This window comes from Scyliorhinus canicula, chromosome 1, assembly GCF_902713615.1.
Source record: "Scyliorhinus canicula chromosome 1, sScyCan1.1, whole genome shotgun sequence".
NCBI classification, from domain to species: Eukaryota; Metazoa; Chordata; class Chondrichthyes; order Carcharhiniformes; family Scyliorhinidae; genus Scyliorhinus; species Scyliorhinus canicula.
Window position 1 is genome coordinate 61574253 of NC_052146.1, and position 463532 is coordinate 62037784.

General features: G+C 48.8%; 1 protein-coding gene across 1 annotated transcript; it reads right to left on the minus strand.

Annotated features, from left to right (window-relative positions):
* Window positions 1–166761: 166761 nt before the first annotated feature.
* Window positions 166762–391161, minus strand: kremen1 (kringle containing transmembrane protein 1). The gene is given in 10 exon segments (XM_038791451.1): window positions 166762–168432; window positions 222530–222614; window positions 222696–222756; window positions 222759–222865; window positions 228240–228572; window positions 239465–239618; window positions 242672–242796; window positions 271356–271447; window positions 327197–327359; window positions 390950–391161. Coding segments are annotated over 10 exon segments (1359 nt in total). The 5' UTR covers window positions 391032–391161; the 3' UTR covers window positions 166762–168275.
* Window positions 391162–463532: the final 72371 nt, after the last annotated feature.

Consider the following 463532-nt stretch of genomic DNA (forward strand, 5'->3'; position numbering starts at 1 on the left):
CTGGCAGAAGGCAGAGAGTGGGGATGTGAATTGGGACATTCTGAATTCTCCCTCAGTGTACCCAAACAGGGCATCCAGGAGATTTTCACAGTAACTTCATTGCAGTGTTAATGTAACCCTCCTTGCGACACTAATAAAGATTATTATTACTCCCACTCCACCACCGACCTTTGGGTAAGGGATTCCGTACCATAGCATTAAACCCCCTTCAAAAATGGAGAGAAAACTTATCTGGGGAAAGAACATGCATTGGCAGAGTATGATACTCATGCAACATCAGCTCGCTGTAAAAAATGGCCCAAGTGAGGCTTTACTCACCTCCCCTTTCCTCCCCTTGTCACTCCACCAATCTCTCAGCTGACAGTATCAATGTTCTGGTCAGCTAGGCAGAGCAGTGGCAAATGGAATTCAATCAAGAAAAGTGTGGGGCAATGCACTTGAGAAGGGCGAACAAGGCCAAGGATTACATGATGAATGGACGGACCCTGGAAAGTACTGAGGGATCTTGGAATCCACATCCACAGATCCCTGAAGGTGGTAGGGAAGATAAATAAAGTGGTTAAGAAGGCATATGGTAAAATTACCTTTGTAATAATAATAAAAATCTTTATTGTCACAGGTAGTCTTTACATTAACACTGCAATGAAGTTACTGGGAAAATGGGTGGAGGGAGGATTAGAGGGCGGGCACTGAGAACTCGGGGGGTGCAGGCTAGCGCTGGTAATGTAACCGCTCAAAAGGACAGCTGCTGCAGAGCTACCTCAGGGAGTGCAGACTGGCACAAAATTAATCCCCAAAATTCTCTGCACACAGTGTCTGGGCAGCACATTCAGACACAAACCTCAGGCACTGACCCCTTTGAAGATTTTATCTCAGCCCTGCCATTTCATCCCACCCTGAATCAAGATTCCTCATTTCTGAGGCTAAGTGTAGATGCCAGCGGAGGATGTGTGTCATTTTATGACAGAAAAATCGCCCGCACCTTCCCCTCCCCCTGGCCCAGTGTCTAATCATACATGTCGTCTTGTGTCTTACAGGACCAGTGCCAGAGATGGTACCTCCCAGACAGCCGAGCACTGGCGGGTAGAGCAGCCGGAACACCAGCCCTTCGCCCAAGACTCAGGACACCCCGAATCTTGGGCGACGGGTCGGACTCCAGCTGAGTTCTGCCGAGTCCCACCGGCGTGGTTCCAACTGGTAACACACGGCGGTAGTTCGGACCCGTGGCCACGGTGGATATCCTGGTGAAGGGGGGCGGGGGGGATCTGACTACGGGGGGAGGGCCTCTACGGGGTCCAGGCACACGATTGGGGGCTTCCGATCGGCGGGCGCCCGCGATCTGGAGGGGGCCTACCTCCTTCCGCTTGGCCCGTTGTAAGGTCCCCGACACGTTGCTCCACTCTGGTGCGGATACGGCAACCACGCACATGAGCCGGCACAAAGAGGGCTGTTGCGCGCACGCACAGACCTGCGCCGGCCGTGCAGGGCCGCCTTTCAGTGCCGGAGCAGCACGCAGCACTCCGGCACTGTGCTAGCCCTCTGAAGACCTATGAATTGCTGGGCCAGGAGGCCCATTGACGCCTGTGTACACCATTCCGGTGTTTAAGCCGGCGTCAACACTTGGCAGGGATTTCAGAGAATCCCGGCCCAGGAATCCCATGATAACTTTGCGACAGATTTTAGATTAAAGGCCCAGTCGTGCAATTTTGGACAGTTGCAGTCGTCAATGATCCGTGATCAAATTGTTTATGGGATCTTGGATGTTGTGCTATGATAACAATTGATGAGGGAAGATAACCTGATGCTCGACGCCACCACCAGAATATGCCAGGCAAGTAAGCTCTCTGCGTCACAGATCGGGGCCTTCAGCACAGAAAGTATTGGCGCCAATCTTGGAAGCGATGCTGGCACCATAAATGCTGTGGTGCAGTTCAGAAAGAAATGTGGTCTCAGTATGGGCAGCCATTTTGAGTGCACTGTTATGGAACATCAGAAGAAACGTAGTCTTGATGGGGGCGGCCATCTTGAGCACAACAATGTGCAACATCAAAAGAAACATAGTCCTAATGGGGCGGCCATTTTGGCAACAAGTCCCATCTGCCATTTTGTACCAAAAATGTAGCAGCAGACACTTGCCGTGGCGATGTCGTGCTTTCAAAGAAAATTGTCAGAAGTGTGGCAGAATGGGTCACTTTGCCCGCCGATGCACAATTGTCCGGGCAGAAAAGAAGAGTTCAGTCGAGGACAACGGGGATAACTACCGAGCTCATCTAGATGGGATACATCACAGATTGCATGGTTCCTTACCGACATATCTCGGTGGAGTCGATCTCAAAGTCACATCTGGAGGTATTTCAGGGATTTGGCACTCTATACTTCACCTACTGCTACTAGTAATAATATTTATTGTCACAAGTAGGCTTACATTAACACTGCAATGAAGTTACTGGGAAAATCCCCGAGTCACCACATTCCAGCGCCTGTTCGGGTACACAGAGGGGGAATTCAGAATGTCCAATTCACCTAAGAAGCACGTCATTCGGGACTTGTGGGAGGAAACCGGAGCACGCGGAGGGAACCCACGCAGACACTGGAAAATGTGCAGACTCCACACAGACAGTGACCAAAGCGGGGAATCGAGCCAGGGTCCCTGGTGCTATGAAGCAACAGTGCTAACCACTGTGCTACCGTGCGCATACAACTAAAGGAGGATGCCAGACCGGTAGTGCCTGCTTCGCTGAGGGAGAACCTTAAAGCTGAGCTGCAGTGGATGACAACCCTGGGTACCATATGGCGCATAGAAGAGCCCACTGCCTGGGTCAACCCAATGGTATGTGTAAAGAAACGGAATTGAGACCTGAGGATTTGCATGGACCCCAAGGATCTTAACACAAGCATTAAAAGTGAGCACTACCACGGGCAGTACGGTGGGTCAATGGTTAGCACTGCTGCCTCACAGCGTCGAGGTCCCAAGTTCGATCCCGGCTCTGGATCACTGCCTGTGTGTAGTTTGCACATTCTCCCTGTGTATGTGTGGGTTTCACCCCCACAGCCCAAAGATGTGCAGGGTAGGTGGATTGGCCATGCTAAATTTCCCCTTAATTGGAAAAAATGAATTGAGTACTCTAAATTGTTTTTAAAAAGTGAGCATTACCCTATCCCAAGGAGGGAGGAAATTGCATGCAAAATGGCTGGAGCAACATGCTTCAGCAAGCTGGATGCGTCACAGGGCTTCTGGCAGCTCAAGCTTGATGAGGCAAGCACTATACACTTTTAGCCCTTCAGCCAGTCCTGCTTCCAGCAGATGGCCTTCGGTATCATCTCTGCATCAGAAAACTTTCATCGAGCCATGGAGCACATAGTGGAAGGATTGCTGGGTGTCTGTGTTTATGTTGACGACATCATAATTTGGGGGTCCATGCGTGAGGAGCATGATGCACGGCTCTTTCAAGTTCTCCAAAGGGTCAGTAAGAATGGCCTCAAACTCCAATGCCAAGTCGGCGTTGATACTATCACCTTTATAGGAGTTAGGATATCAAAAGGGGTACAACTGGATGATGAGAAAATCAAGGCCATCATCAAGATGCTGAGACCCACAGACAAACAGGGCATCCTGCGCATTCTGGGCATGATTAACTTTGTGGGAAAGTTCATTCCCAACCTTGCTTCCAAGACATCATGGCTCAGGGAATCCATTAAGAAGGATGTTGTCTTCCAGTGGTCACTGAAGCACAAGCAGGAATGGAAAGCGCCACGTGTTTCGCCGACAACGGCGCCCATCCTGGCCTTTTTCGACCCGGCCAAGAGGACCAAAATCTCCAGGGATGCATCTCAGGATGGGATCGGGGCAGTATCTCTGTGAATGGCGATTGGCAGTCGGTGGTTTATGCTTTGAGGGCCATGACAGAAACAGAGTGCAGATTTGCGCAGATCGAAGAGAAATGCCTGGGGCTAGTTACAGGCCTCGCATAATTTCACGATTATGTATATGGACTGCCTAAATTTTTAGTTGAGACATACTGGCTGCTGGTTGCGATAGTCCACAAGAAATTATGTCAGATGTCCACAAGCTGACAATGACTCATGATAAAACTCCAGCGGTATGACTTCAACACGACCTACACACCAGGCAAATCTCTGCTTATCACCGACATGCTTTCGAGAGCTGTGTCCATCAATGAGGTCTGTCCAGGGGCTGACGAAGTTCAGTTACATGTCGACATGGTGGCTGCATCACTGCCAATATCCGATGAGAAATCGAGGCTAATCAAGGCAGAAACGACCAAGGTCTGGTACTTCGGAAGGTCAGCAGGTGTCTCAAGGAAGGTTGGCAAACAGGCTCCTGCTCTGCATACTATAATGTTCGTGCTGAGCTCAGTGAGGTGAATGGTCTTCTTTTAAAGCAGCACAAGATTGTTATCCCACATTCGCTAAGGCGACTCATGCTAAAAAAGCTTCATGAAAGGCTCCTGGGCATTGAAAAATGCAAACGTCAGGCCCGGGAGATGATATATTGGCCAGGCATCGCCCAGGACATAGCAGGAATGGTGGAGCAATACGACACTTGTCAAAAATATATCTGCAGACAGAGCAAGAAACCCATGCAAGTGGAAGACATCGTTGTCAGTCCATGGCATAAAGTTGGTATGGACTTGTTCTATTTTCAATGGAGAGACTACCTGGTTGTCATTGAATTACATACATGTGGCGCAGTTGCCCAATGCAACAACTCGCTGCGTAATCCAGCAGATCAAATCGATCTTTGCCCAGCATGGCATATCATCCATTATCATGTTGGACAATGGCCCTTGCTTCAGCAATCATGAGTGGCCTGAGTTTGCTTGCCGATATGATTTTAAGCACATTACATTGAGCCTGCTCTATCACCAGTCGAATGGGAAGGTAGAAAATGGTGCACACACAGTAAAGGAACTGCTCACGAAGGTCCGGGACAACTGGGAAGGCATATATCTCATCTTGCTCAGCTACCGGTCAGTCGTACTGGTAAATGGCCTGTCACTAGCATATCTGCTTATGTACAGTAGCTGCGAACAACGCTGCCTCCATTATGGCCATTTGTACTTCACCCAGCCGACGAGTCTGGATGTAATACCAAACTAGAAATAGACGCAGACTATCCAGCACATCCTGGCATTAACAATGCGTCTGCAGTGGTGCCGGGGAAAGGCCACGATTGATGAAGATGGGGCCCGCTCACCAACCCAGCCGGTCCTCAGACGGTCAACCAGAGTTATGCACAAGGCTGATAGACTGAACCTGTGACTGATTGCTCAAGGCATGTTCCAAACACACCTTTCCCCAAAGGAAGGGGGAATGTGGGGATATGCACATATCTGTATCTAAGTGTACATAGTTACACCAATGTATATAACTGTATATAACAGTCCCAATGTATATAGCTGTTGATCAATACACGTAGTAACAGATATGACCTCCTGCCAGTAGGTGGAACCAGACACACATGGTGCCACATATATATATCAGGGGGCAGACGAGATGCAGGCACTTGGTAGCAGGACGGACAATAAGACAGTCTTATCTTAGCTCAGGGGTGGGCAAACTACGGCCCGCGGGCCGCATGCGGCCCGCCAAAGGTATTTCTGCGGCCCACCAAGTCATTAAAAAAAAAATAAAAAATAATTTTTTTTTTAATTTTTTTTTTTTTAAATTTTTTTTTTAAGGTTAATGGGGGGGGGGGGCTGTTGGGTTACTTACTGGTATAGGGTGGATACATTGACTTGAGTAGGGTGATCATTGCTCGGCACAACATCGAGGGCCGAAGGGCCTGTTCTGTGCTGTACTGTTCTATGTTCTATATGAGGCGCCCAGAATCATAACCGGGTGAAGTAATTATTTTACTTAATATACTATGCGGCCCTTTGTGAATTGTGAATTTCTGAATGTGGCCCTTGCACGGAAAAGTTTGCCCACCCCTGTCTTAGCTCTATAGTCACTTAGAAACAATTGTCTGCACATAGGTTTGTTGGTTACCTCTCCATGCGTCAAGAATAAATACTTGTACAACCATGCACTCATGTTCCATGCATGTCTTCATGATCAGGGTGCCATAGATTACAACAATGGAGAATTGTGATTTGGCATCAAATCGGCGCCTGCTGCAGTTTTGGTGTCGGAACCGATTCTCCGCCCAATCGCGTTTCGTGATTTTGGTATCGCCCAACGGAGTACTCCGGCTGTTGTGATTCTCTGTTCCTCCTGGCAGCGCACCCCCGACCACAGGTTTCAAGGAGACTTGGGGCTGGATTCTCCGCAGCCCGTGACAAAATCGCATTTGGCGCGAGAGCGGAGAATCAATGTTTACGATGGAATCGGGCCTGGTGCCGCTCTGGCGATTCTCCCGGCCACGAATATCCGTGCGTCCGCGATTTGCGCCACATGGCGGGCCATTGCCAGAGGCACGCCTAACGATACTCCGCTCCCAGCAGTCCGCATTCCCGACGGAGTGGGTCTTTTTAAAAAAAAGTATTTTTATGAAGGTTTTGCAAAATTTTTCATAATAAAACAGTAGTAAACAGGGGCTGGTTTAGCTCACTCGGCTAAATCGCTGGCTTTTAAAGCAGACCAAGCTGGCCAGCAGCACGGTTCGATTCCCCTACCAGCCTCCCCGGACAGGCGCCGGAATGTGGCGACTAGGGGCTTTTCACAGTAACTTCATTGAAGCCTACTCGTGACAATAAGCGATTTTCATTTTCATTCATTTCAGTAGTAACCATAATAACAAAACAAACTAGAGTGAACATTAACATAGTGCAAAAATAGGATATACAATAACAATTAAATAGACATTACCCCACGCTACCCAGTCTTCCCACACCATTCCAATGAAGCACTCCCCCCCCCCACCCCCCACGGATTGCTGCTGCTGCTGACATTTTAATTTTCCCCGAGAAAGTCGACGAACGGCTGCCACCTCCGAGAGAACGCTAGCGTAGACTCTCTTAAGGCAAACTTTTTTTTCTTGAGGCTGAGAAACCCAGGCATGTCGTTAACCCAAGTCTCTACACTCGGGGGTTTCAAGTCCCTCCACATTAATAAAATCTGTCTCCGGGCTACTAGGGAGGCAAAAGCCAAGACGTCGGCCTCTTTTGGCCCCTGAACTCCCGGGTCTACTGACACTCCAAAGATCGCTATCTCTGGACTCTGCACCACCCGTGTGTTAAGCACCTTGGACATTGCCCTCGCGAGCCCTTGCCAGAACACTGTAAGCTCCGGGCATGCCCAAAACATGTGGATATGGTTTGTAGGGCTGCCCTTGCACCTCATATAACTGTCTTCTACCCCAAAAAACTTGCTCATTCTTGCTGCCGTCATGTGTGCCTGGTGGGCCACCTTAAATTGAATTAGACTGAGCCTGGCACATGAGGAATTAACCCTGCCCAGGATCTCTGCCCACAGACCTGCTTCCAACTCCTCACCTAACTCCTCCTCCCACTTGTCCTTGAGCTCCTCCACCGGGGTTTCCTCCACTTCCTGTCGTTCCTGGTAGATATCCGACACCTTCCCCTCCCCACCCAGGTGCCGGAGACCACCTTGTCCTGTATCCTCAGTGGCGGCAGGAAAGGCCACTACCTGACTTTTCAGGAAGGCTCGTACTTGCAGATATTTAAACGCATTTCCTGGCGGCAGATTAAATTTGTCCTCCAGCACCTAAAACTGGGAAAGCTTCTGTCTATGAACAGATCTCCCATCCTTCTGACGCCTGCCCTCTGCCAGCTCTGGAACCCACCATCCATCCTACCCGGGACAGACCTGTGGTTGTTGCATATCGGGGTCCAGACCGACGCTCCCTCCACCTTCTTGTACCTCCTCCACTGTCCCCAGATCCGCAGTGTCGCCATCACCACCGGACTTGTGGAGTAACGGGTCAGTGAGAACGGCAAAGGAGCCGTTATTAAAGCTCCCAGACTAGTACCTTTACCTGACGCTGCCTCCAGTTGCTCCCACGCCCCCCCCCCCCCCCCGCCCCCCATCGCTCACTGCCTAATCATAGCTATATTGGCCACTCAGTAGTAGTTGCAAAAGTTAGGCAACGCCAACCCAACCACCCCCCCCCCCCCCCCCCCCCCCGAACCAGTCCCCGCCAGTTCCTCGAGGCTCTCAGCGCCATAGCTAGTGGTTCTATAGCTAGGGCAAATAGTAACGGGGAGAGGGGCACCCCTTCCTCGTTCCCCGGTGAAGACACCCCTGCCTTGTTCCCCGGTGAAGACACCCCTGCCTCGTTCCCCGGTGAAGACACTCCTGCCTTGTTCCCCGGTGAAGTCGACGGCCTGGTTCTAACCACGTATGGCCGGTCGGAAACCTCGCGTGGTGGCTGCGGACTCAGTCTGCGGCCGCCCTGGGAGGGGGGGGGAATCGAGCACAGGGTGGGGTGGCCTAGTTTGTTGATGTTGGTCCTCAGTCCGAGTCCACCATGGCGCGCAGCACAGCTGCTGGAAGCCGCCGCCATGCGCATACGCCGGAACCGGAACCGGAAGTGCGGGGGCCCGTGTGCGCAGCGAAAGCTGCGTGAAGCACCCCAGGTCCCTGCCAGCCCCTTCAAGGTAAGTGAATCGACTTTTATTTTTTGCAGGAATCTGGGAAGTGCAACACCAGCGTTTTTACGTCAGCGTGGGGACCGAGCCCCATTTTCGGAGAATCCAGCCCATGGGGTGGCTTCAATGGGAAATCCCATTGACAAGCTGCAGGAATATAGAATCCCACCACCAGTGAACAGCATGCCAGTGAGAAACACATGGCTGGGGGACCAGAGAATCCAGCCCATAGTCGAGTCTGTGATGTGGGCAGGAAAGAGAATAGGCTGAGGAGTAATCATCAGTGGAGTTGAGTTGAACTTGGTCAAATAGAGTGTGCGTAAAATAATGGGTGTCTATGAGACAGCAACATAAAATGAGAGATAATCAGATAACGTAAAGCAGAACTGAATTTATGCCAGGTAACATGACCCTCAAGATTGAACTAATCTGATCCTAATTATCTTGTTTGAAAAATGCCTTTGTTAGCACAGTATTATTGATTCCATACACAGACAGTTTATACATTACAGATTGATGCCTGCACATGGGTCGCAGTGTACAAGTCTGTGGGCATTCATCTGCTCAACAGCTACAAACTTCAAAAGCCAGAGAGTCCCTGCATTTCTTCACCAGATGCAGAGGGAAGTATATACCCCAAGTGCTGTTCCTTATGGCAGAATTATTATCATTAAAAATTGAGCGTTCAAAACAAATGTGTTTATGATGCGACTTTGTGATTCTTACCCCCAGAATATCAATTGATAATAATCACCTCATAAAGCAGCTCACATCCCACTTGCTGTGTTACCTGAATTGCTAGGCACTTTGAAAATACTCACCAATAGGAGGTGACCATCAGCTCCCTCAGGTGGCTGGTTTAGCACGGGGCTAAATCGCTGGCTTTGAAAGCAGACCAAGGCAGGCCAGCAGCGCGGGTTCAATTCCCGTAACAGCCTCCCCGAACAGGCGCCGGAATGTGGCAACTAGGGGCTTTTCACAGTAACTTCATTTGAAGCCTACTTGTGACAATAAGCGATTTTCATTTTTTCATTCCGTAGCTGGGATCAGCTAGATCAGCGAGATTAGAGTTCAATTGAATTAAATACCGAATGACAGAACTTAAAAATGGTATCTATTTCTAAATCCCTTTCAATGAGAGGAGGGTATAATGTGTAAGGAATTTGGATGTGTCTCAACAGCCAGGAAAATCCTCTCTGCTGTTCCAATTCGACCATCAGACATTTGACCAAAGTTGCACTTCAAGTAAGATCCAGTCAGTGGTTCAGCTTACAAGAATTTTGATCGACACTGGGGCCAGAAAGAAGAAAGATCTACTTATGGAGCATTTTCCCGCATCCTCAGGACACCCCTGAAGCACTTCCTGATCGGTGAGTTAAACAGTCGCTGTTGTTATTCAGCCAATGTCCAGAACACAATGAAATGAGTGACAACCAATCAGTTCTGATGGTATCGCTTGAGGGGTGAGCATCAGCAAGGGCACTCAGAGAACTTCTTGTGTTTCAAAATAGTGCCAGGAGATCTTTTACATCTCACAGACTCAACCTCACTCTAACATTTCATTCAAAAACAATTCCCTGGGTTATGCACTGAAATGTCAGTCTGATTTTATGCCAAAGTTCCGGAGTGGAGTTTAAACCCATAAACTTTTGCTACCAGTGAACCAGGTTGACTCAAGGCTTTGACAAAGTAATGGTTATTCATGTGTGGGCTTTCATGATGTGAATGGTGAATTTGACAATGAATGTATCACAGCCCAGCTCAATTTGATCCTATTTCTTCAATAACAATTTTGGACACATCTCCTAACTGTTTTACTGTAGTTCCGTTGCGGCCAGTGCCGATTCCGCTATTCCTGGTGAATAGTAGGAGAGCTCCTCAACATGGAGGCCATTGGAGTCCTCGGGTGGGCATTGACTGGGCAGGGAAGTGCACTGGCACTTCCCCTGGCACCCTGGCAGTGCCAACCTGGCAGTGCCAACTGGGCACCAGGTTGGAAATTCCAGGGTGCCGGGGGCAGTGTCAAGAGGCACTTCTAGAGTATTTAGGGTCTCTGCCAAGGGACAGGGCCTGAGGGGAACCATGGTCATAAAAGGAAGCTGATGACAATGAAGGGTGGCATGAAGGGGGTGCATCAGTGGGGTGCCTGAAGGGAGAGGTCTGAAGGATGGTATGTAGGGCGGCCATGAAGGGGAAGTAAAGGGGGGGTATGAGCAGGGTGGGGGGAAGGGGGGGTGGCAGAAGCGGGTGGGGGGAGAGGCCTGAAAGAGGAGGTGGCCTTAAAGATGAGGGGTTCTCAGCAACCCCTAAGCGGGCTATGCTCACTTGGGAGGTGAGGGGGCGAATCCCAGATGTAACGAGGATAGATTGGGCGGGGCGGGGTCACCCTCATGCCTGGGTGGTGTGGGGGGTTTATGATGGCAAGGAGGTTATCCCTCCGGGCCTGAGAGGAGTATTGCCTATGTCTGTGGGGAGTCACGTTGTCCATGGTTGAAGAGGGGGGGGGGGGGGGGGGGGTTATGGGTGGCCCTCAACTTAACTTTGAGATTAGGGACCATTTAAAAAGGGGTGCCCAAATCTCTGAAAAGCCGGTCTTGCCGGCGTCTTTAGTTCCCCGCTGCAGAAACAATTCTATGGGCGCGATTCTCCGGAAAGCGTTCTAAGTGTGGTAGCTTCCCGGCACTCAGCCCAGCGAGGTTGGCAACGCGCTTTAATGCTGATTGGTCCACTTAATGAGGTCCCGCGTCTTCTTGTCGCAGATGAAGGCTCGCCAGCCCATACGTTTGCACCGAATTCGCCAGCACCCCGCTACTAAGCTCGAGCTGCATTAAAGCAGCACTTGCTCAGCGAACCCCAGCCAGTTCATGATAATGACGCCCAGGAGACAGGCCCCAAGGTCTGAGGAGGATCCTAGATGCAGTGGAGACCAGGAGGGATGTCCCATTCCCCCGAGGGTTCTGGAGGGTCAGCCACAGGGCAGCCAGTGCTGCCTGAGAGGAGATTGTGGCAGCTGTAAGCGCAGGGAATGTGACCAGGAGGACTAGCCTCCAGTGCCAGAAAAAGGTCAACAACCCTCACCGGGCAGCATGAGTGAGTGGACACCAATGCCCCCTCCCCTCACCCGACTGAGATCTATCTGCCCCAGGCGAGCATTCACCCCCCAACTTTCCATATGACCCCCAACCTGCCTTCACCCACTCTCCCTTAACCCTCCAACCTTCCATCCACCCCCTCTCTCTCCCTTCAACACCCCCCAACCCTTCCTTCACACACACTTCCCCCACCCGAGGGTCCCCCATCTCCCGCCGAGCACTGGGGTGGCAAGCCCAGTGCCCCCGGGCTCTCTGCTTGTGAGGAAAGATGGCTACTCATCTCCTCGGCTCCCTGCAGAAGCCCTTCCGCCAGGTTCAAGTTTTTCAAAATTTGTTAATCAGCACCAACATGACCACTTGCTGGGGAAGACTGAGAATGACTGAAGGCCGTTGGATATGGGGTCGCTCTCGTTAATTGTATCAAAAATGGGCTCCAGTGGTGATTATTGGTTTCTCACCACGTTACGGCGAGATCCCGATTTCGCTTATGGGTGCGGCCGGTTGCATTGCAAACTGTTTGGTGCATGGAGCGGTTCTCGTTTTCAGCCTCTCCCGCTATTCATTGGCAGTGTTTCACTTCAGCGAGAGCATAACGAGGCTGGAGAATCACGCACTATGTGTGGGATATTTCAGTGAGAATCTCCTAAAACTCCAAATGAAATGGCCGTGTGAGTGAATTGCCAACTGGATCGCCCCTATATTCAGCAGACATCACCCCGCACATCCCACCCAAAATGACATGTGGGGCACGATCTAACCAAAACAAAACAGAGTTTGTTCTGGGCGGGATTAGCGGAGTTGTTCCCATTGTTTGTCTTGCTGGAAATTATTCCGCTATCTAATGGCACTCCCGATACCACACTTACTGTCATTTCCTGCACTGAGCAGCTTCGCAGGAAGAGACCAGGATGCCATTTTTAAATGGCGTCCCAATCTCTTGACTCTCTAATGCAAGGCCCGTACCCTCCAATGCTCTAGTTCAGCTGCCGGGCGTCCTTGAGCCCGCGCACCCGCTGCATCTCACCACATACCAGCAGGGCAACCCGGGCCCAATCCCTGGTGCAGGCACTGTGGTGGTATGACTAGGAGGTTTACGGTACCTCAGAGTAGTGCTGCCATTGGTGCAGAGAACTCGCTGCCCATTGGCTCAGGCAGGTCATGTGTCTCTCTGCCAATTGGCTGAGGCTAGTCATGTGACTGCTCACCGATTGGCCGAGAGGCCGGTAGCCCCTCCTACGAGGCGGGGTATAAGAACCCGTAGCAGCCGGCAGTTGGCCTTTCTCTGTAAGTCGACTGCCGGGCACACAACTAGTCGATGAAAGCCTAATGTTTGGAACTTCTTCATGACTCGAGTCCAATTGATGGTGCATCAGGCACAATGCCAGCTAAAGTACCCAGATAGCACCGGCAGTTCCAGGATGTTATCCTGCCTGGAGGACGGCCATCTGGGGGCCTCCGATCACGTGAAAGTCCCCCTCTCCCAATGGCATTCCACCTGGTCCCCATTTGTGGGGACTATAGTGAACGGCGTGGGGAGTGGAGAATTGCGCCCAATAGGTTGGGAGAGACAATGGACTGGAAATTCCTCAGAGTGGCAATCACTGGCAGATTACCACTTCGTAGTGATTTACCGTCATTGGAATTTCATAGCTCCTGTCTCGGCCAGCATTCCTCCCTCAGGCTGTGTGAGGCAGGAACAGCAGAGCAACTCTGGGACTCCAGCAGCGAGGTGTAAATAGAGTGCAGCGAAGGAGGACACGCCCCTTTTTACAGCACTCGTAGGGGTGTTTGGTTGGGAGGAGAGTGTGGGGAGGGGGTGTCATGGATGAGGGTGGTGTGGGGATGGGGGGGGGGGGGTCCCCTGGGGGGTTGGTGTGGTGGGGGGGTCCCCTGGGGAGTTGGTGCGGTGGGGCTGATGTGGGGGGTGGGTTACCTGGGGAGTCCAGGATGTGTGCTGTATCCCATACAGGGCTCAGACTGGGCGTTTATCTGGAGTTACTCTGGAGTTAGAGGAGTGATTTTTTTTTTTCTTTCTATCTCTTTCAAAGTAACCAACAGGGTAGAATTGGCAGAACCATCCAAAAGCGCCGATTTAAATCGCTTTGTCGGATGGTACCCAGCCCTGCACAATCATCCAGGGGAGGTTCGCGCTTTTGGACAATTGTCAGGTTAGCCCTCACCTGGGAACTTCCAAGAGGGGTTTCCCCAAGTGCAATGCTGGAGAGCCAGGAGATTCTGGCTCGAAAACCCAAGCGGAGCGCCAGCAACAAGCAATGTTTGAACAATGTAGATGGCACAGCAGGCCATTCACCCCCTCCAACTTGCTGTTTAATCAGGTCATGGTGGACTGGAACCTCAGGTTCATCTCCCTGTCTCATCTCCATTCACCTTGATAACATTACCCACCAAAAATACGGTTCGAGCAACGTGATAGAGGCAGTGACGGCCACATTCCCTCCCCATTATCTCAGCCATTGTAATTTCCTGACTGAAAGAGACCTGAGCGAAAAAAAATGAATGTTTCGACAAATAAATAATACATGCAAATACTCAGGAAGAAGCAGATAGTCCATGCAGGGGTATTGCTGCACCTACATAATAGACAGCTGCGCCATTGAAAACATTATTTCAATCCTTTAAATGGTAAATGCATTCACAAATGAGATTAGAACTGAGCATGTGGTTTTCATATTGATTGGCAGTGATGAGATGGCGAGTGCACTGGGCTCACTGATCTCAGTATAGAAGGATAGCAGCTGAGTGGACAAATGCCATTAAACAGCTCACTCAAGGGAGAAACCAGAGCCAAGAATGAGCTGTACATGATTATTAGCAAAACCCCAAGTGCATAGCAGAGATTCGAAGATTCAACAATACTTTTAACCCTTATTTTGTCACACACAATGTGACATGCATGGCATCGCTGGATTATAGAATCATAGAATTTACAGTGTAGAAGGAGGCCATTCGGCCCATTGAGTCTGCACCAGCCCTTGGAAAGAGTACCCTACTTAAGCCCACACCTCCACCCTCTCCCCGTAACCCAGTAACCCTACCTAACCTTTTTTTTTTGGACACTAAGGGGCAATTTAGCATGGCCATTCCACCTAACCTGCAGATCTTTGGAGGAAACCGGAGTACCAGGAGGAAACCCACGCAGATACGGGAAGAACTTGCAGACTCCGCACAGACAGTGACCCAAGGGTGGAATCGAACCTGGGACACTAGAGCTGAAAAGCAACAGTGCTAACCACTGTGCTACCTTGCCGCCCGGGTTCTGTGGCTGCAGGATTAGAGGCATCGCTTCTGGCTGGGGGACGGGGGGTTGGGGGGGGGGGGGGGGGGGGGGGGGGAGTTTTAAAGGAAGATAAACCCAGTTGAGGTTCTCAGTTGACCAGGCCAATTCCCGACTCTCAGATGATTTCAGGGGGAATATACCACGCTGAAATTGCGCTCGGCACGAGGGCGGAGAATTGGCATCGACGCCGAAATCCAGCGCAATACCGCTCCCACGATTCTCCAGACATCGGATAATCGGGCACCTATCGTGCAAGCAGTCGATGCAGCGCCAGTGGGGGCCATTGAAAGAGGTCCCCGCGGCGATTCTCTGCCGACAATTGGCCGAGCTCCCGCCGGCGTGGTTCTCACATGGTTCTCACTCGGCGGGTATTTGGAGTGGCGGATGCGAGCTGAGTCCACGGCCGCCCTGGTGGGGGGGCTGGGGGATCCTTCACTGAGGGGGGCCTCCAGGACGGCCAGGCTCGCGATCGGGGGCCACCGATCGGCGGGTGTGCGCAATCCCAGGGGGGGAGGGGGCCTATTTTATGGGGGCTGGTCCATTGTGTGGGTCCGCCATGTCGCGCAGATTCCCGGCTGGAAGTGCAGGACCCCGTATCGGCAGCTGGAGCTGCGTGGAGCACTCCGGTGCTCTGCTGGCCCCCTTCAGGTCAGTGAATCGCTGGGCCAAGGGGTCCGTTGACGCCGACGTGAAACCCTCCGGTGTTTACGCCGGCGTCAACACTGAGTCGCCGTTTTGGAGACTCCTGCCCCTGGTTCTTATCCAATCAAAATTCAACTTTCTGGCTGATTTATGGTCCCCAAGATGAACAGTGGGGAGGCAACAATAAGGAAACAGATGGAAATTTCCTCATCATTTTAAATCAAATAAATAATTAAAAGTATAGGTTAGGTTAGAATAAATAGCAGCAGTTTAATGAGAGACGGGTATAAAATGTAAAGTACCTAGATGAGCACTTGGCACGTCTTAACATTTGAGGCAAAGGGCCAAGAGCTGGCAAATGGCATTAGGATTGACAAATCTGGTGACTTTCACGCGGAGGTGCTGACTTGATGGGCCGAAGGGCCTTTTCTGCACTGTACTTTTCTGTTATTCTGATTCTGTAAGGGAGAGCAAAGGGAGGACAAAAGCAGAATTGGAGTGTTTAAAAATATTGATTTTAAATGTTGCTGTGCATGTTTATTTTGCAGTTCAAAGTAATTATTGTATGAAAGAAAAGAAGAAAAGCAGCCCTCCATTTATATTTCATGGCTTTTGAACATCTCAAAGTGTTTTACCTCCAATTAAATACTTTTGGAGTGAAGCCACTGTTGTAATGTGGGAAATGAGACTGAATCTAATTGCTCAGTTCTTTCAAAGAGATGGCGCAGGCATCTTTCTGTGCTGTATCATTCTATGGTTCAATGCGAATACACACTTCTTTCCACATTAGCGATCATAGCATCTAAACGGAGCCATGGTGGGGTCAGTGGGCAGGATCTTCCAAACACTCCCCCCCCCACCACCACCACCGTGCTGGTGGAGGTGGCCCACCAATGGCAGGCAGCAGGGTCTTTTGATCCCTCCGCTGTCAACAGAGTTTCCTGCTATATGCATCCCTTGCGGCCGGGAAATCCACAGCGTTGGTTCACCGTCGGTAGGTCCGAAAGATCCCACTGGCGAGGACGGGCAGAAAATTCCGGCTCGTGAGTGAGTGCCAATTGGGAAAAACAGCGATGTACTGAGCAAAGTGAGATCCAGAAGATGGCGCCGGAAAGGTGGGAACACCTGATCGATACAAAAGAGAAATTTGCATTTACATGGCACCTTTACTGTAGTAAACTAACACTGCAATGAAGTTACTGTGAAAAGCCCCTCGTTGCCACGTTCTGGACACTGTTCGGGTACACAGAGGGAGGATTCAGAATGTCCAATTCATCTAACAGCACTTTTTTCGGGACTTGTGGGAGGAAACCAGAACACCCGGAGGAAGCCCACGCAGACACGGGGAGAACATGCAGACTCCGCACAGGCAGTGACCCAAGCCGGGAATCTAACCTGGGACCCTGGCGCTGTGAAGCACCAGTGCGAACCACTGTGCTACCGGGCGGCCGATTTAACTGCCTCTCATGAGTTACAGACACCACGTGCGTCCTGTCAACTCACAGAAGGCAAGTGCACAACAGGAAGTAGGAGCAAAGTGAATGTGATGTGCAATCTGAACTTTAAATGAGGAAATCAGCAAGCCTGACATTGTCCGTAGGCACGAGGTTCAATTGCAGGTGAAGCTCGCGAAGGCTGAGGTCACGGGTAGTGGGCTGGATTAATAACATGCTGTTAGTTCCCTCAGCTTCCTCTGGCATCACTTTCATTCAGCACTCTTTTGTTCTATTTGGCTCAGAAGCACTCTCACGGCAGAAACAGTGAGAGATGTCAGCGACCATTTACATCATGCCCACAAACCTGCCTTACGCTGGGAGTTAAACTACAGTCACAGAAATTCTACCACCCCGACCCCTTCACCACACCATGAAAAACAAAGGTGCCAAGATTCTGCCCAATAAGAAAGTTAACCAAAAGTTTGGTCAAAGTCATAGGTCAGAATTCTTTGGCCGTTGGAATTCTCTGTTCCCGCCAGCAGTGTATCCCCACCCACCCACCCATGGGTTCCCAGGCAGTGTGGGGTGGCTTCAATGGGAAATCCCATTAACAAGTGGCGGGAGAAGAGAATCTCGCTGCCAGCGAACGACACGCTGCCCAGAAACATGCAGCTGGGGAACCGGAGGAGTCAGACCACAGGCCAGGAATTTTACGAGGCAGAGTTTCCCTTCCTGCCATCCGAAGAGTCTGTGGGATGCCTACCCCGCCATGATTTCATGCTCCAACGAGTGTTAATTGGCTGGAGGTGGGGCTTCCACCTCTCATTCAGGAAAAAATTCCGCCTTAGAGAACTGTCTGATTGACCAGCAGAACTTGAGCCTCTGCCGCAGCAGAGATTGCAGTAGACAGGATTGGGGTTGTAATCAGCCCCCAGAGACTATATTCCAGGATTCCAGGAACTGGAAATTTTGGGGTCTCAGGGTTGGGTGAGGGGGCAGGGAGGGTGTAGTTGTCAGGAAGGGATTGAGGTGTTGGCAGAGAGGTTGACGAGGAGAAGGTGGTCCTGTGGTTATTAAAGTGGTGGTGGGGGAAAATCCAAATTGACTTCCGGTGGCGGCGATGCGCAGTTGAGCCGCACATTCGGTGGCTCCCGCGAATAACGGACTTTGGGGCTCTTTTCAGGGCCCCCAATGGAGCTGAGGCGGCGAATCCCAATGGGGGAAGAGGCCAGGAGTCGACCCCAACGATCCCATGGTCCGGACCAGGAGTGGGGCAGTGAGAAAACCGTCGAAAACACCTAGGAAAAATCGGGGGCAGAAAAACAAAATGGCGGCCAGCGAAGGCCTCGAGGAGCTGAGGAAGTGGGCTCAGGAGCAGCAGGCGATTCTGCTGAGCTGCTTCCAGGAGCTGAAGTTGGAGTTGTTGGAGTCCCTGAAGGTAACCAACAGGGAACTGATGGAGACCCAGACAGCCCACGGGGCTGCGATCCGGGAGCTGCAGCAGCAGGCCTCCGAAAGGGAGGACGAGGTCGTGGCCGTGGTGGGGATGGTGGAGATGCACGAGGCGCTCCATAAAAGATGGCAGGAGCGGTTCGAGGAGCTGGACAACCGGCCGAGGAGGAAGAATTTGCGGATCCTGGGCCTCACGGAGGGGCTGGAGGGGTCGGACCTCACGGCCTATGTGGTGATGATGCTAAACTCGCTGATGGGGGCTGGGTCCTTCCAGGGGCCCCTGGAGTTGGAGGGGGCCCACAGAATTTTGGCTAGGAGGCCCAAGCCGAATGAGCCGCCGCGGGCGGTGTTGGTGAGGTTCCACCGGTTCGTGGATCGTGAGCGTGTGCTCCGGTGGGCCAAGAAGGAGCGGAGCAGCAAGTGGGAGAACACGGAGGTGCGGATCTTCCAGGACTGGAGTGCGGAAGTGGCGAGGCGGAGGGCCGGGTTTAACCGGACGAAGGCGGTGCTCCACAGACGGAGCGTGAAGTTTGGAATGTTGCAGCCGGCGCGTCTGTGGGTCACCTATAAGGATCGGCACCATTATTTTGTGTCCCCGGAGGAGGCGTGGGCCTTTGTGCAGGCCGAGAAACTGGACTCAAACTGAGGGTCCCCCTGATGGGGGATGTTGTATAATACTGTATTTGTATTTGCTTGGTTTAGTGTAAGATGTGGGTTGGCCTTAGGGTGGGTGGCGTGATGTCGTACGGTTTTTTCTATGTGGGTTTTTAAGCAGGGGTCGGGTGGACGGGTTCGGGCAGAGGGGTAAACGGGGAGTTCGGGGAGCTGGTGGGGGCGACTGACAATGGGAGTGGCCCTGGAGGAGGCGGGGCCCAGCAGGGCGAAAACGCGGGCTTTCTGTGGGGTTCCCGTGCTGTGAGAGGGTGGGGGCCTGTTTTCTTTTCCCGCGCAGGAGCGGGGGGGGGGGGGGGGGGGGGGGGGGGGGGGGGGGGGGGGGTGGACTCGTTGACGGGCACAATGGAGGTGGGGCAGGCCAACGTGGGGAGGATCCAAAAGTAGGGCGGGAGTCGCTGGGGTCAGCAGAAGTTAGCTGGCTCACGGGAGTGCTGTAGAGGGGGGCGCGGCTAGGAGGGGTCCTAGCCTGGGGGGGGGGAGGGGGGGGTACCGGGTTGCTGCTGAAACGGTCAGGAAGGAGCTGGAGGACGCAGGGGGTGCTGGAGGGGGGAAGTTGCCGCCGTGGGAAACTGGCAGAGCGTGGACGCTGACCGGGGGTGGGCAAGGGATGGGGCATGGCTAATCGGCAGGGGAAGGGGGCAGGGAGCCCTCTGATCCGGCTGATAACTTGGAATGTGAGGGGGCTGAATGGGCCGGTCAAACAGGCCCGAGTATTTGCGCACCTGAAGGGACTGAAGGCGGATGTGGCCATGCTCCAGGAGACACACCTGAGAGTGGTGGACCAGGTCCGGCTGAGGAAGGGGTGGGTGGGCCAAGTGTTCCACTCGGGGCTGGATGAGAAGAGTAAGGGGGTGGCGATCCTGGTGGGGAAGAAGGTGTCGTTTGAGGCGTTTAAGGTGGTGGCTGACAGTGGCGGGAGGTACGTGATGGTGAGTGGCAAGCTGCAGGGGGAGCGGGTGGTGTTGGTGAATGTCTATGCCCCAAATTGGGACGATGCGGGGTTTATGCGGCGTATGTTGGGCCGCATTCCGGACCTGGAGGCGGGGGGCCTGATCATGGGGGGGGGAACTTTAACACAGTACTGGATCCCCCATTGGATCGATCCAAGTCCCGGACGGGTAGGAGGTCGGCGGCGGCTAAGGTGCTGAGGGGATTCATGGACCAGATGTGGGGGGTGGACCCCTGGAGGTTTGCGAGGCCAAGGGCCAGGGAATACTCGTTTTTCTCCCATGTACATAAGGCCTACTTGAGGATTGATTTTTTTGTCCTGAGCAGGGGGCTGGTATCAAGGGTGGAGGATGTGGAATACTCCGCCATTGCCATTTCGGATCATGCCCCGCACTGGATGGACCTCGTGCTGGGGGAAGAGAGGGACCAACGTCCGCTCTGGCGCTTGGAGGTGGGGCTGCTGGCAGATTAGGAGGTGGCCGGAAGGGTCCGAGGGTGTATCGAGAGGTACCTCGAGGCCAATGATAACGGGAAGGTTCGAGTGGGGATGGCCTGGGAGGCATTGAAGGCGGTGATGAGGGGGGAATTGATCTCCACCCGAACCCATAGGGAGAGGGGGGAGCAGAGGGAGAGGGAGAGACTGATAGGGGAGATGGTGCAGGTGGATAGGAGATATGCGGAGGCCCCAGAGGAGGGATTGCTGGGGGAGAGGCGTAGCCTTCAGGCCAGATTTGACCTACTGGCGACCAGAAAGGCAGAAGCTCAGTGGAGGAAAGCACAGGGGGCAGTGTATGAATATGGGGAGAAGGCGAGCAGGATGCTGGCGCACCAGCTCCGGAAGCGAGACGCGGTCAGGGAGATTGGAGGAGTGATGGATAGAGCTGGGAAGGTGGTGCGGAGGGGGGTAGATGTCAATGGGGTCTTCAGGGACTTCTATGGGGAACTGTACCGGTCTGAACCCCCGGTGGAGGGGGGTGGAATGGGGCGCTTCTTGGACAAGCTGCGATTCCCGAGGGTGGAAGAGGAGTAGGTGCCGGGACTAGGGGCGCCGATCGAGCTGGAGGAGGTGGTCAAAGGGATAGGGAGCATGCAGTCGGGGAAGGCGCCGGGGCCGGACGGGTTTCCGGCGGAATTCTATAAAAAGTATTTGGACCTGTTGGGCCCCCTGTTGGTCCGGACCTTTAACGAGGCGGGGGGGGGGGGGGGGGGGGGGGGGGGGGGGCTTTGCCCCCAACTATGTCACGGGCGCTGATTTCCTTGATCCTGAAGCGGGACAAGGACCCTCTGCAGGTGTGGATCATATAGGCCGATTTTGCTGTTGAATGCCGATGCTAAGCTGCTAGCAAAGATCCTGGCCACTAGAATAGAGGATTGTGTGCCTGGGGTCATTCATGAGGACCAGACGGGGTTTGTGAAGGGAAGGCAGCTGAACACAAACGTACGAAGGCTCCTCAACGTCATTGTAATGCCGGCTGTGGAAGGGGAGGCGGAGATAGTGGTGGCATTAGATGCGGAGAAGGCCTTTGATAGGGTTGAGTGGGAGTATTTGTGGGAGGTGTTGGAGAGGTTTGGGTTTGGGGAGGGGTTTATCCGGTGGGCGAGGCTGCTCTACGAGGCCCCGATGGCGAGTGTAGCCACAAATAGGAGGAGGTCGGAGTACTTTCGGCTGTACCGGGGGACGAGACAGGGGTGCCCCCTGTCCCCCTTGCTCTTCGCATTGGCGATTGAGCCCCTGGCCATGGCATTGAGGGAGCCAGGGAACTGGAGGGGCCTGGTGCGGGATGGGGAGGAGCATCGAGTGTCGCTGTACGCGGACGACCTGTTGCTGTATGTGGCGGACCCGGTGGGGGGGATGCCGGAGGTGATGAGGATTCTTAGGGAATTCGGGGGTTTCTCGGGGTATAAGTTGAACCTGGGCAAGAGTGAGTTGTTTGTGGTGCATCCGGGGGATCAGGGGAAGGGGATTGGTAGGCTCCCACTGAAGCAGGCAGGGAGGAGCTTTAGGTACCTAGGGGTCCAGGTGGCGGGGAGCTGGGGGGCCCTGCACAAGCTCAACCTCACAAGGTTGGTGGAGCAAATGGAGGAGGAGTTTAAGAGGTGGGATATGTTACCGCTGTCACTGGCGGGGAGGGTGCAGTCCGTTAAGATGACGATGCTCCCGAGGTTTTTGTTCCTGTTCCAGTGCCTCCCCATCCTTATCCCGAAGGCGTTTTTTAGGAGGGTCAACAGGAGTATCACGGGATTTGTGTGGGCACATGGGACTCCGAGGGTGAGAAGAGTGTTCCTGGAACGAGGCAGGGATAGGGGGGGGACTGGCGTTGCCCAACCTCTGTGGGTACTATTGGGCTGCCAACGCAGTGATGGTGCATAAGTGGGTAATGGACGAGGAAGGGGCAGCATGGAAGAGGATGGAGGCGGCGTCTTGTGTGGGCACGAGCTTGGAGGTGCTAGTAACGGCGCCGTTGCCACTCCCTCCATCGAGGTATACCACGAGCCACCCTCACAATGCATGTAAATGGTGGCGGCTACCCTCACAATTTGGGGGTAATGGAGACGGCACAGGGGAGAAATGGGGGGCTCGATGGAGGCCCCGATACGGGGGAACCATCGGTTTGTCCCAGGGAGCATTGATGGCGGATTTCTGGGGTGGCACAGGGGTTAGGAGGTTGAGGGACTTGTTTGTGGAGGGGAGGTTCGCGTGTTTGGGGGGAGTTAGAGGGGAAGTTTGGGCTCCCCCCCGGGGAACATGTTTCGGTACATGCAGGTTAGGGCGTTTGCCAGGCGGCAGATGGAGTGGTTCCCCTTGTTGCCCCCACGTGGGGTACGGGACAGGGTGCTCTCGGGGGTGTGGGTCGGAGGAGGGAGAATTTTTTTTTTTTTTTTTTAATAAATTTAGATTACGAGGAGAGAATTTCGGACACACATCGGGTAATGCAGGAGGTAGACATGGCCTCGGTGGAGGAACTGAAGGGTAAATGGGAAGAGGAGCTGGGTGAGGAGATTGAGGAGGGAACGTGGGCGGATGCCCTGGAGAGAGTGAATTCCTCCTCTTCCTGTGCGAGGCTTAGCCTCATACAGTTCAAGGTGCTGCATAGGGCGCACATGACTGGGTTGAGGATGAGCAGGTTTTTCGGGGGAGAGGACAGGTGTGCTAGGTGCTCGGGGAGCCCAGCGAACCACGCCCATATGTTTTGGGCGTGCCCAGCATTGGGGGAGTTTTGGAAGGGGGTAGCAAGGACGGTGTCGAGGGTGGTGGGATCCAGGGTCGAGCCAGGCTGGGGACTCGCAATGTTTGGGGTTGCAGTGGAGCCGGGAGTGCAGGAGGCGATAGAGGTCGGTGTTCTGACCTTTGCGTCCCTAGTAGCCCGGCGGAGGATCTTGCTCCAATGGAAGGATGCGAGGCCCCCAAGCGTGGAGGCCTGGATCTCTGATATGGCGGGGTTCATTAAAATGGAGAGGGTGAAATTTGCCCTGAGGGGATCAGGACAGGGGTTTTTCAGGTGGCGGCAGCCTTTTCTGGACTTCCTGGCGGAACGGTAGGGAAATAGGCTGACAGCAGCAGCAACCGGGAGGTGGGGGGAGGGAGGGGGGGGGGGGGGGTAAGGATTGGGGGGAGGGAGAACTGTGCACATGGGTTTGTGGAGGGTGCTATCTATTTCCCTTTCGTTGTCTGGGTGCTCTTTTTTTTTTTGTTTCTGTAACCCAACAACTCCCCCTTAACCTTACTTTTTTTTAGGACACTACGGGCAATTTAGCATGGCCAATCCACCTAACCCCGCACATCTTTGGACTGTGGGAGGAAACCGGAGCACCCGGAGGAAACCCACGCACACACAGGGAGGACGTGCAGACTCCGCACAGACAGTGACCCAGCCGGGAACCGAACCTGGGACCCTGGAGCTGTGAAACATTGATGCTAACCACTATTCTACCATGCTGCCCCAAGTTTGAAGTTGTTTGAAGTTGCTCTTGAAGCTGGGGGGGGGGGTATTGTTCATGGGGTGTTACCGCGGTTGTTTGTTAATAGAGTTAAGATGTTTATATTTTGTATTTTGTAAAAATTTGAACAAAAATTATTTTTAAAAAGAAGTGGTGGTGGGGGTGTGATGCACTATCAATTACGGCGAGATGAGAGTAGAGTGTAACCGAAGCTTTATTAAGCAGAGATGTGTAGCCTCTCGCAGCTGCTGCCGAAATGGCTGCAGCTCGGTGAGCCCACACATTTATACTCTGCCTACTGGGTGGAGCCAGCAGACAGGGATCTACCTCCGTACCCGTAGTACCGTAGTAACGTAGTACCGTATTACATCTCATATGTGATGTATACAACAGTGGTGACTACCACATTCACCCCCTGTTAAAAAAGAGTTGAGCGTGGGTGGTGGAAGACTATTTACATGCATAGGTTAACATTTTGGGGAAAGTTCACAAATTCAACCGAACGGGTGCCTTGATCCTCAGCTTCTACGATGGCTTGGTCCTCCTTCTCGACGGAGGAATTCCGAACTTCGGAGGCATGGAGGTGCGTGAAAAGAATACCACAGGCCTGCCTACCTGGTTGAGGGTGGCGGCCAGAGCCACGTCTGATGCATCGCTCTCGACTTGGAAGGGGAGCATCTCATCGACCGCATGCATCGCGGCCGTGGCGATGTTGGCCTTGATGCGGTTGAAGGCCTGGTGAGCCTCGGCCGTTGGGGGAAAACGGTGGATTGAATGAGTGGGCGGGCCTTGTCTGCATAGTTAGGGACCCACTGGGCATAGTATGAGAAGAACCCCAGGCATCGTTTCAGGGCCTTGGGGCAGCCGGGGAGGAGGGGTTCCATGAGGGGACGCATGCGATTGGGGTTGGGCCCTAGAACTCCATTTTGCCCCACATAGCTGAGGATGGCTAGGCGGTTGGTGCTGAACACGCACTTCTCCTTGTTGTACGTTAGGTTGAGGTGTTTGGCGGTGTGGAGGAATTTGGAAAGGTTAGCATCGTGGTCCTGCTGGTCATGGCCGCAGATGGTGATGTTATCCAGGTACGGGAATGTGGCCCGCAGTCTGTATGGGTCAACCATTTGGTCCATCTCCCGTTGGAGGATCGAGACCCCATTAGTGACGCCAACGGGAACCCTAAGGATGTGGTAAAGGCGGCCATCCGCTTCAAACATGGTGTACGGGCTGTCCGCTTTGCGAATGAGGAGCTGGTGGTCGGCAGATTTCAGGTCCACTGTTGAGAAGACCCGGTACTGTGCAATTTGATTGACCATATCAGATATGCATGGGAGGGGGTACGCATCGAGCTGCATGTACCGATTGATGGTCTGACTGTCGTCAACGACCATCCTGTTTTTCTCCCCAGTTTTCACCACTACCACTTGGGCTCTCCAGGGGCTGTTCCTGGCCTCGATGATGCCTTCCCGCAGCAGCCGCTGGACCTCAGACCTGATGAAGGTCCTGTCCTGGGCACTGTACCATCTGCTCCTGGCAGCGACGGGTTTGCAATCCGGGGTGAGGTTTGCAAACAGAAAAGGCGGGTCGACCTGAAGGGTCGTGAGGCCACATACAGTAAGGGGTGGTAGGGGCCCGCCAAATTTCAGGGTTAGACTCTGGAGGTTGCACTGGAAGTCCAGGCCGCGTAGCAAGGCAGTGCAGAGGTTGGGGAGGACGTAGAGCCAGAAGTTGCTGAACTCTACGCCCTGGATGGTGAGGGTGGCGGTGCAGTACCCCCGGATCTCCATGGAGTGGGATCCGGAGGCCAGGGAGATTCTCTGGTTAATGGGGTGTACCGTGAGGGAGCAGTGCCTTACCATATCGGGGTGGATGAAGCTCTCTGTGCTCCCGGAGTCAAGAAGGCATGATGTCTTGTGCCCATCGTCCTTTACCGTCGTCGACGCGGTTGCGAGGTTGTGCGGCTGGGACTGGTCGATCGTGATGGAGGCGAGCTGTAGCTGGTGTTGGAAGGTCCCTGGCTGGTCGGCGACGGTTGCAGGCAATGAGCAGCCCAATGAGATGCCCGATGAGCAGGGGTCCTGAGGCGGGGAAGATGGCGGTGCCCACGGGGCGCAGGTGGCGGGCGGCGTTAAACATGGCGATGCCCACAGGCCGCACGAGGCCTGATGGGGGAGGATGGTGGCGCCCATGGTCCGCACGTGGGTTGCGGGGGCGGAAATGGCAGAGCCCATGGGTCGCACATCGGGGGTGCAGGAACAATGGGCCTGGTTACAGCAGCGATCGAGCGGGCCTGGCACACAGCAGCGAAACATCCTTTCTTCCGGTAGGCCTTGCAGAGTGCGCTACGCGCCGGGCAGCGCTGCCGGGGGTGCTTTGTCTGTCCGCAGAAGTAGCACTTGGGTCCCCCGGGGTTGGCTGGCTGCCACGCGGCGCAGGCCTGGGGTTGGCTGGGGGTGGTTGCTAGTGAGGTCCACGATGGGGCAGTCGTAGGCGGGGTCCACGATGGGGTGTTCGCTGGTGGGGCCTACGATGTCCAGGAGGGGGGCGCCGTGCGGTCGGGGGAATACGCTTGTACATTACGGGAGGCGACCATTCGTGAGATCGCGAGTTTCTTGGTCGTCGCGAGGTTGGGGGTAGCCCCTTCTAAGAGGCGCTGGCGGATGTATGCCGACCCTATGCCCGTAATGACAGCGTCCCTGATTAGGAGTTCAGAATGTTCAACGGCCGGAACAGCCTGGCAATCGCAGTCCCTCACCAGGGCGTGCAGGGCACTCCAGAAAACTTCCACAGACTCACCGGGGAGTTGATGCTGCATGGACAGGAGGTGCCTGGCGTAGAGTTTGTTGGTCTGCTGGGTGTAGTTCTCTTTCAGTACCGCCATGGCCTCAGCGTAGGTAGGCATGTCCCAGATGAGGGGAAAGATATCGGAGCTCAGCCGTGTATACAGAATCTGGAGTTTCTGTGCCTCTGTTGGTGGCTCTGTCGCAGATCCGAAGTAGGCTTCAAAGCAAGTTAGCCAATGGGCGAAGGCCGACTTGGCGTTGTCTGCTTGACGATGCAGCTGCAGGCGATCCAGCTTGATGCAGAGGTCCATCGTTGTAAATTCTCTGCTTAATAAATTGATGCATTATCAATTACAAGATGAGAGCAGAGTGCAATCGAGGCTTTATTAAGCAGAGATGTGGAGCCTCCTGCAGCTGCTACCGAAATGGCTGCAGCTCGGAGAGCCCACACATTTATACTCCGCCTACTGGGCGAAGCCAGCAGGCAGGGATCTACCCCCGTCCCTGTAGTACAGGGGCCTTACCGTATTACATCTCATATGTGATATATACAACAGTGGTGAATACCACAAGGTGACCTATGATAAAAGGGGGCTGGTGATGGTGGCATCCCTCACGCCCTCCATATGGGGCCTGAATGCAATTTATTTTCGGGTTTCACTCAAACCCCGGAATTTCTCTCGCCAGCCCGAAAGGGAAAATTGAGACTGGTCAGGAACAACCCTTATTGGCCACTTAAGGACTTCAATTGGGGCAAGGGTTGGCTGGCTGGCTGAGGCCTCACGCGCCACAGTGTAAAATTACAGAACAGTCAGGGCGGGCAGGAAGAGGTATTTTACCCTCACCTCTCCCCCCATCTACAAACCTGATGGCGGGGTGGGGGTGGCGGGGGGTAACATTTTGTCCATAGGTTTTAAGAAGCATTTTAAAAGAATGGGGAAGAGGCAAAAAGGCTCAGCGAGCAAATTCCAAAGCTAAGAGCCAAGAGAACTGAAGACATGTGGGCCAGAATTGAAGGAGTGCTGTGTTCTTGGAGGGCGAAGGGGTGGAGAGATCGCGAGGGATTGGCATTCCCAAAGTGTCATTGAATAAGGCGGTGTCAAGAAAGATAAATGAAAGCAAGTCGCAGCATTGAATGCAGTCAAGTGGTTTTCCCAGTGAATAATTTAGTACATGAAGGGAAAATCAAAATTTCACTTTCAACTTTGAGCAACTCAAGTATGCACTTTATTAAATGGAGCGCATTTTCAAATAACAAATCAAGTTAACCTTAATTGGAATTAATTGGCATAATTTAGAAAACGCACTGAAATTTCATGTAAAAGTATAAAATAAGTATGAAGACTTGTGAAAGGTTGATTAGGGGCTGAGCTGATTGGAAAACAACTGAAAGATCATGCTGTCCTTGATTTCACAGGAGCAACTGTTAAACTGAGTACTTGTAGATTAAAAGGAAATCAAATAAGTCCAGCATTTGAAGTATGAGAGACTGGAGAAGCTAGAATTGTTTCCCCTCCAGCAGGAAGGGTAAAGGGGGATTTAATAGAGATGTTCTAAATTTTGAAGGGTTTCTGATAGAGTAAATTGGGAGGAGCTGTTTCCATCAACTCTAGGGAATCCGAACCAGTTTGGCATGTGCTTCTCCGACTGGACATACTTGGCACGCTACACAGAGCCTTCAGTGCCAGTTATTCCCCAAAAAACAGATACCTCGCAATCCAATTTCGAGGCCAATTAAGAGTCCTGTGTTTTGTTGAGGATAGAACTCCTTCACAACACTAAGGAGATGGTCACCCTTATTACTGAATGATTGCTCACAATGGAAATTTCAATGACTAACTGGGACTGACTAGAAAGTTGGAACACCACTTAAGAATGCAGATGAAAAACAACACAGGGCGGAACATTGCCAGAATTTGGCAAAGTGTCAGGATCAGGCTGAAACCTGGCGGGTAACTCTCTAGTCGCACAGGACAGTTTACTGTACAGATACTGCGCCTCCTTAAAGAAAATAATTGAGTGGGAGGGGTTTAACCACACCAATCAGAACAGAAATAGAACAGCCTCCAGTCAACACTCCGCCCACCCTGGACTGTGCTCAGGGGCTCACCATCCCCCCGCAGCAATCACAGGGAGCTGACCATACCCCACCCCGATTGCAGAGGTATCGCCGGTTTCCCCCCCACCCATCAGTATGCACTCCCCCCATACCTTGAAGTCCCCCCCCTCACAGCCCGCTCTCCAGCCCCACCACACATTAATGGAAACCTCTCCTATGGGGTTCACAGATAGGCCTGCTACTGGCAGTGTCTGTGGGCACATGTTGGCACCACCATTTTGGTACTGCACTTTAGCACTGCCAACCAGCCGGTGTCAATCACTCCCCCCACGGGCTCTACTTACATTTGCACCGCTGGAGGAATCCTCTCGACTGCTTCTCATTTTATGAAAAGGTGTTGGAAACCTAGCCAACATGACGCTATGCTGGTAAGATAGGAATATTTAGTGAGGGTGTTTGGGCGACAGGGAGACCCGCTAATAATATTAAAATTGATTTAGATCCATTTAAATGAGGTTCCCACTCGTTGTTGGCATAGACGTTGGCGAGGAGGGGGAAAATTGGGAAACGCGATGTCTCCAGAGTGTTCTCTCTGGCAGAAACAGCGAGCTAAAAATCACCCCCAGAATTTCAGCCCCAGAAAAAAATTCTGACTTTGAAATTACATACCTATCCATGTTTGTTATAACCATATACCCCAGTGGTAGGCAACCTGCGGCCCATTTGGGCTCTGAGTGCGGCCCATGAGGCAATTTGTTGACCGTTGCCTATGCGCAGGGTTGCCTGATTCTGCTGATTTATAGCTACGTAGTTTTTTTCCTACCGGTCCGACTGAAGTGATTCTCACGTAAAGCAAGGGCCAGTGAAGTGAGGTGCGTGCTGATTACTCACAACATTGACTGTGAGAGCCGTGCACTCCCTCTGTGTCCAAAGTGTAAATATTTATTTTGTTTTACATTTGAAGTTGATGACTTGTCTATTCATATATAAATGATTAAGCATTTTCTCTAACTCGTTATGACATATTTGGCATGCATTAAATGTATTTAATCTTATTCATGGGGTCATGGTTTGTAAACAGGCCCAATTTCAATCTTGCAGCCCACTGAGATGAAGGAAGGACACTCATGTGGCCACTCACTGGCCTAGGTTGCCTGTCATTGCTATACACTGTTCAGTTTGACTGTCATAATGGCTGTCTAATTCAGATTTGGGTGGTCTATTTGCTGACAATGCCAAAATATAAAAAGACGAACCAGTCAGTTCAGTGACCTTGATGACGTACATTCTGAAAGGTTTACAACCGCGATATATGCACTACCAATTTCACAAGTAGATGGTCAGCCGTTATATCACTTCTGTCAGTACATAACGTACTTGAGTCCATTAAATAGGCTCAGGTTCCTCTCGTAAACAGCCCTTGCGAGTTATTCACGGCAATCAACAGCTACTGATTCACCACCGTTTTTTTTTAAAGTCCAATACTTTTTTCATTCCTCTCTATGCGGCCCATGGCTCACCCTGTGATGCTGTGCAATGAGGCAGCTCTTCGGTATGAACCTGGATGGAGTTCATGCTCTCCACCATTGGTGCGCCGTGCCCATAGAATGCACTGCAGCAACTTGTTGAGGCTCCTTTGGCAGCACACCCAAACCCATGGCCTCCACCATGGAGAAGGACAAGCTCAGTAGGTGGAGGATGGCACCATCACCTCCAAGTTTCTCCCCATTCTTGACTGAGGTATATAATTGCGGTTCCCCATCACCGCTGTGCCAAAATTCTTGGCAGCCCCCAGGGAGTTACCTTCAGCCCACAGACTGTGGCACCTGGTTTACCAACTTCACCATCAACTTCAGATTCCAATGAAGTGGCGGTGGTGCGAGGGACAATGAAGCCATTTCATGAGCCACTTCCTTTCTTTTCTCCTGGCCGCATATTCGGAGATGTGGTGCAATTTTGGGAAGAATTTTAATCTTACAGTAAGTGCATTCCAGCTCATTATCTGCGATAGTGAGCAGATGTACAATCAACATGCAGCCAATTCCCAGCAGCTGTTGTAAATCCCACAGCTGGTTCAGAGGGAAAAAAATCATCCCGTGCACCAATTCCTGGAGGCTAGAAGGCTAACTTCAAATCGCACGCAGCAATGTTTCGGGCAGTTTCACTTTACCATGGCCCCAGATCAGAGAACGTTTAGACAAATTCAATCAATTTTCTGAGTGATGACCTATGACCAGAAGCTCCTCTTGTTAATAAAACTTTAACTGTTCATAAATCAGGGAGTACAATTTTATTGAAAGAGAGTGGTCTGCCAGCCGGATTCAACATTACAATAAAAAAAAACAGTTTTAGGGAAAGGTAAATATTTGCAGTAAATCACAGAATTTACAGTGCAGAAGGAGGCCATTCAGCCCATCAAGTCTGCACCGGCCCTTGGAAAGAGCACCCAACCCAAATCCAGACCTCCACCCTATCCCTGTAATCCAGTAACTCCGCCCAACCTTTTTTGGACACTAAGGGCAATTTAGCATGGCCAATCCACCTAACCTGCACATCTTTGGGCTATGGGAGGAAACCGGAGCACCCGGAGGAAACCCACACAGACACGGGGAGAATGTGCAGACTCTGCACAGGCAGTGACCCAAGCTGGGAATCGAACCTGGGACCCTGGAGCTGTGAAGCAACTGTGCTAACCCCTGTGCTACCGGGCTGCCCTATACTTTGGTACGAAATACTTTGGTAGTAAATATTTATCCTTGGAATCTGTTCGGTGTTCAGCAGCTTTTCTAATTTTGTTTTAAACATGAGAATCTGACTCTTTGGACAGCAGTGCACCTGGAGCTATATCCCATTTCCAAAACTCTTTGGAGGCCCAGCTCACCCATCCCTGAGGGATTGAAAGGCGATCAAGAGGGATGGCACAGGCTGAAGTGTCTTTTTGGGAGCACAGAAGCTGTCCATCTCTGTCGCTGGTGCAATAACTGATTTAACATTGGTTGTGACCAACTTTTACCTCTCAGCCTTTATGAGGAGTTCTCACTTAAGAACGTGCAACGTGGCATGGTCTCTTACAATCTGCTGCCACCATATATGTTGAGGGTCTTGATATCGATCTCTTGAGATATTAAGGGATCTGTCCCTATGCCAACTTGGCTAAGCAAGGCATTGAGGGTGGTATGGTAGGACATTGGTTAGCAGTGTTGCTTCATGGCTTGGGTCACTGCATGTGTGAAGTCTGCATGTTCTCCCCGTGCCTGCAGGGGTTTCCTCCGAGTGCTCCGGTTTCCTCCCGCAGTTCAAAGATGTGCAGGTTAGGTGGATTAGCCATGCTAAATTACCCTTAGTGTCCCAAAACAAAGGGCAGGTGGGGTTACGGGGATGGAGTGGAGGTGTGGGCTTGAGTGGGGAGCTCTTTCCGAGGTCCGGTGCAGACTTGATGGGCCGAATGGCCTCCTTCTGCACTGTAAATTATAGGATTCTATGAGACAGACGAGGGTTCTTGTTCAACACAATTACTCGGATGTCCTTGTCTTGGAACCTCGGCGCTCTGCGGCGGGCGGCCATCTTGCAGCGTCGGCCTGTGAGTGTGCGGGTGGCATCTATTGGACTGCGACGTGGTGCAGCGTCAATTATGCCGCGCGTCTGTGACGCCATTCTGGGCCGCGCCATCATGCTTCCCATGATGCCTGTGATAGCCTCTTCCGTTGTGCAGAATAGGCGCACTTTTGGACCTGTTGACGCTGACGTGGATCGCTCCGGTTTTTACGCCAGCGTCAACACTTGGCCGGGGTATCGGAAAGTCCCGGCCATGAAGTTTATTACTGTCAACAACTACATACAGCTCTGCACAGGCCTTGACCCAGCCTGGGTCCTACAGCTACATAGCCGTGAATACATGCCCGACTCATCCGAAATTCTCCAGGGCAGCACGGTGGCACAGTGGTTAGCACTGCTGCCTCACGGCGCTGAGGACCCAGGTTCAGTCCTGACTCTGGGTCACTGTCTGTGTGGAGTTCTCCCTGTGTTTGTGTTGGTTTCACCCCCGCAACCCAAAGATGTGCAGCTAGGTGGATTGACCACACTAAACATAGAACATAGAACAGTACAGCACAGAACAGGCCCTTCGGCCCTCGATGTTGTGCCGAGCAATGATCACCCTACTCAAGCCCACGTATCCACCCAAACTGCTCCTTAATTGGAATAAAATAATTGGATACTCTAAAATTTAAAAAAAAAAAGAAATTCTCCAGTCATTGGGATTCTATTTTCCCACTGGCAGCGCACCGTTCCTTGCATGGGTCCCCACGATGTGGAGTGGCTTCAATGGGAAATCCTATTGACGAATAGCGGGAAGATAGAATCCCTGCCCAGAGTGAATGGCGCACCACTGAGAAACAAACAGCTGAAGGACCGGAGAATGAAGGACCGGAGAATCCCACTCAAAGTCTCACTGATACAGAGGGGAGGTGGGGGGGGGGGGGGGGGGGGTCCCCCAAGCGATCCAAAGCCCCCGGGTAGTTGACCTCTGGGAAGAGTAACAGTCTAACACTGCTGATGCCACCATGATCTAGGCACCCTGGCAATGCCGCCTGGGCATCTTAACAGTGCCATCTCCTTGCACTAACAGCATGCACAGATGCCCCTTCAGGGATGGAAGGTGCATTGCCAGGATGCCAGGCTGGCAGTTTGCCTACAACGGGGATCTGGCCTGGGGGTGCCCTGACCATATAAGGTGGGGTGCGAAGTGGCCTCTAGACCCCCTTACGGGTGAGTTGGGACATGGGGGTTGCAGGGGTCAGTTCAGAGGTCAGGGTGCTATTTAAATATGGCACCCCAATCTCTTCCTGTAGTGAGATTTGCTCATCGGAGCTCCTCAGTTCAGGGTATGGGTCTAAATGAGGCCTCCGCGGGGCTACAAGTGCCGGGAACGACCCCTCGATTCCCACCCAGAATTGACTCTGTTTTTAGTTAAATCGCGCAGAGTCACAAAGTAGTGGACATCTGCAGTGGAGATCACTGGCAATAGTGAACATCTAACATGCAGGCTTTACCTTTTACCTCCAGCCTTTCACACAATGATGTCTTAATGATGTCACGATGCAGCTTCTTAAAGGCGCATGTTATTTTCTGCATTGACCCATGTGTAGTATCGCAACACAGTGGAAAATCTCCATAAAGATGTAGAATTCGACAACAGCATTTATCTAGCATCTTTAACATAATAAAACATCCCACGGTATAGCACCGGAACATTTCTAAACACAATCTGACACTGAGCCTGATAAGGACATATTAGGACAGGTGACCAAACATTTGTTCAAATACTGTACGTGTGGAGTTTGTCCGTTCTCCCTGTATCGGCGTGAGTTTCCTCCGGGTGCTCCGGTTTCCTCCCACAGTCCAAAGATGTGCAGGTTAGGTGGACCGCCATGCTAAATTGCCCTTAGTGTCTCAAGTTTAGCTGGGATTATTGGGATGGGGTGAGATCCACCTACCCGGCACATCTTTAGGTTGGGAGGGTGGGACCCATGAAGACACTGTCATAGCCACTCATGTATATAATGAAGTGCAGACAGGCAGTGATTGACACACAGGATGACCAGTAAGCACACAGCACAGTGCAGCCAATCACCAGACAGGACACTACCACTATAAAGCCAGGGGGCACTAGGTTTCCCGCTCTTTCTGGACCCAGCTACTGAGACAGTCAGAGTCTGTCAGAGGCCACAAGTAGCCCCAGGATCGCTCCTTGTCCGTATGGCTGATGGCTCCCTGCTACGGTGCAACAGACGGGCACTGCACAGAGTTCCACGCCCGCTACCTGACCGAAGTGCCCCGCCACCTACGCTGCTGTCTCCGGACGTACCTACCACGAGGCCACCGATCTACCAGCAATCCTGCCGGCCCACGCGAGCACCGCGATGGCAGCGATCCGGCCTATCCACGTGCAGGCGGCTCCTGATCCACCTCTGTGGCGATCAACAAGAATTTGTCGCCCACCACAAAGACTAAATCTATAGACTGAACTTTTGTACATTTTGTCACTTCATCGATTTGACCTCTGTAAATATCATTTTGTTTGCCATGTATTTGCACTACCGACACCTTCCTATGTATACACGTTAATTTCAACACCTTTTGTATATAGTCAGGCATATATATATATATGCGCACATCTTAGTATATATTTATCTAAAAAAAAAAGGGAGATGTCATAATATCCACTCATGTATATAATGAGATGCAGACAGGCAGTGATTGACACACAGGATGACCAGTAAGCACACAGCACAGTGCAGCCAATCACCAGACAGCACACTACCACTATAAAGCCAGAGGGCACTAGGTTTCCCGCTCTCTCGGGACCCAGCCACTGAGACAGTCAGAGTCCACGAGCTAGCCAGTGCAAACACCATGCAGTAGCTAGTAAGTCTGGTCAGGCTAGTACAAGGTCTCCAGTCAGTTCAGTATAGTGTCGACCCACAGCTAAATATGTTTATTAGTTCTATTGTTGAATAAAACCGTGTTGGATCTTCTCCAGTGTTAGAGGTCTGTTTCTAGCTTCACTGCATCAAGTGCAGTCCACATCAAATCAACCTGCCTAACACATCAGACACAAGGAGAATGTCCAAACTCCACTACGGACAGTGACCCGGGGCCAGGATCGAACCTGGGTCCTCGGCGCCATGAGGCAGCAGCACTGTGTCACTGTGCCGCCCGCCTTTGATTGAGATATTCAGTATTGTGCAGATATTCAGAGTAAAGTGGTAATTGGAATGTCATCCTGTGCTGTACAAGCTTGCCGTGTACAGTATGCTGTGATGGTGAACGGTACAGAAGTTCCCAGGAGAGTGGAACAGGCCGCATTCTTGCCAGAAATACAGGCACAGCAGTGCCTCCCTGCATCTTTCAGCTGTTCTTGCTGGCGTTTTGATTTCCTGTGCCATAGTCTGGACAGCCCGTTTCAGAATGCTGAGACTCCCACATGGGACCTGTCCTGTGGAAGCAGCATGAACAGGTGGGTTCAACAGCGACAAACACATCCCACTTGTTCACTTCAAGATCCTGGTCTGGAGAGCAAAGACAGAGAGAGACAGAGAGTGTGAAAGCACATGAGGTGGAGAGAGAAAGAAAAGGCACATGCAGATCTGAGGGAGAGAGAGAGAGGGAGAGAGAAAGAACCCCACAAAAAGGAACAGCAAAATCCAGCACCTGTAAGAAAAGTTAAAACTGTGTAGGACAGTGCAAGAGACAGGGAGAACGAAGACCAATTTACTTCCTGTCACTGTATCTCCATTTTTCAATCAATAGACAATAATTTAATGTAAATATGATTACATTTCAGTGTACCTTCTCAATAAAATATTTCCAACAATATTTTGCTGCACTTTCAGTCTCCGCTACCCTCCCTATTTTTGTGTCAGTGGCAAAGTGCACAATTTTACAGATAGTTTCAATATCCAGATCAACTGGAGTCCAAACTCTGATTCCTGTGGAACTCCTTCCAATGTCATTCTCTTTCGCTGACCCCAAGTCTAATAATAAATTTCTCACATGAATTTTGTGATGAATCTTCTGAAGAATGACAATTGTAGTCAGATTGACAAATCCGCCCCTATTTTGTTTTACGTAGCGCTAGGGTTCCACATTTCTGGCCCAGACGTCTGAACCCAGCCTCTTCAGAAATGCGGAGCGTACCCAGTCTGGAAGTCCTTCCCCCCCAGGGCAGAATCATCGGGAAAGCCAAGTCATGTTCCCTTTATACAGCACTATTTGCTGTATTTTGGTAAGACTTCATTCACTAACACAGTGAAAGGCTTGGGGCATTTAAATAACTTCTCTGTATGTTCGTTGTCATAATATCCACTCATCTATATCATGAGATGCAGACAGGCAGTGATTGACACACAGGATAACCAATGAACACACACGGCACAGAACAACCAATCACCAGACACCACCACTATAAAGCCCACAGGGCATTAAGGCTCTCCCTCTCTCACAGGACACGGCTAGGGAGATAGTCACAGTGCACAGGTCAATGAACATTATTACCATGTGGTAGAGAGCTGGTCTGGTCAAGCCAGTAGGAGGTTATCAGTTAGGTTAATAGAGTGTCAACCCACAGCAGATTATGTACAGCAATCAACAGGTTCAATAAAACAGTGTTGGACCACCTCCTGTGTCGGAAGCCTGTTTCTCGTTTTACTGCATCCAGTTGCAGTCGATGTTAGACCAACACAGATAACACATCATTCGTGAGTGTATGTGAGATGAGTGGGTAATGGTAGGATGGCAGAGTGTCAGACTGCAGAACACCAGCTGCACAGGGTGGCAGGGTGGGTAGTGAGATGGTGGGGAGGCAAGGTGGTACGTGGCAGGGTGAGTAGGGTGACAGGGTGGGTGGGGTGGCATGGTGGAGAGGGTAGCATGGAGGTAGGAGGCAGGGTGGGTAGGGTTATATGGTGGGTAGGGTGGTAGGTGGCAGAGTGAATGGAGAGGTGAGGTTGGGCCAGGGGGATTCAGACAGTCGGTGGTTGTGAGATGTCTGAGAGGTTAGAGAGGGTGCCAGAGAGTTGGGGTACTCTGAGCTTCAGGTGGGAGTCGGAGTGTTGGGGGGAGTTCAAGGTTCAGCGGGGAGTCGGGGAGTCAGTGGGGAGTTGGCGAGTATGTGGGGAGTCAGGGGAAGTAAGTGGGGAGTCGGGGGAGTCAGCGGGGAGACGGGTGGAGGTTAGTGGGGAGTCAGGGGGGTCAGTGGTGATTCAGTGGGATGTTGGGGGGGCAGGGGAGTGTGTGGGGTGTGTAGGTGTCTCAGTGGGGTGTTTGGGGGGGCATCAGTGGGGAGTCGGGGAGAGTCAGTTGGGAGTTGGAGGAGTCAGTGGGGAGACGGGAGGGGGTTAGTGGGGAGTCGAGGCGGAGTCGGTGGAGTGTGCAGGTGTCTCAGTGGGGAATTGGGAGGGGGGTCAGTGGGGAGTCGAGGAGAGTCAGTGGGGAGTTGGAGGAGTCAGTGGGAAATGCAGGAGGGTCAGTGGGGAGTCGGCGGATATTAGTTGGACAGCTACCCAGTAGGTAGACTGTTTTTTTTTCAGTCAAACATTTCTTGGGTAACTATTCAGATAAGTAGAACTTCTGAAGTTGCCGACTCTAACTCAGAGTTGGAGTACTTTCCAGAGGGTCCTGGGGAGCAGGGAAATTGGCCATTAAATATTTAAACTTCTGGGAGCTCGTGAACTTGAGCCTATCGGGTGCCGAGGTCTGGCCCTGGCCATTGGTTTGGTCAGAGTAAGCTTGGCAGTCGAGGGGTCTAGTCCTATGTTGATGTTGCACTGTCCTGCATATAAAGTTCTTCTTTATTAAATAAATGTGATTTAACACTTCCTCATCGCTTTGCCTCACACTACAACAGAAGGGAATACCTCTCCCCGTAAAATCCACCCTGCAGCGAGATTCCTGTCTACGATAGCTCTAGGAAACCAGAGAGATTCTAAAGGAGTGGTCTGCATTCTCTATATCATCGCTGATTGTTTTTTATTAAAGTGTTCTGACAATCTGCCCCCCTTAATGGCTTCCATGAAACTTTGATCAGATCCCATTTAGTGTGGTACATTCAGGCTTGGGCATTGTGCCTCGAGCAGGATATCTTGGCCTTGGAGATGGTGCAGCGCAGATTAACAAGAACGATAGCATGAGTTGCTAAGGGGGTGAATTATGAGTCCAGGCATCTTAGACTAATCTTATATTCTCTTGATTATGGAATGGTCTAATTGAGGTGCTTAAGGAGATTGGGAGAAACTATTACCTGTAGTTGGGGGTGTCCAGTACAAGTGGGTAAACCTTAAAATTACAGTGTTGACAGTTTAGGGTTGAGGCTGTAGAGGCTTGATCAATTGAAAATGTCAAAACTGATATTTTTATCAGTCAAAAACCAGTAGAACCAAGGCAGCTAGATGGAGACCCTCCATGATGTAGCTGAACGGAGTAACAGTTTTGAAGGGCTGGATGGTCTTGTTCTTATGCTCCACGACTTTAGCTGTTAATAATACTGAAGCGTCTATATTCTCTGGGTCAGGTGTGTAGGCCTTTTTAAAATATAGGTACAGAGGGCGGGATTTGTGGGCCAGAGGTGGGAATTAAGGTAGCCAGAGCCCGAAAATACCAGCACCAGACAACGTGCCAGGTTCCTAACCCCATTTAGGCTCCGGCCATTATACCTGCGGTTGGGCGGCCAATTGGCAGACAGGCACACAGCAACAAGCCGACATGGGGCTAGCACTCCTGGAGCGGGGTCTTATTGCCTGGTTCTGAGTGCTAGGTAAAGACTGTCCAAGGATATTCCCCCATGAGTTTCCCCTTCACAGTGCCAGGGATCCCGGGTTCGATTTCTGGCTTGGGCCACTGTCTGTGCGGAGTCTGCACGTTCTCCTCCTGTCTGCGTAGGTTTCCTCCTGGGAGCTCCGGTTTCCTGAAAGACGTGCTTGTTAGGTGAATTGGATATTCTAAACAGGCACTGGAACGTGGCGACTAGGGGCTTTTCACAGTAACTTCATCATAGTGTTAATGTGAGCCTACTTGTGACACTGATAAAGATTATTATTATTCCCAACAGCGGTGGCCTGGTTGTTATCTAAGTTTCTTTCTTTATACTTTGAAGTAGGCAAGGCAGTGTCTTCTTGTTAAAGTGCTGATCTCTTAGATACTGCTGCTCCTCTCAAGCTGTAAGGCCTCTGAATGGGCCTCTCGCCCACTTGGCACCTTTATTTGGACAGGGCACCTGCCTCCATAACATGTAACGGGGCAGCCCCCCAATCCTGTAGAAATCACTTGAGTTCAGGACACGGAAACTGTTTCAACTTCTGTTTCCCACTGCTGAAGTGAAAATCCAGCCCGAACTTGGCTTACGTCATGTCCTATGCTTCTTCTCTGGTCTCCTACCCTATCTCAAGGTTTGTGCAATTTGGCCCCAGGGAAAATACCAAGGAGCTGACTTATACTCGCTTGTCACTCCTGTAGGATATGAAGGGTACTAGAAGAATTGAAGACCAAATTATCCCTCCTGGACGATTACTGTGCCAACATTCACTTTAACTATCTTATCTTGCATTTTCATTTGTCAGCCAAATTTGCCAAATATAGAAAACTACTGGCAAGCTTAAAATTGCAAACCAAGGTGCTGAGAGGTCCACACAGGTAGGTAGACCTTTGGCTTGCCTGATATACAGTGGTCCATTTACCCAAACACACATACTTTGATCAGAGCCAAGACTTAAAGGACTTGCATGTGTGGTAAGGTGTAATGCTGAACTCAAACTGGTAAAGCCATGCAGCCTACCAATGAGGAGCACCAATAGTTTTTCTCTTTTTCGTCTCGTCGGTGCTACAGTAGATTGCCTTCCAGTTTTCTCTGAAGCGGAGTGCGATGAATTGCAGCCCTGATTAATTGGTCTATCCTTTCCTGCTCCATTGAAAAGCTGGGTTGGCTGGTCACTCATCACCAGTATCCAACAGCAGAAAAAAACAGCTTGGCTCAGCTATCAAGAGATGACCATTGCCAAATCAAGAAGGCTGAACTGATTATTTTGTCACTAGAATGGCCATTTTCAAGCTTTTTGAACTAAAGGTTTTCTCATGGTCTGCCACATTTAGCTCTTAAAAATTCAACTTCTGCTAACTATTCATCTGCTGTAAGGTAATTGGAAAATATTTGTCCTATTGTTCAGATTTTCTGCTATATTTAACCCTTTACAATAACCTTTCAGTGTCTTCTTAACTGGTTTCTGAGACTCCGAGGGGCGCGATTCTCCACAAATGCGGAGAGTCGTAAAGGCTGCCGTGAAACTGGCCGTGTTTCACGGCAGCCTCCGCGCCCCCTCCCGGGACCCGATTCTCCCCCCCGGTCGGGGCTAGCAGCGCGGCCCCGCGAAGCACGGCATCGCAGGATTAGTGACCGTCACTAAGCCCGCGCGTCAAGGGTCACGGCAGCTGACGCGCACGATGACATCAGCCGCGCATGCGCGGATTAGACGGCTCCAACCCTCGCATGCGCAGATGACGTCATTACGCATATGCGTCAAGCCCGTGCATGCGCGAGCCGTCATGCCCCTCAGCCGCCCCGCGGACTGATCCTGCGGGGCGGCGGAGGAACAAAGAGTGCGCGGGTTTCGGACCCGCTGCCCGTGATCGGTGCCCACCGATCGCGGGCCCATGCCACCCTTGGCACGGCCGTGCCAATCGGTGTCATGGTTGTCGGGAACGGCACTTTGCGGCCGTTTTCACGAACGGTGAGAGCAGGTGTGTTTGCGTTCGTGAAAACTGCCGTAAAGGCCTGGGAACTCGGCCCATCGGCTAGGGGAGAATCGCTGTTCGCCGTAAAAAACGGCGAGCAGCGATTCGTGTCATGGGGCGGCTGTGGGGGGGGGGGGGGGGGGGGGGAGAATAGCGGGAGGTCGGGAAAAATGTCGGGAAGGCCCTCCCGCTATTCTCCGACCCGTCGTGGGCAGCGGAGAATCGCGCCCCTTGTCTATCTCTTCCTTATACTTTGGCATCAATTTTCTTCACCTTAGAACAAATAGATTATTTTCAATTAAGTATGCCCATGGTCTTGGCCTGCCTGCCCTCAATGATCTCTTACAACCATAAATCCTTGAATGTACCTACTGTTAAACTACTCCTCACTCCCTTACACAATATTTTCCATCATCCATGATTGCTCCTTCAGCCACTCTGGAAATACTCTATCAAACTGCTCTCCCGCTCCTCCATCTCCTTCCACTTTGCCTCTAGAAGCTTCTATGAGTCATCGCTGCTTCATCGTCCCACCTGTCCTTTCATTTCTCCCACTTGCTTGATGTCAAGTCCACTGCTTGGATCTGGGATTTTGCTCCTGAGGAATGTTCGAGTAAGAGCGATTGTCTTATTATTTGTCATTATTTCTCGGTCATATTTTAATTTCATCATTCACCTACTTTAAAAGTACTGATTTACTTCACACTCATTTACTTGGTATGAACTGGCCATCATCAAACCTGCATCAACGACAGTGGAACGGCAAAAATGTTTCACTCCTCTTTGGCCTTGGGTATTTTTCAGCCTTATTCTGACTGATTTGGGACTGGGGGAAATTATTATTATTTGAAAATGACCTGGCATAACATTTTGATAACTGGTCTTTTCTGCAAACGTCGTTAACTTACTAAATTCTAAAATACAGGAAACTGGTTAAATGCTCCAATAACGCAGAGATTGTAAAGTAGTTAAGTGTTTCAAGCTGATTCACAGGAGTATAATCGGATAAACATTGACATGGGTGAGATACCCTCAATTACAACACGAGAGAGATGATTGGTAATACAAAGGTCTTAATTAGCGAGAACCAGACAGCTACCGAGAAGGGTGCTCACTGCACACTGCCCACTGAACATTACCTTATATATGGCTCCCTGGGGGTTGGAGCCGGAGGCGGAGTCCCCCAGGGTTCCAAACCCGGTCTTAAAGGGATCATTACATTAAAGGTGCAGTAATCATTCATCACATTCGCCCCCTGTTTTAAAAGAAAACACAGAGTCCGTCGGGGGTGAAGTGGAATTATATGTCCAGTCGTTTTGGTGGTCTGATTGTCCTTGTTGACCTTCTTAGCTCCGGCGGTGGTGCGGTAGACACGGGAGTCTTCGGTGGGAGTATATCCGGGAGCATGGTGGTCTGAGCCTTTGGCTGTGTTGGAGCAGGGGGGGTATCCGGGGTGACCTCCTGCTAGCGGGTGGTTGGGAGACTTCTTGACCATAGGGCTAGAAGGACAGCCTTCCAAACTGTCGCGTTCTCCCTCTCCACCTGCCCGTTTTCCCCGCGGGTTATAGCTGGTTGTTCTGCTCGAGGCGATGCCCTTGTTGAGCAGATACTGACGCAGCTCATCGCTCATGAACGAAGTACCCCGGTCGCTGTGGATATAGGCGGAGAAACCAAACAGGGTGAAGATGCTGTGCAGTCCTCGATTACGGTGGCCGAGGTCATATCGGGGCAGGGGACAGCGAATGGGAAGCGGGAGAATTCGTCGATGACAATGAGAAAATAGATGTTGCGGTTGGTGGACGGGAGGGGCCCTTTGAAGTCCACGCTTAGTCGCTCAAAGGGCCCAGAGGCTTTCACCAGGCGAGCCTTGTCTGGTCGGTAGAAGTGCGGTTTGCACACCGCACAGATCTGACAAGCCTTGGTCATGGCCTTGACCTCCTCGGTGGAGTAAGGTAGATTGCGGGACTTGATGAAATGAGCAAGCCGGGTGACCCCCGGGTGACTGAGGTCATCGTGGATGGTTTGCAGACGGTCTTTCTGGGCGTTGGCACACGTGCCGCAGGACAGGGCATTTGGGGACTCATTGAGCTTCCCGGACGATATGTAATATCGTGCGTGTAGGTGGCGAGTTCAATCCTCCACCTCAAAATTTTATCATTTTTTGATTTTGCCCCGTTGTGCGTTATCAAACATGAAGGCTACCAACTGTTGGTCGGTGACGAGGGCGAACCTCCTACCGGCTAGGTAGTGCCTCCAGTGCTGCACGGCCTCCACAATGGCTTGTGCCTCCTTCTCGACTGCAGAGTGCCGAATTTCCGAGGCGGTGAGAGTTAGGGAGAAAAATGCTTCTGGCCTGCCTGCCTGGTTGAAAGCATCGCTTTCTACCTGGAAGGGGATGGTCTCGTCCACAGCGTGCATGGCGGCCTTGATGATATCGGCCTTGGTATGACTGAAGGCCGACCGGGCCTCAGCCGTCAGGGGAAAAACCGTGGTCTTAATGAGTGGTCGGGCTTTGTCCGCATATCTGGGGACCCACTGGGCGTAATAGGAAAAGAGCCCCAAGCACCGTTTGAGTGCCTTGAAGCTACGGGGAAGGGGAAGTTCCTTTAGTGTAGTAAGCTCAACTTGTGAGGTCCGTCAACTGGAGTGTCTGTGGAGTTCAGGTAGGCCTCAAAATACCGAAGCCAGTATTTAAAAATTTCTGCGGCCTCCGGCAACCGAGCGTCCAAATTGAGCTTCTCCGGCTTTAGACCACTGTCCATTTTGAAGTACTCTGCTAATTAAATTGAGATACCCTCAATTACAACTCGAGAGAGATGATTGGTAATACAAAGGCTTTAATTAGCAGAGAACCAGACAGCTGCCAAGAAGTGTGCTCACTGCACACTGCCTACTGAACATTACCTTATATATGGCTCCCTGGGGGGTGGAGCCAGAACCCTGGAACCCCAGGGTTCCAAACCCGGTCATAAAGAGATCATTACATTAAAGGTGCAGTAATCATTCATCACATTGGGGCTAAAGAAGTTGCCATTCAGACAGGTGTCAAACGGCAGAAAAACAGACTCGATAGGCCAAATGGCCTAATTCTGCTCTTATATCTTATGGGCTTATGGTCTGAAAGCTTAGTCAAAGAAGTAGGTTTTAATGAGCATCTTCTTGGATGAGAGAGAGATGGAGATGTTTAGGTGTGACTGCGGGGCGGTGGCACAGTGGTTAGCACAGATGCTTCACCCCGCCAGAGACCTGGATTCAACTCCAGCCTCGGGTAACTGTCTGTGTAGAGTTTGCATGTTCTCCCTGTGTCTATGTGGGTTTCCTCCAGGTGCCCCGGTTTCCGACAGTCCAAAGATGGTGCAGGTGAGCTGGATTGGCCATGTTACAATTGCCTTTGTGCCCAGGTTAGGTTGTGCAGGTTAGGTGGGGGAGTGGGTTTGGGGGGTGTGTTCTTTCAAAGGGTCGGTGCAGACTCGATGGGCCAAATGGCCTCCTTCTGCATCGCAGGGATTCTATGATTCTCTAGGTAGTGAACTGCAGTGATTAGGGCTTAGGTAACTGAATGCAAAATTGACAAAGTTGAAAGAAGTTGGGGGATGTACAAGGGAGTCAGAATTCAAGGGCTGCTGGGTTCTGACGAGGAGGTTACAGGGTCTGGTGAGACCACAGGCATTGATGGACAGGCAGCCATCATAGGTCAGTGAGCACAAGGCTGATGGGTGAAGGGGGGCTTTTTCTGAGTGGCGCCTAGGTAACATGGGGCAATATGACATCCCGTACCTCGATCATGTCATCAAACTCTAAGGCACTTCACCATCACACTCCGAAGTCACTTGCTTAAGAATAGGGATCAGCTCATTTCTAGCCATCTCAAATCGATTGGTAGCTGATTGGAATGATTTTGCAATTCAAAGAAAAAATATAAACTCACAAATGCAATTTATACAAAAGCAAGCTGCTTGCAGCTGGACTTGACCATATCCTCATTTCAAATCAATTGTCAATTCTTTGCACACTGGATCACATCTCTAATGAAATCGCTTATCTTTTCAAGTGCCCTATTCCACTGCTTTGAAAGCCACTTGCAATATTATGTAAATTTGGCAAAACATTAGCAGTGCCTATTTTGGTCAAGTTGAAAGAATTTTTGCCTTGCAAGCTAGCAAACTCAGTTTCCAACGATCACAGAGTACCATTTCAATTGAAAATGACCAGTTGAGCAATGTCATTGACGAAAGAATATGAACTGTCCCCTGTTTATTTGTGAAATATTATTTTAAATAGTTTTGAAAATATTACACATCTAAGTATATTACCACGGACACCCAGTTTGTCCAAAACTATGTTCAGTTTTATAAAAGTGAAACATATTGATCATGTCATTAAATTTTAAATGTGGGTTCCCTGGTAAACTGTGTTTATACAGTGAATAAAAGGCAAAAATCTCTGCTCCGTGGACCAAGTGCCGGCGCCATCGTGAACGCCGTCGCGTTTCACGACGGCCCGAACAGGGCCCGGGCACGACCTATCCTGGCTCCCACAGGGGGTCAGCATGGTGCTGGAGTGGTTCACGCCGCTCCAGCCTCCCTATGCGGTGCCAAATCGGCGCCGCGTCAACCCACGCATGCGTAGTTGGGGCAGCTCAATCCTGCGCATGCGCAGTTGGGCAGCGCCATCCTGCGCATGCGCGGGGGACTTCTTAGGCCTGCAGGCCCCGATGCAATATGGCGTGGGTGTTCAGGGGCCGGCCGCAGCGGAATGTAGGCCTGGGGGAGGGGAGAGGCCGGCCCGCCGATCGGTGGGCCCCGATCGCGGGCCAGACACCTTCGGAGGCCCCCCTAGTGAAGGAGCCCCCCTCTCCCCCCACACAGGCCACCCCCCCCCCCGAACGTTCCTGCAGAGTTCCTGCCAGCAGCGACCAGGGGTGGATGGCGCCGGCGGGACCCTTTTGTGTCGGAGCAGCTGCTTGGCCCATCCGGGCCGGAGAATCGCCGCTTGCAGTTTGCGGCGATTCTCTGAGCAGCCCGGCGCGATTCGCGTGGCGCTGGTTTCGGGGGGTTGGGAGAATCGCGTGCGGGGGTCGGGGCAGCGTAGCATGATTCGCGCGGTGCCCCGGCGGTTCTCCAGGAGAATACCGCCTGGTATGTTGCAATTTTATCACCTCAACATTCCTTTTTTCCCAAATTCTTCCCACTTCCAGTTTTTTAACCGTACTCTTGTATGTTAAAATTCTTGCTAGGCTGTACTTCCCCAATAAGACCTCCATCTTGAACTACCTGATGGATGTGTGCTGCGCTAAGTGAGGACGTACCTGAGGGAGAGATACTTGAACTTGTCTTTGGATGGCCATAGCTGGTCTTTAACAACGATTACGTTTTTCCCCCCAAAACAACAGGTATAGCAAATCACTGAGTGATGGAATTCAGGTTTGGCCTGCAAGTTCTTCGGAAGCCCAGTTCAATGTATTATAAGTCACCTATTAAACATTGCCAATGGCAGTGGTCTCTCCATTACGGTGTCTATAAACAGCTAGGAGGGACTTAGCTGTAGGAATAAGAGAGCAGGGACATCCGGTGTTGGGCATGGTGTTAGTGGGCGTACACAAGGCAGCTCTGGCTCAAGGGTATTGGTTTTGATACTTTTGTATCCGTTAGTGGGGTTGTTTCAGCAGAAAAGGGGAGTGGGAGGTGTAAGAGAAGAGGGTCTCCCCGGGATTCGCATCTCTACTGGCTATCAGGCCCAGCAGGAGACGGTTAAGGACCTGGCTAAGGAGTTGGAGGGGACCTGTGGCACAGCAACAATTTCAAGAATGGTGGAGGGGGAGGGGTCGCCATTGGTGGGTGATATGCCATCAATAAACACACGATGTGTAGTGAACGTAACTGAGGCTTAATACACTAAACAGGAAGCCTCCTGGCCTCAGATCCCGAACTGGATCAGAGGCGGAGACCAGCCACCTTTATACTGAGCCCGAGGGGAGGCGGAGCCATTGACAGTGGTTTACCACCTTACACATAATACAGTGGTCATTACCACAATTCACGTATTATACATTACAGTGGTTTACCACATTCACCCCCTGTTAAAAAAAAGAGTCTAGTGGGGCTGAAGTGGGCTTAAAGATCAAGTCTGTCGGGGGCCTTGACCTTCCGCCAAATTCGCCTCTGTCCCGGCTGCGGTGTGGGCACCGGTGTCGAGACAGCCTATCCAAAGACAAGTTCAAGTATCTCTCCCACAGGTAAGTCACCACTTAGTGCAGCACATATCTATCAGGCAGTTCAAGATGCAGGTCTTATTGGGAAAGTACAGCCCAGAAAGAATTTTAACATACAAGAGTACGGTTAAAAAACTGGAAGTGGGATGTGCGCGTCCAGGAGTATGTTGTCCTCTTCTACACCCAGTTGTTGAGTCGGTGGAGGGAGGGGCAGTGTATGGGCGGGGGTGGTGGTGATGGTTGCCGGTAGGCCTGTGGGCGCCAGGTCTTGAGGTGGATGGGTACAGGTGAGGGGAGACGGTGTAGGGTCGGGGGTGGTGGTGATGGTCGCTGGGGACCTGCAGGTGCCAAATCCCGGAGGGAGACTGTGTCCTGTCGCCCGTCCTGATGTGCCACTTAGGCATATTGTGGGTTGGCATGGAGGAGCAGGACCTTCTCGACGAGGGGATCTGATTTATGGCTCCTCTCATGCTTCCAGAGGAGGACGAGCCCTGGGACTGTCAGCCAGAATGGGAGTGAGACCCCTGAGGTGGACTTCCTGGGGAAGGCAAACATACGCTCGTGAGGAGTCTCGGTGGCAGTACACAGGAGCGACTGGATTGAGTGGAGCGCATCGGGGAGGACCTCCTGCCAGCGGGAGACTGGGAGACTTCTATACCACAGGGCCAGGAGGACGGCCTTCCAGACCGTTGCGTTCTCCCTCTCCACCTGTTCGTTGCCCTGGTGGTTGTAGTTGGTCGTTCTGCTGGAGGTGATGCCCTTGCTAAGCAGGAACTGACGCAACTCGTTGCTCATGAAGGAGGAACCCCGGTCGCTATGGATGTAGGTGGGGAACCCGAGCAAGGTGAAGAGACTGTACAGGGCCTTGATGACGGTTGCAGAGGTCATGTCAGGACATGGGATGGCAAAGGGGAATCTTGAGTATTCGTTCACAATGTTGAGGAAGTACACGTTACGATCAGTGGAGGGGATGGGCCCTTTGAAATCAACGCTGAGGCGCTCAAAGGGGTGAGAGGCCTTTACCAGGTGCGCTCTGTCTGGCCAATAGAAGTGCTGTTTGTAATTCGCGCACTCCTGGCAGTCCCTGGTCACGGTCCTGACCTCCTCGATGGAGTAAGGCAGGTTGCAAGCCTTGATAAAGTGAAAAAAATGGGTGACTCCCGGGTGGCAGAGGTCATTGTGTGTCTACTTCTGCGCTGGCACATGTACTGCGGGATAGGGCATCTGGCGACTCATTGAGATTCCCAGGTCGATATAAGATATCGTAGTTGTTAGTGGAGAGCTCGATCCTCCACCTCAGAATCTTGAAATTCTTGAACTTGCCCCGCTGTGTGTTATTGAATACAACCGATCGTTGGTCAGTGAGGAGAGTAACTGCCCCCCCCCCCCCCCCCCCCCCCCCCCAGGCTGATCATGTGGAATGTGAGGGGCTTGAATGGGCCGGTCAAAAGAGCGCGCGTGTTTGCGCATCTAAAGGGGTTAAAGGCAGACGTGGCAATGCTTCAGGAGACACACTTAAAGCTCGCAGATCATACAAGATTGAGAATGGGATGGGTAGGCCAGGTGTTCTATTCAGGGCTGGATTCGAAGACCAGGGGGTAGCAATTCTGGTCAGGATGTGGCATTCGAGGCTGGGAGAATTGTGGGCAGATAAGGGGGGCAGGTATATAATGGTGAGTGGAAAGTGGGAGGGGGGTCAGGTTAGTGTTTATGAATGTCTACGCTCCGAATTCGGGATGATGTGGAATTTATGAGACGCATGCTAGGCAAAATCCCGGACTTAGAGTCACACAACCTGATCATGGGGGGAGACTTTAACACAGTCATTGACCCGAGCTGGACCTGTCGAAGTCCAGGACAGGGAAGTGACCGGCAGTGGCTAAGGAATTGATGGGTTTTATGGAACAGATGGGGGGTGACCGAATACTCAGCAATCACAGTCTCGGACCATGCCCTGCACTGGGTGGACGTGCGGCTTAGTGAGGAGAGAGGCAGCACCCAGTCTGGAGACTGGATGTGGGGCTGCTGGCGAACAAAGAGGTTTGCGGGCAGATTAGCAGAAACATCCAGGATTACCTGGAAACAAACGATACAGGTGAGGTAGCAGCGGCAACGGTCCGGGAGGTTCTGAAGGCAGTTGTCAGAGGGGAGCTCATCTCAATTCGATCCCATAGGGAAAAGAGAAAGAGCGGAGAGGGAGAGACTGGTGGAGGAGATACTCCTAGTGGACAGGAGATACGCGGAGGCCCCTGAGGCGGGGCTACTGAGGAAGCGGTGGAGTCTGCAGGCGGAGTTTGAACTGCAGATCACAGGGACAGCGGTAGCACAGCTGAGGAAGGCAAGGGGAGCAGTCTATGACTACGGGGAGAAAGCGAGTAGAATGCTGGCACACCAACTGCGAAAGAGGGAAGCGGCCAGGGAAATTGGGGGAGTAAAGAATAAGAAGGGTAACATGGTCTTGGATCCAGGGAGGGTGAACGTAGACCTTAAGGAATTCTATAGTAAACTATACGAGTTGGAGCCCCCGACGGGACCGGAAGGGATGAGGCAATTTTTGGACCAGTTCAGGTTTCCAAAGGTGGAAGAGGACCTGGTGGAGGGGCTGGGGGGCCCGATTGAATTGGAGGAGATTGTCAAGGGGATAAAGGACATGCAATCGGGTAAAGCTCCGGGACCGGATGGTTACCAGGTGAATTCTAGAAGAAATTTTTGGAAATATTGAGCCCACTCCTGATGAGGACCTTCAATGAGGCTAGAGAGAAAGGAACCCTCCCCCCAACAATGTCACAGACCTTGATCTCACTCATTCTTAAACGAGGGAAGGACCCTGAACATTGCGAGTCATACAGACCGATTTCGCTTTTAAACGTGGATGCCAAATTGCTAGCTAAGATTGAGGATTGCGTCCCAGGGGTGATAGAGGAAGACCAGACTGGGATTGTTAAAGGCAGACAACTCAATACCAACGTCCGGAGACTTTTGAATATTATTATGATGCCCTCGGGGGGAGGGGAGGCAGAGGTGGTAACAACGATGGATGCAGAGAACGCCTTTGACCGGGTGGAGTGGGAGTACCTGTGGGAAACGCTGGGGAGGTTCGGGTTTGGTGAGGGCTTTATTGGCTGGGTGAAATTGCTGTACCAGACGCCTGTAGCAAGCGTATGTACAAAGCGGCTGACGTCGGGGTACTTCGAGCTTCGCTGGGGAACGAGGCAGGGGTGTCCCCTCTCCTTGTTACTATTTGCCCTAGCTATAGAACCGCAAGCAATGGCACTGAGAGCCACGAGGAACTGGTGGGGACTGGTTCAGGAGGGGGGAGGGTGGAACGTAGGGTCTCGCTATATGCAGATGATTTGCTTCTGTACATTTTGGACCCTGTGGAGAGGATGGGGGAGGTTCTGCGGATCCTGAGGGATTTTGGTAGTTTTTCAGGGTACAAACTGAACATGGGAACGAGCGAGTTGTTTGTGATCCAGGCCAAGGGGCAGGAGGAGAGACTGAAAGAGCTGCCGCTCAGAATGGTAGAGAAACGTTTTCATTACCTGGGTAAACAGGTGGCCAGGAAATGGGACACCCTGCACAGGCTCAACCTGACCCGGTTGGTGGAGCAAATGGAAGGGGACTTGAAAAGGTGGGACATGCCCCCGCTGTCACTGGCAGGGAGGGTGCAGACCGTGAAAATGACTGTCTTCCCCAGATTTTTGTTTGTCTTTCAGTGCCTCCCCATCTTCATCCCTAAGGCCTTGTTTAAGTGGGTGAGTAGGATCATTTTGGGCTTTGTGTGGGCAAATAAGACCCCGCGAGTAAGGACATCACTGCTGGATCACAGTTGGGGCGGGGGGCGAGGGGGGGGGGGTGTGGTTTGTGCTGCCGGACTTTTGCAACTACTACTGTGAGGCCAATATAGCTATGATTAAGAAGTGGACGATGGTTGGGGGAGCGGCGTGGGAGCAGCTGGAGGCAGCGTCATGTAAAGGTACTAGTCTGGGAGCTTTGATAATGGCTCCTTTGCCGTTCTCGCCAACCAGTTACTCCACAAGTCCGGTGGTGGTGGCGACACTGCGGACCTGGGGACAGTGGAGGAGGTCCAAGAAGGTGATGGGAGCGTCGGCCTGGACCCCGATATGCAACAACCACAGGTCTGTCCCGGGTAGGATGGATGGTGGGTTCCAGAGCTGGCAGAGGGCAGGCATCAGAAGGATCGGTGATCTGTTCATAGGTGGAAGCTTTCCCAGTTTGAAGGCGCTAGAGGACAAATTTAATCTGCCGCCAGGAAATGCCTGACGCTGCCGCCACTGAGGATACAGGACAAGGTGGTCTCCGGCACCTGGGTGGGGGAGGGGTAGGTGTCGGATATCTACCAGGAACTACAGGAGGCGGAGGAAACCCCGGTGGAGGAGCTCAATGGCAAGTGGCAGCAGGAGCTAGGTGAGGAGTTGGAAGCGGATCTGTGGGCAGAGGTCCTGGGCAGGGTTAATTCCTCCTCATCATGTGCCAGGCTCAGTCTAATTCAATTTAAGGTGGTCAACCGGGTACACATGACGGCAGCAAGAATGAGCAAGTTGTGGTGGTATGATTTGCATAGCTGTCTGCCATTGGTGCAGAACACCGGCTTACCATTGGCCCTGGTCGGTCATGTGCCTCTCGAAACACCCTCGCTCGCGCTGCCCAGCCCGTTCCCCCTCTGTAAGAACTGCGGGAAGAAGGGCCACTTCTCCTCCGTCTGCCAGACCCCGACTCTACGTGCGGGTCCTGGGCGCTGCCATCTTGGGGCCCCGACTCCACGTGCGGATCCTGGGCACCACCTTCCGGGACTGGCACGCAAGGTTCTTCCAGCACCTACTCGGACAACGACGACGACTATGGATTTTCTCCACGGCTCGCGGCCATTCAGCTCAACCAGTCACATCAACGCACGCTCGCCAAAACGACAACGCTGATCCACCTCAACGGCCACGAGACGGGCTGCCTGCTGGACTCCGGGAGCACGGAAAGCTTCGTTCACCCTGCCACGGTAAGGCGCTGCGCGCTCCCTGTCCATCCTGTAAAACACAAAATCGGGTTAGCCTCAGGTTCGCACTCCGTCCGCATCACCGGCTGCTGCATCGCGGACCTCACGGTCCAAGGGAAGGTTTTTTAAGATTATAAACTCCTTGTCCTCCCTGACCTCTACGCACCGGCACTCCTAGGACTGGACTTCCAGTGCAACCTGCAGAGTTGACCTTCCAATTCGGCGGCCCTATACCCTCCCTCACTGTCTGCAGCCTCGCATCCCTCAAAGTGGACCCCCCCTCCTTGTTTGCTAATCTCACCCCCGATTGCAAACCCGTCGCGACACGAAGCAGACGGTTCAGCACCCAGGACCGGTCCTTCATCAGGTCCAAGGTCCAGAGGTTGCTGAAGGAAGGGGTCATCGAGGGCAGCAACAGTCCCTGGCGAGCCCAAGTGCTGGTGGTCTGGACTGGGGAGAAAAACCGGATGGTCATCGACTATAGCCAGACCATCAACCGGTTTACGCAACTGGACGCGTATCCTCTCCCCCATATTTCCGCCATGGTAAACGATATCGCGAAATACAAGGTCTTCTCCACGGTGGACCTTAAGTCCGCTTACCACAAGCTCCCCCTCCGCGCGAGTGACCACAAATACACCACGTTTGAGGCAGATGGGCGTCTCTACCACTTCCTTAGGGTTCCATTTGGTGTCACAAATGGGGTCTCGGTCTTCCAACGGGAGATGGACCGATGGGTCGACAGGTACGAATTACGGGCTACCTTCCCGTATCTTGATAATGTCACCATCTGCGGCCACGATCAGCAGGACCATGACGCCAACCTCCAGAAATTCCTCCAAACCGCAAAACTCCTTAACCTCACATTAAATAAGGATAAGTGCGTGTTTAGCACCGACCGTCGAGCCATCCTCGGCTACGTAGTGTGTAACGGAGTGATAGGCCCCGACCCAGAACGCATGCGCCCCCTGATGGAACTCCCTCTCCCCAATACCCTCAAATCCCTCAAACGCTGCCTGGGTTTCTTCGCTTACTACGCCCAATGGGTTCCCAACTACGCTGACATGGCCCGTCCCCTCATTCAAACCACGACCTTCCCGTTTGCCTTAAGAGGGGCTAAGCTAGGGTTCTCTCGGAGGTGGCAGCCGTTCGTCGACTTTCTCGGGGAAAATGAAAATGTCAGCAGCAGCAGCAATCCGTGGGGGGGGGGGGGGGGGGGGGGGGGGGGAGTGCTTCATTGGAATGGTGTGGGAAGACTGGGTCGCGTGGGGAAATGTCTATTTAATTGTTATTGTATATCCTCTTTTTGCACTATGTTAATGTTCACTCTAGTTTGTTTTGTTATTATTGTTACTACTGTTTTATTATGAAAAATTCTGCAAAACCTTAATAAAAGTACTTTATAAAAAAAAAGTCTTGGGCTTCCTTTTCGGCGGAGGAATGTCGACTTTTGGAAACATGGAGGGTACGGGAGAAGAAAGACACGGGCCTACCCGCCTGGTTGAGAGCAGCGGGCCGAACAAAGTCCGACGCATCGCTCTCCGCCTGGAACGGGATGGACTCGTCCACAGCGTGCATCGCGGCTTTGGCAATATCTGCCTTGATGCGGTTGAAGGCCAGACGGGCCTCAGCCGTCAGGGGAAAAACGGTGGATTTAATAAGTGGACGAACCTTGTCCGCATAATTGGGGACCCACTGGGCATAGTAGGAGAAGAACCCCAGGCAACTCTTCAGGGCCTTGGGCAGTGGGGGAGGGTGAGTTCCATGACGGGGCGCATGCGGTCGGGGTCGGGCCCCAGGACTCCGTTTCCACAAGGATGGCCAGGCGGGTTATGCGGAAAACGCATTTTTCCTTATTGTAAGTGAGGTTCAGGAGTTTGGCGGTGTGGAGGAAGTGTCGGAGGTTTTCGTCATGGTCCTGCTGGTCATGGTCACATATTTTGTTACAGGGGGCAAATGTGGTGAATTCATACTGCATTGTAATTCACACTGTATTGCATTGCATTGTATTATGTCCTTGTGGGCTCTGTCTGTGAGCCGTTGCGCGGCTCTGCCCATAGGGGGAGATGAAGAGCTTGTACAGGGCTCCACCCTTGGCTCCGCCCATGGCTCCGCCCATGGCTCCTCCCACTACCGGACGTATAAAGTGCTGCAGCAGTAAGCCTGCTCTCAGTTCCTCTGGTCGCAGGCAGGCCCAGTTGTAAGACTATTAAAACCACAGTTTATTTCCAATCGTGTCTCTAGTGAATTGATGGTCACATCACTGGGGAAAACAAATAAGCGTTCATGAGGGGTCTCGTTTGTGGCCATGCAAAGTAGGGACCAAATAGAGTGGAGTGCGTTGGGGAGGACCTCCTGCCATTGGGAGACCGGGAGATTCCAAGACCGTAGGGCCAGGAGGACGGTCTTCCAGACCGTCGCGTTCTCCCTCTCCACCTGCCGTTTCCTCTGGGGTTATAACTGGTAGTCCTGCTCGAGGCGATGCCTTTGCTGAGCAGGTACTGATGCAGTTCGTCGCTCATGAACGAAGAGCCCCGGTCACTGTGGATGTATGTGGGGAAACCAAATACGTCCTGAAGTCGCTATGTAGGGCTTTAATGACGGTGGCCGCGGTCATGTCAGGGCAAGGGATTGCAAAGGGGAAGCGAGAGAACTCGTCGATGATGTTGAGGAAATATGTGTTGCGGTTGTTGGAGGGGAGGGGCCCTTTGAAATCGATACTAAGGCGCTCAAAGGGCCGGGATGCCTTTACCAGGTGGGCCTTATCCGGTCAATAGAAGTGCAGCTTGTTTGGCCCTGACCTCCTCAGTGGAGTAGGGTAGTTTGCGGGCCTTGATGTAGTGGAGAAGCCGGCTGACCCCCGGGTGGCAGAGGTCATCGTGGATAGCACGTAGTCGGTCATCTTGCGCGCTGGTGCACATGCCACGCGGGACAGGGCATCTGAGGGCTCGTTGAGCTTCCCAGGGCGATATACTATATCGTAATTATAGGTGGAGAGTTTGATCCTCCACCTCAAGATCTTATCATTCTTCATTTTACCCTGCTGCATATTGTCGAACATGAAGGCTACCGATCGTTGGTCGGTGACGAGGGTAAATCTCCTACCAGCGAGGTAGTACCTCCAGTGCTGTACGGCTTCCGCGATGGCTTGGGCCTCCATTTCGACTGAGGCGTGTTGAATTTCGGAGGTGGTGAGGGTTCGTGAAAAAAATGCTACGGGCCTGCCTGCCTGATTGAGGGTAGCGGCGAGGGCGACCTCTGATGCATTGCTCTCCACCTGGAAGGGGATGGACTCATCCATCGCGGTTTTGGCAATATCTATCTTGATGCAGCTGAAGGCCTGGTGGGCCTCAGCCGCCAGTGGGAAGATGGTGGCCTTGATTAGTGGCCGGGCTTTGTCCGCATAGTCGGGGACCCACTGGGCATAATATGAAAAGAACCCGAGACACCTTTTCAGGGCCTTGGGGCAATGAGGAAGGGGGAGTTGCAGGAGGGGGCGCAATCGGTCGGGGTCGGGTCCTAGGACCCCATTTTCCATGACGTAGCCAAGGATGGCTAGTCTGGTTGTGCGGAAAACGCATTGCTCCTTGTTGTAAGTGAGGTTAAGGGTTCGGGTAGTTTAAGAAAAATCTCTGGAGGTTGGCATCATGGTCCTTCTGATCATGGCTGTGAGAATGTGAAGCAAGGGTTAATAGCTAGAACAAGCCAGAATTAATGGGACACATTAGTGGAAAATTACAAATAGGGGAGTTGTTATTGAATTTGTGAGCCGATTCATGACTGTAAGCCGAATAGCCTTGAGAAACAAGGAAGATGGCTGGATGATGGAATATGAAATGTGGAAGCCGCTTCTACTATGGCTAAACACCTGCTGTTTATGCTAAGACTACTATATACTCATGTGCCAATAGATAACCTCAAAGTCTGTAAAGTCATGTATCGAAATTATGGCAATAACAAGTTAATCATGTATTGGATCTATGGCAAAAACAAGTTATGCTTTATAATGGGGAAAGCTCAAGTGAATGTAAGGAACAGCCCCTTAAAAAAACATATAAAAAAAGGATGTTTTGAGCAATACTTTGGCACTCTCCGAGGTGGTTCCCCAGAATACCTAGAGGGCTGCCCCGATCGCCTGCGATTTAGATTTTTTGGACCTGGCTAGGCAAACTTTAGCAAAATGTCCTTTTCTCCCGCAGTCACTGCAGTTCGCATTCCGGGCTGGGCAGCGTTACTTGGGGTGTTGAGGCTGGCCGCAGAAATGGCAGGGTAACCCCCCATGGTGAGCGGGCTGCCGCGCAGCACAGGCCTGGGGTATTCTTTGGTCGGGGTTCCATGAAGGGGTCGCGTGATCGGACGGAAACGCGTTGAGGCTTTGGAACGCTACTTCCAGAGACAAGGCTAATTTTACCACCTCCTCCAGGTCTAGGGCATCTTTTTCGAGTAGGCGCTGTCTCACGTAGTCGGACCCGACTCCAGCCACGTAGATGTCCCGGATGGCGAGGTCCAAATGTTGAGTGGCCGTAACAGCCTGGTAATTGTGAGGGCATCTGCGTAGGTGGAGGCTTCCTCGATTTGAACAGAGATTCGATGGCTCACCCGGGCGTGGAGGAGACTCAGCTTCTGTTCGCCGGAGGTGGAAGGCGAGGAGGAGGCGGTGAGGTAGGCCTTGAAACAGCGGAGCCAGTGCAAAAAAATCTCTTTCGCCTTTGCGGCCTGCGGATCGAGTTCCAGTCGGTCAGGTTTGAGGGCCTCTGGGGAAAAGTGAGGTCTTTGTAATACACCCGGGAGACCAAGGGGAGGGAATTGGGAGGCTCCCCTTCAAAAGAGCAGTTAAAAGTTTTAGGTATTTGGGGGTGCAGGTGGCAAAGAACTGGGGGACCCTCCACAAGTTGAACTTTTCCAGACTGGTGGAACAGATGGAGGAGGAGTTTAAGAGGTGGGACATGGTGCCGCTGTCGCTGGCAGGGAGGGTGCAGTCAGTTAAAATGACGGTCCTCCCGAGGTTCTTGTTTTTGTTCCAGTGTCTGCCCATCTTCCTCCCCAGGGCCTTTTTCAAGAAGGTAACGAGTAGTATCATGGGGTATGTGTGGGCACATGGCACCCCGAGAGTTAAAAGGGTCTTTTTGGAGCGGAGTAGGGATAGTGGAGGGCTGGCGTTACCCAACCTTTCAGGATATTACTGGGCGGCAAATACATCGATGGTACGAAAGTGGATGATGGAGGGGGAGGGGGCAGCCTGGAAGCGCATGGAGAGGGCGTCCTGCGGCAACATAAGCTTAGGGGCACTGGTAACGGCACCATGGCCGCTCCCTCCCACGAGGTATACCACGAGCCCGGTGGTGGCGGCCACCCTCAAGATCTGGGGGCAGTGGAGGCGACACAGGGGGGAAGTGGGAGGTCTGATAGGGGCACCACTAAGAGGGAACCACAGATTTGCGCCGGGAAATACAGGAGGGGGATTCCAGAGCTGGCAGAGGGCGGGTATTAGACAACTGAGGGACTTGTTTATAGAGGGGAGGTTTGCGAGCTTGGGAGAGCTGGAGGAGAAATTTGGGCTCCCCCCGGGGAACACGTTCAGGTACCTCCAAGTGAAGGCATTTGCCAGACGACAGGTAGAGGGGTTCCCCGCGCTCCCCGACAGGGGGGTGAGTGATAGGGTGCTATCAGGGGTCTGGGTCGGGGAGGGGAAGATCTCGGACATCTATAAGATTATGCAGGAGGCGGAGGAGGTACCAGTAGTGGAGCTGAAAGATAAGTGGGAGTTAGAGCTGGGGGAACAGATAGAGGACGGGACATGGGCAGACGCCCTGGAGAGGGTCAACTCGTCGTCGTCATGTGCGAGACTAAGTCTCATTCAATTTAAGGTACTGCATAGAGCCCACATGACGGGGACAAGGATGAGTCGGTTTTTCGGGGGTGAAGACAGGTGTATTAGATGTTCGGGAAGCCCTGCGAATCATGCACATATGTTTTGGGCATGTCCGGCACTGGAGGAGTTCTGGAAGGGGGTGGCAGGGACGGTGTCGAGAGTGGTGGGGTCCAGGGTCAAGCCAGGATGGGGACTTGCGATCTTCGGGGTTGGGGTGGAACCGGGGGTACAGGAGGCGAGGGAGGCTGGAATATTAGCCTTTGCGTCCTTGGTGGCTCGGAGGAGGATCTTGATTCAGTGGAGGGACAAAAGGCCTCCGAGTGTTAACACCTGGTTAAACGACATGGCAAACTTCATCCAATTGGAAAGGATCAAATTCGCCCTGAGAGGGTCGGTGCAGGGGTTTTTCAGGCGATGGCAACCCTTCCTAGACCTCTTGGATCAGAGATAGAAACTGAGGTCGTGACAGCAGCAACCCGGGAGGGGAGGGGAGGGCGGGAGGGAGGGGGGAGAGGGGGGGGGGAGGGGGGACAAAGACGAAGGAAGTACGGTAGCGGTGGTGGCACGGGCAAGGCCTGCCAGAGGACGCTGCTAGAAATGATAAGTTGGGTCTGACTGTCGGTTCGCCGGCGGGGGGGGGGGGGGGGGGGGGGGGGGTGGGGAGGACGCGCGAGTAGGGGGGGGGGGGGGGGGACTTTTCTCTTTTTTTTTGTTAAGTAGGGGGGTTTGACTTTGTTTTGTTATAATTTAAATGTAAATGTAGGGGGGGTTAAAATGTTTGTATTTTGAAAAATTTCTTCAATAAAAATTATTTAAAAAAAAAAAAGGTTTGAGGGCCGATTCCATAGTGGCGTTGTAGTTGATTAAATTGATGCGACCATCAATTCACACGAAACCCGCAGGGTCGGAGTGGGGGGGATGAGAAAGTACAAACGCAACACAGTCACCCAAGGCCAGAGTTGAACCTGGGTCCCTGGCGCTTGGAGGCAGCAGTGCTAACCACTGTGCCACTTTGCTCATCAGTCAAAGGCACAGCCACCAATGGGACATAACGATTAAAATTAGAGATGCTCAAGAGGCCAAAGTTGGAGGAGTACAAATATCTCAGAGGTTTGTAAGCCGGAGGGGAGTCTATAGATTATGGAAAGACAAGGCTCCGGAGGGATTTGAAAACAGGATGAAAATGTTAAAATGGAGTTGTTGTTTACGAATGTAGGTCAGCAAATAGATGGGTAATGGGTAAACAGGATCTGATCTGAGTAAGATCATGTAGTAGAGTTTTTAAATGGCCAGTGTTATGGAAGGTAGAGTATGAGAGATTGATGTTTTGGAATAGTCAAGTCCAGAGGTGCCAAAGGCATTAATATCCATTCCATGAATGTCAGGACTGTTCTATCCAAATATTAGCAGCATCTTTTATTTATATCCTCAACCACTGAGGTACCTTGGTTCCCCCTGTGATATTACAGAATCAACATCAAATATCAAAAAATGAATAAACATTAGATCACGGGGGGACAGCAAAGTCAGAATCCCTGGTGATGCCTGAGTATAATTTCTGAATCACAAATAAAACACTCTCCGAGGGATATCCTAATTACCTTTCCATATATTAGTTGAGCAGCAAGTTGATCTCCAGATCGCTGTTCACCAGAATCCTTTGCCTCCACCGAGACCTGCTATTGCTACTCTATGGCGGATTAACTACAGCTCTGAGTGACCTGACTTGAAATCCAAACAACTGAATGTCATCCTGAAAAAAGACTGAGTGCGTGGGTTGATGTTCATCATATTATTTGGCATGTGCTAGCTTTGAATGATTTAGCATTTCAGTGAGGCTTGAGCTTCTGCGCAGAGGTTCAGTCACCTTTAAGGCGGGGGGAATGACATTGCATAGGCCAACAACACTATACAAGCAATCAGTTAGACTTTAATTAACCAACAAAGGCAGCTAAATAACAATTCTTCATTCTATAAATAGCTATGAAGTCTCAATTGTGTGTGAATAAATAAATCAACAAAACACTTGCATTTGTATAGCATATTTCACAATTTCAGGATGTCCCAAAGTGCTTTACAAAATACACTGTTGTAACATAGTGGGCACAACAGCCAATTTGTGAGCACAGCAAGCTCCCACCAGCAACATGGGAGTTGGTGGTGTAGTGGCAATGTGACTGAACTGGTAATCCAGTGGGCCAGGCTAAGGCTCTGGAGACATGGGTTCAAATCACACCATGGAGTTTAAACTCAATTGACAACTCTGGAATTAAAAACTAATCTCAGTAATGATGACGCATGACAACTATCATCGATCGTTGTAAAAACCCATCTGGGTTCACTAATGTCCCTTCAGGGAAAGAAATCTGCCATCCTTACCCAGTCTGGCCTATTTAATAATTATAATCTTTATTAGTATCACAAGTAGGCTTATATTAACACTGCAATTAAGTTACTGTGAAAAGCCCCTAGTTGCCACATTCCGGCGCCTGCTCGGGTACACTGAGGGAGAATTCAGAGTGTCCAATTCACCTAACAGGCACGTCAAGCCTGGAACATCTGGAGGAAACCCACGCAGACATGGGGAGAATGTTCGGACTCCGCACAGACAGTGACTCAAGACGGAATCGAACCCGGGTCCCTGGCGCTGTGAAACAGTAGTGCTAACCACTGTGCTACCTTATCACCAGACTCACGCTTGTGAGTCCAGACCAGCAGAATTATGGTTGATTCTTAACTGCTCTCTGTGATGGCCAAGCAAGCCACTGAGTGCAAGGGTGCTGTACTGTTCTATGTTCTATGTTCTAAATAGGGATGGACAACAAATGCTGGCCTTACGAAGCTTTGATAAAGACTCATCCAAACTCGAAATTTTACCTCCCTTCTCTCTCTCCACAGATATGAGATATAACGCACTGATGTTGAATTGTGACTAGGGCAGGAAGTCAATAGAACTTATTAAATGAAATAGCGTAGTTAATACGCCATTTTTATCTCTGTGCAAGGTGAATTTCACCCAGTGCTGTCTTCTGCCCTACAACAACGTGCTCTATCCCTATATCAGGAAAACATCTCTTAAATGATGCTTGAATTCACCCCATCAGCTAAGCCTGTGTCCATTCGTGGACAGATTGACCTCTAGGCTCTCCTGCACACAGAACAGAGTTCAACCTTGCTTTAGCCCAAAACGTATCCCTCAGCCAACATAGCTGAAAATACAATCTCTGATCACAATTGCATTCCTACTTGTGGAACTTTGATGCGTGTAAATTGGCTGCTGCATGTCCCACAGGACAGTGGTAACTACATTTCAAAAAATACTTCATTGGCTGCAAAGCACTTTGGGATGCCCTGACATATGAAATGAGCTATATAAATACAAACTCATTCTTTCCATCATATATTTCATGCAATGAGCCAAGAATAGATGCTTTCATTTATGATGTGACCATCAATTCACAAGACACGTGGTTGGAAGTGAACAGTGGTTTTAATAGTCTTACAACAGAGCCTGCCTACGACGGGATGAACTGGCAGGCAGGCTCGCAACTGCAAAGCTTTATACTTCCGGTTAGTGGGAGGAGCCATGGACGGAACCATGGGCGGAGCTAAGGGTGGAGCCCAGTACAAACTCCTCATCTCCCCCTATGGGCAGAGCCGCGCAACTGCTCGTATACCGAGCTTACAATAACACAACACATACAATATACACAGTGTGAATTACTAGATTGTGATTCACCACAATTTAGCAGGTAGATCTTGGTTTAAACTGCATGAAATGAATTGCATCAGGAATTTGCAGTTTGGTTGTATTTTGTTTTTTAAAAATTCATTTACGGGATGTGGGTGTCACTTATTTATAGCCCATTCCTAGTTGCCCTTCAGAAGGTGGTGATGAGCTGTCTTCTTGAACTGCTGCAGTCCATGTGGTGTAGATACATCCACAGTGCTGTTAGGGAGGGAGTTCCAGGATTTTGATCCAGCGGCAGTGAAGGAGCAGCAATATATTTCCAAGTCAGGATGGTGGCTGGGTTGAAGGGGAACTTGCAGGTGACGGTGTTCCCATGTGTCTGCTGCCCTTGTCCTTCTAGATGGTTGGGGTCATGAATTTAGACGGTGCTGTTAATGGAGGCTTGCTGAGTTGCTGCAATGCATCTTGTAGATGGTACATACAGCTACCACTCTACATCTGCGGTGGAGGGAGTGAATGTTTAAGATGGCGAATGGGGTGCCCACCAAGAAGGCTGCTTTGTCTTGGACGTTGTCGAGCTTCTTGAGTGTTGTTGGAGCTGCACTCCTCCAGGCAAGTGCAGTGCATTCCATCACATTCCTGACTTGAGCCTTAAGTTGTTGGGCAGGCTTGGGGGCATCAGGAGGTGAGTTATTCTCTGCAAAAATTCCAGTCCCTGACCTGTTCTTGTAGCCACAGTATTAATATGGCTAGTCCAGTTCAGTTTCTGGTCAATGTTAACCCCCAGGATGTTGATGGTGGGGGATTCAGGGATGGCGATGCCATTAAATGTCGAGGGGTGATGGTTGGAATCTCTCTTATTGAAGATGGTCATTGCCTGGCACTTGTGTGGCATGAATGTTACTTGCCATTTATCAGCCCAATCCTGAATATTGTCCAGGTCTTCCTGCGAACGGACACAGAATGCTTCAGGATCTGAGGAGTTGCAAATTGTGTTGAACATTGTGCAATCATCAGTGAGCATCCCCACTTCCGACCTCATGATGGAAGAAAGGTCATTAATGAAGCAGCTGAAGATTTAATTTGGTTTATTTATAGTCACGTGTACCAAAGTACAGTGAAAAGTATTGTTCTGCTTACAGTCCAGGCAGATCACTCCATACATGAATACGTAGAACATACAACATACTATAGTAATGATTCTAAAGATGTAGGAAGAGGATCTGTAGAGGAGAGCCCGCAGAGTGTCGTCACACTGGGGCACTATCTTGGAATGGTTTTTTTAATTTAACATTCAGCTGTAGCTTGTTGCTATTTTCTGCCTGATGTCAGTCGGGAAGTGTGGCACTAACAATTGCACTCAAAGACGAGAGACATGTACAATCGAGGCTTTATTGCTGTGTGATGCTATTCCTCCGGCTGCAACTGTAGAATAGGGTCTGAGTGACTCACACGCATATTTATACACAAGCTCCCTGTGGGTGGAGCTAGCCGTCAGGGGCTTACCGGAGGAACCTGTATTACAGGTACAGCCATACATCCCCTTACTGCAAGTACACATATCTACAGTAGTTATCACCACAGGAAGAAGAAGAGTTGGTCCGATGCCCATATAGTTAACGTCCTTGGCTCGATATTGCTGTTTGGAGGAATGCTCGATCAAGCCTCTGATCTCCTTGCTCCTGCTGCCCAGCCCAGGCCCGGTCAGGCTGACCTGCCACCACATCACGCAGGCCTCACGCCACTCAGCTTCCAGCGGCCTCTCCCTGTAATGTACCGCCTGTCTTACCTCCTCTGGTTGGTTTCTGAATGTCCATTCATCCTGGTCCAAGGGGAAGATCTTGGACACTAACCAGAGGAATCCTGCAGTGATGTCCTGTAACTGAGATGACTGACGTCCAACCATCACAACCATCTCCCTTTGTGCTAGCTCTGACTCCAACCAGTGGAATGTTGATCCCCCGATTCCCATTGACTCCAGTTCTACACGTTATGAAAGAGAGAGCTGTTCATGCTGCAGGATGAGTGGCTTCGCATTTCAGGAGTTGGTTACATGGTAACAACACTACCATCCTTGTTGCAGTGTCCAGCCACAGATCTGACAATCACCTACAACTCCAGTGTCAACATAAGGCTGGCATGATCCCACCAGCGCAAGGGAGCACTCTAATGCAGAATGCGGCATACTATTTCCCTTCACAGAGTGAATCCAAGTCGAACGCTAATTCACTGGAGGCAGTTTTCCGAAGAGAGCTTGTATGTGGGTCCTGAGCTTGAGCAGCAGAGGTGCATTCTTTTTTCCTGTATAACCTTTAACAGGCATTACTGGACTGGATTATGGTTCTCTAGAGGTTTGCCCTCTGCAACTCAGCTTCTCGAAGAACAATGGTCCAGCAGATCTGCTCAACAGCCATTTTCAGCGCAGTGATTGACTAACCCAGATCTGTAAACAGCCAGGTGGTGTTTAGAGAGCAATATGGGATTCAAGACAGGAAGCTGGCACTCGAAGGGTAGTTGGACTCTCAACAGGTTAACAACTAGGCTGCGAGTAGAAATTGCATCAATCTGCATCGCTTAAAATAACATCTTGGTTTCTACCTCTTTTTAAAACTGCTATGATAATTGAGAAATCAAAGAAAAAAGAGTGTGGGACACCAGGGTAAGTAAAGGTGAGATTCATCACAATGCGTTAATTTGGAGGCTGCAGGCTTGTGTTTTGAAACCAGAAGGTTCTGGAAGGAAGGGAAGAGAGAAACGCATAGATTCGGTGACATGGAGGTCTCCACAGTTACATTGATTTTTGACATACTTCCCAAAATAACTATCAAATCTGTTGCTGTTTGGCTCAGCAGCTGAACATAATAAGTACTGACTCAATACATCTAATACATTCCAAATAATGAAATTGGCAGGGATTTTCTCCTTGATGCATCAAGCTGTTGGAACTCGCTCCTGAACAAATCTACTAATTTTACTCCACCAACAACAATTCAAATTTATGTAATGCTTTTTAGTGCCGAAAAAGCACGAGGATGCTTCACAGGAATGTACTCAAGTCCTATTGTGGTCAGCATGGTGATTTCTGTTGGAATTCAGGGAGGGAGGAACTTCTTGGTGCTATCAAACAAAAATTAGATGGTGGGTTGGAGGAATTCTAGCCATCTGAGGCAAATCAGGAAATTAAGACTGGTTGGACAACTGAAGAGCAACTACTAGATTTGTAGGGGATAAGGGAATATGGCCAGGATTTTCAAGCTACATCGAATGCAATTAACAATGAAGCAGTGATGCAGGTGAAAAACATTTTTGTGAACTATCGCTGTCATTTCAGCCTTGAAGAGGTTCTGTAGGACTGAGAAGCAGAACATGGCAACAGAGAAGAAAATGGAAACATTGCTGACAAACCTCCAAACTCTCCAGATGTTACGGCTAAACCTTCTGAGTAGGTGGCAGAGGTGGAATTATACTTTGTGGGGGGGGGGACGAATTCACCTTCATTTCTGGATTTGCATCCCCCCATGACGTCGCGCCCCGCTCCCCAGTGGAGCGACGCCCCGCCCCAATGATGCAATGCTCCATCCCACTGATGTCACACCCCACCCCAATTATATCAAAGCATTCCGGACCCTGCCCACCCTCACCCCACAGAATGCAATCCACAAAAAATACACACATTGATCACTGCTTAACTGCTTTAGTGTTTTTTAACTTATAAAAGCACGTCTATAATTGGTGAATTGAATTCCAAGCCTACCTGTTCTCAGAATGATTGCGAAGGTGGTCAATTTTGTGATCTGTGTGTCTTGAAATGAGCAAACATGGAACTGGCTGAGGAGAAATGAGATGGAAACATCAGTCAATGGCACGACTGCAGAACAGGCCAGTGTAGGACAGAATGAGCCATAAAAATCCCAGTGCAGAAGCAAATATTCCAATCAAGTGGAGCCCAGCGAGTCCACGTCCAATATCAGTGACATTGCTTTGTCTTGGCGGGATCCCGTTTTTTGTCCTGGAAGAGACTTTATGAAGGCCAGTCTTGAGAGCAATGGTGGATGCTGATTAGAACTATCTACATGTGACCAAAAGCCATTATACCAGACCAGCAAATAGTGGTCCCTTTTCAAAATCAGAATATGGAAGAAGGACAAATTTTTATGATTTTTCTTGCTTCATCCCTTGTTGACATGGCAATTTAAATAGCTTTTCTTCCACACTTTTTCTTCACAAAATCATCATAGAACATAGAACATAGAACATTACAGCGCAGTACGGGCCCTTCGGCCCTTGATGTTGTGCCGACCCTTTCCAAAGCTTCCACATCCTTCCTATAATGTGGTGACCAGAACTGCACGCAGTACTCCAGGAGCGGCCGCACCAGAGGTATGTACAGCTGCAGCATGACCTTGTGGCTCCGAAACTCAATCCCCCTACTGATAAAGGCTAGCACACCATATGCCTTCTTAACAGCCCTATTAACCTGGGTGGCAACTTTCAGGGATTTATGTACCCGGATGCCGAGATCTCTCTGTTCATCTACACTACCAAGAATCTTGCCATTAACCCAGTACTCTGCATTCCTGTTACTCCTTCCAAAGTGAACCACCTCACACTTTTCCGCATTAAACTCCATCTGCCACCTCTCAGCCCAGCTCTACAGCTTATCTATGTCCCTCTGTATCCTATAGCATCCTTCAGCACTATCCACAACTCCACCGACCTTCGTGTCATCTGCAAATTTACTACACCCTCTTCCAGGTCATTAATAAAAATGACAAACAGCAGTGGCCCCAAAACAGACCCTTGCGGTACACCACTAGTAACTGAACTCCAGGATGAACATTTGCCATCAACCACCACCCTCTGTCTTCTTTCAGCTAGCCAATTACTGATCCAAACCGCTAAATCACCTTCAATCCCATACTTCCTTATTTTCTGCAATAGCCTACCGTGGGGAACCTTATCAAACGCCTTACTGAAATCCATATACACCACATCAACCGCTTTACCCTCATCCACCTGTTTGGTCACCTTCTCAAAAAACTCTAAGGTTTGTGAGGCATGACCTACCCTTCACAAAACTGTGTTGACTATCGCTAATCAACTTGTTCTTTTCAAGATGATTATAAACCCTATCTCTTATAACCTTTTCCAACATTTTACCCACAACCGAAGTAAGGCTCACAGGTCTATAATTACCAGGGTTGTCTCTACTCCCCTTCTTGAACAAGGGGACAACATTTGCTATCCTCCAGTCTTCCGGCACTATTCCTGTCGACAAAGACGACATAAAGATCAATTCCACCATCAGAGGTAAAATCTTGTAGAGGCGCATTTTCAATCGTCAATATTGCCGGACTTGCATATGTTACTGACTCAACGTACTTCACCATAAAACCATAAGACATAGGAGCAGAATTAGGTGACTCGGCCCATCGAGTCTGCTCCGCCATTCAAACATGGCAGATATTTTCCTCCTGCCTTCTCCCCCTTACTAGTCAACAACCTATCTATCTCTGTCTTAAAGACACTCAGTGATTTGGCCTCCACAGCCTTCTGCGGCAAAGAGTTCCACAGATTCACCACCCTCTGGCTGAAGAAATCCCTCCTCATCTCTGTTTTAAAGGATCATCCCTTTAGCCTGAGATTGTGTCCTCTGTTTCTAGTTTTACCTACAGGTGAAAACATCCTTTCCATGTCCACTCTATCCAGGCCTCGCAGTATCCTGTAAGTTTCACTAAGATCCCCCCTCATCCTTCTAAAATCCAACAAGTACAGATCCAGAGTCCCCATCCATTCCTCAAACGACAAGTTCTTCATTCCAGGGGTCATTCTTGTGAACCTCCTCTGGACCCTTTCCAAGGCCAGCACATCCTTCCTTAGATACGGGGCCCAAACTGCTCACAATACTCCAAATGGGGTCTGGCCTTATACAGCCTCAGAAGTACATCCCTCTCAGCATGATTGCTAACATTGCATTTGCCTTCCTAACTGCCGACTGAACCTGCACGTTAACCTTAAGAGAATCGTGAACAAGGACTCCCAAGTCCCTTTGTGCTTCTGATTTCCTGAGCATTTCCCCATTTAGAAAGTAGCTTATGCCTCCATTCCTCCTTCCCAAAGTGCATGACCTCACACTTTTCCACATTGTATTCCATCTGCCACTTCTTTGCCCACTCTCCTAGCCTGTACAAATCCTTCTGCAGATGCCCTGCTTCCTCAATACTACCTGTCCCTCTACAGATCTTTGTATAATCTGCAAACTTTGCAACAGTGCCTTCCGTTCCTTCTTCCAGATCATTAATGTATATTGTGAAAAGTTGTGGTCCCAGCACCAACCCCTGAGGCACACCACTAGTCACTGGCTGCCATCCTGAAAAGGATCCCTTTATCCCTACTCTCAGCCCTTAACACCATGGGCTCTTAACTTAATTAACAGTCTCCTATGCGGCACCTTGTCAAAGGCCTTCTGGAAATCTAAATAAATCACATCCACTGGTTCTCCTTTGTCTAACGTCCTTGTTACCTCCTCAAAGAACTCTAACAGATTTGTCAGACATTGATGAAGCCAGGCTGACTCAGTCCTATTTTACCATGCACTTCTAAGTACTCCGCAATCTCATCTTTATTAATGGACTCTAAAATCTTACCAATGACCAAAGTTAGGCTAACCGGCCTAAAATTTCACGCCTTGTGCCTGCTTCCTTCTTACACAGCTGTGTTACATTAGCCACTTTCCAGTCCCCGGGACCCTTCCTGCCTCCAGTGATTCCTGAAAGATCATCACCAATGCCTCCACAATCTCCCCAGCTATCTCTTTTAGGACCCTGGGGTGTAGTCCATCCGGGCCAGGTGATTTATCCACCTTCAGACCTTTCAGTTTCCCCAGAAATGTCTCCTTAGTGGCCACTGCACTCACCTCTGTCCCCTGATTCTCCTGGAGCTCTGGCATCCCGCTGGTGTCTTCCACTGCGAAGACTGATGTAAAGTAACTATTCAGTCCCTCTGTCATTTCTTTGTTTCCTATTATTACTTCTCCAGCCACATTTTCCAGTTGTGCAATGTCTATTTTTGCCTCCCTCGCATTTTATGTATTGAAAAAACAGTCTTCCTATCTTCCTTTATATTACTAGCTAGCTTGCACTCATATTTCATCTCCTCCCCACTTCTTGCTTTTTTGGTTGTCCTCTGCTCGCTTTTAAAGGCTTCCCAATCCTCTGACTTCCCACTAATCCTCGCCACTTTGTATGCTTTGTCTGTCCTTGACGTCCCTCATCAACCATGGTTGCCTTGGCGTCCCCTCATTCTGTTTCCTCCTCCTCTGGATACATTTCTGCTGTGCCTCCCAAATAACTCCCCAAAACACCTGCCATTGCTGTTTCATAGACTTCCCTGCTAGGCTTCTTCTCCAATCATCTCTGGCCAGCTCCTCCCTCATGCCTTTGGAGTTACCCTTATTTAATTGTAATACTGTTACATCTGATTCCAGATTCTCCCTCTCAAACTGCAGGGTAAATTCATATTGTGATCACTGCTCCCTAAAGGTTCCTTCACCTTAAGTTCCCGAAACAAATCTGATGTGTTGGTTAGTGTAGGCTTGAGAAATGAACAGACACTTCCAACACTGATGAAGGTTCAACTCAATTTTATTAACTACTTCTAACTAACACACGAGGACTGTGGGTCTAAATGATGCTAACTTGAACTAGAGCCTAAGCCTTGTCCGAACCAGTTGATTCTCTCAGCACGTGTTGTGAGTCTGTGCTGGGCTGAATAAGTTCCTGTTACACTCAGAGGCAGCACCCAGAATGAACGGGAACCATGCTGCCCTCTGCCTTTATAATGTGTGTATTCTAACTGGTGATTGGCTGCGGTGTTTGTACATGTTGATTGGTCCCTGTGTGTGTCCATCAGTGTGTGTCTGCACCATGATATATGGTATATATTATGACAAAATCTGCCTCATTACACATCACCAAATCCAGAATTGCCTGTTCCCTCGTCAGCTCTGTCACAAGCTGCTCCAAAAAAACATCACTTTGACATTCCACAAACTCCTTTCTTGGGATCCACTGCCAACCTGATTTTCCCTGTACACATGCATATTGAAGTCCCCCATGATTATTGTGATATTGTCCTTTTTTACATACCTTTTCTATCTCCTGATTTATTTTCTGACTACTGCTCGGGGGCCTGCACATAACTCCCATCAGGGTCTTTTTACCTTTCGATTCCTCAACTCTACCCACAGAGATTCTATGCCTTCTGATCCTACATCGCTCCTGGCTATCGATTTAACTTCATTCCTTATTGACAATGCAACCCACCTCCCTTTGCCCATCTACCTGTCCTTGAGTTCCATACCTAGATCCTCATTCATTTTTTAAAAAAATATTTTTATTGAGCTTTTCATATTTTGTATCACAAAATCACAGGGCCAAATAAGACAAACACATATATCAGCAAAAGGAGAAGTTCCAGCTGACAACTGTAACAATAGCCTCTCTGAACTAAAATATTTCTCTTGCAGAGTTTACATAGTCAGACTTGGCTAAAACACATATTTACAATGGCTTGTGTACATTGTGGTTCAGGGATTAATTTACCAGCAACCGGTCTCTTATAGATTCCCTCCCTTCTGCCTGCCTCCCGTGTTTCTGTTGGGTACCCTCCCCCCACTCTGCCCCATGCCCTCCCCCCGCCCTTCTTTCCCTTCCTTGCTCCCTGACTTGCTCTGTGTTTCCACCCCCCCCCCCTACTTTATTGGTTGCTGGCCACAAACATGTCTTGAAACAAGTTGGTGTCCGGCTTTCACGTCCTGTGAAACCCTTCTTCCGACTCACGGATGGTGAACTTTATCTTTTGCAGCCTGAGAAATTCCTGCTGCTGCCTATCGCCAGCAAAGCAAGAGTCTCCGTCGGGCGATCAGATAAGCAAAAGCTAGGGCATCGGCCCCCTCCACATGAAGAGCTCTGGCTGTTCTGATACCTTGAAGACCACCACCAGCAGGAACGGTTCCACCTTCACTCCTACCACGTTGGCATGATCTCAAAGAAGGACGTCCAGTACCCAATAAGCCTGGGGCATGCCTGGCACTATTTGTCCTCCACCTCCTGAAAGAACCCACTCATCCATGTTCTGGTTAGATACGCACTGTGCACCACCTTTAGTTGGGTTAGGCTCAGCTCTTCGCATGTGGAGGTGAGTTTTGCCCTGTGAGGTGCTTCGATCCAAAGCCCTCTCCCATCTCCCTGCCTAGTTCTTCCTCTCCTTTTCTTTGTCTCGCCCAGGGGTTAGCGTACCTCATCTCACAGTCGTCCAGACATGTCCGCCCTGCTCCCCTCAGCTAGGTTGCCCGCGTTCAGTAATATTTCTAATCGTGAATGTCCTGGTATTTGGGGGTTTCCTTGTAGAGGAAATTTTTGATCTGTATGTACCTCAGGTCATTCCCTCTCTAGAGCTGAAACTTCTCCGTGAGTTCCCCCAGGGTTACGATTATACCATCCGCGTACATGTCCTCAACCGTCAGTGTCCCCGTGTCCTGTCTCCACCTTTTGAAGGTCATAGAATTTACAGTGCAGAAGGAGGCCATTTGGCCCATCGAGTCTGCACCGCCTCCTGGAAAGAACACCCTACCCAAGGTTAACACCTCCACCCTATCCCCATAACCCAGTAACCCCACCCAACGCTAAGGGCAATTTTGGACACTAAGGGCAATTTATCATGTCCAATCCACCTAACTTGCACATCTTTGGACTGTGGGAGGAAACCGGAGCACCCGGAGGAAACCCACGCACACACGGGGAGGATGTGCAGATTCCGCACAGACAGTGACCCAAGCCGGAATCGAACCTGGGACCCTCGAGCTGTGAAGCGATTGTGCTATCCACAATGCTACCGTGCTGCCCAGGTGGTGTCCATTGTTGCAGGAATGAACCTGTGATTACTGCAGATGGGGGCATGGTGGACATTTTGGTTAGTTCAAAGGGCTGCCTGATTTGATTCCACGTTCGGAGCATGACTACTACCACTGGGCTTTTCGCGTATCTGGCTGGGGGGATGGGAGTGCCGTTGTGGCTCAGAGGGACGTCCCTGCACAGGAATCTTCCTCCATTCTCACCCACTCCGCTCTTCCTCCATTCTCCTCCCCCACCCCGCCACAAAAACGGCATGATAAACTTGAAAAAGGCCTTGGGGATGTAGATCGTGAGGGACATGAACAGAAAGGGGAACCTGGGCAGCATGTTCATTTTGATCTCTGCAATCTCCCTGCAAGGAAGAGTGGGAGTGCGCCCCACATCTGTAGGTCCTTTTTAACTTCCTCCACCAGACTGGTCAAGTTTCACTTGTGAATCCATGTGCAATCATGGGCGATTTGGTTCCCCAGGTAGCGGAATTTGGTCTGGGCCAGTTTGAACGGTATTCCCAAAACCCTACCCCTCCCCTCTGCGGGTTCAGAGGGAGGTTTTTGCTCTGACTCAGGTTAAGCTTATAACCTGAAAAGGCTCCGAACTCATTAAGGACCTCTCTTTACAACAATCTGAGGTCCCTATCTGCTTCAAGAAGACGACCATCATCCCTGTACCAAAAAAAAGTCAAGCAGCGTGCCTCAATGACTATTGTCCAGTGGCTCTGACATTCGTCATCATGAAGTGCTTCGAAAGGTTAGTCATGGCACGAATGAACTCCAGCCTCCCAGATTGCCTTGATCCACTACAGTTCGCCTACCGCTGCAACAGGACCACAGCAGACACCATCTACATGGCCCTGCACTCTACCCTGGAACACTTAGGTAACAAAGACATCTATGTCAGACTCCTATTTATCGACTGCAGCTCAGCCTTCAACACCATCATTCTTATGAAACTCATCTCCAACTCAATGGCCTTGGCCTCGGCTCCTCCCTCTGTGACTGGATCCTGAACTTTCTAACCCACAGGCCAAAATCAGTAAAGATAGGCAACAACACCTCCTCCACGATCATCCTCAACACCGGTGCCCCACAAGGCTGTGTCCTCAGCCCCCTACTATACTCCTTATACACCTATGACTGTGTGGCCAAATTCCCCTCCAACTCGATTTTCAAATTTGCTAATGACTCCACTGTAGTGGGTCGGATTTCAAACAGTGACGAGACAGAATACAGGAATGAGATAGAGAATCTGGTGAACTGGTGCGACGACAATAATCTCTCCCTCAATGTCAACAAAACGAAGGAGATTGTCATCGACTTCAGGAAGCGTAGTGGAGAACATGCCCCTGTCTACATCAATGGGAACGAAGCAGAAAGGGTCGAGAGCTTCAAGTTTTTAGGTGTACAGATCACCAACAGCCTGTCCTGGTCTCCCCTTGCCGACACTATAGTTAAGAAAGCCCACCAACAACTCAACTTTCTCAGAAGACTAAGGAAATTTGGCATTTCAGGTACGACCCTCACCAACCTCTACAGATGCACCATAGAAAGCATTCTATCTGGTTGTATCTCAGCTTGGTATGGAGCCTCATGGAGCCTGCTCTGCCCAAGACCGCAGGAAACTACAAAAGGTTGTGAATGTAGCCCAGTCCATCACTCAAACCAGCCTCCCATCCATTGACTCTATCTATAATTCCCACTGCCTCAGAAAGGCAGCCAGCATAATTAAGGACCCCACGCACCCGGGACATACTCTCTTCCACCTTCTTCCGTCAGGAAAAAGATACAAACGTTTGAGGTCACGTACCAACTGACTCAAGAACAGCTTCTTCCCTACTGCCATCAGACTTTTGAGTGGGCCTACCTTGTATTAAGTTGATCTTCTCTCTACGCCTTGCTATAACTGTAACATTATATTCTGCAGTCTCTCCTTCCTTCCCTATGTATAGTATGCATTGTTTGTACAGCATGCAAGAAACAGTACTTTTCACTGTATCCTAATACATGTGACAATAATAAATCAAATCAAATCACAAAAGGAGTTTCATTTTCTTTCCATGCTGGTCAGGATGTTTGAGATCGGGAGCAGGTAATCTGCATAGAGTGAGACTCTGTGCTTTGTCTCCCCTTTGGATACCTCTCCACTCCTTTGCCGCTCTGAGGGCGATCGTCAGTGGCTCGGTCATCAGGGCAAACAGCAGCGGGGACAGCAGGCATCCCTGCCTCGTGCCTCTGTGCAATCGGAAGTATCCAGAACAGGTGGTGTTTGTCCATATACTTGCCATAGGAGGGCTGTAAAGTAATTCCATCCAGATGGTGAACCCTGGCCCAAACCCAAACTGTACCTCTATGAGGCACTTTCATTCGACCCTGTTGAAAACCTTTCTGCGTCCAGGAAAATGATCACTTCTGGTGTTCTCTCCCCGGATTGGGTCATGATCATGTTCAGCCGATGCTTGATGTTTGCTGTTAGCTGCCTGCCCTTGACAAAGACTGCCTGGTCTTCTGCGACTAGCTCTGGCATGCAGCTCTCCAGTCGCCTATCCAGGGCTTCCGCCAGGATCTTAGTGTTGGTGTTGAGGGGTGAGATGGGTTTGTCGGACCTGCACTCCGTCGGGTCTTTGTCTTTTTTGGGAATCGGCGATATTGAGGCCAGAGCCAACGTTGGTGGTAGGGTACCGCTTGCTGGTGAGTCTGCGTATATCTCCCACAGGTGTGGTCCAGTGCTAGCGTGAATTCTTTATAGAATTCCACCGGGAATCCCCCCAGGACCGGCGACTTCCTCACCTGCATGGAGTTAATGTTGTTCATGACTTTCCTCAGTTCTTCCAGGTCCCATCCCCTATCTTCCCCACGACAGGCATGCTGAGTCCGTCGAGGAATTGCTTCATCTTTGAGTCCTCCTCTGGGGGCTCTGATGTATATAGCTCCAGGTAGAAGGTTGCAAAGACTTCATTGATCTGGCGCTCCTGTCTTTTACCTGGGCTATTTCCCTCATTGCTGCCTGCTTTCTCAGCTGGTGGGCCAACAGGCTGCTAGTTTTGTCTTCGTGCTCATAATGTCTGGCAGAGCTGGTGCACTGCTTTCCTAGTGGAGAGCAGGTCAAAGTCCACTTGTAGCTTTTTCCTCTCCGCCAGCAGTTCCATGGTTGGGGCCAAGGAGCACCAAGGAGTACTGCTGGTCCACCTCCAGTATGAAGTCAACCAGCTGTTGCCTAGCCGCCCTCTCCTTCCTATCTTTACATGTCTTGTATGCAATAATTTATTTCCTTATCACTGCCCTAAGTGCCTCCCAAAACGTGGAGGGTGAGACCTCTCATTGTTTACGAGTTCCACTGTTGCCCCTTCCAGGACATCACCAACAGTGACATACCGGCCTCCTGTATCCGTCTATGGCTTGTGATATCTGTTCACAGAATGCCTTGTCAGCAAGGAGGGCCACGTCCAGCCTCCCCCCAATAATGATTCAGTGTGAGTCTATGTGGGGGATTTCCACCATGGTTTTCTTTATTAATTCTGAATCGTTCCAGTTAAGAGCGTACATGTTTACGAGTTCCACTGTTACTCCTTCCAGGGCACCACTAACCATGACATACTGTCCCCCTGGGTCTGTGACTGTCTCTGCTGCCGTAAAGGCTGTCCTCTTGTTGAGCAATATGGCCGCACCCCTAGCCCTCCTCCCATAGCACAATTGGTAAGTCTGTCCCATTTAGTCCTTCTCCCCAGGCGCGTCTCCTGGAGGAAGACAACATCAGCCTCAGACTTTTCAGATGGGCAAAGACTCTGGACCTTTTCACGGGGCCGTTAAGTCCCCTGCCATTCCAGGTGACTATCTTGATGGGGCTTTTCTGTCCCCCTCTCCTGCGTGTCAACTATACTTACCTTGTGGTTGCACCCCTGCTCTCTGGGGTTTCCCTTTGTCCAGGAGCCATCAAGATGGCCGGTCACGAGGGCAGCACGGTGGCCTAGTGGTTAGCACAACCACCTCACGGCACTGAGGTCCCAGGTTCGATCCCGGCTCTGGGTCACTGTCCGTGTGGAGTTTGCACATTCTCCCCGTGTCTGCGTGGGTTTCGCCCCCACAACCCAAAAATGTGCAGAGTAGGTGGATTGGCCACGCTAAATTGCCCCTTAATTGGAAAAAATAATTGGGTACTCTAAATTTATTAAAAAAAAGATGGCCGGTCACCATGTTCGTCATGTGGATGGGCCCCTGCACTCCGGAGTTTCCCTTTGTCCAGGGGCCATCAAGATGGCCGGTCGCCATGTTCGTCATGTGGATGCACCCCTGCACTCTGGGATTTCCCTTTGTTTGGGGGGCCCCCAAGATGGCCGGTCGCCATGTTCGTCATGTGGATGAGCCCCTGCACTCCGGGATTTCCCTTTGTTTAGGGGGCCCCCAAGATGGCCATTCTTGGTGTACTTATATCATAGAATCATAGAATCCCTACAGTGCAGAAGGCGGCTATTTGGCCCATCGAGTCTTCACTGGACCTCTGAAAGAGCACACTGCCTAGGCCCAATCCCCCACCCTATCCCCGAACCCCATCTAGGAGAAATTTAGCATGGCTAATCCACCTAACCTGCACACCTTTGGATAGATTAGGTTGGATTAGATTTAGATTTATTGTCACGTGTACCGAGATATAGTGAAAAGTATTGGTCTGCATACAGTCCAGGCAGTTCGCTACATGCATGAATAAAAAACATAGAACACAAAATAATACCCAATGTAAATACATAGACACAGATATCGGGTGCAGCATACAGAGTATAGTGCTACGACTTTAGAGAAGATGCGCAGAAAGATCAGTTTAGTCCATAAGAGGGCCATTCAGGAGTCTGGTAATAGCGGGAAAGAAGCTGTTTTGAATCTATTGGTGTGTGTTCTCAGACTTTTGTATTTTCTGCCCAATGGAAGAGGTTAGAAGAGAGAATAACCTGGATGGGGCGGTGGGGGTGAGAGGGGGGGGGAGGTCTTTGATTATGCTGCCCGCTTTCCCAAGACAGCGGGAGGTGTAGACAGAGTCAATGGGTGGGAGGCGGGCTCGCGTGATGTTCTGGGCCGTGTTCACGGCTCTCTGTAGTTTCTTACGGTCTTGGGCCCAGCAGTTGCCATACCAGGCTGTGATGCAGCCAGATAGGATGCTTTCTGTGGCATATTTGTAAAAGTTGGTAAAAGTCAATGTGGACAGCGGAATCTTCTTAATTTCCTGAGGATGTATGGATGCTATTGTGCTTTCTTGGTCGCAGCGTCGACGTGGGTGGAGCAGGACAGATTGTTGGTAATGTGCGCACCTAGGAATTTGAAGCTGTCAACCATCTCAACCTCGGCACCATTGATACTGACAGGGACGTGTATAATACTTCACTTTCTGAAGTCAATGACCAGTTCCTTAGTTTCGCAGACATTGAGGGAGAGATTGCTGTCATTGCACCATGCCACTAAGTTCTCTATCTCCCTCCTATACTCTGACTCATCACTGTTTGAGACTGTGGGAGGAAACACCGCGCCCTGTGGGCCATGTCTCCTTTATCACTGAATCTTTCCCCCCTTCCTTCCCCCTATCTAGAGTCTTCTCCTCCCCTCTCTGCCAGTCACTCTCTCCCCATTGGGAGCTGTGCCACGCATAGTGTGCAGGGCAGCACAAGTGGATAGCACTGTGGCTTCACAGCGCCAGGGTCCCAGGTTCAATTCCCCGCTGAGTCACTGTCTGTGCGGGGCCTGCACGTTCTCCCCGTGTCTGTGTGGGTTTCCTCTGGGTGCTCCGGTTTCCTCCCACAGTCCAAGTACGTGCAGGTTAGGTGGATTGGCCATGATAAATTGCCCTTAGTGACCAAAAAGATTAGGAGGGGTTATTGGGTTGCGGGGATAGGGTGGAAGTGAGGGCTTGGGTGGGTCGGATGGGCCGAATGGCCTCCTTCTGCACTGTATGTTCTATGTTTGTTCTATGTTTGTTTGAAACAGGAGGAAACCCACGCAGACATGGGGAGAATGCGCAAACAGCACACAGACGGTCACCCAAGGTTGGATTTGAACCCGGACCCTGGTGCTGTGAGGCAGCAATGCTAACCACTGTGCCACTGTGCCGCCCTTGTTTCTGTTGTTGCCATGTGTGCCCTGTCATCGTCAGCGTTCCACCCACACCCCCACACCCATCCTCCTACTCCCCCAGGCTTGTCTAACCCCCTTTCCCCCCCGTCCTGTGGGCCTTGTCTCCCTTCTCCACTGAATCTTTCCCCCCCTTCCTCCCCTCTATCGAGAGTCTTCTCCTCCCCTCTCTGCCAGGCACTCTCTCCCCATTGGGAGAGAACGCCACGGCCTCCCTTTCTCCCGTCCTTCCCTGTGCTAGCTTGCTCATTAGTGTGGTGCCCCCCTTGGGAGCGATCTTTACCTTCCCCTACTCGCTGTGTTCCTCCCCCTCTCCTTTTTCTGTTCTCCCATTTCTGCACCTCACCACTCTCACTCCCTCCTTCCTGGGACTCATAGCAGATCGAAAACGTGGAGGTTCTATCCCGCGCAATTATCCTTTGATTGAAAGTTCATAGTCAGTGCTGTTGCTGCTGCCTTCCCCGCCCGTGCCTGCGCACAAATTTGTCTGCTTCAGCTGGCATGGTGAAGTAATGCTTCTTCCCCTGGAAGGTTACCCAGAGCTTAGCCAGGTACAGCATCCTAAACGGTACCTTGTTTTTGTATAAGGCTGCCTTGGCTGTGCTGAATTCAGCCCGGTGCTTGGCTAAGTCTGCATCAATGGCCTTGTACATACCGATCAACCATCCTTCCCATTTACAGGACAGTGTGTGCCTTGTCCAGTTCAGGATTTTCTCCCTGTCTTGGTACTGGTGCAACCTCGCGATGGAGGCCCAGGGTTGCTCCCCCGTTTTGGGTCTCGGCCGGAGTGATCTGTGGGCTCTGTCTACCTCTGGGGATTTTGGGGATGTTCTTTCCCACCCCACCCCAACCAGTTTCCCCAGCATGTGGGCCACGTACTTCATGGGGCACCTGTCCTCAATACCCTCTGTTAGACCCACAATGTGGAAATTCTGGCACCGCGTGCAGTTCTCCTGGCACTCGATCTTCCCTTTCAGAGTCCCGTGGGTCACCATCAACCTTGCCATCACCATATACAATTAGGCAATCCGATCGCTCTGGTTGATTGTTGCCTTCTCCAGCTCCATGATGGTTGCCTCTTGCACCTCCACTCTTTGCCAGTGACACCTTGAAGGGGGACAGGAGGTCTGCACCTTCCACCTTCACCGTTGCCATCATCTCTAGTTTGAAGGCGCCTCTGTGCTTTAGGACCTCCTGCGTAAGGAGGTCCATCCACTCGCTTATCGGAGGGTAGTCCGGCATGTGCCTCGGCGACTCGGCCTGTTCGGCTACAACCAGCACCGTCCCACTCCGCAAGCTCGTCATCGGCCTGCCTTTCCTTTCCAGCCTCTTACTGACCCTGCCGTCTTTTCAGCCCCTAGAATTAATTGCAGGCATTTATCAGTAACTGTGGTGGTCTTGAAGGAGGATGTGGGGGTGGGGGGTTGGTTCCGTCAACGTAGTAACCTATTTTTGGGCTAAAAACGCCAAATTCAAACTGCCAGGAGAAGAGCCACTTTTTCTGCGTCCGCTCAGCACATCCCCATCACCGGAAGTCCAATACCTACATTCTCATTCTCTTGACTGAAGATGGATGTAAAATCATCGGTCAGCACCCAAACAATGTCCTCGGGTGTTGTGCTGGCTCACTGGCTACCTGCCTGGCTTTTTGGCATTCTCAGTCCCCTGGCACTGGGTCAGAAATTGTTGCTGCCTTTTCTATACTTTTAGGTTACCCAACCACCCTCCTAAGTCCCGGCCTGGGAGTTGGGAGTTGACCTGCTGGCCAGCACCTGCATCCTCGCTTGGCCCTCACAGTCTCGCACCCCCCAGGCAAGCTCAATGGTCCCGTTGTTGGTTCAGGCTGCCTGCCTGGCATATCTGGCCTCCTTAATCCTGGATCAGAAATCTGGCTGCTGCTTTTAAAAAAAAATAATTTTCAGAGATCCTCATTACTGTTCACTCTGCTTCCAAGTCACCATCACCTCTCAGTGATCTTAGGCATTGTTTTCCCACTCCAAGGTGACTCGACCAATCAGAGCCCAATTTTGCTCTGCATTACTTGCTGATAGGCTGGTGGGCTGGTTTAGCTCACTCGGCTAAATCACTGGCTTTTAAAGCAGACCAAGCAGGCCAACAGCACGGTTCGATTCCCGTACCAACCTCCCCGGACAGGCGCCGGAATGTGGCGACTAGAGGCTTTTCACAGTAACTTCATTGAAGCCTACTCGTGACAATAAGCAATTTTCATTTCAAGATGAGCCTATTACAAATTTAGAGTATCAGGCTCTGATTGGTGCCCCTGAAGCTACTGGCTTGCACGGGATACCCCCATTGGTTGGAACCCTGCGCATAGATGCGATATATTTCATTTTAAGTTTGTCTCTGGAAGGAGGAAAAGGCACCTTCTGTACTTAATGGAGGATATCATTCTGTACCATGAGAGTGATGCACAGTATGTGACCTGAACATGTTTGAGTTGACAATTGTTTAGTCAAGATCGTCCAATCATTTGAAGCTTTAACAAACCACCTCCACAGGCTCATTCAGATAAGTTAGCTCTAAAAAATGTTACAATGTTCGGAAAGGGACACTTCTGCCCTGATCTTGCCTCTGCCACCGGGACAGCTCCGTCTATTCATGGAAGCCACAGATAAGCCTTTGCTTTGACATTCTTTTTAAAAGCAAAACAGGAATTCACAAAAATGCTATTTTCTTCACTTAATCAGTTCATGACTATGTCTCCAAGGCATTGATAATTTGTATATTTTGGGAATTGCAAGAGCCATGGAATGCATCTTTATTACTTTCCTCACAGATGTTTTATGATTTAATGTAAATGCCACAATTGTTCTTGGCCCACAAGCAGTTCAATAAAGACAATTACCTCATGGCTCCAGCCTACACATAGTAAGAATAAAACCTGATTTAAAATGGAGGCATGTGACATCCGAAAGCTGTTTTAGTGACATACCCATCTCTTGACAGCGATCCTATTGGTTCTGAGCACCCACCCACAACCCACCTCTTTTAAAAGAAGTGAATGGGTCGGGTCAGGTATCCCTTTTTTATTTTTTAAGCCTCCCACCTTCCACCTTGGGGGTAAAATATATACTCATACTGTTCACATTCTTTTAAAGAATTTGTGAAGGGAAGCTGTGAATATTATCCCGACTCCTCACAATCATTAGCGACGGGCTCAAAGAGGAGGAAAATGGAGGGTAATTTTCGCACACAAATATAGTTTAGAATAGGAAATGCCTGTGTGCAAATGCTGAATCAATCATGATATTTAAGGAGGAATTAGGGAAACACTGGAAAAAATATCAAAGGGAAGAGCAAGGAATTGGGATTAGAATAGATCAGTCCAATATGGAGCTGTCTGTATTGAGGCACAATGGGCCAAAAAGGCTCCTCCACAATGGAAATTACAATAATTCTGCAGCAGCAGACAAAATTAATTTCAGATTGTGCAGCCCAAAATAAAAGGGAAGAATATTATAATCAGCAATTCCCAAATAGCAACCACAACTGTAATCCAAAAATATCTTCGCAATACCACAAATGGGACATGAAATCTGATGTAAAAATGAGAAAGAATCACTGGTCTTTCTCCTTAATTGATGTAATTTTTTTTAGTTCACCAAGTTTAGTTATTTATGGTTCCAGCAGAGAAAGACTAGACCTGAATTCATTGCTGTTTCGCTCTCCGTTAATGCCATTGGTTAACAAATGAATGCCTGGATGCTGAATGAAGGCATGGGAACATAGAGGAAATCTTACCACCTTAGTCCCAAAGGGGAAGGACAGGCCCATTCTGGATTGAGAACCCAACTCTCTGAATTGTGTGTTCAACACTTGCTCTGTTTACCAAAGTAAATCAATTGTTATCCGCCCTCCAGGGCCCCTGGACAATTAGGAAGGGTGACCAGAATGATGCATCTGTTCTGTCAAAGGTTTCCAACTCAAGGGGCAACAGTATGGGTCAGGAAAATAAAATAAAATACTAAATGGATCGATAAAGTAAACGTCGATCAATGCCCTCTTTTGTGGGGAAATCTTGAATGAGAGGTCGCGGAGATAGGTTGAGAGATGGTAGATTTCGAACCGAAATGAGGAGGAACTACTTCTCACAATTTGTGGAACTTGCCGCCCCAAAGTGCGGTGGAATCTGAGTCATTAAATGTTTTCAAGAAAGAAATAGATACGTTTTTGATTTTAAAATACGGGTTAAAGAGCAACAGGTGGGGAGGTGGGTTTGTGACCAGGAAGAGATCAGCCATGATCTGATTGAATGGCAGAGCAGGCTCGAAGGGCTGAATTGCCTATTCTGCTCCTAATTCCTATGATCCTATGAAACCTCACCAGCACTTGGATGTTAGATGCTGCAGCAACCACCACAATGGTGAGCTGACCTTGGAGCCTGCCTTCCCCAGATCTCTCACACTTACTTGGAGGACCTGTTGTGGAATCTGAGGGGCTGCGCTGAGGTTGTCTTTCCCAAGGACAGAAGGACGGGAGTGACCTCCCAAAGAAATCAGGGTGGATAGAAGTGACCAAGATAGTCAGCAGTAGGATTGTGATTCCTCCAACCACAGGGCGTCAAGAGGACCCAGAAGCTCAGGAGGGTGGGAATGGTAAGTGGCATTGTACTTTCAGGTGTCACACTCTGACTTCCCCAGCATTCTCCTGAACAGCAGTACTCAGGCCAACACACCTTGCAGCTCCACTCATTCCCCTCACTATAGACACCCTACATTCCCATCTGAATAACATACACTCACCCTTAACCCAATGCCCTCTTGCACCCATGCCTCATAGTCATCTTCTTCAGATTTATACTTCCCTCCTCTCCACATTCACACCTCTCGGCCTTCTCTCCTCGCACGAGAAGGGAACACGTTACCTGACAGGACACAAATACTCGGGGATGGTGAAGGGGCAGGGTGGCCCTTGGTCAGCTTGTGGAAATGCATCCCATCCTGCTCCATTGGGGAGGGGGGGGGTTGGGTTCCAGGAGGCTGAAGCCATTAGCAGTAAGCTGCCAGGCGAGCCTGAGCCTCTGGATGCACTGGAGCTCAGACATACGCTAACAGCTGATCCTCTGCCTGTTGCCCCTGTGTGTTGGTGTCTCACCTCCTCCCAGCTGCACCTCAATGTTCACCCTCCTTTCCCCCCCCCCCCCAACCCCCCACCCTGTAGCAGGCGTGCAGCTGAGGAGAAGGCAGTTGGTGGTGCTGCTGCTATTGGTGTTGTTGTTGCAGCAGAGGTGGAAGTTGGAGCAGTGGAAGTTGCTCTGATACCACGAGAGGGCTGGCAGCAGAGAAGTGCAACTGAGGATGAGTGAAGTGATGGACAGATGAAGTGCCTTCCAAGAATTTGGCAATCACATGTTCAGCAACGTTTGAACCCTGAGAAGAGAAGTACACCTATCACTCGGCCATGGCTGGATATATATCTTTAATTAGGCCCCTGGATGCACAGGGATGCAGTGTTGTAAGTTACAGCAATTCATCAGTGGAACAAAAATGAACTGGACAAAGTTGGAAAAGGATATATTCAATTTTAAAAGGACAAGCTGTACAGGCCATGTCTGCAGGCAGACAACAGAATATACATCCTGAACAGTCATCTCAGAACAACTAGGGCCATGAGTCATGACAGAGCCAACAGGAAAATTATGCGGGAAGATCAAAACTGCCCAAACTGGCTCCAAGAGAAACAATGGAATGTAAACCAGTTATTGCCTTGGACAGACAAGATCACATCACCCTAATGGGAAAATGATTAAACTTGTCCCCAGCATCCAGCTGAACCATTTTCAAGAGATCAGCAGTCTCCAGAGACATTCTGGGACCTTTTGGGGGGGGGGGGGGGGGGGGGGGGTGGGGGGGGGGGGGGGGTCCCGTCAGCAACTAGCAGGCCTTTAAACCTGGAACTTACCTCTGGGAGGGCTCAGTCAGCTCCATTCAGGTTTTTGCCCTTAAAAATGCGGGACTCAGGAACTCTCACACTCTGTCCTGTTTGGTGCACTCTTCACTTGCTGCGAACAGATCACAAAGACCGTAAGGGACACCAGGCTCACGGGCCAGCAGCCACACGGATCAGCCAGCTTTGAGGAAGAGCCAGAGACATCCGTGCCGGTTTTAACTATTCTGCCTGGGAATGGTGAGTATACACCCTCAGCCCACAGAAACCCCCAATTAGTGTAGATTGTTGAGGTTTGGGGTGGGCGAGTGGATATATATGTATCGTTGGCGGGCGTTAAAGTAAATTTGTGTGAAAGTAAGAATTTTCGATATGCCGTTTAGTCTCTTGCTTTATACATAGTATTTCATAACCGTTTGTGAGTTATAGTCTGAGTTGTCGAGGACATAATTCTCTTGAATAAATTATTTAATTTTAAATCTACCATTGTTGTAGTCTCACCTTTCTTTCACTGTCCGCTATGATTGAGTCACAATAATTGCCAGAAGATAATTCCGTAGTCGAGGACCCGCAAGGAATTTGAGCGCTTCGAACATGCTCACTCAAGAGAGGCTACTGGTTAGGAATAAACAGTGGTCCCTATTTCTTTCTCTCTTGTGAAGCTGCGTAATTCCGGGTGACATTTCACCATCACAGGAGAGAGACTCGCGCAGGCGTAGGTGGCAGCCAAGTTAACTGGTGTGGCATAAGGACAATCCCACTGGTTAAGTATAAACAGTGAGACTTGTCCCCTCTCTCTTGCGAAGCTATCCCAGTGTGATAGGTTGGGCTGGTTTAGCACAGGGCTAAATCGTTGGCTTTTAAAGCAGACCAAGGCAGGCCAGCAGCACGGTTCAATTCCCGTACCAGCCTCCCCGAACAGGCGCCGGAATGTGGCGACTAGAGGCTTTTCTCAGTAACTTCATTGAAGCCTACTCGTGACAATAAGCGATTTGCATTGCATTTGCACTTCCGGGTTATGGTTTCAACACCTGCAGGAGAGAGACATCCACAGTTATCTGTGACACCCAATACCAGCCTGCTGTGAAACCATTGTCGATTGTTGTAAAAACCCATCTGGTTCACTAATAAACAATAAATTAAAAAACAAGCATTCACTAATGCACAAATTTAAAATTCAATCGGAACAAAATTGAGATTTAACCCCCCCACCTCCCCCGGCAACACATCGGCCTGATCCGGCAACATACCTTTTTTCCAGATTAAGTGATTTCTGTTCAATGATTCAGTTTAGTAGCTGTTTGATTAATGGGTGTTTCCTTTTGTTCGTTATGACGTTTCCCAGCCACCTTCCTCTCCAAAATTAGACATAAGACCATAAGACCATAAGACATAGGAGCGGAAGTAAGGCCATTTGGCCCATCGAGTCCACTCCACCATTCAATCATGGTTGATTTCAACTCCATTTACCCGCTCTCTCCCCATAGCCCTTAATTCCTCGAGAAATCAAGAATTTATCAATTTCTGTCTTAAAGACACTCAATGTCCCGGCCTCCACCGCCCTCTGTGGCAATGAATTCCACAGACCTACCACTCTCTGGCTGAAGAAATTTCTCCTCATCTCTGTTCTAAAGTGACTCCCTTTTATTCTAAGGCTGTGCCCCCGCGTCCTAGTCTCCCCTGCTAATGGAAACAACTTCCCTACGTCCATCCTATCCAAGCCATTCATTATCTTGTACGTTTCTATTAGATCTCCTCTCAACCTCCTAAACTCCAATGAATATAATCCCACGATCCTCAGACGTTCATCGTATGTTAGGCCTACCATTCCTGGGATCATCCGCTCCAGTGCCAGTATGTCCTTCCTGAGGTATGGGGCCCAAAATTGCTCACAGTATTCTAAATGGGGCCTAACTAGTGCTTTATAAAGCCTCAGAAGTACATCCCTGCTTTTATATTCCAAGCCTCTTGAGATAAATGACAACATTACATTTGCTTTCTTAATTACGGACTCAACCTGCAAGTTTACCTTTAGAGAATCCTGGACTAGGACTCCCAAGTCCCTTTGCACTTTAGCATTATGAATTTTGTCACCGTTTAGAAAATAGTCCATGCCTCTATTCTTTTTTCCAAAGTGCAAGACCTCGCACTTGCCCACGTTGAATTTCATCAGCCACTTCTTGGACCATTCTCCTAAACTGTCTAAATCTTTCTGCAGCCTCCCCACCTTCTCAATACTACCTGCCCCTCCACCTATCTTTGTATCATCGGCAAACTTGGCCAGAATGCCCCCAGTCCCGTCATCTAGGTCGTTAATATATAAAGAGAACAGCTGTGGCCCCAACACTGAACCCTGCGGGACACCACTTGTCACCGGTTGCCATTCCGAAAAAGAACCTTTTATCCCAACTCTCTGCCTTCTGTCTGACAGCCAATCGTCAATCCATGTTAGTACCTTGCCTCGAATACCATGGGCCCTTATTTTACTCAGCAGTCTCCCGTGAGGCACCTTGTCAAAGGCCTTTTGGAAGTCAAGATAGATAACATCCATTGGCTCTTCTTGGTCTAACCTATTTGTTATCTCTTCAAAGAACTCTAACAGGTTTGTCAGGCACGACCTCCCCTTACTAAATCCATGCTGACTTGTCCTAATCCGACCCTGCACTTCCAAGAATTTAGAAATCTCATCCTTAACGATGGATTCTAGAATTTTGCCAACAACCGAGGTTAGGCTAATTGGCCTATAATTTTCCATCTTTTTTCTTGTTCCCTTCTTGAACAGGGGGGTTACAACAGCGATTTTCCAATCCTCTGGGACTTTCCCTGATTCCAGTGACTTTTGAAAGATCATAACTAACGCCTCCACTATTTCTTCAGCTATCTCCTTTAGAACTCTAGGATGTAGCCCATCTGGGCCCGGAGATTTATCAATTTTCAGACCTTTTAGTTTCTCTAGCACCTTCTCCTTTGTGATGGCAACCATATTCAACTCTGCCCCCTGACTTTCCTGAATTGTTGGGATATTACTCATGTCTTCTACTATGAAGACTGACGCAAAGTACTTATTAAGTTCCTCAGCTATTTCCTTGTCTCCCATCACTAGATTACCAGCGTCATTTTGGAGCGGCCCAATGTCTACTTTTGTCTCCCGTTTGTTTTTAATGTATTTAAAGAAACTTTTACTATCATTCCTAATGTTACTGGCTAGCCTACCTTCATATTTGATCCTCTCCTTCCTTATTTCTCTCTTTGTTATCCTCTGTTTGTTTTTGTAGCCTTCCCAATCTTCTGACTTCCCACTACTCTTTGCCACATTATAGGCTCTCTCTTTTGCCTTGATGCATTCCCTGACTTCCTTTGTCAGCCATGGCTGCCTAATGCTCCCTCTGATAACCTTTCTTTTCTTTGGGATGAACCTCTGCACTGTGTCCTCAATTACTCCCAGAAACTCCTGCCATTGCTGTTCTACTGTCTTTCCCACTAGGCTCTGCTTCCAGTCGATTTTCATCAGTTCCTCCCTCATGCGCCTGTAATTACCTTTATTTAACTGTAAAACCTTTACATCTGATTCTACCTTCTTTCTTTCAAATTGCAGACTGAATTCTACCATATTATGATCACTGCTTCCTAAGTGTTCCCTTACTTTAAGGTCTTTTATCAATTCTGGCTCATTACATAACACTAAGTCCAGAATAGCCTGTTCCCTCGTGGGCTCCATCACAAGCTGTTCCAAAAAGCCATCCTGTAAACATTCAATGAATTCCCTTTCTTTGGGTCCACTGGCAACATTATTTACCCAGTCCACCTGCATATTGAAGTCCCCCATGATCACTGTGACCTTGCCTTTCTGACATGCCCTTTCTATTTCGTGGTGCATTTTGTGCCCCTGGTCCTGACCACTGTCAGGAGGCCTGTACATAACTCCCATTATGGTTTTTTTGCCTTTGTGGTTCCTCAACTCTACCCACACAGACTCCACATCGTCTGACCCTATGTCGTTTAGTGCTATTGATTTAATTTCATTTCTAATTAACAAGGCAACCCCGCCCCCTCTACCCACCTCTCTGTCTTTTCGATAGGTTGTAAATCCCTGGATGTTTAACTGCCAGTACTGAACCCCCTGCAACCACGTCTCTGTGATGCCTACCACATCATACCTGCCAGTCACAATCTGGGCCACAAGCTCAAATTAAAGAAGAAGTTTTGCCAGGGGCTTGATCTTCATCTGGGCATCTTGATAAAAGTAAAATTAGATGAATTGGGAACTTTAAGGAACTTCATAGATTTTGTGACACTCTTCAAATCATGATTTGGGGCAAGTAATTTGCTGCAATTTGAAAGCCGAGTTCTTTTGTTGCAGCCCACATGTACCCCCCAACCGAGGGTGGCATCGTGGCACAGTGGTAACTACTGTTGCCTCACGGCGCCAAGGACCCGGGTTCAATCCCGGCCCGTGTCTGCGTGGGTCTCACCTCCACAACCCAAAATATGTGCAGGGTAGGTGGGTTGGCCATGCTTAATTTTCCCTTAATTGGAAATTCTTTTAAAAAATGTATCCCCCAGCCTGCATAATTAAAACAGGAGCATGTGATAACCCGGGCAACCCACTCACAAACTCCTCCAACCACCCTCCGCCTCACCTGTGACGGAGGCTGTAAGTCATACATTGGGGGCGCGATTCTCCCAAAACGGGAGAAATCGTAAGGCTGGCGTCAAACCCGGGTGGGTTTGACGCCAGCGCGCCCCTTCCCGACCGGGAACCGATTCTGGTCCCCGGTCGGGGCTAGCAGCCCGACGCCGTAAGCTCCGGCATCACGGGCTTAACGAATTTCGTTAAGCCCGCTTGCCGGAGTTAGCGCCGGCTGACGCGTCATATGACGTCAGCCGCGCATGCGCGGATTGGAAGACTCCAACCCGCGCATGCGCGGATGACGTCATCGTGTATTTGCGCGAAACCCGCGCATGCGCGGGCCAGGATGCCCCTCAGCCGCCCCGCGAATGGATACTGCGGGGCGGCGGAAGGAGAAAGAGTGGGCACGATTCTCCCAAAACAGGAGAAATCGTAAGGCTGCCGTCAAACCCGGGCGGGTTTGACGCCAGCGCGCCCCTTCCCGACCGGGAACCGATTCTGGTCCCCGGTCGGGGCTAGCAGCCCGACGCCGTAGGCTCCGGCATCACGGGCTTAACGAATTTCGTTAAGCCCGCTTGCCGGAGTTAGCGCCGGCTGACGCGTCATATGACGTCAGCCGCGCATGCGCGGATTGGAAGACTCCAACCCGCGCATGCGCGGATGACGTCATCGCGTATTTGCGCGAAACCCGCGCACGCGCGGGCCGGGATGCCCCTCAGCCGCCCCGCGAATGGATACTGCGGTGCGGCGGAAGGAGAAATAGTGCGCGGGCATCGGGCCCGCTGCCCGCGATCGGTGCCCACCGATCGCGGGCCCATGGCACCCTTGGTACGGCCGTGGTACTGCCGTGCCAATCGGTGCCATGGTTATAAAAAGCGAGTTGTTCCCGCCGTTTTTACGAACGGCCAGACCAGGTGTGTTTGCCGTTCGTAAAAACAGCGTAAAGGGCTGGGACTTCGGCCCATCTAGCAGCTGTGAATCGCTGCCGGCCGTAAAAAAACGGCGGCAGCGATTCGTGTCGGGAGTTGGGCGGGGGGGGGGGGGGGGGGGGGGGCGAGAATAGCGGGAGGGCGGGAAAAATGTCGGGAAGGCCCTCCCGCTATTCTCCGACCCGTCGTGGGGGGCGGAGAATCACGCCCTGGGTTCCTCAGTCACCTGAGAACTCATTTTTAGTGTGAAGGCAAATCATCCTCAACCCTGATGGACTGCTTAAGAGGAAGTAGAATTAAAACAGTATAATTAGCCATTTAATCCATCCCTATTTATTTCATTCCTTGCTGTGTGAGGACCGACGGCCTCGTTTCCCTACATTAGCAAATTGACTAGATTTCAAAAGCACTTCATTAACTGTAAAGTGTTTTCAGATGCCTTAGGTCATGCAAAGTGTTTTTTAAATGTGAGCACTTAAAAGTACGTGGCAATTTTAACTTTTGGCAACAGTGTGACACAGGCAATATTGAGATCTGCCGCTGCCTGTTCTAGACCTCTCCTGGCCGATCCCTTAAGCAAAACCTACATACAGATCTGTGGTCATTATCACACGGCTGCTTGTGGGTGCATCTGTTTACCATCCTTCATTGTCCTTGAGAAGGTGGTGGTGAGCTGCCTTCTTGAACCGCTGCAGTTCATGTGGTGTGGGTACACCCAATGTGCTGTTAGGAAGGAGTTTCAGGAGTTAGATCCAGCGAAAGTGAAGAAACAGCGATATATTTCCAAGACAGGATAGTGAGTAACCTGGAGGGGCACATTCAGGTGGTGGTGTTCCCATGTATTCGCTGCCCTTGACCTTCTGGTGGTAGCAGTTGCGGGTTGAGAAGGTGATGTCTGAGGAGCCTTGGCGAGTTACTGCAGTGCATCTTGTAGATGGTACTCTCAGCTGCCATGGTATGCCAGTGATGTGGGTATTGAAGGTAATGGATGGGGGGCCCATCAAGTGGGCTGCTTCATCCTGGATGGCATCAAGCTTCTTGAGTGTTGTCGGAGCTGCACTCAATCAGTCAAGTGGAGAGTACGCCATGACACACCTGACTTGTGCCTTGTGGATGGTTGTCAGGCTTTAGCGAGTCAGGAAGTGAGTTACTCGCTGCAGAATTCGGAGTCTCTGACCTGATTCTTGTAACCACAATATCTGCACTTCAAAATTAGATTTAAGAATGGAACTTTGTCCAATATGGAATGGTTTAGATTTCTGACATAACTGCTTTTAATGGGAAGCTATACAAGTACAGGAGGGACACAGGATATGCAGATATGGTTTGATAAAATAGTGTGGGAGGATAAACTCAGGTATGGACCAGGCCACGTGGGCCTGTTTCTGTGCTGTACATGTTATGAGCCTACTTGCTAGACGTAATTGAGAGCAGACAGGAAAACAGGGTAGAATAGACAAAATTCTGAAGATTCTGGGAGTGATTTACACTGCGTGGTGCAGTGGTTAGCACTGTTGCCTACGGTGCTGAGGACCCGGGTTTGATCTCGGTCCCGGGTCATTGCCTGTGTGGAGTATGCACATTCTCCCCGTGTCTGCGTGGGTTTCATCCCCAGAACCCAAACATGAGCTGGTTGGGTGGATTGGCCATGCTAAATTACCCCTTGATTGGGAAAAAATTGTTGGGTACTCTAAAATAATTTTTTTTTTAAATGAGCCGAAATTGCAGCACTCATGAAGATTGCTGTTATTATTATGATGAAATCTATGTTAAATGATTTGGGACTGGGCGGCATGGTGGTGCAGTGTTTAGCACTGCTGTCTCACGGCGCTGAGGGCTTAGATTCGATCCTGGCCCTGGGTCATTGTCTGTGTGGAGTTTGCATATTCTCCCTGTGTCTGCATGGGTCTCACCCCCACAACCCAAATATGTGCAGGGTAGGCCGATTGGACACTCTAAATTGACCCTTAATTGCAAAAGAAAGGAATTGGGTACTTTAAATTAAAAAAATGCCTTGGGATGCTTCAGGAAATGAAGCATACTTTCTATTGCAAGTTCTTTCTTTCTAAAATTAGAATTCAATTGTAATTCAAAAACCTAGGCCTAATTGAGAGCAGACAGGAAAGCAGGATAGAATAGACAAAATTCTGAAGTTTCTGGGAGTGATTTACACTGCGTGGTGCAGAACAGCAATCAGAGAGTGTTCCAGTGACACCACAGACTATAGAGAGAATAATTCCAAGCAGATGATGATTTGGTTGCTGATCCATGTTGCGTTCACCTCAATCTCGGCCAGGAAAGCAGCCAACATGCTTTAACAAGTAGAAAGAGGAACCTGTGGGACAGTACCCCAGCAAGGGTCATTGGGGTAGATTGTTACCTGAAGTTTGGTCAGAAAGCAGGTGGTCGTGGACATGCAAATTTTCTTTTCGTTGATTTTGTGATCGATCTTTCATTTTCTGCCTTTGCTGAGAACTAAAATCGACAACAGTGCCTCCAGAAGAGCAGGAGTGATAATTGGGGGGAGGGAAATAGAATGCAAGGTTCTCCATTTTGCAACTCTGAGGAAGACAGTGTTATCGGACAGTGCTAAAGTCTCTCAGATTGAGGTTGACTTTCTACAGTGGGAAATTAGTAATGCAACCATCAACACGTGGTTAAGAAATTTCTCTCCTCACTATTTTAATAAAGATATTAGATCATTTAAATGAACTTGATTAATGCCAATACTGTCAGCTTGGTTCCATTGGTAACACTCTCGCTTGATTTAGAATGTCATGGGTGCAAGTTCCACTTCAGAACTTGAGTGTATCACCTTTGTTGACATTTGTGTTATTGCCGGGGGCGCACTGCATTATTGAAGTTGCCCTGTTTCAGATGAGACATTAAATTGAGGCCCTGTTTGCACAGATTGATAACCTGTTGTGATATGCCTTTGAGCGATGGCAGCATCACTAGAATGGAAGTATTTCCCTTCACTAGAAGGGAAGTTTCATTTCATTCATTTTCAAGTGTGTCACATGATTCACTCTCACTTTTGTCTTTGTGCAGAGCGCATAGACACAAGCTTTGTACCCATGTATCTGCTCTCACGTGCCTAGTCTTTAAAGAAATGAACTCACCATGTGATTACACAATCCCTTATGAGCAAACGATACCTTTATATCATTATAATAACATGGCATAATCAATGCCATGGCACTGTTTAAAGAAGAGCTTAGAACTGTCCCACTGTCCTAGCCCAAATATATGCCATAACCCAGACCACCAGAAAAGAGATTAGCTTGTCATTTATTGCATTTGATGACATATTCAAAACAAATCCAAACAGTTAAACACTTTGATAAGGTGCTATTAAGTTATTTGAGCTAAAATAGCAGAGAAAGAAATTTCACTTGAATGCATTAGTAATTACAATTCTACAGCTTCATTTCAATTCATTTGTGTCAGAGGATATCTAGCTCACCCATGCTCAAAAACATTCAAATAAACTTCCAACAAATTATCTTGATCATTCTCTGCTAAGCCCCAGATACATAACATTCGTGGTTAATACTGTGAAATGCTATAAAACTGCAAAAATTGAGTTTTATTTTCTCAGGGAATGCTGTTTCTTAAAGGTTGCCAACAAATGCTATTTGTTTACGTCTGATAAAAGCTGCGGGCAAATCTAAACGAGTTTTTAAAAAAAGGGGGGAATGTTTTCTCAACTGTGTTTAGGATTCAGTGGAAAGAGCCTCAAGCTTTCAATTGTTTACTAACCTTTTCTTGATTATTTTCTAAAGCAGTGCATTGCTACACCGTGTCTTCAGGCAAGTTCCACTGATCTCATTAAGCTGTTTCAAAAGATAACAGGATTGCTGAAAAGAAACCTCAGCAATATTTTAACACAAACTTTAATGAAAAGCCTCGTCGTATTTTTGGATTGATATCTAGGCACACCTCTGTATGAACTGATGGATTAATGCTGTGTGGTACAGAATGGTAGAACTCCATTTTGCACAAGTGATTCCACATTTGGCCAGTTCCGAGACTTGTCCATCAGGACAGATTTTAGGTGAAAATTGAATTTCTATTCCCTATGGCTCTGCTGTTGGAGTCATTGAGTAGTCCATAGGATTTGATTTCCTGCACTGACTTCAGAGCTTGATCGTGGTGGTGGGAGAGGGGTGGGGTGGGGGTGGGGTGGGGGATGGCAGGGAGAAAAAGGGGGGCTTTGGAAGCCATTGGTGTTCCTGCAGCTGGAATTTGGTGCATTGTGGACAGGGCTGTGCTCCATCCAAATACCAACTGTGACCACATTGCCTGGTGATATCATCTGTCTTAAATCAAGACAGAAGAATAATCACGCAAGGAAGATACTAACAACTGTCTGGTAATGAGGCAGACTTGATTAGGGACCTTAAGGTGTCGGAACCCTGCGGGAGCGGTGACCCCAATATGATAGAATTTACCCTGCAGTTTGAGAGGGAGAAGCTGCAATCAGATGTAACGGTATTACAATTAAATAAGGGTAACTACAAAGACATGAGGGAGGAGCTGGCCAGAGTTGATTGGAGAAGGAGACTAGCAGAGAAGACAGTGGAACAGCAATGGCAGGAGTTTTTGGGGGTTATTAGGGAGGCACAACAGAAATTCATCCCAAGGAGGAAGAAACGTGCTCAGGGGTGGACAAGGCATCCATGGCTGACTAGGGTTGTCAAGGTACAGCATAAAGGCTAAAGAAAAGGCATACAAAGTGGCAAGGATTAGTGGGAAGCTAGAGGACTGGGAAGCCTTTAAAAGCGAACAGAGGACAACTAAAAAAGCAATAAGTGGGGAGAAGATGAATCACGAGTGCAAGCGAGCTAGTAATATAAAGGAAGATAGGAAGAGTTTTTTTCAATATATAAAAGGTAAGAGAGAGGCAAACATAGACATTGGACCACTGGAAAACATGGCTGGAGAAGTAATAATAGGAAGCAAAGAAATGGCAGACGAACTGAATAATTACTTTGCATCAGTCCTCACGGTGGATGACACCAGTGGGATGCCAGAGCTCCAGGAGAATCAGGAGGCAGAGGTGAGTGTAGGGGCCATCACTAAGGAGAAGGTTCTGGGGAAACTGAAAGATTTGAAGGTGGATAAGTCACCAGGACTGGATGACTACACCCCAGGGTCCTAAAATAGATAGTTGAGGAGATTGTGGAGGGATTGGTAATGATCTTTCAGGAATCACTGGAGGCAGGAAGGGCCCCAGAGGACTGGAAAGTGGCAAATGTAACACCACTGTTTAAGAGGGAAGGGAGGCAGAAGACGGGAAATTATAGGCCGGTTAGCCTGACTTCAGTCATTGGTAAGATTTTAGAGTCTTTTATTAAAGATGAGATCGCTAAGTACTTGGAGGTGCATGGCAAAATAGGACTGAGTCAGCATGGCTTTATCAAAGGGGGTCGTGTCTGACATATTTGTCAGAGTTCTTTGAGGAGGTGACAAGGAAGTTAGACAAAGGAGAATCAGTGGAAGTGATTTATTTAGATTTCCAGAAGACCTTTGACAAGGTGCCGCACAGGAGACTGTGAAATAAGTCAAAAGCCCATGGTGTTAAGGGTAAGATCCTGGCATGGATAGAGGTTTGGCTGACTGGCAGAAGGCAGAGAGTGGGGATAAAAGTGTCTTTTTCAGGATGGCAGCCAGTAACTAGTGGTGTGCCTCAGGGGTCTGTGCTGGGACCACAATTTTTCACAAAATACAAAAATGATCCGGAAGAAAGAACTATTGCTAAGTTTGCAGATGATAGATCTGTCGAGGGACAGGTCGTATTGAGGAAGCAAGAGGGCTGCAGAAGGATTTGGACAAGCTAGGAGAGTGGGCAATGAAGTGGTAAATTAAATTCAATGTGAAAAAGTGTGAGGTTATGCACTTTGGAAGGAGGAATTTAGGCATAGACTATTTTCTAAATGGGGAAATGCTTCGGAAAGCAGAAGCGCAAAGGGACTTAGGAGTCCTTGTTTACGATTCTCATAAGGTTAATCTGCAGGTTCAGTCAGCAGTTAGGAAGGCAAATGCAATGTTAGCATTCATGTCAAGAGGGCTAGAATACAAGAGCAGGGATGTACTTCTGAGGCTGTATAAGGCTCTGGTCAGACCCTATTTGGAGTATTGTGAGCAGTTTTGGGCCCCGTATCTAAGGAAAGATGTGCTGGCCTTGGAAAGGGTCGAGAGGAGGTCTACAAGAATGATCCCTGGAATGAAGAACTTGTCGTATGAGGAATGCTTGAGGACTCTGGGTCTGTACACGTTGGAGTTCAGAAGGATGAGGGAGAATCTTATTGAAACTTACAGGATACTGCGAGGCCTGGATAGAGTGGACGTGGAGAGGATGTTTCCACTTGTAGGAAAAACTAGAACCAGAGGACACCATCTCAGACTAAAAGGATGATCCTTTAAACTGAGATGAGGAGGAATTTCTTCAGCCAGAGGGTAGTGAATCAGTGGAACTCTTTATCGCAGAAGGCTGTGGAGGCCAAATCACTGAGTGTCTTTAAGACGGAGTAGGTAGGTTCTTGATTAATAAGGGGATCAGTGGTTATAGAGAGAAGGCAGGAGAATCGGAATGAGAAAATATCAGCTATGATTGAATGGCAGAGCAGACTCGATGGGCCGAGTGGCCTAATTCTGCTCCTATGTCTTATGGTCTTATGGTGCCTGTGGAACTATTTTCTGCCAAAAAAGGCAACATTTCACAACACAAGACTGGACATTTGGCAGAAGTAGGAAAAAAAAGCAAACATAATCTGAGAGAGTTTATGGGCTGGATTCCCCGTTGGTGGGATCCTCCGTTTCGCCGGCAGCGCACTCACGCCCATGGATTTCTCGACGGTTTGGGGGTGCCCACAATGGGAAACCCCATTGACCGGCTACCGGGATGGGGGGGGGGGGGGCGGGTGCGGCGAGAGGGAGAATCCACCCTCTGTATTACGATAGATCATGGAAAAATTGCACAATACATGCAAACACATGCAAAGACAAGTGGGTACAAGTGGGCAACATTACACAGCAATGGAGATTATACCTATTTTTGCAGGTTGACTTGAAGGAACAAGGAGTTGGGGTATACCTTTTAATGTTTTATGGGCAATATCTCAGATATTTTACGGAGGTAAGTGTGGGGGATTGTTGGGGAGAGCAGTGTGGTAGCATTGTGGCAGAAGGGCTATTATGAACAGGTGACAGGTAGCACAATTTACCTTGTTATGGACCTATTAAGGCCAACTGGTCCCCAGAGAGAGAGTGGAGGGCACTGTAGTTGCCTGGTTGCAGCTCCCAGAGAGGGCAGAGTTCCAGGCAGGCCTCCCTGCCTGCTTCATTTCAGCCGCACAACATTGTCCTCCCCTTGCCCAAAACCCTGCCTCGCTCCTCTCCCCCAACCCCAAGTAGATTTTTTATTTCACACTTTAAAACGTTGGAGAAAGAGTGCCTCCATCTTGAGACACTTTCCCTCACTTTCCTTAAAAGGCCAGCTTCTACTCCTTCAGTGCTCGAGGCCCTCCAACTTTGACAGTCCACTGTCCTTAATTGGATGCCATGGCCACCCTCTGACCACTTATCGCGCAATTAGGGGAAAATCAGGGTTGAGTGACAGTTCACCACGTAGTGTGATTTCTGAGCCTCATTTGAGCCTGACAACGGGGCCCTGAAGCCTGCAGAGAAAATCCTGCTCTCCACCTCCCAAGGCCTACCTTTCTCAATTGGGTGGGCAGGGTCAGTGTTGGCATTGGAAAACCAACACCTAAAATCCTGTCCACTGTCAATGGAAACGGCTTATTGAAAAATATACATTTTAGGGGGAATCATAAGGTGCACAGAGCAGATAGGGAGAAAGTGTTCCCACTCATAAAAGGATCAAGAACAAAAGGGTGCAGATTTAAAGTGATTTGCAAAAGAAACAAGTGCAGTGTGAGAAAACCCGTTCTCACACGAGTGGTATGGGTCTGGAATGCGCTGCCTGGAAGTGTGGTGGAGGCAGGTTCAATGAGGCGTTCAAGAGGACAATGGATGATTACTTTAATAGAAACAATGTGCAGGGGTACAGGGAAAAAGCAGGGGCATGGCACTAAGTCATGGTGCTCGTTTGGACAGCCAGTGCAGACATGATGGGCCGCGTGCACCCCATGCAAGAAGCTAGAAACAGAGGGCGGGATTCTCCCGTACCCGGCGGGGTGGGGGTCCTGGTGGACGGAGTGGTGTGAACCACTCCTGCATCGGCCCGCCCCAAAGGTGCGGAATCCTCCGCACCTTCAGGGGCTAGGCCGGCGGAGGAGTGGTTTGCACCCCTGCCGGCCGGCGTGGTAGGCCTTTGGCGCCACGCCAGCCGGGGCCGAAGGGACTCCGCTGGCTGTTGCGGGTCCGCGCATGCACAGGAGCATCAGCGGCTGCTGACGTCATCCCCGCGCATGCGCAGGGGGGGTTCACCTACGTGTTGGCCATCGCGGAGCCTGACACGGCCGAGGCGTAGGAAAAGAGTGCCCCCACGGCACAGGCCCGCCCGCGGATCGGTGAGCCCTGATCGCGGGCCAGGCCACCGTGGGGTCATCTCCCGGGGCCAGATCGCCCCCCCCCCCCCCCCCCCCCCAGGACCCCGGAGCCCGCCCTCACCGCCAGGTCCCGCCGGTAAGGGACCTAGTCTAATTTACGCCGGCGGGACTGGCAAAGAACCAGCGGGACTTCGGCCCATCGCGGGCTGGAGAATCGCCGCTGTGAGCAGCCGCCGACTGGCGCGGCGCGTTTTCCGCCCCCGCCGAATCTCCGGTGCCGGCAGGGACGGGTTTCACGCTGCCCCCCCCGGTGATTCTCCGACCCGGCGGAGGGGTCGGAGAATCCCGCCCAGAGTATTTCGCGAGGGAATCTTAATATATTTCATAAAATTGTGGGATTTATGGTCATGAGCCTTCACATTGTGGCCTCTTGAACCCATTAGGTAGTCTGTTTCAATGACCACCACTGTAATTTATTCCACATGTCTTTACCCTTTGTGTAAATTCTTTGATTGTCCAGGAATGTTATCTTGCTGCAAACTACCCAACGTGGTGACAACCGTCCCCATTGAACCCTCATGCTCAATTTTCCTAAAAATATACCAAACCATTTCTGTTCTTCCGTTTAAGGTAAAAAAAAACTTTAATAACATGGGACCAAACTGAAACTGATGTTTTTATCATGGGTCAGCAAGGATCTCTGCCCTGTGAACCATGGAAAAGTCCTTCCAGAATTCCTGCTTTTATAATCCCTTTGCTTTTGAATTTACTCTGAATCAAAATAAACACAGGTAATAATGTCTGAGAATAATACAAGATTCAAAGCTAAAAAACATGCCAAATTTCACATGCAAAGTTTAATTTCTCACACATGTAACTTGCTGTATTTGCTTAATAAAGCATTGTATTTGCGCTGTCATTTTCAAGATTGTTTTTATTCGTTCACGGGATGTGCGCGTCGCTGGCCAGCCCAGCATTTACTGCCCGTCTCTAATTTCCCTTGAGAAGGCGGTGGTGAGCTGCCTTCTTAATAATAATAATAATCACTTATTGACACAAGTAAGCTTCAATGACGTTAGTGTGAAAAGCCCCTAGTCGCCAAATTCTGGCGCCTGTTCGGGGAGGCTGGAACGGGAATTGAACCCACGCTGCTGGCATTGTTCTGCATTACAAGCCAGCTACTTAGCCCACTGTGCTAAACCAGCCCCTTCTTGAAACGCAGCAGTCCGTATGGTGGGCAGGTACAATCACAGTACTGTGAGGGACGGAGTTCCAGGATTTTAACCCAGCCACAGAGAAGGAACGGCAATACAGTTCCAAGTCAGGATGGTGAATAAAGAAACTGAATATTATTTAACTGGAGAAATACTTCAGAAAGCTGCAACACAGAGGAATTTGGGGGCCCTTGAGCCTAAATCACAAAAAGCTAGCATGTAAATACAGCAGGTAATCAGGAAGGCAAATAGAATGTTGGCCTTTATTTCAAAGGGAATGGAGTATACAAGTATACAAGCCTTGCTAAACTATACGAGGTACCAGTTAGACCACAATTGGAATATTGTGAACATTTTTAGTCCTTTTATCTGAGGGAAGATATACTGGCATTGACTAGTTCCAATAGGTTGATCCAGGATATGGAAGGATTTTCTTATGAGGAGAGGTTGAGTAGGTGAGGCCTGTACTCATTGGAAATTAAAAGAATGAGAGGCAACCTTATTGAAACATATAAGACGGGATTCTCCAAGCTCGCGCTGGGTCGGAGAATTGGCCGTGACGCGATTCTCCGGCGACCAGAGAATCGGCGCCTATCACACCTACACGGTCGCCACGGCGCTGGTCAGGGGCCGCTGAAAGAGGCCCCTGTGGCGATTTTCCGCTGGTGACTGGCAGGCCCCCGTGGCGATTCTCCACGGATGACCGGCCGAACACCCGCCATGTTCCGTTGAGTACCACCGGCGTGGTTTCAACCTGGTCCCCGGACCCACAGCTGCAGTGGGTGTCCTGGTGGGGGGGGTAGGGAGATCTGACTCCGGGGGGGCCTCCACAGGTCCAGACCCACGATCAGGGGCTTCCGATCGGCGGGCGTCCGCGATCTGGAGGGGGCCTACCTCCTTCTGCACTGGCCTGCTGTAGGTCTCCGACATGTTGCTCCGCGCCTGCGCGGAGACGGCAACCACGTGCATGCGCCGGCGTGGAGACGCCATCGCGCACCTGCGTGGACCCACGCCGGATGTGCAGGGCCGCCTTTCGGTGCTGGAGCAGCGCACAGCACTCTGCCGCCGTGCTAGCCCTCTGAAGACCGCTGAGTTGCTGGGCCATGAGGCCCATTGACACCGGCATACACCGCTCCGGTGTTTACGCTGGCGTCAACACTTGGCCGGGATTTCGGAGAATCCCGGCCATCGGATCCTCAGGTGGCTTGACAGGCTAGATGCTCAAGAGATTGTTTCTTCTTGTGGGAGAGTCTCGGACTCGAGGCCATAATCTCAGAGTAGGGGCTCACCCATTTTAGGCAGAGATGAGGAGAAATTTCTTCTCTCAGAGGATAGTGCACTCGTGGAATTCTTTACCACAGAGAAATATGGAGGCTGGGTCATTAAGTACGTTGAAGGCTGAGGTAGACAGATTTTTAATCATTAAGGGAATCAAGAGTTTTGGGTATCAAGGAAAGGGGAGTTGAGGATTATCATATCAGATCAGTCATGGTCTCATTGAGTGGCGGAACAGACTTGATGGGTCGAATGGCCTGCTTCTGATCCTATGTCTTATGATCTTATTGTGAGTGGCTTGGAGGGGAACATCCAGGTGGTCGTATTCCCATGCGTCGGCCGCCTTTGTCCTTCTAGATGGTGGTGGTCATGTGTTTGGAAAGTGTTGTCTAAGGAGGCTTGGTGAGTTCCTGCACTGCATCTTGTAATAGAACATAGAACATACAGTGCAGAAAGAGGCCATTCGGCCCATCGAGTCTGTACCGACCCACTTAAGCCCTCCTTCCACCGTATCCCCGGAACCCAATACCCCTCCTAAACTTTGGGGTCTCTAAGGGCAATTTAACATGGCCAATCCACCTAACCTGCACATCTTTGGACTGTGGGAGGAAACCGGAGCACCCGGAGGAAACCCACGCAGTCATGTGGGGAACGTGCAGACTCCGCACAGACAGTGACCCAAGCCGGGAATCGAACCTGAGACCCAGTGCTATCCACTTGTGCTACAGTGCTGCCCTGTAGATGGTACATGCTACTGACACTGTGATCCGTGATGGAGGGAATGAATGTTTGCGGATGAGGTGCCAATTAAGCTTTACCCCGGATAGTGTTGAGTTTCTTAAGTTACTGTGATGAAATCTGGAATATACTGCCTGAGAGTGTGATGGAGGCAGAGTTGATTGTAGTTTTCTAAAGGGGATTGTATAAGCACCTATCAGATAGGCTGGCAACTCCAATAGAACTCTGGAACTCAGTAAGGGGCACTGCTGGGACTGCAAGGAAGGCCATGGAGAAATGGGATGGCATCTGGATTGAGGTAACCCCTGGGAAGTTTAGGGCAGAAAGTGATAGAGCAACCCAGGGATAGGTGTGTGACGATGGGTTTTGGAGACCAGATGGGGAGGAACGAAGTGGGGATGAGGTGGGGGTAACATCTTGGGGTGCACTGTGCCCAATGCACACAGAGCTCCCTGAAAGGACATCTTCCCCATCTCTTTTAAACATTTGTGTATAAGATAACAGCCTGTCCACCTCCGCCCACATACTCATGCCGGCCCTGTTATGGTATGGCTCAGAAGAGACAGATCAATTGACTTGGTAACAAGCTTAAATTACTTATTAATTATTTATTAATAATGGTGGGTGGGCTGCCAATTGTGGTGTCCGCCCACCTACCTTATTCTGGGGACAGCTCGGGTATGGGTGAGATGCTGGTGGGCTAGTCATGCCTCGTATTTGATGTGCATCCCTGCACACCCCATCATGTACACACCTGGCGGAGGTGGAGGATGCAGGGGTGGGAGGGTGATATTCAGCCAAAGAATTCTTCTAAAGTACCACAGAACCATAGAATTCCTGAAGTGCAAAAGGAGGCCATCCAACCGATGGCCATACAATCGAGTCTGTACTGATCCTGTACTGATCCTCTGAAAGAGCACCCTACCACAGCCCACTGCCGTGCTCTGCCCTAGCCCCCAAACTCCACCTGACCTATGCATCCCTGGACAGTAAGGAGCAATTTACCATGGCCAATCCACCTAACCTGCCCATCTATGGACTGTAGAAGGAAACCCACACAGATACAGGGAGAAATTGTAAACTCCACACAGATGGTCACCCAAGGCTGGAATTGAACCCGGGTCCCTGGCGCTGTGAGGCAGCAGTGCTAGCCACTGTGCCACATAGTTGCAGATTCATGAGCTTTGTTTCAAAAAGAAATGCTGATTTGGCGGTGTGCCTTCATTTGTCAAGACTAGTGATGTAATGATTGGGCACAGTACAAGGTGTGACATGACCACAAGAGTCAAAGAAAGCTGAAGCACTTTAGGAATGACAAAAATCTTGCCCGACTGAACATTCTTTCCTCCTAAACTACACTTTGTCTTCATTACTTTTCTTCGGCATGCTTAAAACACGTTCTTCAAATATGTTACTTGCTGTGCATTGTAAATAAAAAGCAACTTGCAATGGGATCTGAATTATAATTAACATGCTGCAGTGAGCATTGACAGCACTTCCGTTTGGTTTCCGAAGTTAAGCCAGCTTTGCAGGGCAATACAATGAAGGAGAATTGGATAAGGTACTTGATCCAAGCGCAATTCTCAGAAACCCCATAGCGAAAAGCCTGTGAATTCCATTGTAGCTCAGTGAGGCTTCGGGTAATTCAGAGCTCTCTGTTTACCCCCAAGCTCACACTTTATTGGTTATCGCAATCACACCACTGACACCAGAAACCGAGTATTTCATTCCTTGACAGGTCTTCACCTGGAGAGACGCAGCGGTTATGAAAGGATCAAAGCCATGTTCCCGGGGTGTTCACACTAGAACAGAGAATGATTTATCAAGGACAGTCCCTTGGGTGAGCTTAGGTACCAGCTGTGCAATACCAGCAGAGACAATAGGTCCCTCAGTTCTTGAAATTACAGGTATTCCTGATTACAGAGCCGGTCCTCGAGTTACAGCTGGATAATAAGAGCAAGCAGTCTTGCTAGCGACACCGAGTCAGACAGGGTGGAGTCTGTTCTCAGGCACATCAAGAGGCTCCTTTTTTTAAACCAAGAAAAAGTGATAAAGGTGTAAGTATCAAGTCCAGACAGGCGACAGGAATCAGCCCCTCTCTCTCTCTCTCTGCAAAACTCTGAGAGGGGCATCTACAAGGACAGAGAAAGTGGCAGAGGCATGAGTGCACCGTTTCATGTCTGAGAAAGCCATCTGTTTGAAGAGCAAACAAGGAGATCCCCCATTCCAAGTTGAGCAGCTGATTGATCTGCAAACAAATACGCGGTTACAGTTTCACCAACACTTTTGCATCGATGGAACGGTGTTTCTGAAGTGCACCCATGTAAAAGGTATAACTTGGGAGTCAGGCCTCATCTGGCTATCAAGCACAGCAAAGCTGTAACTACCAGGTCACCAACAGGAGGCCAACACGGGTGCAGTCCAATCCGGCCGCATGAGAAACCACATTTTAAGGGTTCTCAAGTGGCCTGCTCAAACCTTCATAAACTTACCTTGTAATGTTCTGAATGTCAGAAAAAGGTGAACAATATCACCCATGAACACCTAGTACTAGCTGCCCAGGAGTGTAACATACAGATAAGTCTTCCACTCCACTGATACAGATATCGAAACAAAGATATCCCCGCCTCTCATATGATATTGAAGGATATCACATACAGGCTAGGATGGGTATAGTGCAGGGGTGGGCAAACTTTTCCGCGCAAGGGCCACATTCAGAAATTCACAATTTTAAAGGGCCGCATAGTATAATAGGTAAAATAATTAATATTTCAAATAGCCAAAATAAAAGGTTTTTAAAGAAAAAAAACAATTAATTTGTATTAATTAATATTTTAAAGAAGAAACTTCACATGAAACACATGTTGTACCGAGCAATGATCACCCTACTCAAGTCAACGTATCCACCCTATACCAGTAACCCAACAGCCCCCCCCCCCCCCCCCCCATTAACCTTATAAAAAAAAATTTTAAAAAATAAAATAAAAAAAAAAAACACTTTTTTTTAATGATTTGATCTTGGTGGGCCGCATAAAGACCTTTGGCGGGCCGCATGCGGCCCGTGGGCCGTAGTTTGCCCACCCCTGGTATAGAGGGATACTGCACAAGGAAGTGCTGAGGGTTTTGGCCAAGGTTGGTATCATGAATGGTGCAGGCTTGAAGGGCCGAAGGGCTTATTCCTGTGCTGTATTATTTTTTGTTCTTCAAGGCGTCGTGACATGGGGAGTTGGAGAATTGCATTATACATGCACTCTCCCATAAACAAATCTTATCACAGAATCACAGAATCTTTACAGTGCATCCATTCAGTCCATCAAATCTGTACTGTCTTTCTGAAAGAGCATTCTACCTAGTACCACCCCCCTGCTTTTCCCTGTAAGCTTGCACATTCTTTCTTTTCATACAGCAATCCAATTTCCTTTTGAATGCTACGATCAAACCTGCCTCCACCACCTTTTCAGAAGGTTTGTCCCAGATTGCAACCATCCTCTGGGAGAAAAATGTTTTCCTCACACCATTTTTACTCCTTTTGCCAATTATCTTGGCGGGTTTCCCTATGCCTGACGCCGATATCGTAATCAGCGATCCGGGCAGAGAATCCCTTCCGATGCCCAAGTTAGGGGCAGCGCCGATTTGACACCGATTTTCGAGTCTCTGCCCTCTCTGGAATGGTGTCATCGAGCTGCGCAGGGCACGCCGCATGCCGTTGGAACGGTGTTGGCGCATCATCAGAAGGCCCGCCCGTAAGCTCTGCCCCCAATGGGCCGTGTGGTCTGAGCGGTCGGGAACCCGGCATGGCGCCTGCGGACTGCGTCCAGCACCGCCTCAGTTGGCCGGGAGCCATGCAGTTGACCGGGGGGAGCTTCCATGAGGGCTGGGGGACTCGTGGTGGGGGGTGGCCAAGTGGTGGCCAGGTGTTGTCTTGTGGGGCCGTATTTGGCAAGTCGGGTCTGCGCACAGCCGGCTCCATTTTGCATGGCGCGACCGTTGCAGGCCGTCACCGTGCGTATGCGAGGCCAGAGACCCGGCCATTCTCCGGCTGTTTTTGGCACGGGGGCCGGGTGTTTTACCGAGCGCTGCTGGCAGCCCCTCACTGGTCTCGGAATCGGTGAGGGTTTAGTGACGATTTTGGCGTCGTAAAATGCCACAGTTCCCACGCTGGCGTCAGCAATTAGCCGCAGAAACAGAGAATCCAGTCCCATGAATCTGCGCTGACTAGTTCTTTTGAGTGGGTACAGTTTCTCACTATTTACCCTGTCCATACCTCTTGATACCACTATCAAGTCTCCTCTCAGTGTTCTTTTCTCCAAGGAAAACAATCCCAGCAGACATTTCCTGGCAGTGAGGTGGATTCTCGGCCTTGCGATGCCGGGAATACGAATTGCGATCAGGTGGAGAATCAGGCATCATGCGCAAATCGAAGTTTGTGCCTCGTGCCGGCGGGAACACGAGGCACAAACAGCATTTTCATGCACTTAAATGTAATTAGCGGGTTGGACACAGAATGCTCCGCCCTTCCGTGATGCTCCACCCCTCTCAGGTGTAAGTCACACAGGCGCGAATTAGTGCAAGTATTTACAAACGAGGACAGGGCGTCATTGCTGCTGAGGAGGAGAGAGAAGGAAGAACCTTTTAGAAAGTCTTCAAAATAATGTGTTTGGACTTCTGGTGGCGACATGTAGGTGGACATCACACATTAGGAGGTTCCCGCTAGACTCCTCGGATTTTGGCCCTTTTCACCGAGGGTGAAATCTGTGTGTAAACCTATCCAATAGAGTTGTGGGCATTCAAGGGTGTCAAAATCCCAAAGGAAGAATACTGGAAAAAAGGGAGCAAGTGTTAGTCCACCAGCAGAGTTGGCAACGAGAAAGAAAGAAATGGGAAAAATCAGTTAAAATGAAATGGGATGAAAACAAATGGGTCGAGATGGGGTAGAGCTAATCATATGAAGTTGTTGAATTCGATGTTGAGACTGGAAGGCTGTAGCGTGGCTAACAGGAAGATGAGATGTTGTTCCTCCAGTTTGCGTTGCGCTTCACTGGAACATTGCAGCAGGCCAAGGACAGACATGTGGGCATGGGAGCAGGGTCTTTTATTAAAATGGCAAGCAACAAGAAGGTCAGGGTTGTGAATGCGCACAGACCGAAGATGCTCAGCAAAGCGATCACCCAGTCTGCGTTTGGTCTCTCCGATACAGAGGAGACCACATTGGGAGCAGCGAATGCAGTAGACCAGATTGGAAGAGGTGCATGTGAAACACTGCTTAACCTGGAATGAGTGTTTTGGGCCTGGGATGTTAAGCATGGAAGAGTTAAAGGGGCAGGTGTTACACTTTCTGTGATTACATGGGAAGGTGCCATAGGTGATGGGAGAGGTACTGGGTATGATGGAGGAGTGGACTAGATTGTCTCGGAGAAAATGGTCTGTGCAGAATGCTGACAGAGGGAGTGAAGATAAGATTTGTTTGTTGGTGGCATCACGCTGGAGTTGGCAAAAATGGCGGAGGATTATGCTTTGCATACGGAGGCTGGTGGGATGAAATGTGAATTTCATTCTTGTCTTTCTTCATATATATTAAACCCCCCCATCTTATCCACCTTTCCTTATCCTTTCTCCCTTTGCCTCCCCCTTTCCCTCCCCCCACATCTATATCTGTCACAGCTTACCCTCTGATGTTAGTTTCTCTACTGTTTGGCCTTTCACACCTTTTGTTCTCTCTGGGGACTGCCATTAGCACGATTTCCCCTTGGTTTCTGTGGCTATTAGCACCCCAATTCCCTGGGTTTCTGTGGTTATGTCTCATCTTTCATTCTCACTCTACAGTATAAATATTTCCCACTTTCTCTGTCTGTTAGCATATCGGGGGTAGGAGCTGAGGTGAGGGGGTGGGTTTGGAGGGGACATGTGGAGGGTGAAGCTGAAGCACAACTTAGGGTCACCATGCAGCCTGTTGGATTTGCACGGGGATACTAATCTTGCTAACATGTCTACACGTCTTGTCTTTTCTCCACCTGCAGGGAATGAATTTCAGAGCACAGCCAGGAATGCTCGCTCTCTACCTGGCCACAGCTGCCATTGCGGAAGCACAGAGGCTGGAGGCACAGGGCCTGCTGGGGCAGAACCCTGCACAAGTGTGGCATGCCCCAGAAGAGCAGGGGCCAGTCAGTAAGACTCACGTGCCTACCTCCAACAGGCTGAGGAGGAGTTACGAAGGAGGCATCGGATGAGCGCATATGTATACCGTCGGCACGTGCCCTTCAAGGAGCTGTCGGACCACCTGTGCCACCAAAGAATTCCACTCACCAGAGAGAGCTTGCATCACCTGTGCCAGATGGTGCTGCACTTGGCACCATGGGGTTTGGAGGAGGAAACCCGCTCCCAGTGGCTGACAAGGTGATGGTTGCCCTGAACATTTATGCCTCTGGGTCTTTCCAAGGGCTGAGCGGGGAGCTGAGATCTCTCAGATATCTGCACACAGGTGCATTCGTGCTGTGACGAATGCCCTATGCGCCCAGACTGCATAAACGTCAGTCTGGACCAGGCACACCAGCATGCTCGGACAGCAGGATTCACCACCATTACTGACATGCCCCAGCGGGTGATCAATGTCCCCCTACAAGCGCCGGCTCAGCAGCGGCTTCATCAATCGGAAGCATCAATGATGCTGGTGACCTCAGGTGGAGGCCACATCAATATACCCTAAATCCAACCGCAGAAGAGCATTTCTGTGATTTTTAGATCCCCCAGATCCTACATTAACTGGCATTTTGGTATCCTTGAAAGTTGAAACGATTCTCTCGTTATAATGATCCTGCAAGACTGAAACAGCGAAACATAAATAGGAGCAGGAGGAGGCCATTCGGCCCTTCGAGCCTGCCTTGCCATTCATGATAATCATAGCTGATCATCCACCTCAATAGCCTGTTCTCGCCTTCCCCACATATCCTTTGATCCCTTTCATTCCAAGAGCTGTGTCTAATTCCTTCTTGAATATATAAATGTTTTGGCCTCATGTACTTCCTGTAGTAACGAAGTCCACAGGCTCACCAATCTCTGGGTGAAGAAATTTCTCCTCATCTCAGTCCTACATGGTCTACCCGTATCCTCAGCAGTATCGAAGCTGTGTGCTACAGAGCTAGCTGCACCTTATAGCCAAGCTGTTGTAGTACAACTACAATAGTGGCATTTACTCGACAATATGGAAAATAGCCTAGATATGTCTAGTTCACAAAAAAAGAGTACAAATCCAATCTGACCTATTAGCCCCCATCAGTCCACTCTCAATGACCAGCAACATGATGGAAGGTGTCATCAAAAGTGCTATCAAGTGGCATTTATTCACAATGACCTGCTCACTGATGCTCAACTTGGGTTCTGCCGGAACTACTCAGCTCCAGAATACATTGCACCCTTGGTCAAAATATGGAAAGAGCTGAGTTTAAGAGGTAAGGTGACAATGGCTGCCCTTGACATCGAGGCAGCTTTCAACCAAGTGTGGCATCATGGAGCCCTCTTAAAATTGATGTCAATGGGAATCAGGGAGAACATCTCAACTGGTTGGATTCATACATTGCAGAAGGAAAAATGGTTGTGGTTGTTGGAGGCTAATGATCTCAGCCCCAGGATATCTAAGGTTCCTCAGGATAGTGTCATAGACACAACCACCTTCAATTACTACCTTCCATCATAAGGTCAGAAGTGGGGATATTCAATGATGATTACTCAGTTTTCAGTACCATTCATAACTTCTTTGATGCTGAAGCAGTCCATTCCAATATGTAGCAAGACCTAGAGAACATTCCGGCTTGGGCTGATAAATGGCAAGTAACATTCACACAAGTGCCAGACAATGGCCATCTCCACCAAGAGAGAATCTAATCATCTCCTCATTGGCATTCAATGGTTCAATGAATCCCCAGTATCAGCAATGTGGAGATTACCATTGACCAGAAACTTAATCGGCCAAGCACATAAATACTTTGGCTTCAAGAGCACATCAGAGGTTGGGCATTCTGTGTGATAAGTCACTTCCTGCAACGCATCTTCAAGACACAAATCAGGAGTGAGATAAAATACCCTGGATAAAATGCCTGGACGCGTACAGCTCCAACAACCCTCAAGAAAGTCAACAGCACCCAGGACAAAGCACCCCATCCATCACCTTCAACATCCATACCACTGACACACAGTGGCAGAAGTGTGTACCATCTACAAGATGCGCAGCAGCAACTCACCAAGGCTCCTTAGACAACACCTTCCAAACACATGACCTCGACCATCTAGAAGGGTAGCAGACATATGGGAACACCACCACCTGCAAGTTCTCCTCCGATTCACACACCATGAAGACCTGGAACTGTATCACTATTCTTTCACTATCACTGGGTCAAAAAGTAGGAACACCCATCCTAACAGCACTGTGGATGTATCTACAGCACATGGACTGCAGTGGTTCAAGAAGGCAGCTCACCACCATCTTCTCAAGGGCAATTAGCGATGGACAATAAATGCTGGCCTTGGCAGCGATGCTTACATCTCATGAAAGAATAAAGAAAAGAAGAGAAAGGGAGCTGGATGATGCTCTTGTCTAAGTGGAACTATCTATCCACCATATTGAGGCTGCCTCAGTCAATTTATAGAAACAGGAATCGGTCATTAGCCCCTCAAGCCTGTTTCGCTATTCAACAAGGTCATAGCTGACATGCCATCTAACTCCGCCTACCTATCTTTGCCCTAACTCTGGTTTACAGATATCTGCAAATCTCAGATTTCCAGGTTATTAATTCACCAACTGTCATTTACAGAAGGGAATTCCAAACTTTTACCACCCTTTGTATGTAGAAATCTTTCCTCACTTCAATTCTGAAAGGTCAGGCTCTGATTTTTCGGCTTTGTTCCCCAGTCCTTGATTTTCCAACCAGCAGAAATAGTTGGACGGGGTTTGTCTGGATCCCCGGCGCATGTTTCTCGGTGGCGTGGGATTCCATCTTCCCGCCACTTGCCAATGGGGTTTCCCATTGAAGCCATCCTATGCCGTGGGAAACCCTCAGACGGGGGCGCACTGACAGTGGGAACAGGAATCCCAAAGGGCAGAGAATTTGGCCAGTTTCTCTCAATCTACCCTGTCAGTTCCCCTCAATAGCTTAAAAATTTTAACTAATCACCCTGTGGTTATAAAAATTCCAAACCTAGTTTGGATAAACTCTCTGTGGTAAACCGCTGTAGTATATGATATGTGTATTGTGGTAAACTGCTACTGTATTACATGGAATGTGGTAAACCACTGCCTGATGGCTCCGCCTCCCCTCGGGCTCAGTATAAAGGTGGCTGGTCTCCGCCTCTGACCCAGTTCGGGATCAGAGGCCAGGAGGCTTTCTGTTTAGCTTATTAAAGCCTCAGTTACGTTCACTACTTGTCTTGTGTTCATTGATGGCAGATCAATTTAATAAGCTAAATTTCTAAGATGAATTCATCGCTCAAGCCTGATCACCTGGAGCTGGACCCACAGGCAGCCGACACCACTGCAACATTCGAGCGCTGGCTAAGCTGCGACGAAGCGTACCTCGGATCCTCCACTGAAGACTTCACCGACCTCCAAAAGCAGCACATACTCAACGCACGGGTGAGCCAGCAAGTTTTTCTTCTCATCGGGGACGCCCCCTTGTATACGGAGGCGATAATGCTGCTGAAGGGACAATATGTAAAGTCTGTAAACTAGGTGTATGCTAGGCACCTTCTTGCCATGAGGTGACAATGCCCTGGGGAATCACAAGCCAAATTCCTGCGTGCCTTACGGGTACTCTGCCGGAACTGTGACTGCTAGGCGATATCGGCTACCCAACACACAGAGCTGTTGATCAGGGACGCCTCTGGCGCAGGTATTAAATTGAACTACATCCGCCAGCAATTGCTAGAAGGGGGTACACTCGGCCTCTCAGAGACAGTGCAGCTCTCAAACTCACTGGAGGTGGCCATCCAGAACATGGGGACCTACACCGCCGATCACGCCGCACCCTCATGGACCTCATGGGCGTCGCGGGTGTGGGAGGAAGGGCCACTTTGCAAAAACCTGCCAGGCCCGATCTCTCCCTAAAACTCCTATGCCCAGCAGTGCTGCCTGCTGCCTGTCGGGGCCTCCCCCAACTGCCGCGCCACCCACCATGTGCGACCCGTGGGCCCCGCCATCTTTACCGCCATCTTCGATTTCATCCGCCGCGCACGACCCATGGGGGCCGCCATCTTTGACGTCATCTTGTACTCCACCCGCCACGTGCGACCCATGGGGGCCGCCATCTTTGACGCCATCTCCGATGCCACCCGCCACACGCGACCCATAGGGGCCGCCATCTTGGGACCACTTCACAGCCTCCAGGGAGCCCTGCTTACCCGGTTGTACACTGGCCGCTGCCACCTCCGACCAGCCTACCCATCACCTTCCGAAGCTCGCCTCCATCACGCTTGACCAGTCCCAGCCTCATCACCTCACAAAATCTACGATGACCCTCCGGATCAACAGGCACGAGACGACCTGCCTTCTCAACTCCGGGAGCACAGACAGCCTCATACACCCAGATACGGTAAGACGCAGCACCCTCCCAATTTTACCCACGACCCAGAAAATCTCCCTGGCTTCCGGATCACATTCAGTAGAAATCCGGGGGTACTGTGTCGCGACCCTTACTGTACAAGGCGTAGAGTACACTCACTTTAAGCCCTATTTCCTTCTCCACCTCTGTGCTACCCTATTACTGGGGCTCGACTTCCAGTGCCAACTCCAAAACCTTACTTTAAAGTTCGGTGGACCCCTGCCCCCCTCACCGTCTGTAGCCTCGCAACCCTTAACGTTGAACATCAAATTGTCTGTTCTCGCTGGTATCGGTGACGGGCGAAATCGGATCGGAGACTCTTGCTCCGAGTCACTAAAGTGCAGCCACTGTGGATGTAAATATAGCAGAAGTTCTGTACTCGGAGTATACCATGGATCCGCCAGGAGTCAGCTGACTGGTCAATCCCTTTAGTGGATGGCATATCTGACAGTGCAGCACACCGCTGGTACTGCTGTGGTGTCGGCCTAGACTTTGGTCCTAAACACTCGGATCAGCGCGAAAGGGCTTCGGAATGATACGCTGTGAGCATTGAGATTACTACTATATTGGGGGAGGAAAATATGAGCAGTATTCAGACAACCTTGACAGACTGCTCTCATTGCAGCTGACAGTTCAATTAATGAGTCAGCCTGTTGGCTGCCTCAGGCTGCAGGTGAAAGACATCAAAAATTCAATTTAAAAAATAATTTAGATCTTTATCGAAAATTTGTATGCACTGTACAGGAAGACAGATGCAATACATTAATTCATTTAAGTTGATTATTATGTAATTGATGTGAGGTACAAATTTATACCCAGCTGTCGACAACAGCAACATTTACAATGCAGAAGTCAAACAGTTCGACACGTGCAAATGCCCTGACATGAGCAGATTGCTATTAATTTATTTAGGCCAAGGTCAGTTCTTGACCCTTGCTGTAAAGTCTACAGTTCATCCTGCACTCCTGTTTTAAAACTGAAGAACTCAGTGATTTGCAATGAAATAATGACCTGAGATAGGCAGAATGACACGCTCACACGTAACCAGGCACGGTAGCACAGTGGTTAGCACTGCAGCTTTGCAGCACCAGGGACCCGGGTTCAATTCTCTCCACAAGTGACTGTGCGGAGTTTGCACATTCTTCCAGTGTCTGCATGGGCTTCCTCCGGGTGCTCCGGTTTACCCCCACAGGTTTGGTGGCGTTACGGGGATACGATTCTCTTTCGTTGGTTCAGATTCGATGGGCCAAAAGGCCTCCTTGTACACTGTGGGGATTCTTTGGAACAGCATATCTTCTGCCTCAGTGTAAAGTGGCTTTTTACTTTCCAACCTTCTTGGCAATAATGTGTAACCACAGCTGAACCAGCAACCAAGTCGGATTTTGTAATGTCGGGCAGCAGATGCACTTCTGCACCTAAATTCAATCTACACTTCAAAAGTTCATCATTGGCAGTAAAGTGATCAGGAAAGGTGCTACATAAATGAAAATCTTTCTTTTCACTGTCTCATCTATGGCCCATTCTTATGGCACAATGGATAGCATCCCAGCATCTGAGCCAGGAGCTCTGGGTTTGAGTCTCACCTGAGGACTTGATGGCCAAGGAAGGTACATTCAAAACATGGTCAAGCAGGTTCAGAGTCAACTTGCAGATCCTTCCAAACATGCCAATGGCTGGGATTAAGAGCAGGAGTGACTCCTGCTCAGCTATGCTTGATGTGGAGTGGCGCCCCTCATGTTATAAACTCCTGCCGACAGACGAGCGACCTGTTTCAGGAATTACTAGGTGCGGGAAGAGATTTGGAATGGAATCCCTGACCCATGGCATCACCTACAGAGCTGCGACATCTTGCAAAATGATTCCTTAAATACGGACACATACCGGTGTTGAATCAGTATCGGAGGAATAACTGTCACGTTAAATATTATTGCTGTCTGTTATAGGGGGGGATCGATCAAACGTATGTCCTTTTTCTGACTGGAAATTTCTTGGATTGGTGTATTTCTAAATACAAATATCTTGATGTGTGTCACAACACGGTGTCAGTGCACCTGTCACCAAAGCTTTCCCCCGCCTCCCCACTTCACTCCATCCCCACTAACATAGCTAACATAGCTGAAACATCTGTGGGTATACCTCCCAGTCTGAATGAATAATGTAGTTACTGGGAATGGAGAAAGGTCAAACAGTCTAGGCCCAGGTCTGCTCCACAGTGAATCCCCCCCCCCCCCCCCCCCACCTCCCCCATGTATACTTGAGTCAGCTCTTCGGAGGGGTACCCAGAGGAGGAACAGTAATCCAAACCCAGGCAAGAGCGCCAAAGACAACCCAATGTGATTGGCAATCAGGGAGCCTCACCACCACTCTGGTAACATTATGCCCCGCCGCCCAAAACCAAATCACTTTCATAGTGGAGACTGAGCCCCAAGAATACATGCTCCATTCCAGAAAAATAGCAATCCAACGATGGAAAAACATCTTTTCGGCCCTGCACCGTATTGGCTGCTTTGCTTTCCAAGTCCTGTAGCTGCAGGACCGTTTATATTTACAAAGATACATAACTCTGAATCTGCTGCCAAATTTGAACCTGGTGTCTGTATATATTAAACTTGTTCACTTCAGTCTAAGAGATTAAGGAGTATCACAATATTTGGAAGTTAGCAGCTCTATTTGCTTAAAAATAAATGCATCATCATTTTCCAGATAATCATTCCGGATGGTTTATATTACTAATCCCCTGGCAGCCTTTTTCAGCAGCTGTGTTGTATCTAGGCCGGCTAATGCAAATGGTCCTTCGCTTTCATCTGTACTGGAATATGCGCAAGCTACATTTTGGAGGATCTGGGAACCAATACTAAAAAGTAGACATCATTTTAGACCATCCCCATACACGTCTGTGAATAAAAGAAGCAGCTTACATTTATCTGGTGTCCTTCATTCCCTCATGATATCCCCAAAGTTAATCAATTAACTCCGACAACATCACTGACATACTAACTCGGAAAACAGACTTCACAGAGGTGTGTGGTAAATGGAAGGTGCACGAGAAAAAGACAGATTGGAAGGATTACTCAAAACCTTGCTCAGAGAGGGAAGCGGTGGGGTAGTAGTAATGTGACTGGACAAGTAATCCAGAAGCTCAGACTAATCACGCTCGGGGGGCATGGGTTCAAATCTCACCACGGCAGTTATGGTGGAATTCAAATACAAATATGACCCTGAAAATATTATCAATACATTGAAGTGAATTGGATACCTTCCATCTTTCCCAATCTCGCCGACTTGTGACTCCAGACTCACAGCAATGTGGTTGACCCTGAACCGATCTGAAGAGCACTCAGGGATGGATGACAAATGCTGGCCCTGCCGCTGACGCCCGTATCCTATAAAAGAATTTTTAAAGAACTGTTTACAGGGGTGGAAAATGTAGGATTGAAGGATTATTGTACTCCAATGGGAAGAGAAATAAATTCTAAATTTAGGGCCAAAATAAGTCAGTGAGGAGGGGTTGTGCATGGTTTGATGCAGGTTAGAGTTGTGAAGCGTAAAGAATAGGACGTTTTACCAGAGGCTTATTGAAGTACTGAACAAATGGTTTATTTGGCTAATGACCTGGACTTGAGCATACAGAGCATAATTTCAAAGTTTGCAATGATAGAAAACTCAAGAATATAGTCACCAGTGAGGAATTTCATGCCAGACTTCAGGAGGACATGGACTGGTAAAACGGGCAGACACATTGCAGATGGAATAGAACACAAAGAAGGTCAAAGTAAGGTATTTTGGGAGGGAGAATGAGAGAGCCCAAATAAACCGCTTCTTCCTGAGTGCTTTGCCCAGAGACAGATCAAACCCACAGCCTCGAGAGGAAGGTCCCAAATCTACCTCAGCCTGAAGAGGGATCGTACCCATGTTGTTGTGTGATGAATATAGGACATTTTTATATATGTTGTATTATGCGTCTGTTGCAGTAATGTTATTGAAATAACTTAAATACACAGATGCTCACGGCGCCGAGGTCCCAGGTTCGATCCCGAACCAGTGCAGTGTTACTTCTATTTGTATCCCCAGGATGCACATTAGAGGTGGAGGCAGGCTCCTGCTTTTCGTGCCCTGTGGCCTTTGATTCCATTGGCAGATGTCCTCAGGAGGGCCTGAAGTCAGAGGGCCCTGGCTGACTTACCGGTGTCAATAGCTTCACCGTCCTAGCCTTCTGCCTGCTGTCCTTGGCACCAGTGTCAGGAGTGGGGGGGGGGGGGGGGGGGGGGGGGAGGGGGGGGGGGAGGGGGGGGGGGGGGGGGAAGGGGGGGGGGGAAGGAATTTGGAACAACTCAAGACCATCATTGTCCCCTCGTTGGCAGGCCCTGGGTTGGCCTCCAATGCTTCCTCCCCCCGCTTGATGGTCCTTGTAGGGCCCTGGGGGTCTCCATGGATGGAGGGGCAGCTGGAGTGAGCTTCAGAGGCTTCAGAGTCACCAGCTCTGCTAGTCCTGGCCCCTCCTCATTGTCTGCACGATGGTGTTGATGCCCTCAGCGATGCTCCTCAATGACTAGGCCACTCTCTGCAGTGCTCCGGCAATGTCCATCCGCATCAGGGACACGTCCTTCAGTGACTGAGACATGCTCCATAGTGCCTTAACAATATTCAGCTGCACATGGAACATGTCCCTTAACGACTGGGACATGATGACAAGGCCCTCAGCCATGGTCGTCATAAACTGAGCCATGCCTTGGACACCGAAACTCAAGACACAGACCTCGTGTTACAGGGTTTCCACTGCAGCAGCCACCTTAACAGTTTCGGTCTTGGTGCCGCGCATTGTCAGCGTCATCTCCTACGCCACCCAATTGGCTATGCACTCAATGGAGTGTCACTAACATCCCCTCCTGAATCTCATGGCCGTGTCCTGGCATCTGAGTGCGACTCAGCAGAGTTCTGGGATCCAGCAGACCTCTGTTGCTGAGTCGCTTGGATGTTACTGCCTCCAACTGCTCACCAGATTGTGCCCCAGAAGCCTATCCACTCACATCGGCCACTGAGGGAAGTCACTCACTGGTGGAAGGTGGGGTTGATAGCTGTGATGCCTCATGGTGATCTCCTCGGTGCTCTCCTCAGAAATGGTGGGGGGCGGGGGGGATCGACTCCTGATGGCTCGGCCCCATCAGATGGAGCCTGCGAGAGAATGGGCATGTGGTCAGTGAAAGGGAAGGATCAACAACTCACTTTAAATAGGTGGAGGAGCAGTGGATCCTCACCTCTGCGGCATAGGCCAACTTTGCTGTCGGTGACTGCTCTCTCCTTGGACAACCCTGAGATTTCCAGGGCTATTCCTCATGGGGTCAGGACTCAGATCTCTGGTACTCTGCTGGACCCTCTTGTCCCTTTCTCACTTATTATAGGCTATCTTCTTCTGTGGGGACAAAAAGAGGTCATTGTGAGCCGCATGTTTGGTGGATCAGCGGGATCTATAGCAGGTGGCATGTATGGGCACTGCAACTGGACATGAAGAAGTTGTGATGATGGGTGCCAGGGGGTGCTGAGGAACAAGCATGAAGATCGCAGGAGTCAGCCAGAGATTTGTGGGGATGAGTTGGGAATTTGAAGGGTGGTAGGCAGAATTGATGCCAGGAGAGAGGTGGTAACTTACACTTTCAGCTCTGTGGAGGTTATTGGTCTTCTTCCAACATTGGACGCTGGTTCTCCTGGTCATGCTGCCCGCACTGACAACCGCTGCCACTGCCTCCCAGACAGTATTAGTTACCCTGCTGCTGGCCCTCTATGGGGGAACAGGATATCCCGTCTCGTATCAACGGCACCCAGAATCCTGTCCAGGTCAGCATTCAAGGAAAGCAAAGAGCAGATCTGCACACTTCCGTGCTTGTGTGTTGACTGGGAGTGAGTGGTGAGGGAGCATTTAAAAAGCAGCTCCCCCTTGTTAGCGGCAAGACGCTGAGGCGCAGGTCTGGCAAATCAGATGGCGAGACTGCTAGTAACGGTGAGATGCTCGTGGGGGTTCATTTTCGGCACTAAGTGCCGTTAAATACAGGTCACGATCTGGCCAACGAGGCCATCAGGAAACACCCACCAATCGCACCCAAAATTATACTTAGAAATGTTTCTAATCCTATGGCAACCTGCAAAATTACAACATGCCTGGCTCCACCCATTCATTACATCACCTGTATCCCACTAAGATGTCAAAAGACATGCTTAGCTAAATCTAAATACAACCCCTCATAAATTACCTACTCTTCAGTGAATCTCCAGCAATCATCAGAATGTTCCATTAGACCTCTATATGTAAACAGGTAAATGGTTAGAATCAATCGTGACCCCATCTTTTATGACTTCTTAATTACAGCTTTAGCAGACACACAGTCTGGATACCTCGGCCTAGTTTCTTTAATACTATTACTGCACCTTAACTCAGGCTTTTAATAACATTACTGCAACAAATATAGAAAATAATATTCAATCATTTCTATTTTTATCACATTTGGTTTTTCCAATGTTTAACCATACATTTCTGTTCTTCCATAAATTAGGTTGTCATGGACTGAGGTGCACCACTAGTGTTTGAACATCTCATCTTGACTTCAGTGTTGTACCAAGACATCACCCGAGAAGTCTGTCTTTAGTTCATTGACTTACACTGTTTTTAAATGTAGCTGTCACCCTCAACACTGCAAGGCCTCCCCTCCGACAATGGCCATCTCCTCTCTCAACCCCAACAATACTCACCCAACACTCTCACGCCCCAACAACTCTCACCCCTCTCCCTTACGTCCCCAACAATCTCACACCTCTCCCTCTCAACCCCAACAATAGTCAGCAATCTCCCTCATCTCCCTAACAATGTTCAGTTCCCTCCCTCACATCAAGGCAATTCTAAACCCCTCCCCCACTCTGATAATACTCAGTCACCAGCCTCACCACCCCTCCCCAAAATGATCATCTGCTCCCCTTTACTCTCAACAATGCTCAAACCTTCACTTACCCCTGACAATGTCATCACCACCTTGACCCCGTCAACACTCTTCTCTTTTCTCATCCTTGACGATGCTCACCCCCTCCCTCACTCCAGACGATGTTCATTCTCACCCTCACCCCCAACAATGCTCAATCCCTCCCTCACCTTGAAAATATCCACACCCTCCGTCACCCCGACAATGTTCTTGCCCTCCCTCACCCTGACAATGCATACCCCTTCCATATCACCCCCAAAGTTGTTCACACCCCATTACTGCCAGTTATGCTTGTCGCCCTCGCCCCTGGCAATGTGACCCTCTTCTTCAACCATGACAGTGCTCACCCTCCTGCCCCCCCCAACAATGCGACAATGTTCTCTCCTGTTTTCCTCCCTCCTCCCTGCTCACCCTCTCCCACACCCTGAACAACGCTAATTCCCCCTCCCTGCTCACCCCTGACGATGCCAACTCTCCCGGCACCAGCTGGACAGTAGCCAAGGATTCAAGAAGGTGAGTCAGGAGGGCGTCCAAACATCATCGTGCGTGCGGTGGAGATGGGGGGAATGGGAGACATTGTGAGGAGGAAGGTGAACATTGTCAGAGAGATGAACATTGTCAGGGCTGGGGTAGAGAACATTGTTGGTGCGGGAGGGAGGTGAACATTGCTGGGGAGGTGAACATTGTCAGGGTTGGGGGATGGGGAACATTGTTAGGAAGGGAGGGGTCAGCATTGTTGTGGGTGATGAATGTTGCCTGGGGAGGGAGGGGGGGGAACATTTTTTGGAGGATGGGTGAGCATTGTTGTTGGTGCTGTGGGTGCTGGAGTGTTTTGATTCACTTTGATCCGCTGTCCTGAGCCGGCTTTGCATCTGCTCGGAAAATCTTGAAGTAAAACCGTGTTAAAACCAGTGTAAGAATGGGGCAAACAGCCCAAGTCTCCATAGTTCTGTCCATCTGATCCTATTGTCATAAGGAATCGTACAGCAATCCGGGAAGGGCCAAATTCAACAACCGGGAGTTTCGACGTCCCGTGTAAGTACCATGCAGGGGAACACCGTGGGACTTCCTCAGAGTCCTGAGGTAATAATAATAATCTTTATTAGTGTCACAAGTAGGCTTTCATTATATTGCAGTGAAGTTACTGCAAAGTGCCCGAATTGCCACACTCTGGCACCTGTTCGGGTACACTGAGGGAGAATTCAGAATATCCAATTCATTGAACAAGCACGTCTTTCGGGACTTGTGGGAGGAAACCGGAGCACCCGGAGGAAACTCAGGCAGACACACGGAAAATGTGCAGACTCCGTACAGATAGTGACGCAAGCTGGGAATCGATCCCGGGTCACTGGCGCTGTGAAGAAACAGTGCTAACCACTGTGTTACCATGCCACCCATGCATCAGTGACTTAAGTTGAACCATTTGCTGGTGCCCAATATGACTCAAATTCCAATTCTGATGAAAGTTCACAGTCTGAAACATTAGCACTGTTTCTGCCTCCACAGGTGCTGCCAGACTTGCTGAGTATTCCAGCATTTTCTGTTTCTATTTCAGATTCATTGCGAGGGGAATTGAATACAAACAGGGAGGTTATGCTCCAGTTATACAGGACATTGGTGCAACCACATCTGGTGTACTATGTACAGCACCGGTCTCCTTATTTAAGGAAGGAAGTAAATACATTGGAAACAGTTCAGAGAAGATTTACGAGACTAATACCTAGAATGGGTAGGTTGTCTTATGAGGAAAGGTTGGCCAGGCCAGGCTTGTATTCACACTTAAGAAGAATAAGAGACGCCTTGATTGAAACATAGACGATCCTGAGGATCTTGAGAGGGTGGATGTAAAGAGGATGTTTTCTCTTGTGGGAGAATGTAGAACCAGGGATCACTGTTTGAAAATAAGGGGTGGCCCATTTAAGACAGAGATGAGGGAATTTTCTTCCTCTCAAGAGGGTTGTGAGTCTCTGGAACTCTCTTCCTCAAACAGTGATGGAAGCAGAGTCTTTGAATATTTTTAAGGCAGAGCTGGGGAACAAATGGGTGAAAGGTTATCGGGCGGTAGGCAGCAATGTTGGGTTGAGGTTACAGTCAGGTCAGCCCAGATCGTATTGAATGATGGAGCAAGCTCGAGAGGCCAATTGGCCTACTCCTGCTCCTGTTTCGTATATTTGTCTGTTTGTATTTCCAGTAGCAGCAGTACTTTACTTTTAAACTAAAATTATTTCTGTTGTTTTTTCCTATAAAGTTTGTTCAATTTCCTTTGGAGTTCAACACAACATTTGTAGATACTGTTATGGGCCAGGGTTTAGAGAACCCCAAAAGTGTATCATGAAGTTCGTCTGACCCACAACTTTTAATAGATTGTGGTGTGGGGCGCACATTGCCCACTCTACAGGTGTGGTGCAGCAGAAATTTAGAAGTAATTTTTAAAGCAAAACAATGTTTATTCTCTGAACTCAGTTAACCTTTTTCAAACATACAGTGAGCATCTTAGCAATCATTAATTCAAATACAACGTCCAAAGAATACAACACTGAGTAATCCTTAATAACTTCCCGAACAACATCCAGAAGACAAAGGAAACACCTTTTAACAGAAGCACATCAGGTTTACATTCAGTACTGAAAACATTTATAATTCTGAATTCACCAAATGACCATGAGATAGTCTTTTCATGGCAGAGAGAACAACAGTACACCTGCTTTGTCTAGCTACAGCTCCAATACTGAAAACGAAACCACAAAAACAGACACACCCAAGCTTTTCTCAAAGTGAAACTAAAAAGCAGAGCCAGAGCTTAGCTCCACCCACACTCTGACATCACTGCAGTAATATGAGCATTCAAACATTTCTTAAAGTGACATTCTCATGACAATACCTTAGCCAACAAATTCAAGTCACTCACCACCTTGACTTGGAAATACATCGTCGTTCCTTCACTGTCGCTGGAGCAACATCCTGGAACTCCCTCCCTCACAACACCGTGGGTGTACCTACACCTCAAGACTGCAGCAGTTCAAGGAGGCAACTCAACACCACTTTCTGAAGGGTAACTAGGGATGGGCAATAAATGCTGGCCTAATCAGGGATGGCCATATCACGTAAATTAATTTTTAAAAAAATTACAAATACTAACTTCCTCTTATTAAATAGCGCAGTTCAGGCCCACCTCACAGTTAATATTAATCTCCACCTTTGTCATAGGACAACGAGTGGGAAGTCCAAATCTATTTAAGGAACCAATTCATGAACCTTCCAATCTCCAAAACGTGTACATACATAGAAGCAATGGAGATACAATTACAATACACATGTCTTTGGGGGGGGGGGGGGGGGGCTTTATTCCCCGCCCCTTCTTTTCTTCTGTTTGTTTTTTGAAAAATAAAATACATACAACGCAAGAAAACAAAGCAAAACTGGGTAGGCAGGGTTCGCTTTTCGCTGTTGTTGTGAGTTTGCCTCCGCCTCAGCCGTCAGTCGTTCCTTCCTCCTCTACCTTTTTACTCTATGTTGCCCTGCTGTGTTCGCTGTGGTTGTTGTCGTCTACCGTGCCCTCCTTCTAGTTTATGTTCCCTGTCTTTCCTCCTTTCTGGCTCTCCACTTTGCATCGAATATATAAAAAGCCTTGGGATTTTCCTTAAACCTATTTGCCATTGACTTTCCATGACCCCTTCTAGCCCTCCTTACTCCTTGCTTACGTTCCTTCCTAATTTCCTTATATTCCACACAGGCTTCGTCTGTTCCCAGACTTCTCGCCCTAACAAAATGCCTCCCTTTTCTTTTTGACGAGGCCTACAATATCTCGTTATCGAAGGTTCCCAAAATTTGCAGTATTTATCCTTTTTCCGCACAGGAACATGCTGGTCCTGAATTCCTTTCAACTGACATTTGAAAGCCTCCCACATGTCAGATGGTGATTTACCCTCAAACATCCGCCCCCAATCTAGGTTTTCAGTTCCGGCCTAATATTGTTATAATTAGCCTTCCCCCAATTTAGCACATTCACCCCAGGACCACTCTTATCCTTGTCCACGGGCACTTTAAAACTTACTGAATTGTGGTCACTGTTCCAGAAATGCTCCCCTACTGAAACTTCTACCACCTGGCTGGGCTCATTCCCCAATACCAGGTCCAGTACAGCCCCTTCCCTAGTTGGACTATCTACATATTGTTTTAAGAAGCCCCCCGGATGCTACTTACAAACTCTACCCCATCCAAGCCCCGAGCACTAAGTGAGTCCCAGTCAATATTGGGGAAGTTGACGTCTCCCATCACAACAACCCTGTTGCTTTTACTCTTTTCCAAAATCTGTCTACCTATCTGCTCCTCTATCTCCCGCTAGCTGTTGGGTGGCCTGTAGTAAACCCCCAATATTGTGACTGCACCCTTCCTATTCCTGATCTCTACCCATATAGCCTCGCTGCCCTCTGAGGTATCCTCCCATAGTACAGCTGTGATATTCTCCCTAACCAGTAGCACAACTCCGCCACCCCTTTTACATCCCCCTCTATCCCACCTGAAACATCTAAATCCTGGAACGTTTAGCTGTCAATCCTGTCCTTCCCTCAACCAGGTCTCTGTAATGGCAACAACATCATAGTTCCAAGTACTAATGCAAGCTCTAAGTTCATCTGTCTTACCTGTTATACTTCTTGCATTAAAACATATGCACTTCAGGCCACCAGTTCCACTGTTTTCAGCAACATCTCCCTGTTTGCTCTTCCTCAGAGCCATACTGGCCCTATTCCCGAGTTCTCCCTCAATATTTTCACCTTCTGACCTATTGCTCCGGTACCCACCCCCCTGCCATACTAGTTTAAACCCACCCATGTGACACTACCAAACCTCGCGGCCAGGATGGTTATGCCTCGTCAGTTTAGATACAACCTGTCCTTCTTATACAGGTCACACCTCGGAAGAGCTCCCAGTAGTCCAGATAACGGAAACCCTCCCCCCTACCCCAGCTGTTTAGCCACGTGTTTAGCTTCCCTATCCTCCTATTTCTAGCCTCACTGGAATGTGGCACAGGGAGTAATCCCGAGATTACAATCCTAGAGGTCCTGTCTTTTAACTTTCTGCCTAGCTCCCTGAATTCCTGCTGCAGGACCTCATCCCCCTTCCTGCCTATGTCGTTAGTACTAATATGTACAGCGACCTCTGCCTGTTTGCCCTCCCCCTTCAGGATGCCCGCTATCCGTTCTGAGACATCCCGCACCCTGACACCAGGGAGGCAACCTACCATCCTGGAGTCTCTTTCACGCCCACAGAAGCGCCTATCTCTGCCCCTGACTATACAGTCCCCTATGACTATTGCTCTTCTGCGCTTTGACCCTCCCTGCGGAACATCAGAGCCAGCCGTGTGCCACTGCTCTGGCTGCTGCTGTTTTCCCCTGATAGGTTATCCCCCCAATATATATATTGTATATATATATACAAATATATCCAAAGCGGTATACCTGTTCGAGAGGGGGACAACCACAGGGGATTCCTGCACTGACAGCCTGCCCCTTTTGGTGGTCACCCATCTCTCTGCATGCACCTTCGGTGTGACCACATTTCTATAACTGCTATCTATGACGCTTCCCGCCACCTGCATGCTCCTAGGTGCATCCAATTGCTGCTCCAACCGAACCACGTGGTCTGTGAGGAGCTGCCATTGGTTACACTTGCTGCAGATGTAGTCGACCGGAACGCTGGAAGCGTCACAGATCTGCCACATCTCACAGTTGGAACACTGCACCCCGCTGAGTGACATTTAAGCACAGTGATACTGAGAACATATCAGCTACTTCCATACAACCCTTGCCGCCTGTTTTAACATTAACATTGTGCCTGTGCCAAATCAACTCCTTTCCCCACAAAACGAGTACAGTCCACTTACAAAATAATTATAATACTTGATTTACTGCTCAGACCGGTTAGACTTGGTTTGCTCAATCAGCCCCAATCTCTCTCTTCCTCTTCCACTCTTTCTAACTTCTTCAGTCTATCTGAAGCCCTGATTTCCTCTGCATGCATCCTTGTTTTCAGAGTCAATGGTTTCCTCTTTACGACAGTCCAAATCCCTATTTTCTTCAAGCGGTCGTACCCAATTAATTCTTCACAAAGGTTTATCTGATGCTTTCCATCCAGTCAGTCGGGATCAGTCGCACTATCGCAGCTCCCTCAGGCAGTTTCAGGATGCCAACTCCCTTAAATCTCAAGCCTTGGTACTCAATTCCGATTCATGCCACGCAGAGCACCACTGCTTGTATTGCACTGGAAAGAATTAACATGTGGACTCACAGTAGACAGCCATGATGGAACTAACTTTATTTACAGCTCCTCGACAGAGAGGGTAGCAGAGACAGGAATATAACAAAGGCTGCATTTTCTGCCAACATTGTGCACATACATTTGTAAGTGCACACCCCCACCCGTTGGTTTCCTGGCAACGTGGGGCAGCTTCAATGGGAAACCCCATTTAAAAACGGCGGCAGTAGGGAATCCTACCGCTAGCAATTGGCACGCCGGCAAGAAACACGTGGCTGGGGGACTGGCGGATCCAGCCCGGGACCTCACCACAGTTTCTGAATCTCCTGCTCCGCAGCCTCGTCCCCTTAATCCAGGTTTGTCACCACGAACAAACCGCAGGGCTGCAAACAGAACAGAGGCCATCGCTGGTGTAATGTTCTTGTTGGATGGCCTGATTAATATTACAAGAACACTTGTAGTTAAAGCTATAAATGATTTATTAACATTAACTGTGGGTCAAATATATACAAAACAACAGATGAATAACAGTATGAATACGCACAGGCAACTCTCTCCCAGCTCTCTAATCAGTCTGAGGTCACCTGACTCTAACATTCACTTATATACTAATGAGACTCCTAGTGGTCAGTCTCTGAATTATAACACAACCATGATATCACGAGGACAGGGTGGATCAAAAGCTCTCTTTCCTCCCCATCCCAATCTCTGGCAGGCTGAGGTCTGACTCCTCATCCTCTGCTGGACTCAAAAACGTGAATGTCTTTAGGATCTGAATAAGATCCAATCAGCTCTGTGCCTCCTGTAAATCACACCAGTGACTTCTGTACATGTTTTGGGTTGGATTTGTTTATTGGCACGTGTACCAAGGTACAGTGAAAAGTATTTTTCTGCAAGCAGCTCAACAGATCATTAAGTACATGAAGATAAAATAAAATAAAAGAAAATACATAATAGGGCAACACAAGGTACACAATGTAACTACATAAGCACCGGCATCGGGTGAACCATACAGGGGTGAGGTGTTAATGAGGTCAGTCCATAAGAGGGTCGTTTAGGAGTCTGGCAACAGCGAGGAAGAAGTTGTTTTTGAATCTGTTCGTTCGTGTTCGCAGACTTCTGTATCTCCTGCCTGAAGGGAGAAGTTGGAAGAGTGAGTAAGCAGGGTGGGAGGGGTCTTTAATTATGCTGCCCGCTTTCCCCAGGCAGCGGCAAGTGTAGATGGAGTCAATGGATGGGAGGTAGGTTTGTGTGATTGTCTGGGCTGTGTTCATGACTCTCTGAAGTTTGTGGCGGTTTTGGGCCGAGCAGTTGCCATGTCAGGCTGTTATGCAGCCAGATAGGACACTTTCTGTGGTGCATCTGTAAAAGTTGGTAAGAGTTAACGTAGACGTGCTGAATTTCCTTAGTTTCCTGAGGAAGAATAAGCGCTGTTGTGCTTTCTTGGTGGTTGCGTCGGCGCGGGTGGACCAGGACAGAGTTTTGGTGATGTGCACCCCTAGGAATTTGAAACTGCTAACCATCTCCACCTTGGCCCCGTTGATGCTGACAGGGGTGTGTACAGTACTTTGCTTCCTGAAGTCAATGACCAGCTCTTTAGTTTTGCTGGCATTGAGGGAGAGATTGTTGTCGCTGCACCACTTTGCTAGTTTTTCTATCTCCCTCCTGTATTCTGACTCATCGTTATTCGAGATCCGGCCCACTATGGTCATATCATCAGCAAACTTATAGATGGAGTTAGAACCAAATTTTGCCACGCAGTTGTGTGTGGACAGGAGGTTTAGTAGGGGGATAAGTAAGCAGCCTTGCGAGGCCCCGGTATTGAGGGCTATTGTGGAGGACGTGTTGTTGTTTATTCTTACTGATTGTGGTCTGTTGGTCAGAAAATTCAGGATCCAGTTGGAGAGTGATGAGCCAAGTCCTAGGTTTTGGAGCTTTGATATGAACTTGGCTGGGAATATGGTGTTGAAGGCGTTGCTGTAGTCAATAAATAGGAGTCTGATGTAGGAGTCCTTGTTGTCGAGATGAGTGTAGAGCATGGGAGATGGCATCTGCTATGGACCGTTTGCGGCGGTATGCGAATTGCAGTGGATCAAGGCATTCTGGGAGTATAGAAGTGACGCGTTCGGGACCAACCACTCAAAACATTTCATTACGACAGAGGTCAGGCCACCAGACGGTAGACATTGAGGTACGTTGCCCGTTTCTTCTTTGGCAAATGGTGCCAAAGAAGAAATGGGCAATGTGCCTCAATGATGGTGGTCCTCTTAAAGCAGATGGGGACCTCGGAGCAGAGTAGGGACAGGTTTGTCCGCGAACACATCTGCCAGCTGGTCCGCGCAGGCTCTGAGTGCACGACCAGATATCCTGTCCGAACCCTTTGCCTTCCGAAATGTTCACTTCCAGAAAGGCCGATCTGACTTCGGAAGCGGTGATGGTGGGTATGGGTGTGTTATAGGCTGCTGTGGCACTCGACAGCAGATTGTTGGATTCCTACTCGAACCGAGCATAGAATGCATTGAGTCCATTGGGGAGGGTTGCGCTGCTGCCGAAGATACTGCTCGGCTTCGCTTTGTAGCCTGTTATGTTGTTTAGGCCTTGCCACAACCGCCGAGAGTCTGTAATGCCAGTCTGTGACCGTAGCTTGGTCTGATATTCTCTCTTGGCATCCCGGATGGCTTTGCGGAGGTCATACCTGGAATTCTTGTAAAAGTCAGGGTCGCCTGACTTGAACGCCTCAGACCTGTCCTTCAGTAGGGAGTCAATCCCGTGTTTGAGCCATGGTTTCTGGTTGGGGAACGACATACTGCTTTCTTTGGCACACAGTCATCCACACATTTGCTGATGAAGTCTGTGATGGTGGTGGCATACTCATTTAGGTTGGTCGCTGAGTTCTTAAATATGGACCAGTCCACTGTCTCTAAGCGGTCACTTCGGAGCTTTTCTGTTTCCTCTGATCAGCACTGCACGACCTTCTTAGCTGGATTCTCCCGCTTGAATTTCTGCTTGTATGCCGGTAGAAGGAGTACCGTCTTATGGTCTGATTTTCCAAAGTGCGGTCGGGGGGGTGGAACGGTAGGCGCCCTTGATTTTTGAGTAGCAGTGGTCAAGAGTGTTGTCGCCCCTGGTGGGACAGGAGATGTGCTGGTGGAATTTTGGCAGTACACTCTTGAGGTTGGCCTTGTTGAAGTCCCCGGCCACGATGAACAATTCCTCCCAGCATTCTGTTTTGTAGTTGTTTTAACTTTATAAAGACAGGTATAGACAACCATTTGCACAGACATCTTGCGTTGGCGGAAGACACAGTGATTAACAAATGCTCATATCTTGCAATACACTATACCCTGTCCTTACTTAAAAAACAACTCGTACATTAAAATGTAAAATGCCTTCTGCGCATAACTTTCCAGAATATAATATGACAAAACCAATATCAACAATACTTGAAAATTTTACAAGTTGAGTAACCGGCTGTAATCACGACAAAAACATATAATTACTGATACTGTCAAAACAATTTATCTGTAATGTTTTCCTTAACACCAGTATGTATTTAACAAAAATATCATCATTTGATAAGAAATAATGAAAGGAACAATTTTTTCTTCTTCCTTCCTACTTCATTTCATTTAACCTTTCTGCCTCCTCTCTCTTTTCTCTCTGGATATCATTTCCTTAGCTTGATTCTGCTTCCGATGCTCTGACTTCATTAAATTACATGAACCATACCCCGGAAGCTTCTCCATGGGATATGGGGATAGTGCAGGGACATGGTGCTGAAGTAGAAGATCCGCCATGATGTAATTGAAAGGCAGTGCGGGCTCGAAGGGCTGAATGGACCCCCCCTGCTCCTATTTCTTATGTCTTATTTCTTATCCCATCTTCCACCTTCGGGCCTGCTCTGCCACTCAGTAACCTCTTCCCGCTTTCCCCCATATCCTTTGATTACTTCAGCCCCAAGAGCCATATCTAACTCCTTCTTGAAAACATACAGAGCACAATTTAATCAAAAAAATAAGAGTCCGCTCTAGTGTCAGGAACGACCCTATTATATAACAGCACTTTGTTGCTACTTTGGATTCCAACGGGGAATGCCCCCGAGGCTTCATTCAGCATCATTCCCTGCACTGAGGAATTTTTAAACGGTGCCCCGATCTCTAGACCCTTCAACGCAAACCCCAGAGGCTCCAACGCATCTATAGGGGGTCCTCAGGGCCCCTGCACCCCACCTCAAATGGGCAGTGCACCCCCAGGCCTGATCCTCGGCTCTGGTTTCAATGAGACCCCCCACCCCATTCTTCTAAACTCCAGCGAATATAATCCTGACCGACTCAATGTCTCTTCATACGTCAGTCCCACCACCTCAGGAATCAATCTGATAAACTTTTGCTGCACTCCCTCCATAGCACAAACATCCTTCCTCAGATAAGGATATTCCAAGACAATATTCCAGGTGTGGTCTCATCAGAGCCCATTAGAATTGCAGCAAGACATCCTTACTCCTATACTTAAATCCTCTCGCGGTGAAGGCCAGCATCTCATTTGCCTTCTTTACCGTCTAATGATCTTCAGCAACTGGTCTACAAGAACATCCAGGTCTCATATCACATTCTAGGGGCTTTTCACAGTAACTTCATTGAAGCCTACTCGTGACAATAAGCGATTTTCATTTCATTTTTTTCACATTCCCCTCTTTCAATCAACAGCCATTCAGATAATAATCTGCCTTCTGGTTTTGCTGTCAAAGTGGATAACCTCACACTTGTCCATATTATACTACATCTGCCATGTATTTTCCCACTGACTCAGCTTGTCCAAATCACACCGAAGCGCCTCTGCATCCTCCTCACAGCTCACCCTCCCACCCAGCTTTGTGTCATCTGCAAATTTGGAATTATTACACCTAGTTCCTCATGTAAATTATCAATACATATTGTGAATAGGTGGGATCCCAGATCCGATTCCTATGGTACCCCCTGGTCATTGCCTGGCATTTGGTAAAAAGACTTGTTTATTCCTATTCTTTGTTTCCTATCTGCCAATCAGTTTTCTATCCACCTCAATTCAGTACCCCCAATCCCATGAGCTTTATTTTACATATTAATCTCCTATGTTGGTCTTGGTCGAAAGCTTTCTGAAAGTCCAAATAAACCACATCCACTGGCTCTCCCTCAACAACTCGACTGGTTACATCCTTGAAGAATTCCAGCAGATTTGTTAAGAATGATTTCCCCTTTGTAAATCCATGCTTACATTGTAAGATTCTGCCACTGTTTTCCAAGTGTACTGTAATTAATTCTTTTATAATGAACTTTAGCATTTTCCCCACGAAAGACATCATGCTGACTGGTCTATAATTCCCTGTATTCTCCCTACCCCACCCCCCTCCCCCCACTTTGTTAAATAGTGGGGTAACATTAGCTACCCTCCAATCTGTAGGAACTGTTCCAGAGTCCAAAGAATCCTCAAAGATGACCACCAATGTATCCACTATTTTTAGGGACACTCCCTTAAGTACTCTGTGATGTATATTGTCAGGACTTGGGGATTTATCAGCTTTCAATCCGATCAATTTCCCCAACACCATTTCCCTCCTAATACTGATTTCTTTCAGTTCCTCTCCCTCATTAAACTCTGTGTTCCCAACATTTCTGGTGCATTATTTGTACCCCTCTCTGTGAAGGCAAGGGAGATAACATGGCATCTAACTATGGTGAGGCATCATAAGCTAAATTGTGATTGGGATTATAGTGGGTCAAATAAGTTCAATTTGTCATTGCTTTCTTCACTTCTTCAAATGTTCTATGACACTTCCAATGTATTCCATCTTTGAGAGATTAATACCTTGGAGGGAATGTATAGCTAAATTGGGGATGACCCAAGAATAATACACAAGTGTCCAGGTGAATGTTTTAAGTTCTTCTTTGTTCTCTCGTCTCTTTGCTTTCAAAATCTCTTCAACCTTCTCCTGTATTTGGTGGATGCCTTCATCAACTTATTTTGTGACCCAGTTACATTACACTTGACAACATGAAGCACCACTTGCCTTTTTTTTGTTTTGTTGCCGCACTCTTGAAGGCAATTTAAGGAACTTGTTCACCCTTACAAGCTGCTCTTTCTCTGTCTTACGGTTAATTTGAATGAAATCTAAGAAGCAACACACATCTTTCATCCCACTTACTACCCATTCCATGATGCTCTGGAAAACTGTGGGAGCAGTAAGCCCTCCAAATGTTTTGTGCTGGTGACAACCATTGTGGGAATGGATGGCAAGCAGTTCCTTGCATGTGTCAGAGCTCCAGGAGAATCAGGGGGCAGAGGTGAGTGAAGTGACCATTACTAAGGAGAAGGCTCTGGGGAAACTGAAAGGTCTGAAGGTGGATAAGTCACCATGACCGGATGGACTACACCCCAGGGTACTAAAAGAGATAGCTGAGCCGGGAGTGCAGGAGGCGAAAGAGGCCGGTGTTCTGGCCTTTGCGTCCCTAGTAGCCCGGCGGAAGATCTTGCTTCAATGGAAGGATGCGAGGCCTCCAAGCGTGGAGGCCTGGATCAATGATATGGTGGGGTTCATCAAATTGGAGAAGGTGAAATTTGTCCTGAGGGGATCAGTACAGGGGTTCTTTAGGCGGTGGCAGCCTTTCCTGGACTTCCTGGCGGAACGGTAGGGAAATAGGCCGGCAGCAGCAGCAACCGGGGGGGGGGGGGGGGGGGGGGTTTGGTTCGGTGGGAGGGAGAATTGTGTACATGGGTTTGTTGGATGTGGTGGGTGTTATCTCTTTCCTTTATGTTGTTTGCTTTTTTTGTTTTTGTAGTTACTTTTGTAGTTGGGTGGTTGTCGTTCTTGGGTTTTTAACCATGGTTGTGTTGTTAATATTGTTTTGTTGTTTATATTTTGCGAAAACCTTAATAAAAATTATTGTTTTTAAAAAAGAGATAGCTGAGGAAATTGTGGACGCATTGGTGGTGATCTTTCAGGAATCATTGGAAGCAAGAAGGGTCCCAGAGGGCTGGAAGGTGGCTAATGTAACACCACTGTTTAAGAAGGGAGGGACGCTCCCTAGTAGCCCGGCGAAGGATCTTGCTAAAATGGAAGGATGCGAGGCCCCCAAGCGTGGAGACCTGGATCAATGACATGGCGGGTTTCATTAAGCTAGAGAAGGTCAAATTCGCCCTGAGAGGGTCGGTACAAGGGTTCTTTAGGCGGTGGCAACCTTTTCTCGACTTTCTGGCTCAACGATAGGGTACAGGGACAGTAGCAGCAGCAACCCGGGGGGGGGGGGGGGAGGGGGGAAGGGGGAGGGAAAAGGGGGGGGGGGGGCGGGCGGACAATGACTATGTTTGTTTATTTAATTTTAATTTATTTTTAAGTTCTTTTGTTGTTCATTGGGGTTGGGGGGGTGGGGGGATGTGATACATGCGTCGATACGGTCTGGGGGTGTTACAGTTATTATGGGTTGTTTTGTTGCATTTCATTGTTTGTTGTTATGTTTTATATTTTCTGTAAAAAATTCCAATAAAAATTATATTAAAAAAAAAGGGAGGGACGCAGAAGACAGGAAATGATAGGTTGGTTAGCCTGACTTCGGTCATTGGTAAGATTTTAGAGTCTGTTATTAAAGATGAGAGATCGCAAAGCACTTGGAAGAGCATGGTAAAATAGGACTGAGTCTTCGTATCTGACAAATCTGTTAGAGTTCTTAGAGGAGGTTACAAGCAAGTTAGACAAAGGAGAACAGGTGAACGTGATTTATTTAGATTTCCAGAAGACCTTTGACAAGGTGCCGCATTGGAGATTGTTAAATAAGTTAAGAGCTCATGGTGTTAAGGGTAAGATCCTGGCATGGATAGAGGATTGGCTGACTGGCAGAAGGCAGAGAGTGAGGATAAAGGGGGCTTTTTCAGGATGGCAGCCAGTGACTAGTGGTGTGCCTCAGAGGTCTGTGCTGGGACCACAACTTTTTACAATATATATTAATGATCTGGAAGAAGGAACTGAAGGTACTGTTGCTAAGTTTGCAGATGATATAAAGATCTGTAGAGGGACAGGTGGTATTGAGGAAGCAAGAGGGCTGCAGAAGGATTTGGACAGGCTGGGAGACTGGGCAATGAAGTGGCAAATGAAATACAATGTGGAAAAGTGTGTGTTTATGCATTTTGGAAGGAGAAATTTAGGCATAGACTATTTTCTAAATGGGGAAATGCTTCGGAAAGCAGAAGCACAAAGGGACTTGGGAGTCCTTGTTCACGATTCTCTTCAGGTTAACGTGCAGGTTCAGTCGACAGTTAGGAAGGCAAATGCAATGTTATCATTCAGGTCAAGAGAGCTAGAATACAAGACCAGGGATGTACTTCTGAGGCTGTATAAGGCTCTGGTCAGACCCCATTTGGAGTATTATGAGCAGTTTTGGGCCCTGTATCCAAGGTGCAGGCCTTGGAAAAGGTCCAGAGCAGGTTCACAAGAATGATCCCTGGAATGAAGAACTTGTTGCATGAGGAACGTTTGAGGACTCTGGGTCTGTGCTTGTTGGAGTTTAGAAGGATGAGAGGGGATCTTACTGAAACTTACAAGATACCGCAAGGCCTGGATAGAGTGGATGTGGAAAGGATGTTTCCACTTGTAGGAAAAACTAGAACCAGAGGACACCATCTCAGACTAAAGGGATGATCCTTTAAAACAGATGAGGAGGAATTTCTTCAGCCAGAGGGTGGTGAATCGTGGAACCCTTTGTCGCAGAAGGCTGTGGAGGCCAAATCACTGAATTTCTTTAAGACAGAGATAGATAGGTTCTTGATTAGTAAGGGGATCTGGGGTTATGGGGAGAAGGAAGGAGAATAGGGATGAGAAAATATCAGCCATGATTGAATGGCGGAGCAGATTTGATGGGCCAAGTGGCCTAATTCTTCTCCTATGTCTTATGGTCTTATGGTCAATTAATTCTAATTGCAAATATGTATTTGGCAAATCTATCTTACTGAATATCTTTCTGGGAGGAAACCGGAGCACCCGGAGGAAACCCATGCAGACACAGGTAGAATGTGCAGACTCTGCACAGACAGTGACTCAAGCCGGGAATCGAACACGGTCCCTGGTACTGCGAAGCAACAGTGCTAACCACTGAGCTACCGTGCCACCCTTCCCAATAAGGAAAGAAGGCGGAGAAAAGAGGAAGCGTGTGTCAAAATCTTTTTACAGCATACAGGTCTGCCATGACTATAAAAGGTGGGGATCTGTTGATTAGAGGATCCTTGCCTGCGGTTTAGCTTAGTGAGCTAGGCAGCTGGTTTGTGATGCAGAACAAGGCCAGCAGGTTGAATTCCTGCACTCACTGAGGTTATTCATGGAGGCTCTGCCTTCTCAATTTTGCTCCTTGCCTGAGATGTGGTGACCCTCAGGTTAAACCACCACCAGTCAGCTTTCCTCCTCAAAGGGGAAGGCAGCCTATGGTCATCTGGGACTATGGCGACTTTACCTTACCTTGGCTGCCACTGGCAAGTGCCTCTCCTCACCTGAAACCCAGCAGTTAAAATATTGGCTGATCGGAATTCATTCCAATCTAGTAGAGCTTTGGCTGGGTGGCTTGGGTTACAATGGTCAGAGAAAACAAACATTTACTCAAAGTGAGCTGTATATGTGGAATTATTTTATCAGTAATGCTTATAAAATCATCAGGTGTGTTGAAATTCGGGCAGCATGGTGGTATAGCGGTTAGTACTGCTGTCTCACGAATCCGAGGACCCAGGTTTGATCCTGGACCCGGGTCACTGTCCGAGTTTGCACAGCCCCCCCCCCCCCGTGTCTGTGTAGGTCTCGCCCCTATAACCCAAAGATATGCAGGGTAGGTGGATTGGCCACGCTAAATTGCCCCTTAATTGGAAAAATGTTTTCTCAGTTGAAATTCTCAACTTAGAAAACCCAAAGCATGAGAAGGCATTATCTTAATGAATAGTGGAGCAGGCTCTTGGATCCAAGTGGCCTACTTCTGCTCCTATTTTGTATGTTCATATGCTCAAAAAGGAAGGTAAATATATGGGGACATTAATGTAAAACAACTGTCCCCACATCCTATTGGCCCCAAAACCCACAGTTTTCGAAAAATAAAAATGTGGCTCTCAACTGACAGGTGCACTGTACAATTATGTAACAGTCAAGTGAATGTTATCCAGTATGTTTGGTTTGGATGCTGTGATCAGTGTCAATACAATATGTGTCTATTGAACGACCCCCAGAACAAAAATTTTCCAATTTTTTTGGCAACCTTCAGGAATTTGAAAGTTCGGCCAATCTCCTGGCATTCAGATCAGCAGAAGATCAGCATATACATTTAGATCATTGCAACTGATGCTCCACTGAAGGGAAAATAAGAGATCTACTGTGGAAATCCTACCCTGTGGGTGGTCTTTGTATGATCTCTATATGTGCATGTACACAAGGGGTTAATGTGTAATCAGTAGCACCACATGACCACTAGAGGGCTGGACCAACAGGGGTATAAAAGGCAACCACATTGGGTCTCTCTCTCTCTCTCTTGGGTGCACTTGACCAAAGCAATAGCAGTCTAGTTCAGATGGCTGGTGGAGTTATGTATAGTTACCGTAGTTAGATCTTGTTAACCTTATCACTAGTATCAAAGTTAAATGCAATTATTGTTATAGTTACTCAATAAACCTTTTGTTACTACTGGATGAGTTTGAGTCTTCTTCGAGATTCAGAAGACCTCATCACTAACCAAGGTTTGAGTAGCACATGTTACCTAACACACAGGTAACAAAACGGTCTCGAGTTGCAGTTGTAGGATGAGAAATTCAATGGACTGTACAATCTACAATTTTCCTTAACTTTTTTTGCAATATCCCTCAGCTGCCATAGCAATAAAACTGCAGGTTTTACAAATCCAATTCAGACAGCGTCATGCATGGCTAGAGATCAGAAAAGAAAGACTTGCCAAACAAAATTGGAACTTGATGGCCATAGATTCTCAGTGGCTGCTGTATATTTTACTTATTTTTGAAAAAGCAGTAAGTTTTACATTTTTTCTCCAGTTAAAGGGTGTCAAGTGAAAAAATAAGAGATTTTTAGTTTTCTAACTTTAAATAAGTAGTATTTGCATGACCGTTCATATTGGTTGAACACAAACCAGAACCTCCTCCTCACTGAATGAGCATTAACACAAAGCCAAGAAGTGCCAGCTGTAGTAGCACTCTAGTCTCTGAGACAGAAGGTCATGAGTTCATAGTCCCAATCCCAGAAAGTGGGGGAAACCTCACCAACCTGTTTTAACTTTGTACTTTATATCAGCCTGAACTGCATTCAAGCTGAGTACCAACATGGATGGGCCATGTTCCAACTCTCTTCTCCTTTATTGCAGAAGCCCCTCATTGTTTTACACTCAAACGTCTTGAGAATAACATGTATATTGAACAAAGAATCCTTTATTGCTGCCCTTGACCTTTTGCTGCACTGCAGCCCATTGACACGCCATTGAAGGGTGGGGGAGGAGAGACCATTCTTCTTTTAAAAAATCAAACACTGATTAAATGTGTGCGCAAGTTAAAGGAAAATTCATCAATCTCACGTTTGGAGTGGGCAGTCTTGTTCAAAGGGAATTATATGCCAGGGGATCAGTGCAGCAGTGCCGTATAACCAGTAAGAATTCCTCACAGGTGTGGCTCCATGCTGGCAGTGCAAACTAAGTGACATTAGGTTTTTGTTCCCATATCAGTTGGTTTGATTATTTTGATTTTTGCCTCTCCTGAATATCAGTAAAAGCCTTACAGCACCAGGTTAAAGTCCAGCAGGTTTGCTTCAAATCACTAGCTTTCGGAGCACAGCTCCTTCCTCCGCATCATCTCCTGAAAATGCTTGAACCCCAGGACCCTCCAGTCATTTTGCCAAGCGTACCTTATTCACATAGCTTTGATGGTGATTTATGGCAGCCTATTTTGGTGTTAGCAATCAAATTCATTATGGCCCCAGGCATGATCCTGAAACCCAATCGCAATCAAGAGTGAGACCTCTGGTATTTGTTTCTCTCCTTTAACTCGTGTCATGGGGATTAATTGCAGACCTTGATGGAGATTAGTCTGGAAATCAGGGCCAGAGAGAGACTCCAACCTCAGAGCTCCAGACACGCTTGTCCTATAATGACCTTTAGGGAGGCTGAACCGCTAGCCTCTCGTCAGCAATGGCACCAAATGAAACATGCGATTACCTCTGCAAATTACATTTTTGTTTCTTCTTTATCTACTTGCAAGCCCTTATTGGCTGTCTCCCCAGATCCAACCTAAATCCATAACAAACCCTGCTACAGCCAAAAACAGGCATTGGAATCTTCACATCACCCATGGTAATGTTTTGTTTTTAGAAATTTAGAGTACCCAATTCATTTTTTCCAATTAAGGGGCAATTTAGCGTGGCCAATCCACCTACCCTGCACATTTTCGGGTTGTGGGGGCGAAACCCACGCAAACACGGGGAGAATGTGCAAACTCCTCACGGACAGTGACCCAGAGCCGGGATCGAACCTGGGACCTCGGCACCGTGAGGCAGCAGTGCTAACCACTGCACTATTGTTCCACCCCTCCCATGGTAATGTTAAGGCTACAGTGGGAATGCTTTCCACACACCCACTACACTGTGGGCGAAAAATATTCCACCGCTCCGTAGCTTTGCTTGAGACTCACTCATTTTGAATATCTGCAGCCACAGCCCAGTCAAATAGTCTAGCAGGTTGCAAAGCAGATGGCAAATTCACAATCAATTTAGAAGGAGTTGCTTTATCATTAAGCAATTACTTGGAAAATGTTATCCAGCTCCAGAAAAGTGTACAGCCGATTTGTGCAGAGCTGTCAACAAGTGCAATTTGGAAACTCCAACCTAATTAGTACACCGTATGAAGACTGATCGAGCGCTAGAAATAACCTGGGCCTCCCTCATCACTTTCTGTCTGCTGGTTCACTACGTTGTTTTGCTCACAGGGGAGAACAAATTGGTGGAATTCCTGGAAGATGAACTAACAATTTTATTCAGCCTGAGCAGTAATCGGAAACAGTTTGAGCGGGGAGCTTTAGGAATGCTTGCAAAGAATCTTAGCCCCTTGGACAGATGCAATGTGTTAATTGATTAGCAAGTGGGAACTCGACTGAGTTGGACCGAGGGAAAAGAGAAGTCAGAGAGTGTGTGTGTGTCCGAGAAAGAAAACATGCAAACTGCTACCTTCCTAATCTCTCCATCTCCATGTTGGCATCTTTCAACGGTAGTGCATGACAAGAGATGGTAAACATTTCCCTCCACCACAAATTTCAATGTGGAGGAAGGCTGTTGTTGCAAAACCCTATTTATTTCTACCAGAAACTGGCACCACTTTCACAATTCCACAGAAGTAATCCTCGATAAACCAAAGCATCATTGTCAGGCTCCACACGCTGTCTATTCAAAGGGCCTTTTATGCTCACTGCTCAACTACTTACATCTTTGGCTTAATTATTCTATCATAGAACTCAGTCAAATTTTTTTTCTCCAAAAAGGTCAATTTAAATAGTCTCTTCACAAGCACAACCCTGCTCCATGATCTTCGAACCATGTGTTGTGCCACGCTAAACCCGTCAGCTCAGGGGATCACATTGTGCCACGTTAGTGGTGATCTTTCTGAACAGGCTTGTGTGAGATTCCTTCATTTGACTTAAAAAGATATTAACCTGTTTCATTTAAGAAGGTTGACAGTCCATGATGGATGGAGGAATTTCATACTAAGATGTTAATCCATTTGTTTCTGATATCACACAGTGCGTCTTCAATCCATAATTCAACTCAACATATAGCAGACTATAAGCAGACGCTACCTGGGGGGGGGGTCAATGTTGGAGTAATTTGAAACGAATTTGTGGAAACATTTCGGACAATTTTATCCAAATTCAATGGAAAGTAAGGTCATACGTGGTAAAAAGCAGCATTCCACACGTTCATATCAATGACGCCGTGCGGTGTCGCGGCATTAAAGACGCCACTGCCGGAGACCCGGCAAAATGGCCGCCCGCTGCGCAGCGCCGAGGTTGCAGGAGGGGGACATTGAGGTGCTCCTGGACGCAGTGGAGCAGAGGAGGGAGGCCCTGTACCACGGACACGGCTGCATGGTTGCACCACACCTCAGCCTGCGCCTGTGGACGGAGGTGGCAGAGGCCGTCATCGCCGTGGCCATAACAGCCAGGACAGGCATCCAGTGCCACAAGAAGGTCAATGACCTAGTCAGGGCAGCCCCTCCCATTCCCCACCCTCATTGCCCCCCCCCCCATTCCCCTCTTCCCCATTCCGCCACCGCCCCTCCCCCCAGGATGGACGGCGCAGCCCGAGCTGCAACCAACATGGCAGCACCTACCCATGCAGCTTGCATTGGCAGGATGGGTTGTGAACCTTTGCCAACATACACCCAACCGCTGGTCCGCATGTATATGTCCGCCTAACACTGTTGCCCTTTATCTCTGTCACCCTCCCCCCACCACAGGAGAAGCGCGATCATAACAACTGGGAGCATGAGAGGACCGGAGGGGGTCCACCTGAATTGCGCCCCCTCACTGTTCATGAAGAGAGGGCACTGGACCTTGCAGGCGGACCCAAGAATCGGGAGGTTGCAGATGCAGAGGTTGGGGGCACAGCACCAAGTGAGACCCCCCCACTGCCTTGCCCCTCCCCTTTACCCCATCCCCTTCACCCCATCTACCCCTTCCCCACCACCCCTACCCCCATCCACCTTCCCCATCCCTCATTCCCCCATCCCCCTTCCCCTCATCCCCCCATACCCCTTACCCCATTCCCCCATCCATCCTTCCCCCTTCCACCCTCCCCAATCCCCCTTCCCCTCATCCCCAATCCCCCCTTACCCCATCCCAATCCCCCCTTACCCCATCCCTCCTTCTCCCTTTCCCTCATCCCCAATCCCCCCTTCCCCCTGTTTTGTTATGCTCTTGACGTAGCATAGGCTGCTTCCTTGATGTGCACTCTGACAAAGGAAGGTTCAGACTTGGAGATAGCTTTAACACATTTACTAAACTGTTAACAATTCTCCTACTTGGATTTGACTCTCCTGTTAATCCTGCTATAGCTACTCAAACTGATGAACCAGTCTACTACAATCCAGGTGGTGGGTGTGATGTATTTAATCAACCCTGTGTACTCACTGAATGTCTCCACTGGAAAGAGGAAGATCATGTGTGCTGTGCCCTTTTATATGGGTTGATGTAATGCCCCCTGTGGCAGTGTCATCTCTGTGTGTATCTTGAATGCCCATTAGTCGTGTCCTATCTTACTGGCCTATTGGTTGAATGTCTGTGTGTCATGTCTCTGGTGATCCCTCTAGTGTCTATCTAGTCTATGTGTATTTACATTAACCCCTTGTGTATTTACAGTGATGCATATCACCACATCCCCCTTTTTTCATGTTACATATTTTCTGTACAGTGTTAAAGAAAATTGAACAAAAACAGGTAGCTCAGTGATGCTATATACAAATTATGATAACAGTGATGACTATATAATAGTATAAAAGACCAAATAATAGTTGCAATGACTTTGAGGATAAGACAATACAAAATAAAAGTTATCAGTCCAATAGTTCATGAATTTATTATGGTCGAGTGCCGTTCTTGTTTGGTTGGTGAGTTGGTGATGTTGATGGTGGCATCTCCTTGTGAGCGCTATCAGTGTCCCTGTGCGTAAGGAACCAAGAAGTGGTCAAATCACTTTGTTGTCGGATGTGGACTCTTTCTTTCTTTCGATGCTTGTAGTAGCGATGTATGCAATCTGTGTCATCTTGCCATGGTATGGCATTGTACTGAGCTGAGCAGTTCGAGTGGCGTTGTGTTTGTCGTGCTTGTTGTCGACGCTGTTGCCTTTGGTACTTTTCTTGTTATTGTCTTTGATGTTGTGGTGTTGGTTGGTTTTGTTGTCGTGTTTGCTGCGCTCAAGGACCACACTCTGTGGATAATACGAGTCCTTCACACAGTTACTCGTGTCAGCGTCCTTTGTAGCGTCTGCTGTTTCCTTGAGCGTTCCATCACTGAGTTCGCGGCGCTCCCCGTCTGGAGTCATGTTCGGCTTACTTGAATCAGCTTTGGCTTGTCGATGCTCCCTGTCTGGAGCCCTTTCTGGTGCACCTGAACCAGCTTTGGTTTCTTGATGCTCCCCGTCCGGAGTCATTGCAGGTTCACTTGAATCATCTGACGTTTCTTGATGCGTCCCGTCCAGAATCCAAACATTCAGGAATGCATTTGCATTTGGAGAGGCTCGAGCGGATGTGGATTGAATGTACGTGGTGTCACCGGAGTCACCAGTAGTCTCACTGTGATTGTCGAGTGCCTCTGTACATTCTAGCTGAGGTCTGTCATGTTGCACATCTGGTATAGGAAGTGGGATGCCATCGTCACTTGTCACACATACAGTGGGTAGAGCCTCAGTGTCTTCTTGTCGTTCACTTGAGCTGGGTAGACTGTCAGAGTCTTCTTCTGGTGGCTCAAACAATCTGGGTGGTCTGCCATAGTCGCTTTGTTGTTCACGTGAGGGTGGTAGACTGTCATAGTCTTCTTGCTGTGCACTTGAGCGTGGCAGACTGTCATAGTCTTCTTGCTGTGCACTTGAGCGTGGTAGACCTGCATCGTCTGCTGCTGGTTGCTCAGAGGAGGTTGCTAGACCCTCATGGTCTTGTTCATGCAAGGACTGCGCTCTGGAGTCTTGTGTTTCTTCTATCGTGGAGCCTGTCCACGAGCTCGGTGTGGAGGCTTGTGTCATTCCCTCTGTGGAGTCTTGCAGCGTTCCCTGTGTGGAATCGTGCATTGGTCTCGCTGTGGAGTCTTTCATCGCTTTCTGTGTGAAGGCTGGGACCCTTCGTGGTGCGTGAACCATTCTCTGTGTGGAGTCGGGGACTCTTCGCGGTGCGTGGACCACTCTCTGTGTGGAGTTAGTGACTCTTCGCGGTGCGTGGACCACTCTCTGTGTGGCAGCAGGCCGCTCTCTGTGGGCTTGTACCGCTCTCTGTCTCTTGGCGTCAGGCCGCAGCATCATCCTGCACTCACGAGTCGGGATGTCATATATGCTGGGCTGAGGATTCCCCAATCCGAAGAACTCATCGTCGGGGTCTTCAATGTACAACACCTCTGGTTGCGGTTCAGAGTTGGTAGTGGGGTAGCCACCTCCCAAGATGAAATCTTCGTCTGAGTCATTGTCTTCCAAGACCATAGCATCTTCTAGTGCAGTGCTAACTGCTTGTTGCAGGGTTCTGCAGAGGTTACTTTCAGATACTGGTTGAATTTCAGGCATTGTGCTGTTGTTCCAGGTTCACTGTTTGCTGAGTTGTAACTATATGGATTTAAGCAGTTCACTCACTGGTACCATGTTTTGTTATGCTCTTAACGTAGCATAAGCTGCTTCCTTGATGTGCACTCTGACAAAGGAAGGTTCAGACTTGGAGATAGGTTTAACACATTTATTAAACTGTTAATGATTCTCCTACTTGGATTCGATTCTCCTATTAATCCTGCTATAACTACTCAGACTGAAGAACCAGTCTGCTACAATCCACGTGGTGGGTGTGATGTGTTTCAATCAACCCTGTCTACTCACTGAGTGTCTCCACTGGAAAGAGGAAGATCATGTGTGCTGTGTCCTTATATATAGGTTGGTGCAATGCCCCCTGTAGTAGTGTCACCTCTGTGTGTATCGTGAATGCCCATTGGTCATGTCCTATCTTACTGGCCTATTGGTTGAATGTCTGTGTGTCATGTCTCTGGTGCTCCCTCTAGTGTCCATCCAGTCTATTATCCAGTCCAGTCTTCATGCATTTACATTAACCCCTTGTGTATTTACAGTGATGCATATCACCACACCCCATCCCCCTTCCTCCATTCCCCTCCCCCATCCCCCTTCCCCCTTTCCCCCAGCCCTCTTCCCCCCATCCCCCCTTCCTCCCATCCTCCTTCCCCCATTCCCCGTCCCCCATCCCCCACCCTCGTCTGTGTGTCTAACCATGCATGCTGTATTGCAGGACCAAACGTCAACCACCCATCCCTGCGGATGCCGACCGCCTCCAGGACGTGCCTGGTCGCCCACAAGACAGGGATAGACCCGGACCGTCAGCCATACGTCACTGCCGCCCAGTGCAGGGTGCCCACGAGCCAGGGATAGACCCGGTGCGTCAGGCGTACACCGCCCCCATCTAGTGCCAATGCAGCGATACCGGAGGGCCACACCCAGCAACGGGGAGGGCACCCACACCAACAGACCCCCGTCCCAGTCGACCCAGGACACTGACACACACAACACAACCACCCAGGAGGCCCACATGCAGGACACACCCACCCAGGACACTGACACACAGGACACCCCCCCCCCCCCCCCCCCAGGACACCCACACACAAAGGACGGACGGACAGGACACACCACTCCAGGGGACCTCAGACTTCGGATTGGATGAGGAGCACGACACTATACCACTGCTGTCTCCAACACCCTCCACCATCGCAAAAACTACACCTCGGTTGGGCACTTTAGCGATGAGGCTTCTGGTACATTAACTGTTGCCCACAACACAGTCATCCCGGTATAGCAGGTGGAGGTAGGAGCAGCCGAGGGGCCAGACGGTCGGAGGGCAGCCCGGCCCCAGCATCCATCTGCCGCCCAGATGGGTCCCGGGTTCCTGGAGTTACCACATCCACCCATAGACCGGATGCAGTCACGGACCCAGGGATGATCGAAGGGCCAGCTTGTGGCAGCTGCAGACGCAGGTGGAGGAGTCCACCCGCGTCTAGGAGCTGGGAGTGGTGCCAGTCATACGTGCCACCCAGGACGACACTGCACGGGTGGTGTCTGCGGTGGAGGCAATGGGGGGGGGCGATGGTGTCAGACATGGGGAGCTGTATGCAAGGCCTGGGGCTTTCCGTACAGGCGGCGTCTTGGCCCCGGACATGGCTGCCCTCTCACAGGCAGCCATGAGCCAGAGCCAGCTGCAGATCGCAGAGGCGCTCAACGCCGTGACCCAGTCTCAGCAGGACATGGTCCAGTCTCAAAAGGCCATGGCCCAGTCTGCAGGCCATGGCCGAGTCTCTGCAGGCAGTGGCCCAGTCTCAGCAGGCCATGGCCTAGTCTCAGCAGGCCATGGCCCAGTCTCAGCAGGCCATGGCCCAGTCTCAGCAGGCCATGGCCCAGTCTCTGCAGGCAGTGGCCCAGTCTCAGCAGGCCATGGCCCAGTCTCTGCAGGCCATGGCCCAGTCTCTGCAGGCCGTGGCCCAGTCTCAGCAGGCCGTGGCCCAGTCTCTGCAGGCCATCGCTAAGGACATCGGCACCATTGCCCAGGTGCTGGCCGGTGTTGTCCAGACACAGACAGAGATGGCCAACTCCCTGAGCTCCATGGCTGCAAACTTGCAGACCCTTGTTGATATCATGGCGGGCCTCCAGGACTGGCAGCGCCAGGTGCCGGGGGTGGGTCGAGTGCTGGATCCGTTCGCACCCCCAACCCGTGGAGAGGCCCGGGGGCCATCGGACACCCCGAGGGAGGAGGAAGTGCTGTGGCCCATTCCGGGTCCTCCTGCAGGGGCGGTCCCGGAACACCGCGACATCTCGGACTCCCCCCGCTCATTTCCGTCCCAGGTGCATCTGGTGGGCAACAGGCAGGTCAGGCTGGCAGCTCACCATCCCAATCGCCTGAGCCGCAGCCTGGCCCATCCAGGCCGGGCTGCCCCAGGAAACAGCCACCAAAGAGGTCCCTAGTCACAGGGCAGGAATCACAGGCGTCTGCCTCCAGTTCTGCTGTACCGTCTGGGGAACCACCTAGACGTAGTCATAGGGCCCGTAAGGCCAGAAAATTAGACACTGAGTAAGTTGGCACAGGTGCAAGGCACAGACTAGTTATAGGGGCTCGGGCACATATATGAACTATTTACCATTAAAATCACTTCCACACCTCTGTGCTCTATCTGATGCATGCGGGGTGGGGTGTAAGGTGAGCGCCAGTGTGTGTGTGAGGAGTGATGGGACGTCGAGCTCAGGTGAGTGTGCCCCCCACTCCTACTCCCCCTGGGTCACCCTCGCCATCCCCCCGGGTAGACGACAGCGCTGCAGTGTCAAGGCCGCATGCAGGGATGGTCCGGGTGGAGGGTGTTACTGTGGCCATGAGTTAGACATTTTCTAATGATGTAGAGCCCAGAGCTCATCGCAGAGCGGATTGTCATCATCCTCCATGGCATGCAATAGACACACTTCCACTGGTGACCGTGTGAGCCCTGCCCGTTGTGCCAGTGGGTGGTGTGAGGGTGGTTGGTGGTGGGTGGGGTGTGGGTGGTTGGTGGTGGGTGGGGTGAGGGTGGTTGGTGGTGGGTGGGGTGAGGGTGGTTGGTGGTGGGTGGGGTGAGGGTGGTTGGTGGTGGGTGGGGTCAGGGCGGTTGGTGGTGGGTGGGGTGAGGGCGATTGGAGGTGGGTGGGGGAGGGTGGTAGGCTGGTGCTGTACTGTGCTGTCCGTGTCCATACTTGGCGATTCGCATACCCCTAGTCTGTGAACTGTGCGGCTATCAACCCGTCCCGTACCCGCTGGCCCAGCCAGTAACAGTGGGCAGCCTCCTACCCATGTCCAGCCCATTTGTCCTGTACATTACCCCAATCCTCCTCATCTGCAGAGGCCTGCCCTTCATCGTGTTGCTCCTCCCCTTCCCCTCCTCTGCCTCCAGCACATCGCCCCTCTGCTGGGCTATGTTGTGCAGGACGCAGCAGACCACAACGATGCGGCCGACAATCTCCGACGAATACTGGAGGGCCTCTCCAGAGCGGTCCAGGCATCTGAAGCGCATCTTCAGCAGCACACAGAACCTCTCGATCACACCCATGGTCGATGCATGGGCATCGTTGTAGCGGTTCTCCGCGTCCGTGTGTGGCCTCCGTATAGGCGTCATCAGCCACGACCGCAGCGGGTAACCCTTGTCGCCCAGCAACCAGCCGCTCAGCCCGGGGTGGGGGGGGTTTCCTCGAACATGGCGAGGACGAACGATTGGGCCAATATGAACGAGTCATGCACACTGCCCGGGTACCGGGCGCAGGCGTGCAGGATCCTCATACGGTGGTCACAGACCACCTGAATGTTCATGGAGTAGGTCCCCTTCCTGTTCGTGAACACAGCCCTGTTATCCGCTGGTGGGCGCATAGCAGCGTGCATCCCGTCGACTGCCCCCTGTACCATGGGCATCCTGGCCAGGGCAGGAATGCCCGCTGCACATCCTGGTGGGTGTGGTCCGCAGGGAACTGGATGTAGCGGTCAGCGATGTCATACAGGGCATCGGTCACTGCACGGATGCACCTGTGTACTGATGCTTGGGAAATGCCGGACAGGTCCCCACTCGGTGACTGGAACAATCCCGTGGCATAGAAGTTCACCGGGAGAGGGTGTCCTCCGCCAGTCCCACGCGGTGCCAGATGTGCCATCAGGTGGCAGATATGGGCGACCCTTTCCTGGCTCATCCTGAGTCATCTCCTGCATGCCCGGTCTGCGAGGTCCTGGCACGACGAGCGGCACCGATACACACAGGGCCTCATCGGCCGCCTCCATCGCCATGGCACCACCTCCTCATCCTCCTCCTCCTCTTCCTCCTTGTCCTGTCGGGCGGGCAGCACTCTAGCCTGGGCGGCTGCCACCTGCCTCTCTGCGGCATGCTCCTCTGTGGTAGACTCCGCCGCCTCCCTGGCACACTCCTGCTCAGCTCCCCCAGGGCAACATGTAGTAGAGTGGCTCCCGCCATGGCATCCAACATCGCTGGCTGATGCCCAAACATAACTGTCTGCTGGGGGTGGGGAGTTAGGATAGACGACATGTCATCATTGCCCATAGCCCCCTCTGTAGCCAGGTGCCATGGGCTGCAAAGTCACTACTGTTGCCAGCTGGCACCTCTCCCCTCCCCGGCACTCCCATCCCCGGCACCCCCCCTCCCCGGCACTCCCATCCCCGGCACCCCCCCTCCCCGGCACTCCCATCCCCAGCACTCCCATCCCTGGCACCCCCCCCCCCTCCCCGACACCCCCCTCCCCGGCACTCCCCACCCGGGCACTCCCCCTCCCTGGCACCCCCCTTCCCAGCACACCCCTCCCTGGCACTCCCATCCCTGGCAGCTACCCCCTCTCCCCGGCACCCCCCCTCCCCAGCCCCCCCTTCCCGGCACCCCCCCCCTCCCTGGCACTCCCATCCCCGGCACCCCCCCTCCCCAGCACTCCAATCCCTGGCATCCTCGAGCCACGGCACCCCCCCCCCCATCCCCTCCACACCCCAACCCCAGCCCCCCTCCATCCCCGGCACCGACCCTGATCACCGGCACGCACCCTCGGCCCTGGGGAGCACCCTCCACCAGCACCCGCAATCCCCCCCACCTACGGCCGTGCCATCTCCTCTCCGGCGGCCACCCCATGCCGACCCCTACCTCCGCGCTCGCCGGCGTCAGCCAGCATGACTGGTTGACGCCGTTAAAAAGCTTGTTTGATTTATGCCAGCATGACCTGTGGTCACGTCGGTGGGACTTCGGCCCTTCTGGGCCAGAGATTTGGAGCAGCCCCGGGGCCCATTGCGTTGCGCTGATTCTCGCCATTCTGTGAGGTGCGCGGTGCGATTCCCGTCAGCACGATTTTTTGACTGCCGGAGAATATGGCGGCCGGCGTCGGAGTGTCGGGGCAGGATTCATGCTGCCCCCCGGGGAGTGTCTGACCCAGCAGTGAGTTGGAGAATCCCGCCCTTCATGCTATTTCTGGGTCTGTTCTGGACTAATTGATAGAGACCAACACAGTGATTAGTCAATAACTTCATTATCATTATATCATGTGACTTCCAAGATGATGGAAGCTGAATTATATGCACCCGGGGCTTTTTTCATCTGGCATTCCCTATATAAGTGTAGACATTTTGCCAATAGTTGCAAGACTTGGTATCAAATCTTGAATTTCTCAACACATGGTACAGTAGTCCCCCGTTATACCGCGCTCCGCAATACCGCGGTTCGCGTTATCCGGCGGGGGGGCTTATGGACCCCAACTTACTTGACTCATTTTAAACTCTTTTTGAAACAGCACCTTTTTTAGCCGCGATGATTACCCGCGATTATTAGACCGATTAGCAGCGATGATTACCCGCGATGATTAGAGCGATTAGCAGCGATGATTACCCGCGATGATTACTGTAGAACGATTAGCCGCGATGAGTAGCCGCGACCGATTAGCCCGATTACCCAGCCATAAAAGGGATACCTTTTCCAGTGCAGGTATCTTCGAGTTCAGTTACTGTCGTTCAAAATGTTTAAGCGCAAGTCTTACACAGTGAAGCAAAAGATACATTTGATAGACCGGCTTCGAAACGGGGAAACGAAGGCAAAATTATCCAGAGAGACTGGTGTACCAGAGTCAACCCTCCGTGGGTGGGTGAAAGATGAACCCAATTTAAGAACATATGTTGGGACAGTTTCTCAGAGTGAAGGGCTTACCAGGAAAAAGGCAAGGAACGCTAGTGACATTAACTTGGAGAAGGCTGTGTTCACCTGGTTTGTCCAGGAACAGTCTGGTGGCACCCCCCCTATCTGGACCTATCATCAGGACTCAGGCTGAGAAGTTCCATCACCAGCTCCACCCAGAGGACAGCAATTTCGTAGCCAGCAAGGGTTGGCTCCATCGGTTCCAGAAAAGACATGGGATAGGTGCAGTTACCATCAGCGGTGAACAGAGGTCCGCCGACTCAGGAGCAGCAGCAGCCTTTCCCGACATCCTCAAGAACTACATGGTACAAGAGGAGCTGACCCCAGAGCAACTCTACAATGCAGATGAGTCAGGGCTCTACTGGAAGATGCTGCCTGACAAGACCCTAGCTGTCAAGGATGATGCCCACAAGATTCTGGGGTACAAGCAAGCCAAGAACAGGCTCACCATCCTGTTTGCCAGCAATGCCATGGGAACACACAAGCTGAAGCCATTGATTGTGGGCAAATTCAAGTCTCCTAGATGCTTTCACCACATCAACATGGAGAACCTACCCATTACCTACCGGAACTCTGGCAAAGCCTGGATGACAGCTTCCTTATTTGAGGAGTGGTTCTTCAAGTTCTTAGTACCCAGTGTCAGGGACCACTTTAGTGCCCGCAACTTACCGCAGAAGGCCACACTCCTACTGGACAACTGCTCAGCCCACCCTCAGGGAGATGTTCTCAAGACCAGGGACGGGCAGATCCAAGTGCTCTATCTCTCAAAGAACACCACCAGCAAGATCCAGCCATGTGATGCTGGCATCATTCAGACCTTCAAGTCTGTATACGAAAAGGAACTGATCCTGGAAATGATAGACTCTCCTCTCACTGTCCCAGATTACCTGAAAGCCATCACCATCAAGTATGCCTGTTATCTGGCAGGGAAGGCCTGGGGAGCTGTGACGGAGAAGACCATCGCCAACTGCTGGAACAAGGCCCTAGGAGCAGCACTCCCACGACCCCAACATTACCCGGATGAAGAGGACTTTGTAGGCTTTACTGAAGCAGAGATCAGGGCAGCTGAGGAGAGGCTAGAGGACCACCTGGATGAGAACCTAACACTCCAGGATTGGGTGAACAGGTGGGCAGCAGCAGAGGACGACATGGCACCCGCAGAAACATTCACAGAGGAAGAGATCATCGACCAGGTCACCCAAGAGGAGGCAGAAGAAGAAGAAGAACCCCAGCCCACAGTGGCAAAGAGCCACTCGGATGCCATCATGCACCTGAAGTGGCTCATAGCATACACAGAGCAACAGGACTTCGACCCGATATACATCCTACACCTGAAGAACCTCCAGAGGCAAGCACAAGTCAAGATGAGGAAGGGGATGTGCCAGAAGAAACTCACAGACTTTTTAAAATGATTTTTTAAAATATGCTTGTAAGTACAATTTTAAGTATATTATTGTATGTATATATTATTGTATATATTTTAATAAATTTAAAACTTGATTTAAGACTTGAACGGACTTTGCTGTTTCTTATTTAAAACGCCCTTCCATTCAGCAATGTTCAGCACAGTCAGCGATGTTTCCTCTCGTTCATTCATTTGGATATCCGCCATCTTGGATATCCGCGGCTCGGATACAACGCGGGTGGCTGTCTTGGACCCGAACACCCGCGGTATAACGGGGGACTACTGTATTTACCTGAAGACAAAAGATTGCACAACATTCTGACAAGATTTAATTTGTTACATTTGCGGGATGTGAATAACCAGGGAGCCGTTTTATCTATTTTCTCCATCCATAATCTTTCATCAGGCTGGTTCAGTTAATGGTATTCTGAGTCAGAAAGGTTCAAGTCACACTCCAGAGACTTGAGTGGCTAATGCCAATTTGACACTCCTGTGCAGTACTGAAAGAGTGTTGTATTATGGGAAGTGCCATCTATGGATGAGACTTTAAACAGAGGCCTTGTCTGTTCAGGTGGATGTGAAATACTGGAGAAGAAGAGGAAGCTCTTCAAGTGTCCTGACCAACGCAACAAATGTGTTTTTGGGGGGTAGGGACCCTGGCCCTTCTTGTTGTCCATTCTGCAGCGTAACCCATCTTGTGTCCTCAAGCTGCGCTGTTTCTAACTTCCGAAGCATCATTGGTTTCGTTTACAACACCAAGTGAAAGCTTCAGCCTGGGTTCCTTGGTTTCAGTTGGCTACAATGATGGAATGTTGTCCCCAGAGCGCTGCAAGCAGCCACATCACTTTTTGCCTACCTACTCCAATCCCACAGTGCAAAATGACTTTACACCTGCTAAATTGCAAACAAAGTAATGAATTTATTTTGATCGGTTTGTGGTCAATATTGTGAATATTAAAGAAGGATTAATGCAATATGAAAATATTTGAATGTCAGTTCAATGGGAAAATGATTTGGCTGATGGTGGGTCAGCATGTGTGCAGGAAGTGTCTCCAGTTACAGCTCCTGGAAGCTCGAGTTTCAGAGCTGGTGCGCGACTGGAGACACTGTGGTGCCTCAGCGAGTCGGAGAGCATCGTGGATAGCACGTATAGAGAGGTGGTCACACTACAGGCTCAGACTCCGCAGGCAGGGAGGGAATGGGTGACCACCAGACACAGCAAGATAAATAAGCAGGTAGTGCAGGAATCTCCTGTGGCCATTCCCCTGCAGAACAGATATACCATTTTGGATACTGTTGACGGGAATGGCCTCTCAGGGGAAACAGCAACAGCCAAACTCGTGGCGCCATAGTTGGTTCTGCTGCAGAGGGGAGGGGTAATAAAGTGTAACAGAGCAATAGTTAAAGGGGATTCAATTGTAAGGGGACTAGACAGGTGTTTCTGTGGGCGTAAACATAATTCCAGGATGGTATGTTGCCTCCCTGGTGCTGGAGTCAAGGATGTCTCGGAGCGGGTACAAGACATTTCAGATTCCTGGGGCATTGGGACCAATTCTGGGGGAGGTGGGACCTGTACAAACTGAACGGGTTACACCTGGGCAGGACTGGAACAGATGCCTGAGGGGGGCTATTTACTGGAGCAGTTGGGGAGGGTTTAAACTGATATGCCGGGGGATGGGAACCATTAAATACAATCCCAAAGCTAACTTGGGAAGCGAATTCCAAACACTAATGACCTTTGGAGAAAAATTTCATCCTCAACTCCAACTTAAATGGGACACGGCTTACTGTGCCCCCTAGTCCTTAAACTCCCTCACAAGAGGAAACATCCTCTTAATATCCGCCCTGTCAAGGCCGCTCAGAAATGTATGCGTTTCAATAAGATTACCTCTAATTATTCGAATGAGTCTTGGCTCAATCTGCTCCATTGTTACTCGTCAGACAAAACCTCTCACCCCAGGAACCAGCCTTGGGAGTCCTCTCTGAACTAATAAGGGTAGTAAAAGTTAGTTCAATAGGTAACATTAAATGTGTAATTCTGAAATATGTAATTTTTTTGATGTTTTGTTTAGACACTAATTTAGATATTAAAAATTTCAGTTGCTGAAGACAAATGCATGCTTTTCTCCCCTCATTGAGCATTTGAAGTGATTCAAATGATTCACTTTGTTATTCCTTGTTTGTGATACTGAATTGGTTGTTTTCATAATTCCTTAATCATTTCTCTTTGCCAGTTTTGAAGCCGCTTTCCTCTCTGTCAATTTGTACAATTGCTGCCAATACGTTTCGCTGCTGTTGAAGACCAAAAGACATAGGAGCAAAAGTAGGCCATTCGGCCCAATGAGTCTGTTGCACCCTTCAATGAGATTCAGCGTTTAACATTCAACGACTCAGAAAGGAGTGATTGGAAAAGATAGAAATTACAGGAGTTTCCGATCCCGCTGGTGGCTGGCACTGTCTTGGGTGGGTTTGGATATTTCGGAGAGCCAGAAGTGGCGCTTTTGCCTGTCACTAACGGGGCCAGCAAATCCCTGCCAATGTGACTGTGACAGCAGAGGGGGAAAAAAAGGACGAGAGTCAAGTAAGTGGTACAGGCAGCTACATTTGATGCAGCACTGAGGATTTGCTTTACCATGAGTTGGCAGGGTTCTGGAAGTCCGTGCTTTAGTGATGGGAGGAGAGAAACAAGGGAAAATGTGACTCAATCAATGGGTCTGATGACAACGTGCAATTCCATTTCCAAACCTTGCACAAGAAATAAAACAAAGCATTAGATTTTAAGACATGCAAATTTATTAAAACACAGATATAATAAACTACAGTACTCTTCATAATTTAAGTTTGTAAATATTGACATCCATACATATAGAAAAACCAAAATAATTTACTGTACAAATTATTGCTTATACTATCTTCATATATATTTCCATGCTCTTATGGAGAATGGGAGACATGAAAATAGCTTTAAAATGTTTTTTTTAAAAAACAGAATACAGTCTTACAGCACATATCCTGTTGGTATTTGTCTCTTTCTCCAAAGTGTGACCCGGTATAAATGAAGACAATTTCATTTCAAATGTTTTAGAAATATTAATGTATTCAAAAGACACATTTCTCAATAAAATAAATTCCATATTTTGTAACCTCTTTCCAGGAAAGAACTTTCTCACAATCCCATTATATCCCCATAATATTTCATAGCGAGTTTATAATATTTATAGAAGATATTCTGATAGAGTTGGTAATTGGCATTTTTCAGAGAGATTTATATTAACATATCGAGGAACTCATATCAAGGAAGTAGCTTAATTTCATTTTCCTATGTTTTCATAAAAGGATTCTTTTCCCAAGAACTTTTTCCACCTTTTCTGCTTCTATTAGGATTCCGGCAAGAATAACAATCAGGGATGAATAGTTTTCCTGGCAGTGATTCTCAGTACAGTCCTCTCCTAAATTTAAAGATGATCTCTGAATGACCCCCCCCCCCCCCCCCCCCCCCCCCCCCCCCCCTTACACACACACACAATTATTACTCATCTTAAAACTGTAGAGTTTTGCAATGGGGACAGAAAATGGACTGTGTTTTCTGTCACATTTAGATCTGGATTTATGGTAACATTTCAAAAGATAAGAACATAGGAAATAGGAGCATGTAGTCTATTTAGATCTTTGGGTCTGCTCCCTCCACTCCATAGAATTGCAGAATTGATATGGCGCAGAAGGAGGCCATTTGGCCCATCGTGTCTCCATCTTTCTGCACCATTCGCATATCCCTTAACATCCTTAGTACCCAAAAATCTACTCATGGTTAATATTCCTTGTGTTCACCCAGAAATTTTATAAGTGCAAGCCTGCAAAGGGCACTTTTTCATAGAGGAGTGAGAGGGGGGAATGGGGCGGTGAGGGGGGGGGTGTTGCATTAATTGGATTCAAAGCTCCATAAAGGGTGCACACAATATGGGAACTTTTGACAGTCAGGATGTCTGGCTACGCCAATTGGCATTTAACAGTGGTTTTGTATATTGAGTTCTCACCAATGACCCTTTGCACAAACAGAAGGTGAGAGATCACCTGATCACAGGATGCGCTGGAAACATATTCCACCTGTGATGAGCATAAGACGCAAATCGGCAGGCAACGTGCTCTTCCAATTTACAGAAAACAAAGCTGAAAACAATCCTGAAGACACAGGCACCTTCTCAAATGTAAAATAGGCAGGACATCAACAAACTGGAAGAGATGACTGACAAGTGCAAGTACAGGTTTTGTGTGACATCTATACAATGGTCGCACTAAAATCCAGTACATGACGATTTTGGATACCAAAGTTTAAGCTAAAATGTGGAATGGGCTTATGTATACCAGAGTAACTTGAATAATCTATGCAAAGCACATTAAGCGTGTGGCTTATACACTGGTATGGCTCACATTAGATTTTTATAGTAACAGTCAATCACCCTTATCTCTGACCAATCTGAAGGTTTTAATTTGTGCGGAGTCTGAAATGAAGTAAAGTATGATGACACAGTACAGGGTCGGAGCGACATAGAATTGTCCCAATGCTCTTCCCTCAGCATGGACCAGGCAAAAGGTTCCTAATGTGGGTGTTGAAGGAAACACAACCAGGGGAGTCAGAAAATAAAGCAAAATAAAAATGCCTGTTCTCAGCAGCAGTATGGTAGTCTGCAATGTCACTTTTAATTGGACACCAGTGGGCTTAAATACTCAGTGGTGTCCACGATTGAGAATTGCTATGCTGCATTTCAGCTTAGTCATAAATTGTTCAGTCAAACTTGCACCTGGAATGCTTCCTCAGAACAGAATATTCCATTTGGTCAGTATTTATTCAACTTGACCACATCAAGTTATGTATTGATCACTTAATGACAGCCAAACTGAAGACACCTGGGCAGCACCATCCTCTCATCCCAAGGAAGCCAACATAAAGGCAACAAGCATTGTGGGAAAGACAGCGACAAAGGCCAGGAGAAAAAAAAGTGAACCAAAGGACCTGAAGTGATAACCGAATCAATAAATATCACCCTGTTTTTGAAGAGAATGATTTTAGTCCAATAGATTCAACATCCCCTCCACTGAAAAGTTAATGAAAAGAAAATGCAGCCACCCAGCAGAAGAGATAAGACCCAAACCCACTTTAATTATCTCCAGTCAATTACCATAAGTAAAGGCTGCTTTGGCAGAAGAAAGATCAAACTGCGCATGTAAGGACACGCCAAGTATGCAGACTCATTCATACTCAAAAAGCTTGAAAATTCATGCGGCTCCCTAACTACCAAAAGTAATTAAAAGCACTTCCAGAAATGAAATCTTTGAAACATATCATTTATGTGTAATTTAGAACTGGAGCCCATCAGCAGTGCTGGAGGTCCTGTGCTGAAATATGGGAACCCCTGTAATGTGAACAGGTTTTGGAGGAACGGAAAGCCCCCTTCAGCGACACTTCACAATCAAGTGGGTCAAGTATTTCCACCATGACATACCCGTACAAAGGATCACTTCAGATCACAACTGGCTTGATGTGAAATGGTGGGCCCTTTAAATAAGGTCTAAATGTTGTTCAGTTTGTCAAATTCAAACCAGTCATGCTTCAATCTGTCTCGGCACAGTGTTGGTTCTGTTTGCGCTTAGCCTAACCAATCAAATTATCCCACTATATCTTTGTAGAATATACTTCCCCAAGTTTAGTCTAACAATCTATGGTAACTTGTCATACCCTTATGAATCAGAGCACGTGTATTAAGGAAGCTCTGGTCTTGCTTTCAACTTTCATATGTCTTTTCACCTTATGCTGAACAAGTTTCTCACAGATGAACCCAAGTTGGATATTGCTCCATTTCCACTAAACTCTGTATTGTATCTTTGTAAACTAGCATTGCTGGAAAACAAATTAGCCTGCAAGGCTTTGAAACCATACAGGAAGTCAGGCAATATCTAGTCTGATTCGGTCCAGCGCAAAATGGCTTTACTCATGGAAGTCTGATGAAATGGTAGCTTTGAAATGGTGTAGGGGGCCCGCAGGTTGCAAATGCATTCCGATTGTTGTTTTCAAAAGATTTTCTAAATCTTGCTCAATTTCAGTTTATTCATAATTAACATTACTCTGGGCTGAAGACAATGTTTTCCTTAATCCTGTCACTCTCCACAGAACAAAAGGAAGGAATTTTAGCAACCAACGACATTTGTTTTGGCCTTTGATGTATAGTGTAGACTGGCTGTTTGTGGCAGATATCTGAGTTATTTAGCCTGAGGTTTATTAGCTTTGGTTTATCTTTAAATCTTTAATGTCTGGCAGGCTATAATTTCATGCATCACTAGCCCACAGCTCCACATACTGCCATTTACCTCGGCTCTAAGAAGCTGCGTTCTCATTTCAGATCCTGGTTGATTAGCTGCACTGTATGTAGCCCCACAATAAGCAGCATTCCTCAATAAGAAGACAAACTCTGTAATACGCCCTCTGCGATCCATGTTTCAGTAATGGCTTGGCTTTTATTCAGTCAATGAAGATCTTGAACTCTCCAAAACAAGCCTAACAGCTGCAGCACTAGAATACCAGGTGACTTGGCTCTAAGAGGTAGAACGTGGAACTCGTGCCCATTTTGCAGGCGCAAAGAATTGCAACAAAGACTTAATTTGAGGGCGGAGATCACAAGCCTAAAATGCACAGAGCGGGGTTTGGTGTTGGGCGTGCTCTACACGGGATTAGTAAAATGTCGGCCACAACAGGTAAATGTTTTAAAGAAGAAAAAAATTGTTGGGGAGGTAAGGTTAGCAGGAGTGTGAGAATTCTCCATTGTATGCCAATTGGAAACTCCAGCCTGCAACACTCCCACCACCTACCATCATAATCCCCTCCTTCCCTGTTACCACTCCTCAGCCATCTCCCAGGTCTCACTCATGGGTTGCCGCCAGTGAGGTGAGCTTCAAGAAATGGGGGCTCTTCAATTCGTAAGCTGGCCATGGACGAATGGCAGGTGCAGGCAGCACAGCTGATCAACGTTATTGAGGTGTTCAACCCGTATTTGGGCTCACCTCAGACCTCCTGGTATAAGTGCACATTGCCGGCACATCGCAGCTTTTTCCCCCCCAAACCAGGGCATCAACGAATCAACACTTCTGAAGTGATCTTACTGTTCTTACATGCAAACTACTGTGGATGTTGGAATTCTGAAATAAAAACAGAGATGCTGGATAAACTCAGCAGGTCTGGCAGCAACATTGGAGAGAGAAACAGATTTAAGGTTTGGAGTCAAATAGGACTTCTTTGGAACATCCAAAGATGTTATCAGGCCTGCTGAGTTTTTCAGCACTTGCTGTTTTTATTACCTCACTATTCTGCCTTGTAGCTTCATGACAGGATGGGCCCTTAAAACACTTTTGGCTGGGGAGGGATTTACTTCAAGTTTGAATTGCACATGAATGTCTCCTTTTCTATAACATTCATTGTGTCGGATTTCCAAAGGTACAATTAAGCAGATAGTCTACTGGCCTTCAAGATCTATCAACGTACAGAAAAGTAAGTACTTCCTGAGGGATAAATGTGAATCTGAGCCAGGTTTATTGAACATTTCAATCAGTCTGGCACAATACAGGCTCCTTTTGTAAGGGTCCTTCCTGTTTGTTCTCTTATTTCTCCTTTCTTTCATTTTGCCGTGACAATTTTTGATCCATGGGTGATTAATGGACATGTATATTTAAGTCAAGCAGCGGACAGAATGAGGAATGCAGAAGTTACAGGAGAGAATATCCTGCTAGTCTCTGCTATTCTGAACAGGGGCTTCAGAGTTTTCGGCACCAGAGTGAGATGGAGTGGGACTCGATTGACTGACTGGGGGGGCTGACTTGGGGGGGAGGGGGGGGGGGGGGTGAATTCACCCAAAATGCCATACTCTGCCCAGTAGCAAGTGGTGATTAGATCCTGTCTCAGTGGAATGATTTTCAGATTCCCAAGGGGTTCACTTTGAATCCAGAACACTCAGAGGACAAAACCTTCTTTCACCCCAGAAAGGCAGTGAGTTGATGTATTTTTGAACTGACAGAGAAGTTAAAAGAATGAATCTACAGGAAAACCATTACAGGCTGCAAACTAAAATCAGGCCTCTCTCTCCTCCATGTTCTCTTCAGAAAAGCTGCATGCTGTTTTTCTGAATGAGCTGATTGAATCTACAATAAAAGCCTCAAACTGAAAGCACAGTTTGCAGAGGAGTAAGGTGCTAAAAACCGCCATCTGAAACAAACTATTTTTTCCCTTTTACTTATGATTTTGTTTACCCCTTTCTTCCCCTCTGTTTTTGTCTGTCTTCTGTGTGTATAGAGGGTGGAAAGGGGGGCAAGTTAAAGCAAGGAATTAGATAATAATGAACTAGTTGTATTTGCTGAATATTTCAATATAGTTCATGTTATAAATAAACAATAATTGTATAAACCTGGTGACTGTAATTACTGGGCAGCCAAGAGTCAAAGATTTCAAGTATTTTTTTCTCAGAATTATTGGTTAATTCAGTTGTATTGTGACTCTGGATCAAGTGGAGCTGGAATTGACCATGCATTAGTGGAGGGTCTCGTAACACTTTTTAAACCCACTGGTTTTCTTACAGCGCCTTGCCACAGGGCTTAATGATGCAGGTGTGGTCTACAATCATTATCTATTATGGAGTCAAGTCCCAATCTCATCTGGGGGATGGAGTGAAAGACAAGGGCAACTTCGAACAAAGGTGGAATGCTTTTCTATAAAGGACAAGGAGAAATCAGTCCCATCTATTCACACATTCCCCCTAACTGTCTAAAGTTATAATTATGGGGCTGGTAAGGTTATTATATTTGGGACTGACATAAATTCCGCTACCTGGGGATCCAAATAGCCCATGACTGGAAAGGGATCCACAAATGGAACCTCACCAGCCTGACGGAGGAAGTTAAAAAGGACCTGCAAAGATGGAACACACTCCCGCTCTCCCTCGCGGGGAGAGTTCAGACGATCAAAATGAACGTACTGCCCAGGTTCCTCTTCCTGTTTAGATCCATTCCGATCTACATCCCCAAGGCCTTTTTCAAAGCGCTGGACAAACTCATCATGGCGTTCGTATGGGGGGGTAAAAATGCTAGGATCCCAAAGAAGGTCTTACAAAAAACAAAAACCAGGGAGGGTTAGCCCTCCCGAATCTACAATTCTACCACTGGGCAGCAACAGCCGAGCGAGTAAGGGGATGGATCCAGGAGCCAGAAGCTGAGTGGGTGCGTGCGGAGGAGGCCTCCTGCATGGGAACCTCCCTCCGGGCCCTCGCCACGGCAGCACTCCCATCCCCACCCAAAAAACACTCCAGCAGCCCAGTGGTGACAGCCACCCTCCAATCCTGGAACCAACTGCGGCAGCAACTTGGCCTGACCAAAATGTCGAACAGGGCTCCCATCTGCAACAACCATAGGTTCAAACCAGCACTGACCGACGCCACCTTCAAAAGGTGGAGGCAGGACGGGGGGACACTGACAGTCAGGGACCTATACACGGACGACAGGATCGCAACACTGGACGAACTGACAGAGAAATTTCAGCTAGCTGGGGGGAACGAGCTACGGTACCTGCAGCTCAAAAACTTCCTACGAAAGGAGACAAGGACGTACCCACAACCGCCACGACAGACACTACTGGAAGACCTACTGGACGCAAGTATCCTAGAGAAAGGGAACTGTAGTGACATGTATGACCGACTGGTAGATAGGGACGACACCGTACTGGACGCAACAAGGAGGAAATGGGAGGACGACCTGGGGATGGAGATCGGGTGGGGACTCTGGAGCGAAGCACTGCATAGGGTCAACTCCACCTCCACGTGCGCAAGGCTCAGCCTGACGCAACTAAAAGTGGTACATAGAGCCCACTTAACAAGAACCCGTATGAGTAGGTTCTTCCCGGAGGTGGAAGACAGATGTGAACGGTGCCAAAGAGGCCTGGCCAACCACGCCCACATGTTCTGGTCTTGCCCCAGACTCGTGGAGTACTGGACAGCCTTCTTCGAGGTAATGTCCAAAGTGGTGGGAGTGAGGGTGGAGCCATGCCCGATAGTGGCGGTCTTCGGGGTTTCAGAACAGCCAGATCTATTCCTGGGGAGGAGGGCGGATGCCCTTGCCTTTGCCTCCCTGATCGCCCGCCGTAGAATCCTGTTTGGCTGGCGGTCAGCAGCACCGCCCAGAGCTGCGGACTGGCTGTCCGACCTCTCGGAATCTCTCCAAATGGAGAAAATCAAATTTGCCATCCGAGGGTCGGACGACGGCTTCCACAGAACGTGGGAGCCATTCATGCAACTGTTCCGGGACCTATTTGTGGCCAATGTACAAGAGGAAGAATAGTCGGGGGAAGGTAGCGGGAGGGGGGGGGGGGCTACAGGTTCGTTACGGGGGTTCGATGGCTAGCTAAGGCCCAAAACCAAGCTAAATAAACATGTTGAGGGGGGGGGGGGGGGCGCAGTTACTACTACGAAGATGCTTACCTGTAAATATATATGTTAATTTTTGCGTGTTTGTTTTTGTTTGTTTTTTTTTTGTTTCTCTCTCCTAACAATTTGTAATTTGTTCAATATAAAATACGAAAACTGAATAAAAACATTTATATAAAAAAAAAAATATTTGGGACTGTAGCTTTTTTTGATTGAGAAGAAGGTGCAAGACATTTATTCTTGACAGCATTTCCATGTTTAACATGTATAGACCTCAAGTCTCCCAAAGCCCCAAAAAGGTATTATAGGTATCTTGTTCCAAAAGGTTGTGCTGTAGATTGTCCATTTACCTCTATGATGAAGGGATGTTGGGATCAAAGATAGATATTTAACATTTTGACCTTTATACATGTTTCATCATGCCATGTAGAAGTGAGCCATTTTTGAGATCAGGTTGCAGACCTTCCTACAATTCAATGAATACCAATGACAGAAGTCAAGATTCTGTGTGGTCGGCAGAGAGAGAAAGCTGTTTGCCTTTATGATCTACCACGACTGGGAGGGAGTCAGTCTCAAACAAACACATGCTGCAATCTTTTACAGATTCCAGTGAATTTGTTCTTACAAGACGAGAGGGAAAGACATCATCAGAACAGGTTTTAAAGCTGGTGATAGATTTAAAATAACTCTTAAAATAACTCTCTGGAAACTCGGACTAGGTTTTTCCTCAGAAATCGAAAGACTATCTGGAGACTGTCATTCAAAGTTACGACTTGGTGAAATGGGGAAATGGGAGCCTAATCTGGACATGCCATTCTTTTGGTTGTTAACTGGAAGTTTGAATTTCTTCTTAAATATTATTTGTCTCTATGGTAATATTTACAAAATTTGAGGCTCTTTGCAGAATTTCAAATCTGCAGGCCGAGGTGAGTACAGTGGTTTTGGCCAGAGTTCACACAGAAAAGAGTTCATAGTTGCTTTTCCTCTATTTATTGAAAAGTCAAAAAATAGCTATGTCTATTGCAGAAGCTTTTGTCAAAAGAAAGGACTTTTCTTTGAGCACCTTGCAACAGTTAACAATGTTTAATTTAAAACTATTGGCAAAAAATTGGGAAATAGAGGTAAAAGTAGGTGCCAAAAAAAGCCGATGTAGTCGAGGCAGCAGCTCAATATCTGAACCTTGAGGAAGAAAAAGGGTAATCCCGACAAAAAGCATATTGAGTTGGCTAGGATTTAGTTGCAAATGAAGCAGCTTGAAAAATGAAATGGAACTCAAAAGAAGTAGAGAAAGATGGAGAAAAAGAAATGCCAAAACTTGAATTAGAATTTCAAAGAATAAAAGAAAGGGGAAACATAGAACATAGAACAGTACAGCACAGAACAGAACAGGCCCTTCGGCCCTCAATGTTGTGCCGAGCCATGATCACCCTACTCAAACCCACATATCCACCCTATACCCATAACCCAACAACCCCCCCCCCCCCCCAACCTTACTTTTTTATTAGGACACTACGGGCAATTTAGCATGGCCAATCCACCTAACCCGCACATCTTTGGACTGTGGGAGGAAACCGGAGCACCCGGAGGAAACCCACGCACACAGGGGGAGGACGTGCAGACTCCACACAGACAGTGACCCAGCCGGGAATCGAACCTGGGACCCTGGAGCTGTGAAGCATTTCACCTGCTGCCCCAACGTTTGACTTGCAAAGAGAACAAGAAGTCATGAAATTTGAACTGGATAGAGACCATCTTTGGGAGCTGCAAGTAGATTTGACAGATTTAACTCATGGTTTGTATTTAGCAAGGAGGGTATGCCAAGTGCTTAAATTCAGTGAGGAAGAAGCTGAAGTGTACTTTGCCTCATTTGAGAGAATTGCTGCAAAGTTGCAGTGTCTAAAAGAAACTTGAGCAATCCTATTATGAAGTGCTTTGGTAGGAAAAGCATTGGCGGTTTATTCAACCTTGAGGGATGAGGGCAGAGGCAAAATGGCTGCGGCCGATTCGTATGAGCTGGTTCCAGAGCCAGACGACAAGGTGGCACGGTAGCACAATGGTTAGCACTGTTGTTTCACACCAGCTGGCAGAGGGAAATAGTGCCCCCACGGCACAGGCCCGCCCGTGGATCGGTGAGCCCCAATCGCGGACCAGACCACCGTGGGACCAGACCATCGTGCCCCCCCCCCCCCCCCCCCCCCTCGGGGCAGATCCCCCTTCTCCCCCCTGAGGACTCCGCAGGCCGTCTGCAGAGCCAGGTCCCGCCGGTAAGGACCTGGTGTATTTCACGCCGGCAGGACCCACCGAAAACGGGCGGCCGCTCGGCCCATTGCGAACCGGAGAATCGAAGGGGTGGGGGGGCCTCTACCAATGGCCACTGACCGGCGCAGTGCGATTTCCCACCGCCGAAAAACCGCTGCTGGAGAATCCGGCAGCTGGCATTGGGGTGGTGGCGCGGGCTTCACGCCATCCCCCGGCGATTTTCCGGCCCAGCGGGGAGTCGGAGAATCCCGGCCCTTATTTTGAGAGGTGTTGCTGGAAGAATTTTTAAAAACTAATACTGTTTAGGAATTGAGTTCTGCTTAGAATGCCGTAAAGATTTAAAAATAAGAGACAATGGAGTTTTAGCTGAGAGTCATGAGCTAACCCACAAACATGCTGAGATGGTAATAAACCATTGTTTGCAAACCCGCAAGCGGTTGGAGAGAGAAACAAATTTCGAATGAACAGTCTACTAATTAGAATGAAGGGATAGCAAAGCTGAAAGTGAAGATGGTACTTAAAGTAATAAAAGAGACAGGATTGAGGATATAAATGCATAAAGGAGATCAACACCTTTTCATTGTTTTAAGATAGGACATGTAAAAAGAGGCTTTTGGAAATTAAGACCAAAGCTAGTAGATTGTTTTTTGAGGGTGTCTGATATTTCTCCAGAGAGTGCTACACCAGCAGTTAGAACTGGAGAAAGAACGATTCCATCCAATGTACTTACAGGGGGAGTAAATTCAATCAAAAGATATTATGGGAGTTTCATATTTTAAGGTGAAGTAACTCCATTTCTGTCTGATAAAGGCCTCAGAAAGATAATAATGCTTTGTGATACAGGTTAGGTTCGAAGATCGATGTTAGCAAAAGATGCAAACATTTCTCCAGAGAGTTCACCAAATAGAAATCTACTGATTCAGGAGGTCGATGGGAATTGCGTACCTATTTAATTGTTTGGACTGATGTTAAATGGGTTATTGTAGAAGTGATAGAAAAATTGCCTGTTAATAATGTTGATTTTATATTAGGAAGCAATCATGCGGCGGATACAGAGTTGCCATCTCCTGGGATGGGAGGAGGTAGGTCTACTAAAATTGACAATGCACTCAAAGAATAAGGAACTATTTGTAATCCAGTTGCAGAAAGTACTATTTCGACTGAATATGTGTCCAGAGAATCAAAAGCTTAGACTTTAGTGGGTAAGGAACCCCAGGAACCTCCAACTGGCAACAAAGAGTTAAAGTAAAACTCAAACAGACTGTATCTGCCTGCTATGAACTTGCCTGCAGATTCAAGTTTGCAGAAGTCAAAACAGAATACAGCAGCAGAGTTCCAGGCTAATGGGCAAACAAAGAAAAACAGTGCGGTAAACCAAAACAATTTGAATCAGGCGAGAGTCGTGTTATTTTGGAACCATGAGGGCATATTAAAGTTTAGAAAACAAATTGAAACTTTAGAAGGATGAAGCCATTATTCTTGTAAAGGAGGAGTTGAGAAAAACTTGTGCCAATTGGTGATGGGAGTTCAAAGCTGTGAGGGAACTCGCCGTAAAAGAGTACCAAGATTTCTTTGATTCACCATCAAGACCTCAACAAACGGTTTAAAACATTGGAGGAAAGTCGTAATCCTGTGTTTAAACATGGAAAAGACTACTCAAATGTTTGTTTGGCTGAGTCATTCTTTTTTGATCCTATTATGAAGTGTTTAGGTTGGAAAAGCATTGGAGGTTGCTTCTGCCTTTTGGGACAGTCTGTAAGTACAGATAAGGCGACATGCCCAATGCGTGGGAGCTGGTTCCAGAGGTTGATCTGGACCTTAAAAAATCTACAGCCGTGAACGAGAATGGAAATCAGAAGATAAAATCTGAACAGGGTGTTCCAAAGACTGAGTTAAAAAAATCAACATCCTGACTGGGTTACGGGGACAGAGTGGAGGCATGGGCCTAAGTAGGGTGCTCTTTCCAAGAGCTTGTGCAGACTCAATGGGCCAAATGGCCTCCTTCTGCACTGTAAATTCTATGATTCTATGATGACAATGTGAAGTCTGATTCGAAAAAGAACCAAAAGGGAATGCTGAATCCAGAGACGAAAAAGAGTTGTGACAGAACCTGCCGGTATTCAAAAGCCAGGCGGACTATCACAAGTCAGCAATATTGTTCTTGGCAAAGTTCCCTGGACTGAATCAATTGTGCTATCTTTTAACCAAGGCGACGGAAACAATGTGAATTTTAATCGTCATGAGAAAGAAAGTACCTAGCAATGAAACCATTTCTCCACCATTTGACTAACAGAATTTTAGGAATCGCTGAAAAAAGGATTTTAAATCTTAACTATTACATGTATTTGATTAACACAAGTTAAAAATCATGATGCTGCTGGGATGAACAGTTAATGGACAATGTGGCAGCATGTGGGAAGGATGTTACTTATACTGTATGTAGTAATTTAATTGTAAGTTAGTTGCTGAATTGTACCGAATGTTCTAAGTTAATATATTCTGGGTAGTGCTTTTTGAAAACTCATCACCATGGCGATAGCTTTTCATTCTTTGGGTGAGGTGCGACAATTATGAGGTTGGTAAGATTACTTTATTTGGGACTGTGACTTGAAATTTAGGGTAAATGAAGGAGGTTATGGAGCTGTTCTGCAGTTTGTTCGAGACTAAAGGGAGGCTTAGATTGCTTTACTGAGAAGGTGGTGCAAGATATTTATGCTTGGAGGCAATGGCAATTTGCAATGAGTAGATGTTGAGTCTCCAAAGTCCCAGAATGGTGTTATATGTATAGGGTTGTGAACAGTTTTGTTGTAGAGCATCCATTTACTTCCACAATGAAAGGGAATTGAGATCAAGGACAGCTAATTAGCATTTCTATTTGTGTGCAAGGTCAATGTCTTTTCTCTTGCCGCAGGTAAGAGGGCAGTGGAAATCATTTTTGAGATCAGGTTACAGGCTTCCCTGCAAAACAATGACAATCACAGACAGACATCAGGGGCTTGATTCTCCCCTACCCAGCGGTACGGGTGGGGGGGGGGGTCCCAGCGAGATGGAGTGGCGTGAACCACTGCGGCGTCGGGCCACCCCAAAGGTGTGGGTTTCTCCGCACCTTTAGGGGCCAAGCCCTTATCCCCGCGCATGCACAGGGGAGGGAGTCACTTCCGCGTGGGCCATCACGGAGGCTATGGCCGACGCGGAAGGAAAAGAGTGCCCCCATGGCACAGGGCGGCCCGCGGATCAGTGGGCCCCGATCGGCCCACGCCCCCCCCCCCCGCGGACCCCGGAGCCCGCCCACGCCGCCATTCCGGTCGGTAAAGGAGGCGGGACCGGCATTACAGCAGCGGGACTTTGGCCCATCGCGGGCCGGAGAATCGCTGGGAGGGCCGCCAATCGGCGCGGCGTGATTCCCGCCATGCCGAATCTCCGGTGCCGGACAATTCAGTGGGCGGCGGGGGCGGGATTAATGCCACCCCCCAGCGATTCTCCGACCCAGCGGGGGGTCGGAGAATCCAGCCCCAGAGGTTCAGTGTGGTCAGCAGAGAGAAAAGGCCTTTTGACTTTGCGAGCTAACACAGATGGATACAAATGGAAGTCAGTTACCAATCAAAGAGATGCAGCCTGCTGCCTTCCATATTTTGGCATGGCCAGGGTGTAAAATAATAATCAGAAAAGGCTTTACAGCTCGTGGTGGATTTAAGAATCTCTCTGAAAACTCAGGAAAGTCAATGGACACAGTCACTCAAAGTTATTATTTGGTGGAATGGGGATATAAGAACCCATTGGAAACTGGGAATAACTGTGGATCAATAACATTCAACAGGCTCGACACCACCCAGAACAAAGAAACCTGCTTGATTGGCACCCATCCACCTACTTAAACGTTCACTCCCTCGACCGCTGATGCACAGTGTACCATCTACATGATGCACCACAACAACTCACCAAGGCTCCTTCGACAACACCTTCCAAACCCATGTCCTCTACCACCTAAAAGGACAAGGACATCAGATGCTTGGGAACAGCACCACTTGCAAGTTCCCCTCCAAGCCACATATCATTTTGACTATATCGAGGAACTATATCACCGTTCCTTCACTTTTGCTGGGTCAAAGGCCTGGAACCCTGTTCCTAACAGCACTGTGGGTGTACCTTCAACAGATGGGACTGCAGTGGTTTCAGAAGGCAGCTCACCACAACCTTCTCAAAGGCAATTAGTGATGGACAATAAATGCTGGCCTAGCTAGTCATGGCCACATCCTGTGAAAGAATAAAAACAAAAGAAGAACTGTTTGCTAAAACGACTGCAATTCAATGGAGTGTGTGATGGGTAACAAATATAAAAGGGGAATGTTCCTCTCTGTAGTTTAAAGTATAAGTCTACAAAACGAAGAGTGTTTAGTCAATAGTGTTTTTGCAGCATTTGTTACAGGAAATGTTTTAAAAAGTGAAATCTTGAGTTTTCTTTCTTTCACCTATTAACTGGAAATTTGAATTTCTTTTTATATGTTATCAGTCTCTATGGAGATTATAACACTAGTTACATTCCAGTATTGGTGGAGGACATGATCAGGTCATTGCCGAAACTCATGCAAGGCAACTGGACAACTTGTAAGGTATCTCAACAGAGGGGGAAACAATAGATAGTAGAGGGGTAAAGTAGAAACAAACAGAAATTAAATTTTGCTCATGCAATACCTATTTTGGACGTAAGCATTTCTGAAAAGGCAGGAGAGGCTTGTGTAAAGTTTAGTTTTCACCGAATGGAGAGAACTCTAACAAATCAGAATGATCACCAGCTCACTCAGCCCTACATGTAGCACTAGTTTTAGCAACTGGGCATCATTTTAGTACAAGGTGAACTTTGGCATTCCCTATTTCGAAGGCTCACCCTTGAGTTTATTATTCCCAATGGATTGTAGGTATGGACTTATACATGTGAGCATATTTCTGGTTTCTTTCTGTGATTCTTTCGTCTTCACAGTGATAGCCCCTGTGAAACAGCAACAAGTGTTTTGAAGGCTGAATTTGACTCACAATTCACTGTGGATTTTACAATGGCTTTCTCTCAATCTTCTCCTTAAGTGCCTTACCTGCAACATGATTGCAGTTTAGATTTGATCATTTAAGAGCAGGTTTGGTGTTGAAGGTTTTTGCCCTTCTGCAACAGTTAAGAAATCACCCGTAGAGCTCAGTTAGGTAGTGCAGACAAGAATGGAAAGGACTGAATGATCATTGCATGAACCGAATAGAAGAGGCACCCTCAGGAAGAAGGAATCACTATCAGTCTGCAACTATTTCCAGAAGGATTCTGAAAGTCAATTGAAATGACCTTTCCTAATTAGACCCAGTCAATTCGATCCAGTCAATGTAGCGTAGAGCCTTATGCTGGTGCTTGCCTCCTCCTTGTTGAACTGTAAGAGTGCAAAAGTTGTTGAGATATTTTCTTTTCATTGGACTCTGGCATTGGGATATGTCAGCCAACTGATCTGATGGTGTTGCAAATGAGGCGTGCGTGAATGCGCGTGTCCGGTGTGAAGTGCTTAATCCAGTGAGTTTAAAGCCACCTCCGCGCTGAGGTATCAAAGTGCCGGATGTTGCAACTGAAGGATCATTTAAAGGAGCTTCCATGTTGAGGACTAGTGGCGAAGGTTCTTGGGCATGTTAGTTCTCTTCTGCCGCAGTAGGTTAGTCACCCACAAGAGGACTTCGATCTCCATGTTGGTCCTTCAGCTTTTTCTGAAAGAACAAAATAGTTGATGGTTTGTAGGCGATGACCCAGGGTTCTGACGGAGAGGACTGGCTGCAATTCTCTGAGCTCTCTTGTGCAGGAATTCGACGAGACCTAAAGAAAAACATATTGGTCTTTTAAGTACCAAATCTAATTTATCTTAAATTCACAGGTGCTTTGAACATCATTAGTTCATTTTTAACAAAGTTTTACATTCATCACGTGCAACTTCAAATCTTCCATTAGATGAGGGGAACAGGTGAGGCTTCAAGCCACATATCTATTCTATTATCATTGGATAAATGCCATTCAGGGTTGTAATGTGGCACACTTGCTGTTACCTAATAGATAGAGAGTGGCAGCAATGGGCTTGAAGTGCCCCAATTACTGACCAAATCAATTTTACGATGAATTTAAGATTATTTTTTAAGATTGATTTTAAACCTCCGGCCGTGCGATGAGAGACAAGCATAAATGATTCTTCGATCCATATACAAGTTGACATAGCCGAAGAAGTGCAAAAAGAACTTCCACCCTGGGCACCATCCCTGTCCTCATTAACTCTCGTAGTTTCATCACAGCTAACTGATTAATTCAATGCTCCTGTGATTCAGACAGTGAATCCACCAGCTCAGATAAAACTGAGCGATACTCACCAGTGGCATCTCAGTGTCAATTCCAATTCTCTACGGGGACTTGAACCCACAAACTGCCGACGCAGACAGGAGTCTCAGAGTTGAGAATGTCAAAATTAAGAGGGTGACCACAGAGTCACGGCCGACAAAGAAACTGGAGTTAAACGAATAGTTAAATGATGAAAGCAAGAAACTGAAGAGGTCTAAGGTAGCAATATCCAGTTCAGTTGAATAACTAAGATGGTGGATAAGACTTTTAAACAAATAAGGGGGAAGGAATCAGGAATAAAACCAGAAAATGCTGGATAATCTCAGCAGCTCTGGCAGTATCTATGGAGAGAAGCAGGGTTAATGTTTCAGGGCTAAATGACCCGTCTACAGTTCTGTACAGGGATCATTTAGATCCAAAACTCGAGCTCTGCTTCTGTTTCCACAGATGCTGCCATGCCTGCTGAGCTTTTCCAGAATTTTCTGTTTATATTTCAGATTTCCAGCATCTGCAGTATTTTATTAAAAGGGGGAAGCTGTGTTCAAGTATGGGTAAATTTCCAAGTCTGAAGAGTAGAAATTTGGGTAAAAGCAAGTAAATTGTGCCAGGGAAGGTCAAAGAGTTATGAAAGATTAATCGGGCATTAGCGACTAAGGTCACATCAGGGTCATTAAAAAGTAAAATTAAAGGTTGACTGCACAAAGGAGACTTAAGATTGATGAATTCGTACAAAGATAGTGATAAATGGTGTGGATTTCCTAGCCATTGCTGAGACATGCTTGCTTGTTGGCCAAGATTCTGTATATATTGCAGGGAACGTGATGTTTAGGAAATGGAAAAGGTGGTGGACTATCCCTGATAAGGGCAGCGTAGTAGCACAGTGGTTAGCACAGTTGCTTTACAGCTCCAAGGTCCCAGTTTCGATTCCCAGCTTGGGTCATTGTCTGTGTGGAGTTCTCCCTGTGTCTGCGTGGATTTCCTCCGGGTGCTCCGGTTTCCTCCCACAGTCCAAAGATGTGCAGGTTAGGTGGATTGGCCATGCTAAATTGTCCTCAGTGTCCACAAAATGGTTGGGTGGGGTTACTGGGTTACGGGGATAGGTTGGGAAGCTTAAGTGGGCTGCTCTTTCAAAGGGCCGGTGCAGACTCAATGGGCCGAATGACCTCCTTCTGCACTGTAAATTCTATGATTCAGTGATAAGAAGGGATATAGGTACAGCAAGCAATTATAAAGGCAACTGGTATCTTCACCTTTATTACAAGCGTATAGGTGCTAGCAAATCTTGCGATTGTGACAACACATCTGACGTTTTGCCTACAGTTTTGGTCTCCTTACCTAAGGAAGGATATACTTGTCTTGGAGTGGTTGCTACAAAAGTTGGCTAGATTGATTCTGGGTCAAAAAGGAATATCTTTTGAGGAGAATGAAAGGTGACCTCATTGATTTGAAAAGTAGGGATGTAGAATTGAACAGTAGGAAAGTTGTGCCAAGCCAACTCAGTCTGACTTTGGCTAGACCACACTTGGAGTACTGCGCTCAATTCTGGTCACCATATTAGTAAAAGGATACAGAGGAACAGGAAAGGGAGCCGAGAAGATTTACAAGGATTACTCGAAGAAATGTGGGGATTTACATACCAGGAATGGATTGACAGGCTGTCTATCTTTTCTCTTTGAAAAAGGGTGATCTAATAGAGGCTTTCCAAATTATGAAAGGTTTTGATCAAGCGATAAGAGAGAATGTTTCTTCTTGTGGGGAAAAGCAAAACTAGAAGCCGTCAACTGAGAATAGTCACCAAGAAATCCAATAGGGAAGTCAGAAGAAACTTCATTCTCCAAAGAATCCAAAGGCGCCTCAGAGCACCTGGGACCTGGGTTCGATTCGCTTGGTGACTGTGTCTGCGTGGGGTTCTCCCGGATGCTCCGGTTTCCTCCCACAGTCAAAAGTGCAGGTTAGGTGGATTGGCCATGCTAAAGTTTCCCCTTAATGTTCAAACGGTTAGCTGGGTTACGGGGATAGGATGGGGGAGTGGGCCTGGGTTGGAATTCTCTTTTGGAGGCCCTATGCAGATCCAATGGGCCGAATGGCCTCCTTCTATACTGCAGGGATTCTGTGCGAACTCGCTACCACAGGGAGAAGTTGAAGTACATAATGTAGGTTCAGTAAAGGGGATACTCGGACATTTGAGGGAGAAGGGGATGGAGGGTTACATTGAAATATTTAGATGAGGAAAGATGATAGGAGGCTAGAGTGGAGCATAAACATCAGCATGGACTGGATGGGCTGAATGGTCCGTTTATTGTGCTTTATACCCAATATTGTCATATGTAATTGAAACCTATAAAATTCTTCAAGGGTTTGACAACATAAATTCTGAGAGGCTGTTTCCTCTGGCAGGAGAGCCGAGACCCAAGGATGACAGTATCAGGTTAAGATTGTGTAGGACTGAAATGAGGAGGAATTTCTTTACCCAGAAGGGTATAAATCTTTGGAATTCTTTTACCGAGATGGCTGTTGAGTTGATCAGCTTAGTCAAATTGAGACCGATAGACTTTTGGGCTAAGGGAGTTCAAGGGATATGAGGATGGGATAGGAATGTAGACTTCATGTCAAAGCTCATCCATGCTCTCATTGAACGGCAGAGCAAGCTTGAGGGGCTAAATGGTCTCATCCTGCTCCTATTTCTTACACTCAAACATCACATATCGAGTAAATGCAAGTTAATTTGTGCTGCAACTTAATGTAACCCAAACCATTCAATCATTTGGCTTTTGATAAGGGCAGCACGGTAGTATTGTGGATAGCACAATTGCTTCACAGCTCCAGGGTCCTAGGTTCAATTTCGACTTGGGTCACTGTCTGTGTGGAGTCTGCACATCCTCCCCGTGTGTGTGTGGGTTTCCTCCAGGTGCTCCGGTTTCCTCCCACAGTCCAAAGATGTGCAGGTTAGGTGGATTGGCCATGATAAATTGCCCTTAGTGTCCAAAATTGCCCTTAGTGTTGGGTGGGGTTACTGGGTTATGGGGATAGGGTGGAGGTGTTGACCTTGGGTAGGGTGCTCATTCCAAGAGCCGGTGCAGACTCGATGGGCCGAATGGCCTCCTTCTGCACTGTAAATTCTATGATGAGGAGTCCACACCGAGTAAAAATAAGAACAACGTTTTATGAGCAAACAAAATATGTACACTGACAACTGCCAGGTTTCTCCCTTGTCGGTGCCTGACTGGCCGAACTTATATACACGAGGTAATTGGGCTACCCCAAGTGGGGGAGCTCGTACTCTGCAAGGAGCATAGGGTAGACAAGCATTTCCACCCCGTCTGTCCCGTGTGGGGATTGATGTCTTCCATCAATCGGTGAATACAAGTTACACTTATTGACTCATTGGTTGCAGTTCCCTCACACCTGGAATAAAGGACAATCAAACCAGCATGAACTCTGGCATCTATTGACATGTACCAGTAATGTGCCTCATGCTGAAACACATTGAGCCGTAGATTTGGAAAGTCAACTGTTCTGGTTCTAAACTTTGAAATGATCAATGACTTGAGGCCACTGCATTCTTTGATGATGATATCTGTTCAAATGCCAGAAGCCTATCTGTGGTTGCTGTGCTCAAAGGCTGTTTCAGGGGAATTTGCAAGCAGAACGGAGTTGAAAGAATTCTCAAGTCTTTCAGCTCAGTTTTCAGGTATAATTATGAGCTGACAGTCGCTCCCCTTTAAGGCCTTTTCCCTTCCAGTTTTTGAAGAGAGGCGCTGCCATGGAAACAGCAGAGTTATGCCAATCAACAGTCCACCGCGAAAGGCCGAGTTCAAAACTCTGAATTCTGAATGGGCGGCCTTTCACATTTATTTCTCATGAGGCACAAAGCCTACCAATTGCAGTTAAAGGGGTCACTAATGAAAAAAATCAAATTATTAAACTCTCCTTCCCAGTGTTGCAATGCGGAATCTTCATTGTGGTTCTGTTGTTGCAACATACCCACTTTTATTTTTGTATTGGCAGCGTAGGCTACCTCTTGGAGAATGCATAAGGGAATATACTCGGCAGTACACAATGTCCAGAAAAGGTAAACAGATTACAGTTCCTCTGAAACGTTCTCACTTTGCTCCAGATTGTCGGAGACTAGATGCACGACTGGGTGTTGGGACCTTGTGGAAGTCCTGATATGTGGATTTATGTGGAAATTGCCCAGGAATTTTGAATTGTCAATTCCCTTGATCCCTGTAAGCCTTCGCAAATATTCCCACCACTGAGTTAGGTTAGGACAGTTCCACAGTACGTACCTAGATTCTTACCCAGGAAATGTTAGACTGAGTAAAATATAGTCTAACTTTTGGGGAACGACACATCTGCCTCCCACAATCAATTTCATGAACCCCTGATTGCCCCTTCCCCTCAACCACCTGGCTACTCCCTTAACCTGACTTACCTTCCTGGCCCAACCTGACCCAGTCCTCCCGAACCAATCCAGCCACCTTCCTGATCTTCCCAATTACTCCCTCCAACCCAGCTATCCACATGATCCTGACCAAACTACCCTCCCAACTTGACAGGACTACCCATTGACCCCTCAGCTAACTCCCCAACCATTCAACTATCATCCTGACTTGTTGCAACTGCCACCGAACTGACTGCCAACCACCGACCACCCAACTACCCTCCTGACCACCGAGCTACCCTCCCGATCTGACCCAACTACCCTCACTACCTGACCCAGCTACTCTCCTGAGCATCGCATGACCATACTCCCCACACACACCTACCCCTACCAACTTACCCACCTCACCCACCTACCTCCTCTAGACATCTAACCTACCTATCTCCTATCTATTTAACCAACTAATCCTTCCCCACTTATCCAGCTACCCACCTCAACCACCTAGCCAACCTTACTTACCCTCTACCCACTACTCACCCTCCCACTTACCCATCTGCCCACACCCCAGCTATCGATCTCATCCGCCTACTCCTCTATCCACTTACCCAAAGCACCCACATGCTTGATGCGGAGTGATGCCCCTCAATTTATCAGCTAGCAACCTGTTCCAGGAAAAACAGAGGTAAGCATGTGCTTTGCCTGCTCATGGGCCACCAGACGCAGGAAGTTGTGCGAGTTCTTCTCACTATTTGTAATTTTGGAAAACACTCTAGCACATGACAATCTCACATAAAAGGCAATGGGCGCGATTGTCCGCAAATGAAACTGGCCGTGTTTCACGGCAGCCTCCGCGCCCCCTCCCGGGACCCGATTCTCCCCTCCGGGTGGGGCTAGCAGCGCGGCCCCGTGAAGCATGGCATCGCGGGCTTAGCGACCGTCGCTAAGCCCGCGCGCCAAGCGTCACGGCGGCTGACGTGCATGATGACGTCAGCCGCGCATGCGCGGTTTGGACAGCTCCCACCCGCGCATGCACGGATGACGTCACCACGCATATGCGTCAAACCCACGCATGCGCGGGCCGTCATGCCCCTCCGCCGCCCCGCGGACTGATCCTGCGGGGCGGCGGAGGAACAAATAGTGCACAGGTATCGGACCCGCTGCCCGCGATCGGTGCCCACCGATTGCAGGCCCATGCCACCCTTGGCACGGCCGTGGTGCGGCCGTGCCAATCGGTGCCATGGTTGTCCGGGACAGCACTTTGCGGCCGTTTTCACGAACGGTGAGAGCAGGTGTGTTTGCGTTCGTGAAAACGGCCGTAAAGGCCTGGGAACTCGGCCCATCGGCCTGGGGAGAATCACTGTTCGCCGTAAAAAACGGCGAGCAGCGATTCGTATCGTGGGGCGGCCGTGGGGGGGGGGGGGGGGGGGAGAATACCGGGAGGTCGGGAAAAATGTCGGGAAGGCCCTCCCGCTATTTCTCCGACCCGTCGTGGGCAGCGGAGAATCGCGCCCAATGTGATTTTGCCCAGATATTGTGCTTTAATGATGTCGGAACATAGGAGCAGGATTGGGCCATTTGGTCCTTTGAGCCCTATCCACCATTCAGTAAGTTCATGGCTGATCCGGTTGTAGTCTATACTTTACTTTCCTGCCTACCTTCCATAACCTTTGACTTCCCCAAATTTAGAATTTTGAAACTGTCCCTTAGTTCTGGTCTCCCCCACTCTCTCTGGTTGTCCACCGGTCCTATCCATTGGCTCTGTCGACACCTCCCGCTGCCTTGGGAAAGCAGGCAGCATAATCAAAGACCCTTCCCACCGGGTTATCCTGTCTTCCAACCTCTTCCCTCGGGCAGAAGATACAAAAGTTTGAGAACATGCACTATATGCACCAATAGATTCAAAAACAGTTTCTTCCCTGCTGTTACCAGATTCCTGAATGGCCCTCTTATGGACTGAACTGCTCTTTCTACGCATCTTCTCTACATTTGTAGCACTATATTCCATATGCATCACCTGATGTCTATGCTTCTGTATTGATATTGTGTATTTATCTTTTGTTCTGTTTTCAGGTATGGAGCAATCTGCCTAGACTGTATGCAGAACAATACTTTTCACTGTACCTTGGTACATGTGATAACAAATCTAAATCTAATCTCTCCAGACCCTCAGGATCACTGCCTGGTCACTGGGTGCCTTGATGGTCAAAGGGTGCAATCGATGATGCCTGCATCTCCGGTAAGGGGGGCAAAAAAAAGGCCATATTATAGAATCATAGAATTTACAGTGTAGAAGGAGGCCATTCGGTCCATCGAGTCTGCACCGGCCCTTACAAAGAGCAACCCACTCAAGCCCACATATCTATCCTATCCCCGCAACCCAGCAACCCCCTCTTAACCTTTTGGACACTAAGGGCAATTTAGCATGGCCAATCCACCTAACCCGCACATCTTTGGGCTGTGGGAGGAGACTGGAGCACCCGGAGGAAACCCACGCACACAAGGGGAGAACGGGGAATGTGTTGTCCAGTAGAGGCAAGGAGGACATCAATGTCCAGTCGGATGCGGTGGTGGTCAGCCATTTGTGAGATACCATTGAGGTCCACAGCTGATCCTCGCTCGAAAGGTGGCAGAATCAAGGAAATTCAAGACCTATAATAGTTACCTTGATGACCACTGCAAGGCATATTAAGCAATGCTGTGAAGTGCAAGGATTTAAGTCATGAGAGTAGCGATGTCAGTGACTACATGCCTCAAGAGTTGAAGTTTCCTGCAGCACTGATTCCCAACATTTCCAGGTGGCTCCGTCTTCAATAATCCATGTTGTGTTGAGGGTTTGGCCTTCATTGCCTCCCTGATTGTCTTTCCTCTCCCATGTCCTCCTGGCATTCTGCCCTTCTCAAGGGGGTGTGGACAGTCATCACCCTGGGGCCCCGAATCTAACAGTAGTGCCCCCAATGCCAGCTGAAGCCTTCTTTCTGGGTGGGTTGCCACCCAATTCTGTCCTTGACAGCTTTACGCCTTCCTCTGTTGCCCCAGCATTGCTTGGGAGATTCTGACCACATTCAAAGCCTGGGTGTTCAGGGTCCGCTCACACTGCCATCTGTACAGTGCCAAGGGGATCCCGTTACCAAGTACCAAATCCCCCCTTGCCTGGGTGACTTTAGCATGGGGCTGTGCTGATGCCCTGTGGCAAAGCCGACTGGCTCCCCACCTTCCCCCAGCTAAAATGAAACTGGCAGCTTCTACAATTGCCCCCCCCCCCCCCCCGTTTCAAAACCCCATCCTTCCCCTTCCTTGAGCTCAAAATGAACTGTTAAGCTGTGTTAATTGACCTTAATGGGGGAGGAGAGCTGGAATACTGTTCTGCCCACCCCCTGAACTGGTGATTTTGGCAGTGTCGGGGTCACCACCTTGAAACTGGTATTTTCCGGGTGTTCCACCTATCATGTGCCCCCCCACAGCCTCCGCTCCCGTCCCTCGAGGACCCCGAAAATACGGTCCTTATTCTCTGTTCTGTTCTCATTGCGGAAGCAAGGGAGGGGCAAAGATTAATAAATAAAACAGAAATAAACAAAAGCTGCCACTGATGGTTTGGGGTTGGACAAGCACGATGATGATACTGGGTGTGGACAGGGTCGGCAGAGGTCCAATTGGCTGGCATTACCATATGCTATTCTCTTGACCTCACCATGAAGGAAGCAGGCGCCTTCTGGGCTCCGCTGTTTTCAAAATAAGTGGATGAAACAAATAAAGATTGAACACATGGAACACATCTCGGGGTAATTAATTTACATTCCAAGTATTTACCACAGTTTGTTGCTCCTTTAATCTCATTTCCAAAGAGAATCCACAGTTAAGTCTCGTGACTAATACTGCTTTACAGCTGTGGAGAGTTTGATTATTTTCCTCCATAAGATTAACTTCCATCAAATCAAATTTCAAATGAAATTTTTTTCAGCTTGGTTTCTGGTCATGCTACAGTGTATTAAAAAGTGCACAGAATATCAACTCAGCTAATGACATGTTGTGCTTATAAAACAGCAGGAGCCCTTCTTGCACTGAGCTTCGTGAACCAGAAAAACAAATTCTCCAAAAGCCTTAAAGGGGCATTGTTTGTACAAACCTGGGGCGCGATTCTCCGAGGCCGCGCCGGTTGGGAGAATCGCCGGCCGCGCCATTTTATCGCGCGACGCCGTCCCGCCATTCTCCCAACTGGCGAGAACGGCCCCGTCGAGTTCTGCGCTGCGCCAGCCGGAGAATCGCCCGAGACACTCAAAATGGCGATTCGCCGGTACCCCCACCATTCACCGGCCCAGATGGGCCGAGCGGCCGCTCCGACCCGGCAGGTTCCTGCCGGCGCCGTCCACACCTGGTCGCTGCTGGTGGGAACTGTGCGGGAACGCTGGTGGGGCGGCCTGTTGGGGGGGAGGGGGTTCCTTCACCTGGGGGGGGGTCTCCGATGGGGTCTGGCCCGCGATTGGGGCCCACCGATCGGCGGGCCGACCTCTCTAAAGGAGGACCTCCTTTCCTCCGCCGCCCCACAAGATCCATCCGCCATCTTCTTGCTGGGCGGCCTCGGGGAGGGCGGTAACCGCGCATGCGCGGGTGACTTCATTTACGCGACGCCGGTCACGTCATTTACGCGGCGCCACTTTTTACGCGGCGCCAAGGCCCAGGGCATGTAAAATACACGACACTGCTCCTAGCCCCCCAGGGGCGGGAGAATAGGGGGCTGGGAGCGGGCTCCGACACCGGTTTTCACTCCGGCGTCAGGACTTTGTCTCCATTTCGGAGAATCGCGCCACTGGTTTTAAAAATGGTGTGCAAAGAAGGGGAAGAGTTATAGGGTTGCCAACTCTGAACAATTGCTCCCTGACGGAACCATGGAGGAAAATCAGAGGGGATTTTTTCTTTAATGGAGCATTCCTTGCATTTTCTTTGAACACCTTCATTTAAAGGGAACGGGTAAGAACCTAAAGAGAAGTAAAATTGCCAGGTGATGGGAAAGGATGGGGAGTGGGACTGGCTGATTTGCTGTTACATTGGCACAGATATGGCAAATCAAATGGTCTCTCTCTGAGCTGCAATCATGCTCTCATTCTATTAGTAATAACAATATTGGAGAGGGGGAAGAGGAAACAATAAGAACATAAGAACTAGGAGCAGGAGTGGGCCATCTGGCCCCTCAAAGGAGTGCTAACAAAAAGATATTTCCCATCATTCAGAGGCCGATCCAAACCCATCACTGGCTAGGGAAGAGACATTAAGTTGTTCAGCTATGGATATTGAGAACATGGCTGCCACAGACAGACCCACCCAAAACCTCTTGGAAATAAACAAAGGCTGAAGTATAACAGGCCAAGGTGCAGGCACTGGAGGGAGATTGCAAGAAAGTTTCCAGCACAGTGAACAGGCTGAAAGCCTGGCCCTCTCTATCCCTCTCTCTCACAAAACAAGTGTAATACCTAGTTACAATGTTGAGATAAATCTACCAGCGATGCAAGATTTTGTAATATTACAACATCTTCATCAATAAAGGAACATCTGTAATTATGGGTGACATTAATCTGCATAAAGATTGGGCAAATCAAATTAGTCACAATACGGTAGAGGAGGAATTCCTGGGGTGGTATACGGGATGGTTTTCTGGTTCAATACATTGAGTAACCAGCTAGAGAATAGGCCATCCTAGGCTGGGTATTTTGTAATGAGAAAGGAATCATTGGCAATCTAGTGGTGCGAGGCCCCCAGGGAATGAACCAGGGAACTTCAGGGAACAATGCCAGCAGCACGGGTTGTCCCCAGGGAACTCCAGATTACAATGCCAGCAGCGCGGGTTCAATTCCTGCACTGGCCTTCCCAAACAGGCATCGGAATGTGGCGACTAGGGGCTTTTCACAGTAACTTAATTGAAGCCTACTTGTGACAATAAGCGCTTATTATTATTATGAGCGATCATAATATTATAGAATTTTTAATCAAGATGGAGAGTGACGTAGTTGATTTTGAGACTAGGGTCCTGAATCGAAATAAAGGAAACTACAATGATATGAGGCGTGTGTTGGCTATGATGGATTGGGAAACGTTACTTAAAGGGGTGACGGTGGATAGACAATGGCAAACATTCAAGGAGCTCATGGGTGAACTGCAACAATTATTTATTCCTTTCTGCCACAAAAGTAAAATGGGAAAGGTGGCCATACCATATTTTACAAGGGAAAATAGAGAAGTATACAAATTAGCCAAGAAAAACAATAGACTTTAGGTTTGGGAGCAGTTTAGAAATTCAGCAAAGGAGGACCAAGGAATTGATTAAGAAGGGGAAACTATAATATGAGAGTAAGCTTGCAGGAAAGATTAAAAACTGACTTTAAAAGTTTCTATAGGTATGCGAAGAGAAAAAGATTGGTGAAGACAAATGTAGGTCCCTTACAGTCACAAACAGGGGAATTTATAATGGGGAACAAAGAATTGGCTGACCAACTAAATACATACTTTGGTCCTGTTTTCACAAAGAACAAAGAAAAGTACAGCACAGGAACAGGCCCTTCGGCCCTCCAAGCCTGTGCCGACCATGCTGCCCGTCTAAACTAAAATCTTCTGGGGTCCGTATCCCTCTATTCCCATCCTATTCATGTATTTGTCAACACAAATAACAGACCAGAAATGTTCGGGAACACAGGGTTTAGTGAAAGGGAGATACTGAAAGAGATTAGTATTAGTGGAGAAATGGTATTGGAAATTAATAGAATAGAAGGCTGATAAATCTTCAGGGCCTGAGAATCTACATCCCAGAGTACTTAAGGACGTGTCTCTAGAAATAGGGGATGAATTGATGATCATCTTCCAAGATTATATATATACTCTGGAACAGTTCCTACACATTGGGTAGCTCATGTAGCCTCATTATTTAAAAAGGAAGGTATGGAGAAAACAGGGAATTATTGACCAATTAACCTGACATCAGTAGTGGTGAAACTTTTAGAGATCCATTATCAAAGATTTTAAACAGTGGCAGGATTGGACAGAGTCAGCTTGGATTTATGAAAGGGATATCATGCTTGAAGAATCTGCTGGAATTCTTTGAGGATGAAACTAGTAGAGATGATGAGGGGGAGCCAGTGGATGTGGTTTATTTGAAATTCTAGGAGGCTTTCAACAAAGTCCCACATTAAGACATTAGTGTATGAAATTAAAGGAAATGGGATCAGGGGTAGCATATTGAGATGGATAGGAAGCTGGTTGCCAGACAAGAACAAAAAGCAGGAATACATTTTTTTTTTCCCAAATGGCAGGCAGTGACCAGTGGGATATCGCAGGGATTGGTACTGGGAATCCAGTTATTTACGATAATGATTTGGATGAGAGAACAAAATGCAATGTCTTCACATCTCTCAAAACTGGACTGGAGGGTGAGCTGTGAATAGGATGCAGATATCCTTCAGTCTGACTTGGACAAGTTGAATGAGTGGGCAAATTAATTTTGGATAAATGTGAAGTCATCCACTTTGGCAGCAATAACAAAAGTCAGATTATTATCTAAAGGGCCACAAATTAGGAGATGGGAATGTGCAACGAGACCTGGGTGTTCTCTTAAACCAGTCACTGAAGGTAAGCATGCAGGTGCAGCAGGCGGTAAAGAAAGAAAATGGTATGTTGACCTTCATTGTGAAAGGATTTGAGTACAGGAGCAGGGATGTTTTGCTGCAATTATGCAGGACCTTGATGAGGCCACACCTGGAATATTGTGCACAGTTTTGATCTCCTTATCTGAGGAAGTGCGGTGAATGAGATTCACACGGTATTATAAGTTACCAATGTCACTCTGTTCCCATTGTATATTTGTACCGATATTGTAAGTGCAGTTGCACTACCTGACCACCAGGGGGAGTAGCTCTGGGAGTACTCGAGAGTTTGTACTGGGCTCCCCCCTTGGCTCCGCCCAGAACTCCTCCCCCTGGAGCTGCTGTATAAAGTTCCGTGCCACAGAGCCAGCCGGCCAGTTCATCGAAAATTCAATGGCCAAACAGGCTGGCTCTGTTGTAAGTATATTAAAACCGCTATTCTAATCCTACAAGCACGTGTCCGTAGAATTGATGGTTCCATCAGGAAGGATGTACTTACTATGGAGTGAGTGCAGATAAGGTTTACCAGACTGATTCCTAGGGTGCCTGGACTGATGTGTGAGGAGAGATTGAATCGGTTATGATTGTGTTCACTGGAGTTCAGAAGAATGAGGGGGGATGTCATAGAAACCTATAAAATTCTAACAGGACCAGACAGCGTAGATCGAAAAAGAATTATCTCCATGGTGGGGGTGTCCAGAACCAAGGGTCACAGTCTGAGGTTTTTGGCATTTAGGACTGAGATGAGCAGAAATTTCTTCACCCAGAGTGGTCAGCCTGTGGAATTAGCTATCAGAGAAAGCAGTTGAGCACTATGTTTTCAAGAAGCAGTTAGATATAGCACTTGGGGGGGGGGGGGGGGGGCGAAGGAGATCAAAAAGATATGGGGGTGGCAGATTCAGGATATTGAGTTGGACGATCAGCCATGATCATAATGAATGGCGGGACACAGGGCAGCACGGTGGCGCAGCAGGTTAGCCCTGCAGCCTCACGGCGCCGAGGTCTCAGGTTCGATCCTGGCTCTGGATAACTGTCCGTGTGGAGTTTGCACATTCTCCCCGTGTTTGCGTGGGTTTCGCCCCCACAACCCAAAGATGTGGGGCGCGATTCTCTGCTCCCCAGGCCGGGTGGGAGAATTGCGGGAGGGCCGCTCTGGCACCCCCCGCGATTCTCCCACCCCCCCCCCCAAATGGCGTGTCACGTTTTGCGTCACGCCTCTCAGAGCGGCCTCTCGTTCCCGACATGTTCACGCCGGCGGCAACCACACCTGGTCGCTGCCGGCGCGAACAGCGCGCGAAAGGTGAGTTTGGGGCCTGTGGGGGCGGAGAGGGGATTGAGCACCACGGCCGTGCTCGGGAGGGGATTGGCCCACGATCAGTGCCCACCGATCGTCGGGTCGGCGTCTCAAGAGATGCACTCTTTCCCCTCCGCTGCCCCGCAAGATCAAGCCGCCACGTCTTGCGGGGCAGCGGAGGGGAAGACGGCAACCGCGCATGCGCGGGTTGGAGCCGGCCAACCTGTGCATGCGTGGCTGACGTCATTAGGCGCCGCCGGCTGCGTCATTCTTGGCGCGCCGACTTGACGCAAACGTCAAGGCCCAGTGGCCGAGTTCTCCGCAACGCCGCTCCTCGCCCCCCGGGGGGCGGGGGGCGGGGGGGGGGGTGGAGAGAATAGGGGGCGAGGAGGAGTCTCCGACGCCGTTGTGAAACACTCCGGGTTTCACGACGGCGTCGGCCGTTGCGGAGAATTGCGCCCGTACAGGCTAGGTGGCTTGGCAACGCTAAATTGCCCCTTAATTGGAAAAAATGAATACAGTACTCCAAATTTATTTTTAAAAAATGAATGGCGGGACAGGCTCGAAGGCCAGAATGGCCTCCTCCTACTCCTATTTTCTATGTTTCTCTGTATATTTGACCATACCCACAAAACAGGTTCATCCAAATCCACTGGAACATTTTTAAATCTATGCCTCAATGGCAATCAAAGGACACTCAACCGTATATTCCTTTAATTGTTTTTCTATTGGATTCTAACTTCCCACATTACTGATGCCTGTGTGTGTACAGCATTGCATTTTATAAAATTATTTTTGTTTCTCGGGTTTAGTGGTTAATACGTTTGACCTTTCTTTGACCCAAGAAAACCTTGGCTCATTATTGCTCACAGCTTAAATAGTTAAATACGTTCAGATTTGGAAAAGGCATATCCCTGTAAAAGGGCAATATAAATCTTTCTTGTGACCGATTGAAGAGGTTAAATAGAAGTGATCTAGTACAACCCTTCTCAACTGGTGGTAACACTGGTTGGCATCAAGGATAATTTGACAGAGGCATCACGAATAAGGAATCTATGAGTTTAAGGATAGGGCGACAGTTTCTGGATCCATTGCTACATACTCTGCTTGGCAAGTCCAATTACACAGTATCTTCAGAGTATTGTCCACTTACCCATAGGACCTTGGATTCCTCCAGTGCAGGAGGAGGCAATTTGTCCCATCAGGTCTGCACCTATCCTCTGCAAGAGCACCTACCTTGGCCCACTGCCCCACACTATCCCTGTAGTCCCACCTAACACTCACACCGTTGGACACTGAGGGGCAATTTAGCATGGCCAATCCACCTAACCTGCACAGCTTTGGCCTGTGGGACGAAACCGGAGCACCCGGAGGAAACCCACGCAGAACGGGGAGAACGTGCAAACTCCACAATGACAGTGTCTCAATGCCCGGATCGAACTCGGGTCTCCGACGCTATGAGGCAGCAGTGCTAACCATTGTACCACCCTGCCGGTCCATTGGTAACCCCCCCCCCCCCCCATTACCCCTCTCAGCATGGCTTCCTATTTTTCCTTCCTGCTCCTCCCCTTTGGTGCTGCTCCTGGCTACTCCTAGTCAGGCTTTTCCTCTCACACAACGTCTCACAGCACTGCCTATTCACTATTCACAACACTTTTCTGTCCTGATGCCGATGCACATCCTGGGGGGAATTCTCAGAAGTTTCTTCCCAGAAGATACAGCAGCCACATTCAATTCCCTTTGAAAACAGCAGCAGGTAGCAGGCAGCAGGGTAGCATGGTGGTTAGCATAAATGCTTCACAGCTCCAGGGTCCCAGGTTCAATTCCCGGCTGGGTCACTGTCTGTGTGGAGTCTGCACGTCCTCCCCCTGTGTGCGTGGGTTTCCTCCGGGTGCTCCGGTTTCCTCCCACAGTCCAAAGATGTGCGGGTTAGGTGGATTGGCCATGCTAAATTGCCCATAGTGTCCTAATAAAAGTAAGGTTAAGGGGGGGGTTGTTGGGTTACGGGTATAGGGTGGATACGTGGGTTTTAGGGTGATCATGGCTCGGCACAACATTGAGGGCCGAAGGGCCTGTACTGTTCTAAAAAAAAGTAGGAGCCAGAAACAGGACCCAGCCGGAGACAGCAGCGTTTAAAGGAGGGGAATGCGTAAATGAACTCTGGGGTTTGGGGAGGAGGGAGAAGAGGGCGGAGGGGTGATCTTACAAAGATACATTTAAGATGAATTCAGAACACTGCTTATTGATTTGTTAGATTGGCAAGGAGATGGAAGTTCAAAATAATACGGTGTCAATGTAGGACTAAATGCTGTCAGTTCTTCTTTACAAAGAGAGCTGCTACGTCTTCTTGTTGTCATTTCTCCTCTGCTGTTGCTAAAATTAACACTTTTAAGCTTGGAAAAAATAACTCTTTGGGTTTAATATTTATCATGCTGCCTTGTGCAACAGAAGAGACGGGTTCGTTGTTTCTCTTACACATCGCACATCTTTCCAGTGCAGTGAAACATCACCCACTGCGTCAAGATGATGGTTGCCATTGTGAGTGAAGTTGTGGTCAATGGTCTTGGTCCCTGGCACAGGTTATTGGTGATCACATTGATGAACTACAGAGAATGGATGAAGCGGAGAAGAGAATCTTGTCAGTCGATAGGGCAATTTCCTCAGGCCTTGGAAACCCTGCTGCATGGTATGTCAAATATCCTGGATGCTTCGGGGAGCTGTGGCCAAGAAGGAGTATCTGTGTCCTCGGTCTCTCTCGAGGAGAGGAATTCCCAGCCGAATTTGAGAACTGACTGCCTTGCTTTCATAATCTCGATTTGAGGACTAGCCATTTCGAGTTTGATGGAGCATATTGTATCTGGTCTTCGAGGCCTGGGTTTGGTCGAGGATCCCAACTACTAGTATTGTATTGTCTTGTCCTCAATGTTCATCAAGAAGGGTTGGAGGCTGCCGAATGTGACCGCTCTTCGCCAACTACCTAGGGCCTAGGTTCCTCATTACCCAGGCTTCGGGACACGACATGGTGGAGGTGCAGGGGCTTCGGTGAGACTCCAGATGGATCCTGGTTGTTGCTCGATGATCCTGTCATGGCTTTGGCCTTTTCAAGCTCTGTAGATGGTTTTATTATCCTGCAGTTCATCCTTAATCCTGAACTTTCTCCCCTTGTGATTACACCCTGATTTCTTGTTGCTGCCTTTTATCCTGACAATGATGTTTGACATATGAGCACAGAGATGTTTGGCACTTGTTATCCTGTTATACTGCAAAAATCATGCTGCATTGGCTGTGTGTCATGAGGGTTGTGCAATATTTACCTGTTTGAATTTGTACTGGTCAGTTAATCTTTGGATATCTTACCTTTCTTGGGTTGGTCTTCTATATTTAAAACACTCAAGTGTAGTGAAGGCAGTCTCTTAATTGAGTAGGTTAGGGCAGTGGTAACTGTGTTTATCTGGGTCAGGTGGAAGGTATGTTGGGTGGTGGAGTAGGTCACTCTCCCCCGAGATGTCCCCTTTTGGGGAACTCCGAGACTGCCCTCCTTCTTGGTGATCCCACTGGGGAGGTAGAATCCTTTGGACTGCAGGGCCTAAGTGCGAGTTTGTCTGCTTCGGTTCAGCATTGTTGGACCACTGTGCTAGCTTGCTGCCCACGGTTCTGTTCCTGGTATCCTTTCTGCGAAAGTGTGCCGGGAGGAAAATTAACGATTCTTCTTCTTGCTGATGGGGTTTCCTCAGTGGGAAATGGTTTAAGTTTTCCAGTGTTGGTGGGGCCTGAACGGTGCCTCTGGTTTGACTGGAGAGGAGTGAGGCCTGTGGTGTAGGGAGTTATGGTTTATGTATCCTTCAGTTTATTGGCTCCTGTATATTACGTGTACACCGTCAAGCCACATCTTGTACCGAAGGCGGAATTCTGTTGCCCTCCACCTCCTGGGGCAGCCTTTCATCGCTAGGAGGTCTTGGAAAGCTGAGTTAGGTTTCGTTTTTTTTTCTCCCCCCCCCATAAGGGATCTCGTATGGTATGTAGCTTTCTTTTATTTTCCCTTTTGGAGGAGGGCGTGCACCATTGGGCCATATGGTCAAGGCTTTATCCTGGTATCCTGAGATCCCCTGCTCCTTTTGGCATCCTTTGATCCTTTCATATTCCATATGAAGAGAGGCGACGACTATAATGATGACTCTGGCAATGGTATGAATATTTGCTGGTCTTCTCTGTATATGCATATAAATCTGGAATAATTATCACTCTGTACTGTACCAGATTGTGGGGATGGGGATGTGCTGCGTCTTGTGATTATAGGTAAAATATCCTCTTTGAAATAATATCTTAATATATTTTCTATATTAATTTTTCTTTATTTTGGGGGTTAAAAAATTACTAACTGGCTCCTGCAGTGCTACAGGTCTGCTATCCGAGGAAAATACATTACATTATGTCACTGGTGGTGCCTATGGTATAATTGGAATTGGGGGAAGTATGCTTTGGTGCACATTCAAACGGGGCACAAAAATGTTCTCCTGTATTTTCTTTGGCTAAATGAGCAAACGTTACACCGGAAGGTGTGCATCATGTTACCATGGTTTCATTGCCTTATCCTTTACTCCGCCATGCTCTAGCTTATCCATACACCATCTTTCCTTGCCTAAACAGAGGTACCAAGTTTAATGATTAAGCTGAACCAACTAGGTGTTCTCCTGTCCCTTTTTATAGGTACGCATAAGCATGTATGCGGTACTGCACCAGTATTATGGGTTTGTTGTATTATTTGTAAAAATGGAAAAATATACATGAAAAAAACATGTGTTCGATTGACCTGCACGATAAAGTATCCTAGCTCTGAATTGCGCTGCATTTTCAATGTAATTACCCATCACAGGCCTATTGTCAGCTGCTTTTTGACCTATTGCTTATTTTGAGGCTGTTTGTCAGCTTTAATTAACTTTCTAGGTTGGTAGGGGTGTACATTCCTGATCTCAGGCATTATGATAGGGATCTATTCCAGGTAGCTCTCACACATACCCTGAGGGCAACTAAAGCAAAATCTAAAGGCGTAACAGAAAGAATAAATCACTGGCAACTTAGTGAGCGATTTGGTGTGAGCATTATGGCTACTTATGGTCATCCCGCGAACTTCTGGAACCATTTATGGGTCCACCTGTCACTTCCTTCAAAAGTTACTTGAAAGTATCTCTCTTGGAGGTACATACACCCTCTTAATGGACCCATCTTCTGCTTAGAGTGCTCCTCACAATGGAGAATGAGGGTATTCGGTCCATCGAATCTACACCAACCCTCCAAAAGAACACCCAACTGAAGCCCAATCTCCCACCCTATCCCCATAACCATGTAACTGAACCTAACCTGCACATCTTGAGACATTAAGGGGAAATTTAGCATGGCCAATTAACCAACTTGTTAACTGTTAAATAAGTTAAGGACATGGATAGAGGATTGGCTGACTGACAGAAAGCAGAGAGTAGGGATAAAGGGGTCTTTTTCAGGATGGCAGCCGGTGACTAGTGGTGTGCCTCAGGGGTCGGTGATGGGACTACAACTTCTCACAATATACACTAACGATCTGGAAGCTGCCTCACAGCTCCAGGGTCCCGGGTTCAATTCCAGCCTGGGGTGATTATAGATTATAGAGAAATACAGCACAGAACAGGCCCTTCGGCCCACGATGTTGCGCCGAACTTTTGTCCTAGGTTAATCATAGAATTTTGGACAATTTGTCATGGCCAATCCACCCAACCTGCACATCTTTGGACTGTGGGAGGAAACCGGAGTACCCGGAGGAAACCCACGCAGTCACGGGGAGGATGTGCAGACTCCACACAGACAGTGACCCAAGTCGAAATCGAACTTGGGACCCTGGAGCTGTGAAGCAATTGTGCTATCCACAATGCTACCGTGCTGCCCTTAAGAAGTTAACCTACACTCCCTTATTCTACCCTAATCCAAGTACCTATCCAATAGCCGCTTGAAGGTCCATAAATTTTCCGACTCAACTACTACCACAGGCAGTGCATTCCATGCCCCCACTACTCTCTGGGTAAAGAACCTACCTCTGACATCCCCTCTATATCTTCCACCATTTATCTTAAATTTATGTCCCCTTGTAATGGTGTGTTCCACCCGGGGAAAAAGTCTCTGACTGTCTACTCTATCTATTCCCCTGATCATCTTATAAACCTCTATCAAGTCGCCCCTCATCCTTCTCCGTTCTAATGAGAAAAGGCCTAGCACCCTCAATCTTTCCTCGTATGACCTACTCTCCATTCCAGGCAACATCCTGGTAAATCTCCTTTGCACCTTTTCCAAAGCTTCCACATCCTTCCTAAAATGAGGTGACCAGAACTGCACACAGTACTCCAAATGTGGCCTGACCAAGGTTTTGTACAGCTGCATCATCACCTCACGGCTCTTAAATTCAATCCCTCTGCTAATGAACGCTAGCACACCATAGGCCTTCTTCACAGCTCTATCCACTTGAGTGGCAACTTTCAAAGAACAATGAACATAGACCCCAAGATCTCTCTGCTCCTCCACATTGCCAAGAACCCTACCATTAACCCTGTATTCCGCATTCAGATTTGTCCTTCCAAAATGGACAACCTCACACTTGTCAGGGTTAAACTCCATCTGCCACTTCTCAGCCCAGCTCTGCATTCTATCTATGTCTCTTTGAAGCCGACAACAGCCCTCCTCACTATCCACAACTCCACCAATCTTCGTATCATCTGCAAATTTACTGACCCACCCTTCAACTCCCTCATCCAAGTCGTTAATGAAAATCACAAACAGCAGAGGACCCAGAACTGATCCCTGCGGTACGCCACTGATAACTGGGCTCCAGGCTGAATATTTGCCATCCACCACAACTCTCTGTCTTCTATCGGTTAGCCAGTTTGTTATCCAACTGGCCAAATTTCCCACTATCCCATGCCTCCTTACTTTCTGCATAAGCATACCATGGGGAACCTTATCAAATGCCTTACTAAAATCCATGTACACTACATCCACTGCTTTACCTTCATCCACATGCTTGGTCACCTCCTCAAAGAATTCAATAAGACTTGTAAGGCAAGACCTACCCCTCACAAATCCGTGCTGACTATCCCTAATCAAGCAATGCCTTTCCAGATGCTCAGAAATCCTATCCCTCAGTACCCTTTCCATTACTTTGCCTACCACCGAAGTAAGACTAACTGGCCTGTAATTCCCAGGGTTATCCCTATTCCCTTTTTTGAACAGGGGCACGACATTCGCCACTCTCCAATCCTCTGGTACCACCCCTGTTGACAGCGAGGACGAAAAGATCATTGCCAACGGCTCTGCAATTTCATTTCTTGCTTCCCATAGAATCCTTGGATATATCCCGTCAGGCCCGGGGGACTTGTCTATCCTCAAGTTTTTCAAAACGCGCAACACATCTTCCTTCCTGACAAGTATCTCCTCAAGCTTATCAGTCTGCTTCACGCTGTCCTCTCCAACAATATGGCCCCTCTCATTTGTAAATACTGAAGAAAAATACTTGTTCAAGACCTCTCCTATCTCTTCAGACTCAATACACAATCTCCCGCTACTGTCCTTAATCGGACCTACTCTCACTCTAGTCATTCTCATATTTCTCACGTATGTGTAAAAGGCCTTGGGGTTTTCCTTGATCCTACCCGCCAAAGATTTTTCATGCCCTCTCTTAGCTCTCCTAATCCCTTTCTTCAGTTCCCTCCTGGCTATCTTGTATCCCTCCAGCGCACTGTCTGAACCTTGTTTCTTCAGCCTTACATAAGTCTCCTTCTTCCTCTTAACAAGACATTCAACCTCTCTTGTCAACCATGGTTCCCTCACTCGACCATCTCTTCCCTGCCTGACAGGGACATACATATCAAAGACACGCAGTACCTGATCTTTGAACAAGTTCCACATTTCACTTGTGTCCTTCCCTGACAGCCTATGTTCCCAACTTCTGCACTTCAATTCTTGTCTGACAGCATTGTATTTACCCTTCCCCCAATTATAAACCTTGCCCTGTTGCTCGCACCTATCCCTCTCCATTACTAAAGTGAAAGTCACAGAATTGTGGTCACTACCTCCAAAATGCTCCCCCACTAACAAATCTATCACCTGCCCTGGTTCATTACCAAGTACTAAATCCAATATGGCCTCCCCTCTGGTCGGACAATCTACATACTGTGTTAGAAAAGCTTCCTGGACACACTGCACAAACACTACCCCATCCAAACTATTTGATCTAAAGAGTTTCCACTCAATGTTTGGGAAGTTGAAGTCGCCCATGACTACTACCCTGTGACTTCTGCACCTTTCCAGAATCTGTTTCCCAATCTGTTCCTCCACATCTCTGCTGCTATTGGGGGGCCTATAGAACACTCCCAACAAGGTGACTGCTCCTTTCCTATTTCTAACTTCAACCCATATTACCTCAGTAGGCAGATCCCCCTCGAACTGCCTTTCTGCAGCTGTTATACTATCTCTAATTAACAATGCCACCCCCCCCCCCCCACCTCTTTTACCACCCTCCCTAATCTTGTTGACACATCTATAACCAGGGACCTCCAACAACCATTTCTGGCCCTCTTCTATCCAAGTTTCCGTGATGGCCACCACATCGTAGTCCCAAGTACCGATCCATGCCTTAAGTTCACCCACCTTATTCCTGATGCTTCTTGCATTAAAGTATACACACTTCAACCCATCTCCTTGCCTGCAAGTACTCTCCTTTGTCATTGTTACCTTCCCCACTGCATCACTACGTGCTTTGGCGTCCTGACTATCGTCTACCTTAGTTGCTGGACTACAGATCCGGTTCCCATTCCCCTGCCAAATTAGTTTAAACCCTCCCGAAGAGTACTAGAAAACCTCCCCCCCAGGATATTGGTGCCCCTCTGGTTCAGATGCAACCCGTCCTGCTTGTACAGGTCCCACCTTCCCCAGAATGCGCTCCAATTATCCAAATACCTGAAGCCCTCCCTCCTACACCATTCCTGCAGCCACGTGTTCAACTGCACTCTCTCCCTATTCCTAGCCTCGCTATCACGTGGCACCGGCAACAAACCAGAGATGACAACTCTGTCTGTCCTGGCCCTTAACTTCCAGCCTAACTCCCTAAACTTGTTTATTACCTCCACACCCTTTTTCCTACCTACATCGTTGGTACCAATGTGCACCACGACTTCTGGCTGCTCACCCTCCCCCTTCAGGATCCTGAAGACACGATCAGAGACATCCCTGGCCCTGGCACCCGGGAGGCAACATACCTTTCGGGAGTCTCGCTCGCGACCACAGAATCTCCTATCTATTCCCCTAACCATTGAATCTCCTATTACTATTGCTTTTCTATTCTCCCCCCTTCCCTTCTGAGCCCCAGAGCCAGACTCAGTGCCAGAGACCTGGCCGCTGGGGCCTTCCCCCGGTAGGTCATCCCCCCCAACAGCATCCAAAACGGTATACTTGTTTTGAAGGGGAATGGCCACGAGGGATCCCTGCACTGTCTGCCTGTTAGTTTTCTTTCCCCTGACTGTAACCCAGCTACTCTTGTCCAGTACCTTTGGTGTGGCTACCTCCCTGTAACTCTTCTCTATGACCCCCTCTGCCTCCCGGATGATCCGAAGTTCATCCAGCTCCAGCTCCAGTACCTTAACACGGTCTCTGAGGAGCTGGAGTTGGGTGCACTTCCCGCAGGTATAGTCAGCGGGGACACCACTGACAGTGATTGTGTGGAGTTTGCACTTTCTCCCCGTGACTGCGTGGGTTTCCCCCGGGTGTTCCAGTTTCGTCCCACAGTCCAGTTTCATCCCACAGTCCAACAATGTGCAGGTTGTGCCATGCTAAATTGTCCCTTAGTATCAAAAAAGGTTAGGTGGGGTTACTGGGGTAGGGTGGGGGTGTGAGTTTAAGTAGGGTGCTCTTTCCAAGGGCCGGTGCAGACTCGATGGACCGAATAGCCTCCTTCTGCACTGTAGGGATTCTATGAACTGAGGACACTGTTGCTAAGTTTGCAAATGATACAAATATATGCAGAGGGACAGGTAGTATTGAAGATGCTGGGTGCTGTAGAAGGATTTGGACAGGCTAGGAGAATGGGCAAAGGAGCGGTAGATTGAATACAATGTGGAAAAGTGTGAGGTTATGCACTTTGGGTGGCAGATGGAGGAATAGACTATTTTCAAAATGGGAAAAGGCTTGTGAAATCTGAAGCACGGAGGGACTTAGGAGTCCGAGTTCAAGATTCTCTTTAGTTGAATGTGCAGGTTCAGTCGGCAATTTGGAAAGCAAATGCAATGTTAGTATTCATGTCGAGAGGGCTAGAATACAAGAACAGGAATGTCCTCTGAGGCTGTATAAGGCCCATTTGGAGTATTGTGAGCAGTTTTGGGCCTGTATCTAAGGAAGGATGTGCTGGCCTTGGAAAGGGTCCAGAGGAGGTTCACAAGCATGATCCCTAGAATGAAGAGCTTGTTGTTTGAGGAACGGTTGAGGACTCTGGGTCTGTACTCGTTGGAGTTTAGAAGGATGAGGCGGATATAATTGAGACTTACAGGATACTGAGAGGCCTGGATAGAGTGGATGTGGAGAGGATGATTCCACTTGTAGGAAAAACTGGAAACCAAGGCCACAGCCTCAAACTGAAGGGACAATCCTTTAAAACTGAGATGAGGAGGAATTTCTTTAGCCAAAAGGCTGTGGAGGCCAAACCTTAAGACAGAGCTAGATAAGTTCTTGATTAATAAGGGGATCAGGAGTTATGGGGAGAATATTGGAGAATGGGGATGAGAAACATATCGGCTATGATTGAATGGTGGTGCAGACCCGATGGGCCAAATGGCCTAATTCTGCCCCTATGTCTTATGGTCTAACCTTGTTCTGTGGGAGCAAATCGGAGGACACCAGCGCAGACATGGACAGAATGTGGCAACTCTACACAGGCTGAGACACCCTTTGAGCTGGAAGATGCTGGTGTTGATTCAAGCTGCTTTTATTGACTTGCCAGATTTACGAAGACTAGACACCAGGAACGCACAGGTCTTCCCAGCAATAGGTCTTAGGTCTTATATCAATCATTACTCTACGACAACTATCCCAAGCTACATGTAAGCTGAATCCACATAGCGGGAATAAAGGCAAATTAAATCCAACATGAAAACCATGTGGGGTAGCAGTTTATCACTTTCTGGTAGTAGTACACAATGGCTGTAAACGTAAACGGAGCAATATCATTTACCTCCCATTTTAGTCACCCCACCTTCATATTCTGCAAGTCTCTCTTATCCCCAAGGTTCATCCCAACACCCCCAACTTCAAAATATTTATATTACTTCCCTCTTCAACCATACCTTGAACCATTTGCCCGAATCTTCCCTCCCATTCCTGTTTGAGTTCAACTTAACTATGAAGTGCATCGAGAGGTTTTGCTATGCTGAAGATGCTGCAGAAACACCAGCAAGAGTGGCAACCACTGTCCAAATTTTGGCTGTGGCACAGTAGATGGCACTCTGGCCTGAGAGTCAGAGAGTTGAGAGTTCAAACTCCCCTCCAGAACTTAAAAGTCAAAGCTGATACAGGGGCTGTGTAAAAACTCCTCTGGCACTATTTTGAAGAAGAGCAGTGGAGTTTTTCCCTGGAATCTTGGCCAGTATTTATCCTTGAATCAGCATCACAGAAAGAAACAGATGATCACCACATTATCATCATATTGCTGTGGGCAAATTGCCTGTTTCATTTCATACATTACAACATGGATCACATTTCAAATGTAACTGATTGTCTCTTAAGTGCTTTGGGACATCCTATGGTTGTGAAAGGTGCGATATAAATGCACGTCTTTCCATCAGTAGAACCAAGAGGAAGTAGTATTTTTTTATTGTCATTGGTTCCATTTAGAAGGATGACTGATGCAAAATGTTATTGAAAGGTATTTGCATGGAAGTGATTAAGATGCAAATTGTGGTCAATGAAATAAATGGTCAAACTACAGGTGTGTTTGCCACAGAAATTGGTGAGAGTTTATTCCTGGGTAAGACAATATGAGTTGGGTATAGGTTAGTTGGCCTTCCATCCTGAAGGATAGTATGTTGTGGAGGGTATTACATTTTAATGCTAAAAACGTGGGGTGAATTCTCCGCCTACCCAGCCGCATGTTTGTCCGTGGCTCGCTATCGCTGACAGTGGGTTTCTCCATTCCCACTTCTGATTAATGGGATTTAACACCAAAGCCATGCCACGCCGCTGGGAAACCCGCAGGCGAAGATGCACTGCCGATGGGACGGAGTATCCCGTTGGCGGAGAATTCCACTCTGTAGCTCCAAACCTACTTGGTTTTGGCAGCAATTTGAGGCCTTTATTGAATTCTCCTGTTTCTTTTCCTTTCTTATTCATCGAAATGAAGGTCATTTTAAATAAAGGCTTGAGCACAATTTCATCTTGTTTGAACTTTGGAGAAACGCCAGGGGTCAACACAATGCCAATTAAGCTCATCAATCTCAATTCTACTCTGCACTCAACAGCTTCTTCCTAATGGATGGTGCAACCGGCACGACTGACACATTATGCACTGGATTTCTTGTGTTTTGTTGTAGTTGTGTTGCTTCAAAGATCTGCTATGTTACTCTTGCAGAAGATAGTATTAAAAGAGAACTTTAAATTAAAAAAATAATCACTTTCCAATTAATTAGTTGTTATTATAAACTAAAAAAAACAGTTTTTGTCTTCTTTATAATTACAAGTGGATCAGTTTGTGTTTTGATCACTTTATGGGAGCTACAAATGAGGGATTCCAGAGTGCAGATTACAAACAAGAATGTCTTAAAGCAGAAATATAACCATTTGTCTTTCTTCAAGCAAAGCTTGGAGAAGACAAACGTTTCTCTTCTGAAGCATCCGAACTGTTCCAAAAGTATAAATCTTCGAACAAAGCAACAGCTCTCGAGGAAGGGCACTGCCTCTTTAATGCACCAGTGGGCCTGATGGTCCTTCTTCACACTTTTCTCATAAAGGGACGAATTACCTCTGTAATTGATTCACTGAGGACAGGATTTCAACAACCTTTATCCATTATAAAAGCAATTCGGCTGTGTTTGCACTGAAGTAGCTTTATTACAAAAGCTGTATCACAAATCCCTTTCATGGGGCAATCCCATTACATTAAAATGTATTTTCAAACATTTTAGTCAGTCAATATAAAGAAAAATGCCCCTCTCTCACATTAGTAATAATTGTCATGATTCAATGGGAAAAAATTGGGCACGTTTAGTGGGGTGTTTCTCGCCGGCCTGAATGACCCCGTTATCAAACGGGACTCTTTTTTTGGTGGCCTTGGCGAGGAAGTCCCCCTGAGGCCACACTTAACTCCATTTCCTGCATTGATGAGTTCATCATTTTAAAATGGCACCCTGATCGCTTGACCCCCCCCCCCCCCCGCAGCCTTCAGACCGACCCCCCTCCCCCCCCCGCAGCCTTCAGACCACTCCCCCTCCAACACCCCAATTTACAGATTATGGGGTCCTCGAGCCCCCCCCCCCCCTCACCCCACCTGAGATTGGCAGGGCACCTGTGTGCCCGAACGCAGGCATGGGCAACCTGCCACCAAGGCAACATGGCAGTGCCCCTGCCACCCTGTCAGTGCCCAGGTGAGATCAGGGGTGCCAGGGTACCACCCTGCCCAGAGCCCGAATGCCCGTGGGCCTCTGATCGCCTGGGAAACCCCGCCGGTGGCATTACGCTTTGCTCACGTTTGTGTGGACCAGTTCTAAACGGCGCCATGGCGAGATCTCCAAGTGGTGGACATTTGATTTGGAGCCTTGGGAGAGTCCGGCGTGGACAGATTTAAGTGAAGCTGCACAATTAAATATGCGAATCCCGCTCTTTGAGGGCAAGATCCAGATCGCCATGTCTCACGAGATCTTGTTAAATCTCGTGAGGCATCCCAAGCACCGTAAATCTCACGGGATTTACCAGCCTCGTTGCGTAACTCAGTCGGGCAAGATGAGGTGATTCAATCACGGCCAATAAATTCACTTACCCACTGGCCAACATTAATTGCACTTCTGCGTAACTAATTCTATTTGGATTGATTAAGGATGCTATTATAAGATGCAACGCAAATTCAAATCTTTTCTCTTATTATGTGACCAAAAATCTAAATAATAATACCCAAAAATATTAGAACTTCTCATTATGCTGCAGCTACTATAACTCCTTCGCCAATCAATTTTTAAACAGACTAGCCTGATGCCCGGTTTGCTCTCTGTTCTGTCCTGCCAACATCCACAGTCTAGATTCACACAGCAAACAAAATGGGATTTTGGCTGAGTGATCAGAGGATACCACACGTCCATAGAAGTAAGGAGTCAGTCCCTCCAGGTGATGAGAAGGAGAAAATGGATGGGCGTGGGGTAGAGAATAGAGACTGGCCTTTTAGTTCCAGAGACCTGGGTGTAAGTCCAGTTTGAGACTGATGGAATAATTGCCCCTGGTTGGGAGGGCGTTGATGAGCTATATCTCAGTCCAGTTCTTCATCTGCAATGCAAAGCAGTGCCACATTTGTCACTAATCAGCAATCACTCACAGAAAAGGTAAAAAAAAAGAGTCTGGGTTTGGCACCGAGGCAGATCATTGGGACAGAATTAATGGTACTTTCCTTCGCTGATGGATGAGCCACGCCTGACAAGGGAATGTTTCACACTGGTTGACTCGAGAGCTTGAGCATGTAGTTAGAAAGGAACTATTTTCTCAGGTGGGGAAAGTCCAGAAGAAGGGGGAAACAGACTTAGAGGGCGCGATTTACCAGCCGCGTCCCGTCTCCCCTGGGATTCCCTACAGTCGTTACGCCTCGCGAGATCTAACCAGGTCTCACGCGACGTTTCGATCTGGATCCCGCCTATAACGGACGGGTCCGGACTTGCATGGTCATGTGTGAAGTGTTGGCTAGTGTAGACGTGAGAGATGAACAGACACTTCCAACACTGATGAAGGTTCAACTCAATTTTATTAACTACTTCTAACTAACTAACTGTGGGTCTAAATGATGCTAACTTAAACTAGAGACATAAGCCTTGTCCGAACCAGTTGATTCTCTCAGCACGTGTTGTGAGTCTGTGCTGGGCTGGATGAGTTCTTGTTACACTCAGAGGCAGCACCCAGAATGAGGGGGAACCGTGGTGCCCTCTGCCTTTATAGTGTGTGTATTCTAACTGGTGATTGGCTGCGGTGTTTGTACATGTTGATTGGTCCCTGTGTGTGTCCATCAGTGTGTGTCTGCATCATGATTTACTGGTGTATATTATGACAATGTGAGCTTAAAAGCCCACTTAACTGTGTCAAAACCAGATCGAACGGCCACCCAGTTCAGAGACCCCAGCCGGGCACTATGTAGCACTAGTCCCCACAAATGGAGGCCCGGCAGAACAGCACTTGGATGGGGGGGGGATTCTCCCAGGCAATAGGAAGCCCCTGGGTGGTTAGCCTCTGGATAGGGTGGCACTTTGGCGTTGCTGGTGTCTCCGAGCACCCTGGCAGTGTCACCTGTGGACCCTTGCAGTACTCTTTCGATGCCAGCCCGGCATGGCCAAGGTGCCAGGTGGCATTTTTTCCGCGATGTGGATTGGGCCGGGATTGCCCTGTCCATGCGAGATGGGGTGCGAGGGCCCGACGACCCCCATATCGGTGAGTTTTGGTGTTGTTGGGTTGGGGGAGGGGGGGTGGGGGGAGTCGAGAGATCGGGTGCCTTTTTTACTCTTCCTGCAGAGCTCCACTCGGAGCAACAAAGTGCTTCACTCCAAACGGACTCTGGTTTGTAAAAATTAAATCTTGTCCAAACTTTGAGTCGGACCATTCGCGGGCAATGTCAGACAGCATTTCCTCAACAAAAAGATCATGGAAATCCGGAGCGTTGACCAAAACAGTAGGCCAACTGAAAATGTCAAAACTGAGCTTAATGGATTTTGTTTAAGGCACAGATATTTAGGATTAAGGAACAAGGTGGATAGATGGAGTTAGGATATAGATCAGCCATGATATAATTAAATGGCGGAACAGGTTCAAGGGTGTGAATGGAATAACCCTGTTCCTGTGCTTCTCGGACAGTCTAAAATTTCAAACCCCCAACAGTCTCCATTGTGGTGAGCATCATCTTTTTCAAAAAGGGATTGCTGCATCAAGTCTCGATGCTGTAATGTTACCAAGGGTTTAGGAGCAATTATTCCATCTCCTGGCTCACTTTAGCTCTTTCACCTTGACCGTCCGGCCCTGTCACTACTGAAATTACTCCCAGCGGCCGCCATCTGTTTCTCACATGTCCAGGAGAAGACTTCTCTCTCTGAATGGGTGCACCTGCAGACAGTTGATGCAAAGCCAGACCTTTCTGTTCTCTCCTTGAGTGCCGTCATCAAATACATATTTGATTTAAGTAAAAGCTGCTGTGCTATGAGCATCGCCTGTCTCCAGTTGTTAACAAAATACCACTCAGCTATGTTGTCGGGCTCTTTTTTTGACAGCTGGAATTTCAAATATTCCAGCAAACAAAATGAAAATTCCGCTGCGATGTAACCAAGGTAAGTAAATACAATTATTGATAAGAGCTCTTATGTTAAGAGAGTGTAGACAACTTCAAGCTTACACAGTCGATTGCTCGTCCCCAAAGCTCCCAAATCATCTCATCATGCAGTTGTTTCGGAGAATAAAACCATGGCCAGCACTTTTAGGATTTCCCATCCTATCACCTGAAGAGTGGAGAACGCATCGCTGCAAGTACTGACTGCCTCACAACCATTTACTCCAGGGAGCTGACTGGCTGGATGGTCTCCGAACCAACAGCACCAGAAACTGCAGTGGACAGGACTGGGACTACAAGTAATAAAAGCAAATTACTGCAGAGGCTGGAATCTGAAACGAAAGAGAAAATGCTGGAAAATCTCAGCAGATCTGGCAGCATCTAAAGGGAGAGAAAAGAGCTAATGTTTCGAGATCAATGACTCTTTGTCAAAGCTAACAGACAGAGAAAGTGGAAAATATTTATACTTTGGAGTGAGAATGAAAGATGAGTCATAGCCATGTCATAACCAAAAATGGTGCTTCTAAAATGTGTTCCTTCTTCCTCAACCGTGATTTCCCACCTGCATTTGTGGAAAGGGCTCTCAAAAGTGTGCGGTCCATCTCCCGTACCACTACGCTTGCCCCCTCCACTCCGTCCCAGAACAAGGACAGAGTCCCCTTGTTCTCACATTTCATCCCACCAGCCTCCGTATGCAAAGCATAATCCTCCTCCATTTTCGCCAACTCCAGCGTGATGTCACCACCAATCACATCTTCCCTTCACTCCCTCTGTCAGCATTCCGCAGAGACCATTCCCTCCGAGACAATCTAGTCCACTCCTCCACCATACCCAGTAGGTCTCCCATCACCCCATGGCACCTTCCCATGCAATCGCCGAAGGTGTAGCATCTTCTCCTTTATCTCTTCCATGCTTAACATCCCAGGCCCAAAACACACATTCCAGGTTAAGCAGTGCTTCATTTGCACCTCTTTCAATTTGGTCTACTGTATTCGCTGCTCCCAATGTGGTCTCCTCTGTATCGGAGAGACCAAACGCAGACTGGGTGATCGCTTTGCTGAGCATCTTCGGTCTGAGCGCATTCAGGATTCTGACCTTCCTGTTGCTTGCCATTTTAACAAAAGACCCTGCTCCCATACCCACATGTCTGTTCTTGGCCTGCTGCAATGTTCCAGTGAAGTGCAACGCAAACTGGAGGAACAACATAGGGGGCGGGATTCTCCGACCCCCCGACGGGTCAGAGAATTACGCGGGGGGTGGCGTGAATCCTGCCAGCTGCCAAATTCTCCGGCGCCGAGGTTTTGGCGGGGCAGGAATCGCGCCGCTCTGGTCGGGGGCCGTTGGCAGCGCCCACCCCCCCTGGCGATTCTCCAGCCCACAATGGGCCGAGTGGCCGCCTGTTTTCGGCCGGTCCCGGTTTCCTGGCGGAAATCACAAATGGTCCTTACCAGCGGGACCTGGCTCTACGGGCGGCATGCAGAGTCCTCGGGGGGGGGGGGGGGGGGGGGGGGCGGCACGGGGGGATCTGGCCCCGGGGGATGCCCCCACGGTGGCCTGGCCCGCGATTGGGGCCCACCGATCTGCGGGCGGGCCTGTGCCGTGGGGGCACTCTTTCCCTCCGCACCAGACGCTGTCAACCTCCGCCATGGCCGGTGCGGAAAAGAAACACACGCTGGCGCTCCCGCGCATGCGCCAACTTGTGCCATCTGGCGGAGGCCCTTCGGCGCCGGTTGGCGTTGCGCCAAGCCCTTCTGCGCTGGCTGGAGCGGCGCCAAACACGCCGGTGCCGGCCTAGCCCCTGAAGGTGCAAAATCAACCGATGCCGGAGTGGTTCATGCCAATTCTCTGTGCCGGAGTGTCCCGCCCCGCCGGTTTGTGGTGAATCCCACCCCTCATCTTCCGGTTAGGCACGCTGCAGCCTTCCGGCCTGAACTTCGAATTCAACAACTTCAGATGATCAGCTCTACCCCACCTCATTTGTTTTCATTTCATTTTAACTGTATTTAACCATTTCTTTCTTTCTTAATATTCATTTAATTCCCCCCCCCCCCCCCCCCAATCTTATCCACCTTCCCTTCACTTTTCACCTCTTTGCTTCCCCCCCCCCCACACACCTCTGATGTTAGTTTCCCTGCTGTTTGGCCTTTCACATCTTTTGTCCTCTCTGGGGACTGCCATTAACACTCTTTCCCCTTGGTTTCTGTAGCCATTAACACCCGGTTTCCCTGGGTTTCTGTGGCTATGACTCATCTTTTATTCTCATTCCACGGTATAAATATTTCCCACTTTCTCTGTCTGTTAGCTTTGACAAAGAGTCATCGGACTCGAAACGTTAGCTCTTTTCTCTTCCGACAGATGCTGCCAAACCTGCTGAGATTTTCCAGCATTTTCTCTTTAGTTCCTGAGACTACAAGTAGTCACCTGGAGTCGAAGTTCTGGGAATCCACAACTGGATCAGTCTGGGGCTGTGGAGGGGGAGAGGGGGCCGGTGAAGCTCGGGATAGTGGGATGAGGGAATGTAGGGGTATTGATGATGAGGCCTGAGTTCTTCCCACCAACCTGCAAATTGGGGCTCAGGGGAAACGACCCTTGAGTGGTCATTAGTTGGCCATTAAATTGCCTCGGCCTCACCTGTCCCACCACAAAACTGTGAAGAGTTTGAAGCAAGCCTGGGTCCAGTTGGAAGGTCATAGTAGGAATTTTACAGGCTCCCCCCAACCCCACTGATTGCAAAACCACAGCTTGGGGAATATAAAATTCGATCCCCATTTTATGTCGCGGATGTTTCACCATCGCAATATTCTTTTGCAAGGATATTTTAGTTTACATTTATAGCCAAATGTAATTTGAATTGTGCTAGCTAATGTTACCTGCAGGTAAATTGTAAAGAACTCAATCTGCGGCACACAGGTTGGGAACCACTTGTGTATCGTTAGTTTGTTTCAGGAACATGGCCGTTTGGTGACATTGGATGTTATGGCCCAGAAGGGGGAAAAAAACAGTAAAACAGGGAAATAAGAATACTGGTCCAAATTGTTTTTTCCTTCTGATGAAGTATAATAGACATTAGGAGGCAGAAACTAAAGGTCAATTTTGTTACTTTTTAAAAGAAAAAGCTAGGACATCTGCAACAGGGCTTAAGTACACAATGGTGCCTTTAAAAATGGGACGTACGGTCACCTGACTCAATTGCAAAGCCAAGGTTTTTTTATATCCTAGTTGCTACTGCGAAGATGAATGTACATAAAATGGCCTCACGCAAACATAAGTGGGCAGCCAAACGTGGATATGTAGCAAGAACACATTTAGATCAGACATTCATATTGAATAACTGGACAAGGGCTTACCATGATTGCCCATTCCTCGACTAACTTTACAAAGGAACAAAAGGCATTACATAAAGTCACCACAGGAATATTGATAGTTGGTATTTTTCGAATGAAGAATTACCCTAAAAACCATACAAACGTTGTGGGTTGTGGGTTGTCCCAATATCCAATATAGCTTTAACAGGCCAGGCCTATGTGGCTGAAAACCAGACTTGAAAGGACAACCTCGTGGGTCATCAAGGACATTCAAATCCTTCTCTTTACGATGAGCAAACGCGGGAACTTTTCCGCTGAGCAAGTACGCACAACTAGGAGGAAGAGGCCAAAACAAAACAAAAACAGCAATTAAAAAAAAAATCATAAAGTGACAAGGAGAACCACACATGATCTGTGGCCCAGCTGCCTTGGCATATCTCCCAGAAACTACTTCAACGTTAAGGATTAACAGATCAAACTGCCTCTCAGCTCAGCCTTCGAAAAAGTACCAACTTTTGCCAAATCCAAATACAGGAGCACGACAGAACAAAGTTGAGGCAGAGCAGGGCAGGCTGTGGTCGAGGCTCGTAGCTTGCGTTCTGAGACGCGCTTTTGCTGACGATTAGGAAAAATTTAAAACATCAATGAGTAATGTCTCATGAGACGTCAAAAAAATGGATTCTCGTAGTCTTTGATTACTCATCTTGTTCAACCAGCCAGCGTACTGCAAAATTCAATATGCGCTGAACTAACGCCATTTCAGCCAGAACATTTGCAAGGACCATTGCCTCAGTGCAATTGCCCTCAGTACCTTTGGACTAGAGCAAGAGGAGGATATACCAGGCCCGTTATTATGTCTTCTGGTTGTAATAAGTTAGAAATCAACAGACATTAGACTCAAGGCTGCTGGAACTTCAGCGAGTGTATTTCTTACATCTTTCCATAAGGCTGGTAGACTGACCAACAACCTGTCCTGGTCCCCCCATGCCGACACTATAGTTAAGAAAGCCCATCAACGACTCTACTTTCTCAGAAATTTGGCATGTCACCTACGACTTTCATCAACTTCGACAGATGCACCATAGAAAGCATTCTTTCTGGTTGTATCACAGATTAGTATGGATCCTGCTCTGCCCAAGACGGCAAGAAATTACAAAAAGTCGTGAATGTAGCCCAATCCATCACGCAAACCAGCCTCCCATCCATCGACTCTGTCTACAATTCCCGCTGCCTCAGAAAGGCAGCCAGCATAATTAAGGACCCCACACACCCCGGACATACTCTCTTCCACCTTCTTCCGTCAGGAAAAAGACACCAAAGTTTGAGGTCACGTACCAACTGACTCAAGAACAGTTTCTTCCCTACTGCCATCAGACTTTTGAATGGACCTACCTCGTATTAAGTTGATCTTTTCTCTACACCTTGCTATAACTGTAACATAATATTCTGCAGTGTCTCCTTCCTTCCCTAAGTACAGTATGCATTGTTTGTACAGCGTGCAAGAAACAATACTTTTCACTGTATACTAATACATGTGACAATAATAAATCAAATCAAATCAAGGTGATCTTTTTTCATTCATTTGTGGGTTGTGTAAGTTGTTGACAAGGCCAGCATTCATTGTCATTACAATTTGCACTTGAGAAGATGGTGGTGAGTTTCCTTCTTGAACCGCTGCAGTCTCTGTGGTGTAGGTACATCCACAGTGCTGGTTGGCAGGGAGTTCCAGGATTTTGACCCAGCGACAGTGAAGGGACGGCAATATATTTCCAAGCCAGGATGGTGAATGACTTTGAAGGAAACCTCCAGGTGGTGGTCTTCCCATGTGTATGCTGCCCTTGTCCTTCTAGTGTAAGTGGTTGTGAGGCTGGAAGGTGCTGGACAAGTAGCCTTGGTGAGTTTTTGCAGCGCATCGTCTAGATGGTATACACTGTTGCTACTGTGTTTTGGTGGTGGATTGATTGGGCAGTAATTGGCTGGGTTGGATTTGTCCTGCTTCGTGTGTACAGAATATAGCTGGGGCATTTTCCACATTGCCGAGGAGATGCCAGTATCGTAGCTATACTGGAACAGCTTGGGGAAGTCCTGGAGCACAGGTCTTCAGTATTATTGTATTGTCAGGACCCATAGCCTTTGCAGTATCCATTGTTTTCAGCCATTCCTTGATACTATGTGGGGTAAATCAGATTCGCTAAGACTGGCATCTGTGATCATCCACGCGGCACTTCTGGCTGAAGACTGTTGGAAATACTTCAGCCTTACCTTTTGCACTGATGTGCTGGGCTCATCTATCACTGAGGATGGAAATATTTATGGAGCCTCCTCCTCGAGTGAGTTGTTTAATTGCCCACTATCATTCATGGTTGGATGTGGTAGGACTGCAGAGCCTAGATCTGACATGCTGGCTGTAGAATTGCTTAGCTCTGTCTATCACTTGCTACATGTGCCGTTTGGCATCATAATAATTTTTATTGTCACAAGCAGGCTTACATTAACACTGCAATTAAGTTACTGTGAAAATCCCCCAGTCGCCATATTCTGGCACCTGTTTGGGTACACAGAGGGAGAATTCAGAATACCCAAATTACCTAACAGCATGTCTTTTAGGACCTGTGGGAGGAAACCGGAGCACCCGGGAGGAAACCCACGCAGACACAGGGAGAACGTGCAGTATCAAGCAGTCCAATGTTGTTGCTTCATCAGATTGAGACCCCTTTCTTCGGTATGCCTCATACTGCTCCTGGCAGACCCTCCTCACTCTTCATTATGCTGGGGTTAATCCCCCGGCTCGGTGGTAATGGTAGAGTAGTGTATATGGTGGATCATGAAGTTCCAGATTGTTGTTAAGTACAATTCTGCTGTTGCCCACAGTGCCTAATGGTTGACAGTCTTGAGTTGCTAGATCTGTTTGAAGTCTATCCCATTTATTATGGCCGTAGTGTCACACACAGGATGGACGGTGTCCTTAATTTGAAGACGGGAATTTATCGCCACGAGAACTGTGCGCTAGTCACCTTTGCCGATACTGTCATGGACAGTTGCTTCTGCGGCAGCTTGGTTGCTAAGCATTAGGTCAGGCCTGTTTTTCCCCCTTGTTAGTTTCCTCACCACCTGTTGCAGCTATGTTCTTTCGGACCCAGACAGATCGGTCTGTAGTGATTCTAGTGAATCAGTCTTGGTGACAGACATTGAAGTCTCCCACCCAGAATACATTCTGTGTCCTTGCCACCCTCAGTGCTTCCTCAACATGGAGGAGTACTGATTCATCAGCTGAGGGGTGGCAGCCATGGTAATTAGCATACAGTTTCCTTATTCTTGTTGACCTAATGCCATGAGACATTGTGGGATCAGAATCGATGTTGAGGACTCCCAAGTCAACACCCTCCCACCTGTATATCCCTGTGCCACCACCTCGGCTGGGTTGGTCCTGCCGGTGGGACAGGACATATTCCAGGAATGGGGATGGTGGTGTCTGGGATATTATCTGTAAGGTATGATTCCGTGCGTATGACTAAGTCAGGCTTTTGTTTGATTAGTCTGTGAGACAGCTCTCTAAAGCCCCTAAATGTTAGTAAGGAGGAGTTTTCAGGGCTGAATTTACCATTGTTACACCTGGTGCCTAGGTCGATGCCCGGTGATTTGACCAGTTCAATTCCTTTTAGGCTTTTTAGCAGTTTAACTTAATGACCAGATCACCTGTTTTAAGATTTTGGTTGAGGGACAATTATTGGCCAGAACTCACAGCTCTTCCCCGAATCCCATCATGAAATCCTTTATATCCATCTGAGGGGACAGATGAGGCCTCAGTTTTAACGTCTCATCCGAAAAATAGCATCCAGCACTGCAGCACGCCCTCAGTACTGCGCTGGAGTGTCAGCCTCAACTATGCTTCAGGTCTCTGGGGTGGAATGTCAAGCCACAGCGCTCTGATCCTGAGGTCAGAGTGATACCATTGAACAAAGGTCGATATTGGCAAGTGACCCTTGGGATCAGAGCTGGCTGGATTACTCCTATGGTCAAACCGGCTTTGCCATCCCCGTCAGGGTTCACACATGAAGAATGGTCTTTGAGGAGTGATAGCATAAGTGAGCACCGGTCATCGTCAAACCACAATTATGGCTGAGTCCCTGTAGAATTTCAGGACCAATGAGTAGAAACATAATGCGAGGAGAGAATAGAAGAAAGGAGAAAGTGAAAAACAAAAGCTCTGTCAATCACCCGGAGACACCGTCCTTTATATTTAGTTAATAATTCTGATCGCTGCCAAAACAGTAAAAAAAAATAATTGACAGCTATGTGGCATCGCTTCATAAGATTCTCCCTATGAAGTGCAGCTGAAGAAAGAATACAGCAACAAAATGCTTCAAGTGTTTGATGTTAGACTGACACTGCCAAATACTCTGGGACTTGCTTCTTGTCAGTAAGTTAAGAAGTTACCACTGGTGCCCATCAATTAGATGGTGTAGTCTCCAGAAGAGGAAAACAAAGTCATCACTTCAAGATGTGCATCCAATTACACTTTTTGCAAAAACATATACGCCAACAGCAAGTCACGAACAAAAGATGTCACGAATGGTATGTTAAAGCCCTGGTATTTTTCTTCATTCAAGGCTTTATACCCTTTTATTGCACCAAAAATTAACAAGTAAATTAATTAAGTGGACGGCCCCTTGAAGAGGCACTGTAACAAAAAACAAACTATTCAAAGAAAATTCTCTAATAATAATAATAATCTTTATTGTCACAAGTAGGCTTACATTAACACTGCAATGAAGTTACTGTGAAAAGCCTCTAGTCACCACATTCCGGCTCCTGTTCGGGTACACCGAGTGAGAATTCCGAATGCCCAAATTACCTAATAGCATGTCTTTCGGGACTTGTGGGAGGAACCCGGAGCACCTGGAGGAAACTCACTCAGACACAGGGAGAACATTGAGACTCCGCACAGACAGTGATCCAAGCCAGGAATTGAACCTGGGACCCTGGCACTGTGAAGCCATAGTGCTAACCACTATGCTACCATGCTGCCCTAATGAAATTAAAATGTTGTTTCCGGGACTGGCAATGCACTCCAGCCCCTGCGGTGCCCACTGGCCACGGCAGGCCTCAAGCATATCGATGGACAGCACACACACCCTCTCCAGGGACACCCTCAACATGAGCAGCTCAAAGAATCCGGTCTGCCTGCCTCTCCGTAGCCACATCACAGCACAGTGAGCAGCCTGTATTAAGGTGAAATGGTTCTCATCGGAGTATGTAAGGAAATGAAACGTGGGTTTCCTTGGCAGAGACTCATAAAGTGGCAACCTGTGTCCCAGGCCCTCACAGTAGCATTTGGGAGCTGCTGTGATAGCCCTCAGTAAGTAGTGGAAGAAGGGTGAAAACAGGAAAACAAGGTTGGGAAAGAATTTTGAGTTGGGAAGGTTGATTCGATTGGGAAAGGGTCAACTGGGTTAAGAGAGTAGCAGTATCTGGGAGGGGTGGTTTCCTGACTGTGATGCCTGTAATATGGATATTAGCCATCCATAAATAATTCTAGATTTCAAACTCTGCATTTCCCAGAACCCACTCCACAGGCTGACCACATTTTAGATGAAGTGAAAGTTTCCCATACCAGCCCCAACATGGCTTTTCATCCGTTTGAATCTGTGCTCCCTTGAACTGCTGATAATGTATTTTCTATTGTCAGTATGTTGTGGAGATCAGTTGTAATGGGACATGGGCATTTTATGATGTGAAGACATTTGCTAATAAACACTGAAAATAATAGCAGTAGGTTGTCTTATGTGTTAGTCTAATATTAAAAACAGTTCCTCAGTTTTATTTAAAACACTGTCGAATATTAAGGATCCACCGTTATTTAGGAACATAGGGCAGTATTTCATGGAGGCAAAAGGAGTCTCTCGCCTGACGGCTGGAGAACCAACAAGAGCCCAGTGCTGCCTCCTATTGGGGAGTCACAGCAAATTAAGTGCGTCGCCGGCATTTAACTGGGCAGCAGCAAGCCTTCCCCAGGGTCAAGGACTCCATGGGTATAAATCACCTTGAGGGAAGACAGTATATTCTGCCTTTTGGTGCAGGATTAGGCGAAACAGCTCCTCAGGCCAGCTCCCCATTCAGTTACATCAAGTCTGGCCTGTTCTCTCAAATCCATTTTCCCATCTTTCCCCCATTTTCCTGATAGCCTTGAAAAAAAAATCCATCAATCTGAGTATTGAGTGTTTCAGCTGTCTCAGCATCCACAGATTTCTGGGAGAGAGAATCGTGTGAAAAATTGCTTCCTGAATTCACTCCTAACTTTTAAGATTATGGTCTAGATTTTGCATTCCAGGCCCTAACCCTGGAGCGGAAGTCAATCATTCGCTTCTTGTACTGCAGGAAAGTCCTCTGGTGGAGATGGTGGGCACTGACAGCCCTGGCAACTTCATCCCATTGCAGATTGTTATGCACCTCAGCCTCCTCTTTCTGGCCTAATTAATTAGCCAGCCGGGAGGTTTCCTACTGCGTGGTGGGTTGGGCTTGATAGCGTGCATTCTGCTGGATATCTACGTATCATATTTAAAAGGAGACCAGCCATCAACCAACTGTGGAAGGGGGAGATGGCCCGGTGATTCCAGGGAGCTCCAGCCCCCAGATTCAGCAACACTTCCCTCGATGTTCTGCTCAATGCAATGGGGGGCACAAACTGTAGCCCAAGGGTAGCAGCAGGAGACTGAACCGCCTGACTAACACTGCATGGGAGGAGGTCGCCAGGTTTGTCAATGCCCAGACCCTCCACTGGAGACCTGCCCTGCATCCAGAAACTTTTTAAAAATAAATTTAGAGTACCCAATTATTTTTTTTTCCAATTAAGGAGCAATTTAGCATGGCCAATCCACCTACCTTGCACATCTTTGGGTTGTGGAGGTGAAACCCACGCATACACGGGGAGAATGTGCAAACTCCACATGGACAGTGACCCAGGGCCGGGATTCAAACCTGGGTCCTCAGCGCCGTAGGTAGCAATGCTAAACACTGTGCCACATGCCACACCTCTTCACCCAGAACCAGGTGAATGATTTAATCCGTACCACCAGGGTAACTGAACCCTCAACTGCTCACAGTCACCTCATTGAATGGTACAGAGAAATGCACCTCAGTGTCAAGAGTGCCAACCATGCAACCCATGCATTAAAGAGCTACTTAATGTAATAATATGTGGGGTCATAGCCCCACTGAGGTCAACAGTCTGCAGGTGGAGAGGTCACTGCTGTCTGGAGTGGGGTTGGAAAGTGGTCGGGGTGGGGGGGGGAAGGGGGGAGGGGGGGGTTAGGGATTGAGGGCATCAGCAAGCAACATGTCTCTGTGAGCTTTATCCTTCTGTCTGCAAGAGCTCACTGCTCTAGATGGTAAGGGCTCACTGCTCTGGATGGTAAGGGCTCACTGCTCTGGATGGTAAGGGCTCACTGCTCTGGATGGTAAGGGCTCACTGCTCTGGATGGTAAGGGCTCACTGCTCTGGATGGTAAGGGCTCACTGCTCTGGATGGTAAGGGCTCACTGCTCTGGATGGTAAGGGCTCACTGCTCTGGATGGTAAGGGCTCACTGCTCTGGATGGTAAGGGCTCACTGCTCTGGATGGTAAGGGCTCACTGCTCTGGATGGTAAGGGCTCACTGCTCTGGATGGTAAGGGCTCACTGCTCTGGATGGTAAGGGCTCACTGCTCTGGATGGTAAGGGCTCACTGCTCTGGATGGTAAGGGCTCACTGCTCTGGATGGTAAGGGCTCACTGCTCTGGATGGTAAGGGCTCACTGCTCTGGATGGTAAGGGCTCACTGCTCTGGATGGTAAGGGCTCACTGCTCTGGATGGTAAGGGCTCACTGCTCTGGATGGTAAGGGCTCACTGCTCTGGATGGTAAGGGCTCACTGCTCTGGATGGTAAGGGCTCACTGCTCTGGATGGTAAGGGCTCACTGCTCTGGATGGTAAGGGCTCACTGCTCTGGATGGTAAGGGCTCACTGCTCTGGATGGTAAGGGCTCACTGCTCTGGATGGTAAGGGCTCACTGCTCTGGATGGTGCTGTCCCACAACCTATGTGGACAAGCTGCAGATCTTGAATCACATAATCCACTTGGTCATCTGTGAGAGCGAAAGCATGAAAACGATAAATTAAACCCAATTGTTCTCCAGCCATCACGTCTCTTTGTGCAAGAAGCAGCACGGTAGCACAGTGGATAGCACTGTGGCTTCACAGCATCAGGGTCCCGGGTTCGATTCCCCGCTGGGTCACTGTCTGTGCGGAGTCTGCACGTTGTCTTCGTGGGTTTCCTCCAGGTGCTCCGGTTTCCCCCCACAGTCCAAGGACACGCAGCTTAGGTGGATTGGCCATGTTAAATTGCCCTTAGTGTCCAAAAAGGTTAGGAGGAATTATTGGGTTATGGGCATAGGGTGGAAGTGAGGGCTTAAGTGGGTTGGTGCAGACTCGATGGGCCGAATGGCCTCCTTCTTCACTGTATGCTCTATGTTCTATGTAAGAAGATTTACGGCACAATCGGAGAGAGAGATATAGATATAGATATAGAGAAATACAGCACAGAACAGGCCCTTCGGCCCACGATGTTGTGCCAAACTTTTGTCCGAGGTTAATCGTAGAATTTTGGACACTAAGGGCAATTTAGCATGGCCTATCCACCCAACCTGCACATCTTTGGACTGTGGGAGGAAACCGGAGCACCCGGAGGAAACCCACGCACACACGGGGAGGATGTGCAGACTCCACACAGACAGTGACCCAAGTCGAAATCGAACTTGGGACCCTGGAGCTGTGAAGCAATTGTGCTATCCACAATGCTACCGTGCTGCCCTTAAATGGAAGGAGCCGACCTGACCTGACCTTACAGAGCTCGAGGAGCAGGCAGCTGAGCGGTCAGGGGAGGAACCGGATAGAGCCTATGCAGTTGGAAAGGTCGGCAAGATCTAGTTTAACAGGGTTTCAGATTCTGGTGGTCACCGCATGGACCCATGTCAGCAGTAGGGGGGGGGGGGGGGGGGGGGGGGGGGGTTGGTCTCATCACCACTTGGGAGGATGACTGGGAAAAGGAATCTACAATGTCTGTCTTGGATCAGCTTGCATGAGGTGCAGCAAGAGGCAGGAGCAACATCAGGCCGCCCCCACCGGACTTCGAACCTATGGCTCCACCTTCCCACAACCCAATGTATTCACATATCCTTCCTGTGGTAAAATGTCCTGAACTATGGGCACTGCATATTTGCATCGGTATTAGGTCAACAACGGAAAGTTTGAATGTTCCTTTCCTCCCATTTCTTCCCGAGCATGTGGTTTTAAAATGAAATAAGCAGCTTTGCATATCATTTAACTTAATCTGCTCCATGTCCCTATGCACTTACAATGCTACGCTTAAATCGCCCTGTGTTCTGTTCAAATGAATGTGGTGTTTGTTTAGCAACTTCCGTGTTTTCAAGCACTAAACTAAAATTGGTTTTAAGTTGAGGATGTAACCTGTGATGAGCTGGAGACCAGCCTTATTTGCAATGATAGAAAGACCAACATTTTGAATATGTTATCATGAGATTTTGGTAGCTGGCAATTGTTTCCTGCCTTTACAATTTGACTACAGGTAGCTTGTGGAATGTACATTAAATATATAATTACTCCATGCCGATGTCACTTCAAAGGGAATACCTCTGTGTAGGTGGCCTACTTCACTCGTGTTAAGTGAAACGCTCCCCCAATTATTGGAGATAATTGGCACTGATCATTTGTGGCCTTTTAACTATGTTCTTTTGGTGCAGGAGTAGGCGGCTGGTCCTGACATTTTTTTTTGCTGGCCTTTATTTTATTTTTAACATTTAAAAGACCTCAATTTATGTACAAAAACAGCGTTGACGCAGGAACTGAATTGTGTGCTGTACGCGCTCCCGTTGGGGGCGCTATTCAGGAGCAATTCAGGAGATGCTAATGGACCAGCCATCTGCTGGCACCAATTCCGAGTAATTCCCAGCCCAGAGGGCGTTCTAACCACTGGGGCCAGAGTTAGTGACAAAGAGCCTGGCAGCTGGAGCAGTTTGTAAGTGCTCCAGTTACTACACACTCACTGCAGCCACCAAAATGGTTCAGAAAAGACCTGCCCCATGAGTTCAGCAGTCCAAGGAGGACCCACAGCTCAATGCCAGTGAGGGGTGGAGGGACACCCTCTTCCCCAGGGTGGGCCGCAGACTCAATCCTTCCCTCCTGAACACTGCCTGGGAGGTGGTGGCAGGGGCAGTCAGCCCTGCCAGTCTCACCAGGAGGAGTCAGCTGGTGAGCTGGAGGGTTGGGGGTTATTGGTGAGCCCTCTGCCCTTAAGAGGGTCAGAGAAACACAAAGAATTCCAAAGTCTGCGATGCAGGTGTCCTCTGGTTGGGATGAGCTCTGCTGATCCCCTGCTTCCTCTTTAATGGGGCAACACTTCTGAGGAGTGCAAAGTAGGTGGGCCCCTGATTGAACATGGTCCTTGATGATAGGGTTTGAGGGTGTCCAGAGGGGCAGCCTGGGTGGACACAGGCAGTGATCAGCAGTGTGAGCAGCCACAAACCTGTAACTAACACCAAAGGGGTGCGTTTAAAAGTCAGACAGCAGCAATGGCAGTCTGAGTCAGGCCACTCCGATCCCAAGGGGGACACCCTGGGATGGATTCTCCAATTGTGAGGCTATGTCCTCATGCTGGCATGGGAACGGTGGCGTTTTACGCCCACAAATTCAGCGCACAACGGCCACTGATCCTCCGTTTGGCTGGGGTCGAGCAGCCACTCTCACAGCCGATACGGCCCGGAGAATTGCCGGGTCCATGGCCGCGCATGTGCATGGCAGCAGCCTGCAGCGGCCACGCCGTGCATCATGGCACAGGCCAAGCGCGGACCCGGCCTGCGAAATAGTGCCCCCTTCTGGCCGGCTGGCGAGCCCCGGACTGCCCACCAAAGTGCCACAGCCCCTGACAAAGTCCCCCCCTGCCCGCGGATCGACCCACCCCCAACTGTGACAGCGCTGGATTGAGTCTACAGCCGCCACGCCGAGTTCTCGACGGGTGAGACGATGAGAGACTCACGCCATCGGGAACTTGGCCAGTCAGGGGGCAAACATTGGGGATGGGCCTCAGGCAATGTGAAAGCGGTGCCGCCCCCAATTCGGTCGGAAACGGGTATTCTCCGGCCGGACACCAAATGCGATTTTGCCGTTGGCGACTGAAGAAACCCGCCCCCCTAATTCCATGGATTTGGTACCAATTTACTACCCGCAGCTGCCCCGGGCAGCTATCCCCAGCAAGCCCAACAGTTTTTAAATGGTTTTTCATTTTTTATTAGCCTCCCGCTCCCCCTCCAAGGCCTTAGCGCACAGTCCACGTTACTTACAGTAATTCAGGCCCTTGGACCTCTGCCTGAGAGGAGCAGAACATCGCGGAAGGGCAAAGCATACTGTGTACAACCCGCTAATCAAATTTAAATACATGCAAATCCCGATTTTGCATTTCCCAAAGGCGGGGGGGGTGCAAACCTGATTATTGTCCAACATGGCACCCAAATTGGCACCAGGCACAGACTTTAATTTTGCCCCAGTTCTCTGCCCAATTGCATTCGCTTTTGCAGCATCGCGAGGTGGAGAATATTGCCCATGAATTTATGTGTGGTGTGACACCATCCATTTGTGTGCAACTTCCATTCTTACTGCTCCTAAACGCATCTGTAAGAAATATTCTGATAAACACTTCCTATACAATGGGTAGCCATGATGTGGAGATGCTGGTATTGGACTGGGGTGAGCACAGTAAAAAGTCTTACAACATCAGGTTAAAGTCCAACAGGTTTGTTTCGAATCACTAGCTTTCGGAGAACTGCTCACCTGAGGAAAGAGTAGTACTCTGAAAGCTAGTGATTCGAAACAAGCCTGTTGGACTTTAACCTGGTGTTGTAAGACCTCTTACTATACAATCAGTGACGTTGACTGGGTCAGCTATATGGCCGCCATTTTGTACACATCAAAAACTGACAAACAACCAGTGACCTGTTTTCTCTTTTCTAATTAGTCTAGCTCTTTGAGCTGCACTTCAATATTTTTATTTATGTTTCTGCTCCTGCCCACCCTGATCCCACTGTCCACATTGAAAGCAACGCAACTGTATTCGTATAGCTCCCACAGGGTGCTTTAATTGGCTGTAAACCAACTGGAAAAGCCCTTCTTCGAGCTTTGGCCATGAAAGTTAAAATGTCCACATCCTCAGCACAACCAGATCAACCACTGCTGCAAAGCCCATGGTGAAAACAGCAAGCGCCTGACCCAGCTAGCAACATCTGTAAAATTGGACTCTGCTGCCAGGCTGAGGTAACGTATGTTGTTAAATAATGAACAGGCAGACAAAGCTCTGAATTCTTGTTGCAATAGTGTAAGCAAGCAGCTCGTACACTTAATAAGACCTGACGGCACTGTACCTCAAAGAGAAATCGACAATCATGCCCTGACCTGCATGTGAAGGATGCTAGAGGTAATCGTGCTGAGCACAGATGAATAACATGCCAAGCTTTGTTTGGCTTGGTTCTTTCAAATTAAGTCAAGGTTTTGAAAGTGGGAGTTGGATTCATTCCTTATTGTCACAGTATGTTGTTATCATTAAATAACTATAATTGGATCACTGCCATATGTTCTAGCTACATACTTGAAAAGGAAAATAATTCCACAGCTGCAGGGTAAGAGCAGTTGCTGGGACTGACTGGATTGCTCTTTCAAAGAGCTGCCAGAGGCACAATGGGCTGAATGGCCTCCTTCTGTACGGTTAGGTCACAGACTTTGAATCCACTTTAGTATTTAAACCTAAACGTACTTTCCCCAAAACATTTGTGGGCCATGGCACTGCTCTTTCTCATGGGCCCTACTTTTTTAACCAGCGCAGACTTGCAACATACAAGTCTCAGGATCTCACCATTGAGAGACTACAACTGAAACCATAATACAACTGAATGTTCAGTGTTAATTGAGGAATTAATATTGGCCAGATTACCGGAGATGACACCCCACTTGCTCTTTGTAATAGTGCCATGGGAGCTTTTATGTTCACCCATGAGGGCTTGGTTGAATGTCTCACCCGAAAGACGGATGTGGCATAATTTGCGTTCCCAGGCACAGGAGCATGATCAGACCAAAGGGTGGGGCATGAAGATAGACAACCAGAAACATATACAAACAGAGAGATTTTCAGCAGCAGCTTGAAGAAGAGAGAGGTGGAGAGGTGTAGGAATTCCAGTGCTGGGGTCCTGGACAGTGCTGCCGCAGCGTCCAAGGAAGGTTACAGGGATGGTGGTGGTGGTGGTGGTGCTGCTGGAGGGGGGGGGGGGGGGGGGGGGGGGGGGGCAGGTCATGAACGGATTAAATGAAATGATAAAAATGAAATGAAAATCGCTTATTGTCACAAGTAGGCTTCAAATGAAGTTACTGTGAAAAGCCCCTAGTCGCCACATTCCGGCGGCGCCTGTTCGGGGAGGCTGGTACAGGAATTGAACTGCTGGCCTGCCTAGGTCTGCTTTAAAAGTCACCTATTTAGCCCTGTGCTAAACCAGCCCCATCATACGTAAATTTTAAAACCCTGGGGCTAGATTTTCATTCCACGGTCTGGATTTCACCAGAGGGCTAATTCTAGTTGAGAACCCAGACAGGCCAGGGGGTGACACTGGAAGCATTTTTCAAGAAGGCGGCCAATTAAGTGGCATCCTCCAGTCAATTAAGCACAGCGGGCTGATTTCCAAATCTGGGGAGCCAAGAGGTAGCTGTCCAGTACAGGATGATCAGCAGACCCACTGTCAGAGGCTGGAAAAGTCAATGTAGGTAGGTGAAAAGTGAAGTCAGCCTCGAAAGAATTCTTATGAGATGGTAAAATAAGAAGTGTCACAGCTGCCAGCATGTCATCCCTGCACAAAGTGACCTGTGGATACAATTGCGGATATCTCACAACTGTGACTACATGGGTGCGGGGAAGGGGGGGGGGGGGGGGGGGGGGAGAGTTAGCGGAATTTGGCCTTCATGGGGACCCTACTGCTGACTGGAAAATGGTAAATGATATCTGCCCACCTGCCTTAATGATGGTTTGTAATTGGCTACCACCACTTGTAGCTGTCTAGATGTGTCCCACTGACCCAAAACAGCCTCTTCGAAAATGGGAGGGCAAAGCTAGTAAACTGGTACACTGGCTGGAAGTGGGAAATTGTAGCCCCAACCTTTCTAAAATCCAATCCTTAGTAAACCAAGAATAAAATGATAGTGTTGTTTAAATCATTCGTGCTAACGGCATTATAGTGATGGAATTTGGTGGAAGAGATTACATAGCCTGACATCTTGGAGGAGATAAGTTCACATGTTATTGCATTACTTACTAAAGTTACATACAAAAAATTGTGTCAAAATCATGTTGTTCAATATTATTGGTGGCAGTGTGATAATGTCTGGTAATCGGAGGATCCGGGCTAATGCTCTGGGAACATGGATTCAAATTCCACCATCACAGCCAGTGGGATTTAAGTTCAATTTATAAAATCTGGAATTGAAAACTAGTCTCAATCCATGAAATCTCAATCCATGGCCATGAAACCCATCATCAATTGTCATAAAAGTTCTTGTTCGCGAATGTCATTTAGGGATCCAGGAGGGACAGCATGGTGGCGCAGTGGTTAGCATTGCTGCCTCACGGCGCCGAGGTCCCAGGTTCGATCCCAGTCCTGGGTCACTGTCCTGAGTTTGCACATTCTCCCTGTGTATGTGTGGGTTTCGCTCTCACAACCTAAAGATTTGCAGGTTAGATGGATTGCCCACGCTAAAATTTAGGGATCCAGGAAATCTTCCATCTTGACCTGGTCTGGCCTACATGTGACTCGAGATCCATTGCAATGTGGTTGACATTTAAGTATCCTCTGAAATGACCCAGCAAGTCACTCAGTTCAAGGCCAATTAAGGATGGGCAACAAATGTTGGCCTTACTGGCAACATCCAGATCCCATGAAAGAATGTTAAAAATGAATAACAAATGGTGACGCCACAGTTCATTTTTTGATTAGCATCTGGCGATATAACTCAATGTATTTAGTATTATACTGCACTGTTTCAACCTCAGTGCTTCATGTTGCTATTATCAGTAACTGCTATGAGCCAGCTCCTTGATGACCTTACCAGAACTCATTCTTCAAAAGTTTTTTTTTAACAAAAGTCTTTTATATCATTCCAGCTATTTTTTCATGTTAGTTACCATGAGGTTTATTGATGGCTGGATCGCTTTTAAGGCTGATAGGTGGCTCAGACTTTACTTCTCACTGGCACTGTTGAAGTTCAGCATGTACGAGAAGCAGGTTATTTTACAATCATCACCAGTTACTTTATTGGGAAGGATCAGATGGCTGGGGGTATATTTAAAGCCAAAGAAACCTCAATAATGCCACTCGGGCCCAGCGATGGCACAACATAGGTTACTGGAATACAAAAGGCAAGAATGTATGCATTAGTTGTATGAAACCTTGGTCAAACCATTCTGTAGTCCTATATTCAGTTTTGGACACCATGTTGGGGGGGGGGGGGGGGGGATTGTCCCAAAAAATGGCAAAGTAATAATAATAATCGGGGGGGGGGGGGGGGGGGGGGTGAGATCTTACCAGAGCAAATCCTGTGTGACCATCTCGTGAGGTTTTGCGGCCATAACGGGATTTGAGCCCGTGGGGAACTCGGAAATTGATGCCTCACATCTCAGGAAGGGTATACTGGCCTCTGACGGAGGACAACATAGGTTCAGCAGAATGATTCTGCAGCTTGAGAGGGCAAATGAAGAGGAAACGTTCCATAAATCCAGCTCTCCTTAGGAGAGAAAATGGAGGGGTGATCTGATCAGGGTATTTAAAATGATACATGGACTCGAAGGAGTAGATAGAATGAATCGATTCATTCTGATGCATGATTCAACAAAGAGAGGGAGTCATCTCAGAATTAGAGCTGGGCCACTTTGGAGTTAAATCAGAAGCACCTGTCCCACACAAAGGGTAATGAGGTTCTGGAGTTTTCTCCCCTAAAAGCCTGAAGATTCTGGAAGAATTGGAACTTTCCCGAATGCGATCGGTAGATTTTATTGGGCGAGAGTAGCAAGGGATATGAGCAAAGGTGGGAAAATGGAGTCGAGGCATCAATCAGCCATGCTCTAACTGAATGACGACAGGCTGAATGGCTTTGTCCTGTTGCTATGTATGGTATGTACAAAAGGGGTTTCAGCACTACCAGAGCCAGGCCAACAGCATTCAAGGGATATAACTGATCAGGTTTTCCATTTTCTGGCAGTAGCAGGAGCACATGCATTCGTAGGGCTGCTGGGCTGCTGCCAGATTCACTGGTTTTTGCTTCTGGTTGACTGTACATCCAGAACTAGTTCCATACATCTCACAGCATGATGGCTGTAGCACTGATAACTGCCCAATGAAACCACTCAGATTGAATTGGAGACACTAATAGCATCATTACATTCCACTTTGGAGCAGAAACACATTTCTCTGTGTTCTGAGTTCTCCCTCAGGACCAACAAAGTACAACACCAAAGCTGTTAAACTAAACAAAAGACAGACCAACATGGAGGCTGCTACAATCTGGAATTTGTATTCAGATTTTCAAGATTTCTCACCATAAAGACCCTGGAGTTCTCTGAAAGCAGCATTCAGCTGCTTCCCATGAGATTCAAGTGTTTGTGCCTCAATGCCTCTATGCCAAGCCCATTCTACCTGTTGCTCGTTCTTCATATGAAGAACCTCCTGATACCAATCCTTAATTTACCTTTTCTACGTTTCAGCTCCTGCTGTCATAGAACATTGCTTCAAACTAAACTATGTCCTCAGTATCATATGTTCCAGTGTTAAGTGTTCTCTCTGTGGCTTTTTTTTAAGACTGAAAGCTCAAGTTCTTCCAGTTTTTCTTCGCAATTCTGTCCTCTGGCACAAGGAATCCCCAGCTCACGTATTACATCAGTCAACTGCTCCATTTTGAATTGTGTAAATAATTGGTACATCAATCCAGAACATGATGGGGCGATTCTCCGAGCCACGCACCGTGCCTGAGAATGGCCGCAACTGCACCACGACGCCCCGATGCCGGCGCGCGATACTCTGAGGTGCGGAGAATCGGCAGCATTTGCGCCAGTGCGGGTGGCACGGCACCGGCCACTGGAATCGGCGGGGTCGCCTATTCTCCGGCACGGATGCGCCGAGCGGTGGCGCGGATACGACATAGAGTGCCGCCGGCGCCGTTCACCCCTGGTCTCTGCCAGCGGGAACTCTGCGCGAACAGTCGTGGGGGCGCGGCCTGTGGGGGGGAGGGGGGCTCCAATGGGGTCTGCCCGCGATCAGGTCTCACCGATCGGCGGGCCGGCCTCTCCCCCCTCCCCCCCGGGCCTAGTTTCCAGCACGGCCGGCCCCTGAACAGCGATGCCATGTTGTCGGGGCCGGCACGCTGAAACAGTCCCCCTGTGGGGCCAGAATCGGTCGTCCCTGTGCCGGTTTTGCACCGTCGTGAAATGCGACGGCGTTCACGACGGCGCAAACACTTGGGCTCCATTTGGGAGAGTAGCCCCCGATGTTTCTATTAATGATTGATGCCCTAAATTGGACTCAATCAATACTTTGCCCTCTCTGGCTTAATACAGTATTATACATATATTCATAAAACAGGCATCCTTCATTCAATATCTATATTTCATCACTGGGGACTGCAGCCTATTTTCACTTGCTTTCCGATACATTTTATGCTTAGTAGTCAGCATTTCCCCATTGGCTACTACATTCCGAACCATTACCAATGCACAAAATTCAGCTGGGTGTTGCAACTGAAGAATTTGGGCACTAGATGGATGAGCAGAATGACTCTTTATTGTGTCAATTTTTTTTCATGGTTGATCTATTATTTCTCCAACAATTGGTCTTTTGGTCAACCCCGATAGTAGCTGTTCATAGATATTATAAATAACGCAAAATGGTGTTGATGAAATGGGCAGACAAGTGGCACATGAGGTTCAATGTAAAGAGGTGTGAAGTGATTCATTTTAGTAGGAACGACACAGAGAGACAATACAAAATAAAGAATGTGGGGCGGGATTCTCTCAGCCCGGGGCCAGGCCGGAGAATCCCCGTGACCGGCGCGAATCGCACCACACCGCCCCGACGCCAGCACGCAATTCCCCGCAGAACAGAGAATCGGTGCCATTGGCACCGGTGTGGTTGGCAATGGTGCTGGTCGGGGGGCGCTTTACGCGCTCCCCCCCGACCAATTCTCGTCCCAGGATGAGCCGAGCGGTCATCATAAATACACCGAGTCCTGCCGGCGCCGTCCACACCTGTTCTCAGCCGGCAGGAACTCAGCGTGAGAGGGCCGGGGGGTGCCCTGCGGGAGGGGGGATCCAACCCTCCGATGTGGCCTGGCCCGCGATCGAGGCCCACCGATCGGCGGGCCGGGCTCTCTGGCTGGCGGCCTCCTTTCTTCCGCGCCAGCTCCTGTAGTCCTGCGCCAAGTTGCATCGGGCCGGCGCGTTGAAAGAAGCCATTGCGCATGCATGCGTTGGCGCCAGTGCCGCTGCGCATGTGCACGTTGGCGCGGTTGCCACTGCAAATGCGCGGATCCCACAGCGCCCATTTCACGCCGGGACAAACAGCTGGAGCCGCGTGAACCGCTCCAGTGCCGTGCTGGGCCCTGTAGGGGCCAGAATGATCCTGAGGCTGTGTTGACGCCGTCGACAAATACGATGGCATTTCTGACGGCGTCAACACTTAGCCTGAGGATCACAGAATCCCGCCCATGGTTCTGAACGGGGTCCACAAGCAGCAGAACTTGGTGAACCTGTATAAATTATCAAAGGTGGCAGGCCAGGTTGAGAGAGCAATTAATAAAACATATAGCATCTCAGGCTTTATTGATGGAGGGATAGACTACAAGAGCAAGGAGGTTATCATAGATTATCATAGAATTTACAGTGCAGAAGGAGGCCATGTTACACTCATATCAAACACCAGGTTTCAATTAGACTATTTCATTCAGTTCTGCGTACCACACTTCAGGACAGTTGTGAAGGCATTAGAGAGAGTGCAGAAAAGATTCTGGTGAATGGTTCCATAGGTAAGGAACTTTGTGCAGCTCGATTGGAGAAGTTGGGACCATTTTCCTTGGGGAAGAGAAGGTTGAGGGGAATTTTGATCAAAATATTTAAAATCATGGACAGAGTGGATAGGGAAATACTGTTCCCATTGGTGGAAGGATTGAGAATAGAGGGAGGATCTGAAAATGCACTGCCCAGGATTATGGTGAGGACAGGAATAAATTGAGCATTCAAAGGAATTGGATCATCCGAAAAGGAAGAATACGCAGGATCACCGGGAGAAGGCAGGGGAGTGGGACCAGGTGAACTGCTCATTCAGAGAGTTGACGCCGATATGACGGGCTTCCTTCTGTGATGATTACTAGTTGATGTACTTCATTATGGCTATTGGTAACATGGTGTGATTGGACAGTATCTGCGTGATGGCTCTTGACAAACCAAACACAGATTAGCTCTTCATTTCCCTATTTCCGTTGAGTACACATTCTCAGGTGACATTATAGGGAGGCAAAAGCAGCTCAAGAATTGAGAAGGATTCTGGATCATTTATGGAAATGTTCAGCCAGATGGGAGATGAAATTGAATGCATGGTGTACATGTTAAACAAATGGAACAAAGCCAGCAGAAAGCGACTCAGAAATCAGTGTGATGTTGGATTGTCATTGACTCCTCAAGTGAGACATTGCCAATTTACTGTAAGCCACTGATTTATATTCTTTTACCAGTTGATGCTGTTGCAGGGCTCTGAGACGATACAGACATACTGGGTGCTGAAGGTGTAACTTTCCTGAGCTAAATACCCACACCTCGCAGAAGAGCCGTGAGGTGATGATGCAGCTGTACAAAACCTTGGTCAGGCCACACTTGGAGTACTGTGTGCAGTTCTGGTCACCTCATTTTAGGAACGATGTGGAAGCTTTGGAAAAGGTGCAAAGGAGATTTACCAGGATGTTGCCTGGAATGGAGAGTAGGTCATACGAGGAAAGGTTGAGGGTTCTAGGCCTTTTCTCATTAGAACGGAGAAGGATGAGGGGCGACTTGATAGAGGTTTATAAGATGATCAGGGGAATAGATAGAGTAGACAGTCAGAGACTTTTCCCCGGGTGGAACACACCATTACAAGGGGACATAAATTTAAGATAAATGGTGGAAGATATAGAGGGGATGTCAGAGGTAGGTTCTTTACCCAGAGACACTGGCCACTGGATTAAATGCCCATTACTCGCATTTACTTCAAATGAAAACTGTCTCTGCTTTGAGACAAGGATGAAACCTCCTCAAAACTTACTTCACTGTTAGATGAAGAAGAATCTTAGAAACCATTGCGATTGCCGTCAGTGTCAGCAGGGCTGCCAAGGCGTAGATAGTCCACACTGTAAATAAGTGCAGGGTTGGTTAGTAGGGGCCAGTGATGTTAAACAGAAGGCACTGTCCAGTGGCAGAGCGGTACTCACCTGGCATGTTCTGGTTCGATTGGCTGGGGCTTGCTGTGATGAAGTAAAGGATCTTTGACGACCCCGTGCACGCGTTGGTGCCAGGACCCCACCCTCTCCGGTTATCACATCCGATGCATTTATATCGTTCTTGCTTGCTGGAGACTGGGCGCGGGGGCTGTCTTTTATTGCTGTGGAGATGACAGCGGTCAGCAGAGGGAGATTTGTAATCCATTTAAAACACACAATAAACATGTATCTCCCCTGAAGGATTAATTACAATGAACCACTTGAAAGCCTTCCCTTCCTTTGTCTGGGAGTCTAATTCAAACTCACAATGGGGCACTTTAAATTTGGACCTTCCTCCCTCACAATCTTTTTAACCATCGCAGAGGGAGAGACACATTAACATTTTAGCCACTTCTCAATTAGTTTTGAGCACCATTTCAAAAAGGTCTTCAGTTTAAATCTTGCCGTTCGTAAGTCATTGTCGAAGTACATCCTGAAATCTGAAAGGGAAATGTGCAGGGCCGGTAAGGGTGGCACTTGTACCAATACCAGGCCAATCTGGGGCCAAGGTTGGCCCTTGGATGATGAAGTGTTGTTATGCATGCCCACTGCAGGCTGCAGCTCACTTTCTGCCTGCCAGCAGCAGGCACCGTGTGTGTGTTTACTCACCCCACTGCATACCACAGCAGAAGTTATTCTCCACATTGTGAAAGAGTGGGGCCCACACACCAGTTGCATTTAGGCAGCTCAAGTCCTGACTCTATCCCTGGATAAAAGCAAATTACTGCGGATGCTGGAATCTGAAACGAAAGGGAAAATGCTGGAAAATCTCAGCTGGTCTGGCAGCATCTGTAGGCAGAGAAAAGAGCTAACGTTTCGAGTCCGATAACTCTTTGTCAAAGCTGGCTAACACTGTCATGTTGTGACTAGAGTGTGTGGGAATTTAGTTTCCATTAGAGAGCTGCCAGTGTTTTGAGGCGCCGCTAGCGACACAAAGATACAGCAGGGGAAAAAGTTGCTCCACTTGATGTTTATTGGTCTGTTCTTGCGGGGCTTTTCTCCCCTTACTGCTTTAGGATAAATTTTAAATCCATGAGAGTGGTAAAGTAGCTCAGTTTTTGAAATGGCTATCAGCTTAGACAGAATACTTGGACAGAAGGTGCTCAGAATGGATTCTCCAGTCCACTCTATAGAGACACAGTCATAAACTTCAACCATTTAAAGGCACACTACAATTTGTTTCTAATGCAGAGAAGGCATAATCTATTTTTGTCCTGCTTCCTAGCAGCAGGGGTAATTATTTTTGAAGTAGTTTAACATAATGAAACCACTATGAATCCCAAGAACAGCATATAACCTGACTGGACTGGCACCATTAATTATGCTACATTTGTAGCATTTAAAGAGACACCACTGTCCATTAGCAAAATTGCAGCATATCATTTTCACCAAAGTGTCGTTACACAAGATAGCGTCATTTCCATCACTGAGTTGTGCACATGCGTAGATTGCATGTGTGTCTTTGCAAGGGTGAGTAAGCGATGACGTATGTACGTGTGCACGTTTAAAAAGCAAGGACAGGTTTGCCAAATACTAATTCAAAAAGGTGGGTCTCCTTAAACTTGTAATTATTCTCACATGTAAACTCTGAGATCAATAGAACATTTATAGAGAGAGCATCATTAGATGGAGGGAGGATAAACAAAGACGTCACAATGAATACTCTAAATCTGCCAATTTCCTTTGTTTACATCAGTGATTTCTTGCCTGTTTACAATAGGTTGCTGGAGAGCAGAGCAGCTTGTTTGGAATGGCATTGATAAACTTCAAGGGCAGGAAATTATGTAAGGCTTGGATTTATTCTAGCGGCTGATGAGACTCGCCAATGGCTGCCAGTGGGAACTTCTGGCCCTACCAAGGACTATGGCATCTTGTAGGCCCGCCAGCCGCCAGGGAATCCGCCATGGAGTGTCACCATCGGCTGGACTGGAAGGTCCCACCAACGGGAAGGGCCTAAAAATCCCACCCGAAGAATATAAGAGCATAAGAAATGGGAGCAATAATAGAGCTTTTGGCCCCTCAAGCATCCTACATCATTCAACATGGTCATAGCTGATCTCCTACCTCAATTCCACTATCCTGACCACTCCCCATGTCACCTTGATTCCCTCAGACATTAAAAATCTGTCCATCTCAGTCTTAAATATATTAAATAATTGAACGTCCTCAGCCCCCCTGGAGTACAACATTCTAAAGATCCACAACCCTTTGAGTGAAGACATTTTTCTTCATCTCAATCATACTTGATAACCTCTTATCCTGAAGTTGTGCTTCTGTGTTTTAGATTCCCCAGCCAGGGGAAACAACCTCTCAGTGGTTGTCCTATCAAGCCCTTTCTGAATCTTGTTCAATGGGATCCCCTCTGATTATTCTGAATTCCAGAGAATACGGGGCCAATTACCTCAGCCTCTCCTCAGAAGACAACCCCAAGAACCAATCTCATGAAAATTCACTGTACCACCTCCAAGACATGTACGTCTGTCCTTAGAAAGGGACCAAAACTGCCCTTTCCCATGTTGACTTTGTCCGATCATACTGTGATTTTCCAAGAGCATTGTTAAAACTTCCTTAATAATATCTTTTTATGATGTTCCCTGTTTTCTTTCCCTCCTTGCTCGAATCACAGAGTTATATTTACTAACTTCTAATCTATGAGGACTCTTCCAGAATCTGGGGAAATTTGGAAAAATCATAACCAGTCCATCCTAATATTCACCAACTCTTTTTCTTGACTGATATTAATTGCCTTAAGTTTACCATGGCTGGTTTACTCCCTTTCGATTTATTCCCTTTTATCAACTTTTTGATCAACATTTGCTGGTTTCTGAAACACTGCCAATCCTCAAGTTTATTAATATTTTTTGCATCATTCTACGCCTCTTATTTAATGCTGTCCTGAACTGTCTTAATAAACCACGGATGGATCTTCCTTCCTGAGTTTTAAAAAAAATTGAATGCACTTTTGTGAAACATCTTTCCTTAAATGTTTCACACTGTTAATTCACAACCATATCGTTTAGTCCATTAACCGAATTAGCCTTCGTCAGCTCTCCTCTCATACCTGTGTAATTGGCTCTGTTTAAATTCAAGAGTTTTTGTTTGGGGCTAGAAAACATTGCTTTACTTAATGTGATATTTAATTGTATTACAATCACTTTTTCCCAGATGAGCCTTCCTATAAGATTACAAATTAAACCTTCCACATTGCACAAAATTAGATCTAATATCAGTTAATCCCTAGTTAGTTCCACAACATATTATTCTGGGCACTCTTGTGAAAGCATTCTACAAATTAATTATTCCAAATCTCACCCATGCTGAATTCATTTGCTGATTTTCTGTGCCAAGATCCTTTCTCACCACTGCCCTTATATCATCCTTTATTATCAGTGCTCCTCCTCCACTTTTTCCATTCTCTGCGTCCTTTCAAATTGTTTTCTACCCTGAGATATTTATTTCTTAACCTTGGTCATCTTGTAACTATGGACAGAATTTAATGGGTGGTCGGGTTTCCCACATGCCACCCAAAAGGTCTGCACAGAACACATCCCCATCAATGCTGGCTGGTCCTCAGCCATATCAAGGAGCGTTAATTGGCTGGAGACCTTCCTTTAACACCCGAGGCTTTAGCAGGGTAACATTACAAAGCTTTCCTCTCTCCTCACCATCCCTGACCTGACCTTCTTCCACCAGCCTAAGTATTAAGGCCAGTTGGAAGCGGTTATTATTTGGCCATTAATTGGCCACTTAAGGGCCTCAATTAGAGTGATGAAGGGCAGGCCGAACGCAACATCACCCATGCCCTGTAAAATTGAGAGCAGGTGGGGAGCAGGTGGCAGGAAGGCTCTTCCCACTGTTAAGGGCCAGGGTTTAGAGAACCCAAAAGTGTATCATGGAGTTCACCTGACTCACAACTTTTACTTGATTGTGGTATGGGGAGCAGATGGCCCACTCCACAGGTGTGGTGCAGCAGAAATTTAAAAGTAATTTTTAAAGCAAAACAATGTTTATTCTATGAACTCAGTTAACCTTTTTAAAACATACAGTGAACATCTTAGCAACCATCAATTCAAATACACCCCACAAAGAATACAACACTCTAAGTAATCCTTAAACTCTCCTTTTAACATCCAGAAGACAAAAATCCTTTTTACAGAAGCACATCAGGTTTAAATTCTCTACTGAAAGCAGTTATCACTCTGAATTCACCAAATGATCTAGAGATAGTCTTTAGATTGCAGAGAGATCAAAATTACACCTTCTTTGGCTGGCTTCAGCTCCAACACTAAAACGAAACCAAAAAACACAGACACCAAAGCTGTTCCTCAAAGCGAAACTAAAAAGCAGAGCCAGAACCCACACTCTGGCATCACTGCAGCCACTTGAGCAGACAAACATTTCTTAAAGTGACATTCCCATGACACCACCTGTAAGCCTGCCAGTGGGGAGGGGGGGGGGGGGGTGGTGAAGGTGGCAGTGGGGTGAGATTCTGCCCCATGTCTCTTTAATGTCAATTAGATCAGAATCATTAATCTCTATTTGTGCCATTAGTTGACCTACTTTATTACAAATGTTTGTGTGCTCAGATAAATAAACTTTCATTTTTGCCACTTTGATTTTGAGGGAGGTATTATTCCCATTAAACTCTCTCAGGGAGGTTTTTCTGGAAATTGGTAAAGACCGATAAGCGGGCAGGAAAAGCGGCATGGAACCCAGCAACAGCGGCTTTCTCTGCTACATAATGGAGAACTTGGAAAAGAAAAATCAAAGATCGGCTTCCACGATGTATCACTGGGGGGCAGTATCTGATTCGCCCACCGTGCCATAAGAGGATCTGGTGCGATTTTTAAAGGCCTGGAACTCCGCACGCCCTCTGGCATTGCCGCCTTGGCACAATGGCATCACACGTTTCAGTTGACATAGAATCGATTTGGATGTTCTCGCAATATTTTCTGCTCCCTTCACCAAATCCTCCTGACATGATTGGAAGCAGAAAATCATGTCCTCTGTCCTTTCCTTATATTTAGCCAAGTCACTCCACTGCTCCATTGTTTCAACTTTTCTTTTTAGGTTTCTAATTCTGCCTTCGCCTGACTCCTTCCATCCCAATTCTTTCAGGTTAAAGATGTAACAGCCCTAGTTATATGGATTGCCAGGTTCACTGATATCCCTTTGGTTTAAGTGGGACCCATCTGAATGGATTAACTTCCTCTTTCACCTGTACTGGTGCAAGGGCCCCATGGATCAAAACCCTTTCTTCCCACACTATTCTTTGAACCATACATTTAATTTTCTAATCTGTTTGATCTATTCCAACTAGCCTGTGACTCAGGTAACAGTCTATAAACCTTTGAGTCTCTGTGTTGTAATTTGGATCCTAGCTCCTCAAACTCTTCCAGCAGAACATTTCTACCAATGTCATTGGTTCCTAAGTGGAACAAAACAGCTGGATTCTCTCCCTCCCACTCCAAAGTACATCTTGGGCGCCATGCCTACCTTTGTACAAGACGGCGAATCCCTCAGCTTGGTTAACTCGGTCAGAGTAAAAGTACAAAATGACAAAGCTGGCCGACACGTTCAAGCTGTCGTACGGCCGGTTTCTTCCATCGAACCTGGCGAGAACGTCATTGCTGCGGCCGTCCAGGAACTCCACCATGTCGCTCGTGTCCCGAATGTCAAACAGGGCAAAGTCAAACCGGATGAGAGAGGCGCCCGGCACCTGAATGGTCCAGTAGCACACTCTACCGCTGGCGTAGTTGTCAGGGAAATCAGGCGAGTAAATGATGCCAGCATCCGTCGAATAATTCCCACCACAAGCCCCGATCATTGCTGCAGGAGATAGGGAGAGAGAGAGAAAGTATGAGGTCAAGTAAGGTTTTCAATCAAAAGGTCCTTATTCATTCATTACTTACTGATTAGAACTATGCCAGGATAGGCTGTTCTCTCCGTGGTAAAATTGTTAAAAAAAAGAAAACTGGGTGTCACAATATGTGGATATTATAGAGTACATTAAGCATTAATCTGAAAGGAAATGAAATGAAAAATGAAAATCGCTTATTGTCACGAGTAGGCTTCAATGAAGTTATTGTGAAAAGCCCTAGTCGCCACATTCTGCCGCCTGTTCGGGGAGGCTGGTACGGGAATCGAACCGTGCTGCTGGCCTGCCTTGGTCTGCTTTAAAAGCCAGCGATTTAGCCCAGTGTGCTAAACCAGCCCACTGTAATGTAATGTAATGTTACTACTCTAGTCTCTAGATAGTACTATAGGGCAACCATATAAATATCACATGCCTCCTCGACTTCGGGGAGAGAGTGGAAGGGAGCCAGACAGAGTAGGTGTAAAATAGCTGAGCTGACAGAATAACTTACTATTGTCGAAGTGTCGTGTAATCTTTACTTATCTAATTCCTTAGTAATATGTTTGAATCTAATTCAGTGTGGTGCAATAAATTAGCTTTGTTTGTTAAACACTGCTTGCTGTTCTTTGTTAACACTACAACCTTCACCATCCTGAAGAACAAAAACAAAGAACACAGCACTGGGGAGGGGTTGAATCAAAAGAATCTGGGAGCAAGGAAGACGACAAAAAAGTACATATTTTGGATTGCTCCATCAGGACAAGCAATTTACGGGTCATATATTTTAAAATCAAGACCAGAATCTGTGCTTGGAATCAAGCCATTTGTTTCTGAAGGAACTGTGACCCCCATGGCTTGGATCTGACTGAACTGAATGCGGTTTAGTTCAGAAGCTGCATTTCACAACCAGTTCCAGGTCCTGTGGCCTTACGCCCATGAACTGAAGTCACATTGCATGATGATTGCTCATTCACCTGCAACAATTCCCCAGCTGGCAACATACGAGAATCGAAAGGGGACAGCGAGTAGAAACTGGGTACTTCATAGGCAGGATGGAGGCTTTGGATCCTCCTGGACCAGATTGACCACACATGCTTCACAACTAGTAGCACTGCGTGCAAAGTGGCTTTACTCCGATGACATGATTCACGAAAAGGATAATAAAAATAAATACATTCTCACGTATAGATCATAGATCATAGAATTTGTGGGCAGCACGGTGGTGCAGTGGGTTAGCCCTGCAGCCTCACGGCGCCGAGGTTCCAGATTTGATCCCGGCTCTGGGTCACTGTCCATGTGGAGTTTGCATATTCCCCCTGTGTTTGCATGGGTTTCGGCCCCACGACCCAAGGATGTGCAGGCTAGGTGGACTGGCCACACTAAATTGCCCCTTAATTGGAAAAAAATAATTGGGTACGCTAAATTTATATTTAAAAAACCCAACAAAAATAGATCATAGAATTTACAGAACAGAAGGAGGTTATTCGGCCCATCGAGTCTCACCTGCTCCCAAAAAGAGCACCCAACCCAAGCCCACACCAAATCCAATCCCTGCAACCCTACCTAACCTTTTTGGACACTAAGGACAATTTAGCATGGCCAATCCACCTTACCTGCACATCTTTGGATTATGGGAGGAAACCGGAGCACCCAGAGGAAACCCACGCAGACACGGGGAGAACGTGCAGATTCCGCACAGACAGTGACCCAAGCCAGGAATTGAACCTAGGACCCTGGAGCTGTGAAGCAACAGTGCTAACCACTGTGCTACGAGCCGCCCACTTGGTGGCATAATGACTAAAAGAAAGAAAGATGTGCGCCCCAATCTCAGGACATCCAAAAGCACTTCACAGCCAATTGAAGCATAGTCATTATTACATTGTAGGAAACACAGCAGTCAGTTTATGCACAGTGAGCTCCGACAAACAACAATGTGATAATGACCAGATAATCTGCTTTTTAGGTGTTGGTTGAGGGATACATATCGGCTAGAACACTGGGAGAACTCTCTTGCTCTTCTTCAAAATAATTCCAGAGGATCTTTCAAGTGAACCTGAGAGGGTGTCTCAGTTTAATGATTCTTTTGTAAGATTGCACTTCTGGCACTCCCTCAGTACTGATGTTCGGCCTGCATCTGGTGCTCAAGATGAGAGGGACTTGTAGCCAAAACCAATTGCCTCTGTGAGAGTGCAGCCAGTGCAGTGTAACATCAGCATGGCTGTGAAGACCATATGTTTCTCACAACCGCCACCATCTCGAAGGACGAAGGCAGTATGGCACACAGGAACACCATCACCTCCAAGTTCCCCTTCAAGTCAAACACCACCCTGACTTGGAAATGCATCACCGTTCCTTCATTGTTGCTGTGCCAAAGAACCTGCGGCTCCCAGCTAACAGCACAATGGGAATACCATCACCACACAGGCTGCAGAGGTACCAAAAGACAACTCACCACCATCACCTCAACACATCGCGAGGAATTACCCACCCCCAGCATGGGTGGGAATCGTGACGGGCTGGGGGGGGGGGCTATATTTGGCTTCATTGAAAGAGTCTATTTCCCATTATCAGGAAATGAGTTTGGAATTTTGATCTCCTGACTTCGATGGTGGGTTAAAGGTGGGTTGAGTTTCCTGCTGATCTGTGAAGGGAACGGTATTTGCATCTCACGAATGCTCATTAAAAAGCCAACTCCCTGGAATCACGATCCCCCCTCCAAATCAAGTGTCCTTCCAGTGGATAATCAGAAACTTTGGCTCTAACACACACCGAGTGAGCTTCAACCATGACTTGGAGGTCAGCAGAGGCTGCTTTCGTCGTCCTTCAACACTGTAACTGCTAAATATCAGGTACATGTAACACAATCTGTGCCATGGCTGGGCATGACCAGTGGGCTGGGAAGATGGAGGCAGGACAAGTAGTCGGGGGGGGGGGGGGGGGGGGGGGGGGGGGGTACACCAGAGAGAAAGGGGGAGTCAGCGGCAGGACTAGCAAGGGGTTGAACACAACAGGGGAGGGGTGAAACAGAAGAAAGGGTGGGGGGTGACCTGAGAGAGGAAGGGTGAGATGGGGACAGAACTGGGCGAACGTGGAAGCATAAGAGTGAAAGGGTGAGATGGAGATAGACTAGAAAATGATCAAGGAACAGAATGCAGTAGTGAAAGATTGTCTGGGAACCCTGACATCCGCAGCAGGGGTGGAGGCAGCCTGCTGATTGCTAAGTCCTGCTGTCAAAGATGACTTTGGCAGGTGTCTGATGGCATGAGAACTGGAGCGTCTGCTAAAAATCTCCTGCTCTGGAGCAGGTGCACCCTTCCTCCCTCTGACCTTCTGAAGTTGATTGGGTCACAGGCAGAGGGGATCTGAAGCAGCAGGACACACCTGACATGCCTTGGGTGGATGTCCCAGGGTATCAGGTTAGCACTCCTCCTTGTTTTGGGTGCTCAAGAGTCCCTCCCTGACTCCTTGAGGAGAAGGGGCACCTGGAGGGAGGTTGAGGTGCCCCATCCTGCTCTCACCTAGCCACTGCAGGAACCCACTCATGGTTAGAGCGATAGTCTGGGTCCAAATCCAGTAGAAACTGTTGGAACTAGGTCTCCAAGATGGCCAGCCTTTCAATAGTAACTTCTTTGCACTCACAAAGCAGACCCACACTATCAGACAGAAGGTGTATGGACTCCTCCATCTTGTGTTTGAGACTGCTGTGCCCTCTGACAATGCTGTCTGATGTTCTCCTGCCTGTCTCTGCACCTCCAACATTTCTTTCTGGCCTGATTCCAGAGGCTCATCATTGGATGAGCAGGGGCCTGATCTTCAGATGTCCTTCAAGTGTGCAAGACCTGAGATGTCACTGTCTCCACTTGCTGTGGATACATTTATCTGAGATGATCATCAGATTGTGGTCCCACCCAGGCGTGTGTATCTGTGCTGGTGGAGGGTGCAGGTGAATGCAGTGACTGGTCTTCGTCCGAAGGTTATTTGGCATCCTCATCTGGGGCTCCAGATTATCTTCTCTCTATTCCTGCCACCAGCAAACGCTGATCATTCATCTTTTTTCTGCACTGCAGGGCAATCCTTTTTTTGTTTACCATGGGTACTGACCTTCCCGATGACCCTCGTCCAAGGCCGACATGGTCAAGTAAGAGGACTGCCTGCTCTCATCCTGAGGAAAGAGGCCCTTCTGCCATTCATGGACTGTGTGGTGGAGAATCATGAGGGAGATGTTGCTGAACTGTGAAGCTTAGGATTTGGTGTCATGGTGTGACTGAGCCTGGCCTGCGGTGAGTGAATGTCTGTCCTGATGCCATTTAAATATGACACTGTGGCCTTCAACCTCATGAGGTAACAGCAGGGCTACAGAATCCTGGATCACCCTGCCACGAAATTTGACGAGCTCCTTGCTGAGGCATAATTAATCAGTTGAAAAGCAGAAGATCCCGCATATTCATCCAACTCGCTGTCCAACAGATCTGTCATCATCCTTCCTACCCACCACCAGACAAAATAGAAAATTCCACCTTTAACAATAAATATTGGCTTTGCGAGCATTGCCCACACACCAAAAATAAATAAATAGATAAAATCAGTCTTCACTCATCTGATAGCTGAATGAGGAAAAGCACTGTACAGTGTGTGAACTAGATCCAGGCCGGTTGGTGAAGTTAAAACAAAGTTTACTTTGCTGGAATGAGTTTATTGACTTTCTTCACAGTCAACACAACTCCAACACCCCAGTGTCCCAGCTATCCTCATTTATAAGTGTACAGGTGCCCATCAGATGTTTAACAATATAATTGCCATTAAATCTTAACTAGGTGATTAGTATTAAACCATAACAATGTAATTGATAAGACATTGATACACTGTAGTAGGAAATCATTGTTGTCACCCTGTCCCATATTCAATAATGATCTTAGTGTATTGGTGTTATAATTTGCCTCAATTGGCATGGTGGCACAGTGATTAACACAGCTGCCTTACAGCGCTAAGAACACAGGTTCGATTCCGACCTTGGGTGACTGTCTGTGTGGAGTTTGCACATTCTTCCTGTGTGTGCGTGGGTCTCCTTTGGGTGCTCTGGTTTCCTCCCACAGTCCAAAGATGCGCAGGTTAGGTGGGGTGGTCGAGCTAAATTGCCCCTAGGTGGGTTTACGGGGATAGCGTGGAGTATTGGGCCTAGTTAGGGTCTTTCAGTGGGTCGGTGCAGACTCGATGGGCCGAATGACCATCTTCTACACTGTAGGGATTCTATGATTCGATGAGTTGTACAGACAACGCCACTTCCATTTGCTGTCATCACTCAGGTTGAAAGGTGCTCATGTGTGAGCATTCGGTGGTGTCGGGAGCCGCCTTGGCCATGGTCATCTTGTGGTAAAATAACCGACCAATAACCACTGTCCAAGCTGACGTGTGAGGAATAGTTACTTGGGTAAGATCACAGAAGAATGCCTGGCAGGCTTGGAATCAGAAACCCCCCCCCCCCCCCCCCCCCCCACCAGCAGGGGTCAAGGCCAAAAGATGACATTGAAGGACAATTTCGAAACTTGAGAAAATTGAACAATGGGAAATAACACAGCAGATAACATCATATCGTGGTTACAGCGCAGAATAAGGCTATTGTGCGCCATGTCCATAACTCAGCTCATCCCAACTCCTTTCCCTTAGTCCTGCAATTTATTTTCTCTCCAGGTGTTTATCCAATTCCTCTTTGAAAGTCACAATTGATTATGCCTCCACAACACCCTCAAGAGTGTTCAATTCAGATCTTAACAACTCGACGCATATTTTTGTTCCTCATGTTGACATTGGTTCTTTTGTCATTCATTTTCTTTTGCCATCCTTTGGTTCTTGACCTATTGACCAACGGAAATATTTTCTCTAAATCTACTCTGCCTCAACCTCTCATGATTTTGAACATCTCTATCAAAACTCCTCACCTACTCTTCCCGAAGGAGGGAAACCCAGCCTCTCCAGTCTATCCTTGCAACTGAAGTATCTCATCACTAGAACCATTCTTGTAATTCTTTTCTGCACCTTCTTGAAAGCCTTCACATTCTTCCTAAAGTGTGGTGCCCCGAAATGGGCACAATGCTCCAATTGAACCTGCACCACCAGTATGTATAAATGTTCATTGTAACTTCCTTGCTTTTATACTCCAAGCCTCTGGGCGGGATTCTCCCCTACCCGGCGTGACGGGGGGTCCCGGCGTAGGGGAGTGGCGCCAACCACTCCGGGGTTGGGCCTCCCCAAAGGTGGGGAATTCTCCCTGAATTCATCATGCAAGGTGGAATTCTCCCCACCTTTGGGGGCTAGCCCCGTGCCGGAGCGGTTGGCACCAGACGACTGGCGCAAAAAACCGGCGCCCCTGGCAGCGGGGCTGGCCGAAAGGCTTTCGCCGGTCGGCACATGCGCCGGCGGTGACGTCAGCGGCCAGCTGCCGCTGATGTCACCATCGGCGCATGCGCGATGTGGGTTTCTCTTCCGCTTCCGCCATGGCGGAGTCCGTGGCGGCCGCGGAAGAGAAAGAGTGCACCCAGGGCACTGGCCTGGAGTCTGAGCGGGGGACCCGATCGCGGGCCAGGCCACCGTGGCGGCACCCCCCGGGATCCGATCGCCCCCCCAGGACCCCGGGGCCCGCTTGCGCCGCCGATCCCGCCGCCACCAGAGGTGGTTCAAACCTCGGCGGCGGGAGAGGCCTCCCAGCGGCGGGACTTCGGCCCATCCGGGCCGGAGAATCACCGCAGGGGCCTCGCCGATCGGAGTGGCGAGAGTCCCGCCACCGCCACTTCCCGGGTGGCAGAGAATCTCTGCCACGGCGGGGTCGGAGAATTTCGCCCTCTATGTCTAAAGCCCAAGATTGTGTATGCCTTTTTAACCACTTTCTCAACCTGCAATGATTTGTGCACATGTACCTCAGGTCTCACTGCTCCTACAATCCCTTGAGGGAGAGTTATCTTTAAACCAGACACCCCTCGCGACACACTGAGTGAACTGAACAGTCTCCATAACACATATGATGGTAGATTTTCCTCTTTCCTAAGATGGTGAATTCATTGTAAGAAGCCACCTTATGGAAATTAGAAAAAGAGCTTCCTAGTACATTGAATTATGATTTATTCTTTATGGGATGCATGCAAGTCCAGCAGTTATTGCCCATCTTGACCCTTTGACCAGGGTGGCATGGTGGCACAGTGGTGAGCAGTCGTGCCTCACAGCACCAGGGACCAGGGTTCAATTGGGTTACTGTCTGTGTGGAGTTGTACGCTCTCCCCCTGTATATGTAGATTTCCTCCAGGTGCTCCGATTTCCTCCCACAGTCCAAAGATGTGCGGGTTAGGTGGATTGCCATGCTGAATTGCCCCTTAGTGTCCAGGGATGTGCAGGTTATGTTATGGGGTTATGGGGATAGGGCAGGGTGGACATGGGGAGTGGACATGTGTAGAGTGCTCATTTGAAGGGTCAGTCAGACTCAATGGACCGAATGATCTCCTTCTGCACTGCTGGGATTGTATCTCCAATTGCCCTTGAACTGAATGGCTTGCTAGGCCATTTCAGAGGACATTGCTGTGGATCTGGAGTCATATGTAAGCTAGACTAGGTAAGGATGGCAGACTTTCATCCCTAAAGGACGTTAGTGAACCCAATGGATTTTCAAAATAACCTGTCACAGTCACCATTACCGAAACTAATTTTCATTTCCAGAATTATTTAAGTCGTGGTGGGATTTGAACCCTTGTCTGCAGCACATCAGCTTGAGCCTATGAATTACTAGTCCAGTAACATTACCACTACAACCACCATCTTCCCCCTTATGCTTACAAAAGTGCAATGACACATCATTAGGAAATTTGGTGCTCACTGAATCCATGGTGCATTGTAAACTTGTGGCTGAGACTCCCCAATTACAAGTAGCACTACTTCCTGACAAAGCTACACAATGCTCTTCCGAGTTTGGGCCTGTACATTTTGTTAGAATACAGCAAATGAGGGCTTTAAGTTGTGCTGTAGTAAGTAACACCTGACATGTGTTAGCCTGATGCAATGGTGTCATTTTCATTTTCGCACAACCCTTACAGCAGTGATGAAAAAAAGCAATAAAGCGTGCTCCTACAGATTCCTCATGGTCAACTAGAAATAACGTGTTGATCAACTTGCAGCTAATGGGCCTGATTATCATTCAGCCTCCACTCTGGACATTCTAAATGTGCATCAGTGGTACAAAGTGTGCCGAAAGCTGGCATTCGCACGAGTAACTGGTGCAACTGGCAATAGAAAACAGACCCGGAGCTGAATAAAACCACTTCATAAAGTTTCCAGGATACGCTATTAAAAAAAAATAATAGATACCCTGGAGGGATTTGCAGGCAACAATCTTTGTTTCTTTTTGTGGTATATGACATCATCTGAAACTCGTTACTGGTCTGTTGGCCGGTAATTGCTCCCAGGTATTCCCTCTGCATTTAACTTGGTGTTGGAGCTCCTTCATATGTTCAGACTTCATTCTTGGAGCACTCTGTTTCACTCTGGCAAATGGAGATAATTGAAAGCAGCACGGGACTGGAACATCTTGTTCACTGTTTTGTGTGCAGCAGTGATGACCTTGGCTAGCCAAGGATAAGTCAACAAGTGTGCTTAAAACAACCCAGAAATGTCCAGAGATTCACAGAAGGCAAGTTGTTTAATAGCCTGACCTACCTGGTGGGCTCCTTCGCCACAGCTCCTCTCCTTTTCCCATTTCTGTTGACCTGCTGTGCATTTTCAGCACCCTGTGTCAACGTTTTCGATTTCTGACATTCATTTTTTTAATTTATGGCCATATTGTTGCATTTTAATGCCATCCTTATTATGCCGCCCAGTAGCCTGTGGTGCCCGTTCCCATGGTATTCCCATTCAAGAGGAGGCAGGGGCATAGTGGTGTTGTCACTGGGCGAGTAATCCAGACGCCCAGGTAATGCTTTGGGGACCCAGGTCCAAATCCCACCACGGCAGATGGTGAAATCTGAATTCAATAAGTATCTGTCAATTGTCGCAAAAACCCATTTGGTTCACCAATGTCCTTTATGGAAGGAAATCTGACGCCCTTCCCTGGTCTGGCCTACAGGTGACTCCAGATCCACAGCAATGTGGTTGACATGCTAACTGTCCTCTGAAATGGCCTGGCAAAATACTCAATTAAGGGTAATTAGGGATGGACAAGACATCGATGCCCACATCCCATGAATGAATTTTTAAAATGCTGTGCCTACACATGACGTGGCGCTCTCTCCCCATCAGCACAGGAAGGCTAACCGGTGCACAGTAGTTTTATCTTCTCACTCATGTTTGTTTCAAATACATGAAGACTAAAATCTCTGCAATGTTTAATCCTGGAGCAGTGATTCAAGAAATTATAGTCCCAATATCAAAATAATATGTGAAGGTGATTTGGGGGCATATGGAAAAATGCTCTGACAGATCAGCGACGTTCGAGTCCCAAGGATGAGTGTAACACAAAAGTGAGGAAAGAAAATCCACCATTATTTCAAGGTTGCTTTATTTAACATAGGAAAGTAATCCTAATAAATAATTATATTTCCAGAAATCCACTACTATAATTCAGAACTTGCTCCCATTCCTTATTATCCCTATGGGCGGCATGGTAGCACAGTGGTTAGCACTGTGGCTTCACAGTGCCTGGATGCCAGGTTCGATTCCCGGCTTGGGATACTGTCTGTGCGGAGTCTGCACATTCTCCCCGCGTCTGCCGTGGGTTTCCTCCGGGTGCTCAGGTTTCCTCCCACAAGTCCCGAAAGACGTGCTAATCAGGTGAATTGGACATTCTGAATTCTCCCTCCGTGTACCCGAACAGGCGCCGGAATGTGGTGACTAGGGGCTTTTCACAGTAACTTCATTGCAATGTTAAAGTAAGCCTACTTGTGGCAATAATAATAAATAATAAAGATTATCAGGGTTTCTTTTCATACCTTATCGGAAGAGGGGAAATAAGGCACGCTTTCCTTTTTTGAGAAAATGAAAGTCGGAGCTAGTCACAGAAATTGAAGTCTTTTTTTTAAACTTATAATCTATCATATGTACAGCTGAGTCTTCATTCCACATTATGGCTGGATTTGTTTTTGATTTGAGGAACATGGTTGATTTTGGTACTGCCTGCCATGCTGGCTTTTTGTCAGATACAGTGGTACCCCCCTACTCTCTCAGTGGGGAGTCATGCTGGCAGGAAGCATGAATTGGAATGGGGGCTATAATGGCTGTGCAGCAGCAGCAACAATAGCTTGCATTGGTATAAAACCTTTAACACAGTAAAACATCCCAAGGCATTTTGCAGATGGGGTTATCAAACAAAATCTTACACTGAGCCATGTAAGGAGATATTAGGGCAGATGAGCAAAAGCTTGGTTAAAGAGGAAGGTTTTAAGGAGAGACTTCAAGTTGGACAGAGACGTAGGCTGGGATCTTTTGGCCACCCAGCGACGGGTCTTCAGGCGGTGGAGGTGGGTCACCAATCGCTGCTGTGCTGCCAAAGCCAATGGCCATTGTCTTGCTCGTGGCCTTGCATGGGGGGGGGGGGGGGATTCACCTTCTCTCCAGTGGGAAGGGCTGGAAAAATCCCGGCCATACAGAAAGTTTTAGGAGAGGGAATTCCACAACTCAGGGCTCAGGCAGATGAAGGCAGGTTAGGTGGATTGATCATGCTAAATTGCCCTGTACGTCCAGGGATGTGCAGGTTAGGTTACGGAGGATAAGGCTGGTTGGGCGAGGGAGTGGGTCTCGGTTGAGTGCTCTTTCAGAGGGTCGTTGCAGACTCGATGGGCCGAACAGCCTCCTTCTGCACTACAGAAATCAAGCCTTAATCCACAACACTCACCGTCAAATATATTTATCCTGCCATCTCCTCCACAGGGCTGGGTGTGATCGCCAAAGCACACATGGTTGCATTCCGTGCTGTTTGCCTCCCCGTGTTTCCAGTAATCAGCGTCATTCCCGCAGAAACATGCATAGCCAGACTCCATGCCAGCAAGCTTCAACAATAAATTAATAACGGTGACAAAACAGATATAAAACAGAACGTAGTTACTTTATAAAAATATAGAGAGGATGTTTCACGCAAAGCAATGAGATAGCCAAATGTTATACAATTCATCTTTCCCAATATGTTTTTTTGTTTCGAATTGCTTGCTGTGCAACACTTTCTTTGTCTTCATCTCTCCATCTTTCTCAATTCCCTCCTTCCCCATTAAAGGGGAGTGACAGTGAAACCAGTTTGGTACAGTGGAGGCAGATATGACTTGCAGTGGAGTAATAGGACGCTGCCTTATGATATAAACTAGTAAAACTTCCACACAAAAGTGCCCGTGGTTTTCAATTCGGCAATGAGCACAACTCCTGATTATCAGGAATGAAAGTGGTTCAAATAGTCATCACTGAGGAATCAAAGACTTCTTTAAAACTCTCTAATAACAAGTGCCACCTGTATCTTTACTATGGAAACAAAGGATGGATTTAATGGCCGTGGTGATAGGCCGTTCATGACAACTCGGCCGCAGACATTCCCAGGAGTCCCAAAGTGAGTTAAATCAAATCGGGCATGTACTCGCCGGATGGTGGAGTTTCTGTAGGAAACCAGGATGGGCGTTGCACCTTCAAGAACTGCCGGCCAGAAGTTAGCCGCCCTTCAGTGCCAGTAGTACCACTGGAAACGGTGGCCACTGCTGGAACTGCAGGTGAATCAGGGTGAGGAGCAGCCAATGGAATCCCTGGAACCCAGGTATGTGGGCCTCCCGCACTGGGGCAAGTCAGGCAAGCCCCAGTAAGGGCGAGTGGAAGAATCGGTGTAAAGAGTGGGGCAGTCCTTTGCAGGGCTTTGGGGTGTCTGAGCAGGAGGACCCCTCATACCTTATGTCGCAGACCTGTCAGGGTATACCTGGCAGCCTGCCCATATATCATGCTCGACTGTCACCATCCCACCCAACTGCTGCTGGAATTCTGCCAGTTCTTTCAACTTTTTACCCTGCATTGTTCACTCAAAGGCCCCAATTGGCCTCACGGTGGAAGGCCAACCTTGACCCTCCCTGCCCAGACTTAATTGGATGTGTTGGGAAAGTGATGGGCACTCTTACGATCATAGAATCCCTGCAGTGCAGAAGGAGGTCTATCAGCCCATTGTGTCTGCACCGACCTTCTGAAAGCTCACTCTGTTGAGGCCCACTCCCCCGCCCAGCCAGCCCTATCCCTGTAGCCCCATAAACTAACCTGCACATCTTTGGACACACAGGGAGAAAGTACAAACTACACAGACAGTCACCCAAGACTGGAATTGAACCTGGGTCACTGGCGCTGTGAGGCAGCAGTACTAACCACTGTGCCATCATGCTGACCATGTATTCTGTACCGTTCCTTCCCGCCCTATTGTATGGCTCCCCCTTCCCCCAGCCCACTCCCAGGAAGATATCAAATTCCATCCATGGAAGAAGGTCATTTGGCCCACTCTGTCTATGGCAGCTTGTGAAGTACTTTTTGTCCACTTGAGCAGTCCACTGATATCTTCCTGCAAAGTATAGCTTTCTTCCTTACTATGAAAAGTACTACCGACTTTTCTATCATTTGCGAACGATCCGCCTACATTTAATGGATTTGGTACTGAGTCTGGCAAACCGCACTGGAAACAACCTTCCAGTCACAATTTTAAAAATCACCCATAACCCTTTGCTTCCTACCACATTGAGCTAATTTTGGATCCACTTTATCTTCCCAAAAGGAAAAAAAACAGTTCGGACTAGTATTCATATTTCCCCGTTTTGCTGTTTTTTCCTTCTGGGTTGGATCTAATGAGCTTTTATTTTTCTGCCATGTGAGGGGACCATGTTAAAATTTATGTTGACGACAGTAAATGTGCTATACTCATCGACCCTCTTTTACCTCCTCAAAAAATTCAATTAAGTTATTCAGACATGATCTTCCCTTAACCAATTCAGGCCGTCCTTGATTAATCTGGCCCTATTCAAAATTCTGCTGAACCCAAAATTCTTTCCAATATTTTCCCCACTGCTGATGTTAGCCTAATTGGTCTCTGTATTGACTCAGTGTCTACCTTCATCGATATTTAAACATTGATACACTATTAGCAGTTCTCCGGCACCATGCCTGTAGCCAGAGCGGATTGGAAAATTAGATGGCCCACGTGCCCTTGGTTTCCCAACTTTATCTTAATACATTACTTTCAGACAGTGGTTCTTAATCTTGTTACACTGGTCTGTTACACTGGGTCTATTCAACAAAACCCATTTGTGGCAAACTAAACACAAATAGGTCCCCACTTTCCTCTTCGCTTCCCCTGATGCACTTCCTGGTCTCACTACCGGGCTGAGATAATCCTCTCTCTCCGTCACGGTCATTCTGCTCTGGGAACAGGACCATTGCCGCATGTTGCAGACTGGCATTCTTGACCTGGTATACTTCTGTTGGAAGATCAGGAACTTCAGCTCAAGCATGCGGCAGAGAATTCAAACCTGGGGCAAATGATAGCATTGGGTGGAACACGGAGCGTGAAACCAGCTGTGTGGAAAAGTGAATAATGACATGCCCCAGCCCGGAGGTCCTCCACAAATAGAGAACCGATGGCCTTGGACTCTCAGCTTCCCCAATGAAGCTGTGTGGAATATATGATTGTAAATGGATTAGAGTCCACCTCACAATGTCACCGTGCAACATGATCCCTTTAAACCATGCATTCAAAATATTTCATATTTTTCAGAAACATAATAGACGGGGACAGGAAAAGAAACATTTTGCCCGTGCACCTCATCCTGCAAAGTCCCCCGACTCTCCCCCCCCCCCCCCCCCCCCCCCCCCCCCCCCACCCACCCTGCCGCCCCACCCAACACAATTCTCAAGTCGTATGTGGTCTAAATGTGTTACATCAGAGTTGCCCAGAATCCAAGTGGTTTCACTACCGGTTTGAGTTTCAGAATTGCATGTCATTCACTTCTTTCCATTCCAGCTTAAATTTCCTTCCTTACATTGTAGCTTTGGTAGCTCATAAAAATTAATTTAAGAGAATAAAACCGGGCTTTACCTTAAATCGCTTACTCCTGCAAAATGTAATGCAGGTCTGGATGGTCAGCTTGTTGGAGGTTTCACTGCTGCCTGATAAAGGCGGTGGGTCACCATTGTCTTTAAAACAGCCCAAGTAGCCCGGCACTGAGGAACAACAGAATGTGTTAAATTAGCACAAAGTATGGCACTTTCATCACAACCATAGTTAGCTATTCAAATTAATTCATTAAAACTTAGCATTGCTTTGCTTGAGATTGAATTGCATAGATTTCTTTCTGTTAGGTCATACTATTAAAGACCAAAAGTTGGAAACGGAGCTCCAGTTCTACGGTACCCCCTGCCGAACTTTTTCAAAGATTAGCCTATATCACACTTCCACAGGCACCCTCAGCTGTGGCACCTGGACATCCTATGGAGAGGTTGTCCCTCTCCACAATCACAGCCAGGCAGCTGTGGCCATTTTAAATTTGGAGGGTGAATCCATGTTGCGACACCGTCTCTCTCTCTCTCTATCAAGAATCGGAAGCTCCCAACTAGGCCGGAGGAGCTGCCAATATGTCAGGGCTGGAAGGCGCCCCATTGGTCGTCCAGTCCCAGGATCCTGCCAGCTGTACTGAAATGGTCAAGGAGCCCGTGCCCTGCCATTAATTGGTCTGGCCCCTTAAGAGTTTTGGTGGTGTATCTGGAGTGTGGCCGGACCTAAACCTGAAACAGCAGCCGGGCCCCTACCCAGAATTGAAAATCCCAGCCCTAACTTGGCACTGCAGGCTAGTTCTGCGGTGCAGTGCACTGCAACACTGGGGAAGCTGGGATGCATTTTGATTGTTAATCCGCACATGAGCAAAACACAAGAAACATTTACAAAACTCCACTCTTCATGGTTGCTACTTTCCAACAGTGGTCCCCACAATGATCTTTGCTTAACCAGCTCAGAAAGTAAATGACAGACAATTTGGCTTGCACTATACTCAGTAAGATAGTCAGACGGAACTTTAATTAAAATTCCAAAAATCGTTGACTTGTGCAGTCACTTTAATCCCCAATTAGCAACAGCACAGCATATTTGCAGCACATCTGTGTGAAGCAAGTGGGAATGACGCATAACCAGCATCACTGTGCTGCACCAGGGACACATCCGAGACTGAGAACGTCCCACTGACCCCAGTGTTAAGAATGAAGGTGTTAATACGGAATGGAGAGAGCATGGAAAAGATTCACAAAGACGACAGAATGAATAGGTAAGAACATTAATTCTCAAGATTAACTAGACAAACCTGGCTTGTATTTCCTTGAGCCTAAAATATTCAGGGCGGATCGGATATCATAGACTATCATAGAATTTACAGTGCAGAAGGAGGCCATTCGGCCCATCGAGTCTGCACCGGATCCTGGAAAGAACACCCTACCCAAGGTCAACACCTCCACCTTATTCCCATAACCCAGTAACCCCACCCAACACTAAGGGCAATTTTGGACACTAAGGGCAATTTAGCATGGCCAATCCACCTACCCTGCACATCTTTGGACTGTGGGAGGAAACTGGAGCACCCGGAGGAAACCCACGCACACACGGGGAGGAAGTGCAGACTCCGCACAGACAGTGACCCAAACCGGAATCGAACCTGGGACCCTGGAGCTGTGAAGCAATTGTGCTATCCACAATGCTACCGTGCTGTCCAAGATCATTGTGGGGATGTGGGTATTGAAGACGTCAGAGACAGGGACACTACGCACTGCGCCAAACTGGTGGGCAAACTGCAGTCCGGGGCAGACCCATCAGTGTTCTGAGTGCGGACCATGAACCATTTTGTTGACTGTTGCCCACGCACACAGTTGCCTGATTGCACTGGTTTCTGTCCGCATAGATTTCACCCTATCAGTATGACTAAAGTGTTACCCACATTAAGCAAGAGCACATGAAGTGAGGTGCGTGTTGATTGCCCACAACATTAACTGTGAGAGTCGTGCACTCCCTCTGCGTCCAATCAAACTGTAAATATTACTTTTGTTTTCACAATTTAAATAAATAAGTCAATAAATAAATAACCTTTTATGGTCACAAGTAGGCTTACATTAACACTACAATGAAGTTACTGTGAAAAGCCCCTAGTCACCACATTCCGGCGCCTGTTTGGGTACACCGTTGATAGTTCTATGAATAAATTAATGTTTAAGCATTTTCTATAACTCGTTATGAAATATTTGACATGTATAAAACGTATTCAATCTTATTCATGAGTCATGGTCAGTAAACATGCCTAATTTCAATCTTGTGATCTACTGAGCTAACGGAAGTTCAGTCATGTGGCCCACTTCCAGCCTAGGTTGCTTATTACTAACTTAGAGAATTTAGTGTTAAGTAATGGTTAGGGATTTGGAGTCAAGGCAGGTAAGTGGAGTTAGGGTGCCAATCAGCCATGATCTAATTAAATGTCAGGGTAGACTCAAGACTAATGTTAAGAATGTAGGAAACAGGAACAGGAGTAGGCCATTCAGCACATTGAACTTGCTCTGCCATTTAGTAAGATCACACCAGCATCTTAGCTACACCTTCCAAAATTACTCCCATATCCTTTGATTCCCTTAGTCTCCAAAAGTCTATTGTTCGCTGACTTGAATATTTCTCAAGTGAAGCTCCATTCATCAAAACAAATTACTTCAGTCCTAGGGATGCAATTAGCTGCCAAAGGGCTCAAAGATCAGGGCGCGATTTAACCAAATCTAACCGGAGTCCCATGTTGAGCGCGTTTAGCCAAGTTTTTTCTGCTGCTCTCAGCGCCGAGAAAAACCACGCTATCTAATTAGACTTGGTTGCAATCCGGGGCCTCAGCGGGGAATGCCCCACCAAGGCCGCACTTAGTCCCGTTTCCTGCACTGAGGAGCTCCAATCACCAGAACTCCTCAGTGTCAAAATGCAATCTCTTGACATCCCCCACTCTGATGTAACCTTGGACCCCCCAAAGTCTCAGCTCACCATCAAGGGGGTTTCCGGGCCATCGCGGGGGATCTTAGTCGGCAGGCTTGTTAGATCCCATAAGCGGGAACACCCGGAAAAGTTTGGCCATTGTTTCTATATTGATAAATACAGCAACTAAATTGAGCACAGCAAGATGTCATAAACAGCAATGGGATAACTGACTAATTAAACATCTTCAGTGATGCTGGGTAAGGGATAGATGCTGCCCAAGACACTGGGAGAACTCCTTTGCCCTGATTTGAATGGTGCAGTAGGTGCTTTATTTTACACCCATCTGACATGGCAAATGAGACTTGAGTTTAACTTTTCACGAACAGGAAAGTTAGGATACAAAATATCTAATTTTAACGTGGGGAGGAAATCAGGACATTTTGTGTGGAAGAACTGTCAGGTCTCCTGAAGCCTGAGGCTTTTTGAATAGAACATGGCCGGGATTCTCCATTCTGAGGACTATGTCCCCATTCCGTCGTGAAAACCGGCGTCAACCACTCCGGCGTCAACAGCTCCCGAAAGTGCGTAATTCTCCGGCAGGGTTTGCGCCGTTCCAGCTGGCGCCAAAGGGACGGCACGAGTTTGCGCATGCGCTGAAGGGCCGAGGTTCTCTTCTCCGTGCCGGCCATGGGGGAGCCCTACAGGGGCCCGGCGTGGAAGGAAAAAGTGCCCCCATGGAACAAGCCCGCCCGCAGATCGGTGGGCCCCGATCGGGGGCCAGGCCACCGTGGAGGGACCCCCCCCCCCCCCCGGGATCGGATCCCCTATGCCCACGCTGACCTACCTGCCAGGTCCCGCCGGTACGTGCGTTGAGTGATTCACGCCGGAGGGACTGGCCAAAAATGGATGGCCGCTCGGCCCATTAGGGACCGGAGAATCGCCGGGGGGTCCGCTGCCAACGGCCCCCGGCAGGGGGTCGGACAATCCCGCCCCATGTTTTTAACACTTGGTAGCATAGTGGTCAGCACTGGTGCTTTACAGCACTAGGGACCTGGGTTTGATTCCCAGCTTGGGTCACAGTCTAAGCATGTTTTCTGCGGGGATTTCCTCCGGGTGCTTCGGTTTCCTCCCACGGTTCCCGAAAGACATGCTTGTTAGGTGAATTGGACATTCTGAGTTCTCTCCCAACAGGGGCCAGAGTGTGGCGACTGGGGTATTTTAACAGGAACTTCATGGCAGTGTTAACAGAAGCCTAATTGTGACAATAATAAAGACTATTATTACACATTCCCCTCTGATGCGCGATCAATAACCACAGAAACGAAGGAGTAGTCCGAATTGAAGGCTTTAATCTACAAGATGTTTCCCCAGCAGCTTGAGTACAGAAAGAACGATGGCTGCTGGGAAACACGGGTTCTTATACTCCGCCTCCTTGGGCGGAAGTACCTTCGTCTTGACCAATGGGAAAGCAACACTTGGGCCAATGAGCAGCGAGCCTTCTCCACCAATAGCAGCTCACACTCCCAGGTACCATAGTACCTCTAGTCATACTACCACACCCTCCAAAGGGAATGACAGCAGGAAGCTGTTAAACTTCTTGCTGTCAAGGAATCACAGTGAGGTTTGAGGTGGATCAGGAAGGTCCATGAACCTGAGTCAGGCCTGTTCCTCACAGCCAACAAAGAACCTTCAAAATGATTACCTCAACCTTCTATATGCTGGGTCCATTCCTTCACCGGTGAGTTCAGACTGCTCACTCACAGTGAAAATAGTGTATGTATCCCGATGATATCACCAGGGTGTGGTGTTATCACTTAACATAAGCCCCCACTCCTCTGAGACGGGTGCCCTTCCTATGCCTGTTGTCTATCTGGATAACATGATGAGAGGCTGGTACAAACTTTCCCTCACCATTATTTTAACTCCTCTCGCCTGTGCTATTCCCGCCCTGTGGCCTGGAAGCAGGTAAAATCCCCTGAGACAGTCCTACCAGCAGCAATGGTGGAAGAGACAGCCAAAGATTTGACATTAAATATTTAACTGGTGTGGGAAAGAGACAGGGGAATGAGACAAGTGAGAAGCTCTTTCAGAAAGCCAGCATAGATATCATGGGGAAAATGTCATGCAATGGTTAAAGACAAATTCCAGGGAGACACAAATCAAACTCAGTAATTTTGGAGTCGGAAGTCAAATTGGTATGTTTTGCACCCAAAATTAGTGGAATAAGGAGTATATTTCCTAATTGACAGAATGAAAATCGAAATGCCAAATAGCTTGGGTGCAATCTTCCGGCCTCGTTACACTCTGGCTCAAGCGAAACGAGGCCGGTGAATAACAGGAGAGGCAGAAAACGAGATCTGTGCCAGGCACCAAGCAGTTTGAGATGCAACCGGCCCGCTTAGGTAGGCAAACCGGGATCTCGCCGTAGCGTGGCAAGAAACTAATTATTATCACTTAATTCCTATTTCCATACAATTAACTGGAGTCATCCCTTAACCAACGGTCTCCTATCATTTAGCAGCCTCCCCAGCAAGTGTTCACGCTGGCGCCGATTAGTGCTCCTTTTTAAAAACGTGAACCTGGAGGAAGGTCTTCTGTGGGGAGCTGATGAGGTGAGTAGCCATCTTTGCTCGCAGGCAAAGGGGGCCCGGGGGCACTTGGCTTGCCACCTCAGGGTTCGGCGGGGGATGGGAGACCAGTCGCAGGTGTGGGCCACCATGGGAAAGGGGGGAGGCACTTGGGGGGAGGGGGCATCATGGGAGGGGATCAATGGAGGATTGGAGGGTCCTGGGGTGGGAGCCACTGCTGTTTGTCAATCTAATACCCTCTTCTAATTCCTTACAGATATTGAACGCTATGGCAGGGATATTGGACAAAGAAATTGCCCTAGTAATGCTGCTGCTGGGCCGAGCGGCTAGACGCCAGAGACGTCGGCAGCAACATCGTCTGCATATGCTCGAGGTGGCGGCCCATGTGCCGGACCCCGCCCCACACCCTGAGGACTTGCCCGCCCATCAGACCAGGGAGGGACCCAGAGGCAGAGTCCCACGATGGCACAGGGTGTACAGGCCTCTCTGGTCCTTTGAATAGATGATGGACAGCGCATGCCGCTGGAGGCTCCGCCTCAACATGGTGATGGTGTGGCATCTGTGGCTATGTACTCGAGGACTTGGCACCAGGTGGAGGAGGAGGACACCCCCTCCCGGTGACTGTCAAGGTCACCGCAACTCTGAACTTTTACGCTTCAGGATCATTCCAGGGCTCAAGCGGAGACCTGTGTGGCATCTCACAGGCCACAGCCCACAGGTGCATTCGACATGTCACTGTATGCCCGGACAGAAAACTACATCATTTTTGACATGGACCAAGCCGAACAAGATGCTCGGGTTGCAGGTTTCTCCACAATCGCCAGGATACCCCAGGTCCAGGGGGTAATAGATGCAACGCATGTTGCCCTGCGCTCACTGGGACACCTGGGGTACCCTATGTTAACCGAAAGGGGTTCCACTTCCTCAACGTACAGCTCGTGTGCGACCACCAGATGAGGATTGTGCATGTGTGTGCCCGCTTCCCAAGGATGGCAGCTACATCCTGGGGCAGTCGGTAATCCCTGGCCCCTTTGAGGAGCTCCCCAGGATGGGCGACTGGCTCGTGGCAGATAAGGGATATCCACTGAGGACCAGGCTAATGACTCCAGCACGGAGGCCGGTGACCATGGAGACCTGGTACAATGAAGCCCATGCAGCCACCTGGGCTGTGATTGAGCAGTGCATCGGATTCCTCAAGATGTGGTTCCGATGCCTCGACCGTTCCGGAGGTGCCCTCCAGGGTCGCCCGCTTTCTGGTCATCTGCTGTGCCCTCCACAACCTCGCACAGCAGTCGGGCAATGAGCTGGAAGTTGGTGATGCGGAACATTTGACTACCTCCGAGCAGGAGGAGGAGGAAGACGAGGATGATGAGGCGGCGCTGGAGCAGCAGAAGTTGGAGGACGAGGCCTGAGAGGAACCGAAGGACCAGCCGGAGGCTGCAGGACAGGCAGTAGCGATGAGGGTCTGGCAAGCCCAGAGGGATAGGGAGGCCTTCTACTTGCCCGATTCACTTAGGAAGTGGCCTGGTACGTCACTCCCTACCCCCATTTTCCACCTTCCCAGGATATGTGTCACATTTCTCCAGGGTGCTGGGACTATGTCTACACCCTCAGCAGGTCACTGTCGGGGGCAGAGGGGTGATGATAACCCGCAGAGAGCTGAGCGCCGATGCTCCTCAATCTATGCCATCGCCTGACCCCTGCCTGTCTGCTGAATGCTGCGCGACACCTTGGACACCTTCGCTAATGGTGTCGATATCGTGCACCAGGCTCTCCACTGCGGTTGCCACCGTAGCAGTATTGGCCTCGGTGCCACACATCGCCTGCATCCGTAGCCTCTCGGACTCCTCCAACTGGCTATGGATCTGCTGGATTGTCGCTGACATCTCCCTCTGAAGGTCCTGGCCGCTTCCTAACGTCTCCATCAGCTCCAGGTAACTCAGTTCCACAGGCTCAGCGTCAGGCTGGGGCCCAGCTGGGCCCTGGGATCCAGCAGCCCTCCAACTGCTGTCTCGCCTGGAGGTTCCTGCCTCCACCTGTTGTACATCATCGACAGTGTGGTGCTCACCAGATTGTGCCCCAGAACCCTGACCACTAACCAAGGTATGTCTCTGTGCTGGTGGAGGATGCAGTGACTATTACGATAGCATACTTGGAACTCTCTTCCGAGGTTGTCTCCTGGGAGACTGGGCCGGGGTTGTCGGCTGGAGGATCTGCGGAGAATGGACATGTGGTCAGTGGGAGGGATGGGCCTTGTCATTCAGTCAGTAAAACAATAACAGCTCACGTTTCACATGTCCTCCAGGTGGATCCTGGTGATTCCTCACCTCTGCGGTGTCTGCCAGCCTCCACGTTGGTGACCGCCCTGTCCTCAGCCACACCGGTCATCTCCAGAGCACGCTCCTCAAAAGTGGTGAGGATTCTCATGTCTGCACCTCCTCGGCCAGTCTGGGTCCTCTCCTGGTGATTGTGGGAGAGCTTAGCCACACGTAGCCACACGCGTAGTTCACAGTGGTGGGAGGGGGCATGTGAAGGGAGGATTTGGGGGTTGAAGGGAGAAGGGTGTGGAGGGAGCATTGGGGATCGCATGAGAGTTGGGGGGTGTGGATGCTCCTGTGGGGGTGAAAAGGTCTGGAGGAGGGGGGAGCAGGGGGCTGGGTTGGTTCCTACTCACTTGTGCTGCGCAGTGCAGGTCATTGGCCTTCTTCCTGCACTGGCGGCCAGTCCTCCTGGTCACACTCCCAGCGCTCACAACTGCCGCCACCTCATCCCAGGCAGCACTGGCTGCCCTAAGGTTAACCCTCCTGGACCCTCGGGGGAACAAGACATCCCTCCTGGCCTCCCCGAATCTGAGGGCTTGTCTCCTTGGCGTCATTGTTGCGAGCTGGCTGGGATTGGCCAAGTAAGTGCAGCTTGAGTGCTGCTCAACCTTGTTAGTGGGGGGCTGGCGAGCACGGTGCCAGCGAATCAGCTAGAGAGCCTTCATTTGCGGTGAGAAGCCACTGGGGCCTTGTTAAGTGGAACAATTAATGCTGAATAGTGTTGCCGGCCTCGCTGGGCCGAGCGGCGGGTGGCTTGCGGCAATTCCCGCTCGCTACAACACTTATAAATCTTCCTGGAGAATTGCGCCCCTTGTCTCAAAGTGGAGCTTCGAGGAAATATTGCTCAACCATTTTGTTTTATTCATCCATGGGATGCGGCGTCGATGCTGGACCAACATTTATCGCCCATCCCTAAATCCTTGAACTGAATGGCTTGCTCGGCCATTTCAGGGGACATTTCAGAGTCAACCGCATTGGCGTGGACCTGCCATTTCACGTAGGCCAGACAAGGTAAGGATAGCAGGTTTCCTTCGCTAACTAATGAGCCACATGGGTTTTTGACCACGATCAACAATGGTTTAATGGTCATCATTCATATCCCTGCTTCACCAATAGGGAAATCTATCTGTTACTAGGGAAGTAGACAGAATAACTGAACAAAGAGATAATTAGCTGAATCTGGGGTGGTGGGGGAGAAAGAAGGAACTGCAGCATATTCAGAGAAGGAATGTGGTTGGGACGGATCTATCGGCCTTTGTACTGTGCATAAAATTCTTATGATCTTCTGAGCATGGGTAGCTGTGACGGACTGACTTTGAAGAGTGTCATGCAATGGCATTACTTCATCTGACACCTCAAGATTTATATCATTACAGTGTTATATTATAAAGCAGGATTTGAACCAAGTGATTTATATTCCATTTGATGTTACTCAGGTTAAAGTTCATCATAATATTAAAGCATGTTTCCTATTATTTGTGATTTTCAAGGGTTGGATATTTTTAATTATTCAATACTGAGTGATTAAGGTCTGAAAGGAATAAAATTCAATTACTTCAATCCCATGGGTACAATTAACTGCCCAAGAGCACAACACATTTACTCCGTGATTTTTCTTAGTTTTGGTGCAAGGCATGCCCTTTTCTCTCCATAAAACACTGGAGGATTTAATTGGTGACAGTACTGGCTTAAAGAGATGGGCGAGATTTAATAATCTAGACTTTAAAATTACTTGAAGAGAGCCTTGAGCATCATATGACCATAAAACCTAAACACAGTAGGCCATTCAGCCCATTAAGTCTGCTCCACCATTTTATTGTGATCCTGACTGATCTGATAGGATGTGTTAATTTAAAAGGTGCTTGGTGTGGCTCACCCCCAGTCAGACATTTGTGGGTCATTCCTGATGCAGAATATCAGGGCTAGAATTGTTGTCCCCCACTCTGCTACCAGACTTGTTTTTGGTGGAGGGACATGTAAGATATGAGGGGTTTGCAAGCCCACCACCTTCTCTCCCACCCCCGAGCTGTCCCCCGGAACATGCTAGGTGTGCAAGCTCCAAAACCAGCAACCCGTGCCGACTCTTTTTAATTAAATAATTAAAGGCCAATCGAGTTTGTGAATAAGCCAAATGACCTCAAGGCATAGGCAGACCATTTTTTTTAGTCATTTTTTTAAAGTGGCACAGGATGCAGGGAACAACATTCGAAGGTTGCTCTTGGGGTAAACTGTCCCCACAAAGTTACCCTCCACCTTATTCTTCCCTCCCCAGCCTCCAAAACAGGCCCTCCCATTTTCCTTGTTTACCATCCTCCCGTCCCCATACTTCCTGAATCCTCCCTGTCAAAGACACCCAACTTACTTGGGTCCAGACATGGCTGCCTTCTTCATAGGCCTGATTGCAGCATCCACGGCTCAATTCTGGCACTGCCAGGACGGCTAGAGCCACTAACCAATCATATTGGCTGTCCACTCTGGATGTTGGGGCTTCCTCCCACTTCGAGGTGGAAGTTTGTCAGTCTCAATTTTGGCACGTTTAGCCTACCGGCAGTGTGATATGGCCCTCTTTTTAGTGTGTCAACTGCCGGCTGACATTGGCAATGGGTGAGTGGGGAGGAGAAATAATGTGTGTCCCCCCCCCACCCCCAAATGAAATCCAGCCCTTAGGTGCAAAATGTAGGCTAACTCTTCAAGGCAGTCCTGAGGGAAGTGCATCATTCAGATGAGATATGAAATTCAGGCCCATCTGCTCTCTCGGAAGAATGTAAAAAGATTCCATGGCATTATTTTGAATAAGAGCAGTAGAGTTTCCCCAGTGTTCTGGCCAACATTTATTTGTCAACCAACATCGCTAAAAACAGATTAATTAATCTGTCATTATCAAATTGCTGTTTGTGGGGCAGTAAATTGGTTGCTACATTTGTCACATTACAGTAGCAAAGTAGTTAACAGTCTATAAAGCGCCCTGGGGCTTCCCAGGCTGTGAAAGGTTTTATCTGAAACAATTGTCTTAAAACGCTAATTCTTGATGTTTACTTTAACCAACACACACCGGGGGGGGGGTTGAAAATTCTCGATATATAAGTGAAGCATTTGAAAAACCTGATTGCATTTTTTGATGCATCAAAAGCCTTGTGTGTGTTTATGAATCCAGAAATCAAAACCTAAGTGCCTCTGATAGATCCAAGTCAGCCTCCCTAACTTGATGTAACATGATTGTGTCAGAGATCAAGTTGGTGGAATGAATGGTGCAACCTGATGAATATTTCAACCTTTTCATTGTCTGAACAGTGCACACCATTCACCCTGATCTTCAGCTGATGAAAGCCAGGCTCACAACCATTTTCAAAATGAACAGTACACACCGCAGCAAAAAAGAAAACCGGGGCGAAATTCTCCAACCCCACGCAGGGTCGTAGAATCGCCTGGGGGCGCCTAAAATCCAGCCCCCGCCGTGGCAGAGATTCTCCGCCACCCGGGAAGTGGCGGGGGCAGGAATCTCGCCCCGCCGATCGTGGAGGCCCCTGTGGCGATTCTCCGGCCCGGATGGGCCGAAGTCCCACCGCTGGGAGGCCTCTCCCGCCGCCGAGGTTTAAACCACCTCTGGAATGGCGGGCTCAGCGGCGCGAGCAGGCCCCCGGGGACCTGGGGGGGCGGGGGGCGATCGAACCCCGGGGGGGTGCCCCCACGGTGGCCTGGCCCGCGATCGGGGCCCCCCGCTCAGACTGCGGGCCAGTGCCCTGGCTGCACTCTTTCCCCTTCCGCGCCGCCACGGCCTCCGCCATGGCGGAAGCGGAAGAGAACCCCGCATCGTGCATGCGCCGGCAGTGACGTCAGCGGCCAGCTGCCGCTGACGTCACTGCTGGTGCATGCGCGGACCAGCGAAAGCCTTTCGGCCAGCCCCGCACCGGGGGCGCCGGTTTTTTGCGCCAGTCTTCTGGTGCTAACCGCTCCGGCGCGGGGCTGGCCCCCAAAGGTGGGGAGAATTCCCACCTTTGGGGAGGCGCGACCCCTGAGTGGTTGGCGCCACTCCCCTACTCCGGGACCCTCCGTCACGCTGGGTAGGGGAGAATGCCGCCCCGGTAGTTCACAGATTTCAAATCATTTTTTCAGCTGGAAAATAGTTTCGAACCTTTTTTTTGTAGTTTAGTTTAAATAGGAATTAAAAACAAAACCTAAACTTTAAGCAACAGTTTATTGCCGAGCGTGTTCTTGGGGCTTCGCAAAGTCATTCGAAGGTCAAGAGAACCCTGAATTAACACATGGGTGGGACTTCCACATCGTCTGCTTTGATGGTGACTAAACAGGAGGATTCTTGAGATAATACCCAGTGAAGAGATCAGCTATGACCTGATTGAATGGAGGAGCAGGCTCGAGGCAATGAATTGTCTATTTCTGCTCCTAATTCCTATGTTCCTATGTTGTTCCTGAATGCCTACATCAGCTTCTCAACTGGTTTCATATGTGACATTAAACAAACCTGGACCCTCACATAGATGTCAAAGATCCCACAGTCACAATTAAAATAAGAACAGGGGAGTTCTTCCCCATGTTCTGGACCAATATTTAATGATCTAAACACTAGTTGATCTAGTCATTATCACATTGCTAATTATGGGACAATATTGTGTTCAAATTGGTTGCTGTGTTTCGTATGTTGTAGAAGTCACTGCAATCCAGAAATTCTTCATTTTCTGTCAAGCACTTTGGGCCATCTCGAATTGTGATAGGCAATGTATAAGTTAAACTTTTATTTTTTTCTCTCTCCCCCCCTTTTGCATGTAGTCTGCTACTTCAGTGGTCTGCCCTAAGGTCTCCTGCCTTCCATTCTTCACAAGCTCAGCAGCTATGCTCTTTTTGTAAGTTCTGTTCACTTGGCATCCAGTCCTCACCACATGCATTAGCTCTCATGTCATTTAATTTTACTTTGCTTGGCCTTCAAATTCTTCCCCGGCCTCTCCCAACACCCTCTCTGATTTCATCCCCCGCCTTATATCCACAGGATGCACTGCAACAATTCCTCAAGAATACTTCACCATTCCTCTCCTGACCTCTACCACTCAGAAGAACCAGAGAAGCAATGTTGTGGGAATCATCACTGGTCGTGAACTCCCTATCTAATAGCAATGTCAAAGCACCGTAGCCACATGATGTGTAGCTGTTCAAGGTGAAGGCCACCCTCTGAGAAATGGTGTAAACGAGCATTTTCAGACGTTGTAATATTCCTCTGGGTGTTTTTCAAAGCTCATCCTGGAGTTACAGTGGGAGACTGAAGTCAAGGTCTACCTTGGGGCAGCAGGGTAGCATGGTGGTTAGTATCAATGCTTCACAGCTCCAGGGTCCCAGGTTCGGTTCCCGGCTGGGTCACTGTCTGTGTGGAGTCTGCACATCCTCCCCGTGTGTGCGTGGGTTTCCTCCGGGTGCTCCGGTTTCCTCCCACAGTCCAAAGATGTGCGGGTTAGGTGGTTTGGCCATGCTAAATTGCCCGTAATGTCCTAAAAAGTAAGGTTAAGGGGGAGTTGTTGGGTTACGGGTATAGGGTGGATACGTGAGTTTGAGTGGGGTGATCATTGCTCGGCACAACATCGAGGGCCGAAGGGCCTGTTCTGTGCTGTACTGTTCTCAATTCTCAATTCTCAATTCCCATTGTTCCTGCTAACCACACAAGATAGGTCAAATTTGTACTAAAATTAGTTCATGTTGTTAACCTTGTCCTTTTAGTGGGAAAGTGATATTTCCAATTTGTCACAGACTTTCCAAAACCCACATCATTCCAGAACCTTAACACATTTTACTTTGATTAAAATCTTCCGTAAAATTCCTAGATTGCTTTCTCTCTCAGATTGCCTGATTCGATACTGTTAAGTAGATTCCCACATGACACAGCAATCAATAAATACACATATTACCTGACAGGCATTTTCACTGAGAGTCATGATTAACAGACTACAGAGCAGATTCAGCTGGCAAAGCAGCAGTTGGTTTTACAGTACAAGACTGACTTTGACGCACTTATCACTGGAACCCAGTTTTTTTTTCTCTCTCTAAAGGCCTTGGCGAGGGTGCATATGAGGGACGTCTGTTGTGTGGAGAGACTAACGAAGTTGGGGTTGCTCCGATTAGAGCAGAGATGGTCAAAGGGAGATTTGAATAAGACAATAAAAATCATTAATGTTTCCAGTACAGGAAGGTCATAATATGACGACAAAGATTTAAGGTGATAGGGAAAGAAAACACAAAATAACGTGAGGAAACTTCATTTTTCACACAGCAAGTTGTGACAGTTGGCAGTGCGCTGCCTGAAGAAGTGACTGAAGTAGATTCAAAGGTAACATTTAAAAAAGAATTGCCCCAAATCTGAGGCCTCAGTGGCACAGGAGCCAGATTAAAGCCATCATTGCTTTTTAAAGTAAAACAGAAATGAGGAAACATGAAACAGGAGGATGAGAAAGATGAATAAAGGGAGACAGAGAGAAAATGGAGAAGTAAAATTAAAGAAAGGGGTGAATTGTGTTTCTGTATCGTCATCACTACGACCAGAAACTTCTCAATCTGCGCCACATACGATGAATTATTCTTGTAATGCAGTGACATATTACAGAGTCAAGCGTGGGAGCCATTCTCTGTAAAGCAAAATACTCTTTCAAAGCAATGAGATAAATGACCTGTTTTTAGGGGTGCTGCATGTTAACATGGATCCTGAGCACCAACCCCTCGAGCTATGGTATTGGTAAGCATGCCCAAAGACTAAAATTACAAATAGTAGAATTTAATGCACATGAAAATGTGGCGAGTAACTATTATCCTTGCCAGTTAAAAAAAAAAGTGGTTCAACTTGTCTTGCGGTTCCACCTGGTTTCCTAGGGTATAATTAAACTCTTCGAGGCTAGCCTGGAGGGTTGAGGTATACAGTTAAAAGCAGACGACACCACCATGACCTCATGCACCAGATTCAAATACATAACAATCGCCTAATCACAATGTGCACACATCCAGTGTATCTGTTCTTTAAAACAAAGGAACAAAAATAGGCACAGGGGTGAGCAGTAACTCTGAAGAATTAACCAGATGCACCATATCTGAAATTGCTGCCAGTCAGTGGGAGTGCAGTAGACCACTCTAGGGAAGTAACAATCTGGCAGCCTTTAGTTGTTCTTTTCTTGTCTTCAATTCTTCTTTTGATGATGGATTTGCAGACTGGATAATAGTTTGACAGGACTGCAATCATCTTTATAACTGGTCTATACAGCAGAAGGCTGCTCTGGGCTCCCAAAGTCTATATGATGAAGGGTAGGTGGGATGGGATGGGGTGGACTGGGGAATGTGTTGTAGGATGGTGCATCATTACTCAAGCCCACTCGATGCTCGTATGTCTCATGATCTCCGGGGGGTGGGGGGGGGGGCACAATGGTGCAATGGTTAGCATTGATCCCTATGGCGCTGGAGACCCGGGTTCAATCCCAGCCCCGGGTCACTGTCCGTATGGAGTTTGCACGTTCTCCCCGTGTCTGCATAGGTTTCACCCCCACAACCCAAAGATGTCCAGGTTAGGTGGATTGGCCATGCTAAATTGCCCTTAATTGGTAAAAAATAAATAATTGGGTACTCTGAAAATCTTTTTAAAATAACTCAAGATCTCCATTTGTTGAAGCGGAGTTTAAACTTCACTCCTTCTGACACAGGCAGGGATTCTACCATGAACCCAGACATCGACAAAATGGCAAACGCCTAGGAGTAGATTCCTCAATTGCTCTTGCCTATCACTTGAAACATTGACACCTGGAAAGAAAGCGACAAAATATAAAGAAGTGGGTGGGGAAGAGTCAATTGCAGTTAGGAGATTGTTATGTGTTGGAATCTGGTTCAAGAGGTCATGGTGGTGTAGTCTGCTTTTAACTTTACACCTCAACCCTCCAAGCTACTCTCGAACAGTTTAATTATACCCTAGGAAACCAGGTGGAAACACAAGATAAGTTAAACCACTTTTTTGTTCAAATGGCAAGGATAATAAGTTACTTGCCCCAATTTCATGAAACGACTTTTGGGTATCGGATTTTAAAAAGAATCTTCTTATAACACCACATCATAAAGACAATAGCTGCGAAGATTATACTTCTGTTACTGGCCATGAAACACGTGCCAGAAAAGTTCACTGCAAGATTAATGAGACATAGAGCACAATTGAAAAACAAAACATAACATTTTGGCAGAAGCAACTCTGTATTCCTGAATTAAAGGTCAGTATATCTTATATAATGTTGTTATCTGAATAACCCACCATTATCCTTCATAAGGGTATTGATCCTGAACCTGTTTTAATAGATCCTGACTGTATTAAGAGCAATTCCATGGTCCATTGTCCTCAATGGGAAGTGGCATTCACAGTGGGACATAACTGATGGTTCATCCATCCATCAGTTCTATTGCCAGACATTTATGGACCATCCACCAGTGATTTCCCCTCTACAAATGCCACTTTCGCTGGTCAGACAGCAGAGTAATTTCAGTATTGTCACCCTATCCACTTGTGCAGTGTCATTCCATGTACCTGCAGTGATTGTATCTGACCCAATTAGTGCAAATGTCATCATACAGTGACTACAGAGACCACATAAATACAAGAGTATGGCCCAAATTTTCACTCTGGTGCACAGAGACAGGAGAACCTCTTGCTCCATGTGTTGTGTTCTGTGGTATTGCCTGTTGAAATGAAGTATACAGAACATCTGGTTGTTTAACTAGAAAGATGAATTATTAATGTGGAAATATAACCAGCAGACTATTATACAGACAATAACGACTAAATGAATTCAGTGACTTCTCCTGGAGCTCCCTAATGGGGCAGCAGGGTAGCATAGTGGTTAGCATAAATGCTTCACAGCTCCAGGGTCCCAGGTTCGATTCCCGGCTGGGTCACTGTTCTATGTTCTATGTTCTATGTAACTGTGTCTATCCTCTCGTAAGTCGTACTACCAGCTGGCGGGTATCTCATGTCACGTGAGGGATGTGTGATGCCAACAGCTGCTTGGAGGTCACATTACTAACCATTTATAAGACTGTGCACAGGCATATCACCACGCCGTGAACTTAACTTTTAAAAATGGCCTTTCCGTCTGGGGGGAGGGGCATGTTGCGTCTGGTAGCCTAGAATATGAATGGAGCAATACAACCCAGAAAAAATTAAAGAATTGTCAGGTGCGGGATGGGCTGGGCAGAAGTCTTGCTTCCAGTCTCCAGCACTGTGTCCATGAATGAAAACTTGAAGATTGAATATAACATAAAATATCCCTCCAATCCTCACATTCCTCAACCCTCATTCATAACAACCCATGCCAACCTATGCCCCTGTACACACCCTCATGCTTCTTTATAGTCCCAATGTCAACCTTTGCCCCATATCCATGTGCCATGCTCCCTTATGCCTTCCATGCCAACTGATGACTCTGTACATCTATGAACCTTTAAAGCCTCCATGCCAGCTTAGTGCCACCTCATACCACCCTATACCCCTCACCATTTTCCTTTACACTTACCATGCAAACACACTTAGTAAGTACCATGGGCAGACCTCAGGGCCCATGAGGAGATGAGATAAAATAATAGTTCTAACCATCTATTTCAAACTTCACTATATTGAAAAGAAATCTCTCATTCATAAAAATCCATTTGTTAGATTTTCATCCCTTCAACTATATAACAAGCATTTCATTTGAGGGCATAAACCTTTATAAAAACAGGCATTGGAATTCATAGTTCCACATCAAAGAGTTTATAACCATTTGTATATGTCAATCCAGCTGTGTAAAAGACGCCCTAGGTAATAATGGATGGTTGTCAAATCAGTCATGTAGCACTAATCCAGTAATAGAAGCCCTTAGATTTATGTCAACAGAGTAAAATAGCAAATAATCACGTTTTAAAGAAATACTGCAGATTTTTTTTTCAAAGACTTAAAGCACAGGACTTTTAAATGTTTTGACAGCTCTCTTTGGCAGGTCCTTTGGACAGTTTTGAAAATCAATTTTAAAAAGTCTGCTGACAGTTCCAATGAGGTTGACAGTGGAGTTTATGAACTTTCTACGCTCATTTACACCTAGTTTTTCAAAAGGATATCTGACCTCCCCAAAAGGCATCCTGGGATCAAATCAAAAGGGTTACGTTACCTCTGCAATGAGGTACCCCTGGCTTTCCAACCAAATCTACCAAATTCTGACTTTGATCAGATTTTTGCAACAATGGAGAGTCTCTCCAATGAAGTGACAATCCCATAAATGGAAAGAAATTCTAAGCCCTGTCTCTGAAATGAAGTTTCCTATCTTTGCAGAGGGTGGGAGTGGATCAGGAACCCATCCTGCATGCACAATCTATGGAAACAGCTGGTTATTTAAATTACCTACTGCCTCAACTGAAGTGGGATTTTAATAGGCAATGAGTGTGAAACCTGGAATGTGCAGGTTAGACCAGGTAACAGGAGGTCTGAACTTTCCTGGATTCATTTCAATGGCCCGGGAACCTCTTTGGAGAGATTTTTTAAAAAACATTTAGAGTACCCAATTATTTTTTTTCCAATTAAGGGGCAATTTAGCATGGCTAATCCACCTATCCTGCACATCGTTTGGGTTGTGGGGGTAAAAACCACGCAGACACGGGGAGAATGTGCAAAATCCACACAGACCTTGACCCGGGATCGAAACCGGGTCTTCAGCGCCGTGACGCAGCAGTGCTAAACAATGCGCTACCGTGCTGCCCCGCTCTCTTTGGGGAGATAAGGGTGGGATTCTCCAACCCTCCACCGGGTCAGAGACCCGCCCCCGCTGGCTGCTGTATTCTCCGGCGCCGGAGATTTGGTGGAGGCGGGAATCGCGTCACCCCAGTCGGCGGGCTCCCCCCAGCGGTCATGGAATGTCAAAACTGTCAAGGAACTGTCAACGGATACGTGGTGACATTGCAGAGAGTTAGTAATAGGAAAGTGGTGTATGGGGGGCATGGGTTGGCAGAACCATGGGGTCTCAGTAGAGGGGTATGAGGTAACATAGGTTGGCATCGATGAGGCATGGAGAGTGTGTGGGGAGGGTGGCTAGTGGGTGAATTTTTTAAAAACTCCATTAAAGAAATAACATAATTTAAGCAAAAAGAGAAGATACTGAACCATCTCAAAGCTTTGACAAAGTGTCGTCCAGACTCGAGATGTTAATTCCCTTTTCTTTCCACAGATGTTGTCAGACCTGCTGAGATTGCTTGACCAGATTTGCTGTTCTGGTTTCAGATTCCAGCATCCGCAGTAACTTGCTTTTAACTTAAATGAAGTGCTGGAGAACAGAGGCAGGCCTTCTGCCCAGCCAGGCTCTGCATCCGGCAGCATCAACACTTGTTAAAAGCAAATTACTGCGGATGCTGGAATCTGAAACGAAAGGGAAAATGCTGGAAAATCTCAGCAAGTCTGGCAGCATCTGTAGGGAGAGAAAAGAGATAACGTTTCGAGTCCGATGACTCTTTGTCAAAGCTAACAGAGGGAGTGGGAAATATTTATACTGTGGAATGAGAATGAAAGATGAGTCAGCCACAGAAGCCCAGGGAAACTGGGTGCTAATGGCCACAGATACCAAGGGGAAAGAGTGCTAATGGCAGTCCCCAGAGAGGACAAAAAATGTGAAAGGCCAAACAGCAGAGAAACTAACATCAGAGGATGAACTGTAGGTGTGGAGGGAGGGGAAGGGGGAAGCAAAGACGAGAAAGGTGCAGGAAAGGTGCAGGATAAGATGGGGGGGGGGGGGGGGGGGATTAAATGTATATTAAGAAAGAAAGAAATGGTAAAAGACAGTTAAAATGAAATGAAAACAAATGGGTCGAGGTGGGGCTGATCATCTGAAGTTGTTGAATTCGGAAGATGAGATGTTGTTCCTCCAGTTTGCGTCGCGCTTCACTGGAACATTGCAGCAGGCCAAGAACAGACATGTGGGCATGGGAGCAGGGTCTTTTGTTAAAATGGCAAGCAACAGGAAGGTCAGGATCCTGAATACACACAGACCGAAGATGCTCAGCAAAGTGATCACCCAGTCTGCGTTTGGTCTCTCCAATATAGAGGAGACCACACTGGGAGCACCGAATGCAATAGACCAGATTGAAAGAGGTGCAAGTGAAAAGCTGCTTAACCTGGAATTAGTGTTTTGGGCCTGGAATGTTAAGCATGGAAGAGGTAAAGGAGCAGGTGTTACACCTTCTGCGCTTGCATGGGAAGGTGCTATGGGTGATGGGAGACCTACTGGGTATGGTGGAGGAGTGGACTAGATTGTCTCGGAGGGAATGGTCTCTGCGGAATGCTGACAGAGGGAGTGAAGGGAAGATGTGATTGTTGGTGGCATCACGCTGGAGTTGGCAAAAATGGCGGAGGATTATGCTTTGCATATGGAGGCTGCTGGGATGAAATGTGAGAACGAGAGGGACTCTATCCTTGTTCTGGGAGGGAGTAGAGGGGGCAAGGGTAGTGGCGCGGGAGATGGACCGCACACTGTTGAGGGCCCTGTCCACAACTGTAGGTGGGAAATCACGGTCGAGGAGGAAGGAACACATTTTCGAAGCACCATTTTGGAAAGTGGCATCATCGGAACAAATGCGACGGAGGCGAAGGAGTTGAGAGAAAGGGATGGAGTCCTTACAGCGTGTAGGGTGCGAAGAGCTGTAGTTCAGATAGCTGTGGGAGTCAGTGGGGTTGTAGTGGATATTAGTGGAGAGTCTATTGCCGTAAATGGAGACAGAAAGATCAAGGAAGGGAGGGGAAGTGTCTGAGATTGTCCTGGTGAAAGTGACGGAGGGGTGGAAACTGGAAGTGAAGTTGATGAATTTTTCCCGTAAACCATGCATGGACGAAATGCACCCCACCCCCGTTCTCTGGAAAATGGGAACTGCTAGGTTCAGATACGGGACTTCCGATTTTCAGGCATTTTCACTATCACTCATTCATGGCAAAAATCTGGGCCTATGTGTCCCTCTCTTGTAAATGCATTTTGCAAGGGTTTATCCCCGGTTCACTACTTTTAAATAACTGACGTGTTCTAAAAGAACATCATATTGTTGTGATATGAAAGGGAGAACGTTTTCAAAAAAATATTTACAATCTTGCTGCATTCAATTTCAATTCCCCCTCCTTGCCAGCGATAAAGTAACTGAAAGCCTGTCTATTAGTACTGTGGTGTAAAATTACGATAATATTTCATTTCATCCATGATGTCACTGACTAATTGATTATGCGCAGCTGCTAGGAGGTACTTGCATGAAGCTCAGTTTGTCTCAATATTCCTCTCTCCCTTGAGGTGAAAGACTTTGCCTCTGGTTCCTTTAAACCAGGCTAATATTGAATGAGTCCCCACCCTTTGGGAAACTGAGCACAAATCGATTTGGTGCCAGCCTACCATACCGTGATATGGGATAAGATCCTGCAACTCCCTTCTTCACAATACTGTGTGGTTCTACCCTGCACCACATGGGCTGTAGGGGTTCAAGAAGGTGGTTCACCACCACCTTCTCAAAAGCAAATAGAGACGGGAAATAAATGTTGGCCCAGCCAGTAATGCCCATAGGGTGCCACGGTTGCACAGTGGTTAGCACAGCTGCTTCACAGCTCCAGGGTCCCAGGTTCGATTCCTGGCTTGGATCACTGTCCGTGCACTTTCTCCCTGTGTCTGCATAGGTTTCCTCCGGGTGCTCCCACATTCCAAAGATGTGCAGGTTAGGTGGATTGGCCATGCTAAATTGCCCTCAGGTTAGATGGGATTACTGGTTTATGAGGATAGGGTGGAGGTGTGGGCTGAAGTGAAGTGCTCTTTCCAGGAGCAGGTGCAGACCCGATGGGCCCAATGGCCTCCTTCTGCACTACAAATTCCATGATACCCAAGGAAGCTTAATCAGCCATTCTTGCATTTTACTTAAATTCCCAACACTACAATGAAGTTACTGTGAAAATCCCCCAGTCACCACATTCCGGCGCCTGTTTGGGTACACAGAGGGAGAATTCAGAATGTCCAAATTACCTAACAGCACGCCTTTTGGGACCAGTGGGAGGAAACCAGAGCACCCGGAGGAAACCCACGCTGACACGGTACAACGTGTAGACTCCACATAGACAGTGACCCAAGACGGGAATCAAGCCTGGGACCCTGGCGCTGTGAAGCCATAGTGCTAACCACTGTGCTACTGTGTAGCCTTGATTTACTAACAGGCACTACCTACTGTTGCAGCTATACTGGCAGAACAGGATCATGGAATTTACCAGCAAGTGCCTGAATATCAGGCGCATTACAAAGAAGGCTATTTTTGGCGAACGAGTATTAGCATATTAGAACAAAGAACAATACAGCATTGGAACAGGCCCTTTGGCCCTCCAAGCCTGTACCAGTCATGATACCAACCTTTGTCAAAACCCTCAGCACTTCTTTATGCCGTATCCCTCTATACCCATCCTATCCATGTGTTTGTCAAGATGCCTTTTGAACACCATTAATGTATCTGCTTCCACAACCTTCCTTCGCAACGCGTTCCAGGCACTCACCACCCTCTGCGTAAAAAACCTGCCTCGCATATCTCCTCTAAACTGTGCCCCATGGAGTTTAAACCTATGCGCCCTGGTGACTGACCTCTCCACCCTGGGAAAGAGTGCCTGCCCATCCACTCTATCCATGCCCCTCATAATCTTGTAGACCTCTATCAGGTCATCCCTCAACCTCCGTCTTTCTGATGAAAACAATCCGAGTCTATTCAGCCACTCCACATAGTTAACACCCTCCAGACCAGGCAACATTCTGGTAAACCTCCTCTGCACCCTCTTCAAAGCCTCCACAACCTTCTGGTAGTGTGGCGACCAGAATTGTGCGCAATATTCCAAGTGCGCCCGTACCAAGGTTCTATAGGGCGGCACGGTAGCATTGTGGATAGCATAATTGCTTCACAGCTCCAGGGTCCCAGGTTCGATTCCCGGCTTGGGTCACTGTCTGTGCGGAGTCTGCACATCCTCCCTGTGTGTGCGTGGGTTTCCTCCGGGTGCTCCGGTTTCCTCCCACAGTCCAAAGATGTGCAGGTTAGGTGGATTGGCCATGATAAATTGCCCTTAGTGTCCAAAATTTCCCTTAGTGTTGGGTGGGGTTACTGGGTTGTGGGGATAAGGTGGAGGTGTTGACCTTGGGTAGGGTGCTCTTTCCAAGAGCCGGTGCAGACTCGATGGGCCGAATGGCCTCCTTCTGCACTGTAAATTCTACGATATCTATGATACAACTGTTACATGACTTGCCAGTTTTTATACTCGATGCCCCGTCCAATGAAGGCAAGCATCCCGTATGCTTTCTTGACTATCTTGTCCACTTGTGTTTCCACCTTCAAAGATCTGTGGACCTGCACGCCCATATCTCTCTGACTTTCTATATTCCTCAGAGTTTTACCATTTATGGTATGTTTCCACTCTATGTTAGCCTTACCAAAATGCATTACCTCACACATTTGTCCGGATTAAACTCCAGTTTCCATTTCTCTGCTCAAGTCTCCAACCATCTATGTCCTGCTGTATCTTCTGACAATCGTCAACATTATCTACCACTCCACCAACCTTGGTGTCATCCACGAACTTACTAATCAGACCGGCTCCCTTTTCCCCCAAATCGTTTATGTACAGCACAAACAACAGAGGCCCAAGCCTCTAGTCGCAACCTTCCATTCAGAAAAACACCCTTCTACTGCTACCCTTTGCCTTCTGTGACCGCGCCAGTTCTGTATCCATCTTACCAGCTCACCTCTGATCACATGTGACTTCACATTTTGTACCAGTCTGCCATGAGGCACCTTGTCAAATGCTTTACTGAAGTCCATGTAAACAACATCCACCGCCCTCCCCTCATCAATCATCTTTGTTACCTCCTCAGAAAACTTGATCAAGTTAGTGAGGCACCCCCTCCTCTTCTCAAAACCATGCTGTCTATCGCTTATGAGTCCATTTGTTTCCAAATGGGCATAGTCCTGTCCCTAAGAATTCTCTCCAATAATTATTCTACTACCGACTTGAGGCTCACCAGCCTATAGTTTCCAGGATTAATCCTGCTGACTTTCTTAGACAGCGGTACCACATTACCTATTCTCCAATCCTCTGGGATCTCACCTGTAGCCAATAAGGATACAAAGATGCCATTCAGGGCCCCAGCAATTTCCTCCCTTGCTTCCCTCAGTATTCTGGGATAAATCCCATCTGGTCCAGGAGACTTATCTACCTTTCTATCTTTTAACAGACCAAACACCTCCTACTTTTCGATGTTAACATGATCCAGACTGTCCACACACCCTACCCAAGAGTCCCTTTCTTTCGTAAACACTGATGCAAAGTATTCATTTAGTACCTCGCCCATTTCCTCTGGCTCAACACATAGATTTCCCCCCACTGTCCCTTAAGTGGTCCAATCCTTTCCCTGCCACCTTTTTGCTTTTTCCATGTGAATAAAAAACTTTGGGATTCACCTTAATCCTATTTGCCAAGGACTTTTCATGACCCCTTCTCGCCCTCCCAATTTCCCACTTCAGTACCTTCCTACTTTCTTTATTCTCCTCAAGGGTTTTGACTGTTCCCACCCTGCTAGACCACACAAAGTCTCCTTTTTCTTTTTAACGAAGTTCACAATATTCCTCGTGATCCATATCTCCCTAACTTACCATACTTACCCTTCATTCTCTCAGGAACGTGACTTTACTGTCGCTTGAAAGACTCCCACACGTCCGATGTTGATTTGTTATCCAACAGCCGCACCCAATCCAAATTCTTCAATCCTGTCTAATATTATCGGAATTTGCCTTTCCCCAGTTTAGCACCTTAACGCGAGGGTTACCCTCACCCTTGTCCAAAAGCACCCTAAAACTTACGGAATTGTGGTCACTACACCCAAAATGTTCCCCTACTGAAAGCTCAACCACCTGTCCAGGCTCATTCCCCACTACCAGATCCAGTACTGCTCCTTCCCTAGTTGGACTATCAACATATTGCATCAAGAAAGCTTCCTGGATGCATCTTACAAACTCTGCCCCATCCAAACCTTGAGCGCTAAATGAGCCCCAGTCAATATCGGGGGAATTAAAATCCCCGACCACAACAGCCCTGTTACTTTTGCACCTTTCCAAAATCTCTCTACCTATCTGCTCCTCTATCTCTCGCTGGCAGTTGGGAGTCATTAATAAACACCCAACGTTGTGATTGCCCACTTCCTGTTCCTGAGCTCAAACCAGATTGTCTCATTGTATGAGCCCTCCAAGGTGTCCTCCCACAGTATGGCTATAATATTCTCCTTAACCAGTAATGCTATTCAACCGCGCCCTTTACATCCCCCTCTATCTCTCCTGAAACATCTATATCCTCCAACATTCTGCTACAATCCTGCCCTCCCTTTCACCATGTTTCTGTGACAGCCACAACATCGTAATTCCAAGTACTAATAAATGCTATAAGTTCATCTGCCTTACCCGCTGTACTTCTGGCGTTGAAGCAAGCGCACTTCAAACCACTGTGTTTGAGCAGACAGGATGATGTTGTTCTCTTATTTTTGTGCTCTATTTCCCCTTCAATTTTTTCACCTTCTAATATAACGCTCTGGTTCTCACACCCCGCCATACTAATTTAAATCCTCCTGAGTGATTCTAGCAAACCTCCCACCATGATATCAGTGCCCCTCCAGGTTAGATGCAACCCCTTCTTCTTGTACAGGTCGCAACTGTCCCAGAAGAGATCCCAGTGGTCCAGAAATCTGAAACCCTCCCTCCTGCATCATCAGTTCAGCCACTTATTTAGCTGCACTATCCTCCTATTTCTAGCCTCACTGGCACGTGGCGCAGTGAGCAATCCTGAGATTACAACCCTAGTGGTCCTGCTTTTGAGCTTACTGCCAAACTCCCTGAAATCCTTCTGCAGGACCTCATCACTCTTCCTGCCTATGTCATTAGTACCTATGTGTACTAAGACCTCTGGCATTCACCATCCCCTTTCAGGATGTCCTGTGTTCGTTCAGAGACATCCTTGACCCTGGCACCAGGGAGGCAACATACCATCCTGGAGTCTCTTTCCCGTCCACAGAAGCGCATATCTGTGCCCCTTACTATCAAGTCCCCTATAACTATCGCTCTCCTGCACTTTTCACTCCCCTCCTGAGCAACGGAGCCAGTTGTGGTGCCACTGTTCAGGCTGCTGATGTTTTCCCCTGATAGGCTATCCTCCCAACGGTATCAAAAACGGTATATCTGTTAGAGAGGGAGATAGCCACAGGGGATTCATGCACTGCCTGCCTGTCCTTTCTAGCGGTCGCCCATCTGTCTGCCTGCACCTTGGGTGCGACCACATCTCTATAACTCCTATCTATGATGCTTTCCGCCACTTGAATGCTCCTAAGTGCATCCAACTGCTGCTCCAACCAAACCACACAGTCTGTGAGGAGCTGCCACTGGTTACGCTTGCTGCAGACATATTCGACCTGAATGCTGGAAGCATCATGGGCGCGATTCTCCCAGAGAGGGAGAAATCGTAAGGCTGGCGTCAAATCCGGGCGGGTTTGACGCCAGCCTCCCCCTCCCCGACCGGGAACCGATTCTGGTCCCCGGTCGGGGCTAGCATGCCGCCGCCGTAAACTCCGGCATCGCGGGCTTAACGAATTTCGTTACGCCCGCTTGCCAGAGTTTGCGCCGGCTGACGCGTCACATGACGTCAGCCGCGCATGCGCGGATTGGAAGACTCCAACCCGCGCATGCGCGAATGACGTCATCGCGCATTTGCGCGAAACCCGCGCATGCGCGGGCCGGGATGCCCCTCAGCCGCCCCGCGAAGTGATACAGCGGGGCGGCGGAAGGACAAAGAGTGCGCGGGTATCGGACCCGCTGCCCGCGATCGGTGCCCACCGATCACGGGCCCATGGCACCCTTGGCACGGCCGTGGTACTGCCGTGCCAATCGGTGCCATGGTTTTAAAAATTGGCACTTTACGGCCGTTTTTACGAACGGCCAGACCAGGTGTGTTTGCCGTTCGTAAAAACAGCCGTAAAGGGCTTGGAACTCGGCCCATTGGCCAGCTGAGAATCGCTGCTGGCCGTAAAAAAACGGCGGCAGCGATTCGTATCGGGAGTCGGGCGTGGGGGGGGGGAGAATAGCGGGAGGGCGTCAGACTAGCGTGGCCGTAAAATTTTACGAACCCCGCTATTCTCCGCACCGTCGTGAGTGCGGAGAATTGCGCCCCATGGATCTGCCACATCTCATAGTTTGAGCATTACACCCCACTGAGTGACATTTAAGCACCAGTTAATTAAGTAAAAATAATCACTCAAGTCGGTATTCGATTAAGTTACGATTAACTATGTGGTTCAGCTGTTTATATTGCTTCAGCTGTATGAATGTCAAAGCCAGGCCCTATTCTGTCCTCTCCTGAGGTTTCCTCACATGTGTTTCCAGCAAGGGTCTCTTGGTTGACTTATTGGCACCACAACCAGTTGTCACCCTTCCAAACGCTGCTTCAGCTGAGGATCGGTGACGCAACACAAAATGGGATTGATTCTGCTCTGCATCACTCAGTCCCAGTCTGGCTAGCTCTCAGACCAACTGACCCGTTAGAGGAACTAGGAAACAAAACATCTACTCCCATTCACCATTGTTTCTTCAACAGCACCTCTTGAACTTTCAGCTGGAAGAACGAGGGAATGAAAGCAGATGGGAACACCACCACCTCCAAGTTCTCTCTGAAGTCCTGCATTATCCTGACTTCAATGTCAATGAGTTCAGATCCTAGAGCTGGCTACCTAACAACACTGTTGGCGTGTGTTCACTATGAGGGCAATAGCAGTTCAAAACGGCAGCTTGCCACTAGCTTTGCAAGGGTAATTAGGAATGGGTAATATAATCTGACCTTGCCAGCAGCAATTGAATCCTGTGAATAAATTAGAAAACAAATCAACTGAAGCTACTTATTAAGAGCAATTCCATGATTCTGGGTGAGAGATAAGGGGCGGGATTCTCCGACCACCCCCCCCCACCCCCCACCGGGTTGGAGACTCCCCGGGGGGTGGCATGAATCCCGCCCCGCCGCTCCGACGTCAGCTGCCGTATTCTCTGGCGCCGGTTTTTGGGCGGGGGTGAGGTTTACACCACACCGGTCGGGGGCAGTTGGCAGCCGGCACCCCGGCAATTCTCTGGACCCCGATGGGCTGAGCGGCCGTCAGTTCCTGGCCAGTCCCGCCGGCATGAAATGGACATGATCCCACACGGCGGGACCTGGCTGGTTGGGTGTCAAGTGGAGTCCTCTTGGGGTCGCGGGGGGATCCAGCTCCAGGAGGGGCCCCCACGGTAGCCTGGCCCGCGATCGTGGCCCACCGATCTGTGGGCGGGCCTGTACCATGGGGGCACTCTTTCCTTGTGCGCCAGCCTCTGTAGGGCTCCACTATGGCTGGCGCGGAGAAGAAACACCCTGCGCATGCGCAGGAACACACCAGGCGGTCTGCGCATGCGCGGAACCACGCAGTCGGTTCTGCGCATGCGCCAACTCGCGCCGGCCCTTCGGCGGTGGTTTGCCCCTCTGGCGCCGGCCTAGCCCCTGGAAGTGCGGACGATTCCCCAACTTACAGTTGGCCCGCTCCAGAGTGGTTCGCACCGTTCTTGGTGCTGGCGTCAGGCCATCCCGCCAATTGCGGGAGAATCCCGCCCAAGGTTCCAAATTGTAGCCCTAATTCTATGACCATATTCCTTGCAAGTGTGGCCACGGCAATCACAGAATTAGTTACCCTGAAAATGTCTTTGTACATGAAGTAGATACATTATTAAAACACATTTCTACCCACAACAAGGTTGGAGAGGTAGCCCAATGACTGCCCAATAAACCTGTCTCCTACTCACTGTGACATGTTGGTATGTCGCAGTATTTCCAATACACGCCATCTTCATACTCAGCAACGTAACACCATGGCCTCACATCATTGTCTGGGTTCCTGGAGAGGAAAGAGACCATCCATTAGGGTATTTTGTGGTCAATCACTTTTATTTTACTGCAGTTATCAAGACTGTGCTTTCTTTACACAGAACAATTTTGCGGACCGCCTGTCAGCCTATGCGATGTGTCCCTTCCTTTGCAGAGATGCAAAACCATATTTATGGAAGTAGAAGAGACTGAAGAATGCTTGTTTGGTGCCCCTGCAGTTAGAAAGCTAAGGCCATGCAAGGAAGTCAGCATCAAGCTTGGAGATTTCACTGACAAAGACTGTACAAGTGATGAAGCTGAGGAACACATTCTGTATCACAGGCTGGAAACATTGGATGTCACTGTGAGCCCGGTGCAAATGGAAGATAAACGCAATCAGCTCTCAAAGAGCATAGATAAGTTGGCACATCAAAGGCCTTTGAGATTACCTCTTGAAAGCTATATTTACAGAGCACCTCTTTGAGGAACTGTTGCCTTTTCATATGTGTAAATATTCAGTTATTAAAGAGGGTCAAATCCAGGAGAAAGCTGCTTGATTAATAATTTTCTGTGTCATTGCCAAAGTTACATTGCTGGCCGCTGCTGATTTTGAAGCAGCCCATCAAAAGCTTGCCCCATTTTCTTCATCTCCTTTCCTGAAGATGGCGTTCCGTGCCAGGGTATGGATCCATAGTTATTTGGTCCTTCGCTCAATCTAAATTCTGTTTTGTGCCACAACAAGACACTGACATTGTGTCAGTGCTGGAAGCACCATGTAAAGCAATCTTTAATCCAGCAGAGTGCACATTTTTGTTCCCTCACGGACAGACTCCCATCCTCAAAAAGGAACATGGAACATAGAACATAGAACAGTACAGCATAGAACAGGCCCTTCGGCCCTCGATGTTGTGCCGAGCAATGATCACCCTACTCAAACCCACGTATACACCCTATACCCGTAACCCAACAACTCCCCCCCTTAACCTTACTATTAGGACACTACGGGCAATTTAGCATAGCCAATCCACCTAACCCGCACATCTTTGGACTGTGGGAGGAAACCGGAGCACCCGGAGGAAACCCACGCACACACGGGGAGGATGTGCAGACTCCGCACAGACAGTGACCCAGCCGGGAATCGAACCTGGGACCCTGGAGCTGTGTAGCATTTATGCTAACCACCATGCTACTGTGCTGCCCTGGAGCGGCATAGCAGCACAGTAGTTACCACTGTTGCTTCACAGTGCCAAGGACCTGGGTTCAATTCACAGCTTAGGTCACTGTCTGTACGGAGTCTGCACATTCTCCCTGTGCCTGCGTGGGTTTCCTCCAGGTGCTCAGGTTTCCTCCAACAGTCCAAAGATGTGCAGTTTAGGTGGATTGCCCATTCTATATTGCCCTTCTTGTCCAAAAAGGTTAGATGGGGTTACTGGGATAGGGTGGAGGTGGGGGCTTAAGTGAGGCGCTCTTTCCAAGAGCCGGTGCAGACACGATAGGTTGAATGGCCTCCTTCTGCACTGTAAACTCTATGATTCTATGGAATGGGAGTTGCACAATATTCCCAGCACCGAAAAGCAAAGATCTGTTGCTTTGAACTGAAAGAAAAGGAAGTGTCAGAAAAGCAGATAGAGATAAAAGGAGCAAGACAAAGAGCAACCAAAAAAAAATCACAGAAACAAAGGTACTGAAAAAAGAACAGCACTGATCATAACATTGTTGCAGAACTGTAGAGAATGCCGATGACGCGCAGAGGCAGAGTGAACAGAGTTAACAGGAAAGATGATGGTGCCAGGAATAAAGCACTAATTAACACAGCTACTGACAGCTCCTGTGAGTTGGGTCCAAAATATCTTTTGGAGTAATTGAATTAAATGACTGTCTAATAGCCCCTGAAATAAAACATATTTTAAACCCTCCACATTTTTAAAATTAGAATAATGTTATCTTTGGCAGTGGACAGCATGTCTTTATTTTCAATAAAACACTTATCTCACACAGAATCGTGGAACAGGTTCCTGTCTTGTGCAGAGAATATTGATTCAGTGCAAGGACGAGCTGGTCCAGTATGAGGATGTCTCCACATCTTATGGAGCAGAACACAAGGTGGTGCAAGATCTTTCCTCTGTGATTGGAGAACTTTGTGATCCTGAGGTCTGTATGCCACATACAGGAAAGGAAATTGACAATATGTTTCCCTTTCCACACATGTGACACCTTGGTGCCCCTTAACATGCGTGATACATAAGGGACACATTGATGGCAGGGTGGCGAACCCAAGGTCTACGACAGTACTAGCCACTTTCAATGATTGGCATGACCATTCTCTGTGCTTTTTCATCATTAATCTCTACGTACTTCAAACCGGCATTTTGTTATGTTGCCCTTGGAGGCACTGAATTTACTGAATGGCCCCCTAGGGGCTGTTTAGCACAGGGCTAAATCGCTGGCTTTGAAAGCAGACCAAGGCAGGCCAACAGCATGGTTCAATTCCCGTAACAGCCTCCCCGAACAGGCGCCAGAATGTGGCGACTGGGGGCTTTTTACAGTAACTTCATTTGAAGCCTACTTGTGACAATAAGCGATTTTCATTTCATTTCATTTTTCATTTCAAATGATGAAATTACCAACGAGATTCCACGTTTTGTAGCATTTACTTGAACACAAACCAGAGTCCGCACACATTCAGCATGAACTAACAGGCAAAGTATGGTTAGTACAAATTATAAATTTTATGGAAAAGAAGATATCATCTCATGAGATTACAAGCATTCCCGACTTAATGCAGGATCTCTCATTTCCTCACTCAATGGATTTGGTCCTCATGTCACCTGAATGGTAGCTCCACTCCACCTGAGTTCATGGAACTAGTTGTCACCCAAATGGAATGCTGCTGTCGGACCTCCTTAGGTCCACAGCCGGCTAAATTGCACAGATTCCCCAGGGACTCCTTTAATAAACCTCATTACAGGGCTGGTTTAGCTCAGTGGTCTAAACAGCTGTTTTGTGACACAGAACCAAGGCCAGTAGCGCGGGTTCAATTCCCGTACCAGCTTACCCGAACAGGCGCCGGAACGTGACGACTCGGGGCTTTTCACAGTAACTTCATACTTGTGACAATAAAATATTACTATTACATTGTCTGGTCATGTCTGGCAAAACTGAATCATAACTGTAGAATTGTCCAATTCACAATCTCTGCTCTAACCCTGTCTTAAGCTTTCCGTCCTTTTTAACTCCATCACCCACACAATTTCTTGCAAATGTGCCTTCTCCATTCTTTCTCTGCTGTGGCTATTTTTTGGCTTCTGTCTCTTCACTTCCTTCTTGTTGCTACTATTTCAAGAGTCAGCGGGTTGCATGGAACAGTGTCTCTTATTATCCAAGAAAATTGCAATTTATCTCTTTACAATTGATGAAAACTTTTTTTTTTAGAAAATATTTTATTGTGGCATTTATAATTTTAACATATTTAACATTTTAAACAGAGAGATCCAACACACCCAATAACACACTCAACTCCCCCCAACCCTAGACCTTAACTACCCATACATTAGATTCCCTGCCCTTACCCGTCCCTTCCATGCCTCCCCTCCCCTGGCACCCCCCTCCCGCTGAGGATCAATTTTCTTTGAAGAAGTTGATGAACGGCTGCCGCCTCCGAGCGAACCCCTGTAATGAACCACTTAAGGCGAACTTAATCTTCTCTAGCCTAAGAAACCCTGCCTTGTCGCTGACCCAAACCCCAACTTTGGAGGCTCCAAAACCCTCCATCCCAGCAAAATCCATCTCTGGGCCACCAGGGAGGCAAAGGCCAAAACGTGGACTCTCTCCCCCCCTTGGGCTCCCGGATCTTCAATTGATGAAAACTCTTAAAAGTTATGTCAAACATTCTTAAAAAAAAATTACAAATCCAACAGACCTTTTAAAGAAAATACACATTTTCCTTACTACACTGCTTTCAGGTCAAAGATCATCAAACATCTACTCTAAAATGTTGCTGGACTCAATCACAATCCAAGCTGTGAGAACCAGTTGATGGGCAGAATTAAATGTAACATATCACTCTATGAATAGTTGTATTGAATTTGAATGAATGTTGAATGACACAAGGCAGTAACAATGCGAAGATATGGGGCGTGGTTCAACAAAAAAAGTTCAGAGTCCGTTTTTGAGTAAGTCGCCGGGAAAGACCTTATATTCAATGGCACTTTGTCATTTTTCTGGGGCTATGGTGAGGAACGCACTTTAGTCATTTTCTGCACTGGGGAGTCAGCTACCCGCGGAGCGGGTGCCATTTTTAAAGACAGCCCCAATCTTTCAACCCCGCCTCAGCAACCCCAACACGGACTCTGGACCACCACCCCACCCCTCTCACTGCATCCAAACTACTGCTTCTGGACAACTCGAGCCCCCCTCACCCCAGGCAGTGCCAATTTGACAGGCTAGCAGTGCCAAGGTGCCCAAGCACCAGCAGGAGTGCCAGGGTCCATCCTGTCCAAACCCCAATCACCCGAGAGTCTCAAATGGCGTGAGAGACAACATCCCCAGGTGCCATCATGTTTGTGGAAACCAGTGCTAAACGGCACCATGGCGAGGTCTCCCAGACACGGCTGTTAGGTCCTTGGCGCCGGGAGACTCAGGTGCATGCATATTTAAATGGGATCTCGCCCAGCGAGGACAAAATCTACAATACAATGTTTTCCGAGGTTCGGTTTAATCTCATGAGACCTCTCAAGCTTCGCAAATCCCACGAGAGGCCTTGCTACGTCACCAAATGGGGCATGATGAGGCTGATAAATCGCACCCACTGTCGGTGCTGAAATATAGTCTGATCAATTATCACCATAAGCACAAGAATAAAAGGTCAATGACAAACGTTTAGTCTTGTCTTTCCTTTATTGTGCGTATATGGCCAAAATAGGCTTGATTAAGAATGAACCCTGTAATTTACAGATTTTAATATTTCCTTTTATATATTAATGCCTCCTTTTTGAAGGTTCAATGGAGCAAGTTTGAACAGGTATATTCAGGTCGACCTGTTAGTCTGTCGTCAATTGTGAGGAAGTGACTGAGCACTTGTCCACATTTCAGCTGATTTATAAAGGATATGTCATGCATGATTAACATCGTCAAATGCTTTGAGGACATACTAGGGTAGTGGATAGGGGAACAATGCATGGGTTTCCAGAACATAAACAGATTGCCTGAAGGCGAAGGCATTTGATAAGATTCCATGTGGGAGATTATTAGCAAAATAAAAGCATTCAGAATTTGAGACATCCTTACATGAGGTAGCACCTCAACCATGATTATATTGAATGGAGGAGCATGGTCCAAGGGCTGTATGGGCCCCAAACTCTTTAGTTCTTCTAGGTTGGAAAATGGTTGGGAGGTAGGAGATGAGATTAGGGATAAATGGACAACACCCTTGATAGACGAATGGGAAAAGTAGTTTTTTATAAGGATCCTTCAGGGGCCTCAGCTCCTCATTGTAGTTAGCAAAGATATGGGCGAGATTTCTTTTGGCCCTGACACCGGCAGGCATTGTTGCGGATGGGACAGGAAAATTTGGAGAGCTGTTGGCTTCTATCAGCTGTCCAAGTTTCCCCGCTCTGGCTGAGACGATGCCTGCTAGTATTGGGGCTAGAAAATCCCACCCATTGGTAAAGGAAAAGGGAGTTATATATTAGAGCCTACATTTAACACTATATTGGGAGATAAAGTAGTGTAGCTGGGAGGAGAATGCTAGCAGGGGACCATAAAGTTCAATGTGGAGTACTTTGAGATCAACCACTTTGGATTCATGGAAGACATGCCAGGGTATTTTCCAAAAGGTGAGGAACTCCGAACTACAGAGGAACAAAGTGAATTGGGTGCGCATGTGCACAAATCACTAAGAGCTTGTGGATGGGTGCATAAAGCAATGGAAGGTTAGCCATTAGCTCAAAGGGGTAAAGAAGAGAAAGCTACACTTCACTTGCACAGAGACTTAGTCAGGCTCCATCTGGAGTTCCGAGCACTGTTTCTCAGGAAGAATATACAGACGTTGGAGGATGTGCAATGCAGATTCGGCAGAATAATAGAGGCTAAAATGGTCTATAGGTAAGGATTCCTTGGATAAACTTGGCTTGTATAACCATGAGTACAGAAGACCGAGGGGTTATTTAATTGTGTTGTCTAAATGGTAAAAAAAATTGTTTCATTTCCTTTGGAAAAAAGAGTGATCTGGAAATTTCCTTTCTGACTTTCAAAGACAATTAGGAATGGATTCAGGAGACCAAGGTAAGTGGGCAATTTATCACCCAACAACCCATCTAGCTTTTGACTATCGATTGTGTTTAAAAGCTGGCCTGCACCATGTACAATATGACAGCAAAAATACATCCGACACAAACCATCTATGAGAATTACTGCAAATTACGGTTACAAATTTTCAATACCAAACTAATCTATCCTCAAAGAATAGACTTGTATAAATTTCTATTTTATCTTTCCCAACCTCTGAGCATTCCTGAGTGCTATTCTGATCATGAAGTACTTTTGAAGTGTCTTCGCTGTTGTATTGTAGGAAACATGACAGGAAATTTGTGCACATGAAGATCCCACAAAGAAAGCAGAATTTCATGAGCAGGTAATCACTTTCAGTTCAGCAAGAAATATAGCCCAGAAAACTGGGCAGAATTTTTTTTATCAACCCATGAGATGGGGACATTGCTGGCCAGCATTTATTGTCCATTCCTAAATACACCTGAGAAGGTGGTGGTGAGTTGCCTTCTTGAACTGCTGTAGTCCATCCCTGTTCCTTTTTGTTAGTTGCCATGGAATCCTTTACATCTGCCTGAGAGAACTAATGGGGTCTTCTACTAACAATCTTTATTATTGTCACAAGTAGGCTTACATTAACACTGCAATGAAGTTACTGTGAAAAGTCCCTGGTCGCCACACTCCGGCGCCTGCTCGGGTACACAGAGGGAGAAGTCAGAATGTTCAATTCACCTAACAGCACGTTTTTCGGGACTTGTGGGAGGAAACTGGGGCACCCGGCGGAAACCCACGCAGACACGGGAAGAACGTGCAGACTCTGCATGTTGGGTCCTTAGTGACCCAAGCAGGGAATCGAACCTGGAACCCTGGCGCTGTGAAGCCACAGTGCTAACCACTGTGCTACCGTGCCGCCATTAGTTTAATGCCTCCGCATTAGTTTAATGCCTCAACCGATACAGCAGCACCTTTGACAGTACAGTGCCTCCTTAGTGCCACACTGGAATGCCAGCCAAGATTATGCACTAAAACCTTCAGAGTGAGACTTGAACCCAGGACTGTGTCTCATAGAACATAGAACATTACATAGAACATTACAGCGCAGTACAGGCCCTTCAGCCCTCGATGTTGCGCCGTCCTGTGAAACCCCTCTAAAGTCCCTCTACACTATTCCCTTAGCGTCCATATGCCTATCTAATGACCATTTGAATGCAGTATAACCATGACTACAGAAGACCGAGGGGTTATTTAATTGTGTTGTCTAAATGGTATAAAAAATCGTTTCATTTCCTTTGGAAAAAAGAGTGATCTGGAAATTTCCTTTCTGACTTTCAAAGACAATTAAGAATGGATTCAGGAGACCAAGGTAAATGGGCAATTTATCACCAACAATCCATCTAGCTTTTGACTATCGATTGTGTTTAAAAGCTGGCCTGCACCAGCTCCTCTCTCAGAGGAGAGAAAGCAACCAGTGAGCCATGGCTGAGACTTAAATATGATACATGTCCTGAAACATTAATAGGGAACAAATGGTGAAAAGGGTCAACAAGCACTTACTTCATAAAACAGCTGAAGTATTCTGGCACCTTCGAACAAATGGTTTAAAGATGCAGCAGCAATTGTTGAATCTGTCCTCGGATATTGATGCCAGCCATTTACCACAGCCTCAATACCCTGTTAGAGAAATGGAGCAAGTCCAACACTGTGCACCAAGAACTGTCAGATTCCCATCCACCCACTCGAGGAACCACATCAGTGAACACAGGTGTTGATGAGGGAAATTGAGAGAGTTGATGTATAAAACTCAAAGATACATAAAACTCCCCATTTGCTGCCTGAGATACTGTAGATCAGATGAGGGATTCAAAAGCCTTTCCATTTCCCAACAACTCCCACTGATTGACAAGAAATGTATTTTTGGATTGTATGCACCTTCATTTGATAGCATCCTGCTCTTGCTGGGCGGCACATGACTAATTTGAGGTCAGTGCTCCCAAAGGGTGGACTTGTTACACTCGGCCATTGATGAATCAAATCTGGAACTGCCTCTGCTCTGATGGGTCAGGGGGAAGCACTGAACCCTTAATTTTCTGATAAAAGTGGACCTTTGATAGACTCAGTGGAAATGCAATGCTTGCACCAAGTTTTCTGATGTCAATCTTGTGTCGATTCTGCAAGGAGTGGGAAACCTCTCAGGTATGTTGTGTAAGGATGAGACTCATCATCACTTCTCAAGGACAATTAGGGATGGGCCATATATGTTGGCCTTGCCAGCAATGCTCATGTCCTAAAACTCAATAAATAAAACAATGTAGAGGTAAGTGATTCCTCACAACAATTCTGAAAGCCTTACAGGATGTCTCCTCTTGTGGGAGAAACTAGAACTAGGGGTCAATGTTTAAACAAAGGAGTCTCCCATTTGAAATGGAGATGAGGTGAAATATTTTCACTCAGATGGTCGTGAGTCTTTGGAACTCTCTTCCTCCAAAGGTGGAGGTGGATGGATTCTTGGAGAGCAAGGGGGCGATAGGTTATAGGGGGTTCGGCGGGATGTAGATTTAAGGTTACTATTAGATCAACCATGGTCTTATTTAATGGCAGAGCATGCTTGAAAGGCTGAATGGCCTACTCATTGCTTGTATGTTCCCCTCTGCCCTCGCCTCTTTAGTTTCTCTCCGAGTCCCGCTCATGCCCTCTCTGAGCACCACTTGTCCATGAGACCCACCTCTTGCTCCAATGGCCCTATTCCCACCAAACTGCTAAAGATCTAACTTCCCCTCCTGGTTCCATGTCAGGTGATTTTGTTGACGGTTCTCTCTCCTCAGGTACTGAACCCCTCTTCTGCAATGACCTAACTCTATATACCTGCCTTGGGTCCATATCCCTTAACATCTTTGCTTAACAAAAATCTATCTATCTCCAGATTTAAAATTAACAACTGATCGTGCTTCAACTGCTAGAGTCTAGCCCTAATTTTTATACTATACCCCCTAGTTTTAGAATCTCCAACCAGTTGAAATGGTTTATCTTGAACGACCCTGTCTTTACCTGTTAATATCTTGAACACATCAATCCGATAACCTTCAAAATTCTCGTGAAAACAGGCCCAATTTGTACAATCTCTCCTTGTAACATAATCGCTGTCAGTCCAGGTTTCATTTTTGTAAACCTACGTTGCACCTTCTCCAAGGCCAAAATAATCTCTGCCCACAGTATCTGTCTCTCAGAGGGAGGCATGTTCACCTGCCAAAGTAGTTATGTTGGGGGGGGGGGGGGGGGGGAGGAGCAGCAGTGGGCACAGAGAACCGCTGGTGAAGTTTGATATCTCTTTGTGGCACCTCCTCTTCATTGTTACACATGAGGTGGACAGGCCCTATGTGAGCATACTCGGCGCAGGAAAGGAGCAAAGAATTAGAACACAGGAGTCAAAGTAAAATACTGTGAATACCGGGTGTAACAATATGGATATTGTATGGTAGATGAAGGGTTAACAATTTTATGTGAATACATCTAACCACCAGATGGTGATCAAGAGCAGTCACGTAGATCACGTGATACCCTTGATTCTGGGAGAAGGTGTTTAGGTGTGAGAGACAGTAGTCGTGTGTTCTGGAGTTCCGTAGATAGAGTTGTAACATAGTTTATTCAGCAACTTGTGTACTTAGGAAAATGTTTGAATCTAGTTCTAAGTAGTGTTAATAAATTAACTTTGTTAATCAACATAGCTTGATGTTCTTTGTTGAACACTGCACATCAAAGCCATCCTAACCAAGAAAACAGAGAACATCACACCAGGGATCTGAAATAAAAACAGTTAGTGCTGGAAAGTCTGGCAACATCTGTGAGGTGAGAAGTGTTTCAAGTCCAATATGACTCTTCTCCAGAACTTCGAAAGAATGAGAGCAACTTGCATTATGGAGGGACAAAAGGCGAACAGAAGTAATGGCTGAAATACATTTATCCTAACTTAACTCCCCTTCCAAAAGAGCCTTCTTTTACTTTGTATTGCTGAGCAACCCTGGATAAACAGGTCAGAGGTACATTTTTAATTCGGCGACAATTTACTTCTTTTTTTCCCCAAAAGTATCTGGATCCGCGTACCGAAACATTACATTTTTAATAAGGTATCTGTGAGCAACGTATCAACCATTTGGCATGGATTTACCCAGTTCTTTTGGAATTGATGATGATAACACATTATGATTGATAGGAGTTTCAGTGAAGTGAGAAGCATTGTTAAGATCCATTAAATCAAATCAAAACAGTTAAGCTCAGTCAACCCTCCTTCAACTAGATTGAAATGTCTGCAAAACATAGTTGAACTCCGAAGAAAAAGGAAGAAACAGCTTGATGCGAAGAAATCCAAAGCAAACTGGACTCAGCGTTATCGAATCAAGTTACTCTCAATGGAACTGTCTTTATTAGTGGAAATATCTGCCCTCAAACTAACAATCAGCAGCTAGAAAGTATTTAAATGGGAATGGATCTAATCACTAGTTGATGATACAAATGCTCGGATGACTGCTTCAATCAGGATGGTACCTTAATTTAACATACAATGGGGCAGCACGGTGGCGCAGTGGGTTAGCACAGCAGTCACACGGCGCCAAGGCCCCAGGTTCGATCCTGGCTCTGTGTCACTGTCCATGTGGAGTTTCCACATTCTCCCCGTGTTTGCATGGGTTTCACCCCCACAACCCAAAGATGTGCAAAGTAGGTGGATTGAACACGCTAAATTGCCCCTTAATTAGAAAAAATGAATTGGGTACTCTAAATTTAAAAAAAAAAATTTAACATACAATCCACTGGATATTAATCTTGAGCTGAGGACGTGGAATGGGGTGGCACGGTGGCACAGTGGTTAGCACTGCTGCCTCACAGCCTCGGAGACCCAGGTTCAATTCCAACCTTGGGTGACTGTGTGGAGTTTGTACATTTTTCCCATGTCTGCAGGCTTCCCTCCCAGAGCCCAAAGATGTGCAGGTTAGGTGGGGCTACGGTGATATAATGGGGAAGTGGGCTGAGGTAGGGTGCTCTTTCAGAGGGTCAGTGCAGACTCGATGGGCCAAATGGCCTCCACTTGCACTGCAGGGATCCTATGGAACTTTATTTGTTGCGCTGGCTTTGTTCTGAACATTACACCTGCTCTCATGGGCTATCCAGTTTCTCTTTTAAAACAATCAATAATGGAATTCACGGAGCCCTTGTGATGCAGAGGTAGCATCCCCACTTCTGGCCCAGGAAACTTTGGGTTCAAGGCCCACTTCAGAAGTTGTTGGCTAAAGAAGGTGCAATCGTATTGTGGCCAAACAGGGCGATTATCAACCCGTAATCCTTCCAAACACAAGGTAGCGATTGGGATAGTTTCCTGGTCAGCCATGCAGCAGACTTTGCCAAGCATAATCATGGGTCAGTCCAATGGAAGTCCATAGTTTCCAACGCCCTGGAGAAAATGGTACCTGAGGGAGAAATAGGGGGTGGGGTTCTCCATTTTAGTTGCAGAGTGTTGACACCGTCGTAAACGCTGGAGCGTTTTATGAAGGCGTCATCTGGCCGCTAGGAGCAGCAGTCCCCCAACCCACAGGGGGCCAGCACGGCACTAAGTGTTTCACGCAGCTCCAGCTGACGATGCGGGCCCCAGTGAGGCCGGCGCAGGTCCGCTTGGGGGTGGGTTGCTCTCTCCGTGCCAACCCTCACGCAACATGGCGGAGACCTACAGGGGCCCGGCGCAGAGGAACATAGGTCCCCCCTGGAATGCGCCGGCCGGCCGATTGGTAGCCCCTGATCGCGGGCCTGGCCCCCGTGGAGGCCCCCCCCCAGAGTCGGACCCCCCCCCCCACCAGGACGGCCCCTGCAGCCAGAACGCCAGGGTCCCGCCAGGTAGGACCAGATGCGAATGACGCCGGCGGGGCATGGCGGAACTGGGCAGGCATTTGGTCCATCGAGCGCAGAGAATCGGGCCCCCAATCGGCGCCGAGGCGACCACGCTGGCACGATTGGCACCGATTCTCCGGTCAGCGTAGAATCGGTGACCCGGCATCGGAGCAGCGTTCCGGGATACGCCCCCCCCCCCGCCAATTTTCCGACCCGACGCGGGATCAGAGAATCCCGCCCAGGATTTCAGCAATGGGATATTACCTGAGGAAACAAGCCACCAGGTTTTCTTCAAGAGTTAGCATTCTCTTTAGTCTACTTAGTCTCAACCAAAAATATATGCAATCTGGTTATTTCATTAACGGTCACCTCTTGGAATGTTATTGTAATACCCAGTTGCTGTGAATTTAAGTTCTTTACAGCTTAGTTAATAAGTTGATGATATCGTTAATTGGGGATCAGATAACCATTTAAAAGTCCCTCACTTTACATCACACTTAACATTTACAAAATGTTTTGCGTGTTTAGTAGAGATGCCGATAAAGCACTCTTTAATTCCTGGAAGACATTTTATATGGAGTTCAATTTTAAACCAACTTTAGTGCAAAAACTAACGACTGTCGTATGCTATTGTCCTGCTGTTCTACATCCAATCTCCTCCATAAAGATTCAGTACCAATAAGCAGTACTCACAACTACTAAAATAACAGGGACTTTTTTTCATTCATGGGATGTGACCATTGCTGGCAAGGCCAGTATTGGCTGCCCTTCATAAAGGGGTGGTGAGCAAACGTCTTGAGTTGTTGCAGTCTATCTGCTGCAGTTACATTGGCAGTGCTGGTAAGAAGAAAGTTCCAGGATTTTGACCCAGCAATAGTGAAGGAATGATGATATAGTTCCAAGTCAGATTGGTGTGTTTTGAAGGGGAACTTGCAGGTTGTGATGTTCGCACGTATCTGCTGTCCTTGTCTTCCTAGTTGGTAGAGGTTGTGGGCTGCGGAAGGAACCTTGGTTGTAGTGCATCTTGCTGATGGTACGCACTGCTGCCACTGTGCGCCAGTGGTGGAGGGAGTGCACATTAAAGTTGATGGATTGGTGCCAATGAACCAGGCTGCTTTGTCCTGGATGGTGTTGGGTTTCTTGAGTGTTGTTGGAGTTGCACACATCCAGACAAGTGGAGAATATTCCATCACACTCCAGACTTCAACCTTGTAGATGGTGGATAGGCTTTGGGGAGACAGGAAGTGAGTTACTCTCCACAGAATTTCCAGTCTTTGACCTGCCATTGTAGCCACAATATTTATTTGCTTTGTCTGGTTAAATTTTAAGTCAATGGTAACCCTTGGGTTGTTGAACATGGGGGATTCAGCAGTGGTAATACTAGTGAATATCAAGGTGAGATGGTTGAAAATGACTGGCCGAGGACACTGAGTATCTCCTGCAGTGATGTCCTGGGGATTGGCCTGCAAAAACCACAATCATCTATTTTTGTGCTAGGTACGATTCCAAACATTGACAGTTTTCCCCTGCTTCGTGCATTTATGCCGACGTAAAATGTGATTTTGCAGTTCTCACGATATTTTCTGCTCCTGTCACCAAAGCCACCCAACACGAACAGGAGCAAAATCCCCTATCTCTTTTGTCCATGTTTGGACCAAGGCTGAGGTCAGGAGACAAGTGGCCTGGCATAATCCAAACTGAGCATCAGTGGGCAGGTGATTGTTAAGCAAGTGTTACTTGGTAGCACCGTCGATGACCCTTTCCATCGCTTTAGATGTGCAAGGCAAGTTTTTTACATAGAGGTTGGTGAGTGCCTGGAACCCGCTGCCCAGGGATGTGGTGGAAGTAGGTACGATAGCAATGCTTAAGAGACATCTTGACAAATGCATGAATAAGATGGGAACACAGGGATACGGACCCCAGAAGTGCAGAGGTTTTTAGTTTAGACAGGCATCACGATCGGCGCAGGCTTGGAGGGCCGAAGGGCCTGTTCTTGTGCTGTATTGTTCTTTGTTTACTGTGCTCATGAATAGATTGATGGGGAGGTAATTGGTCAGGACGGATTTGTCCTGCTTTTTGTGGACAAGATATAACTGAGCAGTTATCCACATTGCTGATTAGATGCCAGTGTTGCAGCTGTACTAGACAGGTTGGCTAGGAGTATGGCTAGTTCTGGAGCACAAGTCTTGAGTACTACCGTTGCCCCATCGCCTTCACAGTATCCAGTGCATTCAGCGGTTTCCTGATATCATGTGGAGTGAATCGAATTGGCTGAGACCTCAGGATGACCTAAGGTTGACTTCGGGATGAAGCTGAAATGGATCATTTGCTCAGCTCTTTTGTCTAAAGATTATGGGCAGCATGGTAGCATGGTGGTTAGCATAAATGCTTCACAGCTCCAGGGTCCCAGGTTCGATTCCAGCTTGGGTCACTGTCTGTGTGGAGTCTGCACATCCTCCCCGTGTGTGCATGGGTTTCCTCCGGGTGCTCCGGTTTCCTCCCACAGTCCAAAGATGTGCGGGTTAGGTGGATTGACCATGCTAAATTGCCCGTAGTGTCCTAAAAAGTAAGGTTAAGAGGGGGGGGTTGGGTTACGGGTATAGGGTGGATACGTGGGTTTAAGTAGGGTGATCATTGCTCGGCACAACATCGAGGGCCGAAGGGCCTGTTCTGTGCTGTACCGTTCTATTACTGCAAATGCTTATAGCCTTGTTTTTTTTTCATTGATGAGCTGAGTTGTCCCAATGTTTAGGATGAGGATTTTTGATAAAAATCAAAATGTCTCTTCAAATAATGGCAGAAAGCAGCAGGATACAAAACTATGTTCAAATGGTGCAGATTCAGTTTTGGGCCTTCGTCCCTTCTTCTGGAAAGGCTGTGTGGGCCTGGAAGACCTTCCTCGGCAGCATAACCCAAGACAAAAATTAATTTGGGGTTACTGGCTGTGGCTCTCAGCTCGGTTTTGACAAGATGCAGGTTGGTGATAGGATGGGTCAGGCTTTGGAAGGACTGATGGCCAGGACAGTGGGGTCCTGTTTTCCTGGCTCCAGAAAATCTTAAACATTTTAAGAATAAACAACCTTAACCTTTATCTTACAATGGGAGCAGTTGAAGAATCTTGAGCGAGGTCAGCAATTTTACAATGAGGTCCTTATATGGGCATGGGGTTCTTCATTAAACTGTTGGTTTGAAGCATCTGTTAGTTCACTTCAGAAGTGGCTCCTACATTGGAGACCAAGACCTGCATGGATTAGGTGTAGGTCATTCCATTTTATGCTGGTAAAATAGGCACAATGCACACCCATTTCTACCTCAATTTGTATCGGGCAGGTTTAATTTAATTTCTAAGTGCTAAACCAACCTGATTAATTGACTTGGCACTGGCAATTCTTTTCAAAGGTGCCAAAGCATGAAAAATGCAGACTCTGCAAATGTCAAACTGGTGTCGCATTGCGTGACGTTGCAGAAGATTGTTCGGACAAGTGTTATACTGCATTACATCTGGCAATGCTTGTTGTGAACATTGAGTGCAAGGTGTGTTCCACTCACAAATACAGCAATTCATCGCAATGACATAACTAAAGTGAAAAAAAAATGAAGTAAACAAACTCTTTGTTGAATGACATCAGGATGTCAACTCAAAACCCTGAAGGATGAGTCAGCTTCAAAAGTGACATGTTGAATTGTCAGTGCGGTTACCAGGCTTCTCACTGCACACTCAGCGCATTCATACTGGCTATAGGCTGTACGTGTAGGGACCAGGAGCCTTCTCCTGCCTGCCAGCCTGTGCCAATGGGCAGCACAATCGCACAGTGGGTTGTTTCACAGCACCAAGATCCCAAGTTCAATTCCCGCTTGGGTCACTGTCTGTGCGGAGCCTGCACGTTCTCCCTGTATCTGCGTGGGTTTCCTCCTGGTGCTCCAGTTTCCTCCCACAAGTCCCAAAGACGTGCTGTTAGGTGAATTGGACATTCTGAATTCTCCCACTGTGTACCCAAACAGGTGCCGGAATATGGCGACTAGGGGATTTTCACAATAACTTCATTGCAGTGTTAATGTAAGCCTACTTGTGACAATAATAAAGATTATTATTAAATAGTCACAGTCTGTGCTGGCACACGAAGAGCAGTCAATTGGGATAAGATACCGAATAGGTAGATAGATAGATAGATAGATAGAGAAATACAGCACAGAACAGGCCCTTCGGCCCACGATGTTGCGCCGAACATTTGTCCTAGGTTAATCATAGAATTTTGGACAATTTTCCATGGCCAATCACCCAACCTGCACATCTTTGGACTTTGGGAGGAAACCGGAGTACCCGGAGGAAACCCACGCAGTAACGGGGAGGATGTGCAGACTCCACACAGACAGTGACCCAAGTCGAAATCGAACTTGGGACCCTGGAGCTGTGAAGCAATTGTGCTATCCACAATGCTACCGTGCTGCCCTTAAGAAGTTAACCTACACTCCATTATTCTACCCTAATCCAAGTACCTATCCAATAGCCGCTTGAAGGTCCCTAACTTTTCTGACTCAACTACTACCACAGGCAGTGCATTCCATGCCCCCACTACTCTCTGGGTAAAGAACCTACCTCTGACATCCCCTCTATATCGTCCACCATTTATCTTAAATTTATGTCCCCTTGTAATGGTGTGTTCCACCCGGGGAAAAAGTCTCTGACTGTCTACTCTATCTATTCCCTTGATCATCTTATAAACCTCTATCAAGTCGCCCCTCATCCTTCTCCGTTCTAATGAGAAAAGGCCTAGCACCCTCAACCTTTCCTCGTATGACCTACTCTCCATTCCAGGCAACATCCTGGTAAATCTCTTTTGCACCTTTTCCAAAGCTTCCACATCCTTCCTAAAATGAGGTGACCAGAACTGCACACAGTACTCCAAATGTGGCCTGGCCAAGGTTTTGTACAGCTGCATCATCACCTCACGGCTCTTAAATTCAATCCCTCTGCTAATGAACGCGAGCACACCATAGGCCTTCTTCACAGCTCTATCCACTTGAGTGGCAACTTTCAAAGAACTATGAACATAGACCCCAAGATCTCTCTGCTCCTCCACATTGCCAAGAACCCTACCATTAACCCTGTATTCCGCATTCAGATTTGTCCTTCCAAAATGGACAACCTCACACTTGTCAGGGTTAAACTCCATCTGCCACTTCTCAGCCCAGCTCTGCATTCTATCTATGTCTCTTTGAAGCCGACAACAGCCCTCCTCACTATCCACAACTCCACCAATTTTCGTATCATCTGCAAATTTACTGACCCACCCTTCAACTCCCTCATCCAAGTCGTTAATGAAAATCACAAACAGCAGAGGACCCAGAACTGATCCCTGCGGTACGCCACTGATAACTGGGCTCCAGGCTGAATATTTGCCATCCACCACCACTCTCTGTCTTCTATCGGTTAGCCAGATAGATGCCAGCACTAGAGAAACTATAATGTGTCAAGACTCATCGGCTTCAGGAGAGAATGATGGAGATAACAAAAAAAATGAAAGAAGGTGAATTATGGCTTTTTAATCTGATTTCAGATGGTCAACAAATTGAGGCTTGCCCTTGCCATCTCAGTCAAAATGATGAAATACAAAAATGACAGGATATGTTCATTAAAAAAAAGATTGACAGATACCAAAATTGAAAAAAAAAATGCTCTAAGTCAGATAATATCTGGAAAGTGCTTGAGGGAATCAGTGGGCTGCAATGAACTGCTGGCAGCCATTTTGTACCCCTATCCCGTTTAAAATGGTTTATAATTCATCATCACTTTTATGTTTTCACCAAAGATCAATTTTGATTTAGGCATAGCATCTGAATGATATATTGAAGTGAATTTTTCCAACCTCCCCATGTACCATTGTTGCCTTGTAGAAGTAGACAGGGTTCCTCAATTGTCTTCTTCAGTGAAATAGCGTATCTCACATCGGGATTAGGTACAGCTGACAATAAATGTCTGGTGTACAACGGTCTATGATTGGAGATACATCATCTCCAGATGCAGTCAGCCCTGCAACAGGGCTGCTGCTGATTCCCCAGCAGAACAAAGCAATGTTCTCAACTTTACTTAAAGCTACAGGTGCATCTTCAATTGGCAGCAGAGACCAGCTGGAATGTATACATCCCCTTTGGGCATTCACACAACATTTCAGAAGTTTGCTGCAAGCAGGTTTAGCTACTGCTTTGCTTTCCCCCTACTTATTTCCTCCTTAAGTATGCACAGTCTAATCCTGTATTACTTTCCTACATGGTACATAGACACCACTGCTGTCCCCTAAGGGTTATGTTGACACCGTGTAAGTCGAACAAAAGGGCGACTGTGTCTTTACTTTGTAAGACAGGCTGACCCACATTTTAACCGGGACACTGGGTGGAGATTGCTATCGTACTGAAATATTCCACACATGTGTTGAGAAATGTCCCCATGGATGGGCCCGACTCCATGACACATCTGAGCTGTCCTGTGGATGATAATGAAACGGCAAACAGCTTGTGGGAGTGTTGATTCTCCAAACGCAATTACAATATGGGACTGTGTGGTTCCCAACTGTTGTCAGGTTGGCCCCGGCCCAATGCACACAGTGTCAGAACTCCTACGGAATGATGTGAAAGTTGATAGCCTGCACTGCTGTGCAACTAATCCTTCTCGACAAACTCACAACACTGGGTCTATGCTGAAATCATTTTAGATTAAGATGATTAGAGCACTTCCCTTTTCAAGGCATTTGGGAGGCTACAAGGTGACTGATATTGTTTACATCCTTCCAGTAAATTAATCTTTGATATGGGCAGGAGTAGCAAGGATCTCCACCTACAAACAAAACATGAACCCTATGAACTATCTGGCTGTTTCATTGCTCTACATTGACATTGACTCCTATCGCTTGCAAATGGATTACACACTTTTCCTCCTACTGAATTGCAAACATTCTTTACCTGACAAAACTTTTTTCCAGATTCAAATACCACAGCCTGTGGCGTTTTTAGGAGGAATAATATTCTTTGGAAAATCTAAAGGGACACTTTTCCCTAGAAAGATGTTAAAGAACCTCGAAGGTGACCCAAGATGGCATGTTGAATTGAAATGCACCTTTAGCTGATGCTTAGTGCAAGATGAGGCATTGGTAAAGGAGTTAAACCCTGCGCTGGGAGCAATCTCCCGGAGGGTCATTGAGCAGCCGATTTCCACTTAAATTGTCTGCTAGCTCTCATTAAGGAGCCACACAGCATTTTGCTGGATAATCCTTGAACTAATGACCTCTCCTAACAGCTGAATGGGAGTAAGGTAGTTACTGCAGATAACTTGGAGCATTACCTCTGAGTGCAGCACCTTTTCCTTGTCACTTTCTGCGTGAGGTTTGATGGGGAGTTTTGAAACACCACAGGGAATTTTCTGGAACACTTTGGCAAGACTCCGCCAACATTCGAGCAACATTTATTCTGGAAACTGACAACTTCACCTCAAAAGAGATAATGCCGTTCCACACCACTGAAGAACATTTGATAAGAGTTGGAGGACTTGGAGTGCTTGGTCATTGGTACCTTGCAAGGGGTCACTTTTAATGTGCAGCCGGAACTGGAGGCCCCACAAAAGCTGCAGCAGCAGGTCAGAGACGGGGAATTGTACCGCAAGTAACTCACCCCCTGGCTCCCCAAAACCCATTCACTATCCACAAGGCGTGTGATGAAAAACTCTCTACTTGCCGAGATGAGTGTGTCTTCAACAACACGTGAGAAGCTCAACACCATCCAGGACACAGCAGGCTGTTTGACTGACACTGCAGCAGGAGATGGGGACAGAATGGCGATATGGAACCTTCCCCAATATGGGTGCAGGACACCCCTCCTCTCCTGGACCATCTCCATCAGGACCTCCAGTATTACATCACTGTTATAATGTAGGAAGCATAGCAGCCAATTTGCGCACAGCAAGCTGCCACAAGATTAGCCCCTGGGATGAAAAGGTGTTGAGAGGCTGAGTAAATTGGGTCTCTATTTTCTGGAGGTTAAAATAAATGAAGGCTAGGGCAGCACGGTGGCGCAGTGGGTTAGCCCTGCTGCCTCACGGCGCTGAGGTCCCAGGTTCGATCCCGTTCGATGTGGAGTTTGCACATTCTCCCCGTGTTTACGTGGGTTTCACCCCCACAACCCAAAGATGTGTAGGCTAGGTGGATTGGCTATGCTAAATTGCCCCTTAGTTGGAAAAAAATGAATTGGGTACTCCAAATTTAAAATAAACAAATGAAGGCTGATCTCTCTGAAGCATACAAGATTCTGAAGAAACTTGACAATGTGGACACTGAGAATTTTTTATCCCCTGGTAGGGGAATCTAGAACAAGGGTGCACAGGCTCAGGATAAGGAGCCAGTCATTTAAGACTCTGATGAGGAGAAATCTCTTCACTCCAAGGGATACAAACGTTTGGAATTCTATACCCAATAGGGTGTTTCCATCGTTGAATATATTCAAGGATTGAATTTTGACACAGCTTCAGTGAAGGAACGACAATATATTTTCAAGTGAGGTTGGTGTATGAGTGGCAAGTTAACACAGTGGTTAGCACTGTTGCTTCACAGCGCCAGGGACCCAGGTTCGATTCCCAGCTTGGGTCACTGTCTGCGCGGAGTCAGCATGTTCTCCCCTTGTCTGCGTGGGTTCCCTCCGGGTGCTCCGGTTACCTCCCACAAGTCCTGAAAGACGTGCTTCTTAGGTGAATTAATTCTCCCTCAGTGTACCCAAACAGGTGCCCGAGTGTGGTGACTAGGGGATTTTCACAGTAACTTAATTGCAGTGTTAATGTAAGCCTACTTGTGATGCTAATAAAGATTATTATTATTATTAGGAGGGGAGTTTGCAGGCGATGGAGCTCCCATGCATCTGCTGCCTTTGCTCTTGGTGGTAAAGGCCATGGGTTTAGAAGCTGCTGTCGAAGAATGTCCAGGTTAGATAGATTGGACATGCTAAATCGCCCCTCAGGGTGAGGTTACAAGGTGTGGGATAGGGCCTAGGCAGAGTGGTCTTTCAAACGATCAAGGGCAGACTCGATGGGCCGAATGGCCTGTTTCTGTACTGGAGGGATTCGATGATTCGATAATTCTAGAGCCTTGGTGAGTCTCTGCAGAGGACCTTGTACAGTGCTGGGCAACCAAGGCTAGTGAGTGGCCATATGAGTGGCCCTCGTTCATCTCAGTGGGCTGCAAGATTGAAATTGGGCTTGTTCACTAACCATGACCCCATGAATAAGTTTAAATACACTTAATAGAGACTGAAAATTCCATTAAGTGTGACAGAAAATGCTTAATCATTCCTATATTAATAGAACTGTCATCAAATTAAAATGGCAAAAACAAAAGAAATATTTACACTTTGGATGCAGAGGGAGTACATGGCTCTCACTGTCAATGTTGTTTTCATTCAGAACACACTTCACTTCCCCTGCCCTTACTTGAGGTGCAAATCACTTCAGTCATGGAGGTAGGAAAAAACGACGTGCATGGAAATTAGCACAATGTGGCAGCTGTGTGTGTGGGCAATGTTCAACAAAATGTCTCATGACCGCACTCAGAACCCAGATGGGCTGCATGTGGCCCTCAGGCTGCAGGCTGCCCACCACTGATCTTGTAGATGGTACACACTGCTGCCACTGTACACCAGTATTGGAGTGAGTGAATATTTAAGGTGATGAGGTGCCAATCAAGCGGAATGCTATGTCCTGGATGGTGTCAAGCGTCTTAAGTGTCGTTGGAGTTGCACTCAACCAGGCAAGTGGTGGGTATTCCATTACACTCCTGACTTGTCTTTAGATTTGGGAGAGGTTTTGGGGAGTAATGGGATGAGTTACTCGCTGTAAAAGCTCCAGCCTCTGACCTCATAGAATTTTGATATCATAGAATTTACAGTGGCGAAGGAGGCCATTCGGCCCATCAAGTCTGCACCGGCTCTTGGAAAGAGGGGGTGCGTAGTGCTACCAACTAAGCGACAGCTGAAAGTCAAAGGGTTGGGACTGAGGTTGGAAACTACGGCTGCGAAAACTCACTTGGCTGAACTAAGTTCAAGGTGACTGTAAAATTGTGTCCCCCCCCAGGGAATTAGCCACTGGGTTCACAAAGGCACATGTGTCAGATATTTGGGGAAAACCTCATTTACTTAAATAAACACAGCTTCTAGCAAACAGTTGCCAAAATGGCGGCAGTGTAGCATGGAAAGTTTTAATAAAATTCACCACCACCACATATGACACAGTTAAGGATTGCAATTATGGTTGCCAACTCTGCCGGTTTGGTCTGAACTTCCAGCAAAAAAGAAGCAATCTCTTGGGAGATGGATCATAGATGGGCTCTCCTGAAACTTTGTGGTTTCTTTATTTCCTCTGACCGTTTGTGGTTTTCAGCTGTAATAGTATTAGAGATTGTAAGAAAAGGGGACCTTGAAGGCGGGAGGTCATAATTGTTTAGCTGTTTAGCATACTGGGCTAAATCGCTGGCTTTGAAAGCAGACCAAGCAGGCCAGTAGCACGGTTCGATTCCCGTAACAACCTCCCCGAACAGGCGCCGGAATGTGGCGACTAGGGGCTTTTCACAGTAACTTCATTTGAAGCCGACTCGTGACAATAAGCGATTTTCATTCATTAATTGCAAAGAACATTTATGACCTGCGTTGGCAACCTAAATTGGCACCTATTTTTACTTTTTGTATCCAGTGTCGTCACCAGGTACCAACATGTTGGGGACCATGGACTGATCCAATAGCAGCTGGCATGGGCAGGCTTTATTTATATTTATAGGCATCGGACAAAATTGAAAAGCCTCCAAAATTAAACTTTTGTGCTACCTGCTCATTATAATGGTAGGAGTGTGCAGCCCAGTGCTGAATATGCTGCTGAGCGATCACCTGGGGCTCGAGTTCATGTGAGGCTAGCAGGACTTAAAGCTAGCCTGCAGTACTTGAAGCCAGCACTGAGGAGTCACAGGGATACACAATATTAACCCTATTTCTGTCTCCACAGATGCTGCCAGACCTGGTGGGTTTTCCAGCTTTTCCTGATTTTACTTCATGCCAGACTGCATCTTTTAAATATGAAGTGTATTCTGGCTGCAGAAGAAGCTGAAGCTGTTTGGGCAGGTTTTGAAGGCACAGAGGTAGGAACAGAAATGGCCCGGTAGGCCAGAAAGCGTGCCCCAGTGACCCATTAGGCCAGAAATGAAATGAAAAATGAAAATCGCTTATTGTCACGAGTAGGCTTCAATGAAGTTACTGTGAAAAGCCCCTAGTCGCCACATTCCGGCGCCTGTCCGGGGAGGCTGGTACGGGAATCGAACCGTGCTGCTGGCCTGCTTGGTCTTCTTTAAAAGCCAGCGATTTAGCTCAGTGAGCTAAACCAGCCCCTGCGTGCCCCAATGTTTTCAGATGTCCCGGCGGAGTAGTTGATGGCGGATATTGAGTGTAAGAAAGAGAGGCTCTCTTTCCCTTCCATGGGGGAGGGCAAGAAACCCTCCAGACAAGTGCTCAGGAGGTTGTGGGAGCACGCGGGCACTGGCAGTCACCAGCCGGATACCGAGGACCTGGTTGCAATATTACAAGAAGCTTACTGACCTAACACGAGTGGTCAATGTTAACGAATGAACCAGAATTACCAGCACTACAAATTTCTTTCAGAAAGGGTGGAATGGATTCAACTGGGGAGAAGGCAAAACAACTTGAAAAAAAATTTACGTGTTGCTCCAAGTGCAATGGCCGGCAATCAGAAATGGCCATTCTTGGATTTGTTTATTATCACGTGTACCGAGGTACAGTGGAAATCATTTTTCTGCATGCAGCTCAAACAGATTATTTAGTACATGAAAAGAAAATAGGGTAACACAAGGTTCACAATGTAAATACATAGACACTGGCATTGGGTGAAGCATACAGGAGTGTAGTATTAATCAGATCAGTCCATAAGAGGGTCATTTAGGAGTCTGGTAACAGCGGGGAAGAAGCTGTTTTTGAATCTGTTCGTGCGTGTTCTCAGATTTTTGTATCTCCTGCCTGATGGAAGAAGTTGGAAGAGTGAGTAAGCTGGGTGGGAGAGGTCTTTGATTATGCTCCCCGCTTTCCCCAGGTAGTGGGAGATGTAGATAGAGTCATCTATTTAGGTAGGAAAGCAAGCTTTGATGAGGATATTGCAAAAGATATAGATAGGTTAAGTGAGTGGTCAAAAGTTTGATACATTGGATTTAGATTTATTGTCATGTGTACCGAGGTACAGTGTAAAGTATTGTTCTGCCTACAGTTTAGGCAGATCGTTCCATTCCTGAAAAACATAGGATACACGATGAATACACAATGTAAATATATAGGCATAGACATCGGGTGAAGCATATAGAGTATACTGCTACTCAGTAGAGAAGATGTGTAGAGAGATCAGTTCAGTCCATAAGAGGGCCATTCAGGAGTCTGGTAACAGCGGGGAAGAAATTGTTTTTTAATCTGTTAGTGCGTGTTCTCAGATTTCTGTATCTCCTGCCCGATGGAAGAAGTTGGAAGAGAGAATAACCCGGGTGGGAAAGGTCTTTAATTATGCTCCCCGCTTTCCCAAGGCAGCGGGCGATGTAGATAGAGTCAATGGATGGGAGGCGGGTTCTGCCCCTTGAGCCTGCTCCATCGTTAAAACCAGATGTGTACCACAATTGCATCTATCCACCTTAATTGAATATACTTACCTCCATAAACCTACCAGTCTCAGTTTTGAAAGTTTCCACTGACCGAGCCTCAATATCATTTTGCTGCAGGCGGTCCAGATTTCCACTACCATTTATGTGAGGTAACGCTCGCTGACATCACCATAAATGGTTTAGCTCTCAATTTAAAGTTACACCCCCTCGTTCTGGACTCCCACACCAGAGGAAATAGTTTCTATCTATTCTATCAACTTCTTTAATCATTTTAAGCGCTTCAATTAGATAACCCCTCAGCTATCTATACGCACAAAAGGAATAGAAGCCCAGCTGATGCAACCTCCTATCTCAAGTGCTCATAATTTAATTCCTTTATCCCCGGAACCATTCTGACAGATTTGTTCTGCACGGTCTCTGAGCTCAGTGTATCCTTCCTGAGATGTCAGGTCCCAAAACTGAATACTGCACTCCCGATGCAGTCTAACCAGAGCTCTTATACAACTGCAGCATAATTTCATACTATTTCTATTCTAGCTGACTTGTTTGCAAAATCTAAACTCCACAATAAAATGAGGCATTTTCTATGTGCTTTGTAACCCTGTCTTACAAATGGCACCTTGTGATCGAAGGTGGATATAAAAGTGCTTTTCTGCCTTGGTTGGTATTTTTGTGCCGTGCTGCCACTAGCAGTAACTATTGTTCTGATCATCCACAGAACCCCATTTTCAGATCTGAGGTTCTGTTAGAAACTGGGTAGATCTTTAACAGGTGGTGAGGCAACAACTCCACTTTGAGGTGACTGTGACTCATCAAGGCTGGTCCAGACAATGACAATTAATCCCATTGAGTCTGTACAATAGAGGGAGAAAATACACATCAAAAGTAAGAAAGAAGCAACATTCATACGGCTACTTATTATAGCAGGGCTTCAAGTCAAGAGATAAATGGCTTTGGTTGGGTGAGGGATGTAGATGGAGCTACCCAAATGATTCCCTGGTCTCCTATCAAACAGTTCCATGGGATCTTTTCCATTTACTGGGTCTGTACCAGCCAGACAGCAATGCACTTTAACATCACATTGAAAGTGCAGCAGCTCCAACAATACAGTTGTTTTCATTCCACTTCCCACAACTGGTGGTGCACAAGGCAGACTTTCATCTGCTCCCATAACAATTTTACCCGGAACAGGTTGCTCGTCTGCTGACAGAGGCTTATATCTTGAGGGGCGTCACTCTACACCAAGCATGGCTGAGTCTGACACTCAGCCTGTCTGGCCGCATTATGAATACATCTTCCTCGGCCATCAGGTTCTGGGGTGGGACTCGAACTCAAAGCTTCTGTCTTGGAGGCAGGTGCATTACCCACTGCGCCAAAATACCTCCATCATTAATATAGTGCTGCATTTTGTCAGCTCAAATACTACAGGCAGGATTCAAAGATGAGGGGCGCAATTCTCCGCAACAGCCGATGACAGAGTGAAATCCGGAGTGTTTCACTCCGGCGTCAGAGGCCGCTCCTCGCCACCTATCCCCCCCCTCCCCCGGAGCGGCATTGCGAGAAACTCGGCCGCTGGGCCTTGACGCTTGCGCCAAAGCAGCGCGCCGAGAATGACGCGGCCGGCGGCGCCTAATTGAAGTCAGCCACGCATGCGCAGGTTGGTCGGCTCCAACCCCGCGCATACGCGGTTGCCGTCTTCCCCTCCGCTGCCCCGCAAGACGTGACGGCTTGATCTTGTGGGGCGGCGGAGGGGAAAGAGTGCGTCTCTTAGAGACGCCAGCCCGACGATCGATGGGCACCGATCGCGGGCCAGTCACCTCACGAGCACGCCCATGGTGCTCGATCCTCTCTCCCCACAGGCCCCACACTTACCTGTCGCACGTTGTTCACGCTGGCAGTGACCAGGTGTGGTTGCCGCCGGTGAGAACATGTCGGGGTCTTCAGGCCACTCGGCCTATTCGGGCTGGAGAATTGCCAGTCGCCGGGGAAAATGGGACACGCCATTTTGGGGGGGTGCCAGGGCGGCGTGGCGTGATTCGCCCGGCCCTCCCGCGATTCTCCCACCCGGCGTGGGGAGCAGGGAATCACGCTGCTGGTGTGAACATCACGTGACAGGTAAGTGTGGGGCCTTTGGGAGGCGGAGAATGGATCGAGCACCACGGGCGTGCTCGTGAGGTGACTGGTCCGTGATCGGTGCCCACCGATCCTCGGGCCGGCATCTCTAAGAGACGCACTCTTTCCCCTCCGCCGCCCCGCAAGATCAAGCCGTCACGTCTTACGGGGCAGCGGAGGGTAAGACGGCAACCGCGCATGTGCGGGTTGGAGCCGTCAGCCGTCGTGACGTCAGCCGCGTGACGTCAGCCGATTCTCCCATCGGGAGACTGAGTCTCGACGCCGGAGTGAAAACTAGAGTGTTTCACTCCGGCGTTGGAGGCCGCTCCCAGCCTCCTATTCTCACGCCCCCAGGGGGCTGGGAGCAGCGTTGCGTCATTTACGCGTGCTGGGCCTTGGCGCCGCCTAAATGACGAGGTCAGCACCACGTAAATGACGTCACCCACGCGGTTGCCGTCCTCCCCGAGGCCGCCCCACAAGAGGATGTCGGATGAATCTTGTGGGGCGGCGGAAGAAAGGAGGTCCTCCTTCAGAGAGGCCGGCCCGCCGATCTGTGGGCACCGGTTGCGGGCCAGACCACTTTTGGCCCCCCCCCCAGTGCAGAAACCCCCTTCCCTGCCCCACAGGCCGCCCCCCCCAGCATTCCCGTGCTGTTCCCGCCAGCAGCAACCAGGTGTGGACGGTGCCAGCGGGAACCCGTAGTGTTGGGCAGGCCGCTCGGCCCATCTGGGCTGGAGAATCACCGCTCGGCGATTACAAACAGCGAGCGGCGATTCTCCCAGCGGCCAGCCGTGATTCGCGCCGGTTTGGGGGGGGGGGTGGGAGAATCGTGTTTGGGTGCTAGGTAGCGTGGAGGGACTCGCCCGGCTCCCTGCCGATTCTCCCACCCGGCGTGGGGGGGGGGGGGGGGGGGGGGGGGGGGGGGGGGGGAGAATTCCGCCCACGGTGTCCCAGAAGGAACTGTGTTTGGGATGCAACTATTCGTCATATTTATCAATGAGTTAGATATTGGGATAGAATGTCTCGTATCCTACTTTACCTCTAACAGAAAGACAAGCAGCGTTATAAGCAGTGTAGATGAAAACATCAAATTACAAAGCGACATTGATAGAATAGGAGAATGGGCAAAACTGGGTAAACGGATTTCAGATCAGACACAGGTGAGGCCATTCACTTTTGATCTAGAAAAGATAGAACAAGCCACTTTCTATATGGTGAAAAGTTGGAATGAGTGGAGGTCCAATAGTCTTGAGAGTCCAGGGACATAGGTCATTAAAATGTCTTAAATTGGTACTGAAAATAATCAAAATCACTAATGGAATGCTGTCATTTGTATTCAGAGGACTAGAATAAATTGAGTTAGAAGTCATGCTTCAACGATACCACGCCTTGGTTAGGTCACACCTGGAGCCGTGTGTTCACAAATTAGCTATCACAAATTAGGAGTGGAGCATAGATTTACCAGAATGATATCGTTAATATCATAATGATATTATGAAGATGTATTCATAATGCGGCCAGACAGGTTTAGTGTCAACCTGCAAACTTTTCAAGATTTAAGTGGGCCTGGACAGGGTGGATAGAATCCATAGAATCCCTAAGGTGCAGGGCGAGGCTATTCGCACCAACCCCCCGAAAGAGCACCCTACCTTTTACCCGCAATTGATGGGGGATATTTCGACCTCTCCTCCACAAAATAGCAAATGATGCAATTGTAAATTTTATATCTGAGGTTGATAGATTTTTGTTAGCCAGAGGTATGGGGCAAATGATGAGATGTCACATTGAGCGGCAGATCAGCCATGACGTCACTGAATGGCAGCACAGCTGTTCCTATACTCCTGACCCACTGAATTTGACAAGCGTACTACATTATTGGTTTTCTTTGTTCCCCTTCAGCCTCGATCATTGTGCTCCCTATTTCATTGCGCAGATGTTTACCTCATCCTAATTGATCATTTCTCAGTTCTCCAAGTGCCCCGAAGCATACAAGGTTGAGCCAAGATGATTCACAGTCTTTCAACAGATTGGAACGTGCCCAGTCTTTGCTCCACATGTCTGGCGAGATAATCATAGGGGTCCAAAGAGACTTTTGGACAGCTGTGCAGGCAGAAATAGAGTGATCTCCGCCTGATCAGCAGAAGCTATCCATCCAGTGAACAGAAACTGATCATGAACATGTTGTTGATGTCCAAATCTGTAGCTTATCTTTCACAAAATTCCAAGTTTGAACCTATCCACTCAGCTCTCTAGCACGGCCACAGCATTGAACACTGCCAATCAAAGGCCCATTCTATGTGACTGTGACCATGGCAAAATATTTGTTCACTTTGCACCCTGCCACAAACTCTATTCACTAACAACTGACTCCATCCTTTGCCCTGGCACCATTCTCAGGCTGAATCAGACTATTCCTATTTGATGCGGTATTGAAATTAAAACTCTGTAGCCTCTTCATCACCAAGATCCCCTACTTTCATCTTTATAATATTGCCCCTGGCTGTCCCTGCCTCAGCCAACCGTTGCTGCAATGACTTGGTTTCTTCCAGTCTTAACTGGTCCAATTGTTCTCTGATGATGTTCTGAAATGTTTTGCACTCAATTGATTCATCGACCAGTGGCAATAGTTTCTCTTGATCAGGCTGATTAACACTGCTTATAATTTCGAATCTCCCTTTAAGCATCATCGCTTAAATGAGAAGGGCTAATTTCGTTAGTCTGAGCAAAGGAATGGTGAATATCATAAAAGGGGGGAAAATGAATAAAACACCATTATGTAACACCCGTCACAACCTTAATTATTTACAGCCAATGAGATAGTTTTGGAGGGCAGGAGTTGTTGCAATGTGCGAAATGCAAGATCCGAATTGTGCACAGGAAGCTCCCACAGACCGTTATGAAGGAACAAGATAATCTGTTTTGGTGATGATGATTGAGAGGTAAATATTGACCATAAAAATTGCCATCCTCTTCTATCAAATAATGCTGTGGGATCTTTCCCATCCAGGCGAGATGACAGATGGAGCCATCAGAAAGTCAGAACGTCTGACAGTTCAGAAGTCACCAGTGGGTGCTGCAATGTTTTCAGGGGACTATGTGAAGTATGGCATTTGTAAACAGCATACAGCAGAGCTCGCTTATAGTATGAGGTGGGTTAAGTATTAGGCAGCTCATCCACTACTGCAGTTCAGGTTCAAATCAAATAGTTGTTTTGCTGTGTGTTTGCGCTGGTAGCAGGTTCATTGTTAAGTAAACCATCACAAGCAATACAGCCCATGTCTAGTGCCCATGTCTCATGTGTATTGTGTAGTTGGAAACAAGGGCTTATGTGCAATAATAGGAAGTTCATTATAAAGATTGCACCTTTGATATTGTTCAGAAGTGTCATATGCCCTTCCCACCACCAATGAGAGCACAAGATTCCAACCATTGTGTCTCTGCTGACTTTTTGAAAGAGATATCTAATCAGTCCTACTTTTTCCTGCACTCTCCCTATATCCCGACAAGTTTATGCCCAACTTGGATTTATCCAATTCCCCTTGGAAAGCTATTCTTCCATTACGCTTTTAGGCAAATATATTTCACAGCATAACAACTTGTTCCATTTATTTATTTCCCCTTCATGTCATCTCTGGTTCTTTGGTCGATTACCTTAACATTATACCCAAGAAATTCATCTTTAGGGAACGGTGGCACCAAAATAATCCACAGCACAAGTTCACTATTTCGTTAACATCATAAAAAAAAGTGGAATACAATTAAATTTAAGTGGATCAACAAGTATAACAATTTAATCAACCATTTCAAAGCGGCTTGAATACATTTCAAGTACTGTGTTGCTGTCAAGTTCAGTTCTCCTCACTTTGGGTGGGAGCGAATAAAACTAAACTCAATATTGTTATTCAGATGGGGGAATGACATTAATTAAGTGCATTAACGAATGCAAAATGTATCAATATTAATGAGAACACTGTTGTTGCTTGATATCTATGAGGTACTTTCTTTGCCCCAAGCACGTCAAGTCTTGCAGGTGACCTAACTGGAGATGTGCTGAATGTTAACCAGCTTTATTAGCAAAAAAAAGTCAACATGAGGCAGAATGATATTATTGGTATCAGAGTTTAGAACTGAAATCTGATTTGTGCTGTTGCAAAGTTCGTGTTTACTTCAATGCAGCAGTTCAATTAGTTCAAGGCAATATTATGCTTGAGAAGATGAATGGCCATTCACTTGCATGGCAAGCATGCAATCAGAGTTACACTGCATTGCAGGACTAGCTTTGCCAAATGATGAAAAAAGTATATTGCCATTGGGTTTCCTTCAGCCTGCTTTACCCTGCAACTGCAAGGATTTGGCATATTTTATCTTGGGGTTGGCAGTGGAAGAAAGAAGAAAAGACGAGGAAAAGGAAGAGAGAGAGAGATACTGGGCAGGATTCTCCGACCCCCCCGCCGGGTTGGAAAATCGCCGGGGGGGGGGGGCGTGAATCCCGCCCTCGCCGCCTGCCGAATTCTCCGGCGCTGGGTATTTGGCGGGGGCGGGAATCGCGCCGATCGGAGGCTCTCACAGCGCCCCCCCCCCCAGGCGATTCTCCGACCCACGATGGGCCGAGTGGCAGCCCGTTTTCGGCCAGTCCCGCCGGCGTATATTACACCAGGTATTTGCTGGCGGGACCTGGCTGCGCGGGCGGCCTCCGGGGTCCTCGGGGGGGCGCGGGGGGATCTGGCCACAGGAGGTACCCCCACGGGGGCGGCCCGACGCCGGAGCGGGAGTGGCACCGGATTTGCCCGCCCCACCGATTCCTGCAGAATGCCGCCCGCTGTGATGAAGTAGTGTTCATTTTCAACATCCTGCCAACCAGTGAAGCCAGTTCTGGCAAATAGGATTAGGTAGACAGGTCGGGTGATTTTCATGTGGCAGTGCAGACTCGATGGGCCAAAGGGCCTCTTCTGCGCTGTATTATTCTTTGATTCTGTGATTTTGTAAAAATGGTAGTATTGCATTAATATAAACTTTCCATATCAACTAACCTTATGGCTCTGAGCAAGGTTAAAAAAAGACTTGAGGAATATAGCATTTGTCATGACCACCAGACATCTCAAAGTGCTTTATAATCAATTAAATGGTTTTGATGTGTCGTCACTGTTGAATATAGGAAACATGAGAGCGAATTTGCACACCGCAAGCTCACACAAACAGCAATCTGATAATGACTGGGTAATCTGCTGATGTTAGTTATGTTGATTGACGGATAAAAGATTGACAATGTAATGTCAATAGCACAAGCACTCTGAGCTGTGTTTTCGTGCTTCACTGAGCCAGACCAGGTGGCTTGTGTGTAACTTCAATAATATTTCTAACATATCATGTGATTGTGCACAGCGCAAATTATAGTTGTCTAAATACTATAGTTACATTGCTAAGTCTAGTCAACTCCATAGTGCTCTACAGTTCAACATTTTGGATTGATGCAGCACCACCTTCCACTTGGCAAGGCTTGCAGAAGGAACATATTGTGTTGACTACTCCGCTACCTTCAATTCAACTATTCTTCATGGAAAAATCTTTTGCAGCATGCCCACAATTCTGAGCATTTCAACCCACTCAGCCATAATGGGCTGTTTCACAGATTTATGCCAGTGATTTAATTAAAATCGATATTAAACCAAGCCTGACGTCCTTCCTCACTGCAAACGTACATTAAAAATAACGGACATTGAAAGACTGAGACCGACTGCCCAACTCTGTTCAGGCAGGACGGTCATTGTATAAAAAAAGCAAACTCCTGGTGATTTTTATTTTTTTCCTTTAGTAAGACCAGATAAGGACTGGAATAAGATACTATAATAGGGCAAGGTGTATTTGTCAAAAACTGCATCCTTTAGTGCTTGAAAGGAGATGTTAAATAAGTGGCTAAAATGTCAATTCGAAGAATTCATCGATGACAGCTCACCTCAGAGGGCAGTAAAAGTAAAGTCATCAGAGGACCATAAGCTGCTCTCCCCTTTGGAAGAGAGAGTTGACTGGTGGTGATTTAATTGGAGGATCACCACACCTCAGGCAAGGGGCAAGGTTGAGAAGGCAGAATCTTCATGAAAACCTCAGCCAGTACGGGAATTGATCCCATGCTGTTGGTGTCGCTCTGCATCACGAACCAGCCGTCCAGACGACTGAGCTAGTTTCAATGAAAGGTCACTGACTGAATTATTGGGAAGCATTTTGCAGTCCTCCAGTGGGTTTGCAGGTGGTGGGAAGTCCTTCCCCCTACCGCTCTCAACCGGGTTGTGATGTTATAGGATTTAGGTGGGGGGGGGGGGGGGGGAGGGGCAACGGCGAGGCCTAAGGGCTTATGTGCCCTTTGTCCAATCCGTAAATGCCCACCCAAGGTTGCCCCCACACCTGAATATCACCTCGCCTCTGCTTCCCACCCACCTTGACAACCCCAGCGACCAGTGCCTACTCTCCTGGCCTCGCCGGGAGCCTTCCTGTATCCGACACTTTGTTCTGTCTGATCCGGTGTAGCCCCAGCAGTGCACATGTCTCCCAATGGCTTGCTGCTGGGACTAGAGAGCTGCCAGCCAATCAGATTGGTCAACAGCGCTTTGAGGCAGGACCTCCCCCCCAGACGAGGGAAGAAGTCCAAAGAAGTGCAGATTAGTTGGGTTGACCATGCTAAATTGCCGCTTAGTGTTCAAAGATGTACAGGTTAGATGGGGTTACAGGCATTAGGTGCAGGATTGCGCCTAGGTAGGGTGCTCTTTCAGGGGGTCGGTGCAGACTCGATGGGCCGAATGGTCTATTTCTGCACTGTAAGAATTCAATGGTTCTATGGAAGGCCCAACTCCAGTCAATTAGCACTCAAGAGAGCGTTAACTGTCAGGAGCGGGTGTGCATTCCCCACTGACTATTCCAGGGGTGAGAAGGGGAAACATCACCATCTGACAAGCTCTGCACAGTAACTTCATTTCTCTTTCCACAAATGCTGCCAGATCTGCAGAGTATTTCCGCTATTTTCTGCTTTGATGGCACCACAGTGTGTAGCGTCTTTTAAATGAAGCTTTAAATAAAGGCCTAAATCTTCCGGTCCCACCCACAGCAGGAATCTTCACAGCGGGACAGATAATTTGACGGACCAGCGAATAGTCCATTGACCTCAGGTGGGAATTTCCTGTCCAGGAGCAGGCAGGACCGGAAAATCATGCCAATAGACTCAGTCTTCCTGTGCAGGGGGGGCAAAACAAATCCCAAGGCCATTTTTTCAAAGCGCAGTGAAGTCCTGTCAACACGTATCCTTCAAACAATAACACCAAAAACATGCTAATTCATAGTTTATTTTATTTGCCATGTGTGAGATCTTCCTAGTGTACACATTAGCTCTTGCCTCCCTAACAATGGTAACACTACTTGAAACATAATTAATTGGAAGATTTTTGAGCCATTCTGAAGAGATGAAAGTCACTTTAAGTTTTTTTTCTCAATCACATTTTGAGTATTATTGATTGCATGAGTAAAGAGTCGAACCCAGAAGGCATAAACCTGTAGACTACAGGACAGTGAGTCTAACCTCAGTGGTGGGGAAACTATTGGAAGTAATTCTGAAAGACAGGATTAATCTGCATTTGGAGAGGCAGGGATTAACCAAGAACAGTCAGCATGGTTTCGTCAAGGGGAGGTCATGTCTGATCAACTTGATTGAAGTTTTTGAAGAGGTGACCAGGTGTGTGGATGAGGGAAATGCATTTGACGACTCTACCTGGTCTACAGCAAGGCTTTTGATAAGGTTCCACATGGAAAATTGATAACAAAGGTAAGAGCCCATGGGATCCAAGGAAATTTGGCAAATTGGATCCAGATTTGGCTGAGTGGCAGGAAGCAGAGTGTGATGGTCGAGGGGTGTTTTTCTCACTGGAAGCCTGTGTTCAGTGGGATCCCACAGGGATCAGTGTTGGAGCCCTTACTGTTTGTGGTTTATATAGATGATTTAGATATGAATGTAGGAGAATGCCAGTTTTGACAAAGAGTCATCCAGACTCGAAATGTTAGCTCTCTTCTCTCTCCCCAGATGCTGTCAGACCTGCTGAGATTGTCCAGTATTTTTTGTTTTTGTTTCAGATTCCAGCATCCACAGTAGTTTCCCTGTATCTGAATGTAAGAGGGTTGATCAGAAAGTTCGCGGATGATACAAAAGTTGTTGAGGTGGTAAATAGTGAAGACAGGCTTAGATTACAGGAGGATAAAGACAGGCTGGTCAGATGGGCTGATCAGTGGCAAATGAAATTATATCTGGATAAGTGTGAGGTGATGCACTTGAGCAGGACAAACAAGGCAAGAGAATACATGATAAATGCCAGGACCCTGGGGAGCAGCGAGGATCAAAGGGACCTTGCTGTGCATGCACACTGGTCCCTTAAGGTAGCAGGACATGAAGATACAGTGGTTAAGAAGGCATACGGTGTGCTTGCCTTTATGGCCGATGCACAGAGTTGAAGAGCAGGGAGGTTATGCTGGAACTGCATAAAACAGTTAGGCCACAGGTAGGGTATGGTGTGCAGCTCTAGAATCCACATTACAGGAGGGGTGTTACAGTACTGGAAAGCGTGCACTGGAGATTTACCAGAATGCTGCTTGGGCTGGAGAGTTTTAGCTATGAAAGGAGACTGGATAGACAAAGAACAAAGAACAAATAAAATTACAGCACAGGAACAGGCCCTTCGGCCCTCCCAGCCTGCGCCGATCCAGATCCTTTATCTAAACCTGTCTCCTATTTTCCAAGGTCTACTTCCCTCTGTTCCCGCCCGTTCATATACCCATCTAGATGCCACTTAAATGATGCTATCGTGCCCGCCTCTACCACCTCCGCTGGTCATCTGCAAATTTGCTAATCAGACCACCTATACCTTTCTCCAGGTCATTTATGTAGATCACAAACAACAGTGGTCCGAGCACGGATCCCTGTGGAACACCACTAGTCACCCTTCTCCATTTTGAGACACTCCCTTCCACCACTACGCTCTGTCTCCTGTTGCCCAGCCAATTCTTTATCCATCTAGCTAGTACACCCTGAACCCCATACGACTTCACTTTTTCCATCAACCTGCCATGGGAAACCTTATCAAACGCCTTACTAAAGTCCATGTATATGACATCTACAGCCGTTCTCTCATCAATTAACTTTGTCACTTCCTCAAAGAATTCTATTAGGTTTGTAAGACATGACCTTCCCTGCACAAAACCATGCTGCCTATCACTGATAAGTCTATTTTCTTCCAGATGTGAATAGATCCTATCCCTCAGTATCTTCTCCAACAGTTTGCCTACCACTGACGTCAAGCTCACAGGTCTATAATTCCCTGGATTTTCCCTGCTACCCTTCTTAAACAAAGGGACAACCTTAGCAATTGGGTTGTTTAACTTGGAGCAGAGGAGACTTAGGGGGTACATGATATAAATGTATAAAATTCTGAGGGGAATAGATTGAGTAGACAGGAAGAAGCTTTTTCCCTTGGTGGAGGGACCATTGACCAAGGGGCATATATTTAAGGTAAGGTTTAGAGGGGATGTGAGAAAAATCCTTTTCACCCAGAGGGTGGTGAGAGTCTGGTACTCACTGGAAGGGTGGAGGAGGCAGAGGCCCTCATAACATTTAAGAAGTATTTAGATGTGCACTTGTGATGCCAAGGCATGCAAGGCTATGGGCCCAGTGCTGGAAAATGAGATTAGAATACTTAGGTGGTTGTATTTCACCGCCGCAGACACTTTGAGCTGGAGGGCCTTTCATATGCTGCAGACCTCTATGACTTATGACTCCATAATTTCTGCAGAAAACTTAGACACAATAAATATAGTTGATTAACGAGGACAGTAGAGAATTGGATTTTGGTTAATACACTTTATTGAATATACTTTCTGATGGTCGGCAGCATTAGTGGCTAATTGATCTCTACATAAAGAACAACGTATTGTGCTAGAAATGCTTATTGCTCCTTTCATTTTGATGTTTCCTTTTTCTAGTGAGTCCAACACTGCATTGATTGCAATATTTCCAGTCAATGTACCTAATTTATCAGCTCATGAATATTCACAAGTTACTACGATCAGGGGGAATAAAGTGCCTGCTTTGATTTTAAAAAACCTGACTTTATTTAACTTTAAGAAAGAAAATCTATTGATATTAGTCACTTTGATATTGATATTTTTAAAAGTCCAAGTTTTAAGGGCATTTTATGTTGGTCTAATTTTTAAAGTGCTGGTGGACAAGGATAAGAGTGGTCCTAAGGTGAATGTGCTAAATTGGGGGAAGGCTAATTATAACAATATTAGGCTGGAACTGAAGAACCTAGATTGGGGGCGGATGTTTGAGGATAAATCAACATCTGACATGTGGGAGGCTTCCAAATGTCAGTTAAAAGGAATTCAGGACTGGCATGTTCCTGTGAGGAAGAAGGATGGGGGCGATTCTCCAATATTGGGCCCAAGGGTTCGCACCGTCGTGAACGCCGTCGCGTTTCACGACAGCGTGAACCGGGCCCAGTCACATACGACTCTGGCTCCCACAGGGGGCTAGCACGGCGCTGGAGCGGTTCATGATGCTCCAGCCTCCTTACGCGGCGCCAGGGGTGAACGGCACCGGCGGGACTCTGTCGTGTCGGAGCGACCGCTCAGCCCATCTGGGCCGGAGAATGCTGGTCCCGCCGATTCTAGCGGCCTGCGGCCGGCGCTGTACAAACGCGCCGGCGCAAATGCCGCCGATTCTCCGTACCTCGGAGAATCACGCGTCGAGGCGCGGGGCGTGGTTGTGGTGATTCTCCGGCCCGGCGCGGGGCTCGGAGAATACCCCCCGATAAATATGGTAAATTTCGGGAACATTGGATAACGAGAGATATTGTAGGCCTCGTCAAAAAGAAAAAGGAGGCTTTTGTCAGGGCTAGAAGGCTGGGAACAGACAAAGCCTTTGTGGAATATAAGGAAAGTAGGAAGGAACTTAAGCTCGGCACAACATCGAGGGCCGAAGGGCCTGTTCTGTGCTGTACTGTTCTATGTTCTATGTTCTATGTAAGTCCCCAGGGGCTGATGGGATCTACCCAGAATACTGAAGGAGGCAAGAGAGGAAATTGCTGAGGCCTTGACAGAATTCTTTGGATCCTCACTGTCTTCATGTGATGTCCCTGGAGGACTGGAGAATAGCCAATGTTGTTCCTTTGTTTAAGAAGAGTAGCAAGGATAATCCAGGGAACTAAAGGCCTGTGAACCTGACGTCAGTGGTAGGGAAATTACTGGAGAGAATTCTTCGAGACAGGTTCTACTCCCATTTGGAAGCAAGTGAACGTATTAGCGAGAGGCAGCATGGTTTTGTGAAGGGGAGGCCGTGTCTCACTAACTTGATAAGAGTTTTTCGAGGAGGTCACAAAGATGATTGGTGCAGGTCAGGCAGTCGATGATGTTGTCTATATGGACTTCAGTAAGGCCTTTGACAAGGTCCCTCATGGCAGACTGGTACAAAAGGTGAAGTCACACGGGATCAGCGGTGAGCTGGCAAGATGGATACAGAACTAGCTAGGTCACGAAGGCAGAGAGTAGCAATGGAAGGGTGCTTTTCTGATTGGAGGGCTGTGACTAGTGGTGTTCTGCAGGGATCAATGCTGGGACCTTTGCTGTTCTTGGTATATATAAATGATTTGGAAGAAAATGTAACTGGTCTGATTAGTAAGTTTGCGGACGACACAAAGGTTGGTGGAATTGCGGATAGCGATGAAGACTTTCAGAGGATACAGCAGGATTTAGATCGTTTGGAGATTTGGGCGGAGTGATGGCAGATGAAGTTCAATCCGGACAAATGTTAGGTAATGCATTTTGGAAGGTCTAATACAGGTGGGGAATATACAGTGAATGGTAGAACCCTCAAGTGTATTGACAGTCAGAGAGATCTAGATGTACAGGTCTACAGGTCACTCAAAGTGGCAATACAGGTGGAATAGGTAGTCAAGAAGGCATACAACATGCTTGCCGGTAGCATTGTGGATAGCACAAATGCTTCACAGCTCCAGGGTCCCAGGTTCGATTCCGGCTTGGGTCATTGTCTGTGCGGAGTCTGCACATCCTCCTCGTGTGTGCGTGGGTTTCCTCCGGGTGCTCCGGTTTCCACCCACAGTCCAAAGATTGGTCATGATAAATTGCCCATAGTGCCCAAAATTGCCCTTAGTGTTGGGTGGGGTTACTGGGTTATGGGGATAGGGTGGAGGTGTTGACCTTGAGTAAGGTGCTCTTTCCATGAGCCGGTGCAAACTCGATGGGCCGAAGGGCCTCCTTCTGCACTGTAAATTCTATGATAATCTATGATTGGCCGGGGCATTGAGTATAAAAATTGGTAAGTCATGTTGCAGCTGTATAGAACCTAAGTTAGGCCACACTTGGAGTTTAGTGTTCAAATCTGGGGCTGGATTCTCCCCTACCTGGCGGGGCAGGGGTCCCAGCGGGATAGAGTGGCGTGAACCACTCCGGCGTCGAGCTGCCCCAAAGGTGCGGAGAAATCCTTTAGGGGCCAAGCCCTAACCTTGAGGGGCTAGGCCAGCGCCGGAGAGGTTGGCACCCCGCCAGCCGGTGGGAAAGGCCTTTGGCGCCACGCCAGCCAGGGCCGAAGGGACTTCGCCGGCTGGCGGAAGTCCGCACATGCGCAGGGGAGGGGGTCACTTCCGTGTCAGCCATCGTGAAGGCTATGGCCAACGCGGAAGGAAAAGAGTGCCGCCATGGCACAGGCCCGCTTGCCGATCGGTGGGCCCCGATCGGGGGCCAGGCGACCGTGGGGGCATCCCCCGGGGCCAGATCGCCCCACGCCCACCCCGGTCCTTGTCAAAGGACCCCAGAGCCCGCCTGCGCTGCCAGTCCCGCCGGTAAGGGAGGTGTTTTGATTCACGCCGGCGGGACTGGCATTACAGCAGCAGGACTTCGGCCCATCGCAGGCCGGAGATTCGGCGGGCGGGGGGGGAGAGGGGGGGGCGCCGACAGGCGCGGCGCAATTCCCGCCCCCGCCGAATCTCTGGTGCCGGAGACGGCGGGGGCGTGATTCAAGCCCCCCCCCCCCGGCGATTCTCCAACCCGGTATGGGGTCGGACAATCCAGCCCCTGGTCGCCACATTACCAGAAGGACGTGGAGGCTTTAGAAAGGGTGCAGAAGGGATTCACCAGGATGTTGTCTGGTAAGGAGGCCATTAGCTATGATGAGAGGTTGAATAAACTCGGTCTGTTCTCACTGGAACAACAGAGGTTGCGGGACGACCTGATAGAGGTCCACAAAATTATGAGGGGCATGGGAAGAGTGGATAGTCAGAGACTTTTTCCCAGGGTAGAGGGGCCAATTACGAGGGGGCATAGGTTTAAGGTGTGAGGGGCGAGGTTTAGAGGAGATGTACAAGGCAAGTTTTTTTACACAGAGGGTAGTGAGTGCCTGGAACTCGCTGCTAGAGGAGGTGGTGGAAGCAGGGACAATAGTGACGTTTAAGGGGCATCTTGACAAATACATGAATAGGATGAGAATAGAGGGATATGGACCCCGGAAGTGTAGAAGATTTTAGTTTAGATGGGCAGCATGGTTGGTGCAGGCTTGGAGGGCCGAAGGGCCTGTTCCTGTGCTGTACTTTTCTTTGTTCTTTGTTAATTGAGGGGCTTTCTTCCTGGGATATGGAACACTCTTCTTTCAAGCTCCAATTGTCAGTATGGAACACTCCCAAATCAGGTATGCCACATATAGTTAGATAAGGAGCCAAGTTCCTTCAGCTCATTCCTAACAATGAGATCGAATTCCAATGGAAATAAAAGCTGAACTTCTTTTGACGGGTACCTAATTCTTTGGGCAGCACAGTAGCATTGTGGTTAGCACAATCGCTTCACAGCTCCAGGGTCCCAGGTTCGATTCCGGCTTGGGTCACTGTCTGTGCGGAGTCTGCACACCCTCCCCGTGTGTGCGTGGGTTTCCTCCGGGTGCTCCGGTTTCCTCCCACAGTCCAAAGATGTGCCGGTTAGGTGGATTGGCCGTGATAAATTGCCCTTAGTGTCCAAAATTGCCCTTAGTGTTGGGTGGGGTTACTGGGTTATGGGGATAGGGTGGAGGTGTTGATCTTGGGTAGGGTGCTCTTTCCAGGAGCCGGTGCAGACTCGATGGGCCGAATGGCCTCCTTCTGCACTGTAAATTCTATGTAATCAGTGCCAGATTTATACCTGGGTGGCAGTGTGGAAAGTCTGCATAAATATTAGTCAGCCCCAACATCAGAATGGCATCCCCTGCTGTACCATTTCTCACAACAGCCAACCTATGGCCTCTTATGTTTGAGATTGACAGTTTAACAGTAGTTTAGCACCCATTGGGAACTGGGTTCAGAGTCCCTGAACACAAGTCGCACAAGAGCTGTACGGAGGGGCCTATCACCCCACTACCCTGAGTCATCCAATCTGCTCACTCGTCCAAGCCCACTTCTTCATTGCTGGTGTTGCAATTGAATAAAGAAAACAAGAATCTGTCAATCAAGCATTCAAATTTATTTTATGCCAAAGAAAATTTGAATGCGTCGGCACAAGTCAGAAGGGAATTTCAGATATGAATATATAACACCTATTATTCATGTTAAGGTTTCAGGCATCATTCTTTACCAGTTCAAATGAAGGGTGAGGCATGGAACATTAACTTGTCACTTTTCTTCTCAGATGCTGACAGGCCAGCTGAGGGGCTGGAACTAAATTGCTGGGGGGTGCAGAGAGATCAAGTGAGATGAGATGAGCGAAATTAAAAGGAAAGGACAAGGCAATATTACTGGGTAATGACATGGGTAATGATAACCCGAATGTGACAGGAACAGACAGAGTGTCCAAACTAAAGAGGGCACAAACAGAGTTGGCAAAAATAGTAAAAAGACAGAACTAAAAAAGGTTTTGCACCTGAATGTGCCTATTATTCAAACAAAACAAATTAATTGGCAGTGCAAATAGAAATAAATATCTATCACCTGATAGCCACCACAGAAACGTGGCTATAAGATTATTAAATTGATTATTAAATATTGATTTAGGGCAGCACGGTAGCATTTTGGATAGCACAATGGCTTCACAGCTCCAGGGTCCTATGTTCGATTCCGGCTTGGGTCACTGTCTGCGCGGAGACTGCACATCCTCCCCGTGTGTGCGTGGGTTTCCTCCGGATGCTCCGGTTTCCTCCCACAGTCCAAAGATGCGCAGGTTGGGTGGATTGACAATGATAAATTGCCCTTAGTGTCCAAAATTGCCCTTAGTGTTGGGTGGGGTTACTGGGTTATTGGGATAGGGTGGACGTGTTGAACTTGGGTAGGGTGCTCTTTCCAAGAGCCGGTGCAGACTCGATGGGCCGAATGGCCTCCTTCTGCACTGTAAATTCGATGATCTATGAAATCTGTGGTCTGAATAATCAGGAACATTCCAGAAGGACAGGAAGCTTAGCAAAGGTGATGGGGTAGCTATATTACTTAAGAATGACATTACTACAATAGTGAGAGAGAACGCTAGTTCTGAAGATCAAAATGTAGAATCAGTTTGGGTAGAGCTAAGAAACAACAAAGGTAAGAAGTCACCTGTGGGAATAGTAACTAGACTAGACGGTAGGGTAGAGCATACAGGAAGAAATAATGGGTCATATGGTACAGCAATAATCGTGGGTGATTTTAATCTACATATGGATTGGATGAATCAGATTGGCAAAGATAGATGGGACGGTGGGTTCACAGAGTGTTTTGGGGACAATTTCTTAGAGCCAACCAGTGAACAGGCTCTTCAAGGCCTGATAATGCGCAATCAGACAGAATTAATTAATGACCTCACAGTGAAGGAGTTTCCAGGTAGCATGATTGGATTTTGCACTCATTTATAGGGTGTAAGTGTGACTCTAACACGAGCTTTAAACGTAAATAACTTAAATGCAAGAGTATGAAGACAGAACTGGCAAAGTGAACTGAGGGATTAGATGAAAGAGTAAAGCAGTAGATATGCAGTGGCAGACACTTCCAGAGATATATCAATCTGCACTGTAAATTCTCTACAAATCTATGTAAAAACTCAGCTCTGTAAGGGTAAATAGGACAATGAAGGCAAACAAGAATTTATTTTAACAAACTGGCGGCACGGTGGCTCAGTGGTTAGCACTGTTGCTTCACAGCTTCCTGGCTTGGGTCACTGCCTGTGCGAAGTCTGCACGTTCTCCCCATGTCTGTGTGGATTTCCTCCGGGTGCTCCGGTTTCCTCCCACAGTCCAAAGATGTGCAAATTAGGAGGTTCGATTCCTGGCTTGGGTCACTGTCTGTGCGAAGTCTGCACGTTCTCCCCATGTCTGCGTGGGTTTCCTCCGGGTGCTCCGGTTTCCTCCCACAGTCCAAAGATGTGCAAGTTGGGAGGATTGGCCATTCTAAATTGCCCTTAATGTCCAAAATGGTTACTGGGTTACGGGGATAGGATGCACCCTTGGAGGGTGCTCTTTCCATTGGTCAGTGCAAACTCGATGGGCCTAATAGCCTCCTTCTGCACTGTAAGTTCTTTAGCACTCAGCCAACATACATTCCAGAGAGGAAGAAATACCAGGGGATGGTTTAGCACACTGGGCTAAATCGCTGGCTTTGAAAGCAGACCAAGGCAGGCCAGCAGCACCGGTTCAATTCCCATACCAGCCTCCCCGAACAGGCGCTGGAATGTGGCGACTAGGGGCTTTTCACAGTAACTTCATTGAAGCCTACTCGTGACAATAAGCGATTTTCATTTCATTTCCAGGAGAAGGATGCACCATCTGTGGCTTACCAAGGAAGTTAATGAAAGCATCAAATTAAAAGAAAAAGTGAACAATTCTGCAAAGGTTAGTGGCAGGTCAAAAGATTGGACAGAATTTAAAAACTGGGAAAGAATAACTAAAAAAGTAATAAGGTGGGAGAAATTAGAGTATGAGAGCAAGCTGACTAGAAATACAAAATTGCAATAAGTATTTAGAAAGGGGAAAAGATATCTAATTGTGTGTGTTGGTCGGTCCTGTAGGGAGTAAGTCTGAAGAATTAATAATGGGAAATAAGGAAATGGTGGAAAAGTTGAACAGATATTTTGTGCCTTTCTTCACTGTAGAAGACACAGAAAATATTCCAAAACTACCTGTAATTCATGAGGTGAAAGGAAGAGAGAAACCTAAACAATTAAACGTAGAAACATAGAAAATGGGTGCTGGAGCAGGCCATTCGGCCCTTCGAGACTCCACCACCATTCAATATGATCATGGCTGACCTTGCAAATTCAGTATCCCACGCCTGCTTTCTCTCCATACCCCTTGATCCCCTTAGCCACCAGGCCCATGTTCAGCTCCCTCTTGAATATATCCAAAGAACTGTCCAATACAGCTTTCTGTGGTAGAGAATTCCACAACTTCACAACTCTCTGAGAGAACTCTCAGTCCTGAATGGCTTACCCCTTATTGTTAGGATGTGCCCCAAGTCCCCAACATCGGGAACACATTCTTCCTGCATCTAGCCTGTCCAGTCCCAACAGGATTTTATATGTTTCTATGAGATCCCCTCTCATTCTTCTAAACTCCAGTGAGTACAAGCCCAGTTTATCATGTCAGTCCTGCCATCCCTGGAATGTCCTTCCTCAAACTAGGACACAGTACTCAAGGTGAGGCCACACCAAGGCCCTGTAAAATCGGCAGGAAAAGGCTGCTGAGAAAACTGATAGAACAGTCCCAAGGACTGATTAACTTAATCCTAGTATCTTAAAATAAGTGGCTGCTGAGATAGTAGAAATGCTGGCTGTAATTTTCCAATATTCCTTAGATTCTGGCAAGGTCCAAGTGGATCGGAAAATAACAAATGTAATTCCTCTGTTCAAGAAAGGAGGGAGATAAATAGCAGGAAGCTACAGGCCAGTTCGCCTAACATTGTGTCAGGGAAAATGCTAGAATCTATTATTAAGGAGGTTATCACAAGGTTCATCGACATCTTAATGCAGAGTCAGCATAGTTATGTAAAAGGAAAATCCTGATTGGCTAATTTATTAGTGCTTTGAGGATATAACAAGCAACATAGATAAAGGGGAACCTGTAGGTGTTACATACTTAGATGTCCAAAAGGCAGTGGATAAGATGTCCCATCGAAGATTACTTCACAAAGTAAGAGCTCATGGTGCAGGGAATAATATATTAGCATCGATAGAGGATTGTTTATCGAACAGGAAACAAAGATCAGGAATAAATGAGTCAGTTTCAGGTTGGCAAGCTGTAAATAATCAAATGTAATAGGGATTAGCGCTGATACCTCAACTATTTACAATCCATACTTAATGGCAGCACGGTAGCATTGTGGATAGCACAAATGCTTCACAGCTCCAGGGTCCCAGGTTTGATTCCGGCTTGGGTCACTGTCTGTGCGGAGTCTGCACATCCTCCCCGTGTGTGCCTGGGTTTCCTCCGGATGCTCCGGTTTCCTCCCACAGTCCAAAGATGTGCAGGTTAGGTGGGTTGGCCATGATAAATTGCCCTTACTGTCCAAAATTGCCCTTAGTGTTGGGTGGGGTTACTGGGTTATGGGGATATGATGGAGGTGTTGATCTTGGGTAGGGTGTTCTTTCCAAGAGCCGGTGCAGACTCAATGGGCCGAATGGCCTCCTTCTGCACTGTAAATTCTATCTATTAATGACTTGGATCCAGTGACCATATATGTGGTTACTTAATTTGCTGATGATGCAATAATAAATAGGAAAGCAAGCTATGATGAGGATATTGCAAAAGGATATTGATAGGTTCCGTGAGTGGTCACTACTTTGACACATTGGATTCGGATTTATCGTCATGTGTACTGAGGTACAGTGCAGAGTATTATTTTGCATCCAATCCATCCAGACAGATCATTCCATACATGAAAAACATAGGACATACGATGAATTACACGCATACAGAGTGCAGTGCTAGTCAGTAGAGAAGATGCGTGGAGAGATCAGTTCAGTCCCTAAGAGGTCCATTCAGGAGTATGGTAACAGTGGGGAAGAAGCTGGTTTTGAATCTGTCAGTTTGTGTTCTCAGATTTTTGTATCCCCTATCTCTCTCTCTCTCTCTTTCACTGCTGAAGGAAAAAAACTGTATTAGTGTTCGAAAACCAGTGAATGCATTTTTACTGTAAATTTGAACTAATCTTGAAACTACAGAGAGTGTAGTCAACCTCATCAGAGAATACCATCACAAGCCACGAGGAAAGAAACACAAAAATGAAGGCATGAACTCCAGAAAGAAAATAATAATAATAATAATCACTTATTGTCACAAGTAGGCTTCAATGGCGTGATCTAACGGACATAGCGTGCCCAACTTGGAACGTGACCTCTCATGAGATCTTTGACGCTTGCTACACCTCGCAAGATCAAACGGGATCTCATAAGGCTTCACGGTCTGGATCCCGTCCTCAATTGGCGTGAACCAGATTTGATAGTCAAGTGAGTAGTTAGTCTCACTTAAATATGTCAGTGCCGGAGTTATCCAAGGTGCGGGATTTAACGGTCTCGCCTCAGAGACATCGAACAGGTGATATTCAGCACTGGTTTCCACAAACATGAACCAGGCATACCGACACTTGGGGGGGGGGGGGGGGGGTGTCTCCCAGACAATTGGGAACCCCAGTTGGTTGGGCTCTGGGCAGGGTGGTGCCCGAGCACTTCTCATGCCACCTGGGCACTGTGGCACTGCCAGCCTGGGACCCTGGCAACACCATCCAGGCACCCTGGCAGCACCACCCGGGTGCCATGCTGGCAGTGCCAAGATGCCCAGGTGGCATTTTGTCCATGTCGGGGATTGGGACTGGGGGTGCCATGCCCCTATGAGGAGGATTGCAGGGTCTCAAGGACCCCCTAATTGGTAAATTGGAGCATTTGGGGGTCTGGATGCCATGGTGGGGGGGGGGGGGGGGGGGGGGGGGGGGGGGGGGGGGGGGGGGGGGGGGGGGGGGGGGGGGGGGGGGGGGGGGGGGGGGGGGGGGGGGGGGGGGGGGGGGGGGAAGAGAGGGTGGGGGTGGGGTCGAGAAATCTCTTCCTGTACTGGTGAGCTAAGCTTGTTAGTGCATGAAATAAGCTGAAGTGCAACCTTGATGGATGTTCCTCGCCAAGGCCCGGAAATGAAGCAAAATCCAGTTTAATAGCAGGATCGTTCTCAGCACTGCAAGCGTCAGGAAACACCTGTTAAATGTGCCCAAAACGAGACGTTTCATTTCTATTAAATCATGCCCATTAACTGGAAGCCATCCAGGTGCATTAAAGATCCTTTATCCTTTCATTTTTTTATCAATACTTTCTTTCCCACTCAATCACCTGTTCCCCTCTGTGTTTGTCTGTCTGTGTATAAAGAGAGTGGGGATAGTTAAAAAGGATGGGGGAGTTGGGAACGTCTATTAGATAATCAGTCACATTTTTCATAGCATCATAGAATCCCGACAGTGCAGAAGAAAGCCATTCGGCCGAGAGAGTCTGCACTGACACTCTGAAAGAGCACCGATCTAGGCCCATGCCCCACCTTATCGCTTGAACCCAGTAGCCTCACCTAACCTTTTGAACACTAAGGGGCAATTCAGCAAGGCTAATCCACCTAAACTGCACATCTTTGGACTGTGGTAGGAAACCGGAGCAACCGGAGGAAACCTACGCAGACACAAGGAGAATGTACAAACTCCACACAGACAGTCACCCTAAGCCGAAATTGAACCCAAGTCCCTGGCGCTGTGTCACAGCAGTGCTAACGAGTGTCACTGTGCCACCCTTGTCAGTCTAAAGGAGTAAAAGCAACAGGGTTGTTGCGATGGGAGACTTTAACTTCCCCAATATTGACTGGGACTCACTTAGTGCTCGGGGCTTGGACAGGGCAGAGTTTGTAAGGAGCATCCAGGAGGGCTTCTTAAAACAATATGTAGATAGTCCGACTAGGGAAGGGGCTATACTGGACTTTGTATTATGGAATGAGCCCGGCTTGGTGGTAGAGGTTTCAGTAGGGGAACATTACCACAATTCAGTAAGTTTTAAAGCGCTGGTGGACAAGGATAAGAGTGGTCCTAGGGTGAATGTGCTCAATTGGGGGAAGACTAATTATAACATTATTAGGCAGGAACTGAGGGCAGCGAGGCTATATGGGTAGAGATCAGGAATAAGAAGGGTGCAGTCACAATGTTGGGGGTTTACTACAGGCCTCCCAACAGCCAGCAGGAGATAGAGGAGCAGATAGGTAGACAGATTTTGGAAATGAGTAAAAGCAACAGGGTTGTTGTGATGGGAGACTTCAACTTCCCCAATATTGACTGGGACTCACTTAGTGCTAGGGGCCTGGTCGGGGCAGAGTTTGTAAGAAGCATCCAGGAGGGCTTCTTAAAACAATATGTAGACAGTCCAACTAGGGAAGGGGCTGTACTGGACCTGGTATTGGGGAATGAGCCTGGCCAGGTGGTCGAAGTTTCAGTCGGGGAGCATTTCGGGAACAGTGACCACAATTCAGTAAGTTTTAAAGTGCTGGTGGACAAGGATAAGAGTGGTCCTAGGGTGAATGTGCTAAATTGGGGGAAGGCTAATTATAACAATATTAGGCGGGAACTGAAGAACCTAGATTGGGGGCGGGTGTTTGAGGGTAAATCAACATCTGACAGGGAGGCTTTCAAATGTCAGTTGAAAGGAATTCAGGACGAGCATGTTCCTGTGCGGAAAAAGGATAAATATGGCAAATTTCGGGAACCTTGGATAACGAGAGATATTGTAGGCCTCGTCAAAAAGAAAAAGGAGGCATTTGTCAGGGCTAGAAGGCTGGGAACAGACGAAGCCTGTGTGGAATATAAGGAAAGTTGGAAGGAACTTAAGCAAGGAGTAAGGAGGGCTAAAAGGGGTCATGAAAAGTCATTGGCAAATAGGGTTAAGGAAAATCCCAAGGCTTTTTACACATACATAAAAAGCAAGAGGGTAGCCAGGGAAAGGGTTGGCCCACTGAAGGATAGGCAAGGGAATCTATGTGTGGAGCCAGAGGAAATGGGTGAGGTACTAAGTGAATACTTTGCATCAGTATTCACCAAAGAGAAGGAATTGGTGGATGTTGAGTCTGGAGAAGGGTGTGTAGACAGCCTGGGTCACATTGAGATCCAAAAAGACGAGGTGGTGGGGATCTTGAAAAATATTAAGGTAGATAAGTCCCGAGGGCCTGATAGAATCTACCCCAGAACACTGAAGAGGCGAGTGAGGAAATTGCTGAGACCTTGACAGAAATCTTTGGATCCTCACTGTCTTCAGGTGATGTCCCGGAGGATTGGAGAATAGCCAATGTTGTTCCTTTGTTCAAGAAGGGTAGCAAGGATAATCCAGGGAACTGCAGGCATGTGAGCTTTATGTCAGTGGTAGGGAAATTACTGGAGAGAATTATTCGATACAGGATCTACTCCCATTTGGAAGCAAATGGACGTATTCGGTTTTGTGAAGGGGAGATCATGTCTCACTAACTTGATAGAGTTTTTCCAGGAGGTCACAAAGATGATTATGCAGGTAGGGCAGTAGATGTTGTCTATATGGACTTCAGTAAGGCCTTTGACAAGGTCCCTCATGGCAGACTGGTACAAAAGGTGAAGTCACACGGGATCAGGGGTGAGTTGGCAAGATGGATACAGAACTGTGTAGCCACCTGGGGTGGCCACTGCCCAACACAAAATGGAAGATTGTGAGGAATGCAGGGAAAATGGACATGTTGTAAAGCAAGCAGCTTGCAAAGCACTTGTATATTGGGACGGCTGCAGAAACCAGTTTTGACTGCTGCAGACAACCAGACAGCACTGTGAAAATAGTGTCAAATTTCTGTCAAATTTGACTGTCAAATTTCTGGGTTCTCTCGGAGTGGGGGGGCCACTTCTAATCGAATCCCACCAGAGTCGCCACTAAATGTTGCGACTTCTTGGGTGAGTGTGCTTAACACTCAATTTGGCTCTGTTTCTTTTCTAAGCTCTGGAGTCGCCAGGTGTCGTTAAGACACCGCCACAAGCTTCAAGGTGAAGTTCAAAGCAATAAAACCATACACCAATTAGTAAGTCCAAACAACTGAGTTTATTATAATACAATTATAATAACTACCCATGCACAAGCTAAAAGGATTAAACTTATTCCTACCGCTAAATAAACTAATACTTATCTCGAAGGAACTGCTGGGCCAGGGAACAAGGCCTCTTGCTCTGCTCTGGTCTGCAGACTTCAGGTTGGTATGAGTAAAAAGGGGTCAGGAATGCCTATCTCTGGTAGCGATCGTTGTGAGGCACTTACTTGTTGGCGGCTGCTGTCCGAACCCTCTCCTCTCTCTCGTTCAAGATCTTCTTGGCAAAAGCTGGTCCACGGAGGAGTGTTGGTCAAAGAGAGAGAAGGGCTGGAGGGCTGGATCAGAAGACTGAGCCATGTGTGGGACCTGTCTTTTACAGGTCCCAGGGGATCCGCGCCCCTTTGGGCGGACTCCCTTACCTGCTTGGAATCGATTGGGTCTCTTCCCAATCGATATGTTTGAACCCCCCAATCATGGGGCAGTTTCTCGGTCACTGGGGCGGTTCTTGGGACTTATTGTTTTGGGCTTCTCTGGCGCCGAAAGGTCTGGCCTTCCATTCAATGTATCGATCTGTGTTTAACTTGTTTCCATTGTATCTGGGGATCGCCCGGTATCGCCTCATTAGTATGTTAACTGGTTTATTTTCACAGTGCTGTCTGGTTTCTGCAGCAGTCAAAACTGGTTTCTGAAGCCGTCCCAATATACAAGCGCTCTGCAAGCTGCTTGCTTTACAACATGTCCATTTTCCCTGCATTCCTCGCAATCTACCATTTTGTGTTGGGCAGTGGCCACCCCAGGTGGCTACAACTGGCTAGGTCATAGAAGGCAATGGAAGGGTGCTTTTCTGATTGAAGGGCTGTGACCAGTGGTGTTCCTCAGGGATCAGTGTTGGAACCTTTGCTGTTCGTAGTATATATAAATGATTTGGAGGAAAATGTAACTGGTCCGATTAGTAAGTTTGCAGACGACACAAAGGTTGGTGGAATTGAGGATAGCTATGAGGACTATCAGAGGATACAGCAGGATTTAGGTAGAACATTGAACAGTACAGCACAGAACAGGCCCTTCGACCCTCGATGTTGTGCCGAGCAATGATCACCCCACTTAAACCCACATACCCCTAACCCAACAATCCCCCCATTAACCTTTACACTACGGCAATTAGCATGGCCAATCCACCTAACCCCACATCTTTGGACTGTGGGAGGAAACCGGAGCACCCGGAGGAAACCCACGCACACACGGGGAGGACGTGCAGACTCCACACAGACAGTGACCCAGCCGGGAATCGAACCTGGGACCCTGGAGCTGTGAAGCATTGATGCTAACCACCATGCTACCGTGAGGTCATTTGGAGAATTGGGCGGAGAGATGGCAGATGGAGTTTAATCCGGACAAATGTGAGGTAATGCATTTTGGAAGGTCTAATGCAGGTAGGGAATATACAGTGAATGGTAGAACCCTCAGACAGTCAGAGAGATCTAGGTGTACAGATCCACAGGTCACTGAAAGGGGCAACACAGGTGGAGAAGGTAGTCAAGAAGGTAAATGACATGCTTGTCTTCATTGGCCAGGGTATTGAGTATAAAAATTGGCAAGTCATGTTGCAGCTGTATAGAACCTTAGTTCGGCCACACTTGGAGCATAGTGTTCAATTCTGGTCGCTACAGTACCAGAAAGACATGGAGGCTTTAGAGAGGGTGCAGAAGAGATTTACCAGGATGTTGCCTGGTATGGAGGGCATTAGTTATGAGGATAGGTTGAATAAACGTGGTTTGTTCTCACTGGAACGACGGAGGTTGAGGGGCGACCTGATAGAGGTCTACAAAATTCTGAGGGGCGTAATTTACAGTGGATAGTCAGAGGCTTTTTCCCGGGGTAGAGGGATCAATTACTAGAGGGCATTGATTTAAGGTGCGAGGGGCAAGGTTTAGAGGAGATGTACGAGGCAAGTTTTTTTACACAGAGGGCAGTGAGTGCCTGGAACTCGCTGCTGGAGGAGGTGGTGGAAGCAGGGACGATAGTGACGTTTAAGGGGCATCTTGACAAATACATGAATAGGATGGGAATAGAGGGATACGGACCCTGGAAGTGTAGATGATTTTAGTTTAGACGGGCAGCATGGTCGGTGCAGGCATGGAGGGCCGAAGGGCCTGTTCCTGTGCTGTACTGTTCTTTGTTCTTTGTAATTATAATTTCATACATAACAAAAAGGTTATTTGTGTTCAAGTTACAAACAGGGTGACAGGGGTTTATTGGGCTCAGCCAAGGACTTCAGGTATTTAAAAATAATGGGCCAAATGGGAACTATGTCAGATAGCAAGCGAATTTAGCTGCATGTTTCCGGCGCTCGTAGCACCGAGAAACACAATGCTATCGAACGTGACTCCGGTTCGATAAAGGGCCTCAGGGGAACCCCCCCCCACCCCACCCCACCACCCCCCCCCCCCCCCCCCCCCCCCCCCCCCCCCCCCAACGAGGCTGAACTGAGCTCCGTTTTCTCCACTGAGGAGCTCTACTTGCCGGAACTCAGTGCAACGAGAGATCGGAATGCCATTTTAAAATGGTGTCGCGACCTCTCAAGCCCTATACGCAACCCATAAACCCCTCCCCCCCCCCCCCCCCCCCCCCCCCCCCCCCCAAGCCCCAATTCACTATAAGGTGGTCCCCGGGCCCCTGCACTCGCACCACATCAGAGTAGGGCACCCTCGGCCCAATCACCGCTGCACAGAAATGCTAGCTTGGCACCTTGGCAGTGTCAGGCTAGCCCCCAGGTGGCACTACCATGGTGCTTGGCTGGCAGTGCCAGTGTGCCCAGGTGGCACCAGCAGTGCCAGCGTACCACATTGCCCAGAGACAAGCACCTAGGGATCTCCAATCCCCTGAGAGACCCCCACAAGTGCCATTCCATCTGGTCCCCCTTTGTAGAGACCAGCACTTAACGACACTCACCCGAGGTCTCCAAGGGGACAGATCCCACATAGAACATAGAACATAGAACAGTACAGCACAGAACAGGCCCTTCGGCCCTCAATGTTGTGCCGAGCCATGATCACCCTACTCAAACCCACGTATCCACCCTATACCCGTAGCCCAACAACTCCCCCCTTAACCTTACTTTTTTATTAGGACACTACGGGCAATTTAGCATGGCCAATCCACCTAACCCGCACATCTTTGGACTGTGGGAGGAAACCGGAGCACCCGGAGGAAACCCACGCACACAGGGGGAGGACGTGCAGACTCCACACTTTGGTTAGATCTTGGGAATGCATATTGGAGTGAGACTCTCATATGCAGATTTGGTCAAAAGAGATTCCACCCACAATGGGCGGTCTTCAAGTCACGACATCTCCTAAGTTCCCGCGAGGCGTGGCAAGCCGGATAGATCCTGGAAGTGGGGTCTCCCAGCATTGACCAGCCACATTACGCTGTGGCGCACTGCTTTTCGGGCACAGCATGGCCGGTAGATCGTGCCCAACCTCTAATTTCATCTGTGTTGCGACTCTGGGTCAATTGGGGCTGGAATTGACCAGGTGCTAGCCCAGGGGGCGAGAATCAGTATGCAAGTGATTAGAAAGCTGAAGCAAACTTGTTGTTTATAGCAAGGGAAAAGGAATATAAAAGTCTGGACATTTTGCTACAGTTGTTCAGGCTTTGGTGAGACAGCATCTGGAGTACTTTTGGTCTCCTTATTTAAGAAAGAATATCGTTGCATTCGAAGTAGTTCAGAAGGGCTTTACTCGACTTATTCCTGGAATAAAGGAGTCATCTTATGAGGAAAGGTTGAGCAGGTTGGGCCTGTATCCAGAGGAGTTTAGAAGAATGAGAGGTGATCTTATTGAAAGATAAAATACTCTGAGGGGGCTTTACAGGGTGGATATTGAAAGGATGTTTCTCCTTGCAGAGGAGTCTAGAACTAGGGAACACAATTTGCCAATAAGTGGTCTCCCCGTTTAAGATGGCGATGAGAAGAACTTTTTTCTCTCGGAGGGTTGTCAGTCTGTAGAATTATCTTCCCCAGAGAGCAGTGGAGGCTGGGTCATTGAAAACTTTTAAAGTGGAGTTGAATAGAATAATGGTTGACAAGGGAGTCAAAGGTTATATGGGGTAGACAATAAAGTGGGGTTAAAAGTTGTGATCTTATCAAATGGTGGAAAAAGGCTTGAGGGGCCGAACTCCTACTCCTAATTCACATGTTCAAATTTTCTCTTCCATTTTTTGATCACTGTATTCTGCCAGTACTTTGTATATTTTTTTTAACCACTTGCTCACCTGGAGTTAACAAAACATCATTTTAACAGTGGTCGTACGTCCTCATAAACAGAGCAGTGGAAACCTGGAATTCTCTTCTGCCATAAAGCTGTTCAGACTGAGGGCCCAATTGAGAATTTTTAAAACTGAGATTGACAGAGTTTTGCTCAGTAAGGGTATGTCTCAATTCTTTCTTGGGATGTTGAGCCATCTTCCTGAACTGCTGCAGCCCATGTAGTGTAGGTACACCCACAGTGCTGTCAGGCTGGAGTTCCAGGGTTGTGACCCAGTAACAGTGAAGGAACAGTGACATAGTTCCAAATCAGGATGGTCTGCGTCTTGGAAGGGAACTTCCAGGAAGTGGTGTTCCATTGCCGCTGCTGCCCTTCTCTTTCTAGATTGTAGAAGTCACAGATTTGAAAGGTGTTATCAAAGAAGTGTGCATCTTGTAGATATTTCACACTACGACTGTACGCCAGTATTGAGCGACTGAATCTTTAACATAGTGATAACATGTGGGCAGCACGGTGGCGCAGTGGTTAGCATTGCTGCCTCACGGCGGCGAGGTCCCAGGTTCGATCCCGGCTCTGGGTCACTGTCCGTGTGGAGTTTGCACATTCTCCCAATGTTTGTGTGGGTTTCGCCCCCACAACCCATAGATGTGCAGGGTAGGTGGATTGGCCACACTAAATTGCCCCTTAATGGAAACAATTCATTAAAATCAAAAAATAGTGGTAACATGTGGGTAGCGATCAAGTGACCCACAGGCTTGCGGAGTCAGGAGTTGAGTTATCCACCACAGAATTCCCAGCCTCTATTAAGGAAGCTAAAGGGGCATGATATACCATTCTCTTCCGGGATTCCCGACAGTTGTTACGCCTCACGAGATCTAACACAATGTCGTGAGATGTCGTGATCTGGATGGTAGGATCCAGATTTTCATAGTTAAGTGAGCACTGCCAGGGTTCCCAGGTGGCACTGCCAGGCTGACATGACACTGCCAAGGTGGTATTTTACCCATGCCAGGGATCAGGCCCGAGGGAGCCCTGCCCTTATCAGATGGGATGCAGGGGACTCAAGGACACCCCAACAGGTCATGTCAGGGGGTCGAGAGATCAGGGTGCCATTTAAAAATGGCGCCTAGATCTCTTCCTGCATTGACGTGCAGTTCCTCAGTGCAGGAAATGCGACTGATGATGGCCTCAGTGGGCGTTCCTCGCTGGGGCCCAACAAAAGAACAGTGCTGTTCGATAGTGGGATTGTTCCTGCCGCTTCATGCGCCGGTATTGATCCTGCTAATCCCATCCAGAATGGGACTCCATTTGTTTTTCATTAAATCGCGCCCAAGGTGTCAATGAAGTTAAGATACAGAGCAGTTATGAGCTAACTGAATTGCAGATCAGCTATGAGGGACAGAATGGTCTCCTCCTTGTTCCTATGCGTCTACTTCTATAAGGAAACCATACTGATTAGGAACCTCAATGTCTAAAGGACAAAGGAGCTCAAAGAGTTAATAAAGACCATCCGTTACCTGCAATAGTTATGATTGCCTAGGCCTCCTTCTCCACTGGGGTACTTGAGGGTGTTGTAAGGGTGCTGGAAGGTTTCATTCCAATACAAGCAGGGCTTTCCTCCTTGCTGTGAGGTTCGATTCTGACAGCCTCTGTAGTCAGCGCCATTAGCAGTATAGCACTCTGCAAGTGACACACAAAGACATTTGATAAACTGTCTGCATAAGTTCTTTTGAGAGCTATGTGCTCCAGTTCAGGATGCCAGTAATGGCAATTTTATTTTCCTTTTGAAGGTGAAGTCAAATTTATTATTTCTAAATTGTTATACGGCAACATTTCAGTGATCAACTGTTATTTTTTTTTTAAAGCTCTATTTAGGATAGGGCAACATTAATATCTGACAACCCTGCTGGTTTAAACTGATGGAACTTCTGATTTGAAATTACTCCGATGAATTTTTTTTAACGAACAGTTTCTAAAGGAGTTAAGGACACTGATTTCCCCATTTTGTTCTTGATTTAATCATGGAAAAATTGATAGCCAGGATAGGCAGAATGCTCTATATGTGGTGACAACCCTGATATTGCTGTTGGCATTAAGCATAAGGGCAGTGGCGAATTACGTGCCCAGATATGGTTTTCCCCCTTAAGATATGGCGTGGGTGTGGCCCACACTGGTCAGCATCTAGAATTAGTATTGCTTTGCTGCTGATGCATTTAACTAATTGCCCTTGGGAAGGTGGTGGTGAGCTGCCTTCTGGAACCGCTGTAGTCCATGTGGTGCAGGCACATCCACAGAGAGCTCCAGAATTTTGACCCAGTGACAGTGAAGGAACAGCGATATCGTTCTGAGTCAGGATGGTGCGTATTTTGGAGGGGAACCTGCGGGGTGCTGATGTTCCAAGCCATCTGCTGCCCTTTTTTTAAAAATAATTTTTATTGGAATTTTTTACAGAAAATATAAAATATAACAACAATCAAATGCAACAAAATAACCCATAACAACTGTAACACCCCCCAGACCGCCTCAACGCATGTATCATATCCCCCCCACCCCCCACAAAAGAACTTAAAAATAAATTAAAATTAAATAAACAAACATAGTCATCGTCCCCCCCCTTTCCCTCCCCCTTTCCCCCCCTTTCCCTCCCCCCCTTTCCCTCCCCCTTTGCCTCCCCTTCTCCCTCCCCCTTCCACCTCCCCCTTCCCCCCCTTTCCCTCCCCCTTCGCCTCCCCCTCCCCCCCCCTTCCCCCCGGGTTGCTGCTGCTACTGTCCCAGTACCCTATCGTTGAGCTAGAAAGTCGAGGAAAGGTTGCCACCGCCTAAAGAACCCTTGTACCGATCCTCTCAGGGCGAATTTGACCTTCTCTAGCTTAATAAAACCCGCCATGTCATTGATCCAGGTCTCCACGCTTGGGGGCCTCGCATCCTTCCATTGTAGCAAAATCCTTCGCTGGGCTACTAGGGACGCAAAGGCCAGAACACCTGCTCTTTCGCCTCCTGCACTCACGACTCCACCCCAACCCCAAAAATCGCGAGTCCCCATCCTGGCTTGACCCTGGATCCTACCACCGTCGACACCGTCCTCGAAACCCCCTTCCAGAACTCCTCCAGTGCCGGGCATGCCCAGAACATATGGGCATGGTTCGCTGGACTCCCCGAGCACCTGACACACCTGTCTTCACCCCCAAAGAACCTACTCATCCTCGTCCCAGTCATGTGGGCCCAGTGCAGCACCTTGAATTGGATGAGGCTAAGCCGCGCACACGAGGAGGAAGAATTAACCCTCTCCAGGGCATCAGCCCATGTCCCGTCTTCGATCTGTTCCCCCAGTTCCCCCTCCCACTTAGTTTTCAGCTCCTCTACTGACGCCTCCTCCACCTCCTGCATAAGCTTATAGATATCAGATATCTTCCCCTCTCCGACCCAGACCCCCGAAAGCACTCTGTCGCTCACCCCCCTCGCGGGAAGCGCAGGGAATCCCTCCACCTGCCTTCTAGCAAATGCCTTTACCTGCAGATACCTGAACATGTTTCCCGGGGGGAGCCCAAATTTCTCCTCCAATTCCCCCAGGCTCGCAAACCTCCCATCAATAAACAGGTCCCTCAGCTGTCTGATGCCCGCTCTGTGCCAACCCTGAAATCCCCCATCCATGTTCCCCGGGACGAACCTATGTTTCCCCCTTAACGGAGCCTCCATCGAGCCCCCCACTTCTCCCCTATGTCGCCTCCACTGCCCCCAAATCTTGAGGGTAGCCGCCACCACCGGACTCGTGGTATACCTCGTAGGAGGGAACGGCCACGGCACCGTTACCAGGGCCCCCAGGCTTGTATCTCCACAGGACGCCCTCTCCATCCGTTTCCATGCTGCCCCCTCCCCCTCCATCACCCACTTGCGCACCATCGACACATTGGCTGCCCAGTAGTACCCCGAGAGATTGGGTAACGCCAGCCCCCCCCATCTCTACCCCGCTCCAAGAAGACCCTCTTCACCCTCGGGGTCCCATGCGCCCAAACAAAGCTCTTGATGCTGCTGGTCACCCTTCTAAAAAAGGCCCTAGGGATAAAGATGGGCAAACACTGGAAGAGGAACAAGAACCTCGGGAGAACCGTCATTTTGACGGACTGCACTCTACCCGCCAGCGATAGCGGCACCATGTCTCACCTTTTAAATTCCTCCTCCATCTGCTCCACCAGCCTGGTAAAATTAAGCTTATGGAGAGTCCCCCAACTCCTGGCCACCTGCACCCCCTGATATCTGAAACTCTTCACTGCCCTCTTAAACGGGAGCCTCCCAATTCCCTCTTCCTGATCTCCCGGGTGTACTACAAATACCTCGCTCTTGCCTAAATTTAACTTATAGCCCGAGAAGCCCCCAAATTCCGCTAACAGCTCCATCACCCCCGGCATTCCCCCTTCTGGGTCCGCCACATACAACAAACAGCAGGTCGTCCGCATACAGCGATACCCAATGTTCCTCCCCACCCCGCACCAGACCCCTCCATCTCCCTGACTCCCTCAACGCCATCATCTGCTGCCCTTGCCTCCTAGGCGGCTAAAGATGGCAGGTTTGGAAGATGCTGTCGAAGGAGGCTTGGTGAGTTGCTGCAGTGCATCTTGTGGATAGTAGACACTGCTGCTACTACCAATATGTCAGTGGTGGAGAGAGTGAATGTTTGAAAAGCTTAAAAAAATAACCAAGGAAAGAGCAGGAGAGTGGGACTAATTAGACAGCACTTTCAATGAGCTGGTGCAGAAACAGCGGAAAATGCAGCAGATAACAATTATTCTGGAAACCCTGGCAGGAGACGAGGATTGTAAGTAGCCAACAATGTTTGGAATGTATTACACCACTCAGTTACCGTTCATTTCCTAACCAAAACAAAATGGCTGAATGAAGGGCTGTTTCCCTCCGGACATTAATTCAATTGGTGAAATCTGCCAATTAGCGGATCAGACTGATACACTTAGTATACCCATATCCCTTGTTACATAAAATATTGAATTTACGGGGGAGAAACTACTACAGTATTCAGCCCAACTGGTCCACACTAGTGATTAAGCTCTACAGGAAGCTGTTCACATGCTCAAGATTTGCTTGTTTGATGCATTCACTTCATTCAATGAAAAATCACTGGGAAGTGAAAACAACATAAGGTGAGCTCTTTCAAAAAACTTTTTCACAATTCCTGGTTCTCATACTCTAAAAATCCATGTAAAGTTCCACTGGGGACTGCAGTTGAGAGAGTGAGATTGCTGAGCACTCATTAAAATCAGCACAGCCCTTCGCGTTATCTATTGAACTCCTTATGGGTTGGCAGAGATAATTTGTAGTGTCAGACAGTTCTGTGCCACAGATGTATCAAGAAGGTCAGTAAAGATGCACTTTATCAGATGTCATTAATGAACACGAGAAGGATTTCTTAGTAAGAATTGTTTAGCAGCTGCATGGCTGTAGCTAGCTCCCAACATACTCCCACCCCACCCTCCGTGGTGACTCCCTACTCTGAGTTTCCACTCATCACCCAGGCCATGTGCCTGTATTCTGGTGTGTAGCCCTTAAAGGGACAACCATCACAAGGTCATATTGTTCAACAGGAAAAGTGGCTGCATCGCATTGACCACTGACCAACAAGAGTGAGGGTGCAACTCAGGTCTGCAGGTCACCATAGAATTCACATTTGTACAGAGCATGCTGCTCAAGTCCAGTCTCACCAGGAGCATTCACACTGCCTTCACCTGAAGGCAATTGTCTGTACCATCTTTAACTGGTTAGGAATGAAGGGTGGGAGGAGTCACGATGGAACAATAATTCATAATGCACCTGCATGAGCTATCAGTAAAAGCAATTGTCGGGTAAAAGGATACTCGTGTGACAAATTGAATTATTATCAGATGGAGCACTTGGATCTTGAAGAGCGATTGAAGGCAGGTTTGCAGTCCAACCTCAACTCCCTCCAGGTCCTTCCAGAATAAGTGACAGCTGCTATGTTCCCTGTGCTTCAGCATTTCTCTTGGTAGGATCACAAAGCACATAAGGTGGCCATTCAGTCCATCTTGTCTATGCTATCCAATTAGTCCAGCAGACCTCAGGCAGGATTTTCCGTTTCTGAGACAAAGTGTTGACCCCGGCGCAGAATCCGTGGACCTTCATGCCAGCAAAACTGGCACCACATCTGGACTGATTCCGCTACTGTTAATGGGCTAGCACTGACGCCATGTGGAACACAATCGATTCTAATGAGAAACAGTGTGGGATTCGCTAGTTTCACGATTGACACTCAGGAGGCTGACAAGCTGCAGCTGCAGAAACACACTTCACTCCCCACACACACCATCCCAACCAACAAGATGGCAGCAAGGAGAGCAGCTCCACACTTCACTGACGCCGATCTGGAGACCCTCCTGGACGCATTGGAGGAGAGGCGGATGACCCTGTACCCTAGCCTGGGAAGGAGGCTACCAACTGCGCCGTTCATCATGCCTGGGCGCAGGTGGCAGAGGCCGTCAGCGCCACCAACACATTGTCTGGACCGGCAAGCAGTGCCAGAAGAAACTGCACGACTTCCTTCGGGTGGCCAGGGTGAGTAGGCAGCACTGTGCCCCTGGCACTAACCTGCATCCCATTCACCCATAACCCTTACCCCCCAACCTGGAGGGCATATAAACTCCCACCTTGCCCCTCATGCCAGTACCCATACCGGCTGCCATAGCCGGGTGCTCTTGCCACTGAGGACACCAGCTACCCACCCCCTGGACTGCAGGAGTCAGGCTGCTTAGCCTCCTTAGAGCAGGGGGTCCTGCACATGGTCGGTGGCTGGGAGGAACAGCAGGTCGCTGAGGTGATGTCCTGCCCACCTCGCCCTCTCCCACATCCTCCTCGTTGGACGAGGCCTGGTGTTCTCCTCCTCCTCCAGAACGTCGCTCCTCTGCTGCGTGATGTTGTGGAGGATACAGCAGGCTGACACAATGCGGACGACTCTCTCAGCATCATACTGGAGGATGCTCCAGGGCAGTCCAGGCACCTGAACCGCATCTTCAGGAAGCCAAAGCACCGCACGATCATGCTCCAGCTCGGTGTATGGGCGTCAATGTAGCGGGTCACCGTGTCGGTCTGTGGCCTCTGGATAGGTGTCATCAGACATAACTGCAGAGGATAACATCTGTCACCCAGGGGCCAACCCCTGCCACCACCCCCTTGCCAGGGGGGTCTCGAATATGTCAGGAATTGTCAGGTGTGCCAAGCTGAAGGCGTTGTGCACATTGCCTGGTTATCGGGCACAGACATGTATGACATGCAGCTGATAGTCACACGTCAGCTACACGTTCATCGAGTGGAACCCCTTTTGGTTTGTGTAGAGCGGCCCGTCATCTGCAGGTGCTTGTATGGGGATATGTATCCCAATGATCACCCCCTGGACCCTGGGCATCCCGTCGATGGTGGCGTGCCCCACTACTCGGCCATCCTGGTGGGCTTGGTCAACATTGAAGTGGATGCATTGAGCCGCCTGGGCATATAGGGCCTCTGTGATGGCACGGAGGCACCTTTGAACCGAGGCCTGTGAGATCCCGGACAGGACCCCACTCAGCGCCCGGATGGATTCCGTCATGTAAATGTTCAGGGCGACCGTCACCTTGATGACCAGCAGGTGTCCTCCTCCATATCCCCGTAGTGCCAGGTGTGCCATCATCTGGCAGATAGTCACACTGTCCCCCTGCTCAGCCGGAGTCTTCGACAGCATGCCCGGTCCAGCAGGTCCTCGAATGAGGGCTCATGCGGCACCGCCTTGGCACCTTCTCCTCAGCCTGTTGGACGGCCGGCTGTCCAACCTGGGCAGCTGCCACCTGTCCCTCAGGGCAACCCCTAGGGCTGCTTCAACCAGCAGGAAGGCCACCATTGCTGGTTGAATTCCAATATCCATTGTCTGCAGAGGGTGGAATGCCGACATGTTAGCATGATGCAGACCGCCGTGCCCAACCAGGTACACCAGGCTACACTGAGGCCCCGGGTGGCACTGCGGGCTCTGCCCCCGCATGTCCACACCCCCATCCCTGCACTCCTGGCCCCATTGGTGGCCGGCATCGCGGGGACGTCCTGGCCCTGGTGGCCGTCCTTGATGCCAGGGGTACCATCGGCTGGCACTGCCCTCACCAGGCATATGCACCATTGCCCCCATAGGGGCTAATGTGGGTGTTACCCTGGGTGGGTCGCCGTTGGGTGGCGGCTGGGTGGGGGGTGGGCACCCATAAAGACTGTGTCAATCTGCAGAACTAGGGGCCAAGGTGGGTGGTCAGTGGGTGTGCAGCAAGATGGCCGCAGTAGTGGTGGTCTGTGCCAGTCCCGTGGGGAGTCACCCCGGTCACCCGGCCTGTTCCACCGTTACCCCACTCCCACCCTTCCGACCAGCCCGGCTAGTGTCCAGCTCAGCAGCCCACAGACACTCCTCTCTGGGTCCTACCTCCTCTCCCTCCTTCACCAGCCACCACGCCGGTTTCAAGGTTTTTAAAACTGCGCCATCGGGAACTTGGTCCATCGGAGGTGCAGAATTGCAGAGGCCCCGGAGACTGCACCTCCGCAAGTAATTTTTTAAAAATTTCATGAGATATGGGCATCGTTGGCTGGGCCAGTATTAATTGCTCTTGAACTGAGTGACTTGCTGGACCATTTAGTGCGCATTTAGGAATCAATCACTTTGCTGTGGATCTGTAGGTCAGACCAAGTAAAGATGCCAGTCTGAATTCTCCGCAGCCCTGCGCCTAAACCGCGTTGGCGCAGGGCGGAGAATCAACTTTCACGCCGAAATTGGGCCCGCTACCAGTCCGGTGATTCTCCGGGATCCGAGAATCGGCGTGTTCACCGAGTACTCCGCACGGCTGGGGGGCCCATTGCCAGAAACCCGCCCAGCGGTTCTCCACTCCCAGCCGGCAAAGTTCCCAATGTAATGGTTCTAGCCACCGATCGCCATTCAGGAACCTCACGTGGCGGCTACAGACTCAGTCCGCGGCTGCCCTGGTGGAGGGTGGAGGGATTGGGCACGAGCCTTACGGGCGTCTGAGGGACAGATCTTCGGGCACGCGGCCGATCGGGGGGGGCGTACATTTTGCAGCTGCCTCCGCAGTCCGAGTCCGCCATGGCGCTTGGCGCAGCTGCTAGAGTACGCCAACGTGCGCATGCACGGACTCGAAACCGGAAGTGCGGGGGGCCATATCCGCAGCTAAAGCTGTGAGAATCACTGCAGGCGAGTGAATTGGCTCATCTTTTTTTGAAGAAACTCTGGAGTAAACGCCAACATTTTATGCCAACGTGGGGACATAATCTCATTCTGAGAGAATCCAGCCCATCAGATTTCCTTCCCTGAAGGGCATCAGTGAACCAGATGTTTCTTTCCAAAGTCATTTCATGGTCATCATTAGACTTTTCATTTCAGATTTTCTTTATTGAATGCAAATTCAATAAATCCCATCTGCTGTGATGGGATTCGAACCTGAATCCTCAGAGCATTAGCCTGATCACTGCATTAAAAAGTAGAGTAGCCATAGTCTTTGATGACCATAGGCTGCTTTCCCTTTTGAAGGGGAGAGCTGACTGGTGGTGATTTAACCTGGGGGGCAAGGTTGATAAGGCGGGACCTTCATGAATAACCTCAGCCGGTACGGGAAATGAACCTGCGCTGTTGGCCAATGCAGCTAAACTGCATTACTAGCCCAGTGAAAATACCACTACACCTCCAACTCTCCCTAAAATGTAACTGTGGCCAAACCGCCTTCCATCTCTTTCGATATCATATCTAGTGCTGGGCTATATTGTAACCAATGACAAATAAATAATAGGCATATTTTTCAAGAGCACAGGTTTCTTCTTTTATTAGAGTGCCAATGGTGCACAGTGTTGACTCTTGGTGAGCCTCAGAGGTGTGACACCTAAGCTCGCATATCTTCCAGCAAAAGAAGTTACGATGCTGCTCAGTTCTAAGGTCTCACTGTCAGACCATTGGGTCTTGGGCCTGGTGCCTCCTTGGGCTGTGAATTGCAATGTAACCAGCCAGATGATGTAAATCAGGACTGTGATGGCTGGCAGGGCTTGTGTTGCCTGTTTTCAGGGTCCGCCCATGCTGATGAGGGAGAGAATTGGCCATGTTTCCCACCTAAAACCCTATCCAGCTATTCCTGCCTATCTGTCAATCAACCTGGGATAAAATTGGACATGGCTCTGATGATCATTGTGGCGAAATAGCTTCCCATGCCCATGATGAAGGCTTCCACAGGAATAATAATGGTCACTTTTCAAAGTACTGGACGGAGCCCTTCACCCATGAAGCAAAACTCCAGCAATGAATCAATATCATCAGCGGAGGAGAGCTGAAACCTTGGCTAATAGGAAATGGGATGCAAGAAATAATGACCGTTCTGATGGAAATGTTATTTTCATAGCAGTTACCTTTAAATTCAACCAAGTCAGTCAAATGAAATACAAATTGTTGGAGCTATTGCTTAGACCATAAGACCATAAGACATAGCAGCAGAAATAGGCCACTCGGCCCATCGAATCTGCTCCACCATTCAATCATGGCTGATATTTGGATTGGATTGGATTGGATTTGTTTATTGTCACGTGTACCGAGGTACAGTGAAAAGTATTTTTCTGCAAGCAGCTCAACAGATCATTCAGTACATGGAAGAAAAGGGAATTAAACAAAATTCAAGAAAATACATGAGAATACATAATAGGGCAACACAAGATATACAATGTAACTACATAAGCATTGGCATCGGTTGAAGCATACAGGGTGTAGTGTTAATGAGGCCAGTCAATAAGAGGGTCGTTTAGGAGTCTGGTGACAGTGGGGAAGAAAATGAAATGAAATGAAAATCGCTTATTGTCACGAGTAGGCTTCAATGAAGTTACTGTGAAAAGCCCCTAGTCGCCACATTCCGGCGCCTGTCCGGGGAGGCTGGTACGGGAATCGAACCGTGCTGCTGGCCTGCTTGGTCTGCTTTAAAAGCCAGCGATTAGCCCTGTGAGCTAAACCAGCCCCTGAAGAAGCTGTTTTTGATTCTGTTCGTGCGTGTCCTCAGACTTCTGTATCTCCTGCCCGATGGAAGAAGTTGGAAAAGTGAGTAAGCCGGGTGGGAGGGGTCTTTGATTATGCTGCCCGCTTTCCCCTGGCAGCGGGAGGTGTAGATGGAGTCCATGGATGGGAGGCAGGTTTGTGTGATGGACTGGGCGGTATTCACGACTCTCTGAAGTTCCTTGCGGTCCTGGGTCGAGCAGTTTCTATACCAGGCTGTGATGCAGCCCGATAGGATGCTTTCTATAGTGCATCTGTAAAAGTTGGTAAGGGTTAATGTGGACATTCCGAATTTCCTTAATTTCCTGAGGAAGTATTGGCGCTGTTGTGCTTTCTTGGTGATAGTGTCGATGTGAGTAGACCAGGACAGATTTTTGGTGATGTGCATCCCTAGGAATTTGAAACTGCTAACCATCTCCACCTCGGCCCCGTTAATGCTGACAAGGGTGTGTACGGTGCTTTGCTTCCTGAAGTCGATGACCAGCTCTTTAGTTTTGCTGGCATTGAGGGAGAGATTGTTGTCGTTACACCACTCCACTAGGTTCTCTATCTCCCTCCTGTATTCGGACTCGTCGTTATTCGAGATCCGGCCCACTATGGTCGTATCGTCAGCAAACTTGTGAATGGAGTTGGAACCAAGTTTTGCCACTCAGTCGTGTGTGTACAGGGAGTAGAGTAGGGGGCTAAGTACGCAGCCTTGCGGGGCACCGGTATTGAGGACTATTGTGGAGGAGGTGTTGGTGTTCATTCTTACTGATTGTGGTCTGTTGGTCAGAAAATCGAGGATCCAGTTGCAGAGTGGAGAGCCAAGTCCTAGGTTTTGGAGCTTTGATATGAGCTTGGCTGGGATTATGGTGTTGAAGGCGGAGCTGTAGTCAATAAATAGGAATCAGATGTAGGAGTCCTTGTTTTCGAGATGCTCGAAGGGATGAGTGTAGGGCCAAGAAAATGGCGTCTGATGTGGACCGTTTGCGACGGTATGCGAATTGAAGTGGGTCAAGGCGTTCCTGGGGTTTGGAGGTTATGCGCTTCATGATCAGCCTCTCGAAGCACTTCATTACAACTGACGTCAGGGCCACCGGGTGGTAGTCATTGAGGCATGTTGCCTGGTTCTTCTTTGGTACCGGTATGATGGTGGTCTTCTTGAAGCAGGTGGGGACCTCGGAGTGGAGTAGGGATAGGTTAAAGATGTCTGTGAATACGTCTGCCAGATGGTATGCGCAGGCTCTGAGTGCACGACCAGGGATCCCATCCAGGCCCGTCGCCTTCTGTGGGTTCACTTTCAGGAAGGCCGATCTGACTTCGGAAACGGTGATGGTGGGTATGGGTGAATTATGGGTTGCTGGGGCACTCGACAGCGGATTGCTGGTTACCTGCTCAAACCGAGCATAGAATGCATTAGGTTCATCAGGGAGGGGTGCGCTGCTGCCAGAGATACTGCTCGGCTTCGCTTTGTAGCCCGTTATGTTGTTTAGTCCTTGCCACAACCGCCGAGAGTCTGTCTGTGTCTGTCTGTGTATTTTTCTCATCCCCATTCTCTTGCCTTCTCCCCATAATCCCTGATCCCCTTATTAATCAAGAACCTAACTATCTCTTTCCACTAATAACTGTGCAAGGGGATTTAATTTGTTCAGTGCGCTATTTTTATCAAACTAGTTACCATTTCAGCCTTTCTGCTAGATTCACATCTGCACTTTTTAACACAGTTAAACACAGTTATTAACCCGTGATTAACACTCTACATTGATTCCTGCCCTGCTATTTATGCACAGGCATTAAGCTGCTTGGAGATAACAAGTGCATTAAATAAATAGACAGCAATTTAATGCAAACATGTTAACAAGTGAACTAACGATATTACGCAGACAAAATTAAATTCCACACACATCTATCTCTTCCATTTCTAATAAATAATAATAATATAGCAGCCAATAATGCTGAAGGGATTGGCATTCTTTCCTAGTTTATTGTTATAGCATTACTCCCAGTGTACTCCCAGTGAGGAGCTGTGCTCAGAGGGAGCTCATATCCCGGATATGAAGGCTGCAATTTCTCAGGAAGTGCTTCTACCAGCATCATTCCCTGCCGAGTAGTCATGGATACACTTTTGACCTGTGGTGTAGTGGTAATGTCACTCCATTAGTAATCCAGAGACCCAGCCTCATGTCCTGCAAACACTGGATCAAATCCCACCATGGCAGCTAATGGAGTTTTGAATCATAAAATCCCTACGGTGCAGAAGGAGGCCATTTGGCCCATCGAGTCTGCACCAACCCTCTGAAAGAGCACCCTGCCCACGCCCTCAACCTTGACCTATCCCTGTAACCCCACCTAACTTTCTGGATACATTAAGGGGCAATTTAGCATGGCCAAAGTACTTAACCTGCACACCTTTGGACTGTGGGAGATAACTCACACGATGTGCCATCGTGTCCCCAAAATTCTAGTAATAAATCTCAAACAAAAAGTATAGTCACAGTAATGGTGACCAATAAGTTACCAATTGTCGTGAAAATCCGTCTGGTTTACTAATTTACTTTGGAAAGGAAATCTGTCATCCTTACCTGGTCTGGCCTACATGTCACTCCAGACACACGACAATATGGTTGCCTCTGAAATGGCCGAGCAAGCCAAGGGCAATTAGGGATGGGTGACAAATACTGGTCTTGGCAGCGATGCCCGCATCCCATGCAAGAATAAAAAACTGTATCAAATCCTTTATCATTTTAAATCCTTTTATTAGTTTAAACACAGTTTAAACACAGTCTGCCAAATAGTGCCCCCCCTTGGCCAGGCTCGCCACCCACGTGCCACCCTCCACCAGTGCACCCAGCCCCCTCCAAAGCCTCCCCTGCCCAAGGATTGGCACCCTCCGACTGTAGCGGCGTGGACTCAGTCCGCAGCCGCCATGCCGGGTTCCCGAAATAAAATACCACACGCGCCCCACGCCGTCAGGGGCTCGGCCCATCGGGGCAGAGCATCAGGGACAGCTTTAGGTAACGTCGCGAGACCATCCCGACGGTGTGCGGCATACTTTGTTTTGGAGGGGGTGGAGCACCGCAAAAGTGGCGCCACCTCCTATTTCGCAGCCATCGAGGATTCTCCGGCTGATCGCTGAACGTGATTTTGGCGTCGGAGACCGGAGAAGCCCATGCATTGTAATTCGTCGCGGTTTTTATAGATCTGAACAACATCACCAAGTGCCACTAGAACATCGAACCGATCGTAGGAATAGGCGCCAGCCATTCATCTCTTCCTATCATTCAATTAGATCATAGTTGATCTGTACCTTCATCCCATTTACTCAACTTAATTCCACATCCCTTGAAACCCAGGCTAATAAAAATGTATTTAAAGCACCAATTGTTACAAGATTCATGTAATAGAATCCCTACGGTGCAGAAGGAGGCTATTCGGCCCATCAAGTATACACAGACCCTCTGAAAGAGCACCCCACTTTGGCCTAATCCCCCATCCCCTTAGTCCCACCTAACCTTTAGACAGTAGGGGACAATTTAGCATGGTAAATCCACTAACCTGCACATTCTTGGACAGTGTGAGGAAACCGGAGCTCTCGGAGGAAAGCGACGCAGTCAGAGGAAAAATGTGCAAAGTCCACACAGTCATTAGAGGTCGGAATCAAACCCAGATCCCTGGTGCTGTGAGGCAGCAGTCCTAACCACTATGCCACCGTGGCGCCTGTACTAAATTACCAAGTGGGATAGATTTTGAACAATTCTAGCAATTCTAAACTGCACAACCATGAGGTACGTGGTCCAGCAGCAGCAGCAGCAGCAGAATTATATTCGACCACAATCTGTAACCTCATGGCCCAGCATATTCCCCACTCTACCTTTGCCACCAAGCCAGGGGATCAGCCCTGATTCAATGAAGAATGCAGGGGAACACCCCATGGACAGCACCAGACATAACTAAAAATGAAACCAAAGAGAAAATGCTGAAAAATCTCAGCAGGTCTGGCAGCATCTGTAGGGAGAGAAATTAGCTAACGGGCTTTGACAAAGGGTCACCTGGATTAGAAACGGTAGCTCTTTTCCCTCCTTACAGGTGCTGCCAGGCGTGCTGAGATTTTTCAGCATTTTCTCTTTGGTTTCAGATTCCAGCATCCACAGTAATTTGCTTCTATAACTAAAAATGAGGTGTCAACCTGGTGAAGCTACAACACCGGACTTCTTGCATACCAAACAGTGGAGGCAGCAAGTGACAGATAGAGCTAAGTGACCCCATAATCGACAGATCTGATCTGACCTCTGCAGTCCTGCCATATCCAGTCGTGGTGGAGAATTAAGTAATACACTGGAGGAGGAGGCCCTACAAGTATTCCCAGCATATCTGTGCAAAAGACAAGGCAGAAATATTTGCAACCATCTTCAGCCAGAAATGCTGAGTGGATGGTCCACCTCGGCCTCCTCCAGGGGTCTTCAGCATCACAGATGCCTGTCTTCAGCCAGTTTGATTCACTCCAGCACAATAAATCAAGGAAAAGCTGAAGGCACTGGATACTATGGGCACTGACAACATCCCAGATAACACTGGCATCTACCCAGCAATGTGGAACATTTCTCAGGTCTCTCTTGTCCACAAAAAGCAGGAAAAATCCAATCCACATATCAGTCTAATCTTGATTATCAGCAAACTGATGGAAGCTATCATTAACATTGCTATTAAGCAACACTTACTCAGCAATAACCTGCTCACTGACACTCAGTTTGGGTTCCGCCAAGGTCATTCAGCTCCTGACCTCATTCCAGCCTTGGTTCAAATGTGGACAAAAGAGCTGAATGCCAGAGGTGAGGTGAGAGTGATTGCAGCATTTGACCCAGTTTGCCATCAAGGAGACCTAGCTAAACTGGAGTCGTTAGAAATCAAGGGAAAACCCTCTGCTGGTTGGAGTCACAACTGGCACAAAGGAAGATGGCTGTGGTGGTTGGAGGTCTGTTATCTCAGTCTCAGGAAATCGCTACAGGAGTTCCTCAGGGTAGAGTCCGAGGCCCAATCATCTTCAACTGCTTCATCAATGACCTTCCCCTAAGGTCAAAACTGGGATGTTTGCTGGGACTACACAGTATTCAGCACAATTCATGACTCCTCAGAAACTGAAGCAATCCATGTCTATATACAGCAAGACATGGACAACATTCAGGCTGGTTAGGGTGATAAGTGGCAAGTATTATTTGTGCCACACAAGTGACTGGTAACAAGGGAGAATTCAATCATCTCCCCTTAACATCCAATGGCATTACCACTCTCAACATCCTGGGAGTTACCACTGGCCAGAGACTGAACTGGACTAGCCATGTAAATAATGTGGCTACAAGAGCAAGCAACTCACCTCCTGACTCCCCAAAGCCTGTCAGCCATCTACAAGAGTGCAATGGAATATTCTCCACTTGCCTGGGTGTGTGCGGCTCCAACAACACTCAAGAAGCTCAACACCACCCAGGACGAAGCATCCCACTTGATTGCTACCCCTTCCACACCTTCAACATTCAATCCCTCCACCACCTATGCACCAAGGCAGTAGTGTGTACCATCTGTTAGAAATCAAGGGAAAAACCTCTGCTGGTTGGAGGGGCAGAAGGGGCTGGTTTAGCTCACTCGGCTAAATCGCTGGCTTTTAAAGCAGACCAAGCAGGCCAGCAGCGCGGTTCGATTCCCGTACCAGCCTCCCTGGACAGGCGCCGGAATGTGGCGACTAGGGGCTTTTCACAGTAACTTTGTTGAAGTCTACTTGTGACAATAAGCGATTTTCATTTCATTTTTTTTTCATCTACAGGATGTACATTAACACTCCAAGGCTTCTTTGATTGCACCTTCCAAACCTGTGACCACTACATCTAGAAGGACAAGGGCAGCAGATGTATGGAAACACCACCACTTGCAAGTTCCTGACCAAGTCACACACCATCCGGTTTGGAAATATATCACCGTTCCTTCACTGTCACTTGGCCAAAATCCTGGAACTCCCTTCCGAACAGCACAGTGGGTGTACCAAACCACATGGTCTGCGGCAATTCAAGAAGGCAGCTCACCACCACCTTCTCACAGGTAATTAGAGATGGGCAACAAATGCTGGCCACCCAGAAGCCGTGAAACAATAAAAAAAAAGATATCACAGGCGGATAGGGTTAAAGTCTGAGCTTGCTGCTCGCTGTTAAAACGCTCTGTAAATTGAGTACAGGCAACATCAAACCAGTTTCCACTCGTTGCAAGTTTGAAATTCAAAACTGCTCATAATGCAAGAGTAATTGATGTCAAATTGACAGTCTCACTCCAAGGTTAGGAGGCTGCTTGTTGCTGCAAATATCACATTAGTAGAAAGCGGTCTCTGGGGGCTAAGAGCAAAAGTGTCCTGTGAATGATTGTTAAAATTGGAAAGCCCATTCCCAGCACTGAGATCCCTCGAGTCTCATCAGAAGTACAAAGCAAAGATGAGGGGCGGGATTCGCCGACCCCCCCCCTGCCGGGTTGGAGAATCGCCGGAGGTCGGCATGAATCCCGCCCCCACCGTCCTCCAAATTCTTCCGCCCCCCAAAAATCGGCCCGGCGTGAATCGCGCCGCCCGCCTCAAAGAATGGCAGGGACCGGTGCGACTCAATGGGCCCCGGGGCTGCCCGAATTCTCCGGCCCGTGATGGGCCGAAGTCCCGCCCGTTTTTGCCAGTCCCGGCGGCGTACATTGGAGTAGGTCCCTTACCGGCGGGACCTGGCGGCGCGGGCGGCCTCCGGGGTTCTTGGGGGGGCGCGGGGGGATCTGGCCCCGGGAGGTGCCACCACGGTGGCCTGGCCTGCGAACGGGGCCCACCGATCCACCAGCGGGCCTGTGCCGTGGGGGCACTCTATTGTTCCGTACCGGCGGCTGTAGCAGTCCGCCATTGCCGGTGCGGAAGCGATGCCCTCTGCGCATGCGCGTGGATGCACCAACTCGCGCCGGCCGGCCGAGGCCCTTCGGCGGCAGTTGGCGTGGCGCCAAGCTCCTTTCCCGCCAGCCGGCGGGGCGCAAACCACTCCGGGGCGGGCCAAGCCCTTGAAGGTGCGGAGGATTCCGCACCTTTGGGGCGGCCCAACACCAGAGTGGTTCACGCCACTCTGTCCCGCCCGAGTTGCCCGCCCCGCCGATTACGACAGAATCCCGCCCAATGTATTTGATGGGCCAGCATCACCATGCTATGCTAAACATCACTCCATGTTATGCTGGGGGGGGTTTCTGCATTTTGATTGTTAATAAATTGTAGTTACATTGAAAGTTCACACCAGAGATGCTAACGGCATTTTCTGTTCAGCAAACGTACTCCAGTGTTGACAAGAAAGCTCTGTAACTGGCTTTAGTGACAGTTCCCATCCGCAGGCCTAGTTGAATGGTCTCTCGATTCTGTGAGGCTGGCCCTTTAAGGCGCAGAGTTTCAACCTAGTTCCAAAGATGGGGGGTGGGGATGGGATTGCTGAGTTCCGGAGCAATGAAGACTCCTCTGCCCACATTTCCAGGAAGGCCAATGCTTTGGCCTGCTTTCTAATCAGCGTAATGAGCTCCAAGTCCTCTTTTTTTTCCATTTTGTTAACTTTAAATGGTGGCATCTTGCCCATTTTGCTGCATGGGTGCACATCACCCCTCGCCAGTCTGAAGCACCGAGTAATTCATATGACAAAGGCGGCTGAGAGCTTTGGGACCTCGTGCGTAGGCTCTCAGCTGGAGGAGGAAGATGACAGAATGGGGAATTGAAAGTTTATTCAGCCAAAGGGAAGAAGCTCACATTCAGCCAGACAAAATGGGCATTGTTTCCATTTGTGAATGGCAGCAAAATAGCATTGACAAACAAGGAAGCCCTCCCAAAATGTAATAATTGATTGAATAATCAAGGAAAGTGTCTTTCACTTCTCTTTGGTCACTCTTGAACATCGATGAACTGTTGAATAATTATTGCGAGTTACTACCGCTATTGCTATGATGCTTTAAGCTGCTACCATTGACAGTAAATCCCTTCCCTTTCACAGACGAGAGGGATACTGTGGTCACCCTGGGCGGGATTCTCCGAGCCCTGCGCCGGGCTGGAGAATCGCCACGCCACACCGACGCCGGCACGCGATTCTCCGAGGAGCAGAGAATCGGCGGCATTTGCGCCGGCGCGTTTGGCACGGCGCCGGTCACGGGCCGCTGTCCACAGCCGGGCCGCTGATTCTCCAGCTTTGATGGGCCGAGCGGCCGCGCGAAAACACCTGCTCGCAGCCGGCGGGAACTCTGCGTGCAGGGTCAGGGGGCCTCCGATGGGGTCTGGCCCGCGATCAGGGCCCACCAATCGGCTGGGCCGGCCTCTCCAGCCCCGGCCTTATTTTGTAACGCGGCCGGCCCCTGAACCCCCGCGCCCTGTTGCATCGGGGCTGGCGCGTTGAGGAAGTCCCCCGCGCATTTGCAAGTTGGTGCGGAGCCACTGCGCATGCGCGGGTTGGCACGGCGCCGCTGTGCATGCGCGGGTTGGCGCGGCGCCGCTGTGCATGCGCGGGTTGGCGCAGCACCGCTGTGCATGCGCGGGTTGGCGCAGCACCCAGTTGACGCCAGGAAAGGAGGCAGGAGCAGCGTGAACCGCTCCAGCGCCGTGCTAGCCCCCTGCAGGGCCAGAATCGGTACTGCCCACGCCCGTTTCAGATATAAATGGGCCAATTCTCACAAGATGCAAAACTCACATTTGAGCCAACAATTGGCCGTTCTTACCTCAGTGTTATTATAACACAGGATGCCATGTACGCCCAGGACAGAGACTTCAATTACCCCCCCTCCTAAAGTGTGCAGGATCTTTCCTGTATCTTGCAATGAAGGGATTTAAAAGCACAGACCATGGAGGTTGAATAAACTCGGTTTGTTTTCACTGGAACGACGGAGGTTGAGGGGAGACCTGATAGAGGTCTACAAAATTCTGAGGGGCATAGACAGAGTGGATAGTCAGAGACTTTTTCCCAGGGTAGAGGGGTCAATTACTAGGGGGCATAGGTTTAAGGTGCGAGGGGCAAGGTTTAGAGGGGATGTATGAGGCAAGATTTTTTACACAGAGTGTAGTGGGTGGCTGGGACCAGCTGCTGGAGGTGGTGGAAGCAGGGACAATAGTGACGTTTAAGGGGTATCTTGACAAATACGTGAATAGGATGGGAATAGAGGGATGCGGACCCCGGAAGTGTAGAGGATTTTACTTTAGACGGGCAGCTTGATCGGTGCAGGCTTGGCGGGCTGAAAGGCTTGTTCCTGTGCTGTACTTTGTTCTTTGTTCCTCTGAACTAGGGAATTCACAGCACTTAGTCTTCCCGAGGAATAAGCAAAATTTGTCCCATTATCATAGCCCCCCCCCCCCACCCCACAACATCCACGCAGGGCACCCGTGGCCCAATCACACGCACGTAAAAGGTGCCAGCTTCGCACCTTCAAAGTGCCTACCTGGCAATGTACATGCCAGCTGGCGGTGCCACCTGCACACCTCAGCAGTGCGAGGCTGGCACCCAGGTAGCACTGCCAAAGTGCCAGGGTGTCCAGGTTACACCAGCAGTGCCAACTTACCACCCTGCCCAAAGGGCATGATGCTAGGGGTCTCTGATTCCCTGGGAGGTTCTCACCTGTGCCGTTCCATCTGGTCGGCCAAGGTCTCCAAGGCAAATGGGATGAATCCAAAAGCCTCAGATAATTTAAGGGCAGCACGGTAGCATGGTGGTTAGCATAAATGCTTCACAGCTCCAGGGTCCCAGGTTCGATTCCCGGCTGGGTCACTGTCTGTGCGGAGTCTGCACGTCCTCCCCGTGTGTGCATGGGTTTCCTCCGGGTGCTCCGGTTTCCTCCCACAGTCCAAAGATGTGTGGGTTAGGTGGATTGGCTATGCTAAATTGCCCTTAGTGTCCTAAAGAATAAGGTTAATGGGGGGGGGGTTGTTGGGTTACTGGTATAGGGTGGATACGTTGACTTGAGTAGGGTGATCATTGCTCGGCACAACATCGAGGGCCGAAGGGCCTGTTCTGTGCTGTACTGTTCTATGTTCTATATCTCGGGAATCTGCACATTAGACTGAGGCTAACTGCCTCGCTATAATATGCAAATTTGCAAAAATGTGATCCCGCCTACCATGGGTAGATTGGCATTGCAATGTCTCGCGAGATCGCTTTGGCTCTCGAAAGGCGTTGCGAGCCGGGTAGATCCCGGGAGTGGGGTCTCCCGGCTTTTATCGGCCACGCTGCGCACCAGCTGCTTTTCCAGTCCAGCCTGGCCATTGAATCGCCCTAATATCCAACTACACCTACTGCCCTTCCAAATAAAAGTGAGTTCCTTCTTCTTGTCATTTTATCGACAGGCTATCCATCGCGAGGAGTTTTATTTCAATACAAGACTAAAATCAAAAATGAAATACTTGCATTTGTACAGCACCTGTCATGCCCTCAGGATATCCCAAAGAGCTTTACAGCCAGTGAAGTACTTTTGAGGGTGTAGTTACTGCACAGTACGGTAGCACAGCGGTTAGCACTGATGCTTCACAGCGCCAGGGTCCCAGGTTCAACTCCCGCTTGGGTCACTGTATGGAGTCTGCACGTTCTCCCCGTGTCTGCGTGGGTTTCCTCCAGGTGTTCCGGTTTCGTCCCACAGTCCAAAGATGTGCAGGTTAGGTGGATTAGTCATGCTAAATTGCCCTTAGTGTCCAAAAAAGGTTGGGTTGGGTTGCGGGGACAGGGTGGAGGTGTGGGCTTGGGTGGGGTGCTCTTTCCAAGAGCTGGTGCAGACCCAGTGGGCCGAATGGCCTCCTTCTGCACTGTAACTTCTGTTAAAAAATTATTATTTTTAAAATAGAGTAGTCGTACTTTCTTTGTGCCTGAGAGGACCTTAATGTTTCACCCATGGAACGGCAGCTCCGACAGGGGAGCACTCCCTCAGCACGACACAGAGTGCATTTTCCAGCTGCATGCTCCTAATGTGGAACCTTGCACCCCCCCAAAAAAAACAGGAAATACCACACACAGAGCTTACGATCTTTCATCTGTTAAATTTCATGGAAAATAATGGTGCTCCACACCCGATTTCCTGGTGATCACTCCCACTGGGCAAGGCTCCCTGCTGGCAGCTTCAGCAGTGATGGCAGCTTAGTTGTTTGATGCAGCGCTGAGTTGGTGACACCGGTGTCACGATATTAGGGTTAACAAAGCAATGCAATCACTGAGATAAGTTCGGCTATTGCAGACACAAATAAATGTACAGATATTCAGCACCCTCCACATCCTGTAACTACTACTTCAATCGTCAAATCAACCCACTTGTACTTTCAAACTATTTTAGATGTTAATAAGGACAGAGTGGAGCGGCCTCATGTTTCAGCATGTTGGGGCAGACACAAGGCAAGATGCTTTTATTTCTTTGATGTAGTTGAACTCCAAATTTGTTTCTGATTTAGTTCGCTGTTGTTGTAACCATCGGCGTTACATACCAGATGGATGATGAGTAAATCTGTCTCGACTTCTGAAATGTTGGCAGGGTGGCAACGCATTTAGTTGGAACAAAGAGATCCTGAGCTTATTAGACAGCTTCATCTGTGAATGCGTTGCCTGCACGGAACCAGGGAATTCCCGACCTCACCTCTTGGTCTGGGATGACCGAGCTCACCTGAGGAAATGTGATAACACGGTCGTGAGCTGTGCAGACAATGGTGGAGTTGGGCAGACAACAGGGTCTCAAAAAGGTGTGCAACTACTGCACTCGTAGTCCTGTGAAAAGATGCACTTTCACAAACGGCATTAGCCAACACAAGGGGTATTTATTAATATGAATTGTACAGTAGCCTCATGACTGTTGCTAGCCTCCAAAATGTCTCTTGCCTAAGAGTACGCCACCTTCTGGGGTGATTACCCACTCTGGTAGCCCAATTGGGAATCCAAGCCAGGTGACCCTTTTCAGCTGTGTTGTCCTTAAAGGGACAATCACCACATCCTGGCGTGTTTCAGTCAAGAAATCAGACTTTAAAGGGGCTGATTTTTACACACCTGCCTGCGGTCATCAGGACTTAATTTGCCATGTTAACCTTCAGCCTGATTATATTCCACACAGGCTTTGTCTGTTCCCAGACTTCTAGCCCTGACAAATGCCTCCTTTTTCTTTTTGACGCCTACAATATCTCTCGTTATCCAAGGTTCCCAAAATTTGCCGTATTTATCCTTCTTCCGCACAGGAACATGCCGCTCCTGAATTCCTTTCAACTGACATTTGAAAGCCTCCCGTATGTCAGATGGTGATTTACCCTCAAACATCCGCCCCCAATCTAGGTTCTTCAGTTCCCGCCTAATATTGTTATAATTAGCCTTCCCCCAATTTAGCACATTCACCCCAGGACCACTCTTATCCTTGTCCACCAGCACTTTAAAACTTACTGAATTGTGGTCACTGTTCCCGAAATGCTCCCCGACTGAAACTTCGACCACCTGGCCAGGCTCATTCCCCAATACCAGGTCCAGTACAGCCCCTTCCCTAGTTGGACTGTCTACATATTGTTTTAAGAAGCCCTCCTGGATGCTTCTTACAAACTCTGCCCCGACCAGGCCCCTAGCACTAAGTGAGTCCCAGTCAATATTGGGGAAGTTGAAGTCTCCCATCACAACAACCCTGTTGCTTTTACTCATTTCCAAAATCTGTCTACCTATCTGCTCCTCTATCTCCTGCTGGCTGTTGGGAGGCCTGTAGTAAACCCCCAACATTGTGACTGCACCCTTCTTATTCCTGATCTCTACCCATATAGCCTCGCTGCCCTCTGAGGTGTCTTCCCGCAGTACAGCTGTGATATTCTCCCGAACCAGTAGCACAACTCCGCCACCCCTTTTACATCCCCCTCTATCCCGCCTGAAACATCTAAATCCTGGAACGTTTAGCTGTCAATCCTGTCCTTCCCTCAACAAGGTCTCTGTAATGGCAACAACATCATAGTTCCAAGTACTAATCCAAGCTCTAAATTCACCTGCCTTACCCGTAATAGAACACAGAACATAGAACAGTACAGCACAGAACAGGCCCTTCGGCCCTCGATGTTGTGCCGAGCATTGTCCGAAACCAAGATCAACCAACCCACTCCCTGTCATTCTGGTGTGCTCCATGTGCCTATCCAATAACCGCTTGAAAGTTCCTAAAGTGTCCGACTCCACTATCACAGCAGGCAGTCCATTCCACACCCTAACCACTCTCTGAGTAAAGAACCTACCTCGGATATCCCTCCTATATCTCCCAACCTAAATCTTATAGCTATGCCCCCTTGTAACAGCTACATCCAGCCGAGGAAATAGTCTCTGAACGTCCACTCTATCTATCCCCCTCATCATCTTATAAACCTCTATTAAGTCGCCTCTCATCCTCCTCCGCTCCAAAGAGAAAAGCCCTAGCTCCCTCAACCTTTCCTCATAAGACCTATCCTGCAAACCAGGTAGCATCCTGGTAAATCTCCTTTGCACCCTTTCCAATGCTTCCACATCCTTCCTATAATGAGGTGGCCAGAACTGCACACAATACTCCAAATGTGGTCTCACCAGGGTCATATATAGTTGCAGCATTACCCCACGGCTCTGAAACTCAAGCCCCCGTTAATAAACCTAACATAATATAAGCCTTCTTCACGGCTCTATCCACTTGAGTGGCAACCTTCAGAGATCTGTGGACATGAACCCCAAGATCTCTTTGTTCCTCCACATTCCTCAGAACCCTGCCATTGATCCTGTAATCCGCATTCAAATTTTTTCTACCAAAATGAATCACCTCGCACTTATCAGGGTTAAACTCCACCTGCCATTTTTCGGCCCAGCTCTGCATCCTATCAATGTCTCTTTGCAACATACAACTGCCCTCCACCTCATCCACTACTCCACCAATCTTGGTGTCATCAGCAAATTTACTAAACCACCCTTCAGCCCCCTCCTCCAAGTCATTGATGAAAATCACAAATACCAGAGGACCCAGCACTGATCCCTGTGGTACACCGCTGGTAACTGGTCTCCAGTCTGAAAATTTTCAATCCACCACCACCCTTTGTCTTCTATGTGATAGCCAGTTACTTATCCAATCGGCCAAATTTCCCTCTATCCCACACCTCCTTACTTTCTTCATGAGCCAACCATGGGGAACCTTATCAAACACCTTACTGAAATCCATGCATACGACATCAACTGCTCCACCTTCATCAACACACTTAGTTACCTCCTCAAAGAATTCAATCAAATTTGTGAGGCAAGACTTACCCTTCATGAATCCGTGTTGACTATCCCGGACTAAGCTGCATCTTTCCAAATGGTCATAAATCCTATCCTTCAGGACCTTTTCCATTAACTTACCGACCACCGAAGTAAGACTAACTGGCCTATAATTACCATGGTCATTCCTATTCCCTTTCTTGAACAGAGGAACAACATTCGCCACTCTCCAGTCCTCTGGCACTATCTACGTGGACAGTGAGGACCTAAAGATCAAAACCAAAGGCTCTGCAATCTCATCCCTTGCCTCCCAAAGAATCCTTGGATATATCCCATCTGGCCCAGGGGACTTGTCGACCCTCAGGTTTTTCAAAATTGCTCATACATCCTTCCTCAGAACATCTACCTCCTCCAGCCTACCCTCCTGTATCACACTCTCATCCTCAAAAACATTGCCCCTCTCCTTTGTGAACACTGAAGAAAAGTATTCATTCAATGCCTCTCCTATTTCTTCTGACTCCATGCACAAGTTCCCACTACTGTCCTTGACCGGCCCTACCCTCACCCTGGTCATTCTTTTATTTCTCACATAAGAGTAAAAAGCCTTGGGTTTTCCTTGATCTAACCTGCCAAGGACTTCTCCTGCCGTCTCCGAACTCTCCCAAGCCCTTTTTTTTAGCTCATTCCTTGCTACCTTGTAACCCTCAAGCGACCCAACTGAACCTTTTTTTCTCATCCTTACATACTCTTCCTTTTTCCTCTTGACAAGACATTCAACTTCTTTTGTGAACCATGGTTCCCTCACACGGCCATTTCCTTCCTGCCTGACAGGGACATACCTATCAAGGACACGCAGTATTTATTCCTTGAACAAGCTCCACTTTTCATTTGTGCCTTTCCCTGACAGTTTCTGTTCCCATCTTATGCTCCCTAATTCTTGCCTAATCGCATCATAATTACCTCTCCCCCAATTATAAAACTTGCCCAGCCATATGGCCCTATCCCTCTCCATTGCAATAGTGAAAGACACTGAATTGTGGTCACTATCTCCAAAGTGCTCTCCCACAAACAAATCTAACACTTGGCCCGGTTAATTACCCAGTACCAAATCCAATGTGGCCCCCTCTTGTCGGCCTATCCACATATTGTGTCAGGAAATCCTCCTGCACACACTGTACAAAACTGCCACATCCGAACTGTTCGACCTATAGAGGTTCCAATCAATATTTGGAAAGTTAAAGTCACCCATGACAACTACCCTGAGACCTCCACACCTATCCATAATCTGTTTTGCAATTTCTTCCTCCACATCTCTATTACTATTTTGGGGCCTATAGAAAACTCCTAACAATGTGACAACTCCTTTCCTATTTCTACCTTCGGCCCATACTACTTCTTGCATTAAAACATATGCACTTCAGGCCACCAGACCCGCCGTTTTCAGCAACATCTCCCTGTCTGCTCTTCCTCAGAGCCATACTGGCCCTATTCCCTAGTTCTCCCTCAATGCTTTCACCTTCTGACCTATTGCTCTGGTACCCACCCCCCCGCCATACTAGTTTAAACCCTCCCGTGTGACACTAGCAAAGCTCGCAGCCAGGATATTGATGCCTCTCCAGTTTAGATGCAACCCATCCCTCTTATACAGATCACACCTGCCCCAGAAGAGCTCCCAGTGGTCCAGATAACGGAAACCCTTCCTCCTACACCAGCTGTTTTGCCACGTGTTTAGCTGCTCTATCTTCCTATTTCTAGCCTCACTGGAATGTGGCACAGGGAGTAATCCCAAGATTACAATCCTAGAGGCCCTGTCTTTTAACTTTCTGCCTAGCTCCCTGAACTCCTGCTGCAGGACCTCATCCCCCTTCCTTCCTATGTCATTAGTACCAATATGTACAACGACCTCTGCTTGTTTGCCCTCCCCCTTCAGGATGCCCATTTGGAGACATCCTGGACCCTGGCACCAGGGAAGCAACATACCATCTTGGAGTCTCTTTCACGTCCACAGAAGCGCCTATCTGTGCCCCTGACTATAGAGTCCCCTATGACTATTGGCCTTCTGCGCTTTGACCCTCCCTGCCGAACATCAGAGCCAGCCGTGGTGCCACTGCTCTGGCTGCTGCTGATTTCCCCTGATAGGCTATCCCCCCCGACAGTATCCAAAGGGGTATACCTGTTCGAGAGGGGGAACAACCACAGGGGATTCCTGCACTGACTGCCTGCCCCTTCTGGTGGTCACCCATTTCTCTGCCTGCATCTTGGGTGTGACCACATCTATATAACTGCTATCTATGACGTTTTCCGCCACCTGCGTGCTTCTAAGTGGATCCAACTGCTGCTCGAACCAAACCATGCGGTCTTTGAGGAGCTCTAGTTGGGTGCACTTTCTGCATTTGAAGCCATCTGGGACGCTGGAAGCCTCCCAGACCTGTCACATCTCACAGTCAGAGCACTGTACCCCTCTAATTGGCATTGCATCAATTAATTAGTAAATTAAATTTAAAAACTTTTTTTTTTAAAGTTACTGTTAACTATATGTTTTCTAGCACTAGATGGGTTCTAGATTTGCTGGGTTGCTTGTGGCAAAGCAAGGAAATTAATGTTTAATTTCTGGTGACTCCCTTGTTGATCTTGGAGGAAATTGGCAACCCTGGGCGAAATTCTCCAACCCACCGCAGGGTCGGAGAATCACCCGGAACCGGCGAAAATCCCGTCCCCACCATGGCCGGAATTCTCCGCCACCCAGGAATTGGCGGGGGTGGGAATCACACCCCGCCGATCGGCGTGCCCTCCGCGCCGATCGGCGAGCCCCCTGCGCCAATTCTCCGGCCCGTGATAGATAGATAGATAGAGAAATACAGCACAGAACAGGCCCTTCGGCCCACGATGTTGCACCGAACTTTTGTCCTAGATTAATCATAGAATTTTGGACAATTTTTCATGGCCAATCCAGCCAACCTGCACATCTGATGGGCCAAAGTCCCGCCGCTGAGAGGCCTCTCCCGCCGCCGTGATTTGAACCACCTCTGGTGGCGGCAGGATCGGCGGCGCGAGCGGGCACCCGGGGTCCTGGGGGGTGGGGCGGGGCGATCGGACCCCCGGGGGTACCCCCACGGTGGCCAGGCCCGCGATCGGGGCCCACCGATCGGCGGGCGGGCCAGTGACGTGGGGGCACTCTTTTTCTTCCGCCGCCGTCACAGCCTCCACCATGGCAGAGGCGGAAGAGAACCCCCAACAGGGCATGCGCAAACTAGCGATGGCCTTTCGGCCAGCCCCGACGCCGGGGGTCAGGTGTCAAAGGCCATTGGCGCCAGTTTCGGCGCCAGTCGGCATGGCGCCAACCACTCCGGCGCGGGCCTAGCCCGCAAAGGTGCGGAGGATTCCGCACCTTTGGGGAGGGAGGCCCAACACCGGAGTGGTTGGCGCCATTCCGCTACACCGGGACCCCCCCGCCCCGCCGGGTAGGGGAGAATCCCGGCCCCTATTTCTCAACATAAAACAGGGGGAACGCACATTTGCTGCAAAAATTAGAGACCTCATTATTCCAGTTGGACTGAGTGACATAATTCTTCAGTTATACAGGGCATTGGTGAGACCACATCTGGAGTATTGTGTACAGTGTTGGTCTCCTTTTTTTGAGGAAAGATGTAAATGAATTAGAAGTGGTTCAGAGAAGATCTACTAGACTAATACCAGGGATGAGTGGTTTGTTTTAGGAGGAAAGGATGGAGAGGTTAGGTTTCTTTCCACTGAGCTCAGAAGAGGAAGAGGTGACTTGATCAAAATCATAAAGGTACTGAGGGATATTGACAGGGTGGATGTTTCCTCTTTTGGAAGAATCTAGAAATAGGGGTCACTGTTTAAAAATAAGGGGTTGCTCATTGAAGACAGAGATGAGGAGAATTGTTTTCTTTCAGAGGGTCATGGTACTCTCTTCCTCAAGAGGTGGCGGAAGCAGAATCTGAATATTCTTAAGACGTAGATGAATTCTTGATTAACAAGGGGGTAAAAGGTTATCGGAGGAAGCTGTGAACGTGTGGTTAAGGTTACAATCAGATCAGCCATACTCTTATTGAATGGTGGAGCAGGTTAGGAGGGGGCCAAGTGAACTTCTGCTTCTAATTTGTATGTTCTTATGTATGTTCGTACATATCATTATAGTGGGCCGGGGGTAGGTGTGTCAGGGAGAGAGAGAGAGAAAAGGATACACTCTAGCCCCCCACCATTGCATGTGTTACTGATGTTGATTGTGTCCTACACATGCAAAGAATCTGGGGGGGAAAACAATTCCCTGTCTGAAAGTGAATATGTGACCCTTTTATGACAAAATCAAGACAAGCAAATTTTGTTATGATGTACAGTAATAAGCCTTTTGCAAAGATCCAACTGCAGATTCTAAGTTTGATTTTTGATAGTGGATAGAGAATAGCTTAAAGTTTGAACTCCTCTGGTGTCATCACGTTACGAGCAATAATCATTCTAATCTACGAGATCAAATCGATTTAGATTAGATTGAACGTTCACTTTGAGAAGGGCGATAGTTCTGAAACAACAGATAAAAAGATATAGTCAATTTTCCTCAGGTGTTTTCCTTTCAGTATGAATAAAGCTCCTGTGGTACTCAGCCAGCTTCTTCTGTCATCCCCTGTTGTTGTGTCTGCCAGTATGTAATCACAGAGATAGTGATCACTACACCAGCATCAGGCATTCAGCAGGCCGGGCTTTCTCTTTGAAAAGCTTGAAACACCTCCTCTGTGTTCCAAAGCACCATCAGGTCACAACAGAACATTAAAGCAAAGACCCATCTATTTACCCTGGGGCAGCTGCTATCGAATACCTCTCCATGTCTCCAGTGTCTGTTTCGAGCTTTCTGGTAGACCCTTAGCATGACAAAATCATGTTCAACATATGTCTCGGACATCATGCAAGTGCATGTATTTGGTGTTTGAAGAGATAACTTCCCTTTCTGCTTTCCGCTGGCTGGGGCTCACAGTGAGTGAGTCAAGGGCTTTGAGCCTTGTCCAACCATCCAGCAGAGGACCTTTCTTCATAGAAGCTATGTTATATCTGGCACACAGTTCTGGGCTGCTGGATTCTGTAAGAATAATTCAATTTTCTCCAACAGCCCTACAAATGTCCCCCCCCCCCCCCCCCCCCCCCCCCCCGCCCCCTCCAGATGCTTCTGGTTTCCTTTTTCCCTTTTGAAAGCCATGATTAAATTTGCTTCCACCACCATAGAACCATAGAATTCCTACAGCGCAGGAGGAGGCCAATCAGCCCATCGACTCAACACCAAACCTCTGAAAGATCACTCCACCCAGGCCCACTCCCCCGCCCTTTCCCCGTAACCTGCATATCTTTGGATTGTGGGAGGAAACCGCAGCACCTGGAGTCGTGTGTTACAACACGCCTTTAAACCAACTGGTTAGAAGTAGAAAGGAACACAAATTCAATATGAAATACTCCCCATATCTTTGGATAGTAAGGGACAATTTGTCATGGCCAATCTATCTCACATGCACATGATTGAACTGTTAGAGGAAACTGCAGCACCCGGAGGAAACCCAAGCAGACACGGAGGGAGAGAATGTGCAAACTCCTCCAATATCCAACTGTTCCTGAACTCTCTGGATAATTTTACCCTTTGTCTTAAATTACCTGGTTGCTTTTCAAATATACTGGGGATCAGAAATGAGACCACCTAGATTAGCTTTGCTCATGTTTGGGCGGCACGGTAGCACAATGGTTAGCACGGTTGCTCCACAGCTCCAGGGTCCCAGGTTCAATTCCCAGCTTGGGTCACTGTCTGTGCGGAGTTTACACGTTCTCCCCATATCTGCGTGGGTTTCCTCCCACAATCCAAAAATGTGCAGGTTAAGTGGATTGGCCATGATAAATTGCCCTTCGTGTCCAAAAGAAAAGGTTGAGTGGGGTTACATGGTTACGGGGATAGCATGGAAGTGTGGGCTTAAGTGGGGTGCTCTTTCCAAGGGCTGTTGCAGACTCAATGGGCCGAATGGCCTCCTTCTGCACTGTAAATTCTATGTCATCAAACAGGTGGAGTTGTGTGTTACAACACGCAACTGTCTTTAAACCAATTGCTTAGAAGTAGAAAGGAACACAAATTCAATATGAAATACTTCCCCCTCCCCTTTTGATACTCAACAAATGGCTTGAGGCAAATAAGGAAAACACTCCCCTCCCTCCCCCCCCCCCCCCCCCCCCCCCCCCCCCCCCGGATCCAAATTCCCACAGGTTTTGTGCTGATGGAGTTGGTGGGGGTCAGCTTCTAAGCTGTGCGGACCCATTTCATATTTTTTCCACTTACATTACAGGAAGGTATCAAACCTGGGGCACTTAGCACCTTGCAACAGCACATTTGCCTACGTTATAACACTTTAAAGTAATTAATTTTGAATGAAGTGTTTCAGCACGTTTTTTAGAAATGTGATAAATGCAAGTATTTATTCATTTTCTTTTCATTGGAATCAGGTCGGAATGGAAGATTCATTTAGTGTTTCTTCCCCTAGTCCATAAGCAGTGGGGTGCTGTGCAATGAAGACAGAGTCCCACAAGCTTTGATGTTGTGTATTGGCATCCACATGTTGCATCGTTAAATATAATACCCACATTAAAATACATCAACCTGAAAGTTCGAGCCCTGCTCCATAGTCTGCTATTGAACACTCATCTGATAGGAGCAATATTATTGGCATCATAGAATCCCTTCAGTGCAGAAGGCCATTCAGCCCATCGGGTTTATACCGACCCGACAACTTTGGGCTGTGGGCAAACCAGAACATCCAGAGGAAACGCATGCAGACACGGGGAGGACATGCAAACTCCAAATAGTCACCCACGGTCAGAATCGAACCTGGGTCCCTGGCACTGTGCCACCTTGCCAGTACCAAAATGATGCTCTTTCCCCCAATAGTTATACAGTGACTACTACTGGAAGTAATGTGGTCATGGTTATTGGCTGAGAACAAAATGGGGAGTGACTGTGCTGTTCTGATTAGGAAGATTGTTCACACTCACTGGTAAGGTTCGCCCACAAGTATTTGGGGGATGTGTCTGCCGTGGTTCAATGGGTGACTCTTCGGTGCAGTACTGAAGCAGTGCATTACTGTCAGAGGTGCAGCCTTTCAGTTCAGGCCCCTTCTGGCTAAACCCTTAAAAAAGGCACGAGTACTTGAGTGAGATACCAAAGCGTAACTGCTGTATGTCTATGCATTGCTCAGTGAGGATCTCAATAACTTCAAGCTGGAAAATGGAAGAGAAAGTTATGTTGTGTTTGGTCCTTTGTACTTCATGAAGCAACTCACCAAACACTTCGACTTGTCTAAACCAGAATCTTTTTTTGAGTCTTGTGTGATAATATAGCAATCTGATGCAGAGCACGTTATCATGAAGTCCACTAACTACTCCTCTGGAACTTCCACCTAGCACTGACCATTCATTTACATGTCTTATTACCCTCTCAATCTTCTTCCGAAGATGGCCGGATGTGTCTCCCTTTATAGCGGAGTCACGGGTCACATGACCTTAGTCTAGAGACCGCATGGATATCTGTACCGCCACCTGCTGGTTGGAGGTCACACACCTTCCAACTATGATATAACCCATAGGCATATCACCACAAGTTAGACTTTGAACTTATTAAAGCATTTACTGTCATTGTTTGACCAAACTCAACCAGAAAAACACATTTCCATTTTCAGTCAAGAAAGCAAATGACTATTTTCTGACATACAATAGGTTTACCTTGATCTTATCAGAAGAATCTAATACCTTGCTACATCTCTCTGAACACACACATTGAATGGCGCTGAAATGCTCCACTGCTATGGAAGTGAACAAGGCACCATAACAACAATGGATGGAATAACTTGTTGATCTATTTTTCCTGGTATTGCTTGAGGGGATCATTTTGACCAGGACACTGAGGACCAAATATTTGCCTTCAAGTAGTGTCGTGAAGGTCCAATTCCCGACTAAATAGATAGATATAGGAACATGGGAGCAGGAGGAGGCCATTTGGCTGCTCCATTCGATAATTTCAATGCTGATCTGGTTGCGGTTGCAACTTTACTGAGTTGAGATAAAGAGGTGTAGACGAGGCCCTCTGTTTAATGTCTCATCTGGAAGGACCTCATTTCCGGCAATGCTGTGTTCCTTCAGTCCCTATACTGGAGTGTTAGCCTAGGCCCCTTTACTCAAATCATGTGAGGGATTTGAAACCACAACCTCAGACTCAGACGTAAGAGAGTCTGTACCACCTGTACCATGAGTAAAAATGAAAAGCACGATTTGCTTCCTTAAAGGGCAAGTTGTTTTAATCTCTGGCATTGTAATATTACTTTGAACACCTTCAGAGGTTTTCTCCTCATTAGCGTCACTCTCGTGTCAAAAATAAGTTAGGCGTAGATATTGCAAAATGTTCCCATCATTAAAAAGAGCGAGTAGGTCAAACAGTCACATTAAAGTTAAATCTAAACTGCTCCCTTAGTCTTATTTTTAACATATAGGATAACAGATGGCTGCAAGGGGACTGTAAAGGCGCAACACAATCAAGGGGTCCTGAAGATGTCACTGTGAGGCCATAGCTGGAGGGGGCTAATAATCATCATCTTGAGCCTTTGATTGAAGAACAACATTTAACTCCTTTACTCGTGGCTTATTTTGTCAAACGCACCCAGAATAATGGATAGTTGACGTGAGTGAGTGACTGGAATTTGATCAAGGCTCTCAGTCACTTCAGTAGTTTATAAGTGTCACTCAAAGCCTGTGATGCCGTGACAGCCTTGAAGTGTCTTGTAACCATCTCCCTCTTGTTTTAAATATTAAATCTGACTTTTATTTTTTCATGCATACTTACAATTACTGGGTTATAGCATATGAGGTGGCAGGTAGCTGGGAGCGTTTTACAAAGCTGTGACAAGATCAAGGAGTTCTGAAGACGTCACCAAATGAGAGACGATAGCTGATGGGCCTGAGGACCTCACTCAGAATCGTGGAACACGGGGGAAAATCGCTATTATGATTCATAACTTCATATAATTGACAGGGCGAGTCATGGGTTTAGTGTTGAATCCAGATTTGTTCCAGGTTGCATTAACTCACCCAATGCTGACATTTCATACTTAGGCCATTGTTGAATAAAGATGTCTGCCCCCATTTCCATAACACATTATAACAGCCACAATTTATGTTGCTCATTGTAGGTTTACTCGTCATGGGTCAAGGGTAAGAAATTGTCACTTTAGCATTTTCAACATGTTCTGAAGTCTCAACCACAGCCATGCTCCGTGACCCCCCGTGAGCCCCGCTCCCCCTCCCAAACCCCACAAACACCCTTCCCACCCCTAAACAGCAGATACTCTCTGATGGATATCAACGAGTCCACTGTAATTATACAAATTCCAGAGCAGGAAAATCATGTAGGATCAGGTTGAATGGAAGCCCGGATATTCTGACAACACGTTTGCACCCTAGCCTTCTACATTGTCAAATTATCGGGGCCATTGAATATTTGTATTTTGATTTCAAACACCCCAAGATAGTCTAAAACCAGCAGTGCAGCGTGTGATTCTTGATAGGGCTGAGATGCAGAAAGCCAAATGTTACGTTTCTTCCATTTGAACGACACAAGACAATAATGTTTCTGGTGACCCAGATTTCTCTTGATTTTAGTACTATTTATCACTGTATTCAAATCTCTCCACAGTCTTGACTCCTCCCTACTTCTGTAATCTCTCCCAGAATCTACGACCCTCCCAGATCTCTGCACTCATTCGATTCTGACACATTCTTAGATGGTCACTTGAAGCACCATTGCATACAAGGCCATGGACAAGTGCTGGGAAATGGAATTAGAATAGATAAATGCCTGATGGTCGTCACAGACACAATGGACCACAGGGCCTCTTGCTGCACTGTAGGGTGGGAATAGAGGGATATGGACCCCAGAAGTGCAGAAGGTTTTAGTTTAGACAGGTAACATGATCGTCGCAGGCTTGGAGGGCCGAAGGGCCTGTTCCTGTGCTGTACTGTTCTTGTAAAACCCTGTAGTTGGAATTTTCTAGCTGTTCATGTCGCTGGGATCTTCTGGTCTCGAAGACAGTGCATCGGTATCATGGGTTTCCCTTCAAAACATACGGCGGGCTGTGTGGAAAATCCCGCCCGATGACTCTATGACTCTTAATTGCTTCCCATTGGTGGCTATGCTTTCAACTGACTCGGTCCTAAGCTCTGTAAGCACCTCCTAAACCTGTCTGCCTTGGTGTCTCTGACGTAATTTACAATGCTCCTTTTTGTGAGGGCCACTAAGAGTCCAACAGGAGTTTGTGAGTCAAACAAAATTTAACTTTGTTTATACTAATATTTACACAGCACCAGGAATTTGTTACTGGCCTTCTCTCTCGCCGGTACCTAACTGGCCGACACTATTAACAATACGGTTAACAATTGCCCCCCCCCCCTCCTTATTGATGGACCTCATACTCCCCAAGATCCATGGGGTACCCAATTCACTGTACCCAGGGCCGGAGAATCTCTGCGACGGTGCGAATCGCGCCACGCCGCCCCGACGTCGGCATACGATTCTCTGCAGAGTGGAGAATCGCCGCCATTGGCTCCGGTGTGGTTGGCGCGGCGCCGGTCGGGGGCTGTTCTATGCGGCCAGCCCGCCGATTCTCGAGCTTTCAGAGCACAGCTCTTTCCTCAGGTGAATGAAGAGGTGGGTTCTAGAAACATATATATAGACAAAGTCAAAGATGCCAGACGATACTTTGAATGCGAGTCTTTGCTGGTAATTACGTTTTTACAGGTCCAGACGGAGCAACTGGACCATTCATCGCGTGACAATCGCCAGGCCGGAATGTTCCCTTCCAGTCGGGGAACACTTCAGCAGTCAAAGGCATTCAGCCTCTGATCTTCGGGTAAGCGTTCTCCAAGGCGGCCTTCAGGATGCTCGACAACACAGAATCGCTGAGCAGAAATATATAGCCAAGTTCCGCACACATGAGTAAGGCCTCAACCGGGACCTTGGATTCATGTCGCATTACATTCACTCCCCGCCATCTGGCCTGGGCTTGCAATATCCTACCAACTGTCCTGGCTTGAGACAATTTACACCTCTTTGACCTGTGATTATCCCTCTCTCCAGTTGCTCCGTCTGGACCTGCAAAGACTTAATTACCTGCAAAGAATCGCATTCAAAGAATCGTTTTACATCTTTGACTCTGCCTATATATGTTTCTGGAACCCATCTCTTCATTCACCTGTGGAAGGAGCAGCGCTCCATAAGCTAGTGATTCGAAACAAACCTGTTGGACTTTAACCTGGTGTTGTGAGACTTCTTACTAGGTTATTGTCATCAGCTAATTTGGAAGTTAGATCCCTGCATCCATATCATTTATATAGATTGTGAACAGCTGTGGCCTATGATCTGATCCTTATGGTACCCCAGTAGTAACAGATTGTCATTCCGAGAATGATCTGTTCATTCCTACTCTCTATTTTCAGTTTCTTAACCAAATCTCAATCCAAACCAGTATATTTCCCCCAATCCATGTGTTCTAATTTTGTTTGCTAACCTCCTGTCTGTAACCTCATCAAAAGCCTTCTGAAAATCCAAATACATTACATCCACTGGTTCTCCTTTATCTATGCTGATCTAATCTTAACATCTTCAGAAAACTCCAACAAGTTTGTCAAACATGATATCCCTTCCACGTTGGCTCTGCCCAACCATCATTATTTTTAAGTGCCTGATTATGACATCCTTTCTGATGAACAAAGAAAAGTACAGCACAGTTTTGATGTGATCCAATTGTTTTTATTATTAACTCCACAGCAAACCCGAGATAGGATGAACTCAAAGCGATTAATTTATTTGAAATCACTCAAAGGACGGGGGGGGATGGAATTGTTGCCTCCTTTGCATTCAAGCAGTAAAATAGGGACAGAGAAAAGAAAGATTTACAGGGCAAAGACCACAAAGAAAGGAAATATTGGGTGGGATTTGCTGCGCAACCCGCGTGTGTTTTTCGGCAGCGGCCCTCCAACGGGATCTTCTGGTCCCGCCGTTGTCAATGGGATTTCCTGTTGAATTCGGCCCTCGTTGCCAGGAAACCCAATGGGGGGGGGTTGCATCTAATTAGATGACAAAATGGCAGACTGAGATTTTGCAGTGCAAAAAGGCAATGTTACTGGCTCCAGAAGCTAAAGGTCCGTGTCACATAGCATCAACCTCTCTGGATTGCCTTTGACAGGGGATGTGTATCTATCGTCTAGGTTGCCGAGATGGTTAAATGTCCCAACAATTAAGGAACGTTGAAGGGCCCATTGTCCGAGCAGACAAATAGATTCCAGTTGGCCTGGCTAATTAGTGTCACTTCGGAGATAATGAGGTGACAGTTTCTGGGAGACTGCCTGATAGCTCCTTTTGTTTGAGAGTCATGGATCAACATAGCTTCAGCCATTTTAAAAGGTCTTTGTCGAGATTTTAAAATTTTAGAAATTGCCATCAGAATATCTATTTTATGAAAATATACAGGGTGAGGTTTTAGTTCTCTCACAATTCTAATCAGATAACAAGGATTATGGGTTATTTGAAGATAAGATTCTATACAGACAATGTTAACTGGAAGACTATGTAGACATGCCTGACCTGCAAGACTGCTACTGCGTTCTCTCTAGAGCGTCATGAGATTATACATCACATCTGACCTTGTTGTGCATAGTGATGGACTGCATATCAGGTTGGTAGTGGATCCCAAGAAATGAAATTTGTGGAATATCTAAGAGATGTTTTTTTGGGGGAAGCTTGTGACTAAGCCTACTAGGGAACAGGCAATTCTGGATTTGGTGATGTGTAATGAGGCAAACAAAGAAATGTGGCAGCACGGTAGCACACGTGGCAAGCACTGTGCCTTCAGCGCCATGGTCCCAGGTACGATTCCCCGCTGGGTCACTGTCTGTACGGAGTCTGCATGTTTTCCCCATGCCTGCGTGGGTTTCCTCCAGGTGCTCCGGTTTCCTCCCACAGTCCAATGATGTGCAGGCAAGGTGGATTGGCCATGCTAAAAGCCCTTAGTGTCCAAAAAGGTTAGGAAGGGTTATTGGGTTATAGGGATAGGGTGGAAGTGAGGGCTTAAGTGTGTCGGCGCAGACTCGATGGGCCCGAATGGCCTCCTTCTGCACTGTATGTCTATGTATGTATCTATGATCAGGGAACTTAAGGTGAAGGAACCGTTAGGGAGCAGTGACCACAATATGATATAGAATTTACCCTGCAGTTTGAGTGGGAGAAGCTGCAATCAGATACACCGGTATTACAATTAAATAAGGGTAACTGAAAAGACATGAGGGAGGAGCTGGCCAGAGTTGATTGGAAAAGGAGTCTAGCAGGGAAGACAGCAGAACAGTAATGGCAGGAGTTATGGGGGGTTATTCGGGAGGCACAACAGAAATTCATCCCAAGGAGGAGGAAACATGCTAAGGAGAGGACAAGACATCCATGGCTGACGAGGGATGTCAAGGACAGCATAAAGCTGAAGAAAAAGCATTCAAGGTGGCGAGGATTAGTGGGAAACCAGAGGATTGGGAAGCCTTGAAAGTGAGCAGAGGACAACTAAAAAAGCAATAAGAGGGGAGAAGATGAAGTATGAGTGCAAGCGAGCTAGTAATATAAAGGAAGATAGGAAGAGATTTTTTCAATATATAAAAGGTAAGAGAGAGGCAAAAATAGACATTGGACCACTGGAAAATGTGGCTGGAGAAGTAATAAGAAGAAACAAAGAAATGGCAGACAAACCTAACAGTTACTTTGCATCAGTCTTCACGGTGGAAGACACCAGTGGGATGCCAGAGCTCCAGGAGAATCAGGAGGCAAAGGTGACTGCAGTGACCATTACTAAGGAGAAGGTTCTGGGGAAACTAAAAGGTCTGAAGTAGGATAAGTCACCTGGACCGGATGGACTACACCCCAGCGTCCTAAAAGAGATGGCTGAGGAAATTGTGGAAGCATTAGTGATGATCTTTCAGGAATCATTGGAGGCAGGAAGGGTCCCAGACTACTGGAAGGTGGCTAATGTAACACCACTGTTTAAAAAGCGAGGGAGGCAGAAGATGGGAAATTATAGGCCGGTTAGTCGGACTTCGGTCATGGGTAAGATTTTAGAGTCTGTTATTAAAGATGAGATCGAAAAGTACTTGGAAGTGCATGGCAAAATAGGACTGAGTCAGCACGGCTTTGTCAAGGGAGGTCGTGTCTGACAAATCTGTTAGAGTTCTTTGAGAATGTAACAAGGACGTTAGACAAAGGAGAACCAGTGGACGTGATTTATTTAGATTTCCAGAAGGCCTTTGACAAGGTGCCGCATAGGAGACTGTTAAATAAGTTAAGAGCTCATGGTGTTCAGGGTAAGATCCTGGCATGGATAGAGGATTGGCTGACTGGCAGAAGGCAGAGAGTGGGGATAAAGGGGTCTTTTTCTGGATGGTAGCCGGTGACTAGTGGTGTGCCTCAGGGGTCGGTGCTGGGACCACAACATTTTACAATATACATTAATGATCTGGAAGAAGGTATTGAAGGCACTGTTGCTAAGTTTGCAGATGATACAAAGGTCTGTAGAGGGACCAGGTAGTATTAAGGAAGCAAGGGGCTGTAGAAGGACGTGGACAAGCTAGGAGAGTGGGCAATGAAGTGGCAAATGAAATACAACGTGGAAAAGTGTGAGGTTATGTACTTTGGAAGGAAAAATTTAGGCATAGACTATTTTCTAAATGGGGAAATGCTTCGGAAATCAGAAGCACAAAGGGACTTGGGAGTCCTTGTTCATGATTCTCTGAAGGTTAATGTGCAGGTTCAGTCGGCAGTTAAGAAAGCAAATGCAATGTTAGCATTCATGTCAAGAGGGCTAGAATACAAGACCAGTGATGTACTTCTGAGGCTGTATAAGGCTCTGGTCAGACCCCATTTGGAGTATTGTGAGCAGCTTTGGGCCCCGTATCTAAGGAAGGATGTGCTGGGCTTGGAAAGGGTCCAGAGGAGGTCTACAAGAATGATCCCTGGAATGAAGAACTTGTTGTATGAGGAACATTTGAGAACTCTGGGTCTGTACTCGTTGGAGTTTAGAAGAACCTTATTGAAACTTACAAGATACTGCGAGGCATGGATACAGTGGATGTGGAGAGGGTGTTTCCACCTGTAGGAAAAACTAGAACCAGAGGACACCATCTCAGACTAAAGGGACGATCCTTTAAGACAGAGATGAGCAGGAATTTCTTCAGCCAGAGGGTGGTGAATCTGTGGAACTCTTTGCTGCAGAAGGCTGTGAAGGCCAAATTGCTGAGTGTCTTTTGAGTCAGAGATAGATAGGTTGTTGATTAATAAGGGGATCAGGGGTTATAGGGAGAAGGCAGGAGAATGGGGATGAGAAAATATCAGCCATGATTGAATGGCGGAGCAGACTCAATGGTAGAGTGGCCTAATTCTGCTCCTATGTCTTATGGTCTTATATGCCTTCCTTAAAGTTACTTGTACATCACATCACAACAAACCCATACTGGCAGCGTGCATGTGTGGTCATCAGAAGATTGGGCTCACCATGAAGTTCACCATGGTCCAATATCTCCAGATGATCATTGACCAGATTTATTGTGAATAAGTGCTATTTAGAACAAGGGATCAGAGAGTGAATGACACCTGTGGAACAATACCCCAGTCAAATCGTCTGCTTTTGAAATTTTATCCATGATGTTTGACCTCCGGATTTGACTATTCAATGTTCTCCTGGCTGGCCCCCTATCGCGCAGTCTCCATAATCTTAAACTCACCCAAAACTTTCTGCATGTATCCCAACATGCATGAAGTCCCTTTCACTCATTACCCCTGTGATCACTGACCTGCACAAATCCCCCAGTCTAGTAATATCGAGATTTTAAACCTCTCGTCTTTGTTTTGAAATCCCTCTGAGGCCTTGCCCCTCACTATCATATATCCTCTGCCAACCATACAACCTTCTGAGACCTCCAGCCTCTTAACGTCTCAGATTTTCATCACACTTACAAGGACAGCTATGCATTCAGCTTCCAAGGCCCCGGACTCTGGGATTCTCTCCATAAACCTCTCTGCCTCGTTCTCCCCTATCAAGTCAGCCATTAAAACCCCTCTATTTTATTGAACTTCTGGTCACTGGGCCATTAACGCTTTAAATGGTACTTTTTCAAATTTACTCTGATGCCAAGGATCAAGGTTCTATATAAATGCATGTTAGTCATTGTCAGGAGTCAATTACTTAAGTAAGGCAGGTAAGGAAGTGGAGAAACTGGTGATGGGAAAAAGTAAATATTTTACCTAATTAACGGCCATTGAATCTGAAACATAATGCTGAATAGAAAATATTTAGAATACCTACTTTTGTGATATGACTCACAACTTTTGGGACTTCACTATTTCTCCTGCAAGTCAGCAAGTCATTCAACAATAAATTTGGATTTTGATGGATCTTTAATGAAAGTGCTTTACAGAGAGAAAAATGAAAAGGGAGTGGGCTCACGGCAAGGGTGGCTAAACATTTGGCTGCAAAGATAGGTTTCATACAGGTAGAAAGAGAAAAGAGAGGTTTAGGTATGTGTGTTCCAAACAGTAAGCCTGGGGCAAATTATAACAACAGAAAATATTTCAGCGAAATATATATTTTACTCAATAGTAACCGGACTCCCAGACTGAGCTTCTGCCTGCAGGTAAGACTTGCAGGTGGATTAAGTACTTGCAGGAGTTCCCTCAATTTTCCTTTCTTTCTATGATCTGAGGCAGGGATTCTCAACCAGTGGTCTGCAGCTTCCTAGTAGCCCACCAATGGGTACACAAAAATAATTATTCTTTGTGCCCCAGTGAAATATGGTAATACTCATTGTCAAATTGGCGCAGCATCAGAGAGCACATACGGGATATCGAGCTCACTGGAAAGTGGATGCTGATTAGAAACTATCAGCAGCAACACAATGTTTGAAAAGAGGGAGCTGCTGAAAAGCAGAGACAAAGGACTCAAAAGGGGATTGTTCTAGCAACTCATCTGGAGATAGTGGACTGTGACCTCTAGATAAACCTCAGTTCTGCTTTGGAGACAAGGTAACGGTGGGCGTCAGCCAGACAAGTTGTCACCTGGCCCTCTTTGCTTTCTTGCCTCCCCCAACACCACCCGCTTCTCTCCTCATCCCATCAATCTGGCCTCTGCGACAGGGACCATCAACCCTTGTCCAGACCCCGACTGGGGTCACTACTTAAGCCACAGACAGACATGACCAATAACCCCATGGGGCAGGGTAGACACACACGTAGCACCTCGTGACACTCTGTACGTCCTCCCCGTGTGTGCGTGGGTTTCCTCCGGGTGCTCCGGTTTCCTCCCACAGTCCAAAGATGTGCGGGTTAGGTGGATTGGCCATGCTAAATTGCCCGTAGTGTCCTGGAAGGTTAGGGGGGGGTTGTTGGGTTACGGGTATAGGGTGGATATGTGGGTTTGAGTAGGGTGATCATTGCTTGGCACAACATCGAGGGCCGAAGGGCCTGTTCTGTGCTGTACTGTTCTATGTTCTATGACAGAAGTGGCAATTAATGCAGACAGACTCACAATGTGACGAAGCAAACTTTCCCTTTATAGGGAGATAAAGGAAAATTACTGCCACAGTGCACATGCTGGAAGGCAGCAAATCAGTCAATGTCTGCTGGCAGAGCAGACAACATTTCAACAAGAGGGGTTGTGGTATCTGCTCTATTGTTCACTCAGGCAGTATCTGGGGTATCTGATACCCATTTGATGTTGTAGTATCCAGCCTTATGCGCTATTTGGGCAAAGGCTGAGATACTTTTATGTATATATTTTGAATCTTGGAACAAGAACATGAACATTGCTGAGTTGTTGAACTCATGCTAGAAAGGTCTGCCACACACCTATGGGTTCCTTTGGGGAGAACATTAAAGCCCTACTGCCAGCCTCTGCCCCATCAAAGTTATCGACATATAACCAGGCAGCTCACAAACAACCAAGTTCAGTGAAATGCTGCTGCAGACACCTTGGTGTGAATCCACCCACGAAAACAGCTCTGGAAGTGTTGATCCCAATTACTGCAACCTACTTATGTGAAACTGGATCTTCGGCAGTCACATCAGTGAAAACAAGCACAGAGTCAGGGTGAACATGACATGCGCACAAGGGCGTCCATGTCTTTACAGATTTATTGCTCCGCACCAGAAACAAGTTTCACACTAAGTAAAATATAAACAATAATAAATACAGAGGTTCAATTGTATAACCAACTTTCATACAGAAAATTGGTTGGGCAGGTGGAGGTATCTCAGAGGCCGGAAGTTTGAGAACCCCTGATCTACAGGACTGCAGAACACAGGCCCTGTGCCATTGAACTATTATTTGCTCACCGCTTTGTTAACCTTTTGAATCCGTACACACCCTCACGTTCCCCATGATTCACCCCTTTTGCTCTTCATGGGTCCAGTAAGAACAATCTTGCAGTTATTACGAAACCCTAGGCTAGAGCACAATCAGTTCCAGCCCCAAGTGCCCCGGAGTCACAACACAAGTGAATTAACCAATCATTCTTGCAAAAATGCCTTTGGCCCTTGGCTGCCCAATAATTACAGTCACAAGGCTTGTAAAAGTAAACGTAATTACTGTTAATTTATAACAATAACTATAATGAAATAAGCAGAAGATACAGTTGGTTAACAATTAAATAATACCCAAGTCTAAATTTAACTTGCCTCCCCCACCCTCTACACACACACACACAGACAGACAAATACAGAGGGGTGGAAAGGGGTACAAATCATAAGTGAAAGGAAAAAGAGACTTTGTTTCAGATAGTGTTTTTTTAAGCACACTTTCTTCACAGTAAGTTTGCAGACTAAAGTCATTGATTTGCAGCCTGTAATGGTCTGCTCCATGGTTTAGAAATACAGTACTCACAACATTCCTTTATTTCTCATGAAACTTTGCTTTCAGTTCGTGGTTTGCCTTCAGGCCTCTGTAGTTTCATGAACACAACACCCACAGGCTTTTTGGAGAAAGAGACAGCCCCCACAGCAGCTTTCTGGAGAGAGTTAGCTGGATCTTACTGGACAGAGAGTTACCTGGATCTTTTCACCATGCTTCCAGATTCAAAACTGAAACCTTCAGGTCTCTGAGAATCATCACACTGGGATAAGATCCATTAACCACCTGTTACCAGGCAGAGTACGGCCTTTTGGGCCAATCCCATGACCCCCTGCCAATCAATCAATCAATCAAAGGTCTACAGTTCCAGTTTAAACCAGCACGTAATCTCTCCTAAAACATCTGGATTCTTCTGCTTGAATTAAAGATACAGGCTACTTTCCTGAAAGACACATGTCCATTAATCGTCCTTGGATCAAAATAAGAACGGCAAAATAAAAGAAAGGGGGAATAAGGGGACAAAACAGGAAGGACCTGATGTGATAGGCAGGTTGGTTCGATGTGGACTGGACTCGACGTAGGGAAGTTAGAAACAGACGTCTAACACTGGAGAAGATCCAACACTGTTTTATTCAACTATAGAACTGCTATACATATTCAGCTGTGGGTCGACACTATACTGATCTGACTGGTGACCTTGTACTAGCCTGACCAGACTTACTAACTTCCGCATGGTGTTTGCACTGGCTAGCTTGTGGACTCTGACTGTCTCAGTGGCTGGGTCCAGAGAGAGCGGGAAACCTACTGCCCTCTGGCTCTATAGTGATAGTGTCCTGTCTGGTGATTGGCTGCACTGTGTTGTGCGCTTACTGGTCATCCTATGTGTCAATCACTGCCTGTCTGCATCTCATTATATACATGTGGCTATTATGACAGGACCCTTACTCTTTTGCAGCTAGAATAGTGCTAGTCATCCATATGGAAATAAACTACATTAAAAAAAAATTGGAAATATGAACTAAGAAGCTCCTTTAAGAAATTTAACCAGTTCAGAACTGTGAGCTTTCAAATCTGCATTGATATGCCATTAACAAACTGAACAGTGATCCTCCTCAGTAAGAAACATTAGGTCGATATATTGAGTCAAATATGAGAAATATACAACACAAACTGTTGTGATATGCTTGATCTAATCTTTTTATTGATTTCTTATGACAGTTATTTTTTGCTGGAAAGATGAAGCATGTTAGCACTCAAGAACAGAATGCACTCCACTTTGAACACCAAGCGTTAGCATCAAGCACTCCTGGGGAGAGGAATAGTGCATTTAGTCCAAAGTAATACTCCCCAATCCCCTTTCTCAACAATATGCCTCACCTCCACTCCACTGCAGCAATGCGAAAGTTTCCAGTGTCCTCCCTAGTTACAGGTACAGTAAAGTCGCCATAGTCCCAGAGGCAGCTTTCTCTTTTGAGGGGCAGAGCTGACTGCAGGTGATTTAACCTGAGGATCACCACAACTCAGGCAAAGGGCAAGATTGAGAAGGAGGGGCCTTCATGAATAACCTCAGCTCATTTGGGAATTCAACCTATGCTGCTGGCCTTGCTCTGCATCATGGACCAGCTGTCCAGCCAACTGATCTAAACCAGCCAAACAACAGGGGGCCCGTTTCCTTTGCTAATGCACAAATGAATACCTCAGTGCATTCTGTGTTGAACTGTGGCAATGTTACTCAATTTTGAACTAGGGAACCATACTAATCTCATCACCCCTTTTGGATTGGAATCAGTCATTGCAAAGAAACACATTGTCCTAACCAGCTGCATCATGAGAACAGGAGTAGGCCATTTAATCCCCGAGGCCTGTTTCGCCATTCAGACAGACCATGTCTGATCTGCACCTCAGCTCCATTTTCCTGCCTTTGCTCTATATCCTTCTTTACCCTCACCCATTGAAAATCCTGTATCCAGCTCCGAATGCTCAAATTGAATGCAGTGTGCACAGGTGTTCAGAGGAAAGATTTCCAGATTTTTACCACCCTTTGTGTGAGAAAAGCACATCCTCATTTTTCTCCTTAATGGTTGACTCCAATTGGGAGATTTTATTTTGTTGCTCTTGAATCAGAGCATCAGAGGAAATCATAGCGAGAATTGTCCTATCAAATCCACACACATCTTCACATACATCTTTACCCTACCCAGTTCTCTTAACTCTGTCCATTGGTGAGGCATACTGGTCCAGAAACACATCACAGCAGATGGTGAAATTTCAAAGAACAAAGAAAAGTACAGCACAGGAACAGGCCCTACGGCCCTCCAAGCCTGCGCTGACCATGCTGTCCGTCTAAACTAAAATCTTCTACACTTCCGGGGTCTGTGTCCCTCTATTCCCATCCTATTCATGTATCTGTAAAGATACCCCTTAAACATCACTATCGTCCCTGCTTCCAACACCTCCTCCGGCTGCGAGTTCAGGAACCCACTACCTTCTGTGTAAAAAACTTGCCTCGTGCATCTCCTCTAAACCTTGCCCCTCGCACTTTAAACGTATGCCCCCTAGTACTTGACCCCTCTATCCTGGGAAAAATCTCTGACTATCCACTTGGTATATGCTCCTCATAATTTTGTAGACCTCTATCAGGTCGCTTTCGATTCAATAAAATCTGGAATTAAAGTCTTTGAAGACCATTCTCTGTTGCAGTAAAAACCCATCTGGTTCACTAATGTCCTTTAAGGAAGCAAATCAGCCATCCTTACTTGGTCTGACCTTCATGTGACTCCAGATCCACAGTGATTTCATTGGCTCTGAAATGGCCTAGCATGCAACTCAGTTAGCAAACCGCTAAAAGGTACCAAAGGATAGAAACCAAATGAACCATCCTGCACCGACCCTGGCACCAGAAACGACAACAGCGAACTCAGCACTATCGACCCTGCAGAGTTCTCCTTATTAACATTTGGGGGCAAGTGCCAGAATTGGGAGAGCAGTCCGACTGTCTAGTCAAGCAAGAACCTGACTAGTCATACCCATGGTATCATACATTAACATGTTTGTCACAGGCACCACCATCACCAACCCTGGTATGTCCTGTCACACAATAGGGCAACACAAGGTATACAACGTAACTACATAACACGGCATCGGGTGAAGCATGCAGGGGCGTAGTGTTAATCAGGTCAGTCCATAAGAGGGCCGTTTAGGAGTCTGGTAACAGCGGGGAAAAAGGAGTTTTTGAGTCTGTTCATGTGTGTTCTCAGACTTTTGTATCTCCTGCCCCATGGAAGAAGTTGGAAGAGTGAGTAAGCCGGGTGGGAGGGGTCTTTTGTTATGCTGCCCGCTTTCCCCAGGCAGCGGGAGGTGTAGATAGAGTTAATGGATGGGAGGCAGGTTTGTGTGATGGACTGGGCTGTTCTCTCGACTCTCTGAAGTTTCTTGCAATCTTGGGCCCAGCAGTTGCCATACCAGGCTGTGATACAGCCAGATAGGATGCTTTCTATGGTGCATCTGTAAAAGTTGTTAAGAGTTAATGTGGACATGCCGATTTCCTTCGTTTCCTGAGGAAGTATAAGCACTGTTGTGCTTTCTGGGTGGTAGCATCGACGTGGGTGGACCAGGACAGATTTTTGGAGATGTGCACCCCTAGGAATTTGAAGCTGCTAACCATCTCCACCTCGGCCCCTTTGATGCTGACAGGGGTGTGTACAGTACTTTGCTTCCTGAAGTCAATGGCCAGCTCTTTAGTTTTGCTGGCATTGAGGGAGAGATTGTTGTCGCTGCACCACTCCATTAGGTTCTCTATCACTCTCCTGTATTCTGACTCGTCGTTATTCAAGATCCAGCCCACTATCGTCATATCATCAGCAAACATGTAGATGGAGTTGGAACCAAATTTTGCCACGCAGCTGTGCGTGTACAGGGAGTATAGTAGGGGGTTAAGTACCAGCCTTGCGGGGCCCCGGTATTAAGGACTATTGTGGAGGAGGTGGGAGCAACACCACTTGGAAGTTTCCTCCCCCCCCAAACCACTCACCATCCTGACATGGAAATATATCGCCTTCACTGTCCCTGGGTCAAAATCCTGGAACTTCCTCCCTAACAGCACTGTGGCTGTACCTACAGTACAGGACTGGAGCTATTCAACAAAAGAGCTCACTCCCACCATCTCAAGGGCAATTATGGATTGGCTATAAATGTTGGCCGTGCCAGCGATGCCTACATCCCATGAATTAATTATTAAAAATTTACTACTTGGGAAAAAAAATCAAGTGTAGAATTCAACACAATTGAAGCCAGTGTCCTATATTAATCATTGTAAAGGTTTGGTTTGGGAACAAAATGTCACAATGCTACACTTCCATTCAGAATAGCAAAGGAAGCAACATTACCAGATCACTCATAATGAAACTCGCAAGTACTTGGAACAATGTGACATTGACTATGATCAGGTTGGGCTGGACTCACACCTGGCCTACAAACAGGTCCAATCAAGTTGGCGTAAAAATAAACTAGATACAAACTGGTAACATTGCTCAGAGAAAAATCTGTTGCATCAACTGCTTGATTGCAGTTAGCGTGAAAATCTATGGTAGTTAATGCAACAGATAATGTTCATTAGTGTAACAGTTCAATGGTAATCAGCATGTGGCATAGATTTAAAATGTTCGGCTCATGGCAACCGCTATTAATACAATATTGCTGTATACGCTTATATTATATCTGATAATCTTCATTAGTGTCTCAACATTAACACTTCAATGAAGTTACTGTGAAACTCCCCTGGTTGCCACACTCCAACGCTTGTTCGGGTACACTGATGGAGAATTCAGAATTTCCAATTCACCTAACAAGCACGTCTTTCAGGGCTTGTGAGAGGAAACCAGAGCTCGTGGAGGAAGCCCACGCAGACACGGGAGAGCATGCAGATTCTGCACAGACGATGACCCAAGTCAGGAATCGAAACCGGGTTCCTGGCGCCATGATGCAACAGTGCTACCCACTGTGCTACCGTGCTATCTCAGTTTGTGGATGCGTAATGGATATCTGAGAGCAATTCCAAAGACGTAAAGGTGGTGAATTATGTGAATTTCATCTGCACCCTAAACTTCGGTGGCAGTTTTGGAATCACTTTGTCCTGTTTCATTTGAGTTTCAGCGACCATCACTTGGAAGACACCAGACTAGAAAATGGATACATTCCACTGAGTAACAGCAAGAAACATTCCAAAGTTGGTTCTAGCGCATGTCTGATATAAAGGTAGCCTGCCCATTCTCCCTGCACTGACTGTCCTCATAGCATGCCTTGACCCTGAACCTCCAGCATTGCTCATTCCCATTTCCCACATCATCTACTGTGGTGGTTTATTTCACAGCAATTATCAAGTGAATGCAAGTCAATGTGGAGTTACGCTGGATTTGGAGCTTTGGGTTCATTTCCCATTGTTAATTTGTAGTCTGTATGTTGGGACTTGGATACTTTCAGAAGAGAATCTAAGGGAAGATTGACAATGGACAATTTTAGGATTACGAAGGGGTACAATATGCTGGAAAATGGTATGATTCTTCTGAATTTTCCAAAACAAGTGGCATTGATTTATGATAATGAGACCTAAAATAAATAAACAACGATTAACATATGGATCAAATTTCCAGAATGGGTAACCAAACAGGAAACTTTAAGGATTTCAAGCAAGTTCTTGATATCTGGAGGGATTTGTGGTTATAATTTCTCTGATCCCAAGATATTCACAGGGTGAAAAATAAATAAATGAATGGGCAGGAAGTGAGCTGATGACCTTGACTTGACTGAAATACATTTCTACAGTAATACAATCACCGTGGGCATATAAATATACATATATCAATTTCCCTAAACCTTACAGGATGAATTAATGGATCTGCGAAGGTATTAGGGTAAAGAAAATCATTCTGTAGCAATTGGCCAGTTTTGTTCTTTGTATTTATTTACCACTGTTATTTAACCAAACCATAAAACCATGGGAAAATATAGTTTTCTCAGTGTGATTTGTAAACATGGGCAAGTGAAAAATGAGAAGCAAAGGGAGTGTACGGGAAGAGACTGGCAGCTAACAGTAAAACAATCCAAAAGTCTTCTCTAGGCTATAAATTATAAAAGAGTGGTAAAAAGGAGGATTGGGGCTGATTGTGGATCTAAAACAATTTTTAGATCGGGGCAGCAGGGTAGCATGGTGGTTAGCATAAATGCTTCACAGCTCCAGGGTCCCAGGTTCGATTCCCGGCTGGGTCACTGTCTGTGTGGAGTCTGCACGTCCTCCCCCTGTGTGCGTGGGTTTCCTCCGGGTGCTCCGGTTTCCTCCCACAGTCCAAAGATGTGCGGGTAAGGTGGATTGGCCATGCTAAATTGCCCGTAGTGTCCTAATAAAAGTAAGGTTAAGGGGGGGTTGTTGGGTTACAGGTATAGGGTGGATACGTGGGTTTGAGTAGGGTGATCATGGCTCGGCACAACATTGAGGGCCGAAGGGCCTGTTCTGTGCTGTACTGTTCTATGTTCTATGTTCTAAAAGGTGATTTATGCATTGAGGACAGGAACAATAAATTAATACTTTGCACCTGTCTGTAGAACGGACGATGATGTTGCCCAAGGTACTATAAAAGTATAGTTGAAACACTTGATGGGCTAAGCATTGAGAATGAAAAGGTATTAGAAAAGTTGGCCCTTCCACGGATGGGATGTGTCTGAGGATACTGAGGGGAGTTAGGGTGGAAATTATGAGAGGACTGGCCAAGATTTTCCAATCTTTCTCAAATATAAGCACGGTGGCAGAGTGGTTACCATTGCTGCCTCACAATGCCAGGGATCAGGGTTCAATTAATGCCTTGAGTGATTGTCTGTGCGGAGTCTGCACGTTCTCCCATGTCTGCGTGCATTTCCTCCGGGTGCTCCAGTTTCCTCCCACAGTCAAAAGATGTGCAGGTTAGGTGGGTTGGCCATGCTAAATTGCCCCTTAGTGTCCTAAAATGTGCAGATTAACAGAGGTTACGGGGATAGGGCGAGGGAGTGGGCCTAGGCAGGGCAGTCGGTGCAATCTTGATGGGCCAAATGGCCTCTTTCTGCACTGTCGGGATTGAATGGACACAGTGGTACCAAAGGGCTGGAGAACTGTGAATATTATATTCTTACTCAAAAAAGAGTGTCAAGATAAATGCAGCAGCAACAGGATTGTTTGTTTAACTATGGTGGCGGGGAAGCATTGAGAAATAATAATTCTGGGCAAAATTAATATTCACCTGGGCAAATATGGGTTAATTGAGGAAAGGCAGCAGAGATTTGTTATGGGTAAATCATGTTTAACTAACTTGCTTGCGTGGTTTGATGAGTTAATGGAAAGGGTTGAAGAGGATTTATGAAGTTGATGTGGTGTATATGGACTTCCAAAACACATTTGACAAAATACCAAATGACAGGCTTTTAAGCTGAGTTAGAGCTCATGAAATAAAAGAACAGCCACAGCAGTATGCTTATAAAATTGGCTGAGTGACCGGAAGCCGAGAGTAGTGGTGAACAATTGTTTTCAGACTGGAGGATGTTTGATAGTGGGGTTCCCCAGGCTTCGGTGTTAATGCCCCTGATTTTCCTGATATATATTAATTACCTAGATTGGGATGTGCAGGGCACAATTTCAAAATCTGAGGATGACACAACATTAGAATTATTGTGAACAGAGAGAAGGAAAGTGTTAAACTTCAAAAGTACATAGACAGGCTGTTGGAATGGGCGGACAAACGACTGATGACATTTAATGCAGAGAAGTGTGAAGTGATTCATTTTGGTAGAAAGAATGAGGAGAGATAATATAAAATAAAGGTATAATTCTAAAGGGAATGCAGCGGCAAAGCTGTATCAACGTTGTGGGGGTTATCATTGACCAGAATCCAAATCGGACCAGCCATGTAAATACTGTGACTATAAGAGCAGGTCAGAGGCTGGGAATTCTGTGGCGAGGAGCTCACACCCTGACTCCTCAAAGCCTGTCCACCATTTACAAGGCACAAGTCCACCTGCCTGGGTGAGTGCAGCTCTAAGAACACTCAAGAAGCTCAGCACCATCCAGGACAAAGCAGCCCACCTGATTGGCACCACATCCCCCATTATCAACATTCACCCGCTCCAACACCAATCTGCAATGGTGGCAGTGTGTACCATCTAGAAGGTACAGCAACTGACCAAAGCTCCTCCGACAGAACCATCCAAATCCACAACCTGTACCATGTACGAGCAGATGCATGGGAACGCCATTACCAAGTTCCCTTCCAGGCTACACACCATCTTAACTTGGAACTATATCCCCTTTGCTTCACTGTTTATCAGTCACAATCCTAAAACTCCCTTCCGAACAACGCCATGGGTGTATTTATGCCACATGGCCTGCAGAGGTCTAAGATGGCGGCTCACCGCCACCCTCTCAAGGGATGGGCAATAAATGCTGCCTATCCAGTGACAGCCACGTGCCATGAATAAATGAATTAAAAGGAGTGACCTGGGGGTATATGTACAAAAACATTGAAGGTAGCAGAGTAGGTTAATAAAACAGTTAATAAAGCATATCAGATACTGGGCTTTATAAGCATGAGACTAGAATATAAAAGGAAGCTATGATAGATCTTATTAAAACATTACTTCAGTCTCAACTGGAGTATAATGTCCATATATGGGTATCACACTTTAGAAAAGACGTGAATGTATCAGAGAGTGTGCAATAAAAAGTTCACGAGAATGGTTCTATGAATGAGGAACTTCAGTTATGTGGGGAGACTAGAGCAGCTAGTGCTGCACTCCTTGGAGAAGAGAAGATTAAGAGGAGATTTAACTGAAGTGGCTTGAGGCGAGTTACTCTTGCAGACAGCCAGCACAGACAGGATGGACCGAATGGTGTTCTTCTGTGCTGTAACCATTCTATGACTGTATGTGTTCTTGTTAGTAGTAATGAGAAGTTACAGTTGACTGCCGTACGCAAGTATCAGCTTGGTTCAACCAGTAACTTCAAAGTCAGAAGATTGTAGAATCAAGTCTGATTCTTGTACTTGACCACACAGTTCAGCACTTCAAACAATACTGAGGGAATGCCACAATGTTGCAGATGCCATCATTAAAATACAGTGTTGGGCTGGAGTCCCAGCTCCCTGCTTAGGTGAGCTTAAACAACCCCACATTACTTTTCTTTCTCCAATCTAGCCACATAACTGAAGCTCCTCATTCCTGGAGCCACCCTCCTGAATTTCTTTCCAACACCCTCTCCAAAACCTTCAAATCCTTCCTCAGGTGTGGTGGCAAGAACTAGACGCCATTACTCCAGTTGAGGACAAAGCAGTGTTTAGTACAGGATTTCCATAATGTCCTTGCTCTATGCCCCCTATTTATGAATCCCAGGAAAATTCAAAGAACAGGTGACACAAACTATGATGGTGGATCAAGCGCCTGTTTGACGAGTGATGTACAATGGGTGTTGGAGGACACTGAGCACCCATTTCACTTGGGGTTTAGAATGGGTGGTGAAGGATCAGGGGGGCAGGATTCTCTGTTTCTGAACAATTCAGTAAATTATCTCGACACTGCATCACAAATCATACTATAGGAGCGAACATTCAGACTAACCACTGCATTTTGCAGTGAGCTTGTATCCACATGGCCACACACTCTAACTCATTTTGCATACTGCTGGCTGAAAAGGAAAACTTTTATTCTCCCCGCCTGTCTGGATTTGAACCCAGGGACCAGCACGGAAAGAGCAAACTTGTACTAAGTTACTGACTCCCCACCAAAACATTATTAAAAAAGAAGAATGTAGGCAAACATCATGGGTGGGATTTTCCATTGCACCAGCAGCGCACCCATGCCCACGGGTTTGCTGGTGGCGTGGGGTAGCCACAATGGGAAATCGTATTGGCAGGTGGGGGAATGGAGAATACCACTGCCAGCGAGGGCGTGCCGCATAGGAAAATGCGGCTGATGGACCGCAGAAGCCCGCCCATGGCTTTCATGTCAGCATGTTATATGGCGAGTACAGAATCTCGACAGTGAAGAAGGAGGCCATTCGGCCCAATGGGGCTAACCCAACTCTTGGAAAAAGCGCCCTACTTAAGCCCATGCCTCCACCCTATCCTTGTAACCCAGTAACCCCATCTAAACTTTTGGACACTAAGAGGAAATCCATCTAAACTGCACATCTTTGCATTGTGGGAGGAAAATGGAGCACCCGGGGGAATCCCACGCAGACACGGGGAGAACATGCAAACTCCACAGTCACCCGAGGCCGGAATTGAACCCGAGCTTTGGAGCTGTGAGGCAGCAGTGCTGACCACTGTGCCGCCAAGTATGTGTTATAGAGGGTGTAACAGATGGCCAGGAGTGTTTGAAATGCCTTGAACATCCTTCTAAATCTTATTTCTATGAACTTATTCCTGCTGCCACCACCACTCCAGTTTTGGTTGAGAAAATTGTGAATTTGAGCTCCATAACCAGGATTTCTGCTCAGAGGAAACATTGGCCATAATCTCAGCTGACATCAAAGGCAGTACTGCAGGAGCTTTTGCATTGTGAGCGTCGGTGTCCTTTAAATGGGATATTCAACTAGGCACAGTTTTGCCTATTCAAATGAATATGAAAGATCCCACAGCAATTCCCCTGGCTAGCATCCCTCTCTTAACAACAGCATTGATCAAAACTTCTCACTGTTTCTTGTGCGAGGTGCAACAAATGGCTGGCATAATTGCCTCTGTAACAACGGTTGCTTTCAAATGTTACTTATGACAGGGCACTACCACCATATAAATTCAAATATTGCTGTAGAGGCATAACTGCCTCTTTTTATAATTGGAGCTTATATCTTACTCATATTTCGTGTGGTTAATGATTCCTTCCAGTCCTCCAACTGAGCCAAATGTTGTTGTGTGGGTTCATACGCAATGGCAGGAACTAAAGATACTTAATAAGATTAGTATGGCACTGAACCAGGGTTTGAATAGGGTGACTGATAAGACGAGAGAGTTAAATGAACAATAACCCATTCCTTTTTATTTATGTGCGCAGTGTGTAGAAAATAATGGCTATCTGGGAAGGATTACAAGGCACTAGGCTAATTGAAGGGTACACTGACATGACAGATTTCACGAGCAAAGCTTGAGCAGTTTGTAATCATGAACTGAAGTTGCAGGATTAGATTACTGCCTTGAAATCTCTCCAGGTGTCTGTTGGTTTTCATTCTCCCTCTCTCTCTGTTGATGAGGTGCTCAGCATTGATTCGGGTTTTAATGCCAGCAGCGGCTGTCAGAACAGAAGCCTGTTGCAGCTGCACAGATGTGAATGCTGTTTATATTGAAGCGCATGCTTGGGAGGGGGCATTGCTGGAAAGTCTGGTATTTAGGTTATGCTGGAGCTGTATAAAACTTTGGTTAGGCCACAGCTGGAGTACTTTGTGCAGTCATGGTTGCCTCATTATAGGAAGGATGTATTGCACTGGAGAGGGTGCGGAGGAGATTCACCAGGATGTGAGCATTGGAGCTATGGAGAGAGAGGCTGGATAAGGTTGGGTTGTTTTCTTTACAGCAGGGAGGGCAGAAAGGGAACCTGATTGAGGTGTATAAGATTATGAGGGGTATAGACAGGGCGGATAGGGTCCAGCCGTTCCCCTTAGTTGAAGGGTCAATAACGAGAGTGCATAATTTTAAGGTGAGGGGCAGGACGTTTCGTGGGGATTTGAGGGAAATGTTTTTCACCCAGAGGGTGGAGGGAGTCTGAAATGCACTGCCTGGGAGATGGTAGAGATGGGAAACCTCACAGTCTTTAAAGGTATGTGGATGAGCATTTGCAATGTCACGGCATTCAAGGCTATTGACCAAGTGCTGGAAAGTGAGTTTGGTGTAGCTTTGTCGGTGCAGATTCAATGGGCTGAAGGGCCTTTTCTGTACTGTCTGACTATGAATCTATTTATTTTACATGTCTTATTGCTCTGAGAAGGTACTGAGGGGTCTTCTTCAATCACTGATTAATAGGGGAGAGTAGGTCAGGCTCTTTAGAGGGTAAGTGACAGTCAGCCACACATAAACCAGCCAGGGACTTCCGGTTGCGGCTATGACTAGCTAAGCCGCACATTTGGAAGCTCCTGCAACAAAGGTGTTTTTGGGCCAACTGGAGGGCCCCAACGGCGCTGAAAAAACGAATCCCGGTGGGGGAAGGTCCCCTGAGGAGAACTAGACCGATTTTATGGTCGGTACCCGGAGTGGAGCGGCAAGAAAAACGGCAGCAGCTCCCCAAAAAAAGCGGGGGAAGAAAATCAAAATGGCGGCCGGCGGTGCACCGGAGGAGTGGAAGAAATGGGCGGAGGAGCAGCAGGCCGCTCTCCTCCGTTTTTTCACGGAGATGAAAGTGGAACTCTTAGAGTCCATGAACGCGACGGCCACCAGGTTGGTGGGAGCCCAGGCGATCCAAGAGGCGTCGATTAAAGATCTGCAGCAGGAGATGGCCGCGAGGGAGGAGGAGGCCACAGTCATCGGGGCAAAGGTGGAGGTGCACGAGGCACTCCACACGAAGTGGCAGAGCCGCTTCGAGGAGCTGGACACTCGGATGAGGAGGAAAAATTTGAGGATCCTGGGCCTGGAAGAAGGCCTGGAGGGGTCGGATCTCCCGGGATATGTGGCGGAGATGTTGAGCTCCCTGATGGGGGAAGGGGCCGGTCCGGCGCCCCTGGAATTGGAAGAGGCATACCGGGTCATGGCCAGGAGGCCTAGGGCAAACGAGCCCCCGAGGGCGGTGCTGGTGCGGTTCCAGCGGCTAAGTGATCGAGAGAAAGTCCTGAGGTGGGCTAAAAGGGAGAAAAGCAGCAAGTGGCAGAACTCGACGGTAAGGGTGTACCAGGACTGGAGTGCGGAGGTGGCAAAGCGGCGGGCCCGGTACAACCGGACAAAGGCGGTGCTACACGCGAAAAAGATCAAATTTGGAATGTTGCAACCGGCGCGCTTGTGGGTCACCTACAAGGACCAACATCATTATTTCGAGTCCCCAGAGGAGGCCTGGACCTTTGTACAAGAGGAAAAGTTGGACACGAACTAAAACCTGGGAGCACCGGCGGTCGTAGCCGCCGGGGGACTCTTGATTGTGCAAGTGGCCCTTTTCTTTTTCAGGCCAGGTCGGAACTGGGTAACAGTTTCGTGGAGTGTTTGGGGTGTTTTTTCTCGAACGGTTGACTTTTCTGAATATTTTGAAGGTTTCGAGTTGTTGGGTGTTTCTGTATATTTGTACTGTTGAAATCTCTATTGTGGGTCGTTGGCTTCTTATGGGGTGTTTTTTCCCGTTTCCAATTTCCCTTAGTTATTCACCCCTCTTACCCTTTTTCTTTGGGTGCTTGGGGGGGTTTTTTGGTTCTTTTTTTTTCTTTTCGGGTTATGGTTATCTGCGGTTATTTATACTGTTTGATGGAGGGTGATGGTTGGGCACGCGGTTAGTTGATAGTTAGTTAATTATTTTGTTATTTAAGTATGTAGTTAAGTATTTATGTATTTAGTTGCCATTGGGTATTTGTATTTATATCGTTAAGTTGGGGAGACGGGACGGGGGGGAGCGGGTTGATTATGCGGGTCTTTCTCGGGGGTTTTAAGGGGATCTTTCACGGGCGCAGATGGGGTGAACCGGGAGGAGTCGGAATGTGGCAGGAGCAGCCGGGTCAGCGGAGACCAGCTGACTCTCGGGAGTACGATGTGGGGTACATCGCGGCTAGGAGGGGTCCTAGCCAGGGGGGGGGGGGGGGGGGGGGGGGGGGGGGGGGGGGAGGGGGGGGGGACTGGGGGGGGACACCGGGTTGCTGCTAGAAAGACCAGGGACGAGAAGGGGAGAGCCGGGGGGGGTGGGGGGGGGCCATCGCTATGGGAAGCGGGTCAGAAAAGAAGGGATGACCCGGGGCGAGCAAGGGACAAGACATGGCTAATCGACAGGGAGTAGGGACGGGTCGCTCTGCGACCCGATTGATCACGTGGAACGTAAGGGGGCTGAATGGGCCGGTCAAAAGATCAAGGGTCTTCTCACACCTGAAGGGACTGAAGGCTGATGTAGCAATGCTGCAGGAGACTCATTTGAGGGTAGCAGATCAGGTCCGCCTGAGAAGGGGGTGGGTGGGACAGGTGTTCCACTCAGGCTTGGATATCAAGAACCGGGGGGGTGGCGATTTTGGTGGGAAAGAGAGTGTCGTTTGTGGCGGCAGAGGTGGTGGCAGACAAGGAGGGCAGGTACGTGATGGTGAGGGGTAGGCTGCAGGGAGAGAGTGTGGTACTGGTAAATGTGTATGCCCCGAACTGGGACGACGCGGGTTTTATGAGGCGCCTGCTGGGCCTCATCCCGGGACTGGAGGCAGGGGGCCTGATCATGGGAGGGGACTTTAATACGGTGTTAGACCCTGGGCTGGATAGATCGAGTTCCAGGACGAATAGGAGGCCGGCAGCGGCAGAGGTGCTAAGGGGGTTCATGGAGCAGATGGGAGGGGTAGACCCATGGAGATTTGGTAGGCCTAGGGCGAGGGAGTATTCTTTTTTCTCCCACGTCCACAGAGTGTACTCTAGGATCGATTTTTTCGTATTGAACAGGGGGCTGATACCGAGAGTGCAGGACACGGAGTACTCGGCCATTGCGATATCGGACCATGCACCACATTGGGTGGACGTGGACATGGGGGAGGCGCGGGACCAACGCCCGTTGTGGCGCCTGGATGTAGGGCTGTTGGCGGACGAAGAGGTGTGCAGAAGGGTGAGAACGGGCATTGAGAACTATCTGGGTACGAATGACACAGGTGAGGTGCAGGTGGGGACGGTCTGGGAGGCCTTGAAAGCAGTGATTAGAGGAGAGCTGATCTCCATAAGGGCACACAGAGAGAGGAAGGAGAGGCAGGAAAGGGAGAGGCTGGTGGGGGAGCTCCTAGAAGTAGATAGGAAATATGCGGCGGCGCCAGAGGAGGGGCTATTAAGGGAGCGGCGTAGCTTGCAGGCCAGGTTCGACCTACTGACCACTAGGAAGGCGGAAATGCAGTGGAGAAGGGCGCAGGGTGCGGCGTATGAGTACGGGGAAAAGGCGAGCAGGATGCTGGCACACCAGCTTCGTAAGCGAGATGCAGCCAGAGAGATTGGGGGAGTGAGAGAGAGGGGTGGGGATGTAGTGCAGAAGGGGCAAGAGGTGAATAGGGTCTTTAGGGACTTCTATAGGGAATTGTATAGGTCTGAACCGCCGAAGAGGAGAGGGGGAATGAAGAACTTTCTCGACAAATTGGGGTTCCCAAAGGTACAGGAGGAGCTGGTGGAAGGGTTGGGGGCGCCGATAGAGCTGCAGGAGCTAATTAAAGGGATAGGCCAGATGCAGGCGGGGAAGGCGCCGGGGCCGGATGGGTTCCCGGTGGAGTTTTACAGGAAATTTGTGGACTTGGTGGGTCCAGTGCTGGTGCGAGCCTTCAATGAGGCGCGCGAGGGGGGGGTTCTGCCTCCAACAATGTCGCAGGCCCTGATCTCCTTGATTTTGAAGCGGGACAAGGACCCGGTCCAGTGCGGGTCCTACAGGCCTATCTCCCTCTTAAATGTAGATGCCAAGCTGTTAGCAAAGGTCCTGGCAACCAGGATAGAGGACTGTGTGCCAGGGGTAGTCCATGAAGACCAGACGGGGTTCGTGAAGGGACGCCAACTTAACACAAATGTTCGGAGATTGTTAAATGTGATTATGATGCCAGCAGTGGAAGGGGAGGCGGAGATAGTGGTAGCGCTGGACGCGGAGAAGGCATTTGACAGGGTGGAGTGGGAATACTTGTGGGAGACGTTGGAAAGGTTTGGGTTTGGGGAGGGATTTATCAAGTGGGTAAAACTGCTCTATTCAGCTCCGATGGCAAGTGTGGTAACAAACGGGAGGAGGTCAGAATATTTTGGGCTCCATCGAGGTACTAGGCAGGGATGTCCCCTATCTCCCTTACTCTTTGCATTAGCGATTGAGCCGTTGGCGATGGCACTGAGGGGTTCAGGGGGGTGGAGAGGACTGACAAGGGGAGGGGAGGAACATCGGGTCTCGCTCTATGCGGATGATTTGTTGTTGTATGTGGCAGACCCGGAGGGGGGAATGCCGGAGGTAATGGGGATACTAGCGGAGTTCGGGGACTTTTCGGGATATAAATTAAATCTGGGGAAAAGTGAGGTCTTTGTAATACACCCGGGAGACCAAGGGGAGGGAATTGGGAGGCTCCCCTTCAAAAGAGCAGTTAAAAGTTTTAGGTATTTGGGGGTGCAGGTGGCAAAGAACTGGGGGACCCTACACAAGTTGAACTTTTCCAGACTGGTGGAGCAGATGGAGGAGGAGTTTAAGAGGTGGGACATGGTGCCGCTGTCGCTGGCAGGGAGGGTGCAGTCAGTTAAAATGACGGTCCTCCCGAGGTTCTTGTTTTTGTTCCAGTGTCTGCCCATCTTCCTCCCCAGGGCCTTTTTCAAGAAGGTAACGAGTAGTATCATGGGGTACGTGTGGGCACATGGCACCCCGAGAGTTAGAAGGGTCTTTTTGGAGCGGAGTAGGGATAGTGGAGGGCTGGCGTTACCCAACCTTTCAGGATATTACTGGGCGGCAAATACATCGATGGTACGAAAGTGGATGATGGAAGGGGAGGGGGCAGCCTGGAAGCGCATGGAGAGGGCGTCCTGCGGCAACATAAGCTTAGGGGCACTGGTAACGGCACCATGGCCGCTCCCTCCCACGAGGTATACCACGAGCCCGGTGGTGGCGGCCACCCTCAAGATCTGGGGGCAGTGGAGGCGACACAGGGGGGAAGTGGGAGGTCTGATAGGGGCACCACTAAGAGGGAACCACAGATTTGCGCCGGGAAACACAGGAGGGGGATTCCAGAGCTGGCAGAGGGCGGGTATTAGACAACTGAGGGACTTGTTTATAGAGGGGAGGTTTGCGAGCCTGGGAGAGCTGGAGGAGAAATTTGGGCTCCCCCCGGGGAACACGTTCAGGTACCTCCAAGTGAAGGCATTTGCCAGACGACAGGTAGCGGGGTTCCCCGCGCTCCCCGACAGGGGGGTGAGTGATAGGGTGCTATCAGGGGTCTGGGTCGGGGAGGGGAAGATCTCGGACATCTATAAGATTATGCAGGAGGTGGAGGAGGTACCAGTAGAGGAGCTGAAAGATAAGTGGGAGTTAGAGCTGGGGGAACAGATAGAGGACGGGACATGGGCAGACGCCCTGGAGAGGGTTAACTCGTCGTCGTCATGTGCGCGACTAAGTCTCATTCAATTTAAGGTACTGCATAGAGCCCACATGACGGGGACAAGGATGAGTCGGTTTTTCGGGGGTGAAGACAGGTGTATTAGATGTTCGGGAAGCCCTGCGAATCATGCACATATGTTTTGGGCATGTCCGGCACTGGAGGAGTTCTGGAAGGGGGTGGCAGGGACGGTGTCGAGAGTGGTGGGGTCCAGGGTCAAGCCAGGATGGGGACTTGCGATCTTCGGGGTTGGGGTGGAACCGGGGGTACAGGAGGCGAGGGAGGCTGGAATATTAGCCTTTGCGTCCTTGGTGGCTCGGAGGAGGATCCTGATTCAGTGGAGGGACGAAAGGCCTCCGAGTGTTAACACCTGGTTAAACGACATGGCAAACTTCATCCAATTGGAAAGGATCAAATTCGCCCTGAGAGGGTCGGTGCAGGGGTTTTCCAGGCGATGGCAACCCTTCCTAGACCTCTTGGATCAGAGATAGAAACTGAGGCCATGACAGCAGCAACCCGGGAGGGGAGGGGAGGGCGGGAGGGGGGGAGGGGGGGGGGGGGAGGGGGGAAAACGACGAAGGAAGTACGGTAGCGGCGGTGGCACGGGCAAGGCCTGCCCGAGGACGCTGCTAGAAATGATAAGTTGGTCTGACTGTCGGTTCGCCGGCGGGGGGGGGGGGGGGGGGGGGGGGGATGCGCGGGTAGGGGGGGGGGGGGGATTCTTTTTCTTTTTCTTGTTAAGTAGGGGGGTTTGACTTTGTTGTGTTATAATTTAAATGTAAATGTAGGGGGGGTTAAAATGTTTGTATTTTGAAAAATTCAATAAAAATTATTTAAAAAAAAAAAAAATAAACCAGCCAGAGCAATGTCCTTAAAGGGGGCATTAGTGAACAAGATGAGCTTTCAGTTCAATTCGACATCCTCAGCAGTCACTTTTATTGACGCCAGCAAAAACAAAATTCAAATTCTCAAACTGCCACGGTGAGATTTAAACTCACATTTCCTGGATTAGAGGTCCGGTCCTCTAGGTTACTGGTCCAGTAATTTCATCACTAAAATGACCAAACCCAGATGAATGATTGTGACACTGTCACTTTAAGAAATAATTAAAATTCAGGTATGAAGCCAGGCTGTGGTTGGCAGTAAAATATTATTACTTGAATTATTTAAAGTAAAATCAGCAGCTGTATTCTTCTCAATTAATGTCTGAAACCAATTGGTGCTGTCAAAGATGTGAAGGTCCGTAAGAGGGTGCAAAGGATAATTTACCAGAATGTTAGGGGGGATTTTTAGTTACCAGGTTAGGCTGGAAAGATTGAGGTTGTTCTTCTTGGAGCAAAGGAGATTGAGGGGAGATTTGGTAGAAGTGTACAACAGGTTTGGATAAGGTGGCCAAGGAAAACCTGTTTTCACTGGCTGATGGGACAAGGACTAGGGGGACACAGAGTTATGGTTCTGAGCAAGAGATTCAGGAGGAGTGTGAGGGGGAATTTTTCTAATACAGTGAGGGGCGATGATATTGCTGTTTTATGCTCAATGATTCCCCCTCCAAGGTCTGGGATCTATAGATTCCAGTTCCAATCATGGAATCCCTGTTGGGGATTCTGCACAACCCTGTGAAAGAGCACCGTACTTCAGCCCACTCCCCCGCCCTATCCCCCGTGAACCCTACCTAACCTGCACATCTTTGGACTGTGTCGCGGAAGAGGGGGGGGGGGGCGGGGGGGGGGGGGGGGAGAACGTGCAAACTCCACGCAGACAGTCCCCCAAGGCTGGAACTGAACCTGGGTCCCTGGTGCTGAGGCAGCAGTGCTAGCCGCATTGTGTGGGGATGCCTCATCCAAGTTGATCACTGTTGATGCCTGGGAAATTGAGTATCGATCGGCAATTTGACCCCGGGAGGCATCACTACAGCACTAGATCCTTTCTAACTGGCACCCTCGTCTCCGCCGTGTGAGTCAGGCATGCTCTGAAACACAAGCTCCCGGCCGATAGCCAAACTCTCCACCATCCTTTAACCCTCTGATATATGGAGCGACCGAGTTTCACACAGACCTGGGGGGGGGGGGGGGGGGGTACCTGGAAACCGCAGCTCAGGTCAATGCATCCGATACCCACAGAAACGCAGGGGCAAGGGGGCCTTGCCATTCTTAATTCTTAAAATAATATTGTATCAGTGAATCTTCGAGCACGGAGGTGGGGGGGGGAGCCTTCGGCCCATCGCACCTATCCTGGCCCTTTGAGCTACCACCTTGTCCTATCCATTCGGTCACCCCGCGTCTCCCCCCCCCCCCCCCCCAAAAAAAAAAACATGTGTCACTTTCAAGCAATGCAGCCGTTTACATGAAAGATTTGAACTACTTTTGTCTTCCAAGCCGGGTGCATTTGTTGTAGTTGATGAAGTCCTGATCGGTTTTGACACAGCCTCCCTCTGCTGAACAATGTAACAGACTGTGGTCAGAGACAGCGCGTCAGGGAGCGGGGTTGCAGTGGCAGCTTTGGGTGATGTGCACCGTCTGCATGTGTGTGTCCCACAGATGGTGCCATTCAAGGCACTGGCTGGCAGGCTGGCCAAGATCCAGAGAAAGCGGTTACTTAATCAGGGGCAAGCGGTGGCAACAAAATAAATCAACCCCTTTTCCTTAATGAGATCCAAGCGAGGGGGCTCCAGACTTTGAACAAATGCAAGGGGCTTTCATTAAAGAGAACATTTGGATTTCCAGAGTATATCCTTGCAACGCACCAGTTCAGCAGAAGCTCCTTAAACGCTTTGCCTTTGCGTTTTAAACACAAATCCACCCAAAAGCTACTTAAAAGATGTTGAACTCGAACATGAGCCGACCGTTTGCCAGAACTGCGGAGCCTCGACAGATCTCAAGTCCACTGGAAGAATGACATCGCGAGCTCACAGGGTGGCTGGGGGCGAATCTATAATGACATCTTTCCCATCGCTTTGATCCTAATGGTTCCCAATTATAAATAGAATTGGACCCACGATTATCAGACAGATGCGAGACGTGGTCAGAGGTTCAGTTAGGTAAAACTTACTGACCCCCCTCTCTCTCACACACACACAGAATACTGACAGGTTGTCGGTCTGGAGAACCCATTTCTAACAATGTATAGTTAGCAAGCCAGCAATCCTAGAGTTAGCATTGTGCATGAATATGAGCCCCTCGGAGTCCAGCTATGTGTTGATCTGGGCATGTCCATTGAATATATACTTACTCATCCTACTAAATGATCCAATGGGTGTAGCCATTTATCAATCGATGTGTTTAACTATATACTCATTTGTTTGTCTATACATTTATCTATTTATACATACATTTCTCCAGCTATATGTTTATCCACCTATCCCTCGAAATATTTACCTGCCCTTCTAGATGTCTAGCTGCCTGGTTGTTGGTCGATATGTTTATTTCTTGTTTCATTTATCTGTCTATTTGGCGTTTTCTGCAGATGTAACAATTCGTCCGACGCCGCACATGTAAAATGCACGCCAAAGATCAGAGAAGATTGTTTTAGCAACGCTGAGCTGTGAAGCCAGGCTGACAGTGATGGGTTCGGAGTGTCCGCCTCTACTTCTCCAGGTTTGCACAAGTACACACACACACACACACACACACACGCCGCTTGTCCCTGGGGAATAGGTACTGTCCGAGGGGAGATGGGATCCCCTCGCCGTGCTGTCAGGAGAGAATCACTCACTCACTTAGATGTACATCGAGTTAACCCCCCTGTTATACTCTGCCCGCTAGTGAGTGCAAACAGGCAGCGAAATGACTCACCGGTGTTCAACTCTGCCCATCCGAGGGTGACCAGGCAGTCGAGTCCCATGTACAGGGCGAGCGCCTCTAACCAGTAACCCATGGCTGAGCCGGCAGACACACACACAGAGGCAGAGAGCGGCGGTGTAAAGAGGCTGCCTGAAGGGAGGGCAGGTGGCGACCCGGCGACTCCAAAGGCTGGGAAGTCAGGTTAGTTGGTTCGTGCCGCCTCCCAGCCCTCTGATCTCTAACTCCAGCAGTACCTCAGAAAGAGCCCGAGGGGAGGGAGGGGAGAGAGAGGGATCCGATTACTGTGAGCATGTGACAGGAAGCCTGGCTCAAACTTGCTTCAGGAACACTATTCGCCACAAGCAGCACCCAACTCTGTGTCTCTGCACCTGCCGGCAAGCTGCTTCGCAGTTCCGCCTTTATGTACATCGATTTTTCCTTCAAATGTGTTTCCCCACTTGAAAAAATATCCGTTGCACTGAACTTAGCGAATTCCAGAACAATTACTGTCACTCCCTGATGAAAAGTGGCTTTCGAGTTGCATTTATACTGCAATCTTTTAACTCTCCGCAACAGGGCCGGTTCACTTTATCCTCAATCAAGCACATGTTTTTGAAGTGTGGGAGTGTGCACAGCAAGATCCCAGACACGGCAACATGCAGCAAGTGAGCCACTCACCTTTTGCTTTCTCTGCTCGAGGGTGAAGATTCCTTTTGACAGGGGCAGCGGGGAATCACTTTGAAATAATGTCCCAGAAACGTTCATGTTCATCTGAGAGGGCGCACGGGTTCAAGGATGGCATTAACATCATCTCATCTCAAAGACTGCCACCTCCGAGCTAATGCTGCTCGCTGCCTTCTCACTGCCCTGCAGGGCAGCTTCCAGCTCTCTGCCTTCTCACTGCCCTGCAGGGCAGCATCCAGCTCTCTGCCTTCTCACCCAGGGCAGCCTCCAGCTCTCTGCCTTCTCACCCAGGGCAGCCTCCAGCTCTCTGGCTTCTCACTTTCCTGCAGGGCAGCCTCCAACTCACTGCCTTCTCACTTCCCTGCAGGGCAGCCTCCAGCTCTCTGCCTTCTCACTGCCCTGCAGGGCAGCCTCCAGCTCTCTGCCTTCTCACTGCCCTGCACGGCAGCCTCCAGCTCTCTGGCTTCTCACTGCCCTACGGGGCAGCCTCCAGCTCTCTGCCTTCTCACTTCCCTGCAGGGCAGCCTCCAGCTCTCTGCCTTCTCACTCAGGGCAGCCTCCAGCTCTCTGCCTTCTCACTGCCCTGCAGGGCAGCCTCCAGCTCTCTGCCTTCTCACTACCCTGCAGGGCAGCCTCCAGCTCTCTGCCTTCTCACTCAGGGGCAGCCTCCAGCTCTCTGCCTTCTCACTGCCCTGCAGGGCAGCCTCCAGCTCTCTGCCTTCTCACTGCCCTGCAGGGCAGCCTCCAGCTCTCTGCCATCTCACTGCCCTGCAGGGCAGCCTCCAGCTCTCTGCCTTCACACTCAGGGGCAGCCTCCAGCTCTCTGCCTTCTCACTGCACTGCAGGGCAGCCTCCAGCTCTCTGCCTTCTCACTGCCCTGCAGGGGCAGCCTCCAGCTCTCTGCCTCCTCACTGCCCTGCAGGGCAGCCTCCAGCTCTCTGCCTTCTCACTGCCCTTCAGGGGCAGCCTCCAGCTCTCTGCCTTCTCACTCAGGGCAGCCTCCAGCTCTCTGCCTTCTCACTGCCCTGCAGGGCAGCCTCCAGCTCTCTGCCTTCTCACTGCCCTGCAGGGCAGCCTCCAGCTCTCTGCCTTCTCACTGCCCTGCAGGGCAGCCTCCAGCTCTCTGCCTTCTCACTGCCCTGCAGGGCAGCCTCCAGCTCTCTGCCTTCTCACTCAGGGCAGCCTCCAGCCTTCTGCCTTCTCACTGCCCTGCAGGGCAGCCTCCAGCTCTCTGCCTTCTCACTCAGGGCAGCCTCCAGCTCTCTGCCTTCTCACTCAGTGCAGCCTCCAGCTCTCTGCCTTCTCACTGCCCTGCAGGGCAGCCTCCAGCTCTCTGCCTTCTCACTGCCCTGCAGGGCAGCCTCCAGCTCTCTGCCTTCTCACTCAGGGCAGCCTCCAGCTCTCTGCCTTCTCACTGCCCTGCAGGGCAGCCTCCAGCTCTCTGCCTTCTCACTGCCCTGCAGGGCAGCCTCCAGCTCTCTGCCTTCTCACTGCCCTGCAGGGCAGCCTCCAGCTCTCTGCCTTCTCACTGCCCTACGGGGCAGCCTCCAGCTCTCTGCCTTCTCACTGCCCTGCAGGGCAGCCTCCAGCTCTCTGCCTTCTCACTACCCTGCAGGGCAGCCTCCAGCTCTCTGCCTTCTCACTGCACTGCAGGGCAGCCTCCAGCTCTCTGCCTTCTCACTGCCCTGCAGGGCAGCCTCCAGCTCTCTGCCTTCTCACTGCCCTGCAGGGGCAGCCTCCAGCTCTCTGCCTTCTCACTGCCCTGCAGGGCAGCCTCCAGCTCTCTGCCTTCTCACTCAGGGCAGCCTCCAGCTCTCTGCCTTCTCACTGCCCTACGGGGCAGCCTCCAGCTCTCTGCCTTCTCACTCAGGGCAGCCTCCAGCTCTCTGCCTTCTCACTGCCCTGCAGGGCAGCCTCCAGCTCTCTGCCTTCTGACTCAGGGCAGCCTCCAGCTCTCTGCCTTCTCACTGCCCTGCAGGGCAGCCTCCAGCTCTCTGCCTTCTCACTGCCCTGCGGGGGCAGCCTCCAGCTCTCTGCCTTCTCACTGCACTGCAGGGCAGCCTCCAGCTCTCTGCCTTCTCACCCAGGGCAGCCTCCAGCTCTCTGCCTTCTCACTGCCCTGCAGGGCAGCCTCCAGCTCTCTGCCTTCTCACTCAGGGCAGCCTCCAGCTCTCTGCCTTCTCACTGCCCTGCAGGGCAGCCTCCAGCTCTCTGCCTTCTCACTGCCCCGCAGGGCAGCCTCCAGCTCTCTGCCATCTCACTGCCCTGCAGGGCAGCCTCCAGCTCTCTGCCTTCTCACTGCCCTGCAGGGCAGCCTCCAGCTCTCCGCCTTCTCACTCAGGGCAGCCTCCAGCTCTCTGCCTTCTCACTGCCCTGCAGGGGCAGCCTCCAGCTCTCTGCCTTCTCACTCAGGGCAGCCTCCAGCTCTCTGCCTTCTCACTGCCCTGCAGGGCAGCCTCCAGCTCTCTGCCTTCTCACTCAGAGCAGCCTCCAGCTCTCTGCCTTCTCACTGCCCTGCAGGGCAGCCTCCAGCTCTCTGCCTTCTCACTGCCCTGCAGGGCAGCCTCCAGCTCTCTGCCTTCTCACTGCCCTGCAGGGCAGCCTCCAGCTCTCTGCCTTGTCACTGCCCTGCAGGGCAGCCTCCAGCTCTCTGCCTTCTCACTGCCCTGCAGGGCAGCCTCCAGCTCTCTGCCTTCTCACTCAGGGCAGCCTCCACCTCTCTGCCTTCTCACTGCCCTGCAGGGCAGCCTCCAGCTCTCTGCCTTCTCACTGCCCTGCAGGGCAGCCTCCAGCTCTCTGCCTTCTCACTGCCCTGCAGGGCAGCCTCCAGCTCTCTGCCTCCTCACTGCCCTGCAGGGCAGCCTCCAGCTCTCTGCCTTCTCACTGCCCTGCAGGGCAAACTCCAGCTCTCATGCCTTCTCACTGTCCTGCAGGGCAGCCTCCAGCTCTCTGCCTTCTCACTCAGGGCAGCCTCCAGCTCTCTGCCTTCTCACTGCCCTGCAGGGCAGCCTCCAGCTCTCTGCCTTCTCACTGCCCTGCAGGGCAGGCTCTAGCTCTCTGGCTTCTCACTGCCCTGCAGGGCAGCCTCCAGCTCTCTGCCTTCTCACTCAGGGCAGCCTCCAGCTCTCTGCCTTCTCACTGCCCTGCAGGGCAGCCTCCAGCTCTCTGCCTTCTCACTCAGGGCAGCCTCCAGCTCTCTGCCTTCTCACTGCCCTGCACGGCAGCCTCCAGCTCTCTGCCTTCTCACTGCTCTGCAGGGCAGCCTCCAGCTCTCTGGCTTCTCACTTTCCTGCAGGGCAGCCTCCAGCTCACTGCCTTCTCACTTCCCTGCAGGGCAGCCTCCAGCTCTCTGCCTTCTCACTGCCCTGCAGGGCAGCCTCCAGCTCTCTGCCTTCTCACTGCCCTGCACGGCAGCCTCCAGCTCTCTGGCTTCTCACTGCCCTACGGGGCAGCCTCCAGCTCTCTGCCTTCTCACTTCCCTGCAGGGCAGCCTCCAGCTCTCTGCCTTCTCACTCAGGGCAGCCTCCAGCTCTCTGCCTTCTCACTGCCCTGCAGGGCAGCCTCCAGCTCTCTGCCTTCTCACTACCCTGCAGGGCAGCCTCCAGCTCTCTGCCTTCTCACTCAGGGGCAGCCTCCAGCTCTCTGCCTTCTCACTGCCCTGCAGGGCAGCCTCCAGCTCTCTGCCTTCTCACTGCCCTGCAGGGCAGCCTCCAGCTCTCTGCCATCTCACTGCCCTGCAGGGCAGCCTCCAGCTCTCTGCCTTCACACTCAGGGGCAGCCTCCAGCTCTCTGCCTTCTCACTGCACTGCAGGGCAGCCTCCAGCTCTCTGCCTTCTCACTGCCCTGCAGGGGCAGCCTCCAGCTCTCTGCCTCCTCACTGCCCTGCAGGGCAGCCTCCAGCTCTCTGCCTTCTCACTGCCCTTCAGGGGCAGCCTCCAGCTCTCTGCCTTCTCACTCAGGGCAGCCTCCAGCTCTCTGCCTTCTCACTGCCCTGCACGGCAGCCTCCAGCTCTCTGCCTTCTCACTGCCCTGCAGGGCAGCCTCCAGCTCTCTGCCTTCTCACTGCCCTGCAGGGCAGCCTCCAGCTCTCTGCCTTCTCACTGCCCTGCAGGGCAGCCTCCAGCTCTCTGCCTTCTCACTGCCCTGCAGGGCAGCCTCCAGCTCTCTGCCTTCTCACTCAGGGCAGCCTCCAGCCCTCTGCCTTCTCACTGCCCTGCAGGGCAGCCTCCAGCTCTCTGCCTTCTCACTCAGGGCAGCCTCCAGCTCTCTGCCTTCTCACTCAGTGCAGCCTCCAGCTCTCTGCCTTCTCACTGCCCTGCAGGGCAGCCTCCAGCTCTCTGCCTTCTCACTGCCCTGCAGGGCAGCCTCCAGCTCTCTGCCTTCTCACTCAGGGCAGCCTCCAGCTCTCTGCCTTCTCACTGCCCTGCAGGGCAGCCTCCAGCTCTCTGCCTTCTCACTGCCCTGCAGGGCAGCCTCCAGCTCTCTGCCTTCTCACTGCCCTGCAGGGCAGCCTCCAGCTCTCTGCCTTCTCACTGCCCTACGGGGCAGACTCCAGCTCTCTGCCTTCTCACTGCCCTGCAGGGCAGCCTCCAGCTCTCTGCCTTCTCACTACCCTGCAGGGCAGCCTCCAGCTCTCTGCCTTCTCACTGCACTGCAGGGCAGCCTCCAGCTCTCTGCCTTCTCACTGCCCTGCAGGGCAGCCTCCAGCTCTCTGCCTTCTCACTGCCCTGCAGGGGCAGCCTCCAGCTCTCTGCCTTCTCACTGCCCTGCAGGGCAGCCTCCAGCTCTCTGCCTTCTCACTCAGGGCAGCCTCCAGCTCTCTGCCTTCTCACTGCCCTACGGGGCAGCCTCCAGCTCTCTGCCTTCTCACTCAGGGCAGCCTCCAGCTCTCTGCCTTCTCACTGCCCTGCAGGGCAGCCTCCAGCTCTCTGCCTTCTGACTCAGGGCAGCCTCCAGCTCTCTGCCTTCTCACTGCCCTGCAGGGCAGCCTCCAGCTCTCTGCCTTCTCACTGCCCTGCAGGGGCAGCCTCCAGCTCTCTGCCTTCTCACTGCACTGCAGGGCAGCCTCCAGCTCTCTGCCTTCTCACCCAGGGCAGCCTCCAGCTCTCTGCCTTCTCACTGCCCTGCAGGGCAGCCTCCAGCTCTCTGCCTTCTCACTCAGGGCAGCCTCCAGCTCTCTGCCTTCTCACTGCCCTGCAGGGCAGCCTCCAGCTCTCTGCCTTCTCACTGCCCTGCAGGGCAGCCTCCAGCTCTCTGCCATCTCACTGCCCTGCAGGGCAGCCTCCAGCTCTCTGCCTTCTCACTGCCCTGCAGGGCAGCCTCCAGCTCTCTGCCTTCTCACTCAGGGCAGCCTCCAGCTCTCTGCCTTCTCACTGCCCTGCAGGGGCAGCCTCCAGCTCTCTGCCTTCTCACTGCCCTGCAGGGCAGGCTCTAGCTCTCTGGCTTCTCACTGCCCTGCAGGGCAGCCTCCAGCTCTCTGCCTTCTCACTCAGGGCAGCCTCCAGCCCTCTGCCTTCTCACTGCCCTGCAGGGCAGCCTCCAGCTCTCTGCCTTCTCACTCAGGGCAGCCTCCAGCTCTCTGCCTTCTCACTCAGTGCAGCCTCCAGCTCTCTGCCTTCTCACTGCCCTGCAGGGCAGCCTCCAGCTCTCTGCCTTCTCACTGCCCTGCAGGGCAGCCTCCAGCTCTCTGCCTTCTCACTCAGGGCAGCCTCCAGCTCTCTGCCTTCTCACTGCCCTGCAGGGCAGCCTCCAGCTCTCTGCCTTCTCACTGCCCTGCAGGGCAGCCTCCAGCTCTCTGCCTTCTCACTGCCCTGCAGGGCAGCCTCCAGCTCTCTGCCTTCTCACTGCCCTACGGGGCAGCCTCCAGCTCTCTGCCTTCTCACTGCCCTGCAGGGCAGCCTCCAGCTCTCTGCCTTCTCACTACCCTGCAGGGCAGCCTCCAGCTCTCTGCCTTCTCACTGCACTGCAGGGCAGCCTCCAGCTCTCTGCCTTCTCACTGCCCTGCAGGGCAGCCTCCAGCTCTCTGCCTTCTCACTGCCCTGCAGGGGCAGCCTCCAGCTCTCTGCCTTCTCACTGCCCTGCAGGGCAGCCTCCAGCTCTCTGCCTTCTCACTCAGGGCAGCCTCCAGCTCTCTGCCTTCTCACTGCCCTACGGGGCAGCCTCCAGCTCTCTGCCTTCTCACTCAGGGCAGCCTCCAGCTCTCTGCCTTCTCACTGCCCTGCAGGGCAGCCTCCAGCTCTCTGCCTTCTGACTCAGGGCAGCCTCCAGCTCTCTGCCTTCTCACTGCCCTGCAGGGCAGCCTCCAGCTCTCTGCCTTCTCACTGCCCTGCAGGGGCAGCCTCCAGCTCTCTGCCTTCTCACTGCACTGCAGGGCAGCCTCCAGCTCTCTGCCTTCTCACCCAGGGCAGCCTCCAGCTCTCTGCCTTCTCACTGCCCTGCAGGGCAGCCTCCAGCTCTCTGCCTTCTCACTCAGGGCAGCCTCCAGCTCTCTGCCTTCTCACTGCCCTGCAGGGCAGCCTCCAGCTCTCTGCCTTCTCACTGCCCTGCAGGGCAGCCTCCAGCTCTCTGCCATCTCACTGCCCTGCAGGGCAGCCTCCAGCTCTCTGCCTTCTCACTGCCCTGCAGGGCAGCCTCCAGCTCTCTGCCTTCTCACTCAGGGCAGCCTCCAGCTCTCTGCCTTCTCACTGCCCTGCAGGGGCAGCCTCCAGCTCTCTGCCTTCTCACTCAGGGCAGCCTCCAGCTCTCTGCCTTCTCACTGCCCTGCAGGGCAGCCTCCAGCTCTCTGCCTTCTCACTCAGAGCAGCCTCCAGCTCTCTGCCTTCTCACTGCCCTGCAGGGCAGCCTCCAGCTCTCTGCCTTCTCACTGCCCTGCAGGGCAGCCTCCAGCTCTCTGCCTTCTCACTGCCCTGCAGGGCAGCCTCCAGCTCTCTGCCTTGTCACTGCCCTGCAGGGCAGCCTCCAGCTCTCTGCCTTCTCACTGCCCTGCAGGGCAGCCTCCAGCTCTCTGCCTTCTCACTCAGGGCAGCCTCCAGCTCTCTGCCTTCTCACTGCCCTGCAGGGCAGCCTCCAGCTCTCTGCCTTCTCACTGCCCTGCAGGGCAGCCTCCAGCTCTCTGCCTTCTCACTGCCCTGCAGGGCAGCCTCCAGCTCTCTGCCTCCTCACTGCCCTGCAGGGCAGCCTCCAGCTCTCTGCCTTCTCACTGCCCTGCAGGGCAAACTCCAGCTCTCATGCCTTCTCACTGTCCTGCAGGGCAGCCTCCAGCTCTCTGCCTTCTCACTCAGGGCAGCCTCCAGCTCTCTGCCTTCTCACTGCCCTGCAGGGCAGCCTCCAGCTCTCTGCCTTCTCACTGCCCTGCAGGGCAGGCTCTAGCTCTCTGGCTTCTCACTGCCCTGCAGGGCAGCCTCCAGCTCTCTGCCTTCTCACTCAGGGCAGCCTCCAGCTCTCTGCCTTCTCACTGCCCTGCAGGGCAGCCTCCAGCTCTCTGCCTTCTCACTCAGGGCAGCCTCCAGCTCTCTGCCTTCTCACTGCCCTGCAGGGCAGCCTCCAGCTCTCTGGCTTCTTACTCAGGGCAGCCTCCAGCTCTCTGCCTTCTCACTGCCCTGCAGGGCAGCCTCCAGATCTCTGGCTTCTCACTCAGGGCAGCCTCCAGCTCTCTGCCTTCTCACTGCCCTGCAGGGCAGCCCCCAGCTCTCTGCCTTTTCACTGACCTGCAGGGCAGCCTCCAGCTCTCTGCCTTCTCACTCAGGGCAGCCTCCAGCTCTCTGGCTTCTCACTCAGGGCAGCCTCCAGCTCTCTGCCTTCTCACTGCCCTGCAGGGCAGCCTCTAGCTCTCTGCCTTCTCACTCTGGCTCTCTGCCTTCTCACTGCCCTGCAGGGCAGCCTCCAGCTCTCTGCCTTCTCACTGCCCTGCAGGGCAGCCTCCAGCTCTCTGCCTTCTCACTCAGGGCAGCCTCCAGCTCTCTGCCTTCTCACTACCCTGCAGGGCAGCCTCCAGCTCTCTGCCTTCTCACTCAGGGCAGCCTCCAGCTCTCTGCCTTCTCACTGCCCTGCAGGGCAGCCTCCAGCTCTCTGCCTTCTCACTGCCCTGCAGGGCAGCCTCCAGCTCTCTGCCTTCGCCCTTGTTGGAACCAAGAATTCTACGGACACGTGCTTGTAGGATTAGAATAGCGGTTTTAATATACTTACAACTGAGCCAGCCTGTTAGCCGTTGAACCTTTGGTGAACTGGCTGGCTGACCCTGTGGCACGGATCTTTATACAGCAGCTCCAGGGGGAGGAGTCCTGGGCGGAGCCAAGGGAGGAGCCCAGTACATACTCTCGAGTACTCCCAGAGCTACTCCCCCTGGTGGTCAGGTAGTGCAACTGCACTTACAATATTGATACATATATATACAGATTATAATACCACCCAGGTTGATAGGGTTGTGAAGAAGGCCTATGGTGTGTTGGCCTTTATTTGTAGAGGGATTGAGTTCCGGAGCCATGAGGTCATGTTGCAGCTGTACAAAACTCTGGTACGGCCGCATTTGGAGTATTGCGTACAGTTCTGGTCGCCTCATTATAGGAAGGACGTGGAAACTTTGGAACGGGTGCAGAGGAGATTTACCAGGATGTTGCCTGGTATGGAGGGAAAATCTTATGAGGAAAGGCTGATGGACTTGAGGTTGTTTTCGTTAGAGAGAAGCAGGTTAAGAGGTGACTTAAATGATCAGAGGGTTAGATAGGGTAGACAGTGAGAGCCTTCTCCCGCGGATGGAGGTGGCTAGCACGAGGGGAAATAGCCTTAAATTGAGGGGTAATAGATATTGGACAGACGTCAGAGGTAGGTTTTTTACGCAAAGAGTGGTGAGGCCGTGGAATGCCCTACCTGCAACAGTAGTGAACTCGCCAACATTGAGGGCATTTAAAAGTTTAGTGGATAAGCATATGGATGATAATGGCATAGTGTAGGTTAGATGGCCTTTAGTCTTTGACTTCCCATGTCGGTGCAACATCGTGGGCCAAAGGGCCTGTACTGCGCTGTATCGTTCTATGTTCTATGTTCTAATACCGTGTGAATCTCATTCACCACATTCACCCCCTGTGAATAAAATCGAGTCCGGCGGGGGTGGTGGCTCACAGAGTTAGTCTGTCCAGTGGATGAATTGTTCGTTTCGATCTGCGGAGCACCGGGGTTGCAGCCTCTTGCGGTGGCTGGGTGGGTGTTGAGACCTGGGGTACGATGGCAGACTCCGGGACGGGTCTCTCCCTTCATACACCTCTGGCTCGACCGGAGACTGGGGGCGCTGGGGGCGGGCTGGTGCTGGCGCGTAGAACCGGTGGGGCGAGCTTGCGGAATCGGGGGCGCGAGGGGGGGGGGCAGCATAGGGAACGGGGTAAGGGGTTCCTCAGTGGGGGTAGGGGGAGGGCTGGATCCAGCGGGTACCAGGTCCCGAAGGGATACTGTGTCCTCTCGACCATCCGGGAACTCCACAAATGCTTTCTGGGGGTTGGAATGGAGGAGGCGCACCTTTTCAACAAGGGGGTCAGTTGTGTGCCCCCTGACGTGCTTCCTCAGGAGAACCGGGCCTGGTATCCTCAGCCACGCCGGAAGTGAGACCCCCGTGGTCGTGCCCCTAGAAAAAATGAAGAGCCGCTCGTGAGGGGTTTGATTTGTCGCTGTACAGAGGAGGGATCTGATTGCGTGGAGCGCGTCTGGGAGGACTTCTTGCCATTGGGAGACTTGGAGTTTTCTAGACCGGAGGGTCAGTAGGACGGTCTTCCAGACCGTCGCGTTCTCCCTCTCCACCTGTCCGTTCCCCCTGGGGTTGTAACTGGTAGTCCTGCTCGAGGCGATGCCCTTGTCGAGCAGGCACTGACGCAGCTCGTCGCTCATAAAGGACGCACCCCGGTCGCTGTGCACGTAGCTGGGGAAACCGAACAGGGTGAAGACACTATGCAGGGCCCTAATGACTGTGTGGGAGGTCATATCGGGGCATGGAATGGCAAAAGGGAATCGGGAGAACTCATCGATGATGTTGAGGAAATAAATGTTTTTGTTAGTGGAGGGGAGTAGCCCTTTGAAATCGATCGCAAGGCGTTCAAAGGGCCTAGAAGCCTTGACCAGGTGGGCCCTGTCTGGTCTATAGAAGTGCGGTTGCACTCTGCACAGATCGGGCTGTCCCTGGTGATGGGCTCGGATGTAGTGGGCGAGCCGGGTGACCCCTGGATGGCAGAGGTCCACGTGGATGGCTTTCAGACGGCTGATCTGCACGCTGGCGCATGTCCCGCGGGATAGGGCATCCGAGGGCTCGTTGAACTTCCCTGGTCGCTATTTAATATCATAAATGTAGGTGGAGTGTTCGATCCTCCACTGAAGGATTTTATCATTTTTTATTTTGCCCCTTTGCGAGTTGTCAAACATAAAGGCAACCGATCGTTCGTCGGTGATGAGGGTGAACCTCCTACCTGCGAGGTAGTGCCTCCAGTGACGAACAGCCTCCACGATGGCATGCGCTTCCTTCTCGACAGAGGAGTGTCGGAGTTCTGAAGCGGATAGGGTACGGGAGAAAAATGCAACGGGCCTCCCTGCCTGATTTAAAGTGGCTGCTAGAGTTACCTCTGAGGCGCCGCTCTCAACCTGAAAGGGAGTGGATTCATCCACCGCCCGCATGGCTGCTTTGGCGATGTCCTCCTTGATGCAGCTGAAGGCTTGGCACGCCTCAGCAGACAGGGGAAATCGTGTGGCCTTAAAAAGTGGGCGGGCTTTGTCCGCATATTGGGGGATCCACTGGGCGTAGTATGAAAAGAACCCCAAGCACCGTTTGAGGGCCTTGGGGCAATGAGGGAGGGGGAGTTCTAAGAGGGGGAGTTCTAAGAGGGAGCATGCGGTCCGGGTCTGGGCCCAGGACTCCGTTCTCCACGACGTAGCCGAGGAAGGCCAGTCTGTTTGTGCGGAAAACGCATTTCTCCTTGTTATAAGTGAGGTTTAATTTCTGTGCCGTCTGGAGAAAACGGTGGAGGTTGGCGTCGTGGTCCTGCTGGTCATAGCCGCAGATGGTAACATTGTCCAGATACGGAAACGTGGCCCGCAGCCCGTACTGGTCCACCATTTGGTCCATTGCTCATTGGAACACCAAAACCCCGTTAGTGACACCGAAGGGAACCCGGAGGAAATGGAAGAGGCGGCCATCGGCCTCGAACGCCGTGTAGTGGCGGTCCTCCGGGTGGATTGGGAGCTGGTGGTATGCAGACTTCAGATCCACCGTGGAAAATAGCCGATATTGGGCGATCTGATTAACCATGTCTGCAATTCTGGGGAGGGGATACGCGTCTCGGAGCGTAAAGCGATTTATGGTCTGGCTATAGTCGACGACCATGCAAAATTTTTCTCCGGTCTTGACGACCACCACCTGAGCTCTCCAGGGACTATTACTGGCCTCTATGATCCCCTCACTGAGCAGCCGTCGACCTCCGATCGGATAAAGACCCTATCCTGTAGGCTGTATCGCCTGCTGCGAGTAGCTACTGGTTTGCAATCTGAAGTGAGATTGGCAAAGAGAGGAGGGGGGCGATGCGCAGCATGGCTAGGCTGCAGATAGTGAGTGGGGGCAGGGGCCCGCCGAAGCTGAGGGTGAGGCTCTTGAGGTTGCACTGGAAATCCAGGCCTAATAAGAGTGGCGCGCAGAGGTCAGGCAGGACATAAAGTTTAAATTTTGAATAACTAGCGCCTCGAATTGTGAGCGTAGCAACGGTGCGTCCTTGGATTTGGACTGAGTGAGAGCCCGAAGCGAGGGCGATAGTTTGGTTCACAGGAAAAATAGGAAGCGAACAGCGTCTTACCAGCTCAGGGTGTATAAAGCTCTCGGTGCTCCCGGAGTCAAAGAGGCATGGCGTGCTGTACCCGTTGATCTGGACCTCCGCCATCGAACTTCGTAGGTGCTTAGGGCGGGATTGATCTAGGGTGACCACGTTGAGTTGCGGGCCGCGTGATGGGTGCCCGGGGAAGTCGTAGTCTTCAGATGAGCTTTCTGAGCATGCTGATGCAGATGGGGCCCGTGGATCGCACGTGGTGAGCGTCGAGGAAGATGGCGGCCCCCATGAGTCGCATGTGGCCGGCCGCATGGTGGGGGTTTGCCAAGATGGCGGCCCCCATGGATCGCACGTGGTGAGAGGGAGCGGAGTCGGGGCGTAGGCCGCAGCTTTTCGGGCCCCGCGGGCCCGCTGGTGTTGGGAGCGATTTGTTCTCTCTTCTGGGGAGTTAAAACTGGGGCCCTTTTCGCGAGGCACACTCTGGCATAGTGGCCTTTCTTCCCGCAGCTGCTGCAGGGCGCGGATCGGGCTGGGCAGTGCTGCCGCGGGTGCTGGCTTTGGCCACAGAAATGGCAGGCTGGGGCAGCTGAGTAGCTGGCTGGAGCAGCTGAGTAGCTGGCTGGGGTAGCAGAGTAACTGGCTTTGGCAGCGCGGTAGCTGGGGGGCCATGCGGCACGGGCCTGGGGGGATTGTTGGTTGGGGGTCCACGATGACGTCGCGGTGTCCGCGGGAAACGAAGTGAGGCTGCGGAAGGAGACTTCCATCGTGGTAGCAGCCTCCACAGTAGTATCTAAGTCCTGGGCCCACTTTTCTAGCAGTCTTTGGCGCACATAGTTAGATCTAAGGCCCGCTACGAAAACGTCCCGCACAGCAAGCTCCCTATGTTCAGCCGCGGTAACGGCTTGATAATTACAGTCATTGGAAAGATTGTTAAGTTCCCTTACAAACTCGGCTAGCGTTTCTGTAGGCCGCTGATAGTGAGTCGTAAACACGTGGCGTGCATAAACCTCGTTAATGGGCCTAACGTACATTTTGTCCAATATCGCCAGCGCTGCGGTGTAAGAACCGGCCGGATTTAGCTGTGTGGAGATTCTGTGGCTTACCCTCGCGTGCAGTAGGCTGAGCTTTTGCTCCTCCGTTGTTCATCTCAGCCAGTGGGAAAAAATTTCCTTAGCGTCTGCATCCTGCGGGTCGAGTTCTAGGCGTCCGGGCTTGAGGGCTGCTTCCATGATTTCCTTTGACTGTTTCGTAAGTATATTAAATTGTTGGAACCAACAATTCTACGGACACGTGCTTGTAGGAATAGAATAGCAGTTTTAATATACTTACAACAGAGCCAGCCTGTTAGCCGTTGAACTTTCGGTTAACTGGCTGGCTGACCCTGTGGCACGGATCTTTATACAGTAGCTCCAGGGGGAGGAGTCCTGGGCGGAGCCAAGGGAGGAGCCCAGTACAAACTCTCGAGTACTCCCAGAGCTACTCCCTCTGGTGCTCAGGTGGTGCAACTGCACTTACAATATTGATACATATATACACAGATTATAATACCGTGTGAATCTCATTCACCACAGCCCTGCAGGGCAGCCTCCAGCTCTCTGCCTTCTCACTGCCCTGCAGGGCAGCCTCCAGCTCACTGCCTTCTCACTCAGGGCAGCCTCCAGCTCTCTGCCTTCTCACTGCCCTGCAGGGCAGCCTCCAGCTCTCTGCCTTCTCACTCTGGGCAGCCTCCAGCTCTCTGCCTTCTCACTCAGGGCAGCCTCCAGCTCTCTGCCTTCTCACTGCCCTGCAGGGCAGCCTCCAGCTTTCTGCCTTCTCACTCAGGGCAGCCTCCAGCTCTCTGCCTTCTCACTGCCCTGCAGGGCAGCCTCCAGCTCTCTGCCTTCTCACTCAGCGCAGCCTCCAGCTCTCTGCCTTCTCACTGCCCTGCAGGGCAGCCTCCAGCTCTCTGCCTTCTCACACAGGGCAGCCTCCAGCTCTCTGCCTTCTCACTGCCCTGCAGGGCCAGCCTCCAGCTCTCTGCCTTCTCACTGCCCTACAGGGCAGCCTCCAGTCTCAACCTGTAACCCTCTGAACGTGGAGTTAGAGTCCAGCCCGCGGGTGCAGCAAAGGGGAACAGTTTGCTTGTATACTGCACAATGTAGATAATGTGGGCTTTCCAGCCTTTTCCCCAGAGATGGAGGAGAGACATTCGGCGGAATTGAACCCGGGTGACAGGGCCTCACCTGCCAGCCGGAGAGGCAGCATAGAATCCCACCTGCCCTCCTCCCAGGCAGGTTTGCTGTGATAAGTGCAGGTCAGGGCAGTAGTGGGCCTTCCCTGTGGTCACATCAATGACACAGGGGGGTGGAAATCAATCACCCCGAGACTTGCTGGACCTCTGGTGAGTGCACTGTCGACGGCTCCCCCCCCCCCCCCCCCTCCCCCCACACACACCCCATCCCCGGCTGCCCTTAATGCAATCACCAAGGGCCTATAGTTAGTGAGGGACCCAGGCCACAGGTGAGTGAGGGTCAGATGAGAGATAGGGGTTGCGGGGATGGGGAGTCGCTGGCTGGGGATGGAGGGTAGTCACTCGCTCGGGATGGAGGAGGGGGGTCACTGGCTGGGGATGGAGGGTCCCTGGCTGGGGATGGAGAGGAGTCACTGGCTGGGGATGGAGAGGGAAAGGACCCTGGCTGGGATAGAGGGGAGGGCTCACTGGCTGGGGATAGAGGGGAGGGCTCACTGGCTGGGGATGGTGGGGGTTGGAGGGAAGTCACTGGCTGGGGACAGAGGGGAGGGGTCACTGGCTGGGGATGGGGGGGATCAGTGGCAAGGGATGGTGGGGGTTGGAGGGGAGTCACTGGCTGGGGATGGAGAGGGAAAGGACCCTGGCTGGGGATAGAGGGGAGGGTTCACTGGCTGGGGATGGACTGGGGAGGGGTCGCTGGCTGGGGATAGAGGGGAGGGTTCACTGGCTGGGGATGGAGTGGGGAGGGGTCACTGGCTGGGGATAGAGGGGAGGGTTCACTGGCTGGGGATGGAGTGGGGAGGGGTCACTGGCTGGGGATAGAGGGGAGGGTTCACTGGCTGGGGATGGAGTGGGGAGGGGTCGCTGGCTGGGGACGGAGTAGGGAGGGGTCGCTGGCTGGGGATGGAGTGGGGAGGGGTCGCTGGCTGGGGATGGAGTGGGGAGGGGTCGCTGGCTGGGGATAGAGGGGAGGGTTCACTGGCTGGGGATGGAGTGGGGAGGGGTCCCTGGCTGGGGACGGAGTAGGGAGGGGTCGCTGGCTGGGGATGGAGTGGGGAGGGGTCGCTGGCTGGGGATGGAGTGGGGAGGGGTCGCTGGCTGGGGATAGAGGGGAGGGTTCACTGGCTGGGGATGGAGTGGGGAGGGGTTGCTGGCTGGGGATGAGTGGGGAGGGGTCACTGGCTGGGGATGGAGTGGGGAGGGGTCGCTGGCTGGGGATGAGTGGGGAGGGGTCGCTGGCTGGGGACGGAGTAGGGAGGGGTCGCTGGCTGGGGATGGAGTGAGGAGGGGTCGCTGGCTGGGGATGGAGTGGGGAGGGGTCGCTGGTTGGGAATGGAGTGGGGAGGGATCGCTGGCTGGTGATGGAGTGGGGAGGGGTCGCTGGCTGGGGACGGAGTGGGGAGGGGTCGCTGGCTGGGGATGGAGTGGGATGGGGTCGCTGGCTGGGGACGGAGTAGGGAGGGGTCGCTGGCTGGGGATGAAGTGGGGAGGGGTCGCTGGCTGGGGACGGAGTAGGGAGGGGTCGCTGGCTGGGGATGAAGTGGGGAGGGGTCGCTGGCTGGGGACGGAGTAGGGAGGGGTCGCTGGCTGGGGATGAAGTGGGGAGGGGTCGCTGGCTGGGGACGGAGTAGGGAGGGGTCGCTGGCTGGGGATGAAGTGGGGAGGGGTCGCTGGCTGGGGATGGTGTGGGGAGGGGTCGCTGGCTGGGGATGGTGGGGGTTGGAGGGGAGACACTGGCTGGGGATGGACGGGAGGGGTCACTGGCTGGGGATGAGTGGAGAGGGGTCGCTGGCTGGGGATGAGTGGGGAGGGGTCGCTGGCTGGGGATGGAGTGGGGAGGGGTCGCTGGCTGGGGATGGACGGGAGGGGTCACTGGCTGGGGATGAGTGGGGAGGGGTCGCTGGCTGGGGACGGAGTGGGGAGGGGTCGCTGGCTGGGGATAGAGGGAAGGGCTCACTGGCTGGGGATGGAGTGGGGAGGAGTCGCTGGCTGGGGATGGAGTGGGGAGGGGTCGCTGGCTGGGAATGGAGTGGGGAGGGATCGCTGGCTGGGGATGGAGTGGAGAGGGGTCGCTGGCTGGGGACAGAGTGGGGAGGGGTCGCTGGCTGGGGATGGAGTGGGGAGTGGTCGCTGGCTGGGGATGGAGTGGGGGGGTCACTGGCTGGGGTCGGAGTGGGGAGGGATCGCTGGCTGGGGATAGAGTGGGGAGGGGTAACTGGCTGGGGATAGTGGGGAGAGGTCGCTGGCTGGGGATGGAGTAGAGAGGGGTAACTGGCTGGGGATGGAGTGGGGAGGGCTCACTGGCTGGGGACGGAGTGGGGAGGGCTCACTGGCTGGGGATGGAGTGGGGAGGGGTCGCTGGCTGGGAATGGAGTGGGGAGGGGTCCCTGGCTGGGGACGGAGTGGGGAGGGGTCGCTGGCTGGGGATGGAGTGGGGGGGGTCACTGGCTGGGGTCGGAGTGGGGAGGGATCGCTGGCTGGGGATAGAGTGGGGTGGGGTAACTGGCTGGGGATGGAGTGGGGAGGGCTCACTGGCTGCGGACGGAGTGGGGAGGGCTCACTGGCTGGGGATGGAGTGGGGAGGGGTCGCTGGCTGGGAATGGAGTGGAGAGGGGTCGCTGGCTGGGGATGTAGGGAGGGGTAACTGGCTGGGGATGGAGTGGGGAGGGCTCACTGGCTGGGGATAGAGTGGGGAGGGGTAACTGGCTGGGGATAGTGGGGAGGGGTCACTGGCTGGGGATGGAGTAGAGAGGGGTAACTGGCTGGGGATGGAGTGGGGAGGGCTCACTGGCTGGGGACGGAGTGGGGAGGGCTCACTGGCTGGGGATGGAGTGGGGAGGGGTCGCTGGCTGGGGATGGAGTGGGGAGGGGTCCCTGGCTGGGGACGGTGTGGGGAGGGGTCGCTGGCTGGGGATGGAGTGGGGGGGGTCACTGGCTGGGGTCGGAGTGGGGAGGGATCGCTGGCTGGGGATAGAGTGGGGTGGGGTAACTGGCTGGGGATGGAGTGGGGAGGGCTCACTGGCTGCGGACGGAGTGGGGAGGGCTCACTGGCTGGGGATGGAGTGGGGAGGGGTCGCTGGCTGGGGATAGAGGGGAGGGTTCACTGGCTGGGGATGGAGTGGGGAGGGGTTGCTGGCTGGGGATGAGTGGGGAGGGGTCACTGGCTGGGGATGGAGTGGGGAGGGGTCACTGGCTGGGGATGAGTGGGGAGGGGTCGCTGGCTGGGGACGGAGTAGGGAGGGGTAACTGGCTGGGGATGGAGTGGGGAGGGCTCACTGGCTGGGGATGGAGTGGGGAGGGCTCACTGGCTGGGGATGGAGTGGGGGAGGGGTCGCTGGCTGGGAATGGAGTGGGGAGGGGTCCCTGGCTGGGGACGGTGTGGGGAGGGGTCGCTGGCTGGGAATGGAGTGGGGAGGGGTCGCTGGCTGGGGATGGACGGGAGGGGTCACTGGCTGGGGATGAGTGGGGAGGGGTCGCTGGCTGGGGACGGAGTGGGGAGGGGTCGCTGGCTGGGGATAGAGGGAAGGGCTCACTGGCTGGGGATGGAGTGGGGAGGAGTCGCTGGCTGGGGATGGAGTGGGGAGGGGACGCTGGCTGGGAATGGAGTGGGGAGGGATCGCTGGCTGGGGATGGAGTGGAGAGGGGTCGCTGGCTGGGGACAGAGTGGGGAGGGGTCGCTGGCTGGGGATGGAGTGGGGAGTGGTCGCTGGCTGGGGATGGAGTGGGGGGGTCACTGGCTGGGGTCGGAGTGGGGAGGGATTGCTGGCTGGGGATAGAGTGGGGAGGGGTAACTGGCTGGGGATAGTGGGGAGAGGTCGCTGGCTGGGGATGGAGTAGAGAGGGGTAACTGGCTGGGGATGGAGTGGGGAGGGCTCACTGGCTGGGGACGGAGTGGGGAGGGCTCACTGGCTGGGGATGGAGTGGGGAGGGGTCGCTGGCTGGGAATGGAGTGGGGAGGGGTCCCTGGCTGGGGACGGTGTGGGGAGGGGTCGCTGGCTGGGGATGGAGTGGGGGGGGTCACTGGCTGGGGTCGGAGTGGGGAGGGATCGCTGGCTGGGGATAGAGTGGGGTGGGGTAACTGGCTGGGGATGGAGTGGGGAGGGCTCACTGGCTGCGGACGGAGTGGGGAGGGCTCACTGGCTGGGGATGGAGTGGGGAGGGGTCGCTGGCTGGGAATGGAGTGGAGAGGGGTCGCTGGCTGGGGATGTAGGGAGGGGTAACTGGCTGGGGATGGAGTGGGGAGGGGTCACTGGCTGGGGATAGAGTGGGGAGGGGTAACTGGCTGGGGATAGTGGGGAGGGGTCACTGGCTGGGGATGGAGTAGAGAGGGGTAACTGGCTGGGGATGGAGTGGGGAGGGCTCACTGGCTGGGGACGGAGTGGGGAGGGCTCACTGGCTGGGGATGGAGTGGGGAGGGGTCGCTGGCTGGGAATGGAGTGGGGAGGGGTCCCTGGCTGGGGACGGTGTGGGGAGGGGTCGCTGGCTGGGGATGGAGTGGGGGGGTCACTGGCTGGGGTCGGAGTGGGGAGGGATCGCTGGCTGGGGATAGAGTGGGGTGGGGTAACTGGCTGGGGATGGAGTGGGGAGGGCTCACTGGCTGCGGACGGAGTGGGGAGGGCTCACTGGCTGGGGATGGAGTGGGGAGGGGTCGCTGGCTGGGGATAGAGGGGAGGGTTCACTGGCTGGGGATGGAGTGGGGAGGGGTTGCTGGCTGGGGATGAGTGGGGAGGGGTCACTGGCTGGGGATGGAGTGGGGAGGGGTCACTGGCTGGGGATGAGTGGGGAGGGGTCGCTGGCTGGGGACGGAGTAGGGAGGGGTAACTGGCTGGGGATGGAGTGGGGAGGGCTCACTGGCTGGGGATGGAGTGGGGAGGGCTCACTGGCTGGGGATGGAGTGGGGAGGGGTCGCTGGCTGGGAATGGAGTGGGGAGGGGTCCCTGGCTGGGGACGGTGTGGGGAGGGGTCGCTGGCTGGGGATGGAGTGGGGGGGTCACTGGCTGGGGTCGGAGTGGGGAGGGGTCGCTGGCTGGGGATGGAGTAGAGAGGGGTAACTGGCTGGGGATGGAGTGGGGAGGGCTCACTGGCTGGGGACGGAGTGGGGAGGGCTCACTGGCTGGGGATGGAGTGGGGAGGGGTCGCTGGCTGGGAATGGAGTGGGGAGGGGTCCCTGGCTGGGGACGGTGTGGGGAGGGGTCGCTGGCTGGGGATGGAGTGGGGGGGTCACTGGCTGGGGTCGGAGTGGGGAGGGATCGCTGGCTGGGGATAGAGTGGGGTGGGGTAACTGGCTGGGGATGGAGTGGGGAGGGCTCACTGGCTGCGGACGGAGTGGGGAGGGCTCACTGGCTGGGGATGGAGTGGGGAGGGGTCGCTGGCTGGGAATGGAGTGGGGAGGGGTCGCTGGCTGGGGATGGAGTAGGGAGGGGTAACTGGCTGGGGATGGAGTGGGGAGGGCTCACTGGCTGCGGACGGAGTGGGGAGGGCTCACTGGCTGGGGATGGAGTGGGGAGGGGTCGCTGGCTGGGAATGGAGTGGGGAGGGGTCCCTGGCTGGGGACGGAGTGGGGAGGGCTCACTGGCTGGGGATGGAGTGGGGAGGGGTCGCTGGCTGGGGATGGAGTGGGGAGGGGTCGCTGGCTGGGGATGGAGTGGGGAGGGTTCACTGGCTGGGGATGGAGTGGGGAGGGTTCACTGGCTGGGGATGGAGTGGGGAGGGGTCACTGGCTGGGGACGGAGTGGGGGTGGGTTGCTGGCTGGGGATGGAGTGGGGAGGGGTCGCTGGCTGGGAATGGAGTGGGGAGGGGTCGCTGGCTGCGGATAGAGGGGAGGGGTCACTGGCTGGGGATGAGTGGGGAGGGGTCGCTGGCTGGGGACGGAGTGGGGAGGGGTCGCTGGCTGGGGATAGAGGGAAGGGCTCACTGGCTGGGGATGGAGTGGGGAGGGGTCGCTGGCTGGGGATGGAGTGGGGAGGGGTCGCTGGCTGGGAATGGAGTGGGGAGGGATCGCTGGCTGGGGATGGAGTGGGGAGGGGTCGCTGGCTGGGGACGGAGTGGGGAGGGGTCGCTGGCTGGGGATGGAGTGGGGAGGGTCGCTGGCTGGGGACGGAGTGGGGAGGGGTCGCTGGCTGGGAATGGAGTGGGGAGGGGTCCCTGGCTGGGGACGGAGTGGGGAGGGGTCGCTGGCTGGGAATGGAGTGGGGAGGGGTCCCTGGCTGGGGACGGAGTGGGGAGGGGTCGCTGGCTGGGGATGGAGTGGGGAGGGGTCGCTGGCTGGGAATGGAGTGGGGAGGGGTCGCTGGCTGGGGACGGAGTGGGGGTGGGTTGCTGGCTGGGGATGGAGTGGGGAGGGGTCGCTGGCTGGGGATGGAGTGGGGAGGGGTCGCTGGCTGGGGATGGAGTGGGGAGGGGTCGCTGGCTGGGGATGGAGTGGGGATGGGTCGCTGGCTGGGGATAGTGGGGCGGGATCGCTGGCTGGGGACGGAGTGGGGAGGGGTCGCTGGCTGGGGATGGAGTGGGGAGGGTCGCTGGCTGGGAATGGAGTGGGGAGGGGTCGCTGGCTGGGGACGGAGTGGGGGTGGGTTGCTGGCTGGGGATGGAGTGGGGAGGGCTCACTGGCTGGGGATGGAGTGGGGAGGGGTCGCTGGCTGGGAATGGAGTGGGGAGGGGTCGCTGGCTGGGGACGGAGTGGGGGTGGGTTGCTGGCTGGGGATGGAGTGGGGAGGGATCACTGGCTGGGGATGGAGTGGTGAGGGCTCACTGGCTGGGGATGGAGTGGGGAGGGCTCGCTGGCTGGGGATGGAGTGGGGAGGGGTTGCTGGCTGGGGATGGAGTGGGGAGGGGTCGCTGGCTGGGGACGGAGTGGGGAGGGATCACTGGCTGGGGATGGAGTGGGGAGGGGTCGCTGGCTGGGGACGGAGTGGGGGTGGGTTGCTGGCTGGGGATGGAGTGGGGAGGGGTCGCTGGCTGGGAATGGAGTGGGGAGGGGTCGCTGGCTGGGGACGGATTGGGGAGGGCTCACTGGCTGGGGATGGAGTGGTGAGGGGTCGCTGGCTGGGGATGGAGTGGGGAGGGGTCGCTGGCTGGGGATGGAGTGGGGAGGGGTCACTGGCTGGGGATGGAGTGGGGAGGGGTTGCTGGCTGGGGATAGTGGGGCGGGATCGCTGGCTGGGGACGGAGTGGGGAGGGGTCGCTGGCTGGGGATGGAGTAGGGAGGGGTCGCTGGCTGGGAATGGAGTGGGGAGGGGTCGCTGGCTGGGGATAGAGGGGAGGGCTTACTGGCTGGGGATGGAGTGGGGATGGGTCGCTGGCTGGGGATGGAGGCGACGGGTAACTGGCTAGGGATGGTGGAGGGCTCTGGCTAGGGTTGGAGGGGGATCACTAGCTGGCATGGAGGGGGGGTCGCTGGCTAGGGATGGTGGAGGGCTCTGGCTAGGGTTGGAGGGGGATCCCTAGCTGGCATGGAGGGGGGGTCGCTGGCCTTGGATGGTGGGGGGCTCTGGCTATGAATGAAGGGGGTGGTCACTGGCTGGGGATGGAGTGGGTCAGAAGAAAGGGAAGGGTGTTGCTCTTAGAACAAACCCCACCCCTTTCTTGAACCAAGTCCCTCTATCATTCATTTGTTTCACCTGGAAGCCAGCAAACAAACATGATAAAGGTTTGCAATTTAAGCTTCCCTCATGACAAGTCCCCCATTTTCGGTTGGAGAAATGCTAATGGCAGCAAGATGGGGCCCAAAAGTCGATACTGAGGACCCTTTAATGACCTAAAATGGCGTCGGGACTGGTGGGCTGACCACAAACCTTCCTGGCCCTGACCTAATCATGGCAGAGCTGGGAAGGCAGTGAGGGAGCCTTCCCCTACGCCCAGCATTTTCCTGCCCGATTAAATGCCCCCCACATCCAAACTCACCTTGAGGGTGTGCATTAAATTCCGTCCATTATCTGTGAATGCTCTGTGCAGTAACAAACTTGACACCAAACTGGCTCCCCTAACCTTGGTCCTGCATGAGTCCACTGAAAAGTCAGGAGTATATCATAGTTCACAATTTCTGGGGAGCCTGGAATTGCATGAAGTGTTCCAACACCAGAGATAATCTGCAGTTCTTTCCTTATTATTATTTTAGTTGTAGAATCACTTGGTTTGTGCCCCACCAGCTGGGTCCAAATTCCTGTACATCAGCTCAGCAATAAGAATGGGCTGAATGAATTCCCTCCACTAGCCTTACCCTTTCAATCATTTATCCCTCCTTCTGTGACAAGTCGCTCTTAACACATTATCTGTGCACCGCTTCCTCGGTCTCCTTCATGTTCCTCATCCACCCTGGTCATGAAAAAGTTATTCCAGCAGTCTCCATTCTTAAAAGTCTGTTCAAATCATCACTCATTTTTCTTGGATCTTCTGCATAAACTATGTTTTTATTGTATTATTCTTGATCCTTTGCATCCTGAATACACCCAGCATTTCTCTCAGCCACTCATCTCCATATTTAGTCTCTTCTCCACTCTGATCCATGTTATGATATAGAGATAGCCATCATTTCATCACTTGTTTTCCCTGAATGTCCACATCCTGCTTCCCCATCCTGCTCAATCACCCAAAAGCAGCAGGCACAAGTTCACTCCTTTTTTATTCATATCTTCATCACAACTCTCGTCAATGCTGACACTAACCACACAGAAACACAAATGTTTCCATCTGTGTAACTGCATCCTCTCCACTGTGATGTGGGCATTCACACCCCCCCCCCCCCTCCACCATGCTTCCTGAAAGACATGACTTTTTTCTTTCTTAATCCGTAACAAATTGACTTTTCTCCACGTTAATCTCATCCACTTTGCAAATCTGTTTTTGAACTTGCTGTAAGGTCAATGTCATTAGCAAATCTGAGATTGTTCAATATCTTGCTCCTTAAAGAGGTTCCTCCAACACCATCAGTTAGTGCGAGATTCATAACTTTTCCCAGTACCAAGTTAAAAAAAATCAGGTGTCAACGTGCATCTTTGTCTCACTCTAACTGTTAATCGAAGCCGTTCTGCTAGTTTTCTTGTGCACTCTAGTGACGCTCAGGGAATTGTCACAGAGGTTTGCTATCAGTCTGACACTTTCTCAGCAACACCTTACATCCTCAAGACATGCCATTTCCCTTCTCACCGTACACTGTCAAATGCTTGCTTAAAATATATGAGGTTGTTGTAACAATAGATGTTGTGATCTATAAATTTCTCCAAAATCTGCCTCATCGCAGGCAGTTGGTCTAATTTACGTCATTCTGGTCTAAAAGTAGCTTGTTCTTCATGCAGTATCACTTGCAAGTATCTTTTAATTCCCCTCTGCAGTGTCTGACAAAGATACTTCTGCATTTACTCTGTCAGTTGACTCCTCTCTAAATAATGCATTTGCTCTTGTCTCCTTTTTTGAGGATTGGTCATAGCCCCGATTTTATGGGCAGTGGCGCAGAAGCAGCAAGTACCGTTCATTATACTGAAAGGCTTTTAGTGGGTAATTTGCAGTAATTGGGGAACCATTTCAATCCAGCACCATCTGCAGGACATCCTGGACTTGTGTGAATTGGACAGGCAATGGTATGTCTCTTCAGCCAATCAGACTCAAGAAGACTTGCTAAGACACCAAGAGCAGAAACTTACACTGCGCAGTGCCTGAGGCCTTGCCCCTCTTTTGTGGGGTCCCCTGCACCACCAGCCCTTTCCGGAGCAGCCTGCATGGCAACGATGGCATTCTGTGAGGAGAAAGAGGCTCGACGGGGCAGCCCCAATGTGAACCGAAGGCTTTGAGGAGATCCCAATTAGTTGAAGTGACACCAGAATACCAACTTTGGGCTCCACAGGGCCTGGCGCTGCCTTCATAGATCACTGTAAACAAAAAAGGATTGTGCTGCAAGTTGGTCCCGCGCACCCTTTTTTTAAATAAGAGGCCAGGTACCCAAATTGGAGCTAGTGTAATTTTGATGAACCGTTTTTTGGTTGTTGAGTGCCTGGAAGTATTTGGCAGTGTTTGTGGAAATGTTGTGGCGAAGTCCAGGATTTGCTAGACAGTGTTGCCACATCCTCTCAACGCAACATTGATGGATGATGGAGAAGGAGGGGACCAGTCAGCACAAAGACTGCGACAGGTATGAGGCAGCACTGGCAATGCCCCTGGGTCTGCAGCACAACAGGATAAGGAGTAGAGTCTGCAGAGGGGGAGAGCCAAGCTTTCATGGACCTGACTGCCACCTCCAGTGGGCTGGCAAACCAATCATCCGCCCCCGCCCCGCTGACCCGGCTGCAGTCCACTCAGCCCTTATTGATCCCGAACCCATACACCCCTTTGAAATGTGTGCTGTTCCAATAGCTGAGCTGTTGGCTGTTAGTGTTACATCACGTGATGGGGCATCTTCTTCTGTAATGTGCTGTTGCTCTCTCTCTCTCTCTCTCACTCTCTCCTCCTCCAAGGGTTCCTGAGGGAGGGCAGGCAGCAGTTCCGAGGTGTCTGAAAGCAGGTATAATATGGTGGAAGGAGTTGGATGGGAAGCAGGAGGTCATGCCTTCTGCTGTTTTTCTCACCGTGCCAGAAAGCAGGATGAGAGCGCACTGGGAGCTCAGAAGTTGCATAATACAGGAACATGTCTAATTGAATATGGACTTTCTTGGCCATCCAGAGAACTCGCACATCCTTTTGCTTAAGGGTGGACCATCAACAAAAAAAGCTATAGTTTCTTTAGCCCACTCACCTTGAACAAAGGAAACATTAAAACTCAATATGTGTTAGATGAATGTGAATGGATTCACATTGACTTTCCGTTGTATTGCGATGGACTCTCATCAAACTACACTGGGCAAATTTTAAAGAGTTTTTTTGAAAACAAAGGGTGTTGAACTTGCGCAAATCACATGGTGAAGCAGCCATTTTGTTATTTATTTCAAAAATTCAGCAGAAAGCTGCTGAGAGACAGAAATCTATCTGACAACTATCAAGCCAGCTGTATGTCAACTAAGTAGCCAAGATAATAAACAACCATACATTGAAAGTGAGTGAGGGACTCTCCTCAAACTTTTCTAACTTCAAGTTCACTTGACAACCAACTATAAGGGCTTCACAGGTAACTGAAACTCCTTTGGTTCGCAAGACCTTCACTTCAACCAAAGCATCAACTCATCTAAGAAACTACAGATCTGCAATGAAAGTGACTGAAAGGATAATGAATTGTAATTGTATTATTTTCTTCCCTCATTTTTATCTAATCTTTCTGAGTGATAGTGTGGTGAGGCAAATGAGTGTGTGATAATAATTAACCTTACTTACTTTTAAATCCACACAAAGCATGCTGCTGAAATTATTTAACTTGGGATAATCACTCTGAGAGTAAGAGTCCTCACATGCAAAACACATTTATCATAGGCAGTAAGAAAACATATAACTTCTGTCTGTGGCAGCCAGCCACAGCTGGACAACTGAGGTATGTGGATGTAATGCTAGCAGCTCAGGTAGGTGTGTGAGGATGAGATGCAGTATTTGGATGTTAAGTGTGAGTTTTAAGCACCAAGGTCTGGTAATGGGTGAGTGATGGGGAATGTGGGGCATTGAGCAGTGTAAAGGGTTGGTGGTGTGCTGGGTCACAGATGACATTTCAAGATACATTCACTGACCTTGACCGCCCACATGAGGTCATTAGACGTATTGTGGCACTGCTACAAACTTTTCGTGTTTAGACTCCAGAAATTGATATTCCTAGCTATCACCTGCCACACCATTTTGTGGCATCTCACCTCCTGTTCTCCTACACCACTAATGCCTCTAGTGCACACCCGTCTCCCTGGGACGCTCTCTCTGCCACTCTGTTCATTTTTCTCATAATTGAAATTGCAGCAATATTATCAGTGCAGCTTCCTTTAATGTGAGACAGCTGTATTTAAGTAGAGCAGACCAGGTTCAGCTTATGGTATAAGGAGAATGCTACTGAACACCTCTGCTGAATGTAGAGGCAACTAGCTGCATTGAAAATAAGTCAACAGTTTGGGACACAAATCATCAGATATGATAGTTATTCAAATGAATGGGTAGACAAATCTTGCCTGCTGCCCCCCTCAGTCTGAACAGGTGTAGCCCGTAGGAAATCTCAACCAAACTTTTAGACTGCAGTTACAACATTTGATTCAATGACAAATCATTTACAAAACGCAAAATTCAGAAAAAGCACTATTTTCCCTGTCTCTATTATCTCCCTCACTCTTACAGTGAGTGAGATAAAAGAGGCAGGAAAAATAGTGATTTTGTAAAACATTGTTTACATCTTAAATAATAATTAAAATGTAATGGAATGAAACTCCAGACATGTGAAAGTACATTTTCAGTGCCAGAGAGATTGTTCACAGAAATGATGACATAACAAACCACTGGACATTCATTTATACTTGAATAGACAAGCCCCTAGCCTTTTTTGGCGTGTTCGTGGGCCAGTACCACAACTTCATGTCCTTCCTATATACTAATGCTGAATCTTTTGGTGAGGTGCCGGCATGGTGAAGCTTGTGGTGGAGCAGGGCTAGTCAACAACGCTGATCACCTCACTATTATTCCTACCGCAATTATCCCAGCCTTTCCATAATCCTGAGGTACATGTTCTGCTTCATGAAGCATGTTTAGCCTGCTTTACATACCCTCCCTTGCTTGCATCAAGTGCAATTACATTAACAATAACAGGAACATTGTGCTTTTTCGATTATCAATGCGAATAAGGAAATGATCCAAATCAAGAAGGTTCTCGATTGGTATTTTTTCATTTATGGTTTTCAAATCAGAGGGAGTTTTTTGAGACTTCTTCAGTTCTCTGCCCAAAGTCGTTCCTCAATGATAACTCATGGAGTCACAGCAAAGTAGCATGATTTTTACTGCAGGCTGCAGGAAGAGACGGGCCCCAAATCTACCTGAGCCAGAACAGGGATTGAACCCTGTGCTGTTGGCACTAATCTGATCCACAGGCTAGCAGTCCAGCAAAACGTGCTCACCAGCCACATGTTTTGGGATCAAACGATCCATTCAGTAATGCCGCATTGCTGGCTGCAAGTCAGAGCAAGAAACCTTTCTTACTGGTGCTGTTGTCTTCATAATTCCAGTTCTCTCTTTAGGTCTGTGTCCTATTCTGGGTTTTCCTCTCTTTAACGCCTATGTGCTCAAGGGCAGCACGGTGGCACATTGGTTAGCACTGTTGCCCCACGGCGCTGAGGCCCCGGGTTTGATCCCAGCTTCAGGTCACTGTCCACGTGGAGTTTGAACATTCTCCCCGTGTCTGCATGGGTCTCATCCCCACAACCCAAAGATGTGCAGGGTAGGTGGACTGGCCACGCTAAATTGCCCCTTAGTTGGAAAAGAAAAATTGGATACTCTAAATTAAAAACAAAACCCCCATGTGCTTTTCCCTCTGTTCTCTTTTGCTGTTTTCTTCTCTCTACATCATATACTGCTTCTTTCTCATATGACTGAGGATGACATAACCTGGATGGGAGCAGCTGAGGAGGCAGGTGGCAACGCAAAATGTTAACACTGGTCGGGTTGGGAAGAGACCAGAGTGTTGTGACCAGAGGACGTGTTGTTATGATGGAGCGGTGAGCTTTCAGTTAGGGAAGCGTCACCGGCAGACAGGATTGCGAGTGAAGACAGAAGGCCGCCAGACTGCATCGAGGGTCAGGACAAGGACATGGTTGGGTTGGATTATGAGTGAAGTCAAGGCGCCAGCCAGAATCTATGTTGCCGTGCATGTAAGGTGGCTTTATGGCAGAGTTCAATGTATAGCAGGAGGCAGGTTCGGAAAGGGATGTGGCAAGGTTCACATGCCAGCTTTCAGGCTATGGATTCAAGAGGGTTGTGACCAGGGCTGCAGCATGTTTTGGATCCTGGATATAAACTGTCGGGGGGTGGGGAGTGGAGAGGGGAGCAGGGTGGATCTGATCATGATAGGAGTGGATTGCCACATGAAGAGAATGGATCTCCAGCTCTCTAACTAGTCTATTTCACATAGGCTTTGTGCACATTACGTGTCTTCACTTTTGCTAGAACATACCTGACCTACTCCTCCTATGTTTCCATGATGCACATTGATTCCAGAACATACCTGATCTACTCCCCCTCCTATGTTTCCATGATGCACATTGATTCTTACTCACGAGATAAAGAAATGCATTATGTACAGATGTTTTGGATCATTCAGATCAAGGTCAGAGCAATGGGATGGCTGTAAGTAGTGGGATACATGTCATTGCACCAGATGGAGCACAGCTGCTGAGTTTTAACATAAAAATCGCGAGTATCCTTCCATCCATACATTTTCAGTGAAGATCTTGTAATGAAAGACAGTCACAGCTTCGCTTGATGTTACATCTTTCAGGGCCCGAAATGTCTGTGACACTGCTTTGGATTGGTGTTACTGAACATATGTAGGACTTGACTCCCTTATGATTATCATTTTGAAAGCAAGAGGTTTACGATGGCATTAAGGCCATTCTGAAATTGCAATGGTGCCAGCCTGTTTAGTTTAATTTTAATGGAAGGAACATGGTGTGCACCGACCTCTGCATCTGAATCCTCCATATATACCCTGCAAATATGTACAACTGCATCGGGAGGGCTAATTTAGAAAAGCTAGCTTGATCACCCATTGACGGTCTGGGCTTCATCATCTACTGTTTGTTGGGCATTAAGCTTAGCCTCACATTGTCATGCAGGTTCAAATTTCTCACCACTGGGTTCCTGATCTCTGCCTCACTGCTATGCTACTTGGTGAAGAACATCCACATTGTGGCAGCAACAGGAACTCAGTTCCAGATCTGCTCTTGCGCGCCTCCCAGTGGTTTCATCAGAACAGTGTTGGAAGAGCCTGGGAGCAAGCAGGCCATGTCCACAACCGCACCTGCTTTTTGTGCTTATGGAGGGATGTGAGGGGCCTCATGGGCCCTAAAACAAACAAAAATAGCTTTACAAAGAAAACAGAACCCAGGATTTATTCCGTCTTTTCACCTTGTACGCTTTTATTGTGCTTAAAAAGTGAGGAAAAACACACGGACTGAATTACTAACGTTTTTAAAAAATAAATTAAGAGCACCCAATTCTATTTCAATTTTTTTTCCAATTATGGAGCAATTTAGCGTGGCCAATCCACCTAGCCTGCACAGCTTGTGGGTTGTCGGCTTGAGACCCACACAAACAATGTGCAAACCCCACACGGACAGTGACCTGGGGCCGGGATTGAACCCGTGTCCTCGGTGCTGTGAGGCAGCAATGCTAACTTCTGCACCACCGTGCCGCCCCAGAATTGCTATCTTTAAATATCATTGATGGGGTAGACATTAGTGAGCAACTTTGAAGATTTCTTTGCTCAAATCGGGTAAGGCTCCTTTATAATAAGTGTACAACTGAGCAGGTGGCATTGTAACTGGAAATTTCTTGCTTTCATGCGCAGACAGGTCAGCACAGTGACATAGCGGTGATCACTTCTGCCTCACAGCACCAGGGACCCAGGTTCGATTCGGACTTTTGGTGACTTTGCAGAATTTGCACTTCCTCCCCCATATCTGCATGGGTTTCCTCCGGGAGCTCGGGTTTCTTCCCATAGTCCAAAGATGTGCAGGTTAGGTAGATTGGCAATGGTAAATTGTTCCTTAGTGTCGAGGGATGTGCAGGTTAGGTAAGGGTTATGGGGATAGGGTGTGGGACTGGGCCTAGGTGGAGTGCTCTTTCAGAGGGTCAGTGCAGACTCGATGTACCAAATGGCCTCTTTCTGCACTGGAGCTATTCTACGCCACCGCTACATCCAAGGAAAGTTAGACCTGTGCAACACAGACGCTGCAGCTCCTTTAGACACCTAATACAGGTGGCTATGAAGAGGTTGAGAGCTCCAAAACTCGACAAACTTTACTTATTTTTTTCTGTCTTCACAGACATTGGATTTTTCACCCCTTTGGACCAGTTCCGTTAACCCACAGTGCTACAATCTTACCCCATTGATGTATCTTCTGATCCCGATTATCGACGCGCATGCACAATGCGGCCAAATTTTTTTTTTACATGGTCGCGGCTGCTTGCAGCCGGCGTTATGAAAAGCCGGCTGCTGCGCGGGGATTTGTGTGATCAGGAACACCGCGGACAACGACCGCGACCCTCCCGACACCCGCCCGCGACCCACCCGCGAGTCACGCCCCTGACTTTGAAGAACACTGCTGTAGGGTGTGGTAGCGCAGCCCCTTTAAGGGGGTGGGACTGGCAGCCCATGTGACCATCTCGGGGCCAATCGCACAGAAGCACGCAAGGACCAGCCAATAGTGAGTAAGCGGGGGGGCTCTGGCAGCAGGGGCCAGGCAGTGTGGACCCCGGAGCCACAGAGGTGACCCATCCTTTAGTATTCCATGTCTACACATACAGCAGCCTTTGCCTTTCGTTAATAAACCCCTTTGTTAATGTGGAAGCCTATAGAGTGTTCTTTCAAGCCGCCACATTGGTGACAAGGTAAAAGGTTCCATCGCAACCAGTACTTGTGGTTCAAGGGAGGTAAGGAAGGAACATTCAGGAAAAAGAAGAAAGAACAACAAGAGTCTGTGACATCCAAATAATGAGTGAAAATGCCTATTAATGGTAAACTAGACCCGTTTGGCAAGGGGCTGATGATTGGAGCCAGTACATCGAACAGTTCTGCTACTTATTCACTGCAAATAAGATCACAGGAGACGACAAGCAGCAGGTAATACTTCTGACAGTTTGTGGGTCCCAGACCTATAATTTGGAAATCGCTTATTGTCACGAGTAGGCTTCAATGAAGTTACTGTGAAAAGCCCCTAGTCGCCACATTCCGGTGCCTGTTCGGGGAGGCTGGTACGGGAATTGAACCGTGCTGCTGGCCTGCCTTGGTCTGCTTTAAAAGCCAGCAATTTAGCCCAGTGTGCTAAACCAGCCCCAGTGTGCTAAACCAGCCCCATATATTCATATGGATTAGGAGTAAGAATTGAGTCCAATAGTAAGTAAACATAAAAAACAGTTGTACAGAACAGTTCTTGATTTGCAAGGAGTAGGCGATGAGCAATGTGGTCTATACAGAGTGCTTCCAGTAGTTGATGCTTCGGTTCAGGTGTCCTGTAGTTTGATAGAGAGATTGCAGTTCTTTTTCCAGCTGCGATCCTTCAGCTTGATAAGGAACCTCACATCCCTCGAAGAACCCAACTCAAAGACCTTTGGCCAGCAAGTCAAATTGGTCAAGGAACATTTTAACCCCAGGCTCTCGATCATCCTCCAGCAGTAAAAATTCGATCCTGCTCTCAGGGACCCTGAGGAATCCATCTCAGCCTTTATAGCCAGGCTTCGCCAGCTTGCTGAGCATTGTGAGTTCGGAACTGTGCTGAGCAACATGCAGCGCGACTGTTTAGTTTGTGGAATCTCAACATCCAAAACAAACTCCTGGCTGAAACTACCATCACATTAGAAAAAGTGATCGAGATAGATCAGGCGACGGAGTTCACCGAAAAAAGTGCCACTGAGCTCCAAAGCCTGGCCAAAGTGGTATGGCCGCGAGGCGCACAGCGGCAGTGGCGTGCAGAGGGGGGGGGGGCGACGGTGCATTGGCCCCGGGCATCCATTGGATGGGGGCATCAATCAGAGGCTATTGCTCTCCCCAATGTCACCCAGATGCCTAAATTTTTCCACCTGAATTTAACAAATTGTTTTGCTAAGGGGGAGGGGGGGGGGGGGGGTCACAATCAAATCCAGTGACTACCAACATGTACCTTGTGTCAGGGTGAGGTGACTGCGCTCCCAGACTCCCCCGCGGTGGGGAAACCGCTCTATCCGCCGCGCGGGCAGGCGGCCCGGGACTGCGCATGTCCAAGGGAGGGGGAGCTCCTCACATGCAGGGAAAGGCCCCGCCCCCTGATCTGCGTGCTGAGATGTTGACCAATGAAAAAAGATTGAGGACCGGAGGGACTGTGGTTCTCCAGCCAATCAGAGCTCCTCACATGCAGGGAAAGGCCCCACCCCCTGATCTGCGTGCTGAGATGTTGACCAATGAAAAAAGATTGAGGACCGGAGGGACTGGGTTCTCCAGCCAATCAGAGCGCGGGCTTTGTGTGAGTGATAATTGAGCTTTCACACCGACGGAATCTTCCTCCTGTCTCCAACAACTGTGAGTAAAACACTTTCTTTTCTCCCCCTTTCCATTTCTTTTTTCATTCTGACCATCAATTGGTCACTTGCAGCAACTGAAGGGAAAGGAAGTGAATCCAGAGAGGGTTCAGACTCTGGAAAGCTTGGCCCAGGTCTCTCTCTTAAAAATATTGACATCCTTTGCTCCCTCAGTTTGACACATGAAATGAAATGAAAATCGCTTATTGTCAGGGGCTGTTTAGCACAGGGCTACATTGCTGGCTTTGAAAGCAGACCAAGGCAAGCCAGCAGCACGATTCGATTCCTGTAACAGCCTCCCCAAACAGGCGCTGGAATGTGGCGAATGCGGAATGTGACAATAAGCGATTTTCATTTCATAAGTAGGCTTCAAATGAAGTTACTGTGAAAAGCCCCTAGTATTGACCAGGACACGGGGGTAACTCCCCTGCTCTTCTTCAAAATAGTGGCTGTGGGATCTTCAACATCCACCTAATAGGGACAGACAGAGCCTCAGTTTAACAACTTATTTGAAAGAAGGCTGTTCTGACAGTGCAGCACTCCCTCAGTTCTGAGTGTGATTAGGGATTCAGTCATTCACCCCAACTGCTGACACACCAGCGAGTTCACTCTGGGGAGAGGCTGTTCACCTGCTCTGTGTGTGGGAAGAGATTCTCTCAATTAACCAACGTGCTGACACACCAGAGAGTTCACTCCGGGAAGAGGCCGTTCACCTGCAGTGTGTGTGGGAGGGGATTCACTCAGCCATCCATCCTGCGGAGACATCAGTGAGTTCATACAGGCGAGAGACCATTCACTGCTCTCTGCACACAGCGGTTTAGAACATCATCTACATTGAAATGAAAATCACTTATTGTCACAAGTAGGCTTCACTGAAGTTACTGTGAAAAGCCCCTAGTCGCCACATTCCGGCGCCTGTTCAGGAGGCTGGTACGGGAAGTTATATTCAAAATGTTTTCCTTTCTCATAATATTTCTCAGTATATTAGGCCTTATACTTGAGTCTTTGGGGCATACAATCAAGATTTGCCCCGGGCATCACCAGACCTCTGCACGCCACTGCACAGCGGGATCCACAGGCACAGCAGAGGAACCGAAGCAGTCCTCGGGACTGGACCAGAGTAAAAGGACTGGGAAAAGGATGGGTTGTCAACCTAAGGCAGAGGTGGACTGGTACACATGTAGCACAGTGGTTAGCACAGTTGCTTCACAGTTCCAAGGTCCCAGGTTCGATTCCCAGCTTGGGTCACTGTCTGTGCAGAGTCTTCACATTCTCCCCGTGTCTGGGTGGGTTTCTGCCGGGTGCTCCGGCTTCCTCCACAGTCCAAAGATGTGCGGGTTAGGTGGATTGGCCATGCTAAATTGCCCTTAGTGTCCAAAAAAGGTTAGGTGGGGTTACGGGTATAGGGCGGAGGTGTGGGGATAGGGTGGAGATACGGGCTTAGGTAGGGTGCTCTTTACAAGGGCCAATGCAGACTCGATGGGCCGAATGGCCTCCTTCTGCACTGTAAATTCTATCATCCCCAAGAGACTTGCCATTGCTGCGAGTTCATATGTTTCCATTGTGATCTTCAGCAGTGTCTGTAATGCTGTGTTTTCTTCAAATTCATTCATCCAATTGGGAGTTATTAATATTGAATAGAGCAAACGTGCTCTTTGGGGACGTATGCAAGCACATTGCCACGCAAGGCAGAGCACGCCAATGCAAAGAAAACAGCAGGAGCAAGTGAACTAAGTGGAGAGGAGCTCTGAGGAGGAGCACGCAATGTCCTGCCTGAACAGGACAGCCTCCATTGAAATCATCCTAAGTGTGAATGCTAAACCCTTGAGAATGGAGGTTGACACCGGGGCCCCAGTGACAGTTGTGGGCAGCAGATCTTCAATTACATTTGTGAAGGAACTCAAACTTAAAATTTGTGCAGCACCACGGCCAAGTTGTCAACTTACACCGGGGAAACCATGAAAATCCTTGGGACCATCAACACACCAGGAGTTTGGAGCTCAGTGGCACTTTTTTCGGTGAACTCCGTCGCCTGATCTATCTCGATCACTTTTTCTAATGTGATGGTAGTTTCAGCCAGGAGTTTGTTTTGGATGTTGAGACTCCAGGGGCATCCACAAGATAAGTACAGTTGATCCTGTAGGGGGAGGGGGGGGGGGGGGGGGGAACTCTCATCAGGATAGTCACCGGGAACATTAGGGGACTTAGTGGCCCAGTGAAAAGATCCAGAGCCTTCGGTCATCTGAAAAATATGAAAGCTGACATAGTCTTCCTCCAAGAGCCACACCTGAGGGAGAAGGACCAACTGCGGGTAAGAAAGAGATGGGTAGGAGAGACCTACCATTCCTGCTACAGGATGAGAGCCAAGGGGGTAGCCATACTGATAAGTAAGAGGACGATGTTCACGGCGACAAAGACGGTTACGGATCAAGGGGGACGGTAGGTCATGGTCAACAGTGTCCTGCACAAGGCATCAGTAGTCCTGGTAAGCATGTAGACGCCCAACTGAAACAACATGGAATTCATTAAGAAAACCATGGCGGAAATCCCCGACATACATAAACACTGATTGATCATGGTGGAGGTGTTACTTTAACTGTGTACAGGACCCACTGACGGACTGATCAAACACCAGAACGGGAAACTGGCAGGCATGTCTAGAGAACTGGGAACGTTTGTGGAACAGATGGGATCTCTGGACCCATGGCGGTTCATGCACCCAGGTGAGAAGGAGTTTTCTTTCTTCTCACAAAGTTCTATACCCGTACCGACTTTTTTGTAGTGGGGAAGTCGGTGCTTTCAGAGATAGTAAGGACGGAGTACATTGCGATTGTAATCTCCGACCATGATCCACACTACATGGTGAGGTTGGAGATGGGCCGTGCCCAGCACCCCACATGGAAGTTGGACATGATCCCCTTGTCGAACAAGGTTCTTTGCCAGAAAACATCACAAGCCATAGACGAGTATATCACTAACAACTGGAACGGAAGGTCTCACACTCCTCATCTGGGAAGCGCTGAAGGCTGTAATTGGAGGAGAAATGATCGGAAATAAGGCATACAGAGACAGTGACGAGAGGGAGGGTAGGCAACAAGTGTCCGACTCCATACAGGAGGATGACATAAGATACTGCTGTATACCACTGTAGAGCTTCTGGCGGAGAGGAAGAAACTACAAATGGACTTTAACTTGCTATCCACTGGAAAAGCAGTGCACCAAATCCACCAGACATGGGGACCTTCGACGAACATGGAGGCAAGGCTATCCGCCTGCTGGCTCATCAGCTGAGAAAGCAGGCAGCCACGATGGAAATAGCGCAGGTGGAGGATCGCAGATGCGGACTGGTAACCGAATCAAAAAAGGTCAACGATGTGTTCAAGGCCTTCTACTGGGGGCTGTACACCTCCGAGCCCCCCAACGGGGAATCGGGGATGAAACAGTTCCTCGATGAACTGGACATGCCAGTCGTTGGGGACAATAGACACAGGGGGCTGGGTGAGGTCATGGAGAACATCAACTCCATGTAGACGGGGAAGGCATTGGGACCCGATGGTTTGCCGAAGGATTGCTACAAAATATTTGTGACGGCACTGACCCCACAATTGTGGGAGATGTTTATAAACTCGCTCGTGAGGGGCACCCTGCCTCCAAAGTTATCACAAGCCAACATATTGCTGATACCCAACAAAGCCAAAGACCCAACTGAATGCGGACCCATTTCGCTGTTCAATGTGGATACAAAAATACTCGCAAAAATCCTGGCTAAGCGACTGGAGAACTGCGGACCAGAGGTGGTCGCAGAGGATCAGATGGACTTTAATGGTAGACGGCTAACTGCGAACATCAGACGACTGCTGAATGTGATAATGACCCCATCTGTGGAGAGAACAGCAGAGGGGATTATCTCCCTTGCCGCAGAGAAGGCCTTCGACAGAGTCAAGTGGAAGAACCTCACAGAGGTACCAGAGTTGTTTGGGTTGAGGACAGGGTTCACCTCATGGGTGAAACTCCTGTACAACGCCACCAAGGTGAGTGTAGGAACCAACACCACCAGCTCTGAATACTTCCAGCTGTACAGAGGCACAAGGCAGGGATGCCCTTTCTCCCTGCTGTTATTCGTCCTGGCAATTATGCCATTGGTGATCGCCCTCAGAGCAGCGAGAAGCTGCAGGGAATCCGAAGAGGGGACAGAGTCTCACTCGATGCGAATGACCCGCTCCACTCCATCTTGGGACAGTTATGCCTTAAAATGCATTTCCAAAGGGAAAGGGGAGACAGGTAACCCATTCGCAACCAGGATCAGGAACCTTTGCTGATTTTGTTTCTCGTTTCTGAGCCAAAGGGCATTGAAGACATTATCTGGTGGCCCCCATATTACCCCAGCTGAGATGAGCTAACTCAATGTCTTGCGTTTTCCAGAGATCCTATTGGTCTACATGGGTTCAGTGAAAACCATTCAGACTTTAACTGCTACCAACCCAGCAGAAGCCACCAGGCACTAACATGTCTTCTAAATTGGAAAGCCAATGTTCCAGATCCAGAGTTGACATTGTAGGCCTTCACTAAGGCTGAACAGAGTCAAAAAGGAGCAGCAATTAAGTGATGTTTGGGTTGAGTTTTAAAAGCAGGTGGATTGTAGGAGGGCAACTGTTTGGAGATCCTGGGATAGTATAAGTTAAGGTAGGAGATAGCACAAAATAATCATGCTTTCAAAGCAATGTGGATAGGGGCAGGAGGAAGATGTGGAGCTTCAGCAGAAATAGAGAACCAGTGACCATTATTGCTAAATTAGAAAAGGACAAGGAAGGTTGTGGCAGAGGAAGTGGTTGTAGGCTGGAGCTGAGTGAGGAGTCATCTATCAGATAATGTTCCCTCTTGTATTCTCCCCAGAAGAGAGAAATGGTTCCTGAAAAAAGTTTCTTCAAAGAAGGGTTAAATTTAAGGTTTATCATTTGTCATGGACCGAAACACTTTAACTAGCCCAAAGATACTAGTTATAGGAGTGAGCCCTGGTAGGGCGCTCTTTCAGATGGTCAGTGCAGACTTGATGGGTTGAATGGCCCCCTTCCGCACTGTCGGAATTCTAATTCTAAATGAAATTAGCTTCCACGAGTTGTATATTATGAATATTGGTTGTCCATTAGCATGATATAGCATATGTGAAGTCAAAGGACTCCACGAGTGGTCTTTGAATTTGTTCAAGAAACTTCTCCCGCAAAAGCTTTCGGAGAGTGTGTTACTTAAGTCAGCATTGTTGGACTTCCACCATTCTGAAATCCTACAACCTGTAAGAACAGGGTAAACGCGGGTATCGATTGACACAGTAATCCACTGCCAAGCCAAGCATTACCGATAACAGACCATGGCCTCCAGCACACAATCCACCTGCCCACTAGAAAGGAATGGAATTAACTTCTCTCGTCTCTATTTTTAATCATGAGTTTTTCGCAATAATATGTGCAAGAATGAATTGTGGCTTGCGAAATTGTCACGCCAGGTGTAAGAGGATATATCAAATGTTAACTAAACTGTTGATGGATGCCTGCAGAAACAGAGCTCAGAACAAATGTTTCCTGTTATGAGGGAATCAGATATGATATGAGTTGTGTTTCCCTAAAATGTTGAATGGAATTATCGTGGATTAACTTGCTTTTTAAAAGGTTTTTCCAATTAGGGGCAATTTTAGCGTGGTCAATCCACCCGCCCTGCTCATCTTTGGGTTGTGGGGGTGAGACTCACGCAAACATGGGGAAAATACATGTGCAAACTCCACACGGACAGTGACCCAGAGCCGGGATCGAACCCGGGTCCGCGGTGCCGTGATGCAGCAGTTCTAACCACTGCGCCACCGTGCCGCCCCATGGATTAACGTACTAAATAATTGTTTTTACTGAGCAGGATAAACAGGACTCTACAAAATGTTGTATAAGAGATGGTAATAGGCAAATAAAATTGGGCTCAAGGTGTTTAAAACTTGCTGTAAGACGTTTGAGCTGGAGGGGATAAGAATTATTTTTATTGAGTCAAATGATCGGTACTTTGGGGTAAAAAACAAGAGGATTTTTTAAACAGCTAAGCACAGAGTAAAAGACAAAAAAAATACGCCTTAACTTGTGTGGTTGGGCCTTATTGCTGACCGGAGCCTCGGACCTAATTAGCTAAAGAAGACAACACATGCTGCTCTGTCCAGTTACCCAGCAGTTGATATTTGATCTGTTTGGGACTGTAAACTAATGCCTAGACATTGTACTGTGTTGATCTCTGTTGTCTGTCAACAAAAGGTTTCCTATAACCAACTGGTATCGAGTTTAAATCCTTTGAAGTTCTGACAACACCTCTGTGAAAACATTTTTTTCTGCCACAGTGACCATTCTCATTCCCTTCCCATAGTATACTACTAATTTACTACTTTATCTCTCCTCTCCTTCTTCCATCTCACCATCACTTGTTCTTGTCCTCCTCTTTTCCTCTTGTCCCCAGGTGACAGTGCTCTTATCTCTAACTCAGAAGGTTTGGGGTTTATGTCCAACTGCGGAGTCTTGAGTATAAACGTTAGGCTGAGTCTGGTCCGAGACGGAAGGGGCCCTTTGGCTGACATGCTAAACAGAAACCCCATCCACCCTCTCGGAGGAATGGTTCCCATGGTATTAATGGACAAAGAGCTGAGGATTTTTCCCAAAACTCTGATCCCTCAATCCACATTATCAAAACAGGTTATCTGGTCACTATTACACTACTGATATTTTATTGTAGTACAATAGTACACTTCAAAGGTATTTAATTGACAATATAGGACTTTGGAATAGTCCTGAGGTTGTGATATTATAAATGCAATTTATTTCATTTCTCATCTTTCCCCTCTTCCTTTATTCTTCCCATCTTCCCCCTGTCCTCATTCTGTCTTCCTCTTTGGTCCCAGTATCCCTATGCCCTTCATCCCTGCTTGACCTGAATACGGATTTCGCCTTGAACCTCCATGTCCAATGGCGTGGGAGATTGATTAGTACCTGTCTGATAAAATAAAACCTTCCATTTACCAACATTGTAATAAAGCAAATTTATTAATTTCTGGTGCTTTTTAGACATTTTCCACCAAGCCATTTCCATGTTACAAGAACAAGTCAAGCATGGTGGCACAATGACACAGTGGTTAGCATAGCTGCCTCACAGTCAATTGCGGCCTTGGGTGGCTGTCTGTGTGGAGTTTGCACATTCTCCCCATGTCTGCATAGGTTTCCTCTGGGTGCCAGAGTCCGGTTTACTCCCACAATCCAAAGATCTGCAAGTTAGGTGGATTGGCCATGACAAAAATTGCCCTACAGGTTAGGTAGGGTTACTGGGTAAGGCCAGGTAGTGGGCCTAAGTAAGGTTCTCTTTCAGAGGGTTAGTGCAAACTCAATAGGCCGAATGGCCTCCTTCTATGTTTCTATTGTTCTAAACTTAAGACATGTTAGAGTAATTCTGTAACAAAAGCGATGCCCTTCATTCCCTCAATCACTTTGAAATTAAATGCTCTACGTTTACTACAAGGACCACTACATTTCTGCCTATCAGTTCAGTAGCAGCAGCGAAGAGGCTGAATTAATTCAGTCCATTGTTGCCAATGAAGAAACCTGGTCACTTCACTGAATCCTTTTCTATGACAAATCTCTCTTGACGTTGTTTACCCAATGCTTCCTTGGTCTTTTTTGGCTTCTTGTCAGATGTATCCTTGAATGCAGGGCCATGAAAGGTATTTCAATCGGCGCCATTCTGAAAAGATACCTCAACCATTGCAGTTACTTTTCTTGAACCTTGCTTGGATCATTCTTGAATTCTTCGCAAGGAGGAAGATTTTCCCTAAGTCCCATTCATGAAGATTATAAGGAATGGGTTCATGGATACTGTTGCACATGACACAAAGGAGGAAATGTTCCTCCCAAGAGGGTATTCAAGATGGTTATGTGCGGACACCATTGAATAGCAGCTCCTCTGATATAATGAGAAGAATTATAGGGGCCACCCCATCATCATAGCCGCAATTCGAATTATTGTTCCAAACACATTTCACACAGTTTTTTTCTCTCCCAACAATGAGCAATCTATGTGAAACCACCAGGGCATATATTGCGAGACGTTAGTAAAGTTGAAAAGATGAATGCCTTGCTCGGGTTTAAAAAGCCTGTACAAAATAAAATGATCATTGTGTTGTCGACAGTATCAAGGTTATCACTGGAAGTAATCATCAATCAGAATGAACAGTGACATTCAAGTGTTCACTCGAGTGTCTGCTGATCTCTTATTTTATTTGGAGCAGCCATTTAATCCAAAACCTCTCAGGGCAATGGAATCCTTATAAATAATACAGCACAAACCCATTATAGTTATATGTAAATGCTTTACTTTGTATCTTGCAAATAAGAAAAGCATCATAAAGTTATTAATGTTTAATTATATGGCAGTCATGAAGCAACAATACAATGCTGCAAATCACAAAATATAAATATACCACAGTCCATTTACAGTGTATGCCGTATGGTCTTAATGTACATGTTGTGAGCTATATATCCAGTGAAACAAGATGCACAGGCAAGCATTCCTTGCTTAGATCTTTTACTTTAAACCAGAGGGTGCGTCAATTGTTCACCTCCTACTTTCACCCCTCTTCTCCTCTCTTATGAAGTGTTTGATTCCCTCATTGGGGTAAGGTTCCACCGGCAATGATGTTTAGTCTCCCTCGATTCACCCAAAAGCCCATGGTGAATGAATAAGCTATATGGCAGTGAGTGCTATTTGGTTGTCGATTGTGATCCTTATCCGGCACTTCCACGAGAGGCTGAGCATTAACGGGAATCTTGCATGATCTTCCCTTCCAAGCCCAGGCTCACTGCAGCCCATTCAATCACTACTGCTACCACACTGGCTGAAACCAGCACATTAAATATCGACTGAGGTTAAATCTGGGGTCTTTGACATCAACATGGCTCATCGATAAAGGGCAGGATTCTCCGACCGCCCGCCGGGTCGGAGAATCCCCGGGTGGCGGCACGAATCCCGCCCAGCTCCGACGCTGGCTGCTGTTTTCTCCGGCGCCAGTTTTTGGGTGGGGGCAGGGATCACGCTACGCCGGACTCCCCCGGAAATTCTCCGGGCCCCGATGGGCCGAGCGGCCGTCGATTTCTGTCCAGTCCCACCGGCGTGGATTGGACATGGGCCCACATAGCGGGACCTGGCTGGTAGGCCGGCTGGTGTGGTCCTCGAAGGGGATGCGGGGGGATCCAGCCCCAGAGGGGGGCCCCCATGGTGACCTGGCCCGTGATCGGGGCCCACCGATCTGCAGGCGGGCCTGTGCCGTGGGGGCACTCCTTCCTTCCGCACCGGCCCCTGTAGGGCTCCGCCATGGGCGGCGTGTAGAAGACACCCCCCCCCGCGCATGCGCCAGAATACGCCGGCCGTTCTGTGCATGCGCTAAACCACGCCGGCAGATCTGCGCATGCGCTAATTCGCGCAGTCCCTTCAGCGCCGGCGTTTACGACAACACTTAGCCCCAGGATCGGAGGAGAATCCTGCCCATGGAGTCAGAAATTTAACTCAGTTTCAAAAAAGATGGCAAGTTAGTGGATTGAACTATTCCACCTGAGACAATGGCTAGGAGAGGAAATAAAGGGTGGGATTCTTCCTTCTGATGGCAGAGTGTTGACGCCGTCATAAAAACTGGAGGGTTTAACGACGGCTTCATTGGATCAAAAAGTGTAGCAATCCTCTGGCCTACAGGAGGCCAGCTCGGCACTGGAGCGACCCACGCCGCTCCAGCTGCCGAAACCGGCGTCAAATGGGCTCTGCTGGTCTGCGCATGGGCGCTGCGAGCGGCAGAAATGATCACTGCGCACGGCACGAACGCGCCCATGCGCAGTAACTTCCTTCTCCCCGCCGCCCCGACGCAACATGCGTTGGGCTGCAGGGTCCGGCGCAGAGTAAAAGAGGCCCCCACCAGGAGAGGCCGGCCCACCGATCGATAGGCCCCTATCACGGGCCAGGCCACGGTGGAGACCCCCATGGAGTCGGATCCCCTCCCCTCCCACCAGGCTACCCCCGACAGGATGGACGCCGAGGTCCCGCCGGCTAAGACCACATGTGAACAGCGCCGGCGGGACTCGGGCTTTCTTGGCGGCCACTCGGCCCATCCTGGGTGGAGAATCGCCAGGGGGAGCCGTGTAGAGCGGCCCCGACCGGAGCCGGCTGGCGCCAATGGCGCCGATTCTCCGGTCACCGGAGAATCGACGGACTGGCATCAGGGCAGCGTCGCGTAAATCGCGGCCGGGCCGGCAATTCTCCGAACCAGTGCGGACTTGAGAGAATCCATGCCTGGTAGAGGCCAGAGTTTGTGGTGGGAGGTAAAGACAATCGACGGAATTCTCCGTTCCTGAGACTGTGTGTTGACCCCGGGGCAGGATTCGTGGACTTTCACGACAGCAAAATTGGCGCTGCACCTGGACTGATTCAATGACCGTTGAGGCGCTATCACCGGCGTCATATGGAACACAATTGATTCTAATGACAAATGGTGAAGGATTCACCAGAGTAGCAATTGACACTCAGGAGGCTGACAGGCTGCAGCCACATATACACACTTGACTCCCCACACACACCATCCCAGCCAACAGGATGGCAGCAAGGAGAGCGGCATTGAGGTTCACGGATGCCGAGCTTGAGATGCTGCTAGATGCCATGGAGGAAAGGCGGGTGACACGGTACCCCGGCCCGAGAGCCACCGCCGTTCACCGTACCTGGGCGCAGGTGGCAGAGACTGTAAGCACCATGAGCAACACTGTCCGGACCAGCCCTGACTGCAGGAAAAGGCTGCACGACCTCCTCAGGGCGGCCAGGGTGAGTTGGCAGCACTGTGCCCCTGTCACCAACCCCCAACCCATACGCCCGTAAATCTACACATCCCCGACTTGAAGGGCAGCCGAACCCCCATCCTGCACCTCATATCGGCACCCATACCAGCCGTCATGGACAGGTGCCCTGGCCACTGAAGCCACCAGCTACCCACCCCTGGTGCTGCATGCGTCAGACTGTTGAACATTATGAATTTTCTGTTTCCACCCCCCAGGGGAAGGCCGCCCATAATCGCCGGGAGCAGGAAAAGACTAGAGGAGGGCTGCCGGACCTGCAGCCCCTCACTGCAGCAGAGCAGTGGGTCCCTGACGTGTTCGGCGGGCGCGAGGAAAGGGCGGTCGCCGGGGTGGAGATCGGTGTTTGGTAAGGACTTGAGACCTCACTGAGTTGCGGTTCCCCGTGATATGTGTGCCACCCTGCCCCCCCAACACCACCCTAACCCTCACAGCAGTCTCACCCCCAAACCAACCTCACTCCCGCACCAACTTGGACGAGAGCCATTGACACAAGACCCAGCCCACCCCGGAGCTCGTGTCCGATGATGAAACTGAATTCCCTTCACAGCTGACTCCAACACCCTCCACCCTCCCAGAGGCTCTCACCTCGTCTGGGCACTTTAGTGAAGAGGCTCCTCGGACACTATCTGGTTCTCACCACACATCAGCTCTGGTACAGCAATTGAAGTTAGGAACTCATGAGGGAGCGAACGGTCGGAGAGCAGGCCAGCCCCAGGGACTAGCGGCCGCCCAGATGGGTGTCGGGCTTCTGGAACGGATAGTCCCATCAACCATGGAGATGCAGTCGCAAAGCCAGGACTACATGAGGGGTTGTTGGTGAGCATCCAGTACCTGCAGGTGCAGATGGTGGAGTCCAACCGTGTGCATAGAGCCATAGATGTTTACAGCATGGAAATAGGCCCTTCAGCCCAGCTTGTCCATGACGCCCAGTTTCTATCACTAAGCTAGTCCCACTTGCCCATATTTGGCCCATATCCCTCTATACCCACTCTGCCCATGTAACTGTCTAACTGTTTTTTAAAGGAAAAAATTGTACCCTCTGGTCTCTTTTGTATCTCTCCCCTCTCACCTTAAACCTATGCCCTCTAGTTCTAGACTCCTCTACCTTTGGAAAAATATGTTGACTATCTACCTTATCTATGCTCCCCATTATTTTATAGACCTCTCTTCTACGCTACAGGGACAAAAGTCCCAGCCTATCCAGCCGCTCCTTATAATGCAGAAGCAGGAGATTGTGTCGGCCATGCATGCCACCCAGGCCAACACCACACGGGTGGCATCTGCGGTGGAGGCTTTAGCGGCAAGGCTTTTGGCTATGGATCAGTATGTCCAGGCCTGGGGTAATCTGTGGAGGCAGTGGCTGTGGCCCAGGATAGGGCAGCCCTCTTACAGGCAGCTGTGCTAGTCACCTAGACATTGCTGCAGCGCTCCTCAGCATGGCCTAGTCACAGCGGACCATGGCTGAGAACATCGGCAGCATTACCCAGGCACTGGCCGACGTGGCGTAGATACAGAGGGAGGTGGCCCAATCCCAGAGGGAGATGGCGCAGTCACTGGCTGATGTGGCACAGACCCAGAAGGTGGTGTCACAGTCACAGCGTGATGCACTGCAGTCCCAGATGGAGGTGGTCCACTCCCTGTGCTCTATGACTGCGAGCGTGGTGACCCAGGCCCAGATGAGAGCAGGCCTCCAGGAATGACAGGCCCAGGTGGCAGCGGGAGCCTCAAGGGATTGTTCTGCTCACACCCCTGCCCCATGGAATAGCCCGGGGGCCTTCGGGCGCCCCGAGGAGGAGGTGCAGGTGACTCCCACAAGGGAGACCGCAGCACCTCGGACTTCTCCCTCATGTCTCTGGCGCATCTGGTGGCAGGGATGGGAGGGGGGAATGGGCGGATATTAGGGGTGGGTTTGGCTCAGGCACTGCAGAGCAGCCAGTGCTTACCGCTTCAGTGTCCCACCCCCATCCTGACTGTTCCCCCCCAGGGGATCTGATGGGACCATGTGATTGAATGGGCAGCTTACACACAGGAATCACCAAGGTGGATGGTGGAAAATGCTACAATGGGTAGGAGTCAGACGTTGTCAAACAATGCGGAGCACCAGAGCTCATCGCAGAGCGGGTTATCATCATCATAAAAATAATAATCTTTATTATTGTCAAGTAGGCTTACATTAACACTGCATGGAAGTTACTGTGAAATCCCCAAGGCGCCACACTCCAGCACCTTTTCAGGTACACTGAAGGAGAGTTCAGAATGTCCAATTTACCTCACAGCACATCTTTCAGGACTTGAGCCACACAAAAACAGAACGTGCTGGACAATCTCAGCAGGTCTGGCAGCATCTGTAGAGCGAAAAGGAGCAAAGTTTTTGAGTCTGGATGACTCTTTGTCAAAGCATCCAGAAGTCATCCAGATTCAAAACCTTAGCTGCCTTTTCTCTCCCCAGATGCTGCCAAACCTGCTGAGATTGTCCAGCGTTTTCTGTTTTTGTTTCAGATTCCAGCATCTGCAGTCATTTTCTTTTATATAGTGCAATAAGCCAGCTTAGCTTGCAGCCTCAATGATGAGGGAAACGACCTCTGCAGAGAGGAGACTGATCATTCTTCCAACCATGAAGAAGAATAGAGGACCCTTAATACTCACGCGAGGTTAAGGACCAGTGATGGTGTGCCCAACCTGACACTGATGGAGGATGACATTCTGCAGCTGGTCAAGTCTCCAGGGGACGGATCCGTTGGCCGTTGAGAGGCTGGAATTGGCAGTGTTAGAGATGTTTGTCTTGTCCAAAGACTGGGTGGGCAGGATCACTCTGTGTCATGGGATGGAAGATAAATGTGTATCTCAGAAATGTGACAACCTTTATTGGAGCTTCATCTAAGAGAGAATCTTTACTAAGCTTTCTGTCTTCTCCAACAGGTCAGTCATCAGCACCAGAGGTCACCATCCCTAAGCGACTGGCATTGACCCCCGCGGACGAGGACGGGGCCTCAGAAAGTGAATAATTCCATCCTTCCTCCGCACCATCCTCCAGCTCAGATACTCTCAACTCGGTGGGATTGGGTGTGTTGGATGAATGTGAATCACAACTTGGTATGAGCACCACGCAAGCTTCAGATCAGATGCCGGAGGCTGTGATACTTCATGCCTCTGAGCGTGAAAGGGGTATCAGAGTGTAGATTGACGTTGAGCCCCGCCTGGGCTGATGGTGAGCCTCCGGATTTGTCTGTAAGGCAGCAGATATTGGATGAACAGTAGGAGATGCGCAAAGGACTGGCGGAGATTCAAGAAGGTATGTGAATCCTGACTCGCACAGTTAGGGAGTCCATCCAGGCCATGGATACTACGATCACCTTCTCATCATCACACACAGCCGCCTTTATCAAAAGATTGATGATACTCATGTAGAACCAGATCCATCAAACCAGTCAGTGGCTCTGGAGATTTGTGCATTCCATCAGCTCATTACTGATATCAAGCAGCCAGCACCAAGATGAGGGGGGCAGGTGAGGTGCCTGGATTCTCCACCAACACCTCATACCTCTCATTTAAGTGGGAAGGGTCAATTGGACTTCATGATGATGTATGAGCAGCAGCTGCCTACATCTGATGGACCTCAGGGTGCTGCTGAGGAGGACAACATCTCCTCTGTCATTCTGGCATTGACATCAGTGCCTCAGGTTACCACTGTGACAGAGGAAGTTCCTCTCGTTATGCAGGGGTATTCACAACACCTGAGCCCTCGTGACCTCAGGCAACCAGAGGACACATAGCAAGTCAACCTTGGCAGAGGGACATGAAGGTCATGAGTCACAGAAAACTAGCAGGTACAGCAGATAATAAAGAAAGCAAATGGAATTTTGCCACTTATAGCTGAAGGAATAGAGCATCAAGGTAAGGAAGTGTTGTAACTATACAAGGCGAGACCACAACTGGGGTATTCTGCATAGTTTTGGTCCCCTTATTTAAGAAAACATGTAGCATTGGAGGCAGTTCAGAGGAGGTTCACTCGGTTGATTCCAGAGATGAGGGTTTTGTAGTATGATGAGAGAATGAACAGTTTAGGCCTGTACTCTCTAGAGTTTAGAAGAATGAAGGGAGATCAAATTGAGGTGAACAAGATTATAAAAGGTATGGATAAAGTAGACGTGGAGTGGATTCTTCCTCTTGTGGGGCATTCGAGAACAAGAGGTCATCATCTTAGGATAAGAGATAGCAAAGTTAAAACAGAGTTGAGAAAAAACTACTTCTCCTAAAGGGTTGTGAACCTATTGAATTCACTACCCCAGAGTGTGGTAGATGCTGGGATAGTGAGTAAATTTAAGGAAGAATTAGACAGATTTTTAATTGGTAATGGATTGAAGGGTTATGGAGAACAGGCAGGACGGTGGAGTTAAGGCCAGGGTGAGATCAGCCATGATCGAATGGCCGAGCAGACTCGTTCGGCCAAGTGGTCTAATTCTGTTCCAAAATCTTTTGAACTTATGAACTGTCTGCTTCCATTGTAGTTGCCAGCAAAAGGACAATCCTAGATAAAATTTTCAAAAGAATTTAAAAATCAATATAGATGCACATGCATCATTCCTTTGACCTATATTGATGTGTGAGAAATTGTGTTGAGGATCTGACCAAAAATGGATATGTCATTATTAGCAGGTATCCCATGGTTAGGTGGTGGTACAACGGCAAAGAATATACGATACTTATACACAAATTGGAAGAATACAAAAGCTGAACTGTTATTGATTAAAGTTCTCCAGATCCTCAGCTGAAGTGTTTCATCATGAGAGACCCATGAGTCACCCTGGCACCGACTTCCTATTGGCTGTCAGATGAAGCTGCAGACCAATCTGGATCCTTTTCATCCTCTTCAGACTTGTCATCTGAGGATATGGGTCACTCACCAATATCATCTTCTGCCAGGTCCTTCTAACTCTTGTTAATATGATGGAGAAAAAACCCTGGAATTATATATGGAAATATTGGATTTTAATAAAAAAACAGAGTTTATATTTTAAAAATAGAGACAGACATCAAAGATGCAGGGGGATCCTTCAAGGAACAATGGAACTCCTCCCTGTGGTTCCAGATAAGGTAATTCTACAAGAATCCAAAGACTGATTACCAGCTCTGGTAAAGACATGGCTATCTTATTCAAAAACCCTGGATATAATTGTCTAGACTGACTAGTAGACTCTAGTTTGAATGCACAAAGATGTGGGGTAAAAGCTAGCTGAGAGAGCTGTCCAGCATCTGTCGATCTATCCGCCTGTGTGTGTGTACTGTGAGACTAGCAGCTGGAGGTTTGCCACACTGAAAATAAGAACAGAAGAACATAAGAACCAGGAGAAGGCCAAATGGCCCCTCGAGCCTGCTCCGCCATTCAATGAGATCCTGGCTGATCTTTTGTGGACTCAGCTCCACTTTCTGGCCCGAACACCATAACCCTTAATCCCTTTATTCTTCAAAAAACTATCTATCCTTATCTTAAAAACATTTAATGAAGGAGCCTCAACTGCTTCACTGGGCAAGGAATTCCATAGATTCACAATCCTTTGGGTGAAGAAGTTCCTCCTAAACTCAGTCCTAAATCTACTTCCCTTTATTTTGAGGCTATGCAACCTAGTTCTGCTTTCACCCGCCAGTGGAAACAACCTGCCCGCATCTATCCTATCTATTCCCTTCATAATTTTATATGTTTCTATAAGATCCCCCCTCATCCTTCTAAATTCCAACGAGTACAGTCCCAGTCTACTCAACCTCTCCTCGTAATCCAACCCCTTCAGCTCTGGGATTAACCTAGTGAATCTCCTCTGCACACCCTCCAGTACCAGTACGTCCTTTCTCAAGTAAGGAGACCAAAACTGAACACAATACTCCAGGTGTGGCCTCACTAACACCTTATACAATTGCAGCCTAACCTCCCTAGTCTTAAACTCCATCCCTCTAGCAATGAAGTACAAAATTCCATTCGCTTTCTTAATCACCTGTTGCACCTGTAAACCAACATTTTGCGACTCATGCATGAGCACACCCAGGTCTCTCTGCACAGTGGCATGCTTTAATATTTTATTGTTTAAATAATAATCCCTTTTGCTGTTATTCCTACCAAAATGGATAACCTCACATTTGTCAACATTGTATTCCATCTGCCAGACCCTAGCCCATTCACTTAACATATCCAAATCTCTCTGTAGACTTCCAGTATCCTCTGCACTTTTTGCTTTACCACTTATCTTAGTGTCATCTGCAAACTTGGACACATTGCCCTTGGTCCCCAATTCCAAATCATCTATGTAAATTGTGAACAATTGTGGGCCCAACACTGATCCCTGAGGCACACCACTAGCTGCTGATTGCCAACCAGAGAAACACCCACTAATCCCCACTCTTTGCTTTCTATTAATTAACTAATCCTCTATCCATGCTACTACTTTACCCTTAATGCCATGCATCTTTATCTTATGCAGCAACCTTTTGTGTGGCACCTTGTCAAAGGCTTTCTGGAAATCCAGATATAACACATCCATTGGCTCCCTGTTATCTACCGCTCTGGTAATGTCCTCAAAATATTCCACCAAATTAATTAGGCACGCCTGCCCTTTATGAACCCATGCTGCGTCTGCCCAATGGGACAATTTCCATCCAGACGCCTCGCTATTTCTTCTTTAATGATAGATTCCAGCATCTTCCCTACTACTGAAGTTAAGCTCACTGGCCTATAATTACCTGCTTTCTGCCTACCTCCCTTTTTAAACAGTGGCGTCACGTTTGCTAATTTCCAATCCACCGGGACCACCCCAGAGTCTAGTGAATTTTGGTAAATTATCACTAGTCCATTCGCAATTTCCCGAGCCATCTCTTTTAGCACTCTGGGATGCATTCCATCAGGGCCAGGAGACTTGTCTACCTTTAGCCCCATTAGCTTGCCCATTACTACCTCCTTAGTGATAACAATCATCTCAACGTCCTCACTTGTCATAGCCTCATTTCTATCAGTCGCTGGCATGTTATTTGTGTCTTCCACTGTGAAGACCGACCCAAAAAACCTGTTCATTTCCTCATCTCCCATTATTAAATCTCCCTTCTCATCCTCCAAAGGACCAATACTTACCTTAGCCATTCTTTTTTGTTTTATATTTTTAAATATTAGAGTTTAAAATATTATAAAATATTAGAGTAATTGAGGCAGGGCCCTTGTAAAAATAGCCAGCTTTTGCAGGAACGTCTAAAACTCTCTCTCTTTGACTGTGAAAGTCAACCATCCAGCTGAAGGATCGCAGCTGGAAAAAGAACTGCAATCTCTCTATCAAACGACAAGACACCAGAACCGAAGCATCAACTACTGGAAGCACTCTATATAGACCACATTGCTCATCACCTACTCCTTGCAACTCAAGAACTGTTCTGTACAACTGTTTTTTATGTTTACTTACTAGTGGACTCAATTCTTACTCCTAATCCATATGAATATTGATGTATGTATTTCACCATTTCTTCTTACCTTTTTAGTAGTTGAGAAACTTAGTCTACTTTAACTGAAGAAATCCTGGTTAAATTGGCTCCTTTTTAAACGTAACTATTGGGTCGAGAAAAGGTATTCAAGGGAAAGAGAACCTTGTTCAATTAAACCTTTGTTGCTACCAGCAGAAGATGGGTTGAATAAAGAATAAAGGAATTAATCCTCCTCACCCAGGTTTGGGTAATTTCCAGCCGGGCGGAAACAAATCGAGGGGTCTTGGCCTGTTCAACAACTTTTGGGGAACCTCACCTGGGGGTGGCTGTAAATAATTGGGGGCTCATCTGGGATTTTACAGAGCTAAATTGGAGGCTCATCATGCCGATATTGTTCCTAAAAAGGGGTAACAAAGTGGTCCAAAATTTGTTCCTACAGGTGAAACAAATTAGAGCAGGGCAAGTAAATTGTTCCCTGAGACTGATCTCAATAAACTGCAAAATGCCTTTCTTGAGTCTGTATTGTTGAACGTTAGAAACAGCCATGTTTGGTGCCAATACTTACCCAGCAGAAGCAGAGAATGTTACTTTGAATCAGTATTTTGGGCAGAAAAGCCAGAAAAACCGCAAATGTTGAAAGGAGTGGCTAATCGTCTGCAGGTGGAACATGCGGCAGTCGAGAGATTAAAATTGGAGAGGTGGAATTAGAATTTCAGGAGAGCGAAAAGGAAGGGAATTTCAGGGAAGGGCATGAAGGGAAGAGAGAATTCCATGAGAGATAAAAGGAAAGGGAGTATCAAATGAAACAGCTCAAAATAAGGAATAGGAATCCCGCTATGTACCTTCAATACCTCCCCCCTCCCTTCCCCCCTGCCCCCCCCCCCCCCCCGCCCCCCCCCCCCCCCCCCCCACCCCCCTGCCCGCCCCCACCAGTTCACACTCAAGGGCTGAGGCAATAGGGTTCACTCATTTAACCCATTAGTTTGATGAGGCAGTAATGGAAATCTTCTTTATCTCTTCTGAGCGGATAACACAGCCTGGCCAAACATACCTGGAATTTGAAAAGCTTAAGCAATTACCCTTTGATCAGTGAATGGGGGTGCTTAAAATAGAAACTGCTTAAAAAAAAACCTCTGTGAAATAATTCTCCCCGAGGGGTTTAAAAGCTCCATACCCTTTCGGAACACACCTAGAGCAGCTCAGGTTACAGGAACCAGGCAGGCAACCACATTGGTTGACAATTACAAGTTGAATCACAGACCCTCAACCCAGAAGAGATCCACCGCAAGTCAACCCTAACCAACTAGGAGGAGTAGAGGCAGGGTGGGTAACAGGAAACTGAGCACCTATGGAAGAGAGGGAAATTCTGGGAGGGCCTGTGGTATTTTTAAAGGAAAGGCTTGCAGATCATGAAGGTATGAACAAACAAAAGCTTTATTGGAAAGGTGTTATTTCAACAGGCTGGAAGGATAGACTACCCATTTGCACACGCAAACGGCCAATGATGTCATCAACATGTCAAGCGATCAGATTCGGAAAGTGACCTTGTTCCAATTAGGAACAAACATAAATACACAACACATTCCTCCCCCTTTATATTGGAGGTTCCTGCAATGAAACACAATACAATATTAGCAATTACAATTTACAATATTAACAATTAATAAACACAACAGTCAATAAGTTAGACTTTGGGAGGATATAGCTTTCTATGTGGTTGTCGGTGAACCTCAGCTGTCTACATTTTTGCATTGCCTGAAACCTCTGGGCTGGGATTTTCCCTTCTGGGGACTAAGTCCCTACGCCAGTGGGAAAACCGGCACCAACCTCTCCGGCATCAATATTCCGCACTTTCGGGGGCTAGGTGGACACCGGAGGGGTTGGTGCCACTCCAGCCAGCGCCGAAGGGCCGGCGCGTGTTTACGCATGCGGGAAACAGTCGGCGTGATCTCGCGTATGCGCGGAACGGCCGGCGTGATTCTACGCATGCGCAGACTGGCCAGCGTATTTGCGCGGGGGATTATCTTCTCCGCACCGGCCCAAAGGCAATATGGCGGAGTGCTACAGGGGCCCGGCGCAGAAGAAAGATGTTCCCCCATGGAACAGGCCCGCCCTCAGATCGGTGGGCCCCAATCGTGGGCCAGGCCACCGTGGGGGCCCCCCCAGGGTCGGATCCCCCGCGCCCCCCCCCCCCCCAAGGACCGCCCATGCATACTCACCTTCCAGGTCCCACCATTGCGTGAGTTGAGTGATTCACGCGGTGGGACTGACCAAAAATGGATGGCCACTCGGCCAATCAGGGCCCCGGGAATCGCCAGGGGGGCCGCTGCCAATAGCCCCCGACCAGCATGGCGGGAATCCCGCCCCCCCCCCCCCCCACCTGAAAAACGTGCCGAAGAATATGGCAGCCGGCGGCGGGGCAGGATTCACGACTCCCCCCCGGGGATTCTCCGACCTGGCGGGGGGGGGGGGGTCGCAGAATCCTGCCCCTGGTGTTTTTTGTGCAGTTTGGACGTCGTCCTTTGTTGCCTCAACCAGTGTCGCCGTTACATTCGGAGGTTGACTCAGTGTTGCAGTGTCCTCAACTGGGATACTGTCTTCCATAGTTGTTTCTGGTATTGTCAGTTTCTCAGGAATGTCTAGGTCTTCACTTGGCACAGTTTGACTCTGTCTCTGGGAAACTAGCTGCAGTTGCTCAAGTTTTATCAGTGTGTTTGCCTCCACGCTACTTCGTCCCAATTTTGAACAGTGCAGGAGAAGGATCCTGTCTGTGCCAAGGTGATGGCAGGTATTCACTTCTCAACTAAACGCAGTGTTTAGCCCTGTTCTCACATTGCAAAACCTGACCTTGCTGTTTCCTCTCAATAATCTCTCTTGTCTTTGGCGGCTTCAGCCAATCAAACACTGTGCGTAACTGAAGTTCTACCATGAGTAATACCGGAGAACTTTGGGTTGTCATATATGATGGATTTCTGTATGGTATCAGGAATTGGCTTATTCATTTAGACATGATTCTTGCTTACAAGTTACCTTCATTGAGTGCTTCATGATAAGAAGCAGATCCGATGTGTCAGATTCCGTTCTCCTTTAGATAGTTTACAAATTCTTGCGAAATAAACTGTGGCCCATTGTCACTAATAGAATCTTGCAAAAATCTCAGTCTTTCTATGGTTCTCGCCGAGGATGTAGTCGTCATAATGGCGACTTCAGACCATTTCGAGCGCATGTCTATCAAAATGACAAACATTCATCCTTTGAATGATCTGGCAATATGTATATATGAACTCTTTGCCATGGCCTTTCTTGCCATTCCCATTGGTGTAATGGCAGCAGGCTTCGAACCTATCCATAAACCAAACAAATGCTCGCCTTCTACTCAATTTTGGTATTGAGCCCTGGCCACCAAAAATAGCTTCTGGAAATGATGTTTCCTTAACAGTAGCGGAATGATAACCCTCATTCCCCAGAGGAAACAAACTAGTAAAATGATCGAAGTTGATTTACGTTTTGTGGTGCAGGTGTCTCAGTCATGGCTTTTATTTTTGAAGGCAATTTGGCCAATTCCTTTGTGATGAGTGTGGGAATTTCATATAGATATTTTATAACATGTCTCTGGTGCAGCAATAGTTTTAGAAGCCTAGGTTAGTGTGCGGATGTGACTGCTGCAGTATTTTCTAAAAAAATCCTTGTTTGAAAGAAAGACAGACACCGTGGCTGCAGAAGCAAATTAAGATGTCGTAAAAGTTACATCATAATTCATTCCAACCATGTATATTGTTTACTTAAATGGGGCTAATAGAATTTTGTTGATAGGAAGAAGGTTCCCTGGTGAGTAGATAATTAGAGATAATTGTGTTTAACCGTAGTAAAATGGTCAGAACCCAGTTCATGGGATGCAGATGATGTAATTAATGGGAGTAGCTAGGGTTGTTCCAGGTCTCTGGCAGTCAGGCAGAATTAGATTTGGCTGGAAGGTGAACTGAGAGGCAGTTTCTGCAGAATGTGATCAGAAATTCTGCATTATTCTTTTGACGGAACCTTCATCTCCAATCAGCCTTTTAAAAGGAACTCTATTCAAGTGGACAGCAGGTAACCCTGTATTTGCTAACTGTATTTAAAAGTGGTGTTTGACCTGGGATAGGTTTTGCTTGATTGGAGATTAAGAAGATATTTTATTAGGATGTTGAAGTGTTTCAATTTTTTGTTAAGCTTGCTCTCCCCCTCAAAGAGCAAAGTAGCCTTTGGTCGTCTGAGACGATGGTGACTTTAGTTCCTGCTTGTATGATTATAGGACTGCAGTAACTCTGTCAGTTTGCCCCAGCTCTTATTTGGGAGATGACATAACCATTGGTTTAAATGTTTCAGTGCTTCCTCATTGTCTAAATGAATTATAGGGAAGCCACTGTCAGAATGTGACCTCCCTCATCTTCCCCCTGCTTCATTACTAACAAGATGTCCTACTTGTTCCCATCTCCTCTAACCCAAGACATTTTTAATATGTTCACATGTCACACTCTGCGTGATTTGTGTCTACCTGCAGTGCGTATCAGATAGTTTCCTCACTCACTTTCCTTTCAATGCAACACAGCTCACTGAATCTAGCATTCAGGGGTGCGTCTGACACTGATAGCAACATGAATACTCTCTCTCCAGTTATAAAACTCTAAGTCTGGGCCTTCGTATCAGCTCTGGCTTTTACTCCCTGCTGGGTTCTCTTTTGAGTTACTTTGAGTGTTACTCAAAAGTTGTAATTCAGTCAACCTGTTTGAATTGGATACATTTGCCTCGTTTTCTGTGTGTGTCTCATTGTCATACAGCTGGCTAAAGATTTTATGACATAACCTGATTTCACTAGTCTCACCCAGGGCTCACAGCTCCTCCCTCTTTTGTCCTAGCAACCCAAAAATACTCCAGGAGGGTCTGTTTGTAATTTCTCTATGGTAAGATTCTCTTTTAGCTGATCAACTACAGTGGGCATCTGGGATCCTGTGATATCATTCCCTAGAATGTATTGAATGCCTGCAATGGGAAAGGTTGCTACCTCGCCTACAACTATTTCCCCTGTCTTCAAGCTACTCTGTACGCTTATTTTTACAGAAGGAATTTCTTTCCTTTCTCCGTGAATGCTACTGATCAATACCGTTTCTTTTAATATTCCTTCTGGACATCAAATATCTTTATCCCATAACATTGGTGATTGACTTGCGCCTGTACCTTGTAACATTTTAATACCTTTTCCCCTGTGATCCTGCCCACATTGAAATATTTTACCTGAGCACCCAAATTCTTTAAACATGTCCACCAGCTGTTGGTTATTCTGCCCTTGTGCAAGTGGTGCACGCATGTTTCCTCCTATTGTTAGTTCCTTTACTCTAAGTACAAACCCCACCTGCTTCTCCTGTTCTTCAGACTCTAATTTCATATTTCCAGTTTTAAGATTTGTAATATTCTGCAGCCAAGCGTTTAATCTCTCGTATAGTGATTTGGTGTACCCCAATGCAAACATCCAACCTTTTTCATATCTCTTCCCTTCACCACACTCTGTTGCATTTTGAGGTGAAACCTCCTTGGAGTTTCTGACCACTCCCTCTCTTGCAGCTTCCCAAGTTCTAGCTTTCTCCAATTTAAAATTGGATAAAGAAGGGTTTTGGTCTGTGAACCAGCTCATAGTCGTCCGCAAGCTCTGCGGCTTGTTTGGTAGGTCTAACTTTCTGCTCCTCAACTTGAGTTCTAATGATGGTAGGCAACAAATATTTAAATTCCTCCAACAGAATTATCTCTCTAAGGACTTCGTAGGTTTCTCCTATTTTCAAGGCCCTCACCCACCTGTCAAAATAACTTTGTTTAATCCTCTCGAATTCAAGGAATAGTCTGTTCAGCTTGTTTACTTGCAGCTCTAAATTTCTGTTTGTATGCGTCCCTTCCTTCACTGTCTCATAGTCTCCAGACCATTCCTCTGATAAAGATCCGGAGACTTCACTAGCCCTACCCCACAAGTTTAGCATGTAAGAGTAGGGTCCAACAATCATGTAGCGATCTCATCTGTTTAGCTATTTTCTTTTTATTTATAAATTCAGAGTATCCAATTCATTTTTTCCAATTAAGGGGCAATTTAGCGTGGCCAAACCTACCCTGCACATCTTTGGGTTGTGGGGACGAAATCGAAACAAACACGGGGAGAATGTGCAAACTCCACACGGACCCAGAGCCGGGTTCGAACCTGGGACCTCGGCGCCGTGAGGCAGCAGCACGAACCACTTCGCCACTGTGCAGCCACATTTAGCTATTTTCTTAAGAGAACAAAAAAAATTCCTGGCATCTCTCTCATTAAATTTCAGTAGAGCTTGTACATATCTGAAGATCTCCCTACTAGGTTCCATTCTTGAACCATCTTCTTCTGCTGTCTACTCTAACCTTTCGGCTGCTGCTGCCTGTGTGAGAAGTTTGTAGCCTCTCTCTCTCTCTCTCTCTATTTCCTCCCATGTGGCTTTACCGCTTTCCCTTTTAAACTCCCTCTCTCCTCGTTCCCGTTGAAACACCCTCTCTTTTTCCTGCATCTCTAACTTCTTAATCTCTTTTTAATTGAAGCGTCACTAATTCAGAATCCTCAGTTCTCGAAGCTTTTGGCCGAGCTAACCCCGCTCATATATTTAAATGTGTTGCTAGGCTTGCACCGATCTCAGCATTCTGAGCTCCAGTAGACAAGACTACTTCCAATTTATCTGCCAATTCCCTCAATTTGGTTTTAGGCACACTTTTCCAACTTTCTACGGCTCCCTTGTCTACACCCAGATAAGACTGAGCCGGATCAAGAGACACTTTCTGCAGCCCTCTTATTTAATTCAACATGTTTGTACTTGGTTCCACCTGTTTCTCACTCTCATTACATTCAAAAGTCAAAACTTCCTGACGCGCAAGGAATTAAGCCTTTTTGAGACTCCAGGCACGAGCCCCCAAGTTTCTGTCACACAGCACACTGATGTTACTCGTGAGGGTCTCCCAACTTGGAACACCGGTTTGTGGGCGTGTATAGTTTTGCTTTGTTTTGGTGTGAGGAGACAAGTGAACCCTCAGTGAGAGCAAATAGCCCAGTCATCATGGAGCAATTATTTAAGATTATTTATTCAAGTAAAGGAAAGACAAATACACACAAACAGGATGACTCTACTTTATGCAATTAAGCGATATGAGTTACTAAACACGCACAGTTTACATAGAACTTGTTACAAAATATATCTACAATACCTGAACTCTGTAAGACTTCCCCTGTTCCCCAAACAACATCCAAGTTGAATAATCAGCTATAGTTATCACACAATGCAGGGATGATACTCAAATCTGGGAACCACCTTTTCCTGGCCCAGTGAAGATATTTTAAAACTGCTGTTTCAAAGGTTTTCTGCACTGCCTTGACGCTAAGGCTTAGAAGCTTGTTTTCTGTAAACTTGGCCTTCAGGGTTGGTGGTTGGAAACTAGCCTTTCTGCTTTCTGAGACTGCTAGTGGTAACTGCCTCCCTTCCTTCTCAGGGACCGGTCAATTATACCTTTGTTGTTCTTTGATTATGCCTTCTGTGTATTCAGTTGTCTGCCCCATCAATATCCTTGACTATATATTAATATATGTATATCTCATGGACCTTCCCAGTCATCTATAATCTATTTCTCCTTCATAATCTATTCACATTTGATTATTATCTAAACTGCTGTTCTAAACCCGTTACCGGGAGAGGCACAAATCAATTAAGGCCCTTTGAATACTGTCTATGCTATCTCCAGGTTCATGACAGTTCGATTTGTCATGCTACCAGCAGAGGGTGGGTTGGATAAAAATGTGGAGCCAGCCATCTCTCCTCATCCGGGGTGTACAATTTGGGATATCCCAGCCGGATGGTGACAAATTGAGGAGTCTTACCTAGATGAATAACTTTTAGGAAACCACACCTGGGGCTGGTGGTAAGACTCTGGATCACACAGTAATTAAGAGTGCAGTGGACCATGACAATCAGGGAGATCCAAGCCAGTGCACACTGCAGTGAGCCATCAACTCGTTCCAGACAACAATATCTCATTCTGTGCAGTCTGCGCAATGGTGATCCTGTTGGATGCTTGGCTCTTGCTATAACAATGTTCAGTTCCATTTGCAGACTTTCCACAGGGGAAACGAGCCATCTCCTCAGCGGTTATCCCTTATCACCAATAATCTATCCCTATAATGGCAGTGCTGGGGAGACTAGCAATTGTACCTGGGGGTGCCTGAGGATGTATGCATTGTAAGAACTCCCAGAGTAACGCAGACATACCTGCAGGGCTTTTGGCAATGGTCACATATAGGGAGGGGAATCCTTGTGGTTTACAAATGTCTCTGGTTGACCCACGGGACACCTAATGGCCACATGTGTGCAACCTATGCCTCCCTGTGCTCAGGGGACTCCTACAATGCAAGCACACCCTCTGACTCTCTCGGTGTGACTGACCTTGCCCGTTGTTTAGTTGATGAAGACGCCCACAGTCCTTAAAAAGAAACATCAAATGCTCCCTTCATGCAGTAGTTTGCTGTGGCCTGTGAGACACTGCACAGATCTCTAGCAGCTGCCTGAATGGAGGCCAAGGGATAAAGACTCAAGGCTAAGGTCAACCTCAGAGCCATCTGCATTGAATGGCCTCCTTCACAGTTTGAACTAATCTCCCTGCCAGCACCCCACACAGAGATGTCGCTGACTCCTAGGAGAGAAGACACGGGCCTGCTGACAGTTGCAAATGGTTCAGGTGCTGCCTGCAAGCACTTGTTGTAGGGAGAGTGGACCTGGTGACAGTGGCCTCTGCAGCATCCCGCCGCTTCAACAGCACTGTGTGCCTGATCAACGTGACACAGCTGTCCCTGGACAGTTGCCTTCCTCCCCTCCCCCCCCCCCCATTCTCCTGATATCCTTCTCACTCGAGGAGCCTCCCAGAAATGAACAGTTCCCAGGGAGCCAGTAACCTTAGACTTCTCACCTGGACCCTTCCCTTTCAAGGGTCCTCAATAACTCCAGGCCTCCTGAACAACATACCCTTCGAGACCCTCGTTTGCAACAAAAGTTGACTCAAGGTGCAAAACATCACCTATGGCAACAAGTTCAGCACCTGCCTCCACCTTCCCCCCCAGTGCACCACTTGTCCTTGACATTTATGGTGCCCGTCCATCGCCCGTAGTTATCTGCCAAGATTCACTCCTGTCCATTCGACCCCACACAGCCTGTAAGAGACTGCTGAATGATATGGAGAAGACGTAGATTCCTGCCGTGTGCAACCTCGCGCGGATCAATAACGAGGACATTATGGCAGGTTGAACTGCAAGAGTAGCTAGGGGGAAGAATAATGATAGGGAATTAAAGAAGTAGAATTAAAGGGGATGAAAAGAGGAACAACATTAAGGCCATTAAGATTTGGGAGACTAAAATATTTGGAGTGGAGCAGCCAAATGAAACAGACAAGGAAATTGAGAGGACAGCAGCAGTATATATAACCAGGAATTGTAGAAAGAACAGTGAGAGATAATGGCCATCTGCATAGCAGGGAAGGTAATTAAAGATAGTCAAAATGAAGCTTGTACATTCAACTGCCATGAGTTGTCTGCAGCAAATGACTGTAAGAGCCGGTATAAATGAAGACTTAGAAGACTTTTCAGATCTCATTTGAATTTAGAACTGCCAGGGAAATTAAAATAAATGACAAGAATGAAAAAGGAAATCTTGTTCAGGCAGGATCATGGCTGAAGTGCTAAATGAATAGTTATCATCTGACTTCACTAAAGGAGATGATGCGGTTAATGCCACAGAAAACAGAAAATGCTGGAGATGTTGACAGGACTCGAAGTAGAAATGGGATCCCTCGGTTGCCAACGGAAGTTAGAGTGAAGATAATGAAGATTTTGGCCGTAATTCTTCAATCCCTTCGGATATGGGATGATGCCAAAGAGCTGAAGGGGTGCCAACTTTACCCGCCCCCCCCCCCCCCCCCCCCCGGTTTAAGATTCCATTAGCCTAATGGGGAAACGTCTAGAGAGCACAAACTGAGACAAAATCAATTGGCATTCTGAAGAACGTGAGTTAATAACCACAGCCAACATTTAGATTTGCCAAAAGAAAACTCTCTGAAAAACTTGATTGCGCTCTTCAAACAGAATAGTACAGAAGGTCAATGGTGGCACAGAAGTTGATTTCTGAAGGGTTTTATTAAACGTGCCACACAATAGACTTGTTTGCAAAATGGAAGCCCTTGGGAGTGTGAGTATAAAATTGGTTGATATTGGAGGATGGTTGTTTTTCAGACTGGAGGCAAGTATATTGTTTAGTTGTGTCCCCAGGGGATCCATATTAGGGCAACAGTTCATGTTGATGCATACACATGGTCTGGGCTGGGGGAGAGAGGCATAAATCCCACGTTTGCTGCTGCCACACAGTTTGGACATATAGTAATCAGTGAGCAGGCTGATAGTAGAGTTTGCCAGCACATATCCAGAGCAGCAAAATCAACAGATGAAATTTAACGCAGAGAATTTTGAAGCAATTCATTTTCGAAGAAAAAAGCGAGGACAAGCAATATAAACAAAGTGGTGGCATTTTAAAGGGGTGCAGGAGCAGAGACCGAGGGTTCACATGTGTAGATCTTCAAAAGCAGCAGGGGAACTTGACAAAGTTTTTAAAATTTCATTCATGGGCATCGCTGGCTGGGCCAGCATTTGTTGCCCATCCCTTATCATCTTCGAACGGAGTGGCTTGTTCAGCCATTTCAGAGTCTCCACGCTGCTGTTGCTCTGCAGTTGGCAAGGATGGCAGATTTCCTTCTCGAAAAGGGCATTGGCGAACCAGATGAATTTTTATGACAATCACTTCATGGTCATTAGATTTTAATTCCACATTTTAATTGAATTGAACTTTCACCATCTGTCATGGTGGGATTTGAACCCGGGACACCAGAGCATTACCCTGGGTGTCTGGATTATAAATCCAGTGACAGTACCATTACACCATCACCTCTCTTGTTGCTGCCTGAAGGATCCGTAGCTTTATGAAGAAGCACGTGGCTTACACAAGCAGGGGTGTCATGATAAACTTTAAGGAAAGCATCCATTTCTTGGCACCATAATTTAGGAAGATGCCAAGGCCTTGGAGAGGGTGCAGAGAAGATTTACCTGAATGTTGCCAAGGATGAAGGATTTCAGATAGGTAGAGATATTAGAGAAGATGGTATTTTCTCCTTGGAACAGAGACAGTTGAAAGCATGAGCGCTTTTGGTAGGGTAGATAAGACAAAACTGTATCCATTGGCACAAGGTTACAGATTTGAGGGAATTAACAAAATTCTCAAAGGAGGAAGCAGAAGAAATATTTTTACACAGTGAATTGTCGTGAGCTACAATGCAATGACGTGATAACGTTCAAAAGAAAATGTAATCTTTACTGAAGAAGGAAATTTTATGAAGCTACAAGTTAAGAGTAGGTGTACAAGATAATTGGGTAGCTGTTTCCAAGATCTGGAACAGGCAAGTTGAGATGAATGGCCTCCTCACATGCTGTATGATTCTATGATATTGACAGAAAAATCAATAAAGAGATCTGAGAATCGTCAGGCTGAACTTTGTTGGCGTGGTGATGGTCGCGATGCCAGGTTTGAAAGCCAAGGCAACACCACCTCAGCCACAGGAAAACCAAGCCACGATTTTTGGTCCTCTGGTCTAGCAGCGGGACTCTCATTAGAATCATAGAATTCCTACAGTGCAGAAGGAGGTCATTTGGCCCATCGAGTCTACACCAACCCTCTAAAAGAGCACCCTACCCAGACACATTACCCCACCCTATCCTCGTGACCCCACCTAACCTGCACATCTTTGGACACTCAGGGCCAATTTAGCATGGCCAGTCCACCTAACCTGCATATCTTTGGTCACTAAGGGACAATTTAGCATGGTCAGTCCATCTAACCTGCACACCTTTGGACACTAAGGGGCAATTTAGCATGGCCAGTCCACCTAACCTGCATATCTTTGGACACTGAGGGGCAATTTAGCATGGTCAGTCCACCTAACCTGCATATCTTTGGACACTAAGGGGCAATTTAGCATGGCCAGTCCACCTAACCTGCATATCTTTGGACACTGAGGGGCAATTTAGCATGGTCAGTCCACCTAACCTGCATATCTTTGGATTGTGGAAGGCAATAAACAAATAAACCACCGGGGTGGTCCCGGTGGATTGGAAATTAGCAAACGTAACACCACTGTTTAAAAAAGGAGGTAGGCAGAGAGCGGGTAATTATAGGCCAGTGAGCTTCACTTCAGTAGTATGCTGGAATCTATCATCAGGGAAGAAATAGCGAGGCATCTGGATAGAAATTGTCCCATTGGGCAGACGCAGCATGGGTTCATAAAGGGCAGGTAGTGCCTAAATAATTTAGTGGAATTTTCTGAGGACATTACCAGTGCGATAGATAACGGGGAGCCAATGGATGTGGTATATCTGGATTTCCAGAAAGCCTTTGACAAGGTGCCACACAAAAGGTTGCTGCATAAGATAAAGATGCATGGTATTAAGGGTGAAGTAGTAGCATGGATAGAGGATTGGTTAATTAATAGAAAGCAAAGAGTGGGGATTAATGGGTGTTTCTCTGGTTGGCAATCAGTAGCTAGTGGTGTCTCTCAGGGATCCGTGTTGTGCCCACAATTGTTCACAATTTACATAGATGATTTGGAGTTGGGGACCAAGGGCAATGTGTCAAAGTTTGCAGGTGACACTAAGATGAGTGGTAAAGCGAAAAGTGCAGAGGATACTGGAAGTCTGCAGAGGGATTTGGATAGGTTAAGTGAATGGGCTAGAGTCTGGCAGATGGAATACAATGTTGACAAATGTGAGGTTATCCATTTTGGTAGGAATAACAGCAAACGGGATTATTATTTAAATGATAAAATATTAAAGATTGCTGCTGTGCAGAGAGACCTGGGTGTGCTCGTGCATGAGTCACAGAAAGTTGGTTTACAGGTGCAACAGGTGATTAAGAAGGCAAATGGAATTTTGTCCTTCATTGCTAGAGGGATGGAGTTTAAGACTAGGGAGGTTATGCTGCAATTGTATAAGGTGTTAGTGAGGCCACACCTGGAGTATTGTGTTCAGTTTTGGTCTCCTTACTTGAGAAAGTACGTACTGGCACTGGAGGGTGTGCAGAGGAGATTCACTAGGTTAATCCCAGAGCTGAAGGGGTTGGATTACGAGGAGAGGTTGAGTAGACTGGGATTGTACTCGTTGGAATTTAGAAGGATGAGGGGGGATCTTATAGAAACATATAAAATTATGAAGGGAATAGATAGGATAGATGCGGGCAGGTTGTTTTCACTGGCAGGTGAAAGCAGAACTAAGGGGCATAGCCTCAAAATAAGGGGAAGTAGATTTAGGTTCAGTTTCGGAGGAATGTCTTCACCCAAAGGGTTGTGAATCTATGGAATTCCTTGCCCAGTGAAGCAGTTGAGGCTCCTTCGTTAAATGTTTTTAAGGTAAAGATAGATAGTTTTTTGAAGAATAAAAGGATTAAGGGTTATGGTGTTCGGGCCGGAAAGTGGAGCTGAGTCCACAAAAGATCAGCCATGATCTCATTGAATGGCGGAGCAGGCTCGAGGGGCCAGATGGCCTACTCCTGTTCCTAGTTCTTATGTTCTTATGTTCTCAACCAGGGCACTCGGAGGAAGTCCATGCAGACACAGGGAGCAAGTGCAAACTCCACACAGTCACCCAAGGCAGAATTGAACCTGGATCCCTAATGCTGTGATGCAGCAGTGCTAACCACCGTGCCACCATGCTGTCCTGTCATCCCTTTAAACATGAGAACCCGCCCCAAAGTTATCTACTTTCTCAGCCTCAGCAGTACCACTGGAGGTGGTGGTTACTGCTGGGACTGCAGCTGTCAAAAATCGGTGCCAACCTCCACACAGGGTAAATGGGACAAATCAGGCAGGCCCAGGGAATGGGTTGAGGGTGACAGTCGGTGAGAGCAGGGGTGGGGGTTTCTGGGGGACAGCCCTTACTGCAGGTGGGCCGTTCTTGTCAATTAAATTGTTCAGGTTGTTACGGGTTGTTAAGAAGGCGTACGGTGTGTTAGCTTTTATTGGTAGAGGGATTGAGTTTCGGAGCCATGAGGTCATGTTGCAGTTGTACAAAACTCTGGTGCAGCCGCATTTGGAGTACTGCGTGCAATTCTGGTCACCGCATTATAGGAAGGATGTGGAAGCATTGGAAAGGGTGCAGAGGAGATTTACCAGAATGTTGCCTGGTATGGAGGGAAGATCTTATGAGGAAAGGCTGAGGGACTTGAGGCTGTTTTCGTTAGAGAGAAGAAGGTTAAGAGGTGACTTAATTGAGGCATACAGGATGATCAGAGGATTAGATAGGGTGGACAGTTTTTCCTCGGTTGGTGATGTCTAGCACGAGGAGACATAGCTTTAAATTGAGGGGAGATAGATATAGGACAGATGTCAGAGGTAGGTTCTTTACTCAGAGAGTAGTAAGGGTGTGGAATGCCCTGCCTACAACAATAGTGGACTCGCCAACACTAAGGGCATTCAAATGGTCATTGGATAGACATATGGATGATAAGGGAATAGTGTAGATGGGCTTTAGAGTGGTTTCACAGGTCGGCACAACATGGAGGGCCGAAGGGCCTGTATTGCGCTGTAATGTTCTATGTTCTAGGTTTGTTAATGTCATGTTCTACTTAAGGCCTCAGTTGGCCTCTGTGCAGGGAAGCCATTCTCCTACGTCCCCTGCTGCTGATAAGATGCCATGATGTTGGGAATATATATAGAATATAGAACAGTACAGCACAGACCAGGCCCTTCGGCCCTCGAACAGTCACTCTCATCCTCCCCTTCCTCCCCATTTTATAGTCCCATCTCAACCACCACCGACCACCCCCCACCTCCCCCCACCTCTCGCAGCCCCCAACCCCTGCCCCCCAACTTCTAGCACATCCATAAAGTGCTGATAAAAATCAGCCCACAGTAAGTAGCTAACTCAAAACTTCAATTTAATTTCTGACACGGATCAAGAAAGCAAGATGGAGGAGGCTACAACACCTGCAGCTGCTGAATGCATTCTGATTGAACATTGAATGCCTCAAAACCATAATTGAAGCCAGACCCATTGAGGAAATCTTTCTGCCTTTCATTCTTTTATGTGTGCAGAAAAGAACATGTCAGTTACCCCAAACCACTAAAACACATACAGTACATGGAGGGGTGAGGAGGGGTGATGGGGGGGGGGGGGGGGGGGGGGGGTGTTAAATTGGGATTCAAGTGGCAAATTCCACAATTGTAAATATACCTGAAGAAACAAAGAGTTCAATTCAGCGGGCATAAATCAGAATCCGCTTTCGGGCGTGTTTGGCTGAGTGTTTCCCAGCGGCTGCAGTGGCAAGATTCACTCCGCTATTCACCAGCACTTTGCTGCTTTTTTGGGCCTGAGGGAGTTTCTTCTGGTCAAGGCCACACTTGGCTCTTTTCCTGAACTGGCAAGCTGTACTCGCCAATAGGACCGGCTCCTCGCAGATCAGGGCGCCATTTTGACTGGCTGCCCAATCTCTACCCCCTTTCCGGTTACCTCCCCCCCTTTCAGGATCACGCCCTTCACACACAACCCCCCCCCCCCCCCCAACCTTTTTGTGGCCCATGGAACCCCCCCCCCCCCCCCCCCCTTTCAGCCCCCCTCTCTCATCGGCAAGGCTCAACCCCTGGCAATGCCAACCTGGGAATCTTGGCCTGGCACCCTGACACTACCACTGGCACCCTGGAAGTGCCATCTGGGCACCCTGACAGTGTCAGGTTGAGCGTGATCCAGATCTCGGCAGGCGGAGCGAGTGGGTGACTCACGATCGGCCCAGCGTGGAGTCTGATTTGGGGCTCTCCCGCCGGATTCACCCATTACGCCCAGTAAAGCGGATTCTGATTTATGCCCGCTGAATTGAACTCTTTGTTTCTTCAGGTATATTTACAATTGTGGAATTTGCCACTTGAATCCCAATTTAACACTCCCCCCCCCCCCCCCCCCCCCCACATCACCCCTCCTCACCCCTCCGTGTACTGTATGTGGCTGAATCGCATCCAAAATTAAATACCATCGGAATATCTAAAAAAATGAGAAGTCCCTGCACTTGTAAAACATCATGACAACGTCCAACCTCACAGCCAGAATGTTCCTCTGTACCATTTCTTCTCTCAGTGTTTGAGTGATAGCTTAAAAAAAACTTCCCTTTCCTCCAGCCCACTAATGATATATCTAACCTCATAACAAAATATTCAACGTGGAATGCTGCACAAATCCATTAGTGATGGTCTTTGTCAAGCAGCTAATAAATTAATTTGGGCAATTTTGTTGTCTGCTTGTTACTATCCTTTTTATGGATCCATGCTTGACAGCTAGGAATGCTGCAAATAGCTGTAAATATGGATGAATCAGCCATTGTTTTTTTTTTCTAACCTTCTATCAGTATTTACTCGTGGAGTGGAGATCCCCATGTTAATATTGGAATGGAGTTTCCTCTCAGTGATTTCGAGTGAAGTTTGTCAATAGTGATGTTGGGGTAGAATTTGTTGATGGTGATACTGGGGTACAGTGTGATTACACATCTGCTGGAAGGAACCTATGTTTTCTTTTATGTGATTTTCCTTTATGATCAAAATGAGTCAGGGAGTATTCTGAGATTATTAATTGTTTCCTGATTATGACATCATTAGGTGCCAAAGAATGTTCCTGTGATCGGTGGTTGCCATGGAGATGAACAACTAAGAAGCAAAGGGTGAATAGAAAGCTAATTACAGTGGGGTTGGGTCATCCTGTGTTTTCTGCTTGGCAGTTCAGAATGCACACACACTGAGAATGTATGCAAAGAGGAAACAAGCAAAGTCCTAGCTGAATGGAATAATTTTCTGTTTGCAGTGTTTTAACAGATCAAGAGCTGAAATAATTGAATCTGAATTGAGGTCCGACATAACAGACGCCAAACTGGAAAGTTGGTGAGAGGGCACATGGTCCTATCTTTGAATGCAAAGTAACAGGGCTGCTTGTAACTCCATGAGGCATATCTTTGTTATATTGACAATTTATAGCAAAACTTACCTTTTTATTTGAATCATGCATCACCTGTTAATTAATGTTTCGAGTGTGTTGATTTTAGTTGGTTTGTTACAGTAAATGTTTTAATAAGGGAAGTCTTGTCCATCAGTTTTCTCTCCGTTGTCTCCATGCAGATCCCTTTCCTTTACGGGGATTTGTAAGGCTAAATTCCATTGGAATATCCTGGCTGTAAGGCCTCACCTTGCCCTGAACATTTTTGATTCACAAATTGCAAGATCTTTGTCTTGTGACATTTTATTTTTCATACCACTGAACATCTGAAGACACTGGTAGAGTTTCAATAAGGTACTATTACGAAATGTGCTTTATATATGACATAGCAGAAGCCCTTTTTTCCTGCTTGCTTGCTCTATCATTGTTCCTCCATCAGCTCCACCCCCCCCCCCCCCCCCCCCCCCCCCCCGCCGCAGCTGTTGCCTCCTCACTGGTTTCGAGCAGTAGGTCAGTGTTTTTCAAATTGGGGGTCGTATCCCTGACGTGGGCGCATTATGTTGAAAATGGGTCGCCAAAAATGATTCCCAGCATGTGTCACTTTTTAGATACCCCCCGCCTCTCCCCCCACCCCACACACACGCAGAGTTGGGCAGCACAGTAGCACAAGTGATTAGCACTGTGGCTTCACAGCGCCAGGGTCCCAGGTTCGATTCCCTGCTGGGGCACTGTCTGTGCGGAGTCTGCATGTTCTCCCCGTGTCTGCGTGGGTTTCCTCCAGGTGTTCCGGTTTCCTCCCACAGTCCAAAGACGTGCAGATTAGGTGGACTGGCCATGATAAATTGCCCTTAGTGACCAAAAAAGGTTAGGAGGGGTTATTGGGTTATGGGGATAGGGTGGAAGTGAGGGCTTAAATGGGTTGGTGCAGACTCGATGGGCCGACTGGCCTCATTCTGCACTGTATGTATGTTCTGTGAATCCTGAATATCTAAGGTGCATGTTTTCCCTCTCCCCGGGTCCTAACTGATAAAATACTGCACTTAACAAATCTTTCCTTTTTTTCCCTCAAATTTAGAGAACCCCATTCATTTTTTCAATTAAGGGGCAATTTAGCGTGGCCAATCCATCTCCCCTGCACATCTTTAGGTTGTGGGGGTGAAAAGTGGGGAGAAAGTGCAAACTCCACAAAGACAGTGACCCAGAGCCGGGATCGAACCTGGGACCTCGGCGTCGTGAGACCGCAGCGCTAACCCACTGCGCCAATGTGCTACCCCAAAAAATCCTTCCTGAGCACTGTCGCTACTGGCACAACTCCTCCAATTAAACGCAATGTCACATTCTGCCCAACACTCTGTCATCCTCCTATCCTGTTGTGAAAGCAAAAATCAGCTAATTAATAAAGGGTGATAGCCGCAGAGTGTCTCCACTGTTCTCTCACTTGTCCCCACCCCACTTGTAGCCCCATTAAAACATGCAGTGGCTAAATCTGCGGAATTGAAACTCGGCTTGGAAGACTGCGTGTTTTGTTGATTACTTTCTCTCTCTCTCTTAAAATTGTGAGTAGACAAACATAATGGAAACATGTTTCACTGATTGTAAATGAGCTCGGGATAGCTTGTTGCCCCTCCCTCTCTTCCCTCTGTTGTTGAGAGATCCACCTGGTTTGGGGCCATTCGATTTCAACGCAACTCCCCCAGGGCCATGTGGGAGACAGGACTCTGGCCTCTCAGTATCAACTCCAATGTTTCCAATATTTCCAACCAGCCTGCATTCATTCCCAAAATATAACACTGCAATATTCTAATTGAACGTGCACAACCATTCTCATCTATTTGTGAATGCTGAACACATTAAATATCTTCATTTCAATGCATGCTGTACCAGGAAACAGTATTTAGAAGATCACAGCATTTTTTCAAATTATCATTTTACATAAGTGTGGGTGGCGAGATCCCACCCAGGACTTGATGGCCAAGGAAGATGACAGGTTAAGTGTGTCAACCTGCAAAATCCTTCCAAACACACCAATGGCTGGAGGTAAGAGTGGGACAGACTCCCGGTCAGTCATGTTTGATGTGGAGTGGTGCTCCTCAAGATATAAGACCCTGGTGACAGACTAGCTATAGAAGCAGATGAAAGTCTGCCTTTGTGCACCCCATGTGTGTGTGAAAAGATTAATGTTTGGCATTGAACTTCCATAAAAGCATAGAATTTGAAATGCAGAAGGAGGCCATTTGGCCCATGGGGTCTGCGCCAACCCTTGGAAAGAGCACCCTACTTAAGCCCATGTAATGTCCATAATAATCCACCCTATCCCTGTAATCCTACCTAAAGCTTTGGACACTAAGGGCCAATTTAGCATGGCCAATCCACCTAACCTGCACATCTTTGGATTCTGGGAGGAAACCGGAGCACCCGGAGGAAACCTATGCAGACACAGGGAGAAAATGGAGAAACTCCCTGAGGCCGAAATTGAAAATGAAATTTAAATCATTTATTGTCACAAGTAGGCTTCAATGAAGTTACTGTGAAAAGCCCCTAAGTCACCACATTCCGGCGCCTGTTCGGCGAGGCTGGTACGGGAATTGAACTGTGCTGCTGGCCTGCCTTGGTCTGCTTAGCCAGCTATTTAGCCCAGTGTGCTAAACCAGCCCCTATTGAACCCAGAACCATGAAGTTATGAGGCACCAGTGCTAACCACTGTGCCACCGTGCCGCCCAAACTTTGTTGGCAACTTTCCCTGTAGAATTAGAAAGATTGAAGCTTAAGGTTTGTGTCATTATTTAATGTGTTATTAAAAAGAATGACTTGTCCTGGCCAGCACTTGTCTATGGCCCACAGAAGCCAGGAATCTGAATAATAATACTGTAATAAACCTTATTAGTGTCACAAGTGGGCTTATATTAACACTGCCGTAAAGTTACTGTGAAAAGCCCCTAGTCGCCACACTCCGGTGCCTATCCAGGTACACTGAGGGAGAATTTAGAATGTCCAATTCACCTAACAGCACAGGCGGAATTCTCCGCTCCCCACGCGGCGTGGGAGAATTGCGGGAGGGTCTGCCGACATTTTTTACGCCCGCCTAACGCCCCCAGCGATTCTCCCCCCCCCTCGTTTTTCACAGCGACCAGCGATTCTCCGAGCCCAATGGGCCGAGCGGCCGGCCCTTCACGCCCGTTTCACCACGACAGCAACCACACCTGGTCGCTGCATTTGTGAAACGGGCGCCAGATGCCCGTTTAGGGCATCTAGGGGCCCGATTGGAACGGGAGCACCACGACTGTCCAAAACCGACGCACTCTTTTCCCTCCGCCGCTCGGCAAGATCAAGCCGCCACGTCTTGCTGGGCGGCTGAGGAGAAAGACGGCCACCGCGCATGCGCGGTTTGCGCCGTCTGCGCGATGAAGTCATCCGCGCATGCGCGGGTTGGAACCGGCAATGCGCGGATGACCTCACAAATGCGCCGTTTTGCGCGTCATTTCCGGCGCGGCAAGGTCGCGGCCGGGAAAGACGGGGGCCCGCTCCTAGCCCCCCCGGGTGGGGGTGAATTAGGTGCCGAACTTTTGTCCTAGGTTAATCATAGAATTTTGGACAATTTGTCATGGCCAATCCACGAAGGAACATGAAAGCATATTTATTTTCTTTTAACAACAGTGTCACTTAAAGAAGGGGTGGCACCGTGGTAACACCTATCAAAGAACGTGTTAATAAACAGAGGAATGTGCGATGATCTTTCCAGCAACACCATGTCATCAATAGTATTGGCACCACACATTTGTGTGTGTGTGTGTGTTCATATGGCTGCTTTTTTAGAAGCAGCTTTATGCTAATTTCTCCAGTCGGAATTCCCATCATTGAGTGAGCCATATCTGTCAAGGAATAGGAGGTGTGGGAACTTTGAAACTGGGAAAACTAATGGCTTCAATGTCCTTCAGTGAGGTAGGCCAGACTTCTATGTTGCAAGTTGAAAGAAAAAGGTATTTTTTATAATAATCTTTATTGTCACAAATAGGCTTACATTAACACTGCAACAAAGTTACTGTGAAAAGCCCTAGTCGCCACATGTTCGGGTACTGATGCACTATCAATTACCACAAAGACGAGAACATTTATACGCCGCCTACTGGGCGGAGCCAGTTTGCAGTGATTTACCATTGTACCTCTAGAATACAAGTCTTACCGTAATACATATAATACTGCTAGTGGTGACTACCACAGATACACTGAGGGAGAATTCAGAATGTCCAATTCACCTAACAGCATGTTTTTCGGGACTTATGAGAGGAGACCGGAGCACCA